General features: G+C 39.1%; 4 protein-coding genes across 8 annotated transcripts; 3 read left to right on the top strand and 1 right to left on the bottom strand.

Moving 5' to 3' along the window:
- Positions 1-6732: 6732 nt before the first annotated feature.
- Positions 6733-26929, top strand: RALA (RAS like proto-oncogene A). Of its 3 annotated transcripts, XM_064443860.1 has the most exons (6): positions 6733-6822; positions 15894-16000; positions 17319-17473; positions 18294-18502; positions 22132-22306; positions 24986-26929. In XM_064443860.1, exons 3-6 carry the CDS (start codon positions 17360-17362, stop codon positions 25106-25108), a joined length of 621 nt encoding a protein of 206 aa, XP_064299930.1. In that variant the 5' UTR covers positions 6733-6822; positions 15894-16000; positions 17319-17359; the 3' UTR covers positions 25109-26929. The 3 variants fall into 3 exon arrangements, with proteins under 3 accessions (XP_064299930.1, XP_064299931.1, XP_009498450.1); XM_064443861.1 differs by lacking the exon at positions 15894-16000 and having other exon boundaries at positions 6733-6819; XM_009500155.2 differs by lacking the exon at positions 15894-16000.
- Positions 26930-46648: 19719 nt separating this feature from the next.
- Positions 46649-96542, top strand: CDK13 (cyclin dependent kinase 13). Its single transcript, XM_064443859.1, is given in 15 exon segments — positions 46649-47534; positions 47536-48605; positions 58800-59405; positions 63711-63878; positions 64153-64292; positions 65988-66158; positions 75348-75537; positions 78001-78057; positions 80781-80882; positions 81002-81079; positions 83218-83334; positions 84307-84438; positions 86633-86838; positions 89835-90395; positions 91478-96542. Coding segments are annotated over 15 exon segments (4614 nt in total). The 5' UTR covers positions 46649-47378; the 3' UTR covers positions 92338-96542.
- Positions 96543-116677: 20135 nt separating this feature from the next.
- Positions 116678-123046, bottom strand: MPLKIP (M-phase specific PLK1 interacting protein). The gene is made up of 2 exons (XM_064443858.1): positions 122574-123046; positions 116678-117936 (listed from the first exon to the last, which is right to left on the bottom strand). The coding sequence occupies exons 1-2, from the start codon at positions 122934-122936 to the stop codon at positions 117733-117735; spliced, it is 567 nt and encodes a 188-aa protein (XP_064299928.1). The 5' UTR covers positions 122937-123046; the 3' UTR covers positions 116678-117732.
- Positions 123047-124944: 1898 nt separating this feature from the next.
- Positions 124945-457473, top strand: SUGCT (succinyl-CoA:glutarate-CoA transferase). 3 transcript variants are annotated; one of them, XM_064443855.1, is made up of 15 exons: positions 124945-125242; positions 129262-129313; positions 129409-129482; positions 132874-132959; positions 133746-133796; positions 137827-137947; positions 165055-165146; positions 171980-172123; positions 186154-186249; positions 243330-243401; positions 248183-248280; positions 262255-262357; positions 368300-368376; positions 400108-400171; positions 457138-457267. In XM_064443855.1, exons 1-14 carry the CDS (start codon positions 125056-125058, stop codon positions 400127-400129), a joined length of 1275 nt encoding a protein of 424 aa, XP_064299925.1. In that variant the 5' UTR covers positions 124945-125055; the 3' UTR covers positions 400130-400171; positions 457138-457267. The 3 variants fall into 3 exon arrangements, with proteins under 3 accessions (XP_064299925.1, XP_064299926.1, XP_064299924.1); XM_064443854.1 differs by lacking the exon at positions 368300-368376 and having other exon boundaries at positions 124948-125242; positions 457138-457473; XM_064443856.1 differs by lacking the exons at positions 171980-172123; positions 368300-368376 and having other exon boundaries at positions 457138-457473.
- The last annotated feature ends 67915 nt before the right edge of the window (positions 457474-525388 follow it).

Genomic DNA, 525388 nt, shown 5'->3' with positions numbered 1-525388 from the left:
GTTAAGTTATGCACTGATATCGCTGCATATGCTTTTTCTAAGGGATTACCCTGAACAGCGGTGTTCTGTCTAAGATGAGCTTTTACTCCTGTTAAACTTCAAGTGCATCTGACTTGGAAGAAAATAATTGCTGAGGCAAAGGATGGTGCTGTCTTGGAAACTAATGTATGGCAGTCTCTGGTATCAAAGAATAATGTAGGTACGGTGTCTTCTTATGTAAAAAGTTTTTAGTCAACTGCATTTTGGATTATTGCCAACAGCATTATTTCCCCTGCAGTTTCACAATTGAAGAAGAAATAGTTGTAGGAGAAAAATCTCGGAACATTGTGATTAGATCTGTTTATTTTGCCAACCTAGCAAGTGCTATAAAGATACAGTGGTCCTGGGAACAAGTTGCTGATCATGTGCCTGGTGTGTTCTGGGAAATCCCCACCCCCTAGACAGAGCTTACAGCCAGCTTCCAGTAAACTTCTAGTGGCTCCAAGCTATTGAAATTACTTTGCATCTAAATTGAAATCTATTTTGAGTGAACGAGGTAGTTTGGTAGGCTAGTGACAGCATTCTTGTGAACATATTATAGCCTGCCCACATCACACACGCAATTATGGGACAACGGTTTTAAGTCTCCTTCCTATCTTCTGAAGAACTGATGGGAGGAATCAAGAACATGGAACAATTGGTATAATACTGTACATCCGCTGATGTTCTGCAAAATGTTTTAAATTTTATAAATTCCTAAGTAAGGAAGAAATGGTTATACATTGTTAGCCTGTTGCAGTACTTAAAATCAGCTCTCAGTGTAATTCTAAAATGTTTTTGGTAAGTCTTACTGTCTTCAGAATCTGAAATTATTCCTAGTCCTTGTGGATATAAAGAACTGAGAGTCACAACTATAGCAAATGTGCCTTGCGGACAGACCAGGGAGTTATTAAATCCTGTTTCGCTTCTTGCCATGTTTTCTTAACTATTCTGAGTCAGAGGAAGCACCTACCAACCAAGGATTTGTTGGTGGGCATGGCTGCTGGTTGAATCTTTTTGGTAGATGTATAACCCACAACCATCAGGTTAGGCTTAGACTGCTGAGTCTGAGGAGCTCTACACAGCAGCAAAAAAAAATTCTGAAATTCTACAGAAAAAAACCCCAGCCCAAAACAGAAATACAGTGGTGGATTTGGGAGCTGGGAGCAAGTTGGAAAGAAATGTATAAGCTAAGTAACACTGCCTTAGAATGACACGATGAGAGAATTGATTGCCTTTGCCTAGAGGGTGGCTTAGTCTTTACTACTAATGTTCTATTGAGGATTAATTTTGTGTCTGTCAAAATTCCTGGCACCTTTGGGGCAATAGTTTGGTAACACTCAAGCCTCCAAGCTGTGCATAGGGGGGGAGAATGAAGAAAGAGGTGTGTGGGCGAGGTTAGACAACATAAAGAGAGGAAATGTAATGAAAAAGACAGTTACTATAGAGAATGCAAAACAAGCTATGCTGTAATCAGTTTATAATGGTAATATGGAGAGGAGCCAAGAATGCAAAGAAGGTAGCACAAACAAGAGATGTAAAGAGAGTTGGTTGCGTAGTAACTCTGCAGTCATTACTTTAGTGGAATTGATTATGCTTATTTTGTGATATTGGCTCCTTAGTTCAAGCAATTACAGTATACATTGAATTCCTACCAGTACAGTTCATTTAATGTATTGTATTTTTCTCTGTAACAGTAAGTTTACTACATCATTTGACACAAGAGTGTGGGAACATCTGGTGCAGTGGCCCACAAGGTTTCATGAAAAAAAGGCATGTAATTACACTGTATGACCAAACAAGTATTTCTGCAAATTATGGAAAATGTGATTTTGCAAAGGAGCTTGGCACCTGTGCTTAGTAGGTAGCAGGGATCAACTGTGTATTCAGGCCTCGGTACCTGTTTCACTTTACTCTCTGAAATGCTAACTTAATACCCTGATCTGCCACTCTTAGTCTTGATCTTTAACTCCGATCCTTGTCTCCAGCAGTCTGAGAATGCTTATATGAAGCACCCGCATATAGGTAGGCAGAAATGTTCCCGTCAACATTAAACAGAGTGCAGTAAGCATGGAAGTCTTCCAGACATGAAACTTCTGTGAGGAACGTTAAAAGCCATCTATGTGTGGTATAGTCCTCTTTGCTAGTACTCCCACTGAAGCACATCAGACAGTGCAGAGTAAAGCTAATATGTCATTTCAGGGCTGTAGCAGTGTAATCCTGTTGGTGTAGCTGTGCTGTTTCCTGAAAGGGTTTTAGTATGGAAGTAGTTAATTCCAGCAACACTTTGTCCAGTGGTATTTATTTCAGACCTGAAAGTAAAATAAACTATATGGTCAGGAAAACAAGGTTAATGTGTCAGACACTGCAGGCATTCTGTGTCAGTCACAAAACCCACCCTTGGCTGGTGAGGTCACGCCATGGAAGATGTTTGAATAGACGGACCTGAAGGCTCTACTCAAAGCAAGGCTGGTAGAAGCTCATCCTTAGCCATCCGTCACTGTTACTCATGGAGATCAAAGTAAGCAGAATCAGATACTGAATTCAAATAGTTACTGTGTGGAAGAGCTATTTTGGTATGATATCACTGAATTATAAAGCTTTTACGCATTCAACCACCTAAATTAATTCCACTGTTGAGGTGTAACACCTAAAAAAAACTTCACTCCAATCCTAAGAACTCTTGTATTTTAAGAAATAACACTTTAAATCATACACTTTTAACAACGGGTTTCTCTAAGGTCAAAATCTACGTTTAACATTATCCAAATTAAGAGTTCATTGTAATGCTTCAGTGACTGGTCCAGTATGGTCATGACTGATAGCTCAGTACACCTTATTGCAACTTGAATTCTCTTTTTATGCATTTACATTTTTGAAGCTGTCACTGATTTGAAAATAAATATGAAATTTGTTTTACATTAGTATAGCTTACACTGTGAAGTCAGTGCCACAGCACTGGTCTGTGTGAGTATGATTTCTTAAAGCATCTTTCCTTCATGCTCCAGGTTGTGTGTGTTTTATTGACTGCTGATCAGGCATGATAGTGTTGAGATTCATCATATGCACTGGAAGTAAGGTATATAAGAAAACAGAACCTAACCTAGAAAGAAAACATTGCACTCTGGGCTCCTTCTCTATGAAGTCCAGTATAGTCATTCAGAATTTAAAGAGCAGATGCATTAGGCTAAATGTCCCAAACTGCTTCTTTTAAGCAAGTTCACCCTCTAAAATGTTATTAAACGGTTACTGTTTGTAAGGCAGAAAAGGTGACTACATGTAACTGTCATCCTGAAATTCAGTGTGGTCTGCAATGTGTTGGAGTACCCCATAGGAAGATACCCACTGTAACTCGAAATGCATAAAATGATAGTACTTGATTGGTTTTCCCTATTTAATGAAGACTGTGGTAAGAACAATAAGCTGCTAGTCTGAATTATTAATTTGGTTTGCATCAGTACTAATTTTGTTTGTGTATAGTGTAACATAAAGGACTGTTTTTAGAACGAATAAGTAAAAAAATACAGGTGTTTTTGTTTGAGAAATATTAAAAAGGGTGAAGTTAACCAAGTGGGTTTTCCAGTTGCAGGGTTCTTTCTGGGAAGAACTTGTCTCAGGTGTGGTTGTGTGACAACAGTTGAGCAGGAGCTGTTGCTGCCTTTTGGATTTAGAGGAGTTAAATTCTAAATCTCAATCCAAGCTATGTCTCAGTCCTCTTCTTTACATCTTGTTTTGATAATAACTTGGATCTTAAGTCACGATGTCAACTTTTTACCCTTCTACTGCTGCAAGGGGAAAATACTCACTTTTAACATCTTTAATGCCTCTGTGCTTTGTTAAGGAATTCCATTGCAGGCTTTGCCAACTGGTGTTTCCCGTGTAAAGAGCTAGGGAGGTTATAATTTGGAGATTGATGGTGTTCAAGAGGCCAGTAGCTGATCCACAAAATATTCTAGGAAAGCCTGTATGCATACTGCGATGAAACTGGCTCCCTGTCAATCACTGACTTTGGGCATGTAACTATTAGTTCTACTGATGGGCTTACAATTACACTTAAAAGGAAGAATTTTATAGTGCAGCTGCTCACCAAAATGCTAGAATTTCTCAATTCCTCTTTGCCCAAGAACCAAAGAGTGAGATATGGAATGTTTGGTTTTGGAATCATTCAAAAGCCTTAGAAGGTCCTGACTTTTATTTTGAGAAGCTGCTTTACTGTCGTATCTCTTTAAAGTTTTTCATTGGATCTTATTGGGAAAGTTGATCTTTTTAGATAACTTGGTTTGGCACGTGTTGAACTTTTCTAGTAGAAAGGCATCTGTTTTTCTTAAAATTAAGTGAAGGTTAACCTATATCTGCTGTATTTTCTGTCTTGCAAAGGTTGATCTTTATAGCTCTTGCAGTCAAAATGGATAGAGGAATGAAATAATCTAACAAAAGTATCCTTCTCTGCAAGGTGTATGAGTTAAAACTGAAACCATGTGTATAATATGCATAGTTTGAGTTTCTTTAGGCTGGAGTATTTTGAAGAGCACTGCAAAAGCAAATTAGTTCTAGTGATCTTAAGTGTAGTTTGGAAAACTTGAAGAAAATCATCCATTGCTTGATCAGCAAAGTTTTATATTGTAATCTTTGTAATAGATTTTACTACAACTTTAGGAGGTAAGACTTTCACAGATATGAGGAAAAAATAATTCTGGGAGGAGAAACTGAAAGAGTCTTGTAAACAAATACTAGGATATTAAAAAAAAAAAAAACCAACACCAAAACATTGAAATAAAATATGGTAAAATACTGAAATGGTCATAACTAACCCAGTCAGGATAGCATAGTTATTGTTGCGTTACCAGTAGTTTGAAGGAGAGATTTTCAGGAACATAATTTCTATTTCTCAGCAGGCTAAGATCTTTTGTGCTGACCGTTATCTGTGAACAACAGGAATGGTTTTGACAACACTGACTTTTCCAGACTTTATGCAGGACTCAGACTGTATGTGTGTTATGGTAAAAGAAGTAAAGCTCTCAACAAAAAAAAAAAAATCTGTAAAACTAGCTTCTGACTTTGTGGAGAACTGATGCTACTAGGAGTACCACAGCTGAATTGAAAGCATGCAGGTGACCAGCAGGACAGAAAATGTTTTCATAACTCAGCAGTAGGGAAGGTTTTGTAGGCCAGAGGAAATCCTATATTACACCATGCAGCATTGAAAAAGTATTAGGTCATGTACTTCTTACTGGAAGTTAAAAGTTGACGTGTACAGAAAGGAATACAACTCACACTTGGTAGTGTTTAGCATTGCAATATGATTATATAATTAAATCAATTAAATGTTGATAAAGATATCAGATTTCACCGTAGACAGACTTCTATAGTTGATCCTCCCTGGTGAGACTCACCTTTAAAGTAAACTGGATTTGGTCTGTCACCACCGCTGAAATGCGTTTAGCTTGTGTTGCGCATCTGGCCATAGGAGGAGACACATGCTTGAGACCCACCTAGTGATGTGCGATAGTATACCATCCTTAACGGTGCCTTTTCCAAGATTCCTTGCTATTGGAATGTGATTATAAAACTAATTTTTACGTTGTTTATCACAAGTTTTTGATAGCTGCCTCACTTGGTTAGCTGGATAGTCTAAAACGAACGTTATGCTTGCTTCTGTGTTCAGAAATTGGTCCATGATTTTCACAAAAATTACTGTATAAAGAACATCTTTAGAAAACTTGTTCTGTTAAAACTTAGAACTTACACACTTACATTCTTGCCAGTCATATAACAGTTGTGCAACGTTATGAATTATCACACGCATGATAAGAGCTATAAGAATTCAAACAGGAAAAAAGGCAATTTTAAAAAGTTACTATACAATTTGAGAATATTTAACTTGGAAATGTCTTGTGTGGTACTATAAGAAAAGTCTGATCAGTATTTTAAGCAGGGCAAGATCAAAACCACATGAATGTGGAGATTGATAAATTGACCTGAATATTAATAATTTCATACTAAGTTCATGAACTGAATGCCATCTATTTCTAGCCACTGCATGTTTTATGCCCATAATATGTGAAATAACCATGAAACTCTACCATTTGTCATATGATTGGCAAGCATATATTGAACTAAAAGGCAGTTAATTGCCTGATTGGGCCTTTTAGGACTACTAGATTGATTGACTCTACCAATTTTTAAAATCGTAAGTCTAATAGTTTTAGAATAAACAGCATCTAAAAATGGGGAGGGATCAGACTAAACAGTGTTTCAACTTCATGAATGTGGTATTACCATGCAACATCAGGCCTATAACCACTTGTGTCCTTGAATCACCTACTCAAAAAGTTAATTACAAGTCTCTGTGTATTTGCAAACCAGTCTCATTCAGTGAGTCACACACATGAAATCCTCTTCCCCTGAATAAAACAGATGGTTAGGATTTTAGGAGGGACAATTTGCGCTGCATAGAAGGTAAACAGGAGGAGAAGTTACCGGAACAAACTATAGCTACAAAAGTACCACTCTTAAAATAATACAAGAAAAGAGTACTTACACATTTAAAATTGGGTGGTAAAACAGATGGCAAAGTCATAAAATGAATGAAGTAACTTACTTTGCCAAGTCAGACTTCACTAATGACATTTATTTGTTACAGCTGGATGATTCCTTAGAGGAATAAAAGGAATTTTTTGAAATGCAAAATCCAACATGCTCCTATTTTATTAGGTTCCGTTTGGCTGGTGCATTGATGCAGTCTGCCTGTGGGGAGAGAGAACGCTTGCTGGTATTTGTGAAGAGGAGACGGAGAATTTGGTGGTACCTGCTTCTTGATGTCTCTTGCTAATGACCTGGCTTCAGTCCTGTGTGTTTGCACTATTTGTGCTGTGGCCTTTGATATAAACGTGCTTGTACCTGCTGGAGCACTTGTTCCCTGCATCCTTCATTGTGAGAAGCCAATTAATAAAATGTGAAGGATAGTGTATTTTGGTATTCCTACTCTGCTTTGGTTGAAACTTCATCCAGCTAGGCACTGACCACATGGAAGAAGGTAGTGCCTGTCTCAAATGCTTTATTTGAAAGCTTAAACTTGTTCTATGTCAAGAATTTCATAGGAACGTTATTCAAACAAGGCTTCTGTGTTCATTCTGTCTGTGCTAATACCTTGAAAGAATTTAAGGGTGTTCATGTGAGTTTTTACCATAATACTATATGACTGGCTAATGAGGCAAAATAAGTCGGTTTGGGCAGGATAAACTCCCTGAACTGTCAGCATCCAGAACTTTTCTTGCTGTGAAGCGAGATGCTTGCAACACAACAAGGCTGCTTCTACCAACCAGAATATGTGGATGGCATCCCTCCTATAGGTTCCTTAAGTGTTGAGTGCAGCCTGCCACGAGCCTAGCAGGAGCTTGTTTTTGCTTTGCAGATACCATTTGTTTCTAGATTTGTCTGTCATGAAATAACTTTCTTGCCTATAGATCAGTGAAACTATTTGGGTGGAGTTTTGGGTTTAGTGAGTGTGGGTCTTAAGTCATCCTTTCTGGCTGTAAAAATGACCATATGGATATTGGCTTTTTCTAGAAAATGCACATCTGACATTCTGAACTTCAAACTAAAGGAAGAGCATAGGGTTGGTAGCAATTAACAAGATACTTGTGTTAGAGGGAAATCTGATTTATGGACTTGTTCTGGCAAACTTACATTTCTCAAGTATGTCTTTTGGAAGCCTTATTCAGACTTTGTTTAAAGAATTTACTTCAAGTCAAGTCAAAATGCTTACATTTAAGTCTTCCGTAAATTTCCATAGTGAATGTTGAAGTGCAAGTGTATGGGGCAAAAAGGACACAGTGATGTGGTTGAGACTTCTTTTGAAGTATGGTTGACAGAAAAAGCTGGTTTTATGATACTGAATATGCTGTGAGTGACTTTTTGAATGCAGAACTCTTGAACTGCTTTTAAAAGAACTCCTGAGGCTCATGCTGCAAGCTCTGGCATAGTGCCTTCAAGGGAACTCCATTTCTGTTTGCTTTCCAGAACAGCTGGAAGCAGCAGCTCTGTGCAAGTGTGAGTGATGCCTGACTTATCAGTCAAGAGTTAGCTTCCAACTGTGCTTTCTTGCACTTGAAACACAGGGTGGAACTGGCTGTAGCTAGTATGTCTTAGGTGACACTAGCTTAAATGTGTCCTTGAAGAGCTTCCCTCAGTCTTTAGTTTAATAGCACTAACTAAAGACCCCGAGTTGTTGATCCTGTGTTGTTAAAATTCCTCCTTGTAGGCTCTGCCTTGCCTTTTATATTTTATGAGGGCAGGGGGAACTGTTTTGTATATCAAATGCTGTACAAAATTCAGAAGCAGCTACTGCTTTATGTAGCATCTCCCATGGATGTAACTTGACTTTTGTCAGGAGACTTGGTTATGGGTATTTTGTATGGGAGCCTCTTCCGCAGATGTCCCCCTTCCCTGTTTCAGCCTTTCATTCCTCATTAGTTTTGCTTTTGCTAGAAAATCAGCTGTAGTACCATAGTTTGGTACTACGTACATCTGGTGCCTGTTTGTCTGTCTTGCCTCTGAATCCATGCAAATCTTTAGCGGGGATAGCTTTCACAGGCTAGTGACATGTAATTGCTCGTTCTTCTACCATGACTGCCATTACTGGTTATTCTCTCCTCATGGTATACAATGTTAAATCAATACAAAATTAATGCCCTCCGATAATATTCTAGTCTACAGGCCTCCATATTCAGAAATCTAATCTGAGAAGTCCTGACCCTTACACTTTGTGTTAAAGTAACACTGTAACACTGTCAACCTTGGAAAGCTAAGTTCCCTCAGTGATTAGAATAGACTGAGATAGGGCACCAGCCACGTAGTGAACTTGAGGAAGCAGAAACAGTATTCTAGACTCTCATGTAAATGTGTATATTATAAAATTACTTCACAGTGTAACTTAGGTCAATTGAACTATGAAAACAAGCTTGCTGCTGCTGTTAACCTAGGTGCTGTGCTTCAGTTTGCTTCTTTCCCCACTGATCTCTGGATCTGTCCGGGTAAACCACTGCAACAATCTAGAATTCTTCCAAATGTTCCATAATAGCCATCACACAAAAAGTGAGGAATCTTCAACAGGTGCAAAATTGCAGTTCAGGAACCTTAAAACACAAGCATTGTTTTTCCACAGTGTTTATAGGCTGGAGGTGCTGCAGTTAAGCTTTCCCCGTGCTCAGGTATGTGTTTTTCTGGTCTATCTTTTGTGCCAGCAAGCTTGTTTAGATAGCTAATCTGTCCAAACACCAGTGTAGGTTAGTTTCTGTCCAGAGCAACTTCTGAACTGCCTTGCCACCTAGTTGTTGCAAACACCAGTCAGTGCCTGCTGGAAGGGAGGATATGAGAGTATCTGTCAGATTGTAGCAGGTTCAGTTTATATCAGCCTTGCAGACACACAGTTGGGCTTGAGTGTTGTGGTTTTGTCAGCGCTTTGTGGACAATAATGTAGCTGCTTCATTTTCTTTTCAGTACATTGCAAGGTTCAAAATCTTAAGACCTTGATTTTGTTCCAGACTATTTCTGCCGTTCAGTTTGTCAGTGTTTTCTTGTGCTGTTCCATAGAGGTTTAAAGAAATTTCTTTATGGAAGTACCTCCCCAGAAGTCTCTTGCAGGATGCCAAAGAGACTTTTTGGTAACAATGCTGAAATGATGGCTTAAAACATATGGAATACATATCTATTCTACATCAGCAGCTGCTGCATAGGTCACGGCTGTACCCAGAAGCTGGCACTAAGGCCCTGTGGAGCCTCGGGGAGTAAACTTGTTTACTGTTTACTAGTGGTTTACTGACTTCTTGTTGGAGGGATCTCAATTCCTGTCATGACGTCTTAAGAGCACAGAGCTGCGGGCATGTGGGGCCACTGTTCTTTATAGCGGCATGATGTCATTTATAGGATGGGTGGGGCCTCAGTTACTTGGTGAAGAGTTTGCTGGTTGATTTTTTCCAGTTTCAGTACCTGGATATGGTTACAGTTCAAAGTACCTACCTCAAGAAGCTGAGAAATATAGGTCTTTTGCATGAGGAGATTTGCTGCTGCTGAGAGATAGAACTTAAGTCAGTTTTCTACCCTTTACTTTTCTTAGCAGATGTGTAGTCAGCTTAGTAAACTTGTTTTGTGGGTGTGGGAGAGATAAGCACCTTTTATGGCATGCACTAGAAAGCTTTGGAAAGAAGGGTTCTTACCAAACCTTGAATGTGACTTAACTGCCTGTTGTAGTTATGGGAAGCTGTGAATCTTAATTCCCAGTTAAACAGGTTTATGTCAAAGGATTATTTTCAGGAGAAAGGAAAGAACTTATTGTGAAAGCGTTTCTAACTTGTTCTGACGTTGAGGTTCAGGCAGCCTGTCTCATTGTTTAATGAGACTAGCCATTTCTAAGATAGATTTGAATATTTGCATTTGGCTTCCTCTTACTTTCAGCAACTACTTAGAATTTATAGTGAATATTAAATTTTTGAAACATTCTACCTTAATAAAATACTGATGTTACTTTGTGCAGAGCTTGACAGATGTTGCATGTTTAAACTGTAACAACACCAGTCAAACTTGAGACATGGGATGATGCCTATTACAATAATGCTGATCTAACCTAAAAAACTTCCTTACTCTCCAGTTCTTAAAACAGCTGGCATCATGTATCCCATCCTATGTCCTCACATATCCTATCTATTCCTGGGTCACAGGGTGTTTCTGCTGATCTAGTTTGGATATCGTAATTGGAAGCAGCTGTTGGGAGGGTTAGGCTTTGCTTGCCTGGAGTTGCCTCCCTCCATTTCCAGGAACATTTTTGTTGCAGGAATATCTGAGTCATTCTGAGGTATCTTCCAGATACTTTGCATCTAGTATGCTAGTCTGTGCTGATAATTTTCAAGCAGTATATTCTCAAGCGTAATTTTGCTGCTGTTAACCAAACCAAAACTACTGGACTTAATAAACAATGAAGTAATCGGATGAAATTGTGATCCTTTAATAACAGAGAAGATTATATTGCTTGATGGTCCCTGGGGACTTGAAATATGTTGACACTTTCTAAAATTTTTGGTCCTGTGCTTTTTCTCAGAAAGCTGAACTTGTAATTTCTAGGTCATGCAGGCAACAGAGTTGTGAATCACTTTAGGAATCAAGAAACTTTGGAGAATATTCAAACTCACTTTAGAAGATGGGGTTACTGTCAAATAATTACTATAAATTTTCACTTTAGAATGAGATAAAAAGTTGTAGCTAATGTTTGTGGAGGTGACAGATATACTAAGTGTAAAGTAAAAAGTAGTGCAGGTATTAGTTTCTTCAATTAAATAAATGATAGAGTTATTTGTTTAGAAGAACAGGAGTCTCCATTACTAATTTTCTTTAATTGTTCAATAAGTGATACAATATTTTGCCTTTCTGGAAGCATTGTTGTCAAAGCGTACTAACTGTAGTTCTTAGTATTGTGCAGGTAGCTCACAGATTTCAATTAAATTATTCCTGTTCCTTAAAATGTATCAAAATCTAGCTCAGTTAAAAAACAGAGTAAAACCAGGTTCTGTGATGTATGAGCTACTGGTTGTAATTGATGCTCATTATATAAAACAGTCTTCAGGGAAGAAAGTTACTCATCATAAGAGTGAGTGGGTAATGAGGTTAATGTGACAGCCTTGCAAATCTTTATGTAATCTTCTCTTAAAGGAAACAAAAGGACTGGAATTAAGTTTTGATGTCATAGTTTTATGAAGGCTGTAAAAATAACAATGTAGGAAATTGTTTTGGAATTGAAGAGAAGCACCACTATCTCTACTTATTAGCTAGAACCTACTATACTAACTGTACCAACTAGCTTTAAACACAAAGCTATGTTTAACTAGTCCCCTTCAAGCAAATGTCTGCAGCAAATCAAAGTCCTCCTGTTAAGGACAACTGCACTTTCATAAAGCCTGCATTCAGCTTTATGTATAGTGCTGCAGAAGATGCCAGCTGAATTTGTGCCTGTAATGATGTGACTTCAGTGTAATGCTTCTTACTTGGTCTGCTCTCACTGACATTGCACTTACTGGACTCCAGGGGATGAAAATGGACAGAGTAGCTTTTTGGCCTCTTTTAGTCGCATTCTCTAAGAAAATGAGCCTGATCATATGCTTTGTTCTTCATTAATTTATGGCCTATTGGCCAGTTTTGGGTACATTTTGACAGAGGTTTAGGTGTCTTGGATATGATTGTTCCCATAAGCGTCCTGAATATGTGCTGCTGGCTAAAGAGGGAGAAATCTGTACCAGTACTCCCTGTGAAGGAAGGGAAGTGATCTGAGCTGATTGTCTGTTGTCCTGCTTGGGTGGGTACACAGCTACTCTGTTGGCTGCTTTTTTGCTCCGTTTTGGTGTTTGAACATTGATATTATTGCACTGAGGAGGGATGTAGAGGACAAATGGCATAGATATGTAAGGAAGTATGCTTCAATTAATTGTTTTGGAGCAAGTCATTCTGTAAGAAAAAATAATCTAAGAAATAGGACAACTTAAGAGAAGCCTTCTGAATTTGATCAGATGAGCAAGATGAGTGAGGGGATAAAAAGCGTAAGGTTTTTTTCACCCATAAGCATATTTTTATGTCTCAATTTATTGGGCTGAAGAAGTAGATGGGAGGAGAAAATAAAGACTAATGTAGTAGGGAGGTCAAGGGTTCCTACTTTTTTTTCCCCTTCCTTTTCTTCCTCTTTACCATGTATTTGCAAAGACACCTTCCCTGAAAACATTGTCCCTGGAGATTAAAACCTCTTATTGCTGGCACCTGATCATCTTACCTACTCTAGTGGATTTAGATAATCACTCTGTGCTCCAAGACTTTATGCAGAAGTTGACTTGATGCTTACCTTGTCCAAGTCTTGTCCAAGCCTTGTCCACTCTCCAGCTCACTCCTCTGCTGGGTGGAGCTGAATGTTGTGTTTAACTCCATGGAGGACTAGAGATAACATTGTCTTACACAGAGGGCCTGCTATGTGAAGTGTAAAACTCGGGAGAAGTTAGTATTGATACAGGTAGAAGCCAGTCACTCAAGACAGGCAACAGTTTTACCAACTTCAGCTACAAGTTCCTGTTGCTGCATGATCTTAATCATGTAGGATGATCTTAAAAGTTTAGCTACCTACTCTTTTCTCCTGACCAGATTTCTAGACTATTAGACAAGATGCCATTGCTGATGCTAACATGAATTACAATCCCTACTCCTGCAGTTCTGATTTAATCTAATTGTTCCCTAACCTGGCTCTACAAAAATGCTCCTGGCTCCAACTGGAAGCTTGCTATTAAATGGAGCACAGAATCATGGGGCTGGTTATCTGCAAGCAGGGAATAAGCAGCTGTAGGAGCTTTGAGAACTGCTTACTTTGGCAGAGCAGCCACTGAGATTCATTTATTTGTGCCCTTATCTGCTCAAACATGTTGGAAAAGGGCAGTTTTAGGAGTTTATCTGCAGTGAAGGTGAGGAGCAATCCATAGCATGATGGTTAGACAAGGTTCCCACCCTTCCAAGTGAAGGTATGGCAGTACATTGTTGGGCCTGTTAAGCTTTCACTTCCCTTCCAACTTGTTAGACTACACAAAGAACTGTTCAAAAATAAACTTTCATATAAGTCATCAGCGGTATTGCTGCAATGGGGATTACCAATGAGTGTGGTAAAAGCTGACCTGTGTAAATGGATAATACAGCTATTGACAACACCCTGCTTGGCTCTGTGTGAACCTCTCTCTGCTGTAGGGTGACATAGGATTCTACTGCAGGATAAGCCCATGTTTATCTTCTGAGCCCTAAACAATTTTGCACTGTGAAGATTAAAAAAAAAAACAAAACACCACAGTACACGTAATATGAAAGTGTGCTTTTTTAAGCTTCATACAACAGGGTTCTTGCCACAGTCTGTCAGTTTTATTATAATTATAAAGTAGGACAAGTCAGAAACTAGAAATGACCCAAATTAATACTACTTATGAAAATAAGTTGGGCTACATAAATTAAGGGTAGAAAAACTACTTTGCATGAAACTTCATCTCAGGTGCTTTGCTTTACTGTTACAATTGGAATCTATGCTCCGTGTTGCTTTTGAAAGCCAACTGAAACAGGTATGTGGCAGTAGCTCAAGACTTTTCACTTTCAAGGTCTTTCTCCTCTCTGGCAGAATACTTGCTCTGAAGCAGTTTCCCTGGATTGAGTGTTGTTTGCCCAGTATCAGACTCTACTTGCTTTGTTTGTAACTTATTTCTCTCTCTTTCACACTGTCTGACATTCAGCAGGCCTGAATTTTGCCAGCCAACCTGACCTCCCTGAGCCTCCTCCCACTACAAAATGTGGCAGAGTATTTATGACAAGCTTATCTTTAAGATTTGAAGTCTGTGGTAGCATGAAGTTTTGCTATCTTCAGTATCTTACTGGAATGTTGTTAACTGATGGTTATTGATGACTCAAGATACTGCTTTGACTGGTTGGGTCAGGTTTTTTTTAATTCCAGGTTTCTTTCTTTGACTCAACCTCTTATGCTTCTTTGAAAGGATGTTATCAAGGCTTTGGAAAATGTTTGGCTGCCATAAAATCTTTCTTGTTAAGGAATTTTTAGTGAAAAGGAGCATTGTCACTAACGCGATTATAAGGATCTTATTGGCTGGGCATTGTTGTTTGGCTTTTCAAGTATGTATCAACTGCTGCACAAAGTACAAAAAGTGGTAGCTTCTCTTTGTCACACTGGGGTGCTACTTGTTGAATTGCAACTTCTAGTAAAATACGAATTTTCACACTGCTCAATCTACTTAAAGACCATAGGTTAATTTACAATAAATAGTACAATGAAACCTTACTATTGTGTATTTTAATTTTTTCACAGATGGTAGTATTGATTTTGCACAAACTCACTTGTCACAGACTCTGCTGAATTCATTTGGACTTCTTCAGTATTGAAATGCTTATAGAATAGTCGTTTTATTGCTTAGTAAGCTGTTGTCAGCTGATGACTAGAATTCATAGGAATTTTCTTTATATTACTTGTCTGAAATACATACTAAAGACAAGCAAGCATGACTTTCAGGATACATTTTTTCCTTTTAATAGAAAAGTGCAGAGACAAAACAATGTGGAGTAGTTCAAAATGCAACATAGCAGGTTGAAAATGTACACATGGCTTGGAGCTATTTTCATGTTCTCATACTCCCTCTTGAGTAAAAAGAAAGAAATGGTTCTTTGAAAGCCATAATGGCCAAAACTGAAACGTGTTTTTGTCATCCATCTGCTTTTTAGAAGAATTTGTAACATAAAGTTAGTTATATTTCTCTGCTATATCTCTAATGAGCAAAGCAGCTTACTTGTGCTTCTATCATTTAGATAATCTGAAAAAAATTTTCTATCATTTAGTGTTAAAAAAGTAAGGAAACTCATGGGTTGAGATAATGACAATTTAATAAGTTTTTAAAAATAGCAAAACAAAACCAAGGAAAACATGGGGGGGGGGATAAAAATTGCTTGCCACTAGCCGACCAACGCCCAGCCAGTCCCCTGAGCAACGGCAGCCTTGGCAAACTTCCCTGCCAGCTTTCATTGCTAGGCTATGGGATGTGATATCCCTCTGGTCGACTGTCCCAGCTGCATCCCTCCCGCCTGCTTGCCCACCCCCAGCCTACTCGCTGGCAGGGCAGCGTGAGAACCAGAAAAGGCCTTGACACTGTGTAAGCACTGTTCAGCCATAGCTACAACATCTGTGTGTTATCATCACTGTTTTCATCACAAATACAAAACATGGCACTATACCAGTTATTATGAAGAAAATTAACTCTATCCCAGCCAAAACCACTGCACCTTTTTATTTATCTATTCTTTAATTCCAGGAAGGATTGGCTAAATCTCTAACGAAGCATCAGTCAGCATGCTTTTACACTTAAGTGCCTCACTGCTAACAAAACCTTAGTGCGTGTCCTCAGCTATGGATTTTGATGTAAGTTTTAATAAAACTGTCATGCTTCACATTATGATTAAGCTGCGCACAAAGGTGATTCATTATGCAGGAAGATGTAATGTTAGTGTGAGATTGTCAAATGATCATGATGGGTAATGGTGTCTTGTTACTACACTGTATTATCTGATAGTTCTGTATATAACTAAACTCTGCTGTCATGTGAATGTGCTCTTTTTGAGCCTTCTAATTAACAAAATCTAAGTCACATTTGGTTCTTGGTTGCTACTATAGGTGTCTCTTGTGTTTACATCTTCTGTAATGTAGATGTCGTGTTTTTTGGACATCAGAGCTTGTTTTGACCTTAAATCGCTGGAGGAGGCTACGTTCTGTCACTGTGCAGTGACTTTCCCATGTCTCAAGAACTGTGCAAGCAGACAAAATACTCTGTCTTCATATGACACAAATACTATAATATTACTGTTGGGATAGGCAGGGAATGAAACAAAGCTTTGGGAAGCTAGTAGTTAGAGATCTGCTAAAACTAAACATGATTTTTAAAAAGAAAAGCTAATGGGAATGGGATTGTTACTTTCTGTAGGCATGCACATGCATATTATACTGTGTGTGAATTAACTGTCATAGAGCTCTTTGGTATTGGTGAGGTGCAGTGATTTGTGTTTGAGTAAGCAGTTGTGGACCAAGACAACTATTCTAAATATACAGACTAACAGCATTTGTAGCCTAGGAAGGCAAGTTGAATCTTTCCATTCTGTGTAAATTAAGTTATTTTTCAGTTCCTGATTGACTTACTGAAGGGGAGTATTTTTAGGTTTTAAGTGACGTATTTGCTTGCTTTTCTCTGAAAAAGTACACTAGTCCTTGCTGCTGCTGTGTCTTGGTGCTTGCTATTTAGGCTGGAAATTCCTTCAAATGTCTGTTTTCTTTCCTGTGCAGCTGTCATATCTCATGTTTTCTTGTATGGTGTTGACTCACTGTGGCTTCCTTTTTCAATTCGTGCTTAGTAAACTAACAAGAATTCTTGACAAATACTGTGTGTCTAAAAGAAAGTGCTACATACCAGAATAGAAACCTTTTCCCTTAATTGCATCTTGGATGGATGGTCTTGGAACTCATTTGTGCCCTTCCCAAATGGTGAAGGCTTTCATTGCTCATGCTACAAAAAAAGATGAGCTCAGTGTAATTTGTGGAACAGTTTCCAGTGAAAAAGCAGCTTTCACTGAAGATAGCAGTACTGAAATTAAGACCTTAGATATGGAGGGGTTTAAACCAAATCCACTTTGAACAGTGCATGTGGGAGAGGGAAAAGAAATCTAATGAAGCAATATTTTTCTTCTAGATTTTTTCGTTTTACACCTGTGAATTTTCGGCAATCCGAAGATGGCAGCAAATAAGCCTAAAGGACAGAATTCATTGGCTTTACACAAAGTCATCATGGTGGGAAGTGGTGGTGTAGGAAAATCTGCTTTAACACTACAGTTCATGTATGATGAGGTAAGAATTTGCACTAAAACTTATCTCAGGAGATGTCTGCTATGTAGGGTTATTTAAGCATTCATTAGTACAGGGATCTTCTGAAAGGATCTAAATGTACATGATGTAGTATGAAAGTCAGCAACTGAATTGAACAAAAATATTTTTTGAGATTTAGTGACTTAACCTCAAGAGACACCTGTGAAGGAATAATTCAGATTTTTTCAGACGTTCAAGCAATTAGATGTTCTGTCGTATTATCAGTATATTATGTCATTGTTCACTAGACCTATTAAACTTATTTAGGTGTTATAGCTCAAAGCTTCTTCATTTAGGCGAGTTGCATGATGCCTGAAATATTAGCCAATTTTTTCCATGTGTTTTATGCTGCTGTTGAAGAGAGGAAAGAATGTTTCTTGTTTCCCAACTTTTTTCCAGTAAAATTCATTCTTTTTGATTAAAAGGCAGAACTTATGGCTTCTTTAAAAATTGATAGTAAATATATTCAAAGTCAGGACTACCTGATAGCATAATGAAACTCAGCCAGATGTTCTGCTTGACCAGAAGCAGAGGCTTGGGTAGTGTACAGACATTGATGTTTTTCAGTTATCTCTCTAAAACCTCCTTGTAATGGCTGAAGAAAGCAAAAATCTATCAACTGTTTGGGTTGATGGAGAGCCTGCTTTAACTACGAATCATTTGAGTACTTCACATAGCCTAAATACATATGCTTGTTTATTAGTTACTGTAACCATATAAGAGGTTTGTTATATCCTTATATGCAAATAGAAGCATTTGCCTGTACAGGCATGATTTTATACATGGAGGGTTTTTTTTCTAGTTTGTTGAAGATTATGAGCCCACCAAAGCAGACAGCTACAGGAAAAAGGTGGTTCTGGATGGTGAAGAAGTTCAAATTGATATTTTGGACACAGCAGGGCAGGAGGACTATGCTGCAATTAGAGACAACTACTTTCGAAGTGGAGAAGGCTTTCTTTGTGTCTTCTCTATTACAGAACTGGAATCCTTTGCAGCGACTGCAGACTTCAGGTAAGTTACCAGGCAAGATAATTATTCTCATTACAATGAGGTAATTACAAGTGATATTTTTTTGTTTTGTAATATCCTTATGATAGTCCAGATTAGATGACAGCTCTTACTGTAGTCACATAATGTTTTGAACAGATGCTTAGCCATGCCTTTGCTATCTGTACCCCTTCAGATATCTTCTCTGCTGTGCTTCTGAATACCAAAAAGGCTATTGCCACAGAGCAGATTCATAGCAATGTTCGGAAGGCTTCTGCCCTTTGTAAATCATTGTTGTTTGGCTCTTGTGCTAAGAAGCAGTATTTGTGAGTAGGCATACTGCTATCCAAAGTAATGGATCTGAGAAAAATTGCTTATATACTGTATGGTTGCATGTAACGTACACTACACGCTCCCAGAGTTGTCTTATTTAGTTCTTGCTTCATATAGAGGATTATGTTGTCTTTCTCTTAACCTGTGAAACACCGCCTGGAACAAAAAGGCAGCTGTAGCATATCCAGCTGTTTTATGCTAGCATACTTCATAGTTATAAAGATGACATGACCTGATTCCAGTTGAAAACTGCGCAGAACCACCACATCTAGTGATATCTGTCTGCAGAGTCTTAGGCAATGTGAAGTATGCGCAGTGTGTTCTGGGAGAGTGAAACGCACGGTGTCAACAACAAATCTTTCTATCTCTTAAAGATGATTTTATGAATAACAGCGATGAGGTGTATCTTTGTATATTCCATTATAGCTGTGCATTTTGTGTAAAGGCCTGCTGTAATCTGTCCCTTCAGTTTTGCTTGAATGGAATTTTTCTCTGTAAAAGAAACTAATGTAATTTTTTTAATTTACAAGACAAAAGTTCTGCATAGCATTCACCCTTCCCATCAAATTTAGTATTTTACTTAATAGAGAGCAATGTGGGAAAAACAAAATTTGGGACTGGATCTTTCTGGTGTAGTAAAGATTTAAACAAGATAGGGTTTTTAAGATGCTTTTCAGGCATGCAGCATATTAAAACCCTTATTATGGTAAGCTCCTATTAAACAGGCAGCAGTATATTAAAGGTGCTTAATTTTGGTTGAGAGAGAAAGCCTATTTAAATCACTCATCACTGTATTAAAAAAAAAGAGAGACCAGAAAAAAAATTTTACTGGTTCAAAGTGTAGTGAAATAGGAGAGGAGATAACCTTTGAGATAAATATAAGGAAACAAATATAAAAACAAATTATCTGCATCCTACTGAAATAATGCTTTTCGGAGATGCTGTCACAGTTCAACTTAATTAGCACTAAGTATCAGAGTATGTTTAATATCCCTGAGGGAGTAGGAAGAGGTATGGAGGGGAAAAAGTGAGTTTTTTGTTTTATTACTTCTTTATTTGTGTGTCTGTATATGTGTGAGAGGGAGGAAGGGGCAGGCCTTGATTGGTTTGCAGGCTTATGCTAGGTATTGTCAAGTCTGGAGGACTACTCAGTGTAGTTGAGCTTCCCTAGAGTGCAAAATGACCTATTCAAATCTGTTTAAAATCCTATTAATGCTTCAGAGTACATGATCTTCTGGGGTTCTAGAGGAAGCCCTACTTTTCTGGCAAAGGTGAGTGTTCACAACATGCATGCTGAAACAGCAAAAATGGAAGAAAAAAATTCCTTCGATGAAGAGATTAAAACTCTCCCCAATCCGAATCTGAAAGTGCCTTTCAAGTTGCCTTTGAAACTGTAGAAGCCTAAATGGTAAAATGTAACTCTGGAAAAATACATTTTTTCCGCTCTGCGTACATGTAACCTGTATCTCTTGAAGGTACAGTTAAGATACCTTTCGCTTTGTTGAGCAGCCTGAAGGAATACTACTTAAGAGACAGATGTGAAAGAAATTGACAAGAAGAATTTGGATGTTTGATTGTTTCCATGGAATTTTGTTCTGCTGGAATGGCAGAACTCCAACAGGAGAGCTGTTTACTGCTATCCAGTGTCTTCGATGGGGGTCCTGGTGTGCTCTGAAATACCATTGCTCCAAGTAATTTTTTTTTTTTCAATAGAAAGCAGACCTACAATGACTAAACTTTTAAATATTTGAAAGACAGTTTGATAAAATATGAATTTGCTTTGGGTAGAATTAGTCTGGCCCCAAATATTTTTTTAATTCTAGATTTCAGGCTGGTATATCATTATTTAGATATTTCTTGTTTAGGAGATAATCAGTCTTCAGAGAGGTCTCAAAGGGGAATGCAGTCATCTGGATTGCTGTTAGAGTAACTCTTTGCATGGTGAAATTAGTGATGCCTGAACAATTGGTGTTGAAAGCTACTAGTTTTTAGCAGAAGTCGTATTTGCACAGATACTGCAGTGACACACTGAGTGTTCTTCTGGCCACCCTTCCTAATCCACAGGCTATTCAAACTACTTTTGGATTCCTTTGGATTTGAACAGACCCTGTTAAAACATTTGCAGTGATATTTGTGAGAGACACGAGGAATGTTGCTTTGATTACACCTCAGAGATGAATGTGGTCTTACAAGCTGCCTCAAATACATGTGTGTTGGTTTAAAAAAAGTTTGGGCTACCTGCAGTTTCTCAGCCCTGTGAGCAGACTTCCTCCTCAAGACTGTGTGCTATTCAGAACTTTTTCTAACAGCAGGAAGATTCTGCTGTACACCAAATCAAGGCCCTTTAGAGTATCAGTTAATTAACTCTCTTCAGTGACTCTCCATTAAGCTTTAAGTCTGGCAACAGGTTTCACCTCAGCCAGCAAAAGGAATTTGTTTCTCCATGCTTTTTGTCAATCTTTCAGAAACTGCTCCACAATGAAGGGCTACATTTCACTACTGACTTTATACTCCTTTCTGAGACAAAGTAGAGAATATCCCCTCTTCTGGGAGAAAAATGTTCTTCCTGGTACTTTTAATGCATTTCTGGTTAGAAGAAAACTTTGATTATTTTTTTCAGTGTTGAAGACTTATGTACCAAACCATTTGTAGTACTGAGTTTTATTTACAACTTTAAACCCTTCATCCTAGCAGTTCAAACTGTGGAAGGGTCTCTCCTTAAAAATCTGATGCATGTACAACTTGTATCTGTACACTGGCTTATAACTGAATAAAGATCTCTGCAGAGACTGAATATAATTGACTGCAGAAAGATTCCTGAAAAGGAGATTTTTCTCTTGGTATGCTGTAGACCATTTAATCAGCTTCAAAAATGGCACATGCATTTTATTAAGGAAAAAATCGAGTGTAAAACTGAAGTTTGGGTAACTTAAAAATGGCAATCACATACTAATATAAAAGCAATGGTAAATGCTCTCAAGTAACACCTTTAGTAAAAGGAATGGCTTACTGATTATAAATTCTCACCTAAACTAATCCTGTTCTACTTTTTTAGTTTCTTACTGACTCACCTTCTTCCTTCCTGGGGACTAGTTGGCTGCTTCTGTCTTCATTCTGTATAATGTCATAATGAGGTTTAAGATTTTAAGAAGCTGTTAAGGTTTAAGAAGCTGTTACATAAGCTTCATAAAAGGAATAAGTGGGTTTTCACTGTAAGATGGAAGAGTGCTTAGTCCAAGTTCTTCTTTTTGTGTTCTAAGAATAGTACTCTGTGCCATGCTTAATCCTTCTTTTCCTTTTTTTCCCTCCCCCCCCTCCAGGGAGCAGATATTAAGAGTAAAAGAAGATGAGAATGTTCCCTTTTTGCTAGTTGGTAACAAATCAGATTTGGAAGATAAAAGGCAAGTTTCTGTAGAAGAAGCAAAAAACAGAGCTGATCAGTGGAATGTTAACTATGTGGAAACTTCTGCGAAAACACGAGCCAATGTTGACAAGGTAATAACTGGCCTCTTAACACAAAGAATCTCTCCATCAGTTTTTACTTTGTATCTCTTTTCTGTGTGTCGTACTATATATGTTCATTATTTTAGCATTTTTTTGTGAAATTTGGATTAAATACTCTTCTCCCTTAACTGGCCGTGAGTGTGTGACTATGTGACTTCATGTAGAACAGCGAAAATATTAGGCATAACAAGTTTATCCCATCCTAAACTGCAAGGAGACATTATACAAGACCTGATTTCATTAAAAATTTCTTGAGGCAGCTATTTTGGCCTAGACTTCTGACTGTGTTTTCCATAACTAGAAGACAATCTGCTTCTGAACAGTGAGGAATGCTGTCTGATCCTTGGCCAGAATCAAACAGCTTACAAAGTAGGCAAAGGAGGGATTGGAGCCCTCTCTGCCCTCATCTAACCAGTTGCCTGCTTGTATGATGCTTTGACGAAGAATGGTTGAACCCTTTTAAGCTTAGAAGTGCCTCCTGAGTTTTCAGGGATAAAACCTGGTTCAGAAGGTCATGAGAAAAGAGACAGAGAATCTTTGTCTCCCAGAAGATAGATTATTGATTAGTTCTAAGTATTTCAGCTATAACTTTAAAAGATGGGGCTTCTTGGAATACAGAATTCGGAATAACTCTCAGCCTTGTAGACTCCAAGAGTAACAGATGCATGGCAAAAGAAATAAGTAGTTTAGTTCAGTGTGCCAACCTTTCCTTTCAGAGCTACTGAGAGACTTAATCGCACATTAAAAAATACTCTAATGTAAATCCTTACATCTGAGCTGTCAGCATGACAGCTGTAATGAGTTCTGTTTTACAGTAACTTAAATTTGAATGTTGTCTCCTGTCAGTTGCCTTCCTGAAGAAATAAATTGGTGTTCAGTACTACAGTAAGAACTTCAAGCTGTTCTGTAGGGAAAATTAAGTCAATTAAATGCAGCAGAACTCAGTCTTATTGTTGAATACAGCTTTGATTTTTTTAATTATAAAAACTAGTACATCTCTCAGTTTTTGTGCATGATTGCAGTTAATATCCATCTGTTACAGCAATGTAGGAATTTCCAGCTCTTCAGAATGTACTTCCATCCTTTAGCAGCTGGGGAAAAGTGTATGTGGATATATATATTTTTTTTTATAGCTCTCTAATCGAGAGCTTTTGCACACATACGGTAAGCTACTACAGAGCTCCAAATTTCTTTTTGAAGCTGGTGGCATTATGGATCCACGTTAGCATGTATCAGATAGAATTAAGGTTTGGTAGTCCACAAATGAGGCTTTGCTGGTGCTAGCAAATACCAGGTGTTCTTAGTTACTTAGAGCATCTGAAGTAATGAGGTTTGTTTGTGAAATGAAGTTACTATTCTATTTGTCTGAATTCCAGAATAGTGGGTTTGCTCAGTGGGGGGAAACACAGCTGGCTTCTACTTACTTTCATAACTTCTCAGAAAGTTATGTACCCCAGGCAGCTAAATTCTGTATTTACAGTATCAGTGTTTAAGCAAGTTGGCAGTTGCATCGTACCATTTGCACAGATTTAAGTACAAGCAAGGAACTTAGTGCACATTTAGAAATTTAAAGGGAATCTTATTTCTTGACAGAAATATTTAGTTACATTGATTTTCCTCAAATCCTGTGTAATGAAGGTTGGTGTTTCTGCTGCAGTCAATATGAGACTAGTGTCATTGCAAATAAAAACCTACTGAGCTCTGTGGAGGAGCTTTTCAGGCCCTGTACTGTCCATGTTTCACAGAAATAGATCAAGTCCCCTCACATGGATCTAGATAACATGGAATCATACAATTAAGGTTGGAAAATATCTCCTGAGAGAGAAAAGTGTTAGAAATGCTCAACTGATTTGCTACAATAAAACTATAAAGATTAAATGACTATTTGCTGTAGCCTCCTGCAAATCAAGTCAAGATCTGCTTTTCACATGAATAAAGTACCTTTATATAGTCCAATCATAAAGCCTTAACTGACAGTAGGGTCTCTCTTAAACAGCCACTGGTGTATCTCCACCTTTGTCATTTTTGTTTCCTGCTAAACCACTTGACAAAAATGAAGTTCATATGTACTTTGAGATTGCAATATGGCCATTGAGATTACCTGATTTAAAAATTGTTTGTGTAGTTATGATTGATAGCTTTGCTTTAAAGGAAATGCCGATCACACAACTCGCCCCCAGGCACTTTGTGTTTAGACTTGCATCGTGGAACATGCTGACCATGAAGTGTTCAGTGTACGCCACTGCTCTGTTAATATGTCTATAGAATTGGGTGTTGCAATTTTTCAGTGTTTACAGCTCACCACTGAAAATACTTGAAACATAAACTGATTTCCTTGAGTCTCCTCAGTAAGATGTAGGTAATATGTTTAAAAAATCTTGGCCGAAGATGACTGTTGTTTCAGTCCTTGTGGAAAACTGTCTGACAGGATTCTTAAGTAAATATCAGAGGACAGGGGAACATTATGGTACCATGAAAGATGCAGGATTGCATCATATCAACTTGGCCTTCAAAACCAGTGAAAGATTTGTTGGAGTATTTTTATGTTCACTCAAACTGGTTGCATATAATTGACTTTATTCTAACCAACCAAAATGCATTGTCAGTGAAAACTTAAATTAACTCATGTCTGACTGTTTTTGCATTTACATTATTACATCTTTTTTTTAGGTGTTTTTTGATTTAATGAGAGAAATTAGAGCCAGAAAAATGGAAGACAGCAAAGAAAAGAATGGGAAGAAGAAAAGAAAAAGCCTAGCTAAGAGGATCAGAGAAAGATGTTGCATTTTATAATCAAAACCCTGAATTCCTTTCCTACCCTGATCATACTAATAAACCCCATAATTTATAAGCATGCCACTGAAGGCTCAAGTGACTGAAATTACTCTTAACATGTTGGAAATTGTAATGTACCACTAAAAGCATGAATTGGAGCTGCACTGAAAGTCAAATTCACTGAAAAAAAAAGATGTGGCTTCAAGAGAAGCAAAGTTCAGTCCATTTCATAATTGCCTACCTTCTCACATTTCTTCTGAATGTAGTGTTTCGTAGGCAGTCTTTTCTTTAATAGTGAACAGAGCGGGGAAGTATTACTTTGTGGGTTCTTGTAAAGCATACTTTTTTATCACTGGTAACTGTCAATTCATCTTGTCTTTTGTTGCCTTGAAAATTACAATTGTAAACGTGATACCTAACGAAGCGGTATGCAGCTGTTTTGCCATGAAGTTATGCAAATTAGAAAAGAATAATGTATATGTGAACAGTTATGTTGGGGAAAATTATATGTGGTTCTGCATTACCTGATTAACCTAGAAGAGTCATGTGATCTTTTACGTTGAAACATTTGAATATGCCTTAATTTAAAAACCTAAACATAGCAGGTTGCTTAGTCAAGGGTGTATTTTCAACTTTGTTGCATGGAGACTGTTCCTGCGCATCAGTGCGAGGCTGCCCTCTCTGTGGAGCCAAGTTACGTGGATGATTTTGCTAACTAGCTGTCTGCTAGCAGTGTCTGTTCTTTAAATGTGTGCCATACTCTGATATTGTGAATAATATAGACATATTCTGTCATCTGTAACTTGGTAAACAATGCGGTAGCTTAAAGGTCAGAATTCATGAGAGACTGAAATCATGAGCCTGTGGCACATCTAAGACTGAAATGGTTGTTTAAAACTTAATGTGCTGATACCTTGAAACTTCCCTTCTGCAAGTAGATTTTTGTCCAGATGTCCCTTGGGTTTAAAATCCCTGGAGGTGGGTGGAGTGGACCTGAGTAGCGCTAATATATTAAGTTGAGATGTATGAGAAATTCTGGTGTCATCAGTTATTTTCTTTTGTGTTCCTAATACTCAGCTACGGGAACATGGTGTGTTATGCTGAAGCTTTTTGCAGGTTTTGTACTGTTTAGTCTAGTTTATGTTGATTTTCAAACAGGGAACATTGTAGCTACTTTTTCTAGTTAATGTTGATATTAAACAATCAATCATGCTTTACAATACAGAAACATTTACCATGTGCATCCAAAATCCCCAAACAAAACATACTGCCTCGGTTGCTTCAGAACAGCAAGAGTACTAGCACACAGTTAGTATGCTGCATCTTAACTGAAAATATACCAGAGTAGTTGAGGGTTTTTGACTCCTCTGGGGTAAGACAGGCTTGGTCAATTCCACAAACTGGTAGACTTTTTATACATGCATAAGCCTATAACTGACAGTTTAAAATGTGCTCAAGCAAACTAGGTAACAAATATTTAACTTCCATGTTAACAGACATTTTAGGGACTCAAGTCTTAGAAGTTATATTTGTCATGTTAAATATTTATCAATAGGAATTTTGTATGTGCATTTAGTAGACTGCCAAGTGCAGAATTAAAGTTACTCATGTAACTCTGGCAAATAAGCCAGTCTTCATCTTACCGTGTACTTATTTGGGTCTATTTAGCCAGGGAGTCTAACCACTAACATCGTGACTTTGCATTGGAACCTGTATACTGGGAATTGAGGTGTTATGAAGCCACTGGACACATGAAACTTGTCTTGGCTGATGCCTTATCCTGTCCTTTTATTTGCTATTTGAGCCATTGAAAGATGAATAAACTTCCGTTTTTTTAAATACTTGTGCAGTGTTAATTGATAACTGTTACCGATGAACTTTGCCATAGCTGATGCCAGTTGTCAAGCAGTTAAACCTAAAGAATCCAGAAGCCTTTCTCGTGTGCGTGCATGAACAAAATTGTAGATTAAACCCAATTAGTCTGATTGATAGAAAGCCACTTTGTAAAAGCTGAGACTATGCATGGGCTACCTTTTATCCAGAGCTAATTTATCCCTGCTTTCTGTAACAAAGGACATCAGAAAACAGGCAAACTGAGGTAAGCTTGTTCCAGAAATATTTTTCCATAAGAATGGAAAGTGAGATTTAAAAAACAAATGACCTACCTATGTAAGGTTGAAATAAAAGTGCATTCTAAGTCGTTATCTTTTAGCTCACTTAGGGAGGATGTAAGTGTGCTGCCACAACCTGCGGGGAATATAGCTCGAATTGTGCATATAGGATTTGGGTACATCTTGAGAGAGTCATCCAAACTGAGGGATACATTCACATCATAGAGGAGTGTTTGGTTCAGCCTGTGTCCGTGTCTGAAATTCCTACATATATTTGCTCAGTGTGCTTCTGTGCCCGAGAGCAGTTTTCCTCCTCTGTTCTCCTCCAAGGAGTTGAAGATAACTTCTTGCATTGGCAGGATCAAATCCTTCCATGGTGTTTCTCTCCATGTGAGCCTAATATGTTGGCAGTACTGGTGTTACCTTTGTGAAATGCATTGCCTTGTCAAACTGCAGACCAGAGAGAGACACCTTGATTTGTATCAAGCTATAAAGTTCTGTCTTCCATTATGTATGAAACTAATATTGAATTCCTATGCTAACTCAGTTGGGTTTTTTTTTTCTGTAGGTCTTTGTAGCTTCAAAAACTCAGTTGGCTTTCCAAAATGTTGCCTAAGAAGTCTGTGGCCTGTTTGGTAGTTTCTGTAGCATGCAACAGCTTAACAATGCTAGGGTCCAGCAGCTTGCTTTGACTGTTCTGAAGCAGCGTCAAGGTGTGCAGGAAGTGCTTTCTTATTCACAGAGAGCTTATTAACATCAGAGTAGCAAGCAGAATGACCCCTCTGGGAATTCCAGTGGCAACTGTAATGCAGTGAAATACAGTCCATATCTGCACCTTATGCTCACTATATTAATCTGCAGAAGTCAAGTATTTTATTTATTAATATGTGAAATGGGCTTACTGACAATCTTGTGTTCCTTTTTGGGACACCAAGCTTTGCAACAATTCTCCGGTTCTGGAGTCTGAGAGGGTAAGTGGCATCTGCGTGATTATAGTCTGGTGCAAAATGCAGAGAAGCAGAGGCACAGCTGGTACTACGTGAACGTGTGTAATACATTTAGCTATACCAGAGCTGGATCAGAAGGTAGGACTTGAGCCTACGACAACTGATAACTGAATAGGGAAAGCTAATAGCGCACCTTAATTCCTAAACTCTCTCCCATTACTGTCAGACGTGCTGGCTCTTCTAGCCACGTGGATGCGTAGGAAGTCATATGTGTAAACTATATTTCTTTCAGCTTTGCTCTTGCCAATATTTGGCTGTGATTTCAACTTAAATAAATGACTGGGTATGTGTCTAAGAGCGACTCAGGAAAGAAACCTCTCCTTGCATATTTTTTTCTGAGAGCTTCAGCTTGTAACTAAAATTGAATGGTGGGAAAGGTGCCAATGTTGCTAATACTGGAGCGTAAGCTAATCTTTGATCTAAATAGGTTGACCAGACTGGAACATTTTTGGTTGAAGCTTCATTGTCAAAGGAATGCTGAAATGCATACCACTTGAGATCTGCCCAGGACCAGACAGATGCCAAGACTCTCCTCATTTTCAAAGAGATCCTGGCTGGATCCAACCAGCCATCTAACTGGTACGATCCATTTTGGGAAAATATTTAGAAGATAGCATTTGATTTGTGTGTGCTGGGGTCTTCTATTTTTTAACTCTAGCTTGTGTTCTTCCACGCAGAATAGAAAAATAGCAAAGCTTAACTAACTGGGGAAATGTATTTGCCTCCACCATCCACTTGATTGATATTTTACTCAGTAATATCTAACACTCCCAGAACTACATGTGATACCCATTGCCTGTGGACTTCAGTGGGGCAGTTCCAGTTTTGCCAAAGCCTGTTCTGTCTTACGGACGCACACAAAAGCGGCAGAATTTAGCCAGCTGACTCATGGGGCCAGTAACCCTGTTAGCAGGCTTAGGGCTCCTGGTTTATTCTCATGCCTCATTCTTCCTCAACACAAGGCAACTGCCGACTTTCTTTACTGATCTGCTAAGACTGCATATGAATCTGTACGTGTAACATAAAGCAGTCAAGATGGGAGTATCTGAAAACCTGAGTGATTAGGCTCCAAACCATGGCACCCAACTGTGCTTTTCAACTTTCACGAGGATATCCCCCACCAATGGATTCTATGTTGAAGTGTTAAAAACTGAGGTCCTGTCTGCACCGCAATAGCATGGAAACACATGACTCTTTGAAAGGGGGTAACCATGTTATGCTGTTCTTTACAGGCTTTTTTGTTCTCCTGCTTTCCACAGTTGTTCTTGGCTGTTAGTTACCACTCCTATTCAAAGTGAGGTTGGGTGTTTTACTGTGATCCTGGGTTTTCCTACTTGATGGAAGTTGCTGGTTTTGTTGTTGCCATCAAGCAGCTGTGTACCTTACCTGCGCTTGGCTGTGGGCTCCTGTATATGCAGCATAATTTCTGCATGTAAAACAAAGATAATTCTGGAACCTTTTACACTTGTGAGGGATTGTGAAAGCCCCTGGGAGCTGAATAATGCAATACAAATCTAGAATGCAAGGAGTGGTGTTGGTGGCATCTCAGACCCATAGCGGTGGACTGTAGTTCTGCAGCAACAGCGCTTGTCTGAGTCTGTCCAGTTCATGTAACACTGTGCTACAATATTCAGGAGAATATTCTGGAGTTTGTCCATTTTATGCTTTATTAATATGATATGGTGTTGCAAAATAAAGAATGGGGGGAAGGATAGTTTCCAACCTAAAACTATGTGCTAAAGGTAAGCAGACTCCAGAATGCTCTTAAAAGTGTCAAAATAATGGGAAATATTTAATCACTCCGTTGTTTCCTTTGCACTTAGCTAAACAGAGGCAAGGAGGATACACGTTTAATAATATTCCACTAATGTTTTTTTCTATGGGAACCGCTTTGGAAATTTTCGTGGAAAAAACAAGCCTGTAGCAGATAGTCTATTAGGATTATAGCTTCAGTCATTTTTATGTGCCTCATGCTGGAAATTGTAGTTTCAGAAAACTCACTTCATAAGTGGTTCAGTGTTAATTGCAGGCTTAATTTTCCTTAATCCCTGATATTTTAAGAAAACTTTGGTCATTTCTCCTAATAACCTGACAATACAGTGCTCGTTTCAAAGCACATTCAGAGGATAGCCGCCCATGTCAACTGGAGGTAGGTGAGCTGGGGGAAAGGCAAGGGGCTTGCCAGGTCTGGGTACCAAACCTGCCATTTGCTAATAAAGCAAGGTGGTGAGGCTGCCTCTCCTGTGTCAGGTCTGTTAGGAAGTGGCTGCAGCTGCACGGGAGTAGGCAGAACTATATCCACCTATTCAGGTAATCATGGATGGCATGCCTAGGTGCCTCTGGATACATGCCTTCAAGCAGTGTTTGGAGGTTAATTACAGATTCTTTAGGAACCACTTTATGTTGGAAATGGGGGCTGAGGGGAGACATACTAGGATATTGACTTAGAAATACTGATCTGTTCACTTACTGAGCTGGGTAGAAATCACATTTTTTCTTCTTGCCCATTTCTATTTGGATTTGATCATATTTATGGCAAGAGAGCAATGAGAGGATGGGGCAAACTGATGTCTGCACCACCTGATGAGAAGCAGCCATCCATGGGCAGCTGCTGAAGAACATGGTGGGCAAAGGGAGAAATCAGGAAGTGGCCAGAACCCAGGTGCAAGCTCAGGGGGTCTTTACAATTCTTTGGAAGATAAGATGAGGAGTCGAAACCAAAACTGTGCACACCAGGGATGGGAACAAAACACTGGTACACTCCTGCTACCAAAAGCAAGGTGGGACAAACAGCCAGCGAGGCCCCCAGGGCTGACAGTGCTGAGCTGCAAACCAGGTACACACCATCTTCTTGTTTCCTCCTGGCAACATCAGTATTGATTTTCAGGTATTTCCTCACTGTCTAAGTAACAGGCGAGGTAGCACCTGCAGTAGTGTTGGATCTATGTTCTTCTCCACTCCTCTGCCTTGCTCTTCACAGAGCTTGCTTTCATTCTTCCCTGAAAGGGGATGGGCAATAAATTATCACAGCCTGTGAGCCATCAATGTTGTTAATGCTGCCTCCTGTGCTTGTTCTGTGAGCATAGAATTTTAAAAGTTGGAAGCAGGTTGGGAGAAGCCTCATCCACAGGCCACAGCAGCTGTGGGAGCAGTCATGCACTCTTTTTCTGCTGGAGCTCTGGAGGAGGATCTGGGGTCCCAAGGTGGCGCAGAGTTATTCTTTTGCCCATCCCTCTTATGACTGGAGAAGGCTGGCAGTTGTGCATTTTCCACTTTCTTCTTGTTCATGATTGATGCTATGATGGCTGTTGGTTGTCAGTATCCCAGGGACGAAGGAGGGGATCCCCTGGTAAGATGGAGTTTCTGCCTCGTGTATGTCCTGGCTAAGAGTGGAGGCGTGATGATAACCAGTAGTTTAAGTGTTATATTTTAGACACTGACTGCTGTTCTGAAAGTAATTGGTGTTTGCCTTCAACTGAGCTCATCACACCTGGTATGCTTCTGTTATAGTTATTCTTGCTTTTTGCTTGTTTTGTGAAGAAAAACTTGTGAGATAGGGTGGTGGGGTTTTTTTTTTTTTCAGTGCAACAAAACAAGAGACCTGTTGGGTGAAATGCTGCCAGACTACTGTGTTAAATATTAGTCATCTCTAAAGAATAAACGTGAAACAGTAATCCTTCTGTTTTATCTGATAACTGCCAAAATACCTACTGAAATAGCCTGGGGAAGTGACAAAAGAGCAGTTAAAAATAATGTGCCATGTCTATGGATAGCAGTTTGCTGTGGGCGGTTGTAACTCCTGTGAGTGTCAGAACCTACTTGAGGAGGTAGGTGCCAGATGCCCTTAGCTGCTTGTGACAGACTTACGCTGCATCTAACATGAAGGAAGCCTGGAGAATTTGGACACCCCTGTGCTGTTAGATGAGGAATAGTTGGGGTTTTTTTTTCATTCACGAGACAAAGTAGATAATAGGAGTGTGCCACTGCTTCTGGTTTTGCAGCATTATTTAAATCTGCAATGCAACATGGACATTTTTCATCGACTTCACAAAAACTTTGTAAATTATAAGTACCTGTATCCATAGATAAGGGGGCTAGAGTGTGGGTGTTTAATGACCAAGCCCACACAGGCCTACACGGAGGGCAGCGGTCCATAAAGACAATTGCGGAGCTGCTCTTCTGATACTGGTTCCCTTCGTTGCATCAGAGAGATCCAGATGTATTGCATCCTACTTCAAGAACGGCTGTGGTTGCCACTATGGCAATACATAAGCCTAAATGGCATAATGCAATTGGTCCATAAAATGATTCTGCTTGCTACAGTATCAACAAGAAGAAACAACCATGGCTTAGAGCAAAAGCCTTGCTATAAGATTTCGTTTATAATTCATGATCTTCTAGTCACATGAGTAACCTTATGACAATGGAGTGTAGAAAATACTGGAATGGTTTTTTTGGTTACCTTATATTTCATTTTGATGTTAAGATCTTGATCCTTTTGTGTGGAAAGGGGGATTAAAAAAACCAAGTATTTAAACCTTTTGTAATAGAGCCAGATTATCCATGCTGCACTCAGAAATGCTTATCACAGTTGGTCATTATTATTTTTTAAGCAAAATCATGAAAGAAGCAGCAGTAAGAAATCACAAGGATAGTTATTTCTACCACTTGCATTTGTTGTTCATTTCTTCGACCATCTGAACACATTTGCAAAAAGCAGGTGTGAAGTGTGGTTTTTGAAAGACTTCTGTGTCCATCCAGTTTAGCTGGGTTTCCACAGGATGGCAAAACCCCATCCCTCTGAGCCTTGCGAGGTCACAGATCAAGCCTACAGTTTGAAGCAGGACGTGCTCCTCACTAAAGGGTTCCAAATCCTTTTGAGGAGAGCAATAGCTGTTCATTTCCCTATGGATATTTTCTTTTTCTTCTCCTTGTAGACATTTTTAGAAATTCCTGAGTGAGGTGTTTTCCCTTGGGAGAACAAACAAAAACACAAGAGCCTGAGAGCAACTGAGTACTCCCTGAGAGCAAAGGTCCCTCTGGCCCCACACACTTGTCTCCAAAGGGGCCAAGCATAAACATCTAAAGGAGAGCATATGAGCAGTGCCAAGTGTCCTTGTGCCAGGGCCCTGGGGGTGCTCATAGGCCTCAGTGGCTGGGACCGGCCTCCCCTGGGACCCCCAGCCCCAGCGTCTCCTGTCAAGGGCCGAGGGGACGTGTCTCAGCTCAGCCTGGGGCCTCCAGTCCCTGCCTGAGCCGTGCTGTAGGTGTGCCCGTCTCTGCCCCTGCCTCCTGGAAGGGGCTGGCCCCTGCACTGCCCTCCCGGCTGCAGCCCTCTGCAAGTAGCAGCACAGGAACACAGGCCAAGCAGTCCCTGTTTCCTGAAGAGTGAGAACATGAAGGGTGGGGATCAGGACCAACAACGCACAAAAGGAGAAAAAGACAAAGATGAGGTGTGTGGCACCGTGGGAGATTTTCCAAAATATGGCATGTAGCAATGACAAGCACACTTTTTGCCGTCCAGAACTTGCTTTGCTGCTGTCCTTCTCGGCCAGTGATGCAAGAAAAGCACTCTCGTGCCTGCCCTGCGCTCGTATTGCATGCAGGGAGAGCTGGAAAGTGGCAGCTCCTGGTGGTGCAGCAAGCCTGGAGCCCTTCCAAGCACAGGCTGTTTTGCACAAGCGAGAATCCCCGGGGAAATGGAGCCAAGGGAAGAGCGGAGCTCGCTTCTGCTCCAAACTTGCAACGGGTGAGAGAGCCAGAGAGAGCCAGGGCACAAGGGGCACCTTGGAGGTGCAAGAGCAGCAGGCGAGAACCGGGTGAAAAGGGCCCAGAGGAGCCCTGACAAGGGGCTGTGCTCAGTGCTACAGAGGAGAAGAGGCAGCCCGCCCGGGGGCCGCCGTAGGGGCCCGCCCTGGGAGTCGAGAAAGCTTCCTCCCCCCGGATGCGGGGCACGAGGGCCACCTTCGTGGAGCACGAGCAGCAGGCACCTCACCAAAACGGCCCAAAGGAGCCCTGGCAAGGGACCGTGCTCATTGCTGCAGAGGAAGGCAAAAACCCCCAGGGATGCTTGCTAGCCCACCATGGGGGAAAAAAAGCCTTCCTCCCCCCAGCTGCAGGGCACGAGAGGCCATCTTCGTGGTGCACGAGCAGCAGGCAGTGACCCAGCTAAAAGGGACCAGGGGAGCCCTGACAAGCGGTCATGCTCCATGCTGCAGAGGAAGGCGAAAAACCCCCAGGGACCAGTGCCAATCTGCCCTGGGGGAAAATTCCTTCCTGACCCCAGCACTGGCGATCGGCTACTCCCTGAGCATGTGAGCAAGACCTGTCTCCTTGTCCCACAAGCTGGTCATGCCTCCCAGGAGATGCCCAAGCCCTATTCTCCCTCAGCCTGGAGCCATCTCAGGGGCTTCTGACAGTGGCCAAATGCCTCTGGCCTGATCAACCCTGGGGGCAAGAATCCTTCCTGCATCTGCTGGGATACCAGTGGGTGCTCCAAAGCACTGGGACCCCTTGCAACATCTCTACATCCCTTTCCTTGCCGCTGCTGCCCCTGGCTCCACAGGGGATGAGGGCAGCGAGCTCTGCAGTGTTCCTCAAGAAGGCATGGCCTTGGTCTTGCACTGCTATCCAGCTGAAAAGGCCTGATAGCCTCGGGTACCTCCAGGGGTTGGTGGTTCTTCTCATCTCCCGAGATGTTTGTGTCTACTCCCTGAAGGCTGAAGCAGGATTTCCATCCAGGAGATGGGCTTTGAACATCACCCCACCGGGAGCTGGCCTTGCAGCAGAGAACCTCCAGCATCCTCATCCATCAGGGATTTCCAGCAGCTGTGCCCAGAGCATGGCCATCGAGGGCAGGGACAGCCCCCCGGGCCTCCTGGGCACAGGGACTGCCTCAGGGCCAGCACCCCAAAAGCCTTCCTCTGAAGGATGCTAGGCAGAGGGCTGGTGGGTGGGGCTGCGCATGGAGGGTCCCGTCATGCCCTTGTCACAGGGCCACCACCCAGCAACGCAGCAGTCACAATGCCCCGGGACAGGATAAAAGGCAGCAGCGTCCAGTGGCCGCTGCCAGTGCTGGCCTGGGGGCAGCCTGAAGACATCTGAGAGGAAGACCTTGAGGAACCAGTGGAATTACTTGGAGGGGGTTGACAGAGGAAGACTGGAGGCTGGACGAGGATGCTGGAGGTTCTCTGCTGCAAGGCCAGCTCCCGGTGGGGTGATGTTCAAAGCCCATCTCCTGGATGGAAATCCTGCTTCAGCCTTCAGGGAGTAGACACAAACATCTCGGGAGATGAGAAGAACCACCAACCCCTGGAGGTACCCGAGGCTATCAGGCCTTTTCAGCTGGATAGCAGTGCAAGACCAAGGCCATGCCTTCTTGAGGAACACTGCAGAGCTCGCTGTCCTCATCCCCTGTGGAGCCAGGGGCAGCAGCGGCAAGGAAAGGGATGTAGAGATGTTGCAAGGGGTCCCAGTGCTTTGGAGCACCCACTGGTATCCCAGCAGATGCAGGAAGGATTCTTGCCCCCAGGGTTGATCAGGCCAGAGGCATTTGGCCACTCTCAGAAGCCCCTGAGATGGCTCCAGGCTGAGGGAGAATAGGGCTTGGGCATCTCCTGGGAGGCATGACCAGCTTGTGGGACAAGGAGACAGGTCTTGCTCACATGCTCAGGGAGTAGCCGATCGCCAGTGCTGGGGTCAGGAAGGAATTTTCCCCCAGGGCAGATTGGCACTGGTCCCTGGGGGTTTTTCGCCTTCCTCTGCAGCATGGAGCATGACCGCTTGTCAGGGCTCCCCTGGTCCCTTTTAGCTGGGTCACTGCCTGCTGCTCGTGCACCACGAAGATGGCCTCTCGTGCCCTGCAGCTGGGGGGAGGAAGGCTTTTTTTCCCCCATGGTGGGCTAGCAAGCATCCCTGGGGGTTTTTGCCTTCCTCTGCAGCAATGAGCACGGTCCCTTGCCAGGGCTCCTTTGGGCCGTTTTGGTGAGGTGCCTGCTGCTCGTGCTCCACGAAGGTGGCCCTCGTGCCCCGCATCCGGGGGGAGGAAGCTTTCTCGACTCCCAGGGCGGGCCCCTACGGCGGCCCCCGGGCGGGCTGCCTCTTCTCCTCTGTAGCACTGAGCACAGCCCCTTGTCAGGGCTCCTCTGGGCCCTTTTCACCCGGTTCTCGCCTGCTGCTCTTGCACCTCCAAGGTGCCCCTTGTGCCCTGGCTCTCTCTGGCTCTCTCACCCGTTGCAAGTTTGGAGCAGAAGCGAGCTCCGCTCTTCCCTTGGCTCCATTTCCCCGGGGATTCTCGCTTGTGCAAAACAGCCTGTGCTTGGAAGGGCTCCAGGCTTGCTGCACCACCAGGAGCTGCCACTTTCCAGCTCTCCCTGCATGCAATACGAGCGCAGGGCAGGCACGAGAGCGCTTTTCTTGCATCACTGGCCGAGAAGGACAGCAGCAAAGCAAGTTCTGGACGGCAAAAAGTGTGCTTGTCATTGCTACATGCCATATTTTGGAAAATCTCCCACGGTGCCACACACCTCATCTTTGTCTTTTTCTCCTTTTGTGCGTTGTTGGTCCTGATCCCCACCCTTCATGTTCTCACTCTTCAGGAAACAGGGACTGCTTGGCCTGTGTTCCTGTGCTGCTACTTGCAGAGGGCTGCAGCCGGGAGGGCAGTGCAGGGGCCAGCCCCTTCCAGGAGGCAGGGGCAGAGACGGGCACACCTACAGCACGGCTCAGGCAGGGACTGGAGGCCCCAGGCTGAGCTGAGACACGTCCCCTCGGCCCTTGACAGGAGACGCTGGGGCTGGGGGTCCCAGGGGAGGCCGGTCCCAGCCACTGAGGCCTATGAGCACCCCCAGGGCCCTGGCACAAGGACACTTGGCACTGCTCATATGCTCTCCTTTAGATGTTTATGCTTGGCCCCTTTGGAGACAAGTGTGTGGGGCCAGAGGGACCTTTGCTCTCAGGGAGTACTCAGTTGCTCTCAGGCTCTTGTGTTTTTGTTTGTTCTCCCAAGGGAAAACACCTCACTCAGGAATTTCTAAAAATGTCTACAAGGAGAAGAAAAAGAAAATATCCATAGGGAAATGAACAGCTATTGCTCTCCTCAAAAGGATTTGGAACCCTTTAGTGAGGAGCACGTCCTGCTTCAAACTGTAGGCTTGATCTGTGACCTCGCAAGGCTCAGAGGGATGGGGTTTTGCCATCCTGTGGAAACCCAGCTAAACTGGATGGACACAGAAGTCTTTCAAAAACCACACTTCACACCTGCTTTTTGCAAATGTGTTCAGATGGTGAAATGATCTCGAGATGATCCACGGCTGTCAGCCCCAACAGAAGGTAACATGCCTCCTTCCCACAAGGTGGCAGAGCCAGTGCCTAGGATGGGACACAACTGCCCATTCAGTGCCTTCTGCTAGTGCTGGGCTGGGGAGAAATGACATCAGAGATTTCCTTGGAGTGTACTGGTAGAGAAAGGAGGAGGTAGGAAGAAGAGAACGGAAGAAGGAAAGGAAGGGAAAGAAAAGGGTATCGTTTTGTTTTGTTTTGAGGGTTTTTTTTTACGGGTTTTGCTTACATGAGAGAGTAGGCTGTTTTCTACATTTACTCTTGGAAAAATGGAGATAAAGCAGTGAGGCAGCCTGTTGCCCATTATACAGGATGTCTGCTGTGAAACTAGAAAAAGTTTTATGGTCTCTTTACTTTCATTTATATAACTGTTTGGCACTTCTGAAATATTAACCCTTGTACCCTCTGAGAGAGAATTCTCTACTTTCGATGTATGATCATCGTATCACCTTCCCAGGCAGTATCAAGGTGTTAAAAATGTTAGCTTTCACCCCTAATTTTGAGCAAGGAACAGCATGAATTATTTTAGTTTGCTTTTAGAATTAGGAGCTCTTCTAAGAGCAGCAACTCAGAGGCAATGCCTACAAGGGCACTTGGAGGATGACAGATTTCTTGCAGAAATACTCGAGCGTTTTCAGTCTCTGTTTTCACGTTCTTTACTATGCTGACCTCTAGGGAAATGTTTCTGCAAAATGGTTTGCCAAAACATTTGCATCGGGAGTTATTGTGGCTTCAAACAAGTCACTGCCCTTCTTATTTTAGGGACCAGGCTTTTGGTGTCATATCCAAAACAGGCCTTCACATGCAGCTGCAAGCTCTTTGTGTGCTCCCTCAGCTGGTTCCAGCATGCTTGAGTGAGTCAAGGCCTTGGTACATCTGAGCAGGGCTCAGTCAGCAGAAGAAATGCATCCCGAGTTAAGAAATGGAGTGATTATTCTGAATACTTGTGAACTGGGAAGTTAAAAATTTGAAAAGGACTCTGCACTCTGAGTTTGTGGAGGCCGGCATGTACCTTTTCATCCACTGCTAAGGCTGCTTCAGCGCTGGGAAGAACGAATAGATTGCTTTCCCAAAGGAGCTGGGGTGAGTGATAACCCTGCAAGTGTCTCAAATTAGCAGGCCATGAGCCTGTTTCAGAAGGGATGTTTCATGGGCTGAAAAGACAGAAAGCTTTGCTTGGTTTGGTGCTACTTAGCAACGAAGCCCAAAGACAGGAAATGGAAGACTGAAGACATGGAAGAGAATTTTTGTTTGTTTGTTTTGAAAGGACATTTTAAAGGAGGACAAGAGATGTTAAGAGAAACATGCATATTCCATAGGAAAAGCCTTGGGAGATCTTATTTCTTTTTCTCATGATAACCAAACAGGGAAAATTTGCTGACAGTTGTGGACTAGGAGCATTTTTCTTCTAGGTGGGAAAGGGTGAAGGTGAGCCATATTGGCTAATGATGACCATTCTAGAGCAGTGAATTTTTTATCCCTCAAGGAGCTGCTTCAGGCTTCTACCTCAGTTTTTAGCTCAAGCAGAAGATCTGAACACCATCCCAGTGTGGAAAATTTCATACAGTAGGCTATTATAAAAGCCAAAAACCTAACAGTAATTAATTAGCTATGAAGCCATAGGATGGAAAAGGTTCTTATTTTTCACTAAGTTCAGGCTCCTATTATCACAGGCAAATACATCACTTTCATAAACAGTTAAATCCCTTTCATAAGTTGGTCAAACTTCATCCCTTGCTGGCTTTCAGTTTGGTTTCTTCTACTAGCAGATGACTCCAAACCCCCATTCTTTTTATAAATAAAACCTATACATTTCCAAGCTGTGTTTATTGACAGTTTGTTTTATAGCTGCCTACGCTAACTCCGCCTCTTAGTGAAAACAGTTCTTCTTTCTAGGTGTTTATCTCCTTTCCTACCCTCAACCTACATTTACAGAACAGTGTGATTTCCTCCTTGTCTTTGTTATGCCAGTCTAACCATGCTCTGCCAGTCTACCCTGAAATTAAGATCTTGGTTTCACTGATAATCTTTATAGCCTTTTCTGCTCCTGTTGTGAATTCATCTTTCTCCAAATAAGAATGACCAGAAGGGACACAGACTCAATAATCTAGCAATGACTTAAAGACAGCATTAATCTCTCTCAACGCTTTTCTAGTGTATGGGTTACATTTGCCATTTCATGGGTAAATCCACTTGTCTCCTGATGAACCAATACGCAGGTCTTTATCCTTCTCTGGTTTTTTCCAACAGCTGAGTTCCCAGTTCATAGAAATATTCTTCTGGTTGGGAAGAACAAATGCTGACATATTTAATCCAGCCAGCTTTTCCACAGTGCCTTGGGAAACATGAATTACGCCACTTCAGTCACTAGACAACCATAGGGCAGGATACAAATAAAACTGCAGTCAAGAAATGGCAGAGGTAGTAACAAAAAGAAACCCCAAACTAAACAGAAGACAGTATATTTAGACCTCAGACTATTTTTATTAAACAGAAGACATGTGAATGCATAGAGTACTTCAGAGAATAAAAATAAGATGTCTTCTAAGACTTCTATGCTTAACCAAGAAAACCCAAGCTTCCTAGGATAATGAGATAATTAAATTCAGGCCAGGTATTAAAGACAGCACAGAAGTTTTAATTTCTGACTCTCTGTGTGCTTGGGGGAATTATATTGTTTTTGTAAGAGAAAAAGCAGGTTGATACTGGAAGACTGGAAACAAAACTTCAAAGAACACTAGATAATTATTACTGCTCAGGAGAAAAAAAAACCAGGCACTTTCCCCACTGCCACACACACACACACACCCAAAACAACCACCAAAAAACCCCACTAGCCTGAAGGAAAAACCCCTACCATGTCAAGAAATGAGCCCTGAGGGATTCTGCTGAAAAATAAAGATCCTCAAACCACTGAAAACTCTTCCAGTCTCTCTTTAGCTTGATGGATTGACAGTTTGTCCTGCACCAGAAGGATGTTGCTAAGAACTTTATACATCATGGTGACAAAGACAGGACACAGAAACTTTAAAAAAGGAAGGAAGAAAGTACAACAAAAACCTTAACAAAAAAAGGAGTGGTAATATTGCCTATGAAGTGTGTAGCACAGTCTCCTCCTTAGTGCATGACCAGCTCAGCATCTATTTATATCAGCTGTTCCACATTAAAAATGGTGGACAGTCACTCAGAACAGACTTGGGAGCCTTAATGCACTTTTGCAGATCCAACAAAGTATTGGAATAAGAAACAGAATATGAGTTGAGGTTTAAAAAAAGAAAATTAAAATTACTGAAGTGTTAGCCCAAGTTCCCTCCATAGGATGGCTGCTAGGGAAGTCCTTTTCGAAGGGCTTATTTTCTATACCTGGAATCCAAATACTTTTGGTCTTGATGGTACTTTGGCTGCACCTTTCCAAGTGTGTTTTTCTCCAGTGTTTACCTCTGTTTTTGTGTGCTGACTGTATGATAATGCCTTGTAAGATAAGAGATACCTGCAAACACCATTCCTATGGCATAAAGTTTCAGCTTGTTGTGGAACAACCAAGACCTGACCTCTTCAGAGCACTGGTTCCCACACTGCTGCAGGTGCCACTACCAAAACATATCTTCTAACCTAATCTGGTGTTCTTTTCCCTCCTATTCATTCTTCCCCACTAAGCCTTGTGGAAACAAGCTGTAAATTTTCTGGCTCTTCAGGAAGCAAACAGTTGGCACCATGCTATTAATGTCTTCAATGCTTCTGAAGGATTTCATTCTCTGAAAGGAATCTGGTTCAGGTGTGCTTTGTTACAGCAGGAACCTACGTATTTCTATGCATTTTCACTGTTGAATCCTGAGCCGCCATCTCCTGACAGTTGAGAGCTGCCAACACTGACATGACTGCTGTTGGCAAATCTTTCTACAACCTGGGGCAGCCAACTTCCAGGCAGAGCAAACTTGCTGTCATTAGCAGCTTAGCTTCTAGTTAAGAAGCTTCTCTGACAAGTCACGAGGCTCACTCCACATGCAAAAATGCCAGCACTCTACTGCTAATCGCACAACTCTTCCAAATAACATATTCTTGCTCCAGAAATGCTAGTGAATGCTTGGGAGTAAATTGGAAATTGCAGCCTGTGATGAATTGTCCAGATCTGTCCTGTGTAATTATCCACAGTCTCTACAACTGCCTCTATGACGTAGGGTTGTTGGCTTTCTGGGTTTTGGTTTTGGGATTTTTTTTTAAATGTGCCAGAAGCCTGATGACGTACTTGTTTTGCTTGAGTATGCTTCTCTGTGTGCCGCAACGCACACTGGAGAACCTCTTCATAGTTTCTGAATATTCATGCACACAATGAGCAGCAAAGGATATCAGCAAAGCCTCCAGGCCACTATGGAAAGATAAGCTATTCCACAATAGCCACAGACGAAGTCTGGGAACTACGGCACTTAACACAGTGGGGAAGATAGAAGGTATGCTGCTACTGACCCCTAAGCTGTGCAGAATGTTCATGATGCACAGCACGTTCATAAATAGAGTTTGACAAAGTATAAATGCATCGTCGTCTAGGTCAGAGGTAACCCTTCTTGGACAGTGACCTTCCCTCCTGAAATGGCACGTGGGCCAGCATACCAGGCTCTTTCCTTCACCATCCTACGGGACAATGTTGAAGAAAAAAAAATTAATGCAGTTGTTTGCCACATCTTAAGAGAAAAACCTGAAGGGAGGAGCGTGTGTGTGTGTATAACTAGAGAAACACGTAATGAATGGTTTGATGACAGGGTTTGTAAGAAATGTGGGTTGGAACAGAAAGATGAAGGGTGGCGTAGAATAACACACTTGTAAAAGGAGGCTTGCTGGTAGTGGATGATGCACAGGACCTGGACAGGATGAATACTTTTGCTTGGGTTTAGAAAAAGAAATGAAACCATTGGAGGGATTCAAGGAGCTGAAATATGACTGTGGAAAAGAGGTGGGGTTTTTTGGTTTTGTTTATTTTGAAGTCATGTTTTACACAGAAACATAACTAGTACATATATAAGCAATTAGATAGCAAGATGGCTAGAAGACTATTAAATCCCTAAGGAAAGACAATGAATTATGCTTTTAAAGCACTTAAGATGACGTTCAGGATGGTATGGCAGATATACCTAAGGAAACAAAATCAGCTCAAGAAGCTGAGCTGAAGTGCAGGCAGCAGAGTGGCAGCTCCAGTCATGAAATTCAATAAAATAATGAAAAAGCAAAAGGTAGAGAGGGCAGAAAAAGGGCAAGAAAGAGCTTGAGACTTCATTAGGGTCTGAAATCAGAAGTCAAGAAGTTTGGAAGGAAACCTGAAATACCCTATACTTAAATTAGTTTCAGTAGCGTATGACAGAAAATATTTATTTTTCAGGAAGCAAAGAAATTCCTTTACTATTCAGAGTTAAGCATGTATTTTAATAGGAGCAATTTCCTCCCAGTTGTTACTTCAGCACAGGTTCTTGCACCCGCCAGTTAATAATCAGGACCTACACAAAATAAACCAGGAAAGAAATCACCTGGCCATAGGCTTTGCTACCCTGCCTTCTGGAGCCCCCTTTCAAGTTTGCCCAGCTACCACTCCTTGATTGCTTTGTGCATTTTTTTTTTTCCCTCCAGTGACTACTTTGACTAAAGAAAGTCAAAATAACAGGCGAACTACCATTAATCTTGCAAATCTCTACTGAGTAATATTAAACATTAGAAAAAATTAGCATGCATTCATTATTATAGGAGACAAAATAGGTCTGACTAAGCCCTTAATGCCTTGCACGGCCATTCTCTGGTCTCACAGCTGATGCCAAGCAGTTGAAGAACCACCGCAAGGCAGGCAAAGTGCCATATAGCCCTGCCCTGAGGCTGGGTGAGGCCAGGGTACTGCTCTGCTTCATGGGCTTTAGAAAGAGGAAACAAAGTCACATTCACGTTAAGGCTGTTCCTTAGGATCAGTCCTAAGGGTTGAATTAACCCTCCAGCATCTCTTCTAGTCTATGGGCTGTTTTAGGAAGGAACTGCTTTACTACTGTGGAATATCTTGAGTGTTTCAGCCAATACCTGTTCCCGGTTCCACTGTCAGACTGGAGAAGGGCATTGATCATCTAGAAATAAGCTTTCACCATATAGAAATCAGCCTTTAGTTCAGTACTTGCTTCTGAAAACAGTTTAAATTATGCTTGTGATACATTCCCTGGATTTCTTTGGCAATTGGGAACTAATAGTAGCTAGCACACTGGGTAAACTGGGAAGGGTGAAGGGCATCATATTCACTTAATATGAATACTGTGAATTAACAAAACGGGTAACTCCCACAATCTTGCTAAGGCAAAAACCTCTCTATTTTACTACGTGTAGGATACTGTTTGGTTTTACCTGCTTTGAAATTATGCAAATTCTTAATTTTGTGAAGAAATCACTGTTGTTGCTCTATAGTAGAAATTACTACTGTTGCAGCAGAGAGAGACCTGCTCACACCGAGATTCTCTGCATTATTAACTTCTGAAGTAAAACAAAGGATATAGAGATGGTAATCCTAAATCTGTCTTATGCCGCTTGCTGTTAACAGCAGCCAGACTGGGGATGAACTCAGTCTGAATTGCTTCAGTAACACCGTGCACCAGCACTCAAATTCACTTAGACTTAACAGCAAGGTTGAGTGACAGTAGTGCACTGGTTTCTGTGGGGAAAAATGAGTGGTTTACCACACGCTTTATCAGCAGCTATAGTACAGGATTTAACATTCAGTCACCCTGCTTGTAACCTCAGATGGAAATTCATACAAAAGGAACTGCAGTGATCTTTTCTCCCCCCTGTCCTGTATGCCTGCAACCCTTTGAATCAGTTCCTCAGACTGAATAAAGGCATTTTTATCCTTCCCCTCCGGAGAAAGAGAGGAGAGCTGTCAGGAGAGCTCTAGCAGAGAGGATCTTCTTGAATCAACCCTCATCCTGTGTCTGTGGCCTAGAAATGTCTTTGTGTGGCTAGGGCAGTTCCCACCGAAGCAGACTTTCAAACAGAGAACAAGCGCTACGAAAAAAGTCAGACACAAGGCAACTTCAGCAAACTTGGCATTTTATTAGGTCTCCTCTTATTGCTGCTCTTAACCGAATCCCTGAGAAAAGAACATACTCCAACACACTTTTTAATACCTCTTTCACAGCTCTGCAGATCATGACCAATAGCAATGACCAAGCAGTTTGTTAGCAGGAAGCAAACCTTTCTTTGCAGTGTGTTTACATCTTCTTGCGTGCATCACTAAACCTCGCATTTAACCCACCATCTAAGAGAAGAAACAATTTTGCCCCTAACCCGTGAGTTTGTCAGCTTTTTTGCTTCCCTTTCAGACTCCAAACATTTGAGGGGCCTGAACATGAAATGTGTAATTGTTCTCTCATCTCACTTAACTGTGCTGTAAATTGTGGTGAGCCAATAGCCTGTACATGACTTGGCTGGACTGAAACCTACAAATGCATTGCCCAATTTGCCTTACTTTTATTAGAATATTGTAAATTCTACATTTTCAGTCAACTTCACTTAAGGGAGAAATTTATAAACAACATTTTAGCAGTCCCACTATGCTTACACAAGCCTGCAGGAGAATACTTTGGCTCGCTCTTTGAAATGTCTTCATCCATCACTTCCCGACCTGCAAAGCCCCAGATGGCATGCGTTTCTGCTTGTCGCAGTTCTGCCCCAACCCCAGATTTCATCCGAGGCCTCAGAGGCAGGGACATACCCTTCCTGTGATCACACTGCGGTGACACGTAAGCCTAGGTGGGCCCAAGTTGGATGTTCGCTCGTGTTGTGCTTGAGCAGAGAAAAACAGACTTGCTACCAACTGGAATTAAATCTTTTGTTATTAAATTGTGTCCTTCGTATGAAAATTACTAATTGGACAGGAATTTATGCTTTAGCTAGCCAGTGGAGAGTTTAGAGCTGCTACTTATCATGTGTGGCAGAAGCCTTTCTACACATTTTCAGCTGAAAAAATCTTTCTCTTCTAACACAATTCAGTTTAAAGGACACTTTGACAACCGTCCTTTGCTGAATTTTGTCTCCTCAGGTGACCCACCTTACATTTTTCAGTGCAACAATATACACAAAACTCTTGAACAGCCTGTTTTGTGAAAAAAAATGTTTAACATGAGTTGTTCTCACTTCTTCATATAATGAATAAAACCCCCCGCAAACTCGATATTCCGTCTGCCACAGCATTTTGCTCGTAGGTTTTCCCCAAGAGTGCCGAATCTTGGAGCTTTATGGGCTTTCATGCTTTTAATGCTGATTTCAACTATGGGAAGCTCTTTGACAGTAACACTGCAAATTGGGGGAAGGTAGAAAGCTTCAGTTTGTTATACATGCTTATGTATATACACATAAGTGTATAAATAAGCAAATTCAACAACGCTTATAGTTTCTACAGGCTTGGCAAACATTAACACGCATTGTATAGTAAGACAGAATGAAATTCCTGCTGCGCTGCTCATGGATATGACCTGAATGGGACAGGTGTGGGCCACAATAAAGTATGTTTTGGGCTTCAGTATATATACATTATATATATATAAAAAAACTTTTGCCAGAGCTCCCGGGTGGCAGTGGCCAGCGGCCGGGCTGTCGAGGCCCCTCCGCCGCGGACCCCGCGCCCCGAGATCCGCGATCTCTAAGCGGAAAGAGCCCGCCTGCTGCCCAGGACGCCTCGCCCGCCGCTTCCCTTCCACCGCCGCCCCATCTGCCGGCAGCCTGACAACAACGGCGGCCTCCCCGAGCACCTCCACCGCTCGAAGCCCCAGCCACCAGGCGGACCCCGGTGCGGAGGGCAGGGGACAAGCACCGGTGGGGCGGGCAACCCCCGTTCCCCTCAGCCCTTGCCGGAAGCGCTCTTTGACCTACCTCCCCACCCCGCCGCGGCCGGAAGCTCCCTGTCTCTCCGCCGGCGGGGCGAGCGCGGCGCCGTGACCGCGCGAGCGGCGCCATCTCGCGAGAACCACCCGGGAACGGAGGGGAAGGGGGGGATCAGATCTCGCGAGAGCCACCAGCGAGCAGGGAGGATGGGCAGATCTCGCGAGAGCGGGGCGGCTCTCCCGGCTCCGGGCATGCGGGCGAGGGCGGCAGCCCGGCGCGCGATTGGCGGGGCGCCGCGCCCCCCCCGCCGCCGGCCTTGCGCATGCGCTGCGCGCCGCCGGGCCGTGTCCCCGGTGCGTGTGTATGCGTGTGTCACCCGCCCGCAGCGCGGAGGCCGCGCCAGCGCTCTCGGCCGCCGCTGACTGGGGACCGGGCACCTCGGAGCCCCCGCCGCCGCCAGCGGGCAGGGTAAGCGGCCTCGGGGCCAGCGCAGGGCGGCGCGCCGCCCGGGACACTCCGCCCGGCAGCGGCCCCGGCCCCGGTACGGCCTGACCCCGCCGCCCCGCCGGGGAGCGAGTGAAGGGAGGAGGCGGCAGCCCGCTGCCTGCGGCCGGCCTCCGCACCCCCGCGCAGCGCCGCCCGGCGCCGGAGGAGGCGGCCGCGGCCCGGGATGGAGTGAGGGAGGAGGAGGCCGCCGCCGCCAGCAGACACTTCCGCGTTGCGGGAGGCCGCGCCGGGCCCGCGGGAGGCTCCCGCCGCTCCGGCCAGCGCCCGGCCCCGAGGCGGGCGGCGCGGCCCGGCCCCCCTATGTGAGGCGGCGCGGCCGGGCGGGGAGCGAGGCGAGGCGCCGGTGCCGGCCGGCCGGCGGGTGTACCCGTGTCTCTGCGCGGCGCCGGGTCTCCATGGCGCCGGCAGCGCCCTGAGGAGGAGGAGGGCGGCGGCGGCGGCGGATTCCCTAGGCCGCGTCCTCGTCCTCGGCCGTGAGTGAGCTCGATGCCGAGCACCTCGGACGCGGCGGCCGGCGGGAGCGGGGGAAGCCGGGGCTGGGGGAGCGGCGGCGGCAGCAGCTCGGCGGTGGAGGCGGCGGCCGAGAAGAAGCGGCTGCATCACCGGAGACGGAAGCGTTTCGCGGCCCAACCGCAGCCTCCCCCCCCCCCCGCCGCCGGCCCCTCACCCGCTACTCTTCCCGCTCCTGCAGCCGCCCCTCCTGCAGCCCCCGCTCTTGCAGCCGCCGCTGCCGCCGCAGTCCCTGCTCTTTCTGGCGGCTACCGGCGCCTCCTCCTGCTGCGGGGAGGGCGGGGAGCGGAAGCGGCCGCGGGGCAAGCGGCGCTCGGGCTCCCGGCACAAGCGGCGGCGGGGCCGTGGGGGCGGCGGAGGCGGCGGTGGCGGCGGGACCCAGGAGGCGGAGAAGCGGCGCGGTAGTGGGGGGCTGAGCACACTGGTGGAGGAGTACGACGACGTGAGCTCCCAGTCCGAAGGGCTGGTGGGCGGCGGCGGGGCGGCCGGCGGCGGCGGGGCGGGCAGCGGCGGGGGGAGCCCGGCCTCCTCCTCGGGCGGTGGCGGCGGGACCCAGCGGCAGAGGAGCGAGGCGGAGCGGAGCGGCCGGTCCCGCCGGGAGCACCGCAGCAGCAGCGGCCGCTCCAAGGAGCGGCACCGGGAGCACCGCCGGCGGGGGGAGGAGAAGGCGCAGCAGGAGGGGGCGTCGGCGGGCCGCGGGGGAGCCGAGGCCGCCTCCTCCTCCAAGTCCCGCAGTCGCCACAATCACAGCGGCGGCCAGGACCGGGAGGGACTCAAGAGCAGCGGCGGCGGCAGCGACGGCCGCAGGAAGGGCTCCCTCGCCTCGCCCAGCAGCGGCAGGAAAGAGCGGGAGAGCAAAGCCCACCGGAGCCGGACTAAAGCGGCCAAGGAGCCGCCGTCGGCTTACAAGGACCCACCGAAGGCCTACCGAGACGACAAGCCCGAGCCCAAGGCTTACCGGCGGCAGCGCTCGTCCCCCAGCCCCGGCCGGGACGACAGCCCCCCGCTGCACCGCTCCTCGCAGGGCCAGCGGAGCCGCAAGTCACTCAGCCCGGTGGGCGGCCGCTCCCCCCTCAGCCCCTACAGCCGCCGCCGCTCCCCCAGCTACAGCCGGCACAGCTCCTACGAGCGCGGCGGGGATGTGTCGCCCAGCCCCTACAGCAGTTGGCGCCGGTCGCGGAGCCCCTACAGCCCCGTTATCCGGTGAGTACGGGCTCGGAGGGGATGTGTGTGTGTGGAGGGAGCGGGGAGGAGGGACGGGGCTCGGCGCGTGGAGTCGTGGCTGGGGTGGAGGGCAGGCTGGAGAGGCTTGCAGCTAGCAACAAAAGCCCTCCCTCTTGCCCTCTTGCTGCCAGAAAGCTGGGGTGGGGGGAAGGGGAGCAGGACAAGTACAAAGATCTTCCTGTCCTGTCTCTGGGAGAAAGGGAGACCCGGGTGCTTGCAGCACTCCTGCAGCTAGTTCCTCTCTGGGAGACCACTTAGCTGGAAAAATGTTTTTAAATATTAAAGGACATGAGCACTTTTTCAGACGAGAGTGATCAAATAAAGATGCTTATCAGAGGACAGGTTTTCTGAAGGATCAATTTTGATTTTTTTAATCCTTGCTTACAAAGTACAGAGATTCTCAGGTACATTTTTATGCATCCTGTTCCCCCTTATAAAATGACGCATGTTAAATACACTTGTGTTGGTTTGATTCCTGCTAATCTAAAGAGCAAACAAGCTGGCGGGCAATTTCTGTTTCAAGTGTTTCTTATTCTTTTTAGAGGTCTACAGAAAGATTTAGGCTTTCTGTTTTGCTGGGAAAAGGAGGCAGTGTCAAGTTTTGTTAAATTGTCTTCCATATTTCACACAGCCTATGAAAGCGTACGTAAGCTCTTTTCCCAGTAAGCTTACATATGTGTATACTTTTGACATGTGCTTGCAGATCATTTTCTTACTGTTAGTGGGGACTCAAAGTAAAAAGGTCAGCATTGCTGCAAGTTTGAATTTTATATGGTGAGGAAATGTGGGCTGTATCTCTAATCAGATACAAACAGAAGCAGAATTAAAGTTCTTTAAAATACTTAAACTTGCAGCAAAACTGCTGGGAATTTAAAGGATTTGCCTAGTATGTATTTAGAACTGAAGATTTTATTTCCCTTATTGGAATCTTACCATTGCCTCATTGTTTATGGGCTTACTTAAATTCACATCTGGACTTCAGTTTGAAATGCATCAGGTGATTTGCTGTTCCACTGGCAGGAATTTTGTTTTCAGGGCGTTACCTGGTGGCTTGTCTGAGAACTGTTCTCTGGTGTTTGCAACAAGCACTTTGCGTTGGTTACCATTTGGGGTGTCCCACTGTGTGTATCCAGTGAGGATGCTGAAGCCACTCCTGTGTTTGGGTGGCTGCTGGTAAGGTCCGCTATCCTGGGTGTGCATTGAATGCTGTTTAAAGAACAAAGTAACAAAACCGCATCCCACTTTTTGTTCAGAGGGATAGAACAAAGGTGTCTGTGGGGGGCAAAAAAGTGATTGTTTTAAGGTACAGTTGTATGGAATCATTTTGTAAACAATAGGGTGTTTCAAGCAGAAAACTCTGAGTACTGTGAAAAACAGCATGTTGTTGTTCTGTGAGAGCCTGTTACAAGTGGTTAAGGATACTCTTTCAAGATTATTTGAATAATAGAATAGCAGGAATATTACAAGCATAGGTTGACTTAAACACTCCAGGAATCAGATTATATTCTGTAGATGCTTATATCCTGGAATAAGAAAGCTAATAATGATGAGCAGAATTGCGTATGCTAGGTTTGCACTTAAGAAAAAATGTATTAGTCAGACTGACAGTACAGTTAGTTTATGATCTTGTCTTATGCACTGGCTGATAGTGCTGTAGTAGAAAGTACAGGAGATCTTGGATAGGACGAGTGTTACAGAACAAAGTTTGGAGTGTTGTGTTTCTTTTTTTCCTGTTGGTAGTGGGCCTGTGATTTGAAGCATGAGAGTTTTAATCTCCTGATTTTGGAGTTGTCTCTGTGGTAAGTGCGTAAATCTTCCTTGAGCTGCAGGTCTGTTTCCAGGAGCTAGCTTTGTGACTTCACGCCTTCCTGCCTCAAGTTAAACTGTAATTGGCATCCCATCTTTAACCACATACAGGTAAATTACTTTGTTAAAAAATGCAGATTGCCAGGTTTACTGGAAAGGGATTGGAATGGCCTAGTGAAAAGCAGAGGTTGTTACATGTAGAAAGCAAGGTTAGTCTGTCCTGTAAAAATGTCATTTTCACAGAAAAGGAAAGAAATCAAAAGTGTGAAGATAAGCCTAGTTGTTCTTAATGTTTACCTGGTGTGGAGAAATGCAAGCTAGTGTTTCTTTGCTCCCATATAGCTATTATGCGTCATGCGTGTCATGGTGGCAGTGGGGAAATAAAGATGGAAGGTATTTATACGATTGTTCTAGCCGTTCAGAACTGTGTCGTGATTGCTTATTTTTGCTTGACTCTGTGGTACTGCTCCCAAAATGCTGAAGATCTTTTTGCTCTGCTGTTTAGATAATGGTGTAGTGGCCTTAGGCTTGATAGAATATTATGGTTTTATGAAGACAACAGCTTCTTACAGCACCTGTCGTCTTCATCTGGATGATTTAAAGACTTAATTCTGGGCTTGTATCCAGCTATAATGGTGTCAAGACAGTAAGAACTTTGTATTTGACTAAGCATACAAGTCTTTTTGCTCTTTTCATTCTGTATCTCATGTGTGTCTTCCATAATGTGATATAAATTATCTAGTTATTTTGGTATCTAAAAAAAGAGAATGAAGTGGTTCTAGTATGCTTGGAAGTCTTGTGTGTCTGGAGTGCTGATTTTTTCATCTAGGTCTCTGAGTTGCTTAGGGAGAAACTTCTAGTTAACAGTTGAAGAGAAACAAGAGAAGTCAGCTTCGCTCGTTTGAATCCCTGGTTTTCTCAAGCTGCAGCAACAGTGCAATTGCTGTGAGTTGAGTGGTTTGAATTGTAATAGTGACCCCGACTACTGTCTTTCGGTGATGTTGACTGCAGGTGGGTTCTGAAGAGAAGCAAAGTCTCTAGATATGTGTTCCATGGGAAATTGGAAAAGTCTCATTGAATGGTAGACTAATTGCCTTTTCCATTATAGTAGCAGCAAACACCTGTGTTTTGTGCAAACTGATTGTTTGAGCTGTTTCCACTTGTTGGACAAAACTTCTTTACTTGCTGCTGGTGGATTGCATTACTATATTTTCTCATGGATAGTAACGCAGCTGTTCTAAAGTAGCACATGCACATTTTCAAAATGGAGATTCTTCCATAATACCAAAAGTATGACGTGTTTCTTTCTCTATTGATATTTTTTACTGTTTTTTTTTTCCCTTTTTAAAATTAACAAGAAAAAAGCGGGGGGCAAGAAGAAAACCCCATGGTTGACAAAAGATGCAGACACGGTCTCTCTGTGGAAACTAGTTTAGGATGAAATTGTAGGAAGAGAAGAGCTATTTTTCATAACTTCAGTCAGGTCATATGCTATGTGATCACACGTTTAATTCAGTTAGCTCTATAGATGAGTAATCACATTTTTCCAAATTTGGATACACCTACCCATCTGCCTAGATAAAAGTAAGTGGGTGGGGCACTACTAGCATAGTACTACTGTGTGTGTGGATGTTGCATATAGAAAAATACAAGATTTCTTTTCCTATTGGTACTATAGACCATCCGATTCTCTAGTGGTAGCTTGTCTGTAGTAGCAAGGCCCTGCAAAATATGGATCATTTACGTGCAAAACCAAAACAAGCGTAGGGAAAATGGTGAAACACATTCAGCTAGTAAATGCCTGCTTCATGGAGAAGACATTGTTTCATACAGTATATGAAAATAATGTTGAATCCCAGTAATTCTGCTACTTTTGGACTTAGAGGTGTAGGAGAAGTTTTCAGACATATTTTCCGCTTATTTGGTGAAAGAAGATTTTTTACATAAAGCTCTCTAATCTTGTTTAGTAAAACTGGATTTTGCAGAGTTTAAAATGTGAAACTCTAGGTTTTTGCTGTTTGGAATAGCTAATTTTTCCAGTGTGTATTGAGGCTCTAACTCGAGTACATATTCTGAATTTATTAAGACTTGTTTTGATACTTGGCAGTGGACTTTGCCTTTTGCCCAACCATGATGGCATGCCTTTCCTTTTCCTCGTTGCACTGCTTCTTTCCTTATTGTGGGAAGGGACTTCATTTGAAAGAATCGATGGTATTTAGAACATGGCATTTGACTTGACTTTTTGCTGGTTGATTTCTCTGTAGGCAGAGTTCTCATCTGAGAACATAGGATTGTAAAGCAGATTCGAGAAACTAATAAAATTCATGTCAGGAATTTTTAAGTATGTGTGTATTGGAGACGCTTTCAAAGATGTACAGTTTGAATCAGCAAGTTATGTAGTTTTGATTCACAAAGCAGTTGAGTAGGTGGTTGGTTGCAGAGCTTGCTTGAACTAGGGGCTAGAGAAAATAATTTAATACAGAATCAAGTGAGAGAGCACTATTACTGGTACGGCTTAAAGAAATGAATTATACAATTGCCTGCTAGTGCAACATGGGAAAGCTGTGCTATGAACTAGAATGTTTTGTCAGGGTGGTTTATGTTACTGAGTGATTATAAATGTCTTGGAAGATCTGCGGTGAAGCCAATTGATTAAATTTAGGTCTCCCATTTCAAATATGCTCTGACCTTACCAACAGGGGAAGATGGCAGTGCTTAGGAGTTCAGCGTTTGCTGGTTGTTAATGGAAGAGCTGGGTTACAGTGGGCGTTTTAATCCCCTTTGGTTCAGTTTCTTGTTTTTCCACTCTTATTCTCATGAATCCCTTTGTGTTATGTCTTGTCAAAAAGTTACTGACAAAAATTAGTTCCCTTCAACTCTGTAGACCCTGATACGTTCCGAGTATAATATTGTTTGCACGTAGCTAACACAGGTATCTGGCTGCTAGTATGTTGGATTTAGGTCGCTCTTAAAGCAGTTAAGAAGAAAAGAGGTTTTCAAGTTTACAAACACGAGAAGGTAACGCATGACTGTTCTGATTTGTCAATAAAATGTAATGGTTCTTTGTATTAAAATAAAGGGAGGATTGGAATGGGAAAGAAGCACCTAGCAAAGTAGCATGGCAAGAAAAAACATGTAAGCTGAGTGAGACCTGTTTCCTGGAAATCTGACATGTGTAATGCTTATTTTTCTTTCCTCTGCGCTTTCAAATACCAAGATGGTAAAATAACAGCGCTTTATATTTGAAGTTACTATTTGGAATTCCCTCATGATATGCTTGAGAATGTAAGTGATGATATACATCAGTAGACTTTTTTGTTAAATTCATTGATAAATCTACTGTTTGGTAATTGATCAGTTAACCAGTGAAGTGCAATAGAATGTTGCCTTGTGAGAAGGAGGAACTTTGTAACAGTTTTGAAACTTGTAACTAATAACACTTCAGTATCTTAAGTAGGTTTTGATACAGTGAATAAGTATGTTGTATTAATTTAGCAGAGAAACAATACTGGTTTGTTTTATGAAATCTAGGATGCTAGGCAAAAAATATTCAAAAGAAAAAAAAGCTGTGATACCCAGACCAACTTATTTTTCATTATTGTTTCTTGGGGGGGAAGCATTCTTTTTGTTGTTCTGAAAAATAGAGGAAAGCAGAGCTGAGTTTCAGTTTCTGGGTGACTTCCTTACTAATGCTTTCTTCCTCTATCAGTTTCTTTAAATCTGCCTCTTCTCATATGTGTTTTGTAGATAATGGCTTAAACTATTTTTTCTAGTTTTATTTTATAGCTACACAGAATATTATGTAATTACTTCAATTTCCCTTTGCAGCTAATCTATTTGTGCTCCTAGTTTCCTTTGTTGCTGTCTCTGGGGAAGAAAAAAAAGTAGCTTTATGCAAAGAACTTCTTAGTTCAAATGCAAGCTAGTCATACTGATTCTTAGAGTTTTTAGCCAAATTAGTTTATCTTTTATTTTTTTCCCCTCCATATATATAAATATTGAAATCTATATGTGGTTCAGAAGTGATTTTATGACTGTCGTGAACTCTGGCAGTTATCCTCTCTGTACGGATATAGATCTGCGTGAAGTGAATTTGGGGTGCTCGTAGAAGACTATTAATGGCTAAGCATTGCAAAGGTACTTGCAGATGAGGCAGAGCTTCTGGGTGCAAATAAAAAGCAGCACTAGAAGAAACTTGCCTGAAATGGGGGCTTCTTAGTAGTCTCTCCCCATGTGTGCTACCTCCAGGTGCTGGTGCTTTTGGTTCGGGAGGTTTGGATGTGGCCCTTAGGTTTAGTACATTTTCTGATCTCTCCAGGCATGGGAAGAAAAGTTTGGATTGTCTTGTTGGGCTTGTTTGCCATTTGCAATGCAGTTCTGTGCAGTTGTAGGCACTGTTCTTTTGTTCCTGTTTACTCTGTTAAAAAATTCCTGATTAAAGATTAAATAGTTGGTGGCAAATGAGTGTCAGATAAGGCATTTTATATATATGTGTGCATGCATGCACACACATCATTAGAAGATTTAGAGTGTGCTGTTATATTTCAGATGTGTCTCCTGGTGTGTTTTCAGGGTTCCAGTAAAATGTTAGTGTCCTGTTAAACGGCAGACACTGGCTATTGTGTGAGCCTGTTTCTGTGCTGCTGTGACTTCATCTTTTATGTGAAATAAGCATTAGCTCTGAACAGAGTGAATTGGCTGGTTTTATTATGTATAAGGCAGTATTTCTTTAAGTTCTGTATATGCTTCTGAGGGAAAGCCTGTAAGTGTACGTAGTTCTAGTTTTGTGCCATTTTTATAGACGGAAGCTTGTACCTAAGTTTTGTCTAGCCTGGAAGGTGCTCTTGGGACTTCTGGAATGACACTGATGAAAGAACGTGATAGTTGAATATTAGAAAAAGATAATTAAGCTAGTGAAAACACCAGATTTTATGATTGTAACTCAAATAACTAGCACTTTGACAAAGTTGCCTTTTACTTAAGATTCAGCATTTGTCTGTTAGTTGAAAGTGGTAATGCTTTTGCTCTAACTCTCTTGAGTCTAGACCAGTGGACACGGTACAGCAAGAGGTTCTTTCAAAGGACTTTGGCATGCTAAAGGGAAGATCTAGTTTATTATTAGCACAGACGTGCTCTATGTAATGCAATGTAAATTATTTTTCCAACATAAATAATGAAAAACTTGGGGAAAAAATTAACAAGTGCAGAGATTATACTTAGTCAACATATTTTAAAACTAGGCGGCTATCATTTTGATCTGCTGTTAGGGGCTGTGGTATGGAACTGAAACTTAAATGTTTGTGTGCATCTGTACTTGCTGTCTCCCACATGGATGTGATTCTGACATGAGAAAGCGATGCTATTGTCATTTGGGGTGTGAAACCTGGGGTGAATGGTGGGGTTTTGCTGAGCTTGCGTAAATCCATGTTCTCATCCCAGACTCCTGATTAACGTTGGTAGAATATGTACATCAAACCACTGTCAATGCTTGGCTTCCTGACATGTTTGTTTTTGAAGAAGGTATAAAGATTTAGGTTATTTTTGGCCCAGGATTTCAAAACTGCCTGTTCTTCACCAAGTTATGGTAGCTGATCAGGTGAGCATTTGCAGTCACTAATTTGAACCGATTTTCTCATTTCATCCTCAGTAGTGATTTAAATGAACCTGTTCTGTTTTGAACCAAAGTGGAATGGAAAGATGCTTACAATCAGACATGGTGTCTCAGCAACTGCAGTGTTTTAAGCTGATACTTCTCTTTTCTGGTCCATGTGGAATTACATCCATATTTCTTTTTGTGACATAGATTATATTAGGCACCTTTCAAAAAAAAAACCCAACCAAACAAAACAAAACCCCAGGAATTGTACTTATGAAAGAAATATAACTGATTTTGAGATATTTAGGGCATGTTTTAAGTTTTACAAAAATAATACAGGTAAGGCAGGTTGCAGTGAGATCCTTGGGATGGAGGCTGTGTTCTACAGGTAACTGGAGTGAGCGTCAGTTTAGAATAGCTGATGTATGAACAAGATGTGCAAGCAAATGTTTTCCAAGACAGGTTAGTGACATCCTTGCAAATGATCTATCATTTATAGAAGTTAGTTGAGGTCTAATGGGGCTTATTAGTTTGTGCTTGATGCTGGAGAAATGTAATTATACTGATTCTGTAGCCGGTGCAGTTCTGTAGCAGTATACCTCTGCCTGAGATAATAATACCTCTCAGAAAGTGAGATAACAGTGTGAGTGGAGATCTGGCCTAGAATGTGAAGTGTATGTGTCCTCTGGATAGTCTCAGCCCTCCTTTTTCTTCCTACTACTCCATCATAACTCTGTATTGTAGAACTTTGCCCTTTCTTACTTTTATTTCAGTTTGGCCTAGCCTCTGAAAATTTTCTGTGGGATTTAGTACTTAGATTTCCAAAGTAATAATGGGAAAAATGACTTCAGCAAATGTCTTATAATGGAGCAGAAAGGAGTTTTCAAGGGGATTTTTCTGACCAATAATATGGTTTTATTTGTTTTTTAATGGACATTCAGTTCACTTCAACAGATATGAAAGTTTGGATTTTCATTGGAAATTCAGGGAACAGAATTGTGCAGGTTTTTTTTTTTACATTAAAGTGTAAATTATTTATTTTTATTCTTATTATGTCATCTTTGTTATCCTGCCATGCCAGAAAATTCTATAAAATCTGCTTCCTGACATAGAATTGAACTGTTAGTTTCCAAGACTTATCCTCATGTGGGGTTGGATCAATTTCAGGTTTACTTACAGAATTTTGAAGCTTGTGCTATAGTGTTCAGTATGTGCACCTACACATTGTTTTGAGTCATTCCTGCATAATCTTGATTTATCTGAATGATTTTTTGTGTTGCTTTAGAAAGGAGACATGATGCAGGAAAATTGCAAATTTGGAAATTAGTCAATATTGCACACAAAATAGAAGCATAGTACTATATTAAATGTTTGCTCAGTTGATGCATTGAAATGTAAATTCTTGTGTTGATAATTAAAACTCAATTAATTTAATTGCAACTAAACTTAAGTTCGACATAGGGGTGGATACTCCTGACCATAATGATCGTAGCTGGCTTTTTTCTTTTTTTCCTTTAAAGTTTTGACAGCCTTCATACACTGGTGCTATCTTTTGAGCTCTGAAGTTCTTGTATCTCCAAGAAGTCTTATTTTTCCTATTGCTTGATACTTTTTTCTTTGTCCAGCTGATGAATGCATTTTTTTATCCTGATTATACTTTTTCTTCCCCTTCAAGTGATATACTCAAGAAAAATAGATTTCCATCAGACTTTAATCAAGAAAATGCTTGTAAATCTGGTGAATACTCTTGCTATTCTTGGTATGGTAAAAGGGATTAAAACCCCTACATTTAATTTTATTTATTTGGTAATGTTTCTGTGTGGTAGCACTGGATTAGGCTACTTTACTTGTTCTCATGCCCTTCACCTCAATTAAGTTTTTTTCCCTTTTGTTTTTAATGAAGAACTGAATCAAAACTACTAGGCAAATTAGGATTTCCCTTTGAAAAATTGAATGAAAAATAATTTGCATTAAATGGTATTTTTGCACAGTAAAAGTTTGCTAGTCTAACTGTTAAGATTCCCTTATACCCCCAGCTGTCATTCTATGATTTTGTAGATTGCTTAGAGGTTTTTTTCTATTAGTCTTTTTATTCTGATGCAGGCATAGCATGGGCCTACTTGTGGATTGTTTGCTTATAAGTAGCTATAAGAAGTATTGAGTACTTTTGGCTTTAGGGGGAAGAAGTATGCAGTTACACTTTGAAACAGGAAAGCTAAGCTTCATTGCTGTCTCTCGGTTGGTTACATGGTAGCCTTTAATGGTTTGGGTTTTTTTTTTTCAACTAACATTTTAATGGCAGTTGTGAAAGTGAAATTTAAGAAGTTGCTGCAATTACTGCTTCAGTATTGTGTTTTCTCTTGTCATGCTAAAACATTAATTTGGTTTTGTAGCCAGCTGAATTTTTCTCAAATACTGTGTATACTAAAGGTGTCTGCACAAGTTGCATAGAATCAGTTTTTCTTTAAAGGGGAAAAGGAACATGTCTGTCCCATAGGTATACTTGTATTTTGCAGTTCTTTAATGGGAGAAACTACATCTAAGAAAGCTATAACATTTTCTAACAACATGTTTAGGTATAAAATCTTGGTTTATTAACTCTGGAGATTTTTTTTTGTGCACGATCTTTCCTATTTTGTAGACTTACTTATTCTATAAGCATGGTGATAATGGTTGGTTTAAAAAAAGTAGTTTGTCAAAAAAGCAGATACACTGAGAAAGCAGCTAGACTTAAATTTTAAATGGGTAAATCTTTACGTTTTTTGAAACAGGAGATCAGCAAAATCTCGAAGCAGAAGTCCGTATTCATCAAGGCACTCGAGGTCTCGTAGCAGACACAGATTGTCTAGATCTAGAAGTCGTCATTCAAGTATTTCTCCTAGTACATTGACTCTGAAGAGCAGCCTGGCTGCTGAGCTGAACAAAAACAAAAAAGCAAGAGCTGCTGAGGCAGCCAAAGCCAGTGCAAAAGCTTCCAATACTTCAACGCCTACTAAGGGAAGCACTGACGCTGCTGTAAGTGCACCTCAAGTGAACAATGTAAAGGACCTGAAGAAAATAAAAACTGAGCATACACCTTCTCCTACAGGCAGTGCAATTGTGAAAAATGACAAGGCAAAAGCAAAGGTCTCACTTCCTGAAACAAAAGGGGAAAATAATTTAATTGCAGACAAAATTAGTAAACAGAAACCCGCAGCAGTAAAAGACAATAAATTAGCTGCTGTAAAACAGCCACCGGTCACTGTAAAAGAGAAAAGCAAACCAAGTACACCAAGTGTAGTAACCAAGGAGAAGGACCGAATTGTTGCACTACCAACCTCCACGCTGCCACCCTTGCCTTTGCCTCCTACGCTGCCTGAAGATAAAGAAACTGATAGGTGAGTTGTGACACAGATTTGCTTATTGGCATTGTCTGTTCCTTTTTATCATTATTGCTGTTGTTATTGTCCTTTTAAAAAAAATTATTATGATGATTTCCTTTGAAAAACAAGTATGATCCTATTCGCTAGATCAGGCTGATGCATTAGGTAGTTTGTTCTTGCTCTTCAGTTGTTTAACATGGTGATTATTGGTGAACTGAAGGAATTTTGATCTTAAAATAATTTAACTGTTCTTTGAAAAGAGAAGGATTTAGTCTAGGAGGAACCTTTTGGTAAAAAGTACGCTAAAGAGGTAATTGAAATTAGCTGGTACATAATAGCTTTGGGACTAATGCAAGGATGCATTCAAGGAATCAAGATTTCAAGTTCAATATGAACGTGTACATACTTCTGGGGAAAAGTTGAATTCAGTAGCCATCTGAAAATTCTTAAATTAGTTGGGTTTTGAGGTAAAAAGTCTCTTCCTTTTGGAAGGCAATTGTTTTTTTAGCTGTGCATTACTTTAGTATAATTTCTCTCAGATCAGTATTATTTTGATACTGAAAGCGGAATGGAAGTGAGGTCCATGTCTTGTCATTTTTGTTAACTTTTGAAGCATAAAAATTGGTCTGTAGTGGAGAAATTAATGTCTATATTTCAAGTGTCATCTGCGTTTAGACTACATTAAGTCTCTTCATGGTCCTAAAGGGGAATATGTGCTGTCATTTGTATTGGAAAATTATGCTGCTGAGTGGTAACTTATTATTTTGCTTTTTGTTTTTGTGACAAAGTTGAAGAGTTATTTTTGGTTTTACTCATGGTGTTACGTGCCTCTCACGTATATATGAGAAATCAACTTTTCACAAGTAGAAATTTCTTAGTATTGAAGTAATAACAAATTTGTCTGATATACCTTTGTAAAAAAACAAACTGTAAAAGAAAAATTCTAAACCTTATGAACTACTTTTATTTATATTCCGTATCTGTGAAACTAGCTTGTCTTGACTTGTTCTTTGAGAAGTGTAGTGTGTGTTTGATTAGCAAAAGTAGTTATAACTAGAGGTGTAAATGTTTCTCTTGTGTTTGCTAGTAATTTAATGCTGTGTTAAGTACTAGAATGCACAGGAGGCTTTTTAAGTAAATCCAACCTAACAAGGTGTTAGACAGGTGGGGGTTTTTGTGTGTGTGTTTTGGTTGTTTTCTTTTAGTAATAAGAGAAATCTTGTTTCTTGCCCTTCAGCACTCTAGCAAATGTCATTCTAATTGTTTAGAATTACATCTGTGTGGTGAATGTACGGTTGCGTTTAAATTTATGACAAAGCCATCCTCTCTAGGTAAATGGGATTTCTGACACTGTTAGTTGAGAGCGAGATCTACTGTTTTAACTAAAAAATAGACTGACTGGTTTAAGTAAATATATGACTCGCTTTGCAGTGTTGATTCAATAATATGAAGTGAGATTTCATCTTGAAGCTAATTGCTTCTCATTATTAGTATTTTTAATGTAATACCTGTTTTAAGTGTAGTTAAATTGCACAGAGGAGTTAAGCTACAATTAAATTATTATATCAGCACTGGCCTCATTCTCCTTTCAAAAACAAAAAAGCACCTAATGCTTGCAAACAGCTGCATTAGAAAGATTAATGACAAGTAATACAATGTCATTTATGCTTTGCTTAGTTTTGCCTATAGGGTGTTATAAACATAACAGAATGGTTGTGATTACAAGTCATGAAAAAGCTTAAGTCATCAAAGAAAAATGATCAATGTTTTTTAGGGGGGAAGAGGGCAAAGGTATTTGCCTTGGGCTCAGAGTTACTATGGGGAAATTGTGCCAACAAAGAAAGCTTGATGCTACGCAGAACTGGCTGATTCCTAATGTCGTGTCAGTTGAGAAGCTCAATAAAAATCTGATAAACCTAGAAATGAACTACCTAAAGGAAGAGCAGTGTTGCAAACCACTGTGTAGGTTTAGCAAAAATTGAAAACTCTTCTGGAGGTCAGTGATGTGTGATTTAACAGACCTGGAAAAAGGCTGCTCTTGGCTGCCTCTGTTTTCATGTACCACAGGAAGCTCAAGATGAGCGAACAGTGTGCTGCTGCAGCCAAGAAGGCCAACAGGATGCTGGGCTGCATCAAAAAGGGCATCAGCAGCAGAGATAAAGAAGTCATTATCCTGCTCTACTCAGCGCTTGTCAGGCCACACCTGGAGTACTGTGTGCAGTTCTGGTCCCCGCTATACAAAAAGGATGTGGACAGGCTGGAAGGGGTCCAGAGAAGGGCCACCAAGATGATCAAAGGACTGGGAAGCCTGCCATACGGGGATAGGCTGGGAGAACTGGGTTTGTTCAGCCTTGAGAAAAGGAGGCTCAGAGGGGATCTCATCACCATGTACCAGTACTTAAGGGGTAGCTACAAAGAAGATGGAGACTCCCTTTTTACAGGGAGTCACATGGAGAGGACAAGGGGGAATGGATACAAGTTGCTCTTGGGAAGATTCCAATTGGACACGAGAGGGAAATTTTTCACAGTGAGGACAGTCAACCACTGGCATAATCTCCCCAGGGAAGTGGTTGACTCAGCCACGTTGGACACCTTTAAGAGTCGTCTGGACAGGGTCCTGGGCCATCTTGTCTAGACTGTGCTCTTCCTAGAAAGGTTGGACTAGATGATCCCTGAGGTGCCTTCCAACCTGTGATTCCATGATCTCTCATGTATTTTAATTTCACTAATATTGAAAGTTCGGGAGCAAAATTGTGAGAGAAATACAAATATACAAACTTCAAAATTAAGCGTTTTTCTTTACCATGATAAACCACCTTTGGCCAGTGCATGTAATTATTCTTTATAGCATGCTAACCTTATATTTGTGATGAGGGCAGTTTCCTTTGTGATGAGTATGTTTCCGCGAGATGCTTCTTCAAATTCAGGCAGCGGCAGCTTGAGAAGTGGTAGAAGAAATTCTAGTGTTCTGTTTGCATGGGAAGCACAGACCTACACAGAACACTGGAATGCTTTATTTAATTACATATAGGTTGCTGATTACAATTAATATAAGAAAGAAAATACGCATTATCTGTGATGGAAGATAGCAAGATCTTTCCATTTACAGAAGTTCCTACTTTATCAATTAAACTAAGTAGATGAGAAATTGCAGAAAAACCTCCAGAAACAGTTCCCAGAGAAGGATGGTGGCAGTAGAACAGTGAAATTTGGCAAATACCGCTATCTTGAAAAATGTCCCCTCAAAGCATGACAGAAAGTTTTCTTGATGCAGTGACAAAGCTTGAAATTTAAGGAGAAAATAGCGTAGGGGAGTCCTGTGGGGGAAGAAACAGTTACATAATTATATAGAGATGGTCATGCTTTAAAATTGCTGGATGTGCCATAGCTGCACAAATCTAGAAACGAAAGGAGGCTCTGATAAAGTGGAACCATCTGTTTTAAAAAAAACAAAACACAACCACCACCACCACCAAACAAACAAAAAAAAAAACCTGCAGCAAGTCTATTTTCAGAATTTCCCCATTAGAATGGGAAGAGCATCACTAGATGCTCTTCTGTGTGTAGTAATTGTTAAAGGAATACATTACATGTGTGTGTGATATTTCTTCAGACAGAGACTGATTGTCAGTAACTGTTACCTAATTATGGTTGATGATTAAAAAAATGGTCAGATACCAGTAACCCATGGCAGAAAAACATTTTGTCATTTTTTATCTGATTTTTTCCCCACTTGATTTGCATGCTCGTCACTAGAAACGTGTGAATCTGGAGTGTTTCAGCAAATGTATGAGATTGGAATCTGTAAATATGGTGGCATGGAGTGCCTCGTAATGCCCTGCAGTTTACTGTAACCACAAAGCTTGTTATCTCTGGAGAGCAATGCTGTAGTGAACTGGATTAGGGTAATCTATATGAGAAGTCAGTCAGAGTACAGATTTTACCACTACACTTCTGATGTCTGGCAGCACCTGAGCTCTAAATATTCTTAATAGTCTAGGTCATAAGCTTGAGAAAAAACTTGTGTGGCAGAAGTAGTCAGGCTTGGTAAGGCTTGCTGTGTCATCTAACCTCAGCTTTCACCAGGAAGATCTCATTTCATAGTTTCTGTAGAATTTTGGTAGTTAGCTGTGCATCTTCCAGAGAGCTGTTTGAGCCATTTTTAAAGCATAAATCAAAGTCCTGCAGATTCTAAAAGCAGAGATTTCAGATGTTGATGCATGTATTTTAAAAAAGTAATTCCAATAGGTTTTCCTTTATGTATGTTAATATCATCTTACTGTGTTCAACTTATTAGCAAAATTATATCTTTTTAAATAGTTTGCGAGAGAATCTTTCTGTGAAGTCAGTTAAAGAAGCAGAGAAGAAACTTCGCCATCTGCTTGCAGACTTGCCACTTCCACCTGAGTTGCCTGGAGGAGCTGAGTTATCCAAAAGCCCTGAAGAAAAGAAACCAGCAGTTCAGTTACACAGCAAGAAAAGACCAAAGTATGTTTGTTAGACTTTTTTCTAAAGCCTATCAAACAAACAGAAGTGATAATAGTTTCTTTAAAATACATTGCTTTGAAAATGTTTCTGCTTTTTAATGACTTTTTAAAATATTAATGAGGCTTGAATCAAATTGTGTGGTTTATTGCCACTTAATGTTAGTAAGACAGTTATCTAATAATGTCTCATAAATATGCAGCGTTGAGGTGTTTTTTCAAGGTTAAGACAATCCATAGACATATTAGCTGTATTCTTAGAAATGCTTGTTTTCTAGAATATGTGGACCACGACACGGTGAAACAAAAGAAAAAGAAATAGACTGGGGAAAGCGCTGTGTGGATAAATTTGATATCATTGGTATTATTGGTGAAGGCACTTACGGACAAGTTTACAAAGCAAGAGATAAAGACACAGGTAAGTTAAAAAAAGTAAATGTAATCTTACAGTTCTAAAGTGAACAGGATATTTTGGGTTTGTTTTTATATTGAGTAGAATTTGTGGTGTTCTGCCCTCTAATGTCTCTGATAGTCACTAGCTGAGAGCAGGAAGAGCTGCTGTGCAGCACAGCCCTAAAGTGTTGCATATTGGGTATTTTTCTTGCAGTGTGACTTTACAACAGTGACAAAATTTTAAAATTTCACATTAAACTATTGCTCAAATGAGCAAGCAGTCACCACTGCGATACTTAATAATGTTGCCACTACTTCTCAATAGATAATGCATTGAAACTGATTCTTCATGTGGGCTGTATGTTGCTTGATCATTTTGTGTTCCGTTAGTAGTTCTTTATGTGACGGCTTGCCCTTCTGGCTGATTTGTGCCTGCTTTGAATGCTGGATAACTTTCTACCTCAGCAGTAACTGAATCACATAGGATCACATACCAGCCACAGTTCCTTTTTTTCTGATTTCCGGAAAAATGAAAAGTGTAATTATAATTCCTTCTTCATTCTTCGCCTGTGCTTGTCTTAGTTTGCAAACTTAAGAACTAAAGTTGAACTGTCACAGATTTTATTTTTTACCTCCTACGTTGGGAACCATTGCAAATCATTGTTAAGAGCTTCTTCCTGCTCTCCTGCGATTCAGTTCTTCACACATTTTACTTTCTAATCCTGTCATAACCATGTTGCCTCTTCAGCAAGCTTCGGGTTATTTGTGTGTGGCAGTCATTTCTCCAGTAGAAGTTGTTGCTTTCTGTATTCAGTGGGTCCATACAGTTATAGCAAACCTTCTGTCAGCTTTGGATTCAGATCCTATGTGGAGTGGCATTGTGGCCTTTGAGATACCTTATAACAAGCTGTGCAATGGGCTTTCAAAGCAAGTGGACGTTGTGTCATACTGGAATGTGATCTACTGTATTTGTCATATACATTGGTGTAGGATAAGTCCTTTTTAGAGCTAACAAAGATATCTCTGCTGTCAAACTTCCCAGACACAGCAATAAACTTAGAAGAAAAAAATGGTTGAGCTGACATACAGTCTTTAGATATCCTCCATCATTCTATGAGTAGATCGTGCTCCTGCTGTTTTGCAGAATCTAGGTTCAATTCAGGCCAGCCTGCAGTAAAATAATAACGAAAATTTCTCCTCACTGTAAACATGGCAGTGACACTTCTGTTGCAGAAAGTATACTCATGAATTTGAGAACTCGTGTGTTGTCTGCCTCATATCTTCAATTATGTAGCATTTCTAGCTAGATGTATGCATTCTCACCTGTGGTGATGTAGTAATAAGAAATCCAGAGCAGACACAGGCCTCTGTCTCTGAAGTTGCTGTTGGTAATCGCTACTATATGGGGGTTTATTGATAGACCCAGTGTGGAGTATCAGGATACAGGTGGGTGAGGTATACAGGAGGAACAAGACAGAACTTACAGTGGGTAGCTGAAAATTCTCATTTATACTTTTGCTTCTTCATGGGATTGTTTCCCACCAGTGGTTAATTCTGTTTCCATTCAGCATAGTGTTTGGTGCAGGCATCAAAATGGTAACTGTTTAATCCATTCAGAAATAACAAATGGGAAGGGTTTTAAAAACAAACGAGCAAACCCAATAGTAAATTCCATAGTTTGGTTTTTAATCTTCATGTTTTTATTTAAATTTTCTCTTAGGGGAAATGGTGGCACTAAAGAAAGTACGACTGGACAATGAAAAGGAAGGGTTTCCAATTACAGCTATTCGGGAGATTAAGATTCTTCGACAGCTTAATCACCAAAGCATTATCAACATGAAGGAAATAGTGACAGATAAGGAAGATGCTTTAGACTTCAAGAAGGACAAAGGTATGTAGGCTAACACAGGCGTAACTCTTTCTGGTCCCGTTCTTAGTACAGTAGTCTGCTACACTGAACTCAAGTTAAGCTTCATTGAAAAATATGTTTGCAAAACATGGTGCTTGACAAGGGGTTTTAATTTTGATTTAATTAGTAATAGAAGTCCTTTATGTAACTCAGCTATGCCTTTTGCTCATAGAAACATTTTTGTGAAAATTTTGTGGGGTAAAAGGTTTATTATTTGATTCCAGTTTTGCTGGAGAAGAACAGATGTCTGACTCCTGACACAGATCAGGGAGGGTAGCAACAATAGGAAGCTCTTAACTGTGAGATTTTTTAGCCTTTTGTTTTCTTTGTAGTAGTTTATCATATCGTTTAGAGTATTGTAGGCTCAATGCTGAAGAGGTGTTTTTCATTGTAGGCCTTGGTTTTATTTGAATTGTGCTTCAGTTGTTTTTTTCATAACTGGGCACATGTGTCTTGAAGGCTAGAAGAAGGGTAAATGAAACAAATGAAAAGCAAGATTTGTGTGTGTGGTGGTGGTGGTGTTTTTCCCCAAATCAAAGGCATGCAGACTTCTACTCTTTTGGTTCCTTCAGTGTTAAGCTTGGCTTGTTTGAGTTACTGCAACCTCAAGCAAACAGGGTGGAACTCATGCAGTGTTGTTGCACGGTACTTTTGATATTGGAGTGGTCGTTTTGTCATGGGAGGCCATTTCCTTTTAGGTGCCAGTCTTATAAACCTATCACTTTGGGGTATTTTAGTGTCCTGTGGGCAATTTGATACATGGTTTGGCTGAGGAGGTTGTTTGGAATGTGGTACCTGTGCTTCATCCCTGCTCTCCCTCCCTGAGTTTCTGTACAGCATGCCTGGCACCAGTGCGGGTTGAAAACACTGTATGTACTGCATAGCCAGCAGAAACACCAGGTGACGTCATGATGAGTCAGATGATGGCTGTCAAAATTAAGCAGGGGAGGGAGTTTGGGGTTTTTTCCTATCATCTTGAGAAAGTATAATAACTTGAAGGCTATACAGCACTAACAGGCTTTTTTATTGTGTTTAAGAGTAGGAAGCATGTTGCAAAAGAGTTTCTCTAGGTATGTGTGGGTTCGGTGGTTGGTGCCCACTCTGAACCCTCACAGTCTGCAACAGCCAGTTTAGGCTTTTCATGTGAATCTTGTACTGTGTTTTAATTAGGTCTAACCCACTTGGCTAATGAGACTACACTGAGCCTTGACTTCATAGTTAATGACTCATTAATGAACTTTCTCCCTTTCTGGTTGGTGCCATGTCTAGGATTGAATTGTAAATTTTTTTTGTGTACTTCAAACTGTGTGTCTCATTAATTTCAAATGCATTTTTTTGTCCAAGTCTGTATTTGTGCTTTTGATACTGCTTTCAATTTAATTTCTGTTTCTTATTTAACAGCTTATTAAAAAAATTACATTTTTGAAAATTTGCAAGGGAAGGGGCTTCTCTGGAGATGCTAGAATGAAATTAGTTTCTGGTAGTGTTTTGAAAGCATTGGCATGATAATGAGACTGTTATTATGACTTGTCTGTGAAAAGATGGAAGATTTTTTTTTTCAGGCACCCCATTCTATATTTCTCTAATGAGTAGTTCATTGTGAGATGGGGATTTATAGCTGAGACGTGGTCAAATTGTAGTCTACACAGGGAAGGAGTGCAAGTGGGAGGAAGCTTGGTCATTTTCACTGTAAACCATTGCAAACACAAAAGTAGGCTGCTTGGCTTAAAAAAAACCGTTATGAAAGCAGTAGTGATGTCTTTGAGCTTCAAGTAGATGCAAAGTGTTTTGCCCTCTGAACATGCTTATGCTTAATGTATGTCATATGTGCTTATATTAGCTTTGAAATACAGCTCTTACAAAACCCTGCCGGTACACACATTTGTAAAAGTAGGGAATGAGAACATTTCTGCCAGCACATGTTTCTCTAGTTAATAGGAGTAAAGTTAATTTTGTGTTTAAGGATACCTGTCATATCCTGACACTCAACTACTCATTACTCATCTACTTATTCACTTAAGTTTTTTTGGTGGTTGTTTTTTCATTGTTGTTGTATCTCAGTAGTTTAAAATGCAGCAGATTTAGTTTCCTGACACTTGTGTAAATATTGGGCACATTTTGTACAGTACTTGTTTTAAGGATGCTTTTTCAGATAGTAACATTGGCCTGAAAACCAGCAATGGCTTGGCTTGTACAACTTTGTCCTGATACTTTAAGCTGTGCTACGTGTATTTAAGTGACATAATCCTATGTCTTCCACGCTTCTGAGCATCTGACTTGTCTCAATATTTTAAAAGGCATTTTATTTTTAAAGAAAATGGAAGAAAAAGTATATCTGTGTTTTATTCTGGCCAGCTTAGGGTGTAAGTTTAATGATAGGAACATCTTTAATACATAGGATTGGTTTTAGTCTTTCTAGACCAACCACTAGTAAAGGAAATGTAACGCAATGAAGCAGTGCTGTACACATTACAAGGATATTTCCATCAGTAGAAATACAGCACATCAGACAGCACAATTGTTTGCATAGGTTGGGCACATAAACAGCCGAGTGGCCAGTACATGGGTCTGCTATACTGAAGATCTGAAGTTTTTAGTTTTGCAGTCCTCATTATGTGTGAGACAAGTTTGACAAAGTTGGAGAACAGCATTACTGATTACTAACTGGTAATGTAACATCTTGATTCTAAGGCACCATTCTGCTGGGTAAAATGTATACATAGGGTGTGGCAAGGAGGAGTATCCATTTTGTATGTTTCTCATGTAGGCTTTTCTCCCCTACCTATCATTCAGAGAGAGAGAGGAACACATAAGCTTGGGGATGGGAACACATGACTCAGTTTGTATTCTGCCTTGTGTGTGTATCTGCATAACAGCTGACTTAACAGTATGTTCAGCAGACATTTTTTTAAACCTCCTCTGCTTCTCTCAGGACATAAAGCCTCATTTGACTTAATAGCACTGATGACCTATAATTTCCGTTCAATTTTTCCTAAAATCTCAGAACTCTAGTTGTTTTTGCTGGAAATGTTTTCTTCTAGTGAGCTAGTGAAGGAGCAATTGTGGGTGTCAGTCTCCAACAGTAGTAGAAGCAGCCTGACACTGTTGGTGCTTATGACCAAGTCTCCTGGCAACTAAACTTTCCTTCACTTTTCCTTTTTGTTCGCTTTATGGTAGTTCAGATTAATTGGAGTTCATGTTGGAGTTCATGGTAATAAACTTCATGTCTTGGAGCAGAGTTTGGGGCAGGAAGATTGTGCTTTGCAGGAGCTCTTAAGTTTCTTGGAGCTTGTTGGGTTTTTTGGGTTTTTTTTTGTCTTTTTTTTTGTCTGAGAAAGTTTGTGTGATGTTCCCTGGGCAACTGTAATTGAAGAAAACAAGGTCTAAAGCAGAAGTTGAAAACAAAGAGCTATTTCCTATGTATATTCAAATCTATACACCTCATAAGCTAAGTTAGTTCAGCCACTTCAGTTTTAAAGCGAATCATTGGAAAAAAGGCCCTTCTTAGTTTGGCCTTTTGTCAGCTCTGGTTTGTTTTCTCAGTGTGTCTGTAACTTAAATGATTTGGGTGTCTCTCTCTTTTTTTTTTCTTTTTTTTTTTTTTTTTCTCTGGGTACCTGACATGGTCATTCACTTCTCAGTTTCCTCTTTATCAGCTAGAAGCTGTTTGCAAGTGCTCAACAGTCTAGCTATGAGACTGCCATGATCTCCGTTTACTAAACATGTGGAGAGTGCCTGACTTAGCTTTTGTTGCTGTGAATATAAAACCAGTAGGTGTACTGACTGCTGTCTCCTCCTTTTGACTGGAAGAGGCATGTTTAATAGCAGACCTCAGGGAGGATGCAAAAGTTTGCATGGGAGACTGTAATAAAAAAGATCTGGTTAACATAGCAGCTTGTTTGTTTGGGTTTTCTTGTGTTCCCCGTGCCCCTCCCCTGTGTGTGTGGTTTGAACTCAGTGTTTATCTTAACAGTGCTGTAGTACATGTGCCAAAATGACACCGACACTGACTCTGTGGTACATTGTTGTATAACTAGCAGGTTACTTTCTCACAGCTGTCAAGGAGTACTTAGTCTGTCTGAAAGCTTGTGGTTTGGAAGGAGTCTGACAGCAATCATGTAGTATCAGAGGGTACTTCACTACAGGGTTCCTTCTCTACTTGCAGCTAGCTTTATCTGGGTTTCCTGGGAAGCTGAGTAAAACCAAACCGATCTGAATTTCAGAAACTTCTAATAATCTACAGCTTGCTTTGCTGCTCCCAAAATAGCTGATAAACTTCGTACCCAAATTGTTTTCATGCTGCAGCTAAGTTATCAAGCATAGTCTGACTGCTTGAGTGGCGCTTCCCGTTTGTGCGTGCTGGACTGGACTCTGGTCTGGAATGAGAGCTGACCTAATTGTGTGGCTTTTCAACTTGATCCATGTTATGGCAAAATCAGAAAAATCCCTGATTGCTAGACAAAGATTTTTGATAAGTTTGGTTTACTTTTCCTCTGCTTTGAAGTGTTTTGTTTGGTTTCTTATTTCCCTATAGTACGAGATGAAACAAGGACAGTGTTTAGTCCCAGGGATTGTGTCTGCCCTTGGCTGGTACGCCTATTTCAGAACATGTTTCTGTGTATGTAGGATTTGGGTTGGATTTGTTTCAAGAGGAGAATACGCAATGGGAGAATAATACTGTCATCCAATAAAAAGTTTATATTAATATTGGATTAAAAAAAAGACAAGTTCTGGTTTTATTAGACGAAATTTGTCTTAAATGGTAAGTTTTGTGATATCTAAATGGAAAAATTGGTATAGCAGTGATGCTTTCTTTAGTCAGTGGCTATGCCTTTATTTGGTGTTTCACAAATTAGAAGATATGTTTGTAAAATGTGAGTAGAAAGAAAAGATGAATGTTTAAGGGACTTTAAGGAATTTAAATGTAAGGAACTTCAAGGAATTGCTGGACAATGTCGTTAGTTTTCAAGTTGTATTTGATCAAATTGTGTTCAATATCGTCTTGGAATATAGTGTATCACGAGTACTGGAAGAGAAATGTTAAGGAAATGGAAGAGTAAATATAATCCAATTATCTTTAATCAATCAAGGGGGGAAATAATCTGTATATTGCCTAGAAGAAGCTGAGGAGGCTTATTAGCAAAATGAAAATGTGATGGAGTTTCATTCTGAACAGTGAGTACAGCACAAAACATTGAAAACCTGTTCAACATCTCAGCATTGTACATACCACGCACTGAACAAGGCAGGGTTCCTTTTTTAATTTTTTTAAGCATTTTTGTATTTCAAGATAGTATTGTGATGTTATAGAAGGATTGAAATAAAATTTGCACACAGTAAGTCACCTCTGGTCTCCCGATTCCTCTGATCTGTATGTAATCATGTTTCGAGATACCCCAAACACCTTCCTTAAATTTCATTTGGAAAATTTTCACTTAAAAGCTGTCATCTATGTAGTCTTTTGGATCATTCTCCCCTCCTGCTCCTTCCCTACCCCAGCCTGAAGCACTCATATCTTGCTTCGGGAACAAATGTGTAACTTGATGTCCTGCTTTGTTGGATCTGTGTGGTTTGATGACAGTCCACAAAAATCCAGAGCCTGCCTGTGTCACAAAAATGTAAAGTATGTTTTGTTAGGGTTTTTGGCCCCTCAGAAAATCCTTTGTTTATTACAGATCATTGGTGCCATGTTTTGCTGAGTTACCAGTTTTGTATGCATAGCTTTACAGCATTATACCCCAGTTCATTTTGTGTTTCGGTTAAGAAAACTGCTACTGTTAGAGCTCCATGACTTGAAATATATGAACAGGAGGAGGAGATCTGTTAATCCTTTAATTATTCTAAACCAGGATCTCACTTTGACCCTTATCTATCTTAACTGACAAAACAGTAAAAACCAGGAACTTTTCTAATTGCAGGCAAAAGGAGTAAGGTGCAGATTGTTTCCCTCTGTGTTAGTCTCCTTTATTTGTTGTGTACCTTCTGAATAGATTCAGCTGCTATCTCTTACCCCATCTTCAGAAGTAGGCAATATTACTGCTGTTCAGCTGTTCCAGCTGCTGCTCCATCAACATACAGTGACATTAAGGTTTCTTATTATCTCAGTAGATGAAGGAATGGAGTTGAGCTGCGTGGTATTAGCAAAGGAAATGGGGTATCCAGGACATAAACCCCTTGTTAGCGCTTTGTTGCAGCATGTGGAAATGGACAATAGGCTGCCTCCCACCCCACAGGTACTTATTGAGAAGTGTAGGTCTTTAACATAACCAACAGTAAGATGAGTAATGTTGAAGTCAAATGAGTAATTCTGCATTCATTTGAATTGTATGTGCTTCACTGTAACAGAGCTTTAGGGGTTTTTATGACACTGCTTCCACAAATGTGGATATTGGGCAAAGCTAGCATGAAACAAAAGGGTCACTTTAAAATGTAATCTCCAAGTTATTGAAAGTCTTGGCCTCATAAAGGAATTTTTCTGTTAGATTTTCCTTTTTGATAAATGGGTATTTGTGTGGCATTTGTTTTGACTGAACTAAAGGATGCTGTAAACTTGAACTCAGACTGTGCTCTAGTAAGCAGACTGCTGCCTGTGCATAGTTCACCTGTGAAGTCTTCCATGACTGTTTTCTTCTTCCTGAATATCTATAGCTTTTCCCTGTTATGAAGGATCAAATTCCCTGACCTGAGGAAAATCAATGGAGATTTGAAATTATCAAGGGGAATAATGTAACTGTTGTGTTGACCAAAACTGTAGATCTCTATCAGAAAAGGGCACTATGTTTGTCTCGAAATAAACTAATAGAAGTTGCACTTCAGTTTGCTTTGATACTTTTTTTGCAGCTACAATCACTTCTAAATACAGTTTGAATAATAATGAAAATCAGGTTTTAACGGTTAGACTGCCAAGGCTACTAGACTAATTTTAATAGTTTCTCATAACCGGGGAAGAAGATTCAGCTTTGACAGGTTTTCTTTTTAAAACAAATTTGAACATTGTATAATATGTCTGGAGTAAATAGGTAGTAATGCACAAGTGTAATGGATCTGTGCGTTTGCTCTTGCTCTGATATGGAAGGAACATTTAGCATTTATACTGTTCTAGCGTATGTTTCTTGGAGTTGCAGAGAATATAAATAATTGGATGTCAGCTCCCAGGTACTACCCTGTTTTACTTATGAATTGTCTCCATTGTCAGCTTTCCTTCTAGCATGAGGGTATCAATTGTGATTGCTTGTTACAAATAGTGGTGAAAAATCTGGGGAGCTAGTGGCAGAGCAAGAAATTGCTCAAGGCATGGAGCCTGCTTTGCATATAAACAAGGCTGTGTTCAGCTGTTCCCACTAAATAGGTCTGCAATCCTACTAACCCTTCCCAGTCTTTCTCCTTGTCATGTACACACAGTGTAGTCTGCTACCATGACAGAGTTAACTTCCCTTTGTATTCCAGAGCAAGACAATACCAAGATCATTTGTATTCAATTTTGTTGAGCTGACATCCTCTGAAGGGCATATCTAGATTATTCTGGCACTGCAGCATTAATATCAGGTGTTTTGTTTCAAGGCATTTTAAAATATGTCATAGTTCATACTCAGCAGTTGTCAGTGAAGTACCTCTAACACCAGCTTGCCAGCTATCTTGTTCTGAAAGATCAAGATGAGCCTCTGTGCTTTTACCACACTGAACTTGTGAACTGCATTGGCGAACTCAGTTATGCAGAGTAACACAGCAGATTTTTGGTTCTTCATTGCTCTTAATACCCCTTTCTTTCCTTTTTAAGTGGTGAGATTGGGTTGTACCTGCTTGATTTACCTCCTGCTCCACCTCCTCTGTACACACACCAGCAGGGGTATTTTATGATCAGTATTTTGCTTCCTCTGTGACATACAGCAGGACCAAAGGACCTAAAGGAAAAACAATGAACTCTGTATTATGCAACGGGCTGTGGTTCAGCTGCTCTATGCTGATCTTTGTTACAAGTTTAACACTTACTGTATGAGTAATCTTTTTTCTGTTTGTTACATAGCAGATGGATTTAGCACTCTTTCTTCCCTTTTCAGCTACTGCAAAAGAAACCAAGTCAGTTCATTAGAATTTGGCCGTGTGTGTGTGTGTGTTCTGGCAAGCTTACTTCTCATGATTGCTCCAAGACTTTCACTATGGAATGGTGAATGGAAATTTTATTTAGGAACTAGAACCTGTAATGAGTTCTTGTTGGGCAGAAGCTATTTGTACTTCAGAGTGGTAGCTTTAAAATCTCTTTGGAGGAGGCTTTTGAAAAAGGAAGGTAGAGAGACCCACTTGAATGTGGTTTCTGCAATGCCAGCAGTGCTCTGCAGGGACTGCAGTGTCTTCTCTGCCCCAGAGTTAAGAAGGGGAAGAATTAAGTACTAAAAAGTACATTCTACTGAGAATGGTTGTGCTAGAGGTTAGTTATTGCTGCTTCTGAAGCACTCAGCACTTTTCCTCTTTAAGAATACTTTGAGATATATATATCTTAGAGCCTTGGCTTTAGTAGTTTTATTTGTGGAATTACATGGGCTAACTTGAGATAAGACCAGATTCTATTATGCTTAATGTATGTTTGTGGCAACTTGGAATATGAACTCCATCTTTGCAGAGCTGCTGTAGCTAGTAGGTTAGTTCTGCTTGCTCATTTTGTTTTGTCCTATAGGTATTTTTAGTCTGAGAGGGGCAGGCTTATTTTTGACCCAGTTCCACACTGAAAGCTTAAAACCAGTCACCGAATCATGACATATGAACTAATGCTGTGCATATTTTGTTTCTAGATTTCTCCCCAAATTTTACATGGTGAATATTAACCCAGTTAATTTTTCTTTAAACGAAATGGATGGAGATTGAGAGCCATAGGGAGAGTACACGTCCAGCTAGATTAAAGTGCCACATGGTAGCATTATATTTGTTTTCACAAATATTTGACTAGTATAATTGTTTACATGAAAAAACAATTTTATGAAAACATTTTAACTGCACTATATTTCATTACTGTTATTGGATATGAGGTACAGCTATAAATATTATTGCAGAGAATGTAAACAGTTGTTTGAAACAGTTGTTTGTTCCAACTTTCAAAAGTAGGGAGCAGCAATGCTTTTAGACTGCTGTTAAACCAATTTTCTCTGTTTCTCCTACCCTTTCCCTTTCTTTTCCTAGGTGCATTTTACCTGGTATTTGAATATATGGACCATGACTTGATGGGACTGTTGGAATCTGGTTTGGTTCATTTTAATGAAAATCATATTAAATCTTTTATGAGACAGCTGATGGAGGGCTTGGCCTATTGTCATAAGAAGAACTTTTTGCACAGAGATATCAAATGTTCAAATATTCTACTAAATAACAGGTATGGATATTACTTAAAGTATGTAAAAAATATTGTATGTTAACAACACCTTTAAATCTTTCTTTTAATCGTCACAGTTCATCTATGTTAAGTAATAAGCAAATCCTTTTTTTTTGATTGCCTAGTTGCTTTAAAATCAGTTGTAAAATATTAATCCAGTAACATTACTGCTTGACACTGAATCCTGCAATTGTTTGCTAGACTTCTCTGTGTTAAAACAGCAGGATTAAAACTTGAATCTTTTAGGACAGAGTATGGGGGAAATTATCTAAGTTCAAATGTATTAAAACAGAATTTTAGGATGTGTGCATTTGATGTGTATTCTTTTTGCCATCTCATTTCAAGATGAAGTGTGGCAAGGCTGGTTCTTTATGACAATTCCGAGGTCCTCGTCTTCATCAGTCAGGATAATGCTTTAAAAGAATGTTCCATCAGGCATGTTCAAACATGCTTTGGCTTGCTGTTATAGCCATAATCAAATGAGGAGAAGAATTTGTTTCTTACTACTTTAACCACTTTTTAATTACAAATCATATTAGTAAACATGCTTTTGTTAGTGTGCAACAGCAGCATATAAAAAGCCTGTGTGTGAAGACAGCGGATAGCTTCAGTACAGAACTGTTCATCAAATCCAGCAGTACTATTGCCAGGGAGCAACTGTAAGAGCGAGTAAGAGTGAGGTTTATAACAGCAAAAAAGAGTATCTTTACAGAGCAGGTAGTTGGCTTCTGGGATTTGTTGTCACGGGAGGTTTTCTGGGTAGTGTCAGGAGATTCAGAAAGCTGAGACACATTCATGGACAGGATTATTAACACCTGGTAAAGGGAATGGCCAGGTATACCTGTTTTAGCATCCTTAACACAGTGATTGTGGGTGGTGGTGACAAGTACAAGGAAGATGAGCCCTGAAGTGAGCAGGTTCACTTGTTCTCCCTAAAAGTCTGCTGCTACTGTTGGAGACAAAGTACTGGGCAAAATGGGTCAAGGGTCTCTTTTGGTAGGGCCCTAGTTTTGTCCCAGTTTTCTCCAAACTAAATTGTCCATTTTTCCTCTTCTTTCTTTTCTTATAATGAATTAACATTAGACTATTTTCAGCTCAGGATCCCACCACAGACTTGCCAGATTATGATACAGGCTCTTAAACAGATGTACACATGCTGCCGCATCACTCACTGTGCCCACACACCTAATCTTGCTTGCCTCCTAATCTCTAGTGGTGGTGCTGTCTCTGTGCACCTTTGGGAACTCGGAGGCTGAAGTGTAACGTGACAGTGGGGAAGAGTGCGTTATGGTACAGGCAGAGCTTTCTGCCATACTGTGCTCTCTCCAATCCAGGATACTGAGTTTTTTTCCCCTAGGATATTTTTTGAGCATCCTTAAAGGTTTCCACTGGAAGAAGGAAAAGTTAATGGTTAATCTGAATAATTTTAAGCCAATGCTTCTAAAATCCCATTTCCAGTTACAGCCTGAAGCCAAACACATGGGTTACGTACTTTTTTGATAAGCAACTTAAATGGCTTTGCTCAAAAACATGCTCTCTGAGGAATAAGCATGTAAATTTAAGGGGAACATTTCTTGGTTTATGGGAGTTCTCCAAGTGTCATAGCAATTCCAAGCACACATCTGAGGGGAAAAATGGAATGGAAACTATAATCTGTATTTTTATTATCACAAAATGGTCATTCTTACATACATCAGCAAGTCTTGCCCTAATTTGATAAAATAAAATGTATTTTAAAGTGACATTTGCAGTTATTTGAAAGTTACAGGAGTTTTAAAAGCTCATAAGTACAGAAAAACAAAAACCCCATGTAACATTCCAACATTCATTTCATGTATTAAAGAAGCCTGTGGATAGCTTTCTGTTTAAATCTCCCAGATGGTGGGAGTTTCTGGTCACTGAGCCAGTGCCTTTTAGCTGCGGAGACTGCCAGGCTAGAGCTCTATATCTTCTACTCCTCCCCTCATAGATGGGAAAACTCAAGAAGGGGTTAGGGGTTGTGTCATTCAGCAAGTTGGCTGCTGTCAAAAATAGAAGCCCTTATCTGGCTGATCACCCTGATTTAAACTTGCAAGAGCAGAGCAGGACTTTTACAGTTTCCTAGAAGGAAGTATGAGTTCTGGTAGTTGTTGTACAAATGCTTATGCTAGCAGTAAGGCATGAGAAAACAGTAGTTTCCTCCCTCAGTGCTTTCCTGCAGAGTTCCTAATTTCAGTATTTTACAGTATACACCTAAATTTTGACTGGCATCCAATGATGTAGATACCATTAGATGAGCATACCTAAAAATTACTTGTCTTTGCTAGTCATTAAGTTAGTGTATTTTTTTTTAACTGAAGAGATGCACAGATTGTAAGGCATTGCTTCCTCATTGCAGCTGTCTCAATCTCAAACTTCACCTGATTTGGGGGGAGGAAATCTAACAGGATTAACCACTAAATAGTTCTTTGCTTTTTCCACCAGAGGGCAGATAAAGCTTGCAGATTTTGGGCTTGCTCGGCTGTACAACTCTGAAGAAAGGTAAGAGATAATTACTCTGTGAAAAAGCATTCAGAAGTTTAATCTTTTTGCATAATTCTAAGTATTACGAGGGCCAGAAGACTGTTTTGTTTAGAGTGATGTTATTGTACTGTAATACAAGTAATTGCTTAGGAAATGGAAAGAAGTGCATGTTGTCTTATACTGCATAAAAGCACAAAACTCTTTGTGCAAGTGTTTTGTTTTTCCAAGTGTTCTGGATAAATAACTGTGGAGAGTGGGCATATATTGAATGGAAACGAAGAGTTGCAGTCCTAAGCAGGTTGCATCAATATGTAGGTTTTTACTATTAGTTTCTGGTCCTGTAAACCTAAAGTATATTCTTTCTGTTGCTATACCGAGGGAAAGCGAAATCTTTTTGCTGACACAGATTAGTATACAGTTTCTTTTCAAAAAGCACTCCTTTTGTGTAAGATTTAACCTTACATTTGAAGAGGTTCATTGTATTCTTTAGGCAGTCAGTGCTGTTGAATCTGCTGGAAACAGAGATACAAGTTTAAATAAAAGTTATTCTGAAACTTCTTGTGACTTGTGCTTCTGTTGTTCTTGGCTTCGTTATGCTTGTACTCCAGGAAACAGGTGCACAGTTTTTATAATTAAGAACTTCGATATCGATCTTGTAATGCATGTGTTTGTCATGTGGAACTGGATTTTCAAAATTCAGGCTGAATGTTCACTACACTAATATGTGCGCTGGGTGGTTGGATATAGAGAATATTAGCTACCTGAGTTTACTTTGATTTCTGCATGCCTATTTTTGGGAAATAATATCCATAATGTTAGCTTTGAATTTACTGTTTTTTCACAGAGCTCTGAGCTTGTTGTTGAATCTGATAGCATTAGTTTCATTGTCTTCTGAGCTTTTATTTCAGGAACATATGCTTAAGTACAGTTATGAAAACTGTTGAGTATAGTAACAGGGTAATTTAGCAGCTGCTGCGTAATTAATTTTTGTTTTGGATGTACTTACAATAAAGGGGATTGATGCCATCCTACCTTCTTATTTTAACATGCACCAAACTGACCTAGGTTTTTTTCTGTTTTACAATGGGTTTCTAAAATGTCTGTTTTTAAATTAATGTAAATTTTGCTTGTAAAACTAACTGTTCATTAAGAATTGAATGGTTGAAAGTTCAGTGTCTTTATAGTGGAAATAACAGATTTTACTGTACATCAAACAGCAACATTATTACGCCATTATACATAAATGAAACCATGATTAAAATGTAGTCATGCTAGCTAATAGAATTGCCAGGTGAACTTGGGGAGAATAATTAGAATCTCATTAGTAGATTTTTAACAATTCTTTCGTCATTCATTTTCCTTCTGAGTAGCTTCTGACCTGCAGTAACGGATGTAATTAATGTATACCAACAAGTGTATAATAGCTGCTGCTTTAAATTCATGTATTTTACATTTGATTTACTGTTGTTTAGAATTATGTACTTTAAGGGTACAGAATTTAGTAGGAGCATAATGGGGAGGAAATAAAAATTTAATTTTAACTAAATTCCCATTGGTTGTTGTAGTTGTGCTCCTTTAAATGTTATTCTGGTGGATTTAATATGTTTGGAGTAGGAGATATGACAGATTGTGTAAGAAAACATCTGTTGAAATAAAAAGCACCGTATACTAATACATATGAGTGGTGTATCTGTAGAGGAAGTCCATACCAGGTAAACATTTCATAGAGGAATGCTTGCTTCAGAGATAAATATGATACATGATGGAATTATTTCAAAAAAACATACTACATTTTAAAAATGAATTGGGGAGTTTCTTAAAGAAAAAAAGGACTCGGGTGACTTTGCAGAAATTATACCTTTACCACTGAATATGTTCTAAGACCTTGTTAGACTTTATGCTACTGTATTTCAAACTCCACAGTTAATGCTACTCTGCTTTCTATTTGGAGTTACCCAATGCTGGTAAGAGTGAATTATTAAAACTGAAAGTATTTGGGGATCACTTTTGAGACACCACGGTTGAAACAAAACCAGAACCTAACATCTGTTTTCTGCCTTCCATTCTGAACTGTTGATGCTGTATCTCGGCCTGTCCACAAAAAAGAAAGCAGGTCTAAGATAGTGGAAATCCTTGCCTTAGAGTGAAGGTGGAAAGGATTATTCCTGGTGACCAAAACTTCTGGTTAGAGCTGTAGAGAATTAAGGATGTTGTGAAATATAGGAAGATTTTGGAAGCATTCCAGGCTTTGGAATCAAAATTGTTGAAGGATGTAGTTCAAGAAAAAGACTGTCCCTTTTGCTCCTACTTACAGAGGGGAAAGTGACTTTTTTCTTCTTTTCAGAATGCTTATAGAGGTCCTATATTCTGTATTCTAATAATCAATAGTTGCCCAGAAATTGCTGGTTTTATCCAAGCAGGTCCTTCTGAAATGACAAGCAATATAATAAATACACAGTATTGCTATCCAAATAATAATTGAGATGCAGGATTCACATAGCATCGAGATGGCTATGCGATTTTTTTATTTATATCTTCAATCTGTCCTTTGATAGCCTTGGTCAGACGGTTGCATTTGCTTTTGTGCATTTGCAGCTTTGCGGGACTAAAATTAGGAAAAGGGAGTGGAAGATTGTGCTGTTCTTAAACAGCACTGCAGAAGTAGAGTCCTCAAAGTATCACTTTTTCAGAAATGAGATCATAATAAAATGATAGTCCTCTCTCTTTCCTCCCCCCAACAGCCGACCATATACCAACAAAGTTATTACATTATGGTATCGGCCTCCTGAACTTCTGCTTGGAGAAGAAAGATACACGCCAGCTATTGATGTCTGGAGCTGTGGGTAAGAGTTTGGTACAGAAGTGCAGCAAGCATAAAAATGAGCCAAAAGTAAATCTTAAATGTTTCTGTCAATCTGTATTGAAACCCATAATGATGGAATTGCACAAAACTGTTTTACAGCTGCATCCTGGGTGAACTTTTTACAAAAAAGCCAATATTTCAAGCAAATCAAGAACTTGCTCAACTGGAACTTATAAGGTAACTTGCAAGCACTACCACATAGTAGGTTTCTCACGAACTGTCAGATTTCTTATGTTAGATTTAACATTGGAGATAATGCACTGCAAACATTTACAAGTACTCACTTATCGCTCACTGCTGCCCTGAATGAGATGTTAGAGGTTTTGAGCAAGCGACTTTTGCTCGGATACAGAGAAGAGTTTTTTGTGAATATTCTGTGGTCCTAGAAATGTATGGTTGAATAACGAGGGTTTTTTGTAGAGCAGCTGGAGTTGTCTGTTACTGAAGTTGTGAAGAGAGGGTAGTCAAAATGCCTGTTTTTTGAGGTGACGTTACAACTTCCTTGCAGCAGATCTAAATGCAAACGCGGACAATAGTAAGGACTAGTGGGATTTGGGAGGAGTAGGTACTTGGCATGCAACTGGCCTTGAGTTCTTATTTCAAGTCTTCTGCATACACACCTGGGCTTTATTATTTTTGTGGGAATACTTCTGTTCTCTTACAAACTGCCAGACACTTTATGGACGTAAAATTTCTGTTTCTTTCCTTTTCACAATAAATCATAGAATGATACGTATATAGCTCAGTGGAACCAGAGCATCTTTTTTCCCTTTATTCAGCAAGCAAAAATTGCACTTGATTCTGATATCATAATTGACCTCGTAAGTGAGGAGAGGTCCTCTTCCTAGAAACAAGGGGAAAAGAGGGTGAGTCCTGTAGAACTTACAGAACCTGAACAGTAAATGGTCAACACTATTTTAAAAATTAAATTAATAAACAATATTACAAAGTTAAATATTGAGATGTTTTTCGGAACAGATTAAACGGTAGCATGTTTCTATGTAATAAGTTATTAGCTGGCCTGGAAAAATGAAGTACTGGGGAAGTGTGAGGCATATCAGTGGTCATTTGCAATCTAATGAAACCCATGAGTTGGGAAATTTTTGCTTTTGAGCACTAGATGGCACTGGAGCATGTCACAGTGCAGTCATCTCAAGTTTTTTTTTCTTTGTGTTGTACCTCTGGTACAGCAAACTAAAATTTTGCTGTTTCCTTTTGCTGGAAGCTCCTGTATGTACCTTATTTTTCCTCTTCACTGATGCTATGCATTTTTGGCTGTTTAAATGTAATATATCAATTTTATCAACATCTCTACCACCATCATGTTACAGTCAACACTTCTACATTTGTCCTTTCTAACTTTAATGTTCAAAGGTAGAGTTGAAGTAAATTCTGATAGGAAAAGATAGAACTATTTTTTTCTTTTCCCTCCTGAAAGTTACGTACCCCAACCAGTGTGAAGTCAGATTGGTTTGCATAGCATTCGGGGCATAATTGATAGATCATTAGGTCTCTTACGCTTAAATCCAATAAAGGGTCGGAGTGAACTAGGGAAAGCTATTTGCAAAATGTCCTTTTATGACTGCCTGCATCAGAGTTTGAAACCTTGCATGTACGGTAAAATGCCTCTTTAGTTCTTCTCAGAAGAGTGTTGGTCAACCTGTGCTTAGCCATCCTCAGTTGGACAAAATGGGTGGGGATGGAGGGAGAAAAATAAAACTATGGGTAACTCCATTTGTGGAGGTAGATGAGGCTTGAGACATAGAACTCATCACTGAAGTAAAAAATACACAGGTTTTGTAGTGGTTGGATCTTGCTTCTGCCTTTAGGCCTTACTGAGACTTTTTTTAACCCGTGTGTTTTCAGTGTCAACTAAATTCTCAGAGAAAAGTGCTTTTTCAGCCATTTGGTGTATCTTTGTTCACTGGCATTGGAAGCTAAAGACATAAAAGTTAATTAGCACTTTAAGCCTGGGCTGCCAGTTCTCCAAGTCAAATACCTGGAGGACTGTGCAGACATAGCTGGTTACGTTTTTCAAAACATTTGTGTGGAGGATGCCTTGGGTGGGGTGAGGCAGAAACAGTGGACTTCTTAAAGTAAGTTTGGCCTCTGCAGGGTGGCTGTCTTTCATAGACAATTCACCATTATTTAATGGTGTTGGGCATTGGACAGTAGAGAAATTTTAGCTAAAAGAACCTGAACATCAAAACTAAAAAATGTTTTTGTATTCACTGTATGTGCAAGAATAAAATGACAGCTGTGCTCGCTTGTGGTTTTGGATCTCATGCCCTTTTTTTCCCTTCTTTTTGGTACAGCCGAATTTGTGGAAGTCCTTGTCCAGCAGTGTGGCCTGATGTTATAAAGTTAGCTTATTTCAACACAATGAAACCAAAGAAGCAGTATCGTCGAAAACTGAGAGAAGAGTTTGCTTTGTAAGGATGAAGAAATAGTTTAGTCAATTGTAATAGCATTAAGTTTTCCTGGAGACTTCATGAACTTCACTGTTTTCTGGAGAATGAACATAGATTAAGTGTAAAGAAAAACGGCTTTAGGTTCTTATCCGTCCCATGATACCCACAGAGCTTGTATTAACCCATATTTAATAGGAGCTTCAAGAAGAGGGAAGAAGGCCCTAGGATTTCAGCCACCTGTCAGGCTTCACCTAAGGAAACATTTGTTTTCCATGATTGGTACACCTGCTTGTTGTCCTGTCCAAAAAACAGCTCAGAGTACTTAATTGTTTTTTATTAGGACAACTGGTTACAGCTAAATATATAGTCTGGTTAACATTACAGTCTTTTGGGTCATAAATTCATTCAACACAGAGGAGTTATCTGAACTGTGTATTCTAAAGTACTACCATTGGACTAGTTTTGTGCAAATATCGCACGTGAAAGTTATGGAAAACAGCTGTAAGCTTATTTTAAAGGGTTTGTTCCCCTCCTTCGGTCACTGTGGGTTTCAGGAGATATGTATCATCCTGTTCGTACTAATGAGACTTAGACCTTTAAAGCAATAGAATTATTGTCCATGGACCAATCAAAACTGCAGCTCCCTGGGTGCTAAATTCCAAAGTGTAAAGTAACAATGTAGTCTTGCCTTAAACAGATGGTTTGGTTTGGGGTTTGTTTTTTGGGTTTGGGTTTTTTTTTGTAAGGACACTGTTTCAAGCAATTAAACTGCACAAAGCAAAGAAAGCTTGGGTTATGTGCTTTCACAGGTAATAAAAAGTGAAATTTATCTCTGCCTCTTACTACCAAGCTCAAGTTGTGAGTGGGTTTTGTAAAGATGTGAGTTATCTGAGGACTTAATGATCAGTTATTTTGGAAGGGATGTGTTTATTAAAATTTTGCACAGAAGGACGTGATTGAAAATAAAAATGTTGATGCTTTGCTCTTTTCTAGCATCCCACCAGCTGCATTAGATTTATTCGACTATATGCTTGCTCTGGATCCCAGCAAGCGCTGCACAGCCGAACAAGCTCTTCAGTGTGAGTTTCTGAGAGATGTGGAACCATCTAAAATGCCTCCTCCAGAGTAAGTAGTTTCCTCTGGTAATGGTCGTTACCTCTACGAATTGTGAACATGCACTGATGTCATTAACCTCATTGTGTTTTCAGTTAAAGTAGGTGGTGGCAGAACAAAAATGTTGATACATACAGTTGTTTAATGCACTAAAATGGTTGTGCAGCTGACTCTTACGCCATGATAGCAGTGGTTGTCAGGATCTGAGATCCATTTCATTTGTTATTCCTAGAGCTAGTTACTGAGTTTTAGGACCTTTTAAAAAATACCCCTTATATGAATGTTTCTAATGTTGAAACACCATCATTTCCCTTTTATGTCTGTTTATCAGTGTCTACTTTTTCCAAGGGTTTTGAGGTCCTCCATGAATCTGAGTTGCCACCTTTGATGGTGGAATGACACTGGGTATAGAATTCTACAAAGGTACCTGCGAGTTAAAGTGAAATACCATAAATAGTTTCCTGTGCCAGAAGAGATTCTTGGTTTTACAGGCAGGAGAAGTGAAATACTTTGTGCAGGGTTTTTTCCTGTCGGTTTCTCTGAGACTAAATTTATTGCAACGTCCAGTAGGGTATTCTCAGTGACTTAATTGTCATTTTAATCAGCACAAATCATATTGGAACAGGCCCTGAGGAAAACAGTGAGGCTTCATTCTTCCCTCAAGATAGCTGTCAGAACACAGAACGTTTATTTGTTGTTTGAGTAAGTTGTACCTACTAGGCAGCCTCCACCGTCTCCCTTTTAGTTACTAACTCAGGAAAATGTTTGAGTTTTATCTACGAATTTTATTAAAAATCTTGAGATTTGCGTCTTACATACACATGGTTGTTACTAACGCTCCTGATTCATGAGGCTATGAGATTTCATTATGACTGAACATGACTATATATGTGTCTGTCTGAATATCGGTAATCAGGAATCTTAGGCTATTCACTAAAAATCTCAGAACTACTTGTACAGCATGTTGCTTATATGCATTTTAAAATAAGTGAATGGGAAGAAATGTGGGCTTTTTCAGGGGCTTGGTAGTGCATCCATTCTAGAAGCTGATACATGGAAATTCAAAACAAACTGATCATTGGTGTCCCTTTAAAAATAAAGAGGAACCACTCTCACTTCTGACAGAGAATGCACAGGAAAGTGCTGACTGTTCTCTTGGAAGACAAAAGTTCTGCTTTGGGAAGAAACAGCTCTTCATTCAAAGCAAGTGACAGTGCTGATTGCAAGGACTGTAGGATACTTCTCACAATGAGTTCTTGCTTGCTTCCCGTTGTTTTTGACTAAATACTTGGCAGGTCTTTGACCTGGTTGCAGGGGGAGAGAAGATGAGAGGCAGTTGTCATATTTGCCTTTCCAGTGGCTCTTGTCATCTGTCACCTGATTTTCCCATGTTCCTGGGTGAGGGGACTATTCAGACAGTTACGTAATAGGAGAACAGGAGGCACTGTTTTTACTGCCTATCTCAGTATTTCCATTATCTGTGGGATATGGGTCTCTGTGTTCCTCAGGAAATCAGAATTGGGATGCCTGTAGGGAACAGTAATGGAAAGATAGAACTGGGGGCAGATGACTTCCTTAGGAGACTTTTGCCTCTGCTTTTATCTGTCTTAAAGGACTGGGACATCCCTTGTTCTTTGTAGTATCCTAACTTTGCTAGTGTCAAGTGCTGTTTATTCCAGCAACTTTTTTATTCTCTCCCCGCTCCCTGGTTGTCTGTGCTGGACACCTGTAAATACTAGATAGCCATGTCTGTTATTGTGGACAAACAGTTGAACTTATCAGGCAGTAGTAATTTTACAAGTGGACAAAATGAATTGGTCGCCTGGACCCTGAAAAAAGCACTTTCCTGTTTCATAGCAAGTGTGCAGCATTGATTTTGAAGTCTTGAATTAAAGAAACAATTAGGCTTTTTATAAGTACGAATGCAGGAATGTAACACTGATTCTCATTTTAAGGTACACGTTCCCCTTTTCTGCCAGAGGGACCTGTCCTTCTGAAATAGGCAAGCAATGAAGAGATTTTGGGCAGAAAAAACTGATCTGAGATTTTGCTGGCTTTGGGTGTTTTTTGATGTATTTCTGAGTTCCAGTAGGGTCATCTTTCAAAAGTTACATAATTTGAGCATTTATTTTATCAACATGGCTTAAAAAAAAACCAACGCAGACCATCGAAGGTAAAACTGATTATCTCTAATCATTCTTTGCAGCCTTCCTTTGTGGCAGGATTGCCATGAGCTGTGGAGTAAGAAACGCAGAAGACAGAAGCAGATGGGCATGACTGATGACTCAACAGCATCTAAAGTCCCTAGGAAGGATCTGTCTCTAGGCATGGATGAGAGCAGAACCAACACCCCACAAGGCATGCAAACTTCTTCCCAACTCAAAACTCAGGGCAACTCTAGTGTAGCACTTGGTCAGTAATATTTTCGGTTCTTATAATTACCTTCTACTTGGATTGCACCTCTAGAAATTTTAGGTGTTATTTTCAGACTACTGACGTCTCCTGGATTCTTGAGGGAGGAGGAACAGTATTGTAAGTTGAAATCTTTGTTACAAAAGATTTACCTTTGCTTTTGGAAGCTAGGTGTTCCTGTTAGGTTTTACTTAATTTTTCAATCTGGTCAGAGCAACTACCTTGCTCTGCATTTTGAGGGGTTTATATCTCTTGCTCATCTGTAATTCTTCTGTAAACCCACAAGCCAGCTGCTGCTCTAAGTTCCTTACAATCTCCATGGTTGCAGGAGCTTTACTGGTCTTGATAAACTGATCAGAAGGCAGATCTTAGAACAATCATCATTTCAAATGCAACAGATTCCCTCTGCATGTTGTTAGTACTGAGCTTTACAAGTTGTTGGGGCTGAACCAAGTTGTAAAAAACACAAACATTAAAAAAAACACCACACAAAAAGCCCCCAAAAACAAACCCCAAAGCCTGGTATAACAAGAAGTAGCTACCTCTGTAGATTGCACAGCCATTAATTCTGAAACTTAACTGAAGTATCTTGCTTGGAGACCAATTTTATTTATATAATGTAAAGTAATGGTTTCCTATGTGGACACCATTTGAGATACTCAGCAGTTCAGTGATAGTTCCCTCATAACACGTAGAAATATGCGAGTAACAATAACAAATAGATACCTGATGAGGTTGATTTAGACCTTTCTGGATTGTGCAAAGTGACCATAAAGCCTGTGGCACTGATACAGGAGTTCAGCTGAAGAAAAACAGTAAATGCATTCACAGGGCCTGAAAATTCTTTAATACTAACCATCTTGAATCAACTCTTAATTTAACAGTAGAGCAGAACTTCAAATACTCTATGCAAAGATACATAGAAAATAATTCTTTTGATTGTATTTTATTGCAATTTTTTGCCTCTTGCTCCTGTTCATCCTGTTTCTCACTGTAAGCCAGCTGTAAGCTTCTGCTACTCTGTATGTTTAGCCTAAAGTTTTGGCAGCATTTTCAAGCATGGCTTTCTGTAGCCCTTAAATTTTTTTTCCTCCACAAATGAAAACTGTATGGAAGTTTAAAGAGTCCGAAGGATAGTAGTTATTTTCTTTGTGCTTTTACAACAGGTAGCCCAATGAGACTGCTGTGTTTATTAGTCATTAATACTAACCATGTAAAATGAACTAAACAAATAGAGAAGGAATCATTCAGACCTATAATCCTGTTTGCTCATATGTACATAGAAAAATATATCTAGGTAGAAAAGAAGACAATTTAACTTTCAGTGGAGCTTAGACAGTTCTGCACAGAAGTGTTTTCTGTATTAAGCAAAACACTTCTGGAAGCCATAATGTACCTTAGATAATATACCAATAAAGCACACTAAAGAACTTCATTTACAAATGCATGCTTTCAACAAAACTGTTGCATTTGTTTCTGAGCACCCCAAAAAGAAGATGTTAAAAACACCTTGGATCAATTGCTAATGTTCTGATTCATGAATGGCACCCCCAGGTTATTGCATCTTAGAGTTTAACAGGAGCTATGTAGAGCTCAATAATTCTGTTCTAGAAGAAACTGACAGATTTCCCAGAATACAGTTTCTTCTTGGAATGGACTTGAAACTAACCAAAGAGTATGGAATAAGTAGATCAGTTCTCCTGTCTGGCATTTTTCTGCTGAATTTTCACTGAGAGTCTGAGAGAAGTTTGAGTGTAGAGCGTACCATCCCCAGAGGTTACAAAATCAACCGTTAAGCATGACATCGGAGTGAGAGCTAGCAGTGCCATGCATTAGAAATTATGGGGTTTTCTGTATTGCCAAATAAAAGCTAGTTTTATTTTTATTTTTATATTTATATAAATATATAAAATCGTTGAGGTCCCTAGATCCTCCCTGAGCAGGTTCCGAGTGCTTGTTATCCTGGTGCACATCCACAAGTAGGTTAGTGGGTTGTAGGCTTTGCAGCACTTTCCAGCTGTGCTGCTCTTATTATTTGCCTTGAAAAACTATTTTTGTGTGTGACACCATTTTTTTCAGGCATGGTTTTGAATCTGCTATGAATTAATATATTGGTGAATTAGCAGAATGGCAGGGATAGAAGAGGACAGAACATGTTTGTGTTGTTCTAGGTTACAAAAATTCAGGGCTCTGCCAGCACAGACACACACTCATTATTTAGTTTTTACCTGCTTTCTTCTCTAAGTCATCTACTCATAGGGCATGTTGAAGTCCATGCTGCTTCATTTCCTCTTTCAAAATAAACTACCACAATGGGTGTTTGAAATTGAGAAACTACTTTGATATTCTTACTTCCTCTTTCATATTCCCCCGCATCATTATAGTCTCCTCTTAATTGTGGCAAACTCCACTTCATTGAAGAAATTGTATCTCATCACAAACCTGCATTTTCCTGCTACTTGCTGATTGGCTTCTTGTCCTTCAAACTCAGCACTTGCTTTTGCATTTATGCCCCTAGCTTCTGGGTCACCTAGAGCCTGGCCACTTGAGCAGGTGTTAGAATTCAGATGCTGAATTAGAACAGGCCAGGTATGACTGGAAATGCATTTTGCAGATAGCCACTTTTTAACAGGGGGATGTGATATGTCAAAGATAGGACATTTTGCGGGGATTGGAAATCTTAGAGTAGCCTGTAACAGGTGGCCTTAAGCCCCAGCTTAGTTGTATTACAGAAAATTGAGCTCCAGCTTGCTGTTTCTCATCTGTCCAAGTGCATGTGTGCACTCCGTGAAAGCCAATTGCTTTGTGTTGGATCTTACTATCCCATTTCCTATAGATACTCCCCCAAAGGCAGTTAATGTGTAAAAGCATTCCATTTCTGTGTTGTCCAAACCTATGCTTTGCCAGTTGTCAGCCATGTTAGATTAGTTTTACTTTTGAGTTTCTGAAATATGCCAGTTCTAAATAATACTTAAAAACACCTTTTTTGTCTTTAGCAAAAACAAGCACTGGACAGCAGTTAAACCAGAATGAAGTGGCAATCCTGCTAAACCTGCTACAGTCTAAAACAAGTGTTAGTTTGGCACAGTTTGCCCAAGTGTTGAATATTAAGGTAAACCCAGAGACTCAGCAGCAACTAAATAAAATAAATCTTCCTGCTGGAATTTTGTCAGCAGGTGAAAAACAGTCAGAACAGCAGCAGCAGCCGCCGCCGCCTCCGCCACCACCGCCAGAACAGGAGCCTCTAAAACAGCCGGCCGTCGCGCAGCCTCCTGTACCACCTGCTCAGCTGAGTCAGCCTAAAGTTGAGACTGATGCTGCCCAGGCAGCTGTACAGAGTGCATTTGCTGTTCTGTTGTCTCAGTTAATAAAGGCTCAGCAAACAAAACAAAAAGATTTTGTGTTGGAGGAGAAGGAAAATGGATCAGGAAATGAAATGTCATTACAACTCAGGCAGCCTCCAGAGCCCACCACTCCTGTGCCCGTCAGCCGGGACGATGTTGAGTCTCCTGCACCTGGCTACCCCCATCTGATCAAGTCATTATATACATCTGCAGGTACTGAAAGTCTTTATTGCTAACTGGCAGATACCTTGAGCAGTGGAGATGTCATAGTTCGGGGATAAAGAGCTAACATGTTAACCATATGAGTCTGTGTGAGTGTAGGAGAGATGATTAAATTGATTTGTCATGTTTTACATCTGGATCATAGAATTTGTCTTACTGTAACAGGCGCCATGCAGACAGAGCAAAAGATGATCCCTACTATAAGAGGTACACAAGTGCTGGTAGTATTTCGGAAACAGTTACACTGATCGTTATTCTGGGGGTTTGGGGTTTTCTCAGCGGTGTTTGTAGTGAAGACAATCTTCTCTAGCAAATTCATAGACAGAATTCACCAATTTTGACTGTGTGTTTAGGTAAAGCCTATTTTGGGGACAGGGTATTTTATTTTTGTTTTCAATGCTGACTACAGCCATTTCTTACTGTCAAATTCTGTAAGAGGTTACCCATAACTGCCACTAGCATGCATGGTTCAAGGTTTCTGTTGGGGTCTACTAGCGGCTTCCGTAGTCTTCTAAGTTTAGACCTCTGTTGTTGATCTTTCTGGGTTGCTATTTCAGCTTTATTATATGGTGGTTTATGTATTGCTCAGTGGTGTTTGCAGCTGTTGAAAGAAATACTCTGAAGTGGTGTGGGGGTGGTTTTGGGGTTTTTTTGGGAGGTGGTTTTTTTTGTTCTGTTATTTTTTAACCTTAAGTTTTGCTTTTCCTTGAAAGGGTGGCCTTTTGTCCCTCAAGACTTTTATGCCTATTTGCAAATCTTTTCTGATCCCTCTTTGAATTTTCTAGTCTTTATGTGGTGCTTGAGGTTTGGTTTGGTTTGAAGGAACTTGTATGGTTTTTCTTTAACTGCTTGCATGGTAATCTTGCTTTGAGGAGAAACCTGCGTCACCCTCCTGAGGCAAATGAGCTGTTGCCTTCTCCGGAATAATCTGTCCAACTACCAATACATTTAACTAATAAGCTAATGAGAATTGAAGTAACAAACCTCTGTATTGTTCCAGGAAAGAGTCCTTTCCTTTCTGGTATTGTTACTGTGTATTTTTATTCCAATGCTTTTCTTTTTCATCTGCCTAGGTCAAGAGGATTTGGTTAGGCCGTCCGAGATGAGGCTTCTAAACCGAACACCCGAACAAGAACGCCCTCGGATCTTGCCTCCAGACCAGCGTCCCCCAGAGCCGCCAGAGCCTCCGCCTCTCACTGATGAAGACCTTGATTATCGGACAGAGAACCAGCATTTGCCTATAACTAACTCTTCAGGAACAGATCCTCACGCAGGAGTGAAAGCAGCTCTTCTGCAGCTGCTTGCTCAGCATCAAGCTCAGGCGACAACGGAGGAGCCAGTACAGACAAGCGTGGATTATCAGGCTAGAGACTCCTATGTAACAGGCCCAGACTACAAGGATAGCTTTGGGTCATCTTCCTTCTCATCTGCCCATTATGGCAGTAGCGATGGAATAGGAAGCGGATCATCAGGAGCATTAGAAAGGAGGAGCTTCCTTGGAAACTCAGATATTCAGTCTTTGGATAACTACAGTACTGCTTCATCTCACTCTGGTGGTGCCCCTCCTCCTCCGCTGGCCTTTTCAGAATCCTTTCCCAGCTCAGTAACTGGTTATGGAGACATTTACCTCAACACTGGCCCCATGCTGTTTAGTGGAGATAAAGACCATAGGTTTGAATACAGCCACGGCCCGATCCCGGTGCTGGGGAGCAGCGGTGACGCTTCTGCAGGGCCAGAGAGCACGCACTCTTTGCCCGCAAAGATGCACAACTATAGCTACGGAAGTAACTTACAGGAAAACCCCAGTGGCATCAGCCACATGCATGGACAGACTTGGACTTCTCCTGCCCAAGGACCCGGATATTCCCAAGGATACAGGGGACACATTAGCACATCTGCAGTGAGAGGGCGAGGCAGAGGATTACCATATTGAGTATCTGTTTTTCCTCAGGCACATCATTTTTATCTGGAAAAACTTTTTTTTTCCCTAGCTGCAGTTTAAAGCAGCAATTCAACAGACTTGAATAATGTTAATTCAACAGCTTTATTTTTATGTGGAAAAGGGTCTTGCATACAGTAGGAAAAATTAAAAATGCTTAAAACTCATGCTGTCTGAAAACTAGATAAATTGATTGTACATGTTCACAAACTCTAGTTCTGAATTTTATTTTGTATTTTGGCGGTTTTAAGTGGATGCTAAATTTAGGGACATCAGCTTTTTATGGCACTCTTTCAGATCTTCTGAACTATGCACATTTGTGCTTTTTTTGTAAGTTTGGACCAACTTTTATGTAAAAAAAATTTTACAACAATCAAAGCAGGGCACTGATTTATTTGGTATTTTTCTTTTTACAGAACTACCTTTAGTCAAAGGTCACTGTCAGTCTTTGCACTGCTTTCAGTGTTATTGTGGAAGGTGTACTTTGTGCTCATTTCAGATAATAAAACACAACCTTTCTCTTGATGCAAAATTTTATAAATATTTGGTCAATGTTATTTTTTTTTCTTTCAAGAAAAAAAAAAAAAGAATGGATGTTCTGGTAAAATGTTCTCTCCATCTCCCAGGCTTGTTTATATAAAAACTGTTTTACTTGAATGGTAAGTGCCTTAACATGTAAGCTTAAGGTCTGCAAAAATTTGGAAGTACTTTATAAATCGATATGAGAATACCTAAACCTAGGTAGTTAACATGAAAATTCAGATAATAATAGGCAACTCAAATAGGTCATCACCTTGTGCTGTTTACTTCAGGTGGGCCAGTTATTTAGAGACCTGATCTTATCTTGATGAATTCAGTTTTCCAAATTGAACTTCATGAGAAACGTTGAAAGTGAGGAGAAGAATGAAGAGTGTAGTTTTTCTTCAGCTCCCTCTCGGAGTTGTAGTAAGTGTTTTAGTTCCTCTGCCAAATAAACTATACTTTATATGTCCTTAGCAAGTAATGAAATAGTTTTTTCTCTTAAATGTCAACAGCAGGAATGACTTGACTTTGTGTGAAAAGCTGACACTGTCGCCTTTTACCACAAATACTGCATTATAGGAAGTAACCAAAGGAAAAATGACCAGTATTTAAAGCAGCAGCAAAACGTTTGACACTAGTTGTAATCCTCTGTAAACTTGTGATTGTGCCAATTAATTGATTTCATATCTGCTATTCCACAGAACATTTTAATACTGGAGTCAAGTCTCTCTGAACAACAGATAAAATGACTGTAGTTACAACTCTTACCAAGAGCCACTCCTCATATTAATTACAACTTCCAGCATGCTTTTTTTTCCTTTGACAACAAGTGGTCTCTCTCCTGCAGAGACGAGGTATGGTTATATTTTGCATGTACGTAAAAGAATGTTTTAAAGCCCATATTGGAAACAATTTTCCAACTGATTATCCAGTTGACAAATCGGTACCTTATGTAACTAAGTGTTTAATTATTACTTTTTAAAAAGTAAAATTTCTACTTACACTATAACAAACGTAGTCTCGTCAGTGACTTTTTGGATTTTCAGAATAGAAGCCAAAGTTCTTGGTGTTTTGTTTTGTTTTAGTTGAAAATCCTGGTTCGTATATGGCTAACTACCACACTGTAGAGCATGGAGGATCTCACTTCGCTAACTACGTAGTGTTTGAGGATCTGGCAAATGAGAAATGGAGTGTCGTACGATGTCCCTGTAAGTCTGGCAGTTGCCTTCACTAGACACAGTAGAAAATCCTGCGATCTGCAAATAAAAGCGTTCTGGTCAGAAACGAATGCTTACGACCTGAATAGCCTGTGCTTAAGAAAAAAAAAGCTTCATGTGTGAATGACAGTGCATTGGATAGTTTTCCTTGAGTAAGGACACCCCTGTAGCATTTCTGCTAGTGAAATTTTAAAGGCAAAAATGATTAGTGTCTTTTAGATACGGACAGTGTCAGCTAAGGCTTTTTGTTTACTAATCTTAAAAAAAACAACCCCCCAGTGTTACACACATTGCTGTTTTTTCAGAGTCAAGCAAAAGACTTTCAAAGCTCTTAGTTGCTTTCGCTAACAATGTGCAGTCTGGTGTTACTCTCCTGCATGCACTTCAAATGCAACTGCAGGTGATAGTTGGCTAAAAAAGCAGGTAAGTTCAAATGGAAGGTAGATCTCGGAGGACTAAATGGTTTGACTTCCAACACAGAAAGACAAGGAAGACATTGTGTCTTCTACTGCTTCTCTTTGGAAGTAAATTTTCAAGTCATTTAGTTCACCTCATTTAATGCAGAGAAGTCAGTCCCTTCTGCATGTGTAAATGACAGTGCAGTTTCCTTACAGGCTGGCAGTACTCTGAGGCTGCATCATTCAGTCTTCAGCCATGAAAAAAAAAAAAACAAACAGCAGGAATAATCCTGACTATGAGGAGAGAAGGAGGTGCAATAGACAGTTGGCTTCCAGGTGCGCAGTGACTTTTCCCCAGATTCGTTTTAAGGATTACTAGCCTGTGACTTTGAATACTGTATTTGCCTGGGACAGCAGTGTTGGGGTAATTTGGAGGGAAAGTTAACGTGTTTCCATATATGATAACTCTGAAGAGTTTTCCTTCTCTGCCACCCAGCAGATCTTCTCAGCTCTTTCACTGACAGCCTTCGCTCTGGGGCAGGTAGAGGCTGTGTGTGGGTAAGGAGCTCTGCCCTCCCTCTGCAGGGCAGCCCTTGGGGTGTGTGGCAGGAGGATTCCTCCCCGCGCCGCGCTCCCCTGGCCACGGAGCTGGGTCTGGGCAGGTTAGCAGCCAGGGAACTGGCCAGATGTAAGGTCTGTAGGTCCACATTCATTTGTACCGAACCTGTGTATTACCCGTCCAAATTTCCTTTGAATTAAACCACATGACGAGGTGCTTATGTCAGTTCAGAATTTTACCCTTTTGAACAAATTTCGCTTGGCAGAGTCTGTACTAGTATGACCTTTTACATCATGTGCATTTTTGATGCAGTGGTAGAGATTCTGATAACCGCATTATTTTTCTGTGGAGCCGTGGCTTTTGTTACTTCCCCCTGCATTCCTTTGGGTTTACATTTTCTGTGCTGCAATTCCAAAATGTGCTACAGAGACCTGGACACTACATCGAAAAGTAAGTGTTGTGTGTTTGCGTTTCTAAATAAACATAGGAAAATACTGTAATCATGGACTACCAAGTAGCAAGTACTCCGTTATTTATATGAAGTGGTCTTTAGCCATACCAAGAGGAAGAAAGTGAGCACGACTGGACACTACGGCCATGACTTAAAATGCTTAAATTATAATAATACTTAAAATCAGCCAAAGGAAAAGGAAGCAGCTTTTATCATGGGGATCGCTAGTTCTCTTGAACAGAAGGAGCAGCGTTAGGGAAGAGGTGTAAAAATACATGTATCCTTAAATGTTAATATAATTTCGTGGAAAAATAATTTTTAAATGGCAAACTTCTGTATTTTCTTATGTTTCCATAAAATGTGGTCTGTGCTAAATTTTCTCCGTACCACAGTCGCGTGAGGTGCTTTCTCGAAGCAGAGGCAATAAGTGCTGAAATGTGAGTTCTTACGGTTTTGAGTGCTCTTCTCCTTTTGCTTGGTGCAGGAGGCAGTTTCAGTTTTAGTGACGTTTACAGTTGGGCGAGTTGAATAGATAATTGTGCAGTAAAAACTGAAGTACTGAAATAACATAGGATACCTCTTGTCTGCGGGCAAATTGGATCTCAGACCATGAATTCTGATTCCAAGAGAGAAAACGCTCAGATGTATTTCTTGCATTATTCTTTTTGTTAATAAAACACGGAAGTGTTCTACAGACAACATTTCTCCAGTCTATTCTGTTGCACTGTTTTTTACATGGGGAAATTCTGGCTATTTCCCATCTTGATAGTTTTGGGGTGTTCCGTATACGCGGAAGTGTGTCATGAAATTAAGGAGTCACCAGTAAACTGATTGGAAGCCTGTATTTAAAAATGAAATGACCTTGGGTTTAAAAATGAACTAACTTTTGCTTATCAGGGTGAAGAATACTTTATTGCAGGAGTTATTTCAAGACAACCTAATTTAAAATAATCAAACTGTTATGCTTCAGCTTGCTTACTCTTTGTTATTTTAAGCCATTTGTATATAAAATGTATTGTGCGGCCTGTAAATAAAATACATGAAAATTTGAAGTCGTTCATTGTTTTCCCTCTCTGGCTGTCAAACAGCATTTCAAAAAAACCTTGGGTTAAAATGATGTGCTTTTTTAGTATCCAAATTAATATAATTTTCAGTGTGCAGGTTATTAAATATTTACTGTTCCAGTACTTTTTCAAGGGCAAACCGCAGCAACTGGCAGTAGGAGAGCTTGTTGCTAGAGCGCGGCTCCTGGTTAACACAGGAGCTGAGGTGCAGCGTAGCGCAGCTGTGAGCACTGCTGGGGCGCAGCTTTGGGAACCGGGCACCTCTGGCAGTGAGGAGATGCTGCTGATTCCCACACCTCATTGCGTGAGCTTTTCAGGACGGTGGGCTACGTATAACGGGATGTTTTCCCTTGGCACTGTCCAAGCAGAGGTGCGATTAATATTCCCCACCACTGCCTCCTCTTTAAAGGGGACGGTGGGTGAGTTAGAAGTAATGGGGAGTGAAGCCCGAAGAGCCGGGTATTTTCAGCACAGGGCTGCATGCGTACACTGCCGGTGCAGCACTGTAAAGCGAGTGTGGCTTCAGCAACTGCGCTTTGAATGCCCGAGGCTTCTCTGCTTTTTTTCCCTGCTGTGTCAGCTAATCTAATGACGTCGTTTGCATCTTTCAATAAATGCTGTACTTCCATCCAAAAATAAGCCACTTGCCATATCTTCAATACTCTTAAACTCCTGGTCTGACAGGCTGCTGCCTTCATGGCTTCAATAACATGTCACTGATAAAGTCAGAAGATGGGCAGTGAAGGGGCAGTAGGAAGGTGCGCAGGCTGGCACTGGTTACGTAGGTGTCCTTTGATGTTGGGCTGGCAAAATGTGTAGCTGTGGCCCAAAGCATCTTCTCACTTTGGAGACAACACTTGGGCAGCAGCTACAATGAAAGGCTGGGTTTTTCTTCGCGTGGCCACTTCAGGCTGCATTACATAGGGTGTGGACTTGCACATAGCAGATCAGGCAGACGTGTGAAACAATTTCTAGTTGCCTGCTCCGTTTTTCTCATGAAAGCTGCTATTGCAGCTAGTAATGTGACTTGAAGTTGGCTCTGGTTTGTGTTGGGGTAATGGTTTGAGGACAGCGCTGCACCCCATTCATGCAGCCGTTAGTGCCATACAGCCACCAAGCTGTGCAAAAGGGTACCAGTGAAAATTCCAGCAGGACCTGCCTGTGAATCCATGTCCTCAGCTGCAAATAAAACAGCATCAGGTGAAAGAGGAGAGATGCAAATAACTGCAGCACAACAGCCCGTATCAACACAGAGCAAGGAACATGTCTGTGAAATCGGTGGCAAGAGAGGAAGCAAACCATTTCGTGTCACAGACGTGAATTATGGCCTGTTAGCTTTGAAAGAACCATGCAATTCTGCAGAAACTTCTGTTAAATTAGCTGAGCTGGGATTAGGTTGCTTCTATTTTTAAGGAATGCCTGTAAACTCTGACAGGCCATCCGGATGAAGGGGATTACAGGCACCAAACTCCCCCATCACGTGGAAGAAAAGGCAAGTCAGAGCTCTTGGCAGCGACAACAAACGAGGGGAGAGAGACCCTCGTTTGACAAATGAGGGGAACTGTTTCTTTTCCCAGTCAACTGCGTTCGCTTCCATGGAGCTTGAGGGTTTGCTTTTAAAGCCACTTGCTCATTATGGCCGCTTATTTGGGGCTTTTTTTTTATTGCCCGTGGAGTAAAACTCTCAGTCAGTGTGATTTAACTCAGGAGGAACTTTGACTCTGAGCCTATGGTAATATTTGCTTTTTCTTCAGGTACGGCAGCCCTTGCTGACCGGCAATACTCGGATCGCTTTTCACAGCATGGCTTCGATTCTGCTTCAGCAATTCCTCTGTGGGTACTTTGGACGTACTATTGATATGGCAAGTTCTCATAGCGTGATGAAAGCGTCTTTAATAGGACTCCTTGCAAAGAGGCTTTGTGGAGGTTTCTTTCAGTATTAGAAAAATATAGTGTAGAAGAGACTTAACTGGGTAGAAAAGGGATTATTTGAGTGTAAGCTTTACAGAAAGCAGCCCGGGAGCTTCTGGTACTTGCAAGCAGACCTGACAGCTGCGGGCTGCCCTTAAGGTAACTCGGGGGGGGATTAATTGGTTTCTGCGGTTAGTACTTGACTTGTGCACATGTGTGTGTCTGCTATGCACCCTCCTACAGGCTAGGTTAGGGTATGGCGATAGTTGCTAGAGGTCGTAGTTGGAAGTGAGTGTTTAATGTGCAGGTCTAGCACAGAAAGGTGCCTTTTCTTTCCTCCTGCAAGTTCTTTTCAGACCTGTTTTACAAATGTGTAAAATACGTTAGCAGGTTCTGACATGAGGGAAGAACGCTATTTCTCCTGCCTTTCAGATGTTTTCTGAGGATCTTGGTTCTGCTCAGGTGGCAGTGGTAGGCAAGTACTGACACCTGCTTGAAGGAGAGCAGCATGCCCTGCCTTGGGGCCCTCTCTGAGCACCGGTGCCACAAGGGCCGATGCTGTTTGTCCTCATTGCTGTGTGTTGTGGTCACCCTGAGCAAGGAATGGGCTGTACGGAGAAGTGGGTAGAAGCCTGACTTAGCAGGGGATTTTCCCTGAACTAGAGCAAGGGAGAGATCATTACTTATGTGTCCTACAAGGGTGCTTTTACCTTCATTCTCCTCCTTCCTCACTGATTGCAAAAAGGATCTATGGGGATGGTTTCAAAGCAGGACCTGGATTTGGTGTTTTGTGGTTTGTTTGTTTTTGTTTTGTTGTTTTAATTTGTTTTTCCTTACCAGTATTATCGTTTAGGGAGCTTTTGGATATTAGAAACCACCATGAGACTTCCCCATGTCTGCTGAACCACTGAGTGTTGCTCCTCCTGGACTCTGTGGCACACCCCATCCACTTTCTTCACTAGCGCTCCCTCATGTGGGCTGGATGTAAGGCAACTTTCAGGGGCTGGGAGAGGCTGTTTCCCTCATCTCTCCTCTCAAAGCTGAACTCCAGTAGCTCATGTTACAACTTCCAAACTCAAGGACTAGTGGCAGGAAAATGCCTCTTATAATAGAGATATTTTTTTATTTAAAGAGGAGACAAGACTTCACAAACTGCAGACGACACTGAACGCTGTCTCCTGGGCTGCTTCTCTAGATGAAGAATAATGCCTCAGCTGAAACAAAAAATGCCATTGGTTTCAATATATTGCCAGAATTTGAATCACTGGAATGGCCCAGCCCTGTGGTAAGCTCTCCTGCCACGCTGCAGCTGCTCACCCAAGCCCAATTCCCTTCTGTTTCACTGAGATACGTGAGTAGCTGTGTTGATATTCTAGAAATACTCCAGGCCCTTTTTTTCCCTAGCTCTTTTTTTAAATTCTTTGATATACCAGGATATGGGGGAGAAAGCATATACAACAGGGTGTAGAGCCATGTGCAAGCTCTCTCCTTTGAACCGTTCCCTGATGAAGATCTTGTGGAGTGAGAACGGGAGAAGGAAACAACCTCACCTGTCTGGCTGAACTTGGCTTTGCTGGGCAATGCGCTCACTGGCGGGATGCACTTTTATTTCTAGCCAAGGAATATAAGTTGTACTTCACACTGGAAAGCTCAGAGTGTCTTTACGGTAAAATGCAAGGGAAGCATCTTCCTCCTACACTTGTGAAGACAAAGATTCCCCATGCTTTTACCTGAATAAGACCAGAATAATTTACCAGCATTTTTCCAATACAGTTTTCACTGTGACTCACTTCAGCCTCTACACAGACAAAGCACCATTTCTGGGACTTCATCCAACAACCACCTCTCTCATTCTTATTTTTTTTTTCACTATTCTTGCCGAACTGAGCCTTAACCTGCTTTAGGAATCCCTTCTTGTAGGGAGAATAAATCTTGGATTTCAATGTGAGAAAATCAGTAGATGAGAATTTGACACAAACTGGAAATGGGGTTTTCTTGGGCGACAAAATGTTGTCTTCCTGTTTCCATTAGTGGTGCTGCTTCTGCCATGCTGTGGGAAGGGCAAGTGGAGGCAACAGAAACCCTCCATGCTCCCTGCCATCCGCGGTAACTCACTCTCTACAGGCGGTGCCTGCTGTGGGCTGTGACCTAGCAGTACACGTTATGGGGCACATAAATGCAGTTAAGTCTCTCTAGCATGTTTCTTTTGGGAGATGGACATGCAACCATAAAACGACAAAACCTAAGCAGAGCCCAGCAATCTTGTTCATCTCCCTCAGTTTCAGCCTGCGGCTGCGTGTGGCAGCCCTGCTCTGGGTAGGGTGATGCTGCGGCTGCTGCCTGCTCCGTGCCCGTCTGTCTCATGGGGGCTCATGCAGGGCTAATGCCATTTGCACTCTGAGGAGGAGGAGGTTGGGGGGGCAGGGTATGGCGAGGAGGCAACACTCTGCTGCGGTAGGAGCCTGGGAAGTGCTCAGCATTGTGGTGGCACTGCAGGGTCCTGCTGCCTTGCAAAGAGGTTGGTTTTGATCCGAGCTTCCTTCATGGAGCATCTGGAGTGTTTGGATCCAAGCCCGAGGTGCGCATCCATTCATTCCTGGTTAGAAGCATCGTCTGCATCCTGGAATATTTGAAATAGTGTCACTGCTTCAATGACGAGATCATGTTCGGCAGTGTGCTGGTCATCGGGGGTGTGTAGCCACACAGCATCCACCAGAGTATATTGTTCTTCACCCGCTCCATAAGAAGGGAATACCTGCCACTCGCCAGCACTGTTGGTAAGCACACCACAGACCCTTTCACATTACCTTGGAGGGGAGGGGGTTTAGAAAAAAGCTGTTATTTTTCATATGGGAATATGGGAGAAAGGGCCTTGTCTGAGGTCACGCAGGATGCCTACAGCAAGGTAAGGAGCCGAATGGGGGTGTCTCTTGTTTGTTTTGCCTGCGTTTACAGCAGCGAGTGCAGAGATGAGCATGCAGGTGGTCCAGGTTTTGTAATGCTGCACCAATTTGTCTCTAAATTCTGAGCTCCAATACAAGGTAAACCAGAGGTCCTCTGCTCTCGGTAATCGGAGGAAGCTCCAAAATGCTTTTCCAATGGAACTGCTATTGGCACGGAATAATGTTTAGATTATAGTGTAAAAAATCCAAATAATGCTGTGTAGCATCTTTAAAGGCCGTGTTACCGATACTACCTTTTGTATGGTGCTTTTATTATTCCTTCTGGAAAAATGGGTTTTGGATGCTCCAGCATTTGCTATTTCCCAGTTCACCAGGGCAACGGATGTTGAGTGTTTCTAAAATATAAGATAGAGCACCAAGGCTTAGGTTAGATGAGGTTGTTTCGTCTTGTGTCCTGGACAAGTTGCTTAGCCTCTTTGTGCCTTGGTGCTTGTCCATAAAATACAAAGGAACAGTTGTACCCTATCCCTCAGGACCAACATCAGAATAAAAGCATCGCCTGAGTTTCTCAAAAATGCTAGTAAGCACTAAAGATCATTAGAAAAATACTGAGAGGCTTCCTTCATTTAACAACCTTCCGATCTATGCCCCTGCAAAGCAACGTATGCTTGAGATCAGGACTTCTGCCTTGCAACTGACCCAATGGCAAAAAATACACAGAAGTTACAGAAGAGGAGCAGGCCATCCCCTGCCTTCCTGCGCCAGAGTTTAAAATGAAAACACGTCCCCGTACTGGGAAACAAAGGATGCTGTGCGCCGCACACAGACCCAGCAGCCAAAGTTACCCGCATGCAGTCCTGTATCCTCCCCCACCCTGCAAGTACTCCTGAAAACGCCCGTCTTCCCTGGGCCGGAGTCCTCGCCCTCCAGACAAGGCAGGCAGTGGGCTGCCTGACTGCACAGGCACCTTCCTGCTTTCTGCCCTGCTACTGCAGAACAGAGATTAATTGTGAGCACTTATTTTAATACCTTTTTTTGTGAAAATTGTTCCTTGTGGGGAGAAAAAAATAGACTAAGAACTACAGAAGACATGGGAAATGAATAGAAATCTATTAATGATGTATGTGAGAAGGGAGGTAGTAAATAATAGTTAAAAACTTATCTGCAGATGGTCTGGTGATTCCACATCAGGAAAGTATTACCCTAAACATGGCAGGCTTTATTAGAAGCTGTGTGCATTTTCCTCCCCAGATTGCTTCTTGTTATGGGTTGCAGATCCTGCTCTGAGACTTCCAAGCAAGCACATACAATTACGCGAGACAGTGAAAGACGACATGCAGGTAGTAGTAATAACTTTTATTTGCAAACTGTACTTGCAATTACAAGATTGCCTTTTGGGAACAATGACAAAAAACCCCAAATCTCTCAGAATTTTGCAGACCTGTTCTGTCAGAAATTCAACCTATTTCAGCTTCTAGCATCAGATAAACTGGAGATGGCCGTCTCTTTCAACTGATCTCCTGGGAGGTTTTCCGGTTTTTTTTATTTGTTTGGGGGTTTTTTTTTTTCAAGTACAACATTTAAGTCTTAACTGGAAGAATGCAAATTCTTTAGTGACATCCAGGGAAACCTGCTGCTTGCTTTGTTCAAAACTATTATGTTATGCCCTTCATTATGGGAAGCAGTAAATCAAAGCATCACTTTGCATCTGAAATCCGGTGCTTTCTGGGTTTATTGAAAATGTAGATGTATGTCTAGATACAGTGTGATGAAAATAAGGCACTCTTGACTTTGCAGAAAGGATAAATGTGAAATGCAGAAAGGATATGCTAACATGGAGTCTGTGACAGGAAATTAATTTTAACTATATCTCATTATTTTAGTATGTTCAGAGTATGGGAACACAAGTATGCCATTTATATGGAATCATAATTTCATAGAATGCATTTAAATACAGATTTGTATGCATGAAATTTATATGTAGAAATGAAAAGGAGACATTGTAGTAGGACCCTGTGACAGTCTGTAGTTCATAGGCTGGGATTCAATAGATTATTCTTTTCAGTTACTTTTTTTGATTCAACATTTGTTTAGAAGCATCTGTTATTCTCATTGAAGTGATGAATAACAAAGTGTTTGAGAAAATGGCAACCTTTCAAAGAAACTGTAATTTTCACTGAAATCTTTTGGTGAAAGTGGCATGACTACCTACATGGCCTTTTTTTATCTAATATGTATTTCCATCAAGTTCTAAAAAATATCAGATTACTTGATATACAGGCCCAATATAAGGCATCCTCCTGTCTGGGTTAAAATATGTTTCTGTCTAAATATTTCATCTGTATGACGTGTTTGTGGAGGCAAGAGCAGAAGGGGAGTAAACAGTATCCAACAGAATGAAATATAGTCACTGCAGTCTGTAACAAAATAAGAAAGTTGGTAGCTTAAACGTTAGGTGAGATCATCAATTGTCTCTATAGAATTGCGAAGAAAAATGTAATGTGAATGAGAAGGATCAGTTGTATTGACTCATTAAAAATAAAAATTTCTAAAACCTTCTTCTGACAACAAAAGAGGCTGCAGAAAAGTTCAGGATTTCATACGCAGAATAGAAAGAACGTCAAATACAGCTGCTTCGCTGACTCTCAATTTGAGGGAATCTATTTCTAGCTGTGTTTTAAGTGCGACTGATATTCAAAACAGCTTCTGGGGTAGGAAAAGGGGATAGCCGACCAACTTTCTACAGAATGCAGAGGCAACAATTTGACAAGACAAAATCGCCATGAACAAGATACAAGCACGTGCCTCACTGCGCAGAGGCTGTTTAACGGGACACAGGTTCGACTTCTCTTCCAACAGAGAGTATCATTTGGCTGCACAACACTCTGACAAGTAATGTAACGCCAAGGGAGGATTTCACAGCACAGGCGAGAAAACACATCAACAGCACCATTATTAAACTCATAAGCACATAAACAGACCCAACACATTGGATTAGATTTTTTTATCGGTAGGATCTTTGTAAAGGGGGTGCTCCAAAGTGTGCCGGGGAAGGTGGCAGCTCCTACTGTTCTTCAGAGCAGTTCTAAAGCTGTTTGTAAGTGGGAACGAAAAAGCTGCCCAGGCTGACATTAAATGCTCTGTAGTTAGTCAGAAAAAGCAAGAAATCAGGTTTGTAACACTTGTATTACACACCCCATGTTTTGCCAAACATCATCTACAATGTATGAAATATATTGTATAGAGTTGGAATATTAAATTCAGCACTTCCACAGCTTGACCACTACTAGCGATGCATTGACCTTTTTAGGCTCAATTTTCTGTAGCTTTTTAAAAATAAGATCCATGAAACGACTCGTAATTATTATGTTGACAGTTTTATGCTCTAGAAAGAAATGATGTCACTTAAAGCGCCTGTCCAAAAAAAGACACACACACCCCCCCACCAAAAAATCTTGAAGACCTGAAACCTCAACTTTGGAAGCGAGTTTGTGGATTATTTTTCTGTTTTGAAGCATAGATTGTTTATAACAATACATTTTAGAATGCTGTCGCCTTTTGCTTTCTGCTTCATTAATCTGAAAAGCCAAACCACGTTTGTCTCTGGGAGACGAGTGAGCAGGTGCTTTGCCAGATTAGGCATCTATCGGTTATGAAGATACTGGTCATTAAAAAAACAAAAGCCTCATTAAATAATGACTGGTAGAGCTAAAGACTGGTTTACTCCATGATAATTGCTTGAGAATCTTCCACTGGAAGGGGCTACACTTTTGATTCCAGGATAAATAATTCCATACGCACTGAAATTCAATAGTACAAGTATCCCCCCTCTATTTCTTAGGAGACTCCGACCTCCACCACTACAGTGTTGGCCGTGACAACTTAGACTGTTGTCTTAGTTTGAAATGATTCCTGCTGTCATTGCAGATTTTAGGTCAGATAAAGGATGAAATCCAAACCCCTGCTAACTTCAGCAGGGATTTCCATTTAATTCTCCAGTGAAAGAATTTCCCTCTTGAATAGAATTTTCCTTTTTTTTTTTTTTTTAAGAACATTACCTTCCATTAAAAAAAATATGTATAATTTGGCAGCCTTGTTTTGGCTACAGAAGACTTGAAATGCAGCTCTCCTTGGGAGCTGTGAACCACACAAATGTGTGGATTACTGAAGAAATTATGGAGATTCTCAATTGTTCCAAGTCCATACATGCTAATGATGTAAGAAATGGATTTCTTTAAGAGCAATGTTTCTGAGTCTATTTGTACTCTTTACAGCAAATTTGAAAGGTGCTCAGGAAAATTAAAGTGGGTTTGCAGACTTGTACGAGGATCTGGAACGTTTAATGAATAGTTATGGCATAGAGATGCTCGTGGAATTAAATAGCTACCATTTATCGTTAGTATGTGTTGGAAAGCACAGCTGCCTTTCTGCTGGCATTCCTCCTCCCAGGAAGGTGATGCATTTGAAACTTGTTCTGAAAACTTTATCCATTGATCAGCTTTAGGGAATGCAATAGGGAACACGGTAAACACTGCGTTCTCTTCTGCCACTGAATAGTAATAAGGCTTAACCAAGACACCTCCTCCTGCTATTTTTTTAATTCTCCCATTTGTAAAATGCCGGAACAATAGCGTTATCCTCTCTAAAGGCTGATGTGATGCTTAACAAATTGTAATTAACGCATTGGTTTAACTTTACATTAGAAGCAACGTTTACATCTGTAAGGTGAATTTCTGTTCAGAAGGCTACAGGGATTAAAGCTATTTCTAGAACTGTGCATTACTGTTCTCCTATTTGCACAGATCTTTCACAGTGGCCTGTCTGGAGTAACAGGAGGGCGAAATAATTAAGAGATGAGCCCTGATTTCTAAATCAGTTATTAAGGGGTTGTTTGTACCTCCGAACAGAAACCCAAGGGATGGAGGCCTGCAGACTTCCGCTGAAACACTTTGCCTTGAAAGCACTTTTTTTTTCTCAGCTAGCAACTCTAGTTCGATGGTCTTCATAGCATAAAAGTTTGTTGTTCTTTACAATTTCCCTTGCATAGCTCATTTACGCATAGAGAAGTTGGACAATTTTGCTCATATTTTTATAAGAGAAGCAAACTGGGTTTGGTACTATTTTCTAAAAGGCGGAGTCACGTCATTAGCTTCAAAGAAGGATTACACAAACTCACAGTCAATAGGTCCATAAAAGACTATTAATAAAGACTAGACACACATGTGCCCCAGCATCTCTCACCCAGCTGCCGATGCTTGGGAGCATGAAGGGCCAGCAGAAAGTGGCCCGGATGCCCCTGTGGGATGCTTTTTATTCTTATGAATTTAAAAGAAGGATGGACAAAGTGACAGCAAGCAGATGCCTGTGTATACGTGACTCCGGGACAGTCCTCTCTGGAGAGGAGAGGGAAATTCCAAGAAAAACCTGTGAGTTGTTTTAACTCTTTCTGCCTAGGAGATAATGACTGCAAATGCTGCTTTTCAAACCCTAATGTAATGAAGGCCTCTAAGATGTGGTAATGATTAAAATTTAGGAGGGTTAGTATGTGGAGCATTATGATGTTTGTGTTTGGGTATTCCAGTTGTTTTTATTTTAGGTGCTGTTTTAACTGTTGCACTAAGAGATGAGGGAACAGAAAGCAACACTGAGCATGCACCTTAATATTTTAATGCACTGAAATGTAAGATCACATGTAAAAGATCAATTGAATTGGTGACATTTATAAGAAACAAGAACTTGGAATGAGATGAAAGTGAAAAGGACTGCCACCTTCCACTGTGATGCTGAACATAAAGGCTAATATACATAAGCAGCGGAATGTTAATCAGCAGGACTTTTGTATATCATTTTAATGATTTTAAAGTAAACCATTTCTTTAAAACTTATTAGAAAAGCTTCAGAAAACAGATAGAGAAACAATCCAGTCCTAGAAAGAATGTCCTAATGTGACTTTAGTGGCTGTAATTAATCATTGCAGGGAATATTCAAATGTTATTTGATCACCTACCTTGAACAGAAATTTGACCATTGACTCTAATACAATATAAACATGTAAAATGTGATCTGTTGATGGAAGCTAATGCTAGAGAAAGTCAGCCTAGATAGAAAGCAGCTTTTTAAGTGACAGTGGTTAGGCTTGGGATCGACGTCAACTGACAGATGTTGGCATATGTGCCATCTGAACTATTTAAATATTGGATATCTATGTTCTGGTTTAAATGAAGTTGTTGGTTTGATGTGGTAGTTGCCAGCTGAGATCTAGACCTAACAATGTGCAGGATATCAGGTTAAATACTTCTTTCTAGCACTGATTGATGGACTGTGAGATTTGGGATTTGACAAAATCTATGTGTGGTTTATTAGGAAAAAAAACATTTTACATCCTCCTTTAGTTTAAGGAATACACATTTTATGGAAAAGGTTTGTATCCTGTACTTCTTAACAAACGAGCAACACTGAAGCTATTTCATTTCACCCACTCTTTGGGAGTCAATATGTATAGATTTTGCTTGGAACTTTAAAAACTATTTTTCTTTACCTCTTTGAAAGATGCTTAAAATGTGGTATTAATAAATGAAATAATAAAATAAAAAAAATCCAACAGGACAATGATAATGAAGCAGGAGGGTGAAAAGAATTTGCAGAAGGAAAAAGGACGATGCAGATGGGTACCTTTGCAGATCCCTTTGCAATCGATGTTGCAACAGCAATAGTATTACTACTGGGAGGTTACTGACAGCTCCTGTCCTCAGAGTCGTTGCTGGAAAAGCTCACTTGACTTTTAGTTACGTTTCTTGTTTCAGATGTCAGTAAGTTTAGTTTGAAACATGTTTTCAACTATCCAAGCTCTGATGTGTTGGATTTGAAAGCACTTGCATATCCGCTTTGTCAGGAGAACTAGGGGAACAGTGGTAGCCAGTTCAGGATGGAAAAATCTTCTTGGGATACAGATAGCTCTGAAGAAGATAGATAAATTATGGATGGCTTAAATAACAGAAGAGTGAGAATGTTTCAAGAGAGAAATGTCTGGTTCAAATGGAGTGTCGGCCAAAAAAAGAATATGGAATAGTTGGTGGAAAGACAGTCCAGAGCAAAGGCAGGACTTAGCCACAAAGAGCGTTGTGGAGCCTGTGAAGAAACAGAATCGAGAAATGAATGCAGGTCTTAATAGCTTTCTTGAGTTTTCTACTCTGCCGTGTCACGGGGAGACTTGTAACGTGTTCTGGACTCCTGCCCACATTCTGTGCTGACGCTTTGTGATACTGCAAACAACTGAAAAACGCTTATGCAAGGGAAATGGTGTGCTTCTGAAGGTGTAGACCCTTTCGCTAGACAGTCTCCTTGCCAGGAGGTGCCAGAGAAGGAACTGATGATCCTCTCCAGCCCCATAAGTAACATAAGTAACACCAAGAACTGGATTATTTGGTTGGGGATGTTTACATAGGAATAGACTATTTGCTGGTAAATGCATATACTTTGATGAGATGTGCTTCTGCTCTTTTTCTCTCTGATACCTCAACACAGTTAGAAGGAAACCAGAAACTTGCTTTTTATCTTCTGCTCATTGGAAAGGTTGCAAGACTGAGAACAGCTGCTTTGTAGCAGATTTTCTGGCTGCTTAAAAGTGTCTGAAGTAGAATTTAGCACTGAAGTAACTGGGGCTGGACTGAAATTGAACTATCTTTTTTTAACTGACAGTAAATTATTAAATATACTGAATAGGAAGGGTCCCTATGCACACAGGCTTTTCATTTTTGCAGCTCATAAATCTTACTTCTCTCTGAAACATGCATCTGCTTTCTTGTCAGTCACAGATTGAAAAACAGTAGTATATTCTGTAGGTGCTGAAGGCAGAGTATCTGACTTTATGCTTTCATGAGGTAGTTTTCCTCCCTCCAACTTGGTGCGCTACCAACAAGGACATGCTGCGTGGAAATATGAGTATTTAAGAGATGGTTGTGTAGGGAAGCTACCAGGAAGAACTGGGATCAAGATGACCCAGTTTTTCCAAGCACTTTTCTTACACACTTTTTCTGGTGTCTTCTCAAAGTCTCTTTGCAATGTTTAGCACAGATTTGAATATCACCTCTGCATGCTCAGAAGAGAACTTTTTCTTCATCTAGAGAGATAAGGGTGGCCACTACAGCAGGGGCATGTCTGCCTTGTACAGTTCTCCCTGCACATCTGACAACAAAGTCCACCACTCAAACAATACAGGCTCATTTCGATGACTCGGGAGGATTTGTGTGCACTTTACTTGTTGACATAGTTCCATCATCTCCAGCAATGTAAACCAACAGGACCTTCAGTGGCCTGGGTATGGTGGCACCGATTTCACCAAACCCTCCAGCAGACAATTGTTGGTAGCAGAGCCCTGAAGGGTGGATCATGCCTATTCCAATGGAAGAGGCATGAAAGGCAGGTATATTTCCATGAAAAATCTATGCAGAAAAGCCTTAACATATAGTTGGTGTACAGATGCTTCTGAGACAAAAAAAAAAAGAGACTAGAAAAATAGGTAACAGAAGACTCACCAGAGAGGAAAAATTATGGTAAGACTATAGACGTTATCTTCTCTAGATGGAGTTAAGTGGGGGTAAAGAAAAGCAACCCACTTTTGGTAGGTCCCTTTAAACTGTTGCCTGAAATAAAAAGTACACAAAGCATTGTGGAGGTGTTTATTATTAGAATCTACTATTTTCAAGCTGTAAGAAGAAAAATGATAGAGGTTTGGTTAACGAAAAGAGAGTTCTGCCACCTGCTTGCTGGGGCCATCTAATAGCAAAAAGAAATTAAACCGGGCTCTTACCAGTTTTATATGCACAAAGCAGAGACTATGTTCTCCTCACCTCACAGCAGTGCGGATGACAGGCTACAGCAGAGTCAATGCATAAAACATCCAGCAATTATTCTGAGAGGAAATTAAATAGTGTCGGAAAAATGCAACCAGATGCTTTAGATACCCTGAAAACAGGGATTTAAAGGTTCTTTGCACAAGCTTTCTACTTGGAACTTTATTTTAGTAGCTATTCTAAGGACAGGAACGCTGCTGGTAGTGTAAGCTGTCTTCAGTTTCACGAGGGATGCAATCTGGCAGTTCATTCATTTGAAAACAGCTATCGCAGTTCCTCAACCTGTTGTCCACGGTGCACATACGGCTTTCTTAACATCTGGCAATGAACAACCAAATCATTTTCCTTGGTGTAGTTTCATTGCAATAGCAACCAGGAGGCTATTAAAAATTTACAGACAAGGGAAATAGCTTTAGGAGAGCAGAATAGCAAGTAAACAGTAGATGGCCCCTTCTTACAGTTACCAGCCCAAGTTGTACACTTGGACCATTTGCAGGTGTTTAATTCTCCCTTTTACCTTTTTGATGATCCCTAAGATTTTTCAAATCCAAAGTTTTATCTTAGCTTAAAAAAAAGAATGATGAAAAGAGACTTATGCAAAGACACCGGACTTCACAGACAAGTGGTGAAGATACTTATTCTCTTCTGCAAACTTGACTGCAGGAACAGTAACATCTGTTAAGGGAATACAGCCCAAAGCCTTATTTTACATTAACCTAAACATTGTCGTTATGCCACAGGAGGTAGTGGTTTGATTTTAAAAGTGCTGTGCAATGACTACTTACAATTACTGTTGATACCACTCCCCAGTTGGCACTTGGTGTTTTTTAAAGCTTGTTTGCTCTGTTTTTTGTGGTTTATGCTGCGTTGCCATCCACAGGAGTTGTCAATTAGCTTGATTCCTCTTCCCTTGTTTCAGCATTAGCTTGTGTGGTGCATGAAAAGGGAATGATTTGCATCAGCATGAAAGAGGTTTTGGTCTTCCATTTATTAGTACTTATACTAATAGCTGCATCAACATCATGTTCAGCAGTTTGAACTCTTAGGAATTTCTTCATGCGAACTACAAAGATTTAAACTCAAAGCAAACACTTGTTGACTCTACACTAACAGCTTTTAACTTATCTTGACTACACAGCAATTAGATTGTGGCAAAATACATATGGATACCAGAAGGTTGAAATGTATTTTAATACAGCATCAAGCAGCACGATTACTGCTGCCCATAAAAGTAGGGTAGTACACGCAGATTTTTGGTGCAGTCCAGTTTAGAATATTTGTATTAAAAATTTCAGCTTGACATGATCTCAGATTCTTTGCCTCCTAAGATGCTGTCACTAACGAATAAATTAAAGAACAATTTAAATTCTCTTATCCTTGACCCCAGTAACACAGTGGCTCACTGTAGCCTTAGAAAATGAAAAATCCCTTCAAGGTGTGTTTGTGTGTGTGGGGGGGAGGAAGTGGTCGTCTTTTGTCCTTGTTAAAATCCCATTCTCCCTGCAGTCTGGAAATGTGCTGACACAGGTTACACTGAATGGCGAAGATGTCCCTACTCATGCTGTCCATCTGGCGCTGCGCAGACCATGATTTCCAATCCAGCATCTCAACTGCAAAAAGCTCTGACCCAGCAAACCTCTGTAAACTGGGCTGGCCCATTCTGGAAACATGTAGCTCTTTAAGTAAGAAAGGAAGGAGCCTCACATTCTTTCGAACTGTACTATGAAACAGCCACCACTACTCAAATTAAGACAGACATTTGAATGAAGTTAATTAAACTTATTTTTTCTTTTGTAAGGAAAAAAAAAAAAGGTATAAATTTAATACATCCTCCACACTACTGTTGCTGTTACCTGGAAAAAATGAATACTCAGAATTAAGCAATTTTAAAAATTTTAATATTTGAAAATTATTTCCCTGGTAGAACTTGAAGGTATAACCTTTTTACTGCCAAAAAAAATACTGACATCTGAAATCAAAATGCAGGAGTTTACTCTGAAAATTTAAGAAATATATGTTAATCTAGTGTCAAAAGCTTTCCACATCCAGTGAGTAGTACAGCCTACAGTTTTGTGAACCTGAGTATGTTCTATAGTCTATGTAAATCAGACTTTTTGCTTTTGTCAGAGAGCAGGTCAAATGGTGATTTGATGGCTTTGACTGAAGTTCATGTCACAGGGGGCCTTGAAGTTATCGGGAACAAGCCAGTGAATTCTCCAGAAGAAAAGTAAGAACAAGGCAGGTCTCATACGTTGTGAGGCTGTGTAAGAATTCTTCTTTCGTGTGTAAGGTAGTTTTTTTTGAGAAACACTGTTTTCTGTCTTGATAGGGAGTGGGATGGTATTTTTTCAGCTCTTTGGTAAAAACCCATTCTCCCTGGAAATGGGCTAATATAGGTAATGCTGAATTGCAATGATGTCCCTACTCACGTAGTCCATCATGCACTGCACAGACCACAGTTTCCAGCTCAGCATCTCAACTGCTTAATATTTTTGTTTCATTTTTGTCCTGTTAAAGGGGGACAGAGAAGCTTTTATTTTAATACAGATAGTGTCAGCAGTATTAAAGATTGTACTCTGAAACTGTACTGGTATGACCCCCCGTTAGCCACAGAAGTTACTTTCTTGTATACAAATGTTTACATTTATAGTTCAGAAAAGGAATGTGCAACCATGACAGATCAATGACTAAGGGGTAGTGAAATTCAACTGTGATTTTACTGCAGAAGAAGAGAATGTGCAGCAGTTTTAGGAGTTATACTACAAATTAGGATTTATAATGCTGGTAAAATTTAAAATCCAGGATGTGCACTAGACAAACCACTGATACAGTTTAGAATGCTGCAACCCACATACAGCTGGTGAAACAAAATGGATGACTATTTGGCTCAGAACACCTCCTGGGCACCTCCTGCACCAGAACGATAAGAAACCAGGGGTAACCTCTAGGAGACGACGGTTAGTTTGATGACCCTGTTCACACCGAGCATCTGCCCAACTGTTTCTAGCCCAGTACTCAAAGGTTTCCTAGCATCATCAGGGAAGTAATGAGGATGACATAAAGCTCTTTTAGCCAGATCTAAAATGCTTTAAAGGGAAGGCCTAGGTTTGGGGTCTAACACTCAAGAGCTAGTGATTTTGTACAGGTAAATTCAGAGGTCCAGGTTGAGAAAGTGTTCTTAAACTCTAAGCCACCAAAGCACATAGTTTAGTGAAAATAGCAGAAAATTAAACTGATTCAAGCTGTGCCTATGAGACATTCAGGTGAAAAGTTACTGTAGGTAAAAAATGATTGTGAACTAATGACTGAATGCTGGAACTATACTACTGTTAAGTGTTAACACAACTTAGTTATTTCTTTCCTTTCCTGTGGTGTAAGAAGTTGTCTGAGCCATCTCAAATGATAAAAAAGTTTATCTAGTTACCTATGTCAATTGGTACACAAGCTTCTGAAAGCCTGAGACTTAACAATCATTACATGATTCTTCACCAATCAGTGTAGGCAATCCTCCCTTTTCTCCCCTAGTACAAGGAAGATGGGAGGAAGGTAAGGTGCGAAGATTTGGGGAAAGGAGAACAAAGTCTTTACTATTGAGAATTTAGGAAAATTTTGTAAAACCAAGTTTAATTCATTGCAAGACAGTCTTGGCTCCTGTATAAAAGCACATGCATGAAATTGAATTCAGAGCAATTGCTAAACAGAACATTTTATTGCAGAGTTGGTAAAAAGCACGGACAAATGGATGATACAATTTTCAAACAGTAATGTTAGATACTTACGTCTCTTGGTTGCATGAGTAAATCTTCTGACATCAGTGAGATTACTCACAAGAACAACTTCAAACCCAGACTATAAAAACTTTTCTTTAGAAGACAGCCAAAAGCTCTTTGTAGACTTTCCATATAACGCATGTTTCAAATGCTCCCCCTTAGATGTTTAACATGTTTACATAAAGTGAAGAGCACATAAAGATATCCTTACCAGGAAAAGAAAAACAACCTGACTGCAAAAGTAGTTTCTCATTCTGTTGATCAGAAGCTTTTCCCCTGCAAAGTGTTCCCAGCTTTGACATTAGAAAAATGCTGCATCTCAATGCCTTATTGCCAATTCTAAAGATAAGTAGCTTGATACAAACTTTTAAAATCCTGTTTTAACTGAACTTTTAACATTCTAAATTGTTTTACAACTTCAATATAGAACAGTGTGTGCAAGTGCCAGGGAAGAATATAATACAGAATATTCAAAGTCACAGCAAAAACCCAAACCTGAACCATCTCTGAAGTATTACAGTACAACTTGGGGTAACTTCCCACCCAGCATGTTGCCATGTTACACAGAATCGTACTCTGCTGATTTAAGCTATCTCACCATGATACAAGCACAATGTGGCAGCAATGCAGTTCGCTGTTAAACACAGTAGCAAACAGCAACAAATGAAATTAAGTTGTTGCAAGAAGAGAGTTAGTCATGGTATGCAACTCCTTTACAACAACTGAACGGAAAGTCAGACGGACTTGATGCACCAACACAATGCAAACAAAACAGAATGCAAAAGAAGTACATCAACCCAAACTTTTGAAAATTGAGCTAAATGACTTACCTTAAAGTCTAAGAAGTCTTTTTGCAGACACAACAATGCCCATGTTCTTAGTGTGTTCATTACAGAAGAATCCCTTCGTTAACAAGGCACAGACACTATTTTGTTTCATGGGCTCATGAAGGATGGATGTATTTCTACTGTGCTTTTAATCATCAAATGCTATTTCCAGAGCCATACTGTTACTGTGAAGTGGCTTCATTAACAAATGAGGAAGTGATATATCCTATCTCCATTAGAAACATGTGGGGAAAGAGAATGTTTGCCATATGGGAAAAAGGAGAAAAATCGGTGAGGAAGTAAGTGTTTAAGCTTCCTGGATATCATAGCAAAAGAGGCAAAGCTTAATTTGGCTTTAAGCACATTATATTTATAGTTCTGAACGCGTGTTCATGCATTTTACAGATCTTCACCAATGACATTTTAAATTTTTACTGTAATTGCAGAATTTCTCCTAGAAGCCAGAAAGCTGAATAATTTTTAAGGTTTTGGTGCAGTATGAGGAGGTCAGTAAGTTTAATACATCTACATTTTAATTCCTTGCTGATTCTTGCCCAAATTATTACAGTCTTTAGCAGTATGATGTACTTATACTTGTTGGGTCATATCCTGAAGTACACTGGAGCAGCAGCTTATCAGATGGCATTGTGGAAGGCCTGTATTGATTAAACAGTGCTTCAAGATTATTTCCCCAATTCTCTTTCTGGAACATTTACCTTCATTGATGTCTGACACCCAGTTCCAGGAGTTAACAGTTATTACCACAGGAGGCTGGCTTTGATCCCTGGGTAAACTGCAAAGCCGAAGCAGAAAAATGCATCTTTGCAACGTGCAAGGGCAGCTGATATTGGCTACTGTATAGGCAGTCCCACCTCTAACAGTCTCTCTTCTGTCATGAATCCTTTTCCTTTCCTTTCTCCTTTCTGAACCCAGTTTCTTCGCATGTCTAACCGGGAACAGGTCACACCTTTAGTCTCTTAAATAACATTGTAGCTGTTTCCCCAAGATCACCAAACATTGTGGAAAAGTAAACTGCTCTGAATGACAAAGGAAGGAGTAACAAGAAAGATGACTCGTTAGGAGGGTGCTTAACTTTTTTTTTGTGAGCTTTACAGCACCTGACAAGGCTAAAAAAAAAAAGAAAACCTTATACTGCTTTTCACAATGACATTGATTAATTGATTTATAAATTCTAAAGACTATATACAACTTGTATCATCTCAGTTTTGCTGGGACGCATTACAGATAATGATACTGATAGCTGCCATTTAAGGCACAGTTTTGATTATGGGATGAAGATTTAGCCATTCTTGCTATCTTCTTGGGGTAAGACACAAGTGACATACTTCAGATTATAATCATAAAAGTGCAAGAGACTCAGCTAGCACATTTTGACATGTTAACCCCCTTCTGGTTTGAAGGCATTCCTGAAGGCAGTATTAAGCCAAGACATTTTATGCTGAAACAGATAAAGAAGTGTATAGTACTATTCTACCTCAGCAGAAGACAAGTTACTAAGAACGGTCTGATGTGATTCCCTGTGCTTTTCTACCTAACCATGCTTCAGGACTACAAAAATGTTTTCTGTGAAGTATGTAAGAAGCTTAAAACAAAACATACGTTTTGAAAACCGAACTAATGCTTTTATTTATTTTTAACTAAGTTTTCACCCTCAACCTACTGCTTAAAAGCCAAGATCAACAAACAAATAATGGTATGTTCAACAAAAATTTAGATATCTACTGCAGGTTTAACATGGCATGTTAGGAGCATGCCTGCACCTGGAACTATTTCTTATTTCTTCTAGATTACAATATTCACTACTGGATTTAAGAAAGGATCTTCCACATATAGACAATCTCTAAAAAAACCTCATTGTTTTTCCCTTCAGTATAAAAATACAGCATGCACACACACAAAACAAGACTCCTCTAAGCAAAGATGCCTACCATAGGTAAAAATAAAAAATAATTTTAAAAATTGGGAAGTCTGGTACAGATAAAAGAAAGACGTTATGCATGTACTCACGTCAACTGTGTAACACACTTTCATCCATTCTATGCTATTCTGACAGGTGGTTCCAGACAGTACATTTGCATTTATTTAAATCTTGATGTTTTATGTGCTCCTTACACTTAAATTGCCACTGAACATACTTGTTACTATAATCCAGAAATGCCTACTTTTTTTTCAAATAAGATTTTTTTTTTAAATACAAAAACAAACAATCACAGAATTGTTTATGACTCAAGAGCTGGTTCAACAAATTAAACTTTCCAAAGACAATACATTTGTTTCCTGAGATGTCTAAAAGTCACGTTTCAACTTTAGGTTACACTACAGTTAACAAAAAATACTATGCACAAAATCAGAGGTTAACTACAGCATACAAGCACATTTACAGAAGTCACCTAATTTCACTAGTACTCTTTGTGTTAATGTGTACACCTTAACAAAACTCCTAAAATAATTGTTATACATTACAAAACAAGGATTTACAAAACTTTATTTTATTTCCAAGTTACTTTGTTCTAAAAATGTTGAAACATAAAAAAATACCATTTACTAAAGGAGTTTACAATAAAAGGCTAACAATCTGGCATGGAAGAGGTAAATATATGGAAACCTGTTTTAACAGTCACAAATCAGTCGCTGGTGATTAAAGAACACTTTGTTCTTCAAAGCTGGTAGGCACTTCCACATAGCCAGAAATGTAAGTTCTCCTACCACTCCTTTTCCCTCCCATACATAAAAATACCCAATGCAATTAAAAAAAAAAGTAGGATAAAAGGGTGGTACATGTGATCAAATAAAAGCGTTATCTAAGGTCTTGATTATTGTTCATCTTGTGTAAATGGAAAGGTTTTGTCCCAAAGTTTTCCTGACAAGATGGAGTTATTTGGCTTTTAAAAGTGTTAGCTGAAATACCTCCCTTTTTTACCAGTATATGTTGTTTGCTCACTGCTGTATTGTTGGTTTATGTCTGTAACAGAAACTGGCTCTAGGCCAGCCCATGGGTCCTCAAGCATTGAAGGTCTGTAATAGTTTTCCACATCATTAGACACTCTTTTCTCTCTGCCATGCGCTGTACCAAATGGAGTAGATGTCCTGGGTGATCCCTTTGGAAGAAAACCATCAGGTAAAGAAACATTTAATAGACTAATTCAAACTGAAAAAAAAAAAGTTTCCTTCTAATGTAGCAGAGCTTTGAAGCTGATTATTAATGACAATTACTACTTCTCACCTGCATCTTCCTCAGAAAAATACTGTTTTATAATTTTAATTATGAGTGATGATTTACCAGGATAAGAAAAAAAAACCCAACCCATCAGTCTTCTCCAAAATATTTGTTTACGTCACTCTGACATGTAACTACAGACAAGCTCCTCATGTTCTTTGTCACGAGCTGCCTAAGTCAACACGTCTAACTCAAAAGCTGGACAACATAAGAGGGAGTTAGAGGCTGAGGAAGAGCTGATAATGCTTATAAGAGCAGAAGTCAGATATTAAGCATTTCGAAATTGAACTCAGCATCGAATAAAGCAAAGAGCAACAAATTACTTGAAGAACTTACTGGGAAAAACACCCTGTTTTAGCCAAACTAGTGCTCTGGGATATTTGAGAACAGATGACTTACTTTGACAGTCACCAAAGACTTCTGGATGGTAATCACCGATTAAGCAGATACTGCATAAAAGAAAAACCTTTTGCACGGGGCTTTTGATATTTGATCTTTTCTTTTAAAGATGAAGGACCACCACAATTGCTTCTACAGACCTGCTACGGGTCCGCAACTTAGAGAGCTATGACATAAATGAGATCACTATAACCTTTTTCTCCTGTCATCGTCCATCATCCATTGTTTTTTTCCTCAGATTCACTCTCCAAGAAAGTGAGGTTTTGTCTAAAGCTATAGTAATTTAATTTGTTTTAACCAAAGTTAAACAACCTATACTGCAGACACACAATAGTTAAGTTTCCAAACATGCCTGTTGCGTTCTGTATGATTAGAACATGATTCCTCGAGGCTGATTATCAACCTCTGATTTTATAAAGGAAGGTAAAAGCACTGATCAAGGGCTGCTCCCCCGCAACTTTTTGGGACAGCAGTGATGGTATTTGAATTTGACTAATAAGCCCTATTAGCAAATCCATCATAGGAAACAATTTCTGGGTAAAACTGAGAAATGGTGCCACATAGTGAAGGCCTCTATGCTTAGCCAGAAGAAGAGATTCCACTGAAAACTGCTTAGCCTCGAACCTGTTTCTGAAGATGTGCTGCAGCAGGAGCCTGCTTGTGTGGTCCCACTAAGTGCTTTTCTAGAACTTCTAAAGCTTGACAGTAATGGATACACAACCAAACATGGGAACATCCACATCTTATTTACAGGGCTCTTATTTCTAATGATTCATTGTAGTACAATTAGGTTATGCTGGTAAGATGATGATCTCAAAGTTGAGAAGTTATTAAATATTACTTTATTGTAGCAAAACCGTGAGGCTAAGGTCAGAGAATCACCTCAGAATACAGTTAAGAACTTTTTAAGGGACAAGGAGTCTCCCAGAACAAGACTACAGGCACTACCAAAAGTGACATTTATGTCAAGCACTCACAATAAGTAGTAAAGCAGTAGTATACAGTGGATTAGCTCTTCAAAATAAAGAAAAAACCCACCATGCTTAAAGGAGACCCTGTAGCTTTGACATTGTAAAACAGTGAGTGCAGAGTTTATTTAATGTTATGGCTTATCTGTAGCACTCAAAAGAAAGCTGAACTGACATCATGATCTGCAGTATCCAGTGGCAGAACAAAATAATTCAAGGCTCTTTTGGATGGATTTATTTTAGAATATTAAATTTTCCTACAATATAATGCAGGCCATCAGTAACACCGACATTTTTGCGTGTTTGAAATTTAGGAGATGTATTAATATGCAATACAAGATTGACAGCCTTCAACAAGTGTTAAATTTAAGCATGTAGATATTATGTTTTTAATTTACAATAGTAGTCGTTATATGCTTTTCTCCCCCATTGAATTTTCTTTAGAAAAAATAATAGGATTATTCATATTTTAGCCCTGTGGAAAAGGAGAACAGCCCTACCTGTGCAAGTGAAACCATTCTGTGCAAGAAAAAAACTGTTTGGTGCCAAAGACACCTTAAAAAAAATATATTTTATGATCACTGGCGTCAACAGCCTTTTCTCACTGAACTTTCCTTAATGAAACAGTAATTTAACAGTCTCAATACTTTTTTTTTCCCCAGATAACAACTCACTCTCCACAGTAGAAAAAAACCCCATCTTTTGGTGCTATTCGTTAACATGGTACTAAATGGGGTAATATTTCCTTGAAAACGGGGACAGTCACTCCCTTTATCAGCTTCCTTCACCTGATCTAACTTTTGCTGCTGGCAGATGCATATAAATGCGGAAATCGTGATTATACATTTCAGAAGATTTTTTTTTTTAACTTTCTGTAATAATTTTCAACCCATCATCACTAACTAGCTACTGCTACTAGCCAGTTCACTAACTCCCGATGAGTGTAGAAAGGGAAACACTATCACAAAGTGAATTCTAAGAGGAGATATTCAAGTGATACAACAAACATATTTTCATAAAATTTAAAGCAGACAGATCTCTGTGGAAAAACCAAAAAGCTCTGGCCATATAAAGGTTAAGTCAGCCGTTTCAGAAAAATCAAGCTTACTATGTTTAAGTTTTCCATTCATGAAAGTCTGTGAGCACAAAATGAGCACAGAATACTAATAACATGTCATTAATAGAACACTAAAGTAAATATAAACTGTCTTTTGGATTTCCTGATGAGATTTTAAAGGGCCACTTAAGATTTTCGTTTCAAAGGTAACAGTAGCATCATAAATTTCAAAAGCACTGTTCTTTTAACAATAGCATCTACAGAAGAGAATAATCCACATACATCAGAAGAAATTTGATGTTTAGAACATGCAAAAATCCCTCTACCTGGATCTACTCATGGCCCCATGGACCAAGATTCTTGTTGCCTGTGTCAAAGAAAATGGGGACTCGTGGTTTATGAGACTTCCTCCCTCTGTGATTGCCTCTATTGCCCTTTCAGGCAAAACAACTCATGTGCATACACGTAAAAGTACACACATGCACATTACCTTAGTCCTAGGCAAAGCTACAGACATACGATGTCTTTCTAGTCTTAGAAAGCATCACCATCAGGTCAATGCGCCTAAACTACTCAGAAGGTCTGCAGAGGGAAAAGGGAGAAGGGAAAATGTTGTGACAATCTGTGACTGGATTCAAACGTGTACCTTCTTTATGGCAGGTTTCTTTCTTACGCTCAAGGATGGAGTGTACAAGACTGCTCCTGCCCACAGGTCCTGACATGAAACAGTTCTGACTAAAACTAGAGGCAAAAGGATTCCTGCATATTCTTCTGCTCAGTTGATTTAGGGCAGGCTTTTAAAAAACATTTAATTAAATATCCGAAGAGTGATCTTCTGAAGGGAAATGTCTAGGCGTCAGTGACATAAACCGTCCCTCCAGCAGAAACCCCACATCCTTTGCCTTTTCAACAGACACAGAGGTTCAGCAATCTGTAGGCTTCTGCACTGGGAGAGCCTTTGCTGTTGTGTGAAGAAAAACTTATAAAGTTCAGAATGATCCCCTTCCACCAACAATAAGATTCTGGTAAGATAGTTATCTGCATTGTAAAAAAGTAACCCAAGACTATTTTGAATGGAAATGTGACTATGCAGTGCAGGCACATTAAGATTTTGCTAATGTCTATTAAGATTTGACTTCATTATTACACTTTAATCCTTGAAGTGTCAGTAAGAGCACCTGAAAATTTTACCATTATTTGTACTGTATATGTCATCTGTTACACTTTTAAGGTTTCTCTAATACTGCATAAAGCCAGCTATGTACATAAAGCTGGCCTCATCTCAAGAACTCCCATCCCTATCTGTGCTGCCAGTCACATGCCCAAACTAAACCATCTGAAAAAAACCATAACTCACAGAACCTGTTATTGATAGCTCCCAAGAAAACTACTTCAGTTTATAAAGCTTTTGGTGCAAAACTTTAAAGAGACTTTAAAATGGTAATTAATTATCCCAACTGATGGTCTCACTTCTGCTTAAAGGAATCTCAGCTTAATTCTCTTTAGAAGAGCACTACTTTTCTCTACTCACGTCCCTGAAAGCACTGTGTGTGCACAGGGCAGCTTCCATGATGTAAGACAGCACAGGCAAAGTAAAAGCTCACAGCGCTTCGCCACTGTGTTACAGAAAACTGATCAAAGGGAGGTACGTACAGGGGACAGAGGTGTTTGCTGCAGTTTTGGGTGGCGCTTAATTTTCTCTCTACCTTCACACGCCAGAGTATGTAAAGAAAGAAAGCTACGCTCTTGTGATTCTTTGCATCTTCACACCAGGCCTCGCCCAGGCCTGGGGCCCTCTTCCCTTTCCTGATCACACAGCTGCCTGAGCTGGGGTCTCTCCATCCTCTCTACTGGGGGGCAGACAGAGAGATGTTGCCCGGTGTGGTGTAAGTGTCGCTCTCCCCTGAAAATCGTGGCGGAAGGGAAGGTCGCTGCGCCTCACCGCAAGCCCTCGGTGTGCTCGCCCCCGCGGGCTGAGGGCCTCGCTCAGCAGCACCAGCTCGCTCGCTCCCTCCCTCCGTCCGTCCGTCCGTCCCGCCCCCGCCCCGCCGTGCGGAGGCGCAGGCCTGTCTCCCTCACCGCCCTGCCCCATACCTGGTAGTGCCTCTGGAAGCCCCCGGGCGAGCGCTTGCGCTGCTGCTGCGGGTGCAGGGGAGCTCCGGCCGGGGATTTGCCGCCGTAGGGAGCCGGGTACCGGGGGCTGACGCTCTGCGGCCTGCGCGGGGTCTGCCCTCCCGGCGACGGGCTCCCGAACCGCCCGCCGCCGCCGTGGAAGCCGTGGTCTCGGGGCGAGTGGCCACCGCCGTAAGGCCCGGGCCGGTGGCCGTAGGGCGGCGTGTGGTGGGGGCTGCCGTAGCCCCGCGGGGAGGGGGGCACGGGGCCTCCGCCGGAGGGAGGGCTCCGGAAGCCGCCGCCCGCGTAGGGAGGCGTCGGGGGGCGGAAGCCCTGCCGGTACATGGCCCGGGCCGGCGAGGCGATGGCGGAGAGAAATAAAACCTGCGCAACGGCCTCCCCCAGCGGGCACCTCGCCGGGGCGATGTCGCTGCTGGTGTCGGATTTTTTTCTCTTCCCCCTTTTCCCCCACCAGGCGGACGGAAGGTTCCGGGCTCAGAGCGTTCCGGATCGGGGAAGGCGAGGCGTGGGACACCCGGCTCTCCCCGCACCGGCTGGCGGGGCCCGGCCCGGTTGGGCTCGGCAGCTGCAGGGAGCGGACAGACGGCCACGAGCTGCGCGGACACGTCTCCTCCCGGTGCCTGGAGAGCAGGTCCCCGCGGCGGCCGTCCGTCCTGCTGGGAGGCGGCTCGTCAGCCTTCAACAGCCATTTGTCACGCTGACCCTGAGGGAGTTGGTGCGTTCTCAGGCTGAAGAGGAATAATCTGAATTGAGGGAGTCTTAGAAGACGTGCAGCAGCTGTGCCTGTTAGCTGAAATCATAAGGCATAGGATAAACCCCGGTACCGGCGAGCTCCGTGCTTGCCAACTCCGTGTAGTTGTGAGCGCCCACGGTACCACCGTTGGTAAAAATCATCAAAATCAACCGCTGCAAAGCAAAGCCAGTGCTTGCCTCGCATTGCACGGCACTTCAGATATTTGTATCTTATTGTACTCCTTTCTTGTGTAGTCTTTCAGTATATGAGCCTGCAAATACTACGTACGCTATCGCAGTCCCAGCTGAAACCACATACAATGGCATATTTAATGGCAGGGTTTTTTTAAAATCAGTTTGAACTGTTGGCAATCCTTCAGTAGAGTGGTAGCTCAGGTGATGAGACCTACGCATACAAACTCATGGGAGAATGCTCTCTCAGAGGAGAACCTCATACTTAGCAACAGAAACTCAGTTTAACTATCTTATTTACTAGCATTCCTCCTCCATTCTCAGGTATGTTAATGCAAATCCTCAACAGCTCAGTACAAAATAGTAAAGATTGAGTTGGGGTTTTTTTCCAGATTTCCATCAGTGCGACAAAGCACTACTCAGTTTTAAGACGTTGCAAGATCCGAAAGTTGAAAACGGCTTTCAGAACAGCAATGAACAAAAGCTAGACAATGAAATAAGCAGAATGTTTCTACGCTTTGGATACCAGCCTTGCTTTTCTTTGGCTTTAAACAGTTGTTGGGTGGTGGTTTTGTTTTTTTTTTTTTTGTTGTTGGCATGCAACGCTTCTTAAGCCTGTGCTGTTTGTAATGCTCATTTTCAAGCAGTCAGAAGTTTCAGCTGTTCTTGAGGTGCAGCTGTTGCCTTACCCTCACAGCATAGAAATAAATGCTGAACCCCCGCGGAGGCTTTTTTTATCCTATTACAGAGCAAGAAAACACCATGGTGTTCTGGTAACAAGCCTTGCCCTCTGTCCTAACACAAACTGAAAATATTCTGAAAGTACTTAGCTCAAAGAAGAACTGCTTGATGGCCAATCCAAGCTAACCCTTCCATACCTACGTCCAACTGAAGATAAAGCTTGCACAGTAAGTAATGTCGCACCTTGATGAAGCCAAACGGAGATAAAGGACCTCGTGCTCGTGAGAGGATTTAATGGCGCCCAGTACAGCTGCCTACCTTGTAAGCACAGAAAACTATTACGGGGATATTTTACTCTTATTCCACCTTAGCGATGTGGTATGTCACGGTCTGTACATCAGACTGGAAGTACAAGTTTCTAGCCATCAACCGTTTGGTTTGCCCAGAAATTAGATGTCGCAGCAAAAAAGAGAAAAACTTCGTCTATTTCGTATAAACACTGCGGTTTTTACACAGGAACTGGAATTACCGCCGCGACGTATGCGAGACACCTCCCTATTATATAAAGTCCAGCCACCTGCGTCCTTTAGACTAAGAAAAGGAGAAGATACACCCCTTCTAACCGGGAGCGCTCCGTACCGGCGCCGAGGGGCCCCGCCGCCGGCGGAGGACCGCGGCCACCAGCGGGAAGGGCCGCGCCTGCGCGCCGCCCCAACCCGGGAACAATTTAACGCTCCTCCCGTGTGCGGGAGAGGGAAAGGGGCGGTGGCGGGCGGCGCTTGCGCCGTGGGGCTGAGCGGGCACCTTTTGGCGGCGCTTCGAGCGGTGGCGCGGCGAGATGCTGCGCGGCGGGATGGCAAGAAGGAGCTGGCGCTGGGGCGGCGGGATGTGGAGGGTCCCGTTCCTCGCGGCCGCCGCCTCCGGTGGCGGTGTCGCCTCGCCGCGCTGCCCCGCAGCCCGGAGCGCCGCCTCCGCCTCGCCTGGCAACGGTGGCGGGGTGCGGAGCGGGGGCGCTCCCCCGGCAGGTAGCCGTGCCGTGCCGTGCTGCGCCGCGCCTTCCTCCTCCTCAGCCTCCCCTTCATCTGCCCGTTAAACCCCGCCGGGGTTCTGAGGGAGCGGCTCGGGCAGGGGTCGGAGCCCCTTTGGGGGGGCGGGCGGGACGCTCAACACCTGAGGGAGGCTTCTGCCGCCGCCGCCGCCCCTCGGCAGCGCCGCGTCCGGCCCCCTCCTGTGAGGGGGAGAACGGGGCGCATCGTGCCGGGAGCGGAGCTTGCTGCCGCCCTTGCCCCGTCCCCCTGCCCCGGCGCGGCGGGGCCTTCGGCGCCAGGGCGGGATGGTGGGGCTGGGGTGGGGGGTGGCCAACGGCGGGGGTCGCCGGGCGGCCGCGCTTGTGTGGCCTCGGTCCCCGCTCCGCTCCCTGCCGGGCTGCGGGCTGTGCCGAGGGTGCCCGGGGCTGGACTTTGCACAGCGGCCGAGCCCCGGCGGCAGCGGGTCAGCTCCCCCGGCAGCTTCGGCTGGTGGGGCGGCGGGGAAGGTGCCTGCTGCCCGCTTCTAGGCCTGATTCTTCAAAGGCTGCAAAACTCTAACTTCATTCAGTCGCTTGTTTGTTTGCTTTATAGTGAAGAAAAATAAAACCAAGCTGCAACACAGTAATTTTCCTCTGGCTTTCCGATTTCTCTCTTACTTGATAACATAGAAAATTACTTAACAATTGCATTGATTGCATTAGAATCGGAGCAAATTTGGAGTTCCCTTTCCCAACATGAACATGCTGAGCCTGTCCCTGGTTGGAGTGTACCTATTGATATTGAATTAATCCACGGTGGTGATGGACTTGATCATAACTTGCTGCATGTGTAAATTAAAACAAATTGGTTGTGCAATCAAAGCAGAGACAATAGACTTTTGGAGTGATGTCATCTGCAATTGGATGTAATTGGGATGGAATCTGTTTATCTACTGTTAACTTGCTCTGGCATTAAAAATATTAAGTGTACTAATCAGTTCTTTGTGCTCTCTTCTGCCACTCTACAAGTTTAAAGGAAAGCTTTTTTTTTTGGAGAATATGACATGAAAATTGCATTTCTGTTCTGTAGAACGATCTCTGTTGGTTGCTTACTCGTTACATTAGGCCAACCTTGGGACAACCTACTGAGCTTAACTAAACAGTTTAAATCATATTGAGAGTGAATGGATTGATTTATTTTTCATCAAAGTTATTTATAAAAGGTACATATGACTGTCTAATTTACAGTAACTTCAAGCATCGTGGGAATAAAGAGTTTACAAATAGGATATAGCTAGAGCTGGGAGCATGGATTTTTCTTTCAATCACCAAGTCACTGGAAAAAATAAAAGCAAAAATAGAAGAGAAAATGTGAGCTTGCATTTTAGAGAATTTGGACTAGTGAGCCAGAATTCCAACCAAAAACACTCTGCAGGAAAAGTAAATTTGGGTATGTGCCTGATAGGAATCTAGCAAGGAGAGGGGAAAAAATACCCAAACAAACCAAGAGATGCTTCTGGTCAACGGTGATCAATTCTGATCTCTTCTGCTGTTTGTAGTATGGTATTGTTTCTTTTTGTACCTGCAGTAAGGGATCGGTAGCACTCTGGTACTCGGGATCAGTGTGCCAGAACTGCTGTTTCCCTGATGGTCAAAAGGCTTTCTGTTGAAAGCTTCAGCAAATTAGTGCCTTGATGGAATGCAAGTTTAGGTCCTGTATGTTTCCTTTGTGAATATTTGCCCTCTTCTAGTTTGAAGATACGAACAGGTCTATTTTTTTTCCACAGATTTTCAAAAGCTTGCTTTTGATCACTCTTATATTTCCTTATTATTGTGGACATCGGTGTTATTTATCAGCATTAAAAGATAGTCACAATGGTCTGTTGGTCTCTGAAACAACAATTGTTCTTTCTTGTTCTGTTCCAACTATTAGAAGAGTCCTAATCCCTGAATGGAGTGTTAGAGGTTACAATAATTCATCAGTCTTAGTTATGCATAAATGCATATTTATGGACTAATCTTAACACTTTATAGGCTTCTTTGAGAAATATCTTTATGGATTCCTGCAATTCAGTTAGCCACTGATAGAGGACCTGTTGGCTCTGAAAGGCTGCTGTTCTGGTAGTGTATCTGTGAGAAACCGAAGTAACGCTAAATGCTGGCTCAGGAGCAGAATAAGTGAGCCACAGAGTAAGAGTGCAGCATTAAAAGGTGTGGAAAGAATAGAGGAAGGTGGACCCTTTTTGTTAACTAAAATGATTTTTTATTTTTTTTTTTCAGGGAGCTGTGCTTTTCAGTAAAGCTGTTGTTTACGTATTTTCTCTAAACAGGGAGTAATGCCATTGTGAAGCAAATGGTGCACTTAGTTCCCTAACAGACAAGCCTATGCTTAGGTGTTTGCTCAGCTAGAGCCGACTTGGTAAAACTGAAGTTACACTGGAGGGTCTGTGGTGTTTACCTGACACTAGCACAAGTAGTTTGCAACACCTGGAACTCTCACTGAGGTGTGCAGCACTGAAGAGAGGGGCCAGCCTGAGTTTTCCTAAAGGCTTTGAAATGTGCCAAATATGTAGCCACTTCTAGATAAGCATGTTTTCAACATGCTGCTTGGCCTGCACGTTGTATTAAAAACCAAAACCCATTAAACTCAAATCCCTTGGGAGTGATTGAGGGTAATAATTGAGGCAAACGTCTTTAAGATGAGGAATGGAATGCAAGTGTTCTTACTGAGAGCAGTACAATGAATGAAAACATTTTAGCAGAAGCCCTGAATTCCCAATGCTGCTTCATATCTCTGTAGCTTTTTAATTATATATATACACCTCTATATTCATGTCCTCTTTACCATATATACATTAAGGTAGAAGCGAGAGTTTTGGGGTGACTGAAGGGTGGCTCAGGTCTGATGGAGGGAGTGTGGAACAGGTGACACAGGCATTCACTCCTGCATGACTTGGGAAACGCACCACACTGCCCTGCATGCTTTGAGGGACTGTGCTTCTCTTCTCCTTCCTGTTCTGTAAGGAACTCTATGCTTGAATTAATTGTTGTTTTTTTTTTTGTAGGTTCCACCCCCCACCCCCAAATGTTTTGCATCTTTCTGTTACCTGGACAAACACAAAAAGATGCTTACCACAGATCAGTACTGTGTAATTTTGTGGTGTTATTGGCCAGGTGCTGCGTGGATTTTTTTTTTGGGTGTGGTATAAGACCACCTTCCAAATAATAATGAAATTACTATCCATACGGGGTGATGAAGTGTTTGCATCCCCAGCCTGTAATTAAAGACACTGAGTTAGCAGAAGATAACCCAAAGTCACCCAAGAGATAGTTGGCAAACCTGTGGTCTAGACTATGAGATTGCTTGCTTTGCCTGTGACCCTTGTTGCTGCTGCTGTTGTTTCTTAGGAGTAGTCAAGTTGGAAAGGGTGAGGGAAAGGAGGAAAGCATTGTGATTTCCTAGTAGTTATATTGCATGTAAAACTGCTGTTGAAAATTAAATATAGAGTGAGTATTTCCTTGGTTCATATAGTCTGTCTTCAGTTTTATAACCTCTTTTTTGAAATGCAGATATTCTCTTTGTTTTTTTTTTCCTCTGTGTGTGATGCAAGTGCACAGGTCCACACAGGTTACATGGGTCAAAACACTTTGAGGATACTATGGTTCACATTGGTCTGCTACCGTTAGTTTTAGCTTGTGTCATTCTTTCTTTAGATTAGTCTTTAAAAGTTATATGAGTGTTTGTGGAAGGCACATATAAAAATATCTCTAACAAGTAGCTTTCTTCTAGAATTGCTAGGTGTTTAGGATAGGTCCTGCAATGTTCACCATAAGGTTTTCCAACTTTGAAAGCGGTTACTAATGTCATATACTCCTAACATCCTACCTGTGCAGACAGCTTTATTATCCTTTATTTGGGGAGGGAGATGAGGGAGGATGATGGGAGAGTGTAATAAAAACGCTGTTTCAGACTAATGAGAAAAATATCTTACCAAAAAATAATTCAAGAGTAAGTTACTGTTTTCTGTTTCTTGTCAGGTGCTAGTAATATAAAGCCATTGGATGGTGTGAAAATTCTTGATTTAACAAGGTGTGTGTTTCATCTGTAATTTGGCACAGTCTGTCCAGATGCAAATATTCTGATAGGAAAAACTAAGACGACAATATTTTTTTTTAATATTACAGGGTGCTTGCAGGGCCCTTTGCCACAATGAATTTAGGAGATCTAGGGGCTGAAGTTATCAAAGTGGAAAGACCAGGTAAGATTTCTGTTTATCTATTTTAGATATAAGAAGAATGTGGAGTAGTTTAACAAAAAATTGTTCATGTATTTTAAGTAACACATGACTAAGAATGCAAGATGGAAAAGTTGTGAAAATATTAGAAAGACAATACTATGTTTATTTGGTAATGGTGTGTTTTTGGTGACAGTGTGTGTATGGTATTGTGCTAAGAAATAATTGTGTACCTATTTGTATGTTTTTCCTGAGCTGGTAGTTTTCACGTTTCGGGGACATTTTGCATCCTTGTACTATTTCTGGGATGGTAGAGAACTAGTTATTAGTAGGTTTGCTTACACATGTATGATGTGTTTGCTGTAAGCTTAACACTGTGCTCCATGTATGTGAGTTTTGATCAGAAGTGTTCTCTGTTTAGAAAAGAGTGTGAGAAGGTTGAAGTTTTAAGGTAATGTACTTTTTTCAGGTATTAATGTACAAAACAGTACTGAGTCATCACTTACCAAAGTGCCTTATTCCATCGCTTGAAACGAAATTGATTTTGTTTGAGTTGTTTGGACTTCACTTAGATTTAAATTGAGCTTGTGAACGTTTCAATGCATGGTGTTTTTTTTGTAACATGGTGAGAGAGTTAAAACAGGGTTTTTAAATGTAGTGTTTGACATGAGAAATTTGACAAACATACAAATCCCTCCAGCAATTAGTTACAGAAGAATTATGAAAAAGGTGTTTTTCCTATTTGGGAATTCAGAATCTTCAGCTCAGTTCCCTCTGAGCCAAAATGTCTTAGGTAATTTTAAATAGGAATAATCTTACTACTCAGGATTAGAATACTGATAAAATGACAGGCATTTTAATTTTGGAAGCAGAAACCCCACTTTCTATTTTCATTTTTCTTATTACAAGGAAGAAAGGTAACATGAACATTTAAACTATGCATGCTGGTTTTAGCACTGCTTTTGTGTAATATTTTATAGATCTAGTGGGGTTGGCAAACAGAGTATAAGGTGACTTGGCATAATATATCAACTTTCTTGTGAAGGTAACTTTAATATTGCAGTACAGTCTCAGGCTGTTAATGAAAAATTACCTTGTCAGAGAAATCTTCCTTTGGAATTGTGCAAAGTGAACAAAAGTTGTTTTCTGCATGAGGCAGTTGTATCTTTAAAGTCCAGGATCTGATATTCCTGTATAGGTGGAGATGGGATTTCACTGGAAAAGGGAGATTTCTGAATTTGCGTGAAAATCTTGGTACTAGTGCTGAAACTGTCTGAGGTTAATGAGGTTTGAGTGTGTGTTTTCAGATGCAGAAACTTGTGTAGCTCCTTCTGAGTATGAGTGGACTCTGGGTAATTAGCTTAATAAATCAAATGTATTTATTTTTGTGTGTTTCAGCTTAACACAATTGGCTTTTTTTTTTTTTTCCACTCAGCACATGCACTTCTTATTCAAAGAGTTGTTGAGGATTGGGTAATGGTAAAAATTGCTTCATTCTTATGGAATAGCTATACTTAGTTTGTAAGACCATACAAGAAGAATAACAAATTGAATGGCATTCAGTTCTTTTTTTAGAAATGTTCCCTGCATTTGGCTTTGTTTTATGCATCATTACGCATTTGAGGCATGTAAACTCTCTTTTGATTATTACTAGTTTTGAAAAGAGCTGGTGAAGATAATTACACATTTAAGATACTAAAACATATTATATTCCCTATATTTTATTTTAAATAGGGAATATTGAATGTTTGAATATCTAACAAAACACAATGTCTAACAACAATTTTGTCACATCAACGTATGGGTCATCCTTAATCACTCACCATTGTTTCAAATATTTTCAATTTTGTGACAGGGCAGAAGCTGTATCAATTTTGTACTGTCAGGTGAGACTCACAGTGGTATTATTCCAAGTATCTAGGTAGTAGGAAAGGATCAATGTCAGCAATTCAGTATGAAGTAGCAGTTTTGGAGATTTGCATTATAGCTTATAGGGTTTTGTTTTGTGATTGAAGGAGAAGGACAGCTTGACAATTCTGAATTCCAAACATTTTAGAATGTAAGTAATTGGCTCTTTCTGTGAGAGGATGTCTACTTTCACAGGAGTATTAATCCATAAAGAATAGTAGCCACATTAGTGTCCTACAGGGAAGATATTACTGAAATGTTTTGTTTTCAATGGCTTGAAGTTGTAACATACAGAAAAGAGATTCCCTCCCCGCCATCTTCCTGCTTGAACCAAAATAGTTCTTTGAGATTCTGAACAGTACAAATGTTGATGAGTAATTTATATGTTTATATAACTTCTATCAAAGTTGATCTTAAATGGCTCTAGGTTTTGTTACCATAGTGTATAGCATAATTGTGACAGTGGCTGTATTTTCTAAGACCAAAGGTCTTTCAGCTTGTTTCTGTATCTATGCTAGTATCAAGGAGTCTTCTGTGTTGACTCACTAAGGAAAGTTTTCACTCATGTGATGTTAACAAGTAGATAAATTCTAAATATCAAAAATAGGTACAGGAACGTGCATGCTTGCTAGCACTCAGGATGATGATTATAGCTGAATTTAAATTTAGCTTTAATTCTAATTAAAAGAGATTGCCAGTCTTAGTTTTAATTCTAATTAAAAGAGATTGCCAGTCTTTGTGACATTTAAGAAAGGTTTAAAATTTGAAATTAAGCATAAATAACGTCAGTGCCTGCAGCAGCTTTAATGCCATCGTGTCTTTCTCTAAGGCAAGAGCCTTCTGGAAGGGCTGGAGGTAGGGGATTGCACCAGCGATACCAAGTGCTGCTTTTTGTTGGTGTTCCAGCAGTGTGCAGCTTAACAAGTTGTTGCTGATCAGTGGTATCTTGATGTTGTGTCCAGATTGTTTCAGGAATAGCTTAATGACCATGTACACAGTATGTCTTGGTGTGCAGGTCAAGAGCTTCGGCTAAATTCTTCCAGATTGCCTATAAGAATGGTATTGTAGCTCTGCTTTAAGTTAACAACCAAAACAAACCAAACCCCCAAAACCACAAAAACCCAATCCTACCCTCAAAAGAAACCGAAAACAACAAACCACAATCAAAAATCCCCCCAAAACCCAAACCTAAAACATAGCAAAAACCCAGAACCCCAAAACTAACCCGCAAACAAAACCAACCAAAAAAACCATGAATACATTGGTGGTATGTGGCTGTATATTAATATTTTAAAGCCTAAAAGTAATTCCACCACTAGCAAATACTATGTTCACTTGCTTAATCTTGTTCACTTTTCAGTATTTTTTTTACATAAATATCCTAAAATAAATAGACTAATTTTTGTCCTGCCTGCTAGATGAAGCTTAGGTTGTTTAAATATGATGTTTTTATTTCTTGGCAGTGTGATATTGAACAACTATGAAAATGCGATGGTATTTCTTTCAGGAGCTGGTGATGATACAAGAGCCTGGGGCCCACCTTTTGCTGGAACAGAAAGTGTTTATTTTCTCAGTGTCAATAGAAACAAAAAGGTATATGGAGTGCAGTATTGAACATTAATCTATGTTTTCTGTAATTGCAACTGAAGACAATACTTCTTTGTTTGATTCTTAACATATATAATGGAGCAATAGTTACAATGGCCTTAAGTTATGAGGAATAAATTTCAGGAGAAAAAAGAGCTTTTTAGAACAAAAAAGGCTGCAAATCTCTGGTATGGTGCTGTTGTCAGCTGAGGCAAATTCAGAAAGCAAGAGTGGTCCTGCTAGTCCTCAGTTGCTGGTGCAAATTGAAAATGAACCCTGCTGAAAGTAAGGGTTATTTTATTTGATGGATCATTTTTTTCAGGGGTACCATCTCAGCTGACCTGCATCAGCAGGAGCTGGAGGAGAGAGGCATCATACTGTAGTTAGGTTGGCTAAAGGAAGCTTGTGAAGCTTCGGGATTAAGATGAAGTTTCGTTACATGCCTGTGCTGTTTAATGGCTTGTTGCCATTGAAACAAGTGGTTCTCGTGTCCCCATGTGTACTTGCAGTAGTAGGTCCTGTGCGAACAGGCAGTGAACAGACTGCAGTGCAGCTCCTAGCTGGACATACGTCAGGCTTGTTTTGGTGCTTGTCTGATCTATGGGTGAAACAGCGCAGCTTGCTTTACCAACAGAATTTTTTTTTGCGGGGGGAGGTGGTGTGTGTGTTAAAATTTACTTACTTGATTTAGCTGTAGTATGAAACTTGACTGTTGGTTATGTTTAGAAGCGGCTGATAATCACCAGAACAGCTTTCACATAAATTACTGTTGTAATTTTTTTTTATCCCCAGAGTATAGCTATTAACATGAAGGATTCAAAAGGAGCAAAGCTGATCAGAGAGGTAAGTTTTGATAGCATGCAAACTGTGCCTATTTTGTACTGTTTTGATCCTGAGCGATAAAGAATAAACTCTGCATTTCAAGTATTAATTTGATACATGATTATTAAAAATATGTGTGTGTGCAATAAATTTGTTAAATTACAGTATATAGCCTCTGTACGCTGTGCTTTGGGCTCAGAGTATGGTGTAATTGCTAATGATTTTAGGTATAAAATTTACATGAAAATGTCATCAGAAGCTTCAGATGAAATATTGTGAGGAAAAGGTGTAATGGCCTAGCATTTTCCTTTTACTGTTGCTGCATTTGATCTTGCTGTACTACTTCATTAGAAAGATTTAAGACTGATCTGATTAAGTCAGTGAGCAGTTTGCAAAGAGGAGATACTGGGCTCCAGTATTTGCAGGTTTTTGAATGTTACAGTGTATTCATGACTTCAGTTGCTCTGCATCTTTCTAAGAAATACTGTCCTGTAGATCAAACTTAATATTTTTTTCTTTTTTCTTTTTTCAGTATTTGAGTTCAGAAGGTAAAGGTCATTTAAGGGTGATCCATTTTTCCATTGAAAAATTACTAAAAGCATCGTATTTCACATTCTGTGAAACTTGTGCTTCATTATCCCTTTTTTTAAATTGAGAAATGTAAGACCTGCTACTTCCTAGTGCTGTGTTTTTAGCCCTGCAGTACTAACACATCTAAGAGGGTGAGCTGGCTTCTGTTACTGCTTGTTTCAGTATCAGTTTCAATGACTTTTTCACAGCGAGACTGTGTCCTGCCATAAGTGGAATTTGTCTGGTAGTATTTTTTTTTGGGGGGAATATTGAATGAAATGGAAATACGTTGTCTGATATTTTTGACCTTTTTTCCTCCCTGTCAGCTATGTGAAAGATACTTCATACGGAAATCTTTGGAGCTTACAAGCCAAGGATTCTGCAGTGCCTTTTCTCTTTGCAGAACAGAACCATTTATTGTTGATTTGTTATGAAGCCATATGTTTATCTTCTAAAGGTTTTGGAAACAGACAGTGTTTGTTCTTGTCTTCCTTCCTAATGCATTTGGCTTGCTGTTAACTGCCTTTCAAATATTTGTGTGTCTTCCTGAGTGAAAATTATTTTTTGTCTTTGGTGATGGTATGCGCTCACATCCTTTTGTTGTAATATGGCTCAGTATCTCTTTAGAACAGTATTCTGCAGTTATTGTCAAAGCTCATTTTAAGAACCTTGAGCATACCTTTCTCCTGAGTATTATCTAGCCTTAACTAATTGACTTTTCTACTTATTTATGAAGAACTTGTGAGAATTCAGTTGGCTGGGAGCTGCTGGCTCACCTTCCCTTCCATTGCCTTTAGCTGATAGGTCAGTGTGTCTTATGCATGCTCTCTCACTTGATAAAGCAAACTATTCACACATATACACGTGTGTGTGTGTGTATATGTTTATATGCATGTATATGCACATTCTTCTTTGTGTGGAGTTTTTGTAAACCCCCAAGCCGCCCCCCCCCCCCCAAAAAAAAAAAACCAAAAAAAACCCCAACAAAAAACAACCCACCACAAAAAAAAAAACCCACAAAAATTCCAAAAGGTATGAATAGTTTGCTTTATCAAGTTAGTAACATCATTATTTGTTTGCATTATTCAATTTAATAACTACTTTGGCATGCATGATGCCTTCTTTTCTTTCCTGAGGCATAGATGTTGAGTATATAAGTCCTATCTGGAATACATAGTATTCCAACTCAAGTCTGTGTTGTATTGCACTGTTGTTAGAGGTTAAAATACAAATTATATGTTCAGAGGACTTGTAGGACATGAAGTGTGAAATTTCAGTTGGCAGTGGACTTAGAACCCCATTTAGACTGCAAATCCCTTTGGATCAGAGTCTGAATCCAGTTCTCCACAATGGCAGAGCCCTGGGTACCTATGCTTGGCTCAGTGAGTATACAGAGACTGCTGCCTTTATGCATTAAAGACTATTTCCAAGTGTCATGAAAACGTTAGTCGCACAGCTGACACAGCACTTGTAGGATGTCTTGAAAATTTATGTTAATTTCTCTCTGAGAATATATACACTGCTGAGCTGGGCCCAAGTCATTGTATCCTTGCTTAGCACTGTTGTCATCCCAGGTATGTTGCCAAGTCCAGAAGTATGGTGCTTTTGATATTACAGAACTGTATGTCACACTTTCTTCCTCAGTGGCTTGCAGATGATGATATTTCTTCAGTATGAGATGGACAACAACTCTCAAACCATTTTAGCCCATACAATCCCCATAAATTGGGTAGATTATAAAATCCCGGTGAAATCAATACACAAATTTTAACTGATTTTGTCTCTTGAATGAATTAAGCTAAGGCTGTGGTATTACCAGTTTGAAAAGTATTTATGTATGTACTCTGAAGGATTTAAAGAGAAAATAAAAAACCCCTTGGCTTTACTTTTCATGTTATTAAAGAGCAAATAGCTTGCCCCTGTTGTGTTCCCTTTACCTTACTTTGCTGGCTTGATCTGCTGTCCCGCACAGAGGATTGGGACACCATAGATCTGTCTGAGCTAATTCTGTTTTTACTAGCAAATGCTTTAGCTCTGTGGAAACTTGGATGATCTTGAGAACGTTCTAGTGAAAAATGTCTATTTTTTAAGAACTTCCTTGAAGTTATGTTCCTTTCACTTCTACAGAATCACGAATTAACAAACCAGCCAGCCGTACACATTGAAACCCAGCAATGCTTATTAAGAATCTAGAGAACAGTTTCTCATTTTACTGTGGTCCTACAGGTTCTTGACGTAGTCACTTCAAAAATACTTCATAACGTATTTTAAAATGCACCTTTACTGTATGCTGAGCTTAGTGTCTGTACATGTTACTAATGTCTCTTCTGTTCATCCAGTTAAACCATTCCTGAGTTGTGTGCTGCCTTGTTTTTTAGCTTTCCTGTTAAATACTTGCTGGCCTGGCAGCTTCTTTGGCCTTAAATTCAGCTGAACAGCCTACATGCTAGAAGAAAAATGCTTGTGATTGCTGTTATGATGATGCTAGTTTATAGAAGGTGGTCTAAATACTGAATATATTAATCAGACAGTAACATGGTAGTTTCAGAGAATGTGACTCTCATCAGCTGAACATAGCATTAAGAAACCAAATGTTTTAGGTTATGCTAAAATGTGTGCACAAATGTGTGTACCTGTCAGGGAACAGTTTCTTTAACTCCTGGGGGGGGGGGGGGGGGGCGGGCGGAACCCAATCAAGCAAAAAATCTACAAGGCATACATCTTTCTTGTAACATGTAGTTCTCCTGCTTCAGAAGTTCTTAATTAGTATAAGTCTTATTGAAACATGTGTATCTATTTATAACTTTAATGGCCTTTAAATTACATTTTTTTTTTCTTATAAAAGTTATATGTTAATCTTTAACTTCAGTAGATTTTTTGGACTGGGTCATTCATTTAGATGTGATGGAGAAAGACATGTTGCAGAGCTTGACAGCACTGTTCTAATTGAGGTGGCTTTAAGATGTTAATTTTAACCCAATAAAATTTTTGGGCTCCCTATTCTGCTTCTACATACAAGAAGTGAGATATATGGACTCTGTAACAGTAATTGTAATCAATGATTTTAAAATGAAAAACAATTTATAAAATTATTTCTAAGGTAGAGAAAGTACGAAGGGTAAAGATGTATTCTTTCTCCCACCTTTTTCTCAAGCTAAGTGCAGGTATAAAAGTTTTCAGAGCAATCATCACCATCACCAAGTCTTGGGAAATTTATGTGATACTGATAAAATATTATGGTTTTGTTTAGTTGCTTTGGGATTTTCACAGTTTTTCTAGCTACACAGCATCTCTAATGTAGTTTGCACAGATGTACAGTCTAACAGGTTGAAAAATATCTCAGTAGATTTTTAAGCTTCATTTTGTCAGGAAGACTGGAAACATTTTGATTAGTGAGATTTTTAAATTAAGTTACATGAGGAATATACTGAGCTTTTGGAAGCTTGTTAACAAATCTTACTCATCCTTTTCTTTTCTAAAGCTTGCAGCAGTGTCTGATGTTTTTGTGGAAAACTACGTCCCTGGGAAACTGGCTGAAATGGGTCTAGGTTATGAAGACATTAAAAAGATTGCTCCTCACATAGTGTACTGTTCAATAACAGGTATTTTAATTTCAATTACTTGTGTTCATTATTTCCTTCATTCCAGTCAACTTGTTATAAAAGCCCTGCGGTTATATAGAAGTATATTATTTTAATGCCAGTTAAGATAGATTGAAAGACTAAGTGAGTTTGACTGTTCAATTCAAAAACAGGTATAGAAAAATTGGGAGGTAGCAACCATGTCAATAGCGTATAAATTGTTCAACAGTGGCATTACCCTGCCAGCCTGGCATGTTCTTATTGACTTCAAAGGAGCCAGGATTGGATGGGCTCCTTGGATTTTGCTTTGAACTAGGCAAAAACTCAGTGGTGGGGTGGGTTCCCACCCCGCCCCCAACAGTTTTACTGTGTCATTTTGCATATTGCAGCTTTCAAATCTGGTAATCACAGTGTTATTTACTGCCCTAAAGCATATCTCTCTTCAGATATGCTTCAGATATGTTCATGGAAGTTTTACGTTATTTTACTACAGTCTATTGCCTGTTAACTGAAAAGGTAGGAGAGTTGCAGGTACTTTATAATGCTGGGAAGAATGAAAAGAAAGCAGACATATGAATATCAGGAACAGCATACATGTAAAAATAATTGTAAGCCTGAAAAAAACACTTTAAAAAACCAACAAAAAGCACCCCAAAAAGTCTTGATCGAGCACTAAAATTAAAGAATCTGTGCATGAAAAGTGTACTGTTAAAATACAATTACATTAAAACACAGACGTTACAGGTATTTTTAGACTGGTTTAAAATCTTAGTTACAAACATATTTTGCCTCTGAATTTCTGACAAATAAATGGCTTTGGCTTTTTAGTTGCTGGGTATTGATGTCATTTAATAGGAAACAAATAGCTTTTTAGTCTTTTGTGACATATTTATCATGTTTGAATGGCAAATATCTGAAGAAGATGAGCAGAAAACCAATTATATTCTGGGCTTGCTAAGAATCCTTTTGTTTAAAAACATTTTTAGGTTGATCAGTGTCTAGTTACCACAATGTTTTCCACATTTGCTTGTGCATGTAATCTTACAATTGGATTTTGTCAAGTGCTTTTTGCATTTTTTTGGTTTGTTTAGTTGCTGTACCCATAACTGATGAAAAAGAATAAAAATTATATGCAAGCTACAATTTCTGTGAGGTGGCTTGGCCTTTTATTTGGTAAATTTTCCCTCTACTACAGTAGAGACTACATTTGGAGTACTGTGTCCTCTTTTGGGCCTCCCAGTTTAAGACGGACAGGGAACTGCTTGAGCAAGTCCAGTGGAGAGCTACCAAGATGATCAGGGGCCTGGAGCATCACCTTTATGAGGAAAGGCTGAGAGGCTTGGGTTTGTTCAGCCTGGAGAAGAGAAGGCTGCAGGGGAATTTAATCAATACCTATAAATATCTGAAGGGTGGGCGTCAGGACGATGGGACTAGGCTGTTTTCAGTAGTGCCCAGTGACAGGACAAGGGGCAATGGGCACAAGTTGGAACACAGGAAGTTCCACCTAAACATGAGGAAAAACTTGTTTCCTGTGAGGGTGATAGAGCAGTGGAACAGGCTGCCCAGGGAGGCTGTGGAGTCTCCTTCCCTGGAGACACTCAAAACCCTCCTGGACACATTCCTGTGGCCCCTGCTCTAGGTGTACCTGCTCAAGCAGCGGGGTTGGACAAGATGATCTCCAGAGGTCCCTCCCAACCCCTACCAATCTGTGAAATCTGTTCACACTACATGTCAACTTTTGAGTGCTTTTGTGTTTTGCTGATCATAGGCAAAAAAACTTGCTTGAAGTGAGGACCTAAGGAAAGACACTGTTCAATTTCACAGAATCATAGAATTGTTTAGGTGGAAAGGACCTCTTGAGACCATCTAGTCTAACCCCTTTGCTCAAGCAGTGTCTTGCAGGTTTCTCAGGACTGTGTCCAGCTGGGTTTTGAATACTTCTACAGCTGCTCTGGACAGCCTGGTCAGTGTTTGATCACCCACAGTGAAAAAGGTTTCCCACATGCAGGAAAATTTGCCATTGCATCTTGTCCTGTCAGTGGGTGCTACTGAGAAGGATCTGGCTTCCTCTTGCTCATTCCTTCCCACTGGGTATTTATATACATTGCTAAGATCCCCCTGAGCTTTTTCTTGTTTAGGCTGAAGAGTCTCATCTGCCTTGCTCTCTCATCATATGTCAGATGCTCCAGTCTCTTAATCATCTTTGTGGCTTTGTGCTAGACTTGCTCCAGTAAGTCCATATCTGCCTTGAACTGGACACGATACTCCAGATGTGGCCTCACCAGTGCTGAGTAGAGGGGAGGGAACTCCTTCCTCAACCTGCTGGCGACAGTCTTCCTAATGCATTGCAAAATGCTGTTGGCCTCCTGTGCTACAAGGATACATACTTTATGTTCAGTTTAAGGGCTGCCTAACTTCCTCCACTGAGGGTAAGTCTTCCGTGCTGCAGATTTGCCCTCTAGTCTCAAGGACCTAGGACTCCTGCAGGCCATCTTTACTGGTGAATACTGAGGCAAAGGCGGATTAAATACCTCTGCTTTCTCCATGTCCTTTATCACCAGTTTCCCTGCCTCATTCTGCAGTAGGTCCATGCCTTCCCTAGTTGTCTTTCTGCTGCTGATTTGCTTGCAGAATCCTTTCTTGTTGCTCTTTGCATTTTTTGCCAAATTCAACTCCAGGTCAGCCTTGGCTTTCCTACCCATACACTTGCATGTTCAAACAGTAGCTCTATATTCCTAGGTCACTTGCCTCGGCTTCCACCTCTTGCACACTTTCATCTTACTGTCAAAACAAGTTGGACAAAGATAATACAATTTTGCTGTTTAAAGCTTAGTTATGTTATACATAATGAAAAACACATAAACATTAAAAAATAAATACCTAACTAAAGATTCTGTGTTTTCTTTTTTTTTTTTTAAAGTTATTCGAGGTTGAAGGTGTTCAGGAGGTGATAAGCTAAGTGATATTTGTCAGGCACCCATAAAACAACTTTGGATCTTAAATTATGGTTGCTTAAGTCTTGGACATCCAATAAGTGACAAGGAACATCTATTTAAGGACAATGCATCTTCTAGGAATAAAGACATAAAATATCTAGTACCTTTAAAAAAGACGACAGATCAGAAATCAATTAAATCAAGGCAGGAAATAGCAAAGCCTCAGTCTAAGCATATTAAAAGAAGTAACCAGACTAGGACCAAGTATACATATATCACAGAGAGGACGTGATGGTGATATGTAGGCAGTAAGTTTTGTTCGTTGTTTTGTTGCTGTTTCCCTCCCCCCCCCCCCCCCCCCATCAGGCCGAAAACTGATTTAAGAAGAAAGAATTCCTGATTTATTTCTAAAAGCTCTGTGGCCTGATCCGAGATATTACAATTCAACACCATTTTTTGCTGTGGATGACTCCACTACATTCAAATATACTGGGTTTTTTTGTGAAGGGGGACAGAAAGACTAGAAGAGGTTTGATGTAGTAATGTTTAGCTTTAAAAAATAGAAAAAAAATCAGTGAAAAGGAGATCAGGTTGTTAAAATACATGCTGATAAAAATTGCTTAGATTAGCAGCTCAGATTAAAACATAAATGCCTACAGAAAGAGACTGTTTTGTTTTTCTACCATAAATAAGGCTAGACAAACAGCTGAAGAGGTTGGTAAAAGCATTAAAACATGTTTATGGTAGATAAGTTACGTATGCTACTATTTATTGTGGGGAAGGTTAAGGAGTTTCCATACTTGAGCCATTTTCTGCAAGGTTTCAATTTGAGAAACTTCGTTAATCTGAATATGCAGTATAAAAGGTTTTCAGAACAAATTGGTAAATGAGTATTTATAAATCTCCTGTAGCAGTATATCTGAGTAAGCTGAACTTGATAAGGATTGGTATTGAAGTGCAATGAACTGAGACATGCTAAATCTAGTAGGTTCCTGAGAACTCAAATGTAATATTTCAGATAGAAAGAGACTGAGAACACAATCTAAGTTTTTTTGGTAGTGCTATAGAAAGTTATATGTATATAAAATGTCTAGCTAGGGATATGGAAAATATGAGCTAAGGAAGATCCAAAGAGAACTATTGTATGTCGGACATAAGAGATGTGCTGGCCTGGAGCATTGAATTAAATGGACTCGTTGTCTTCTCAAATGTTGAAAATTGTTGAGACAAATTATCTTGGTTATAGCAACCCCTTTTACATCTGAACAGTGGATTTCTTCCATCATTTGGCATCTCACATACAGGCTGTAAAAGAAATAATAGAAATATGTTCTCAAGCCCTTTCTGGTTTGCAGGTCCTGTGAAGGATAAAGAATACACGATATAACATGAATTATATTTTGAGATCTTTGAACAGGGGGTCGGAATGGTTTATACTGTTTAACTCAGCCAGTTTTGAGTATGCTTTTTTAAGGGTATGCTATTTTGTGTATTATAAAAATTGTTAAAAGACAAAATTATGTTGGTCATTGTTAATGACTATCATGAACTGCATTAGATTTTAGATGTGAGAATATGTAGACACAGACATTTTGGCATAACATTTGATAGTAAATAAGTAACCAAGAAATAAACATGTCTAGTGTGTCAGAATCAGTGTTTTTCCAACTGTAATTTTTAATTTTTTTCTTGTTTTTTCCTGTTAGTATACACACTGAAGACATTATAGCCGATTCATTTAATAAATTACAAATAAATACTGGATTCCCTTATCCATTTAGTTAACTCATTAATGAGACTGGATATCATCTGGAATGTTTTGGTTTCTTATTTTTGGAACCATATTACCTTTTAAGTTTAAACTTCATAGGTATGGAATGCAATCAATAAACTAGTAATTTGAAGGAATCAGTTTCACCCTACAGCATAACTTGTATAGCAGCTGTGATCAAGATGTCTTTATGTTTCTTGGATTTTTTGTCTCATTCAGTTATTGAATGCAAGTGTAAATAAATCAAATTGGATATTAAAAGTTTTTTAAATTTAGGGGCCATCCAAAACTATGGTAATTTTCTGACTCTAGACTGTACTGAATGCTTCCTTTGTTCTACTCCAGAGAGACTGTGCTTAAATAGTTGTCATCCTTATTGTCATTATGGTTGTTACGCTCTGGAGGAGTGCTGCTTGCACTGTTTAAAGACTGATATTTTCACACAAGTCTTGTCACAAATAAGGGTCTTGCATTTGTCTTCAGAGCTCAGACACTAGTTGATAGCACTAACTGATAGCCTTTTTTTCTTAAGGGCTCTTTTTTAGGAACATATTTGTCCCAGTCACTGGCTGGTTCAGCACCCACTGGCTGGTTCAGCACTTGCTGGCTGCATTTTGTGTTTGTCGTTACAGTGATAGTAGCCATCACCTGGTTATGGATTAGGTTATCTGCCAGATCCTTGAAGCGGTTCAGATGCTGAATGAGTGCGTTCCTTGTGATACTGTTCTTGTGTGTTCTGTTAGGAATTTCTGTTTCATACTGCTTGATGTTGAGCCAGATGGGGCTGGGTTGTCTTTGGAGTATATCTCATTAGTCATGTGGTCATGAATGGTTCATATGTGCCATCTGTAGTATAACACCACCTCCATATGTTCCACTAAACTTATTTTGTTTTCTAGATGGTAGGTAAAATAATCATAGAGGTGTAATCAGATTGCTTTTTGTTTATTATTTCATGTGGCCTCCTTGCTTTAAGTTGTGATATCACCATGAAATCTAGTCTAATCAATCCCAGTTCTAGTACTGTATGGTTCCTCCTAGCCTCCCTTTCTCCTCAGTTCTGGTGGCCTACAGACTAGTATTTCTGTTCTTCTCAGCCTCCCACCTACATGATGCCTTTGTGCCCTCTTCTTGATCTTTTTGTCAGATCCATTTCCCTTCCTTCTCAGTCTGTAACCCTCTCCCTACCCTTTCCTAGCCATGATTGCCCAGCTCAGCCAGTTCAGACTCTTCCCCTCTCCAGTTCAGTTCCTCACCAAACATCAGTTTCCCATACCTCCTTTGGCTTCAGGCTCACATTTTCCAACCAACTTGCTTTTCTAGCTAATCACATTCTCTAGTCCTTCAGAACCTTCATTCTAGCCTTTTTTTTTTTTTCCTCCTGTTTCTCCCTTTCTACATTGCAGTGCTAGTAGGAATCAAGCAGAGGGGGTACCCTCTTTCTATGCTTGTTTTTTGTGTGCTATCCTCAGGCACAATAAATGTGAGCAGTATATATAAATACAAACTGGGCTAGAGTATGCTCAACTGGGCTGTGAGGGCAGTGTATGTATATTTGTTTGAAAAAAATCCTGATGTGTGTTATGATGGAGCATGCACTTCATGGACTGAATCTTTTGAGATTTTAGCCTTGAAGCACTAACAAATATTTACTGGGAGGGTGCATATTTCCCAGCCCCCATGATACCTTAAAGCTGGATTTGAGGATTTTCTGGTGGAAATAAAAAATAACAGCATTAATAAAAAAAAGCATAGACATGACAAAAAGGTGTCCCATTCTTTCAAGTCTTCACTCTAAAGAATGAAGTTATTGGGGTTTTAAGCAAACAGTTGTAAGCTTTTTTATTTTTTAACATAGCAAAAAAAACCTGTTCCCCTCCCTGGTTTTGTGCTTAAGAACAGCAGAAACATTCTGTGAGAAATTCTGAAAACATTCAAAATTCTTTTTCTTATACAGCTTAAAGATCAAGATTGGACTGTATTACATAAAATACTTTTTGTTAATGGAACATATATGGAGATGACTGGTTCAGCTGAATAGGCACATATTGTAGCAGAATGTAAAATCTGGAAGACATGCTCCATAGAAGTCAGAAAATATGCTACTTCATAACTTATCCAGAATTGAGCAATTTTTCTTAAATATACGAATAATGATCATATGGGATTGCCTCTTTCTAAATTTTGAACTGTTGCAAATTGTTAGTAAAATGAAATAAAGTGTAATTTTTCAGAAAGTCTAGGGTCATATGTAGGTGAAGAGTTTAGACATAGGTAAGCCAGATGCTGTCTCCTTTATGGCATTTTGGAAGGAATGATTAGCAAACTGAGTTTCTTATCCAAACAGCTCTGATTGAATGTATCCAGCCCAGTAGTGGCTGTTGCAGAGTTGCGAGGATTTCCGGGACGTTTCCCAATGCTCCTGCTGCTTTGAGTGCTCTTAAGCTCCAAATTGTCTGTTCTCACTCACAAGTTGGCTTCGCTGATGAAAGTAACCTTAGAACTAGTTTAAATATAATATGTTTTGACAGTTCTGTGGCCGAGATTGGTTTAAGTTTTTGAAAATTGGCTGGTTAAAGTAAATCATGCACAGGTCACAAGGGAGTGACCATTTGTTGCTATCGATATGGTCTGTGTAGCACTTCAGCTAAGAAAGTCACAGTTTATTTCTGAACAGGAGGGGGCACTGTTTAAAAGCACAACATTGTTTTCAAATCAAAGCACTTTTCCCCCCTTTTCTTAAAGCCTCTGAAGGCAATAGGTTTTGAAATAGTTTTGTAGTTTGATAAAAGTTACTCCTCTCAGGTTCTCTGCCCCATCCCCTTGCTCTGCTAAGTTGAGTGAATTATGCTTAGTCATCTCGTTTGTACAGGGTTTGCTGAAGATAGTATTCCTCAGTTTTTTTGTGTCCTCCCTTTCTTTCCTCCTCCTTTTCTAGGAAGTAGAACTTTGTATGATATACACATTGCTTTGCATGTTGCTTGTGGCCTTACAAAATCTTGTTTCAATGTCTTATTTTCTGTTATTTCATTTCTTAAAATATGATGTAATCCTTAGTTTCCTGCCTTTTAAAGTAATTTTACTCCTGTAAAGACTTTCTGGTGTATGTATGCATGAAAGAAATTGAATACATAATGATAATCACAGAAAATCTTAGAAATATTCTTCAATCAAAAGAAACGAAGATAAGATTTTTGGGATTGGTATTTTTATTAACTTTGTGTTACTGTAACGGATTATGTTTCTTGGGAATTTGTAGTCTCTACCCCAAAGAACTTAGCCTTAACTCTGAATTTACAAATTCTTTGACTGTGCTAAACTGTTAATTTGCTTGTTGGCAAATAGTGTTGTAAAATGGCAAAAATTAGGTTGAAAGAATGGCAAAAGTTTTACAGAAGAAGCATTGTTTGTCACCTGAGTGCCATATGGGTCTGAATCTGCAATTGTTGTGTATGTAGCTTTTATTTAATGTACACAATGTCCTTAAGATCCATAAAAGATCACTTTCGTTCAAAAATGATAATTAAATCTTATGTGTCTCTTGAGTGATTCTGATGAATCTATGAGAAGGAAAATAGTTCTTCACTCCACCCATCTACATAAAAGTTAATAATAACTCAAAAGAACCGGCATTTGGTACTTCCCAGTACATCTTGTTTTGTACTGATAATTTGTAGTGGCTTCTCATGAGAAGATGTAATGTTATAATTTTGAGGTATATCCTACTTTGCCTCTAGTGTTTTCACAACAGGAAAGAAAAGCCAACCACAGTGTGTTTTGCTGGGCAAAAGCTAGCCAAAGTGTTCTTCAAATCCTCTAATTTGTGAAGTAACTGTGGTAAGAAGTGGAATTGCCTTGGATCAGGTACAGTTTGTAGACTCCCTTTTACCAAATGATTCTGGCCTATGAAATTACAGATGAGTTGGAGCGTCTGTGTCTTCATGCCCACTCCTTCCCCTGATGACTGATGTTCTTGTGTTTTCTAGGTGGTTATAGTCTGGATATAATTGCCTGGTACAAATTGATAGGTTACCTGCCAACAAAATGATAGCTCCTACTTAAACAAATGGTGTGTATTTCATAATATGGTATAATTTGGCAAAATAATTGCTTGATGCTGTAAATTATTTATTGATAGCATACAAGTAGGAAACTAAGTTATATTCAGAAGCTGGCTCAAGCAATGGTTGCAGTTGTCACTAAACAGCAACTATGGAAATGGTCTTGATCATTAATCCGTTCAGAAGTTATTAGAATTTGTGACCTGAAATTACTAAAAAGAGGAATTTTTTTTTTGTAATTCAGAAATGCAAAATGACCCTAAATCTAAGCCCAACAAATTGGAGAGAAGGAAGAAAAGGGGCAAAAAAAGCCTGCATAGCAAAATGCGTAGGCCGGTTGAGCTAAGTAGGCCTAATAGCCAATGTAAGCAGGATGATGTGCAGAATGAAATGGAAATTAGGAGAATTAACTGAACATTTAAGGGTTATAACAGTCTTTTAAAATAATTAAGAGCAGGAACAATTTAGAGAGTGAGGTAATTAAGGAAGCTGGAAACTTTAAAAAAGAGAATTGGTGTCTTGGTACTGGTCTTCAGTAAAATATGTTTATAGAGAAATTTTCAACAGATATATTGTTTTCTAATAAGATGCAGCACTGTCAGAGACTGATATGTCAAAAGAGGCATTGTCAGAACAAGCTGGGTGTCGTGCTTCCAGTAGTTCTTAATGTGGTTTAAGAATAAGGAGGCAGGTCTGGAAAACTGAACATAATACCTCTCTCAAACACAGAAATCCTGCATTTGCAAGCCTTGAGGTATCAACTTAAGTGCTGACAGCGATTGAATAAAGCATTTGGACGGGTTAAAATATGGGACTTCTACCTGAGCTTGATTTTATAAAAATACAGCCTTCCAGCACTGGAAAAGAAAAGCAAGTCTCTACAATCTGTTAGATTTTGTATTATGCAGTTGGAAGATGGACAGATTAAAGACTTGATCTGTCATTTTTTTGGTAGCTTGAAGTTGTCTGTGAGTAAGCAGTTAAGAGAAGTTTGTAATCAGGGTCTAGAGATAAAATAGTCTGAGAACAGTTTTTTGAGGAGTTGAGTAGCAGACTGGATTTGTGGAGATGCAAATCATTATCGGGACAATATAATTATGTATCTCTAACAGGGTAATAAACCTCTTGCTATATATTTTGACTGTAGTAAAGTTTTTGACACTTTTGAGTAATGCTTTCATGGACAAGCTAGAGAAATGTGATGTACAAGAAATAATAAAAAATTCATTCAAGAGTGATCAGAAACTCCCATATATCTTAGCTCTCCTGTTATATAAAGAATAACTGGTGGCATTTCATGATTGACATGGGAGGCGATACCTCAGAACTGAAGTTGCTGGGTTTTTTTGCTCAAAATAGGTGATGTAATAGATTGTGGATGAGCCCAAATCCTCATGTGATCATGAGCTACAGGGCATTTTTGGGTTGTAGATTTGAGGGGCAGGAGGAATCTGGAGCTGATTTACAGGTAGTAGTCATCACTTTCTTTACAGCCTTATACTCTTCTTTAATATGGCTTCTGGGGGTGTGGCTAACTCTCAGAAGCGTCATGGAGGGCTTGCCTTAGCAGCTCTTCTCTGTTTTTCTTCCTGAAGCCAGGGATTTAAAGCATTTGCAGCAGTCCCTGTGTCAGCATAGCCCCATGGACAGTCATGTGATGAAGTCCTGGTGTAAAAGCTGCACTTTAATGGCCTGAGAGCTCCATGCAGCCCTGAAGGCCCACAGAGCTGAAAGGTAATAAATTTATATAGCAGAATTAGAATTAAAAATGACCATGACCAAATGGTTTACACTAATAAAAGAGCAAGGGTAGAATTAAAGGTTGGAGTATGTCTGACACACTATGCTTAATCAGAAATAATCAAGTAATTTTAATATAGTATGAGGAAGGTTCTCAAAAGACTTGGTAGTAATGGTGGGGTATGATTGAAGTTGAACATGAATTAATGATGTCATATGGGTAGATGAAAGACTAGTATCATACCGGATTGTGTAAAGACAAATATGGCCTAAATGACTGTTTCTCTGCCCTGCACCGCATTGGTAAGGTCTCAGTTGGAAGGCTAAGTCTGCTTCTGGGTGCAGTACTTCAGATATTATGAGGGCAACTGAAGAGAGTTGAGAAGAACAATCTAAACATGAAAAACATTACATGTGAAATTTAGCTTGGAAACCTCAATTTTTTTTCTTAAAAAGATAAAAATGCTGCTGCGATCAGAAGGAACCACTGTGGCCATCTAACCATCTCTTCCTCATGCATTCTGTACCTTTTCACATAGTAATTCTTAAATGAAGATCCTGATAATATGTGAAAGTGTAAAAAAATAAAAACCTTTCTTAATGTGTAGAAGGAGCCAAAATGCTACTTGGTATTCAAAGAATCAGAGTGTTAAAAAAATCTTAAGAAAAAATTTTGGGAGCTAGTAATTAAAATAATAAGAGTTCAGACATGGCAGTTGGAGGAGTGGATTGTCTTTGGTATTCAGAGAGTTAAGTAGCTGGGAATACAAGATATACAAATGCAAAATAATAAATGATACAGGCATACTATTAGCCATTTTCTTTCTCAAGAGTAGTAAATAAAGGCATCCTGTGAAGCTGGAAGACTGGATATTTAAAATTGGTAGTGCATTAGAGAGAAAATTTTGCTTTTTAATATTCCGCAGAGTTTGCTGACATACGCTTTTAAAACCAATATGCTAGTAGAATTAATAATGAAGGAGTAGATAATTGTATAGATCAGGAGAACAGGCACAATTATTAAGATATTCACTCAGGGGGTTTGGAACGTGTCAGCAGATGACTACTGACTTCTTCAAATACTGAACTAAGTGGTGCCATTTGTTTGTTGTACACCTCAGGATCAATATGCAGAAGAAACTCAGTAATCAAATTTAACGACGGTCGGATTTTGAGGAGGGTAAGTTACAGTATGACCTTGCAGGTTTTATATACAGAGAGAGGTTAACTGAATGCTTCAGTGCTTTTCAGCCCTGTGCTGATGTGCTGCTTTGTAATCCTCAGTGGAAACTACATGTTTGCACAGATTGGTAACTGGTTTCTTTTGCTTTATGGCATGCAATAGAAGCTTTAAGAGGTTATTATGCTCCTCATGTGTAATTAATTACTGTAGTATCAGAGGTAGCCATCAATATATAATCAAAACTACTGATGCTTTTAAGATCATATTGATTTTAAATATGTATTTCTGTAAGAATTTGGAACAGTTTAAATTTATAAAGAACAAGGGTTAAATATTGTAGGGCAATAGTCTCATAAAGAAGTTAAACAAAAAGTTATGATCGGAAGTTCGCTTGACGTAAATCAAAGCCAAGGAGTTAGTTCTCCCTATGCTGCCAGAGAGTAGGACAGTTTTTCAAACTATCATTCCTTAATTCTTGCGTTTACCATATGAATAAAGTAGCTAAAGAATCTAATGTGACAATTTTAATCTCTATTTGTATTATACTGTGTTTGCAAGCAGAATTTCTACAATTTAATATTTGGAAAAAAGTTAGCATGGAAGAGGTAGTTTTTATTATCTCATGAGTCTAAGATACCCGATTTCTCTCTAGACATATAAACAGATTTGTGGCTGTCCATGAAAAACTTCTAGTCATATGTAATTTGAGTATCCATGTTGTGTCAATTTTTCCTTTTGGCTGAGCCATCAAATCAGAAAACTTTTAATGTAAAAAGGTAAAGAATTTGCTTATGTGAGGAAATTATTGGCAGAAATGCAGATGTCCAAACACTACTTTGATGAGGTAAAGTTTTTAAATTATAATTTAGAAAAAAATCACTTATGTGAATGAAGAAACAATTCCTCTTGTTTCTAAGAATAAAGCTATCAATCACCATAGCTGTGCATTGGCGTATCAGTGGTGGTCTTATGTGGTACATAGTTCTGCTGGCAAATTCCTTGAGAGAACAACTTTGATCTGTTTATGTAGCTTCTTTCCTCTACAAAAGTCAATTTTTGAGGCCAGTCAGAATACATTTACATCACTTGATAGTGTTGGCGGGGGGGAAGGAGCTATCTCTAAACCAGCATGGTAAATTGGCCCCATGGTATTATAGCTGCATTGCTTTTGTGGCCTAACTGGTTGAGTAATTTATCATGGTGTAGTAGTATGTGCTGCCAATGCAGTCTCAGTATTTCTGACCAAAGTATAACTTGTGTAAATGCAGAACTTCAGGAATGAGACTCTGAAAAGAGATATCCATTGATTTAAAGGGAGATGGTACTATAGTTGAGATTTCTAAAAATTGCCCTTATATATTTAGGGACTATTGTGTTTTAAGGACTTGCTTAATTTTGGCAGTAAATGCCTCTACCTCTCTCTGTCTTGTAGAAAGTCACCTGTAAAGTCCCCAAACCTTTCTTTGGTTGGCACGGGACCCATTCCAGAACAGACTCTGTTGCTTTAGGATTGGCACTTTGTGGCCAGTATTTCTTCCCAGAGAAAAATACTTAGTATATGGAGTATAAACTGCAATCCTAAGCACATGAAATGTAATTTTTGTAAATGTTATTTCTATATAAAATAAAGCAAATATTGTTGTAACCTTCCAGCAGTTGACTGCTTTATTGAGAAACAAATGATGAGGACAAGTGGGAGCTTTTAATTTTTTTGCCAGCCTGTACAAGGAACTTGTTCTTTATTTCTGCTGCGTATGAATATCTCCTAAATTTTTCCTGCTCTCTGTTTTGTATAGTAGTTGATCCATCTGCAAACAGGTGTTTACCTCTTTTGCTTTTCTGGACACAAATGAAAAACATTATATGAGTGTGTTAGACCCAGTATTTTATTTTTCCATACTGTGTTTAGTGATGTGTCTGGTGTTTTTCGTTAATACAGAGTAGGGTTATTTTGTGATAATTTTTACTTAAAAAAACCCCCTAATAATTCTGAGGAAGACTGGGAAACAAGGACTTCACTGTTAATCAGACTTTTGAAAATAGATGACAATTAATGGGATTACTTTGAATTACTTCTACTTTATTGCTCATCTCTTTTAATACTACTTTTTAAGGGTCATATGTTTTGGAAGCCTGATTAATAGGATTTGAATTTTTGATTGCTTGTTAAAATATTGTAATGTTGCTCAAAATCCTTAAAGATTTTTTTTTTGCTTGTTCTTGTTTATGATGTAATTAAGTAAGTCGAAAGTGTCAGCTTAGCCTAAGCACCTGAAACTTGCAAAGGTTTTCTGTGTTTCTTACCTCTAAACAGTTGATTTGGGAATTGTCACAGGACTTTACCTCTCAATTCTACCATGCTCTAAAAATGGACTGGATGGGGGAGGGGAACCCAAACCAGCAAAAAAAGTGCAACTTAAAACCGCATCTACTTATTCAGGAAGGCTGTCAGCTGCAATCTGTTGGAAGCTGGGAGAGCAGTCAAGAAAAATATTAGATAGGCTTATCCTGTTCATATTGGCATCTGCTTTTCTCCATTCCTGGAGATAGAATATGTAGCTAACTGGGCCTTGAGTCTGATCTAGTGCATTTGTTTTCATATTCCTGTGCTAATCGAGGCTTTTCAGACACCAGCTAAACTTTTACACCCATTAGCACAGCTCAGACAGCCCAAGGACAGATTTACTGTTATTTCAGTCCCTCCAGAGTGTTATCAATAGAACTGTTGCCCAAATACCAATTGCAGGACTAAATCCCCTTAAATATGCCTTTACAACCCATTTGGAGAACATGAGTTTCCAAAAGGTTGCAGTGTGAACCAGCAAGGTTTACAGAGGTGTGTTGCAGAGCAATTCAGCTTGGTAGCTCTTAGTCGGAGGAGAAGCGAAAAGGTCTTGACTTCTGGAGTCTTCAAGCTTTTCTAGTGGTGATGGCAACAATGCTTTTAAAACTGTATTATACACAAAAGTGTGTATTCAATTTAGGAGTGGTTGAAATATATGTATCACAAAGGTGCATTTTTAGGATGTTTCTGAATAAAACCAAAATTTAAAGGTATCTCCTTGTACAGGACTAATGTAGTTACGCTCTGTCAAGATGTAGAACCAAAGGATAATTTTCCTACTTAAAACAAATTCATGTTGCTGGTGGGTTTATATGTTTTTCTCTGCTGCTTGCAAAAATAGCATACTGGGATCCCAAACGGGCCTATTCAAAAGAGAGGAGGCTTCTGTAAAGTTCAGCTGGTTGACAAACTTTTTGGAATCGAGCATGAGGCTGTTGTCTACACAACAGGCTTCTGTCAGCACAGCTGTGCTGATCAGGAATGTGAAGAGGTGTGAACACTGACCAGTTCAGCTGTTTTGGCAGAAGCTATTAGCAAATATGTTGTTATCTTGACAAAACTTCTCTTTTGCTGGTAAAATTGGGCTGCTTAAAGATGAGTCTCTGTAAATGGTTTTACATTCTAGTATGAAGTGTAATTTGTCTGGAAAGCTATATTTGCCCTGTACTTGCAGTGCTTTGCCAGTACCTCTGGAGTGCTAAAGGGCTCTGGCATTGACACAGACCAAACTTCCAAAATGTATCAGTAATCCAAACTCATATGAAAAGGGTGGAAGCTGAAAGGAGGTGTGTTGAAACAAAGGTTGCTGAGAAACAGATGGGAGCTGACAGGACTCCTTCTCTGTTGGTAGAATTGATATCCTTGCATGATTAGATCTGCTGTGCACCTCCAGGAAGGAGGGCTTTTTAGCTGAATGACACTAAATCTTTGAGGTTGTGCTGCTTCTGTCGTCAGTACACCAGCAGCAGCTAGAGGGCATTTTTTTTCCTGTAACTGATGGGGCTAGCCTTTTGCACTGGCATTAAACATAACAGGACGGCTTTGCTTTTTTTCCCCCGCTATTATTTCTTCAGTCACACATAGCCTGAATGTCCAAAATACTGTGAGTTTAGGAGTAAGGAACTGTTGAAAATGAGCGCTATCCTGAAATACTGTGTCCCCATTCGTTGTTCAGTATGAAGCATATAAGAAATTCAATGAACAAGTAATAATTCTTCCTTGTTTTAAAATTAAGTACTGACTTTCAGCTGTGCATGGAAGTAATATTTTTCTTATGACTTCATGCTCATTGCTTGTTCTTTCATCTAAATAGCAGTATTTTGTATAAAATCTGAAACTTCAGGATTTTGGACTCTGTCCTAATGAAGAATACCATAGCAGACAGAGCCTGTGAGTTGTAAGATTTGACACTGGGTTCGTTTACAGTGAATGAAACCAGATTAGGCACTGAAATCCTGGATATGAACAGCATAGCAACACAGTACAATTGTGGAGACACTTACTGATGGTTTAATGTTTATTTTTCAGTAGCTATTATACTTGGACTGGTGCCTGGTTAAGTTAGCAGAAATAAAGCTGGAAGATTTTAGGCAGCTTCAGAAGCCTTGCAGTAGGCTTTTGTAAAGCAGTTTTTATTGTGTTTGAGCTCTAATATTCTAAAGAGAAGACCCAAGAAAAGATCACCAAACATTTTAATTGTTACTGTATCTGCTGGTTTCCAAAGGAAATATTTTTCAGGGCATCTCCTGTCTTGTAGCCTTCTTATCTGCTTTATGTTGTTTTATTAATCGTTTTTCCTTGCCTGATGGGCTTATTTCTTATGAAGATTGCAGGCTGTTGGTTGTTTTACTGTTTAAAATGGTGAGGTTTTGAGATTTCACCAAAGAAAAAAATATGACTTATTAAAATGGTGCAAAGATCCAGAGTCTTTGTTGTGCCCATTCACGGTATTCTCTGTGAGTGTTGTTAGATTGGTAGGAAGACTGTAAGTAGCTAGTGTTGACCTGAAAATGTTTCCCAGTAGGCATATGGTCTTCATTACTTCTGTTTTTAAAATACTGTGATAAAATAAAACACTTTGTCAGTAGCTAACAAAGAAAAAGAAAACAGTCTTGGGTGTAGAAGATACAAACTATTGAAAAATAGCCTGTATTTTGTCATTGTTAGAAACCAAAATGGTGGCAGTGTCTGGCACTTTTCCATGTACTTGAACATTAAAAGCGTTCTGTATCCCAGTGTTTATGTCAGAGTTGGCTGAAACCAACTGATCTGCAAGTTGTCTTTTAGAGGATGCTTTGTCATTGCAAGTTGTAGGTGTTGCTGCAAAGTAAGGGTGTAATGAGAATAGGTTTGTGGATAACAGCCTTCCCATAAGTAAAAGTTTTTGTAAAGAGAAGAGAATAATCTGTTTGTGATACATTGGACAAGAAGTGACTGTTAAAATTTCAGCAAAAAAGATTCCAATTAAACATTAAGAAAATCTTTCTCATAGATAGGATGACTTTCTTGTAGTACAGAGACCTTGTGGATATTGCAGTCAGGATAGGGGTATCTAGTGCCATTGTGATTGTGTCTTGAAGTTAACCCTGACCCCCTTTTCTGGAGGAGAATGGGATGCTGAAATTTTGTAACCTCTTTTAAGAAAGTACATATTTCAAAATAATTTTATGGAACTGCAACTACAAGGTGCTTACTTATATTCTTTGTATAATAAGAAGGGGTATTGTATACCATGTACCTGCTCAGGGTATATAATAAGATTGTCAGTTTCTTTTATTTCTGTCAAATTAATGATCTTAAGATATGTGGAAGTGAACTTGGTGATGAATTCTAACTTCTTTTAACATTCAAACTGAAAAACCTAAATATAGTGAAATATATGGTCTGGAAGTAAAGATACCATCTCCTCTGCTATAAATTGCTTTAATTCTATTAACGTTATTGCAGTTCTGAAAACCTTCATGAGATGTTTGAGTACTCTGTCCAATCAAAAGTTTGTTCAGTTGTTCAGACTGAACAACTGGTACCTTGTTATATTTTGTATCATATTTATTTTTTAGATGATGTTTCTCATCAATGAGTTATGAGTCAGAGAATTTGATTAAAGGTAATTGTGTCAGGAAAATCTTGGGGGGGGGAACCCACATACGTGAAATATCAGTTGTGTCCACTACAGATTCTTTTTTTTGTGAAGGCAAAGATTCTTTTCAAGTATGACCCTTCCTAAGAAGCCAGTTGGCATGATCTGTCAGTAGAAAAATATTCGTTAGGCAATACATTGAGTTAATCAGTTACTAGATTCAGTTGTTTCAGGTAACCAGATGCATTTACTTTTTACCACTCCACATATTAAATTCCTGTAAATGATCAGTAACTATTATATTTAACTATGCATTGTTCAATCAAGGAATCTGTTAACGTTAAGGATATTCAAGGTTGCTTCAATATGTATTTCCATGAAAAGGCTCTTCCAACTTTTCTTTATGTTCACTTAGTCTCTGACATACTGGTAAGTTACTGCAACTTTCCACTTCCATTTGATCTGCAAGAACAGTTCATTTAAACCTGAAGCTGGGATTTACACCTTCATTAGGTTGCTTAGAAAATTAATGTTGTATCAGGACTGCAAATGAAATTTATGGTGTGGTTCATGATTTCAGAAATAGGAGGTAGGTGTGTGCTCATTCTTTGAGCTGAGTAAGGGTTGAGCTTATATATTTTCTGTGTGTAAAACAGAACTATAATCAGGCTCCAAAAATGTCATAAAGTTATTGGTTTGAAAGGACAGTCTGGAATTTTAAGAATGTATTTTATTAATATAATTTACTTAATTCTCTTTGGGAATAAAACTTTACAGATTGGTTTTGGAATTTTTTGAGGAGAAGTTTGGGAAGTTCAGTAAAAATTTTATACTGATTTTGAGTTTGTTTGACGCTCTTTTCCAGCCTCAGCTAGTAATCATTAAGGTCTCTTGAGGGACTATGTATTTGGTCTTTAGATGGAGAATTCAGGGTCATAGTACACATATTCATGTGTGTGCACACATGGACGTGCAACCCCTGGGGTGCAGTGAAGTGCTTGGTCAAGGTCAACTTCTTCACTGGTCATTGCTGCACAGATTTGTCTGCCAACAAAAATTACAGGCACAGCAAACTGAAGATCTGTTCAGGTAATATGAATGTTATCTTATTTAGATGAGAAATAATTATGTAATTAAGTAGTTACTTTAAATTTCTGTCATAGGTTCATAGGATAGTCATGTCCTTATCAGACTTCTGTGTATCCTGTGGCCTCAGAGTTGAGACTTCTCTGAGGCTATCCTGACACTGCACAGCTTGGCCATAGCTTTATAAACATTCATAGAAAATATACCTTGCAGGTACTCCTTAGTTTTACAGGTTTTTTCCCACTACAGAAATAGCAAGATTATTAGTATCTGAGTTGAAGTCTGACATCTTTCTGTGGACTCCTGGCTGATTCCCAGCATTAGCCAGGTGTTTTTCCCAAACACTTGGTCCCTTACCTTAGTAGTAATAGCATGGCAGAGGTGGGTGGGTGGAGAAGTAGCAAAGTAGGTGAGGACACACAGAGGTTAGTACAGACAGCTCACCTTAGTTTTTAGCTAGTTTCTGTGCAAGTTTTCCAACCTGGATGGATTCTGGGGGAATGCCACTGCTACACTTCTAGGGGTAATTGACTGCAATGTTTTAAAGTTAGCTTTTACAATACAAGTATTTGAAGTCATAAGATCAGCTGTATTTGTACCAAGCAGGGTACAAAGAGTGAGTTGTTACCTTCAAGAGTGTGAACTTAGGAATATTTCTATAGACCCAAAACAATGGTGGGGAATTTGGGTCTCTCTCAGCCTCCTTACAAGGCAGGGAGAAATGTTTAAGTACTTAATTTGCGTGTCATCGAAAAGCTTAAGCTTTGAATTGAAATTTTGTTTTCAAAAAATGCTCACCATGTAGCACTTGACTTCTGAGATCATGTAGAAGGGTGCCTCCACTTAGATTGGGAAGCCACTTCTGCCTTGAAATTCAGAGTGACAAGCTTTAGCTGACTTGGCAAAGAGAGTGATATTAGCATCTCGTAGGTAATTACAGTTTAGGTTATGGAGGGAAGAGCTGCTTTCTTATAACTTATATTTGGTATGTTGAAAAGCTAGCAAATATGGCCCAGAAGTTTGTAAGCCTGATTAAAAGCCTGTTGAAAACCAGGCTTGTGTTGGTGAAATGGTCTGTGGCTGCGTCCCAGGAGTGTGGTTGGGGTTTTTAGAGGATTTGTTTGGGGCTGGGTACCCAAATCACATGAAAATTGAATGGAGTTGGACAACTGGCAGAGGCTGTTTTTTGTCCCCTTCTAGACTTTCAGTAGCTAAATCCTAGCAGAAAGTTTTGCATTTGATTTAATAATTTTATTTTATTTTGGCTTCCAATTTACAGCACCTGATTTTGTTTAAAATACAGGGTTAGAGTGTCTAAAGAGGTATGTGTAAAAGCAATAAAGTAATTGATATATCATACACATTCATAATCAGCAATTGGGAAATGAAATGTATTTATCAGATTGTTGGTCGGATTTTATGCCTGCTGACTTAAGGTTGTTTTCCTTTTTTTAACTTTCATCTCTCTTGACAGTTTGCTCTGACTTCACCTTTTTCATGTTGGTTCTGGTCTCCTGTAAGCTTGCCTACCCAGGAAGTTGTACTTCCTTTCCTTCTGACCAACACATGGCAAGCATTTTCCAAGAGTCGTTGTTCGTTTTGCTAACGCATTTGGCAGCTCTGACATTGCAAAGTTTCATATAATGCGTCTGTTAGATTTTGGCTTTTCTCATCACAGAGAATTGCTTGTGTTCTTCTGCTTGTTTCATTAATCTTTATTAAGTAAAGATGTAAGCTGTCTTTAACTGAATGTTTTCTTTTGGCAATAGAACAAGTCAAAAGGTGTTTCTCATTAATTTGTTATTCAGTAGGGATAGCCATCTATCTGGATTGAATTTGTGACAATGTTTAGTCCCTATTTGTAGAAATGCCTATGTTGAACATATTTTTCTATGTTTTGCTCAGAATATCCTATACAGGCTGACTTTATAATGTCATTTGTCATGTGGGAATTGAGCTACAGGGAATTGGTCTGTGTTGACAGCATGTCTCCGTGTTGGTTTTTCCTCTCCTTTTAGTACAATGTGTTTTATATTTGGTCTTATAAAGTTTTATCATGCTATCAAATCATGAAGAAGTGCAGAAATGATGGCTTTTGGTTTTCTCTAGCATATGATACAAATATTTTGGACAAAGGTCATAATGAGAAATGCTGACCTTTTTTTAATGACACAGAAAATCATATTCAGACTTTCCTGTAGCAGTTAATTACAGGGGCATCATTAGCTTGAAAGCAAATTGTATTGAAGAAATGAGAGTAGTAATTTCAGGTGTTGCATGAGTTCTTTTATCTCCCTTCCAGTTCCTGTACTTTTAACAATTTTTTAAGATTTACTTCTTTCTCTGTTGTCTTGTGGAAGATACAAACTGTGTTTGTGACCCCCTATCCGGGGTAAAGTGTTAAATTTCATCGAATACAAATCAAATGCGCAACAGCCTGAGAAGTGAAGAAGTATTTGTGTTAACCTTTTGAAAAATTCTAAATAAATCTAAGGTAACCTACATAAAAATATTGGTTTTAGGGTGATTGTCCTTTAAGTGATGATACTGCAACACGTTGGTGTTTACCCCAGATGCTTTCAGGCAGCTCCTAGCTGAATCAAATTGTTTTCGTACACATGTTAGGAATCCGGTTGTCATATTGTCAGTAACTCCTAAGCAAGGAAATGGGGTGTCCAAATGTGTGTCCAGTACATGTCTTGGAATAGCATAGGATCTACAGACACATATGGAACTTTGGCTGGGACAAAGTCGTTTATTTGGTCGGCCTGCTTTCTTAAAACTTACGAAGAATGTCTGCCATAAATGTAGCTAAAAATCCCACTGTCATCTAGCAAAAATGAAATAAAGCTATGTTGTAGCTGACGTGGTATTATAAAGCTAAACCTGGAAAGACCTATTAGTCTGTTTTTCTAACAGTTCTTTTTGGAAACAGTTTTTGCTAGCGCTTTTAGATTTAGTGTGACATTCTTGAGCATCTGGCAATTGGCAGCTTTGCTAATAACACTTTTGTGCAGTCTAACAGCTTTTACTCTTATTACATTTTTCCAAATCTTCAGCCTGACCTTTCTCACTTCATAATATTTATTTCTGTCTGTCAGAAGAGAGTCATTTAGGGTGGATTCCAAAGCAAAGTATGTTTCTTTTATGTGATAAATATATTGACCGCTTTAAAGTGGATAAACTAGCAGTAGTTTGTTATGACATGTTACTTCTTCTCAAACTTTTGTCCCATATGATGCCTGAAAATATTATCATTTTTCCTGTGGTATGTTCCAAAGCTTGAGTGCCATCACATGGCACTTGTACTCTAAGCACAGAAATGATTAGCTTCATTGTGTCAGAGGTGACTTCTGCATATCAGAGTAATTGGCCCCCTTTCGTCAGTGCAGGAATGTCACACCAACCCTATAGAAGAAACTAAGATTTATTTCCCATTGAAGAGTGCCTTTATTTTACTAGGTCTCTCTGATCCAACTAGAAAAATCTGGGGGAGTGAAACACTTTAAGTCCTTCCCTTTGTCAGGAATTGTGATGTATTAATAATGGCATAATTTAATCAAATAATAGCAGCAATCTCACTCTTAGCTTTAATTGGAATGGGTATATATTGCCAATATTTATGGAAAATTTGTTTCAATTCATTTTACCAAATGAATCTTCAATCCTCATTAGTGTCTTGCATAAAGTTACTTCTGTAATGCCCCCAGGTAGTGATGAAGGCCTTAGTGCTATTATAATTTACTGTTTATCTTGAGATAATTATCTTTTGGTTTTGCTAGATAAATATATTTTTAGACATCTTGAGCCTTCTGTTGTTGCTCTGTATCAAGATTGGGCCATCAAATAACTGGAGGTGTTTTTAGAACAGCTGTGACCTGGATTGTTCCATGTTAGCTGACTCATTTTATGAAACTGTCATATTCCCCCAAATATGAAAAAAAAAAAAAAAGAAGATACAAGAACAGAGATATATCCCCTTTTATGTCACATTAAGTATGTCACATTTTGAATATTCATACATTGTATGTCATGCTGTGGACTAACAGAGAGATGGTGGAGATGTTAGTTAAGAACATCCTTTCAAAATTCTCAGCTGCAAGTTTATCTTTATCCACTTAGAAAGTTCTGAAAAACAGAGGATGCTAAATATAGCCAGTAAGGTCACTTCCTCCATTCTTGTCTGAGGTAAGGATACAGGATTGCTGGTGGCAATTGTGAGGGACACAGGATTGCTAGTGGAAAGCTGTGGCATTCCCTTATAAATGCCTGCCATAAAGGCCCGTCTTCCCCTTAGGCTGATAGAAAGTAGCCAGTGCAACTTTTTCTTTCATACTTGTCTCATACCCAGTTCATTTTTCTTGCTCACAAAAAGGCAAAGACGATAGAGGTACACTTACTTATGTAGAAGATAGACTTGGCTGCAGGGTCAGGAAAGGAAGATTTAGGTGTGACTATGCTGAATAAGCAAATAGTGCTTTAGTGGACAGCTAGAGTGAGTTTGTGGTGGTTTCAAATGCTTGCTATGCAGATTAAATACTGCTTTGACAATGACAATTTTTAGGAGGCACTTGGGGATCTGACTGAGGGTTGTGTGTCTTGTAATCAGTTTGATTGTGAAACTGATGTACATTTTGCAGTAGAACAAAACAGCTCATACTGCAATAATTTTGCAGGATGTGGCAGGTATAAGAATAAATTGTGCCTTTCCAGTGCAAGGTGTAGAATAGGGTTTTGGGGAGTCGAATTGGGGATTTGGGGGTGTGTGTGTGCAATTTTCTTTTGTTCTTTCCAGATTGTTTTACACAAATCTAAAGCTTTATGTGAGATTAGGCCTCTGTGTAGCTCCTTCTGCAGCTGAAATGATTTAGAAAACTCTGTTTTATTAAATTAAGTTTTAAATTCTTTTGTCTCTCCTGTGAAAGATATTGTCTCTAAATAAAAATATATTCATTGGTCTTAAGGTACTAAAATTCTCTACAGGTAGAAACCATTTAAATATTGACTGTAGCCTAAGGAGATAAACTCCACTAGAGGGCAGTTCAGAGCAAGAGTGTAATCAGTTGCCTTGTTTCATCTTCAGAGACCATCGCTGTAAAGTCTATTCTTTCTGTATTCATCAGGGATTATTTTTTAGAAGATAGCCTAAACTATCTTCTGCTGTATCTAAACTTGCTTAAGACACTAACTACATTATACTAAACAGGAACCTATATTTAGGTTTAAGCATGTGTAATTGCAAATCTACATTTTTGCATGTTGAGTTCAAGTGTCAGAGAACACAGTGTATTTGGACAAACATAAACTTCAGGTGGCATTTTTGTATCTTTAAGAAGTTGTTTTACATTGTATATATAGACACACACACCTACACATATGTATGTGTAGATATTACAGTTATGGTGAGATCTGCATCAGGCTGAAGATGTTCTGAATGTAATTTTGTGCTCTCCATTAAACCTTTTGTATTTGTGTTCATAGTAATTTCTAAAACATCTGCACTGGGTTGCTCCATTGACCCATGTAGTTTACTAAAATAATAATGTTCAGCCTTTGTTTTTTGTCTGGATAATGAGATCTTTCATTTTTAGGAATAGCTATTTGTCACTTAACTCTTACATTTAGAGATGGCTACCTCTTCTAGGTGTTTTATATGTCCATAGTTCTTGGGGCAAACCATTTCCAATGACAACAGATGTTTTCCCAACACTAGCTTTGCCAATTCAGGTTAAAAGCAGAATTATATATCTGTTTTTTTTCTTGTTAGTCTATTGTGACCTGTGAAAACTGATTAAACACTCCTTAGAACCTCTAATTTTAACCAGAAATCCATTAAAAATAGCTTTTGTTTGGAAACCTGTTACAATTTTTAAAATCCTTTTCACACATTATATTTCTAAAATACCACTAGAAACATACATGAGTTATCATCTTTCCTGAATATAGTGTTTGAGGGATGGGAGTTTGTCCTTACCAGAAGAGCATCACAAAGCATTTTATAGTTGTTCTGTCTACATACTAAATGCTAATTTTCAGATGTTTTCTGTTTATGAAAACATTTGTGTGAGCAGACGTGTTGAGAAGTCTTTTCTGTGTTAATAATTGAGGTCAGTACATAATTTCTCACTTACTTCAATATGCTTTTCACTATTCAATTAAAGTTGTTTTGAGTATTTTTTTTTTATTGAGCAAGATCTTGTTTTTGAAGTGGCCCCACACATTTAAATGGTTTTAATGCTACAGTTCATTCCAGTGAGATAATGGTATATCCCTAGTTAGAGCCCTTCAGAACATTTTTGGGTGGATCCACCATATTTTATTTGCTAGTCCTGTTATGTTTTAAAATGAAAACACTGTTATTTTCTGTAAACTTGAGTGTGTAAATATGAAAGGAAATGTCACCCGTTGCTCTTTAGGGTCTCATAGTTAGCTGTTGTCAGAGACATGATTTTGAATAAAAGTGGGTAAACTGGTGTGGTTTTTTTTATTCTCTCTTGAAATTAGTGAAGTCAATAAGATACAGATTTGACCATAAGAAGAGTGTTGAATCCTTTCTTCCCAAAATGTTTGTTTTGAGGCTACATTGACAAAGTCATTTGTCATGTTCCTGAAGTCATAAAGCTGCTGGCTGTAGTATCCTGATATTCCCGTTATAACTAAGCTATAAAAACTGCTGGCTGTAATATTGTTGATATCCCCCGTGGCACTGAGTGTAGAAGTTGAGTTCTTCCTTAGCTTTGACAATGTGGATCTGACATCTCCAGAAAAATATCAGGTAATTAAGATAGTTTGTGGTATAGTGGGGAAATTGGTATGGCTAGTGGATATTGTTTTGCTTGATATAATTTACTAAATACTAATTGGAGTAACGAAGTGCTTTAACTATAGTTTGAAGTGATCGTTATTCTTTTGCATTGTACACTAGAAGTAATTTATGAATTTTGTGTATAACAGTATTGGTACAAGTGGAGGAACTAAGGAAGATTATCCCCATGAGTAATGATTTTTAAATGTGTGCTGTAATCAACAAAGCCGATGTTTAGACTGTCACGTCTACCAAACAGGCTGTCTGTATATAGAGAAGACTATTCTGGGAGAATAATTAAAAGGAATTTAGGAGATTCAGGAAGTTTTATCTTGCAGTATATGTTGATATATTTTTATTTTAATACTGTCCTCACAGCTAAGGGTAATACAGAAATGTTGCCTTAGAAGTGCCAGCTGAATTAGGAGTCTTGTCTGTGACAAATCTCCTATTTGCTCTTGTAATTATGCGATTTCTCCTAGTGATATCTGAAAAGGAAGAAGAAAGCATGAGAATAGCTTTTGAATTTGCTACCTCTTTGAGGAGGAGAGACTCTTAAATCTGATTCTTGAGGGCTCTGATGGTTTCCATTAGTTCTAATAATAGCGATCAAAGACGTTGCTCCTTCCCCATTGACTTCTCCCCTTTGTGTTGGTCATTGGTTCCATAAAAGAAAACTAGGCTTGGCTCTTTGACCACTCATTGTGGTCAAATGTCATTGCATTGGACAGGCCCAGTACATCAACTGCCTCCAATTTAATCCATAAATTATTAGGTTATACTGTGATTGACAGGCAGTAATCCCCAGCAGGGGAATATGATTGATATCTGGATTTGTAACCTTTTCAGTTGATCCTGCAAGAACTCCCTCAATTGGAAGATTTTGTGATTGTTATTGGAAGAATATGATGAGTTAAAGCTGAGAAAAACGAGAAAGCATCCTTCTGGCTATAGCTGTTAATTCTAAGTTGATTCTATAGCTGAACAAATCTGTATTTATGTAGTTCCGTAAGTTTTTTTGTATTTTGAAATGTCATTGTTGCTAACTTTTGGCAAACAGATTGTGTGTACTTGCTAAAGGGCCAGCCTTGCCCCCTGTTGTAATCAGTGTTTTATTTTGAAGGTAGCTCTGTTTAGCTGTGGAATAAAGTAAAATAAACCATACTGTCATGATTTTAGTATAGTTTGTGGTATTTGAGATATCTCTATGGCAGAGTGCAGATATAACACAGGCAATATGGGCCCTGCTGGACAGCCATTGGAGGTCTGTAGAGATGCCATAGAGCCTCTGAAATGACATCTGAATTCTACCTCAGTTGACCTGGCAAATTAAAAAAGGAATTCTATCCAAAGCGAATGAAACAGAGCAGGGCCATGAACCTGTCTAGAATTAAGATCAAACACATCATCAGCCTGCACAGGATAAACCCAAGCATTTACTCTTAAAAATGTGCTGGAATAAATAGAATACAATACCATTCACTTGTTGTACAATCCGGACAACCTGTGAACAAAAGCTGATGAGAAATACTAGTTGGTTCCTTTTTGTACTAAAATAGTAATATGTGTTTATGTTGTACATGCCCTCGATTGAATTGTTAACTGTTGTCTTTCTGGTTTAGGTTATGGTCAGACTGGTCCAATGGTTCAGAGAGGTGGATATGACTCCATTGCAGCTGCTGTTTCTGGTCTCATGCATATCACAGGGCAGGAGGTATGGTGCTCAGTTTATAAATTTAATACAATCTTTGTGCCATGTACTAGAACTTGATGCTGCATGGAGCAGGTTAGCCTGTGCTAACACGTTATACATGCCCTCCCGAGTCCAATAAGAGGTCTAATCTCTGGGAATCTAAGAAAATGGTAGTGCTTACATCCTTCAGGTATCTTACTCCAGGCTCGCAAAGCCCAAGGAACAGAAAATGGAAGAAAAATTATATCCTAAATCTCCAATGAATAAATTGACAACTTATGCTAACCTGTTAATGGCCACTTGTAGTCACTTCAAGAGCTGTAATAGACACATTGGTGACACCTGGATGATAGAACCATACATATATATGGGAAGTCTCATCCATGCTTTGATATCGATATCCCCTCTTTAAAAGAGGGAATTGTGAAGCCATCCAGATAACTCTGACAAACTGTCTTTTCAAACATCCTGCCTGAAAATAAGCAGGGAGATGCCGTTACTGGTTCTGGAAAAGCTTTATGTGCTGCTATTCCCACGGATATCCAAGATCTTTGGTAGTTGCAGTAGTGTGGGAAGCATTACAGAGGTAGTTTAGTATCTGGATTCCAGGGATAGAATGTGTGTCTTCACCTCACAAAAAAGCTGGCCAAATAGGTGTTTACTTAAGCTGGCTTGAATCACCTACAGATGCAGGGAATGTGGTCTCCAAATGTCACGTCTCAAGTGAGATAGTGTTACAGGTCTGTTCTATGCACCATAAACACTAGTCAGTCTTCTGTGGTGGTGCTCCTGGTACTCTGGAAGCACTAGTGCAGGTCTTCAGAGTATGACACTTTTATACCCTAGATAAACGATGAGTTCATCAAGTTTCTGTAGTGTCAGATATTCATGTTTGAGTAGTTTGTTAAAATCTAACCATGCATGATCTGGTCATAACTCTGCTGTAGGACTGATATTCTGCCAATAGGCTTGTTTTCTGTTGAGAACAATGGCAAGCATCAGAAATATGTGCTTGTGGCAATTATTGTTACCAGAGTCGTCCTTTTTATGAGAAAAAAAAGTAAAGCATTGTTTGACTAGGGAAACTGAAACATCTCATGCCTGGTATTGTAAGACTGTCTGCCCATTGCTGCCATGTCAATGATACCTACTCATAAGGTGTCCCATCTCAGAACACGAGAAGACATGAACTTGAGTGCAGTCCTTACAGGTACTTCTCTTCAAGTGTAAAATATAAAATGCACATATACACTAAGCAATGACTGATCACAGTAACTGTAGTGTAAGTAATTTTTATATTCTGACCCTGTTGTCTGTAGGGTGAAGGTTAGTATTTCCAATACAATGCCAGAAACTTCATGTCAAAATATACCAAACAAAAATAAACGGGAGTATAAACTTCTAGAAAGGGGCAAATGTTGTTAGTACCACATGGATAAAGGAAGGTACGTTGAAAAATTGGAAAGAACGGGACTTTTGTAAAGCTTTTCAATGATACGTGAAAGACAGAAAACACAAATTTTTTACTGAATAATTGCATGTAAGTTATATTATGAAAGTAATAGTCCTCAGTGGCCATTATGAAGACTGATTTTATTAAAAGATTGTGTTAAGATCTACACTGGAAATCCAGATGTTCACGTCACCTCACCAGGACTTGAGGCAATGTAATCATAGGAATCACTTAATCATTGTTAGTAACAATTCCGTCTGTTCACTGGGGGCTTTTAACAATTCATTCAAACTTAGTCATTCCCTTGCATGATTAAAATAAACATGCTAAAACTTGTGTCTTATTTTTCTTTATTTGAAGTTGGTCATATATTATTTCATCAGTTTCTCAAAATCATTTTCTGATGTATAGAGGGACAGTTTTTTTTAAAAAGACTGAAGGTGGTCAATGACTCCAAAGCAGCAAATGTGCCTTTTGTTGTTGTAGTGAAAATTTACTCAAGTGGCTTTAAAATCTTGTTGTATGCTTGTTTGAAAGTTACTTTACAATAACAATGTATATAACGCATGGTTTTTAGATATATATATTTTTTTATGTATATATAATATACATAATAGTAAAATCTTCCATGTTCTACATTTATGTTCATGTGACTGGGTTGTATTTAAAATTCCACAAAACTAGCTCTGAAAAAAATAAATAACCTTGCTTCAGTCAGAATGTAGAAAAGTGGCCAAAGTAAGGAAGAAAAAAGAATCTTATTCACTTTTTTCATGCTGTTTTTCCTTATTAAAACTTGAATTATTAATTGACCATATAACATGGAATTCATATACTAAAAGTAACATGATCATTTGAAGCATACCCTAGTAAACTAGATTATAATTTTTTTTTCCTTAAATAAGATTGAAAATGCCAGTCTTATGAACTGGAGAGAGAAAAAAAAGTTAACAGACGATGTTTGGTTTTGTATTGCATTGTTGTAGCTATAGATAATCATCATAATAACATCAGCATAGCAATGCTTTGTGGAAACTTCCTGTCAGTAAACAAGCTGTTGAATGTGCTTGCAGGATGGTCTTAGAGGTATCAGTTGATGCAGTAGACAAATTATAATGAATTCTAGCAGCAGCAAAAAACCATCTACATACATCACTGATGTGCTTAACTTTGAGGTATTTTAATACATATTTACAGCTCCTTACAAAGCATTTCAGTAATAGGATACTAAAATGATGTCCTGTGTCTGACATTTTTAAAATGGATAGAACTAATAGAATATATATTCCATTTTAGCTTAGAGAAATTTCATATTGTAAATTTTAGTTTGTTCCAACCATCTGGCTACTGATTTAATGTCTCAGAAAGCAGTTTACAGTTGCAGATCACATAACTTTATTGGGTACTGAGGCTATGCCTCCAGTCAGCAAAGGCTTAATATTAAGCCGTGAAATCAATATATTACCAGCACAGGATTTTGAGCAAAACTCAAACCTTCATTAAGCCTGTCACAAATAAAACATTCATTTTCTTCAATACTTTGCATTTCATATAACACTATAGTTTTTGGGGCAGTGAAGACTTCACAGTTGAAGAGATGGGAGTTTCTGACTGAAATGTGTGTATTTTGTACAAGTTATCTTTTTATTAAGGAGATAAATTAATGTAATACAAATGTGGAATGCACCAAAGATACACAATAGTATCACATTTGGCACACAGTATAAATCTCTTGAAAGGGAGACAAGATCATATGCTTTATACATCTGATTTTTAAGACCTGAGAGTATATTCTTGCATAAAGAAATTCTGAAGGGCTTGCTTTTCTTCTTTTTGCTAGGAAATAGTTGTTACTGAAATGACTTAATGCTGATCACTCTGAAGAGCTTCTGAGCTAAGTTGTGAACCTTGAAATCAAGCTATAACTTCTGCAGTATTGTGAAGTTACAGGCACAAACAACTGCATTTGTGCTAGTGTTGTTTTCTGGTGATTGTACAAAACCAAACACATCCAGTGTACATTACAATGCTATCTTTAAGCCTTGTTTTCATTTGTAGAAACCTGCATGGATTTCAAGCTCTTACACATGTACTTGATTACCTCTATATTAGATATGTATGACATCTGTGAAACTTGAAATTCTAGTGTGTTTATGAAAATTTACAAGTAATAGTGGGGAATCTGTTTTGTGTAAAGCTGTACCACAGACCCATTTTGAATGAAAGTACTTGCTTCAGGCCACATTCAGTTTTTCTTTACATAAATTAAAATATGCTAAAAGGACAGTGTTTACACTGATGACACTTTTATTGTCCTGGATGACATAATTTATACGTATTTCCTGGTTAAGCACCACATTCAAGTTTCATATTTGATGAACAGAAAGCTTTGACTTAATATATTCAGATACATCCCTGCCAGATGAATATCCCTTTGATGAAAATGTCTATGACTCATTAAGGCAATAACTTGAAATTAATTAAATAAAAACCAATTTGGATACAAATGCCCTTCCATCTCCAAGTGGATTATTACATGCAGTTTTTGATATTCAGGGTATCTTTATGGTGGTGCATTCTTTCTTGCTGAAGAAACATTTTGTTTTACTGGAGACGAGAGAGTAAGACATGATCAGGATCTACAGTACCAGAGGGGCCATTCTTCAGCTTAAACCAAACAAACTGCAGCAAATAGTACACATAGTATATAGCTCAGAGCTGTTGAAAAATATAGCCATTGCTGGTTCATATTAGCTTCAGCAGCTATTTCCCATCCATAAAGACTACTGGACTTAGAATACTTTTATTATGCGTGTCCTTTCAGAACAATTTCCATTTTAAATGGATCATTTTTATATTACTGACATAAATTTGGGAAGAGAAATTATGTCAAAGGGCAAAAAATACTCTGAAAAGGAAGCTTCCAAAATGTGTTGTGTCTGTCTCTGGGCCAGAATGTGTTGACAAATTGTAAGGAATTTAGCAAACAACAAAAATTAGGAATAAAAGTGTAAACTGGTGGTGAGATTGAGCAATAGCAAAGCACAGTGATTAAAGAAAAGGTCTGCTGTACTAGAGTGAATTGTCATCTTTTCAAATGAGCAAAGGGCATAGAGTCATAAAATAATTTTAGGTTGGAAAAGACCCTTCAGATCATTGTGTCCAACCGACATGTCCTCGTGTTACCCCTAATTAGGGTTCAACCCAGCCCTTGAGCCTCGATGGCAGCTTTGTTTGCTTAAAGCAATTTCTCTCTGACTCAGGCTACATTTTGTCCTTCTACCAGAAGAGTAATATCACTTTTGGATGGCAGGGGTGGTGATTTTTGTTAGTTTTAAAATTTGCTTGAATAAAAGCTGCTCTATAGGTCCTTACTTTGCTCAGGGAGCTAATCTAATGTTAGCTACACAAAAGCACAAAAGTACTGCTGTGCTGTCAGAAGCTCTGTCTAAAGGAAGGTATTTCTCTGTGTGTGTATAGCTTTATCATTCACATAAAGCAGATTCACATCCCTTGTTCTGCTGGATAGAGATAAAAACATGGATGAATCCATTTCGCAGTACTTAGAGCTAGACATCCTGTCACAGAAAAGCTGGTTTATGACACAGGTGGAAATTAGAAGCTGATTAAAGGGTGAAAAATGGCATGGGTCTTGGTAGAAAGACCAAGGAAGAGTAAAAATGGTGTGGAGTGCTGCAGAATTATAGGTTGTAGAGTGTTTGGATGGTGTAAAGCCAATGTGTTAAAAATAACATAGCAGTATAGCGCTAGTAGTTTGTAGGAGTATTCTTTAAGGGGAAACTGTGAAAGTATTTTTAGAAATAAAGGTGAACTTTCTACTGAGGCAAAGACACTGTTTGCTTTAAAACATGAAGTAGTTTAGTATTTGATGAGGAACGTGCTGGCTGGCATTAAGGCTTGAGAAGAGAACAAGGCTTGTAACGGTCTGTTAAAATAGTCCTGATTTTTGTATCTTCCACGTGTACTTTTCTCCATCAATGGTGAAAATACTGACACTTTGAAAAGAGTGAGAAGTGTTTTCAAACTAAGAATGTTGCTGCACATCTGTGTGCAAAATCTTAAGTCTTTTTGATTTCTTCTCATCCCAACGTCTTGGCTATAATGAAGAAAGAACAATTTAACAGACTGAGAACTTGCAGCAGATAATATGGCAGAAATGTGTGTTTTGTTGTGGTTTTTGTTTTGTTTGGGGTTTTTTTTGTCTTGTTTTTTCATTTGTATTTCTCAGTGATAGATCTGAGGAGGAAAAACTTTCTCATGTGCTAATTAGTTTTTTCAGTAGTCCTTTGTGTATAAAAATAATTTCCTTTCCTGTTTTCCCCAGAGTTGGGTACAAGGAGAGTGGTAAATGGATGGAACCTTTGAGGTACCCTTTTTCTTGGGAAGCTGAAGTAGCTTAGCGTAGAGTGTGGAGAAGGAAGAAATAAGAGATTCTTCAAAAAAGTTCTTCCTAAAGCAGTGTTCACCTTAAGTATGTGTAGTTTATACATCATCCTTAATCTCTAGGCTACAGATAGTCACAGACTGATCCTTACTACAGTTCGAATGAGAGTAACTGGGATTCTTTTTTTACGTTTTCTTGTATTTGATACAGATTTTATGATTTTGTTTAGTCACTTTTATGATATGAATAAAATAGTAGCCTCTTCCACCTTACCTAGAAAATATTGTACTACAGTAGTTTGTTTATGCAATTGGTAATGAAATATGATATTTTTCTTAAATAATTTTTACTTTATGTAAAAATTTACTATATGACTTGATATCAGACTTATGTAAATCCTGTTGGAGTGCAAAAGAAGAAAAGCATGGTGAAGATAAGTTTTCAATTCTGTACATGAATCCAAGATGCTTTTCATTTTTTTTAATTTTTTTACAATTATCAGTAAACAGCTCACCTGCAATCTCAAAGTATGTTTGCACTTAACAGTTTAGACATGACTAATGAAAGTAATTCTGTAAATTCAATTTTATTGAAACTGAATTGAAATTTAGTTTTCACTGGATTTTCTTGTCTCTAACAGTATATCTTTTTTTTTTTGCATTGGTGAGTTGAAGCATTATGTTATTAGGGCAAAAAGTTAACATAATAAATCATTCACAATTTGCAGTCTTCAGCATCATGAAGTTACAGTACTGTGTAGATACCGCAAGGATATCTGATTTTCAGTGGTAGTTTTTGTACTTCAGTTCATTCAAAGGTACTTCTATTTCTTGCAGTTTGCAATGCAGAAACACGTAAACAGTTTCAGATGAGTCTTGAATGTACTATAACAAAAGGTAACATTTTGCTTCTGCTTATTTTCTTCTTTTTTATTTTTTTGTTTGTTTGTTTTGTTTGTCTTGTTTTGTTTTGGGGTGTTGTCATCTTTTTCTTTAGGATGGTGAGCCAGTTAGAGCAGGAGTAGCCATGACAGATCTCGCTACTGGGTTATATACATATGGGGCAATTATGGCTGCTTTACTTCAGAGGTATAAGACGGGGAAAGGACTGCACATTGACTGCAATCTCTTGTCATCTCAGGTAGGAGTTTTAAAAAAATTGCTTTTAGCTGTATAGATGTTTGTACCTAAGAATACCATTTTGATATAAATTAATGTAAATTAGCACAACTAATGACAACAATAATAATGGCATTAGTGACAGTTTCCTTATTCTGCCACTCTGGTATTGACCATTTTATATGACATGGTTATAGTTACTACCGCATTACATTTGGTTTTCACTTTTTACAAAGGACCTCCATGTTCATTGAAAACGGGTTAATCAAGGTTTATAATATCTCTGAGATTGTAAGTAACAGTTGTAGTAGATAATTTGAGACAGACAAGCATAAATGGTGAAATCACTGTTGGAACGGAGGCCTTGGCACTGGGTGACGTTACTACCAGAGCGGCTGAACGACTTGTGCAAAATCACCCAGAGTAATCAACTATCACCCAAGTGTCAAAGTAATGTAATCCAGGAGGCCTGCCTTTTGACTCTGGGAAATAAAGTAAGCTTGAAGATGCAGCATTTTCTCTAGGCACATTGAAGAGAAATCTCATCAAAATTATAAAGACAAAGATGTTTTGATTATGAAAGGTATGCTATATACCACAAATAATGAGAACTTTAAATTGCCTTTGAACATTTAAACGCCACTGGTGCAATGATTTATAATTCACAAAAAGAAAGTGATGCTGGTATGAGCTGCATATGATTGGATGATACATTGTCTTGCTGATGTAGATACCTGCTCGTAGCAACCAGGTATATGGTGCGTAGGAATTTTTGTGTATGTTTTAAAATGTATGTCAAAACTGTACACAGTACTAATCAAAGCTACTACAGTGCTGCATTATTTTAATCTTTATTCAACTGTATTTTTCTTCACATTATACCTGTCAGTACATCTGAGAGATGATAGAGCACCCATTGTGCAAAAAGTTGGCTCTGGTGTGAGCAGGAGGTTGGACAAGATGACCTCCAAAGGCTCCTTCCCACATATATCATTGTATAATAATGATTGAGACTGATGATTGAGGTTGCTCTTGTTTTAATAAGTACTGCTTTTGTTTAATACCTACTGAAATCAGATCTGGAAAGAAGGGGAAGCCCTTGCTTAAATCAATAAAGAATTTTTCATTTGTTTCAGAAATGTTTGTAAGGACTGAAGTCTTCATCATACCTATGTATATTTGTAAATGTTGTGTCTGTGTTTGGAAAATGTAATAAGCAGTTCAGAAAAATATTTTAAATGTATGGTAAACATTTAATAAATGTTTTTTATACATGTGGAAGTTTTTTTGGGGGTTGTTTTTTTTATGGCAGCTTCTCCTTGATATTTTTAATTTGTAATTTTATTAAAAGGACTTCTGGTAGTTTCTGTTAATTTCCAGAGTCATTCTGTTGGTTTTTTGATTCCTGTTCCACTGTTTTCTGGCTTTTTTTAATGGAGATGTCTTGATTATTCGATATTTTATGAAATGCTGGAAGTAAGAAGAATTAAAGTTAGGTGTTGCTGTAACTCTCTTCTTTAATTTCACCTTACTTTGTCACCTCATTTGTCTTTAGAATCTTTTTTGTTGCTTAGGATAAGACTTGGTTATGCGCAAAAGTGTTCTCATATTGCAAAATTTCCATCTGAAGTTCCACATCATTTTCCTTTAGGCCACTCACTGGCATACATGAGAAAAGGAATGAAGGCTTGGATAGATGTCAGTGAACAAAGAATGATATGTGATGTTTGAATTCTACGTGCTTAGCTGAAGAAGTGCTAAATGGTGAAGGGAGGGTGTAGTGAGTTTTTAAAACATTCACTCATTCTGTGCGTCTTATCAAATTATAGTTGTCTAAAAGTTATTAAGAATACCATACATGCACACTCTTATTGCAAAATAAGTGTTTTTATTTACTTCAATGTTGGGTAAATTAAACTGAAATAAATTAGTATTTTGGAGTAGAGTATGGTATAAGCTGTTATTCAGAAAACAGCTATTTTATTTTACATAACCCTGTCACATCAGTCCAAATTAACTTAGGGCGTTGGCCCAAGACTGTAATGAGCACATTTGTTAAACTGGAAAAAATATTGATGGTTAAGGTGCTGAGGTATGAAAAACAAACCCATGCTATCAATCCCATTAAAAAAAGTGTTAAAATAAAGGAAGAAAAATGTAACTGACAGCTGAGTCTCTCTGAGAACATCTAGTTTTCCTGGTTCATTTTGTTTCTTTTTGCAAACCAAAACTTTGGATACTTCTAAGTCTTTAACGATTCACGTGTTAAGAAAGAGTAGCACAAATCTAAAAATGAATGTAAAAAAAGAAATTGCTCTTGCAGTGCTTCTGGTGCTAATGTTTTTGTTTGTTTGTTTGTTTTAAAGGAAAGTTAGACAATTACTGGGATACAATCAGGTTCTTGGAAGATCTGTGCTTTCAAAGGGATTATGGATTTACATACCAAGCTGAGATATCTAAAGCTAGCTCTTCCTCATGTGATGAATGTTTAAAAAGGATGGCCTTTCGAAGTCTCTTATGGATGCTGCCAAAACAATAAGGAACCTAAAGTTGTAGACTTTTAGTTTGTTACGTTCTTGTTGCAGGTGATTAATGGTGGGATCTAGAGGTCGAACAGATGCATCATGACAACTTTTCCTTCAGTGTGCGTTTCACTAGAGTGTAGTAATTTTTAATGAGAAAAAATGAATCTTTTTTTCTGTGTGTAAAACAAAAGCTCTGCTAAACCATCTTCCTATTAATAGTGTTATGACAGCAGGGAGCTGTATGAAACTTTGGGCTTTTGTCAGTATTTCATGCACTGAGCTAATATAGCAGCAAGCTTGCACCTTTTGTCCATCTATTAATCTGAACTGAGAATTGTGAAGCTGGCCTATACATATGCCTTCATTGGGCAGTGCTGATGACTTTGACTATGTCAGAAAGGAAAAAAAAAACCCCAGGGGTTAAAGCACGTAAATAATTAGAAATACCTGAAAACTGCTTAGTTTATTTTATAGCAAAAAACCTAGTGTGTACATGTCCATCTCTGTCTGTGCTGTCACTTTTCTGTATGCCTTATAGAAATGTAAAATTATTTTTAACATATGTTTTGGTGGGGAGAGGCCTGGAGGATACTTTTGATATTCATTTCCTCCACAGATATGATAATGACAGAACATTGAACTGAATTCAACTGCCAATGAAAATGATCTGAAGCTCTTTAAACAAATATCCCACTGACTGGCAAGTTTGTTTAGTATTTAACAGGCCTGTGTAGAACCAAATAATAAGTGAAATCCTGTTCTCTTAAGAAATGTTATTTGTAGAGTATCTTAAAAAGACACCTCTCTCTCAAATTCTGTATATCAAACATTTTTGGTCTATAGCTTTATAGCAGCTTATTACTGCCAAAGAGGATTTCTATCTTCACAAAAAAAAAATAAAAAAAAAATCTAGGGTTTTATTGATGAGATACAGTGACCACTAGGATGTGGTTTTGCAGTGAGCACTAACTTTCTATATCTCTCATCTATAAACTTTTAACCCATATCATACAATTCCTTTGAAATTTTTGACTTTTAGATGATTTACAGTTGTCAGCTCCAGACCTTTCAGCATCTAAATAGTATCCTTTAGATGATGCTAGTAAATAAGAAGGAAGTGGGTTTTGGATTTGGTTCCAATTATGCAATTGTGCCTTTTCTTCTGTTGTGGCTTAAAAAAAATCTCTTGGAAGTTTTAATATCCTTCCTGTATTTAATTACAACCAGGCTCCAACAAATACTGTAATAAGTTGGTTTCTCTTGGATTGAAAATCTGCAAGAAGTATTTTACATTTAACATTTCTGCAATTTTGGAGTGTATTTTTTTCCCCAGATTCCACAGACAGGGTAATGTGGTTAATATTGTTTGTATTATATGATTGTTCATCAGACAGTTCTCTGCTTCTGATTACTCTGGTTTAGTTTGTATTTACCATAACAATCTCTTAATCTTCCCAAAATTTTGAAGTGACCCTAGAAAAGCCTAGCAAATTGATCTAAATTATTTCTTATATTCCATCTTTCTGCTTTAGTTTGACAGTTAATTTACTGAGATAATGGTGAGGTTTAGAAACTATTAGGGTTTTGTTTCTGCATCACTTTTTCCCCCAAGATGATTGTGTTTAAGGCTTTTCTGTTTAAGGTGCTTTCAGTGCTCTCTATTCAGGCTATCATGACATGTTTTTTTACAAATCATTGAGTATAGGTGAAACAATTACATACTGCCTGTAGGATATATAAGGCACAAGATCCCTGAGCAGTATGTTGTGTGAGAAACATCAATCTTGGAACTCAAATACTGTTCAGGTGTCTTGACTGTCATGTTGCTTTTCTGCTTGCTGAGAGTTGCAAGTTAACTGAAAACAGAAAGAAAATCTGCTTTTTTAGGGGTTATTGCTGCTCGTGATTTTGGAGGCTGTCTAGGAGGACTGTTACACAGTTGTCTTGTTTTGAGTATGGTCTAAATAAGCAGTTCTTTTTTTACAAGCTTATAAAGCATCGTCTTTGCAAAACATTGTATTCTTAATCTCCGTCATGATAAAAAATAGTGTCGGCACTGTATGGAGAAGTTGTCTTAGCTCTGATATGGAAAGATAATAAAATCTGAATTAAGGTGAATGTTTCTTTAAATATATACTGTGCATTACACACTTTTCTTGGCTACTCATCTTGATAATTTCCATTAAAAACATTGGTATAACTAAGAACAGAACTTAGTCCTTGGGGTTTTAAGTAGCCAGAATTTTATTGAATAAACCAGAAGACGATACTAACATGACAGCAGCTCAATTTAATATTGGCCTCCGTGGAATGTGTGTTGTGATTTCTAATGATTAGTTGTGCAAAAAGTTATTGGTAGATCATGCTCCAACTGGATCTTGGATTTCTTTACTCTGTAAACAGAGTGCGTACCCAGATTGCAAGGGACTTTCTTCTTTAGCTACTATCTGACAGTAAATTCTGTGCTTTTTTTGTCTTGCATTAATGAAACTAAACCTGAATGGGTTGCAGCTTCATTTTCCTGTGTTGAGCTACCTCCGTCATCAATTAGAGAAAGACCAGGAAGGAGATAGGACAAATATGCCCCTTTAATATATGTTAAAGATAAAATGGCTATCTGGAGTGGGTAGGGGAGAGAGTTTGAAGACAAAAGAAGACATTTTTAAAATGAATTTATTATTCAGATGACCTTTGAATAAGGGTGTAATTCTGGAAATGGAGTCAAGATGTTTGTTGTCATTTATTACCAGCAGATCATATTTTGGGATCATACAAAGTATTAGGAGAAAAAAGTTAACCTGGGTAGTTCAAAAGAAATGGGGATGATTTAAGCAACTGGTAGCAGAATAAGCACTTATAATGTACCCCAAAAGCTCACCCTTACCTCTAAACTCATGGAAGCCTTCAGAAGTCATTCTGCAAATTGGTCAGATTTGGATAGGGTCTTTCAACACCTTATGCACTATTTATTTATGTAAATAGCAAGGAAAAGGGCTGTAACTTGATGGAAGAAGTTTTGTTTACTCTTGTTTAGGACTTCAAAACCTTATATCCATTAAACTCTATCTAATAGTCAGAGTTCAGTTATTTGTAAAAATGCTTTGTCTGCTTTGGATTTAATATTTTCTAGCACTAGAATTCTCTGATAAAAAATTATGTGAAGTTATTTTCATTCAAGCTTACTCTGTAATAACATTTTGGGTTTTTGCGGTACTGTTTAAATATTTTTTAGATTGATTAAGGAAAAATTTCCTTCTTCAGAGAATCATTTACAAATTTGTTGTCGCTATTCAAAATGCGTTATCAGGCAGAAGTGCCATATTTTGACTCCAGACTCATTGCTAATACTAACCCAATTATTTCTCAAATCAAATAGAACTTGAACCATGTTTCTATGACTTGTATGCTGTTTAACAACTCAGTAGATGAACCACATCTGCATTGTGGACAGCATCAAAGTCCTCCGAAAAGCGTTGTGGATGACTGAATGGTGGGCGTTCATTAATGCTGAGGAGGCACAGAAATACAATCTTGTGCATTGTAAACATCCTATTTCAAGCATTTCGTTCAATTGCATGAGTTTGTTTCTTGTGTCATCCCTGAGGTGCATTAGCACATAAGTACTTCATGGGCAGTTTCCAGACATCTTTCAGTGTTAAAACTAATGCTGGTGTTGTTCTTCTGAGATAGTATTGATACAGCCAGATGAGATCTGGCTGTGATAATAGGGGTAAAATATTTGCACGTTTCTTACCCAGCCAAATAGGCACGGCTCGTTTCTCTATGTGCTTCCCTATGTATCAAATGAAAAATCCAGAAATCTACCTGCTTGCACTGCTGCAGCACAAGGTGTTGAAATTTCTGTTATTTTTTTGTGGAGGGACAATTCTCCACAGATAAGATAAAATGACTGACATTGTCAGGAGCAGACAAATGCCCTTAAGATTCTTTTTTCTGTGCAGGTATTAATGCTGATAAATGTGAAGACAAAAGTATGAGTTCTGTAAGTGGTTAGGTGTATGCATATTTTAATTGTAAATGGTACTGTTTCTCATCGTAAGATCAAAAGTGAAAAGTGCCTTAATACAGCTTCTTCTGGATGTCGACAACTTTCCGTGGAAAAGCATCCTTATTACTCATTAAGTAAAACAATGTAATCCTTAACGAAGTGTATGTAGCATCCAAATTGGAGCCTGTGGATACTACCCTATTACAAATAATAAGAAAAATTGCTATAGTTATTCTGATGCCTGTCCTCCAACAGGTAATTAATTTTTATATGAGCAAAATCTGTTTGTCTGGATTCTATCTGTATGTTTTGCTCTTTTCATTCTCAGCTGTCAAATATAGCAACCATTTTTAAACTCAAACTGTTCTGTGTTTTGCAAGTATGCTTGCCGTCCTTGCATGAATAGAAGCCACTCTGAGAACTTGATCTCTGTTATTTTCTAAACAATGAAATACAACCAGATATCATTACACAGAACTAAAAACCAGATCGGTTGTAATTCACATTAAGTATATAGGTTCTTGGTGGGAAAGGCTATAATTAAGGAATTACAGAAGAAAATGTATTATGGTATTAAAAAAAACCTGTAAAGAATATAGCAGAAGAAACTTTTTATAAGTTGAAATTTGCCTGGACTTAGTAAAGCTGTGTGAAAATACAGAGCATAATGCATTTAGTATTTCAGTGGATATATATTCTTTCTTCAGAGAAGATGGAGACTTGAGAGGAAATATTGTAGAAGTGTCATTTGTAGTTAAGGTTCTTTGATATGACTGTTATCAGAGTCTGATTTTTGTTTTTATAACTTTGCCAAAGTTTTAACTGTTTTGGCTGAATTTTCCATGTCATGGAATTTCCAAAAAGCGATTTGTTTTCAAAGTTACTATTAAAATGATTCATCTGTTTCCAGGAACAAGTTATGGGAAAATACGTTGATTTTTTTTTTTTTTTTTCCTCCTCCTGAGAAACTCAGTGGCTTCATTCTTTGGAGTGGAAACTTGAAATCTGGCAGATGAATCACCCTTGATTCAGGGAAGTGACTTTTGAAAGCAGCTCAGGGTGTCAGAAGGTGCAATGTGTACGGCACATGATGTGCGTAAAGGCTGGTAGGGACTCTCTAGGAGATTCGGTGGAGTGTTTGGGCTATATGTTCCCAAATAAGTTAGAAGTAAATATTCCGTAAGTACCTACTAATTAAATGAGTCAGAAGTTTGATAGAAAAATAGTACGGGACGTATGATTAAGGTTTGTATATAAGCGCACCAAGATCTTTCACACTAACTGTGGAGCTAGTGGTCCTGTGTTGTTATGAAGCTCGTTGAAGTAGTATGGTTCTTTTATACTTTCAGAAAAAGTTTATGAGTGTTTTAATAAAGAAAATTATTTTATTCTTAATTTTTAAATATTGCTTTCTTAAACTGGAGTACATTTAAAAAATATCTTTTTTTTGTTCTCTTTCATGCCAGTGCTGCCTAATAGGTACTATGGTTAGGATTTTTATTTCTGATCCTTTATGTAAAGTTCATCTAAATGTATGTAGGTTTGTTGTTTTGGTTTTGTTTGGTTTGTTTTGTTTATGTTTTTTTTTTTTTTTAATAGAGGCTGAGAGAAGAGGCCATTTAACATTTACTTTCTTTTGAAACTGTGTGCTGAATAATACATATTTCTGAAATTTCAAGTCCTACATCTGTTAGTTGCATCAATCTTTGCTATTGTTAATACTAATTGAATCTTGATCAGGAGATGATCTCCGTGGTGTGGGAAGCACAATCGTTCATTCTGGTCTTTTGCAAGCTCTAAGTAGCTCATTAAAAAAAAACATTTGTAGATCAGTTCTTTTTGTTGTTCCTGCATTTCACTGCGTTAGCAGTTCTCTGCTACGCAAATGCCTTGTGTTTATGAAGATGCCTCGGTTTCTCTATATTTATGTAGTCTAAACTATTTTTTTGAAATAAAGCAAAAGTTGTTTTCAGCCAACATTGTAGTTATTTGTCATTAAAGATTTGATTTTATCTTTGCAAGATTGTATTTGTGGCTGGGATTATACCATTTGCTGGTGCTTCGATGCCAGGAGTTTTATTTTGTGGAGAGTGAATTCATGATCACTTCCTGGAGGTTCACATTAATAGAAATCAGTGTCACTGGGAAGAGAACATTTTTGCCCAGAGCACAGTGTTCATAACATGACCACAGACATTTATAAAGGGGTTGTAGGCTCTTTAATAGTAAACCTTGGCCTACGTGATAGTAGTCTTGCTCTTCTAGTTAGCTTTTGCAGACCTCTTCAAAGTCATAAATGGAATTTGCTGGTCTGCAAAGCACTGGTTGAAAGCGGCTACAGTACTACTGGCTCTTGAAGGGGAGGGAAAAAACTATGTGGAGAGGGATTATGGGACAACAGTTGTGAATTCATAAGAAGGTCAGACCTGCTGCCTTGCACCGATGTAGGGGCAGCATTGATGAATTTGTAAAATCTTGCTCCTTTGTGGGCTGTGGCTTTGCTGTGTACTTGCAGGCGGGGATGTCTGCCTGGCCTATGGGTGTATGGCACCCTTGAGGTGATTTTTAGCAGAACTCTAAACACCAGGCTAGATGGGGGGCCCTTATGTGCCCAAACGTAAGGTGATGTTCATTGACAGCTCCTGGGAAGGCTGTGGCTTCAAGCTGGGCCCCTGAGGCATGGGCTACCTTGAATTGTGGCAGCTTTCTTGCCCTGTGCAAGGCTGTGGTTCCTGCTGCCCGCTTCATTCTTGCAGGCATTTGAAACACAAGTTGCCTGCCTAAAAACTGGTAGAACAGCACCATTCGTTGTGGCATGGTGCTATGTCCTGAACCAGTTGCATCAATGCTTAGGATGTAACATAATGTTTAGGATGTAACATAAAATATGTGTGCGCTGTCTATGGCAGAAGTGAGGTGTTTGCAGATGAGGAAGAACTTATTTCTACTCTCATTAAGCCTTTTGGCTAATTGCAATTAGACTTCAAATGGAAGAGTGGGGTTTTCTTCTAATTGGAGTGGTGTTTTCTTGGTAGAGATACAGGGTTTTGGTTTTGATTTTTTTTTTTTTTTTCAATTAAAAAAACCCTCAGCAAGAGCTGAGAGTCACCCCATGCACATGTCCGTGGAAGCACCTTCAATACAAATGAGAAGGGCGATGGGGGTAATTGCAAAAGCAAAATTACTCAAACTTGAATGTTGATTTATTAGTGTTAAACTATTTATTGCAACATGGAAAGGTGAAACATGTAAAACAGTAAAACACAGCTTTGTTAGTGTACACCAAATGAGGATTGTGGTCTTATGTTCAAACTTTTCTCATGTAAGGTTCTTCTTCCATGTCATCAGAAGTAGGAGAAGGTGTAAGTGGAAGATTATTGGCCTTTGCACAACAGAAGGCACTGAAATTTTCTGGGATGATTTTTTTCTACAAAGTTATAAATTAATATTTGGGTTACTAGTTCAGTAGTACAGTATAAAATAAGTTAGCTGTGCTGCTGTAAAATGCCAGTGTCTCAAAGTTCCTAAAAAACAGTCTACATGCCTACTTTAAGAAAAAGTAAATAAAGAATAAGAAAAATGAAATTAACTTGGCTAAGAGTCAAAGCCTTGTTAAGAGATGTGGTAGGAAAGTGGACACAAAATTGGAGGGAGAAGAAAGTAAAGACTATAATTAAAATGTTATTTTCTCCTTTTTCCAGTTATCTGTCTTCTTTTGCTGTTCATATACACTTGTTGAACTTGCATGTAAATGATTGATTGACTCAGTGAACTCATTGTAATAAATTATGTTTGATGTGCTATCTCGAAAAAAAATCTTTTGAAATTCTGTCTCTTCTCTTTGTCTGCTCACCTTGTGGCTTTTAATATCTTGTTTCCCATCTGTCTGATTCCATCATAAGCCGAGCATACCTTTTCAGACCTTAATGCAGCTCCCTTTTTGTTCTGGTTTAAGTATGTATGTAACACAAATATGTGATTTGACCGTCAACAATAATATCAGAAAGGAATGTTGAAGTGTGTGTTCCCTTTATTCATGTGAAATAAAGAAATGCTTATCTGTAGATATTTGATAATACATATTTAATGTGCATAGATCTGTCTCTGCAAGCAAATGAATACAGAGATGTCTGTATCATTGTATTACATCTGCTTTAATGTTACAAGTCCAAAGGTTACTTTTCAGGATTAGTTCTTAATTAAAGGAGAAAAGAAACGCGTCTATAAGGTTTCAGAAAAGCAGTTTTAAATGTAGATTTAAAAATACTTCACTGAATATGTAATACAGATGAACCCAAACTTCATTTTGAGAGCCTGATTGTACCATAGATATTCCTCCTGCAAGAAGTATCTCTAGCAGTGAGGTCCTAATTGAGTCTTGAATTACAGGGGCACTTGGAGAAATAGACTTATTTTTTTAAAAACAGTTTTTTTCTAGGGGATATAATGTCTGTAGAAATGTTCCGTTGGGATATTGTTTTTATGCTTATAGTTCAGCAGTTTGCTTAACAATGGTAAGGTATAGGTAGATAAATTCTTTGTGTTCTTTATTACGGACATAAAATATATGTGCTGAAAGACTTTTTGGATAGTGCTTTTTTTAGTGAGAGTAAATCTTTGGCGAGACCAGAAAGAATGAACTGAGCCAGGAAGAGAGGAAAGGGAAAAGCACGGTAGTCCTGGGAATGTCTGTAACGATTTTGTGGGACAGTAGAAGTAGAACTGTCTTTTAAGTCTGCTGAATTCATCAGAGGCTTATTATGAAAGGGGCAAAAGGCCACAGACTTTGCTCAACTAAGCATGTTTATATGTAAAACACAAAGCACTGAAGTATTTACTTTGATGTGGTCAATATAAGTTTGTTTGTATGATGATGATACTACTACTACTAATTCTTTTTGGCTGGCTGATTTGACTATGAACAAGGTACCTAACTCAGAGAAGGAAGTCAAAGAGAACTAAAAGCCTTTTTCCTTCATGATTTATTGAGAAAACAATAATAAGTGAGCCAGTTTCAGCAGGATACACAGGCATATGCATTCAGGCATTGACTGAAATGGAATTATTTGTCAGGCTAAGTATCATGTTGAACTGAGGCCTTGATATTGTCCTAAGCAACTTTTAGATCCAAAATTGCTGTCTTTACAAAGCTTCTGACTTTCCTGGCATTTGCTGTGTATTGGTACTGAAACAAGCTTTGCGCAGAAGCTTTAGTGGTGCAATTCCAATATCTAGCGAGTATTACGTTTTAATTCTTTTTTTCCTATGGTACTGTGAAAAAGTGCTTTGGAGAAATCTAGACATGTATGTTTCCCACCATTGAAAAAATTATATTCATCTCATCAAGAAAGCTGAAACAATTTGCAGCACTCTGTTAAAAAGACTTTTAAGATAAAAGTTTTCCTGTGAAACTTCTTGTGAATAATTTTGTTTATGAAACTCATGGCTCTGTTTCTACAGCATAGAATATAAACAAATAAATGGAATGAAATCTTGGCCTCATTATATTTAAAATCAATATTTTAGGATTTCTGTTTCACTACTTTTTAATTCAGTGTGTTCTTCCCGGTGTTAAATTTGGTATAACGTCTCCTTCCAGAAGTGTGAAAAGTTAAGTGCATGTATCACAGAGGGCATTCATGTGTCTTTAAAACTAAAAGCCCTTTGTAGTGGATGCATCTCACCTGTCAGTGAAATAAAGCAGCTGTTACACACAAATACAGAAGAATATCAAACAATTAATATTTCTTCATCACTGCATAGCCATTTGCTGTGGTAGAAAAAAATATCACTGTGGAGTGTGACCCCAAATTGAAAAATGACAGGAACGATGGGTCTAGGGTATGTGTTACTAATATATAACATGCATTTGTGACTCATTAAACTCTCTCTGTAATAACGGTGTGTTTCATTTTATGTTGCTGAGGAAGGTGCAAACCAGAAGAAAAAGTCGTTTTTATGTATTCCCAGATCCGTTTCCTAAATTGCTGAGATTTTCCTGGGGACTGAAGGACAGACTAGACATTGTTCAACATTTTAGCTGAATGAAGTGACACCAGGCTATAATAAGCTGCAGCTGAAATCCAACTACAAAGAGTTTTCCAACAGTTCTCAGGAATAAGGCATTGTATTTGTAGTTAGTGTATATGGATATAGTTTTTGGCAGCAGTTAAATTCTTATTTGCTGTGTGTTTTCCTAGGTTTTCTGCTGGGCTAGATTACTGTATCCATGATTTACAATTAAATATTTGCTTTAAATGTGAGTGTGACACATTCACATTGTCTTTTCAACATATGTGGAGAAAGAAGAAGAAAATTAAATGGCATTCTTTTTCTAGAAATTCTGATATAATTCACATATTGGAATGTGAATGGTGGGCTCTGAATTAATTACTGCGTGTTTTGGTGTAGATTAGAGTGATTAGTAAGCACAGAATAGTGTAAACACTTGGATCATCACAGCAAATTTCTTCCATCTAAGGGAGAAATATGAAGAAAATAATATTTTTGGAAAAAAATGGTCACGAGACCTATAGTTGAGGCAAGCAGTTGCACTTACTGGCACGACTAGTTAACAGCGTAAAGCAAATATATTGTCTTGTGAATTAGTGATAACCTTGCATGCTAACCGGAATGCTTTCTTTCTTGCGTTACTTGGCTTCAGATATAGTCACACGCTATATTCCCCTGAAGAAATAATAAATAATCTGCCGTTGATTATAACAGAACCACTGATTTTCATGCATTACTGCATCATAAATGTTCAGTTATTTTTTCCTCAGATATATTAATGCTTACAAAGTATATATTTATTCCCTCAAATTATGGTTACTAAATTAGCATGCCATATTTTTCACAAAATTAATCTTTTTCCAGTTTTGTCTGACTAATACTTGATAAATTTCTCCTTATCTTCTAATGACAGATGATTTATCAAGGCCTACCACTTAATTAATATTACAGAGCATGTGGGGAGCTGAAGAATTCAGAAGTATTTTCCATAGCTTGGACTTGTAAAATGAGAAGCATAGGAGAAAACAGAAAGATAATCTTTTAACTGAGAAAAAACCTTTGTGATTTAAGCATGGGATTGAGGTTCAGGAAATGGTGAGTTCTATCCCACAAATCCATCATGCTTCCCACTAGACTTTGGACAAGACACTGATATTTTTTTTCTTTGCTGTAGTTGACTATTCTGCAAAATATTTAGGGTTATACTGTCTTACCTCTTAGGGTAGTTTAATGCTAGGTTTGTCTAGCATTACCAGTGTTATAGGACACGTATTATTTTTTGAGTTTCTTGAGTTGTACTTATATAAGGACTTCCATCATAGAGATGTAGCCTGATATTTTTCATATTAAAAAAGCATACATGATATGTCATATGTAAAGGATACTTCTGTGACAAATATTTGAATTGATGTTTCTGAAGCACATATAAATAGGCAGAAATCTCAAAAGAAGCTGTTAATGAAGTTTTAGCTTTCCTTAAAGACTTTACTTTTTCTCCATTTCCAGGTTGCATGTCTCACTCATGTAGCAGCTAATTACCTTAATTGCAAAGTTGAAGCAAAACGCTGGGGTACTGCTCATGGGAGTATTGTTCCGTATCAGGTAAGTGGAAAGCATTAGGGTTTTTTGCTCTTGGAATTAATGATTTTGTGTATTATAAGATTGAGAATTGACTGACTTTTCCCATGACCTGCTGTAGTCTGTAATGTGTCTGTGTCTAGGTAGGGACAAGGTTCTGTTGTTCACTGTCATTTCTGTATTTTGCATATTTCTTCAGCAGCAGTAGACTAGTAACAGAACACTGAAATAGATCAAAGGTGTTTGCTGAAATTGGATGACTTTAAAGCTAGCATGATGACTTGATTGATTTTCACCTGCCAGAGAAAACTTTTTTTTTAAGGATTACCTGACTTCCATACCAGTTTGAAACTGAAATCTCTTGCCTCTGAATTTTGGTATTTATATCTTGAATCACAGAATCTTATGAGTCTACAATAGAATCTTGTGACTCTACAAGAACAATCTAAATGACCATGAAGATCTGGGAGTTCTACATATTTGTCATTTTCTATTGATATTGGTACAAATCACCGTGGCTCAGTAAGACAACAGGTTGGCAAAAGGAATTAACCAGACCTCAGATGTCCCCAGCAGAATTAATAGACTGCTATATCTAATGAGGGGTTGAAATTCCTTAAAATAAGATGACCTTCCTCATATAAACAAGCACAGGGAAAAAAACAAAACAAAAACCAACCACCTGGAAGTTTTATCTTACTTCTGGCTGGTATGGGAAACTCTTCCAGTAAACAAAGAAAATTTTGTTCTTTTCTAGCTGACCAGTTTGTGTTCTTGATGGAAATCATGCTAATTTATGGAGAGTTGTGCATATATTTAATTTAAAATTTCTATACTTTGCATCATAATTTTTGGCACTTCTCATCAAATAGTTATGTTTGCAACTAGCTAGGCAAAGCCTGGATTTCTTAATTTCTGGCCATAGTCCTTTAACTCCTGAGAGAGACAGTTGCCAGCATTTGTCTGGGAGAACTGCACCTGAACACTACTCAGTTTATTTACCATCTCCTTTCTTTTTAGAGAAAGTGAGGGAAAACTCCTTGTATTGTCGTCTTCCTAGTGGTGAAGATGATGGTGATGATAATGTTAAAAGATTTGCTGCTTCTGGCTGTAGAAGCTCTGAAGCAAAAATCTTCCATCATTATGCAGAACACTGTCACTGGCTGGTGTCACAGCCAGGTCTCCTCAGGTCTAAAACCAAAATCAGTTGGTTTAGTAAGAGCTACATCTACTTGAGCTAGGAGACTTTTTTCAGTACAAACCACTGCATAGTCAACTGTCGTGTTATGAATTAGCTAGAAGAGATTGCAAATTCTCAGACTGATGGGGTGATGTTGTGGCTCTTTTTGCAAGGATGAGTTTGGTCCTGAAGTATTCTTGCCTTGGGTGTAGTGCTGCGCAGCTATGGCTGTGCTACTCGCTGGTTGGTGCGGTGCAGCAGTATGGCTGTGTTTTCTAGAACCAGCTCTGCATCACGCAATATAACCAGGCATCCACTACACAAGAAGTAACATTTTGCTGTGTTTCTGTGTTGTGACCTTTTGGTGCGACCCCTTTTGAACTTTGGTATGTTGAAAGTATAAAACAGATCTGAAGTGTCTGAAGTTTGTATAAGCAAAATCAAAACCTGACTAAACAAAACATTTTATCTTCACTCTACTGCAGTTGGCTGAATAACTGAGACTTGCCTTCTTTTATGTCTTTTTGCCTTTGTTTTTCCACAGTCAAAATGAAAAGAAAAGCACACGCTGAATATCCTTTAGTTTTTTGGTTGTGTGTGGTTTTGGTTTTTTTTTTCTTTTTGGTATAGACAGCTCTCTAGATATACAAAATTCGAGGAATTTGTTTTAGCTATCTTCTGGTTTAATCTAGATTAGTCAATATGTAGATAACTATTAAAAAAAAAAAACAAAACCCAAACAAACCCTATCTAAACCATGGTTCCTGTGTTTCTGTATGCTGTTTCTGTAGTAGATATTAGAAATACTATCTTAATATTATAAACAACTTTAATCTGAATTTTGTTGTTCGTAAACCAGTAATTAGGGTGGATTTATATGGGTGGAGTTGTGTGTGTGTGTTTATGGCTCATCCGTTAACATTCCATGAGCTAGCATGGTTATAATTCTGATTTTAACCATAAGTATATTATGCTTTCTAGAGTTTATTTTTCGCTCTACTAACATAAGCTATACTTAGACTGCAAAGCTTTTCAGAAACTTGAATTAACCCTCACTATTGTTATTGTACTGCTTTTATAATTGCTTCCATAGCTCCTTTGTAATATAGTTTAGAACAGAACTCTGAAACCTGACTTTAATCCCTCATACTAGTTTTTGAATATACTGTCTTTTGCTTACTAAACTAATATGTGACTATCACAGTGCTAATTTTCACAAATAGGTGGAGTTTTTTGTTTCAAGATAGTTTGTGCAAGTGAACTATAAATTGTTCAAATAATAAAAATCACATTTCACAAAACTGAATATCTATATATTTCAGAACAGGTATGTGGTAGCGAACTGCTGGGTTTTTTCTTACATCCTCAACTTTATTTTGTTTTCATTTGCTGTGATTTAAGTTTTCACACTGGTAGTAGAGTATAACTTTGTAGTGATACAGAGCCTGCAATCCTGCTAAAAAGTGTCAGACTATGTTAAATTAAGTAAAAAGTCAATTAATTAAAAAGGCAAGATCTAAATAATTTACGTCATCTTTCTGTGTGACAGAAGTCTGATCAGAGTCACGCGAGAGTACTGACCAAAATTTAATTAAAAATATGTTGGAAGCATCTTAAATATGTACATAAATAGTGCTTTTTTCCCTTACAATTGTTACAGTAGTGTTCTAATGCGGTTTAACACATTCAGTAGTGTATACTGGATGCTATTGTAGCTTTTATTTCATTGAGCTTCGATTGAATAATTTTATTTATAATATCTTTGCAAATGGTTCCTTTTTTACTTACAAGGCCAAATCTAGCTCTGAGTGTATCCCTGTAACTTCATTGACTTCCCTGTTGCTTCTTGACTGAAAAACTAGCAGCACAATTTGTCCCTGAATGTGTTCTAGAATGACCTTTCTTACTTTCCCTTGTATTTAAAAACATAAAAATTGAGTGTTAATGGGCAGCTGGGTTTTCTCTTTCCTGAAACTACCAAGATGTGTAGCACCTTTGAAAATCTATTTCTGGGCTGAGCAACGAGCTCTTATTAAAAGACATGTAAAGTTTCACGTGCAAGGACTTTCATGCTCTTTTAAGGTTTTTCTCATTTGCTGATAATGTGCTGACTTTGTGGCATGATCATCTGAAATGTCTGAGTTTTCAGTTCTGTGAGCTCATCACCAGAACCCAAAGGAAAGGATTTGAATTTCTTTTGAGTGTACAGTGTCTTTCAGGGTTCCTGTAAAGCTGTCTGTAAAGGTTTGCCATAGGTTTTCAATGGAGGTGAACTTTGCAATATGCCACAAAGATGAAGAACTCTAGATTCTAATCAACCAGAATCAGAAATAGATTTTTGAGTGCTGAACCCTTCATGAGAAATTATCTACTTTGAGCATATCTACCTTTTAATCAGAGCAATGTAGTTTCAACAGGTCACTCCTGTGATAGTGCATGTAATCAGATCCCAATTTGCTTGGTTTCAAGTGTTAAAACACAAACCTTGAGTTCTGGGCTGTATTGTAAGTGTAATTAGTGCAATTTTTAAAACAAGTTTCTATAATGAGACACCTTGTTTAGCTACAGCTGCTCCATGATTATCCAGAGGAAATCAGGGACTTAAAAGCATCCGGTTTACATAATTGTGCTGAAAAGTTGTATTATGTCTTTCATTTGGGGTGATAAGGTCTTCCCTCATTCTTGTGGTTTTAGCGATGTAGCTATCTTGCCTGTACCACGCATGAGACCTAGACATTCACTTTTTCATCTTCCAGTTGGCCCACTCGGAATGGATACTCATTCTCCTGAGAAAGTCTGTTGTAACCTGCGTGTTTACAGCATGTTTCCTGTGGCAGCTTATCAGCCTGCCATGAGACACCCGGACAACTTGGCAGCACTTTCACAGGCAAACTTTCAGCAAAAGGAGTAGGGCTGTTTTCTCTCAGGCCATAATAATGAAAGTTACTTTAAAAACTGAGAAACCAAGCTCTTACAGATATTCCACCCCATCCCCACCGTTGCTGATGAATATGATGTTATTTCTTTTCCGGGTTTGGTTCTAAGACTCACAGGGTCTTCTCCAGTATGCTTCAATATATTTTCAGAACATGCAGAGGGCACAACCATTCTGCACAGAAGTTGAAACCACAAGACAGGAAAGAAATCATTATTTTAACCAATTATCTTTTCTGTTGGCTGCTCTGTGCATTGTCATAACTCATCAGACCCAACATTAATGTTTTTTTATATTAGAACATCATTTAGATCTTTTAAGCATCAGCTTCTGCTCGTGCTAGGCATGAAATTTCCTTTGTATGAAGAAACTGTCTCTGTTTCAAAGGCCTTGCAGTTGAAATGATAACCAAAGTAGAAGCTCACAAGGAAGTGAAAGGTATGAGGTAGTAGGAAGATAAGTATAGTCATAGATACAAATATGTCTGCGTTATTTTCAGCATCTGCATCTCACACATTTTGCTTATGGAATTTCATCCTGTCCAGGAGTCTTACAAAGAAAATCCCACTAGTTACTTGTGTCTCATCACAGGAACAGAGAAATGCATTAAGTTGTTACTTACCTGATTCGTCAGGCAGAGGTGTTTTTCATGCAAAGGCATAATGTGTACCAACTTCCCTAACTCAGCTGTGGGGAATCTCACAGAACTTTTCATAATTTTTTTTATTCTCCAGTGGAGAGGGTGACAGAATGTCAATTGTTGAGAAATTTCAGACTGCTTATTCCACACAAGAACGGTGATGTGTAGTCATTTTCTTTTCTGTCTTTATGTGGTTTTACTGGGATGCTTCTGCAGTTAATGTGTCTTGGAATCGAAATCAACAAAGACTAGAACTTGGATTGTTTGCAACGTTTTTTGTCCATGAAACACTCCTTAAATAAGTCCAATATGGATGTTATGGGAGAAAATCTTTCTGCTCTATAATAGCTTAATCTAGGAGAAGATGGGACTTATGCACAGGAAAGAAATAAAATACAGATTTCTTTAGTGGGGAGTTCTAGATTTAGGAAATACAAGGTGACCCTACTTACTCTGACCCTTATCTACATAATACTCACCTGCACTATTTAGACTTCCTTGGGGGCCCTTTGTCTCCTATTGTTGTTCTGAGCAATGAAATATCACTGCTGAAAGTATTGCCCATTTGACATGAAAATTAAATGTATTCACAAATCAACTGAATAGAAACTTTGTGCTCTTGAGCAGCAAAGTGTGCGCTCTCTCACTGTACGGTTACAGTTCCCAAAGGACAGATTGGATGTCCTCAGGGTATGTGGCTTGACTCATATGATGAATACCCAATCTCCCAGGTACTTTAGTGGCCTGCTGTATCTCCTTGAAGTACTTACCTGTAGGTTTGTTTTTTTAACTAGCTGGTTCCTTTTTATCTTTATCTTAAAAGGCACAGGAAAGAGAAAAGCCAGAAAGGCCTGTGTCATCCTGGATTCTGTAAAACAAGAAAACAAGGATATAATTTGCAGGACTTTTCTTTCTTTTTGGACAATTTTCTATTTGGAGATTTCCTTACTAGATTCTTCAGAAGTGTCTTACTGTGGTATGACTAGCTTAACTACTGACTGCACAAACGTTTTGGTGTTATTGTGATTATAAGGGACCACAGTTGGCGCTCTGTTTGGTAGGAAGTGCTGGAGTAGGGATTCTGTTTCCTTGCCATTTTAGTCAAGGAAAAGGTATAGTAATCTTCTGTGGGAATCTGTGTGGAAAGCTGCCCATTTATGAGGAATGAATTCTAGTTATTCAAACCTGACAACATTATATCGATACCTTTCTGGTGATCATCCTTCAGTGAGTTGTCAAGCCTCTCTTCTGGGCAGAGCAGCTGTCTGGAAACCAAATCAGTAAGTTTGCCTTAGGCAGTTTTAGATACGTGCTTAGTGTACAATGTGAAAAGTAGTTATAACTTCATTCATATATATCCTATCCTGTCACAGAGACAGCACTTTAAAGAAGTTGTCCTTGTATTCACATAGAATAGACAGCTTCTTACCTGTAACCAGGAACTTTTCAGAAGGAAATGAAACGAATTTTTAATTTAAAACCTGACACTAATTTTTTTCCTGAAGGAAACCTTTCTGCACCTTTCTACTTTAAGCAATGCCTGCAAGAAATATTTTTGTGTGTGTGTTATACTTCAAATTTGCAAACCAGATATGGATAATCACAATTATTGTTAAGGAATGATAGCTGATAATTGAGAGTGTCTTGCTTTTTATCTCCTTCTGGGAAATGTCACAGACTTTTGTGTCCATCATAAAACATTCTTATATATGTACTTATATATGTGTTGAACTTAGGTATGTATTTATGCTCACTTAAACTGGGTGTATATAAAGATTATTGTCCATGGTCACATGAGAACTCCTCTAATGAAAGTAGGATCAGAACACAGGTGTACTGATGTTCAGTGTCATTTAGTGGACATATTTGTCTTTTATGCATGCCATTCATTGTTTCCTCCACAGTGATCCGTTGCTGGGGTGAGGGATCTAGTTTGTATAATTTACAGCAGCATGGCTAGCCTCCAAACATGTTGCAGGGTTATGGAACATTACAGATTTGTATGTCCATGTCAAATTGTAATTCTTAGGAAGGGCAGAGTAACAGAGCTCTGATCAGTAGATTGCTCCTCAAATTTTAGCTGGTTGGAAAGGGATAAAGGTAGGAGGAGATAAAGGTGGAGGAGATATTGACTGCAACTGGATCACTGCTTTCCTCTAATCTGCTTAACGGATCCAAGGCAAAAGAATAAACTTTACTTTTCATTTTCTGAAAATATGTTTCATAGTCATCATGTAAATATACAGTGCAGCCACTCAAAAGCTGAGACATGTTTAAACAGTCTGAAAGAGAACTCAGAAATCTGTGCAGCAGTATCACTCAGTGACTCCTGACATAATGATCCTGCTTATATAAATAGCGATTTGTATTGCCATTGTAGCTAGAAACCCTAATAAAACACCACAATTGCTGTGCAAGGTATCATGTGAGCCAGACAAGTCAGTTCTTTCTGGTCAGTAACGGGGAGTGAAACACAAAGGAATTACTTTAAATGACTGAAATGAGTAAAGACTTTGGCAGTGTTCACAGTCTTTTAAAGCTCTATTTTCTTAGGAACTTAAGGATCTGGTGATTTATGGTGAATAATATTCACTCTCTCGGCACAGGAGAGATTAAGGCATGCCCACGTGATGACATTAACTTTATGAAGACAGAAAAATGAATAAATAGAAAACCCAGCAAAATTCTTACCCTTGTTTAATTGACGTTCAGGTGGTAGCTTTTCCTATGTGAAGCTTGTGATAGTTCTGGGAAAACGTTGATTGTTATGGAAGGGTATGTCCGCTAGATGTCATTCATGTAATCTAGTTTTTATTACAGCATTTATTTTTAAGGAGCTATGTAGGATGGTAGATACAAATTATTAGCTTTATTAGCTGCTTTTGTATATGCAATGCTTTTGACTTTATATATGTGTGGCATGTTACAAAATAACGTTCTGATTGTCTCTGTGATGGGTTTGACATACCATTTAGCCTAGAACTTCTGTCTTTACGTGTTTTTGTCTACAATTACACTGTTGCATGAGTAGATCTGTTATATAAGAGCACTCAGGTGGGCTGTATGTTTTCTGTAACTCTTCTGCAAGGAGTGACATGAGTACAGAGGTAAGGATGTTGTGCCCCAAAGGAAAGCAAAAGTATCACATAGCTAATATAACTCCACCTAAAATATGTTATTTTCTAAGCTCATTACACCTCAAAGGGCAATTCTGTAGAAAAGTGCATATCTAATTAGTAGAGGTGGCTCAAATTCCATAAACTTACACAAGTAGATCTATATACTCACAGATCTTAGTTGTAAAGCTGTGCTTACAGTACTCGATTTGTGTCACTTATAATCTGAGGCATTTCAAATAGAATTATTTTAATCAAGCCTAAATGAAATACTGTCTGTGGCAAATTGAAGGTGCATCTGACCATTCAGTCGGGTGGATCGGTAGGATCTGTACAGATACTAGCAAAGAGTGCTTGCATCCCCCGCTTCCCTCCCCCCATCTTTGTAGTATGACATGTGTTACTAATTGCTAGACAGCTTCTGGGAAGCCATATCTATACACTCATTGAAGAGCAACTGCTGCAACATTGGCCTGTGCTCTTTCCCACTTTCAACTTGGAGTAGCTACAGCAAAACGGGAAGCTGGAGATCACAGCTTCCGCCAATCTCCTTCTCCCCTTCCATATGGAATAAAGAATTTCTCTGCCCTGTGTAGTCAGCCAGAGGGCAGGATGGGGAAGTGATAATCCTCTTGGAATGAGCACTTGCATGAAAAATGATAAATGCTACATTGCGTGGGGATTAACACTTGCTTATGAACTTGCTTTTAATGGAGTGATGCTTCTCTTTCAGCAAAGCGAAGGTTCACTGTACTTGTAGACCTGATTAAGAACTTTTACCACTGCTCAGCTGAAAGGGAACCATCTGCCGTCAGAAACATAACGGTGTTCAAAACTGTTTCTCTCTCTTGCATATTGTCCTCAAGAATGTAAAACGCATACTTGCACATAGCATTTACTCCCCTACAAAAATGCATCTCTAGATACATTTGGTATTGAGTATTACTTCGTAAAGATTTATTGTAGAACCTGATTGCTACTTTGCAGGATGACCCTTTCTTTTTGCAGTGAGCTGACATGTCATGCAGATTTGGTCATTAACTTAATTTCCAAGCTCTGATGTACGCTAATAAATTTGGCAGGGGCTATATTGTTTCCTCTGAAAATATTGCATTACTGCTACAACAAGCTTAGCTCCACTGGAATAACGACTGTGGTCCTCCAGTATCCGGGCAGCTTCTAAGAATTTAATTGGAAGGGTAGCATTTTTGAGAGAGCTTCTGTTCTATTTTCAAAAGTGATGTATGCACTTAAGAAGTCTCAGTCCTGTTGCCTTACTAAAGCATTGAAGTTTTAAATGCAAAATCTACTTATGAAAATAAGCCTTAAATTGCAGTGCTTTTTAATGTTGTTTCTCATGGCCTTTGCTACATTTAGCTATAAAGTTGCACGATGCTAAAACAGGTATTTTTGCCAATACTCTAATAAAACTTGATGGTAAAAAGACTGAGAAATTGTAATCTAAGGCTTTGTCTTAGACCCCTATTATTACCGAAATTGTTTTGATTTGCTTGCTTTTTAAGATAAGCAGGACTTTTGTTACAAGCCTTGAATTCCGTTGTATTGTGAGTGATAAGGGTGAAGGTAAGAGATAACGTTTTTAAAAGTAGTTCTCTGTTTTGACAAAACCATACTTCCTGACCGTCATCTAAAACATACAATATTTGCTGACTGGAATTTGCTCTTCTAATACAAAGTAAGCTAGAGAAATTGATCTTATAATTGTATCTCCAGGGGGATCTCAACCAGTTCTATCTAGTCTACATCCTCACCTTTGTTCACTTACATCTAGGATACTTTTGACATTGTTTGTCCCAGTTTCTCTTCACCAGAAGTTTTTAAATACTTGCTACAGTCTTGCTTAGTTAGTTCTCCACGCCCACTGAGAGGAGGAAAAGAAATAATGCCATTTTCAAAAAGGAAGATAGAGCATGAATTTAGGAAAAGGTGGCTAACTGCATTATGGCAGTTGATTGCCATATTGTCTGTAGCAAGTTTTTACATATATAAAATATATGTAGAGCTCATCTACAGTGTTCTCCTTCCTGGTTTGTGTATGGCCAGCTCGTTCATGTTTTCCCCAGAGTTATATTTTTTTAAACCTCTTGTATTTTTGTTGTTTTTCTCTCTGACATGATTTCCATTTTGTTCACCTCTTCAAGTGGTGTGTCCAGATTTGGCAAGTGCCTTAGGTGAGTTCTTCACATTTCTGAGTAACATGAAGAGCTTTCATATGCTGTTAAGACACCTGAGAATGGTTTGCTTTTGTTGTTTTTTTTTTTTTCTTAACAGCATCACATTGCTGTATCTCCTTCTCAGGTGTTCAGCTGTGAGGGTAGAACAGCACATAGCTCTATGCCTAAACTTTGCTGATTAGTTACCAGCTACAACTTCAGTTTGATTTACTATTAAAAGGTTCTTGGGATTACTTTGCCTGTGTTCCCTGATTTTTGCTTTCCTTCACCATGGATCATCTTACAGAATAGTTTCACTGATGACTTCCAATCCAGTGAAACGGCAGAGATGATGTTACTCAGTGCTGGAGTGACCTCTGAACCTGAGGTAGCAGCAGCCAGAGCAATTGTCTGACTGTGATCTTGGTTTATGTGAGCTACAGCCAGTTTAGGGCACTCAGATTTTGAATGAGTATGTCCATGTGAGGGTTTAATGGGCTTTTCAAACTTCTGCATTGATGTAAAAATTAGTTTTACATCATTAGTCATCTTGCTTTTCCTAGGTGTTTCTAGGTAGATGAAGCCTGAGATTCCAAAAAGGTGTCTTTTAAGGATATGACAGATCCAACTTGTATTTCATATTTTTTATTTTATATTTTCTGTATTTTATATTTTAGAAAGCTACCAGGGTAAAGGGTAGAATTTAAATTATCTTAATATAAAGGCTATTCTCTGCTAGATAAAAATAAAAAACAGACACAAGGTTAACCTTTAAATTGCTGTCCAGCTGATATGCAGTCAGTTAATATTAGTTGGGGTTCTGCATTGGAATAATCTGTTGTCATGTGGGATGGCCATAATAATAAACGAATAGGAAGTTGATGTGACTTCAAGTAGAGAAGCTTTAGCTGTATCTATGTAACATAGTTAAAACCTAACAGAAAGACAAGGAATATAAGATATTATAAATACCAGTGCTAGTCTGTATAATAATGTCTTTCTAAACAGAGAAAATTTTTTGACCTTGTCAAATTTATCCTTGGCATATGTGGTTATGATAGCGGCTAGAGAGTTTTGACCATGAATAATGGTTGTAACAATACAACAAAGCCTTTTGTAGTACACACAAGTCACTAACTTAGCTCATTGGGGCAGAGACTGCATTTTAATTTAGCTTGAGGCTTAGAACAATGGACTCTGAGTCTTATTTTAGTGCTTCCACAAAACCACGAATAATTTCCTCCTCTTTTGTGTACAAGCTTACAGTATTTTATTTTATTTGAGGGTTTTAAATATAGGAGTGAATGTTTTGAAGTAATTCTAGGATTTCACTTGATTTTCCTGATGTTACCCATTTTTACATACCCAGTTTACATTCACCAATTTGTCGAAGTTGGAGGATAAATTAAAAGTAAAAATGACCATCACATGACTGTCGGAATCATGAAAGAATCTGAGATTTGTTTAATACAGGGTTTACTGATGTATTTAATCCATGAATGACGAGGGCAGCCTTGGGCAGGAACAGTGTTTCATGTATTAAGAATCTGATCAGGTAGCTCATTTAAGAGAATGTTATTAGTAATACCTCTTAGCACTCATGCATAATTATGCTATCTTTTCACTGTTACCTTTTCAAACTCCTTGGAGATTCCTAAGTAATTTTATTTCCTGCCATTTAACAGTTTTGAGTAATAATGATGATGAGAAAACAGTTAAATAGTTTCTTTTCTCAAGCACCAGGTGCTGAAAGCAACTGAGAGTATTGGTGGTTTTTATAGTGGTTTCCTATATATATAGTGGCTTCTTCAAACTTTCATCGTATAAGCCTTTGTCAGATATAAAAAGATAAGTTAGGTGATTTGTGGTCAAGATATTGGACTGAAAGTCAGAAATGTAGCTCTGTATTTGCTTGCAAAATAGCTTTATTATTTCTGGTTTGGGTGCTTGTTGCAACCTCATTTAATGTGCTGCTGCTTTTTGGGTGAGTGCTCCCAATCCATTTTTAATAGAAGGTAGAGCGGTTTCTTGAAATCACCAGTTCCAGGTTGCAGCAAGTAACGGAATGGTGGTTACTTCCAGAATTTCTACTGCCGTGTTTCATATCACATTCCTATCTATGCTTTGAGATTTGACCCCTGCTGTTGTGATTAGTGTAGGCTACTTTTGTGTGCCGCTCCTCTCTCTGTAAAAGACCTGACCTCTTCCTTCTACTTTTCTCCTGTTTGATCTCTATTTAAATAGTAAGCTATTCATAAGCTGTTCAAAAGAGATTATTCCTGTCTTTCAGGTTATGACTGGCATTGAACAGTGTAATGTAAAAGTATGTGAACTAGTTTCAATGCTGCAAGCGGGGAACGATCATAGAAAAACAGTCTTGGATGGGGCTATCCCATCTCCATGTAAGATCATCTTTAATAATATTGCTCTCCACAGATATTTGCCTGACTTGTTCTGGGACTCCACAACCCCGCCACACAGTTCATTTTAATGCTTCACTATTGATTATCTCTGTGACACAACAAGGTATGAAGTGTTTAAATCACAGCCAGGAAGAGTCATATCAGACATTACGAAAAGCTTGCTAATAGGAAAGCCAGATTCCTTCCTCTTTTGGTAGTCTTTTATGACCTTATGGACCTGTATGTCTCAGTCTTCTCTAGGCTAAACATTCCCAGTTTGCTTAGTCTTTCCCCTGAGATCATGCTTTTCAGAACTTACTGCTATTCTCTGTACTTTCTTTTTTGGAACACATCATTTTTGTGGTGTCCAGAACCAAATGCAGTATATTACTCCAGCTCCAGTTTTATCATCTTGAAGTACAACAGAAAGATTCTTTTACGAATCTTGTGGGTTCTGCTGATGTTCTGAAAATGCCACTTTAATGTTACCCTGCTGTTGCAAAGGGGCCTTTGATTAATTCATGTTCAGTTTGTGAAACATGTAAATTCTTGATCCTTTTCTGTTGTATGTTAATTATTCATGTGAGAAAATTATTCATGCCTAATTCTAGAACTGCCCTGTTGATTTTCCTTGATTAATTTCACCCTATTACTCTCAGACTTCAACTCCCAGTTAGGTGCAGACATTTTCAGTTCTATCCAGTTGGTCCAGTACCTGCAGTTCTACTTTTGTGGCATCTTCAAGTTTGTATATACTCTCTTCTCTCAGTATCTGGGTTATTAACAAGAGTATTGAAATGATCCATGAACAGTTGATAGTATTCTTTCATGTTGACAAATAGTTCATGCCTCCCCAGCTGGTAACTCCATTTATCATATAGCCTTATTTAAGTTGGTACTACCCTTCACTGTAGTCTGGTGAGCAACGAAAGTCATCTAAGTCAATGTATTTGTACTTTGCAAGTCAATATTGGCTGCTAACCATTCTCTGGTTGTTTTGGGGGGATGTATGTGTGTCTTTCTGGGACGTATGTGCTGGCATATAATTTGCTTGATTTTTTTTTTTTCCAGTCACTGGGTTTGCACATTTCTAAGGTCTAGTGTCTCACTTCTGTCCCCAAGCTGCTAGTGTGCAGCTTCCTCAGACTCTTATGCAAGGATTCTAAAAGAAATCTCAGCAGGTCGTGACACTTGAAAACACTCTGTTTTCAGAAGTACACTCTCACACAGCTTTTTCAGAATCTAGCCTGAGTTTCACCGGTATATTGCCACGTTGGTGTGCTACTGTGCCTTTGCTGATGAATTCACTGAATAGAGGTTTGTGTAGTACATAATAAAGTCAGTAGGTATTATTTTAATGCAAATAATAAGCAATTGTAATAGTAGCGTGGTACTTACTGTAAACACTAGGCAGATGGGCTGCGCTTGGAGATTGTGAGTGTTCATAGGAATCAAGGGCGTCATGAGTTAGTTTCAGATGGAATTGATTACTGTGCTGAGCGTCGTCTTCTGAAGACTTAATCTTTTAAATCCAGTTTAATACTTTAAAAGTAGAAGTTAAGTATGACTTCAAGGACATGTAAGACCTGTTGATTACCTTCTGTGCTCGGGTTTATGAATTTCACCTGGAAATAGAAGTTAAAACAATACCCTCTTGAGGAATATACCATTTCTAGATTTCATGTAAAATACTAAGCAATAATGTTATGAATTTAAGCAAGGAGGCACTGGATAGGCATCATGTTTGCTATGAAATAGAACTTTGTGGAAACAAGGTTCCAATATTTAGATATTGACAGATGTGTTGATTATCTCTGTGCCTAGAATTATATTAGTGTACTAGGTCCTGAAAATCATGAAAGGCATAATAATAATAATAATAATGAGATTCATAAAAAATTTGTCTTCTGCATCCATTTACCAATCTTCTGCTTTCCTGTCCCCACTTTTTGCCTATATTATCAGTTCCAAAAATTGCTTTGGTGGGAGAAGGAAGGAAGACAGCTGACTCCTTCACATAATCACCCAGGTTGACTTGGCAGCATGCTAGGCTTTGTGTTTTTCTGCCTGCCATTTTAATAAAAACCTACTCAGTTATTTTTTTTTTTTGCATCTTTGATTTCAGCTCCTTGAGGGAATCAAGACCCTGTTCTTGATTTAGTGAGACTTTACTGTCCAGATGTAAATGGTATTCTTCCGGTAATGTATGTCAGACTCACCAGACTCATCAGTAATGTATCAACTCATCAGGGCTTGGAAGGGAAGGTGGCTTCTTCATGAAGCTCCAAAAATCCTGAAAGACAAAAATACTGGTAGCTTTTGATTTAGAGCATCTCATGGCTTTTAAGCCAACCTTACAATTTCTGGGACATCTGGGCGATTTTGAGTACGTGGCTTGGCATAACGTAATCGCTCACTGTACCATGTACTGTATTTGCAGCAAGAGATGCTCCTCTTGACATCCCTAACCCAAAAACATTTCTGATAACCCTGCTTTCCAAGCTCTGCACTTATGCCTTCTAGTGGATAAGCAGGCTTTTAACATGTCCAAAATGCCATTAGAGACAAAGCTCGAATCCGCTATATTTAAAATGTTATTCAAATCCATTGTAGTTGTTGTTCTGATGCTGCACTCCAAGAATGCCTTAAAACATATATGTAAGGGTTGTAATGAGAATTAGAAATACCGCAGACTGAATGTCTCCGGAACCATTATGAAAGTGGCTGCAGTGGAACTGGCAACAGTTGGTGATTGAGTAATGGTATGATGGCAGTTTCAGCTCAGGCAGGGAAGATGCTGTGTTTGCCACATGTGAGTTAATATAGTGCTGCTTTTTACTGTTGAGGGATTAACGCAATTTTTTTTAAAAGAATATTTGAAGTAGAAGAGACTAGGAGAATAGATGAACCCATATTGCAGACAGCTGCTTTTTTTGAACTGATGAGCTAAAAATCTGCTATAGCTGGGAAGCATCAAATCTGAAATTATATCAGTGCCAATGCATGTGATAGGACTTTTAAAATACCAGGTAGAGCTATGCCCTTCAGACAAGTAACCAGAAAAAGAATAGGAGGCAAGAATATCTGCATGCCAGCTGGACTAGGCTTTCCTGCTCAACGGCAATTTCTGTTGTAACAACATTTTTTGAACGTAATTCTGTGTGCATACTTTGTGAATATCAACCACCAATAGAAAATAAAATTGGAAAAATGTATTTAAGCAAAAGGGATGCTGGAAGTGATAATTTGAGTGCTAGAATATAAGAATTTGGTTTCATTGTTCTAGTTCTCTGTTTTTCCTAATTTGTGCACTAAAAACCAATAGTAAACTCAGAGCCAAACTATGCATTTTTTAAATTCTGTAGCATCCACGAGGCCAATATTTGATATTCACTTACAAAACATATCTTGCTGCAAATGCAAGTTAAGCATTAAGAACTAGTGGATTGATTCTAAAAGTCTCTTTTCAGTATGTAGAAAATACACTTTATAAGAAAAATCCTTTATGATCATTCATGCAACTATGTGTAGCTGTGATTTTATCGTCATCATAGTGAAAGTAGTAAGGGAAACATTCTGAGGCCTGTATTGGCCCTTCAGATTAATTTGTCAATAAAACTAAGAATGCCAAGTTCCTAAAATGGGAAGGGAGATATGGACTGCAGCATCATACTCAGTTCTCTTGGAAATGAAGCGTGTGGAGAAGCAACCATGAAAATTTGCCTAGCTAGGATGTAGCTTGCACACATTGAGGCTACAGTGATCAGGAAAGGAAATGGGAATATTGTGTGGCTATAATCTATTGTTTGACATCCAGCGCCTGCTCCTGTGTAATTTACTTGCCTCTTTTGGTCACCTGACTGAAGACATTAAGTGGGCCACAGGGTAAGCCAGGAAATTCAGCTCTCTGCTTTCCAAGTCCAAAGCTCAGTTGTTTCCCCTTTCCCCTTCCCCCTCCCTCTTTCTTCACAGCTGGTCAGCACATGCACAGTAATTGCTTAGGCCAGGTAGGGCAGATACGGAAAGATACATATGGAGCGCATGCAAATCGGCACTAAACTTCTGGAATGCAGCAACAGGGTGAAGTTAATGTAAAGCAAGATTTCTTTTATGTTTAAAGTTTCTAAAACTAATTAAAAAAAGAGACAACAAATTCACTTTATAGCCTTTCCTTTTCTCTACTACTACTAACTGTGCGGGTTTGGGATTTTGCCAAAATATTACACATTGCTCAAGAAGATTACAAAGAAATCCCAGACATGCACTAGAGAGCTATTAAATTTAACATTTCTAAAAGATATTTTCAACAGCTAAATACTCGTTACAGCATTGTTTTCTCCAACTTTCAAAAGTTGCCACAACTCAGTCACAGATAAGAACTTCCAGCTTTTTAATTGATATATAAATTGAGTTTAAAACCAAATCCACTACATTTCCTGTGGTAAAGGAAACAGAGACTCTTCAGTTTGGTTTGTCCCTAATTTGAAAATCATGTTCTCAGGAAATCCTGCATAATTATTTTACGTAAACAGGAAAAGTAATTATTTGCTTGGGGCTCTGTTTGTGTGGATGTGGGAGTGCGCAGAAATAGCGTAGATTCTAGAACTCAATGTGTTAATGAAAATATTTTAGAATAAAGGAAAACATGTTCCAAATAAGGTGATTTTCTGTCTGGTCATGGAGGGGTTTTAAAATGCTTGATATTTTTCCTTTACATGTTCTTACTGTTTTTGCAAATGTCATTAACGGAAGCATGAAAAGATGAAAGGATGGCAAATTTGTAGTCAGGGTATCTTTGCATTCCTCTTCAGGTGCTCTTGCCTTGTCTGCAAAGTTGCTGTTCGTCACCTGGAAATGAATGAATTGTAAAAAGCTATTGTAAAAATGCTGCAGGACGTCAGCTCTCACATCCTTCTCTTCTCTCACCCCCTCAAGGCCCTAAATTTACTTTTGCCATTTGTAATAGTTCAGTTAAAGGTTGAACTTCCCCTCCTGTTCCTTGTGAGCTTTTTCTGATTTCACTTACCGTTTGAACAAGATATATTGGACTTCATTTTCTCTAGAGTTAGTATGAACTCTACACTTCTTCACACTGTTGATTTTGTTTTCGGTTGGAAAATAGCATTACATATTTTGAGTATAAATTGTACAGTAAGTAGGCTGGGATTTTCTTGTGTGGGTGGAAACAATCTGTAGAGTTATTGTGGGAGTTGAACCCTGTTTAGTTATAAAACTTTTGAAATAAAAATCCAGAGATTTTTGAGGAGCTATTTGTGGATTATTTTTTAAACCAGGATGTGATTCAGACTATTATTTATCAAGAGGACTCTACAACCTCACCAAATGCAGAGAAGAATTAAGTATCGGAGCAGGTGCATGCTTACTTTATTTGGATTTGTTTGTGGCATTTTCTTAAAAGTTTAAAGTTCAGTATACCACTCTAACAAACTGTGGTCATGAGCGGTCATAGCTTCAGGGGAAAATTGGAAGCAATGATTGTATTAGCAGAATTTTTAACACTAAAGTTGCTCAGAGAACATAGTTTAAAGTGGAAAATCAGGTTAGTTTCCTCTTTTGTTTTCACAAGGGAAAGCTGTGAGTTAATATAGTAACAATGAAATGATAGGTATTTCTTTGTAGATTTCTAATCCAGTGGAACAGATTTATTCAGGAATCATTCTAGAAGGTATTTTAAGAATATTAACCCAAAATGGTAATTATTAAGTGACTGTATGTTGCAGTGAGAAATACTTTATGTGTGTTACATAGCTACGCGTAGGAGGACTTGCAATGGAAGGGTATTCTCAGGAGCACGGCATACGGTTTGAAATGTACACGTGGTGAAGTCATACTTATGTTAGATTAATAACATATTTACCTCTGCTTGATAATCTTGGAGAGGTAAGCAGGTTAAGCTACCACAGAACAGTTCCCCCCAACCCCTTTTTTCCCTATTGTATTCATTTTATAAGTGCGTATTCCTGTAAACTCCCATTGCATGTTCCCATTTCTCCCGTGTGATCCAGGAGTGGGGTTTGAATTCTGATCGTGAATAGTTGGGACGCCAATTTGAAGGAAGTAGCAGTCATTCTTTTTCATACATAGGGTCAGGTTAACCTTTTTTTTTCCGCCCTCTCAAACAATTTTTAAATGCTCCATACCATTTTTGTAGCTATTTCTATGATTTTTGAAGCGAATACTCATTTTGGTGGATAATCTCAGTGGGAGCAGGATGCATCGTTTATACACAAACATGAATTTCATTCAGAACCCATAGATATAATTCCAAAAGTAGAACTAGTTACCTTCTGGGTATATTTTACATGTTTTTAAGCCTTGTGGGCAAATTTGGGCTATACCTAGCTTGTCTTTATATAAGGAAATGTTAGGACTTGCAGGGAGAAAAGGAAAAAGCATATGTCTGAATAATTTGTTATGAAGGGTTGAAAAGCTGTTACAATTCTTCTAATCAAAAGCTTTAGATGAGGGAAGAAATTTGTAGACTAGCATTGCTCTGTGTGCTTATAGTTTAAAGGTGTGAGTCTAGCATAGGTAGAAAGTAAGGGACCAGAATCCCTCAAACTCGTCTGAGTTTATGCTTTTTTATTTATTCTTTGTGGGCATTTTTGATAACTTTTCTATGCAGTTCAGATTCTTGAACACTGACTTTTTAGATGGGATAACAAACCATGTTTGGTTCTCACCTTTTGGCCACTGATAACTGTATCTTTCTTGTGCAAATTATTTGCACAAGCTGTAGCCAGAGAAGAGCAGCCGTTTTCTGCCATAGCCTTAGATCAGGCACGAAGGCTGTGAATTGTGATGTTATAAATTGTTTAGAGTTGCTGTGTTTTTAATAGTATGTTTATAAAGGTCTTAATAGATCTAAGGAACATACTTTACAAGGACTTCATTCTGTTTATAAATATATTTCTTTTTTATATTCCTCCCCCTGCCCTTTTATTTCTTATCCTATTTTTTAGGATCTATTAAAAAATAACAACTTTTAGCAGATATTGCCAAGTATGTGGTTTCTTCCAAATAAGGGAAAGCTGATAGTTTGTGAGAAGTAACAGTTCAATCCACCTCTAAATTTGATGTAAGTCTTCCTGTAGGCTTCACAGGATGCTACAGTAAGCCCAGGACCCTAACTTTTGCAAGCACTGCAGAGCTTCCTATCTTGGAAAACCCTTCTGAAGTGAAGCTTCTTTTTGCATTCATTCTGTCCATCATCATGCTCTTTCAATTTATGGCTCTGCCCAATAAATTCAGTATCAGCTACTTGAAGTAGCAAGTCTCCTATGTCTTTTCCAAGTTCTACACTTCATACTTCAGCAAAGATTTTCTCTAAACGAATGGAAGAGAAACCAAACCCTCACATTTATTTTCCATTTAAAATGTAATTTTCCTTATTGCATCTACTTTGATGAACTCTTTGCCTAGAACTATGGGTGGAAAAACAACCTTGAAAGAAAAAACGGTTAATTAAAATTAATTTTTGCAGTGATAAAAGCATTATGGTATCACATTTTCACTGGCAAAACTCTGGTTTTTTACTTGGAGCAAAATTGGCAGAAACAACTGCAGGCAATTACAGGCTTCAGTTCATCAAGGTACTTAAGCATATGTCTAACTTTAATTGAGAGGGTAGTCATTTGACTTCAGGGGATTATTCACATTCTTAAAATTAGACATATGCTTAAGTAACTTGGTGAATCAAGGCAATAGTGACTATTTTAATAGAATGGTGGAGACAGAACAGGCAAGTGTAACCTGCACTGTAGATGTTCTTTGATTGCTCTTGGTTTTTAATTTACAGTTTTTAGTTTTAAATAATTTTCTGTTCCTTAATAAAACACTGAGGCTTGGTAACTGTACAATTTTGTGTTCATCTTCTATGGACAGTACATATTCTATATCCAAAGAGCAAATAATCTCTTAAAGTGGATTGAACCTGTGGAGGGCTATTATGACTGCTTTCATGTAGGTTAAATGTATTTAATAAATCATTGTTTTATTTTACAGGACAGCAGCCCAGGGGCAGGAGTACTGTACATTTCCTGCCAACTGTTGTTTGTTAAATTTGCTAATTTGATTTACAGGCATGGTACATACCATGACCAGTTTCCATCAAGAGACATACAGATTTTTCATTGGAAGAGTTTTCTTAGCCACATATGCTTGTAAGAGACTCTGTGTTTTAAGGATGCGTTGCATTAGATAATTCTGCTTCAGAGTCTCCTTCAAATGTTCTATGTGAAGGCTTAGCAAGCAGTGTGATACAGGTTTGTTTTGGAGCTGCAATCTGATAGTATTCTGAGGAGTAAGTGTTGACCAGAAAGAAACACAGGAACATGGAGCAGAGTAGATAAAAATTGCCGGCTCAGATTACTTGTGATTTAAAAGTGGAACATTGTTTTAGGCAAGGGTTTGCAGTGGGGACATTTGTGTAGCTCAAAAACCTAAGTTTTCATCCTGATGTGCAAGAAGGATGTGGTTTTGCTCAGTCAAGTTACTTGATATCAGTGAAAGAACCAATGAAGAATAAAACTAAATTAAACGGCTGTCATAATCATTGATGGTGCACTGTTTAAGCAGAAGCACCTTTTGTCCTACAAAGAGAAGTATGTACTCCTATATCTAGTCATATTTATTTTAGTACTTTAGGAACTGCATTGCAGGCTAGTGCTAGGAAACATTTTTTGTTATGGGATTCTAGCACCCAGACTTACAAGTCAGTTTCTTTTCCTCTTCCCTTCACACTGAAATACCTTTTCAGGCACTTGACTAAGTATATGATTTCTTTTATCATTATGGATAAGTTTTAAAATGGGAAACTATTGCTGTGATTTGCCAGGTTTCTATGGCATCCTGAAAAAACCTGGGTATTTATAGAAAACAGGGAAATGGAGGACTTATGATTCTGTCCACTGCTTCTGAGAACTTCTCATAGTAGCATCAGTTAAAGCTACACAGAGCAGGCTTAGGAAACAATAATGAAGACTGGCTATGTGAAAGAGGTTTTTTGTTACGCTAAAACACACAAGTAGAAAGCAAGAAATATCTGTTAGTGGAAGTGAGTATATCCAGTTTGTCAGCTGACTTCTGGTGAGGTCATCAGACTGAAGAATTTGGCACTTCCCCTGTTTATTGGAAAATGGGAACATATAGCTAGGGTTTTTTTTTCTGTTAATGAAGGGAATGTGACCCAGGTGTACAGGAAGAAGCAAATGAATAGAAAAGGGATGAGGTTTACATATCTGATCTAGATAAAGTATGTATGATAACTCTTATTACATCAGTTCTTTTCAGTTATGCCATCTTACTGCCTTTTGCACTGCCAAAAAATAACTGGACAGAACTATATGGAGGTGCATAATGGACATATAATTAAGCAGCTGTGGTTTTTGTGAGAAGTAAAAACAACTAAACAAAGCAAAGAAACAAAAGACAATCAATTTTACTGGCTACAACAGACTTAAAATATTTACGCTTTTTAGGTATGGCCAAATATTTTTTCAGAAGCCTTGGCATAATTGGGACAAATTGAGGTAATTGCTTGATTGAAAATTATTTTATTATCCCATTGATATACTAGGACATGATTAAGAGGTGGTTAGAGAGAGTTTGATATATAGCCTTATTAGAATCTTGAGACAGGTATGCGATTACAAAATACATTTAAAGCTTCTGATTCCATGTATGGATGAGACTTTTAAACCAGAAAAATGTCTTTTTCCCTTGCCCTACCTTATCTAATACCTTGTTCCATTTCAGATGAAGCATTGCTCTCTCTGCTTTTGAAGTTTTCTTGAGACAAATTTAGTAGAGTGATAGTTATGTATTATGCTATTATACCACTCATTTAAGACATTGAGGGGTACTCTGCGAGACCAACACTGCCTTGTTAAAGGAATGAACTGTGAAATGAGGCCTGCAAGTTGCCCTTTGAAGGATACTGGTAAATCCATAGTGATGCGTAAACCAGAATTCCACATAGAGGAGAAAAATCTTCTGGAAAGTTCCTTTGCCTTGTAAGGTCCTTGACAAGCAGCGCTAAGTCAGGCTCGTTTCTCCTCAAGTTGCAGTAACGTGAAAGTTGATGAAAATGGGTTTCTTCCTTATGTTTCTAAATACAGAGCTGAACCGGGGCAAGCCCAATTGCAATGAAATACTGAAATAGAAGCAAAATTATAAAAAGTGTAGGTGATAAACAGTTTTTACTCTCTGGGGTAAGACTTCAAGGGTGCTAAACTTCTCTTCTGGAAGATGTGAGCAAATAAATCACTTTCTCTGGTTTTGAGTGTGGTTTATGACACACTTGTTTTTTGGATATACAAAGAATGAAGGAAAGAAAAAATATGCAAAAATAAGGAAAAAAAAAGGCAAATCTGAATTACAAGAGTACCACTTTTGATAGTATAATCATAAGAGCCAAACCCTCAGTACACAGAATTCCTTCAATACATGAAAGGTCTCTTGAATCATTTATGGTTTTGCTATGTGACTTTTGTTTTTTAACTTCAAATTGTTCTTGCAAGTAGTAATTTAAATGGTTCTGAATTACGAAGTGTATCCCAGGGGGAAGAAAGCTGAAATTCTTCTGGGGCTATGAAAGTGCCACAAATACTCAAGCTTTTCTTTCAATACCAGGAATCAAAAAAGAGTATATTAGACAGATCCCTTTGAAAACAGGTGCTTCCTCAAGTTTTATTAACTATATATGTAAAAGTAAAAAGAGTGGTTGAAGTTAAGCAGTATTGATAGATTCCCAACCATGAGAGATTTCCTAAGGAAAGGATTGTTTCTGTGTGATATAGAGTACATGCTAATTTTTTTTTTTGAAACTGGCAAAATGAGGTGACTCATTGGCTAATGCTTTAAAGCATTCTAGCATGTGCCGGCTGGAACATTCCACACTATAAACCTGGGCTGCTTAGTCAGAGCTGTATGTCAAGTAGAGAATAATGAATTCTCTAACTTCAGGTGTGATTCTTGTATTACATATTATATAATGAGTTGTAGAAAATTCTTTCTCTAGGTGGAGCTGGGCCACCAGGTCGTAAAGAGTTCACTTGACTTTTCAGAGTAAGATAACATCACGGTCTCAGGCACTATGAATTTCCATGGTGGACTTGCTGATTGACCATATGCTGTATGGCAGAGGGGTATGTGGAAGTGATGCCAGGGCAGAAACCACTACTGTCCTTTGAAATTGGAGCAGAAAATGGAGGAGACTGCTGAGGTGAAGAAAAGTACATTGCTGGAAAAAACCATAAATGTTGTTGGAATAATGTGTCTGTACACACTGAATAGTGTTGGACATCTTATATGTTCAATAGTATTAGTTTCTTAATCTACATAAGTCTTTGGACCGCATTTGTCATTGACTTGTATAGCCTGGTTTAATTGCACTGACAGTGCTTGAGGGGTAAATTACCATAAAACACCACCTTAAATTTAGTTATATTCATTTACTTAAAAATCAGATAGAGTCGGGAAATACTAAGCTATTTTTGAGTAAAAACATTTTTCTAAAAAGTAGAACCATAGAGCTTTTGTTTCACGATTTTTATAACTTGAAAAGACACTAATTTAAACCAAATTAAACTGAAAGAATGCTTGTGGATTAAAACTCATGAATGTGGGGTTTCAGCCTGGAGTGTATTTTTTTAATGGCTGAATTACAGACTTCTGAAAAATGAGTTTCAAAGTAAGGATATTGAAGTCCTTCAAGTCAGTGGTAGTGGAGGCTTTTTAAGACATGGTATCTGTTTGTATGTATGGTTAATAAAAAATGACTCTTGCATGGAACTGGCCTCTATGAAAAGTTAACTGAAAGACATAAATTCCTAAATTTTTTACTACTGATTTACAGCTTTTAAAATTTAAAATCCATTTTCAAGACCAATTTCTGTGTCTAATAACAGTGCTAAACAAAAATGCTTTGGTGCTCGATTGTTTAGATACTGTTTGGTCCTTAAGCTAGGCTGACTTGGTCCAAAATAGTACAAACTTTTCTGAAAGTCCTTTACATATTTTCTGGATGTCTGCTGGCTAGTGTTGTCAGTCCTGGAGTGTGCATGCGTCAGTTATGGCAATGTTTATATTCTTAAGCTTACACTTGTTGTGGTGTACTGCCTTAATATTGGGATGTTTTAACATGTGGGTAAGATTATCCATGTGTATGTTTTGGTTTACCAAATGTTGAGTGTAACACTGACAGAGACATGTGCTTTTGCTTCTGCTGGAATTAGTTTGTGCACTTGTATGAGCACTTCTAGGAGTGCTTCTCTTAGTGAGGGTAAGTTCTCAAGAGCTACAAATTGTTTTTTGGATGCCTCTATTTCCTATTTGGCTACTATGATCCTGAAAATTGAGTAACTGAAAAATTTGTTTAGTTTATTAAAGTTTATGGATGGAGAAAATGACTTCTGACCTCTTTTCCTAAGTCACTCGACACGTAAAGGACATAAGGACTGCGTGTGTGTATTCTCCACATTCAGGGTGTACAGACATTAGAAAATCTGATGGTGTCAAGATATAAAGGAAGATGTTCTTGTAATCAAGTAGTGTTTCAAAGTGGTAGCATTTCAACCCTGATGTAGAAGAGTGTCCTCATTCAGATGAACTTAAGGATGTGCTTAATTTGATTCACATAAATTCTTACTAAAGACAATGAGACTTAGAATAGACTGTTTTCAGTTGGAAGGGACCTACATTAGTTGAAGTATTGCACAGAATAGAAATAGATCTAAGAATATATTTAAGTGCCTTTTTTTACCCACAGATAATGGGGTGGGATTCATACTCATTATCTTGTTAAGACAGATAAAACGCATCAGAATACAGTAAAGATCTAAAGTATTTTTGAAAGGATTCTTAAAAGCAAAGCAGGCACAGTTTCTTCCAAACACAATGTGAATACTTAAAATATAGACCAGTTCCACAGTGTCCAACTAAATTAATCAAAAACTTACAAAGCTTTAGAAACTGTTCACATGGATTCACCTGAAAATGTTCCAATATCAATAAACAGAAATATGAAAGAAGTATCTTTATAAAATTAAATGATACTTATCAACAAAGACATGACCCTTGTTACTAAGGGCAAAGAGATTTTGCTTTCAGCCTATAGGATCATGATACTCATGATTTTCAGATTTTAAGACAAGTTACTCTAGTTGCTGGTATCGCTGTAGCACTAGTGAATGTTTATGTAGTGGCAGCTAGACTACAGTCAGTACTTGTGCTGAAAGCTAGCTCAGGTTCTCTGTATTTAATCTCCAGTTTGTTCTGTAATTGCAGTATCTTACTTTTCTCCCAGATATAGTTCTTTAGTTACAGGAAGAAAGGCAAAATAAATTTAGATCTAAATGAGTGGAGATTTGCATTTCTGCTGGGGTAACCATAACATACCTGCTTGCTCCCAAGAAATACTTGTGGCAAGCTGCTCTCATTTTACTTCTGTATCTGTCTTCTTAGCTGATGTATATATATTCATCTCGCGTAGAAAGTTGATCTGATCTTATGATAAGTTGTTGAGATCCTTATTTCAAAGAGAACATAGTTTATGTTGGAGTTGTTGAACTAGTTAGACTTACAAAGTGGTGTTTGGAGAGTTCTCTGGAAGGATGACTCAGCTTCATTCACAACCTGGTCAACATCTCTTTCTTTCGCTGTGTTGTTTGCTTAAGTATATGAAAAATGTCCCATCATATTTAGATGTGGTGTCTGGGGTTTAACAAGTTGGCATGGACCCAAAACGACAACCTGAGGAATGAGTGAAAAAGGTTATTGTGAATTTTGCTTAAATTTGGCATTTTCCAAAGTTGAAAAACTATTAGAACAAATAAGGTTATAAATAGAGTCAATTTTTTATGCAGATGTGATTAATAGCTGAACAATGTCTCTGAAGTTGAATGCAAATGCATTTCTGTTGTTCATTCTGTGCTGTAGAGACATAAATGGTCATTAGTAACCTGTATTTCTCTTTATTAACTAATACTTGATTAGAATTTGCCATTGTATGTCTTGTACTCAATTTTTTATGGAGTGGGGTGCGAGGTATCTTTGGTATCTAATAGTGGGGAAGGTAGCATGTTAATTGCCAGTGCCTTGGTGGGATTATGGCAAACAGTAGCTGCACTGTTCATCCAGCCTTTGCAACATACGCTCTGTCCAGTGTCAGTAACTGATGACTCCTGTCCCACCTCAGGTATCATGTCTGCATCTCACAGAACTGATATATAGGCAGCAGAATCCAAATCATCTGTGTGTATGAACACTAGAAGAGGCAAAGATGTATTTGTCATCCTGTAATACTTCATGTATGCTGGCAGGATACTTAGCCTACAGAGTTTCTTTTAGATCAACATATTTAAGTCTTTTTTTTTTTTTTTTTACCTCTTTTGGTATCATACGTGTTTGAAAACTGGAATCCTTCTTACGAAGTCATTTTTGGAGAGTTCTCTGGAAGAGTGACTTGGCTTCATTCACATCCTGGTCAGCATCTCTTTTCCCTGCTATGACATTTGCCTGAGTGTATGAAAAATATCCTGTATTATTTGGTTGCATGATGTGAGACCATATTTAGTACTGATTTGAGCTTTCTATGCATAGCTTTTTTTGGCTCATTTTTCTTCCTGGAAAGCTAAAGCCTGGGCCAGCTATACCAGTTTTAGTGTCTTTTGCACAAACTCTTACTCCATTGATGATACATCAATGCCATTATAATTAAACGTGGGTCACAGTTCTTCAGGCAATGGAAGCATTTTTCTCCTACACCTGTACATCTTTCTTACTCCATACCCTTAAAATGGCCTGCTGCCATCCTGTCAGGGAAGAGCTACCTCTTTTTAAGATAAGATATTTCTAGCACTTCACGTCTCCCATGGATTGGTCTTATGATCCACAGAGGACACACTGTAGTGAGTTAAGTCCAAAGACCATATTTGCGTATGTATCTTTTCCTTCTCACTCTGACTTTAAGGAAGATTCATCTACGAATCATGAATAGCCCAGAAAATGTTAACATTATTTCTTGGTGTGGACTATCAGTTTGGATTGAGAACTTCCATGTGGGGTTGATGCAAAAGTAGCAATTAAGTAGGAGCTGCAATTTTGCTATTTTGCGTAGTCCCTGTTGAATGTAGATGAGATATTTATTGGGACCACTGAGCAGCCCGCAAGTGCAGTTCAACTTTACTCTGTGCACTCTGAGTGCATTAAATAAATTATATACCTGGTAGTGACCCACCCAGTGGATGTGGGACATGTAAATTTGAGGAGGACTTTGCTCTTTTACTGACTTTTGTCATATTAAGGGAGGGATTGGTTTTAGTTGTCATTTTGACTTGTGATTTGTATTTGTTATCCTTTGAAGACAAAGAACTTTCACATTATGGTTTTCATTACTTAGTGTAAGCAAATTCAGTAAATTTGGCCTTGAAGTAGATATTGCTGCCTTCTGATGCTAAGAGTTTTTGGCTGCTTTATACTATTTAAAAGATTTGATGAAAATGTATTTCTACAGTTTTAAATTTATCAGTTCTAAGGTCACTTACACGCAAATAAAAAAATTAATACATTGAGAAAATTCTGTTCTTTTTATTTGTTTTGTAATCTCAGAAACACTCATAAGATGTATGAAAAGACATAATTTTTAAGCCTTTTTTTAAATTGAGAAAAAACTACAGCTTTGAACTCCAGTCAAATAGTGACACACAAAGAAAGTGCTGTAGGGTGATACTAAAGAGCAGATTGTGGTTCTTGTAAACCTCTTTTTCTTTTTTTTTTTTTTCCTATTTTCCTTCTCTCTTTTGTATAACCTGTCATCTTTATTTATAGGAAGAAATGAGTGATATTTTTATCACCCTAATAAAAAGTGTGTTATTACTACATTGTTGAAATAAAATTCTTAGTGCAGAATGGTATGTTATTTTCTGCACTGGGATGACATACAGTGTACGAGGGACATGCTCCAAAGAATGTTCAGTTTTACAATGTACACAGTGATGCTCTCAGTTGCTTGAATTTTTGGGGGCATAGTGTAGTAAATGTCAAGAGCCTTTGAAACATTTGAAGCAGATGTTCTACTGCCAAACTGAAGCATTTGAACTCAAAATGAAACAGTTCCCTTAAACCTTGACATTAAGTCTTAACAGTTTCACTTCCCAATTGGATGTGGTATGAAGAAGATAAATAATAGAACTGTAACAGGATAAAATATTTATTCTCCCATGAGGTGGGGAAGAAAAACATGTTTAGCATTTGCTTTGCAATTTTATTTGTTCTGGCTCATTTCCCTCTTATACTCACATATATACAGTTCCAGGCACATGTTAAAAGCAGTAACTAGGGCTTGGCTGGGGCCCGGTGTCCTTCCTCTCCCCTTCCATTTCGTTCTGAGTTTCTCTCACAACTTCCCTTAAACTCCCTCTTTGTCCCTGTGTTCCTTTTGCGAAGCATACATCAAAATGTTCTCACTTGTCCAAAATCTGTCTACTTAATCAAACCGATCAATTCTTCTGGAAGTCGGTGTCAGCCTTTTCAAATAGGAGTGCCATATTTAAACACCTCAATAAAAATGGCTTGAATTTCCCAGGCTCTCAGTACCTGCTGCTCCCACTGACATTGCGAACGGCGTGGGTGCTAAGAGGTCACAGCAATGAAAATATTTTAATTAGGTTTCCACCTTCACTTTGGAAATGTCAGGCTCCATTTCCTATTTGTCTTGTGAACGTATTCACATAATGAGAGTTTCTGTCTGACATTTTAGTTATTTTACTGGCTCAATCCAAGTATCTCATCCTGTATACATTAGCATTGTGTGCTTTGCTACCTGACTGACAGTGTCATGTTATAAACACTCAGAACCAAATAACAAGCTTTTTAGGTCCTGTTACTCATCCCACTACCATGAAACCTAAGGCACTATTTCTGGGCCCTTCTCCACACACTTTACTCCTGGTGAACTGTGTGCTTTCAGATCAGAGCTGCTTTTCTCCAAGGCGAGTCGTTGCTATCCGCAGATGCTCTCTGCTTGAGCAATGCTGGGGGAAGGTCTGGAAGTGGGCTGCAATCCCTTTTCTCTTAGCTGACAGCCATCCCCCCTCCTGTGGCCACTTGTCTTTTTCTGTGGATCCATCTGATTGGGAAGCACAAAGGCTTGGGAGAGTGGAAGAGAAATTCAGTGGATAGTGCTTTTTTTCTTTTCCTTCAGTACAGAGAAAAGGTGGCCTGGACAATAGGGAAATTATTAACCCTGTAGCGATGAAGCAATAACCTTTAAGGAAAAATGGAATTTTGGTCAATAAGCGCATTCTTACATACACACGCACAGTATTAAGTCTACACTGATAGATAAATTATCTGGACTTACTAAATTTTCCCTGTCATTTCAGTTAGACACCAGAGAATACGCCTCGTTTCTCTTGGGGAAAAGATTGATAAAGGGTAGATGTGCAGCATCCAATTTAATGTGTAGATTAATGGTTAACAGTGTGATCACTCTCTAAGCTTTATACAAATATGTGTGCTTTAAAGCAATATGAACTCTTTTAAGGAAAATTCGGCATAAACATACATCATTAATATGGTACAGCATGTCTAGTATTTGTTGATTATGGGTGGGGTATTTTCATTTTATAATAAGGTCTGTGTAGCAAAATTGGCAAGAAAACTGTACCATGTACTTGACTAGATCTTGGAGCCAGAATGTACAAGCTCACATTCAGTGGTAACCTTATAAAGCAATGCTTCTAAGTGAGGGAGCAGTACTTAACATGGCCTTTATAACATCTTGTACTGTGATACTGTATTGCTGGTTGAATCAGGGTTTCATCTCCGCTGTCCCATCTTTTAATAATCTGGTGGTTTCGTTTGGCTTCCTACTGCAACCTTGTTGTAGGGAAGCAAATGTTTTCTGTGCAGGCTGCAAAGCAGCTAATGTTTTCTTCAGATCATCCTCTGTTTAACCCCTTATAGAATAAAAACTTCCCATGAGCTTTTTATGCTCATCGTTCTGAAGGCTTAGTTCGTCTGACACTTTACAATAGCTGCCTGGAAAGGCCTTTCATGGGGTGAGTGTAAAAGATCTATTCAATGCACACCTTTATAAGGGTGGAGTAGTGGTATGGAATTCTGATTATACTGCTAAGTTTCTGTATATTCAGTGGCCCTGGAAACAAAAAACGAACATCAGTTGTAGAACTTTGTGAGTGTAGAATGTAAAGAAGTTTGATTTGTGTCTTATGGATGAGCAACTTTATTCTTAGGGCCATCACAGTTTAAAGATAAAGGTTAGGAGATAAATATACACACTCACAAAATAATAACTTTTTATATACCTCATATATATATGTATATGTGTTCATACATATATGCATATATATATATTAACTTGTACATTTATAGGATTGAGATATTACCTACCTGGATGGGGTTAATTCAGAGGCAGTTACTGTTAGGAGTGGTTGTAACTATGCAAGTATCTATGTATGTGTGTGTATATATATACACACACACAAACACGCACACATATGTATAGCTGTACATATATATGTATTTTAGATATTTTCCTTTAGCAATAATAAATATATACCAATATTATCACCATCATTAATAAACTTAGCTTTTTTCTATCACTTCTTTGACCCAACATCAAAAGGTTCTACAGAGTAAGTAAATCTCACTATACTTAATGTGTAAATGTGGAAGCAGAGACAGAAACAAAGTAACTTGTTCAAAGCCAGTCACCAGGCTAGCAAAATTCCCGTTAAAAGTACGCAAAAAGTCACCAGTCTGTTTTATGGTTTTCTCCATTAGGCAGCACTGCATCTTATTTGGCAAGGCCCACTGCATGATATTTAAAAAATAAGCGTATATTCCTTCTGCTTATTACAGGAATTGCGTAGCCTAAGGGTATGTTCCAGTAAGAACATATTCAAATGCAATTCTGCTTTCACCATAAGGACAGTCAGTGAAACAGGTTGCCTGGAGAGGTTGTGCATCCTCCATCAAAAACTGGAGACTTTAAAAAACTGATTCAGTAAAACCCCAAGTAACACCTTGTGATCTCATAGGTGACCCTGCAGGAGGATGGGCTGGAGGCTTCCTGAAGTCCCTTCGAACCTGACTTATCCAATGATGATATGACCAGAGTTGCTGACAAATAAAATGTCACCCTCTCCTCAGTTCTGTTGTTGGGTGGAACAACAGGAGAAGGCAATAATTACTGCAGAGCAAGTCCTGTGATTATTCTGGTCATATCATTTTATAGGGAAGGCAATGTCAGCGGCAGTGGCTGATGGTAGTGATGTTTTACAAGTTGGTGCTGAGTGGCAAAGGCAGTAAAATAATGTACACCATCAAAGGAGTTGTTAGGAGGGAAGAGCAGGCAGGAATATTGGACCAGCAGGGAAAATGAGACAGGAAGACACAAGTGTCACTATACATGTTGTATAAGAAGACTTTTGGAGATTCTCTTTAATCACCAGTGACGTCTGTTATGGCTCTGCCTGAAAACATATAGCAACTGTGATCTGAGAAAAACTGCCTAAAACTCTTCAAGATTGTTTTTAAAGTAAAGTTTTAGCCTTTCCTGTTTCCATGACAATGCTTCAGTAATACTATTTTGAATGGAGACTTTATAGGGAACAAATGGGAAATAAGAATGTGACTCCAGCCCTTCGGAAAAAAGGTGCAATAAAGATCAGGAGTTACTTGAGGTGTGAGCCAGACCCCTGCTCCAGCATAGCTGTGATTTAGTTGTGCATCTTGGCTCAGCGTACAATGGTGTGAAAGCCATTAGCATGGCAGAGGCGGATGCTGCAGACCTGGTGTGGTTCCACTCTGCAATGAGAAAAGTCTGACCTATGTAATGCTGCAGTTTGTATGTGACAGAGCTCTATTTTTTGATAGCTTTAAATTGCAGATAGGGAAGTGTGGTGGAGCACAGAGAAGAGGATTGCAAACAGTGCTGTCACTGTAACATGCAGTTGCTGGGAGGCGGCACGCTTGCCCAGCATTCAGCCTGTTGGAAGGTGGTACTCCCTCAGGCTCTCCCACATGCTTTTGCTACAGAGTTCTGCTGGTTATGTGCCAGGGTTGATCTTTTCAGTGTTTTATCTGTAGCAGTTTATCACTTAATGTGTGCAGTTGTACAGAAACTGAATCCTTTCATGTGGTGAAATTCTTGCAGTTTCAAAATTTCTTTTGTTTCAGGATGACAAAGACCCACCTCCTCTCCTGCTTCCATGCTTCCTGCCCCCAAACACAAAATTATTTTCCACAAGCTAAAACTGCTGAAATAATATTTCACTTTGATTCTACTTTTTCCGTTACATAGCATATTTTGCCGTAAAATGTAAAGGAAATTAAAATGGAAGTTTGTTTCAATATAAAAACATTTAACTCGGAAAAAGTCAAAATAATGAATGTTTTTAAATTACTGCAACTTCTTATTTCAATTTCATTTTAAACTTACCTTTTCTGTGACATTATGTGTTATAGTGAGTTTTGCTGTTGACCAATAAATATTTTCTGTAGGAACAAATTCAGTCCTAAGAGTTCCTGTGGTTCTACTTTTGAATATATGTATCAGATGACAGCCACTGTACCTCTAAGCATATGTGCAGAAATAGGGAATAAGCTAGGATTAGCAGAAAAAAACTACCCAACTGGATCAACATAGGTCCTGTAACAATGGTTAAAAATAAGCAAAGTTCAGCTGCTTTTCAGCCATTGCAGCAGTATGCATTTTTCTCTCAGCTTGGTATCTCGTATGTTCAAATGTGTTTTGTTTTCCAGTTTAAGTACCATTTTACAAGTGTAACTGGCTTTTCTAGTTTAGCTTACTGTATTTCAAACAGAATAAGTATGGAACTCCACTAGCATAGATCCAGTTTCTGAATAGTTATGGTAAACATTTGTGGAAAAGAAAGAAGGTAGAGCTTGAAAGCACAAGTCCATTTTTTAAAAAAAGTACAACCTCTAGAAGCTGTCTCTGTTGATTCACCAGGGCTCAACAGGTCACACCCAGTTTGGGGTGAGAGGAAGTTCAGTTCCCAAACAGCTTAAGTCCTAGACTTCCCTGAACAAGAATGGCCAGTTTTCTGAACTGTATGTGGTTTTAATGTTGAGGACTACTGTCTTCTAGGGACTGAGGTGAGAATACCACAGGCTTTCCACTGGAGACATCAAATTGGACATCAACTTTTCAGTCAGTTACGGGTGACTGTATAAAGCTTCCACCTAAGAAATTATTGTTCTCAAAGTGGTTATCTTTTCTTTCTGTGTAGGTTGTTTGATTCTCCCCCTCCCCCCCACCCCCCCAATATACTTTCTTCTTTCCAGTAGACTTTCTTATGTTCCTTATAGCTTGCCCCTCTTCTTACATACGTTTTCCCATTTTCTTTTCTCCCTTTTGGACTGTATCATGTTTTAAAATACATTTAAGAGGCATTAATTTTCTCTTTGCTGTCATTTTCCATAATTTTATTAGATTTTGTACAAAAGTGCAAGGCTTTCAGCTGCTGACCTGGCGGAAAATGCAAAGATGTAGATGAGCCAAACATCATTAAAGTCCTTCTGTCTAAAATTAAGGAGTCCCATGCAAGTTTTGTACTCTCATAAATAAAATAGAACCTGTCACTTTGAAAAAAAAATGCATGTAGACTTCATCCGGACTATGCAGCCTGGTGCAATTTATTAAAGATACTCATTGCAAGATAAAATAAAATGTGAACAGGAACTTATTTACTTGTGAATTTATCTGATAGAGTTGCATGACTTAGGTGTTTTAAGAACAGCTAAATTTTTAATCAGTCAAGCCAACAATGTTGTCTAGTGACATGTGTGTAGTTACAGCTGACAATAGAATGAATTTCAAAAGTGTAGAAATGTTAGAAGCTTGGGTATGAAAACATTAAATTTAAACTGGAATATTTATCAAAGAGTATAGAAACTATACTGTTTAAACAGGAAGGGAAAAGAGCCAAAGATAAACATTTATCAGGCCCTTCAGAGAGTAATATTTTGTGGGAGAACATTATATCACTGTACTGTAAAATCCGAAGGACTGCAGGGGGGTCATCCAGGTCCTTGGAGCTGTTTCCATGTAATAGTGTAGCATAATTCTGCACACTGAAAATGTTGGTAAGTCTTTTCTCTAAAATGAGGATACAAACTACTAAAGCTTACAGTTTTGGTAGTGCATAGGAGGGACTACTGCAGCGGATTTTTGATTGCTTATGTAAAGCAGTATGCTTTTTGTAAAATGCATCTCATTACGTATTTGTATTCTCAATATCCAGGTAAACCTATAAATAGAACTCAAACAAATGATATCATCTGAAGTTGAAATGTCGTTGTCACAGTCCTGATTGAATCCATTTAGACAGGCAATCAAGTCTGACCTTTTAATCTCAAAGCCAGCTTTATGTTCTACCAGGAGAGAAGTATACAGTGGTGAAATCATTCATGATACTCTCTTCAGCCTCGTGGGAAGAGTATGCATATAGTTTTCCAGTCCATGCTGTAGTTACAGTAATAAATAGTGTTTCGTGGTACAGGAAGGAATTCATAAAACGATGCAGATATTTTTGTAATTAATTAAAAGCATGTATCAAAGCTGATTCATTATGAAATGTGACACGTAATCTTCTATTAAGATGGTGAGTATGTAAGTGTCATCATTTGATCCAGTGGCCTCATTATATTCCAAAAAAGCATTTCAGTCTTCACAAAAGTTTTGACAGGTATACAAAAGCAGTGTCATGGAACTATTTATCATCAAGATTTGATGATAATCTACAAATCTAAAAATAACTCAGGACATGAAAGGCTTGGGTTCTGTGGCAGTTCTGGGTCTTGCTTATGAGTTGTATTATGTTCTGACTGTGTGAGTTCCTGGGCATCTGACCCATACTGAATGAACTCATTTGTTTTTCAGAGCAAATGATGAGAAAAGAATGTGTAAACGGTGTTTCAAACTAAAATTTGTTTATGTAAGAACTGTAATATTTTACTCTGATTTCATTTGATTCAATTTACTACTGTATTTTCTCTGGTGATATAAGAACTAGCCTAAAAGAAAGCTTGCCTGCCTTTCTTCTGAAACACGGTCCTGAGACTATTTTGTAACCACCATGTTACTGGGAACTATGGAAGCAGCATGTGGTGGAAGCCAATGGAATTATGCACAGGAAAAATCCATACACGTAGATACAATTTGCAAGTAAATTTTGCTAGTCTGTGTCTTTCTGTATTCATTGTAGACTACAGCTGCATAGAACTGTTTTGTTTTATCTTTATGTCAAGCAACTCACACTTCTTCCATATTTTCTGTATCTGACATATATCCTAGTGGAAAGAAAACATTCAGAACATTTTTCCATCAAGGTTGGTGCACATGTAAATCTGAGCAGCCCCAAAGCTAGCTGGTACTTCCTTCATGAATAAAGAGGATCAGGAAATCCAGCTCTGTACCAGTCCCTACTGAAGTCAGTCTCTTATTTTTGACTGCAGCTCAAAATGATAAGCTTTTTGAATTCTGAAGGGTAGTTATTATATGAGAACAAAGCGTAATGGAATACAATCACATGAAACAGATTGTAGCTCTTAATTTACTAAGATTAAAACTGTCCGAATATGAAACACACACAAATGTGTTGTAAATTCAGGATAATTTGAATCATGAAATTAATCCAAGGCAGGAACAGTTGACTCAAATGTTTCTTGTAATTAATGCAAGCAAGACACTGTTAATTAAAAAAAAAAAAGTTACTGCACATCCCCTAATCATCCTTTGTATGATGAAAATGCAGCAACATTTTTCTTTTACTATTGTTCTGTGTATCTTTTGTGGTGTTTTCTTCTAGTTGACAAACAGGGCATTTGGGTTGGCAGATTTTTAATAACCTTTCCATCTCACATAAAACTCCTATCACATGGAGGCATGGAAAAAGATGATCTTTGCAATTGCTTCACATGCTAAGCTTGGCTATACTTAAAAGTGTTGCTGGCATAGTTACATTGGTTAGATGTGTGGGAAAAATCATAGTTCAGCTGACACAGCCATATTGGCAGAAGCTCTACTGCAAGTACTTGTACTGGAAATGGGGTTACTTTCCTGGCATGTAACCATTTTGGGAAGTCAAATAGGCTATACCAGCAAAAAACCTTTTCTGCCTGCATAGGTCTATAATAGCTCCGCTGTCTGGAAGGTCTCTGATTTGTTTCTTAAGCTGTTGGTAGAAGTGTTAGGATACACGTAGCTTGCTTGGCCTCTGAGGAAAAACCAGACAAGAGGGTGATCAGGTGTGCTTTCAGCGGTACTGTTGGTTTACAGTGTGGCAGTGCCAGAGGCACCTCCCTTACATGGATGACAGACAGTACCTACCTCAAGGGGACATGGATTCACAGTCTAAAGAGTAGCAAGATACTATTTTCAAAAAAGAAACATTAAGTTGAATGAGCCCTCTAGTCATGCTAGGTTACGGTTAATTTCTTTAAATAATTGCTCAGTGGAAGCCTCCTTTTAACGAAGATGCATATTCTTGTTCAAAATCTGAAATCATTAGCAGAAACATATTTTAAAAGAATCTTGAACTGAGTTTTCCTCTAGATATTTCTTGTCATCTCAACCACCAAGTGTTCATTGCTACGTTTATCTTAATAAAAAGAAATAATTCTAGGCTTTCCTGCCAATTTGGATTACCACATAAACTGTTGGATGTACTTGTTTAGAAAAAAACTGTACAAAGTTTATCCTGAAGCAAATGAGAGAAGCTGTGTTAGATTAGATGTCTTTTGCTTAGCTGCTCATCAGCCATTTGTTTAAACATCTCTTGTTTAACATAGTTTGAAAGGGTGGTTGAGGTAACAAAAGGAATAACAAACACTTCTATTTATTAAAATAAAGTGTTAATATCTTACATTCATATAAATGTTCATGTAAATAAGACAAACCCAGAAAGGGGCTAGAACATTCATCCTTAAATCAGTCTTTGCCAGGTTAGGTCAGTTGTTACCATCCAACAGCTATTAGTACTCCAGATTAACAACTAAATAAAAAAAGTTTGGGTTTTTTTTGTTTGTTTTCCATAAAGGTTCCTAAATAGTGAGATTACATGAATTCCTGTGGCCATTGGTATCCTGACAGTCAGGTGGCCAAGGAGAACAGATTTATACCTACATCCTGGAAATACAGTATCTCCAGAGCTGGGTTGACTAGCGCAAATCTGTGTGGGAAGGCCTTACTTATCTGAAGTCTCCCCCATAGACAGAAAGCACACTTTAATTTTAATGCTAGATTTAGCTTCCTTCATAAATAGTTACTTTAAAAAAAAAAAGAGAGAGAAAGATTGTGTTTCACATTGCACAACAATATTATTACGCATTATGGAAAGCACACCAGTATGAACGTGTTCTTTTGTGTATTGAAAAGGAAGATGCAGGCACAATAAGTATTTTTTAGATGACAGTGTCAGATCCATTCTGATTAGAGAGTCTGTTTTTCCATGAAGAATGCAAATATAGTAGAACTTGGTTATGTAGATTATTTTGCACCTTAACCTATTCCTCCAGCATTACCAATTATGAGACTTAGCTATTTAAAGGCAGTATGTGTGTTCTGTGCAGCAATAATGTATTGTTTTTTTTAATGTTTCCTCTATTGGATGTTTAGCCTTTTATTTTAAATATTTGGAATTGAAAGCAATATATTGAGAGCAATAAATAAAAATTACTTAAAGGTGGAAAAAATCTAAAAAGCAAAATATATTTCAGGCCTTAATATTCTTTTATTTATTTAAAGTTTAGACATTTCCTTTTGCCATCTTGTTTTTTTTCACATTTTAAAAAACTTTATGTCTGACTTTTCCAATATTAGGCATATGCAAGACTGTGGCAGCTGTGTGGACCCTATAGACAGTCAGAAAGCATTAAAGAAATTAAGTGAAAGCCAAGCATGGCAAAAAGGAGAATGTGGTCCTCTGAATATGTAAGGTTACCATGTGGCACTGTAACAGTAGCTGCAGAGGAACTAATCCTGCCTTAGACTGAGTGTCCTCTATGCTGCTACCAGGAGGTAGGTGTTACCTCTCAGAGACTAAACCTGTTAAAGAGAATGGCTGCAATCCCTGTGTGTTGTAAATAAAGGTTAAAGATTATACTAGGAAAAGTCCAACCCCATTAAAAAACCAATCTATTTTATCCTAATTTAAGCTTTTTTATTGTACATCCTTCTGTGAATTCCCAGAAGCACTGAGTGTGCCTTGCATCCATATAGATTGACTGTTGGTTTTGGCAGGTGTACCCGGAGCTACATTAAGCTCCCTGGTATATTTGGGTCTGCTGCTGAAGTCCCACATGCTCCAGCCCAACTCTGCTGCGGCTTGTACTTGGGTGCAGTCTCTCTGTAGTGACAATGAATTTTATTTTGGGAGTAGAACCGATGATGCAACACAGATTTATTGATTGTATCTGACCTGAATGCCAATCCTGTGTTACTTTGGAGTATGCTGACTGGAGTGGAGCCTTCTTTTCCTCCTGAAAGAGAATAGAAAACACACACTGCAACTCACCTCCTTTTTGGGAATACTAACTCGATGGGTGCCTCTAGTTTATGACAGGATTTGTATTCCTTGAGTAATAAGGCTGCTGTTGTATTTTTCTGTGCATGCCACAGGAATTGGGTGCCTTTGTCATCTTTTAAAGAGTGTTGTAGGATTGGAAACAATATGTCCAGAGGTTTACCTGGCTTCAAAACAAAGGAATGACAGTCCATGCAAAGAGTCTGGTTGTGCTGCTCTTAGTTATTATATTATAGAATCACAGAGTGGTTTGGGTTGGAAGAGACCTTAAAGATCATCTAGTTCCAACCCCGCTGCCACGGGCAGGGACACCTTCCACTAGACCAGGCTGCTCAAAGCCCCATCCAGCCAGGCCTTGAACAGTTCTAGGGATGGGGTATCCACAGCTTCTCTGGGAAACCTCTTCCAGTGCCTCACGACCCTCATAGTGAAGAATGTCTTCCTCATATGTTACCTAAATCTACCCTCTTTCAGTTTAAAGCCATTACCCCTTGTCCTATTGATACATGCCCTTGTAAAAAGCCCCTCTCCAGCTTTCTAGTATATTTTAGAAAATATAGTCTTAAATGAAATTTTGAGCGTTAAGGTCCTACTCTGTTTATTTTGTGGTGTCAGAAATAACCAAAAACTTTTTTTAGCCTGGATTTCTGCAGTGGGTGCTGAGTGGGTGAAAATAAAGTTTTAGCTGCACAATAAAGCGGGGAGAGAGCATGCTTTGAAGAGCACCAGTATCTTAGTTCTGAATCTGTAAGATGGAGTGACACTGACAAATTAAGGGAACTTTTATCCCTATGTATTTTACTTACGTTTAGCGTAGAATGAGTATCACATCCAATATATTTAATAGGAAGGTGAAATATCAGATAGATATCCAGAAAAAGTGTCATTTTGACCAATATGTTAATATTTATAATGTAAGGTTCTGTTTTTAGAGGCCTGTTCATTTGTCTCTCTGAGACGAAACCAGCCATGCTTGAAGGAGGGAGTTGTTCTGGTCTTCCTGCCCAAGTAGCTACAAAAGTCCCCCTTCCATCTTATTTAATAAAAGCTAACAGCTTTCTTCAAGTTCCTCTGGAAAATGTGAAGTTCTAAAACCTCCTGCTTTGTAGAATTTCTCACTAATAACTGATGACTTGATTAATCATCTTCATAATTTTCTTTTTCATGCACCTTTATTTTACATGACCAGTATTGTAATAAAAAAAGAAAATATGAGATTGGGGAGATAATTAGCTGTCCAAATTGGTTTTATTTAATCAAATGTTGTCATTTTATTGTTGACTGTAGTAAAGTCAAACCGGTTTGGAATGGCTGAAGAAAATCCGGTGCAGAATTCCAGTCATGTAGTCTTTATAAAATGAGAAGAACAAAGGGACTTGGTAATGCTGCTGAAGGTTCTTTCCAGATATCTTTTTCTTTTTCCATTTGAAAATAATTTAGAATAAGTTTAGGGAATCATACTATTGCAGCCTTTAATCATAAGCATGCCGCCTGATGCAGACATGGGTGAGTGACACTAAAAAAAAAATCCACTTCTTTGTTATGAATCCATTATCGTTCCATGGGAAAAAAAATTGATTCGTTCAACCTTGAATGATATCATAGCATATGTGGTAAACAGCTAGATTTGGATGGTGTGTTACTTTGTGGCATCACTCAGGGCTGTATCATTTTATGTAAACACTTGAAAGAAAAGACCAAGAAAATTCACAAAAGACGAGATTAAAACACAGCTATTGTTCTCTGGCTTAAGATCATAAAAGGAAGGAAATTCATAGTTAAGGATCCAAACCTCAAGTATCTGGGCACAATGTAGTGCCAGCCTTAATTTTACATAACCATACCCTGTTACGAGTAGACATTGGTGGTTTGATCCTGAATGATGAGTTACATTGCTCTTAGCAGCTGAAACCAGAGAAATAATTTTATTTTAATGCTTGCCTTTGGTGAATAGATTTGTTGGAACAGTTGTAATTGTTTTCTTTATGTTTTCTTGCCAATTGAAATAAAACAAATCCCTAATAAATAGTAATTTTTTCAAAAGTCTTAAAACTCTGCTGCGCAACTTTCTGTTAAAATGGAAATGGGAAATTGTGAAGAGAAGCCAGTGTCATGCTTGGATTTCAGGAATGATAAAAAACTCATGGTAAATTAAAATGGCTATAATCCTGCTGAAGCTTGATTTAAAAAAAACCCCCAAATCCCAAAACACTTAACTGGTGAAAGAAGTAGTTAATAGTACTACTAACACAGAATAATGAAAGTATTACCGAGTTTTTAAAGTATCTGCAATTAATTGAATTTTTGTCCTACTTTTCTTAAAAAGTTCCATTCCCCTCTGGTTCTTAGAAATTGTAATGAGGGTAGCAGAAACTGTGCTTTATAGGATGCCAGACTGTGGATGCAAAACACAGAGGAGAACAGGCAATGACCTCAAATCTTACCTTGACATTTTAGCCTAAAGCCATTGCTTGAAGGACTCCAAAGGAGAGGATCAGCAGTTCTTTAGCAAACTCCAGTCAAGTCAGGGAAAGGTCTTTAGCACTTTAAAAGCCAGAGGTGACCTGCCAAACAATCAAGGAGTAAAATCTAGTACCTGATAAGGTGAGGCTGAATTGAGAGAAGGATGGTTGTAGTTCTCTCAGAGGTGTTTTGGTTCTTTCACTGGTAGGAAGATACCTCTACAGTGTCAGAGTCGCTTGCACCCTTTCTGTCTTTATTTGAGATTTGGAGGGATGCAGCAGACTAAAGCTGGGAGGTGAACAGACAAAAGTCTAAAATAATGTAGCTTTTTTGCAACAGAGGGAGCTCTAGGCAGTTTTGAATGGTAGTTTAAATTTTCTCTTGAGTAGAAATGACTAAAGGTAAGGGAAATTCACATTGCAGATAAACTAGTCTCTTGGGTGTTGCAGTGAAATGGAAAGGTCCCTGACCCACAGTCTGAAAAATTACAGCCCGTGAGACAAGAAAGCTGAATTGTTCGGTGATAAATCTTTTGCTCTTAAGTATAACTGAGCATATTGCTAAAAAAGATTTACACATGAAAAAGAAAAGTCTGGAGACACAGGGAGAAAGAAAACTGCTTTGTGAATATGAATGATAGCGCTACACTGAACAGCATGGATGATAGCTATATAGAATGATAGTACCATGGTAGACCCACAGTACAGTTCAACCATCAAGATGTTGCTTTAGAGAATTGCTGAATGTTGGAGTTTCATGGCTGGGGGTTTGGCAGTCCCTTCTCTATTCTAGTTTTCCTGTAATCTTTTTAGTGAAGCATTGATCGGGATTGTCTCGTAGTGAAAGGAAACCACCCCTTTTCCCATCTTAGTGCCCATCCTTGGATTCTTCAAATATTCCCTGACATACATGACCTTTTGATTTCCCCTCTCTGTCTATAAGACTGAGTTCCAGGACCAGGGATTTCCCTCTGATTTTCTCATGCAATGTTTTCCATTCATATTATTCTCTTTTCTGTTGTTGTGACAGACCTGCTTATGATTGTATCTCTTTTTGGCTGCTCCATGTGCTGGGTTTTTTTGGGGGGTTGTTTTGGTTATGGGTTTTTTTGGCATAGTTGCTGTAAATTGTTTCTACTGTGGAGCACCTACTTATAAATCCATACGCAAATCAGACCAGAATGCTGTGTCTACAATGGCACTGGGTTAAGCACAGAAAGCTCTACAGGTACTTCATTAAGACACATCACTGTATTAATTTTTCTGCAGTGTATTGTGGGAAAACTTTTCATCCACAGGCCACTCGACAAAAATGTTTTTAACTTAACTAACTAAAGTACTTCTATGGCTTTTGTTCCAGCCAGTAGCAAGGCATAGATCCAACTGTAGATGATGATGTTTTCCATCTGTTGGCATGAATGCAACTCTCATTTTAGGAAGAGCAGAAAATTCTGGGCATGAAATGCAGTGCAGAAGCATTTCAGGAGAAGCTTGTTGCCCTAAGAAGTCAGCAGCATGTTTTGCTGGGTCTCTGGTGTAGATGTGTAAATATGGAGACAGCTGATGCAGGTCGAATAGCTGCAGAATCCTTACGCGTCTTCTTGCACATCTGGCATGGCTTCTTTTCCAACATGGAGGACGCTCTTTTAGACCTTTGTGAAGAGCTTGCTGCGCGTGTCTATAACTAGGACTTGCAGATGAAGGGGGTACTTACCAATGCCTAAGCTTGCTGTGATCCTTTACTGCTGCTTTTCTGTGATTTGTTTTTTTGGCCAGTCCTTTCCTGGTGCCCAGAGTGTGGACTTATATATTTCAGTGACTGCTTCAAAGCCGGAAGGCTGAAAAACATTGATTTCCCTGAAATAACATCTGTTCTTTTGAGAGAAAGTGTGAGAGGACTGTTGAAGCCACAAATTTGCCCAGGCTTCATCCAGAAAGGATAATATTTACCTGTAGGCAAGCTGAGTTCATCCAGATAAAAGGTCCTTGAATGGGGATATGGGGGAAGAATGTGTGACATAGTGGTAATCTGGAGATCCCATTTTTTTTTATTTTTAAATTTAGACAGCTATTTGTTTCTGCCTCAAATGTGGAGTCACGAGATGCACAGTCGTTTAATGGGCCTAGACCATTCTTAGCCACCCTGCCTCAAAAAGAGCAAAATATGAGAACACCTGGCAGCAGGAAATTTCTCTGTGTTCTTAGCAGTATATAATCACATGCTGTTGGTATGATTTGGTCAAGTGAGGCAAAATGACATGGCCAACAAAGTTGTTACACAATAAAGTCCCTATATGTCTGCTTGCTTTTGAAACATGCAAACTTTGTGATGTATCTGAGGGGTAGCAGCGATGGATTTCTTTAGGAGTATGTTGGTGCCTGTAATCTGGCTATGGGCTGTTTATGACTATGTCCATGCTAAAAAACAAGCAGCGTCAGAGCATGTCTAAGTGCCAACAGGGCCAAGAAAGCAAACTCGTCTCCTGAATGCTTATCAAAACCTTTTATGATTAGAGCCACATTTAGCTCTGCAGTGATGATATACGTTTTCCTGTGTTCTTGTTTGATACTTGCCACCCCTGGGCTGCTCTAGACAACAAAAGCACTTGCATTCAAATTCTTCCCCAAAAGGACAATCTTCCACTCCTTGATTTGCGCCTTATAATGTGTTTTAAGAGCTTTGGTTCCTTAGCTGAGTTTAGCTAGGTTTTTTAGTTAGAAAAAACTTATTTTTTTTCTAGATTTTCCTTAGCACTAACTTAATTCCATAGACTCTATATTCATCTGCTTTAGCCAGTAGGGCGCAGAACAGCATGCAAAGCATGTAAGAGATAATTTTTCTCTGGAGAGTCAGGCACTGTGTTTTTTGCTTGTGAAAATTAAAGAAATTCAGTGTTAGAATAGAGATACCAGTTCAGAATTAGTTACATGTTTTTGTTTTGATGACTTAACATGGAACGATGGTGGTGATCTATCTCTGGATGGTTTTCAGGCTACCAATGTGCTTTACACAGTGACTATCTAATTTTCCTTTAACTTAAGTCCACTAGCATTCACTGGGTTAAAATGTTCTCTAAATGCTGATAGCTAAAATAATGACCCCTCCAGTCATTGCTGCCACTAATTCTACAGCTATTGCTATTGTTTCTAGCAGGAGGAAGACTGTTGGATACTTTAAAACACAACAGCAGTTTTCAGAACAACAAATCATATTATGGTTGTTCAGAACATAAAACACCATTTCGTCAGATTAGGTTGTCCTAGTTTGAGAATTTAATCTAAATAACTGCACACTTTCTTTTTTCTCCAGCTAAATTCTTTCCTTTCTCTTAGAAAATATCCAGGTCTAACTCTCCAATCAGCTGTCAGGTTTCGAATTAGTACATCCTCTTTGAATCAGGTATTTGCTCATTTTTGTGGATCTAATGAGGTTTAGGAACTTCTTCATCTGTCATTATTCACACTGACGCCAGTCCATACCCACAAGATACTTCTCTGCCAAACTCCTATCTCAGATATCTGGCTGTGGACACTTGCATGGAAATCACAGCCTGAGGAGCAGTTAGCACAATGACTGGCAGCTGTGGTTGTTAGGGTTTGCAGAATTCCCATCTCTTCCTTCCTACCTTCCCTTTCTTACATGAAGAGGTGTTTTGGATAGAAGAGTTGTCCAGGAAAATGTTCAAGCCCTCTTACTTTTACTATTCGCTACTTCTGTTATCATCTGGATGGGAGAGGACATGATCCCAGGTACATAATAGTAATGCTTGTTCTTTTATTTCTCCTGACATGCTTGTGCCTTTCCCACCTCATATACCTTGTTTTAACACAAATCTGTGACATAACTGCTTTCTGATCTTTAAGTTTGCATTCTGCTAACTGATGTGAGAAGGGAAAGGGAAAACCTATCAGCGCCTCCTGAAGCTGTCTGTCTTTCTGCAAACTGTCTTTTGTAGGTGGCATTTTAACAATATACCTGTAATAATGATCAATGGAAATCTTGATTCCTTTCTCCTTCCTGTCTAAGCTCATAATTCTTGATGTCAACAGCAGACCAGCAGCATGGTGTTTTCAGAAACATCCAAGTAGGAGATGACCACTACTGTCCAAAGGCATGCATGCTGCTGTCCGAATAGGTTGTATTGAAATACCCCTAGGTCCCAGCCTGGGTACTGTTAGCAGTGTATTCATTGTGTATTGCATTTGACAAGTATTATTGCACTTGTAGCAGCTCAAGAAGAGCTGTTAGGAAGATGGAGCTCAGTTCACGTTCTGCAATCTATTGAAAACCAGGGCAAAAGTGAAGGCAGTTAGCCTGAGCTGGACTCAGTCCTTTCGCAGAGTCTCTTATAGACTGCGTAGTTTAAACCTTGAAATGCCAAAACACTCAGGGTAGGCAATCATATGCCACTGTAGACTTCCTGTTATTTTTCCTGTTCCATCGTGTTTTAAGACCAAAAAGATTTTTGCGTGGGCTTTAAACTTTCGTGGCGGGAGGGAAAGGCTGTCCTCCTGGTTTACACATTTGAAACCCAGGGTTTTCTGTATGAAAAGAATACAAATCTTATTCTATGGGACCTCCATTTTCATTTGGAAGCTGAAGTCCAGTGGACAACTATACGTCCCACTTGTTTCAGTTGATTTTACATTTTTTATGGTGGCTTAAGGTTGCTTTGTTTGCTCACTTGATGTATTTTCTTTTAACTTGTGCAGATTTTGAAAAGAAAAAGACAAATCAAGTAGCTGGAAAAATATATTCTTTGTCTAAAAATTCTTATGCTTCAGTACATAACTTGATGTGAAAATTGGTATGCCTCCCTGCATAATTTTCACTAGCGAACTTTCCCACAACACAGCTTTGTCAGTGTCTAATGAAATGCCCAAGCTTTGTAACTGTGAAAAGAAACGTATATTGGAAGGAAATTAAATGTACCAGTACCCCACTGTTACTAAAGCTGTCTCTGTTCGCCTTAATTAATATAACCACTTAAATGCATTTTGTTACTCCTCCCTATGTATTATTTTTTGGTACTGTTATGAAGGAAGCTGTAAAACATCCCAATGCTTTCATCAGCACTCCTGCAGCGAGGAAGAATGCCCTTACAAATCCACGCACCTCTTCTCCCTATTTGCTCCTCCTTCTCCGTCCCCAAGTGATGCAATCACATAAACAGCTTCATATAATTGAGGGAGAAGAACTTTGTTTCTGTGAAAGGTCGCTTCCTAGACAGCTCCAGGGAACAGTGGGCAGGCAGCACTTCAGGCTGTCATCAAGGGTGCAAGAACAGGCCAAGCTGCTGCCAGCAGCCCATTTTAGTTCTTCCCAGCACAATGGCAGGTCTGTGTGCTGGGCTTGCTGCTGCCCTTCTGATGCCAACCCCAGTGTCACCAAAAGGCCACCCGGATCATTAGGGGACCAGCCCTTTGACTCTTCCAGCTCAACAAGAAGGGAGGCAACAGCATGACGAAGGCCAGGTGCCAGGCTGCTCCTCCTGACTTGCTGACACCATCCCTCAGCCATAGCCAGGCTGGGACCCTCAATAGCTGGGATCATTTCTGCAACAAGGATCATTGGCTCTTTATCAAGTGTTCACTCTTACTGGAGGTCTTTGCTGTTAGTGTGTATACTGTTACAGGGCTGTGCTATGGTATATGGATAGCAGTAGCTGCGTAGCTTTAAACTTATTTGACTACATGTGACTGACATCTAATTTAACGGCAGTGCTGTGTGTACTTGCTTTCATTTAATTTCTGTAAATTACTTATTATGACAATATGTAAAACAATACGTGTTTTTTGCAAAAGACTGGTGGAAGCAGTATATGTTCATGCTCACTTGTCAATTGACTGAGGTACAGTGATGCTGGTACAGCGTTCAGTATCAACTTATGGTAATTATCTGTGGCAAAAATGCAGTAATTTTGCACTTTTTGGCAGAGGTGAATAGAGTCATGGTTCTTAACCTTTTAAATCGCCACCGTGGTTTGTAATTGGGTGTGTCTTTAAGAAAGTGAAAAGTAAAGGTTTAGTCTGGCAGTGGAAGTAAATTGGCTGATCATGCAGAGAAATTAAAACTCTGTGACACTGGGCAATCTTCAGAGTCAGAATTCTGCCCTAAATAAACACAGACTGAAGATTTTCCCATGATTAAATCAGAATTGTCATTTGGGTGTTCATACTCTTGTATAAGTAAGAGGCTGTCCCTCAGCACCCAGAGCCAAAAAAAAAATTGTGTCAGCATAATGCAAGATGAAATCTTGAAATAAATCTGGCAGTTAATAAGAATCAAGCAAGTTTGTTAAAGAACAGCATGATGTACCTGTGAGTGGAAACTGATTTTTTTCCTTCCGAATCTGCAGGGGAAAAGTGTGGGTTGTTTTTGAAAGCTGGGATTTTCTGCTTCTTCTCCTTTTGCCTCCTCCTATTGCCTTCTCCCACCATTTTACTGGCATAGTTATGTCATCAGAATCTGGGGTGGACAGGGTGCAAGGAGAAGATTTTGTGCAAATGTGGATAAAATCTGATATAGATTTTAGGCTTGATAATAGAAGCACACTTATACTGTGGTAATTCTCCAGAACAAGTTCTTTTGTGAAGGATAGTTATTTTTGTTATACAAAAGCACTCTACAAGCCATAGATTTAAAGATCTTTGTTAAAAAACAAAGTATTAGCTACTACCATGCAGATTTCCTTGGTTCTTTCTGAGTAGATAACCTGACTTATTAGTTGCTAGAATGAAAAATTGGTTAAATATTGGCCAGCACAGTTTTAAGTTGGCAAAAGGTGTAATGTTTTAATTTCTAATTGTAGTGATTTTCAAACTTTAACAATTGGAATAATGCTAAATTTGAGGTAGATAAATGATTGTAATTGAAGTAATGTGATACTATATTTCAATATTTCTCAGACCAAGGGGGAATGATAAAAAAGAATATTAGAGAAAAACAGACATCTGAATTTTATAGTTTTAAGGAAACCTAATAGAAATTTACAGGAAAGTGAAGAGGAAAGGACTTCTGACTTTTTTAGACATATATATGTGCTCCAATCATCAAGCATTATTTTTCATTTTTTTAAAAAAATAGGTCTCACTAGCATTATTCCTATGGTCTGGCAATGGAGTTTTTTTGGCATAAATTCAGGACTTTAAATACTGTGCATCCTGGATGTCTGGCCAGTTCAATTTTTAAATCCTTGATTAGAGATAAAGTAGTGTTTTAAAGCAAAACAAACTACATGCAATAAACTTTGATGAGTCTGACTTAAAACCACACATCAAGGATACTGAAGAGTCAAGTTTGAAATATTTGAAATCCATCCTTATTTCACCATACTGTGTCTATTTAATAGAACATAGAATCACATACTGTTTGAGAGATATATTAATTGAAAAAAAACTCCGAAATATGGCAAAGGCACATCGGCAGGATGGAGTGAAGTTTCTCCTGCCTTTGTCCATCCTGTTCGACAGCTAAATGGCAGATTTCAAATATAAGTGCTGTTTATTTTAAGTTGTGAAAGTGCCAAATTGTGAAATGCAGCCATTTTTGCACCCCCATAATTGTTAGGTCCTCATTGGTGTTTTTGCTGATTTTCATCAGCATCAGCGCTAATTTGATCCCTTGCTCTTCTTGGTTGGCTGGTTGTCAGAGAAACTCACAGATGATTCAGCTCGGCATTTTGAAGAGCCTTCTCTATAGCAGGACATTAAGTTATTAGGAGCTTTAAGTTAATAGCACTGCCTGCCCAGTCTGAGTTCCAGTTCGCTTGCACTGGGTCATCTGTCTGCAGCTTGAAATGCCAGGCTGATCGGCTCAGCGTGAGTTACCAAAGAGGGAGTCAGCATTACAAAGCTTGCCTTTGGAAATTGTACCACTACATCACTTAAAGCCAAAGAGTAGAGAGGGAAAAAGGACAGAAATAATGAGACAAATCTTGCTCTGATGATTTCTACTGAAAACAGAAATAGGACCTCATTTATAGAATTAAATTCTAAACAGCACTCTTAAAACCTCATATTCGAGTACTCAGACTTTCCAGACAGCTATATCTTATGATTTTTGGAAGGTGTAAGAACTATTTGTCATTTCTGCTTCAGAAACGCCTGGAGGCCTGTATCAGGATCAGACTGTGGTCATGTGTGTTATTTTTCAAAAGAAATGTTTTCATTGCATTCTTTTACTTTAAAAGTGAAACAAAAAAACAATGCTTACAATCCCAAAATTGGAAGAAAATTGTGTGAACTATTGTGTGAGAAGGAAAAAGGGTAAGGAAACATAGCTTGGATTCAGGCTTTTGAGAGATTATTTTAAATGTTGAGAAAAATATTGTTTAAAAAAAAATAGCTCTGCAGTGCCCTTTAAAGTCAGTAAGCGTCTATTTTAATTCCCATATAAGTAGTAACTGGCTGCTGTCTGTATATATACCTAAATGTTGCTTGCTGTATAAGACCTTGTTTGCTTAATTTCAACCTAACTGAATTTTTATGACTCTGCTATAAACCTCTTGAAAATAGTGGCTTAAATGGAAATGCTGACACAACATTAATTACACTGGCTCCAGTGTGATACTGTGATTAAAGTTTATTTATTTTGTGTGTGCGTGTCTGTGTGTGTGTAATTTCATTGTTGAAAAACTAATGGAAAACTAATGTGGCAATGGAGAATTTGATTCTGTGCCTGATATTTTATTTTTCAACAACAAGGAACAGTTTTAATGCCAGTTTACAATACCAGAGAATTTATTTTTAATTGAGGTATATTTGAGGTATTGAAAATTTTAGAAATTTGGGAAAGTGACAAGTTTCCCACTTTAAAGCTGTTCACTGCTCTTCCAGGAGTTTTTAAATGGCTTTTTGGATGGTGAGGCGAGATGTATGTTGCATTCACATTAGAAAACAAAGAAAATGGTTCCGTTCCCTCACAGCATATGTTCTTTGAGATGATTGGGAGAAAAGTCTCATCTCTAAAAGTAAGGGTACACAATCCAAAGTTAACATTCTTCATTGCACTATTGAATATGAAGTTAACAGCTATTAAAGTCTTTTTGGTAAATAGTATGCCCAGCTTGATACTTTTAGACTACAAATCTATGTATTGCATCTAGTCAGCTGGGAACTGAACAGTGCAAATATCATATGACCAGAAGAAGAGTGAGAGAGGGATCCTGTCTCCAACCTGTTTCTTAGGACAATGAGCTGGGATTGGAGAGGCCTTGGTTGCAGTCTGTTCCCAGCAGTTTAGAATTCTCACAATAGGCAACAACTGGATAGAAATGTGACATGGCCTGGAGAGCAGAACTAGGCTGTCCTGCTTCCTGAGTGAGTGCTGAGAATAATACACTATAATGCCAAATGTAGGTATCCCTGTTTGATGCTGTGATTTTGTGTGAACTTTGCTGCCCCTTTCAATAAGGTCATTCAGACCACATTTAACAGTTCTCATCTGCTTTGCTCCTGGATCAGTTAGGCAAAATAATTTTTTCTGCACTCTCACATATATGGAACTTGAAGGTTGATCAGCAAAATTGTCTAATGGATCGTGGGTTCTGTAGAGGTGAATGGTCTTCCTGGTTGGTAGTCTGTGGTGTGCTGTCCTTGACCTCAGTGCCAGTGTTCGGTCTCATCTCAGAGGCCAAAGTAACCATTCCCAGTCTTACCATAAACACCTTTCCCACAAGCTCATGGCTTCTGGGCCATCAAACTTCCCTTCTCTGCAAGAGAATTATTGCAGATATTCTTAATGCTGATCTGTCTGGTAGACTGTGATGGCTGTGAAGTTGCAGGATAGTATGTCCTCCAACATGGCAGTGAAGAGAGAGGAGAGTAGTGTGGGTTGAGAAGACCAGAGGGAAAAAGTGAAATATTTGTGTGGAATGCCCTTCATCAGTTTGCTCAGGGAAAGCATTCAGCATACATTAATCCAGTCCATGAAATTTACATTTTTTTATTTTTACTGTTTGCTTTCACTGGAAGAGAGTGCAAAGTAGGCAAATAGTTTCAAAGTGTGTGGTCTTTATGATTTATATGTATTGCTCAGAACTACCGCTGACCAAACTTCTTGGTCTTGTTCCCATTTGTTACAGTAATTAAGTATTAAGTTATTATGAAAGAATTGTGCCCTTCCCTTGAAAGAAAAAAGGTTGTGGCTATGCCATGGTTCTGTGGCACAGCTGATGTTTTATTCAAACCAGTATGTAAAGGTAGAGAAATGACGTGCAAAATTTCTCCCATCTGCAAGGAATGTAACTGTTCTGGATCTGAAGCAAAACTGAGAATCTCCTACTCTTTAATGTATTTGGGAACCAGAGTTTGATAGGGTTGGAGAAAGAAAAAAAATCAACATATGCTATAGATACATTTAGTTGGCAGGAGAGTAGGACCCTGAGTACGGGTCAGTCAAATCCTGGATACATCACCTTCTTAATTGCAGCTTTTAGTCTACATTGAGACTAGATAATGCTTGTCCTTAAATGACCTTTGCATTGAATCAAATATCACACTGGAAACTTCAAAGTGTAACTGAAGACAAATTATGCAATAAATTAAAAGTAACATTGTAATTTTTCAGTGGTTCCAAGCCTGCAAGAGACCAGCTTTTCTCTTTGACCACGCTCATTAATACTGGGGGAGTACTTCAAGCACATGACCAGAGACCTATGTATGGTCACAGAGTGTTTTACTGAGTAATTATTCATTGATTCTGTAAGTGAGGGAAGAGACTGCTGTAAATGGGAAGATGGAAGGGAGAGGAAGGAGTGGCATATGAAAATTGATCTCTTTTTAAAAAATGTTGGTGATATGTTTCAAAGCTTTGTTTGAAAACATTGGTTTAGCTTTTTCTGGTTTTATGTTTACAGGCTTCTCAAGTAGGTGTCTTTGTTCTGCACTGTCCCCGGCTGGTCCCAGAGGTTCATTTAGCCTTCACACAAAGCTGTTTGCTCCTATGCCAACATTGGGAAGTTGCTTAGAGGAGCGTTCTCCCTTAATGCCATCTGAGAGCACTCCCTGTTGTGCTGACAAACATGTACCTTACAGAAATACTGTATCTAGCCTTTATAAAAGGATGGCCTCTTTCCAAAATCTTAAGCAAGCTGCTTCATGATGCCAGCTGGAGCAATTAGCCTGTTGCTCTGTAAAACTAACAGCAGTTAGAAAGCATTCAAATGTTGCCACCCTTTAAGCCCTGCTCCAGGACTCACCAATACTTAGTGACTATCTGCAAGCCCTCAGCTGTTATGATCCATCATTGGATGCTTTTAGGGATGCAATGATTCAACTTTACAAATCAAAAGGCAGTGCTGTCTTGCAAGATACTTCAAATCTGAGGGTATCTAACATCAGCTATTCCCAGTGAAAAGGGATTGTAAGTATCTTTACAGATCCCAACTGTTATTCATGTAGGAACATCAGATAAGAAAACTCATAAAGACGAGTAATACACCCCTTTTATCATTCCTGATGTAGTGCAAATCTTCCTCCAAGGGGAGGCCTGAAAGAAAGCAGCTTTGCAGAAAATGACCTGGAGGTCCTGGTGGACAAAGAATGGAACATGAGCCAGCAGTGTGCCCCTTTGACAAAGAGAGCATCCTGGTCTCTACTAGGACGATCATTGCCAGCAGATCGAGGGAGGTGATCCTTCCCCTCTGCTCAGTACTGGTGAGGATGAATAACCAGTGGATTCGGTTATAGGTCCAAAACTGGATCCACTTCTGGGGTTTCTAGGACAAGGACGTGCTCATACTGGAGCAGGTCCAGGGAAGGGCCATGAAAATAATTATGGGCTTGGAGCATCTCTCATATGAGGAGAGGCTGAGAGAGCTGGGACTGTTTATCCTGGAGGAGTGGAGAGGAGGCTCGAGGAGATCTTATGAATGTGTATAAATAACTAATGGAGGGGAGTGAAGCACCACCATGTGCAGCAGCAGATGTTCTGGTTGTTTTGATTTCTGTGTTTTGGATTCAGATGCTGAAAACTGACCTGGACTTTTGATCATTTTATTGGAATTGGCATATCTTTTAATTGGTCCCTTACATTTTAAAGTTTTGTTTGTGGAATTAACATGCAATTTGAAACATATGCAAAGATATTTATGTATGCTTGATGATTACCATAGCATATATAGGCTTAAAATTCATAAAACAGGCAATAAATACAAGAGATTGATGGTCTTTCATTAACACCATCAAAGCTGGCAAATTTTGAAAGGCTATTGACTTAGAACAGCGCAAAGGCTGGCTAGTTAGGCCTCCCATTATCTCAGCAAGTCTTTGTCTGCTCTGACAATAAACTAAGGTTAAGTTTGGCCTGCATCTTTATTATATAGTCCACATAGCATTTTTGGAGAACACTTGTAAACCCCTCAGAACATTTCTGAAGGCGGATAGAGTTTATATTGCAAATGTTTAGGGAGGTTACAGTGTTCCAGTACACAAAGTATCTCAGGTATACGCAGTGTTCTAGGATCAAATCTGGAAAAGTGCTGAGTCTTAATGAGGTCCTGTAACATCCACTAGTTGGTGTGAGATGCTGATGCATGCATGCTGGACCTTGAGATCTGGCTTTGAACGCACTTATGCTGACATCAAGTTCAATATGAAGTTAAAGATTATCCTCCTAGAAACCCCCAAGCTTTTTACACCATGCAGAAAAGCTATGCTTTTGGATGCTAACGCAATCTCTCTCTGCCTTTTCTATGAGTAAGATGTGGACTAAATTTTTTGTCTGTTTTTTGTTTCTTGTCTTCACCGAGTGATGTCCTGTTGTTCAGGATAGCACATGGGAGTAGCAGGTTAAATCATGCTCGTGCTCTCAAGAATCTTATCAGAAGACCTCATTCTTCGGAAAAAGGGGAAGGGAAAAAGACTTTTGCCTTGTGTGTAGTGCCTTTTGTTGCGCTAATGTGAAATGATTTGATGTGATGGACAGCAGTTTATCAAAACAAAGTCTCATTAAAATCTGTCTGCACTTTGCCCTTACTCTTCTTTGTATAATAAGATTGTGAAGCTTCCTGTGACCAGACAGTAACCTGTGGTAACCTGTAGTGTGAGTACATTTATGGTGATGAATAAACCCATTGTTACCACCCTTAAATGTTGGCATCAGTATTGTGCTAATAACATTTGGAAGTTTCTGCTTTATCAGCAGCAATGACTGGCAGATAATCAGCTGGTTTGTAATGGGAAGCTTAAAATAGCAGCTGAAGACATTTGAGTTAAGCTTCATAGAAAAAGACACTGCTGCATTTATTATGATATCATTTTTGTGGTGTAAGGGTGACATGATTGTTGTTTTAGCTTTTTAGACATACAATGCAATTAAGAATAATCAGTTTTCCCACACATTCCACAAAGCAACTGAAGCACAAATGCTAATAACCAGGCCCTTAAATTTAGAGTGACTTCCACTGCTGCATGGGCAGCCCACGGGTACAGATGGGTGTTTCATAGTGGTATGGAGCTATTGTGTGATTGCAGTCTTCTTACAGAGATGTGAGTCTCAAAAGAAGTTGGTGATAAATAGTAAACTCTTCAAGATTTGCCCATAGTACCAATTTAAATATATTTTAGAGTGTGGAGGAAGGGGATCTGTACGTAAGTACATATGACATACACTGTAGGCTTTGCAATCTGTAACAGGCATCCAGACTAGAAGTTTAAAAGAACGTGTAAAAGAATTTCTAATTTGTGTTTACTGGAAGTAGTAGGTGGTCGCACCAATAAAAACTATATTGTATTACATATGCACACAGATATGTGTAGTGTTTAGCCCATAATTTGTGTGAAGCGTGTGTGGCTGGTTTTAGAATTCAGAGCATCAGCAAAGACAAGTCAGGATTTAGGCAGGGTGTTCAGAAAACAGATCTTCACTGTACCTAAAGGCAGTAAGATTATACTGACAGTTTTAGTTCATCACTATTCCTACTAAAAGCCATTTCTTTGCGGGGGGAAGTGTCTTACATATTCTTAGACCAGACTCTGGCATGATTGTTTTAGAACCTGCATGAACAGATATGTTTAAAAAAAGTTAATGCATTCATATGTAACTTTTTCTGTATTCTTTTCCCCTGTCTTTTCTGTGCTGATTGCTTTCCTCAGCACGAGTATCCAGTACCTTTCTATTATGCATCCTTCTAGACTTTTACTGTATTGGGGCCAAGTCAGTGGGACTTCTTTTGCGTGCTTGGGACTAAATGTTTGCTGAATTTAATCTTTTCTTGCTAAGAATCTTAGACTGAAGTGCTTAATTAAATGTGTGAAAAATAAATTACTAAACTTTATCACTGACCAATACTTACCAGGAAATGAAAGACAGTGAGAGCAAAGAAGTGACACCCTAACTATGATGTACAGTTACTTGCACTTCAGTGAACATAAATTTCCACGTACAATTTTAAAGCTTTGACTATACCAAACGGTAAAAGGGTCTTAGTGTGGATGTAGTTGTATCTGTATGAAAGATTGCAAGTTGGAATAGCACATTCCTGTTTGTGAAGAAGAATGAGGCACAGTGGCATGAGAATACTTCTTATTTTTAAAGTGTTCCCACACCAGGGATTGCACTTTTATGTTATTTTACCAAAATCTATAGTAAAAATTCACACCTTTAGATCATGACATGATAGCTTGTAAAAAAATTGATTTCTGAGAATGGAAGATGAATTTTGCTCTCTGCAAGAAAGTATTGCAAGGCCTCGTCGCCATTAGTGCACCAGCCTGTGCTGGCCTCTTGCACTACGTTCAAATTAATACAAATGCTTGTGGAAATTGTGGTTGTAACACGTACAACTGAAACTGCATTTACACATCCTTGTATAAGGAAGAGGTGTGGAGGACAGGGTTTACATTATCCAGTTTTAGAAGATGCCCTGACACAGTGGTAAAAATTGAGGATGATGCCAATTACAGATTTTCTGTTTCCAGTGAAAACCTAAGTGGAGATGGTTTAGACTGAAATGAAAGCTATTATGTCCTACCCAGTTAAATGTTCTGTTTACCATGAAATGTGCCAATAAGGCCGCTGTAATGAAGTCAAAAAACCTAAAGAAGTCCCACTTTCTCCAGGAGCTCGATCTTGGGACTGCTGACCAAGGAGATAGACAGCTTAATCTCCAGCTGAAGAGCTGGAAAGATGCAGCCTATCCCTTTCATCCCCATGAGATTCCCTAACTTGTCATTGCTATTTGGCAATTTTTATTTTTTTTGCATATTTGGTCAGGATCTGTGACACCTCAGTGCAGCTGTCTGCTCTCAGTCAGGCTAAGAGTGAAGCTGAATAAATAACTCCTGGCAAGTAAGTGTTATCCTGATAAATCCTTCTCAGTCCCTGTGCATGTGGGACACATTTGCAAAGTTTCAGGGTGCCTCAAGGCACATTTTCAGTAAATAAACCAAGATAACTTCTCAACTCTAGAAAAATCAAAAGGTCTGCATCCATCCTTGTGGATGACTTTGAGCCACTTTTATAGAACTAGAGATTGGATCTGAATGGAAATGTTTAAGGAAGTCATTTAAATGTTATTTACAAAGTTTTCACTTAAAAGATGTGTTAATATTCTATAGTTTAGGTACAGCTTGTCACCTATCTTTGTTCTTCCAGGCTTTTAAGACCAAGGATGGCTACATCGTGGTGGGAGCTGGAAATGATAAGCAGTTTGTCACTGTGTGCAAGGTAATGGTGTATGTTAGGTGACAGTACAGAAATGTGTAGTAGTTTCCATTCTGACTAGGAAACTAATTACTGATTGCTTCTTAATTCCCCTTTTTTGTGAAAGTAAGTAGTGAGTATAAATTCTAACCCTGGAGTTCTGGCTGGTAGTTTAGGGGACTGATAGGGGTTCTGTGCTTTGCCTCTGTACTCAGAACCCCCCAGTTCCCAAACCTGTGGGTGCTGAACTCCTTAGCTGTGCAGCTGCACAGCTAATTAGCTAAAAAATGAACAAGCTAACAACTTCCCAGTTCTGGAATGGTGAATGTCACAGAATTCACACTGGTGCTTTTCCAGGAAGTAATGTGACACTGTTTCTCCATAAAATACCTGGTAGGCACAGCCATTAACAAAGCAAAGCTAGGGGATGGGTGGTTCTTGTGCCACTTTAATCAGCAGCTGGGTGCGTAGTCCTTTCAAACACTAGTATGTGCTGGTCTGTGCTCACAGAGAAACTTGCGGACTTTTTAGAAAAGAAATATTACAGGACTGTGGGCCAACTTTGGAGTGGTGCAGAGATACGATGTTGAAGAACAAATCTTCAAAAAGGATTGCTGTGTTCAAAATCTGGTATCTTCATTATTTTAAACTAAAGGAACAAGACTCTGGCAATTCTGTTTTCATAGAGGGTAGCCTGGAAATTTGTAAAATAGTTTTGGATTTTTCAAATACTCTTTTCCTGTTGTTTTAATATCTGGAATTGCTTTTCCTTGGGCAGTGAATACATTTTAAAAGAGAAGGGGTGGCTGTAGGGAAGCAATTGTTCTTAAATAAAGTGTATCAACATTGCAAGCAAAAGACCCCAGTAACACGTAAGCTGGGACAAGAGAAGTTTTGCATATAGTATTAGACATAATTTTTAAAAATGAGAGTTCTCCCTTTTTCCTGCCATTATGGTTTTTCTCTGGGAACTTGGATATTTAGCCTAAATTAATCAATTTCTAAATGAGCTGGCAGCCTCAGGAAATTAAGCATTATTTTCCTCCATTTGTTCATGTCAGACATTTCACATTTTCATAGATGTTCACAGCTAATAACTGGAACATGTAGTAGGAAGACGACAATGCAGTTGTGATTCTCTCTCACTGCAGTTTGGGCTACATATCCCCACCTTGCTGTCTGGAGGGGTCTCGTTTCAGGTGCTTGAATTGGCTCCCTCAATAGGTAGCAAGTTAACCTCTTCAAGGTTTTCTCAGTGGGTTTTCTTCATACAGGTGCCCAGCTATGATAGTGTGGTCATTATTTTAACATGAATGAAGACTAATGGCTGAATAAGTGTCTACCTATCACAACTCAGCTGTCTTAAAGACTCATTGTCTCATAAAGGAAATCTTTGCATGAAGTCCCAAGACATAGCTGTGAATGTCTTGGTGCTTTATCACCTGAAGAATTACATAGCAAATGCTGGTTTTCCTGCCATCCTTGGGTAAGGCAGAACTGAAGATCTGGCTCAGTAGGTTCTGACACCATGCTGTGAACTAGAAGGCACTAAAAATTCAGACCATGCATTCACCTCACTGTAGGGTGCAGGTGAGAGACTGTGTGACTTGTGGCTATACACTCCTCCTGTAATCAGTAACGAGTGAATGGTACCGCAGGAGATGAGGCAATGTTTCTACGTTACCTCAGAATCTGTAGGGTTAAGAGGCATGAATGTTGGCCTTAGTCTGCATGCTGATAGTTTTTTGTTTCATCCTAATAAAGGTGTTCTGGTATTTCTAGAACTGAAAGTAGGAGGTGCAGAACATGCAAAAATTATAATTGCTTGCATTTCAATGGGATTTAAAAAAAAACAGAAAAAATGGTTCAAATTTTGGGTAATGGTTAGATTTTTCTATAAATCAGTTATCATACTTGTTTTTAAAAAGAATAGTCTTTTTACCCTTACCGAGTTACTGTAGTTATGATTTTGGGCTGTTAAATTGCCCAGAAATGCAGACGTGGAATTCAGTTGGAATGCTGTGAAACCCGTTAGAGGTATGCTCTGTGCTAAGTCGAAGGTGATTTGGAACTTAAAACACCAGGAAGTGGGAGAGCAAATAAAGGAAGAGGACTTTATTACAGGAAGGGCCGCAACACTCTGTGAACCTTTAGTAAATACAGAAACCACTGATTCAAACGTTGGAATTGCTATTAGAGAACTTTTCTGAGATGAGCTGGTGCTAAAAATGCAGGCTGTATGGAAGCTGTTGCCCTGAAGACAAATACTCTAGAGAAGTAACAGCTGGTTCAAGCTGTAAACAATTGCAAACATTCTGCTTCAACCATATCTCTTCAGGCAAGCAGAAAGAAAAAAACTGGAATAATTCACTGTGATATTTTCAAAATCAGTGACAACTAACTGTAGCTTGTTTGGGGACTTGGATAATTGCAGAAAAACTTTGTAACGCTGCTGGCTCAAGTGCATTTCGTAGTGGTCAGGTGTTACAGAAGCACATCCCTGTCTCAGCCTAAGTAGGAATACTGAGCAAGAGTCTTCAGAAGACTGAGCTTTTGAGTGCAGCACAGTACAAACAGGTTTGCTACTGTTGGGGGACAAAATGCAGAGAGTATAAACTCTGAATGTGCATCTTAGATCTTGAAGGAGGCCTAGAAATAAAGAACAGCAGTTTCTTTCCAAGTGGTCCAGTGAAATAAAGAAAATAACATTGGCAGCATGATGCAGAAAGATGAATGGCACATTAAGGAATAACTTCTCAAACATGTATTTGTTAGTCACAAAAAATTGGGAAGAACATATATAGACAAGCAGCTTTACAACAGATGGACATTAAGTTAAAGCTGAAATCAATTAAAACAGTAGAGTGAGCAACTCCATATGATCATTCTTCATATAACTCATCAAATAGAATCATAGTTTTCTGATTAATTTCTTGGGTTTTTAAGCTCTCGTAAATAACTATTCACTATCATTTACTTTGAACAACCTTGCATGATTTTTTTCTCTAAAGCAATGATTTGTAACTCCAAAATAGCAGTTTTAAAAAGAGGAGATAATTTTAAAGGGGTACCAATATTAGCATTAAACTTTCAGATAGTAGGAGAAGAACATTTTCTAAAACTAGATTATAATATGTTATGACTTTCATAAACTAGATTGAGTAAACATAGAAGGAAAAGAAAATATGCTATGGATTAAGTGCTGATGGAAGATACTAGATCGATGTTTTATGTTACCTTACAGGCAAAAATCTGCAGAAGTTATGTAATATAGTCATTGTTCTAACATAACTGACTGATACCTTGGTTTCCATGCTTAGTTTTGTTGCTGTAGGTGACAAAAACATCAAAGGTGACTATCTGTTTTGAATATCTCTAAATATCTGTTGAAAGAATACCTATTTTGGTTTTAAGTCATCAACAGCTATTCACTCGGAAGGGAATCCATATCCTTATTCACTCCAGCAAAGTGAGGAGTCGTTAAACGATATTAGCCTTGGTCTGAACCAAGGAATTAGTAGGAGTTTAGGTTTCAGGCAAATATCATAGAGATTTGCACCGATCTATGTATCACTTACGTAGGCATATGGATTCAAGGGGTGACTGAACATGTTAATAAAACAAAAATCCATTGAGGATTGCTAAATGCATAGAAAACAGCTCCAACTCAGAAATGCCCTCATCTGAAAGTGGCTGGAGTTGGGATAAATATTAAGGAAGTATGATATATACTGGCCCTGTTCTTAAGCTTGTCCTAAGCATCAGCACTCAGCCACAGGCAGAGATAGGATGATGGGCTGTAGGGACTTCAGCTTTGAGCCAGTACTGTTTTTCTGTAAGCCATCTCGGAAATTGCCCTGTAAAAAAATGTGGCATGTTTAGAATGATTATAAGACTCACAGTAAGTAAAATGGATCTCGAGTGTGTGTTTGTGAGTAAAAATACATGAAGAATACATGACAGCTTCTTTGTAAGCTTCTAGTCTGCCTTCCTCTATAGCTGATGTTATTGGGATATTTTTTATTGAATTTAGAAAGCACAACTCATTCAGTTTGTTTATGATCTATATAAATACTTTGTGGCATAAATAGATAAATTATTTAGTAAGTATTGGTTGTCCGCACAGCTACTATGTCTCATAAATGTCTCTACAAAATTCTAAGACTCATTCTCCACATTTAATTCCCTTTATAGTATAATTCACATTGTCTTTGCATGATGGTTAAATTTCTAATGTGCCAGGTGGGAGTTCCATCTAGAAGATATATTCCTCCTTTCTTGGAGGTTATACCACCAATTTTCTTTATTAATTCTTTTGGAAGAAATCATAAAGAAACACTATGACATTTCAATAGAAAAACACCTTTTTTTTTTTTTTTTTGCCTATTTGACAGAAATTACTGAAGTGGAAAGAAATATTCTTAGACATAGCTTTTCTCAGTATAGCATATGAAGTACAGTCATATTTCTTATTCTGTGACATGTAAGTTAGTGCAGGATAATCCCACAGATCTCTCCAGCCTCATGGTAATAATTTACAAACTTTTACAATAAAAGTTTCTCCTAGCTAATGGTGAAAGCTATCAACTAAGATTTGGGTCTTAAGTTTAATTTCTGTCTTCTTCTGTACTTGTTATGTAACATTAACCAGGAGGCATTATCTTTTCTTAATTTCCTAATCTATTTAAAAGATTAATGAGAAGTAGGGATTTTTTGAAAGCTATCTTAAATTGGTAATGAATTTCCTTAGCTGTATAAATATCTCCTGCCAAGCACATTTCTTACTCACCTTTATTTTTACTTAGATCCTGAATTTGCCCGAAGTTAGTAAGGATTCCAGATACAAAACTAATACACTCAGAGTCCGGAACAGAAAAGAACTTATTGATATATTGTCAACCCGGTAAGTTATTTAAAAGGGAAGAAATTACATTTAATCTGTTAATGCAAATAGCCATGCATAAGATCTCATCATGTGAAAATTTTACTTTACTCATTTTAGATAAGGTTGGTTGTTGTTTTTATTTTTAAGTATTGAGAACACTAACTGATGTTAAATATACTGCCTTTTGCACACAGACTATGGTGTGGACTACCAAGAAGCCAGACCCCAGATTTAAGTTTTCAGAAGCCATTTTCACTTATTTTTAATGATTAACTTGAATTTTAATGAAAAAACCAATGCTTTTTGCTTTCCTGGATGAATGTAACTCCTGGCAGTAAAATGATTGGAGCACCATTTGCTTTTGCTGTGACTGGGGTTTTAAAGTTTTCACTGAGAGTTGCTGTATCCAAGGGAGTTCCACTTGATGCTACTCCCTCACTGCTGATTCTACATTGTGGTAGTCTGTGCCCCAAATTCTCCCTGGGTCAGTCCTTTTGAAATCAAAATGATATGTGCTTAGTATTCTGTGTGGGAATCATCCTGTTAAATACTTTAATTAAAAATTATTGAAGAGGAAGCTCAGGAACCCTTTATTTGAGAGATTAAAATAGCTAAGTTGTCTTCCTTACTCTGTTTGAGGAGGTCTTTTTTCTGTGGAGTGCTCTTCTATTTAACGGAGAAGATGATATAGTTATATAACATAAGAAAAAAAATAATCTGTGTTAAGCTACCCAAAGGCGGCTTCAGCAACACTTCATACTTCGGGGATGAGTAGAAGAGGCAGTATACCTACTGTTGTCAATGATTCAAGAAAAGTCGTGCTATCATTTTGACACATAGCCTTGTATGAATCTTTGTCAACAAATGTGTAACAATTCAGGCAATTTTTTTTTTTTTTTAGGAGCATTAACTCAGATGCTTCCGCTTTTCATTCCATCTGAGAAAAGCATTTCAGTAGCCCACCTTCCTCTCAACCCCACACATTTTTTGGATATTGAGAACCAGAATCACCTTTCATTAAAGACAGTAGGGGGAGTGATTTTGCCTCTTCCTGTTGCACTTGCACTTTTGTATCTGTCTTACCTGTTCATTTTCAGGTGTTCTGCCCCCAGTGAAATACAGAAGTACCAGGTGACTTTGCATTTTCAAATAATTGAGGTAGAGCTGTTCATGATGAACTTTTGGAACTCATCTTTACTTGCCTTCCTATAACAAATGTATTGTGAAAGCACAGATGAACCTGCTCTTCCTATAAGTTTTAAGCCCTTGAAAGGGAATAGTTATCTTTTGTCCTACTTTTGAGCTCTTACGTTCTTAACACCTATTTTAGTTTCGAAGTCGATTCATGTTGACTTATTTGGAGTTCATTTCATTTAATATGGCATTTATCTGATGTAATCTTGTACCCTATGAGAGTGCTGTTTTGTCATCCACAGATCAATTACTTAATAGCTTGTTGCTTGTGTTTAATTTTGAATGCATTTTTTTTCTAATGGGTAGTATCTGAATAAGAAGATAAAGTTCAAGGAACAACTGTTCCTTGAATCGCCAGAATTCTAATTTGTTTTTATATCTCTAGCTATTAGTTCATCAGATTACCTCACTGCTCTTTCAATTACTGCTTTATGTCTTTTTTGTCAGAGTTTATGTTCTGTTTTATTAGCATCATTTAGGTTGAGTTTCTGTGTAATTTATATGCAAGTATGTGACTGTATACACACTGTTGGAGTAGATGTTTCCAATAGTAGTCTGTTATGTCATATTATTGTGAATTCATCTGGCATTCAGTTTTAAAACACTGACTATTACAAACACCCTTGTCATTCTGACGGAGGTTGAATATGTTTCCATACACATTCCATGGTATCTTTGCTTTTATTCACTAATGCACAGTTGTTTGTAAAATTATATGTGGTTCATTTTTGAAGTTACTTAGAGAACTAAATGAATAGTTTCTCAGTGCTGAAAAATGTCAACCCTTGAGAAATGAAGGGAAATGACAAAACAGTAATGGCAGAATTTCACCAAAAAATACCTCAATTAAATCTCTGATTGCTTGATAGTACTGCAGCTTCCAGCACATGGAAAATATAAACCTAAGGTGCATTAGTTGGAAAGAAACACCTGCAGACCCCCCCATTCACTCACGGTATGTACACTGCTATCCACCTCACAATGAATTTGTGGAGGCATGAGCTGAAGCAGCTTAGAAGAGTTGTGATTTTCTTTGACATGGGTTCTACTACAGTCACTTTTGTTGAGATGAGCTCCTCCGTTGTGTGGTGGAAGGCAGAACATGAAAGTCCTTTAAGGATTTAGTCAGGCCATTCATCCATGTCTCATTTTGATGCTGTGCCAGGCAGGTTGCATACAACTTGAGGCAAAACAGCTTTTTTCCAGTGATGTTGCAATGGAAAAAGTCAGCAAAATAGTTTGGTGTGCCAGGCTGAGCAGTAAAAAGCAGCTAAGAGTTTGCATCTCTGTATAGGAATCTGGTGATTCCTAAAGATTCCTTCTCTTTTGTACATGCTTGGAAGCATAAACGGGAATTATGGTCCTGTAGTGGAATCCTTTGAGAGTGTTGCTGCTGATACTGCCAGTGAAAAGATTCATAGGTATGGTCTGTGTCTCAGCATCTCAACAGTAATGACAGTGACTAGAAGGACATGAGAGGAAACACCAGCTTGTGTTTCCTTTCCTTTCCCCCAAACTCTTTTGCTGCCATTTTCAGTTTATAAATCCTTCCTGTTCCACTAAGTCATTGGTGTTTCAAGCACCATTTGTATGGCGGATACTTGGTACTCTGCAGTTGCTTGCATATATCACTGCTGTTGCACAGTACATATATGCATAGTTTTTTCCAAGCTGTTGAAGCTCTTATAATCTTATTGAGCTTGAGGTCCCACCAGAGCCTACAGTAGGCTTCCATTGACCAACCTGTCCCTTTCCTCCTATCTCTTTTGAACTATTTCGAGAGGTACGACTTACCTTTTTTCCCTATTTTTCTTAATTTTCAAAATGGATTAACTTCAATTCATGTCTAACTTCTGAACACTTAGTAAGTGCAAGAAGAAGGATTCTTAGCCTCCTCCTCTTAAGGAAGAGGTTTTCCCAGGTTTTATTTAGGAGATGTTCAGACCTACTCAAAGGGTCAGGAACTCCCTGAAGTCTTGAGCATTTAATTCGCTGCATGTGTGGAGCTGAAATTAAAAAAAAATATCTGAACTCTGAATACCAAGGAGACAGTTGATGCCTTTCATTTGCTAGGGTAAATGTTAAGCAATTCAGACTCTGGCCCCAGTTATATTCTAGATGTGTGCACAAAGGAAACATTGGTACAATCGGTCAATGTTAGAGAATGCTGGTTTTTTAAAAAAGGCTGTATCTTGGGAATTTTTGACTCACATGACCTATAATTTAGATCAATAATTCTACTCACCACCTGCAGTAACCACGCCAGATTTCAAGGCAGTTAGATAAGCATAGGGATTATATAGCACTTAGAAGAAATTGACCTTTAAACAGAAGACTTTTCGGAAAGGTGTGAAATGACCTATTCATCACAGTGGGATGTCTTGAACTGAGTGAGAATACAAGATGGAGATGAATATGGCTTGAGACATAAACGTAGGTTGAAACAACAGCTCTGAGAGGTGTGAGTTGCTCCATTCATTTCAGATAGATTTTTCTCATCCTCTCTCTTCCCTGACAGAAATGAAGGGTGAAGCACATCTGTCCTTAGCTCTTCACCCCAGCTTGCTGTCTGATTACAGCATCTCAAGTCCCTCTGTAGGGTACACATGAAAGAGGGGGGAGGATAAATTCACATATCCACAGCAATTGTCAGCTCTCAATAAAAGGGACTGGAAGGTGGACCACTCGAGAGTGGTATGTTGCTTCTGAGAGACCCAGCTCTCACAGTGGGGCAAGAGGAGGGAATTCCAGAAACCAGGCCCATACATCTTAAGAGGGGGAGTGCCTTACAGTTCCATCTTCTATGGGGACATGAATACAATAGTGCAAGGACCACAGGGTCATAGGATAGTCACAGGGAGGAAGAATATAGGCCTGTGTGGTATTTTGTACTTTTTTTTGCTACTGGTGGTATTATTCCTTTCCCATTTCTGGTCATCCTCCTGCTATGCTTTTTTTTTTCCTGTCCCCATCATCTTCCTCTACTTCCTATGGTTCCCCCAACTTCTTATTTCCTCTTTCTCCTCCCACTGCTGACATTTGCACATCTACTATGTTTGCTTTACAAAAAAAAAAGGAAGTTTCAGTGCTTTCTATATCTTCCTCTTTATTTAGGTGACATTTTCCCCAAATGACAACAAAGCAGAACTCTTGACAAAAGCAAATTGCCTCTGAATGCCTTCCTTTCTTGGGTGTGTGCCAAGAGTCAAATTTAAAATGACCCTACCTGGGTGGAGGTCAGGTTCAATGGCTACTACAGAGGCCCCTGAGACTCCCAGCTCATGTGAGAACTGACAGACTACAGAGCGCTCTGGTTTTTATGTTTCCAGTGGAAACCTCTGGTTTGTGAGTTAGATGTACATCTATCCACAAGAACTAGGTTTTAATTGGTGCTCTGATCTCCCCCACCTCCCTTCCACTTTTACCTTTGTGTCCTCTGGAACAGAATAGTGCCAGGTACAATATGGATTATTTTGTATGTGTATATATGGACACATATATGTGCATACATATGTCAAGACATATGTATTTCAATATAGTGTGTGTGCATGTAATTTGAGATGCATCTATGCAAAAGCTGGTATAATGCCAGTTTTAAGAGAAGCTGCTCTGGGGAAGGGGGCTTAATCTGTTGACCTCATTCTTCAAATTACTCCAGAAACTGAATGTTAATCCTACTCCACACCTCAGTAATGTAGACACATTTTAAGACAGTGCAGCTAACTGTGTAATCCAAGGTACTTCGGCAAAATAACCAGTAAATGGAGCAGAGTGTGTGGGGTTGTATGAGTGCAGGAGGAAGGGAAATAGCAGACACACTATCAGCCTTTAAAGTGAAGCAGCTCACATAATGAAGAACACATAAATTCATCATGATTAGTGCTCCTGCAGCTATAGCTAAATTATTGTAGACTTAAAATCAGAAGTGTTAGGCTGGAAATGATTCAGAGTGGAACTTCTATTCCGAGCACTTACATTTTAAAGCCCTTCTTCTTGACTGTGCACCACAGCTGCATGTTGCGTATATAAGTGTGAGGGGAAAAGGAATGAGCAGGAAGGAAGCACAGAGGAACCTGATCCTCAGTTAATGAGATATTTGCTAAATTGTTTCAACCTAGTAACAGAAGAGGAGGGCATCTAAAGGGGAAAGTGTATTTTAAAACATTTAATTTGCCTGATGAGGAGCACTGTTAAATTCACACTTGTTGAGATACACCCGGTCTGTGTAAATCTCCTTCCCCATCCCTACTGTTTCTTTTTCTGAACCAAGAGCCTTGCAGATTGAAGTCACTGTTGATAACACTACAGGAATGAGCATCTGGTTGTTTACTGCTTCAGCAAGACAGGTATCTGAAATTTGAAAGATAATTGGCTTCAATATGGCACAGCTGGTGAGGTTTATTTTCCCCAGCCATCTACCTCACCATCAGTGCCTAGATGGTTGAGCTGTGTGAGCATCATCTACAAAACTGCTCCAGCTTGCTTTAAAATGCTTTGTTTTAAGTGGTTATTAGCTTTATGTTGACTTCTGTGTGGGCAACTGAGAGACATCCAAAATGTCTCAAACGTCTGATTTTTTGACTGGGTAAGCTAATGTGTATTTTCTGTGTTCTTTTCTCACTGTTTAATAAGCCTCTAAGCGTTTTCATGCGTAAGTGTGAAGTTCAAGGTCCTTCCTGAAAAGAAACTTTCTGTCTTTTCTGACAATGTACATTATTAGCTACAAGGCTGCTGAAATTAAGGGAGAACTTTTCATTGATTTTTGAATGAGCTTTTTGATCTGACTCTTGTTAGCTCTTTTGTTAGCTCTTTAGTTAGGTCTTTACTCCGCTTGAGTGGTTAAAAGAAGAATAGCAACAAAATCGATATAGCTTTTCATTATTCTTAATGTGCTTTACTGATGTGTGTTTACCTAGCTGATTTTTAGTTAATTTGCACTTCCTTTGTCATAAGTATAGAAGTTAGAGTCCTTTTGCTTACTTGAGAAAAAGAGAGGAAGACTTGGGAAAAGGAGTAGATTTCTAATGTGCATAGTCTAATATCTGAATCAAAAAAACCCTAGTTCTGGAACATGGTGGATTTTACTACTCAGGAGCCATTAAAACCACATACTACAATATGGATGTATTTCCCTCTCCCTGGTGTGCTATTCTTTAAAAATCATATATGGTTTTAAAACAGCATGCAAAACTTCATAAAGGAACATGAATGTCCATTCATCCCTAGCAAATTCTGCACATAAAGGTAAGGTTTATTAATAGTTTTATTAAGCTGGTAACAATATTTAAAGTATACAGAAATTTAAAAAGATTTTCAGGGTGGATTTGTGGTACCTACAAATATCTGGACTGTATTTTATGTAGCTACCACTTACAATCTGCATGTCACATCTTTTAAAGTAAGTTGACACATCCATCGGCAAAACATGTCAGTATAATCATGTTGATCCCAGAGATTTTAAGGGTCTGTTGTGGTTTGCTGAATGCTTAATCAGTAACCAAGAGGAGACTAATTATTATTTACTGAATAGTCTGTAAGCATGTCTGTGTGTCTAAAGTATTGATTTTGAAAGCTCTAACTGTATGTTTATGGTACACTATGGGATAATGATCTATTATTTGAATTTTCTAAACAATTTTTTTCCTGTTACTTTTATTTTGTATAGTGTCTTCCATAGATGTTACTGTAAGGAACTATAGAAACTATTTTACTGAGTTAACCATTAACAAAATGATTAGTAGTAAAGAGAGAAAATATTATAGATATTTGAAAGTAAATAGTCTGTTGTAGAACAAACCAATGCAAAAAACATAATGCAAACTAGGGTTCTCCTAGAAAACACAAGAATGCTACTGTGGACTTTAGCAAGAACAGAAATTTTTCGTGATTGACTGCATGTAAAAAACTATTACTAATCCTAGATGTTGTTGTTTCATTTGCATTTGGTAGCTGTCCAAATTACTCCTCTAAATTAATTTTTATAAGTTTCTTTGGCTGGAACTCAAGAAAAAAAAGGAAAGCTTACTGCCTTTGGAAGAAGGGGCAGGTGACTCAGGAGGACTACAAGGATGTTGTGAGGTTATGCAGGGAAAAGATTAGGATGGCGAAGGCCCAGCTGGAACTTAAACTGGCCGCCACTGTTAAAGATAACAAAAAATGTTTTTATAAATACATCAGTGACAAAAGGAGGGCCAGGGAGAATCTCCCTCCTATTTTGGATGCAGAAGGTAACCTTGCCAGGAAAGATGAGGAGAAGGCTGAGGTACTTAACGCTTTCTTTGCCTCAGTCTTTAATAGTCAGACTGGTCATCCTCAGGGTTGTCATGCACCTGTGCTGGGAGATGGAGATAGTATGCAGAATGAAGTCCCAGTTGTTGAAGAGGTGGCAGTCACCGACCTGCTCCTTCACCTGGATGTTCACAAGTCCATAGGGCCAGATGGGATCCACCCGAGGATACTGAGGGAGCTGGCAGAGGAGCTTGCCAAGCCACTTTTCATCATTTATCAGCAGTCCTGGTGAACCGGGGAGGTTCCAGACGACTGGAAACTAGCAAATATGACACCTCTCTACAAGAAGGGTTGGAAGGAGGATCTGGGGAACTACAGCCCTGTCAGCCTGACCTCGGTGCTGGGAAAGGTCATGGAGCAGATCATCTTGAATGCCATTACGCAGCACATGAGGGAGAACCAGGGGATCAGGCTCAGCCAGCATGGGTTTATGAAAGGGAGGTCCTGCCTCACTAACCTGGACTCCTTCTATGATACAGTGACCCACTTAGTGGATGAGGGGAAGGCTGTGGGCATTGCCTACTTGGACTTTAGTAAGGCCTTTGACACTGTCTCCCACAGCATTCTCCTGGAGAAGCTGGTTGCTCACGGCTTGGACAAGCGCACTCTGCGCTGTGATAAAAACTGGCTGGACGGCCGAGCCCAGAGAGTGGTGGTGAATGGAATCAAATCCAGTTGGCAGCTGGTCAGGAGTGGTGTTCCCCAGGGCCCAGTGTTGGGGCCGGTCCTGTTCAATGTCTTCATAGATGATCTGGATGAGGGGATTGAGTGCACCCTCAGTAAGTTTGCAGATGACACCAAGCTGGGTGGAAGTGTCGACCTGCTGGAGGGCAGGAAGGCCCTACAGAGGGACCTGGACAGGCTGGATCGTTGGGCCGGAGCCAACGGTATGAGATTCAACAAGGCCAAGTGCCGGGTCCTGCACTTGGGTTGCAACAATCCCATGCAACGCTCCAGGCTTGGGGAGGAGTGGCTGGAGAGCTTCCTGGAGGTAAAGGATCTGGGGGTGCTGGTTGACAGCCACCTGAACATGAGCCGGCAGTGTGCTCAGACAGCCAAGAAGGCCAACGGCATCCTGGCTTGTAACAGGAATAGTGTGCGCAGCAGGAGCAGGGAAGTGATCGTGCCCCTGTACTCGGCACTGGTGAGGCCACACCGCTAATCCTGTGTTCGGTTTTGGGCCCCTCAGTACAAGACAGACATTGAGGTGCTGGAGCGTGTCCAGGGAAGGGCAATGAAGCTGGTAAAGGGTCTAGAGAACAAGTCTTCGGAGGAGCGGCTGAGGGAATTGGGGTTGTTTAGTCTGCAGAAGTGGAGGCTGAGGGGAGACCTTATTGCCCTCTACAACTACCTGAAAGGAGGTCATAGCGAGGTGGGGTTTGGTCTCTTCTCCCTAGTAACAAGCTATAGGACGAGAGGAAATGGCCTCAAGCTGTGCCAGGGGAGGTTTAGGTTGGATATTAGGAAAAACTTCTTCACCGAAAGGATTGTCAGACATTGGAACAGGCTGCCCAGGGAAGTGTTGAGTCTCCGTCCCTGGAGGTATTTAAAAGAAGGGTAGATGTGGTGCTTGAGGGTATGGTTTAGTGGTGGACTTGGCAGTGATAGGTTAGTGGCTGGACTCGACAATCTTAAGGGTCTTTTCCAACCTTAACGATTCTATGAAGTTTCCTATAGGAAATAGCAGTATTTTGCTTCAGTAGTTCTTTGAAACGTACTTTGTGTGGAATTGGATGGTTTTATCCATTATAAAAACATGCATGCCCTTCCACATAGGATGTAGCAATGATTGAAGGTTTCCTAGGAAACAGAAAAAATGGGATATATGCAAAGAATGCACACAAAGTGGATTCATTCATGCTTTAGAAGTCTATTTCATTGAAAGACAGGATATTTGCTAAAAAAGAAAGGTTTACTTTAATAATTAACAGGATGTAAAATAGTACACTTTAATAGAACTCGGGTATCTTTCTAAGTCATTAAAGCCATTTCATCCAACTTGTGCAAGTCAAGCAGACACCCCCTTTTTTTGCAATTAATGATCCATTCTCCCTTTTTCATTAGAATTTGTTAGAAAGCAGGAGGGAATTTAGGTCTTGCTTTTGAAGAAGCAAAACTACACTTGTGGTTTCTGTAAGGAAATAAGGAGAACCCCTTTTTATTTGATATGTAATTTTTTTTAATTTTGGAGGCTAATTCTTATGTTATGCTATAATGTTTTTTGATTAATTTACTGAGTGTGTAGTTTAAATTTACCATTTCTCATTTAATGGTGCCTGCTAGATTTACGAATTGAGGAGAAATATATTTAGTTGGATTTGTTCCCATGAAATAACATTTCAATTAGTTCAGCTCATGCTATGCTTTCTATTCTTATATTTCATGCTTAAAAATATTATTTTTAACGTTAAATGTTTCAGAATCTGATGCCTTATTTCAATATGGCAACTTCAGTAGCTTCATGAGTGCTGTGTAATTCAGTGCAGAGGAGGCTTAGAGTACTGCTTAAAATGCAAGTAAGACATCATGGTGACTACTACCTCTTTTAGTGAAGTAAGCCTTACTACAGGATTTGCAATAAAGGTCGTAGCAATGGATTTGTTCTCCACTGGGGCACGTAACCTCTTTTTTCCTCAGAGGTGTTTTCAGAAAGAGCCTGCATTCAAGCTTCATATCACAGACTAATACAGTAAAAAGTAAATTCTTCTGAACTTCTGAAACACTGGTAATATTTGTAGAAAGCTAAGCTACAGATTGAAAATGATTCTAGAAATAAATCACAGATAATTTAAATGACATTTATGTGATTATAACAGATGGAGCATTTTAGAAGGAAAAGGGACTCATCTGGAAATATATGAAGCTGTAGTGTGAATCACATGGTTGAGTTCTCCTGCAGCCACTGAGTATCACTGAGGCTCCACGGACAGATACAGATTCATTTGCAATTGTCATGCTTCAGATTTCAGATGCTGTACAGACTTGGATGTTTTTTTACTAGCTTAAGTTTGGAAGATGGACCATTGTTTAGCCTTATACGTGTTTCCATCAGTTATTTTATTTATGTATATAAAAATTACTTTTTTCCCCACTGAAAGAAAGCAGATACATTGTACATTTTTCAGGTGAGAAAAGGAAATTGTATACTAAGTAGGCTACTTAGAAAAGGCAATATCAAAGCATAGGAAAATGTTTCAAAGCAAGTGTTAAGGGGAAAAGAATTGGCCAGGCCTAGTAAATTCCCACTGATAGAGCTTTTGATTTACAGGAGAGAATTTCAGTCTTTTATTTCTCTTGGAAGTTTTTGTTGAAGGTCTTTACTTGATATTTTGGAGTGCTGACCATCATATCAGTTGATACCTAGCAACCTAAACATCAGCCCTTTGCTATAAGGAAAGCTTATGGTATTTATTTGTGTAAGTGCTAGTAAAAATTTTATTTAGATGGAGGGAATGATACATACAAGTGAGAAAACAAAACCAACAAAACCCCCAAAAAACAACCAACAAACAAAAAACCCAATTCAAAGTTTGTGCAGCCTGTGCAGCGGACATCGGAGAGGTAAACTTGGGCATTTTTTATCCACACCTTATATTTTAACAAATTTCAAAACAGTATTTCTCCCTTAACACTGCACAACAGATACTTCAATATATAAAAACCAGCTGAATGAACCAAACGGTTGCATGCTGTTGCTCTCAAAATTTGAATAATAGACCTTTACTGGCAGCGGTGGTGATCTGTTTTGTTCTTATATAGTTTGCTTAACAATATGCTCTCAACAGCCTCTTTTTACCACAAATAAAGGAAGCTATTCTACATCAGATTTAGGTCAAGATTTTCAATTTTAAGAGACAATGCCGTCTGTCTCCTTTGAGGGTCATAGAATGTGGGATTTTTACATCTTTGAGTTTAAAGCTTTTAGGAATTCTCTCCAACCACCAATAAATAATAAGTAAGATTAAGACAATTGTTAGGTCCATTCAAAACAAGTGTTTTTTTTAAACAGAACATTAATTGTTTTCTACAAAATTGTGGTAATTTTTTTTGTCTGTTACATAGGAGGGGATAATCTAAGCAGAAGCTAGAATTTCAGAAATTCACACACCCTGTGGAAATTCTGCAAAACATGTACTTACTTCAGTGTATAGTGAGTCACTCTTAATGATGTTACTGAAGAAGAATGTATGTCTTGAAAATTATTCAGATTTACCATGACATCAGGAAGTAGCATTCTGATTATGCAGATGTAGATAACTGACACTCCTGTTGAAAAGACTTAACTTTCAGACTATCCTTTAAATCCACAAGTTTGGTTTTTTTTTTAACTCAGGAGAATATTTATAACAGTTTCTAAGAAAGAAATACAAGGAACATAACATAGCAGGGCATATTCCTTACTAATATTAATTACAAATACTAAGAGTTGCAATAATTTCTTAGTGATGGTCTTCAGCACCAAAGTTATGATGTTGAGTCCAAGAGTCCTGTTGTGGATGTGCTGTCTTTTGTTAGAAATGAGATCGTAGTGGAGGTTGAGGTGTCAGAAAAAGTAGTAGCTGAAAAAAGCATTTTATTTATAAAAAGGGATTTAGTGGGCTATGAATTATGAAGCATCTCAGAGGGAACTGGCTCAGTTGCTAGCACAGAATCAGCACAGTTTTGTAGAAATAGTACCAGTAACTGATGGGAAACAGTTTTTCATGTGAATCATATTTACACTGTGCAGTAGTTTGAGTAATGTGCCTGGTTCTAGGTACAGTCAGCAAAGATGGACTCTAGATGTGTCCAAGAGTGGCATTATCTTTACAGCTGATTAGAAATTAATATTCAATGAAGTGTATAAATGAATAGTGCAATAATCTTATATCTGTTTTCTTTAGAAGTGATGCTTCACTATGCTTCATTTCTTCACAAGTAATGCTTAACTTTATAATACATTTTGCATTTTTAAAGCCTTTTATTCTGATTTTTCTGTATTATGGTTCCTTCCTTTTCTACTAGTATTTTTTTTCTTAACTTCACGTGTATTCAGCAGGAGTGAGCTTCTATTTCTGAGGAAAAGCAGTGCAAAACTTGTACATTTTCCTATTTATTTAGAATGCAAAATGCATCGGGTATCAGGATTTATTCCCTCAAAGCTTGGGGAAGTCATTCCTGCACAGGGAGAAAGACATTAACTGCAAAGCTTGGACCCAGACCTGTGCCATATATTTCATAAAACTGTAACTTGTCACCATCACTATTTTTTTCTTCTTTACTCTAAAAGTATTATGAAATACTTTGCAGCCATTCTCTGCATATGTATAAAAAGAAGTTTACAAAGTTTGTCATCTTACTTGATGTAGCAGTTTTTGCGCTTTTGGGCTTTGTCTTTATTAACTTTCTGTCAGAAGCCTTGGAAGGGTTTTTTTTGCATAATGACATGCTAGAAGTAAAGTTGAATGTTACTGATGTTGCTCCTGATAACACTTAGGGAACCCTGAACTGGTGAGCTACAGAATGCTGGTAACTGAGTGTCACTTATTAAGGTTTCTATTAATTTCATTTTCTTCAGGTCTTTATATCACACATAATTTCTTTGCAGTGTTGTACGTATGATGAAGTAGATCCTTCCTTTCTAATAATCTGGTAGACCTCTATGTTATTTACCTTTGTGAAATTTAAGATATGATCTCCAAATAAGTTCACCTTTGGTTCAGAATCCCAGATGGCTGCAGAAAATACCATCTCCCAGTGACTGGTATTGCTTCAAGAGTGTATTTTCATCATGTATGTAATCCTGCTGGGCAGACAAGGAAAGAAAAAGTATCTAGCAAAAAGGGGAAACAGTGGTGCTACCAGTTACAGAACTGAATGCTTATAAAGAAATAAGCTGAGCTTTTTTGTATGTGGTACAAGGACATGCAGCTCTGTGTGCACCAGCATGGGCATTAGTGCATATAGGCTGAACCGGATGTCCTTAGGATAGGTTATACAATCACACAACAAATAAATATGTAATCTGTTGTTATCTGACAAAAAATTGTGCCTGTTAATCCTGACATATATTTTGGATATAACAGAGGGAAAAACACTGTGGTGCTTTACATCAGGTTTTAGTGAGCAGTGTCATATGTTAGACTTGTACCCATGTTATATCTATCTTTTTGTTGTTAAATACGTACATAAAAAACATGAGGCACGTTAGTGTAATTAAGGACTGGAGGAAATCCATTGACCCCCATTTGAAACTGCTGATCAATTTAGGTTTACATCATCGCTGGATTGCTCCAGGTGATCAGATAGAAATAGAAGTCAGTTCAGCTATGTTCTTTCCCCTATGTCTTTGGGTTTTGTATTTCCGAAGAACACGTGTAGTACATTTTCATTGTGTTGAAAGACGTGCTGCCTGGGAAGAAATCAGTGGGGAAGAGTATGGAAGCAGTGAGAGAGGGAGGAGACATGCTGTACATTTTTCAGAATCTGAAAGCACGGAGTTGAAACCACATGCTTCTTACTTGCTCTTAGGTTTTCAGAAAAAGCAACGATTGAATGGCTGCAGCTCTTTGATGGTAGCGGGGTTCCGTATGGCCCAATCAACAATATGCAGCAAGTATTCTCGGATCCTCAGGTTGGTTCTCACCAAGTCTCTTCTATACATTATTACATGTGTTTTACAAATGCTGAGTAATGATCACTTTTCCTGCCACTCAGACCTGATTTCAGCTACTTTAAAATGGGATTTGAGTTATATTTGAGTTAAATTTAATCCATTGAATTTAAGCCAATAATTTGGCATAATAGAAATAAATACAGACCCTTAAATGAATTATATGCTTGGGAACACAGATTTTGCCATAATGCATTAAACCATAGCTATTCCATGTCTCGTACAGAGTCTGTCTTTCAAAAATGGCTGGTAAAATAGGAAAAGAAACTGTAATATATTATGTAATTGCGTTTTGTCAGGCAAATATGCAGAAAAGTACCTTTCTTGCTGTCCACAAGCAACAGATTTTCTCTATGGCATATGGATAACCAGAATGTATACTGTTTGAAAAAAAATAGGCAACTTTTTGTCTGGAAACAGAAAAAATGAAGCACAAAAGTCATATGCGGAAAGATTTTAATCTTTTCTTGGCCTGGTGATTTCCCTGGCTGAGAACGCATCACCTTTCTATTTATTTACTTACTTTAAATTTGAAGTCTTTCACTGAATTGCATCTATACTTAGTTATAAACAATATTTTTACTTTCAAGTATCTCTAGACTTACACTGTCTGCATATTCCCTGATCCCTCCCCTTCTTCTCACCCCCTGGCTTATGGGGTTATGGTTAAAGGGCCCAACACAAACTGAAATATACTGTCTTGAATAGTGCAACAGTGTTTTATGGCTATTCTATTGTGTGATGAATCTCCTTTAATTTCTAACAATTTGAAATTAATTTCTAATAACCAGAAAAATGATTGGCTGTTGGGGGGGGTAAACAGCCAGTTTTGTACATGTCCATGTCTGCTGTCAAGAAGTGTTTGTGAGGATTGTGAATACAATTGCAGTCTTTGGGAAGGAAGAACAGGCAAAACAATCTCTATCATGAAGGAATGTATTTATAAAAAATGTTTGTTATAAATATGTTTATTATACTTTTAGAGGTACAAGACAATATTTGTTAGGCTACTGCAAGGAAAGAAGTTTTTTTCTTAAATAAATACACTCTTTCTCCTTAAAATGATGCAGTACCATGCTGTGAAGTGTGCATGGGCCAAATTTTGCACTTCATAACTTTCACAGGGATTAAGGTTGGGCTTTGAAGAACATACAGCAAGAGTCTTTATTTGGCTCAGAATGTGGTTGACTTGGCTGTATTTGGGCAACATTGGAAAAATATTCTTTGCTTTTTTTTGATGCTGTGAATTTTAAGTCAGACCCACTCTGAAAGGGACGGCTTTTTAAAACATAGTAAATTGTGCGATTGCCATTACCTCCCAAATTGAAAAGAGGTTAGCTTGATTACCTTGCTCTTCTTAGAATTCATTGAAATATTTTAAATATATATTATTACTATATATATTATAATTATATATATTATTTATCTATATATGTTTGGTTGTTACCTGACTTAGACTATCCATAAAAGGTATCACAGTGCTTTGCAGTCAGGTACTACCATATGGCAGGATTTTCAAAATGTTTTCCTGTAAAGGACCATACTGATGTCTTTTAATTTTTATTTTTTTTTTCCTTCATGGAACTGCTTGAAAACGTCTTTTCTACACCCTTCTCTGAAACAAGTGGCACTCAGACACTGTGTTCTTATTACTACTGGAAATGAAATGCCAGTATTTGTGGTGATGCTGCATGTTATACATTTGTTTCTGGTGCTGCCTGCCTCCTTAAGCATTTTCTCAGTTATTGTTCTGTGCAAGGGGAGGGGGAAAAAGAAAGATGACTGCAGTTCTTTCCTCTTATTTCTTGAAATATGGAAAAGTGTTGACATTTTAAGGTCTTGCTCTTATGGCAAGGTATTAACTTTACATCTCATATAAAATTAAGTCCCCCACTCCACCTTTACATATCTGAAAGGCCATCCAGCAGACAATCAATTTGGAGAGTAGTATACTGAGCCTCTTAAGTATTTTTTTCTAATTTCTACACAAACTTCTACTTCGATGGTAAAGACTTCAGACCTTCACGGGTGGCTTCATTGCCCTGAGTCACTTACGCACAGCATGGATTTAGAGGCTTAGGGACAGTTCAAGCAAAGCTTTTCACCCTCATGTTCCTTGTGAACTGTAGTTTTTGCTGTTGTACCTTGCCCAGTCTCCCTCCACTTGCTCATCCTTCTGTTGCTATGTAGACAGCACGTGTCTGGGATAAACACGTGTGCTTGTGTATAGCTTTGCTTTTTCATAAGCCAGTCTGCAATTTTGGTTTCCGAAACCTCAAAAAGCATAACAGTGCCCTGAGACTATGTGTAAGACTAGGGAAGAAGTCTAGCAACACCTGAGAATCCATAATCTAGGTATCTTCTGCACTATGAAATCCCAGTTATAACAGGGAAAGACCAGCACCCATCATCATCAACATACTGTAATCACAGCAAGGTTTTTCTTGCTGTGTAAAGCTCAATCTGGTCATTAAGGATGAGAATTCTGTAATCATTCTTCACAGTGGTCCCATTACAACATGGTGGGTTTTTTCAGGCTCAGTTTAGAACACAAAATGCACTTCTGGGAAATGTGCCACTCAACTTACATTTAATAACCTTACTTGCTAATTCTCTATAACAACAAACAGTGTGATATAAAAGGAGAGAATGTATCATAACACAGTAATCTGCTTTTCATAGTCATTTGCTTTCAACCATTGCAAAGACCCCATAAAAACATCAAATGTGGTGCTACTTTAATACACACAAAAGCTAATCTACCTCTAATAGATAATACCTGGATTTTGCTAACCTCTTCCATTTTGGGTGTTACCAGCAGAATTGGATCTAAACACAATTAGATTTTTTTAAAAAAAATTCGTTTTATTGCCACGGTCTTCCTATTTGATCTATGGATTTTGCTATCCATAACGCAGCCAGCATTCATTGTAAGTGCAGTCTCACACCATTAGTGACCAAGATGCACTGCACAGACATCAACAATTGTCAAAGCATATGCCAGCTCAGCTGTCAGCAATGCTGCAAAGGGTGCGCTGTGCTGGTACCAGCCAAAGACGGAAATCCTGGGAGGGGTTCAGAATAATGCAAGGGAGGAATGGAAGTCTGAGAAGACAGGAAAGACAAGTAAAGGAGGTGACTGAAATGGTCTAATTGAACTTAATTAGCTACAGGTGGGTCATGTTTTCAAATCTTATTTCATTTTAACTAGAAGGACCTCAGAACTCTGCAGGCCAAGAGTGGTTTGTATAACTTCTTATATAAACTGAGATAAAACAACACATTTTTGATCCCAGGACATTTTGTTAATATCATTAACAGCTTCAATCATACTCCAAGTGAGCTGCCAAAAAACATGAAGTTTTTTACTAAGCTGGAGTGCCAGGTGATACTGTTTTTTCCATGAGTGGAGTGAAATGTCCACTTTTCCCACTGATTATAATCTTTTATTCATTTGTGAAGTTAAAATGAATACCGCAGGCACTTGTACTGTTAAGTCAATCAGTCTGTGGATAGAAGTGTATGTGTACTTGTGCATGTATGGATGAAAAGGCTGAGAGAAAGAGGAGCAGATTCTCTAGTTAAGGGAACAATTTTCTTAAAAATGAGAGGGAGGAAAAAATATTTCTGAAAGTTCTTACAAACTCTTAAAAGTATAGTATAGACTATTTTAATGAGGCTTTTTATAGTCAAACTTTTTAAGCTATTTTTTAAAAATGTGCTCTCTTAGCCAGGCCAAGATAGTACAAACATTAAAGGAATTCTTAAAACATTTTAAAATCTTACTAGTGACCTCAGTATGGTCCCATTTAACATACCCTGGGGAACATGTGTATGAAATACAATGTGGTTTGAGGTTTTCCAAACAAAACAAACTTAAAAGAGAATACCATTTTTAATAGAAACTATTCAAATTCTCCAAAAAGATAAAACAACACAAAACCAGGTACACACTGTACTGCAGCTAAGAATGAAAGAACAAAGGTGGTTAAGTGAGGGTACTGAAGGGTTTTTTTTGTTTTCTTTAAAACATTACCCTCCCCTCTTTCATAATATAACGTCTTTCACAGTTCTTATATAGTGTTACTTAATTAAATGTTTGGCGTATATAAGAAGCAACAAAACAATCCAGAAATATTATGGGCAGTTTAATAAATTATTCGTCACCTGATGTTTTACCAGATTAAATCCATTCATGTTGATGAATCTTACTATATGAATGCTGCCAGCTGGAAATAACTATGAAAGCCATGCGGTGGTACTTCCCCTTCCCCCCACCCCCCCTAAGCAGTTACAGTCATACCACACAAGTTGAGTACATCAGGTGTAAGACATCACCCTGATGCATCACTTCTGAGAAATATGGGGAGGGAAATATCGGAGCTGAAATATCACAGCTGGCCCTGATTTCAGCTCCTGCCAAACACCTGCAGACTCTAAAAGGATACCAAAACAAAACTCCACCCTGTGGCAAGAGGCCATCCCTTAACAACCCTTCCCTGACTTTGCATCACTATAAAAATTAATTTAACATTTTTTACAGAAACCTTAGTCTTCCTGTCCCAGAAGGCCATTACAGTTCCTTTAGCCATTTCTCTGAATATGCCTCAGAAAAAAACCCACAGTATATTGAAGTATTGAAATATCTGACGGCTGGAAATTATCTGATGTTTTAAGTTTATTATTTGTGGAAACTTATGAAGGTGGTAGTTTTTTTTATTAACCTCCACATCATCTCTTATTTTGGAAGTAGTTTCACTTGAACACATCCTGGCAAAAATTTCCTAGCATCTGGTAAAAGCTTCTACAATCAGTGTTGTGAACAAACAGAACAGCAAAAGTTAAAGTGTGTTGTTTTTCGGTATTTTGGGGTTTTTTGTCTGTTCGTTTTTAAGTCATCTTTGCATGGTGGTTGTTGGTGTGGGTTTTTTTTTAGGTATGACCATGTTTTAATTGCTATTCTTTGATGTAGGCTTTTGTGGCCCACTAAGGGCTGTCCCAAGTCAAATGAAATTATATTCATGTCCATAATACTGCAGGGAGTTTTTAGGTATAGAGGTTTCTGCAACTGAAAAGCAGTTGATGAAGGCCTGAAGTAATACGATGTGTCTGGAAGTAATTCCTAACAGACAAGAGAAAGAGAGGAATTAAGTTTTGCATGTGTCTATTAAGTAAGTATTAAAACTAGTTGGAAATCTTCTGATGAAACGTTTTTTCCATTTACAAATGCCAATTCATTGAAAGTGAAGCATCTGCACGAAGGTGTCTAACATGAAATTCTATTTTGAAACAGAAATTCAGCTCTATTCCCGCTTCTTTTACTGAGTTGAAAATGTGTACTGTCTAGCTTTGATTTGGTGTTTCAAGCCAACTTTTTACTTCAATTTTTAAATTTTATGTGAAGAAAAAGACCACCACACCACCAACCATACCTAACCCTTTAATTTTGTCAAAAGTAGCTCTTTTATACTAAATTACAAATGTTTTCAAGCTTTTAGTCTGTGGGAAATTTAGGAAAGTGGATTTTTTTCTATAGTGGAAAGCATTAAGGAATGGAACATAGTTTGAAGAAGTGAAATGGAAAATCTAATTCTAAGACTGTAGTATGTGATTCCCACTTATAAAGCCTTCATAATTGTGTATATGTGTTATGAGAGAGTTCTATATCCAGATGTTGTAGGAAGGGCTCAAAATGAGACATCATTTGTGTTTTGGTATGAGGAATATTGTAATAGGAAGTATTTTTTAAATTTTGACTGTAGTGAAAAGTGGCCTATGGTTATACCATGTTTTTGTCTGGCCTACCTATCTTCTCTAACTATGTTAGGCAGATAGCTTATGGTGGAGAAGTCTTGAGATGTGATGGGGTTCTAAATAAGAATGTATCTTTATATTAATGATAGGCTTTTGTTTGTACACACATTTAATATACATCTATTGTCTAGATAAGAAAAATAATGGTAAAGGAGGTAGTTCAATGCTTTCTAAGATGAGGTTTTGTTTTCACTTGCCTATAACTTTGCCGAATTTAATAGTTTGATCTGAAATTTCCAGTGCTGGCTGTCTGCCTTAGTCTGAAGTTCATTTGGAAATGTTTCTGATAAATTGATCCACTTATATTTGATGATAAGTTTCCAGAAATCTGGTCTACCATATCAACATACTCTTACACCTGTTGTTTGCCTGGGAGCTCTGCTCTTCACTTTTAGAGAATTAGTTCTTTTGCAAAGAGCCTTGGGCAGAAAGTTGACTGCTGTGACATAGATATGCTCATTTGCTGTCCCATGTTTTAAAGGGTGGGGGAGAGAAGCTGGCAATGGATAAAGAGGAATGGAGTCCCAGACAGTGCATGCAAAAGACAAGCTACCACATACTCTGGTCCTTTTATGTGTTTTGTGAGCCCAAAGGTGTCAGCTTTGCTCAAGACCTAGATTAGAAATTGTATAACTACACTAGATAAAGTGTAGTTTTTCAACACCTGAATTTTTATTTCTAAAAATGTCAAAATAAATAAATAAGAACAACACAAACATGAGAAAATTCACCAACTACTTTATTGTAGAAGAATCTCTAATTCATAAGCACTAAGATATTTTTAAATCAAGTAGCATCTTTCTGCTGTACCCTCTTCCTGAAGTGTGCAGGATAAACTTGACTGTTGAGCAGGAGAGCATTTAGTCTGCCTTGTAAATCAGGTTGTTGTCTGTCAGATTCATAACTCCTTTGATTCAGAATACGAAAAGTAGTGAAAGAGGTAAGAGGTTGCAGAAATATGGCTTCATTTTTATGAAAGTTGAGTGCCAGAGAGGAATCTTTTCCTGCGTATGCCACATGGTTCACATGTAGTTTTGTGTAAGTCACTCAGTTGAACTGCTAAAAGGTGGTCATTAAATGTGTGTGCCTCATCTTTTGAGCACCTGCCTATGACACCATATGCTAAATATGCAGCAGCACTGAGTTCTTATGGATGTAAACGAAACTGTTTAAAGCATTATTTGGTCATTTTAAAATGCAATGTTGTTGAAAATGTTGAAATGTCCCCTTGGTGCCAGGGGAGGTTATGGAGTAGATCATCTTGAGTGCCATCATGCAGCATGTACAGGAAAACCTGGTGATGAGGCAGCACAACAACCTAGTCAGCATGGGTTTATGAGAGGCAGGTCCTGCTTGACTAACCTGATCTTCTTCTATGACAAGGTGGCCCACTTAGTGGATGAGGGAAAGGCTGTGGCCGTAGACTTTATTAACACCTTTGGAGTAGTTTCCCACAGCATTCTCCTGGAGAAACTGCCTGCTCAGGGCTTGGCTGGGCATATTCTTTGATGGGTAAAAAACTGGCTGGGTGGCTGGGGCCAGAGAGTTGTGGTGAATGGAGTTAAATCCAGTTGGCAGCTGGTCACAAGTAGTTTTCCCCAGGGCTCAGTACTGGGGTCAGTTCTGTTTAATGTCTTTATCAGTAACCTGGACGAGGGGATTAAGTGCATGCTCAGTATGTTTGCAGACGACACCAAGTTGGCTGGTGATCTACTGGAGGGTAGGAAGGCTCTGCAGAGGGATCTGGACAGGTTGGATCCGTGGGCTTAGGCCAGTTGTATGAGGTTCAACAAGGCTGAATGCCAGGTCCTGCACTTGGGTCGTAACAATCCCATGCAATGCTGCGGGCTTGGGGAAGAGTGATTGGAAAGCTGCCTGGCAGAAAAGAACCTGGGGGTGGTAGTTAGCAACCCAGGTGGCCAAGAAGGCCAACAGCATCCTGGCTTGTATCAGGAAGAGTGTGGCCAGTAGGAGTAGGGAAGTGATCACCCCCTTCTGCTCGGTACTGGGTTCAGTTTCAGGCCCCTCACTACAAGAAGGACATTAAGGTACTGGAGCACGTCCAAAGAAGGGCTATGAAGCTGGCGAAGGGTCTAGAGAACAAGTCCTATGAGGAGTGGCTGAGCGAGCTGGGGTTGTTTAGCCTGGAGAAAAGGAGGCTCAAGGGATACCTTATTGCCCTCTACAACTGCCTGAAAGGAGGTTGTAGTGAGGTGGGTGTTGGTCTCTTCTCCCAAGTAACAAGTGATAGGACAAGAGGAAACAGCCTCAAGTTGCACCAGGGGTGGTTTAGATTGGATATTAGGAAAAAATTCTTCACAGAAAGGGTTGTCAAGCATTGGAAAAGGCTGCCAGGGCGAGTGGTTGAGTCACCATCCCCAGAGGTATTTAAAAGATATATAGACATGGTGCCTAGAAACATGGTTTAGTGGTGGACTTGGCAGTGTTAGGTTTGTGGTTGGACTTGATCTTAAAGGTATTTTCCAACTTAAATGATTCTATGATTCTAAAGATGCAGTAGTTAGGCTTCTGGAAAGTATAGCTTCTAATGTGAGAGCACCAGAGAAATAACCCTCTGGGAAATTAATTTTTTTTAATTATGTGATTTGAGTGAGATATATATTAAAATAAGACCTGGAGCTACACCTTATTTATGAGAAATAAAACCTCTCTTGAATACCTTTAACTTTCACTGAATGAGGGAAGAGCCTGACAGGAAAAAAGTCAAGCATGCACTTAAAGATTGTACTGTATTTCTTTTATGCAAGCAAATGATGTTAATGCTCTCTTTTAATTTCTTTTAAATGTGCACATATATGAATGGTATGTCTTTAGCTAGTACTATTTGCGCATGCATTCCACTGAGAAAAGATTAACATAAGTATTCGTTGGTTATAGAGAATATTAAGTTCTCGAAAGCATCTCATTAGAGGTCCATTCTCATAAAATAGTAAACTGTGTTTAAAAATTACATTGCAGTCATGGCAATTCAAAAGTATAGAAAGTAACCTAGGCTTTTGGGGCATTCTCTTCTAGAAGGAGATCTGTCAAAAAGCCATGCTCAGGTTTTGAAGCAAAGAGAATAGCAAAAAACCACTGTTTTTGAAACGTCAGTCTTTGTTAGGCTTAGTGTTAGGAGCCCATAATGCACATCCCTTGCATTTCAAACTCTTGGGTTAGTTTCTGTCCTTGCAGGAGTTACACACTGTTTCCCTAATCTTGCAGCTCATCAAAGTGCTGTCTATTGGTTTCAAAGAAGCCATATATGGCATCTCGCACTACCAGAGTATGCTCAGGATAAGGCAATCCAAATTTAAGATGTACTGAGCTAGATGATGGGTAACTTTTTAGAAACCCCTCACAGAGCGTGAGCCCAGCTCTCACTTCTGTTCATGTAAAGTGTGTAACTATGGGGTCAAAAGAGAGTTTTTAATTAACATAGATGTTGCATTTATTTAAAGTTTGAGCGTCAAGTCTGTTATGTGTATGGGAAGGGGGAAATACATGTATATGTATATCCCATCAAGTCTCACAGCCTGAAGAGAGTTTATATACTGAAGCAGTTGATTCAACTGATTCTTTAGAAGTGGGTGGTTTTTTGTGGTTTTTATCTGAGCATTCACTGAATCACTATCACAAAGTAATGGTCAGTTAAAAATAGGTGTTCTTTGCTTTCCCCACAGTATGTAAATTGTAAGACTGACTATATTGCCTTCTGGTTGCCCAACTCACAAGACCATACTAAATCAAGTAAGAAAACACCATTTTTCTTAAGTAGATGTAGATTCATTTTCTTAGCTAAATTTATAGGAGAATCAATAGTAAGCACTGGCACTTGAGATTAAATTTTAGACATGCTTCAGTATATAATTCCCTCCAAGAAAGGGTAACTTTTAAAATTTCCTACTGTATTTTTATGTTTTCAAAATCAATTGCCACCTTGTTGTCTTGGAGTTTATATGAAGATAGCCTGGATATATTTTTTCTTTCTCAGAGACTGTAAGGGTAGATGTTTGTCATAGGTCCTGTTCACTTTTAAATATATTGGTTTGTAATCGATATAAGTAGCGTGGTGCACCTTTGTAGTGGGAGTTATGTTTTGTAGTCATGAAAATACTAATGATATTCTGGAGAATAAGCATTTGGCATCTTGCACTTCAGAATCTCTCAAGTGGTAGTAGCTTCAGATTATGATATATGTATTCCAGTAAGGGAGAAAATAAAATGGAAAATACAACAACAACAAAAGTGCAGAAACTATGCAGATCAGGCTTTAGTTGTCATTTGATCTTGAGCTGCTTTTCCTGACTGCTCAACTTAATTTAAAAATCTTAGCTCAAGCCATGACCCTGGCCCATCATCCTGAAATTATGAGATTTCCCACTGTCTTCAGCCTCAGTTCATCTTGGAGTCCTGCTCACTGCTGAAAAAAAAGTATTTTCAGATTAGATGCTGACATGTTCACTTTGCATTGTACTTGCACAATAACATTAAAAAAAATATACTGTTTTAATTTTGTGCCTCTTACTGACAAGGAAGAATATTTGAGCCATGAAAAGACAAGTACGTAGGCTGAGTAGGAGTGGGTATTTGAAGATTCAGATTTCCAACGACCACAAAAAGGCATTAATTAGTCAGGCAAGCTTTCTCTGTCATTGCCATTTTCATTCTCATCTCTGACTAGTTTCATGTAGGTTTCTAGTATGATTCAAGTAGACAGTTTGTAAAGAAGCAGGAAGTATTTCCTCACTGTGCATGGTCACTGAGGCCAGGAGCATTATTACCATTGTTTTAAAGAACTCACCCTAAGCTTAAAACTGGCTACAGCATTTGGATGTCAACACTCTGAGCAGCCAGCTGCATCTTGAAACTTTCTCCACACAATTTCAATTGGCTACTTAGCAACTGTAGCATTTAATTATAGCAATTTAAAACAGAAGTTGTGTAATTTTGTAGCATATGTTTTAGGGGTAAAACGTCTTTTGAATTACATACAAATCTTGATCAATGTTGCTGGTGAGGTCAGGTGTTCTTCAGAACTTTTCTGAAGTTCTGAAAAGCAATCTAGGTGTATTGTTAATTAAAAAAAAACAAAACCCAAAACAAAACCAAAACAACAGCAACAACAAAAAAACAACCAAATTTTGATCAGGTTTACCAACGGGCTTTTGGGATGACCCGATTGAATTTTAATTGTCTAGAATGACATCTGAAACATCATAGCTTACGTAAGAGAAAAATGTATTTATATTTTTTATGCCTATTAAAATAGACATTCCTGTAATGAAAGAGTCACCTCAATGTGAAGGTAGTGCATTGAAGATGATTAATGGTAGTATTAAATATGGAAATCCTGACTCACATATGAGAGAAGAGAATGGTACTTCAAATTTTGAGCCAAGTTTAGGAATGGCATGAGGAAAGGATAAACTGAGATGCCAAGCAGACGGTGTTTACAGTGCAGATCCCAGTTTAATTTCTAAGAAAAAAGTAGTAGTAAAAAAAAAGAGCGTCTTTTGAAAACAAGCAAACAAAACCCCCTCCTAGCAGTTCCTCCCTGCTATTTTGATGCCAATGTTGCAAACATTGTGTCCATCATCCACGACGAACTGTATGTATTGGCAATATAGGTTGATAGATGGACCTGGGAATTTCAAGAGCTACACTATGTCTCCTAACATCCTGTGAGGACCAGTTTAAGGGGTTGCTATTTCCATGAGCTGGTTTTTGGAGAGAAGCTTCTGCCAAACGTAGTCTGATGCTCCCTTGGGACGGAGCGGGCAACTGAAATGCATCCTCCTGCAATCCTTAAGTTGCACCCAAGGTAGGCATGACCAGAAACACCATTTAGTATCTGCACATCTTGTTCTTTCAGATGCTGTATTTCCACAGGGTCACAAACAAAAAATGGAGAAGTTAGGATTTCTCTCGTTCTTCTGTGATGCTCAAGACTACCCATTTCTCTAAAACAGCTGAAGTCTCTGTTCAGTCAAGATACAGGTTTTGAGTTTGAGAAACTTTGATGTTCAAATCAGTTATGTAATAACAGATTTTGAGAAAACTCCCTCTTCCTTCCCTTACCCCGAGAAATCACGAAGTCAGAAGAATATTTACTGACAGCTTGAGTGTGCAAACCCCCTTCCCCCCCCAGTTCAAATGTCATGATGCTCCCTTAGATTTAGGGGCTACCATGTACAGGGTACAAGGAAGTTGTAGACTGGCATAATTATTTTCAGAAGGGAGACAGCATCTTTCATACTCTGAAATTATCAAGTTGTTATTATTATCCATTTCTATTGATACGGTTGGCAGATAAACCTGACTTCTTGTTCGGCAGTTTGTACCAAATTAATTGAGATCATGATCTTGATAAAGAAATCTGTTACATCCCACAGTTTCCCATATAGGTTTGCCATCTGACCTTTAATGTATGTGTCTTACATAGGAATCGACCATCTTTCTTGAGCTGTTTTTGGATATGTTATTTGTTCATGTTAAAACCTGCAGTAGCAAATTACTCTTTTCATTTTTTCTTCTATGTACCTTGATACTGAAAATTGCTGACAGTGTGCAGCATGCAGATGCTTTATTCCTACTACTTTGATGGCATTGCTTTTTATCTTTATGTATTTTTCAAACTATTGAGTCTTTGTTTTTAACATTTCCCTTGTGAATCTGGAATTTCTGTTTCACTGTCCATACGATGTGTATTTTCTGGATGTAGTACTTATACACAACTTACCCTATTGTGTAGCATATTGTAGCGGGAACTTATGTTATATTGATACAGTGTTCTCGTATTCCTTATTCTCCACCCTAAACTGATATACTGGGAAAAAGAGAAAGCCCTATTGTTTGTAAGAACTTGCTGGATTTTTCAGTGTTATATCCTATTCTTAGGTTGAAAGAATATGCATTTAATAGGAATGTATACTTGAGGCTTTTGTAAATTGTGTGTTTTGAAACACAAGTTACATCCTTAATATAGACTGATTTTTTTAATTGCCTTTCTTCTGTCATAAGCTCTAACTCCAGTAAATATGCCGTTACAACGTGTGTCAATTATAAATATATCAATTATAAATATCCTACCTTACTAAAGGAGGGTGACATTCAGTGTCTCCACAGTGAAATTTCAAAATATTTGGAAAATTAAATAACACACTTTCATGTCTTTTTCCTCTGAATATGTCATTTCAGAATCTAAAAACCTAAAACGTTACTCAGCCAAACAGCTATTCTAATTGAAATTAATGGCACAGCAAGACCAGTGCAATTGCTAATCAAGTAAATATCGAAGTCTATCCTACATTACGAGCAGGTTTACAAAAATAACTGCAAACTATAGGTTCCTTGTGACATATTTGCTGTTGTAGAAGACACTTCAGGCATTTTTCCTATTTTAGAGCAAAATGAAAACACATTCACTCTCACTGTACATTTTACTTCTCTTTTTAGATGAGTGATGGAAAAATAAACATGAAATGAAAGCATGTGGAAATAGTTTATATCTTTACAAGTCATCTAGGAAAGGGTGTAGGAATAAGTGTTACTGTCATTTCACAATACAAAGCACCTTTTCAACCCTTTTGTCTGTTTTAAGTGAATTTTTGTTTTGAACATACCGAATTCTGTGGACACAAACCTTCAGCTGCTTCAAAAGGAAAGGCAGATGTACTCTTACTATAGGCACGCTCTTTTTGAGATTATTGCCTTTTTATCAGTTTGACCTGTGTCAAATCAGAGGAGCGAAAGCCGGTGCCGCTACCTTAGCTCTAGTAGCTGTCTCACCTACCATCTACATAATCTCAGAAGTCAGTAGGGTGATAGGGGTGACTGAGATTTAGTATTTACTTAGGTATGAACAGGGTTTGTATTTAGCTATGCCCTGAATTGAAAATTGATATAAAATATTAGTATCCAAGCAATATGGATGTTCAAAAAACCAACAAGATGTAGTACAGTAAAAGCAGTGCAGCTGCTCTAGAGATAGCCATTGAGTTTGGTTTGGTAATTCACAGGTTGCCTTTTTTTATGATGAAACTGCCAGTAGATAGGCCAGTCTTTGGGTGGGTAGAATATACTTTGACATGAGTATTTAACATTAGATCACCAATTCATTTATAGAGGCCACTGTTTTCTTTTTGGAGGGGGTGTGGAGAGCTTAGTGCTAATTACTCAGTCTTGACTGCTCAGCAGGTGACAACAGAAGTAACTGAGGATTCATAAATAGATTTTATGTTTTTAAAATGAAGTATTTTTTCAAGATTTTTGTCAGGAACTTTTTTTACTGCATTATGTACACATTATGTAATTAAATGGGAAGAAATAAATGTTATACCAAAGTATAAAAATCTATACATAGCAATTAAAGGCTTGAAATTTATATGTATAAAGTGTAATTATGAACTATTTCACCAATTATAGAATAATAGAACATAGTCTTGTTGCAGAGAAGCCTTGACTGCTGCTCTGTGTGGTTACTTCGTAAAACATCACATTTGCCTGAAGTTCCAAAAGAGTCTAAAATTGCATGTAAAATATATTACAGCTTGATTTAGCTGTATTTGAAATGATGACAGAGGTTGAAAGATAATGTGAAATTTGTCCCTGCTTAGAAAACCTGTCTTTTTATTTATGCTAAATGAAGTAAGTTATAATCTCCCCAAAGCTATTATGTCCAAAATTCTTGCTTCCTTTCTAATTTTAGCATTTGTTCAAAAACTCTGAAGAGGTTACAGAAAGTAGTAAAAGTATGCATAGGGAGACTGCTGTAGCTGATAATGGCCATCATGTTTTCTCTGTTTAGTGGCTGCATGTTTTAGTTGGTTAAGTTAAACAGTGACGTTCTCCCCTCACCCACTTACTCTCCTGTATTGGAGTCATTGCAGCTGTTCTCAGGAAAGTAAAATACTAAGTATATTTTCCGACCTAACAATGTTTTCTGTTACCAAAGCAAAGGATTCTTCCTAATGTGTGTAGCGTCATACTGACATGTATCCTTCCTAGCAAAGAAGTATTCAACAGATAAACATTTATTCGCTGCTTCCTTGAACAAACTGATGTATGGGCCTGATTTTCTCTCCTGATAGGAAAATGTAATTTAAAAGCAGGTTGTTTTTTTTTCTTTTGTATTGTCTTATGCTTTTTTAATAAGACAATTATGCTAAATAGAATTGGGCTAATAGAAATATAGAATCATTTAGGTTGGAAAAGACCTTTCAGATCATCAAGTCCAACCTCAAACCTAACACTGCCAAGTCCACCACTAAACCATGTCCCTAAGCACCACGTCAACACGTCTTTTAAATACCTCCAGGGATGTTGGCTCAACCACTTCCCTGGCAGCCTGTTCCAATGCTTGACAACCCCTTCTGTGAAGAATTTTTTTGTAATATCCAATCTAAACCTCCCCTGGCGCAACTTGAGGCCGTTTCCTTTTGCCCTTGTATTAGCACACAGAACAGGGAAATTAATTTGGAAGCATACTGCACAAAGAATCATAGAACCATTAAGGGTGGAAAAGACCTCTAAGATAATCAAGTCCAGCCATCAACCCACCACCACCGTGCCTCCTAAACCATGTCCCAAAGTGCCACGTCTACGCGTTTTTTTTTTTAACACCCCCAGGCATGGTGATTCTACCACCTCTCTGGGCAGCCTGTTCCAATGCCTGACCACTCTTTCAGTAAAGACATTTTTCCTAATATCCAATCTAAACCTCCCCTGACACAGCTTGAGGCCATCTCCTCTCATCCTGTTGCTAGTGCCTTGGGAGAAGAGACCAACACCCACCTCACTACAACCTACTTTCAGGTAGTTGTAGAGAGCGATAAGGTCTCCCCTCAGCCTCCTCTTCTCCAGACTGAACAACCCCAGCTCCTTCAGCTGCTCCTCATAAGACTTGTTGTCCAGACCCTTCATCATCTTCATTGTCCTTCTCTGGACACACTCCAGCAACCTGATGCCCTTGTACTGAGGGGCCCAAACTGAACAGACTTCAAAATGAATAGTGATTTGGTGAATCAATCACTAGAAGTGTTGTTCTGGAACACAATATTACTTGTAATTTGTATCAAATTCACTAACTGGTTTTAAATATTGTCAAAAGTTTAAATGTGAACAAAATAGTAAGGCGACGAAGAAGTGTTTTCTTTTGATATACTGTATCCTGGCTCAGAAGAGAGCTCTGAAAAAATGTTTCCTTCCACTCAGAAGGATGATTGCTACATAAATATTGTGTTACTCTATTATGTTTATGATAATATTAAGATGTGATTTTTGTCCCCATAAAGAGGGATGATATCAGTACTGAGGTTAAATTAATCAAAGTAATCCGTTGTTTTGATCTAATGAGCTGCCTACCAAAGAGCTGAAAACTGCAAGATACCCACCAGCTACTTTGGACAAGCAAAGTAGTAAGAGGGTCTATGAAAGGAGTCCAGAAGTGTTTCAGAGCAGGGATATATAAATGGTTGTCCTTGGTTCAGTTAGAATAACTCATGCTGTCCAAACAAGATCTTTTCTTCTTCATACTGAGGAGAAGCAGCTTTCTTGCCTCTTCCCTTACCTCTAATTCTGGTTAGTCTAATTTTTGGTCTGAGATTGGCTAGGAATTACTCACATAGCTCTGGTGTTTAGAAACTTCAGAAGTAACTTCTTGCCAAACATAAAGTTCATATTTTTAATAAATCTTGCTCACTTTTTTCTCTAAATTTATTCATAAGCATTCTGACTTTCCATACTCTTTGGAAGATTTATGCCAAAGCTCTAGATTTTTGTTCAAATGCTACTTTTAAAACAGAAGTTTTTAATAAAAAATTGACTTTCTGATGGAAAGCCTGACTTCATAATCCAGCTGTCTGTATTGTAGAAATAATACATGCTTTTGAAACAGTTGCAATTACTTGGTTTTTTTGCAGCTGACTTGAACTCATCGTGTTCTACAGCTTCCTCACAAGGGGGGGAGGAGGAGGAGGGGCAGGCGCTGATCTCTTCTCTCTGGTGACCAATGACAGGACCCGAGGGAACGGCAGGAAGATGTGCTGGGGAGGCTTAGGTTGGATATTAGGAAAAGGTTCTTCCCCCAGAGGGTGGTGGAGCAGTGGAACAGGCTCCCCAGGGAAGCAGTCATGGCACCAAGCCTGACCATATTTAAGAAGCACTTGGACAACGCCCTCAGACACATTGTGTGAATTTTGGGATTGTCCTGTGCAGGGACAGGAGTTGGACTTGATGATCCTTGTGGGTCCCTTCCAACTCAGGACATTCTATGATTCTATGAACTCAGTTTAATATTAAACATTTAAAAATGCTTCCCTGTATTTGAAATTGGTACAGTTTTGTATGTCTTGAGTAAGTCAGTGATTTAAAGCTTCAGCAGTGTGGCTAACTTCACAGCTTTGCATATGGTGGCAAGAGTTGTGTGTCAGTTTGTGCATTTCCTTGTTTCCAAGCACCTGAGAAACAGAAATTTCTGCAAGGAATGTTTTATGAGCAGTTTAGCATGGCAGGGGTTTGGAATATGTTTTCTTGTTTCTAAGTAGGTAAATGCTAAGTCAGAGACAGCTACAATAGAAACAATTTATATACAGTCTTTTCAGAACAAGATGGGATCTCCACCTGCTTGCACTTATTTTGGACTTTTCCTAAACTCAGATGGCTCCAAGGACTTGAATATGAAAGGTGCTGAGCATTTCTGACCCCAATCCATCAACCAGCATGCTGCTTCTGCAACGTTGCATTCACAGCAGTGCGATTACTCACGGTGTTTTTACTTTGTACTAGCGTACACTTCACAATGTTTACTAGTTTGAATTTCATTATTGAATTTCATATACTCTTCCCTGTAAAGGGTTTTCTTTTCATATTTTTGATTTTGTTGTAACTGCCTGCCTCAAATGGTTTGTCTGTGTCCTGCATGGATGAAAAGCTAGGTGGTGTTGCTGTCTTGCATTTTTTTCAGAGTTGGTTTGCTATGGTGTTCACCCATATGTGCCTAGTCTTTCATTCCCTCTGGTGGAAATACTGTTTTTTCCTATTCCTGCTTTTTGCTGTGCGACTTCTTTGGGCTTTTTTTTTTTTTTTTTTGGCAGAGGGGTAATTGCGATTTTAATATCTAGATGCATTCACTCAGTTCTCCAGTGTGATGGCTGATATACTGTCTTTTTTCCTAGTGTATTTAATTGAGATTTTAAAAAATTCTTTGGATCAAGGAGTGTGCTTCTTCCATTCATTTACATGCCACGTTTCACTGTAGCACTGAATAAGTAGGAACAATACCAGCAAGGTCAATTAAAAGATATGCATCAATGCAAAAAAGCAGAAATACCATTATGATATAGTATAAGTTTTAGTCATTGTGCTATGCTGACTACCACAAACTTATTTGTCTAATTTAGTGTATTTACGTATTTTTATTAATTGGAATATACAATACAGTTTCTGAGTTCAGTGTTTGTATACCCAATGGTATATATGATCCAGTCTGTTTCCCTGGGGTCCATACTGGGGCCAATACTGTTTGAACTCCTCATTAATGACTTGGACAGTGGGATTGAGTGAACCTCAGCAAGTTTGCAGGTGATACCAAACTGGGGAGAGTCGTGCTGGAGTGTAGGACTGCCATTCAGAGGGACCTTCACAGATTGGACAAATGGGTTAGCAGGAACCTCCTGAAGTCTAAGAAAAGCAAATGTGAAGCCCTGCACCTGAGATAGAATAGCCCCATGCAGCAGTACAGGTTAGGAATTGACTGGATAGAAAGCAGTTTCACAGATAAAGACCCAAAGATCGTCGCAGACATCAAGTTGAATATGAGTCAGCAGTGTGCCCTTGTGAGAAATACTAATTCCATGTTGCACTAAATTAGTAAAACTGTAGCACCAGAAATGCATGTAAGAGACAATGGACACAAGTTGTAGCAAGGGAAATTCTCGTTTGGTATAAGGAAGAAAAGTTTCACAGTGGAGTTGGGCTTTGGATCAGAGATGCTGTGAAATCTCCATCCTTAGAGACAGTCAATATGTGACTGAACAAGACCCTGAACAGCCTCATCTGACTTTAAAGTTGGCCCTGCTTTACAAGGGATTTGGAGCAGAAGACTATCAGAGGTCCCAGATGATCTAAATTACTCTAACTATGTATTTAAAGTACAATTGCTTTAATTGTTTCAAAGGACACAAGTGGTGTCATCTGACAAGGCATACAAGCTAAATTGTATGACTTTGCAAACATTTCTTAATAGAGGTTTGTCAGAGTGTAAGCACCAGCTGAAACTGAAAAGGTAGGGGTTTATTGGTATTTCAGTAGTTTAGAGGCATGTTCAAGCTGAAATTTCAGCAGATCTGTTTTTATTTATTTATTTTTACTGCTATCATTCCTCACTATTTCTACAGTGGATGACTTTTTGTGCTAACAAATTGGATCACGTTGCCAGCACCTCCAGAATAAGGACAAAGAGAGATTTCCCTGGCTAAAAGACATATTTTTGAAATTTTTCTATTCTGAAGAAAAAAAGGAAAGAAAGATGGGGGCAAGTGATTTTTTAGGGTCTGTTGTATTAAAAAAAAAAAAAAAAAGAAAAACCAGTGCATAAAACAGACGGTTTTATTTAAAGCATCCAAAGCTGATAAGGGAACAAAATGGGGATAAAACACACAGGCTGCAAATGCAGTTCTCATGATTTAAATCTGGAAGGCTGTACAGTACATCTGTTTAACATCTTGCAGTTTCAAGAACTCTGCCTTGAAAACCTTCTGTCACAGTGACACATGAAATAAAAGGTTATGTTATGGCTTTCAGATGCAAACCTGTAAAAGGTTTATCTAATAGCATACCATCTTTTATTAACCCATTGCTGCTGCTCACCTATAACGCTCTTTTGCAAGCAATTTTGGAAGGGATTCTACTGTGTAATGAAAGGAAATGTCAACTCAGTCTGCAAAAATAATTCCGTAATGGCATTTAATGACTTATTTGCTATATGTAAATGGAAAATTTACATATCTGTAATACCTCCTCGTTGTTTTTCTCTACTGCTCTTAATGCTTTTCAGCTATATAATTTTTTTCCTTTGATTAAAGAAATGGAACAGGTTATTCTGTTTCTGACATAAACTTTGAGAACAATTAGAGTGGCACAGAATAACTGGAACACTTTCAAGATTTATGATACCATAAGGGATAAAATGCTAGAATGGCTTAAAGATGGTATTCTTGCTTCAGAAGTCTGAGCTTAAGACTGTGAAGTGAAAAGAAATATGGGTGTAACGGTTGCTTTCTCATTAATATTTACTACTTCTGCATCTCAGAACTGGAAAAAAATTATCAACCTTTGCTCACAGGACAAAGCTATAGTAGAAAAGTTGTGTTGTCAAAATCTTCTTGACAGGGCTGTGCTAGAAACTGTTGATCAGGCTAGGTTGAAGTTTGATTAGTTACAGAAAGTGTGGTTAGTGTAAGAGTGGTTCTTCAGGGTCCTACACAGCAATTACCCGGGAGCCTAGAGCAAAATACAGGGGGTGCTGTGACCCATTAAAGGAAAATTTCCTTTAACCTCTTAAAATAGAATTTGGGGCAAACTGCCCTGGCTTGCCTGCCCTTGGCATATTTGGTACCAATATAGCTCATTGAATCAAAGACAAACGAGAGGCTTTATCTGCTGCCCAGAGATGCTCCGTACCTTGCCAGATCAGGTTGTGCAAACTTTCAATGATTAAGTACGGATGAAGTCTGCTGGTTCCAAAATTAGCAAGTCTGGAGCTTGAATGAAATGCTTGTCACTTCCACATTTTTTCAGAGTGACTTTGGTTAATTTATTGAGCTAGGTAGTGCTATGGTTTCCATATTTACAAAATATGGAGAGTATATTTACCTTCCTGAAACAAGCTTTATTCATTGTCTGCAAAGCACTTTAGAGATCCTTGGATGAAATTTCAATGGGTGCTGCTATTTAATATGTTGAAGTGTGATTTGTTGGTTATCTTTACAAGGCACAGATGCTCCCCAAGAAAGAATGGTGATTTCTTTACCTCAAGGAGCTGATGCCACGCATACAGCAGACACATCACAACAGTGAGCTCTGCTGCATGACCTACAGCGAGTGGGTGTGTGAAAGAGAGAGAGATAGCATTTCCTTCATAGACATACACACCCTCTGACCCAGACTAGAGAAGAATCTGCTTTGCAGAAGGTTTGCTTCAAGGGATTTTCCACATGTATTTTATTATGTTAAAGCTGATAGTGGTGACAAGTTGCACATTAAGTAACTGTTTCTTCAAAAATGTGCTGTTTATATTCTCTTTAGGAAAAGTGATATAATACTGGGTTTCTCAGATAAACAAAGTCATTTGGTTATAGAAAATGTTACTATTGCATAAGAACCTTGCTCTCATCTGCCTCGTACCTACTCATTTTAGGCCTCTGGCTTTATATGATCATTATCTTCATGTTCAGGGACAAATGTATTCATATTCACCAAGTTAGTAGCCAGTGGTTTCCACCAGGGAAATAAGTTTAGTATGCTGTTAGTAATTTGGTTTCTAAAGTATCGGCAAGGTCCTCAACATAAGAGTCAGTGAAACATGTGGTCCTAATCATTCCCTTAAAAAGGATACATGGTCTATTTTCCATTACGAATGGTGCTTACAGCAAATGAGGAAATACGGAATGAAATTTACACATGTATTAAACTTTAGTGTGTGTGTGTGTATGCATTCAAACATGCATGTACCTGTGTATGCTTAGGCATACTCCCAGTGAGTGCAACATGATGACTGCTGTAACAGAGCCAAGCTTAGAGAACAAGTTGGTTGGTAGAAGAATTGGGAAATGCAGCTGTTTTCAAATAAATTCCCCCCACCCCGCTCCCCCCCCCAGTCAGCAAAGTTCAAAACTTGCATTTGCATTATGTAATTGGCATAGAGGAGCTACAGTAAAATTTCTTGTAGAGGTGTTGGGATTTTAATGTTGCTCCTACTCAGAACAGAGTTCTTAATGACAGAAATGCAGCCCCAACCACTTGCATGTGCTCTGCCAGTATACATAATCAAAGACCAGCCTTTGCTGGACTGGTTGTATAGATCATGTCATTGGAGAATGGAAGTAGAGAGAACTGCCCTACTTCGTATGAGCTGTTTTATTCCACTGGATCCAGGATAGCACTGAGGGACTTTCTTTTGCTGCTTATACCAAGTCTTCTAAAAGGGAATAGTGTAAAGAGGGTGTATTTGCTGTCAGAAATTCAGTCCGGTTTCTCCCTTGCCTACTGGCAGCCTTCCCACTGCTGTGTGGAGCCTTCTGGTGGCAGAGCAGCAAAGCAGAGCCCTGTTCTGCATTCCTTACTGTTAGGTTCCCATTGGGCATTGCAGCAGGGGCCCGCGTGTTATTTCCACTTTCTTTAGTGTTAGCTAACTTTGTCATACTGATGCTGTAGCATTCACAGGATAAAAACCAGGGGAGAAAGCAGTGCTTGGTTCTGCTTTGAGCACTTTTTATGTAGGCCAGGTGTGAAGCAGAATGTAAACTACAGCTTTTCTAGAGAAGCATTCTTGCTCAACTTTCTCAGCTGAATTTGCTTCTGAGGTAGCCTGTTTAAAGCTGACTATTTGAAAATATTCCTCCTCTTCTGATGCTGCCATGAGCAGAATCTAACCTACAGATATGGATGTAGCCTGAGATAACAAAATGCCTGTGAAAGCAGACAGGGCTCCTTCGTTGTCTTTTAGGCTTGGTAATGTCTGTATTGTTACATCGTTAATCACTCTTGGGCATTTCTTTGTCTCTTAATCTGTATAGACCACTACATATGATCTCACTAATTGCTAACCAGAAACTTCCTGAGAAGTATATTTGCAACACAAGAATTCACATGATGAATGCTAAAATTTCATTCGCAGATTTTGGAAGTCTTTGAAGAAAGGAAGTTCCCTTTCTTTCACAAGCGTTGAAGCTGCTTCATATTTGACTATAAGTAAATCCGTGAGCTTGATTTAGTTTAGTTTATTATTCTTGTACACTTTGTGATTGGAAAAAACCAGATAGGAACCAGACCTGTGTTTTTCACGTGACTTTTTTTTTTTTAATATATAAATTAAAATTACATTATGGTTTCCAGGAAGAGGCCAATTTTCCAGGTATCAGTGTGAATTTTTGTTGTCTCCCCCTCTCTTGTGAGCTTTTTACTTCAGATTTAATGGCATGCTGAATCTGGCATCTTTGGAATGGGCAGGTCCAAGGCTGCAATATCAACATTTTTTAGGGGCCACTGCTTATGTTGTGGCTCCCCTCCCCAAATGGGTTCTCATGGACAGATTCCAAGCCACATAATGGGCCTTGTTTTTCTGTGGCCTTTTCCTTTCCCTCACAAGTACTATATTTCTCCTGAATGGTAACTCAAACATTTTTTTTCAAGTTGAACTCGGTCCTCATGAAGCTTCATTGCTGCAGTATACTGTAATTTAGATGTGAAAGGTGTTGCTCTGATGACACAACCTTACATAGGTGGCATATATAATACAGGCCCATGGCTGGGTACTGAATATTTACCCACCCTTTACTATTTGTGTTTCAGCTTGAGGAAGCAAGTGTAATGCACATCAGTTGCTATATTTAGTCTAAGAAATCATACAGTCACCATACATGATGGTCAGCTACCATCATTGCCTGACGTATTTTAAAGATAGGATATGTCCAGCTGTCCCGCAGCTGCACTGCAAGCTTCACTGCAGACATGCAGTCCCTGTGTCACATTTCGGAGGCTGAAGTCATCATTACCTTAAGGTTCTCCAATTTCTATTGCATTTATGTGAAGTCCTGCATCTGGCACTTCTGGCACTGGTTAGAGTTATGCAGGTTTTCCTGCAGATTGTCAAGATAAATCTCTCCCTCTTCCTCTGACACTTGCTGTATTGTCATCACTGATCCCCAGTCTTGTGTGTTATTCATGATCTTGTTTTCAGATGAGGGAGGACATCAGTGCTCAAAAATAAATGTGTTCTTGTAAGCTTCACTCAAGACAACATTTCCCATTCCAGAAAAATGCCTGGGCATGTCCATAATTTCGACAGGACTTTCAGCGTGTACTTAAAATACTTAAATGCTTAACTGGACAGGGATGGGCTAAATCTTTCCTGAATCAGAGCCATAATTTTTGATATGTCAGTTGCAGAATCTGCTTTGACAGATGGATCTAGGTAATATGAAAGCCACAGAAAGGCATCTTTATGGGGAAGCTGGGTATTTCCTTTGATTTTTTTTTTTCTTTTCCCTGTGTTCATCATGGGAACAGCATTTACCACTGCTTACTACTTTTATATAAGTGTATATATGTGTGTGTATATGTATATAAAAAGTTTGTATAAATGTGTGTATATGTCTGTATATATATGAATAAAAGTAGATTCCTCTACTTCTTTGTTAGTAGCACTTTAGCTGTGCTAGAACAAAAAAAATTTCCCTTTACTGATTAGTGTCTGAATGTACAGTGCGTTAATGAACCCTGAATGATCTTTTTTAAACAAATTGCTGCTGCCTTATCTTCTCAGAAAGAGTAAAATTTAATGTGGAAGTTATACACGTTCTCCTTCATGGCTGCACGTTGCCACTAGTGCTTCATTTGAGAGTATCTGTCCTAGGTTACAGTTATCTGTCCCTGGGTAAACTGGAGAAAAGGATTAACAGGAAGTTAAAGTATGCAGGAGGACATGCGAACTGTTATCAGTCCTAAATGCATGGTAGAAGTGCTGCTTTGCACAGATTTGTCCTTGAAGTTTAGGAGATTCAGGTTGTAGGTGGTCTATGGAAGAGCCATATATTTTCTAGATTTCATTGAAATGTCCACTGTGAGCTAAGTTAGTTCAAAGGCATCTGAAAGAGGCTGAGCACCTGATTTTCAGAGACGATATTTACAGGGAAAGGTGGTAGTTTTATTAGACCAACTAATAAAGTTAATTTGAGGAAACTTTAAGGAAAATTTATCCTCAGTCGCTGCTGAAATCAGTAGAAGCTGGCAAGGTTCTCTTTCTCAAAATCGGAGCATATTGTTGGAGATTAGGAGAGACACATTCAAAGATGCTTTAGGGCAAATGCTTCCCAGTCTAAGGCCTGTGGGCAACATGTTGCTCTTAAGATCCTTGCTATTGGTAAAAAAAACCGAAAAAAATGAAGGAAATGCTTATAGTAACGTATATTGCTCTTGTAGTAGGACACTTCTTACCCACAGTTCCAGAAGATGCAGTTCCCTCCATATTTCATTTTTCTGCTTTTGATATGCAGACAATAACCACTATTTCAATTTATTTTGCCTAGTTGATGTTCAGATTACACTTATTAAAAAGCATCAAAGTAGGAGAGAAATCTTTGATGTTATCCAATGGCACTGATCAACATTTACTACATGGGAAGTGCAGTCCCAGTTGGTGGTGAGAGCTGAAGGGGTGGGTTGTATCCAGCGGCTGGCTTTCTGCTCTGAGGGTTTTGACACAGGGCGCTTTCTGTTCTACCATGAGTCCCACCAGCCCAGGTTTTCATTTTTGTGGGCATAGAAAAAAAGTATCTTGCTCACTGGCACAAAAGTTAATTTTGCGTCACATTTACTGTGGCCAAGAGCACGTAAGAAGACTGTGTTTGGTATAAGCATATACTTTAAAGTCAAATAATTATTTCTATAATTTCATTTATCTGTTCCCTCTCACTTTTATCTGTACAGCTCAAAGCTCTTTGGTAAAGAGATAAGAGTCAGTATCCCCATGTAACTTGTCAGGGAATGGAAGCACTGGGGCACTGAACTGGCTTTACATCAGGCATGTGGTTGTCAGGACAAGAAATGGGATTTCCTGTGTTACAGGAGAATATTGCTTAAATTTTTTTGCACTTCTAGGATTCCAGGAAGGTACAGGATATTTAAAAAAACACTTTTTTTTTTTGGGGTGGTGGTGGAGTTTTTTGGTTTGGTTTTTTCTCTACAAACTGATCAGTTTTTAAACCAGCAAGGTCAAACTTCTGTGAGCTGAAATTTTGCCAAGTATCATTGATTTTGATTATTCATGTAGTAAACCGTGGTGGTTTCAATTTGTGTTTTACCATTTATTTTCAAGTTTTTTTTTGCATCTGAAGGTTAAAGCAAAGCAAGAAAGTATGAAAAAACTGGCAGAAATAGTGATTGGGGAATAAAAATACCCAAGCCTCACTCAACTTTATAGTATACCTTTCTGTTGGATAAAGAAAGTGCAAGCAGTATGCAAGTGAATCAAAACTATTCAGCAGAGAATTCTGTGTTCTCAGTTCATGTCATGAAGGAAATGAAGAGAGAGAGCGTGTTATGACAACTCTGTCAGGCAGTGACTGATTTTCAATTTTTTTTACATTTTATTTTATTCTTTTACTGTATTTGAATTGAGACTTTCAAATCTACTTTCCTGTGAAAACCAGTTTCTCAAAGAGTTGACTTGACTGTCTAACGCTGGACTGAAATGAGAAACCTGCACTTGGCTTTTGGCTAATACATCACATAGTGCTGAGATGACACTCCCGTCCAGCTGGAAGTATTCAGTTCGTTGTTCATCCATCGCGATCAGGATGTGTCATGGGGGTTGCCCTGTTTGTTCTATTTTTGTTTCTTTCCTTTGCCTGCATGGTTAAGTAGTTTTGAGTGCATAAATGATAACTGGGGCTTTATCCTAATACATACATCTGTCTGTGCAATGTTTTTATCAGTAACGCTTTTAGGGGGAGGAGAGGAGAATGTACCTCATTCTGAATCACAGTCTAGCTTCCAGTGAGTTTGCATCCTGCTCCCTTTCCTTCTCCAGGCTATCACATTTTTTTCCTTTCTTAAGGGGTTTGATTGCCGTATTTGTTTTCCAGCTTAGCAATACAGACAGATTATTACTGTAGGCTGTTTAGGGGACTGTGGTATCTGATGGATTAAGCATAAATCTGTCTGGGAATATTGTGGGTTCTGATTTGGTTCTGAGGGTGAGGTACTGTTTGGCATTAGGACAGTCACTTCACAGTGCACCCCAAAAGGTAAAAAGGTGCGTTAGTTAACATAAGAAAGGACATCAGTTAATTTATGATGAGGTGCTAATTGAATATGTGGCAGTTTACAGTTTTTTGTGTTTTGGGGTGGGAGGAAGTGTAAGATAAATGCTAGGCATAATTCCAGGGTTAGTCATATCATTAACATGGCACCATTGGTAAAAACTTCTTGGTCTTCACTGAAATTTTTCCACATGTTAACTACCTGCATGAGCAATCAGAACATAACAGTATTATTCTTTATGAAGATATGAACAACTTCTGTGAAATAGTTTTCCCATTGTAAAACAGGTACAGTACTTCATAATTCAGTTATGTTTTTAGAGTTTATACTTACATATTTCTTTGTGTGTATATATATACACGCATATATAGTATATATATACTTTATATATAGCATTATATATAAAAATTCTGGCAGAGAAGAAAGGTGTATATTTCTTTATGTAAAGGCCTCTTAAATTAGCTGGAGAGGGGAATGGTTGGTGGATTTTTTTTGGTTTTTTTTTAGGGAATAACTGTCTTTGTCTCCTCCCCTTCATTACTTTTTTAATTTTCATGAAGCGTACACATTTTTAAGAAGTATGAACATTATTAATTTTATGCAAAAGCAGGATAGATCCGAGAACAGGTAATGAATTTATAGAACTTGGTTCCCAGATTTATTTCTTCTGCTAAGTTTTGATGAGAAAAAAGAACATCTACAACCACAGCAAACGAGTGATTTCCCCTACAATGGAAATACTGGTAAATCCTGACTTTTGGAGGGTATTGGAGGTATATTGGAGGTATTTTGGAGGGTATGTATTATTGATAGCTAGTATAGATTTATAACTTAGTTGCTGAACATTGTATAGAATTAGTAGGCTAGCAAAAGTGCAAACCATTAATTGCTTCTTGCAGTCTGTAGATGTAGGACACATGAAAACTTCAGTGGTAATCTTTTTGACCTTCTACTTTACTAATTGTAATATGCTTTAAACCTTTAGACTGAGTGGAGGAGAGATTAATATAACTGCTCTGGTACACTTAACTAGTAGCAAAACAGCTTTTATTGTGCTTTGTAATATTACATAGCAATCCATCTGAAAGAGGAGGAAAATTGTAGGTAAGCATGGATAAATAAGGAAGTGATTAGATTATATGAAAAGGTTTAGATTCTGATGGAAGTTTCTGTAATCTGCTAATGGCAATAAGTACAGTTTAATTACTAATGCCAAAAAAGGAGGCTGAACATGGAAGGGAGGGAATTTTTCTACTTGTTACCACTTACGATTTTCTAAAAGCTATCCATATGGGTCCACTCGGTCTGGACTTATAGGCAAGTTGGTCCCTAGCCAGATGCTCCATCTCCTTGAGCTCACACCTCTCTATAGAGCTCTAATGTTCCCCTGAAGAGTACTTTTTTTTTAAAAAAAAACCCTCTCTAATTTAGATTTGGCAGTTGAACCATGATGGCGATTGAATGTTTTGAGAACGAGCAATAAATAAAGCTTTAAAACTCCCATTGTTTTTTCTCTCAGTTGCCGTACTATGCAGTTGCATAAGCATCCGTAGGCTAATGTAGTGGAAATCAGATTGGATTACATCTGCTAAGGTCACATTTTGGTTAAAATTTCTTCCCTTTTTCTTTTTTTTTTTTTTTTTTCCCCTTTCCTCCAAAGCTCCAGCTATCCTCATTTGTGTCATAAATAGAGGACTATAAAGGAGGAGTGCTTTAGTTTATGAGACAATGTCCAACAAGGAATTGGTTGAATGAAGAAGGTAGGGTTTGGCTAATCTGAACAACATACTTGTAATGAAACAAGATTTCTTTCCCCCTACTCCTGCCCCCCTGCACCATATGAATACCAAGTAATGCCCCTCTCTTCTTCCACCATGGTAACCTATTGTTGTGCCTCTGCCTGCTCAATGTTTGATCCGCATGTCATATGGCTCTTTCAAACTATGCAAGCCCCAGTAAGCCACAGAGAAGAGACTTGTGCCTCTTTGTCAAAGCAATCTAACATGGTAAAAAGCCACAATACTGTGGAAGACATGGGGTATCTCTATGGTGGCAGTGTGTTTTCCACCCTACTGCAGAGCTTTGAAGGCAGCAAAGGAGAGCGTGTGGTTTTTTTGACTGTGTGTAGCAAAGGTAGTTGGGTCACAGACTCAGTTCCAATGTCTGGGTCCTGATACTGGCGTTGTAACAATCACAGGAGTTGTTTGCATTATACAGAGCCAGGGCTGAGAGAAAGCAGATCATTGTACAGGATGTGGATGTGAAGTGCGTGCATGGAAGACTGGAGGTTTTGTGGTTGGTTGTTTCTTCCATTCTTGTGTGCAGTGTAGGTTGGCTATGTAGATATCCAAAAGCTGAAAAATGCTAAGTCCTCAAAGCAATATGCACAAAACAGTGTTCAGCTAAAATCAGATCACAAAACTGGGCACATGCAGAATAATCCGTAATCTGCCAAGTAATCCGTAAATGGTGTTTATCTGTAGATTCACATCAAGAGACCCTGAAATACCCCTTTAAAAACACCTGGTAAAATTTCATTTTATCTGATTCATACTCAAGATCAAAACCAGGAATCATCAGGTTCCTTCTTCCTTAATATCATCTAGAATACACTAGTGTACTTATTCAACCCTAAAGGGTAAATGTTAAGCAGTATTGCTTTATTATTATTAAAAGTTTAGATCATTTTCCAAAATATTTGGACTCTACAAAGTTTGCAAACCCATACTGGAAATCTCATAACATACTTTCTTGTAAAGTTTCTGACCTTTTCTTCTTCTGATTGCACTGTAACAACCATTCTTATAGTATTCTGGGAATTCTCTTTCTTGTTTTATTTAGAAGCAGGAAATGCACGTTAATTTTGAGGGGGAGGGGGAATGATTACATTTTCTGAAATTCCAGAAACAGTTCCAATGAAGGTTTGACTGAGAATTTTTGCTTTCCTTTTTCTTCCTTTCCATTCAGGAGTCTAGTTATTTGAAACACAGCTTGGAGTTGGAGCAACTTACGGCAGCAGGGGAATGCAAACTGTCCTTCAATAGAAGGAGGATAGATCGAATACGCGCTATTGCATTCCCCCATGCATTGTGCAGGCAAATATAGCCTTCACACCTTCCATTCTTTCTGACTCTCAACAGATACTACCTATGGAATGAACTGGGTGTTCTCGATGCTTTACTTTGCTCCTTCTTCAGCCATCATTGCCTGGGCTTTCACAGTTGTGTTCTTCTAGAAAATGTTTGTAGTTTGATTGTGCCATCTGCTTTTAGCCACTGTGGATCCCCAAGTGTTCTGAGCCTCTTGAGATTAATTATATTATACAGCTACAATCCAGTTATAGACTAAAACTGTTTTGAATGAAAAAAGTTGAAATTTGTTTTTTTTCCTGTCAAGAAAGCCATTGGCAAAAGTGACAGTAAAGCTTTATAAGTGTTTCATTCTAACATGCCATGTGGATGCTTTTATTCCCAAAGGCAGCCATTTTGTGGCTTCCCTTTCAAAGGGACTAAGTGAAACAATATAAAGATGCAATGTTTGAAGTAAGCATGTCTGCAGAGGGAGCTACTATTCATTAACTGCTCCCCTCTCCCCCCGCTTTTTTTCTCAAGCCGTAAATCTTCATTAGCATACCATGGTCCATCTTTCTTGGGACAGATTTTAATTTCTTTGTCATGGTGTAAATCTGACCACAGAAGGTTTTGCCACCTGTGGGCTTGAGTTGTGTTTCAGTAGCACTGTTGACTGGTGGTGACCAAGTGAATCAGGTGAAAGCTCCAGCTATGTCAGTGAAGGACATCTGGTCATCTACATATCACAAGACTGTGTTTATTCTTAAGTGCTGAAATAGTAGAGGTGAGGTGCAGGGTAAGAAAATAACAGGACAGATAACTCTGAAACATCTGATATGCTGTCAGGTTGAATTGACATTTCCTTTATTTCAGGACTAAAGGCAAATGGAAGGGACCAGAGGTATCCCTATTAGTTTCATTGTCTTTGTGCTCGATGTATTTAAGGAAGGAAAACCTCATTCTTCTAATAATTTCCTACAGTTTTATATTCCATAAGATTCTCTTCTGAATGTGGAAGGACTCTGTGACAAATCAAGAAACCGATTAATTTTCATTCTGAGGTTTTAAAATTGTCTAGGAAAGATGGTTTGATACATACAGGCTGCCACTGTTGAAGAGAAGATGAGGGGGGAAAAAACCATTTAAAAGTGATCCCAGGCCTTAGAAAAGATCCAACTTTACTGTCTGAACTCTGCGCACATAAATAATAAGCTTTTGTTAAGTCCCAAGTCTACTAGGTAAAACCTGCAAATCCTGATAAATTAGTTATAATATATAGTCCTCAGAATAGATGTCTACAGACTTGGAACTGAAACATTTTAGCAGTCCATTAGCTGTTTTCTTTTGCTTGAATTCAGAGGAAAAGCACATCAGTCACAAAAAAAATATACTATGATTATTTTTTATTCTTTCGCCTTAAAAGGTGAGAGAATTTTTTTCACACTTCGGAAGTGGCGTTGAAGAATGTTGGTATCAGTCCTTACTTTGTTGGCTACTGGATTCTGTGCTATCCTGGCAGAATTTCGTTTTTTTTTTTTTCCTACTGTATGCAGAGTCTTCTATCTCCTTTTTTCTTAACTGAGAACCTTCCAGTACAAGCGAAGTGACTAACATCTGTGACATGTTTTTTGTTCTGTATCTTATCTATTGAGGAAGAGATTGGTACCTTGAGAATCATGGACAATTCAATATTTTTGCTTTTGGATGTCTTTATCTTACTGGTTGTGTTACACACTGGACGTGTGTATCTTGGGGAGGTAAGGTCAAATATGTTAGTTTTCACATGTATTGGAAAGTGGTGAAAAGGACTGGGGTGTTTAGTTCTGCACAGTGACAAGCTTCCACCAATTGACACCCTTGCAAACTTCAGGTTGTAACTCTAATTCGCTGTGTCTTCTGTCCCTGTCAGTTCCAGGCTGAATAGTGCTGAATGCTGCTTCATGCAAGAAGTCTGCACAGGTCTGTACAGATCTTGGGAGAATCTAGAGCAATGGAAACCCATGGCTTGTGTTACAGACACAAGATGAGGAAAAGTGGCATAAATGTACTTCAGAAATCCCATTTAGATACTACTTTAGGCTGATAGAACTGATCACAAGTTGTGGAGCTGACTCAACAGCCAGCTGTTTGGAGATGGTTCTGCTTCTCTAAATGCCGATGAAGTTTTTACAGCAAACTTTACATAACAAGTGCCACGGTGCCACTTTTTAACTCGTTGCAGTGGGTCTGTCGTACTTCTGTTGCTATCATATAGAACCTTGTCCTGGAAACACTTTATGCCTGGCATGTTATGCTGCCAAATCTCACGGCCTGTCGTCTCTCTTCTGCATAAACTATGGCAGGAGTCAGAAAGGGAGTGTAAGATTACCCTCTGTCCTCACCCTTCTACCTGCAGGTTTACATGGCTGTATGCTGTACAGCATCTGTCAGAGTTTGGCTTCATATTTTATAAAGAATATTATTGATTTATCTGAAAAGATAGGAAAGTCACTCTTTGGATGGATTTTGAAAAAATTGCTATGGTTGGGTTTTTTTAGGTTTTGGTTTTCTTGTTTGTTTGTTTTTGTTTTTCAAAGACTTTGAAACTGCTGTTTTCCATGCCAAAAGTTTCCTCCAGGTAAAGTGATATTTCTGTTTTTGAAATATGGAATCAATAAAATACAATCTGAAAAAATAACCAAACAGGATTAAATATTGTGTTGTTAAATCCACTCAGAAAGCTTATTTTGATAAGCTTGGTGTATAGGTAGTGATTAGCGAAAATATTAAAATTAGTTTTTACTAGATGTAAGACAGTTTCAAGTAAGGTGTTACTGTCATACCCCTGTGAAGTGAACACTGCTTGTAGTTCAGTGTTGATGTCAGTGGATCTCCTGTAAAAGCATCTGTCTTTGCAGTCCTGACTTCAGGGAAGAAGGCTTTCTGTCAAAACCTTTAATACAACTGATCTTGAGAGATAAACTTTGTTATTCATATGTCTTTCTGTTTGCTCTTGTCCAGTTCCAGTTCATAATATATTCATATTTAGGGGAGATACATTCGAGTACACAATAATTAACTCCTGTGTAAGAGATCTCTTTGCAAACAGGGAGTGGATCATGGAGCTATTTGTTTCCCCTGGATTGCCCTGCTGGTCTTCCAGCTATTGCCAGAATCTTTTCACTTCAGTACTAGTATAGGATTCTGAATGGATCGTTTTCAGTGGTGGATTTGGATGACCACGCTTCCCCTCCTGCCATGTTCCTGTGATATGAATGGGCAGCTGAAGCTAAGTGATAGTACAACTTTTCCTAAAAAAATTGAAGCTTTAAAAAATTCCCCCCCAAAATCTAGAGAATCTACAAAGTCATCTGTCAGAGAATATAGATTCTAATGCTCTGTTCTGTCAGGTGTGAGAAGCAAAGCATCCCTTCAAATAGCCCTGATAGTCTGTATATCACCCCTCCTACACAATTCGACAGCAGATCAGTGAAAAGAGATGGCATGTAATTCTGCCCCACTTTGTTCAAGTCAGCATTAAAGTTCTAGTTGACCTATTCATGCTTTTTTGTGCTTTAAACTATGTTCCTATATCTGTTGCCCTCTGAACGGTGAAGAATTTATGAAGTAAAGTTAGGGATAAAGTAAAATCTAGTCACCATTTTATTCAACACTATGTAGTATGGTATGCAGCACCAACAGTCAATGGCCTCAAGTAGCTGTATTTAATGGTGCAGTAATCCAAATGTAGCTTTGCTGGCAGGTGTGACACCACACTCGTTCAGTGTTCAATGTGAAAAACTAGAAAATGCCTTTAAGCAGGTGAGGAGATGGCCCTTCATGGTTGTCGTAAGCAGCTGAATTACTTCTGTTTTTTTATTGTATACTGTACATATATTGTATATATTGTAAAATATGTTTATATTGTGGTCCAGAAAAGTTCTTTTCTGAAATACCAAATATCACCCCTCCCAGTCCATCTCATAAACTATTGATCTTCTGCTTTATTTTCAGCCCTGGCTTAGTTCCATTTCTGACAAATTCCAGTAGGTAATCTGAGAATTTGCATGATAGGCAGTGGATTGGGAGCTAAGAAAGAAGCAGCATTCAAAACAAAGCGACTAAAGGGATTAAAGGGGAGAGTCCGGAGAATGGGGGAAGAGGTATTCCCTGCAAACTTTGTTGGCTATTTTGTAAATATTGTGTCAGTGCAATAAAAGTGGCTTCTGTGGGTTTAAGAGTGGATCTTAAAAGACTATATGCTTCTAGAGGAGAGGTGGCTGCTGCAAAATTTTATCATAAGCCACTTGCAGCTGAAGAGTAAATGTGGAGTGGCCTATAAAGCTAGAAGTTTCTGTCTTACTTCTTTAAACTGCTATACTGCTGCCAGTTAGCCTGATTTATGCTATTGGAAACTACAGCTGTTCTGTTCTATTACTTCCTTAACTGAAATTTGTATATGGAAATCATTGTTTCAGTTAAACTAAGATTGGTTTATGATAATATGACTGCATAAAGGCAAATAATTACCATATTTTTTAAATAATAAAAAATTAATCCCTAATTCTTCTTCCTGTCCCTTGTGTCCTGGAGGCAGGAACAAAAGAGTTTTAAAATCTTTAAGTAGCGTAGAGACTGAACTATGCTTACCTGTTTTTTTTAAAGTTAATTTTGCAGGCATTATGGATATATCCACAAACCGTCCATATTTGCCTTTTCTGAATGTGATTATTGCTCATAAAAGCAGTTTTAATTGAATGCTTATGTCATGAATGGCTTGTAGCATGCTTAAAACTACATGCTTCTATTTATATGACTATAGTTTATTTTTTAGAGCTCCCTGTATAACAATGCTGGGAAATTACTAAAGGTTTTTTTGCTATTCAGCTGGGTGATTTTAAAAGATATTGCTGTTATATTGGACTATTGGCATTGTTGCTTAGGAATAAAAACTTAAGAAAATTATCCCTTCCCCCTTTCAGACAAAGCCACATCTAAAAAGGTCACAAAAGGAAACACACAATTCAGATAATCTCCTTGCTGTATCTGAGATTAACTTGGACACAGATGTTTCAATTTATAGTTTGATCTGGCATAATATATACATTTAACAAAATCCTGTTTTGTATTGCTTCTATAAACACTAACGTCTGATAAAAGCATGTTGGCTTTTCTGCCATCTACTTGAATCAGAAACCTCTGAGCCAGTGCTTAGAAAGCAGGAGTCTGATGTTCAGAGACCTAAATTAACTCTTTCAGCATTTGGCTGCAACTTTTCTTAGCCTTTTCCCTGCCTTTTGCATGGCAAATCCGTTTGTGGTTTTCTCAATTTAAGCTGCTGTGGATAATTATTAGACTTTGTTCTTGCTGTATTTAAAGATGAAATGATTCAATGCTGTTCATTACGGCTCATTTCTGGGCCACACTGTAGCCATTAAATTTCTGAGATACTATCTGAGAAATCACTGACATATTCATACACCATGACTACAATGTTTTCCCCCCCTGCTGTTTGCCAGGCGTTAGCCCACCTGTCTGCAAAGGGAAATGGCTTTGGCATGATCAGAATCTTTATGGAAGGTCATGAACAAACAGTCTGTCCTTTTATGCCAAAAGCTGTTTCCCCTTTATCCGTAAATAGCATTATCTAGAAAATGAATTGCTTCCTCTGAGTCACTCTGATCAACTCAGATATCACTCAGAGATCGGCTGATTTTTATATCCCAAAGGTGAAGTTATCCTGCTTCTGATTGTGTGTGTCCCCGCAAATTTTAGTCACATGAAGTGATATTAGGTTTACTTTAAAAAATAATTAGCAGCCACTTTACTGTTTCCTGCTAATTATCCTAATGAAGCCGGGCACAATAACCAGAAAGATACCTGACAGCCAGGCAGCTAAGCCTGAGAATGTGGAGGATCATATCCAACCTCTTGAGTTTATCTTCATAGTTTTGTTCGCACCTGCAATCAGGAGGTAAATATTGCTGTATAAGGAGGTTTTTATATGTTTTGGTAAATATATGCCTATCCACATCCTGCCTTTCTGTTATTTCTAAAGTTGGAGGATTTAATCTTGCAGGGTTCTTACTCTGTGCAGGTATGTTGATCTTGGTAGCTATTACATTTGGAAGCAAGTGCAGAATTGTTCCCATGTTCCCTCAGCTAGGATATGATCATGGCCTTTATGAAAGTTTAAGGGGCAGTCATACCTCTGAAGGGAAGTGAGGGAAACAACAAATCAGTAGCAAATGAAAGAATTATGACAGATTTAACTGAAGGATTAAAAATTTGAATCTGTAAGGTACAGATTCATGGAGTGATATAAACCCGTACTTGCTCAGATGTGTTGCTGGGGGTGGGCAGAAAGTAAAAGAAGGAAAAGTTTTCCCCATGCTGCTTTGCAAAATGTAGGAGGACTACTTTAGTAGTACTCCGTTACATTTCAATGAAGCTTGGTTGAAAGGCGAAGCTTAAAGCAAAAATCCCCACAGCAACTTCCTGCTGTATTTGTAAGGCATGGATTTACTGCATGGCTTCCTCTAAAACCCTGTTTACATGATGAGCCTTCTGAACCTGCAAGCCTGACGCAGGCAGCAGGTGCAGGGCTGGGGCGGGCAGTAGCCCAGACCCACTCCGTTCAGGATCTTGAAGAAGGGTAGATAGTGGTAGTCTACCCTGTTGATTGGAGGGCTTGCAGGAGAATGGTCCATTTGTCTCCCTTCCCTGCCTGTTTGCTCTGCCAAAGTCCAGATCCACCTGTGGACGTGCGTAACTGGTTGGTCCAGGCCCAGGGCCTAAAGAGCCATTGAATTAACAGCCCTGCTGACAGCCAGCAGCATGCCTGGCAAGCTGACCATGAAAGGAAGGGCTTTTGAGGCTGGGGCTGGAGGATATGGTCTAAGAAGTGCCAGGAAGGATTTTTTTATCTTTTTGTATAAATTTTGCTGATTTTTCTATGTATCATTTGAAAAATGAGGGTGGCCTTATATTTGAAGTCACCTTATATTTGGGCCAGTACGGTAGTTCTGGCTAAATCTGTGAGAATGGCCAGAGTCTACAAGGATAAACCACAATGAGGTGGAGAAGAAAGCATTCAAAATTTGTTTTGGCAGAAATTGGTTAATTAAGTCTGTTTAGCATTACACAAGACCTTAGCTTGGCCAACTTACTATCTTTGTTAAATATGTGGCTTCCCAGGAGTAAATCTGGATGAAATGTCTTAGTATTGTTTAACTCATTTTTTCATAGGGAAAACACAAAAATTGTGCAATTGCATATATTGGACCAAAGAAATATATATGTTTGCATTTTCCCATGAAACTCTCTTTTCTAGAAAGAAGAAAATCTATGGATAGAATTATTGGGTTTAGGCCCTATATTGAGGGAAATGGCAGTATTTTTCTTTATATTTTGCTCCATCACCCCAAAACTGGAAATCAGATTCAAAGAGCAAAAGCTGAGAATGATATATTAATGATAATGTTTTAAGAACCTTGATATATCAAGAACAACAAGTTAAGACCCTCTTCAGTGCCTCAAACAGATGACTTGGGACAAATACCCCACATGTTCTTCCTAGCTTTACCAGCTGTTGCTAGACCTAGGTTGGCTAATATCTCCTCAGGTATTAGTCAGATGATAGTAATAAATTTATGGAGGTTCATGGCTGTATTTTCTGACTGTAGAAAAATCTTCCCTAGGGGAAGAGTGTGATTCTGGAAAGCCAAATGGGCTAAAAGTATATATTGAAGAACTCAGAGATACAAGAGAATGGGCTTAGAGATGTGCTAATTTTCTTCTCACCAGTATATTGTGTAGCTTACCTTTAGCACACAGTAGACTTAAGTAGGTTCAGGGTTTAGTCTTCTTCCCAAATATAGGAATACATTAATGAAAATATAGAAATTATTTACATTTAAAGGAAATTAATAGTGCAAGGGGAACTTAGCAATTTTTTGGCTCAAAACACTTCTAGAGGTATTAAAAAAAAAATTTAGTCAACTGAGTTATTTTTTTTTAAATTGTCTGTTAAAAATAGAGGCACACTCAATGTGAATAAACAAACAAGGAAAAGTGGTTTTAAAGTAGTATGTGGGCTTTTCAAGGTAGAGAATGTAATGAAGAGGTTAACAGAAAGTAAGTCAGCTTAAAAACTTAATGCATATCATCTCTGGCCTGTCTCGTTCCTATAGCTATGCTGAGAGGCCAAAGACCTGTCCTTTATGTCAGCCATGGATTTTTGTGGTATAAAAGAAAGTCTTGGGTTGTAAAATTTTCAGTTTCCAGGTCTGTGGCAGTCATGTGTTTTCTTCCTCTGCACTCTTCATCTAATGGACTACTAGGCTGAGCACAGCATTTGAACACACACGTTACATTACTGAGTTGCACTATGGGCCAAAAAAACTCAAACTTCGAATATGATTCTTACAAGCAGAAGATGAGGCAGAAAGCAGTGCTACTGATTAGTATTGTAAAGATTTTACCATAACCTTTTACAGTCAGTAGAAGTTCAAGTAGCCGTGTAGATTTATATGTACTGTATATAGGCATCAATTATCAATCTTTTGCTATCTTACTGTAAATCTGACTAAAGTCTTGGTCTAGGTTATGCTTGATTTGACTCAGCTTGGGAAACTTTGCCTATTGTAAATTTTATACTTTGGGTTTTTGTTTTTAAAATCAACTTAATGCTCAAGATATTACAAAGAACTTCAGGTTAAAATGAATGCAGCAATATAAGCATAGAATTCCACATACAAATGAACAAATTGTTCTGGTAATACTCAGTCTTGGTTGCAAATGTAAAGGTAATGAATAGCTGCTATAGTCTAGCTCCCATCTGGTTTTAACAGTCTGTTTCTTTCTGAGAAATCTGAGTATCTAAGAGCTCATTTAGCAAGGTTTTACTTGGGTAATTAATGAAACACTATCATTTTCTAGTATACATCTGTGGAGCTTTTTGAATTGTTATTGTGTTGCCATGCTTAGGACAACAGCTTGAGTTAAAGCCAAAGATAGCTTTGAATCATTTGGTATCAAGGTACTAATGAGCTCTGCAGACATTTCAAATACAATTTTTCCCTCTTCAGCCAGGTGTGGCTTAATCCACTCTATTTTTCCCATAAGCAATATGATGTCCAACATATAACTTTCTCCTCATACTGCAAAGAATGTTTCCAAAAGGTTGAAGTCATGCTTTTTGCAACACAGAAGACATTGCCGATTTCTATTTTCCTGATGTCAGATTACTATCCATTTCCACCCTGAAATTTGATGGCCCGACAATAAATATTTTTTCCCTCAAAATCTCAGATCGTGAACTAGTTTATATATTCTAATTTATGTCTGTGTGTGTTTCCTACCCTTAAATCTTTTTATGAATCACAGTAAAAAGCTATTTCTACAGGGTTTACACTTAAGGATCATTTTTCTAAATTCTATCTGTGACAACACAAACGAATTATATTCAGATTCAAAGAAAAGAAATTAAGGATTTAATACTGTTGTAAAAGCATTGAAGTAATTACAAATTAATTTATCAGGAATTTGTTCCTCTTGATTGATGTGCTAAGTGGAAGCATGTAGAACATTAAAAGGATCTTGTGTAAATCTTGATAGTATTTGCTACTGCTGCTTCTTAGAGAATGTGTATGTGTTCTGCTATTGATTTGTTTGCAGCCACTGTAAGATTTCTGGCTAGTAAAATCCTTTGCATACATCATGGGAGTTCTGTGCTTTGCTCCAGCTCCAGGAGAAGGGTGCCAGCTTTTGCCTCAGTATTTCTGACTCATTCTGCAAAATGTAATTTTGTCAGCACCCAATTGCTGGAAAGTGTTGGCTCTGCTATTTAAAGCAGTTAGTATTTTTTTTCAATATGATTTGTATACATTCAATATTTTTTAAATATTAGTTCAGTACGCCCTTTGTAGCCCATTCATTTTCTTTAGAAAACATTCTAATTACAGGTTAGCTTCTCTAAGATGTCCCCAAAACTCATGCTATGGCTTTGTTTGCTGTAGTGTGGCAATGCCATGACATTCATCACGGCAGTCGGTCCAAGGGTGATGAAATTGGGGATTCAGATTTTCTTTTGGGGAAGTCTATAGGTTTTGCTTCAGACCAAAGACATAAACCTCCACTTATTTTCTTGGTATAAACACATAATTCCACAAAGCACCTGCGTCTGCTAAAAGTACATTGCTGAAGCAAACAAGACAGCAAATCCTTTGATATGCAGTAAAGAGGATGGGTGTCCCTTGGATATCTCCCCAGCCATGTCTCCCTTAGTATTGTCGTTTGAAGGGTTAAACATAGCAGAGAAATGTCTTTCATTCCTCCCCTACCAGCCAAGGTGTCCATCCAAAATGACAAATGCTTTGTTAAAAGGATTGCATGTACAAGTCAGTATCTTCAGAGTACTGTAAATCTTCTTAAGTACCTCCATATATCAAGAAATATTGTTATTTTTTAATCAACTACCTCTCTTGAATGGAAGGAATTCCCACCCACGGAAAAATAACCTCACATCATGATTATTTTCTTTACTACCATCGTTTGTGGTTTTTTCCATAAACACAAGGTTCATATCTTGGAATTCAAGGTGAGATGTTTTTCTGTAGTTCTGGTTCCTATTGTCAGTGCCAATTTCACTGATAACAGAATAGCATACCCTTTCTTTGGGTGGGGAAACATATTTGTGTTTCACTAGAAATGTTTGGTTAACAGAAGCACAAGAAACTAAACCACAAAATCTAAAAAGGGAAGTTTAAATGTATTTTTATAGGAGCGGATCTGTAATAAAAACAATAAAATCCAGTGTTTAAGCTTTATAGAAATAATTTAATGACCAGCTGCAGCAATAAACACCTTTCCGTTTTGATTGGGTCTTAACTCCTCCATCCAGTGATTAATTGCTCCATGAAAGACAAACACATTACATTATACCTTAAGTATAACATCCTGTTTTAAAGATTCCACTAGTGCAGTTTAAATGTTTTTGATCCTTTTGACTTTAAAAGGATATTTCAAGGATCCTCCATTTATCATTACTACTTGCATATATTCAGGACCAGGGCACTAACTGGCCAGTATTTCCTTTCTCATATCCAGCTTTGGCCTTGCTTGCATTTGTATCCCACTTAGATAGAGAGTAATATAATATTGTGGTGTCACAATTTGTTTTCATTGGAAACACCATGGAAAGTACTGGATGAAGACTGCATTTTATTTAAATTGTGGGAAAAGTTAGAACTTTATTAAAAAATTCTATAACTGGTTCCTATGTAGGATGGAGCATCCATTAATGTATTCATATTAAAGTCATACTCATTGCAGGTAACAGAACATCCATTAAGTGATTTAAAAATATTCTGGATATAAACTAGATTTGATCTGATGATCTAAGAGGGAAATAATGATAGTAAAAAATCTCTAATTCATCCCTTCCTCTTCTTACACAATTAGGCTTCCTTTCTTGATGAAGCCTGTAAAAGGGACTGTATATGATACTAGCATCAAGAAATCTGTGCCACAGTAAAGGTTGTATCTATATCAGAAGTATCAACCTCATTTGGTTTTTTAATTCCACTTTATTTCACTTTGTGTTGTAACCTCTATTTGAGAGCGTTACCTTGAGTTTCGTTACAGAATCGCAGAAGGCTTGAGGTTGGAAGGTTCCTCTTGAGGTCATCTGGTCCAACTCCTGTGCTCAAGCAGGGTCACCTAAAGCCAGTTTCCCAGGATAATGTCCATCAGGCTTTTGAATATCTTCAAGTTGGGAGATTCCACAGCCTGTTCCAATGCTCAGTCACCCCCACAGTAAAGAAGTGTTTCCTGATGTTCAGTAAAAAAGTGTTTCCTGCTTGTGCCTGTTGCATCTTGTCCTGTCACTGGGCACCAGTGAAAAGAGCCTGGCTCCTTCTTCTTTACACTCTCCTTTGAGGTATTTATATACATTGATAAAGTTCCCACTGAGACTTCTAAAGGCTGAAGCTAAACATTTACAGCACTCTTGGCCTCTTCTCATATGAGAGATACTCCAGTCCCTTAATCATTGTAGGGGTCCTGTGCTGGGCTGTCTTCAAGAGCTCCCCATCAAGCTTGTACTGGGGATTTTATTTTATTTTATTTTGGATTAAAACATTTGTTCTGGGATGATGTCTTTTATGAGGAATCAGCACAATCTAGTACTACTTCCTTTAATGTTTCTCTGATGAGCCCATACAGAGAAACAATAGATTCTAAAATGGGAACAGGGGCGGAGGGAAGTTCAGGACCATTTCTTCTTTTTAATCATCCGTGGCTCTGAATACTGTTGAGAAGATGTGTCAATGGTTAATTCACATTCATTTGCTAAGCTGGTAGTCCTTGCTTGCTTGCTGTGTTTTCCCATAGCCACCTGAGAGCCCAGACAGAAATGTTTATGAACTCAAAAAATGAGGCACTAATATAAAGATCCAGGGCAGCTGGGTGATGGCATCCTACAGGAAGAGAAAGGTGTCAACTTTAAGATCTCTAAAGAAATCTAGAACTTAAGTGTAGTGTTTAGTCACCATCCAGTCTCAAGAATCTGGATATAGCCACCTTGGCCACTGGGAGAAATAGGTCAGGCTGAGATAAATCTCTCTACTCTGCACAATCTGAACAGAAAGACTTGATGGACCTAATTTAAATTGTGACTAGGCAAAATCAACCATGTTAAGGCTTCTGTAGTGTATAGTAAAGGTAATGTAAAATGAATATCATTCTCTGTGCCAATTAGGCAATACAAACATGAACTGAGGTATTTAATTAAAGTGCTGGTTTAGGTATTCCAGTAGGAAAACCTCAGTCAAACATTTAAATTATGTTAAAGACAATGGGCCAAAATATTTCTTGTGATTCTCTTGTACTTGGTGACAAATCTGGCTCCGTTTGAATCAAGTACAATAGCGAACTACTCAGTTTTAGTACTTCTCAAGGGAATAGTTGTCAGATATTTAGCTACTTAAAAGTACAAACTCCTTGTTGTTAACAGCTGTTTATTGGTTCCCATCACAAGTGCAACATTATTTGGGATTTCTGAAATAGGGGGAGCAACATGAAACATTCAGTTAAAGCAGTGGAAAAATATAGTTTAAATATGCGTACAAGAATATAAGAAAACAATCAGAAATACAACTGATGAAAATTCAGCAAGAGAAAATTATTTGACGTCGTAAAAATCATGTGAAGTCAGAATATCAGGTAAAAAAATCTATTCTTTCCAACTTTCCTTTTTTTGGTAGAAGTTTGTTTAGATATAATTTTTACACTTGAAATAGAAAAATATGGTAGCTTTTTATGGTGATAAAGACAGATTTTACTTTAAAATTTCGCTTTCCATTACTATGTGATAGTTTCTTAGGTATCTTTTTTTATGCTTCTCTATCTTCCAAAGTCATCAAAGCAATAAAGCCAGTCTAGAACTGTGTATTATGAACTTTATCTTCTGAATCCATATAGTTAGAGATCAGCAAGGCATGCACGGGACAGCATGTATAGCCAGTAGCACTCCGTATATTGTTTTATTCTCTCATTGCCTTATTTAGCACTTGATGTTCTAGGTATGAAATAGTGTGTCTGTGCAGATAATATACCATTCAGAAAACAATTCACTGAATTTTGATATACATTCGTGTTACCACTTGCACAAATGATCCTGCAGGATACATTATTGTCTGTGAAAGAAAGGGTTAAAATACGTTTTTCATGCTCTGGTTTCATCAGCGTTAAGGTTTATGTGTTAGATATTAGAACACTGGAAATGTAATTTGTTTTGCAGACTCTTCCTTGAAAGTATTCTGTTTGTTTGATTTTTATATCTTTCCCATTTCAATGGAGTCATAATGTTAAAAATCAGCTAGTTTCAAATAAAAAAAAATTTAGAATTTTGATCATTATAGAGAAGTTTTTAGATTTAAGACGTGTATGTTTACATACTCCGTTAGTATCTTGATCCTCATTATCATTCTTTTCTTGGGTGCTAGTCATGCTTTTGCTTGACACTTTTTGGACAGGATATCAAAAACAAAAGACTTTTGGTAAAATGTTTTTTTTAGTTGAAGTATTTCAGTAGTTCAAATTACTATAGACATGGCTGATCTTGCATCCATTGATTGTTTCTGTACGAGGTCATGGTGGAATCATCCACTTGATAGTATGCAACGATAGCACTGCAACAGTAATTGTAGCTTTTGAACTGATACGGAAACACTGCTGAAAAGAAATACTCCACAAGAATTCTTTTAAGTAGTGTGTGGAAAAGATGAAAATATAAATTGACAGCAATCAGAGAGTTTTCAGAATAATTCCTATTTGTCCATTTTAATATCAGCAGCCACAGTATATAATGTAAATGTGAGAGGCCTGAATGTGAGCCAGCCAGTTGCCTGCCCCCAAAGCAGCTGGTAAAGGACTGGTCCAGTCCCTGAGACTTTCCTGGGAACCCTCAGAAGGCTAGGAGGCAAAAAAAACCCCAAAACAAAAAAACCATCATCTTGCAGCCCCCAGCTTCTGGGGAGTAGGGGCAGAAAAAATCCCACATACCTGAAGATGATTTCTGACTTTGTCCAGGACTGTGGGTGTCCTTTTCCCTCCACTATTTATTTACATTCAGTAAAACTCAGATGTAGCCTAGGACGTGGGCCAGTTACTGCTGTACTGGAGAATACTATTAGTCCATCTGATGGTTTAAAGGAAGACAACCCCCTATCCTCCTTCATTCCCTTCATAATGCACCTGGTCAGTTGTGCAATGCTAACCAATGAACAGCTGCTAACAATGAGGAAATTGTGCTCCTAAGAAGTAGCTCAGGATCTGATGGTTATTCTCTGGGGAGAAATTGAAGCACTAGGGACTTATTTCTTGCCAGGATGCTTCCCCCCCCTCGCCCCCCATTTGAAAAAGTTGTCTCTGTGTTGAATTAAACACTTTTATCTTCTCTGTTTATGACTTTGTGGAGCTGGTTTCTTTATAGGGACTCCATTTCCTCATCATTTCCTCTTTCCCTCCCCCTTTTCCCTTTCCTGCTCCCGCTCCCTTCCCCTACAATCCATCTGGGAGGATTAAGGATTTTACAGCTGAGAAATAGTTAGGCATTGGAATAGCTATTTATAGTATGACTGGTAGCAGTATGACTTTCCTAGAAGTGATGTTTGTCTGCATTAATGTTACCAGTATATGTGTAGGTGAGTATGTGGATGTGAGTTAGCATATGGGTACATTTACAGAGCATGTGCATGTAGCAAGTATCTAATATATCCTCTCAAAACATTCCCATTTACTCAGTGTCCTTCCTACAAACATCTTGTAGTACTTTAAAAAAACAAAACAACAAACCAATACAAAACCAAACAGGATATGAAAGTTCAGTGCCACAGAGGCAAGTCTTTAGGCGTGATCAAACCTTAGCTAATAACATAAAGAACTCCATCTATGAAGGGGAGTCAGTGCTTTGGGCCTGAGAAAATAAGCAGAAACATCTAAACTCTTGTCGTTGTTCTTATTTGAGAAAGTCGCCATCCTTCACAGCCTGAGTTAGGCATATGCCTCTGAGAAAGCAGTCAAAGAAATCCATATAATGAATGTAGTGAATGTTTTTCTTTTGTAACTATGAAATTCTTGCATTGACTCATGTCTTCAGTCTGGTAAAATCCTTTAAATATAGACAAATTCAATTCTGAGTGGCTAGACAGGAGTTTCAGAAGTAACTAGCAGTACTTATGCTCTACGCAAAAGTTGCCTTTTTTTCTTTAAAAAACAACTTCAGTTGATTCAGATGCTCTCAAGGGACATATAGCAATCACTATTAATTTATAAAGTCATTATTTTAGTACATATTTCCCTATAGGTCTTCCTGTTTCATCATGAGAATGATCCAACTGGAACACTCTGTCACAGTTGTATTTCTCATGTTAAAATAATTCTTACCAACTCACTACACTTCTATACTGGCATAAGAAAGCTAAAACTGTTTCTGGCTTGAAAGTATGTCTGTTATAATACAAACAAATGTGTATGCTATTCTGTATGAAAATATACAAAAAAAGATCATCTTCAAAAATCTGCTATAGTTGAAAGAGTTTTCATGAGTGGATGGAAAACAAGTGATCAGTAGCAGGCATGATTCATCAACCTATTTAGCAATGGCTGTGGAATTTAGTAGAAAATCTACTAGGATTGCCTTAAATACAACTCATTTTCTTGGTTCTTCATTTTGAAATAGCCTACAGACCTTACCCAACAGAAAGTTGGAAAAAAAAAAATTAAACTACCTCTCCTCTTACCTCATTTTACAATGAGGAAGAAAGGAGAGTACTTGGACTGATGCTCTGAGGCTAGTCACTGGGGTACCATAAAATGGAAGTCAACTGAGTGGGCAGCATTTGCCTGAAGGCCTTGGTATTTTGCTTACAGGCTGGATTTCAGCAAATTTGTTTGTTTCCGTGACTTGTGAACCTGCATGTAGCCAGTCCTGAAATAACTGCAAACACTTTACTCAGAAACTTGCACTGAATCTGACATTTTTTTGTCATAATTATGGCAACTAGATCACAATATCTGAAAGTGTTCATTACAAAAAGCAGACTTTCTTGTAACACCTCCAACTGCCTTCAAAATTGGAATTTCTGATCAGATCAGCAGAATCCATGAGTATCTTGCTGTGACCAAGGAAGCAAGAACTAAAACCTAAAAACAAGCATCCCAAGCCTATCTCTGTTGACATGGTTTGGGCCAGTCACAGAGAAAGCATTTGAAGCCTTGAGGAAGTTCTGGCCTACCACATAGCTGACGAAAAGTAATGAAGACCATCTGGCCTTCTTAGTAACTGAAATCATCTATGCCAGCTTCAGAGAAGGCAGCATTCCATCATTCCTAAGCATGCAATAGTCTAGCCAATTTTGGAGAAATGTGCATTTTGTGCCAATGCTCTTATAAATTATACCCATGCTTCTTCCTATCTCATCTCATGTTCTGTCTCTTTGTTTTAGCAAAATTGCAGAGTAGTTGATGGCAAGTCATCATCTGTAGTACCTTGATTCTCTTAGAACGTGTATAACATGAGGTGACAGAAATGATGTAAGCTCCAGATGAAATACAAATGTTCTTGTTGCTAGATTTCACTTCAGCCTTTGACAGATTAAATACACAGTGCATGTACAACCTATGCAAGGTAGAGCTACAATGTAAACTCATTCCTCTGGGAGATATAACATAGCATTTCAAAGGCTGTGCCCTTTACCTCACCTGGATATCTTTTTTCCTCTTTGTTATCCAGGACTTCCCAAAAGAGCTGAACTCCACAGAAATTATGCTGTACAATAGAAGCTTTCAGTGGGAGTTAGATACAACGTATTTTCATTAAAACATTATTAATTATAATTTTATGGATTTTAGTGATTTAAAGATATCTTAGTAATTCTAGATTAGATTATTCCATTGGTTATAAAGGTACACATTTAGTCCAGCTCCACAGAGATGGGTAGAAATACTTTGGAATTCTTCAGTCAGAATCTAGTCCGCAAATACCACTAGCCACTGAGGCAAATGCAGCTGTTATTTTTATACTGATAATGCTCGCAAATTAGAGGTCTTTCTCTGCTTCATATATATATATTTTTACAGTAATTTTATTTTGCTCACCAAAAATTGGGAGAGGCTTTTTTTCCATCATAGCAGAGCAGAAACATTTTAATAAAAAAGGGAGAAAGTTGCTGTGAAAGACTTCAATAAGACATGTTTTTTGCAAAACAAACCGCTGTTTAAACAGTTTTTAGGCACTTTTGGAGGCATGACCTGGTCAGTATTCATGCTGAAGGATTAATCTCAGGATTGTAATTATTTGATAAACATACATTAATTTGCGAAGTTTCCTGCATGGAGAATGGAAATAATTTAGTCTTATCAAGCAGCCAGCCTTCCCTTTGCGTAAGTCATGATTTTTGTGTTGATGTGGTGTTTTTCAAACATATGAGCTATCTTTTTGTCTTCAACATTCCTACTTGCAGATTCTTCTACTTCATGATTCATTCCTATTGCTGTTCAGTTGCTATACTAGTCTTTCTGATCTTATTTTTCTCAAGGGCTCTTGTTAAATATATGTTAGGGTTGGGCATATTTTATTATGCTCTATAAAGGCACCTTTACATACGCAAGCTCACGAGTCATCATTGCTCATGCAGTAAGACCCACTGAAGTCAAGGAGATCACTTATATCAATAGAAGCATGCAAAATCAACTCTCAAACATCCCAAGGCATGAAATTTAATCTTGTTAGCACAAATCTGTTTTGGGACTTTATGAGAGAACCTCCATGCATCTGTTTAATCCCTGAAGCTTTTACATCATTTCTCTGAATTAAGTTAATATGATCCACACTTTCCTCCCTCCGCCCCCCCGCCCTTTTTTTTTTTGAATCATGGGAGAGTTTAGGGTTTTACTTACAATATATTTAAAAGATCAATCCACAGCAAGTCTCCTGAAAGAAGGACATTGTAGAGTACACTTAAGAGTATTTGGGAAAATAAGTAAATCTGGGTGTCGTTATTAGAACAACCCGATAACCTGGTCTGTTCAAGAAATTGATGATTTAAAAATAAATTACTAGAACACAGCACCTCCTTTGAAAGACTTCTAGTCTTGCAATTCAAAATGTTGGTTCCTCCAGTTGAGGACTTGGGTTCACCACTTGGTTATAATACAGTATTGAAGTAGACTTTAATATTACCATGGTTTTGATTGGTTTTGGCCTTTGTGGAAGATGGCAGACCTCAAAGTAGGCTGTTTATTTGGGCAGAGATTTTGAAAACCCAGACTGTACAGATTACCTCCTTAACATGGGTATAGGCACTTCAGTAATTGCTGAGTTTGTTAGAGATGTAAACACTTGGAGACCCATCAGCATCCCTGAAAAAATCAGATTATAAAGAAATTGGGGTAAAAGTCTTTGTCTTTATGTCTTCATTTAAGGCAATTTCAAATAAGTGTAGTTAAAGACGTAATCTTTAGTTTGCTTGAAGCAATGCAACTAACTTCAGGGATAGATGTCAGGGGCTAACTTCTAGCCTTGTTGATGTTAGAGGTAAAATTTCTATCAACTTTTTACTCAGTGGACTTGATTTTTAGTCACTTGAAGTTTGCATGACTTTAAAATACAGTTAAGTAAAGCACCTGCCTAAAATAAATTTTACCCTGCCGTACTGGGAACAAAGTACAACTTTGTTTTGTTACTGAATCAGAACCAAAGGTGGAAAATAACTTGTCTGTCTTGTTCCGTAGTCCAACCTATCAACATAAACATGTGAAACTGGTGTTTATACATGCATGCTATATTCTTATCAATGATCTAGTAATACTGTTTGTGAAGTAGAAGATAAGATGTACCCATTATACAAACCAATGTATCCATATATAACTAAGTATATATTCATATCCTCAACTAAGAGCAGGGCAAAAACAGTTATCAAAAAACTGCACCACCACCAAAAAATACCCTTCTGAAATGCTTTGGGAGTCTGTGGAGCACTGGTGAAGTCAGAATGAATTTTTTTAATCAGTTAAAGCAGACCAACAAAAACAACACACACTGCTAATGAAGGACTTCAAAAACCTCCCTTCATTTGTGTTTGTGAAGGAAAAAGTTGCCAGTATTAGTGGAAGGATATCCTCAGGTTTTTACTAAACTTTACCATCAAGTGATATCATCATACACTCATGACCTTTCTTTTGTCACTGTAAAGGGTCAGGATTCATCTTATTAGAGCTTTCTCTTGAGGTCCATTTCAGCCCAGTATTTGCTCTGTGTTTTAATTCAGGTGCAGGTTGGGGAATGAGCCATCACTGAGCAGGTTTGAGATACCAATCTGGCAACACTTGACCTCATTTCTCATTATTCTCCTGTCATTTTGTAATGATGTGTTTTTAAGAACATCCAGCTTTTATTTGCAGAAAACCATTTCCTCATGCAAAGTAGAACATGCAGACCTGATTTATTTCTCATTTCAGCTGCAAATCTGTTGATTTTTACTTAGAAGAGTTAATGTCTTTTTTTTTTTTTTTTTTGTCTTCCCTGCCCCCCCCCCCCCCCCCCCCCTTCTATATTACAGGCCAGACTGTGAGTGGTATTTACAGCAGTACACAAAAATGAAGTGGGGGCTGGAAGGGAGAAGAGAATTTTGTTCCTTTTTAACACCATGTATGGGATCCAGCTGTAAGTTCAGACCTTGCAGCTCATACATACTCCTTCAGAGGGAAGTATTCACCACATTCCCCTATCCCTTTTTATGGAAGAAATACCAGTCACTTAGTCTACAGTCTCCATTTAACCTAATATGAAGGGAATTACATACTGTGGTTGCTTATTGTAACAGAGGATTGGATTTAATGGTGTAGAAGTCCCTTCCCTCTGTTCTGTTGAACAGCCCTTTCTTTTTTTTTTGTAAGTGACATACATGCTGAGAAAATTCTTCAGCTTTATATAACCAACATACTCACCTACTGCAATATTCACTGCTTTTATATGATGTAGTGGGCACTCTGCTTGCTACATCATCTTCCAGCCTCCGTTGGATGTGCTGCTTTTAGCCTTCTTAGGTTTCACAGTGGAAGAAAGAGTTATTGAGGGCCCATTCTCAGATGCAGGTTTTTTGATTATAAAATTCTCATGCTCACTGGTAGCTGTTGGTATTTTTTTTGGGCAATGAAAAAGTGGTCTCAATTCCTCATGAGCAAAGTTTGTCCAACAGCAGTTACCCCCAGCATATCCATCTACTAGACTTTCCAGTAGTAGTAACTCATCTTTAGAAATGGTCTTTGCAGGGCAAAATGGAATAATTTTTAAAGGAGGTCATCGGAAAGTTTGCACTGCCTAGCTTTGTTGATAGAGGATTCTGGTTTTTAGATAGACGATACTGATTTTTTAAAGCCTGTAACTGTGCATAAGGTCTGTGTCTGTAGATTTTTGTGGGATTTTTAATATATGTATACAGAGTCATGGTTCCTATTTGGTTTTTGGGATTACAAGACTTTTAAGTCATTTAACGGCACAGAAACTTTTACTGGGATGCCATTGTTAAAATCACTGATACAAAGACCACGTTGTACCGTATGACTGTTTCAGCTGTATGGGCAGAGCAAGCAACTATTGTCAAAAAATTCTATTAACCAATAGAGACGTTAAAGCTCTAACTGTGCTACATCTCTCCTGGTCTGAAGGCACTGGAAGCTTGTATGTGGGGACTGTTCTAGAGGTATAAGGCAATGGAGCTGGAGTGGATCTGAGGAGGGAGTAAAGAATTTTTTTCTTCTCTGTGTTCCCCCCTTTTTAACAGGGGAGTTTCAGACAGTAGTGCTTAAAGACGCTAGAGGTGGTTGCAGGAGACCAAATGGAGTCATTAATGCTGTGGAGCAGTAACAGGTCAGTCAGTGATACAGCTAGAACATGTATCAACACAGGATTTAACTTTTAGCTTTCTAAGGTTTCACAGTGGAAGAAGGCATTCTTGAGGGCCCATTCCCAGATACAGACGTTTAATAAATGGCTATGGGGAACTTAGTAAAACTAACTGGGTCTTGTCCTCTGTGATGAGAGAGGACTTTTGCAGTGTCTGGTGTAGGCTACCTCTATACTGTTAGCAGTGTCCAGGCTAGGTTTTTTAATGGGCTCTGGTTATTCTTTGACTGCAATATGGATTTGCCCACAGTATGTAGCTTCAGGTGACTGAATAACCAGTCTCTTCAGTATGCGGGAGTTTACTGCTCAGGTTCTCAGATGGGTATATCACCCAGTATTCCCTGAAACACTTCAGAAGTGGAAACTTTTCTGGATTATCTGTTTTAAAGAATGGGCTGAAATTCCTCTCCTAGTTATTGTTTATTTCTTGGAGGAATGCTTAGTTTCCAGCTGTTGGGAACGCTATACTTGCCATAAAGATAATGTGAGTGGATAGGATGAGTTTCTACAAATTTTCTAGAAATATAAACATGCAAAAAGGAGGGAGGCAAATTTATTTCTGTGGCTAAAGAATTAAGTCAAATGTCTGCTAACATTTTATAGCAACAGGATTTGTTACACCTTAGTGTTTATACTTTCAGTCCCCCTTAGTGTTTGAACCGTACCCCGCCTACATTGAACAATACTTAATCTTCCTTTTTAAAGAGAGGCAGACCTGAGCCAAAGCTGTAGATTCAACCATTTCCTAACTGCATTTTTTTCAGCAACCAAATCTCAATCTGAATTTTACAAATGTCCTTATCTTCTAAAGTTGCACCGTGTGTGCAATACATGGATTTTATTAGTTGTCTTCTGTAGTCTGTCAAGTCTAATAACTGTTTTGCTCTTCTTTCCGTTTTTGTACTTCTGATTTCTGTATGTCAAGGACACTGGGGTTTTGTCCCAGTTTCAGTAAACAAAGAAAATTGCTGGGAGTTGAAATGCAGTGAATGACAGAACTGGCTCCAAGTAAGCCATTATTGTATGCTTAGAGGCATTTTGTTTTCTTCAAGGCTAATGGGGCAGCGTGCTAACTTTTCAAACATGGATTTTTGGGGAGCTGCTGAAGTTGGCTCTTGCTTTGGCAAAGCAACACACGAGTTTGAAAACAAGGAATAAATAGATCTAGGACGTGCTACTAGGTATGGCAAATTTTCAGGGTATTTTTCCAGAATCTGGCAGGAGGCGGGCAGGCCAGGAACCTGGTAGGACACACCATTCCTTTCTTTCGTTGTCTTCCTGTTACATCGCATTAAGGATTATTTTTTATACCAGGAGGTTTCAGAGGCTTAGCTGTGCAGTCTGATGCCTTAAATCATTCTGCCAACCTACGCCTCGTTGTCGGTTGCACACGTTGTCGGTCCCCGGTTGGGAGGCCGCAAAGCGCCTGTTGGGGGGCCCCGGCTGAAGCACAGGGCCGGGTCAGTGCCGCGGGCGCCTCCCGCACGGGCGGCTGCCTACCTGACCGCCACCTTCCCGCCTTCGCCCTCCCGGCCCAGGCCTGGCAGGCGGCTGAAGCCTCCCGCCGCGGCTCAGCGACCCCGACCCCAGCCCCAGCCCCAGCCCCGGCCGGGCGCTCCCTCTGCTGGGCATCGCCTGCCGGGCCGGATCCCCGCCGGCCCCGCCGCGCCGCCCCCATCAGCGGCCCGCCTCCCGGCCTGCGCGCTCCCTTTGCAGCTGCTCTGCCTTCGGGGGCGTTATTTCGAAGGCTGCTCTGGAGAACCGAGTAACGCAAATTGAATTCACACAGTCCGTCCCGTCCCCTAGCTTTCCCTTCGTAGCATGATCATGAGGCTAAAGGCAACGTATAATTAAAATATTCTTCGAGTCAATCTTTAAAATCACATGTCTCACTCCACCCCCTGGTATGTTCCTTCAAGATAGAGAGAGAGCACCGTGAATTCTACCTCATAGGGTGCAGCGAGGTTTTCTCTCGTTTCTTGCTACTAAGATGTAAAAGCCTGAACAGTGATGTTCTGTTCAATAGGAAAGCTTTTGACACCTTTATTTCAAGCAAGACTGCAGAAAAAGTAAAGCATCATGCGAATCACTCAACACAGTGAATTTGTAACAAAATTCAGAATAACATTTTACAGGCTTCCTTTTTATAGCTTTTTGTAGGATTCAATATTGTGATAGTTCAAAGACATTTAAATACACAGGCAAGCTTTTGTATTGGCACGAGAGTATAATAAAAATGATCATACATTGGCAAACAGGTTAATATTAGATTACATAGAGGTAAGACTTAGCCATTCAAAGACATTCAGAATTTTTAATATTAATGTTTACCAGTAGGTTATCTATTATCGAGGAGTCAAATTACAGCGGTCTAAGCTGAAAATTATACAGAGTTTAAAATAAAATTTGCTTTGGTCTGCTTCAGCCTTCCAATTATCAATTGATTTGTGATCATATCTTTTTTTTCTGTGTGGTCACCCTGAAACTGCATACACAGAATAATTTTAGAACTCTGTGTACTCATCTTTCAAGGTATGGATGTATTACATTTATTGAACATTGTGCTGTGGTACTGGAAGTGTCTGGAATCGTAGACCTGTGGCAGCTTGAGGCTTGGCCCTTTATATTGTCTGTACAGCCCAAACACCGAATACCCACTGTCATATAAGTATCCCAATATAAAAAGTGTTGAATGTTTATTTCCCAGCTGGTTTTGTAAAGGCCTAGTTGATACATGTAGCTACAACCCTTTTTCCTGGGGTCAGTTACTGGATAAAGTCTTTAGTGTCTTCAAGAGGTGGCTGATGTTTTTTAAGGCAAGCTTTAAATATCACTACTTACTGCTGTGAAAGACTTACTAATACACTCATCGCTACATTTGTCTCTGGGGAACTAGTCTTATGGGGGTTATTTGAGCAGTGTCAAATTTTCACGAATAATGCGTGTATTCATTTTGAATTGAACGTGCTCTCTGGCACACTCCCAAAGCACAAAACATGTCAAAACTGTCTTCATTTATTTGCTGAGCCCCCAGAATCAGTGTTTAGAAGCGTGGCTTCATTACTCCCTTGTACGTTGTATGCAATTGCAGTCCTTGACTGGGCAAAAATATCGGTTAAGTAAGCAAGTTGTACAAACTTCAGGATATCATCTAAGCATGGGGAGAACAAAATGAGTGTTCAAACAAGGAGAGTTGTACTCTGGGCAAAATTCAAATACTACATCAGCTGTATTCCTCGTGAAGCCAATAGTTGTCATCTAAAAAATTAATTGGTATTTGACACTTTTGGGAGTTGTCCTCTCTCTGAGTATATTCCAGTGCAGTGTCACCATTTAGGGCTGTTCTCATTTATGAATACGTTTGGCATTTGAAACCTAGCTTTTATATTTGTATGGGTATTTATTAGCAGTTCTTTTCCACATTACTTTGAGATTCATATCTGATATTAAATTGGGAAGCCATCTTAGATGATTTTTTCAAACTGAGTTGCAAAACGGTTTCAAATGCTGCTTCCTCATATTCTTGCCCAGGTTACAGATTATTCCTGTCACCATATCTTTTGACAGAAAAGGAACAGTAAGTCAGCCACTTGCTCATGTTGTGAGAAAGGAACACTAGCAGCATTTCCTTGTTGCTGAAAGAAATAAATTCTCCCTTGTTTCATGGAATTTGACTGCTTTTGCAACTTTTAAATTTACAAAATAAAATGCCTCTGGAGTTTTTCTGAGCAAAACAGTGACTTTGGTGGGATTTTGAAAGGATGCAGTAATTTGTTCAACTTTCACAAGAAGAAGTCCATGTGCATTTGTCCTGTAGGTCAAGACAACTTCTTCCCAAATACCGCAGTAGCTTTGCCAGATGAAATCTTTATTGGCCAATACTGCTAAAAAGCCAACACCTGGGAATGTGGCTCATCTGCATAGACAGTCAGAAACTCTGTTCCTTATATTTATTTCAGAAAGGCCTCTTCTCTTTGACCATCTTAAAATTTTTAGTTTCATTCTTTAATGTCTTCTTTTTCAGCAGCATTGCTTGCCTGTAGTTTCTCTGTTGAGTTTCTTTTCCACTTGATTTCAAGCTCTTAGTCTACAAATTAATGACCCATAATGAAATGTCTTCATGGTTGTGAATCATCTAATGCCCTAGTTTTTCTTTAAAAAAGGAAAAGAAGGTAACTAGTGTCTGCCACGTTACAAGGTACATCTTCATTTTATGTTTTCCAAAAGCACTTTGGTAAGAATACAGCCAGACAGTGCAGTAGATGCAAGTTGAAAAGTTCAAGAGTGAATGCAGTTCTGTAAAATGATGTACAAGATCAATGCCGCCTACTGCCTGGTCTTCTGCTTTCTGTGTATTAGTGCTTGTGCCAGTGTCCTGGCTGGTCTTCCTTGTAATTTTCCCGATGGTGGTCCCATCTCCCAAGACTGCAGGGTCCTGCTCCTTGCCCTTTTTCTTTTCTCTCCATACATTGCCTACACAATAATTGCTTTTCTTATGTACAGTACCAGTGTACATGAACTATTAGCCTTTTCTTGTTTAAAGCAATGGTGGCCATTCTTGCTCTGAAATAACACCTCGGCATTCTCAATGTCTGCTCTTTTCAGTCTGCTTGAAATATTTTTTGTGTGTTGCATGAAGTCAGAAACAATCCTTTTGATACTCGACCCCATAGATTACTGACAGCACAGTTCTGCTTTACTTTCTGATGATGCGTAACACTATACTGCACAAAAAATTCTATTTAAAATAACATGACTACTTAGCATGGATCCTGCAGCCCATAGCTGTGCTGAGTAGTATTCTGTTTCACAAGTGGTCCCTTTGAAGTCAGTGGAGTTACACATGCTTACATCATGTCTGAACTTGGTCCACTGTGTTTACAACATGCATATTTGATATTGCACAGTGGGTGTACATAACTTTTAAAATAATAAAATCTTTATTACTTTGAGGAGTGTGTACATTAAAGAACAGATTTTCATTTACATCGAGGCTCCTTATGCTCCTCTGGCTACACAAAAGGCCTTAAAACTAGCATAAATTCCACTAAAGACCAGCCGAAATTCCCGTTTCACAGCCAACATCATGTAAAATGGTGCTGCATGTAAACTGAAATACAGCCCTTCCCAAAAGGGAATTTTTCATTTCAAGGGAATATTTTTACTACTTTTGTTTTGTTTTCCTGTTGTAAAAATACAGTAGAATTAATCACCGTAACTTTCTGCTTATTTTTAATGTACAGTATGCCATCTTACAGTAAGTCTGTTATGATAAGCAGTTGACCTTTTTATCCCTGTAAGTTTCAAATCAAATGTTAACACTTTTCCTAATTACTTGTATAGCAATGCTCTTATAAACAGCAAAAAGGGTGCTTATGCCTTGAGTTACCGTGAAAAAGTAAAAGCAAAAAGGATTATCAAAATAAGTCATGTAAATTGGAATCTGTTTTGTTTGGATTCCCAGTTTGGGACAGGAAGGTAATGCATAAAAATGTATTTTTGATTAATGTAGAGGCGGAGTTTTATGTCTAAACCTTCTCAAAACCATTCTTTGTTTTTAAGCTCCAGTCCTGGTCCATCTGCATTAAGTAGGCACCTAAGGAGCTACAGAAGTAATCTTCAGCTTCTGCAGACAAAATGATAAGCAGGTAGAAGTAGTATAAATGTATTTGTTGTTACTGAGTAAACAAGTATTGCTTTTTGAAGATGATCTTGTATTTGAAACACTGGACAAAAGCTTGGGGGATCTGGATCCACTTCTCCACTGCAGCAAATTCCTTGTTTGACTCTTGGTAATTAACTTAGTTGCTGTACACCAATCTATCAGTCTGTCTGTTTATCCATCTACCTCACAGGGGTGGTGTGAGGGTAATGCCACTTACGCTACCCATATAAGGGTCTGCCTAGTGTCTGTAGGAAACTGCTAGAGTGGGAGGAAATACTTTCTGCTATTGTCAGTACTCTTTCCTGACTTTTCATGTTATTTTTCCCACAAGAGGAAAAGAAAATGGCTGTCACAAATCTTAGGGGAGAACCCATCTCTATGAAACCAGGGTATATCTGTACATTCATGTTCAAAGACATTTTAGCAGGGAGTTTTCCTGTCTTGGCATAAAATGTTTCATTTCTTTTAGCCAGAGTGGCATAATGTTTATCCGTATGCAGCTAGTTTACAGCTTTCCTGAATGCATCCTTCTCATCTTCTTCCTTTTTCTTTTTAACTGGGAAAATAAGCAGTGTATTGGAAATTTTTCTTTATGTGCTGTAGGCTACACTTAAACATTGAGGTCTCAGTAATTTGTGTTTTTAATGGATAGGGGGTTTTCCTTTTGGGTTATTTTCACAGAGCAACTTAGGTTGTCCAAACATATTCTGAAATACGTTGGGGATTATGGTTTCAACACATGCGTGCCTAGGGCCAAAGTATGAGTAACACATGAAATTTTGTTCCATTCCATGAACAAACCACTGTTTTGTGGTATAATACAAAACATATCTAAGCAGTTTAGATCACTATCAGGCATTACAACGTTAGGTTTTCTCTTTATGTGACTACCCAAAGCTCATTAGAAGCTCATTTCGTAGCTCTAGGGAAGTAAGAATAAAAAGCAGTGAAAAATAGGACATTGTATTCTGTTCTAATTATACTCTATTTACTGTACTTACTAATATATATCAAGTGTATAATTTTATAGTTGCAGAGCCCAACTTCCAAAACTTGTGCAGTTTGGGGTTGTTCATAAAACTGTTGTGCGTGCAGTTTAACTGTGCAACTTTGCATGGACAAACTAGCTGTTTGTGCATCTGTGCAGACTGCTGGTTTCTGGTCCCTTCGTGCCATATGAGTATCCTCGGAGAGAAGTGTTTCCCAGTTCCTCTCTTCCACCTGCTCATAGGCCTGCAAGAAAGGCACTGGTTGCCAGGTCCAGAGGGATCATCGGGAGGGGACTGATAGATCCGAAACATCAGTAAGCGTTTGCAAATGTAAACAATCAGATTCTGGATGTGGATTTTGACTGTTCTAAATGGCACTCTGACTGGCTGGGTGAGTTTTTTTAGAAAAATCACAGCAGTGCTCGCCTTGGTCATGCAGGTAGAGGTTTCATTTCTCCATCAGTCTAAGTTTGTGCATGTGGAAGAGATGCTGGTGGATTAAAATAAGGTATTAATGTATGAGAAATGGGGGCAGGAAGTGTCTTTTGTAACAGACAACATTTTAAATTGCTGCTTCTTGTCTTGTAGCTTGAAAAGAAAACTTGTCAACTCTGTGGCCCTTTTGGCATATTGGTCTCAGCTTTTAATGAAAGGATGAATGCAGAATATGGCCATAGACAAGTAGTAAAACTTCTGCAGCTAAGGGCAGAGAGAGAGAAATAAGTCAGCTAGGTAATAGAAAGGACAAGGTTTTGGACAACCTAGATAAAAAAAAAATAACCTTCACCTTTCCATGCTCTTACCCTTCACTAGAAGTTACTTTCTCTAATAAAAGGATATGTTGCATAAACCCAACCGAAAATGTGTGTTTACATTTCTTTGTAACATAAAGTTAATGAGCTATTCCCCTAATAGTAAAAAGGTTCTCCTGGGTGTGCATTAGTGGACTATAAGCACTCTTCACAGGTGGTTTAGTACCCAAGGCTGAAACACACCGAAGACACACACTGAATCTTAGTGAGGCATGCTCAGTCATGGCTTATACTGTAAGAGCATATTTAACAGCATTCCAGTTTATATAGCACTTAGTTTAAAATAAGATGTGTAAGCTTGTTGTTCTAACAGAACATGTGTTTTAAAAGAAAAGCTGTGCATGAAAAAAATTCTTTAAAATCCGGATAGCAGAGTCCCTTCTTCATGCTCTCAGTGTAACATATTAGAGCAGTAAAATGAAAGCACCATGCAGTAGACTGAAAACAATATGCCTGCTCCACAAAATAAATGTCTGTTTATTAGTCTGTCTTCTTGCGCATTTCAGTGCCTGTATACCCACAGACAGTGAGAAGATGATGCTAAATTAAACTGAAGATATTTATCCCCAAATTAAGGTCACTTTCACTTCCATGCTCTCTTCTTATTTATTTTAATTAATGAGCGCCAGCTCTGTTTTTCTTCATCTTTAGCCTTCTTTCAGGTTTGCTGTTATGCACCTTGTTATAAATTCCTTGGCTTCCAAGCTGAGTTTTACGGGCATGGAGCATTGTATTTAAAAATAAAGATTCTGAACACCCATATGTTTTGAGGTACGATTCCTTTCCTCAGAGGGTATATAACACATAAAACAAAAAAGCCTATTTTATAATGGAAATCTGAAAACAATCAGTGAGCCTCTTGTTCAAAGTAACACCGGGTTTGCTTTAATTTTCAACAAATTCAATTTTCTTTAAAGTGCTGTTTATATGCCCATGTTGAATTATAATAGTTAGTAGTTATTTATTGGGGGTATTATTCCAGGAATTTTTCTGTCTTTTACCTTTGACCCTAGGGATGCAATAGAGGGGGATAAAAAATGTATGGTGCAGTATGACACAATATACAGTGCAAGAGAAAGGAGCACTACAGCAGAAAGCTTATCTAGAAAAAACACACTGATTGCCTTCTTTTAAATAATGAAAAAAAAAATCACTTCCATAGTGCTTATGCACCATGAGGCTACTATCTATTATTGGGGTTTTTCCTTTTTTTTTTTTTTTTTTTTCCTATTAGGCTGTCTTCAAAGCCACTGTGTTTTCTTGCATGGTTCTAGGAGAGGGTCATTGTAGCACAAAAATTGAGCAATTTTGTCCCAATTCAAAGCTAGTAGTAACAAATGGAAAGCCTCTGCTGTGGGTTTTGGATGAAGGCAATAATATTGTTTCTCTGCTAGTTCCTCTGTATAAGCTAAAGTCTTTGTGACAGGGTTTGGGATTTTCTTAAAGCCTTTTGTATCTTGAACTTTTTGAATCTTTTTGAACCTTTTCAAGCAGAGCCTTGCTGTCATTTTCATGTAAACTTTCTGTTTAAATCAAATTCTGCAAGGCACTTCATGATTTCACAAAACCAGAATACACCAATAGTGATTTCCATGACTAATAGTGTGGAAAGGTTGTGTGGGGCTATATGATTTTGGTTTTTTGGCATTCACCTCCTGTAGTATAAGCTCTGATATAGAACTGCAGGGAAACTGATACTTACAAACCTATCTGCACGCATTATATCTGGCATCAGGAATTTGCTCTGTGTCTTTGTAGTAAAGTCTCAAAAGGCTCTGATTTAAATGAAGTAATGCATCTTCCTTCCCCAGCCTTCATCACGTGACTGGGAGTGAGGCTGTTTGATTCAGTGAAGTTGAAATCTCATCCCTGTAGTTAATCTTGGCCCTCTGTGAGACTGACCAGGCAGAACTATTTTTGTTCTTGTTTGAGAGATTTCTTTGCTCTTGAAGATGGATCACATTGATATTTGATGAGCATGTTACCAGACACAAAAGAGGGTTATCTGGGATCTATGAAATATTTCAAAAACACTGAAAATAACAAATTGCAAGATTTATACTCAAATACCGCTTAGCCTCATACAGTGATTCAAGGGAAAATATATAGTATTGCTGGCTGTCAGTCCCTCTTTCCAAAGCACTGTTTTAGAAAAGGCCATGAGCCTTGGGAGATGAGATTCTATTTTCTGTGGCCTCACAAAAATTTGATAATTCCATTTCTCTTTTGTCTCTCCTCAGCTGGGAAACCCTTTGCCTAACCTTTATCTTTATGCATGTAAGACTTGCCATTTTCAGTTGCTAGAAACAGTAGTGCCAGGGCAGCTGATTTAGCAGTTGCATTCCTGTTAGGCCACCCGAAAGAGCAGTTTCTATTATACTGTACTATGTGAATTGGCTGTCAGCCTATAGTCAGGTGAACTCTGCTTCTAGATGTGCTCCTCCTATACCGCTGCCATCTTTCCAGTAACACATCATCACTCCTGCACCATTCTGATGGTACAGCATGTTTACAGATTGCTGGAGCAACAGAGCCCTTTGACAATGTGTTATTGCAATACATCATGAAAGACGGCTATTCTGAGTGTGTTTTACTCCAAGGGTGCTTTCATCTTAAGCAGTACAGCTGATCTCAGGATCGCCTTAGAAAAATGTTGAGACAGATAAAATGCTATCTACAGAACAGCCCTTAAATGCTGGAAGTGTGTAGGTGCAATGTCCAAGTCTCAGGGGGCTCTGCTGCCACTCTGTCTTTAACGGGATGTGTTTGTACAAGTCTCTTAAATCCTCCAGGATCCCCCAGCAACAATTATTTGTGTTCATTCTCATTTTACAGTGTAAATGCAAAATCATTGTTTATTGAGAATTATTGTTCTGTTTTAATCATTAGGTGGCTTTTAAGATGTGGACAGAAGGGCGTTTGAGCTCTGAAGACAGGGAGGATGGTAGCAGAGAGTAGTGCTTTGGCACAGTGCATGGCAGTACAGGATAACGCTTTATGTAACAGGATACAGACCACATGGCAGGCAATTGGCACTGCAGGAGAGCACTTTATGTAACACGAGAGATAATCAGCATGTGGCTGGCATCACGGCTTAGTAACGCATACAATGAGATGGGGAACAATTGCATTCTCTTCTCTCTTGCTCTCACAGAGGTTACTGAGGGGAAATCCCTTCTTCCCACCCTGAATAAACATGTGATATTAGATATATTTACTGGGGGAAGACAGTGATCCAATTCCATTGTGCTAAGCTTTTTATTTGTCCTAATTTATTTTTTAAAAACATGCCCTTTGCTCACTTGCTACTGTTGGGGAGGCAGACTAAACAATTGAAAGCTTTCCTAAGAAAAAGAGTAACTTTTTAATCACTGCAGTGAGCAGTACTTTTTGGCAACACTATAAGGCTACCAAGAGGCAATTTTAATAAAACAGTCCAGTGCTTCAGAAGCTCCTGAAGTACTAGCAGTTTGAAGGAAATAAGGGGATATATTTCTTTCTCCGCTTCTCTTTTTTAATCTATAAAAGAAAACCACAGTGCCCCTTTGGTGCCTCTTAAGTGGGCACAACTGTTGATTTAAAAGAAAGAGGAGCTGGTCTTTATGGTTAAGCATTTCAGTCCAACACCCTCTTTTAAAAAGCAAAGCACTTTACGGTTTTGTTTAAGGTTGCTCATTCAAATCCAGAGGGACTAGAAAAAGGTTGGCTGTGGAAGACCCGTTTCCCCACACCAAAATTTCTTTGGTAGGACTCCAGGAAGTCTTTGGGGCATCCTGATTTCTGTCCACTCCTTGGCTTATAGTATTTCCTCCTCATCTAGTGAATAGATGAACTATTTTCGCTTGCTTATGAAGTATGTTTTGCAATAGTTTTTATGCTGGTGTAAATTCATGTATGCCATGTGCCAAGGAAAGCAGAGTGAGTTACACTGCAATATCCATCATTTCTTATCATGCCAATCATCTGTCTTATTGGGTATCATGTTCTGATGGAGTCTTGTAATTCAGTATGCCAGAACCTTTCAGATTAATTTGTACTATGTGTAGTGTTGTAGATTTTAGGGGTAGGTTAGAAACAGGAAATAATTTGTAATTGTCTCTGATCATTTGATGGCTGTCATTGGATTACCATTTGGAGCACCTGATTTATAGGCCTCATTTCCAAAATCTGGAACCTGTGTACATGCAGTTTTACACAGGCAGGTACCCAAACATGTGCATTTGCAAATTTACCAACAGATTATAAAGTTGATAGATTCCTGCAATTACAGCATTAAGAATATTGGTTAAAATATGCAAGTATATAATGTAATACCATGGTGATTACAAGTACCTGATGCTGATCCTAGTGAAAGAAATGTGCATGTTTGAAGCACTGTTTGTGCTGGTCATTGTAAAACAGCATGTAAAAAAGTATTGCAGTCAAAATTTAAATGACAAAAATTGCTCATGTAAGTATATATTACATGTATGTAATGTAACACTAATAAATGCATGCAGCTGAAACAAGTCTTAGAATACAAGATGAACTCAAAAGTGGCCAACTGTAACTTGTACAGTAGGCTTTCTTGAGTTTTCCAAATGTTGTGCTTAAAAATTGGGACATATAGCTCCTTTTGGGTAGAATGCAACTTCTCTTTAAAGCAAGTGAAGATTTCTATTCACTTGAATTAAATGTAAATCGTACTCTAGGACTGAAATCCTTTCTTTTCTCCCTCCCTTCCTACCAGTTTTGGGCTTTTATACCCCAAATGCCCTCCAAACAGCATATGTATATGTGCATGTAATTTATCGCACACAATAGACATGTTTATTTCAAAGTTCTTTAACAAAAAGTACCCTCCATATGAGTAGGCTCATTACCTTTTAAAGGCTACAGTAGTGGAAAAAGAACTTATTCTCAATGGCATGTATGCAGCTGACAGTTCTAAAAAAATTAACGGTTAAATTTTTCACTATTCATAATGAGGTCTGGTTTAGTCCTCCTCAAAAATTGGCCTACAGATGATGTAATTGCCTAGCAGCTGAACTATCCTGGTTTGAAATCCAGCTATGGTTCTTCCATGGAGTATGCACAAGAGACAGAAAGAGCAAGCAAAATATGTATTATAACTTGATTATGATTCAGTTACTTACAGCAATAGCCTGTCTGTCCTTTTACTGAGAAGGGAAATTCCAATTCCTACAGTAATCTTCTGTCAAAGGGATGATTAGGAAGTGGTCAGATGCCCTGGTGTTGCTGGGAGAGTTACAGAGTATAGGACTATCACAGCAACCTGGTGAAAGTGTTTGGGCTGAGGATTTGTTCTGGATTTTTTCAAGGTACATGGGATTTGATCCTCTTTCAGTCCAGACCCTTTTAAATTACTACATTTTCAGTACAGAATAGCAGTAGACAAGAATAGCCAGTTCATTCCCAGTTTGGGATAATCTAGCTCTACCATCTCATATACATCGCTTCCATCTTGCTCTTCCTCTCTTTACTTGGCTTTCCTGTTTTTGGTTGAGTGGTGTTTTGTTTGTGGGTTTTGGGTTTTTTTTAATATTTAGAACACATTTTCTTGACTGCATAGAGACCTTGGTGGGATTCATCAAGCACTGGAAGAGTTACCATATTTCATTTTCAACCTCTGTTCCAGTTCAAATCGGTTTTCTTTTTCTAACTTTGGAAAAATTATTTTCAATTCAGTTTCAAAATTTCTGTCCATTCCAGTGGTGTAATTATGATTGAAATCACAATGAAGACAGGCAAAAAGCACCATATATGGAAAGAGTGTTCCAGTTTATGATATAGGTGCATCTGTGCACATTTTGCTTCAACTTAAATGTGAGATTTGTTTTACTTTTGGTAGTTAAAACAAAGTTGCTTTGCAAATGTAGGAAAGTAGCACTCTGCAGGCCTTGGGTTATTCAAGGCAACTATTCGGGTTTATTTCTGAGTAAAATATTATAGTTTTCTACCTAGAGTTAATATATCAGCTAATCCATGGGCTGTTATCGCTCTTGAAGTGTGGCAAAGGGTTGGCTTCCCTTTTACCCAATGAAAAATGCTCACCAGATGTATAGCTCCAAGGACCCTAGTGCTAATTCAGAAATTAAAATATTCCAAGATGAAGGAAACACAGTGAAGCTTTGAAGAACAGCAATCACAGCGGAATTGTCTTAAAAAACATAGTGAATGTTGTCTTCAAATTGGATGTGTTGTTGAAGTGTACTCGAAAATTTTCCCAAGCATTTAGTTGTGCAGGGGATGGTAACTCCATATACACTACAAGCAAAACTGTTACATGAAGAGGTATGTGTTCATTTAGCTAGGTGCCAGCTTGCCCTAGATAGTATTTCAAACCATATCAGTAATGTGGATTGTACTTGAAAATGAAAGAAATAACATAAAAGTAATTTTATGAAGTTTTATTAAATTTATTTTTATTATGACATACATTTACAAGTAAAAGGAGTAATTTTTCTTTTCTTTTGAGAATCTGTTAGAAAACAGGATCCAGTGGCAAGCTACATTCTTATCTTCGATTGCTTCTTAACCACTAAGAAGTTCAGTCAACTCATGTACCTCAGCTGTGCTTCTGCCATCCTACCCTTTACAGCGTATGTAAATGAGAGCACCGATTTTGTATTTGTCAGTTAATTAAAAATTCTGTTGATTGTTCAGATACAGCCCATTGTCAGAGTTGTTCTACAGTTGCTCGTAAAGGCAGCTGGCCAAAAAATTAAGGGATGTGCTTCCAAGTGAAGTAGGTACGCCTGGGTGTCGGTGTCCTGCATGGAGCCTGTGACAACAATTATGTGTAACAGAGTTGTCTCTGAAGAACTAACAACAGTGAAGTGCAGTTAAAGCTAGTTTCTCACAAACTGATTCATCGTCAGTTAGAAGGTATGATCAGCATTAACTGAGGAAGTAGGTCCTTTGAACTACCATTGGCAGCTCTCTGACTAATGAAGAGCCACATTTCTCAGCCTGCAGCGGGTGGGAATTTCTAGTTATTTCTTTTTTATTTTCAAGTGAAGGAGGAAGTGTTAATGCCAGTAGTCATGGTGTTAAGTCAGTTTAGAGGCATGGTGGGCAGCAGTTGCATCTTGGAATCCTGTTTCTTTTTCATCTAAGAACAACATGGAATTTAGGAGGTTTTGAAACTTATTTTGAGTCCTTCGGCATTGCGTAGTGATTGAATGTTTTCAAGGGGCTTTCTGTTTTTAATCATGTGCAATTTTTGTCTCTATTTTTGTCTCTTTAATCTGTGTGTTATTTTGTAGGAAACTCCTAAAATGCCATTGGCAGATAAACATTGTGTAAATAAAAGTATTATTTGTTTTTCTTCTAACTTACAATAATGATTAAGGTTTTAAGTGTTTAGAAACATGTTCACCCAACAGCTTTGGACAGAAAGACCAGAGTGCATTTTCTCTGCTGAGCCTGTTCAGTTTATGCCTCTCTTGGCTGTGAATACTGCAGCTGACCAAGAGGCTGCTAAAACACTTCCTTTAATCTAAGCTGAGTACATAATTTATGGAAACACTTGATCAACCTGATGAATATTTGTAATAAGCACTTCAAAATGTGAAGTATGTTTTTTTAATTGTTTTTATTTTCCTGTCAAATATACTTATGTATTAGTCGGAGTAACTCCAAAGACATATTTACAGCGTAAAAGACATCCTGGGGCTTCTTTCCTTTATTATACAAAAACTAAAACACAGTACAAATCTTTATGCTGTCCATGCTTACGTGACTTGCTGTTTCTTCCTCCTTTACTGTAACTGTAGCATTGAAAAAATTACCATTTTTTTCTTAAGATAGAATGAAATGTTACTGCAGCATCAGCAGAATACTTCTATTTTCAGTGGCTCTAAGAAGTATGAAATATGAATACAAATATTAGGGGAATCTTATGGCTGTGTGGCAAAGCATCTGAAACAGGACATGGAAGGCACTCATCCTTCTTATGTGGTGTTCAGGCAAATCTTTATGTTAGAACAAACTTGTCCTTCCACAGCCATTGTAACTCCTGTATCACATCTGGGACTACTTTAAGAAAAAATGCTTGTGCCTAATCCTGATTTTTTTATTTGTTTTTGCCTTTTTTTTTTTTTTTTGTTATAACCTAGTACTAATGACCATAGAGCTATGGCTTTCATTCTTTCTGTGTAAAATGAGATAATACTACTTCCGTCTCTACTTTTTGTCCATTTTATTTATTGAGATGGAGAGCTCTTCGGAGCAGAGTGATTTGTTTTATATTTGTAAGTATTTATCTGTACCAAGCTCAAATATATTCTCAGTAGAAGCCACCAGATACAACTAAAATTATTTAAAAAAAATAGCGGTAATATTGAGTCCACATAGTAGTGGACAAGATTTATGAATCTGTACAGTTTCCTCCCATATGATTTCCCTAAAAGATACTGAGTTATGTCTCTAAGTGCCACAGAGCTCCATCATATGAAAAAAGTGTTTTCTGACTGAGATGACACTTGTAATGTTTAGGTATTTCTTGGAGGAAAAAAAACATAGCAGTCATAGAAAAAGGAAACTGTGCTTTCTCCGTACAAATACATCCTGAAGACTGCATGTGGAACTACATTACTGGTGTTTATACTGCTGTGTTAATAATAATGCTTTTTCCTGAATGACGATTGCCCCTCTTTTCCCCTTCCATGTTTAAAATGCAAGGTCAGAGACCACATTACACAAATCACTTTTTTATTTTAATCTTTCATAGCAGAATTATCAAGCTTTTGAAATTTGGATGCCAGTCAGATGGAAGTAGGCAGATATGAAAACTCTGCAAGCAACTGCAGTGATTTCTGCAGCAGGGTTAGTTATCCAGGATCGGGCGTCCCACACCTGCAGAATTCCAAAAGCCCCAGCTATTCATTGCCCTTTGAACCTTTGCTTTTGCTTTTTCCTTTAGCTGTTGTAGTTCAATTGAATGTACAGCCACAGTCTGTGGAAATGGACAGATGCAGCATGTATGACAGTGTGCTGCCAGAAATGGAAAAAACACAAGAAAGGGTAGCCTTGGATGTTGTATCCAGCTGCCTGCTGTGATTTTTCCACTGAAGCACTAGAGAGATTAACCAAATGCACTGCCAGCTTTACATGATCTGGGACAGGCTTTAAAATGGAGATTTTTGCATTCTTCTGTCTACTCTCCTTTCCCTACCCTCTTCCTTCCCACTGTTTTGGCATCCACTTCTACCACTGACAATGAAATTGCTCAGCTAAATTCAAGTTTGTTGTTACTTTCAGGTGGAGTGAAAGCTAGGGGGGAAAGAATCTCTTAAATGAAAAAGACTGATTTCATTTTGGCCATGTGTGGGCCATTTGGAACATGCTTTTGTTCTTGTGAGACTCTACAGAATGACTCGGCTAGCAGGAATGTTTATTCTAATAGTGAATATTAAGAGAATAAACTGGTAAAACCAGAGATATCAAGCCTTTAGTGCTGCTATGGATACAATTGGATGAGTGAAGTACATGTATGAATGAAGCACATTTTGGGCCCCTCAGTACAAGGAGGACACTGAGTTGCTGAAGCATGTCCAGAGAAGCGCAATGAAGATGGTGAAGGGTCTGGACAACAAGTCTTATGAGGAGCAGCTGAAGGAGCTGGGGTTGTTCAGTCTGGAGAAGAGGAGGCTGAGGGGAGACCTTATCGCTCTCTACAACTACCTGAAAGTAGGTTGTAGTGAGGTGGGTGTTGGTCTCTTCTCCCAAGGCACTAGCAACAGGATGAGAGGAGATGGCCTCAAGCTGTGTCAGGGGAGGTTTAGATTGGATATTAGGAAAAATGTCTTTACTGAAAGAGTGGTCAGGCATTGGAACAGGCTGCCCAGAGAGGTGGTAGAATCACCATGCCTGGGGGTGTTCAAAAAAAACGCGTAGACGTGGCACTTTGGGACATGGTTTAGGAGGCACGGTGGTGGTGGGTTGATGGCTGGACTTGATTATCTTAGAGGTCTTTTCCACCCTTAATGGTTCTATGATTCTTTGTGCAGTATGCTTCCAAATTAATTTCCCTGTCTGTGTGCTAATGCGGAGGGTAAGCAGGATCCGGGCCTACTTTCTTCAGATTGCAGGTTGGGAATCCACGAATAAACAGGCCTCACATTTCTGAGAACAAATTATTATGAGCTGCTTTTACACAGAGGGAAGCCTTTTGTTCACCTTCTTGCAATTGTCCAGTGACGTCTTCAAATGTAGCTGTAGGAGAGTCTATCTCTGGATAAAGAAGCCTGAAGAAGTAAATGTCGTCTTGTGTGTGAGACAGTGAGAATTATGCTCGTCCAATCAGGGAACTGGCATAACATCATGCAATATCGGTGTCTGGTATAAAGTTACTAGCCCATCTCAGATGCCAGTATTAGATTTGCTATTTGTCCTTAAAGACAATTCTATCATTCCTAGCGTGCCTGCAGAAATTATTCAGTAAGCGATCAAGAACCTCAAACAACTTGTATATTTTTACCAGGCACTTACTGAACAGAAAAGGAGTTGGTTTTTAAATTGTTGTTTAGGGTTTTTTTTTGATTCATTTACCATATTATGGGGCAAGTGGTGGCAGTGAAGAGGAATAGATACAGAAAAAGTGACCAAATCTGAAGTCTAAAAATAGTCTGAGAATTCATATACTAGCTAAGTATGCACCATGCAGTTGTGCTGTTTCTTCATGCAGAGCTCTTCCGCACGTGATTGCTCTTTTGAGTGTCTTCTTGGGGCTGATGACATGCTGAAGCACAATACAAGGGAGTGAGCACCAGTCTGATACTTAACATTGTTAGGTCATTGAAATGAGTGGGTCTCTGTATTAGTGAAGTTAATTGTATCCATCACTGTTTGTAGGGTGAAATCCTGTACATATGTTGCCAAATGTGAATGCACTTGTCTGAGAAACAGGTGGTTAGAAGGATGTAAGTTGCAGGGAGTGAAGTCTGGCTGTTTGACGCTTAGATTTTTGTACTCAATGTGTAATCTGCTTTTCACTTGAATAACTCAAGTTTTTCTGCCTGACTCTATCAGTATCCTTCAGAGAACACAGAGAACAAGCATCTTCTGAAAATCTTAAGCTTTTGCTAGAATGTAAGAGTATAACCAAATATTCCTGAATTCCAGTGCTTTGCTTTGAGTATTGCATGAACAGCTCTTTTAAATGCCGCTTTTGTGTGTTGTCACATAATTACCCTATTGATTATCGATATAGTTTTTTTACAAGGTATATAGATAGTGTTTTATACGGTGTGGAAAGAACCATTTGGGACTTTTTTTTTTTTAATCTCCAGGTCTCTTAGGGTAGCACACAAATATGATTAATATCAGACAAACCTTGGTCAAACTAAAGACTCGTTTAAGTTAATATTCTGTTTTCATGTATGATCAGTGGGAGATCGTTTAGGCAAGAAGTAAAGGTGGCAGGTATATAGAGAATTACCTTTCTCCTGTTACATCGTAGCATCTCCTGGTAATAAAACCTCCTGGTAATAAAACCTCCTGGAGGCATGCTTATGCTTTGAGACTTTTTATGTGGGGGGAGGACAACAGTACAAGGTAAACAGTGTTCCTTGCAGGTTTACAATAAAATGTTTTGCTGTTGATTGTCACTGAAAAAGTACTGGCAAAGTCTTGGAGCCCTGGGAAAGGCATGCTTGGTTCTAGCTTTGGGAAATCAGGCCATTTTACGAAAGCCACATAAATTCAGAAGTACTGACCTGGTGACCATTGCTGGTAATCTACCGTTAGCATAATGGACACATTTGTTTCACAGTCTAAAGGATGAAAGGCAGGTATTTGGGTAGTTCTGAAGTCTGAATACTCTGCTTTTGGCTGATTTCTCCAGATCGTTCCTGAAGCTTATGGGCAAAACAGAGTAGTAAGTTACGCTCTCATTCCTGGGATGAACAGAAGTTTGCAGATTTTAGGGCTGTCAGGCTTAATACTGTAATGAGAACCACCTTGAAACAAAGGGGGTTGAGAATAAAATCAGTGTCAGTCATATGCTTCATTTTGCCAGCCTAATATTTGTGTTTTGTATTTTATATTTTTATTTTTGAACATCTTAATTCCTGTGGACATATGTGGCAAGGATGGATTGTTACAGCTGTGGAATGTCTGGAAAACAGTTCACTTCAGATCGGGACAGTTTTGCAATTCTGTCAATTGCAAAGACTGCCATTGAGTAAAAAATACAGAACGTTTGGGGGGCCTCAAAATAAAATGCAGAAATATGTCACTGTCCTGAAAAACAAGTGTACATGTATACCCTTAGGAATCAAGAACTGTTTGGCTTGGGCTTTTCTGGATATTAAGAGGCTGGCTGCAAATACAGGAGGAAAAAAAGAAGTCTGAGAAAGGGAGAAGGGGAGATAAAGGAATCTTCGGTTGCAGACCAGATAGTTTGTCACTCTGAGAAGAGCCTCAAAGAAATGGCTTTCAGTCAGATGATTGGATGAAGAGTTTCTGGGTTTATGAATAAAGAAAAGACTACTTTGATCTGATCTACTCAGAGTTCAGGGAAATAGGACTATGTGGTTTTTGAAATAACAAAAATGTTTCTGTACATGACTATTAATTCCTCTGCTTAACTAAAGTAAAATGCTGACTTTAGGGATAGCTTTTTGGGTCAATAATTAAATATATAACAAAAACGAAAGTTATCTGCTAGTAATAAAAAAATTATTAACAAGAAAGATGTGTATCACTTCTTGGACTTAGTCTTTTGTTCTCCTAAATATATTTCCAACAGGAACAAGAAGGGATTTTATGCTTTGTGTACAAACAATAAATGACTCAAATGTCACAGTGGATCAGAAAATGGGGGAGTCTTTGTCTTTTACCTTCTTCTGAACTAGAAGCTGTCAACCATTCCTAAATCAAGCACAGCAGATACGTTAGAAGTCTAATGTGTTGCAGTAAGGTCTATGTAGTACATACTGTGGAGGTGGAAGAGATGCAAGTGCTGGTGTTCTGTATAGCCTGCGATCCTTCTGAGAGGCACATCCCTGCCACAGTTGAGCAATGGGGACTTTCTTTGCTTTTAGTTTCAAACTACTTAAGAGCCAGTGAAGAATCCTATGTGCATATGTCAGTCCAGTGCGTGAAGCACTGTTGATCCTTAGGGTGGTGTGGTTAAGCCATACTCTGGGTTCTGTGGAGTTGTTTAGGAAAAACGGAGCAAAAGAATGAAGAGCAGGAGGTGCAAGAATCAAAGGTATGTCAAATTTTATAGTGTGTACCTGTCCTTTAAACAAGCAAACAAGAAAACAGCTATAATTTAGAATAACCATGTAATAGCCCTCTCAGCAGCTGCTATTATTTCTATGTGATCATGATTACAAGGCCTCTGTGAGATAAATGTTGACTTGTTCTCCCTAAAGCAAGTAATTTTTACTTTCTTCTTTTTTTCCCAATTTTGTGTCCATTCTGTCCTTTTACTTAGTTAAAACTGATACAGATAAGAATTAAGTCAAGGTCTTTGCTGTGATATACCTGCTGGTATGTGTCTGTGCTCTTCTGTCATATTACTGGGCAGGAATAGTGAGGCTAGTCCTGTTGATACTGAAAAAGGTGTCCACCTTGCTCGAGCATTTCTTTGCAAGCCAGATGAGAGGAAACCATTGCTTTTGGATATGAATTTTATGGGTTCTGTTCTTAGTGATATATATTACAGTGTTGGTCAATGAACACAGTAGCTTTTTGTGGCCAGAAGGAAAGGGAAATTGTGAGTTTTCTGTATGCAGCCATTTATCATAACTTCGGGAGCAATGATTATGGTGCTTAACAGATACTTAACATGTAAGGAGTTAGTGTCATTTAATCACCGGTACGGACAGAAGGAATTTCTGAACCGGAAAAGTACATCTGAACCCAGAAGGTTCTTCTTTAAGTTTATTGCATCCCCTCCTGCCTGGTTTTTATCTACTGTATCCTTCAATCCCCTTTTCTCTTCCTCTCTCACGATAAAAATGTCCAAGTATCTTTTAAGTCCATCTATATCATTTAGTCTGATGATTTCACTCGGCAGATCTCTCCATGTGCTCGGTACTCTGAGTGATATATTGTATTGGAGTTCTCACTGAATTCCCTTTTTATTCCTGTAGTGCTTTATTTATTTATTTACATTCCAACCTGTCCCAGACAGGTTATTCCTTTTTACCTTATCAAGCTTTTAAGGAATTTTAAATAAGATTGGCACTGTGTTTACTTGAGCCACGGCTCCTGTTATTTACTTTTGGTTTCCACATGTCAATTCCTTTGATTTGGAATTTTGCTTTATTTTGTATCACTTCCAAAGAACAATTCTGACCAGCCCTAGTAGGAGTACAGTGGATTCACCCCTTGTCATCCTTGTCTGCCTGCTGACAGAGATCAGAATGCAGCCAAAATCCCATTTGGGCAGATGCAGGAGGAAGTTGTAACCGAATCCCCTTCCACATTTGGATCATGTGGCTGTTGCCATTGTTTTTTCTTCCTTTTCTCCCCTGTGAATACACATAGACTCATTTAGTTTGCATACTTTCCTTTAATAGGATCTGCTTTGTTTCACATATACTTGCACGTAAAACCTTACTGTAGATTTCGGTATTCTTTCCAAATACAGGTCTTGCTGCATTTCCTAAAATCCTCCCCAGCTGTAGCTTTTCCTCTTGCTCCTGACGGGTTATCTACACCTGGCTGATGTGGAAGCCCTCACTCAGTTCCACCCCACTTTTTCCATGATTTTAAAATTTTTTTCTCCACCTTTAATCACTGTGGTGTTGCCTCTGGAGGATAACCATGTGATTGATGCCTGGTCTCCTGGTCCAGCTGTGAGTGAGATCCTCAATAACATCTGCCCACTAGGGTACCTAAAAGTGATGGGCTACTAGTGAAGCCTTTGGCAGAATCTTTTATGAAGCTACCACTTACTATTTTGCACATTCTGCACTCAGATATAGTATTTAGATAGCACAACAACCCCTTGCCTATGAGTATTTGACAAGCAGTAGATGTGACAGATCATATTCTGAGTTGGTGAAGATGGATACAGACGTGGAGGCTTAGAAAAGTGTATGTAAAAGATTATAAAAGACTCCTTTTCTCTGTGTTTCAAGTGATTTCATTGTATTTTGAGAGTGCATCGCAGAACCCAGTTTGCCTCACTTTCATTCTAGCCATAGCTGGCTGAAATGTTGCAAGTGACTATTTAGAAAACGGTCTGAATAAGAAAGCTCAAGTACATTTTCCATTTTCATATTCAAGTAATAATATTAAGACATTTCAGATGGTCAGCTGTAGTGTCTGAGGAGCATATATGGATGATATATACACACATATATACACACACATACTCGTACTTTCTTTTGCTTGTACATTGGCCAAGCCTAACACATAATTGAGCTTTAACTAGTCACTTAGAATTGTTAATATATGTGCAAACATAACTTCCTATTGTGGTTAGCCGCCTTTTCTTCTGTAGTCCTCATTTGCTGAATACATTTTATATTTTTTTATATTTTTCCATTCTGCTAACACTCTGCATTTCATTCCTACATCTGTGTGTTTTGGGTTTTCTGTTTTGTTTGGGTTTGTTTGTTTGTTTTTAAAAATCTATGTCCTTACAAGTTATTGGATGCTACGACAGCAGCATTCTTGTTAAGTGTCTTTTAAAGAGAGCAAGAACTAGAATGATTTTTTCATTTCATTCCCATCTCTGGGCTACACAGAAGACATGTATATTTTGACTTACCACAGTGCTTAAATAACTATTAAAAATCATATAGTTTGAGGGTGAGGCAGGCCCATGATCACCAGTTTATAACACAGGAATCTAATAAATTCTAGAAAGGTAGGATGCACACTCTTAGAAAATTGTTGTGCACTTGTGCGGCAGGGTCTACCAATGACAGGACAAGCAGTTATTTCTTTTTCCTGTTGAGAACACTGAATGCCAGAGCAAGGACAGTAACCGTTCTCCATTCTTGTCACATTTTATGTTTTTCCTTTATATTGCTGTAGAAGTAAGTGTGGTTTGGGTCAAGGCTTGGACATAAGGTACACTAAGGTACCACTAGGAACTAATACTAAAACTACATAAGCAGCTTACTTTGACTCAGTTTTGTATGAATAATTCTGCATACACTAATGGTCATTACTGAACTGAAGAAGCCTTTCAGGTCTTTAAAGGTAGAAAGCCCTAAATCTTTCTGAACATTTGTAGCTGTTAAGGAGTTTCTAATGCTTTTCATAAATACCTGGAACTTCTGTGTTTACAGGGTGTTAAGTATTTGATAGATTCTAACTTTTCTTTGCCGCTGTAATTGGGTATTTCTAGGATATGGGCTTTCCCAGTAGAAAGGCCAGAAAAGTCGTGCACAGTATTCCCTTTTGTCTGACTTTAGGCTTTGACTCTACTACAGCAGAGGCTATCTTTGTGCATAGCCAGGTATAATGATACTGTAAGCGTAATATGGACATTGGGGCATTGCACAAATATTTTTTGTGCACAAGCATTGCAGCACTGCTGCAAGTTGTATTATGGCATTCAGCTGCACATCTTCAGTTTCTGATGCTGGTGCTATTCAAAGGTAATTGTGCAAGCTAATTACCTCTTTGCATACCTTTTCTTACTGCCTATTAGTGAATGAAGCAACTATGTTTTCCTCCTGTTCTCTCTGAATTAAGTTGTGGAAACATATGACTTGTAATGTGAACTTCTACAAGTTCTCTGTGGATGTCCAAAAGTCTCCTGTTATAGAAAGTTCATAAGGTAGGAAATTTTGTAGCTAAACTAGTTATTCTGAAAAAGGTTTTTAAGGAAAATACTAACAAATACTTACTTATTTGGGTTTTTGCTATTGAATTATGATCTTGGATATTTTACTGGCTTACTTCAAGGAAAAGCGATACATGTAAAATAATTTATTTCTTTTTTATAGAAATATTCAAATCAATTCAAATCCCACATCTGTTCATTTTTGACTTTGGAAAATAACCCAAGAAAATAAAGTTATCAATATTAAATTCTCATTCAGAAAATTTTAGAATAATTATCCATTAGGAGACTATTAAGTTGATTTTGATACAGGAATTAAGAATCAAAAAGTTCTTTGACTTCCCTTGTTATGTCTTTTGCATGTCTTTAGGCTCTTAGTCTACTCAACCTCCTAAAAATCTGTGAAAAAGCTGTGTTCCTTATTTTAAGATGAAGAAGTGAGTCACAGAGGAAGTTAAGTCCAGATCCACAGTGCTGGGTGGGCTCATGATTGCTTTTGAAGAAAATAGAAACTGGTTTCCTGGAGAGTTTGTAAGTTTACTTGGAAGTGACTTATCCAGAGCAGTCCTTGACAGAACACAGCCATACATTCACATCTTTCAGCTTCCAGGCTTTAACCAGTGTCCTCTTTACACCACATACCACCCGCTAGCTGGTAGAACTTTGTGTGGTTTTGCCTGAATTTGCTGCAGCATTGGGACCCAATCCAATGACCACTGAGGCTCTTGGTCAGGAGTGAAGTGGTTATCACTTAGTAGTCCAAGTGCTGAATTCACCGCAGCAGTCCAAAGGAAGTACGAGCAAGGTAGTTAGTGTATTATTATACACCTCAGCTGGAATGTTATGAGACAAAAAGAAGTGGAAATTAAAGAATAGCCATTTTAATAGGAATACATTATAGTGAATGCCAAAACCACTATGCTTTTGGCAAAAAAACATCACTGTAGTCTTATCTGCTCTATCTTTGAGTTAGTTTTCAAACTCTAAATCTATTTATGCTTTGAATTCTGTTGGTACTGCTTTTGTATATACTGTTTTCTAGGAGGATTTTTCTAGCTGGCTTCTTAAGTTTTTTGGATTATGATCTCTGTTAAAAGATGTTATTTTAATGTATGCTGCACTAGTTTTTACAGGACAGTAACAAAAATCACTTTAACTTATAGGAATAGGGAATGAATGTGCCCAAAGGTGCCACATAGAAATGCTGTTATATGAATTATTAGTATTCTGCTTGATGTTGTTTAGCATTTTGGAAACCAATTCCAAACATTTTCATTGGAACAGAAAAATTAAAACAAATGTCTTTATTGTTCAGTGTCAGTTCTAGTGACATGAGTCACAATAATTCTATCTGGCTGTTCCTTATCCTGAAGACATCTGAAAAGTTCATTGTTTTCCTAAACTTTCACAACATTTACATATCCCATTATGGTATTTTTTACAGAATTCAAATAAACTGATTTAACACTTTGTTTTGTTTGCTTGTTTGTTTGTTTTCTCTCAGCCAGTCTGAGGCCATTATTCAGTTGTACTAATTCTGTAAAGAAATACTGGATAAAGCCTTAAATTTTCTCTTACAGGTACAGTGAGTGCCTCACTAACTTTCTGGTATTGCCAAAAAAAATGTATGTGCCACTACAGAAGATTATTAGCAATTTCTATTATGCTTGTTTTTATCACATATGTAAAAGATGCTTTCATAGGTAATTGTTAGCTGCTAGATTCTGGTGAGGTTTTTGTTGTGCTGGCTGCTTTTCCAAACAGAAAAGACGACATAACTTCTACACTGATACATTTACACAGCTTAAAAGTTATGTGTGTATACGCAGCCAGTGCCTCCTATCATGTGAAAGAGGAAACAAGCCATTTTAAGATCATCTCTTTTTTTGCATCTGAAAGAACACAGAGCAAACAGACTCCTTTTCCTTTCAGCCTGAAATAGTTTTCTGTGTTGGTAAATGGTTATGGTTATCCTGAATCATTAGGAGGACCAATTCTGCCTGCTGGATGCTTCACCTATAAATATTACTTACTTCTTGCTTCCAGGGTGTTATATAGATATCAGGACAACATTTTATAATTTTAAAAAATCCAAAACCTGATGGTAAGTGGTATATAGAGAGAAATTAGTGACTTTTTTAAGATTCACACTTTTTTTCTTAAAATTCATGTCATACTTTCAGGAAACGCCTCTTCTCAGATTTCAATAAAATTTGGAAAGAATTGGAAAACCGGTGAAACATAGATATTTTATGAGACCTGTTTATCTTTCATCTACATAAACATGTTGTACTTTTTAGTCAGTTTTTTACTTTCCATTCTCCTTCTGCTTCTCATATCATCTTCCGCATCTAGACCTGCCTTCTTGAGTAGCCTGACCAAGGGTGTTTCTGCACAGCTACTGTGATGCAATGGAGAGATAGCAAAACTTGCTTAGATATCAGGAAAAAGAGGTGCATCTCTTCAGTAGCATGATAAGTAGTATAGCTATTTTCTACATTATACAATGTCAGCACATTTTTAAGGTCATTAAAGTTTGTGGGAATCTTTCACCTGCTTTCAGTAGCCTTAAGCCATATTTTATTCCCTGTTTATGCTAATCCTAACCCTTTCCCAAACCATGCTTTTTCTGTAACCTTCAGACTGTTTAAGAAGCAGAACAACACAGCAACTGAATCAAAATTTCTGAGCAGTGGCCATCTCAACCACTGTGTAGTTGCCCATTACAAGCTCCCTGTGGCAAGAGATTATCATCTCCCTGTAGTACTGTCTGATACCAATCCATTTAACAGTACTCAGAAATAATTTGCATTTTTGTAGATCAGCAAGGCAATAAACTATGCTGAACTGCAGAGGTGAATGAAAACATTTATATGTGGCCTCTGTGTTCTGTGTAAACTGTATTTCATTTTGAAAGAGAATGGAGATGGCAACATTGCAACAATTTTAGACTACGTACAGCTTCCATCTGTTCAATGAACTTCCACCATTGCCAAGAGGAGATCCATATTTAGTTCAAGAAAAATATAGTATCTAGTTCCCAGTGACCAAAAGTAATTGCAATTAGCACATTTTTCACGTGCATCTCATTGTGTGATTTGTTTCGTGGTACACCACCTGCCATATTTTGGTTTAAATATCTGTTTGGTTTAAGAAAGATAAATAGTTAATGACTGGAGGTTCTTGCCCATAATACTTCCTGGTAAGAAACGGCTTCGCCATTTAGTCTGCAAGGCAAGGGCTCAGTACTGCAGACTCTAGAGAGCGCTGTGCAGAGTGGCATCAGAATTTTCACTCTAGAAGTTTCTCTTTGAGTTTCCATAGGTAGAACTGAAGATGCTGTTTTCCAGTTGAAAAGATTGGGCTTGACTGACTTCTTGACTTTCTCAAGAGAAACAGCATTTAGGCACATGCAGAGGCCTTTGATGCACCATTCTAGTAAAAAACTTAATGTGATATGTATCTTCTCTCTTAATAATAGCCAGAGTATACCAAGGAGGTGTACATCTCCCGCCTTATGGCTAGAGCTGTGGTGGCATTCTATTCATTCATTTCTCAGACTTTTCCACTCTGAAGAGCAGCAGCCATCACTGAGACCAGAGCCTCTTAGTTACCCTTAGATACCAAATCACTTCCCTCCCTTGCCAGCACAGAGAGGTGCAAAGTCACTGGTAATGCCTTCCCTCCTTGACGGTTAGGTTTGCTGGATTTTATTTCTGCATATCTGCAACCTGTGCCTGATTTGCTTTACAAAGTGCTGTGAGATGCCACTTTGAGTTTTAAGGTGTGAAATACCCAGAATCCTGGGGTTGCATGTGTTTCCCTTAGATATGCTTTTCACTGTTTTTATCTCAAGTTGTTTTAAACTTCAGCCCTAGATACTTAGTCCTTCTTTCAGCACCATATGAAAATGGATGTCTAAATACAGGTGTGGAAGTACTTGCACTCAAGTTTCAGAAAGTACCAAGTGTTGTCATGTACCATGAGAAGTAAAATGCAGAGACCTTGCAGCGTCTCCCATCACAGGTCAGTTTGGGCAACGAATACACAAAACTCATTCAGGTGTGATGGTTAACACAAAATGATGACTTGTGACGTGCAGCACAGCTCTGGATTTGCTGGGCAGGGGGCCAATTCCTGAAAAATCCCAGCAGAGGCTCTGCAAAATGTATACATTCAATACAGCAAATAGTCTTATTAGGATATACACATCAGGTCTGCAATAGAGTCATATCTGTGTGACTCTGTATCCAGTCTAACATGAAATCCAGAGCGGGGGAAATGGGTGCAGGTCAGGTGCATGTGCAGCAGAGCCAGAGCTCATAGGCCGAGACTAACCTGTCCTGGTGCTGTATAAAAGCACAGGAGAGTAGTTGTACTGAATTTCCTTGTACTCTGGTTCTGGGGAAACATTGCAGAAACATTTGGACTATATGCATGGAGCCAAATTGGGCGTGGCAGGTTAATAGGTTTGAGCTGGAACACGAATGATTGTACTCCTCCAGGAGCCAACTTTGGATGCAGTTTAGTAATATTTGTCTGGACCACCATACCTAACAGACCCTTTCAGATTCCAGGTTTCTTGCATCCAGGGTTGGATAAAGTAACCATCCTAATGTGAAAGGTGAGCAACCAGAAATGTTGGTAGAACATGTGCATTCACAGGCACTAACATTCAATAAACTCTCAGACTAGTCAACATGTTGGGGTTTTTTTGTTTTGTTTTTTTCCTTTTTTTAATTGAGAATGCTATCTCCACTCAGAAGCAACTGCTACAATAATGGAACTTAACAACATACTTCTGATTTACATTAATTTTAGGATTTTTTCCTAGCACCTTCCTTCATTTCACATATGTTATGAGGTCATAGAAAGACAGACTCAGTTGAAATGAATATACACAATGGGATAGAGTTACGGTTGCTGTGGGAATGTCAACTCTGAATTTCCTGCTTTTGCTGTGATCAAACTATGGAATGAAATGTTTCATTAATGATAGGTTTTTAACATTTTTTAACATAATTAAGAATAATTTGTTAAACTTAACCCTTTAAACACAGGTACCTCTGTAACAGTCAGCTTTTGCCTGTGCAAAGCTAAAGGGTTTTCTTTCTAACTCTACTCATAATAACATCATGCTGAGCTGTTACTGACCCTGGACCCAAGAAATAGGTTGTTACTTTTGCTGGAGAAAATAGATGGTCAGTAGTAATAGAATTAATGAATGCTTATGAGCCATAGGTATTTACAGTTACAGGGTAAAAGGGTTATGAGTTGTTCTGGAAAGCTGTCTTTTTTGTAGGTTTACAAACCTGTATTTTAAACAAGACTGTGTAGGAGGGATATAGTTATTAGATTTCCTTGCTTGAAGTAAAAAAGCAGAAAAATTGTCCAGCAATTACCATATCGGTTTATTTGGATGTTGTGATTTTTCTGTTCTGTAGTGCCTAGCTGTACAGTGGGGTTCTGATATGACTGATAATGTAGGTAATATAAATATTTACAGACACCACAGACAACATTTCTGTTCAGTTCTGACATAGTTACCATTAAATTCTATGGATCTTTCTCATAGTCCTAATGAAATGTATTTTTTAATGGAGTTTAGGACAAGGGATATGCATCACAATCCAGCAGAATAAAGAGGGAGCAACTGTTTTAATGTAGAAAATAGACCTCAATGGAAACAGAGTTTAAAAAAGCAAAACCAAAACCACCCCAAACCAAAACACAAGCCAGTATGTTTGTTTAATTCAGACTGCATTATTTGTCCTGTGTTCTGTTTTGCTATTCGGTGTAGAATTTGGCCTTCTCCAAATACCAAGGATGAGATTTGGCCTCAGGAAAGTAGTCACTAGAGACTGACTTCGGTGGGACTAGGGTTTCATCCAGAACAGTTATTCTGAATTTCAGGCTGTGCGATTTTACATCATTGATATTATCGATAAGCATGCAGTTTTTGGCTCATACTGAGTGAAATAAGATTAGGGGCTGTTTCAATGGGTGTTCTTTTCAAGTTTCTCAATTGCTTTTAGACCTTCCTTTCCAATATCGTTTGAACCTGACTTGAAGAAGCAGGTTATCTTATCTGGTATAACCCTGTTTTGTAAAAAAGGTAGCCAGTCTTTTTGATAGGAAGATAAGCTTGTGGTTCAAATCAGTTTTACAGTGGCTTTTCTGGAGAGCCATCAATCTGCTTTCATTCAGTTGTACCTATGGCTGAGAGAGAGACAAGTCCCAGCATAGATGCAGGTTCTGTCAGAGTATGCAGTTCTTGAAACTTCCCTTGAAACTGTTTCCACACTCACATCTTTCCATTACGTACAAAATGCATAGTGACCCTATGGAGAGCTGCTTGAGATCACATAATGACTGAACTTTTACCTTCCCAGCCAACAAGGGAATACATCTGAGATTTTTCAGGGCAGTTAACATCATTTATTTCAGCCTCTAAGTTTGGGAGATGGTGCATTCTTCTTACCTTGAGATAAGAGCTGAGCTGGTCTCGTTTACATAGAGGCACACTGGGAAGAATTTCTGGTTTTAATTCAGGAATGAATGCTAGCTCTGGCTTTGTAAACACCTGTTGAAATCATTGAGTGTTTCATATTTTGGCTTTTTTAAAAATTTATTTCCATCTCAAACTCTTTTGGGTGTGCACGTATGTGCCTTCCAGATCTTTCTCTTTGCAGGAGATTCTACATAGTGGATTACTAGAGGCTGAATGCCAATTTCTCTGAAATTCATGCTACATGCACTTTGTGTGATGAGGAGCCTTGTTGGCAGTTGGCAGAACCAGGTGTGCTCAGAAACCTGTTTTCAAAGATAGTTTGCTTTCTCTGCTCTGTGGAAAGGGGATAAAAAATTTCTGCATGGCAACACCTGTGCTCATGACCTCTGCCTGTGGAGGAGGGGAGAATCAGCATCCCAGGTTAAGCAGCATCATTTCACAGAATCACAGAATGGTAGGGGTTAGAAGGGACCTCTGGAGACCATCTTGTCCAACCCCCGTGCTTGAGCAGGCACACCTAGAGCAGGGGGCACAGGACCGTGTCCAAGCGGGTTTTGAATGTCTCTGGGGAAGGAGACTCCACAACCTCTCCAGGCAGCCGGTTCCACTGCTCTGTCACCCTCACGGGAAAGAAGTTTTTTCTCATATTGAGGTGGACCTTCCTGTCCAACTTGTGCCCATTGCCCCTTGTCCTGTCATTGGGCACTATTGAAAAGAGCCTAGTCCCATCGTCCTGACACCCACCCTTCAGATATTTATAGGTGTTGATGAAATACCCCTGCAGTCTTCTCTTCTCCAGGCTGAACAAACCCAAGTCTCTCTGCCTTGCCTTATAAGGGAGATTTCAGTTTGTCTCCAAACAGCAAGACAAAAATTTAAGGGGAAAGAAGTATTTTCTTTATCTGGATGCCTGTTTATCTCTATTTTAATGTTTCTAAAAGTATTGGTCATTTGTGGGTTGGTTACTTGAGGTGAATGTACAATGTATGTACACAACACTTCTCATGGGGTTGTTAAAGTAGGCAGATCTGAGGCAGAACCTGCACCAGCCAAGAAGGATGGCAGCAGAGTAGCGGCAAGTATTTTTTTTATCACTGTTGCAGTGAGAAGGGAATCCTGCTTCTTGCTGCTTCTCTGTGTTTCAACTGTGGTTATGCTCTGTCATAGTCACTTCATCCATGTGGGCTTAATTAAGAGCCTTTTGGAAGTTCATAAGTGTGCACGGACTTTTAAATATAAAGAACTGAATATTTTGTAGGTCAACTTCTCCTAAAGAACCCCTAAAGGTTGTTCCCCTAAACAACCTTTACAGTAACAGCCTGGCTGTTACTAGATAACAGGAGCAATACTGTGCTAATGAAGTCACTTATCATATAATAAGAACAACATCTTTTTAATGCCTGAAATGATGGCAGCACTTTCAACTGTGGAAGCCAGCCGTTAGAGGGGTGACTGTATTGTTCACATATATTATGAGGAAGATGTTTCATTTGTACTGATGGTTTCCTATGAACTATTTAAAACAATTGCCTTGTATTTGGGAAGGCAACTAATGCACACATATTTGTGTGACAGTTTGCTAAGATGCAAACTTCCAGCACTCTGGACTGCTTCCAAGAGCATTTTGGGAGCAGGAAACTGTACTTTTAGGACTAGACTAAGACCTCCTTCACCAGCCTTGGATTTTTTGTACGGGGCATTATATCATGTTCAGAAGATCAATCTGTCTGTCTGTCTATCTATCTATCTATCTATTTACCTGTATAAATAAAGCATCTGTATACACACATGTAGCCCTAGCTAGCAAAATGTGTTGTTTTCTGGGACAAAACCTTCAGGTTTTGATTGGCTGCTGTATCAGTAGACTGCAATACTTACTTACAGCTGTCCTCGGAGGCCTTCTATAAAACTGCAGGTGTTCAGCTTTAGCAAATAGTTCTTATTATATGGATAGACTTTTGGCAGCTAGTAATGATGTTTCCTGAAATTGAAAAATGATTTTCTACCTTACACACTGGTTTTACATTACTGGAATGTTGGAGGGGAAAACAAATACCTCTCATCAAGTAGTGCTGAGACTATTTTTGTTAGTTGTATATATTTTCTGATTTGTATATTTTATACTAGAGCGCAAGTTTTTCTCCTTAACTGTTGTGGTCAGATTTGAAACCTCTTCCAGCAAAACTCAAATTATGGGGATTTAAGGAAGTGTCTGGCAGCAAAGGGTTATATTCTCCTTTATACAAAACTAGCAACTGGCTTGCAGTCAGTGTAGCACCAAACCCAGAGCCCAGGGGCCATAGTAAATCCGTTAAAAATATGGGACAGATCACAGAATACTGTTAAGAACTTTTGTTTTTTTCACTAAGGAGGGCACATATGACAATTGTATAAGTATACGTTTAACCCATTCTGTACCACTGTTACGTATTACTGGAAGAAAATGGTGGGTCATTTTGTTACAGTCACTCTTTTGGACAATGAGATTGATGGCATTCTGTATGTCAGTTCTGGGGAACTGTAGTTTAGCTGCTGGGAGTTAAACAACGTATTTGCATTGTATTTAATTATCCAAATGCTTGACTGGATAATTCAGTGCTCAGGCTTTCTTCAGTATGCCTGCTTAACCTTTACAGTGCTAAATCAGTACCTGAAGCCTGGTGGCTCGAGATTCTCCTCTCATAATTTCTATTTATTTCCAAAATAATACCATGTTGAAGAAGAATTGTATGAGTCCTTTAAGTGTAGTATGGCATATGACATGATTGAGTCCCTGTTAGATGCTGTAGGCACAGCTCAGGTCTATCAAATCAGAATGCTTCCTCAGGGAAAGCATCGATCCCTTAAAAAGCAGTGCTGGGAAGTTGACAGAGCCTCCTCAAGGGTTTAGAGGACCCGAAACCCTCACTGTCAGTTCTGTATGGTGGTCTTTGGATGTGATGTGAATTACTATAATGCAGACCTCAAGATATAGCACAGTTGGGCAGTAGTTCCTACATTTTTTTTTTTGTGGAACAAAAATACTGAATATGAAGTAAATGGGAATTTCTGACTTCAGTAAACAGGGGCTGTGCAAGCCAACTCAGCATGCCCAGGAGACTACCCAAGTCGTGGAAGGGAATACCAGGACTCAAGGTGCTTGTAACTTTTTAATTATTTTTTGTTTGCTAAATCTTTGAATATATAGTTATTTTGTTTGCCAAATGTAGTCCAAGAAAGTAACTCTGTGCTTTGCTGTGAAAAAAAGCTGTGTATTTGAAACCTTTACAGAAACAAGGAGACACCAAATGCAGGTATTAAGATTAAAACTCAGATGCTGATATCACTTTATCTGATGTTAATCCACATTACTAGAGACAGGAGTTATTGCCGATGGCATAAGTATGTGGCCATGTTCATTGTAAAGGTTGTTCTTTATCTCCCTATCTGTATTCCCCCTCACATTTCTCACATCCATTTGCACACAGTTCTCCAGGTTTTTTTTATCATATGAAAGTATCATTTTCAAAGGCTTTTGCTTTTCACATCCATGTCGGTATTGCAGATTAGAATGTGACAGGGAATACCTGGCTGCATACTTCCTTTAAACCTGAGCCAGTAGCACTGCAAAATGTTAGGGAGAGCACCCTTTCATCTCACACCATCCACCACTTTAAAGTGAAAGGTTTGTTGATGTAATCCTATTTCCAATCTATAGAGGTCACCTGTAATGCACTGCTCTGAAGATAAATGCCTAGTACTGTTTGATGTTAAAGGTTTCTTTTTTCTAAGGCAAGTTTAATGATATTTTGGTTTGCCAGGATACCGTGTTGAAATTTTTGAAGACTTCAGCTGTTTTTAAACCATTGTTAACCTTTCATTTGATTGTTAACAATCCTTTCCAAACTGGTATTTTTATTATTTCAGTATGTTTCAGGTCGTCTTTTTTGGCAAGGTCTGATAAATTTGAGGTAATCTGTGATGTGAGATGGATCGACCAGCTTCTGGATGACAGTACACTAAACTAAGTGTATACTCCTTTAGCAATCAGTGACAAAAATAATATTGATTTCACTGGGAGAAGGGTTGCGTCCTGCCAGTGTATCACAAAGGGATGAAATGGAAACCTTGTTCATAATGTAGTTCTTAAGCAGTTGTGAAACTCACATCCAGGATCTTTTTTGATCTCTTTAAATACACCACTGGTTTTATGATTAAAAATGAAAATCTCTGGAGGCCTGTATGAAATGAATCACAACATCAAAAAAATAAGTAGTGAGAATTGCATGTTCAACATTGAACATAAGGTAGATCCATGTGTATCTAGAATGGAGACAACAAAATATAGTCATTTTTTTTCATGTGCAACTGCATGTATATAGTTCTGGATATCTGTGTCTACCTATATCATAAAAGTTACTGTATTGATTATGGATTTATGGGTGAAAACCTGCCACAGCTAAAGTTAGTGACAAAACTCCAACCAATAAGTAGGATTCAACTTCTCGTTTTCCAGTTGCCATTAACGTTGTCAGTGCAATATCTTCTGGTGTTTCCCAAGTTTATTAACTCTGAGAAGTATTTCCTGGCTAAACTGTATTGGCAAATCCTTCTGGAGAAACAGAGTTTATGGGGTTCATTGCTATAGGTCATACAATTGTTTTCCCAATAAAAATGTAGAATTTTAATTCATAGCTTGACTACATCTACTTCTGCTAGCAAGGCTAAGTCAGTTAGGGGTGGGGTTTTTTTTCCCCATGAACCTGACTGATCTAGGTAGGTACAGGTTGGCAAAGGTTTGCTGTAGCCCAAAGGGGTGAATCTAAGGCTTTTGGTTACATATGAGGATCTGGCACATTATAACCGGAATTTCTTATCTATGTCTTTATCTGTTTTGGTAGCAGAGTAAACCAATCCACCTGTTAATTGCTCAGCAGGCAGCTTTCACAGTGGTAGATCTGCACATGAATGTGAAACACTTTGGTGCACTTTTCAGAACTGGGCTCCTGTTTCCAACCCTGTGGAGCATTGCTGCAGAGAATAAAACTGCTTACCTAATGTGGCGCAGTAGCTCTCTGCTTGTAATTGTTCCATTTCCTGACCCAAAGTAGTCATGTGGGGAGTTCAAGTTAGGTTAACAAGAGCAGGCTGACATGCAAAAGGCTTCATTTCGCTGGATCTTACGCTGACTCCTGTCCTTCTATTGCTAATGCCCTTTCATTAATTTTTCTTTCTTTGTTTCATCTGCCTGAGAGTTCAGCTGCCAGCAGGGGGAAAGTTCCCTGAGCTGGCTTGGCATGGTATATGGTTTTTAAAGCCCCTTGCTGATTCAGGAGGAACCTACTTTCCAGGGCACTCTCACTTTCCCTCTTTTGCTTTTCGTATTCAGTCCCTTCCTTACCATTTCCCACATATGGTACGCACAGTTGCAATGACTTGCATCTGTCCAGAAGTGTGACTTTCTTAGAGCTGATTCTCCTGTTCCTTTGTGCATGAGCCAAAAAAGGACTGTGTGTTACACAAGGCTGCCAGCACCCTTCTCCCAAGAGAACATATGTGGTCCCTCCACATTCATCTGAATTCCCACTAACCCCAAAGATCAAGAATGTTTAGACTTCTTCCTGTCTCTGGTGGCCACCATTATCAAAATGACTTTGTCTGCCCAGAAAGTAAAAACCCAATGCTATTACACTTTCAGTTCTATTGATGATAAACTATGGAAAACATCAGTGTCGTATATTGTATTTAACATAAGGAGCTGTTTGACACAGTGTATCCTTGAAATGTTTATAGTGGGTAAGCAAAACTTTGAATTCACTTTAATAAAAACTCCCTTTAACCTCAGAAATGGAGCCTGTAAAATAAAGTTTTATCTCTCTCAATGATGTTCACCCTTCTCATTCTAAGGGCCAAACACTACATAATAAATGGTGAGGAGCCTCTCTCCATTTTATTATGCCCTTTCTTTTTGCTCTGTGTGTTCAGCACATCTAACAAGAGGAAAATATAGATCATTCCTTGAATTCCCATAACATGGAGGCCAGTTGGCACTGCTGACCTCTCTGTTTCACTTCCCATGGTCCCCAAAGGAGAGTACTGGTGACAGGAATAAAAAGAAAGTACAGTGTGTTGCAAACTGATTATCCTTAGAAGGTAGTTTATTCCCTGCTTAATCCCCCTGTACCATGTCTTCCTTGCTGGTTATTCAAGTTGTCTCTATGAGAAAGAACTCTTCTTTGATAGATCTTAACAATCCTCTTATCTGTGAGCATCTTGAAGCTTGTTGAGGACATAAAGCAGTATAAGAGGCAAAGTGACATCTCTATGACTTGGCGACTGTGAGAAGGAGAGCTGCCTAGCAGCTCTGAAGGAACGTACTAATTTGTTTTGAGGGCAGCCAAAACAGTTTTAAGAGAATGTGGTAAAGCAGAATGTTGATAGTGCTAATGTCATTATCCCTCCCTGACCTCTTGCTAAAAGAGTAAGTGGGTCACTGGATGGCCAAAATTGCCAGGACAAACATCCTTAGATGCAACTGAACTGATACTGATGGTAGCTGCCTGAGTGCTCCTTCCAGCCTGCACTCTGCCTTGTTCCACCCAACCACAGGATCAATAGCTTTAATTTAAAACTTGCTCAAACACTCATAATTGTAATGGCTAGCAATTTTCTTTAATAATAACAACCAAAGACTAATAAAGCATGCCAAAGAACATTAGGGATTAATGGACCTCTTCCTCTCACTTTATCCCAAGCCACCAGGAGAGACAGCAAAGGAATACCCTAGTGTGCTTTCATATGGGGGTGTTTCATGAAGTAGTATTGATTCTCTTGCATTGAAGAAGTTCCAGATGGAAGTCCCTGCCTGAAAATTACCATGAGAGTCTGTTGGAAAAGTATCTCCACATATTTGTCCTGTCTACAGCCAGACATTCTTCTGTTGGCCACTGAACTGCATGGACTTTTGATCTGATTTGGTCCAGCCATTCCTGTTTCTTAAATGTGCACTACATGTGCAAGAAGATGGCCCAGTGAATAAAAGACACGGTTTTGTCTTAGGTGAAAAATCGCTCTTCAGTTTAAACAAATTTACTTGCATAGTATGTTGTGGCTGCCCCATTTTGGTTTTTTAGCTAGATAGAAGATTCCACTAAAAAATCTCCGATGTGTTTTGTATGATTTCATTTGCTCCTTACAGACCTCATCTCAGGCGTAATTCTTGATTTCTCCTAATTAGTTGCTGTGGAAATGATTATGTCATAAACACAAACAATGGGAATATAAGGAGCAGATGAGTTCTTAAGAAGCAAAAATTTGTTTTCCTGTAAATGACCGAAAAACCCGAAGGAGAGGCCTTTTAATACTTTCTGCATTGTCTTTCATCTCAGGATTTTACAGTACTTCTCAAGTATTAATACATTAAAGATTTTTGCAAAGCTGCTGCAGAAATGGTGTTGAAACCTTCCATGTTAGTTGTCCTCAGTAACTCATGATCAAATCATTGTTGCTTGCAACTAAAAATAAGCTTTTCCTTGCAAACTGAGCCTTTGCTCTGAGAGCTGACTGGATTCTTCCCAATGTACTCATCATCACCAGTTACAGAGATTCTGCTGACCAAGTTATTTACACCTGTGCAGTCCAATTTGCTTCAAGGCTCATTTTATCCCTCTGCCTTCAGATTCTTTCCCTTAGAGAGTTGTAGGCAGTTCCAACACTTTCAATAACGTTGCCTCACTGTTGCTGCACTATGTGAAAGAACAGTAAATGATTGTATCGAAGGAGTACGGGGTGGAATGGAATCTGCAGCTGCGTCAATCTCAGTTACGTTCTGCATGACTATCGGGAGAAAAATCAATAAAAATATATTTTTTTGCCACTGAAGTCAGCACACGTGGCTAAGTCTGCTCTGGGGAATGAAATCCATCACTCTACACAAGCCCACTGTATAGCAATGTTCTCCTTAAGTGCTCAGAATGGGGCTTGTGTGGTGTATAGGCCATGTGAATTCACGTGTGGATTTCGCCAAGGGAGAGGCTCTTTGAGTCAGAAGATGCCTTTTTGCATAGTCACTTTTCAGAGTTGTACTATATTTTGGCAGTCACAACACCTCTGTCAGAGAGCTGAATATTTACAACTGCTGCCTTTTACAGATGGGAAAACCAAGGCACAGAGAGATTAAATGACTTGTCTAAAGGAGCATAGTCGGTTAATGGCAGAGTGAACACAGAGCTCAGGATTTCTGAATCTGTCTCATAGCCTCTACAGATGATTTCTAGAGCAATACAGAAGCGATATAACGTGCAGCCAGAATTGTTTCCAAAGAAAAATATCTGTCAGGTTGCATAAAATACCTGCAACAGCTCTTTAAACGTGCAGGAATGGATTGATTTTAAATGAATGTGGTCTCTTCTCTAGTGATTAGAAGGAAGAAATGCTTAAGTGTTAAAATATTTTCTTCTTCGCTTGATAAAAAAATTACAGAAATTGTCCTACTCATAGCTATGGAATAGAAAACTCTACATAGCTCTTAGGCTTCCAGCTAAAAGGTTTTTTGGAAACTGAAGCTATAGGTGCAAGTTAAGAAGTAGGATCTTCTTGTCAGCTGCCTGCATCTGTTATTGGAACTATACAGTAGTACGTTTCCAGCATTGCCTTGTAATATGCCCATGTCAACTTTATAGAACTCAAACATGCGCAAGAAAGATAGACTAAGAAGAGCAAAATGCTTTTGCATAGTTTTTATATTATTCACACAGCTGGAATGTTTACAGCATAGTACAGAGTGTAACAAGAGCAAATGCTGAACCACATCAAGCGGTTCCCTTGTCGTGCATGTCATTTAAATATCAAATCTATAAGGGCATTTGCTATGTTCTTCACACACAGAAAGACCACAACTAAGTGACTTAAAAGTATCCCATGAGTTTTTAAAAATGCGGACAAACAACTCTCTTCTTTTGATAATTGCAAATACATTGTTCCACTCTGTTGGTTCTGCAACATCTGGTGTTTTATAAAGCATTTTAAAATGTCATCTCCCTTCCCTGTTTGCCCACGCCCTTCCCACTGCACCTTAACCGCAGCATAACAAGAAACTGTAATTTCTGAGGGAATCTGTGGAAAATCTTGCAAAACATAGTTAAGGAATAGTGTCTGCATAGGTTTGAGTATTTCTTAAATTAACAAGAAAGCCGAGTCACTGGCATGGAGCAACATCTGACGTATAGAACAATTTTCATGAGGAAGATTAATAAGATTCTGGGGTGATACAGTGGAAAGGTGTTGTTAAATGACTTTTGCAGAAGAGATTACCTAGAGCTTTTTGCTTGATAGTGTTAACTTGATATACCAGTCTTGGCATTAAGTGTTCTTAAAAAGGTCACAAGGCAGTTTCTCAAGAATTAACCCCCTTTCTAAGTCCTGGTAGGTGTCCATTGTTTTAATGACAAATCGAGGGTCGTTCCTTCACAGTTAGCTAGTTAGTGACCTTCATAGTTTGCGGCTGAGGGTGAGCTTACAGGTTAAGGAATCAAAGTGGGCAAAGGGAAAGACCATTCCTGTGTAGCATTTGACCATAATCAGGGTATTTTAACATTTTTCATAGAAGTTCTGATCAGTCCATTGCAGCATACAGTGAATAGGATACTTTACTCTGAGAAGTAAGGGTTGAGTAAAGATACAAATCCGATAATACAGAAATAACTGCAGAAGCTTCACAAAAAAATCCCAAAGCGATGGGTCTTTATAAATAATGTGAAGCGGGGGGGGGGTCATCTTGCCTAATTTTAGCTGTCTATAAGTTAGGCATATAGTCTAAGCAGGTTTTATAGTCTCTCTGTTTTCAGGGAAGAGAAAGGGAGCAGGGGCACCTCTAGATGGCAGTTCATCCCACCTGTCTAGGTGAGACTAGGTGCTTGCTTTTCATCTGACCAGATTTAGATGGGATGAATCTCACCTTTACTGGTCAGGACAGAGGAAGATGCTTCACAGTCCAATGAGTTTAAAGTAAGACCTACTTCCCTAGCTCTTGAAATCAACAGAGTAGACGATTTCTTCCTTATAAAGATCATGAGGGCTGAAGAAAAGTACTGTGAACTGTTACTCAGTGAAGTTGCCTTTTTTATCAATGCACTATACATGTGCAGCAAATCCTAAGATAAAGCACACCTAGCTACAGTCGGAAGGTTATGTTAAATGATTCGTATTAGCTTCTCTTTACATAACTGGTGAAAATAGGCAAGATTTTATTCATAATGAAAAGTGTCCTGTTAAAGTACATTTTTAAAAGGAGACTGACACAACGTACAGGTGATTTCTGGTCATGGGCCTGGTGATTAGGATATTCTGTGTTCTTGATCTTACGGTCCCACTGGGACAGCAATTCTCCACGGGCTACTGTAGACTTACTTAAATTACTGAGTACCACTACTGCCCTAACCAAAGATTTTTTAGAGGCTGAGTAAAAGTGCAGCCTCTAAGAAATACTATTCCAAGTTCTGTGATGCCTAGCTAAAATGTTATTAGTATCCAAGGAGACGCACTGTGACCCTATATCCTTAACCTTTCTCGTGTCTGTTTTGCCAGAGCTGTGTGACTGTCAGATAAGTAGGGATACCCTTACCTGCTTTACTCTTACTAAAGCAAGTAACAAGAAATGAAATTACAGTAGCACTGCCTTCAGCACGGATTAGAAACCAGAGCACTTGTTTAAGGTCCCAAGTAACCTTGTACCTGTGTGCTGTCATCCGCTTTCCTTTCTGTTATAGTTAACTCCTTAAGATTTTCCAGCTTGTGCTGCAGTCAGACTTCCATTTTCCTAGCTAGATATACTCTTCATAAAGAGCGTATCTTGTTTAAATTAACAAAACTGACGTTACAGGGATTATTTTTGCTCTGTATAGATAAATTAAAGGAGCAAGTTTCAGAGTGGAAGATGCATTTTTGCAAGTAAAGGCATAGGAAAACTGTTCATGGGTATATTTAGGCTGAAAATTAAAGTAAGGTAGAACATTCCTATAGGGGTAGTGGACACAAGCCTTCTAGCTACCACTGAGCTTGATAAGTTTAAGAATAGGTTTGTGGAGAAGGTTATGGTCTTGAAGTACAAAGGTCTGGATTCAGACACCTAGGGTGGACGAGAGCATAGTGATTGTTTCGAGAAGTCTTGGTCTTCTAAATTCTTGGGTCGAATCATACCTTTTTGATAGTTTGTGCCATGATGTTGTTATGAAATGGAAGTAAGAAAGCTGTAAACTTTGCTAACTGCAATCTTCAAGAGGCTGCCATATTCTGCTCTTGAACCTTTATCCCCAGCTCTGTTGTTCCCTGCTTCACTGTGGTGATTCACTATGACGACTGTGATGCCAGCCGGTGTCCCCTCAGAGTTGTGAGCTCAAATCGCGTTACTGTGCAAACACTGTTCCTGCAGCCTTAGAAGTTTAAGAAATAAAGGGAAATGGTGATTCTCTTTGGACCGTCAGCCACATGACCTTTTGTTCTCATATGGTTTAGTCCCTTTTCTGTACATGACTGCCGCTTGGGACTTTTTTTGGCTTTTGTCCATTTTATTCCAGTTAGCATTTAGTTCACACATCATTATGAGAAGCACTGGTTACAAAGATACGCAGCTCTTGTCATAACAGAATTATTTTGTATGCACCTGCAATTTGACGTTTGTGTTGGGGGAATATTGTAGAGTGAATGAAAAACCTCAAATAATAGCTTTTTTTCTGACTCCACCTGCTATGGAGTTGTTTTGTTGTATTTTTGGAGGAAGGGCGTTGAGGTGGGTTTTTTCCTTCTTTTTTTTTTTTTAAAGAACAATCTGAAGGTGTGTTTATGGCGTTAGGGAAAGGTACATTGTTGGTTATAATGGTGTAAGCAGAGAAAAAAGGAAAATCTGTAAGACAGATGGCTATTAACATGGTGTAAATACCCTGTTTTTAAATGCAAGGGGAGAAAGGTGTTCCATATATAGTCCTCAAGCTGGAGGCTTCATGTTTGTAATAGTACCATGGCAATGTGCAAGGATTAATCACTTCCTATGTGCTATTTGTAACAGCAACATCAACAAAAAGCGTTCTCCAGAAGCTCTATATTCTTATTGCATTTAATGCTCTTACTTCAGATACACTGAATTCATTAAGACCACCCTAGCCGCCTTTGCTGCATGTGTGCAAAAGAAAGGACCCGCAACCTGCTTGTACCTGGCAGCCTGAGAATCCCCTGGTGTGTGAAGCTGTTTGTCCCTGTACCCAGTTGTCTCCCCACCCCTTGATCACATACCAGAGGCAAGAAGGGGGAGGGTGTCAGGGCGTGCTGCAGCTGTGCTCTGCTGTGACTCAACCAGGTGCTCACAGAATTAGGGAGCTATAAATGGCTTCCTGATAGTGTCCCCCAGCCTGCCTTCTCCCAGTAAAACTGCGCAGGAGAGTGTCTGGCTGATAGCATTCACAAAAGCAACAGATTTGGCCTTGAAACACTTCTTGCTGCTCATTGCAGGAACTCAGATGGCTTAGAATGAGAATGACCTAATGTACTTCAGCAACTGCACTGAAACTAGGAGTTCAGTCTCATGTATCCACATTAAGTGGAAAGACAAACAATTTGAGTTATGTTAACAATGCCTCTGTAATGGAAAATGTTGATACTTATGCTGATGGGAATTTCCTCTAATTGATCTTCTGTATTTAAGAAACTGTTATTGGAAACTGATATTTCACACCTTCATACCATGATGATTGTTACTTATTAAGTGCTTTTATATCATGATGTCTGGGAGTAAAGGGTCCCCAAATACATGCTAATGTTAATCCATCTTGTCAAGTAAGTTCTTTCATGATGTGGTGTGACTGGAAAATGATCAGTTGTGAGCTTTGCTTTATCATTTAATTCAAGACAAATGAAAAAAGTAGTTTCAGTATTTCTTTTTACTAGTTTTAATATTTTATTCAGAAATTCTGAGGTTTTTTGGGGAGAGGAGGATGTTGTTTTTTGAGGGAGGCTTGCTTGGCAGGTGGTCATTGGCTATTTTTGTTGAAAACTGAGTGTCAAGACAGGAGTCAAGTTGCAGTAAAATAGCTCGTGGTACAAGGTAAACTGTATGTTTCCATGGAATATATCCTGCGATGAAAGCTTCTTTCTTAAGTAGACACTCTCTCTAAATAATGCATTCTTTCCAGACACCGTTGCTATTTTGTTCTTTGACAGGTAATTACAAACTTGCTCCTCAAAAAGAAAAAAAAAGAAAAAAAAAAAGAAAAAAGAAAGCCATACACCTACAGAAAAGCTTTTAAATGTAGGTCCTACTTAATCTGGTTTAATCTTTGTTTATATAAATTCATGTGTGTTTTGAGAGCTCGTTTTTCAACTTTGAAGCACCCTTCTGTATTTATTTCTCAGAAACTTTTTGTAGCTCTCATACTATGAGAAAAAACAATGCTGGCAGTGAGTTTGTGTATATAAGCTAAAGACTTTTGAAATGCATGCTTTTTTGCCAACTGCAGTTACTCGTTTTAACTGACAAGCTAGTACCAGCCTTGTAGAACAGTGCCTTAAAAAAGCGAGGATTGCAGATGATCGCAGAATCACAGAATGGTAGGGGTTGGAAGGGACCTCTGGAGATCATCTTGTCCAACCCCCTGCTTGAGCAGGGACACCTAGAGCAGGGGGCACAGGACTGCATCCAGAAGTGATATTTGTGAATTGATTGCCTGAGTTTGCATATAATGCTTTATCTCAAAATAAGCAGTTACAGAACGATGTAATTTTTTTGTAGCATCCTCATTGCATGAAAAAGCCACGAAACAGATAAACTAAAGAGAGAAAGGAAGGGAGGATTTATGGAGAGGATGTGACTCAGGGATGCAGGATCCTTCCAGATTGATAGAGCAGTGCCCAAAAAAGAATGACATCCAGCTGCTCTAAATTGACAGATGGAGAAGAGGCCTGGGATGAAGAAAAAGAGTGAGTGGGGGAATAAATGTGGTCAGAAGTGTAGGGTGGAGTTGGTCCTTTTTGCATTTCACAAAAGGAGAGAGGTAGTTGGATTTGGGAACAAGAACCTAGTCAAGGCAAATGAGGCTTGCTTCCCAGAGTGAGAGCATTGTTTGGTGGCCGTGAATGTTGGGATTTTTTGTTTTGTTTTGTAGTGTTGGGATGGTTTTTTGGTTTTTATTGGGGGAGGGGTGGTTGGGTTTTTTTTTGTTTTGGGTTTTTTTTTTGTATTTTCAGTGAAAACAAAGTTAAAATCCTTTTCTGGTGATCTGAAATGGTTTTCTGCAGGCAATTAGGTATAACCCTGTCACCCCAAATCAAAATATTTTGTTAAGCTTTAAAATACATTGTTTTTTCCTTCTTTATTTTTAAAGATGAGTTTGAAAATGGAAACATAATTTAGAAGAAATCACTTTGGAATTTGTTTATATGATGTGTCTTAGGTTTTGGGGGATTATTTTCAGCCAAACTATTGCTGATTTCAACCTGAATTTGTAAATTATTTTCAGGTGGGTTCAAAACTAGCATATTATTTGCTGAAAGTACTACCCAGCTGTACAAATCATGAAATGTCTTGGGGACTTTTTCAGAAGGAAAAGCTGTGTGCAATACATAATTGCTTTCAAATCCTGTAGATATCATCTAATCCAAGTGGCCTTGGATCCAACCTGAAGTGCTCAGCCCCTAACTGCGTGCCAAATACCTGTGTCGTTTGGGAGTTCAGATTGTTGGTTCACAGTCAAGAAAAGAATGCCATCTTGCACTGTGTCAAAGACCATTCATGAAAATAATTTTTTTGCTGTTTCCTGTTTCCAAAACTATTTTTGATTGTTCTAAGTGCTGGTCATACATCCTTTGTAAAATGAGGCTCTTTAAAATGGAGGCATTCAAAATATCTGGTTACTGGTGAAAAATGTAGTCTTAATTTAATTGGCTTGATCACAGTGAGAAAACAGAAATAAGCAAGTAGTTTGCTTAAAGTCTTAAAAAAAGGGGGCTCCTGACTAAAGAAATATATGCATATTTTAGCAATAAACTGCATACCCCTGACTGAGTGCTAGAAGCCTCCCTCTCTTTTTCTAATAATTGTCCCTTGGCACATTCATCTCTATGTGTTGCTTAGAGGCCTGTCTGGTAATCTTTAGCTAGTTTTAAATCACAGGTTTCTCCATATGCAGGCCAAATGTTACAGAAGATACTGAAAGTTCATGCATGCGTGTGCACACACTCTCAAAGGCTTTAAAACATCCACAGCTATCTTTAAAGGGCATATGCTAACAGAAAAAGTTAATAGGCTGTGGTACAGGAAGGAGTTTCAGAGCAAAAACAAGTTGTCAGATATTCATAAAATGCTTTTAAGAGTACAAAATTTTGATCTGTGTATTGGTTTCAGGTACCCAGAAACTAGGGGGTTTGTTTGGCTCAAATTACAGGTCTTTATCTAATAATGATTAAAATATTGCGGGATGGTTTAGTTCTCACTTGAATGCCCTTCCTAGTTACAGGAGGCTATTACGTGCTTTTACTGTTCTATGCTGCAGAAGTACTTTCTAATCTAATATAATCTTTTTGCTGTACTTACTACCCTGAGTGTACATTGCAGGTTTCATAAATAAAACAAAGACAATTTTGTTGTTCGAGAAGCTGAGGCACAAAGTGGCTACAGGGGCTTTCAGGAGGTCATAGAAAGACTGTACAAATTTAGGAGAGAACTCTGATTTCTCTATGCCGCACTCCTCCATCAAGACCACCTTGTCATTCACAGGCAAAATTGTGCCACCTGGGAACTGGTGTTTGTCACTAAGACCACCTTCCTGTAGGAAGGACAGGAGGGTATTTGTGATAGGTGCCGGACTAGGTGGAGTTGTCAGTGGTGTAGCATCATACTTGTGTTGAAATTTGGACCTAATTCCCATAATCTGAGGAAGAAGAGTCTGGTATGAGTGAATATCTGACAGTGCTACTGCACATGATTAGTACTTGTCTTTCCCAAGTTCCCCACTGAACATATTTGCTGTGCTATTTTACTCGTGTGGATTGACATTTTATGGAAAAGAGTAAAATTGGGTGGCCGTTGTGTCACTCGTACACACATGCACAATTGGTGCACTCACATGCATACTCATGTATACTCTTAACAAATCCTGAGATTTGCTTCCAGTTCAAATTTGACTATGAATAATACAGAACCTGTTCTGCCACTTCTCCTCTGATGAAATAATTTATCAAAGATGTAGGCTTTTACCTGAACATAAAGTTTGGACTTCTTTTGAAACAACCTTCAGGTAAAAATAACCAGTTCTTGTAGACGATAATAAGTTTTGTTTCTTCACACACTCACTCACTAGTTAGCAGCATTAAAAAATTAAATTGTATTTACCTCAAGTATTTAAACAAATCTACATCTCTTCAGTGACTATGACAAGAACTGTGTTATGGATAAGTTTCTTCTAAACTTAACCTTATCTTAGACTTCAAACAATTTCTGTCTAGCAAATCTGACTGTGCAGGAGGGCTGTGTTAACATTTTGCAATATTGTTGTCCAGCACTACTCAGGTAGTGAAGAAAAAAAATATCCTCACCTTTTAAAACTATGCTTACGGTAGATTTTCCAACTGAAATGAAAGGGGATACTTTTGTCAGTTCATGTCATGGTTATTCAGCTGTTTGGTACATCATGCTCTTCTGTGTTCTCTGTAACACTCATTCAGTGTGGAGATAGTGGGGAATACGCAGCTGCTGTCCACGTCCCAAGAATGAAAGATATCAGATAAAAGGTTCAGCAACACCCTCTTGTTCAAAGGGAATGCAAGAGCAAATTTTGGAAACAGGGTGATATCACATCCTTGGAATAAGTTGTTATTTTATTATGACTTTTTTATTATATTACATGGCCTCAGTATACAGAAATAAAGTATGCTTGAGTATTTTGTAGTTTAGATGTGTAAAACTGTGATAGCCAAGGGTAACTGGGGGCAAACTGACCTTCTGTTTCAGGAAAAGATTTGGCAAGGAAAGATTTATCATCATCTTCATGCTCAAGAGAAAGCAATGTATTGTATATTCAGTGATGTGTTATATACATTGCGCACTGTGGAACGCACAAAGACGTTATATTTTAAACTGATTTCACGTGTCCTTCAGTGTAGAGAGGCAATGTGTTGGTGGATGTTCATGGGATATTCATTAATATACTTAGTCATCAGGAGTTATGTCATGATGATCTTTTATAGAATACATAAAACAGCATGTTTAGTAAAAGAAAATCTTGGATGACTAAAAGATTATAACTAGCAGAGAGAGTAATGACAGATCACCATAGGAAGTTCTTACTGATGGAAGTAGGCACAAAGAGCAGCATTGGCATTGACATAGATTGTCATAAGATGTATTGAGAACACAATTTTTTCCACACCATTGCCTATCCCTGGCTGCTAGCAAAGATTTTGGTCATATTCCAATGTTTTTTTCATAGTTAAAGGTCTCACAGTAGCAATAATTTTTAAGTCTTCTGTGTATTAAACTGAAAAAAACCCACATAAAAATAATCTATCTTTCAATTCCAATAAAGTGGAAAAAACAGAAATGTAGTTCTTGCCTCCACAGAGGCTGTTGGCATTTTCCAGTAGTTAGAAAAATGGCCAGTGTGAACAGACCAATTTGTATTTAAAATACAGATTTACAGTGTCAGATGGTATCTCCTTCTGAGCAATCTTGTCAACACATAAGGAAACAGCATATTCTGCCTGAAGTAATATGTGGATTGTAAATCATAAATCATACTTTACCTCAAAAAAACCCCACCCCTTTCTCTGTATTTAACTTATGCAAATCTAATTTTTTAAGTCATTACATTGTCAAGTACTTTCCAGAATATTAAACCTATAAAGCCCTAGGAATCCTAGAGTGAGAAGGGTTTTCGTTAGAGGCCAAATATTCTGAGTACATTGTATGTGTTTGCATGTGTGTATGTATATACATGTATGTATCTGTATATATAAAAATATGAGAAAGAAAAAGATTCCACATTTTAATTAGACTGTTGGATCTGAGCACAAAATATTAGCCAACACAGTGCAACAATAGAGCAGGGCATAAGAGCTTAGCCTAACAGAAAAAACAAGAGTTTTCTTTGAATCTGGGGGGGGGTTTGATCTATTTTTTTTTTCAGAGAACTATGTGACAGCTCTGTTCAGTTCCTCACCCAGTAGAAAACTCTTTTCATCTACCCAGAAATAAAAGGGAAAAGCCCTTAAAAACGAGCCTGTCCTTAAAGTAGCCCAACACAGATATTGGCATACTTTGAATTTTTGACATCAGCTTTCTCCTTTCTCCTCTTGAGAGGGAAATCAAGTAAAAAATCTTTACTGACTTGGCATAGGATTTGTTAAAATAATTAAGAACCTTCCTTTGCTCCCTGCGATCCTTAAATGATAACTTTGTTATGAAAAAAAGTCCTCATCATAAGGTCATCATGTAAACAGAATATTTTCTGTCTTGGCAACAGAAAGATGATTTTTAATATCAAAGCAAACAGGTTCTTTAAAAAATGTGCATCCAGTCCTCCACTGGCATTTTTTAGCTCTTTGAATGGCTCATTTCACCAAATGAAATGTGATTTATGTTTTTCATATGATAGAAACATTGACTCCTTTAACTGAATTAAACCCTAAATTTAGGGGATTTGGGTAGGAATAGATATTTGATAAGTGTTCTACATAGATAAGGCAGAAAAAGACCCCAAGGTCAGAATTTCAGAGCAGTGTTATTGAACAGTCTAATTATTTATGATATGATAGATGTGACAAAAAGTTTTTGAAAAAAGCTTCCATGAAAGGATCAGCATGAAGAACAGTAATGTTGAAATGTGATTTTTATATAGGATTTGTTTTATTCACATTTGGCAATGAGGAGGGGAAAAAATAAGTTATTTTTATTCCATGGTGCTGAGACCGAAATTCAAGTTTTCTTTAAAACTCATTGTAAATGGAGTATTTGGTGGAGGCCATGAACTACTTTAATACATATTCCATCATTCTGTGCTGCATTTTTTTCTTGTTTTTATTCACTTCAGCGTACTGAATGATTGAAAATCCAGCTACAGCTAGCATAGGCTTCATTGTTGGAGCCGAAGCCTTAGATGTGCACTGAATGGCAAGTGGTGTACCCAGAAAACCTAATGCTGTCTAAAGGGAGAGAAGGGCTGGGGTAGTTGGATGAATACTTAATTCCTTATATCTGTTTTATGTCTCTAGTCAGCCTGGAAACACAGATTTCCTAGTGAAAGAGTTATATGGTCTTTCCAAGAACTCTGCTCTCTTACAAAAGAAAAGATCGGCTTCTATGTACAGCAATGAAGGAAAAATAGGAAAGAAGGAAAAAGATATTGCGTAGGAATCTCAGCAGAAAAGCTAGCTTTAAAAAATAACATTCCTACTGGCACAACCTCTTGGCCTATAATAAAGATGAAATCCTCACATGACAGAACACTCCATTCCCCTGTGTCAGAAAAAGGATACTGTCTAGCAAAGACTTTTGGTTGCCCAAAGCAGTAATTACCAACACACTGGAATGAGACAAGAAATTGTTTCTTTCTGTTCTATAAATTGTGTGACAAGGACTTAGTCTCCTTCACTAAAATCTCACAACATGCCCATGGAACTGTAAGGAAAAAAAAAAACCAACTCCAAAACAAAAACTACCCTTCCCCAAAGAAACAAACCTTTAAAATTTTAGGATTAAATCTGCAGATTCTGTTAGTTTTCTTCCATCTGTCACGTATTGCATTCATAGCTTTCCATATGTAAACAATAGTCACTGTAATTCACCACTTAACAGTAATTGTTGCTTATGTCAGCAATCAAATTTTTTTCCAACGGGAGAAGGAAATTAATATTTTGCTTTGTGTTTTCAAGGATTAATGCATATGGTCACCATACTAAAGTGCAGTTCCAGTGTTTAATTTTTTGTTTAAATTGTTTCGTGAATAACTTTATACTTCTGCTTATTTGGGATAGCTATGGAAAAAGGAAACATTATATTTGATCCCTTGCTGTTGAGCGAAGGAAAGGCAAAAGCACCATAGCTTGGCATGGAAACCCATCTGGTTAATTCAGTGGAATAACTCCCTTTTGGCCATCTTTCTGATTATTGTATTATAACATATTCTGTTTCTTTTTCCAGTCTGGCCTCTTGTACATACAGAAAGATATAACTAAGAAACTGAAAAATTCCACTTAGGAAGATTTTGACACATTTGGACCAGTAACTTTAGGCCTACAGTTTAACATGGATTTTTCAAACAGAAATATAAAATTATACTTGATAATGCATGTGTCCTTATTCTTCACTGTCTTTCCTGATCACATTTTTTATTATACTTTTCCTTATTTTACCAAACTATTTCTATTAAGGCAGCACTCTTTTCATATGTGTTATGAATAATTTTAATGGAACAGGCTATGAGCATCTGCCCTTATTGTTGAGAGGAGCCACCCATTGGTTTACCAAAAATGTCTCTTGCATATAGGTTCTTTATGTTCAAATTTAAGCTTTGTTTTCATTTATTCAGTAGTTGACAATTACAGTGTCAGAATTGTACTGTAAACAAAAGGCATACGGCAATCGTTAACAGAAGCCATGGTTCCAACCAGGTGAAGTTATAAACAAGGCAACTTTGTGAATCTCAAACTAGCTGTCATGGTTTTTTTCCTGTTAGTGTTTCCCCAGCAATCGGTTATAGATGTAAATGAGCATGTGAATTATGTAAATGTAAATTATTATTAGAAAAATAATTTAAGATCTTTTAGAGTAGTTCCAACCATAAACAGACACAATCTTTTATGTTTGCTCTATGTTATAGGTCCCATTTTAATTGGAGCACTAAAGCTGGGCCCTTTGATTCTCAGTTTTGGCAATCAATCTAACCATTTTACCTTGATTTATACTTCAGGGATTGAAAACTGTGTTTTAAATAAGGCAGAAGGGGAGTCTGAATCTGGATCTTTTGGCCATACAACTTCTTTATCAACATTAAAAAAAATATGCTATCCAACAGCCCCCTCTCTGTGGCAACACAGAGAGGAACATTCATTTTCTTTTTTTTTAATTATAAAACTCAAATTTCAATCAGAAAGGGAGCACAATATAATTTTGGCAAAAGTGCAGAAAAGATTTTGCATTAATTCCAGTGCAGAATAAAAGAATTTAATGAAACCTTGAAACTTGCCATGAAATTGGGCTGTCGTCTTCACTGTTGTCGCTTCTGATCCTTCTAATCTGTTTTTCCCGCTGACTTCAGAGTAATATAGATAAAGCCTGAAGATCAATAGATCCATTTCATCCTCTTGACTTATATATCATTCTACAACATGAACAACATTTTGACTATTCTTGGCCTTCATCTTTGGTGGGGGTAGGCTTGCTCTCCCTTCAGAATTATATATATCTTAAAATAATGATGCCATTAAACCCTACAAACTCTGATTGTATCTCGTATAAATAACCTGAGTTTTGAATGAAAACCTTCCATTTTTAGATAAGTTCAGCCATGTTATTTTTCTGAGGCATGTGTATATATGCTGCCTTTTGCAAGACAATTCTGATCTAAGAAATGCTGGTAGCTGTCTGTGTTTTCCTAAATAACAGATATGAGATCAGAGTTGAGGCCTAGGCAGACTAGTGGCTCAGTGTGTGCGGGTTGTAAGAAATAAGACATTTTCACTTTGTGCAGACATTCATATATAAAGTCCTCCTACTTATATGAAGGGTTAATGAAGGTCAGGTTTCAGCAGAAAGAAAGAAGCCCTTCCATACAACACTAACAAGACTTTCTTTTGACACAAGTATGTTTGATCACCCAACATGCAACAAGTACAGTCCTTCAAATTAATGGTGTTCAGCCAAATGTAACATCACAAACACTGAAAGGTTTGAGTTACACATTCTTCCAGAAAGGATAAAACCAGTTTTTTTGGCTAACTTGTATAATTGAAAATTGTTAGTGTCTGTGTTTATGTGCCAACAAGTGCACTTGGGCGCCTCTTGTCTGATCAAGACTGTCGCCTTCTGTGTCCTTTGGGAAAAGAGAACCGCCAAACACCACAAAAGGTGACATCTGAGCAGACAAGGTGCTGAGCTGAGTCCATTAATCTCTTATTAATCACGCTGACATTTTAAAGAATGATTTTCTTGAGTGCAGGGAAAAAAAATCTCCCAATAGCTTACCAGGTACTGTGAGGACTGGAAACAGGATGGGTAGTCAGAGGCCAATGCTGGATTGAATTTTCTGTTACCAAGAGACAAAATAAACAAATATGTTTCATCCTGAGAATGTCCACCTGGGGAAGAGTTCTCAAGGGACAGTCACTCACTAGGCCTTTTGGCTTCCTTGGATTGGGATCAAGCTCCTGAGGGAATTCCAAATTTTGGGCAACCATCTGAAAGAAATTTCCCTATTGCTTATTGGTACATGGATTTTTTTTCTCCTTACTTAGCTTTTTGATGTCTGGACAGATTGGTTAACTGTTTGCTCTTGCATTTCCCTTCAGCCTTAAGTTGATCGACCTAAACATTTATTGCTTGAAGCATCTGTGGTAACCAGACATTGTTCCTGCTCGGTAGTATTTTCTTATTAAAGTTTCATTTACTTACGTTCAGACCTGCACAGAATCCATTCAGGTACACTTTCAGAAGTGATCACGTTAGGGTAATCCTGTGGGAGGAATGCAGTTTTCTGTTATCTGTGCTGTACTTGTGGCAGTTACATGTATTTGTTGGCCTCTTGTGTTTGGCAAAGAACAGGAGACTCTGCCCTCACTGTGCAGGCATCACATAAAATCTCTCTGCATATATATACACTATACATATGTATACTATACTATACTATACTTGAGATGTGGACACATTAGTTCTCTGTCATATATTTTTTTTCTTCAGCTTACTATTGAAAATTCTGTTTCTCCTCCTAGTCACGGCCACATCAAAATCTTCCTCTTTTTTACTTGTTGTCTGTCACTATACAGCGTGCTACAGTATGAAAATATTACTTTTTACCACTTACTACTCTGTTGCTTACAACTATGTGGACCCTAAGGCAGAAAGCTATGAAGTTAGGCATAGACACTGATATAATCATTGCAGACATCCCTGTAAATGTTTTAAGTGCTGTAACAGCTTTATAGTGTTTTTTAGAGACAACTGAAGAATTCTTTGATTTTTTTTTTCTATTCTTCTCTGAAACTCTTGAGCATTTACCTTTACTCCTAGCAACTGTAGCAGAGATCCATAGGTTGCTGATCAAGACAGTAAGTCAATTAAAAGCCCTTCCCTTCTCTTTCTTCCTTTGTAATTCCAAAGAACTACAAACAGACAAAGTCACATGTAAAATTACCTCTCTACTTGCCCAAATCCCTCAGGCACTCACGCAACTCTGCTATATTCTTGATGTCAGTATCATTATAGATATAATCTGTAAGGTATGGTCTCCAGTAATTTCCAGATCCCCATACGAGTTCATCCAGCCCTGACAGCATTGCAGCTCCTCCTGTCAGGTATTGTTCTCAGGAGGTGTTTCCAGATGTTATAAAATTGCAGTATATATGCTTTATTTGTAGAAGTTACCTTTATAAAAGAAATAATATTTAAATATTCTTTCTAGCAGAGCAAAAAAAGCTAAGTTTAAATCTTTGCTAAGTTCATCTGAAGCATTTTGGAGTGCTCTCTCAGAAGATACATGTACATAATGTTTATAAAAATTCAACCGCAACAACTCCTAATATTAATGTTTATGATATTTGTCCATTTTTCTTTCCAGGGTCATCTGAAAATAGAACACATTGCAAACAAAGCCAAAGTGATCTTCTTAACATTTCAGTGTTCAGGCAATATAAGGTCCGTACAGACTCTGTAATGTTAGGGGTTTTTTACCTCTACTGGCTTTAAATGGTGTTGTTGCTGCATTTCTGAATATCGTATATCATATTAACACTCCAAACACTTTCCACCATTTTAACTTTCATCAACAACTGTTCCAAATTGATCAGTTGAAGTTTATATTGTGTAGCTCAGATATTATGTATCTATTGCCCATATTCCTTAGTTTTTGTGGTTTATATTTGAAAAGGACAAACTGTTTCTCACTCTGATCCGTGTATCTTCATGGTCATCCAGTCCCCAAAAAATAGTTTAGAAACAAGTTTATAAAAGGAGACATTTCCTGCAAATAACTGGTGAAGGAGAGTCTGTTGCAAATCTAGGCACAATTAAGAGTTTCAAAAATCAAAGTGTAATCAAAAGTCACCTGAAAAATACGGTATTATCTTCCTTGGAAACAGCTGTGTGATCTTTTTCTAAGTTAGGGGTTAAATACAACTTAGAGAGATGTGTATAAACTAGTAGATCAAAACAAATGAAATTTTACAATGTACTAGTAAAATACTGTCCTACTATATTATTGAGAAAAATGCTGTCACTGCCTGTATTCTCTTTTATATAAATCATTGTCCTGTGTTCTTCCCCTTCATGGATACCTTGCACTAACAGATTAGTACCTGTGCTCTCTAAACAGAATAATATAGTGATACATATTCAGAATAGAATATGTATAACTGTGGTTTTATATGTATATACACATATATATGTAGCAGAAGTACATTCTTGTAAAGAAAGTGCTGAAGTGACCCAGGCCATCAAATGCCTTGAGCATAAAAGGAGAGATCTGAACTTTATTTGAAATTAAGTGGGGATCTAATGTAACAGCTGTGATTCTGAGGAGATATGCCATGGCCTACATCAGTTAGGATTTCTGAGTCTCTGAAATATCCATGTCTGGATATACTGACTTGCTGTTAGTTGAGCTGAGGAGTTAAGAGAGCCTTGACATTGTCAGTAGTTATGGGGTAGTCTTCTACCTGATCGAGGCTGACAGGACATTGCTGGTGATTCTGGTCAAAACAGAGATAATTTTAAAGTGAACTGTTCAGTACTCACTGACTAAACATTGAGGTGCATAGAAATGGTAAAGTGGCTACAGATTCCTGACTTTTTTTTTTTTTTACCTCTGTCTTTCTTCCAGTGCAGTCAGCTGTTGCTCACGCAGGAGCTGGTTGGTTGTAGCAGTGGTTATATGACCGATGTGGGGGGGACTGATGAAGTTGTGTACTGTCTACATATGGCTGGGACTTGATTCAGTACTGTTTCAGCTCGTTGCTCTGTGTAGCTATTGAAAATAAACTGAGGGACAATTGATACTTTTGAAACCCCACAAATACCATTGTTACTAAGAGTATTTGTTAGGTATGCAAAGGACTGCCAACAAAGTCCTTGATTTTGCTAGGTGCTGGATAAACTTTGTGAGCCAAGGAGTTCACAGTCCAAATAAAGCAGGGGTAGGGCAGGGTAGAGGTATCAGACAAGAGTGTGTGAACAACATGATATTTGGGAAAAATGTCATTTCCACAGTTCTTGGCTTCTCAATTGTCCACACAGTTTGAGGAGTCCAGTGGTGGAGGAACAGTTTCCTGTCACTACTTACAGGGCGTACCTCTCCAGGAAGGACTCAAATAATTTTAGAGTGCTACTCTCACTGCGGAGGTCCAAGATGATGAGAACGGATGTCTGTCCTTTGCCCATTGATGGGTGGAGAATATTCATCAGTCTCCTAGGTGGTGTCAGTTGTGTGTCCTGGCTTGATTCCACACTATGCTGTGTCTAAAAGGTTAATTCCCATTAGATGAGAATGTCCTTGGCCTTTGACTGGCTTCTCTGTGGACTAGCTCGTGGGAAATTTGATACTGGGCGGTAGTTGGCTAGAACCAATGTATCCAGGGTGGGTTTCCTTTCCATGGATAAACAGAGCATGTGTATCTCTGGGAATAGGAGTTTGGCATCTTCTGCCAGCACTCAGTTCACTCATGGCCATCAAAGGTGGTTCTTTTTATTACAGAGGTTCAATACACTACATAAGCAATCCCTTTGTATTTTGTAGCCTATCAGTGACTAATTTACATTTTCAGATGCAGTATTTCAGCGGACTTATCTAGTTGTCTGCTTATATGAGTTTGTACTGTTCACCTTCCTGTTAAGAAGCATGGGTTAAAGTATTATGCAACCTATTCCTGTGCTCTGTTTTGGTCCTGTAATATCTGATATGATGAATTTAAGTTCATGAATGCTGGTACTTCTGCTGTATCTCTTTCAGTGACAATGAAATCTTTTGTCTTCACACCCCCTCTTCTTACAACAGAATCTTTAGTTTTGTTTAGGAAGTACATTTGATAATACTTGTACCTGAAATACAGGAACTAATTGTTTTTTACAGCTGTTAGGGATGAGAAAGCCTGATCTCTGCTTCAGCCTGTATTCCTGACAACAGTACTTGGAGATTGGCCTTAGTGTACAGGATGCTTCTTAGTTTAGTTTTGTGCTTGATTCATATACATACTAATACCAACAGGTATAGAAGTTTGTCTCTGAGTTTCACTTAACCCTGATGGACAGAGAGTCCTTAATCTAACAGTCTAGCAGGTTTTCAGTAGTAGCTTTCTCTAATCAATTGAACAGTTGACAACTGGGATTTTCATTGTAATCACAGAAAGCTGCACTAAAGGGACCAGTACTGTACTCATATTGTAATCTTGCTTTCACATCTTGTATGTGTCAAAGCAAATTGATCTGATAAAAGTTGGTTTCTTATAGCTTCTTGTACTAGTGGTGCTTTACATCTGGTAACCCCCATCACGGCAGCTGATTACTATCTAGTACAAAGTTAACACGTCACTACTGCTACTGTGTTATACAACACTGTATAGGCGAGGGAATTTGCCATCTATCATCTGTATTTTATGACCACAGATGTTTTTATTTGATAGCACCATTAGTCATGATGACAAAATTTGTGATATTATTCTGCTGCTATTATTTTGCTATTGAATAACCCACTTAAGGATAAACATAAAAGCCATCTTATTTTTTTCCCAGCAGCATAGAATATTATTGTGTCACAGTATGAAAAAGTCATCACAGATTAAAATTGTACTTTAAAGGCTATCATCATATTTGAAAACTGAAAGGACCAAGAATAAGATTGGGATCCCATTCAAGTAATGTTTTGTCATTACACTGTGTCAGGGATCCTGAATCATTTCTCCAAAACGTTAGATCTGAGGTCAGTACCTGAGTTTTCTCGCATGTGCTTTATAATTGCCTTGAGTGGAAGTTTGCTTGAATAAGAAGTAAAGCTGGGAACAGAGCTCAGTAAACATTATCCACCTCAACACAATAGCAAATTTCTTATTGCTTTCTGTAAGGAAATGGGTTTGAATCTTCTAAAATACATGTTCTGGCATGTGCTGGTAGGACTCCTTTTCTTCTGCTTTCTCATATACATGCTTCAAGAATGGATTACTGTTGGAGCGAGAATTTCTGATTTACCAAGATATCGCTTCATGTGTCCCCCATCCTTCAAAAAGACACACGTTTTGAGGATTTATATTTTCACTGGCCTCAGCCTTAATGTTCATTATTGTAGCAATCCCTGTTTGGCATATACTTCACATGATTTTAATCTTCACAGTTGTGGGAGTTCCATTGTAAAAAAGATGCTATTAATGTCCTCCAACCATTGTTCAAACATTGCCACCTTAATAAAAAACAAAACAACTTTTAAATGTTCTCTTGGTGCAGGCAAAGCCGTTCTGCCTTTTGCTTTCATTTCAGCCTGTAGGCAAACATTAGTTTTAAAATTTGTCACATGGTCTGATCACTTTCCAGGAAAACAGGATTCAAGTCATTTTTAAAGTAGATTCATAATGGATTAAACAGTTGCCACAAAAAGAAGAAACATTTTATTCCTTTCTAATGTCAGAGGAGCTGATACGCTCTGTTTAGCAGTAAAACGTCCTAAATAGCTCAAGCATTCACTAACTTCACAAGCACTAAACCTAGACATAAAACAGGAAGGAGAATTTCGGTCCAAGATGTAATAATCTTATATTCTTCCAATTGCTGTGTTAATAAGCCATCTATGTTTATAAAGCAGGTCTCAGTAGGGGTATCAGAAGTACAACCCTCTAGAAATGCAGCATGTAATAGTATTAAGTAAACATGAAGGTGAAAACCTGACTTTGTTGAAGTCATTGGAGATCTTGCTGTTGACTTCCCAGGATCCAGAATTTTACACGGTTTTCAGAGTGTAACTTTATGAAGTTCCAGTTTCAAATTCAAGCAGGATTGACTCAATCGTTTGTAGGAAGGTCCATGAGTTTCTGTCAAGGATTTTTGATTAATATCTAGAAAAAGAAGTCTTGTCTGTTCTGAGAATAGCATTAAAGATTGTTATTTTACATGGTCTTGGTACACTTGGAGAATTTTCCCTTTCTAAAATGGCTGAACTTGGTTACTTTAGAACCATATGCTGTGTGTAGCATGTCTGTGTATGTATTTCTTTATAATTTCATCCTGCTAAGTTGTGTGATAAAAGTAAAGGAATTAGCACTCAAAATAAACCAAAAAATGCTTTAAAAAAGAAATAAAGAGATGGAAGTATGAGAATGATTCTCAATGTCTCAGTTGTAGGCTACTCTAGTTAAAAAGACTAAGAAAATGCTGAGGAACAGTTTTTTGGAAATTAGACCCCTTAATGACACCTCATTTTGGGTATCTCAACTCTCTAAGTCAAGTTTGAAAATGTAAGCTGTATACATGTTCTCCAACTACTTTTACTAAAACACTGAGCTAAATCAGTTTGCAAAGAATCACTCAAACATTGCAGTTAACTTACAGAAAATAATACTTTCTGCTCATGTCCAGCAGCATTCCCAGCCGTTTCATCAATTTTTAAATTTAATCATGTCATGGATTTGTACGTTAAAGGGCAAAAGAAAAAAAGACAGTTAATATTTCCCTCTAAGCCACACGTACTTAACCATTCTTCAAAATAAGTAACTTAGAGTCTGAAGACACAGTGCTTGAAAAGAAAGGCCCTGTTTACATGCAATATGATTTAGCAGCCAAATAAATGAGAAACTTTTTCAGCAGGAATTGCTTCCAAGTGGGAATGAAGCCCATCTCAAGGACAGCATACTTACCCTGGAACCTAGCATCTCTGCTGTGGTAGCTTACTCTCCCATTTTCCCATTATGGCCTGTTTTCCTGAAGTTCATTGATACCCACTGGTAATTAATCGGAGACCATCGCTTTTGCCAAATATTGGGTAGACACTCTGTACTCATTCACCTCAGCCTTGCATTGCAGCTACATTTTAGCTTAAACTTAGCAGCTCCTGTTCGCTGCTTGGTTAAGTGAGGGAACCCTTCTGTTTACTTTGTGTAGGTTCTCAACAGGAGAGAATTATTCTTACTCAGTGGAATGTGTGGAGATATGTACTCACATCAGCTGGGGTAGGAGTGATTCTATCAGTACCCCAGTGATAACCTAATGTTAGTTAACTCTGCTGTAGGTTGACTTCCAGAAAAAAGTCATTGGTGTAGACTGATTCTGAAGATATTATTACATTCCTTTGCGAGGTTACTGTGCTCTATGATTTAGGTGTTATATTTAGCCTGTAAAGAAAATATAGTATAAATAAATGATGTAGAGTTGGGCAATGATAACAGTTAACTGAAGCTGTAAATGCTTTGCAGTATTACAATGTGGTTAATGCTCATATTTTGCGATGCCGCATTACCCTTTAGGTATGCCCTACACTAACGTAAGCTGTTGTAATTCCTTTTCTTTAGGACAGGATATGAAAACAGAGTGGATGAATGACATTCATCCGTTCTAACCATTCTTGGATAGCCAGTATTAGAATTCTTGAAGTCTTGATGTGGTTTGATAAGTCAAGTAAAAAAGAAGGAAATGATGATAGTTATAGCTGATAGCCTGAACACTTGCGTGCCTGGCACGACTTTGGATTCCTATGCCTTCACAGTTTGACTTCATCCTCTCCTTTGTGAGGGAAAATGATTTCAGTTATGGATTTGCTCTTTCAAGTTTTTGTTTAGGGAGTTCACAATATAAAAGCTAATTCTTCTGTATGTTTTCAGTTTGCTGTAAGAATGAAAACATAGTGGTATTCTGGAGATTTGCAGTGTGCACAAATAAAAATCCATTTCCTAACTTTTTCTTGTACTAAATTAGAGCCTAATTTTTCTACATGCTTTAAGAATTGTTTCTGAAAACCTATTTTACAAGGACGCATAGTATCATCTCCCTGTTTAAAAGGTAAATCAAGAGCTTATTCACAGTGTTTTCCATGATCTGTTTCCCAGGCTTAGGTTTTCAAAGAGAGTTTCCTTTAAAAAATACTTTTCTGTCTTGCAGTTCAATTTCCTGTAGTACTGGTTATGTTGAGAATCACAAGCAAAGTATTCTCTGAAAGTTTGTGGATCGTGATATGCAACCTAAGCTGGGAGGGGTAGAGGAAAAGGAGGGAGGGCGAAGGTTCCTTCCGTTCTTAAAAGTAATTGTCCTGATGTGATGGAAATTGCAGTCACCTGCCTAGCAGTGGAAAATCTTTAGCTATAAGGAAATCTACAGCATCATCACTTCATTATAGTTGCTAGCAACCTCATGCTGGACAGCAGCTTTGATGAGACTGATAAAGGCAGGGTTATTGAAACAACAGAAGTGTTTGAGGAACCATAGTTATAAACTATACAGATCTTCTTGGTGAAGCTACTGCATAAAACTTTATGCTCTTGCACCTGGAGCAGATTTGGCACTTCGGAATGTGGAGCTGTAGGTTTTTGTTAGTCTAGGGTAAGTTCAGAGATAATGTCAGGTGGGATATTCCCGTGCTGTGTGAGTATAAATGAGATCAGATTTCAACCCCAGGTTTTATTAAACTTTATTCCTGATTTACCAAGAAAACTTGAATTAATCACTACTGGTCTTGTGGTTATTATGGCTGTATATCTAAAACAACTGAAGTCTTCATTACTCAGCCCATTTCAAACTGAACTATTAACTTCCCTCCATGTCAGTTGCCCATCTTTAAAATTACTTGCCTTCTAGTGCTGCAGTTCTACAGTCATTTTTTATAAGTGTTACAAGGCTCTCCTACGTTCTTTTCCCTAAAATTGTATACAATATGCTGCAAAAACAGCATCTTTGTTTTTTAAATGTAACAAGGAATTCTTCTTACCATGTAAACGTTCAAAACACAAGGCAAGCAAAGACGATAGGTGTTTCTTTTTACCTGTATCAGTGCATCTTTCTCCCTTCTTGTCCTAATTATTCCTTAGAAACATCTGGTAACATTCTAACTGACAAATTTCTATTTCTGTTTTATTAGCTGAACACCTGCATGCCAGCTGAGTATATACAGACATTCCTGAATATCAGGAGTGCTATTGCCAGCCTGACTTGTAACAAACTGTAGTGTGATATCACAGTAAGATTATCCTTACTCTCCCATGTTAAAATGTACAGATTAAAAAGCTCATAAATCCTAGTACTTAGGGTACTAGCTTATTAAAGTACTAGTGTATTAAATCCCTGGTACTTCAGTGCACTACAAGTAAAACACAGTATTAAATATACAGATAAATATACAGTGTTCCTGCTTATCATCTTTATTCTTTCACTTTGTGAAAAGCTATTCTGGCTGCTTTTCTGGATGATTAGTTAGCCCAGGATAAGCTGAACTCAAAGATGTTTTTTTAAAATCTCCAAGTGAGATTTTAAAATTTAAGTTTTCTATACAAATAGAAAACTTAGTTTAAAAATATGTCAGGCCAGTGGGTTAAGTTTTAATCTTGTGGAAGTCTTTGACACTTTCTGGTCAGCCTCTGTGATGCCACCACGTGAACTAAAATCTACAAAAAGTATAAGTCAAATAACACTTTTATCAAGCTAGGAACCTTCTTTTAAATAATAGATGTAAAATCTGAAAGAATGTTATACTAAAATATTCATAAACCAATGAAAAGATCTAATAATTAAAATAAAATCCCCCAAAAAGGCCAATACAATAAAAAAAGGCCTTGCATGCTTGCGAGCTTGTCTGGTTTTTTCTAGCTATGTCAGTTTCAGAATAAAAGGTATTGGCTGTCTTTCCAAATCCTGCTGCGTGTAATAATTACTGTTCCATGCTTCATTGTTATTCTAAGAGCATGTTATAGTCTGAGGCAGAGTTTCTGCTGTTGCATCTCACTAGGATAATAGTGAGGCTCTTTTGTTCCAGTCCCTTAGTTTGTCACATGGGGTCGATAGCATTCCCAGTTGAGCTTCACCTGGCTGACTGTTCCATGTGTGTGCTGAGTGGAGATTTTTTTACCATGCCACTGTCCTGCTATTTGACAGGAATTGTCTAAGCTGTCGCCTCTTCACTGCTTTCTGCTAGCTCTACCTTACATACCCTCTTTCTGCAGCTCTCGGCTCCAGCTGCCTCTCTTCAAGGCTCACAGCCCATTCCCACAGTCCTCTGACTATTTTCCTTTCTAATCACCTGTGCATTTCCCAGCTGGGCCATTTAAATCAGTTCTGGCAGTCACCTCTTGGCTGTGTTTGCTGGTTCTGGTCTGAATTCTGGTTGTGGGTTTTTTTCCCCCTCCCTTGATATCATCTGAAGTCTCCCATCTAGAGGCTCTCTAGAGCTGTATTTGTCTTTTGTTTTTTCATAATTTGCCTTATTTGTCTTTTCTTTGCCTTACTTTCTCCTGCATTATTTCTCATCTTGGGTTGTGTGAATAGGGATGTTACACAGGAGAAGCAAAGCTCATTGAGCAGATGCAGCGTAAGTGAGAAGGGAGATGGTCAATTCATGGGTCGTGACGGTGGGTTTTGGTCAAGTCATGGGTAATGACAGTAGGTTTTGAAAGGGAAAATGTAGATTGAATACCAAGAGAAGAGCTGTTGAATATCACCCATTACCCTGTGAACGAAGTCATAGGAGACTGAAATGAAACTGGGAAAACTTTAGCATGAACAGCTCTGTAAGAAACAGACGGGCCTAAATAAGTGAATGGCCTTGATGGCTGACCAGATTTCTAACGCTTCTCATTCTTGTGATTCCAGGAGAGAGCGATGAAGGGGAAGGTGATAAGCCAGAAGGGCTGTTTTGTACAGGGAATGAACGATAGAAAATGCAGCACACTCAGCTGCTCGGAATAACCAGAAACTCATATTGGAAAAATCTTATACAGCAGAGGGTTAAATTTGAGCCTATAATTCTTAGAAAACATGTTAGAATTCATATGAAAAAGCTTTAAGGACTTCATTTTAATTGACCTTGGATATACAGCAGGTCACAGCCTTCTGGGGAATTAGAACGAGAATGTTCATCAGGGAACAATACAAGTTTAGAAGGTCAAGAGCCGATTCCTAATCATAAGTGCAAATGTTCTCATGTGTGTTTAATATGAACTGGGAAATACTTTGCAACACATAGGTCTGGAAGAAATTGGAGAGGAGGCCTTAATATATAATTTTTATATTAAATATGATATTTTGAATACATTGTTTAATGCATTTTAAAATAATGAGAAAAAGTATGATAAAGGGCCAGACATAGCCATAACTGCATGCTTTTTGTAATAATGAGATCAATAAGCAGCTGAAGCAATGACCTTCCCGACGTGTTGTTGAAAATTTAATTGTGAAGACATGGGTTCTAACTAACTTGTTTTACCAAAACAGGAAGGGGGGTGGGGTGGGTGCAAAGAGTTTCCCACGTTAAATTTAGGAACAGTCAAAATGAAACAAATGCTAAAATTATCCAATTTACTCTAGGCTTTGAGAGGAAGAATAGGCAAGTAATTGTCAATTATGGAGTGGGATTGGAATGCAGGTTGTAGAGGGATAATTAATTGAGAGATATTTCATTTTGATTAGCGTGGCTTGAAAAAGTGCCATCTGAAGTGGTTTCAGGACTGCAGGGCGGTCTGCTGCAAATGGGCAAGGGACTGGCATGCAGCACTAATGAAGTTACAAAGTAGATTAGAATCTATCACGTTACTGAAAATAAAATAAAGGATTAAGGAAAAAGAAAGGATAGTCTTATGATCAACAGTTAGGTCCGGGAAACCTGGGGTTGTTCTCAGTTTGTGCCATACAGTTCCTGTGTGGCCTCTGGCATGGAGTGGAGGGCTGGATTGCAATACACTCCAGGGGCATTCTTGCAGGGTATAAAGCAGCTCCCCTACCAGGATGTTTGTATTAGTGTTCCCTTCTCACTGTTCTAGGTTGGGCATCAGAAGAAAGGGGAAGAGAAGGGGATTAGTGGGTTTGCGGCTGGTACTATCCTTCTTTCAAGGTCAGTAGGTGGAGTTGAGCGGGGAAGAGGTCCGCTCATCTTTGCTGTGTGTTTCCACCCTGCATGCTGACCCACCACCCCAGTTAAAGGGCTGCCGGGAAGCAGCTGTGATTGAGCTAGTGCCATAGCTCTTCCCAGGGTTTCCATAAAGCAGCACACATGGCAGCTCATTCTTCTCTTTCATATCCCTCCATTTCACTGTCTCTTCATAACCACATAGAAATATTTGGAAAAGGCAACGCTTACATTATCTGTTTATCTAATGCAAAGAATATTGACATCTTTGGACAAGACAGACAAAGTACAGTTATTAGTTTGCTTATGGTAAACAGTTATTAATTTAGCTCAGGGAGTGATTTTCATGTTGTTTTCATTTTGGTTAATCTGTGAATTTTGGAACTGAGACTTTGAGGAGGGGATATACCCTCCTCCCCCTGCGTTCCCTCAGTGGAGATTTTAGGGCTTCTTAGAGCAGGGGTCCAAAATGGAAAATGTGGTTGCTGTGAAGAGGCATCTTTAGTGCGGTATGTGAAAGCAGGCTGCCTACCTTCCTGCACGAACCATTTCACCGCAAACAGATTCCTGTTCTGACACACAGCTTTCAGCAAAATCAGCCAACAACTGTTAGCCAGACACGAGTGTCTTTGGCATTCAACAAATTACTTGCACATCAGACAGTGTTGATTACTACCGGAAAACAGTATAAATATCACATTTTATATTACACTTGTAAAATTGATTCTTTCCCCCTTTGCTGAGTTAGTATGCCAGAAACTTTGTTAATTGTGTGATGAGATCAGGAGATAATTCTGGTTGCAAAATTACAAACAAACAAAAGAAGAATGCATGTTTAATTATAACATTCTTCAGCTGATTCAATTTTCTTTATCACCTGTTTGCATTGTTGCAACCCCTTTGTCCAAATAGAGTTTTAATTTCTGCTGTATTCTGGCTTCTGTACTGATTAAATATGAATCAAGTTTAGCACTGTACATTTTTCTCTATTTTACCTTATTATAAGCTTTCCTTACATTTGTACAGACCGTCATAGATTTGTTAATCAAATGACATAAAATATTTCAGTGTTTTCATGTGAATAGTACTTACAAGGAGAGTCCTTTAAAAAGTTCAAATGAATAGTTGATTTGCCAGATGATGGTATTTTTCAACCTGAACTGCTCAGTAATTCTTTAAATAGATTCATCTGAAAAAGAAAAATGAAGCACAGTATTTCTTTGCAGCCATTTGAAAAGGGGCAGTTTAGAACTTTTTGATATTTCGTCTCAAAGTAACATTTAGAGACCAAGTTCATTTCTACCTTATCAGAACATGAATATCAGTACTTAGTTTCCATTTGAAATGAACACTTCATTTGACACCAGAATTCATTCTTTATATCCTTTTGGTTTGAACTATGGTTTGAAAAAGGAACTATTTGCAGAAGGATAGCGCTGTTAAAAGTACTTCTTTACTTCTAGGAGGCTTCAAAGTCTCAACAATTCCTGGATAGAAGAAATAGAATTTAACTCTACTGATTTAAAAATTTATGTTCTGAAAATACAGGCTCATTTCCAGTTGCACACGTGAATAGCGTAACTACTTTGAGTTCCCAGGAACATTGTGCACTGATAAAGCTACTTACATTCTTAGAAGAGTTTGAATGATTAAGTCTCTTAAGCGTTTGTGTCTACCTAGAATGGCAACAGAGGTTTTGTAGCTGCGCAATGCCTGAAACAACATACTCCAATATTTCTCTAAGCACAGCTGTAGAAAATTTCTTTTATCGTTGTTATTTATAGTAATCTGGAGCTGAATTTAGCTCAAAACAACAACAAAACAAGGACAGGGGGATGGCACTATGAAGCTTGATGCTGGATGATATTGTGTTCTTTTCTTCATAACAATGTGGTACTATATGAGATTGAGCCTGCTGAAAATTCTTGAAGGTCAAAAAAGAGGAAAGGAGAGGCAGCCACCTTCATGAGTCAGGTAGATTTCAAAAAGGACCATTATAGATAAGTTTGTTCTGAGCCCAGAACAGAAATAAAGAAACAAATGGAAAATTAAGAAAATTAAATATAAATGAGATTGGGTTATATATTTGTCCTTCCTAGCTTTTCTTACCAGTTATAGTACTACCAGGAAAATTCACACATTCTGAGTGCTATGTACTATAGCACATGAATAATCAGATAAAAGATCATTGCCGCTGACAAGATCAACTTCCTGCCGTAGATTTGCTCAAGTCTGTAGTTGAAAGCATGAGACATGGGAAAGGTACATCTTCCACTGCTTCAAGACTCAAGCCTGCCTTTAAAGCTGCTTCTCTGCCTTTGAAAGGAAAAGCTTCTGAATTCCTGAAGTAAGACACATCTTAAACCATATGAACCACTTTCCGTGCTGACAGAATTTAGTTAAAGCTCATTATGTAAAAAGGTGCTATAAGGAAACTTTATAGAGTGAATGCTCTTTATAAACTGGAAGCTAACGTTCAGCCAGTTTCCATTTAATCCTCCAATATTGCCTGCAGCAGTCAAGTAAATTTCATAACAGACTCCCTCCCCCCAAATGAAAACCATGTGCCTGCTTCATTTTTTACGCCTTTCCTAGTCCCCCCATTCAAACCTTTCCTCAGTGCTTTAAAGAACCTTGCAAGAATTCATGGAATTAAAATAGCAGAGTTAACTCTGGCTGCTATTAATTAGGCGACATTAGCACAAGTACTGTCCTTCCTAAACAAGCTGAATTACAGGCATATTGACATGGGTGTATGGCAATGGAAATTGTTAAAAAGCATGTATGTACATTCTCTATTCTTGGAGCTTCAAAAATTGCATTAGGATTTTCTTTCTCCATAGTGAAATTAGCTTAAAGAGAGAAGCAAGTAGACAAAGTAGTGTGATTTGATAAGTACTCAGTTAAATTGATCTAGAGCAAGAAGAGAAGTCTTGATTTTGGGCTTTTTCTTATAGAATACTTGAATGCCACCATTTTTAGAAATAATGTATTCATTGTATATTGTCCAGGTAATTTCTGATTTAATTTTTTTCTGATTTATGCCATTGGAGACTTCTTCTCTAAGAGAAAATCATTTCTGGAACAACCATAGACTTTCTTCATGACCTTAGCATGCTAACGCATAAAACTAACTACCGGCAGGCATTAGCAAGCAGGAGTCTTAGGGACATCTGCACTTCCTCTAGATCATCATTCTGTCCCTCAGAGAGTGCCACCACTGGCAGTCGACCTCATAATTTTCAGTGCTGCAGAACGGCACAAACATTTTATTGACTCCTCAGATCACTGAGGGAATAGCTACTATTTTTCTCAGAGTGATGGCTCTACTAATCCTTTTTCAAGGCTTAAATGCAACTTTAAAATACATTGTACATAAAGCTACATATCTGAACCTCCGCATACAAGTAAAAACAATTAAGTGTGTAAAAGTCTCAAGAATTTAAGAGCATTCCAGAGACAATTTTATTTCTGCTAGAACTGATTAATTGACAAGTATATTTAAACACAATGGAGTTGAGCTCTTCTGCTCAGATTGCCAACACATAATGATGAGCGGACAACTCTCATGTTTGTCTTTCATTATGACCAGAGTTTAAAATGAGAATGTGGCTACGCTAAGAAGTTTAGCTACGGCCTTCATGCCATGAGGACCACGCCCCTAATGCTACGTCTACTGTCAGATCTGTAGTGGCAGGTAAGAAGAGGGTTCTTCCATCATTATCAAATAAAAGTAAAAAGAACTCTTATTCCAAGATGTCAGTGCAGAGAAGCAGAAGGTAGGATTGTGAAGCATTTAGGGTTTCTCTAGAGGTATTCAGAGATTAAGAGGAATGTTAAAAACTGAGGATCAGATTCTGAAACCTCTATTCAGTGTCACAATAAATGGACGTTAAAGCTAATAGGGATAGAGAATTTGGTTTAAATTTTTGACTGGAACGAATTTTTTTAATTAGTAAATGTGAATTTCTTAGTAACACTGTTAATACTAATTTTAATTGCTGTTTTCTAGACTGCTGTCTTTGCATGTGTTAGAGTGTTTTGTTAATCCTTGTGATGATTTTGGGAAGCATTTTTAACACATATTTACAAAGTTAAAGGGAGAACTAACATATCTCTATTGTCAGTTGATCACAACTGTCAAATTTCAACATATGGTTTTCATGTTGTTCTCAAATTAATTTAAAAATCTTGGCATTAATTAGAGAAAGAAGAAAAATTACACTTCTAAAGACATCTCAGTGCTGCACAGTAATATGAGGTTGATGAACTACTGTGTGTTGTGCGTTTTACTATATAAACATCTAATTTCAAAACAGAGCAATAACATTTTTCAGGATCATAATCCATCAAAACCAGTGCTGTTTTGTAAATCTGAAAAATTAAACTGTACCATTTCTGCTGTATGAAAATAAGGAAGAGCTTTGTTTTGCCTTTAGATTGGTTCCTCTTAGGAACTTGATATGAGAATAAGAACTGGACTAAGACGAGGTTCTTGAGGGGTTTCTGTGTTCTCTCTATTTGCAGTCTCAAATGAGTCTGTGATAACATGTATTTTATAAGGTGAAATAGCTGGTTTAAAAGCACTAAAATGTTTTCAAGCATGTTATTTTATTTGGAATTTGAAAGACCAATTGTTTCTGAACTTAAAATCAGTTTCAAACTCTGACAGCTTTTGGAAAGAGAGAAGTATGAGTACTTCAGGAGAAAGATTCAGGCAGCTGGCTTCAATGGCAGAATCACGTTAGTCTAACATCACTAGCAGTAGAAAGGAAAACATTCTGCATGCTTGAAGGATGTCTTTAGCCTGTCACTTAGAACTTATACCTGAATAGATAAATTATAATGAACAAAATGTATTTCCTACTCCAGTTTTGCAAGAGACAACTATGAATGTCCATCTGGGATTCATCATTAACAGGCTAAAATGCAAAACTTGACGTATGGTAATGCAAAACTTAATGTAGCCCAGCACGTTTTGGGTTTTGCTTTGACTCCGGTTTGCGTCAGTGGAAGCAGGATCTGTTGTCTTGCTAGCTAATCAACATACAACACCAGGTTACATTACACAGCTCCTTGTCCAGGTCCCCAGTTACATACTTCTCTGTGTAAAATTATTCCTAGTTAATTTACAGGGAGCCTTTAAGCAACTGCAAAGCATTTTAGAGCTTTTCAGGCAAATCTCCATTTACCATGCTTTTGTTCACATTGTGGAGCTACCTCAGAGAGAGCAGATTTGCTTTGCTTTTCTCCCATAATAAACTGCAATCCAAATTAGGCACCTGCAATTTAGTAATCAAACACAAGGTAAATAGAAGTTAAATATCTTGTAGCTACATTTGGGTATCAGTTACATATGTGGAACTTTTTTAATGATTTTTTTCAGGGGGGGAGAGGAGGGTACCATGTTCCTTAAACATTAAAATTGTCCCAGCTTAGTATGGTTTACCTACAAGAAGTTCAGCAAAGACTTCATTGCCTTGTATAGCTGAGCAGTGATAATAACAACAAAGCAAGCATCAGACTTATGACAGCTCTGCTGTCTTTGATGTTGTCCTCTTGAGTGATGTGTTTATGTAAGACAAATAAGTAAGCTATCTCTATGAGCTCTACTTGAAAAAACTCGAGATTTGTTCTGGAGATGGTGTATGTCTTCTTTCTTCAAGTATGTGTTGATGGATTAAGGGAGAATGCAGGCAGGACCTAACTGTCAGCTGCCTGTAAGCAAAGAGGCTTGACTAAAGATGGAGCATTTGTCAGTGCTGAAAAGGAAAACTAGGTTATACATACATCTGAGCTGTCCTTTTATACCTTATACACTTACAATTTATTCAGGTCACATTTTCTCAATGCATTGCTGCTTTGTCCTTCAACCCGCAGAGTATTGACTCTAAGACTTTGAATATTTTGTTGTATGTGAAAAGGAAAGAACTGATAAGGAACATCTGTGTCAATGGATATATGGGAGCAGTGACATTGAATTTCAGCAGTACTGAGGATTTTATTATATAGTGCAAATTCATTTTGGCAGCCTGTCTCACCTCTGCTGCTGTAAATCAGAAGGCAGATGACTTATGTCCACTGACCTGAAATTAGCCCAACACCACATCCCTTCTGTATCTTTCAGTGTCCCACGTGCCTTTTATTCTTGTGCAAAATTGTGGAAATATTATTTCCCACATTTTACTCACGCGGAACTGATACACACGTTCCTGAATACATCTCAGTTAAAAGTCAGCATTAAAGTGAGATTTTTGAGGTAGCTACATTCTTATTCTAATCATAGTCAAGATAATAATAGTCAAATATCAGAGCCATAATTACCCTCTGGAAGTGTCTTTCTCTCTGTTGCCTATAATGAGGGCAAGTTGGTTACCATCTTGTGATCCTCAGTCAAGTGTCTAATGGTAGTTGAGGTGAGTGTGGGTCATAAGGTTAATCTCCAAAATCATCCCCTACATGCATGGCAGAGCAAGAAAACCTACATTGTGAGTTCATTTTTCAGTAAGAAATCCTTTCTTTGCCTGTCTTCACTAACTCACCAGGTCACGTATTCCATTGCAGTCCATATGAGTAGTAGCTGTAAATTAATTTTATGTGGCAACTGTGTTTTGAACATTTCTGGTTTCCTGTAACTAGAGGATTGCCTGAGTCTAGTGAACAGTAGTCATCTTTCAAAAAGCAGCTTTTGGCTGAATACTGGCAGCTGTAGTATCTTCAGGAGACTAAGAAATAGATGAACACAAAGGCAGAACTTTTTAGCTCTTCCAAAAGAATATTTCTTCAGATATAAGACGGGAGTAAAGGATGGGGAAATGCTGGAATAATTTTTTTCTATTTATCTTAAGAGTGGTATTAGATGAGTGAGAAAACTTTGCGGGTACACAAATTCAGTTCTGAAGAAAAAAGAAAAGCCTGTCTAACTGAAGCCAATTTGTATCTATTTATGTGCAAATTAAGCTAGAAGTTTTATGGGAATGGATTTCCAGTAGGTCTCTGACATGACCTGATCCTCACAGGAAATACTAAAATATTTGGCTTTCACATAATCACAGAACCTAGGTAATGGAGGTGGATTGCATCACTGAAAAATCCCTCTGTCTTCTGAAAAGCCAGGGTTGCTCTAAACAGTGTATTCTCTAGTGTTTTTACTTAGTTTATTTTTAAAACATCTGTCAATCTAAAAGCATAGGGAGATCTTTGCAGCAGGAAATTAAAATGGTGCTAAGTTTATTATTTTCCTATTTAATTTGCATGTTTTTACATAGCAGTGCATCACCTCAACTTGTTGCTCCCCATCTCCAATTGCTGTTGCTGCTATTTAAATATTTTAAATGGTAATTTCTTCCATGACTTGAATGAGTCCAGAGGAGGGCACCAAAGCTGGTGAAGGGGCTGGAAGGCATGTCCTCTGAGGAGCACCTGAGGTCATGGGGCTTGTCTAGTTTGGAGAGAAGGAGGCTGAGGGGTGACCTCACTGCTCTCGACAGCTTCCTGGGGAGGGGAAGTGGAGAGGGAGGTGCTGATCTCTTCCCCCTGGTACCTACTGCCAGGACATGTGGGAATGGCTCAGAGCTGTGTCCATCAGGGGAGGTTTGGACTTGGCATGAGAAAACATTTCGTTATTAAGAGGGTGCTCAGATCCTGGAATAGGCTTCCTGGAGAGGTGGTCAATGCCCCAAGCCTGTCAGTGTTTAAAAGGCATTTGGACAATGCCTTTAATGCCATGCTTTAACTTTTGGTGAGCCCTGAAGTGGTCAGGCAGCTGGACTAGATGATCATTGTAGCTACCTTCCAACTGTACTGTTCTATTCTATTCTATTCTATTCTATTCTATTCTATTCTATTCTATTCTATTCTATTCTATTCTATTCTATTCTATTCTATTCTATTCTATTCTGTTCTGTTCTGTTCTGTTCTGTTCTGTTCTGTTCTGTTCTGTTCTATTCGAATGTTGTTCTGGTCTGTTCTATGACTCTTATTTAGCATAGGCAAAAGTAGCCATCTCTTTTGGTCTTCCCTTTTTGTAAGTCAATTTTTATGACGGCTGATCCACATTCTTTGCTTGGTACTTTGTTTTCTGGTTGGCACAAAACCCAAATAATGAAAAATCGGAAGTCACAATATTAAAGAAATGCTTCTAAAAGTTAATTAGGATCTTCCAGGTTTTAGACTGAAAGCCTACATTAGTTCTTATTTCAACATTCATGTACCCTGTTGAGGAATAAAAGGCCTTTTACCACTTCCCTTTTGAATGTCTCTTTCAAGCTCTGCATTTTGTTGACCTCAGTTAAGCAGAGTAGTGGGGAAAAAACATTCAGGCAAATTAAAACCCTGAACAAACAGGTATATGGAACAATTAATTATAACACAAAGATATGTGGGTTTTATGCACTCCACTCTATTCAGGTATAGATACATGTTAATGAGGTACAAGGAAATAATGCTTTATCTTTAAAATGTATCCTGTGATGTGCACTTAAAAGACATGATTTACAGTTGTATAACACCTGTATTGTTGTACAATATTATTTTCAAACTAGCTTAACGTATGAAACATTACAGAACTCTCCCTGTAGGTGTGAAACACCAAGCATTTTTTAATGTTAAACTGTCCCAACTGATGTCTTGAACAGCAGGTGATCAATCAGTTAAATGAAAATTACTTCAGAATATAATCACACAATGATAATAATGGTCTGATTCCATTCACCAGCCCAATCATATTCAATTGTATTGCTACACCACTCTTTAATGAACTTTATTTATCTAGACGGTATAGCAGATACTGACTCTGATGCTCAAGTTGGATTATGTACACAAGCTTCTTGTGATCTGTGTGGAATACTAAGGAGCTGAAGAGGTTTATTGTCCAAAAGTGGTTTTGGAAGAAGAATCCTTTTGCAGGACTGGAGTTCATTAGATGGATGTGCCATTTGTAGTAAATACATACTACCTAATAATTTAGTGTCTTTTTAGTCAGAAGGCCCAAAATGTAAAATTTTGATGCATTTGTATTGTACTTAAATTTAACCCAGGTTGGATCTAGTCTCATGAAACAGCTGCAAGCCTAAGACAATTATTTTCTTAAAAATATTTTAAATTTTATTTTATTACATGTCACCTCTAAATTTTGTATAGTTTGATTCTCCTTCATTCTAATTGTCTGCTAAATAGCACTAGTTAGAACAAAAGGTCTTATACAAAGAGAATACTCAGGGTAGTGCTTATGGCTTGATGCAAGAGATTTCTTTTGGTAAATGTTAATTGCTGTGCAACCTGCTTCAAATAAACTCAGATACAGTGAAGTGTTGCAAATTGATGGTATTATGAAGGCCCTGAAATGCTTCAGTATGTAGACATGTACAAATTGCATTTCCAATTACATTGAACATCTGCTTAGATTTAAAAGTTTGGAAAAAATACTCTTCGTCATGAGAGATTACTGTCAATTTTGCTTTTAATGCTTACTTATGTAATATTAAATAATAGGACCGCTGTTGAGGTAGAAGAAACCCTTAACACAAAGTTGAGGAGTTAAAGCTGGGTATAGCTTCCAAAATAGCTCGGAACATTTGAAGCTGTGAATTTACCCAGGTGAACTATTTCATACCTTTGTTCATGCAAACTGGTGTAAGATTTTAAGCGGAAAAATCAGTCCTTAGTATTTTTCTTCCCCCGCCTTGGTCCTTCATAGCCTCTATAACAACTTGTTTCAGGAACTATGTGCTCTAATCAACTGCTCTGTAAAAGGTATGAAGCTGTTTTTCTGGAGAACACGTGAGAGTTTCTGTCTCTGGATAGGCACTGTGAACTTCCCAGAGTTCTGGGAACAGAGATGAAGAAAGCATGTCTTAAGGGACTGATAGGGCTTATATTTAGTATGTAGCTTCCTGAATATGTTTTCAGGGATAACATTCATGGTAATTCCACATGGAATTGCTGTTCCTTCAGTTTGTTGAGGATTAGTCATGGTACCTGCCTTCTGAGGCGTCCACACTAGGAATCTGATAGGGCAAAACAAAGTTCAGGCTTCTTGTATGCCAGGTCTGACCACAAATGGGAACATAATGTGGAAGATTAATGCAGAAATGCAAATTTAATGCTTTATCGGGTTTTCTGTGTTTTTAGGGGTATATTTAGAACTTTCTAATTTCTAACATTTAAGGACTGTTTAAGGAAGTGAACAGTGCTTTCATAAGATTGGTTTCCATTCAGAGGTTGATGTGTATTTTCCAACTGAATGAGATTTTGTTATGGGAACATCAATAAAATGTATACTATAGTAGCTACTGATGGTACTGCAGGCTATTGTTAGGTCTGTACGTTAGTACTCAGAACTGCGATATTTCTGTTGTGTTTTATAAATTTAGGTCCTGTATTTTCAGTGTTCAAGTTAATGGCATAGGGTCATTAACTTCAGAGCAAAAGAAGTCTGGAAACACTGCAAAGTTCATAGGAAGCATTGTATTTAAAAGCCTGTATTGGTTTTTACTCACAGTTATATATACAGTATTCATATACTAATTGCTTCTTACATTAAATTCTCACAGAGCATCTAATGCACATTATTGACTAAGTAACTGTGAAATGTACTATATTTAAAATTATGTTTTGGATTTTTTTAACAAGGATAGTTTCTGAAAGAAATCGCTTCTCTCATGTGTACACTCATAGCTCTGAAATAGCTGCCTGGCTTTAGATTTCTTTTTGCTTTACTGCAACTTAGAGAGAAATTTTATGGTTGGGTAATAAAACTCATGAAACTAAATGTTAATAATGGAAAAGTGGATAAAAATAGTTAAGTACGGAACTGCTAGAAAGTAGAGGTAGATGTTGATACAAAGCGGTAACTTATTTTCCACCTAAGGATGCTTCTCCATACATGTCTTGCAAGTGGCACTCTTGAATCCCTACTCCTTGGTGTATGCACGGTTAGGAGCTCTCTATCTTAAATGCTTTTCCTACGAAGGCCAATGTTAATGGGGCAGGGTATAAATCAGGAAAGATCTCCATGTGCCAGAGTTTTTGTTGATGAAACTACCTTTGACTGCCCAGAACATAAAGCACTGGGGAAGAAGAACCCAACACTCAAACTGAACAACACAGAGACCAGTGCAGTCTGCCTGTGCTTCTCCACAGCACTCCTTTGACTTAAATCAAAATGCTGTAGTTGAAACCACAGTCACAGCTCGCTTTCTAAAGTGCTACGAAGGTCAGTGCAAGAGTATGCAGGAACAAACTGCTTGTACAGCGAATCTCTGCCTGCAGCAGGCTGAGGGTCTGCAGAGAGATGCTCCCATCTGGATGTACTTTACAACACTAAGCAGGTGCCAGTGTTAAGTGGCATTCCTCTGTGGATGAGCAAGTTTTGCAGTCCTGGGAAGGGGTGAGTACTCTGAGCTGACAGACTAGCTCTAACAAAGCAATGAATGATGTATAAATAAACCGCAACACTTACATGGCAGATGAAAGATGGATGGAGTACTTAAAAGAAAGCTCTTGGGAACTCAGTGTGGCGTGCAAGATTGGAAAACCTATACTGATTATGTACTTTGTACTGGGAGAAGCAGGTGAGGTCCCCAAGGACCATCAGAAACCAAGTGATATATTAGCATGATGGTACAATGCTGTGTTAATGGTTCCTTTGGTTACTGTTAGCCCAGCAGTAAGTTTCTGAATATTTGAGGCTTCCTGACTATTGAGATTTCTTTTCCTTCTATAAATGTATTCTTGCCATAACGTGCATGCCTATCCGAGAAAACACGTGATTTCTATAACAGAACTATTAGAAGTGTCCTTACTATTCAGTATTGTTAAAGACTGCACATTTTGAAATAACAGTTCTACGTGTTGGACAAACACCTCAGCACATTTTTCAGTCCACAGTTGCAACTTTGTGTGACTTATTCCTATACCACGTGGCAAAAAGGTACTCTGAAAAATCTCAGTTGTACAAAGCACCACAGAAACCATCAGAATTTTCTCTTTATAATCACCAGCTCTGTAGATAAGTCTGTAGATAAGTCTGCATATGACCTCTGAATATAATAAGCACATGAAATATCTTCAGAATTCTTATGAGAACAATGGCAGTGGAAAGGTTCTCAATATTTCCTCCCCACTAGTCTCCCACTTATGGTACAGTGTTTGAAGGCATGGCGGACCTAGCTTATTACCACTGTATTAACCACTTTCATTCACTTGCATTTACAAGTTAGTTTCCACAAAGGAAAACATCTGGAAACTTATTTTGTTTTTGTTTAATATGAGAGATAAGTCACAATGAAATAAAATTAAATGAAAGCTTTTCATGTGACATTCTTGATGCCAAAATAATATATCCCATGTACAATCCAGGTCACTTCTCTTCATTTTTACATTCACTTGCATTTTCAACAGTTATTTGTAGTTAGGTTTGTCCATGGTTTTTGATCAGAGAAACTGCAAATATAATATTTAAATGCTGAATATAGTATTTGTAATAATTTAAAGTAGGAAAACTATTATTGAAAACCAGTGATTTGTAACACTGTTGCTAGCAGTAAGTTACTGGCAGTTCTGACTGAAAGAAGCAAAACCAGTATTTCAGCCTGTTGCATAGTAAAATCAATCTGCTTCTACAGCACCTTTCAGGTGATCAGTGTAGAGTTATCAATTTTATACTTGAAAGGTATGCCACAGCTGGAGGCAGGCTCTTTGATCCCAGAGCCAGTGCTTTGAATACAGCCACACCCCATCTTGCCATCAGGATGAGCCAGATCTCATAACCAAACTGCAGTACAGCCAACCTTCTTTGCTTAAATACTTCTGTGATTTTAGGGTTTACACATTCAAACCCACCAAAGATGTGGTTTTACAATCACATTTCAGTTCTTGGGGAAAAAAACACACCTGAAAAGTATATGTAATTTTCAACCAATAAAGGCAGTTTCTCTCCTCCACCATGTTTCTAGGCTGATGGTGCAAGAGGTGGTCAGGGAGCTATACTTGGGCACCTGAGGGAAGAGGCCTGATTTTTCAGCACCCGGAAGGTTCAGGTCGTCAACCTTGACAATCGGTGAATTTATGCAGTTAATTACAGGCTTGTGACCTTTCATTTTTCTATTTTTTGGCATGAGTTATAAATCTTTGTTCTCTTAATCTCCTTGCTATTCTTTATAAATATTAATTATAACATATGTTAATAAACCTCTCTGAAATACTTGCTTCTCCAAGAGAGTTAAAAACCTGATTCTTTACTGGAATATGGTCTTCTGTTAGAATAAAAGTACCTTCTTTTACTCTCATTATTTTCCAATACATCTGATGAAAATATATGAGATTTACATAGACGTGTTTAGCAGCTGTCTCATATTTACCTGGGCCGTGAGGTATAAATTGAATTTAGTACTTTTTCTCAAGAATAAGTATGTGTTTGACGATTAGACAATGGCAAAGGTGTTTCTGCTCTGTCACAAATGGTTTTCATTGTTTAATATTTTTTCAATTATTTAATGTCTCTTTCTTTTGTGCATTATACTGTGGCGGATTTAGCAGTAAGGACTTTTTCATTTTTATTTTGTAGCAGTAGGCGCTATAGGGAAGTAAAACATTAATATGAAAACTACTCTAAGTATCAGGGTCATATTTTACTTCAGTTATTGAATTTGAAGGATGATTTAGGAAATTTACTTACTAAAAATATTAATTGCCTCGTTCATGTTGGCCACAAAAACAATTTGCTGAGCAGATTCTCAGGGAAGAAGAGACTTTCATAGGGTGGCTGAGAGGATCCCACACTGGTGGATATATTCTGTGCCAGTATTATGAACTACTAAGAGAATCCTGGAAATTTATCCAGGAAACCTGGTGAAGTTTTATCATCTTTATGCTCCCTTCTGAACTGCTTTTAGTCTAATGTGCAGGTTGCATAATTTAAGATTTTCAGTATGTCAGTTAATGGATGACAAGAAGTAGGATTTCCATTGGGATGCTTACACAGAGCTTTGGAGAAGGAAGAACTTCTGTGGAAGGAGTTGTCTAGAACTGTAGTAAAAATAGATTGCTGGTGTAGGAAATTAATGAGTGTGGTTACTCATACAGGAGTTGAGGAAAAGGTGACAAATGAGGTCTCTCATTGTTTAAAGACATCTGCTAATGATGTCAGTCATACCAAAGGTGTAAGGGACAAGAATGAAATGTACAGCAAAACTGAAGGAGGGATAACTGAGAAATTCTGGAAAGCTAATACAGTGTCAAACTTAAGAGTTAAATAAAAAATGACGTGGCCAGCTCCCTGCTTCCCCAAATGCATGCGAAACCTATACATATCTGTATACCAACATGAGATGTATAAGAGAAAAAATAGGTGACTTGAAGTTCTTGGCAAAGAAAGAGGATCTTGACATAGTAGCCATTACAGAAGAATGTTGGAATGACAAAAATCAATAGGAGAGTGTAATACCTGGCTATAAACTGAACAGGAAGGACAGATGAGGTCATAGAGCTGGGGGAGCAGTATTAGGGCTATACTGTTGAGCCTTCTGATCAGGAAACGGATATTGAGTCCAAAATGTTGAAGGAGATCAGAGAGTCAACTAAGCCTAATGAGGTAGTAATAATGGGTGACTTCAACTACCTTCAGCTGGTCAAGTGTCACAGTGGGATAGAACATAAGGGAAGCAATTTCTCATCACTCTGAGTGATTGCCTTTTTGGAACATTTAGTTCTAGAGCGTGCAAACGGAACGGCAATTCTTGACTTAAGTGGCATACAGGAATGAAGGTAAGAAGCTCTGAAGTCCTGTATCAGAGCAGGCCTTTTTGGGTTAAAGTAATGGCCAGTGTAAAACTCAAATTCAACATTGAAGAGCCAATAGCTATTTTATAGAAGCAGTGTTAGACTGGAGGATGTAGAAATGCTTTAGGCAAAAGATAGTAAATAAAAAGTAAGGAAATTAAATCCTAAGAATCAACATGGAATCCAGTTGAGGTCTTCTGTAGTAGAACAAGAGACACAGCAGCCAGGTAGGAAAGAAAGAAGTATTTGAAAATGATTACATGGATCAGGAGTTTTTTTGAACCAAAGATATATGCTTCAGGCATCAAAACCCCATCCCTAGGGATGCCTGTAAAAAGTAATTTTGTCTACAGCATGTGTGTAAAAAGCTGTGAAGCTGTGGCATAAGAAGGACTTTGTCAAAACCATCACCTCACACCCACATAGAAAAGAAAAAGTTTACCAGAGCAAACAATCTGTAAGACCTGAGCCTGGCAGAAATGGAGAATAGGGACATTACAGTGAACTGTGGTTTTCTTTTGTTGTATTAATTCAGTATCACAGATGTGGTGCTAGGGACATTAGGGACTATAACACACTCACCGCATTTAGTGTATCAGAACAAGGGACTGAGAGCAAAGAAGTAAAGTAACAAGCAACCAGAAACAAACAAACAAAAAACCTGCCCCGATTTCACTCATTCAAAATTTGTAAAGAACATTACCTCTGTTTAAATTAAGTACTGTTCCAGCATGAAATGGTGAGATACTTCAAATATGAGAGGTAGATGCAGGTAAAATGGAGATAGATGTGATTCACTAATACAAGAATTACATGCCTCATATGGTAGAGAAATGATATTACCTTCTCCAGGTGAGCCCTATATGCTAGAATCTGTCTTTGGAAAGAAGAATAGTAAGGCTATTAGTGATAAAAGACAACTTTTATTGGCAACAGGAATATGCTGATATGCAAAACATTCTGCTGTGTAACATCTTTCTAAAACTATGAGACCAAGCAGAACCAGGCATCAGACAGGGACATATTTAATATCCTTTTCAAATGAGTTAACATCTTTTTATTTGGGAATAGGTGCTTTTAGGATGTAGGATGTGATTCCAATATGGCATTGTGTTCACAGCACGTGCTGTTACTTCTTTAGGGGGTGATTATGGCCATAGCTCTATGTTCAGCATGTACAGGAAAAACAGTATTATTTTTTTCTTGTGGTTTGGAGGCACTAGTAGTAATTACATTTACCAACAGCCAGCTATCTTGTGGCTACAAAAATATGGAGAAAATGGTTACATCATTTCCTTTGTGGCCCTGAAAATCCTTTTCACTAAACTCTAGATGAAACTGTGAGAGAGTGGTATCTGTACAAATGCTTGTTCTGAATGTATGGCTCTGCATCAAATGGGACTTTTTAAACTTGGGGGGGATGACGACAATGTGCTTGATACGTTCCTGATTTCAGCACCTCCTTTGATTGGGATTTGGAAGCTGATTGTATCTCAGGTGGTACCTAGAATGGATTTGAAACCTTGCGGGAAGTTCAAAGAGAAACCACATTCTCGTGGGTGATTGGTTATGTGTATAATCAGTTATATGACAGTTGAAATGAACTAGCATGATACGAAATTAACCTTATGATAATTGCAGAATTTGCCAGATGTTTACTAGGTTGCCAAACACACTATTACCCACGTGAAAAAAAGGCAGAAACAAGGTTTCTGATTCTCCTACCTGCCATTTGTGCCGCTGCATAAGTAATACAATATCTTCCCTAGCAGGTAGAAGAACTATTCATTTTTGAGGGACGCAAGGAAGATTAATGCTTGTTAATAATAACATTCATGATTAATACCTGTTTCACAACATTGGTTACTTTGCTATATAATTTTTTATCAAAAGAACTCTTTTGTATATGTACTGTTATTGTATTTACCATTTAAAGGACCCAGCATCAGATATTCTTATAAGTTGTGGAGTGTCCAAGAAAAAACAGATTTCTTTAAATCATCCTGAAGCCATATCCTGCATCATGATATTTTTTTCTAGCTGTTTTTTAGCTTGATAAATAGGTACTTACACACAAATCTCAAAGAAAGCCACCATACGTCTTAATAGTCTGTAAGTCTTACCACCTTAAGGAACAGTCATAGCAAAACGAGAACTTCACCTTTTTCCTTGAAGGATCTGTGGAAGTTGAAAAGTGTCTTGCACTACTGTATGTACCATATGATCTTGTAAAGAATGAGTCTTAAGTCCCAAGTGGTCAAAGATAAAGCCCCTATTTGAATCTAGATTTTCAGCCTTGCACGTCTTTTACATGAAGCTGAAATTTAAAATTTATTCTGCAGCCATATTGTATATTTTTATCACAACTATACTTCTTTTGAAGTTCATTTTATACTAATTTTCTTCCTTGTATGTCACTTAGCTTTTAAGCGAGACTCAAAAGAGACACAAATACTGAAGGAAGAACTACAATATTGAACTGAACGTGCCCACTGGTAATATAAATATTAATGCAGAAAAGTAGTGTCAGTTGAATAATTGTTTTGAACAAGTTGAGAATACAAGAAATAACTAGATTTAAGATTTGATTCTCCTTATGAAAGCAGATGGCTAGGTGATATTAACTCTGCCTGTTACAAAAAATTTAACCACTTTTTAACTTGCAGTTATTAACGTTAGGGAAAAGAGCAAAATTAATCACTGAAGTTATTACATCTGAATTACTGTAAGCTTCATAGCAGCTGATGTAAGTATCCTCTATAGTTTTCTCATGACAAGCTAAGAGGAAATGATGAAACAACTGAGAATATATATGATGAAATATATCAAATTACCCTTGGTTTGTATTACACAAGTAAAATGTTAGGATCTTTGCTTAAAAGATTCTATGTGGACTTCCTTGCATATAGTATTGGGAAAATAATATTGAAGTAATTTTTTAATTAAATTCTTTTATTCTCTGAGGTTAGAAGATATAATCATATGAATTGTTCTATTTGCTATAGTTTGAATAAAGTCATGTAATAACCTATACTGGCTAAATAAATTTCAGATATAGTGACTCGTGTTGTTTTTATCTATCACCAGACAATATTTTCTTTTTGTAACATAGGCCAATCTGATACTGTCTGCATTTACAATAAATAATCCCAAAGCAGAATTGTAGCAACTAATGATAATTTCATATATTCTGCATTGTATATATAATATCTATATAATTTTTCAAATTCAGTCTGCAAGAAAACACAATTTTTTTTAAAAAATATTATGTAGGAAAAGTTGAACCAGGAATCATTATAACAGATGGCACAAATCAGAGCAACCCTATCTTTTAATGACTTCAGTAGAATACAAAATTTTTTTTACTATTTCATGTTGTATAATTTTTTCTTTCTTGCAAACAGGAGATACTTTTCCTTTACAGTTCTAAGTGTCAGGAGAAAAGACCTAAACATGTTTGAACAGAAAAAAGAAATCCTACATGAAAAAGTCACAAATAACAGCAGGACACTGCTAGTACTATTGTTGAGATAAGATTACAAAATGGTGACACCAGGTTTTCTTTTCATTTACCAGTAAACAGGCAAGAGAAGTTCCTTCTTTAATCTACAAGATGACTGTATTTGGAATAAAATGAAATGGCATGAAAAGGTTATTACTGAAAGACAGAAGACACTCATTCGGATTCCTTTAAAATGATCTCATTATAATCAGTATAAAACGCCACCCAAACATTAATTTGATTCACAAATTCTGAAACGGTAACAGATAATATAGTAATAGAGTATTTCTATCCTGGAAAGTAAGCCATATGAAAAAAAAAATTGGAAAATGGATCTACTGATGGCTGCCATCTTTTTAATTATCCTTTTGATTCATCAGTTCCTTATGCTGAGCTAGGGTGAATACAAAGGGGATGGAGGCTCTACCACATCAAAAGGGTCATGACTGTTTGAGTGGTACAAGTCAATGGAGAAGACCTTCAAGTTCTGTCTCCCTGTCCTCAGACTTTCCTTGTCTTTGATGATAATGGATGGGAACATTGCATTCTCCCAAAGTCTGGGACGCAGTAATCTTATGTGTTTCCTTCATAGAATGCAACTGAGGAGGTCAGTAAAGTTGGTTTTTTTCAATTTCTTTTGAGGAATCCTAATAGTAGAACACATAAAACAGGAAATCGCACAGTTCTTTTAAACAGTGTTGCTGATATGGGGGCTTAAACCCAGTCTTTGGCCAGATTAATTGCTTGGGAGTTGTTTTATTCAAGAGAAAAGATGGAACTGTGTATACCAATATAGGCTTAATAACTGTAGAAAATAAAAGTAATAAGAGTAATGACAATTGCAGTGTTTTTGAGAAAATAATGTGTCTGAGAGGGAAAATCAACACCATGGAAAATCAACACCATGCTTGTCATGAAAATGAAAAGGAAGCTTGATTGCATCTTACGCAATTCTTTTAAAAGGGAATAGAAGTTGGACTGGTGATCCTCAAATATACTGCAGGTTTTTTCTTAGGTCATTCTGTAAAGAAAAGGGAGATGGAATTTGAGTCTAACAGAAGGAAACCTTTTAAAAGCTTTACCAAAATAAGAATGTAGAGACACAGAACATAGGATGTATGAATTTTGTGGAGTCCTGAGTAGCCACTAGAGAATCTGTATGTTTTGTTTTAACCAAGTGGTGCCATGTTTAGGTACAGCCTTTCATTTGCCATCTAAAAAAAGTGCTTATGCACCTGACTGTGCTATTGATTTCAAATTCAGATAAGTGTGTTTTCTTGCATTTAGGTCACAAGTAATCAATTAAATGCATAAGGAAAGCCTATGTAAGTAAGTTACAGAGAAAGGAGGCCAGACTTTCAAGGCTGTTGGATTAAGGGCATAACTGGAAAGATTCTAAATATGAGTTAAAACAAGCAATTATATCTTCCAATTCTGTCATTTGGAAAAAAAATCTCAATGTCTCACTTGAATGTCTACCAAAACTGGTGTTAACCTTCCAAAAGAGAAATAGAACTAATGATTTGGTACAGCGCCAAACAGTTAGACCAGTGACAGATATTCTTCCACCAGGATCTATTATCAGAAATATCTTGATTTCTAAATGTCAGCTAAATAGGCTCACCCCACAAGCTAAGACAAAGCTGACCTGACCTTTTGACACCACCTGTTCAGGAATGGGAATTTCTTAAGCATGCTCTTCTACACAGATAAAAGGTTCACAAAATTTGACCTGGAAAGAATGGCTAAAGGAATTAGCTTTGTTTAGTCTAGAAAAGAGCAGACTGAGGGAGGATGTGATTACAATCTTCCACTACGTAAAAGAATGTTATAAAGATGCTAGTGATTGGTTTTCTATGTCCAGTTGGGGAAAAGACAAGAATAAAGATGTTTAATGCAAAGCAAAGTTATTTAGATTATGTATTAGGAGAAAAAAAATTAACAATTAAAAAAACCCTAGAGAATATGGTGCAGACTACATAAGAAAATTGTTGTGTTGTTAACTGGAAATTTTCAAGAATAATTAGACTAACACCTGTCATTAATAGTCAAGGTTGCTAGTGTTGTTTGCAGCGTAAGGTGAAGAGCTAGATGTATTAAGTGATCACTTAACAATCTTTGCCCATCTTTCATTTCTATAGCTGATACATTGGCAAGACACTCCATTTTATTTCAGATTTATTGTTACATTGGATATGAAAATAATTGGTTGATGGGAGGCTTTTTATTTGTAGAGGATACTTCAATAACAAAATCATTTTTAAGAATTCTGATTATGTGATTACGATAACAGTGTTAGAAGGATGGCAGAATAATAGGTAAGGAAGTGATAAAGATTACTTCTTGGCTTTGGATGCAGAATTCTGTTAACAATAGCAGTGAGTTTGCTATTATGAGTTTCTTTTTCTCTGTTACTTGAGAATTTTGGTACTATACTTTGTTTTCTGCTTGAGGTTAATTACAAGGAACTGGAAATTGTGATGAATAATCATTCCATACGGATATACACAGAGCTGAAGCATGGCATACCCACTCAAAAGAACAGAAATAACATCAAAATTAAGGCATCTTTCCTGAATGTTTGCAACTAGTTTGTCTACTAAGAGAGCATTTGATGGTGTGGCCCATCACGAGCTCAAAAACAACAAACAGTGAAAAAACCCACTAGAGCATAAGTTGTGTATAGGTCTTCAATACATTTTGCAGATTAAAAGTGAAAATGGGTGAAGGTTTTAATTCTCATTCCATGTTGGTACTAGTTGTCTGATGGTGGTTGAAAGCATGACGTGCTTGCAGCTCAGTTTCTTATGTTTGATATTGGATATAAAAGCTTGAAGATACGTTAGACTTCAGAAGGCTTACTGAAGCATTTATTTAGATGCATAGAATAGAGGGTAGTGTCAAACATCAGGGCTTTCGTTTTACAAATTAAATTGCTTGAATAGTAGCCCCCTGTATTTTCAGATTTTCTGTGAAAGAACACAATAATATTTATCTCTCTTCCTCTTGAGTTTAGGAACTGATTATATTTTTTTATTGCATACATATTTTGGTTTTTTTTTTCTAGGTGCTGCACAATGGACTTGTGATGGAAATGAATCATCCAACAGCTGGGAGGATAGCTGTTCCAGGTTAGATGTTTAATTCTTTTTTCTAAATGGAGCTTGAAATTAAATGCTACATGACATCCTGAGTAGTTCTGGAACTCAGCTGAGGACATGACACATCTTCACATTTCACTCAAATGAACAAAAGTTTAACCAGTAAGACATTTGTGCTCATATTCATTCCGGTAGCAGAAAAATGGGTTAAAATGTGTGTCGGAATAGCTTCTGGTTTTCATCGGTCAGTTGTCATAAAACATGAACATGGATTTGATAATATTTGCAAACTCCCACTGCTAGAAATATTACTGCTCAATCATCTACACGAATAAGTGAATCTGTTTTTGATTTAAGTCTATTTTGCAACTTACACAGGCTTCTTTTAGGGACATTTCTATTATAAAAAAAAAAAAAGAGGGAAGTTCATACTGAAGGTTTCATCACACTAGTTTGTTTAATGAGATTAGACATGAAGCTCTGCAGTGATGAAGTCTTAAATATCTATTTTGGATTTCCAAAGAATACAGAAGTGATAAACTAATCTTTCCTCTTTTAAGCTCTAGGTGGATCAGGACTTAGAGCTAGCGTAGCTTTACTTCCACTAGAGTTAGACATGAAACGGGGGTAGGTTCCTCTAAAGCCATTATGAAAATTCTCATTCAGATCCTTGCAGTTGGCTCTGTTTTGACAACTAAGCCTTATCTGATAATCTGCTAGCTATTGGGTCAACTTTTTCTGCTTCTCTATGCTTTTCTCTTTTCCAAGCTGCATACAGGATTGTTTCTTCCCTCATGCAAAGCACCATGTCCTTTTTATTTTTATAACATCTTCTCCTTACATTGTGATTTTCTGTGCCAAATTCCATCCTCTGACACAGCATCCAGTTGTCATCAATTTCAGTTGACTTGAGCACATGTAGTGGTAAGAAGAATTTGACCCATAAAATTTATCTTAATTTGCACATCCTGGAACCACACTGGGATGAAGAAAGAATTATTTGAAAGAAATCAATCCCATATTAGATCATGTTTTCTGCATGAATAGAGGGGGTGTTTTGTGTGCGTGTATGTGTATGCTTCATATTTGCTCTTTATCACAGTTTGCATTCCACATTTGGTCCCACTAGGCTTGGATATTTGGTTGATTGTATTCAAAAGTGCCTCTCTAATTTAGATGCACATATCTGGAAATAGTAATCCTTTTGTGTTCATTTCTAACAGAAAAGTAATCCTGGTTTATTTATCCAAAATGAAAAGACTAATAAAGGGGTTGATTTAATTCTTTTCAAAGAAGTGGGCAGAAAAGCCTTGCAGATGGTAGAAAAAGTGTGTAAGGTTTTCATGTTGCATACAATGTATAATCTATCTTAGAGAAAGCAAATACTCCTTAAGGGGATAGGTTAAACTGCAAGAAGAGGAAGGAGATGAAAGGAATGTTCTAATGTCTGTCAGCAGCGATAGAATGTATTGGCAAGAGAGTGAGTTTTTACATAGGTGAGCCATAGTACTTCCCAAATCCTTGGTTATTTTTTATTTTATTAAACCAGTGACACTGCACTAAACTAAAATAAATCATTGTAATCTCTAATGGTTTGCCATTTAGATGGGCTTCTATGAAGAGTTTCTTGTATTGAAGCAGATGGCTGAAATGATTATTGGATATTTGAGCAGGAAAAGGAGAATTCCTTCCTTTCCTGGCATGACAGGGTAAGGAGGAGAGAGACAGGGGTGGATAGGCTGAAGGACACTCATTCAGTGTGAGCAGAATGGACCTATTGATATCGCTGTGTTGATATACTGGTAGTGACAGTGCATTACTCTGTTCCAAAATTGAAGTACGTAAGTGAGTTTGGCCACTGTTGATGGTAGGTACTGGAAGTAACCTGGAATTGTCCTGGTCAATGATATATCTGAAGAGTACAGGGAAGAGTGTGCGGAGAAGACCTCCAGTAGATAAACTGTTTCTCAATGGCTATTTAAAATAGTAACTTTTTTTTTTTTTTAAACAATGTGATTGCATTTGAATCTATTATATGTGGTAGAGAACATTTTTACTAAGCTCTCAGTTTCTGGCTCAAGGTTGCTTAATAAAGATATTAATGAGAATGTTGAAACTGAATAGACTAAAAATGTCTCTCCTTAAAGAGACTGGGGAGACTCCGATCCCAAAATGAAAACGGGTGACTATTACTTCTTAACCATATAAGCCAGATTTTAACATGCCTTTTAGTAACTGAATTGGACATCACACTTGATGCTCTTGATAGAAGTCAGACTTGTGCTGCCAAGTAAAGCTGTGAGTGCAGTGACATACACCTACTGAGTGAGAGCATGCTGGCAGATTTCACCTCTAAGTATCATGGTTGGCCTCTGTGTCTAGCATATTGGTTTGGAGTAGTCCTCCCCCAGGCATGTCACCACTTAGAGAGTGGGTTCAAATCTGTATATGAATCCACACTTGTAGATCTTGCATCTTGAAATTCTGAGGGATTTTGCCATTGACTTTAATATAGGCTACATTTTTAACGTTGGACTTGGTGATTCATACCCCTTCTTTGTTTAAATAGCTTTTGATATGCTTATTGAACTTGGTACTTTCCACACCTGTTTAATGCTTTCCCCCTTGCATTTTTTATAATCCCCAGCCTTGAGATATAATGTGTGCCAATAAGCACATTGTAAGGCACTGGTGGAACAGGAGTGAAAGAAGTTGCATTATAAAAAAAAAATTTCTATTCATTTTTGTTTTCAAAATATGTATTGACGGTAGGAGAGATATGGAGCTTGTATTTTGATATCTCTTCTTCAAGCATTCACTGAAAAATCTTTGCACATATACGCTGCTGTTACTATTAGCAAGATATCTTGGATTCAAGAACAGATGTGTAAAAGAGAGTTCATCATGTCTAAGAGTGACTGTATAAAAGATTGTAAGACCATTTTGAAGAAAAAATGTGCTTCTGTGGTAGTTGAGTGATTTCGTTAGGATAATGTTTCATATAAACCATTCAGTATATTCTGTTGTGAAGTTATTCTAAAGCTGACTTGTTGTGTACATACACGTATACTTGAATAGCATATATACAGAAGATGTAATACTGTAAGTGATCTTCGCTTGAGTCCCAAAGGCCTGGCACTGTACTGCACTCATTCTTCACAGGCTCCTTCATCTGATTGCAGGGCTGTACCAATGAATCTCTTCTGGCTCTGTATTTGAAGTCGGCCTAATCATCCTTAGTTCAGGGCTGGGCTCTGAAGATGATCAGGAGCTGGAGCACCTCAGCTGGAGAGGCTGAGGAACAGGGGCTTGTCCAGCCTGGGGAAACAGTGGCCTCAAGGAGGCCTGGCAGCAACCCCCCAGCACCTACAGGGAGGTTATCAACATGAAGGGCCAGGCTTTTCACAGTAGTACGTGGTGGGAGGATGAGAAACAAGAGAGATTCAGACTGGATATCGGGAAAGTCTGTTTCATCATGACAACAGCCAGGCAGTGGAGCAGGTTGCCCAGAGAGGTTGTGCAGGCTCTGTTCTTGGAGGTTTTCAAGAAACAACTGAAAAAGCGATGAGCAACCTGGTCTGACCTCAGACCTGACCCTGATTTGGGCAAGAGCTTGGACTGGAGACCCCCTGAGGTCCTTTCCAACTTGGATTATGTTCTTAACCTGTGATTAATCTTAGTATCTTCTCACTCAGGTCTGTGGTGCTTAGCCCTTTTCATAGAGATCTGGAGAAGTGGTGACATATTTTTAAGAAAATGAGACATGTAGAACACAGAAAGTACTTTTGTGGGCAAAAAATGATGGGGGGGAGATGTTTAATAGGGTCCCAGATTGTGGAGGGCGCTAGATGGCACAGGGACAATACAGTTCAGTGAAGGGACAAAATTCTAAGAAGCTTTAGCATCTGTGTTAGTCTTGAACTACTTTGCCAAAGAGTAATGGACTTTTCTGAAGAGCAGCAGCATGCGGGTTTCTGGGACCCACTGAGTAATTTATTCTGAGTTGCATTGTAGAACATAATGGATACCAACTTATACTGATTATGTAGAAAAAGCTAATGGATGCAATGCAATCTTGCCTAAATGTTTTCTACTATCAGCTATTTTATATGGTCTAGGAAACTCAAATAATAATATTCCCAACTTCTGCATTATATAGTGTCTAACATTGACTTTTAAAAGCTGCCAGTTGTTTTTTATAGTCAAAAGAGTGTTTGTAATATGATTTTTTTTTCTAAAGAAAAAACATAATGCATTCAACTGTCTCTAACAAACCAACCTTTGTAGAATTTATTAACTAGCAGGAACCTCTGTGAAATAAACCTCATTTCTGACCCCTTCTAGGCCTTAGCGAATTGGGGATTTGGATATAAGCCTACACTTTGGAATCATCTCTCATCAAACAGGAAACAATATAACTGTAGAAATTGTGTAAAACACCTCTTCCAGACAAAACAACTATTCTTAGTTTTGATGATGTTTATATTGTGCATTCTCCTCATCCCCATTTCCTGAGCTGATAAAGACTATTTCTGTCCTTTGGCCCATGAGCTGCATCAAGGATGTCTTTATTGCTCAGAAAGGCCAATTTCATACCTGGCTTCATTATTTCCTTCTGTGCTCTAGAGATAATGTGTTTGGGGGACTGCTCCAAACTCAGGAAAGGCAGTACAGGATACCTCCTTGGCATAGATTTCTTGGACTGAATTCAGGCAATCTATGTTAATTAATCAACCCACTCCGGAGAAATGTCCCTTTTTCCGGTCTTCTCCTGTCAGTATGCATTACAAATATACTACTGAAACAGGAAAGACATTTTTTTCAGAGATAGGCTTTTCCTGTTGTATGATTCATTAAATGGTGTCGTGGTTCCATGGAGACTAATTGCGATCAATCTCCTAGAAGAACGGTTTTAAGGAACAAGATGAAGAGGCAAGAAATCTAATAGGAATTCCTTACTGTGCCACAGATTTCTTCCTTAACCTTGGACAAATCACTGTCCGTGTCTTACCTTACTAATCATATACAGTTTTTTAGATCTTAATTAATAGTTGAAAAATACTTTGATTTCTAAGGGAAGGAAGTTCTTGGGAAAACTCTATTATTTTAAATATGTATACCTATTTATTATGTATGTATTTATACTTATTTTCTCCATGTATGGGGAAGAGCAGTTATAGTTGTGGAAATAACAGTGGGGTGTCTATGTGTTTGATCAGTACATTTCAATACAGGGAGCAGATATGGCTGTTAGTGATACATGCTATCTTTTTTTGGTCATTGAATGTAAATGCAGTGGGGGAAGCTTCAGTAGGACTAGATATATGGCAGAAAAAAGTGACTTCTGCATGGGGGAAGTTTGCAGGAAATTAAGGAAGTCTGTACTCCAATCCATCGTTTCCTGCAGCTAGGAGATCCCACAATATAGGAACAACAACAATATAAAAAATCCCAACAATTTTTTTTGCAAGAACCTCTGCTTGAACTTCTGATCCTGTCTGCTTCTCATCAGGCAGTTTTTTCATATGCGTGTGTGTGCATGCATGCATGTGCATAACTGATGTTGATTGAAAAATTTTAATTTCACTTCACTATTTATGGTACATTGGAGACAAACAGCTTCACCGGCATTACCGTTACCTCATTCGCCTTTTTTAGTCATCAGGGCTGACTGTTTATGTCTTTTACATTCACAGACCTGATTTCAATTTTGAGGAATTCAGGACCATTACAGGAACTCAGCAGAAATGATGTATGACAGCTCACTTAGCTATCCTCAAAATACTTAAAAAAATCTTAATAAATATATGAACAATATATTTGTGCTGATTGCAAAAGCAGAAAAGAGATGGTGGGAAGGGCAAGGAATATGTTATAAGCTTCAGGATTATGTAGAAAAGACTAGTTTGTGTTTTTAATGGATGATACTTCAGTTGGTATCTTTTTTAGATTCATTTTTAAGTAGAACTTTAACAACAAAACTTTTCATATTTTTCCTCCCGTCGTATGTTTCTAGAGTTTTTCTTTACTGCATATTTTAAAATTTGCTATACCTTCTGGAATGGTCTTAGTGCCACAGTTGTTACTTTTAAGTTGATGTTTTAAGGAAGAAAAGCCAGCTGTCTCTTGCCTAGTTCTGGGACTTCAGTTGTTGGGGATAGTTATGGAGTAGTGGAAATCTTCCATCAGGCTTAGAGTAACTGAGTAATGGTACTGACTGGGACCAACAGCTTTGTGTGTTACTCAGGCAGCAGCTCTCCAGGGCTGTTGTTCAGGATGTCTGAGCTGGAATTTCCTCAGCAAACCCTAGATTTTTCTTTAAGTTGTGACAATCAAAGATGTTTTTCTTGCCTCGCGTGTTTCTTTCCAGGACCTGACACTGCCATATTGGGAGGGGAAATAAAAATATTTCAGGGACAAGTGGCAAGGTTTTGCTACTCTGTACGTAATAAGTAAGGTAAAATGATGGTTGAAGTTTTGCTGAATGTTGATTGGTAATTATGCTTCTACTTACTGGAGAATATTTTCTTTATATTTTCCTCCATGTGTCCTAAGATATGCTAGGATTGCCTTTAAATAGGATGTAATAGTTTCTTATAGAGAGTTAACTAAACAGTATCATCTTTCTGTTACATGGGGGAAAGAAGCTGAAGTATTAACTGAATAGGCAAATAAACTCATTAACTTCCCACCAACAGTGACAGTCCTAGAATTCAGCTTTGTTTAAAACTATTTCTTTTTGTTCTGTTTAAATGTGTTTCCCACTTCTTTCTCTGTAACGGTAACTTAAAATGCACTTTCTTCACCCTCACTCTGTAACAAGCACAGCCAGGTGCTCACACAGTTCAGGGTGTGTGACTGTAAAGATATATCTGCATGCCTCGGGTGCATTGTAAAACAGCCAAATTACTTCAACAACCATAAATTCTAAGTATATCTTTATGATCTTTAATAATTATGGGATAAGAAAAGGAATCTACTGTCAGCTAAAAAAGTTTGGATTCATTAAATGTAAAAATACGTTTTAAGCATTTAGACAATTTTACATAATCCTGAGGATACTGAGTGTACTAATCCACATTTGTGTTTCCACCATGTTGTCTTGACCCAAGCCCTGCCTCTCCGTGAGTGGAAGGAATGATTGGACTTGAACTGTTCTCTGTGAGCCTAGGCTGAACAATTTTATGGTCAGCAGTGGCCATTAGATCATGTAGTTTACCTTCTTATGGCGTTGGCCATGGAATTTCATTGATTTACTCCTTTCTGGTGTGTTTACTGCAGTTTGTCTTATAAGGAAGTCATCAAGAGATGGAAAATTAATAAAATTTCTGCCTCTTTCTTCAAATGCCTGATCAGGTTCAGTGTTAAAAAACCCATGCCATGGTTCTAATTCAATGTTACATAGTTTTATAGAGCAACAATATTTTTTTTCATGACCTTTAAACTACTTCTGTTTTCTCCCCATGAAAGTACTTACATGACAGAAGTCACATCTATATGACTTTTTGACAAACTACATATGGTAATTTGCCCAGGTCTTCTAAGGTCTGTTGTATAAGCAAAGTGCAGCAGCTTTGTAACTCTCTCTTTTTTTGTTGCAGCCTGTGTACTGCGTATTTATAAGGAAAATTTGCAGTTTTATAGAGCACATCACAAACCTCCTGCCTGACTCTGGGCAAGTCCCTTAGCCCATGAAGTTACATTTCTCAATTCTTCATCCAAAAAATTGAGATAACAGAACTCAAAAGTAACTGCAGAGCATAGGTATGCTCATTTTTTTCCAAACTGTAATAATGACAATACGTAAAATTTGATGCTATGGGATTGGTTAGAAATGAGGGGCAAAATAAGACTTATACAGTTAACTTTACTGTTCAGTTGATTAAGAGCCTACCACCAGTATATAACATTTACCTGTTGTAGGTTAGTAAATTTATATATACTTAACTTTTTATATATAACACCTGAAGTAGGGCATATTTATGTTCTCTTAGTCACTGCGAACTTGCAATTATTTTTGCTCCTCTTCCTTGTACTTCCCACAGCTCTTTCTAGTAACGTTCTGCCCAAAAATTAATCCCATGTTGGACCAAAATCTCTTTTAAAGACACCAGTATTGCCTAACTTACAGATATGAAGTGTCTGCCCATGCAGTAAAAATTACATTGATCTATTTAGCTGTCATGCTGTATTTCAAGCTCATGCCTAATTTGCTTGCCAATGTAATCCTGAAGATTGTGTCAACATGACTGTTTCCAGATATATACTTCCAATTAAGCGCCTGTGTTTCAGGTTATTTTTCTTCAGATACGCTTTTTTTTCTTAATATAAATAGAAAAGAGAGCAATGTTTTTGATTCTTCTTATCTCTCTAGATCCCTTTATGTGGTCAGTGAAGACACAATTTGATTGGGTAAATTTGAATCCAACAACCTCTTCACCTCTTCTAAAACTTGTGCCTGCTATTAGTGTTGATACATTCACCAGCAGATCTATCTTGCATAAAAGCCTTGCTTCAAAACAAGCATGGTGGTTTGGACCTCAGTCTCAAATATTCCAGATGATGCCTTAATAATTTGGGCTATCAAAAATAAAGCATTGCTGCCACCTCTTTTTCCCCCTGTGATTTTGCTAACTATTCTGGAGCTCTTTTGAGGCTGTGGCGAGGGTGGGAAATTCCCAAAAGGTTTTCCCAAAAGGTTTGTGGCTACATGTGAATTTTTTCCCCAGATTTTTATTTAGCTGATAGTATTCACCAAATTTGATCCAAACTTACAAATATCGCTTTGTTAAACATAAACTGCTTTTTTTTGCAAGTAAAGCTAGCTTGTCCATCCTATCATTGTGTGCAAAAGGTTTAAACCAAGACAGAATAGATGTGTAAGTAGCTTAATCCAAGGTCGATTGAAAACATTAGGCATTGGTCAAGAGCCAATTAGAAAAATCTTCGTGACACAGAGTCTGTTAAAGTATGGAACAGAGTCCCCTAAGAAGGCATAGAATTCCTGTTTCTTTGGCTGTCTGAAACTAGATTGAACATAGCAATAAATAAAAACAGTTTACCCATATAAAAAGCAGATAATTGTTCTATTAAGAAGGATTGATAACATAATGAATTTTAAAACTTGGTGTCAGTTCATTGCTTTAAATTAAAGTTGTTTAGAGACTGTGCCTGTGGCAGGCCCATAAAAAATTTATATTGATTTGTGTGTAAGTAGAGTGTTCCTCCTGGGTTTTGAACTGGATGCAGAGATAAAACAAGGCAGAGGCTTGCAGATTAGAACAAGCTTTTTAATATTCTTTGCAAGCTGTTTTTAGAAACATCACAAGGAACATAAAATCAGGCATATTTGTGAAGAGAGGCAGTATGATTTAAAAACAAACATCTGGAGCAAACAAAATTTCAAAGCTGATCATGCACAAATACCCAGTTCCAGTTGTCCAACTTGCACATACTGGAAGCACAACTGCATGCTCACATCTGCCATTCCCAGCGCGTGAACACAGACATGCTTATGCAAGCCTGTATACACTCATAGCTATTTGATAGTATTCTAAAGAAATTACAAGATTAACGCTAAAAAATACAGCTGCATTGCTTTGCTATGAAATTTAGATTCCTAGATGAGTAAATCTGTGATGAACACTGTCCTGTAATTTGCTGAGTTGCATTTGGGAATTGCTTTCTCTTTCTTGAAGAACTGGCTAGTACAGTTTTCAGCTGGAGTTGAGCTAGTGATTTTTCTTTTGAGCTGGGTTAAGTGCTGGTGATGCCATGCAGCCATTTATTCCTAGCTCTACTGTCCAAGCAGTGTGTTATTTCAGTGTCACCTAGTTTGAACCATTTTGGATTACTGAAATGGTCAGTGAACTAGTCTCCCTGGAAAACACACCTTCTAAAAATGGAAAAAGTTTATATGATGGAGGCACACCTCAAGTAAGGGTTTCATGTAGGGAGAATTGTTAGCTTTCAGGTCTCATTCCTCAGCCAGAACCTAACCATCATCTGGGCTTCCAGCACAATCCTGTCTTCTCAGCTGCCTGAATCTTAAAGGGTTGAGAAGTTAAAGTGAAACAGCTGGGGAGCACTACCCTAGAAACATCAGTGGTATCTGTGCTGTGCCAGGGATCAGAAGGAGTGTGCTGACAGCACAGAAATTAAAATAGGACAAACAGCACACAGGACTGCACTGCTGGAGAACAGGAGTCATTTTTTGGGCTCAAAGCTCACCATAGTCAGGTGCAGAATCTACCAGCTTTGATCAAGAAACTGGTGGTTCACAGCAAACGGCATAGTGTCAGGGTGGAGAAGAGAAGGGCTGTATTGAAGGACCACGCTGATGAGAAAACACGGGGAATGAGTTGAGGAAGGAGGTGATAGGAAAAGGCTACAATGAACTGTGGCCTTGCAAGCAAGCTCTTGCAGACAGTTCCCCTCCTTAAATTGATCCGTGTTAATTGGTGTAAATGGTTAGTCAAACCAGTACTCTAAATTTCAGAAGTTCTGTAGTACTTGTTATGTTTCAGTCCTGGTTAAGGCTCAGTGAAAACTTCAAAGTAATAGGTCAAACTGAATTCCAGTCTGAGACAAAGTAATGATTAGAAACTCTTTCGGTGTCATGTCATTTGTCTCTTGGGATATAAGTTTTTGTGGAAGTGCTTAGGATACTTCATTGAGAAAAAACAAAAAACTCTTTGCAAAGGTGATCACTTTCTACACAGTTCTATCAGATATTTCCGTAATGATACAGTGAGTTATATACTTGGCCATGTGAATACACCACTTACTATTTTGTATGTGCAAGCCAGGTGTTTATATGAATAAATGAAGAGTATACAGTCCTGTTGTTTCTTTTGAATATGCCTGCATTTTAAAACCTGGCCTTCACCTCCCAGTGGGGAGCATTTTAGGGATCAGTAAATTTGGCAAAGGAGGCTGTTTTGGCAAATATTCTAGTTTTCACATTTATTCATACTTAGGGGAATAGAGAAGATAAAGATGGGGCATAGATGTTTGTGTTGGTAGTATTTACCTTTACTACTTTCCTAGATTGCTGGAATAAGGACTAGTGTTGTAATTCCTGAAAGAAAATTTTTACTTTCTGACTACTCACAAATCAATGTATGATTTAATAGTTGTTTCTTCTCAAAACTGACTGCACAGTTTAATAGCCTACCCTTGCACTTCCTCATTTTTTCCTTGGATTTCCTGAGGGGAAAAAAAAATCAGAAAATGTCAACGTGTCCTTTTGCTCTGCATAGGTTCAGATACTATGCTCTAGCTTTCACTGGCTCTAAAAGAGTGTTGTGAGAATACATGGGTAAAATGTAACTTTGGTATAGCTGCATGGCAGTGTTAGATTGGAAGATACCATTTTAACCTATCCTTCAAGTACTTCTGTAACACTGACACTGTAGAGAAACCTACTGGGATGAAACAGGATAAATTGGAGGAGAGGCTCAGAACTTGATAGGAAACCCTTGGTGCCTTCCTATGAAGCCATTCACCTTCTAAGAGTTGTTATTCTGACCTATTTTAAGTCTTTTAAAATGTTGGCTAGTGTGGAGATACCTTGGAACCTTCCTTCCAGTTGATTTTAAGAAAGCAAGCAATACCATGTTTACTACTTTAATAAGACACTTAGATTCTCACTGCTAGATGGTTCATCACTCAGAGCAGCCTCCGCCAGCACCAGCCTCCATGTGGCAATCTGTTACTGTTTCCGTAAATCCGCATTTACTTTCAAGATTTTTCTGTCAGATGTCCTCAAATGTTGGTTGAGCTTTTTTTAATGAGGGAAGTTTGCAGTTGGTTGCTATATTGTGAGGCATAGCATATACTTCTAGTTTTCAGGTATTTTTCAGAGATTGGTATTCTTTTCCCCAGGTGTACCCAGACGTGAATCAAAATACTTCATTGAGTATATTTAGACAGTATAAATCTAAGTCTTATTTGACTCTTGTAAACCATTATTATACTGGGCACTGGTTCCAATGAAATGTAATAATGCATTATACTTCTAATACATAATTATATATTATACCTGCATATCACATATGAATGTATATTATATACTGTTATAGAACGTAACAATCTTCATACCCATGGAGGTTATTCAGTGTTGAAATGTAGTGAGAGAAGAATTAGGTAATTTCACTGCTACAATTTATAAGCAAAGGTGATTCAGAAAATTCAGAAATCTGAATATTTTGTGTTTAAAGTATTAACTTTTTTTTTACAAAGTATCGTATGAAGGAAATTATTGTAAGTGAAATGAAAGCTAAGTCCTGGTATCATACTGCATTTTTTCTGCTCATCTTTGAGCAGTATTTATGTGTAATTATAATTATCTGTGATATCAAAGACAGGAAAAAAATCATTGTTTCTTTACAAACATGGTTGCAAATAGTGGGTACATTCAGGGAATTTACATGCTCTGATGATTCATGGTGATTATTACATTGTTGAAAATAAATGCCTTAGAAAGTTGTGGATAATTTTTAAATTCAAGGTGAATGAATTTAACAAATGTTGTCTTATTTACAGTAAAGCATGCCTGCAGTAAAAGTGCTCTGCCCTTTTTTTGAAGACTTGGGTTCTATTTTCAGGAGCTTTTTAATAATTTTTTCTAAATATACTCTTATTAATGAGAAGTAATGGTCAGTAGTCAACTTAATTGTACCATAAAATATGGAACCTAATATACGCAAGACAAAATTTAAGCATTCTAATTCATAGTATGCTTTGTAGTTTATTGACTGGTAATTACTCAGAGATATTAAAAGGATCCATTTGTAGAGGGTCTTTAAAAAGTCAAGGGGTAAGATTGAAAATTCAATCATAATTTAGGAAATTTCTGTCTTCTAGTGTTTCATATCCCTACCTGAAGAGTATTTAGTAGTTCAAAATTTACTGTTATATTTTATTTGTATAACCATTGCTACCTTCTATCTTGTAAAAAGAAATAACCTCTTCTCCCAGTGACCAGGCCACTGGTCTGGGGAGGAAGGACTGCGTATTGGTTTGCTCATCATGCTGGAATAATAGCTGATTTCCACTTCATTGCTGCTTTTAGCTACTTAACTAGCAATACCTACGGGCCAAAGACACCAATCTGGGCAGGAATGTCATTATACTTAATTCAGGAGCTATTTCTGGGTGCAGATGTAATTGGTGTACAACTCACACAGCCTTTGAAAGAGTTATGACTTTTGATTATACCTTGGCTTCTTCCCCAGGTCTCATATTTCCAGTCTTTCCTAAATACTGCAACTGTGAAACGTAATGACTGAGGCATGCTGGCAGAGAAAACAATTTTGTCCTGAACTTTAAGATATAATGGATATAAAGTTCACTTACCACTGGTGTTTTCCCACTGGTAACATTCAGCCTATAATAAAAAACAAGGTGATTGAATGGATTCACATCTATGTAGCTGTAAGAGAGCTATGTAATAGGAAAAAAAGCAAATTATTAAGACAATGTACATTCACCAGAGTACTTAACACTCTTATGTGACCACTCACCATATGGGATATGACATAAATTGTATTTTCTAATGCTATTGCATCTATTTGACAAAAATGAGAAAATATATCCAACTAGTTCTTCTTTTCTCTGTACTCCTACTTCATAGGCCTAAAAGGTGGATTTAAGCCATCTCTTGTGTATTGTGGTTATGTTATCTATATGATGCTAAAATTTATTTTGTCTGTGTAAACAAACAAGTAAGTTTAAAGTTATGCTTTTTTTTTTTTCATATTTTCTTTTCTGATCTTGTGTATTAGAGCCTATTGCTCTCACCTCCACCCAGGGTTCTTTGGCGTATATCACAGTTGCAGTGCATGGAGCTACAGCTGGCTGGTGACTGGTCACCAGCAGTGTTCCTCAGGGCTCAATTCTAGACCCAGTTCTGTTCAATCCTTTCATCAATGATCTGGAGGCAGGAGTTGAATGCACCCTTAGAAAGTTTGCTGGTACTAATCTGGGAGGTGCTGTTGACTGTCTTGAGGGACAAGAGGCCTTGCAGAGCGATCTGGATAGATTGGAGCATTGGGCAATCACCAATGGCATGAAAACATACAAGAACAAATACTGGGTTCTGTACCTGGGATGAATAAACAGCAGACACAAGTCTAAATTGGGCGAGGAGTGGCTGGAGAGCAGCCCTGCAGAAAGGGGTCTGGGGTTGCTGTCTGACAGGAGGCTCAACGTGGGCCAGCAGTGTTCCCTGGCAGCCAAGAGGGCAAACCACATCCTGGGGTACAACACAGCATAACCAGCTGGTTAAAAGAGGTGATTATCCTGCTGTATTTAGCACTGGTGAGGCCTCACCTTGAGTATTGTGTGCAGTTCTGAAAAGCATGTTAAGATACTTGAATGCATCCTGAGGAGGGCACCAAAGCCAGTGAAGGGGCTGGAAGGCATGTCCTTTGATGAGCAGCTGAGGACATGGGGCTTGTATGGTTTGGAGACAATGGGGCTGAGGGGCAACCCCACTGCTCTCCACAGCTTCCTGAGAAGGGGAAGTGGAGAGGGAGGTGCTGATCTCTTTTCCCAGGATGTGTGGGAATGGCTCAAAGCTGCATCTGTCAGGGGAGGTTTGGACTTGACATAAGGACAAATTTCTTTACCGAGAAGGCAGTCAAACCCTGGAACAGGTTACCTGTAGAGGTGGTCAATGCCCCAATCCTGTCAGTGTTTAAAAGGCATTTGGACAATGCCCTTAATGCCATGCTTTAACTTTTGGTGAGCCCTGAAGTGGTCAGGCAGCTGGACTAGATGATCATTGTAGCTACCTTCCAACTATTCTATTCTAGTCTAGTCTACTCTACTCTACTCTACTCTACTTCCTGAAGGAGGACATGTTCCTGAACTAAATGGTTGTAGATCTTTTTGAGGTGAGCAATCCCGGTTCAATTCCTGATGGATTTTTTTTTTCCTCCTTATACTCATTTTTAGATATGGTTGAGTTGTCTTCCTTGGAAAACCATACTAAAACAAAAGAGCCTGAGAACAACTGAGTACTCCCTCAGCGAGAAGATCCCTCTGGCCCCATGCTTTTATCTCCAAAGGGGCCAAGCATAAACGTCTAAACAAAAGCATATGAGCAGTGCAGGTGTCCTTTTGCCAGGGCCCTGGGGGTGCTCACAGACCTCAGTGACTGGACCAGGCTTGCCTGGGAACCCCAGTCCCAGTGTCTCCTGCCAAGGGCCCGGGGAACATGTCTCAGCTCAGCCTGGGGCCTCCAGTCCCTGCCTGAGCCGTGCTGTAGGTGTGCCCGTCTCTGCCCCTGCCTCCTGGATGGGCCTGGCCCCTGCACTGCAGAGACCTGCCCTCCCGGATGGAGCCCTCTGCCCTAGGTCAGAGCTTGTCATGCAGAAACCTAGGCATAACATAGCATAACATAGTTATTCTATTCCCTGCGCTCACTGTGAGCTGAATAACGATGAGAATAACTGTTATTTCCCTGAAATGTTGGGAGTTTTCAGCTCCAAAAACACTTTCAAGGACACATAACACAAAGGTTGTAAATGGAAACAGGATATTATTTTATTTTTCTGAATCTGTTTCAGAGCTGATGCTCACAAGCATTAACACAATGTGCATGTGTAGCCAGGACCAGGCTGATGCATTTTTCAGTTCAGCTTAAAAAAAAACATCCCTTGCAGTCTGTCAAAGGCAAGTCACAGAGCTGCAGAAAGTAGCAGCACAGGAACACAGGCCAAGCAGTCCCTGTTTCCTGAAGAGTGAGAACGTGAAGGATGAGGATCAGGGCTGACCACACATAAAAGGAGGAGAAAAAGACGAAGATGAGGTGTGTGGCACCGTGGGGGATTTTCCAGAGTATGGCATGTAGCCACGACAAGCATGATTTTTGCCTTCCAAAACTTGCTTCGCTGCTGTGCTTCTCAGCCAGTGATGCTTGACAAGCGCTCTCGTGCCTGCCCTGTGCTCGAATTGCACACAAGGTGAACTGGAAAGTGGCAGCTCCTGGTGGTGCAGCAAGCCTGGAGCCCTTCCAAGCACAGGCTGTTTTGCACAAGCGAGAACCCCCAGGGAAATGGAGCCAAGGGAAGAGCGGAGCTCGCTTCTGCTCCAAACTTACAATGGGCAAGAGAGCCAGAGAGAGCCAGGGCACTAGTGGCACCTTGGAGGTGCAAGAGCAGCAGGCGAGAACCGGGCGAAAAGGGCCCAGAGGAGCCCTGACAAGGGGCTGTGCTCAGTGCTACAGAGGACAAGAAGCAGCCCCCGGGGGCCACCCTGGGGGCCCGCCCTGGGAGTCAAGAAAGCTTCCTCCCCCCAGATGCGGGGCACAAGGGCCACCTTCGTGAAGCATGAGCAGCAGGCACCTCGCCCAAATAGCCTAAAGGAGCCCTGGCAAGAGACCGTGCTCATTGCTGCAGAGGAAGGCAAAAACCCCCAGGGATGCTTGCTAGCCCACCATGGGGGGAAAAAAACCTTCCTCCCCCCAGCTGCAGGGCACGAGAGGCCATCTTCGTGGTGCACGAGCAGCAGGCAGTGACCCAGCTAAAAGGGACCAGGGGAGCCCTGACAAGCGGTCATGCTCCATGCTGCAGAGGAAGGCGAAAAACCCCCAGCGACCAGTGCCAATCTGCCCTGGGGGAAAATTCCTTCCTGACCCCAGCACTGGCGATCAGCTATTCCCTGAGCATGAGAGCAAGACCTGTCTCCGTGTCCCACAAGCTAGTCATGCCTCCCAGGAGATGCCCAAGCCCTGTTCTCCCTCAGCCTGGAGCCATCTCAGGGGCTTCTGAGAGTGGCCAAATGCCTCTGGCCTGATCAACCCTGGGGGCAAGAATCCTTCCTGCATCTGCTGGGATACCAGTGGGTGCTCCAAAGCACTGGGACCCCTTGCAACATCTCTACATCCCTTTCCTTGCCGCTGCTGCCCCTGGCTCCACAGGGGATGAGGACGGTGAGCTCTGCAGTGCTCCTCAGGAAGGCGTGGCCTTGGTCTTGCACTGCTATCCAGCTGAAAAGGCCTGATAGCCTTGGGTACCTCCAGGGGTTGGTGGTTCTTCTCATCTCCCGAGATGCTTGTGTCTACTCCCTTGAAGGCTGAAGCAGGATTTCCATCCAGGAGATGGGCTTTGAACATCACCCCACCGGGAGCTGGCCTTGCAGCAGAGAACCTCATCCAGCAGTGTCCTCGTCCAGCCTCCAGTCTTCCTCTGTCAATCCCCTCCAAGTAATTCCACTGGTTCCTCAAGGTCTTCCTCTCAGATGTTTTCAGGCTGCCCCCAGGCCAGCGCTGGCAGCGGCCACTGGACGCTGCTCCCTTTTATCCTGTCCTGGCGCATTGTGACTGCTGCGTTGCCAGGTGGTGGCCCTGTGACATGGGCATGACGGGACCCTCCATGTGCAGCCCCACCCACCAGCCCTCTGTCCAGCATCCTTCAGAGGAAGGCTTTTGGGGTGCTGGCCCTGAGGCAGTCCAGGAGGTCATGGCGACTGTCCCTGCCCTTGGTGGCCATGCACTGGGCACAGATGTTGGGTGTCCCTTCAGTTTCCTCTGCCACTCGGCTCCCAAGGACAAACCTCATGCTGTTACTCCTCTATGAGGCCATGGCAGAAACCAACCCTGCAGCCTGGAGACCACCCCTATTAGCTGTCACCTCTCTGCACCAGAGCTAATGTTCATGAGGCCCTGCAGTGAGGAGGACTTAATCTGGCTGGCCATGAACCCTTTCCCTGGGGCATAAGGGGCATGATTTCAGCAGCTGCAGTCTGGAGGAAAGGCAGAGTGTAACCAGAGCCATAGGTTGGGATGGATGGTGCTAACAGACCACCATGGAAGTAAGATAGGCTTTGAATGAAAAGGGAGGGGAGGTGACACTGGTGTGGTGGAAACATTGGTTATATTCAGACCTAGAACAATTGCATCTGTGCCCAAAGCACAGTGAGGCAAATGATGAGTCTTCCAAACTACAAAAATAGCCCAGTGGTGCTATCGCTGTCACATCCCCTTTTCCCAATGAAAAAAAGCTGTGCAGCTCCTCTATTAAACGCACCCATTGGCCGTATTTATACAGGATACAAAACGGGGTTTTGTTTGTAGCTTCAGCCATGGGGTAAAACTTTCAGAGCTCATTTGTGACTTTAATCTTTCCAAGAGTTATTTGCCTATCTCGCTTTGTGGAAAGATGTTCAGATCTTATCTAAAACTCTGGCAAATCTCATTTTCCTTTAGGATTTAGATTTTGCAGTACTGAAAGACTAAGGAAGGTGCTATTCTTGTCATTTTGTACATTGGTCGCAGATTTGGTATGTACTTTCAGACTATGTAAATAAGGGCATTTATATCATAGACATTCGTTTGGTTGTGGTGATGTCAGAGGTGAAAGAAAGGGGTTTGGTTCCCTCAGCATGAACTTTGCAGAGAGGTAGAGAGCATGCATTATTTCCTCACCATTCCTTAGGGACACACCATGGGGCATTTGCAACTACACTGTTTATGGTGAGGTCTTCTTCTTGGAAAGAAGTCCTGAACTGTTTTGTGTCCTTGACCATAATTTTTCTTACACTCAAATAGCTCTTTTCTTTCTTTGGCCTTCATCCTTGATACCTTTCTTGAAAACGATGGCAGCTCTCTCAGCCTTTGTCTTGCTCCTTCCAGTCATTGTCTTCTTCTGTACACCCTCCATGCCCCTAATAAACTGCTTAGTCTTTGCTAGCCTTCATCCCAGATAGAATTTGTCTTTCTTGAACCCGAGGAGTGAGAAATGGCCATAGTGGTACATGTGAGTTCTCACCAGGCCTTTGCACAATGCTTGCCTTCCTTGCCTGACACACAAGAATGCATTTGCCTGTATCGCATTCGTGGCTCGCAGTCACCCTGTGATCATCTGCTCATGCCTCCAGGAACATTTGCCGCCTCCAGGAACATTTGCCTCCTCCAATGTTCCCAAACTGGAGCAGAAACTCATGGTACTCCACCTGACATTGTGTTACCTATTTCTACCCTGCAGTCCTTCATGCAGGGTTTATTGATGTAGGGGTTGTCTCTTCTGTCAGAGGTTCAGCTGGTAGGGAGGATGGGAGCCATAGGACTATACCAGGAGATAGAGCTTTTTCTGGCTCATGGATGCCATGAAATTCAGAATACGATGTGGACAAGGAAACCTACTGCTCTTGAACAACGGTTTTCTGCAATCTAAATTCAAAAGACCTGACCATGAACTTCACTGATTCATACATTTGATGACAGCAAAACATGAAGGGTGTAGCCTGAGAAATATCTTAACGAGGCTTTCGCCCATCAGCAGCCTGCTGGAGTCCAGCTCCACACTGTCATGGCCAGTAGATCCAGCCCTCCACCAGCCAGCTGAAGTGGTCAGGCAGTTGCACTAAATGATTGTTGTAGCTCCCTTCTAACTCAACTGTTCTCTTCTGCTCTGTTCTATTCTAACTTTAAAACATCATCTTTTACATCTTCCTTATATCTTCTATCCATCTGCGTGTGCACCCAGCTCCCTCCAAACTTACTTACTAGCAAGAAAGACCTTTTTCTTTCATCAATTTAATTCTGTCATTCTATCATTAGTATTACGGATATATTCCACAGGCCATGTGAGGTGGGCACCTGACAACAAGACAGCCTTTGTGAAATCTCTGTTGTATATTGGGTCTCTGATGTACAGTGGAAATGGCTCCCTGAACTATGGAAGCATCTGGTCTGGGCTGGTTCATAGAGGCGAAACACATTATTCTTTCCCCTACAGTCATAATGTGTCCAAGACCATCAGAGGTTAAGAAACGGGGTTTGTTTGGCAGATGTTTCTTGTTATTCTGCCAATTAAGCCAACAATAGGTATTCATAATCCTAGGGAGGCTTGGAGGTCATAGAAATTAGAGGGCAGGCAGAATAGCTCATGCACAAATAGCTGAAAAAGAAAGCGATCTTTTGGGGATTTTTTTTTTCCTTCCTTTTATGCTGCTTCTCCTAGGGGCTGTCACCAATGAGTAACATTATGCATTGGCTTCACCCCTTGGTTCTGGCTGCAGTGTTCAAGGTCCTGAATGGCACAAATCCTGGCTTATTGTTGCAGCAGAGATGTTCTGCAGTTTGTCTTATGCTCAGCTTTCAGTGCTTTGTATAAGTATTGAAACATTTTTCTCGGCATCTAGTTTAAAGTAAATGGTTGGAAGACTTGCGTTCTTAAGCAAGAAAGGGCAGCCTCCATGGAATAAAGACAGCAGTTGCTGTGAGGTGGCACACAGTGTAAAGCAGTCTTTTGTTACCTTACCAATATAGAGAAATTAATTAAATCCTTACTTTCTGGCCTTCTCAAGTATATCATTGCTGAGCAAGACATGGAGCTAGCAGAGAGAAGTGCTGATCTTAAGAGAAAGATTTGAAGAAGTCACCAAAGAGCTAGTTTGTGTGCTTGTGGTGGGGATGTTAATGGCAGTTGAAGGACCTCTGCAGGTAATTTTCTCAGTAGAGTACCACTGGACTTTACAAATGTGGAGCACTCTCTTTTTATTAGCCCTTATGCAGTGAAGACCAGTGTGATACAAGAGCCAGTTGGGTGAGACTGACAGCAAGAATAAAGCATTACTGAAAGACAAAGCAAGAGCTTCAAAGAGAGAAAACAAGTATCCATGTGGCAGTGAGCAGCCATGAGACAGTAACTTCACTAAGAAAGCTGAATTTCCAAACAAAAAATCCTTACTCAAGCATAACGGTACTAGTATGTACTGAATAAAGCATTGCTTGGGGAGGGTAAAGTTGAGAAAAGTATGATAAAGCATTTCTGTTGCTTCTAGTGAAAAAGAGAAGTGAATGAGACATTGTTGGTGCTAATAATACCTAAAACACTGTAGCAGCTGATAAAAGTATTTGATATACTGTGACCCTAGAAGGAATGTGACTGTTTTTATCTGAACCCAAGAAACAGAAGGGGGAATAGATGCCTGCCTTACAGTCCCATACTCTGGCATCCACATGTACTTTTGCAGATATAAAAGATAGCTTAACGAGAGACAGAAATATATATGGGGCAAATGATTCCAGCACACTGGAGAAGCTGTTGAAAAAAACAGAGAAATTTCTTCAAATGGCAAGGGCAGCTGAACTGTCTAGGAAAAGGATCCAAACAGTATTATTAGTGGAGAACAAGTTCACAGGGTCAAAGTAACGGAAATTGGGAAGCAGGACAGAGACAGACTGACCAGGAATGCAGGCGTCATAGTGCAGGGTATGTACTGACAGAAACAATTCAGAAGGCAGAAAGAAAACTAACTGGCTCCTGGAAAAACATATAAAAGCAGAGAGCATAGCAAGACTTTCTGTCCAGTGTGTTGCAGTTCAGGAAATATAAAAAGTGGTAATAGAGATGGGGAACATAAAGATTACAGTTAAAAGAAAGATGCCTTCTGGCTGCCTTGCATAGGTGCAGAGAAATTAATTGCACAGAAGGATGTAGAAGGCGGCTGTCAGCTGTTCTGTTCATTTTTGGGACTTTTGTATCAGGTCTTAATCAGTTGACTCCAGCTGGATGGTGAAGCCATTAGCAGCCTAATCCTGCCAAACTGGTTAGTAGAAACTTTAATCTGGAGGATTAGAATCAGGTATTCATGATGCAGGTATTTGAAGTCAAAGAGCAAATGCAGCCTATAGAGAAGAATCCTGAAAATCAAGAGTTGTTACGTGTGCAACACCATAATTTCGTGAGCATGACTGAGGACAGAGAGTGGCCACTGTGTGCTTTCTCAAGCATTTTCAGAAAATGTAAGATCATATTTCAAGGAACCAGACACAAAAAAATCACATGGAAGTCAAAAATAAACCCCCATATAGCGAGATGACTAAAATTCCGTTTTATTCATAATTGCAGAGTAACGACAAATAGTTGATAACTCTACTAAGAAATGACATCTTTATATCCATTGAGGCTTTCAGAGAATGACTCAGATGCCTAACTAATGCTGGGGAAAATTTTGAGTAAACTAAAGATCTTCATTTAGCCAAACCACTAAATATATCATTGTAAAGAAGTTGCGGCTTATCACCACTGATAGACAATAGATTGTATAATCTATCATCTGTTTAACATCACTGTTTGTGAGATGAAGACTGAGTTTTACCATGTTGTGGTAAAAGAATCCATGAGCCATGTGACAACACTGACCTCACCTTTTGGAAGATAATTGCCCGGTATAAATCCTTTTAACCTGGGCCCAACATCTAAGGTGTTCCAACGTAAACTGGAGATGGGAAGGATTCCAAGACATGTGGCTTGAAGCTGTTGACAGAGCTATTAAAAAGTAATGATCTGACAAAAGAGACAGTCAATGTCACTATGTAATAAGTAAAATATGAGGTTGAATGTAGACATGTAGAACTTGGGAAAAACTGTTGTTCTCTGTTAGTTGACATCTAGGGAGATGGCAGCAAGACCCTGGAAAAATCAGTGCAATTAGGAAAGCACTCAAAATGAAAGGAGTCCAATTACTTTTAGCCATAGTGATTTTTTTTTCTAGAATTGTCAGAGGTCTTCAAAACAGTGAAGAAAATCAGGAGGCAGGGATTGCTCCTAATACTCTGTAGGGTAGCTAAAGCAACCTTATTTTATTCTGAAGGATGTTAGGAGCAGTGCTAATGACAACCAAGCAGCCCAGAACATTTACTTTAGCACAGGAAACACAAAGAAAGACAGAGCCATGCTTTCTGAAATGCAGTTCCCTCAGTTCACCCTTCAGCACTAGCTAACACTGCTATCAACTACCTTTTTTGCCCAAAATCCACTACAGGGAACTTGGACAAAACTGTGGTTTTGTACTCAAGTTTGCTTCTTCTTAAAACTTTATGTTTATATATGAATACATAAATCCAGAATACAACAGACATGATTTTATGGAACAAAACTGCATCTCCAATGGTAGGCTTCAGGCAGTCCTCTAAAGAGCAGGCAGTAAATCAGCTTCTGTACCAACCATGGCAGTCTGAAGGAGCAGTTGCAACAGGAGGTTACTCTGTCAGGGATGAGCTGTACACGCAAAATAGGATTTTGTTTGAAGGGGACCAAACAGCAATCCTAGAAGGCCTAGGGGGTGTTACAGTGAGCCTGAAATATACTTCAGACCTACTGATAAAGGTCTTCATGAAATGAGCCAGGCAGTTTGTCAACAAAGCATGTATGCCCAGTGGGAGCAAAGAAAGAGCAACCTGAGGTGCTCAGACTTCTGACTGATGACAGGAGACTGAACAGCATCATGAAATATCAGCCCTGGTAAAAATGCAAAGCAAAAAATGAGTAAACCCTGTTCTGATGGTCAGACAAGCTTACTGCTGCAGCTACTGTAAGGCTTGCTGGAGAACATACAAGCAAAGACTGTGACAGGAGTTAAGGCGTATCTAAAAGTGTATTTTGCAAGACCTGGAGTACCATGCTCTGTCTGAAAACTAAACATGCCTGGCAGGAGATTTCAAACAATTTAGCATAGAATAGGTTACATTAGCCTGGGTGCTCAGAGAGCAACAGGAGAGTCAAGTTGGCAGTGAAGAGCTTGTTAACAAGGAGAGTACAGGTGAGTAGTTCTTACTTTGCATTGTTCAACTAACACATTCTAGTATCTCTTCCCCTTACCTCTACCATCTTCCTTTCTAATTTTTACCTTGACACAAGGTTAAACTAAGTCTGCAGTGCAAAAGGGAGACAACAGACAGTGCAATGAGTTAGTGAAATTAAGTGGAAAAAGTCAATGATTTGATAACATTGTAGATGAACAGGTCTGGCCCAACCGTTAAAAATCCACTTGCAGCAATAGCAAAAACTAAAGGCTCAAGACAGTAGCAGAGGAAAATCTGAAGACAGTACCCACACAAAATCAAAATCAAAGTGAATGAGCGATACCAAGAGAAGTAAAAATTAAGAAGTTAGTGTAATCTTGATGCTAAGGGAAACTAAAAATCTCATTTCTTTCAAAACTTGACATAGTTTGCATGAAGGAAAAGTAGAATCAAAATACATATGGCCATGCAAAGGCTATATGAACTTACACTCTTGATTCATTGTGTTTCAGCAGAACTGTTCTGCAGGCTGTTCTGAAGGTGTTCTGTGGTCAGAACTGGTGACTGTACAGCTGTAGCTGCAGGAGAACACAACACTGGTGTTGAGTAGACATTCCCTCTTTCCTGTATGGGGTACCTGTAAGCTGTTTATACAAGTCTCACATAAAAATAGAGAAAATAAAAATTTATCCCTAGAGGCACTTCAAATTTGTTTCTGCTTCCCCCCTGTATCCTTTGCAACATCAGAATAAACCCCCAAAAGTGAAAAATGTTTCTCCTTTCTGATGTCAAATCCTGGGCCCATGAGATGAGATGCAGCCTTCTTCCAGGAAGGTGCCTGACCTGGCAGGTTTGCTTTGTTGGTCCTCAGTGCTCTTTCTGGCAGAGAACATGTGGTATGTGCTTCACACGGTTTAAGTGAAGTTTTTGTGTTCAGAACCCCACTCTGGAGGAACAAGCATTTCATTAGGCAGCTGCCTGGAATCAACTTAATATGGAAAAGTGAGAAAGCTTGAGAGATTTTAGAGTCTCTAAATACATCTTTTCTGGCTCTTCCACACAGTTTTGCTTATGCAGAGATAAGCTTTTCTGAAATGTCAGGCTACATTTTAACTCATATACATTTCTCAGGCTGAGAACTTTACTATGGCTAAAATCCCTCTCCCAGAGAAAGGAAACCATCCTTACAAACCTTGCTAGAGAGCTGTTTCATCACTCACAGTCATCTCAGGATCAAAAATCTTTGTTGAACAAAAGCCTTGAAGTGCCATGACCGCTAGTCCCCCTGTGCTTTGTGCTGGCATCTGCATCTACCCTGGATTTAATAGTAGTTATGGGTACCTTTGGATGCAGCAGGGAGAACTTGAACTCTGGATCTGTCCATCAGGGTGTCGGTTCAGCTCCAGAAGTCAGTCTGCACAGTGCTCTCCTGCAGCTCAGGGCGATCTGCTCAGCTCTCCAGGCCTTCACTGTGTTGTCAAAAGGCAGAAGGCAGGTAGTGCAACATCTCACTGACAGTACTGCAGCTGTGCATTGACAAGCAGAGCGGGATTCACAACAGACCTCTGGGGAGGCAGTTGTTGCGTATCCTTTTACTATGAAACTTCACAAGACTTGTGGGACCTTTTCTCTTCATCTGTACTTTATATAGCCTGCCTGCATACTCATATTGTGCTAGACGTATTTGGATATGAATGTTTAACCATCTATTTAATGTATGGTTAGATATGAAGAACTTGGCACGTGATACACGAGGTATGTGCAGATTAAATGATGTTAGACACTTTGTATCCTACTAGAGGACACAGAAGGTTCTGATCTAGTGTTCTAATTTAGAGTAAACCAACCCTATTAGAAATATTCTGAAAATTTTAATAAAAAACTTTTTAACCAGTCAAGTGGTCTTCAATGGAGTGTTGGAAAACTACCATTTGGGACTTGTAAAAGTAGGCTGGACAAAGCATTAACAATGAAGTTTAAAAAAAAAAGGAATTACAATTGGAAACAATTTTCAGTGGTGGGAGAGGGCAGTATAAATGATTTCTTATGCTTCTTTTTCTTAATCTTATAATCTTAAATTATGTATTTGAAAGGTTTTCTCCCTGCTTTAATGTACTGAATTCCATAGCAATGATGAGTAAAGTATTTAGGGACTTTACCAGGGGATGTTTAGAAGGGATGATGAATGATTATTGGCTTCACTTGCTAATTGACACAATAATCCTTGCCAAGGGATTCCTCTCTACTTTTGAAACTATATTCTAAAAAGGAAATAGAATTGAATTGTTAGATAACACACTCACGTTAAGAGACTAACTGAAGCAGGATGGAGACTTATGGCCTCTCATTTTTTCTTAAGACCTTGTATCCTTCTTGGCTTTATGGTTTTTTTCTTGTAATTTGTGATAGGAAAAATATGTGTAATATTAATATACTACCTATGACAATAATTTTAAGATGCAGTTTCAGTCTGCAAAAAAGATGAAACTGTAGGAATAGTCCTACAGATAGTTAGAATGTGTTAATTTTTTTAAAAAGGAGAAAATGCACAGACAGAACAGGTTTGTCCAGCTACCTTTTCTATAGAATCACTAATTTTTACCCTGAAGAGGTCAGGCAGATTTATGGAATAAAGCAGGGCCTCAGGCCATGTAAGATGATTGTGAGCTAGTCAACCACTCATTTGTGCCAAGTAAATTTTGGAAATGATTCTCCTTTGCTGACAGTACCCTCATTACTGATTGTGTAGAGTAATTTATCAGGCATTTCTTAAAATAAACCGTTCATTTATGCTAATAGGACTTGGCAGGGAGGAAAAATTGGCAGGACTTGAAGTTCCTAGTGTTTTTCTTTTTTAAAACAAAAACTGTAAAGTCCTCAGTATTTTGAGCAACCGTTATCACAGCCATGCATACAGTTTATTAAAGTGACAACTAATTGCATAATAAATTTTCGAAATGGGAGAAAATTATTCCTATGTTAAGTTTACAAAAGCAAATAGTTTGGTAGTATTGTAAAAGCACAGTCATTAGTTTCATACTTGGGCATTCTTTATTGGCGAAGCTTATGGTATTAATGAATCACTTAGCATCTTTTCCATGACTCATCTATTCTCAGTGCAGTACCTCATCTTGAAATATCTCTTTGTTCCTTACCCGTCATGTATTTTCTGTTTGGTAGCTCCCTCCAAGGAGATGTTTTCTTTCTGCTTCCTAGTGAGGCTTTGATCCTGCAAACACCCATGCACATCAGTAACTACTGAAGTGAGTACTCCTGTTAGATCTATGAAACTGGTCAATGTGTACGTTACTCACGTGTACAAACTTTTGCAGGACCCAACTGCAGTCACTGTACAGAGTTTAGCTGCTACCCTTTGCGGCTGAACTGTGGAGATCATTGTATTTAGATCAATCCATTTCCCATTCGGTTGTCTTCAGATAAGAATTTTGAAATACATCAATTCCTGGAAAAGCCCACAAGAAAACTTCCAAAGCTCAAAATAAAAAGAAAGCATGTAATGAAACTCACAAATAAAGACTGCAACACTGATAAAATGACAGCTGTAGCAAATTGTGACTCACCAAAAAGCAATGCTTTAATCCAATGCCTGCTGAAGTGTAAAGGGAAGTCTTCTGTTAACTTCACTGGTGGTTAGATCTGGTCCTCATTTAATAAGACAAAGCTAGATATATCTCCAATTGTACATAAATTCTGTTATAAGTTTTTTTGACGTATTCAGTTTCCCAGCAAATGGCAAAATCTGTTGCATCTTCGAGTAAAGCTAAAGAGTGATGTTGTTTTTGTTGTTGCTTTTTAATGAAAGTAGATATGGCAATGAATAAATGCAATTAGTACAGTGCGTCTTACTGTAATAACAAATTGAGCATGACACATTGACCCCAAATTTTCATCATGCCTCAGCCTTTAACTGCAAATACCAGAATCTTAAACTGTGTTTGCAGAGACAAATACCTTAAAACAACCAATGGCACCTTAAACTGGAGATTTAGCCCTAGGTATTTTTTTAATAATGAGACTTTTCAATGAAGCTGTATGATGATACAACTTAGATTATGGCTTTATTTTTTTTGCTGTCTCATGCTGCTGTACTTTGTAGTTTGCAGAACTGAAGGCCCCATATCCAGTACAGTGCTACAAAGAGCAAAAATTCATTAACGTTTTGCAGTTCTTCAGCTTTTTAGACTTGAAATTCAAATTTAAAGTGTGAAGCTCATTCCATGAACATTTATTGAACCTGGCCTTTTCCACTACACGTCTATTACTCACCGTCATAATTAGAATGTCCCTGCAATGGGTCTAAATGTTTCTGTTAATGCTTTCAACTTCTGTCTGCATTCTTTTCATATTGTTTCCTGCCATTAATGCAATAAAAATGTCAGCCACAAATACCAGATTCCTAATGGAAAAGCAAAACAAACCAAAACCGCAGCCAGTGCCACAGCTGAGAGATATTATTTTTCCTTGATACTCCAAATTGTTACTAGGCAAACAATTAATTGAGGTTGCATATACAATATGTATTATTAACTAAGTTATATACATTGTTCATACACAGAGGTCAGAATTGCCGAGATTCACTGTGACGGTTACAGAGTAGTTTCTTGCATACATTTTGGTTGCCTGATGAGAGAAAGATGGTCTCTTGTTTAAATGAGAGGGCCATAATTTGAATTTGTACTTATGGCTTCTCATACTCTTGGAAAAACACCTTAATTTTTAATTTAGAATATAATGGGGCAAATATTGCTTCTTTAATGTCCTCATACATGCAGGTGTTTCATGAATTTATACTACTAATTTGCTATAAGTCCTAAGAGGTAGAAGGCCCAGAAGAGATGATCTAAACCTGATTGTCTATTGGTTGTGCAAGATAGATATTTCTGGTAATGTGTCAGCTAGTTTGTACAATACAATATGTAGCCTCTCTGGTGGTTTTTTTGTGTTGTGGTTTTTTTTTTTTGGGGGGGGGGGGGGGTGGGTTGTGTTTGGGGTTTGTTTTGTTTGTTGGGGGGGTTTTTTTTGGTTGTTTTTTTTTCTTCTCATTCCTTAAACCTTTCAGAGCTTCTGGCTGTTCTTAAATACAGTTAAATGAAACATTTCTAATTAGAGAATATAGTTTATTGACATGAAATTGCTGAGGAAGTTAACTTAGAAATCTGAATTCTGTATAGGACAAGTTAGTTGGGGTAGTGAAGATCTTTATATATTTATTATAATATATATATATGTTTTGTGATCAGTTCCGCATTTATGCTGTTCCCTATTTATGGTATTTCCTAAGCATAATCAAATAGAATTAAAAAGTAGACCCTTCCTCAAGGAGTTTGTAATCTTAAGAGTAATGCAGGAGAAAACAAATTGATACAGAGCATGAAGAAGCATTGAGACAATATTAGCCAGCATACAGAAAATGGTTGCAGCTCTTTGGTCAAATTTATTACTAATATTTTAGTTACTCATTGAAGAGTAGGTTTCTGAGAAACTCCTGAGCTGCTTCTGTTAGTGAAGGCGGAAGGTGGAGGAGAGAAAGGCTAGATGTCTGTCTGTTCCCTCCTGGGTATTTTGCCAATATATTCTGTAACTCTCTCCCACAAAGCTATCTTTCTGGGAATAGCGTGAGGTGCAAAGACCAGGTCCTGTCTGATAGGAATTTAGCATAGATATTTGATTATGCTGAAAAACTGAACATTTTCTGTGTATTTATTCCACCTTTCATTTCAGTCAATGTATTTTGATATCTTTTGCTGTATTTTTGCACCTCTGTACTGTTATGCAGCTCCATAGTGTAAATTCAGCCTGTAAACTCTTCAGATTAAGAGTTGTTTTCTTCTAATTGTCTGTGCAGTTCTTGGTTCAGCTGAGCCTCTGTCTAGATTACAAACAATAGCAATAACTCAGAATAAGTATGTGCTCTGAAGATGCTTTCAAATGTTCCATTTTTTAATGAGAAAGTGATGGAAAATGGCGGGAGGTTCAGAATACAATGGATCCACTATGCTTCCCTTATTTAACTTTTCTTCTTCTTCCCGAACCCCTCAGTGGTGATTCTGCAAGCATTGCAGCATAGGAATTGACCATTACTGGAGAGTAGCCCTGTTTGTTTATTAATAAGGCTCCATTGCCTGTGGCGAAGCTGTGCTGAGACATGCTGTGCAGTGATCAGATTTCATCCAACGTGTCAGGTCAAAACACAGGATTTGAAAAACAGTAATAATTGTACAAAGCAGGTAGCTGAAATGTCTCTCTGCCCAATGCTTTCTCAGAAGAGCTATATGTGCAGTACCAATATGAGCAATGGGTCTTTGTCTAGTCCTAGCTCCAGCTCCTACCTACAGGTCTGGATGCTGTCCTTACTGCAGCCACTGAGATTGCAAAGGTATTTAGTGCACACCGGAGGACAGCAGCGAAGACTCTACAGGAAAATGGTAAAGCTGCAGGTTTACCTTCTCCCCCACAACCCCTGCTAAAAAAATAATAAATAAATCTGTGAAGATGCTTTCTCAGGAATCTGTTTAACAAGCCTTTGCACAGTGGTGTATAATTTGACACCACACAATTAAGAAAAAATTAAGTGCCACTGAATGCTGTTTTAAAAGTCTCAGCATGGACATTCCAACTACAGCAGTATTTCAGTAGTTCCATCTGTATTTAGTCTCAGCACATTGGCGATAGGACTGAAACCTATTAACACTCATGAAGTTCTGTGCTCATGATCTTTCATTTGAAAATATAAATGCAGTGCCAGGCAAAGTAAAAGTTGAAAAGATTATCCTTTATCTTCTCAAACCAATGGCAAAAAAATCCTAATCTAATTTAGTTTGCATGAGTGTATCGTATTTTTTGGCCTCCCTAGAAAATGGCTGTTCCTCATTTTTCTCCAGCTGTAAATAATATGACTTAAATAGCTCAGTGAAGCAGCTCTATTATTTACTGGTCAAAAAACATTACAAATGATTGAAGGGTTTTTATGAAAGAGGTGGCTGAGAATTGTTCTCATTTGCTTCCAGTTGAAAGTTTAATGCTTGTGGCATATTGCAGGGGCAGTGTAAATCCATAGTCAGAGAGAAAATCTGAAAAATCATCATTTTTTTAATGGTTTACATTTTTCTCTTTTTCTCAGGTTTGCAAGTATTTAGTATATTTAAAACAACTGAGTTTTTCAGACATGATTTTTGCATGCCAGATTTGAGGTGGTTCTTAAATGGGCATTGATTTTTGGACACTGTTTACCGGCCTGATTGAAACCAAGCCTGTTGGAACAGGCCTAGACTATACAATGAAGGATGAGACAGGGACATCCAGGAGGTTTCCAGAACCACAGAGTTTGTTGTTTGCAAGATTCTTCACCCGCTCTGATATCCCTACGCAAAGGGGAGAGGACTGCACACCATAAATCTTTTGACATTCAAGATAATATCTTTGCATGCCTCTTCGGAAAACTTTAAGCCATGTTTCACATTTTCCCCCTAATGAAAGCAGGGAGAGATTTGATTGAAAAAGTCAATTTGAAGCCTAACCTCATACATTGCAGGTAGAACTGAATCTTATTAAAAGTTACGTAGCACTGTGTTTAAAATTTTCACGTGAAAGACAAGTGCAATACTGAGTAATACAGAAGACATAACACTGACAAAGCATACTTGTGATCCCTCCTGCTAGTTTTTGTCAGTTTTCACCCCGTTTCCTTGTGTCAGATACTGAGTTTCCCACTCTCACTCCCTGATCAAGTGAAGTTGTTCAAATACTGGGTTTACCTTTACATGTTATTTAATCTTATTTGCGTAAGTGAGTCATGAACACACTGTTTGACTAGGGGCCTATTGCTAAGATTGACTGCCAGGAGAGAAATACTGAAATTGTCTCCACTGGATGTTCTGCATCCCAGAATCCTGCTGGCCAGAGCAGGCTCAGTGCTGAATTTGGACCAGGTCGCTTGGGGCTTTGTCTGGTCGAGTCTTGAAAACCTCCAAGGGTGGAGGGAGGTTCCACAACCTGCTCTGAAAGCCCTCATGAAACCTGCTTTCTGAAGGCAGTCTGTGTTGGAGCAGTAGGAAATAAATCCCATGTTCTCTTTCAGTTATGGTATTGCCAGGTGTTAACTGAAACAAAACTAGGGGGAAAAAAAAGAGATCTATCATTATTTTAAAATTGACAGTATCACCTTAAAATTATTATTTTCTGAATGTTTTATATGAGTTCTGTGGAACAGTAACACATGCACATACTCTTCCAGCTGTACAGTAAAATTTATGAACGTCACAATTCTGGCACCATTGGTATCGCTGTAAACACAATAGTTTTGCATGAACAGTATTTGTACTGTGGTATGTTGTGGTTCTATTATGATGAAAAGGGTTAAAAGACATGGAGGTTTGTTGTTTTGTTATTGTTTTTTTTTTAAAGAGCAAAAACTTTTATTTTAACTTCATGTTTTTATTTTAAACAAATAAGATCATACATACATATGTTCTTTAAATATTCCTAAAGGATATATTTTTTACTGTCTGAAGCTTTATCTTTAAGAGAAATTCATTGCTAAAAGCTGTTCTTCTTGGACAAGACCTTTTGGTTGCAAAGGAAGTTGAGAATCTATCTTGAAGTTGCTTTCATTTTCTTTATCATGCTGTCCATCAGTGAAGCCGAAGCCCATGCAGCTGACTTTTTTCAGGCACAATCCATTCAAATTAGTTTTTTTTCTTTTTGCTGTCTTTTGTCAAATCAGCTGTTGGTTCCTACCACACTGTCCCTTAGCTTGGTTGTTTCACCCCTGTTACTAACTGCATTATTCATGGAGTCAGCCACAGTTGGCCAAGCACATTATGAAAAATTCTTGTGATCATGTGAACTTCCTCAGCTGCAAGTGAGGACTCTGTTTTGTATCTGCCATCATCTCACTCGAGCAGCATTTCTTCTGAATCTCATTAATAAGCATCTCAGTTACCTTTTAACCACTTTTAACATCAAACTCTTCTCCTTCTGCTCTATTGTTTTCTGCTCTAACAGTTCAAATCCTGTTTTAGCCTCCATAGCTCTGTACTCTCTCTGCTTTTTGTTGCTCCTTCCCCTAATTTTTTTTCTCCACTATCTGTTTTCTAATCTCTAGATCTCCCCAGATTCATTTTATGAACGGTTCATTCATACTCAAGAAATGAAGAGTGATCAGCAGATCACTGGGGCAGACAGAAGGTCTGTGTCTCGTCCCATCTTGTCTCGGACAATAACCAAAGTTTTAGTTCATCTGTTGGAAAAAAAGGGGAAAAAAACCCAACAGACAAACCCCAAGCTTCCTTTTCTGATTATTTCTTCTATCAATTAAATTAAAGACTCCTCCAATGTGTTACCCAGAGCAATTACCTGAAGCTCTGCTCTTTGACCCCACTTTTTCTTTTAGGAAAACTCATGACAGAATCCCTGATGGTGAAATTTTGGTTTGTACTCTGTGCTCCCCAGAAGTATCAGAATCCATCCCTCCAGAAATGCATCATTCTTTGAGTTGAGCTACAGGAGAGACTCCTGATGGTTGCAAAACTGTGCAACCCTATGATAAGAAACCACTTTGAATTGAAACTTTATGTTCGTGTTTTTGAGAAGCAAATATAAACAAAGAAGGTCTTTTTAGGAATGACATGAACTGAATTAAATGTCCCCCTTTTTAAGGGCTGCAAACTCAAATCCTGCCCTTATGATGCACTATTGCATTTTTTTTCTCTGAGTGACCCAGCTGGAGTCTTGCCTTTTCCTCACTAGTCTGCCAAGGAACCTTTGTGCTGAATCACTGACTATTTCTACTGTAATTGGCTTGGACTTCTAGGGTGAGGGGTGTGCTGAATACTTCTCCTTTTTTGCCTGCTAATTGTTTTCCATGCCTCCTGGGGCATTTTCTTGAGATTTTTAGTGCTCCTGTAATATTTGATTTGGAGCTGGATGTGTAGCAAAGTGAAAATTGTTTCAAATTGATTAATTTCTTCAATGTTGCTTGTCGGTTTAAGGAAATTTTGAGCAGTTTTTCTTCTTGCTGAGGAGTGAGTTTTAGACTATCTTAAGACTTCCTGTAGGTAACTAAATGTCAAAAAAATCCTCAGTCATTTTTCCTCACAGTTATTTCAGCCAAGATTTGTGTTTATCCCTTTATTGGTCCTTTTAGAATAAACAAGAAATAATGGAGTAGTTGTGCTTACATTGCCCTATTCCCCACTTCCCAGGCAAATCAAGGGTGTCTCTCAGCAGCAGGACGAGGTAGAATTGCGATTACAGCCATTACGTGGCAGAACAGGAAGGTGATAGGAACCAGTGTGCTGGCTTTTTCATTAAGGTCTGTATTGCAGTACTGCTGTTCTTTCTGCAGCAAAAATCAGAATTTTTAGCGGATGGATCAGTGCTATAGTAGACTTTGCCTTGAGGAATTGTTTCCACAAGGGTACTTGATATCACTGTAGGCATGTATGTGTGTGAGTATGTGTGCACTAACGCTTGCCAGCTAAAACTACAGCAGTCAAAGGATGGGGTCAATTTAGAGAAGGGAGGTAGAGATGGAGGCCTAGCTGAAGACGACAGGCATACAAGTGTGGTTTTAGTGTGAATATAGCAAAACCTTCTGTTACAGATGGAATGGTGGGCATCACCCACATTTTGGGGGTAGTAGGACTAAGAACAGAAAACATCAAGAAGCCTGCGTGACCTCACTGGCTCCTCAACTCTGACAAATAAATCCATGTGTGATTCGATGTAGTAGAAAAGCAAATCTTTTACAGAGATGGTAATAAAAAGTAGCACTGAAATGCCTACCATGGTGAGGTTAGAGAAAACAAGGCTCCCTTGGTCTCAAGTCCTGTCAGATTTGGTCTTGGTTCTCTCACCGCTTGTACTGCCTTTAAACTCCAGGACATCTTCTTAGTCAAGTTTTACATACGCTTACATACACTTAGGAGTGTATCTTGTGAATGTCAACCTGAGAACATCCAATTGCTTCAAAGTGTATTTCCTTGAGAACAACTCACATGCAAAAAAAAAAAAAAAAAAAGAAAAAAGAGCAAGTGTTGTCTGATAAAGGAAATCCTTCACTATTCATAAAATATTTGGGTTATTTGAGAAAAGAGGAAATTGCTAAGGATTAGGTTTACAGCACATGAGCATGTCTCAGAAGTGCTACTCTGTAAAGCTTGTCAAGGAAAAAAAAAAGGAAAATAAATCCCAGTAGGCTTCCACAGTTTTGCATCCTGTAGTTTATTACATTTGTCAGTAAAAACAGCAAGGATTATGGAAGTAGATTTATTAATTTTATGAAATCCTGGCATGAAGGATTGGTGGCCCTCTGGTAGAAAATGAAGTGGAAGTATTTTGCGAAAGACAGACATTGTGTACTTGCAGTGAAAAGTTATTATTGCAGCAAACCTGTTGCAAATAAATCGCTGTAGCAAATCCCTTGGAAGTTACTTGTCTTAAAGTCGATGGGATTATGTTTTATGTCTCCTTGTGTAAAGGAAGATCCTTGGTTTCAATGGGTGTTCAAATTCCTTGGGGCAGTATACAGAACTAGAACAGCTAATCATAACCAGTTTGGAAAAGTTTCCTGTTGGTGTTTTAGCATTTGTTATTAAAGCCTTAAAGGCACACTCTGCTAAAATGAAAGTTCATTTTCTCTACTTTCAGTATGTTATCCTTTGTACAAGGTGTCCTTTGGAAGACTTTAAAATATGTGGTCCTTTTCTGGATCCATCATCTGTATGTTGAGAGGAAACTGAGACAAGGACAGTAAGTTGTGCTAAAAAAGGTGTTAACTGAAACATGATAATTAGACCATTTATACACATTTATAAGGCAGAGTCCAATCACATATGACAGACAAAAATACTGCCATTGAGATCTGAATTGCTAAAAGCCTTTTCTCAAAGTTCTTAAGTCATATCCATCTGAAAGCAGTTGTAGGCTACTTGTGTAAAATCTCTTCAAGGACTCTGTTCTCATCTAGTAGGTAGGTAGTAGGCAGATACCTGACTAGGTACCTGCATCACGGAGATAGCAGTTTCACTTGTCTCTAAATATTTTAGCACTTTCAGTTGGTATGGGTAATAAAGCCTCATTTTCTCTTAGAAGTGTGTTTTTACAGAAGGTAAATGCCTTCTGGACCATGTCATGGAAGCTGAAAAAGTGGCCTTGCTTTTCCCTTTTCTGTAAATAAAGGAGTTAAGTGTCCATGCTGGTATTGCAGTACACCCTTAGTAGTCATAGCAGTCTATTTCATTTTTGTCTCAAGTAGTAATTACTTTAACTCATACAAAATTAAAAAGTAAGTTTGACTTTTGGTTTGTGCCAATGTTCAAATTTTTTGCATAAATTTGATTGGAAAATACAGCTCCTATTTACCTAAGACAATCATCAGAACAATAGATAAAATCATTAACCTTAACATCTTGAGAACCACTTAAGAACTATTATCCCTGTTTCACAGCGACAAAGAACAATTTCCCTAAGTTCACAATAAATGACTTTCATGCGCTGCAGTCCTTGAGTACCTGCTCATCACTGGGCCATCCTTTCCTTCTTGCAGAGGAGCAATGATGTGTCCCAGGCTCTGGTCTCTCACTGCCTCTTCCCCTGCTCTTTATGTCTGTTCTCTGCAATCCAGAGACTTTCACAGCTCACAGATCCAGCTGGCTAAATATCCCCACTGTCTGAAAGAAAAGAGGGTGTATTGGTGGGAAGGAGACACTGCTGTGTCTAGCCAGGTTCCTGACTGTGGAGGGTAAGAAGATTAAGACTGAGGGGGACTTACCCTAAAGGGAACATGCTCACGAAGTATGAAAGTTTCAAGACTGTTGCAGCCAGGCATGTTGATATGCATCACAGAAAAGGTTTAGCATCATTTTTCTAAGGAAAGTTTAATATCACACTGTAGCTACTGCTCTACAACTTCAGCGCTCCACGCAAACGTTACCTAGGTCTTCATATCCTAAGAGTTAAGTCAGCAAATACCATTATCACTGTGTTACAGGTGAGGAGTCTGGGTCATTTAAGCACACGCTGAAATGGTTTACTGCAACACAACCACACAGAGTAACTACTTTATGTAAAACTGTATAACAAGTTTGTGAAAGTGCTAGAATTTTATGACTCTGTGTCCAATGGTTGTTCCCCATCAGATTTGTACTGGGAATGTCAAAGATGTAATTGCATAAGGGTCAGGCTTTTATTAGGAGGAAGCAACCTGAAACTGTGTGCCTGCTTTTGTTAATTATATCCTCCATGTGGACAGTAAGCATCTGAAAACCTCACAATCTTATTAATGGAAGTGACTGTATGTGTGCTATGCAAGTACATATATCTTGTAAACATCTTCTTGTATGCATGGAAGTACGTATGCACCTATATAATATCAGTACATCTGTATGTATAAATAGGATGCTTGTCCACATGTAAGTGGTTAAAATGGAAATCTAGATGTTATGGTATGGAATTTATTTCTTCTCCAAACTCTGGAATTTTTACCACTAATGAATGCAAAATACTCACAGTTATACTGGAAGTGCAGGACTAACAACTGAGAGTGAATTCATCACATCAGAAACACTGTTTTTAAGTACTCATTCTTATGCACAATGTGTTACAATTCTGTAGGGTTTTTCTTCCCTTTTCCCTCTTGTTTAACAATTCTAAATAGCATGTTACTATATCACAGACAGTATTTGATTTGCACTTAAGGGAAATATCACACCTTGCAGTTCAGTCTTCTAATAAACCTCAGACCTCCTACGTTTCTATCACTTAATTTAAAATTTCCAAATCTTGGAAAGAGGCTGATTTCAATGTATTCCCATTCCTATGCTACAGTGCTATACTGCAGTCAAAGAAGTTTTCCACATGATCATAGTACTGTTATTACTATTGATTTTGACATATCTGGATGAAGATTCAGATGTGGATCTTCTAAAAGCTTGATAGAATTTTCTTTCTTTATTTTCCCACATTCATAATTGCTCTCTCCTTTCCCCCTTCTTTTTCCCTCCTTTCTTAAGAGCTTTCCTGTAACTATCGTTTCTTCCTGAAAGGTTATTGTTAACTTGGTGCTAGCTTGTAATGAAAATAACACGTTATTTTTGTATCTTCATTGTGATTTTTATACAGAAATAACAAAAGAAAGAATTTTAAGTGATCGGTGGTTTACCTTCCCTAGGTTATCAGCTTGTGGCCTCTCAGAAAGGGACATTATTTCTGAAGTGCTTCAGAAAACCTTAAAGATAGCCCAGATTCACCAAAATACAGTGGTTCCTAAATACTTTTTGCAATCCTTTACATTGATTTTACACTGTGCTTAAAGGATTAAATATTTGTTGAATCTGGTCCTAAATCTTTTATTTGAAAGCAGCACTATTTGTGGTCTTTTAATTAAATATGGTGGATAGCAAAAGTCAAGGCTTAATTTAAAAGTGGGGATCTTAATCCTGTTAAAAACTGTTCAAGTTGTAAAATATACCTTGCTATGAATGGGAATAAGGAAATCATCCACTGCTTTAATTAAAACTAATGCAAAATAATGTGATTTTCCTTTCTGTCTTTCTCACATTGTGAGCAGCTTCTGTGAAACTTGTGGGTTTGCTTGTACACAGATGTAAGGATTACTTGCGTGCTGTCATTTGCCATTGATTTCAATAGCAGTTTCCACATGTCACGGAAAGCACACCATATAAAGCAGACGTGTGTTCTCCATGTATGCTGTATCTATAAATCAAGCAGGACATAATTATTTTAATAGAATTTGGACTGATGTTGTATAACATTTTCAAAAGGATTCAGAAGGCTTTACAAAAGAGGACAGCTACAGCACAAAAATACTAATTAAGATGAACTTTTCAAAATTGGTAAGGGATTTGGTTTTTGATTTTGGTCACCCAGCTGAAGGTGCATTAAAGACTGAACTTGAGAGAGTGCACTTTCTTTAAATTAGGACTACCACAAGCATGTCAGATCCAAAAATAAAAGCATCCTGAGTTCCTACTCATCCATTTGTGAAAACTGTGACCGTATTTCTCTATAGTCACATTGTAAGTCAAACCTGGTTGGGAACAGAGATGGAGGGGAAGCATATGCTCACCTGGATTAACCTTGTGTAAGGCCTTACTTAAGAAGCTGAGTATCTAGAGTTTTTACATAAACGAGTCCACTCCTGTTGGTTGACCTAGAAGAATGATTAAAGATGCTGTGGTCATGTCTGCCCTCAGAGGCACCCAAAACCCCAGCATTTGGGTTTCTCTGGTGAGAAAGTCTGTTTCTCATATCCAATACAGAAGTCTGTGGTACCTTAAGGTTGCTGTTGCATGTACATAAATGACATAGTTCCACTGAAAGTTCTAAATAATGTAAAATTAAATAAGTCCACCCTATTTTATTTCTTTATCTGAATCGGTTTTTAGTTTTGTTTGCGGTGGGCCTCTAAGAAGACTGGATAACCCAGACACAGAAATTACAAAAGTCCGCTCTGTGTACTAAATTGGCAGTACATCTTTCAGCATGAATTCAGGTTCTGCTAGCACTTTTAGGAGTCATTAGTGCTTTGCTGAATTTTCCCACACCTGCTTAAAATATGTTGGTTGCAGTACATGCTGCGAAGTGGGGTTACTTGGTTCATCATTAAGGATAAATCCCAGCTGCAGAGATCTAACAAATCCAGAGGAAGAATTCAGCAAAGATGTTCTATTTAGTCAAAAGTGCTTGCTAATCTTTCTTTCTGTCACAAGTATTTCTTTCACTGTACAGTGTGCAACTGGTCAGTTTATGTAAGAAATGGATGAGGCAGTACACTGATTAATGAAGGAACTGGAAAAATGTGAATAGTGAAGAATATCAAGCATTCAGAGTATTCAATATTTAAGGTCAGTAGAAGGTTTTGGAGGAGTGGGAGAAAGAGTGAGGGAGAATAGGGCTTAAGGTTCAATGGAAAGTGCCGTGGGGAGCTGTGGGCTTTGGGAACAAGACAGAGCATTGAAGGTTGATGAGTAATTGAGCTACATGGGATATATTATCTCATGGTGTATTAAGTTCCTTGTGGTGATTATCCTCAGGATGTTAGAGTAGGCGTTGGTTAATGGGAGACTAGGGAGAGGGATTTGCGAAGAACATGGGGAGTATACACAAGAGGAGGGTGGGATACTGGAACTAGATGGTGAATTCTTAGAGGCTGGGAAAGTATTGTGGGGAAATATTGGATGTTCCTGCTGTATTCTCATACTCCTTCAAGAGCATCCACTTCTGACCATTGACAGAGAGTGGTCTAGTGTACTGAGTCACTATGGGTGTTTTTCTGCTTTTATGTGAGCATTTATAGCCTGTGAAAGGGTGAAGGCTTGCTCAGGTGTGGTTAATTGGCAAAGGAGAACAGAGTAGTGCCAAGGAGAGAAATACAGAAATAGCTTAGCTGGAAAGGCAGGCCTCACTGTGGAGACAGGAGATAGGTTAGGCCACCTTAGTTTAAGGGCAGAGAGGAGTTAGGAGATGGTAAGAGCAGAACACACACACACACAGAGAGGAGAGCTCTTGGTTGGGTGGTACTGCCTGTGATATCTCATGGTTGCACTGCAACCACAACCATAAAAATTAGACTAAAACAAGAACTAGCTTCGTCTAACAGTCTAGCTTTTCTTGAAATGTGTGGTTGTCTCCAGTATTTTCAGTACATTTTAACAATATGGTAAATTTAGTATTTTGTTAGCAAAGATGGCTTTTGACTGGAGAGCCCTAAGAAGATGAGATGTAAGCAGAATAATTTCTGAAATATTTCTTCCACATTTGTGTCTGGCAGTCTGGTATCTGCCCCCTCTGTGTACCCATGGGAAGAAAAGATGTTGGTGGCCAGCTGTTTCTTGCAGCTTGCCAATGGGATCTGTGTCACTTCACTGTCATTCATCTCAGTGAGTAGTAAATATTGTACACATCCACAGAAATGAGACATATTATAGTGAAATGTTATATACAAAGAGGTACTTTAGATTTTAAAAAGTTTCAAATCTCTGTGTGTTTGTAAAATAAGACAATCCTAAGACACTTAACCAAAAATATAGCTCATTTTTCAGCTCTAAGTTTGTGTGCTACTTATTTGGAGAAGGTGCAGAATTCATTATGTTCAGCACAATTGTCTCTGCCTTCAAAGTGGAACTAAACCAGGCTAAGCAGTACTGGAGCCACTGAAATCTCAGTAATACTTTTTGATAGCTAGTTATTATTTAATTTTAATTGAATTATATTGCACAGACATAGTTCAATAGAGACTCTAAATATCCCAGGCAAGATCAGGTCTGTGATGTTCAAGGATCTGCAGACAGAAACCACCATGTGTTTTCTACCACATTATGGGAAACAGTTTCCACCCAGGAGTTAGCTAAGAGTTTAATCCGGCAATTAGTATGCTCTCTGCCCAGAAACTATCACTTGGAGCACAGCAAGACAGATGGATTTCGGATTAGAAAGAAAACTCTCCCACAACAAAGTAATGCACAATTTATCAGATATGACTTGGGACAGTGGTTCGTACTCCTCCGAAGCAGCTCTGGGAGACAGGATATCAGAAAATTATTATCTGTATTTCCTTCCAATACAAAGTGGGGCCCATTGTGTCAGACACTGTATAAACAAATAGTAAGTGATGAATCCAGTCCCTAAGATTTTATAATCTAAATAGGCAAGGCTAACACAACTGTACAGGAAATACAAGGATATGGCAAGGGAACATCATTTGCCTGTGATCACGGAGTTGATTGGTGGTAGAGCAAGGAGCCAAATCCAACTGTTTGGTTTCCCAGCTCTGCAGTCTGTACTATGGTTGACCTTACTATTAGATGATTATTAGTTTCTTCTGATGAATTTCTTACATTTTCATAATTTTCTTTTGTATTTGGTGTTACTTGTTTGTCAAAATTGCTATACAAAGAATAAGCCCCAGGAGGAGCAGGAAGATAGTTACCCTACTTATGTGAAAAAGAACAAAGCAGTAGTAGATATATAATCAAGGTAGATTTAAATGTTTGTCACAGCAAGCGATTTTTCTTTCATATATGTGTGTGTGTGTGTGTGTGTGTGTATATTAAAAGTGTACCATCAAGGATTACTTTAAGCAGAAATAGCAGCTGGCTTTGAAATTAATGAATATAATCTGTAACAGGTACATATATAAAGCATGAAGTAATTCCTGGCATTCTTCAGTTGATACAGTATCTGAAAGTTGGGGAGAAAACATTAGAATCCAGGAAAGCTACACAAAGTATTTTATTTTATAATTTTTTTTCCCCCGCAAGTGGATGAACAAGCATTACAAACATGCCCTGCACCTGTAAGATCTAGTTATATGGCAGGTAACCAGGGAATATTCTGTGTTTTAAAATGAAATCTGCACATTGAATCAGGCAGAGAACAGCTGGCTTAGAAATCAGCCTGAGAATCAGAATAATCTATGAAAGGTATTTGTGTTAGCACTAAACATTTTTGCGTGCTGTCACTGCAGAAGATAGCCTCTGAGCTTTGTGGATTAAGGAAGTGGCTGGTATGGCTTTCTGGAACTGGGTTGCCTTGTTAAGAATGGAAAACTCAATTAAAATTTAGTTATGAGAAAGCTATGTAAGCCCTTGTGATTTACTGCTGCACAATGTGGATTCATATTTTAAAAGGCAGGGTTTTCACTCAAATTTGTGTCACTCAAATTAGGGAATAAGGATATGGTCATTTCTGCAGTACGTCATTGCTTTTTGAGCAAGAGCTATATACTGATATGCATGTGTATCTGATAAGCAATAGAAAGGCAAATGAAGATGAAAAGAAATTATTCTTTAATAGCCAAATACAAATGCACTTGGAAGACTAACTAAAGCACAAACTAGGGAACTGCATTCCTGGTTATAAGGAACAACTGATGATTAGACTTGGTTAAATTGTATTGTGTTCAGGAGCAATCTACCAGTACCAAGGCAAAGCAGGCATTCACTTATTACAGCATCACTGGTTCTAATGTTAGGGTGTGAATCCCATTTTCCCACAAACTGGAGTTGACACAACTACTTTTAATCCATGCTTTTGTATATGTCATGGCAAACTGAGTGTGGATGCTTTTCCCTTGGATTTTGCTTGAGATTATGCCTGCACAAAATAATTTACATTAACTCAAAATAGGAAATTATAAGAGAAAATTACCTAAAATCACATTAACCAAAAAGCTAAAATTAAATTGAAACAAAAACTGTTAGTATGGAACAAAAGTGCCCACACACAGACTTGCTCCAAAATTACCAATTGTATGAAGTAAAACCAACTGGTTTTTTGGCTCCAGGTTTTTTTGTGCAGAGAAGCCCTAGGACCTCTGGCAATTATCACATAATTGTTCTTGTGATGCAAATATTTACAGCCACTCTAAGGGCCTTTTAAATTGCCAGTGCAGTGTAAAGTAGCCACAGTGCTGCTGAAAATGAGGCCAGAGATAGAAAGGCCAGAGGCAGCAAGGCCCTTCATATTTTATAAGGATTTTTAGGAGACAGCACTTGCCAATCGTATGAGGTAAAAGAAAGGAGAGCAGAGGTCAAAGGGTTTGCAGTGAAAAAGCAGATTGTGGAAAGCAGAAGAAATACAGTAAATGAAAACCCACAAGTACAAATGGCAGAGGATCAAAGGTGAGGGACTGTGTAGGAGTGAGGTGCTACTGGTGCTCCCAGACATTCAGGGATGGAAAAATTCCATTATAACTAAGCACCTGCTGCTTAAGATTGGGGCTTCAAAATTACAAACCATGTCAGTAAAAGCATTTGCTTTGCAGTTTAAAGGGGAGCTAAAGGAAACAGCCAAAGTATTAGGAGGTGGAAAAAGAGAGAATGGGGAAATATTTTAATGAAACTGATCTGCACACATTAAGATGGGATATTGCTTAGGCATGGCTGGTTTCAATGTGATTTTAATTTTTGTTCTCCAGCTTTTCAGCTGTCTTCTTAAGCAAAAAGAGACTTTTTAGTTTAGTTTAGTAAGCGGATAGGCAACCAAGCTTTGGATGGCTTCCTAACCTTGTGCCTCATTCCTCTTCTTGGGTGTGTCTGACTCTTAAATTTCTGTTTCTTAATCCTACTCTAGTCTTTGTGGGCGAGGAGAGATGCTTTCTGACTCTTTTGCCCATTGTGGGGTAGAACGCAACACTGAAATCCCTTCTGATGGAGTAAAGGCTGCAAATGTTAGAAACCACAGGAACTTAGATATAGAACCAGCCTATACTTAACTGGCATACACACGCTCACATTGGCATGCCCGCACAACCAAAAACCGAACTAAAGGCTGCTTGGTTTGAAGTGGCTGTTTCTTCTGCCCCATACTGCTTTGATATTTGCAAGTTGATGAGCTGAATATCACATGTCAGGGATTGGCAGCAGACAATGGAAAGCCAAAAAGCTGTTCCCAGTCCTTCACACCGAGACAGATTTGATCAAATTGTCACTTACAAATCGGTGGAAAAAAACAGCCTAATCTGCTGTGTGCCCTGTCTCTAGTCCGACTCCCAGACTCCAATTTAAGCACCCTGTTTGCCTTTAAAGAACTTAAGATTAACCTGATGACTGCTTTTAAATAGGAAATATGAAAGAAGTTGCTAAAAGGAGTTATATGTCTAGAGTTTTACTTTCCCCTGCTCGATGAAGTGATATTAGCTCTTCTTCTGCACTTTGAATACCAGATGTCTGTGCACAGTCAAATTGAGACATCCTGAAAGATTTTCAGATGTCCTCAGCTTTTTCTGGAAACCGGGCCCCTTTAAAGATGTCTCAAGTATGACACTCAAAAACAGAGTTGTCCCAGATAGCACAGTGCTTTTCAAAACTCAGCCAGCATTTTTAGTAGCCTGTGCCTCAAGAAGTCTGGGCACCTTACCCAAAAAGAGCTAAAAATGTAATTTGCAGTTCTTCAAGTCATCCAAAACAAAGTATCAAATCCCTTCCCATCCTCCTTTGCCAGGGAAAGTCCCTGTGCACTGAAACTGGCCTCATTCTGCTGCACAAGGGACAACAGAAGTAAATGGAGGGTGGAGTGGGAGAGCTTTTGGAAGAATGATCAGGCTGTGCATATTGCTCAGCCCTACTTAATCACATATGCCTTGTTTGAGAATCGAGTTCCAAATATTTCCATGGTGCTCAAACACAGAGTTACCTGGCTGTCGTCTGTGCTGAAGATTTCAACCACCAGAATTTCCTTGGCTCTGCTGCAGCTGATGGCTTTTTCCATTAGTTTAATACTCACTCAGCAGATAACTTGGTGTAGGTCGCTAACCAGGCGAGAAAGTATTGACCAACTGCTGAATTTTCCAAATGTGAAGGTTTATATGCCTGTGTATTGTGGCCAGAGGCACAGTCTAAAGATGTGTAGAATAAATGTGCAAACAGCACATGACAGACACATGATTTGACATCTAACTAAATGGCTGATCTTTGCCTTTTTATAACAACACACCCCTTTTGAGACTTAATCCTTTGGCCAAAACAAGGGATTGTTGAGGAAAAATTAGTCAATGTAAAAGTCTTAAGAAGTGATGGAAAATAGATCTCCTACAGGTGGACTGAAGAAGGCTTTCATTTCTCAGTTTCATTTTCTTAAGAGGCTAAGATGGATGTCATAAGACATTAATCATCCTAAATAAATGAATAAATCATCTGTACCAATATACAGATGGGTTGTGGTGAGGTTACGGAACTAAAGCAAAGCAATGTGATAGACTGCTTCTGTCATGAATCATTTGCCACCCAGCTCACCTTCTACTCTGGCTACCAACTATTGCTGCCAAAGGAGCTGTTGCAGTCAGTTTTAATATCATCAGACAGGAATGCAAGGTAGACCTGTGGAACAGACACCTCATTTTGAAAAGGGACTTAGAGAAGCATGATTGGAGCCATCACAAATAATTGTCATAACATAAATTCCCATTACAAGGTGTACTGAGAAGAGTTGGTCCTCTCTTTAGCAGTATAAAAAGGGGGCATAGAAAAAATGCTGTTTCTTCTATGCAATAATCTGTACCCTGTTCTGATGTCCATGCTTACAGAAGGGTACAGAAATAACTAGACAAAGACTTCAAGGACAGGCCGCAGAAGAGTGTTCCCTAGGAGCTGGAAGATCAGACTTGTGAACCTTGTCAGGGTGTTTAGGAACGATAAATGCATTTTCAAAAGTTGCTTAGGAGAACGTTTTGAATATTCTTTCAAATTTGTGTTAAAAGAAGGCACAAAGGTTTTTAATTTTTAGTTATTTTTACCAGTTGTTTGGAAAAGGTTTAAAGCCTCCTACTCTGAAAAAGTGCCACTTTAGCAAGTAAGAGATTAGACAGAACATTATACCCAGCCTTAGGATCAGGCTGTGTTGTTCTTCAGTGTGCATTGGCTTGCATCCCTGAATTAAGGCACTAGAATCAACTTCAGGTATCCAGGCTTCAGATGGTTGCCTAAAGACTAAGGAAGAGCTCATCTGCTCCCCTTCTGATGATGCACAGCTGGCCAAGAGGATTACTTCTGGGGTCTCTGAAGAGCCAAAGAATCTAACCTATAGCTGGAGACAGGACACAGGAAAGGACAAATTGGTGTACTGAGGAGATACAGACACTTTCTGGGTTCGCTGGCGTGTCTTATTCCAACTTGCAGGGTCACACTAACCACAAGGCATGGGACTTGCAAATAGTTTTCACCAGGCTCAGTAGGAGAGCCCCGAGGAGCTTCTTGCCTTCCTGCACAGCTGGGGGCATGATTCTGTTTCCAGGATCATGTGAGCGTGTTGCAACTAGGCAATTTTCTGTCCTTACGGGAGGCTCATTTCAGGTAACATTTGATTTTGCTTGTTCCGTACCAGCAGCACCTTCTCACTAATTACTCTCCTTAACATACAGTAATTAAGGCCTTTGGGTTTACAGTAAAGATGTCTATGAGAAACAATATGTGGCTTGACCTCCTATGTATCAGAGGAGGTTCGGGTAGGCCACCTTAAACCCAGCCCTGTTGTGTGGAAACAGTTTTGCTAATGGACATTTCAGAATTTTGAATGTTTTATGCCCAGAAATAACCATTATGATCATACAGTCTGACCTCCTGCATAGCACAAGCCTTTCAGCCTCACCCCGTAATTTCTGCATTAGGTACACATCCTGTGGTTAACCCGCATCCTGTAGTGGGATTATATATCGAGTTTTGTATTGATTAGATTATGACTTGAGACAAATTACATTTTTAGCTTGGATTTTCAGTAGTTAGGCTTGCCTCTGCAGGTTTTTCCTTTCTGAGTTTTGCAGGGCTTCTCCCAGTTACTCTTCTTTACTATTTAGTTCTTCAGCAATTTATGTTAAACTAAAAGTCTCTAACTTCCTTGCCTTGGGTTTGCACAGCCTGCATATGCCTTCCACAGTACTGTAGAAAAGATGCCCAGGAAAGTTTGTTCCATGAACACTGGAGCTAAATATTGTTTTCCTTCAGACTTACATCCTTATAAACTCTGTAAATAATCCTTATGATAACCTGAACTTTTCTCGTGTCCTTTATGCCTTATATCCCCAGTAAAGGACAGTATGTGCTAGGTGACTCTTACAGAGTTGTGTCTGTACTTACTGGTGAGTCATTTGCAGCCAAAAGACTATATAACAGCTGAGTTCTTTGGGTTTTTTAATGTTATCAGGACAGTAATTTGGGTGTCTCTCCTTCAGCAGTTGCCAATTTTCACAACACTGGTAAGGACTTAATTTTCCTTGGGATTTCTGCACTTCTGTCAAGATTGACAGTTTCAGAAGTTACTGTGTGTGGCAGGGACAAGGCAGACAAACAGATGATTAGAAAGACAGCACAGACACGTAAATTTGTTTCCTTAGGAAATGGAGATACAGATTATTACCTAGGGAATTTACGGTTCTTTAAAATTGCTACCTCTGGGTATTCTTACTAGTCATCTTCCTTCCTGTCTTCCTTTGAATCTTCTTGTAAGGTCTTTGGGGGTTTCGGGAAGGAGTGGGACCATGTAAGTCTGTACAAAAAGTTAGGCCAAATTTTCAGCATTGTGAAGAGATACACGTGGGAAGCAGCAGACACCACCTTACTGCAACTTTCTTAAAGCTTTTTGGTGCCAAGAGTCCTCTTGCAAAATTGTGTTATTTGAATGGTGTAATTATGCGGGATTACTCTCAAATATGCAACCAGAGTGACTGATAAATGATTTCCTTTACTCCAGCAGTCATGCAAGATTAATTAGGTACAGTTAGTATGGTGACACTTTGAAAATGTAAAGTGTTACATAAATGCCGAGTGGTATTTACACTGATTATATCCAGGATGTTGGTTGACAGGAGATGCCTAAAATGTTTTTTAATGCATTTCTATATATACAGGTTCAGGTAAGAAAGTACTTTTATAAATGTACTTGGCAAAGTGTTTTTAGAATTATGTAATGGATGCTTTGAATGCCTAAGTGTGGGTTTAAAAGTGGCCTGGATTTTAGTCACCCATCTATGGCTATCACACATAAACTATGTTTATGCTCTGCCTGTCAACTCATTCCCCTCACAATGCTTTGGTTTTTACATTCTTGACTGTTGTGATGTTAGACAGTCCTCATAGCTCTCCCATGGCAGTGAGCATTGGCCAAAAGAGAAAAGGTAAACAGATGGCTTGGAGATATTTCTAGTATTGTACTATTTACTGCGTTACTGATTTTACTGTTTACTACTACTGTTTACAGATTTATTTATATTTGTGTTTGTATGGCACCTAGAACAAGGTTTACTTTTTTTTTATTACCATCTGAAAAAGTTTGTCCATCCTCTCCACTCTCAGTTACTCATTCCTACTCATCCTGCCAAAGTTTTCCACCCTCTCAGCTGTGCTGGATGCCAAGTGAACACTTTGTGTGGCTGTGTGGGGGAGGAAGTGGAAGCTGCACTGAGGGAAGGAGGAGCAAGTCTTCAAATATTATCTCCTTAATTGCTTTGTTTCAAATCTATTACAAGTTGTTCTTGAAAGGTAAATCACCAGCTCTAATGTAATGCAAAAGGAAAGGATTTTTCCCAGGGACCAAATAGATTCCTGAAAAGTCTCCCAGGCTCTCAAACTTTCAGATCTGTGGTAAGAAATATAAAAATGTTGGAGTTCCCCAGTTAAGATGGAATGGATCATTCATTCTGGAGATTTCCTTGAAGCCTGTTTGCACTACTTGTACTAGCAGGACTTTTTAATGAGCTTTTTTTTCCCCTCTGTGTGTGCTTTTCTACGTTGTGTTTCATCAAGGGGAAGAAGCCACGGCAGTGTAGCCAAGCTTGACTGTACTGTGTGCTCAGGCACCCCATCTTCTCAGCTGTGAATAACAGATTGACAGAAGTCATGGCTGGGACCAATGGGAAGAGACCAGACACTCAAAATGAAGTCTGCCTGGTCTACTCTTGGTAACACATCCCTGTATTCATCACTGCTAACAGCCAAATACCCTTTGTGGCAGCTATGAAGCCCCTCTTGCTGACTTATTCTCTATTGCTTTCCTGTTCGTTGCCTTCAAAGTCACTGCTTGTTTCCTGCTGATCCTCCTTTAAGGCCAGTTTCATAACCGGCTGACTGCATGCTCCAAACACTTGAGCTGTAGTGTATATGGGATCTGGGTGCAAATGTATTGGCTCTGGGCCATCACTGTTGATGATATTTCACTGGAATTGCAAAACTGTTATGTAGCAACACCATGTTATTGGAAAAGGCACAAGTGTTTGTTTTGTTTTCATGTGATTTTACATGCATATAACTACCCTGTGAGCTGGGGTAGAACTAACTAATGAGTGGTGCTGGGTTTCTTACTGCTCTTTTTTGCAAAAGTAGACAATACATTTCAAGCAGAATGTATACACATACATTATCTCAAACTTCCCCTTTCTTTTTCTTGTCCCACTTGAATAAGAACAAATAATCATGACTTCTCCCTGAGTTTGGCTGTCCCCAGGCCTGATTCTCTCTACATAGTTTAAGAGTTAGATTGCTTCAATATGCTCTAACCTGTGCTGGGGAAAAAGTGTTATCCAGTGACTGCTGCATAACGCTGCAGGTCTGCTATTAATCAGGACAAAGCAAATATTATTACCTTTATCCACTTTTATATGGTGCACTTTGCACCTTTAATATAATTCAAATTCAACTTTAATTTCTACTACTTGTAGAGTAAAACTGAATTCTCTTCTGCAGCCCAAAACCTCAGCAATGCCCAGTGACACACTGCAAAGACTGCCATGTGTTTCACCTGTTTAGGGTGAACGTTCAAAGGCATTTCATTTTTGCAGGGCCCTTTCCATGAACCTGTTTCAGTGGTTTTATCTCATTTTTGTCTTTTGCGTTAATGTGTTTAGTATGTCTTAACCTAATAGCTCAGTTCGATGCTTAGCAATACTAGAGTAGACAGGCACCAAAGAAACAGAATTTATTATGATGATGTTGAGTTCAAGTACTGGGGAGGTCTTCAAGATATCTTGGTAGTTGTCATTGTGGATGCAACTGATACAAATTTTGATTTATTGTTGCACTATTAACTCTTGTAGATTACATGGTGTGCCCAACACGTATTTTAGCAACGTGCCAAAGTGAAAATGATAATAATAAAAGAAGATGTGGTGAAGGAGCTCTTTGGTTTACTGGCAATGATAATCAAAGCAAAATGAGAAACAGACTCCTTTTAATTTAACAGGACAAAGGTAAATCTCAGCTACCACTAATCCCTTCACTGCTTTTTCAGGTGACCATATGTGTCCCTTTAACATCATGGCTGAATTGAGTATAGTGTCCTGCTTACAGCCAAGGTGCACAGGTGACTACTGTCTCTACCTCCTCCAACTAGTAACCCTGCTTCTACCCCAGCAGAAGCCTGTTTTCATCTGCAAGGCTCCCTGTAACTCACCCACATGCAAATGCTTTTGACCTTAATTAAAGCAGTTCACCTCTCTCTGCCTCAAGGGATGGTTTCCTCATAAGGCAGTTGTGTTTAATTAGCATTTGCATAGCATTCTGCTGGTTGCTCTCTGGGAGCTTTGTTCCGTAGGAGCGTGGGATTGCTGAAGCCTGACTGGCAAGCTTTGCACCCTCCTAATTGACACAGAAGCCAAGTAGAAGTTACACAAGGAAAGAACAGAGAATCGTTAATGATGGATCATTAGCAAGTAGCTCCTTTGAATGAATGTAGATAACTTTATAACTCTATCAAAGTGAAAAGTAGCATGATGAATTATGCATCAGACAATAAAAGCTCAAGGAAGACACTGGTTTTATAATTGCTGTGCAATTTTCTAGCATGCTCTAGTTTGTAAGATTAATTTCTTTGGGAAGTGTGAAGCATTCTGTGCCTGTTGTACACTTAATGTCAATTTTGTTTTTCTCTCATTAGAGGTTTTATCCTGTGTCCTTTGATATCACTGCAAAAACTCCCAGGGTTTGAGATACACCATTTTTATACCAGCAAAAGTTTGCTCAAGCAAGTGAAAAGTGTATAGCTACTAAAGTAGTTCCTTTGAGGGTTTTCTTATTTCTTGGTATAAAGAGTTCTCAGATACACGCACCTGAAATAAGATTGCTTTATATCTATATATTTTTATATTTTTAATAGAAATCGCCTAATAGTTTTGTGGCTACATTGAATTCCTACACTAATAAATCTCTAAGGGGCATTTTTGCTCTGAAATTATCTTCAGAAGCATTTCAGTTGGCACAGACAGATCATTCCTGTGGCTTGTACTAGCGCCAATTCAGCCCTCAGTTAGTCTTAGGAAGAGTAATTAATACAAATATTGTCTACTGATGTCACCTGTCCCTTTAAAATGTACTGTTCTCTCACTTGAGATTTCCTCTGAAAATTGAACTGTGTTCAAAGTGAGTAGAATTAGAGGAAAAAGTTAATAGAAAAGTTATCCCTGAAGTGAGCTGTTTCTCAGCTTTCGTGACTATTAGTGAGTGAAAGCGTCTGTGAGAGATCTTCTAATCCATCAGCAAGCCCCAGGGATCAGCTATGCTAGAATAATTCTTGTTCTTAAAGACCTGATTGGTAAGAACTCCACAGCCTCCTCACATGGCCTATTTCAGCATTTTGCTACCCCTACCACTATAAAAGTTTATTTTCTAGTACCTAGCTTCAGTTTCCTTTGTTGCAATTTAAATTAGCTATTTCTCATTCATCATGGACATGAAAAAGGATTTACTTCCTCCTTGCAGAAAGGTCTCATGGATTTTTGTGGTGTTTGGGGTGGGTTTTTTTTGTGATGGTGGTTATATTTTACATTTTTTGACGACAGTTTTGAAGAGGTTTTTTCCATGGCCTTTCTCTTTAGGTCCACGATTCCACTTTGTTCAGTCTGTCATGTTTTCTCTGATCAATTTGGTTACTATCCTGTAGAACCTCCTCAGCTGTTCCAGATGGCTGTTCAGTGGGGGCCCCGCACCAGACACTGCCGCAGCTGTGACCTGCCAGCTCTAACTAGAGCAAAAGAATTATTTTGTGTGTCCCGCAGCCTTCTCTCTTGTATGTACATCCCGGTATGAGGCTTGCTCTTTCGCAACAGCATGATGTTGTTGACTCATCTTCGCCTTCATCTTTGTGATCTAGAATAGCCCCTAGCTATTCCTACCTTGCTATTTGTCCCCTGCCCTGTATTTATATAATTAAATGTAGTTCCTTCCCCTTGACATTATTGAATTTCACACTGTTTTATCAGACCATTTCTCCAGTGTAGCCAAGTCATTGTGAAATCTGCTTCACAGTCAGTTTTAGCTTGAAGTCCTCAGAAACCTGAGCACATATGATCAGAGTTCCATCAGCCAACTCACTAAAAATACACCGATTAGTGCTTCATCCTGAACAGATTCCCCTGGAGCTCACTTGAAACATTTTTCTCTTTTAGAAGATGCCAAGTAGCAATTCTCTGAGTATGATTTCCCTCTCAGTATTGCACTGGCTTTGAATTTACATAGACCATGTTTCTTATCCGAGACATCCTGAGAGGGTGCCGCAACTTGTCAAGAGCACTGGTTACTATCCTCTGCTACTCTTCCATGTGAGCACAAATCAAGTCCTGGTTACGTGGCTAGTGTCAATGTGAGGATTTTGCCTTTTATGACAATGGGATATTCTTCAACCGTAGGTTGCTAGGGAGGGATGGACTCCATCTGTCTGGAAGGGGCAAGGAAATCTTTGGTGGCAGGCTAGCAAACTTGGTTAGGAGGGCTTTAAACTGAGGACCTTGGGAGGAGGGGGATAAACTGGCAATGCCGATGCCATCATATTAGCCAGGATTAGAACCCTGGACTTCAAGAGGGCCAACTTTGGCCTCTTCAAAGACCTGCTTGGAGGAATCCCATGGGCTAGGGCTCTAGAAGGCAGGGGGGTCCAAGAGAGCTGGACAGTATTCAAGGACCACTTCCTACGAGCTCAAGATCGGTGCATGCCTAGGTGGAAGAAGGCAGGTAGAGGAGCTGGGAGACCCACATGGAAGAACAAAGAGCTTCTAGAGAAACTCAAACGGAAGAGAGTGGTTCACAGTATGTGGAAAAGGGACTGGCCACTTGGGAGGAACGTGGGAGTGTTGTCAGGGTGTGCAGAGATGCAACAAGGAAGGCCAAGGCCCACTTGGAACTAAAACTGGCAAAGGATGTCAAGGATAACAAGAAGGGCTTCTTTAAATACATCAGCAGTAAAAGGAAGACTAGGGATACAGTGGGCCCACTGCTGAACAAGGAAGGGGCCCTGGTGATGCAGGATGCAGAGAAGGCAGAGTTACTGAATGTCTTCCTTCCTTCAGTCTTCACTGCTAAGGCTGGCCCTCAGGCATCTCAGCCCCCAGAAGAGAGAAAAAATCTGGAGAAAGGAAGACTTCCCCTTGGTTGAGGAGGATTGGGTTAGAGATCACCTATGCAAACTGGATCCTCACAAATCCATGGGCCCCAATGGGATGCATCCACGAGTGCTGAGGGAGCTGGTGGACGTCCTTGCTGAGCCACTCTCCATCATCTTTGAAAGGTGCCTGACAGGAGAGGAGCCTGAGGACTGGAGGAAAGCAAATGTCACTCCAGTCTTAAAAATGGGCAAGAAGGAGGACTCAAGAAACTATAGGCCAGTCAGCTTCACCTCCATCTGTGGAAGGATGATGGAGCAGTTCATCCTGCAGACCATCTCCAGGCATGTAGAGGAAAAAAAGGTTATCAGAAATAGTCAACATGGATTCACCAAGGGAAGATCATGCTTGACTGACCTGATGGCCTTCTATGATGGTGTGACTGGCTGGGTAGATGAAGAGAGCAGTGAATGTTGTTTACCTTGACTTCATCAAGGCTTTTGACAGTCTCGCGTAACATCCTCACAGACAAGCTAAGGAAGTGTGGGTTTGATGAGTGGACAGCGAGATGGATAGAGAACTGGCCGAATGGCAGAGCTCAGAAGGTTGTGGTCAGTGGGTCAGAGGCTGGTTGGAGGCCTCTAGCTAGCAGCGTTCCCCAGGGCTCTGTGCTGGGTTCAGTCCTGTTCAACATATTCATCAATGACATGGACAAAGGGACAGATGGTACCCTCAGCAAGTTTGCTGATGATACCAAGCTGGGAGGAGTGGCTGACACACCAGAAGGCTGTGCTGCCATTCAGCGAGACCTGGGCAGGCTGGAGAGCTGGGCCGAGGGGAACCTAAATGAAATTCAATGAAAGCAAGTGCAAGGCCCTGCACCTGGAGAGGAACAACCCCATGCACTAGTACAGGTTGGGGGCTGAGCTACTGGGAAGCGCCTCTGTTGAGAAGGACCTGGGAGTGCTGGTGGACAGCAAGCTGACCCTGAACTAGCACTGTGCCCTTGTGGCCAAGAAGGCCAATAGTATCCTGGGATGCGTTAAAAAGAGTGTGGCCAGCAGATCGAGAGAGGTTATCCTTCCCCTCTACTCTGCCATAGTGAGGCCACATTTGGAGTACTGTGTCCACTTTCGGGCCCCCGGGTTTAAGAAGGACAGGGAACTGCTCGAGCATGTCCCGCGGAGAGCTACAAAGATGATCAGGGGACCAGAGTATCTACCTTATGAGGCAAGGCAGAGAGACTTGGGTTTGTTCAGCCTGGAGAAGAGAAGGCTGAGGGTGGATTTCATCAACACCTATAAACGTTTAAAGGGTGGGTGTCAGGATGATGGGACTAGACTCTTTTTTTCAATAGTGCCCAATGACAGGACAAGGGGCAATGGGCACAAGTTGGAACACAGGAAGCTCCACCTGAATATGAGAAAAAACTTCTTTCCTGTGAGGGTGACAGAGCAGTGGAACAGGCTGCCCAGAGAGGCTGTGGAGTCTCCTTCCCTGGAGGCATCCAAAACCCACCTGGACACATTCCTGTGCCTTCTGCACTCAAGCAGGGGGGTTGGACAAGATGATCTCCAGCGGTCCCTTCCAACTCCTACCATTCTGTGATTCTTCGGTGAGTTTATGGAAAATAGCAGAGAGTTTTCTCTCTGAAATTGAAATCTTGATCTGGCATCCTAGAGGTTGGAGGGTCCTCTCACCTGACTTTAGATGTCTTAGTCGTAGAGATCCATATCTAAGGTACTTGCCTCCCCTCTCTTTTATGGAGAAGCATAGGTGATAACAATTCACCTGGCCAGGTTTAGTCATTTAACAGTCTTAGAACTACACTGTAAGGATATCTTTTCATCTGCAGTGACTCCAGAGGGAGTGTAAGCAACTAAACATCTATATCTAGGCTATGGGCATCTAGAGTTAGATGGGATGTATCTCACATCCAGCCCTTCTCCTGGTAGAAAGACAAGAGATCGAGCATACACTGTGTTTTAGATAGACACATGCTGGCTGTTACTCATCTCCTGAGTACTTTCATTGTGATTATTTGTTCCAGTATTAATGGAACTTGAAATTAAATTATTTGGTCCACAATTCCCCAGTTCTACCTCTTTTACTTTTTAAATACAGAAACCATACCTGACCTCTTCCAGGAGCATACACATCAGGAACATACCAAATCAGCTTGAAAAAAACTGTTTTCCTAAGCACCTTTTATATTATTTTGTTCTGCTTGGAGGTGGATAGCTTTACTGTATTAACCAGTTGATTACAGTTGATGAAGACTGTTGAAAAAATGGCATATTTTGGCATGCTGCGTGACCTTTGTCAGCATCTTTTCTCAAATAATAGTAACTTCAAGTAGTGAACTTCCCTACTCATGCCCTTTTAGGATGACTTCTTGCTGTGGTTCATTTCCTTTGCTGGTTGGTATCCTATTTCTTCAGAAATAAGTCAAATACTCTTCTGCGTATTAAAATGCCCTATGTATTTCTTTGCATTTCTAAGTAAAGGTGTATTGTCATAGGCAAAGACATAACTACATATAACTTTTTCTGTGAATTCTTTTTGACAATATAATAAAGACTATAACTGTGAATAGAGGGATCCTTTTGCCAATTGTACAAAGCATCAAGGGTTGTTGAATTTTGTATTAAAGTTTTCAGCTGACAACTGAGGAAATTTTTGTCCTCTCTTTTTCTATAAACCAGTTAGTCTTTCTATGCATTCACTGAGTGCATACCTCAGTTTTGATCCCAGAGTAAATTTGTGGTTCATTCTCTCTTCTGAGACTGACAGTGATGGTACAGCTACTTGTCTGCAGGGAACGACACTGAAATCTCTATTCAATTCACTACAGAGGATTGCTAAAAAGTGAGATCTGACTACCTGCAATAGACCTGCAATAGTCTTCATATCATTGCCAGCTTCCCTAAGTGATTTCCACCTTTGAAATATTGTTGCCAGTGTAAATAAACCATGAATGAGTTTCTTACAGCTGCTGCTATGTATATTTTTGATAGAAAACATAAAACAAGCTGGGAATATCTTTGCTGTGCATGATGTCAGTTCTACATCACTGCAGGATAGTGGAACTCTCTGCAGAGGTACTTGAGCTGTTGCTAACTGGAGATGGTGCTTCCCATCATCTGGTCTGCTGCTCCAACATCAGCAACAGTGTCTTAAAATGCCATTTCATTGCATTCTTATGGTTGAGCTGCCTCCTGTTGTAGACAGTGTGGGGATTTCTGCACCACATCCCATTGTGTGAGCCTGGCATTGCCTGTGTTGTTCAGGTGGCAGAGTGGTAGACCTGTAATGTAATATGCCTCAGATCACCCCGATATGGATACCTCTGGGAACAAGTGGAAGACTTTCTTAATGTTGGGATATATTCAGCAATTCTGTATTTGGTGAACTACTTAAAACTGGCTTATTGGTACGTTATTGTGAACTGGAATTTTTTTAGTCTAAAATTCCAGATTGTAATGTTTCTGTGATAAGGACTGTGATAAGACTGACATGAAAATGAGATACTTTCCTTTAAACTAACATAGACACTTAAATATAAATATGGGCAGTAACTTTTGAAAATAATTTCCTTCCTGTCTGCTTTTTTTACAGGACCAGGTGTCAGATACAGTGAATTTGCTGTGTCGAATCCCAGACCACCTCCACTTGTTGGACAGCATACAGTGGAGATACTGAAGGGCATGCTGGGGTATGAGGATGATGCCATAGAAGAACTGCTCCGCACTGGTGCTGTGGCTCAGCATGAGGTCAGATAAGGAACATTAGCTACATTCCTTCACACTGAGTTCACATTACTTTGTCCTCTCTTTGCTCCCTTCAGTTCCCCTAATGGGACTCAAAGAGAAGACATAATTTAATTCCTAATTTTCTTCCATGTGTGTTTGTATGATTTTAACACTGATGTATCAAATAAACAATCTCATACTGCCTGAGTGAAAGATTTTCTTGGGGCGGGTGGGAGTAAATGTAATTATGCAGTCCTGTGTGGCTACTCATTTTCTGTACTTCATATGGGAAATGGAGTTCTTATCATAATTACAGTAATTGCCTAAACGTTTTTCCCCAGAAAGACATAATGTTAGTGAAAAGAAGCAGAACCTTAAAAATCCATATACTAGACTCTCCACTTGCAGAAAGTTGCCTTGTACAATTATTTTAGTAGAAAATCAGTTATGTACACATCGGTGGTTGATCTGATTGATTTTGAACAGAATCATCAGTCACGAACTCTTTGTCCATCTCTATTTTAAATCATGGGTAGATTAACCTTTGCAAAACTCGCTTCTGTTCCCTGATATTCCCATTTAGTGATAGGTCTTTATATTACATTGCATGGTCATGACAATCCCAGCATGTTTGCAGAAATAAGCTGGAATTGGCTCACTTCTTCAGTTATGAAACAAGCCTATTCCAAGACTGACTGGGAGACAAACTGTAGCTGAATATCTTTTGTAATTTTATTCAGAAAGGCCCAGGGTACTATTAATTAAACATCGATCCACACAAAACCACCTGCTGAATGTCAAATACCAGAACTTGCCAGACTTCTCAGTCTGGTTCTCTGGGTAGGTACTGATCCCTATCTCTGACTCTAGTGGCCATCCAAAGCACCTTTCAATGTGGAGAAAACACAGGTTAAAATCTGTTTAAAACTGTTGACTCTCATGATTAAAACACAGTGAGAGTTGACAAGCCTTGCTCAAATTTAGTAATACCAAATCCTGCAGTAGGGTTGCTCTTAAGAGTAAGGCACCATGCACTGCAAGAAGGTGGAAGAATTTGATACATGACAAGTAGTAAGGAAAAGATTAAAGAAGAGCCATTTCTTCTCTACAAACCAATTTGGCAGTACTTCACTCACAGAAGACGTGCCATGCTCCTCTATTGCAGTATATAATTTACAGCTAAAGTAAACTCAACGTATGGGAAGGGTCTAATCTTTGTTGTGTGCACCCTGGGAGTGAGGCAAACCTTTTCTATTCCTAGAACTAAATAAAATTAACTCAAATTGACACTCAACACATAATGTCTGTATTTCTCCTGAAGTATCAGAAACAAGCCTGGCATTATAACTAGCTTGTCACTTTGTTTCCACTCTAACAAACAACATCCTCTGTATTACACGTGAACTTCACAACTCTGCATTACCTTCTGGGGGAAGAAAAGAGGTTATTACATAATCAAATTGCAGTGGCACCCCACTGTGGTTGCTCATTTTTGAAGCCCAGTATGTTTTGGTTCATTTGTTTGCTTGTTTTCTCTGTGGTTTTGTGTTCTTTTTTGTTTTTCTTTTCAGATCATCTTCTCCTGTTTTTTTTTTTCTTTTTCTTTTTTTTTCCCTCTTGCACTGCATTCCTGGCACCAAACTCCATACTCTGTCCATGTGCTAAAGACATCATGAGATCCTGGAAGAGTGACTCCTTAAATAAATAGAGAAATAAGTCAGAATTGAGAATAGGGACACCATAGGGGAAGAATTTAAACTGGATTGGAAGAGGTTTTGATATAGTCCACCTTCCTTTTAATCTAAGGGGAACATCCCTTTTTTAATGAGAAAAGCAGCAACTTGAATTCAGCTTCACATAGAATGGATAATCTGGTATCGAATTGAACTTTGTTTACTAACGAAAACTATTTAACACTGTCAGATAACATTCACAAACAAATTTGCTGGTTTTACTTTAAGGGCTCTTTTCTTCCCATTTCTAAGAATCACCTATATAAAATATAGTAAAATATTGCTCAGTTTTGTTCAAGAATTTCTAAAAAATTCTTTTTTTCTGTGCTTTTCCAAGCAATGGAAATAGCTAATCACCACATCCTTAGCTGCAGTAAATTGGCAGAGCTTCTTTGACTTTAACATAACAATGCTGGTTTAAATCAGCTGAATATTGGGCTATTAACTCCATAACATATTTCGTGCAGAGTTCACACGCAAAAAGTGTTTTCCTTTCTTTTTATTTTTTAGTGTTTTCCTCTCTGCTATGTTGACAGTCAAATGCCTAAAGGGATAATGAGAGACATTATTTTGTCTCACCTCCAGTTCTTACTGCAATAGGAGAAATCCAGATACCATTTCTCAGTGTTTAAGTCATACACTTACACACAGACCATTGCTAACTCTTCTTCAAGTCAAAAATAAATGGAAGTCTTTAAATAGGTGGGTGTTTTGGAGCCTAAAAAGTCCTGTAACTTCCAAGGTCTGATTATGAAATTTGTCCTTTCACAAGGTTTGTTCCTTTGGTTTTGGATGATTTGGAAGACAGTCCAATAATTGTCATGATAATACCTAAGCTGTTATAGTACCCTTTTCCTTTAAAAATGAACAAATAAATGCAGAAGAAGAGTATTTACAAAATTTACTGCACTCTTCCCAGGAATCTTCAGGATTACGTGTCTCTAGAGCTCAATTGCATTTTGACAATCTTGTAATTTCAAAATGGTTTTCTCTTGTACTGCAAAACTGAAAATCAATCATCACATGGGATTCTGGACCTCATAAACTGAGATCCCTCCAATTTCAAGGAAGGGATGTAGTTAGGAACGACTATACACAGCTGCTTCTGGCAATGAACGTTTGTTTTTCTCTGCTTAAATTGGAAAGGAATCTGCTGGTGCTGCCATGATGTGAGTGTGTGTGGTATGGGATTTAATTTGACTTGATTTACACATCACTGTATTTTAAAAAAAGAGACAGATACAGGACAAACCTGTTGTCTTGTTCAAAACTGAACCCATCTCTAGCTGTTTGCCAGGAAGCTGTAACTACCATTGGAAAGGGAGATTTCCATTTTGGCACCTGTTCTGACTCCATGGTCCACGGCCCCTTTGGCTCCCTTCTCTGTGTTGGGGGATCCCATTGTTCTTGTATTATCTTGACCATGAAAATTGTTTCCTCAGCCTCCTCGTAGAAGTTGTCCTTTCTTTTCCATGCAAGCTAATAAAGCTCTTCACCAGGTATAAATCACCCAGAAAACTGCAAAATAGATGGAGTCAGGCTGGATTTGCACATCCTGAGGACCTTGCTGAGGGATATTTTAATGTATCAAAAGAAAATTCCAATGAAACAATAGGCACATGGATAGTAATGGATTTTTCTTGGTCCTATGCAGATCTTGTTCCTGGTATCTCTTCTTCAGAATCTTCCCCTCCACTTGGGAAGTCCGTGCATGGTTGTCTGCAATGGGTGCCCTATAAATGACATTCAGAAGTAGGTCTTTTTTAATTAGTGGCCAGGAGGAACAAGTTACTCAGTAGCAGAAGCCCACCAGCCTCAGCAGCTATTCAGCCTACGTGCAAAGGCCAGTGAAGTCATATCCATGCAAAGATAGATCTGTTGAAAAGAATCACTTAATTGTGCTGGGAGGCAAATGCTCCTTTTCAGGTTTATGAAATCAAAATCAACAGAAAAAAATTTTGTAATTTTCTGTATTTTTTTTAATATAAAAACAAGCAGAGAAAGGGAAAATATCCCCATTCTTGACTTACAGAATATAAAGGTCCTATTTTTTTAAGTTCATTGAAATAGAGGCTTTTGATGCCTGTTGATATTAATCAGACTTTTGGTCTTGCTCCTTCAAAGATTAAAGTTCAGCCCAAAGATGTCTAATGACAAAGTGCTAAGGCTAAAGTAGCAGTCAGAATAAATTCTGCAGTGAGTGTGCATACATAGTAAAAAACTGGGGAGAGCATTTTCATTAAATTGTCATACGTCTCTGCCACTCACAGAGCACTGTAAATCCTCAGCCTGGTGAACCTGGAGATGAAAGGCAACTAGGCATCTCTATGACTAAAATGGTCATGATTTCTTTTAATATCTAAATGACATGACATAGTTAATCCTTTGACCTTCCTAACATTATAGCACTGTATTAAAATGTATTTATTTCCCAAAAATGTATTAAAATGTATTTAATTGCCAAAAGACAGAGGAAAGGTAAAGTACTTTCAGAGTTCAGGAATGCTGGCACAGCTGCTCATATTTCATGTCAGTGACATTAAACAGTGCCAGATACAGTACTTTTCTTAACTGCTTGTACATTGAGTTTAATGTGGCCTGGTGAAATGCTAAACGCTATTAGCTGGTGAAAAAAAACCCCAACCAACCTCAGAGCAGTTCCTGCAGGATCAAGTAACCTCCCTACACAGAGGGCTGCATGATACTGGCCAATGTGATAAAAATACGCTGATAAACATTGATGTAGTCACCTTTCTAAAGCTGACAACCAATCAATTCAATTACTGTATGTTTCTGTTGTGACTGGAATTTGGATCAGACATGTGAGAAAAATGCCTGGGATCACATATGCCAAGGAGCCATGAAACTCTAGCAACAAGATCTCTTTTGGCACTGGCTGTGTCAGGCATTGAAGCGGGGCCAAGTAAGGGTTGAGGTGGGGACAAGTCAATTTTTTTTTCTGTTCTCCAGAGCTACAGATAAAAGTGAATTAGGAAACACCAATTAGCCCTTAGTTAACAAGAAATTCCTAAAAATGATAGTGTAAATGGTACGCTAAACTGCCTTCCTTAAAAGGCCTTCGTGATGGTCTAATTTACAGTGAGCAGTGTCACACTGCGTATTTAAAAGGTACCCAGGAAAGCAGGCTGGGGAGGAGGCCAATTCACTGTAATTGCTTCTGTGCTTCAGGTATTTCACTCTTTGTCTATCTAATAACTACTCCAAACTGGCCAAAAAAGCTTTAAAGTACAAGAAGGAATTTGAAGATGTATAACCTGGTAGAGGAATGTATATGTAGCTCTCATCTCTTGCAGACCCATTTTAGGAGAAGCTAAAGTTTCACATTAAAAAGTTGCATATGAAAATGCAGGGTAGTGTGTACGTTTTGCTCTGACACTCTCTTCTCCCAGAGGGTTGAGCCTCTGACTAAACCAAATGTTGTGTGAGAAAGTGACAGTTCTCTGATAAATTTTTTTGTCTTTTCATCAAAATCTTCTCTTTCTCCCAAAGCCAGAAGTGAAGGCTTTTAGCTGAAAGATGGAAATACTGATTCAGCAATACCACTGTGGAGCTTCCTGCAAGTCACCATTCAAGTATCTCATGCCCCTTTCATCTTCAGGCCAGGTGGCCACATGACTCCTGTGATATATCACAGGAGTTTATCATGAGAGTATACTGTGCTGCTTAATGGGAAATGCAATCTAGCCAGAGGAAAATAGGATCATGAAGCAGTCGCACTACAAAACTATACATGAGTCACTGGGGCACCGTTTTTCTGATTTTGAGTTTTCTGGAACAAAACCCATTGTCCAACTGCCTGTACTCCTACGTAGTTCTACCCACTCAGTGTAACATATCCACTCTACTAAATTCTCTGTGCTTTAAGGGACATATTTTATGGGGAACAGCTTGAGATAGAGAAAGAACCTTAAGAATAACCAGGATCAGAGAGAAAACACTGCTTGCGACTAATACGTAGTTACACGTGTGTTGACAGAAAATTCCAGATTCTGTGATATGGTAAGCAAGTCTGATGCATTACCTGCAGCCCCTGTGTGCAGCCCAAGTCTCCCCATACCTCTGCAGAACAGTTCTGGCTGTAACAGCAGCAGGCCCTGGCAAGTGCTTACCTGACCAAACAGAACAGCAGCAGATCCTGGTTGCAAACCAGTGTTAACTACCTCTGACCTGGTGCAGCATGAGGACCTGCTACTCTCAGTCAATGATGATAGTTTGGTAAGAAATGTTGATTTGTTAATAAATTTGCATGTGTTAATACTGTTGAAGATTCCCCCCTGCTTGCTGACTTATTTTGTGTGGTTTTCTGGACTTGCCTTCTTCAAGTTATCTCCTAATGCACTAGTTGTCCTATCTCCTTTTCATTTGCGACTGTGTTTGTGGAGTTTTAGAGCACACGTCTAGTTTCTAAAAGTGTACTGCTTGTTTCCAAAGCATTGTACCTCTGACCAAGCAATTGATACTCCTGAAGTATGAAAACTATTAGGAAGCCTTAGAGATCTAATTTGGCCATAAGCATTGGAGAATTAAAACCCTAATTCATTGCCCTTTGAAGACGATGAAGGGGAACTCATACTGATTTCAGTGGACTTTGAGCCTGAACCTAAGTCAGCATCACGAATTTTTTCATGTTTCTCAATATGCCAGATTATGTCATTTGCTTATAGACAAACCATTAACCATCTCTTTGAAGATGCTTTAAAATAATTAGAGACATTTCAGGTACGCAAACCCTCATTTCTTTATCTTCCTATGGGAAAAGCTTTCATATTTTTCTATGATCTCATCCAGAAACCTTAAATCATTGTGGAATTTATTTCTCTAGTAGGATTAAAATGTGTTCTCTCTCTCTTGTTATTGTACTTTAAATTATAATAAAGTCTAAAATTTAGATGTTTCTTAAATCAAATACCCCACAAGGCTTTATACGATATTTGTACTTGCATTAACAACCATAATATTAGCAATATTAGTAGGTGACATCAGTAGAAGACTCATTTACTGAACTGTGTTTGAAGAAAGGAGAAATCCTAACCTTTTTTGTGAGTAGCTTATTGTGAGAAATGTGGACTATTGCCAACCTTAAATACCAAAATACCCAGAATCAGACCCTAAAACAATCAGAAGCAGTTTAAAAATTCAGAAGAGAGTTCTGAAATAGTACGATAGAACAATAGTTCTAGATCAGATTTTAAAAGAAAAAGAAGCAATAGCAAGATTTGTGATAAAGTTGGTAGACCTGGCAACATCTCATGTACATATATGTGCCTGTGGAACAAAACGCAGGTCATTGCTGGCTTCCTTGCAAGCCTGGAATTTGCCCAGCTTGGTTCTCTGGGTTGTAGGGAGCTGATTGTTTTAGGAGTCTTTTAGGAAATTGTTGGAAGTGATTTCTGCAGATTATTTTGCTAACAGTATTTTAAATGTCTGGTTGTTGATAGTACTACCTGGGCAGCCAATCAGCAGCTGAATGCTGGAATCAAGCTGATGTTACTTGATATATTGAAATAGATGCTCTTTCATGTTATGCAGCATGTATTTGAATAGGTTGGATATGGATATTTGCAGTGTTACAAAGATAAGTTTCATGTGATGAAAGCAGTCTTATTTGGGCTGGTCAGGTGTATTCCCTACTTCTTCCTACAAATAAAATCAAAGGCAGTTCTTCGAGTTTTTCACAGATGAAGGAGATAGAAACCCAGCTCTTAAGGTGGGATGAAGATTGATAGCCGCAGGTACGTCTTGAAATGGTGGAATTTATCATAGCTCTGTTGGCTTCTGTAGCTTTAAAGGATTTATCCTCATGTGAAGACGACTGGTCCAGTGGTTGTTGGGCTGTCTGAGGGCTATCTGCGTGCCACGGATTTCCTGTTTGATGCTGGGCAAGTCCCATTCTCTTCTTTTAAACTCTCTGTATGTAGCATGGTACTTTCCAATCAGGACAAACTAGAGATTGCAAGCTGACCTGATAGCAGAGGCCATCTCTGTTTAGACAGATGGAATCCATTGTCTGTCTTGCAGAGCCATTGTGTTGATTTTAAAATGCATGTGTTGCAGCATAGCAGAGAAGTTAAATTGTTTTGCAAAGTGAGGACATTCTATTTTTCCCGTAAAACCAATATGAACAACCGCAGTTTCCCAATCTCCCATTACTGAAGCAGAGAGAAGCCTCCCCAAAGGGCTTGTGAAAGACCTCCACAGATCATTTGGGTATAAACAGATAGTATCTTTGTACCTAGTGGTTGCTTACATATAAAACTGAGATCACAAACTTTTAGAGTTTGGCCTTTCTGGCAGCGACTGCAAAAAGTTCAGGAAGTTAATCTCTTTTTCTGACTGGGGTAATGACTTTAAGGTTAGGGAGATTAGCTGCAATGTATATTCCCATGAAGAACTACTGGCAGCACTAGAAGAAGCTGAAAAAAAAGATGGGTTTACATCTAAGGTGGAAACAAGAAAAGAAGAAAGACAAGGCAAAAGAGAAAAATAAAATAGAAGAAAGCAAAAAGCAAAAGAAAAAAAGGGACAGAAAAGGAAGAGAGAAAAAAGAGATGAGGAAAGAAGAGAAAAGAGAAAAAAAGAGAAAAGAAGGAAATAAAGAAAATTAAATGTAGAAGAGAAGAGAAAGAGTAGCAGGTCTTGGGATAATCAGTTTTCTCAGGAAAAAAACTCTGTTATATGTGTTGCTGTGGTTGAACCTTCTGCTACCTCCAATAGTGATATGTAGCATTAAAGCTGTGGTGAATGATCACAGCTGTGAAAAGGCAGAGAGCGCTGACATTGACCTGGGCTTGCCCGGTGGAGGAATTTCATTAGGGATGCAGGAAGGCCTGAGGCACTGCATGGTTTAGTCACTGGTGTGTGCCTAGTGGTTACCGGGCAGAGGGGTGAAGTTACACAGGGGAGGCAGACACATGGACAGAGCATGAAGCAGAGCCACCTCTGCGAGCAGGGGGCAAGGAGGAACCCAGGGAGAACTGACTGCAAACAGAAGCTCTCCAAATCTTGGAAAATATACTCAAATGAGCTAAGCAATCATTCAGGATCAGCTCCCTGATCTGGAGGTATGTGCTGATCACGTGGTTAGAAAAATTCTCTAAAAGGGTGGACAAGAGACTTTGCCTTTTGAGAAGCAGAAGGTAACACTGTGTTCTTTTCCATATTCCTCACCCTGCAAAATTTCAAACGTAGGGCCTGATCCCATGCCAAATGGAGCACATGGAATTACTTCCTTTGCCTTTGATACATTCTGGCTCAGCATTTAATTAATAGTCTTGATTTTATAAATAGTTTTTGGTTTTGAACTTTTCACTCCACCTTTCCCAGATAGAAAGATGGGACCCACACTTCTCTCATTAATTTCAGATGGTTTGTTTCTGCTTTCAAGGTGTGCGTCTGGAGCCCTCTGAACTTCCTGGACACAAATGAACGTGAAATCTGGCCTATGCTTAAAAGTAGGTCTGAATCTGTAGTGCCAAAATGTTTTGAAAGGGAATTTCAGTCTGATTATATTTGTAATGCTCATATGCATTCCAGGAAATACGGAAATATTTTAACTCCAGAAGAAGGGATAGCAATGAAAAGTGGATTGAAATCTTGCACGTTCAAATACAGAAGAAATTTAAAAGACTTGCCCAAGACTTGCTAAGCCTATCATTTGAGCCTTCCTGATTAGTTACTGAAATCATCCACCTAGCCAAAAAAAAGGAAAAATATTCCATTTGATTTCAGCTAATACCCAGTCTTGCAATCTCCTCTCCAACTGAAAATTAAATGACCTACACAGTCATGTCAAACCATACAGTTTAAATGAAAGTTGTTCAGTTTCCACACAAATTGGCATGGTGCTGCATCAGTTTCCAAAGGAAGAAAAATCAGGAACTCGGGCTGTTGTTCAAACATTAACGTTAGTAATTCATCTTTTGACCTGCCATACTGAAATTTTATTTTTTCCCATTTAAATTTCTGAAGAAATTGAAAGTATATGAAAGAGTATTTGGGCTCCAAAGGTTTAGACATTACCATCTGAAAAAAATCCTTGCTTTTACATCTCTAGACTATGCTGCCAATGCAAAGGTATTTGCTCCAGAGGAGCAGCTGGGTTGGGTGCCACAGCAGTGGATTTGCAGCTTGGCTCCTTTAAGAGCAGCCCCAACACAGAGCATTAAAGCAGAGGTGAGGGGTGTCAGGGTTGTCCTTGGGACACAGTGGTGTCCTCCCTTCTCCTGCAAGGAAGGCAGTGATGAGCATTGCAGGGGGCATGGACATGTGTGCCTCTCAGCACAGTGGTTAGGAGCCAACTGGACCCACAGAGATTATACCTGGTGAGGAAAGAAGTAGGTCTGCAGGGAGGACTTAGTGTGGGTGTTGGGTTGGGGAGCAACGATTTGGGGGACCAGATGAAGGAGAGAGGTTTTGTAGGATGTTTAGTAACTGAAAGGTGCTGTAGTCCCTATTTCTGTCTCTTGGAAAAGAAAGGTCTCCTGAAATTCAGTCCAATACAGCTGAGATGCCTTGTAAAGCTACACAGGGATAAGGGGGGGCTGCTATGCTGTGGGGCAGGGCAGCTCCTGCTGGTTGTTAGCCACATGATTTGGACCACTCTATCATGCCAAATCTGTGAGTGTTAACTGCTCTTTGATTTATTTTGCTCCTGAGCTTGACAGAAAGCCTGCCTTTGGGAAAGAAAGCCAGCAAATCTGCCAGAGCATTGACAGCGCTGCAGGTCTGTAAGTGTGAAAAGACCAAGGTGCAGTGATGTGTCTCACCTGAAACTAATGCTCAGGAATTTATGCAGGTGGTTTGCGAGGGTACAAAAGGGCATCCCCTGAGCTTTCTGCTGACCTGATTTATCAAGGATTTCTCTTGGTTGCTCTTACCTCTTTTGCGCTCTGCCTTATCCAGTTGCTTTGCAATGTCTTTGGGCAAAGGACTGCCTGTTTCTGTGTGTTTGACCAGCATAATGAAGTACTGATTTTGCTTGGATGTTACAGTGATATGAATAACTAGTGTTTTGTTCATCAGCTATAAATTCTGAGAAAACTGGCTATCTTTCTTGTTGTGCTTTTGGGCTTTGTCACCAAGAAAGTATCTGATTTCTTCTATCATTATAAGTTTGGGCTATGCTCAAAAGACCTGATTCCTCTTTTTTTTTTTTGTTCTTGTCCCTATTTCAGATCTGTAACCCTTAAAACTGCTTTGCACTTATCCTTTAAATTTCAGACTTTTTTTTTATTTCTGAATGTTTTCTGTTGTTCTCAAAAGAAGAAATGTGATAATTTGGAAGGTTCACGGAAAGCATGTTTTGTGATTATTGTTCTTGTGATCTGTCCAATGTAAACTGCTTTAGAAAAGCTCTGTTTCAGCCACTTTAATTCACTTTTGCAGAATACTGGATTTGTAGTTGGCTAAAGACAAGGGCTTTTCTTTTAATGGGTACTCTGAGAGGAATGCAGTTTAACCTTCTGTCCTGGCTTTTAGCTTTGCCTAATGGTGCCTGGGGGAGTCCTATGTGGTTAACTTAAGTCTAATCTTCCTTTGCCACCTCTTTATTGTTGATAAGGGGCAAATATGCTCCTTCCAGTGCTTTGAGTGTGGTGGCCCGTGGCACTGTGCTACTGAAGCAGTTTGAGGATGCCCTATGTAAGCCCAGTTCCTCATTCCTAATATAATCTAAAATAGTGTCACAGAAACGTGTGCGTCTGCTGCAGCCAGGGAACAACTCTGCTGCCCACGCAGGCCAGAGAGGGAGATTCCTGCAGAGCCTCCGCACACAGATGCGTTGCAAAGCCTGCTCAGTGCTGAACCACAGCCTGGAAAGGGCTGGTGGTACCTGGGAGCACAGTCTCAATAGGACAGCTAAAAACCATGAAGCTTGGCTTTCTGTGGGTGGAATGGCACCAGTTCACACCAGCTGGGAACCCAGCCCGGTTTCATGTTTCTGCTCACTTCAGAGCTCTTTTACTGGGTGTTTACAAGGTTGCTGATGCTTGCAAAGGCAAGGCTAGGTTCCCACAGCTGACTTTCTCTCACTGATCTCAGAGAATTGCTGAACAATCTCTGGGGCGTATGCCAACTTGATAGGAGAGAATTACCCTGAATCTCTCCCTTTTTGTTTGCTCTGTTGCTGTGGCCCCCTGGCAGCAACCATTCCAGGAATTAACTTTTTTAAAATAACAGGACATTTGTTTTCTCTAATCCTCTAACTTCTTTAACTCTTGCCAAATTGGAGCAGAGATGGTGGGGAGCGTAACCAAATCTAGCTCTTCAAACCGATCACTCCAGCGACTGGATTTCTGCTTTCCATCTCCTCCATTGGAAACTGCAGAGATCACGCTCATGTGGCATTTCCCCCATGTGAGAGGAACCCGGCCCACAGAGGGGCCATACAAGGTGCTGATGGGAGTGTTCAGCAGGGTGCTTCCGTGTAGACAGATGATGACTAGAGGGCTATGGCTAATATTTGGGTACGCACCATGGCAGTGCAGCTCCTCTGGCATCTTCAGAGGATGTAGACTCAACCTCCCAGTGAAAAACAGCCAGAGGCATGTTGTTTAAGACCATGCAGTGAGGCATGAAGTGTGGTCTCTCCCACCATCCTTCTCGCTCTGCTGCCATTATTAGAAAAGCATCCATCCTTGTCAGCAAGACACTGCTGGTGTAACAGAGATGCTATGGTGAAGATACCCCATGTCCCTTATTAAAAAAAACATGCGTTTCTGCTTTGAAAAGAGATCTCTGCAAGATACCTAAAGAGATGCAGGCATATCATGTAATGGAGTTGAATCATGACAGTCCACTCTTCTCAGTTTAATATAGATGACAGAAATTTTTTCTGAAAAAGCAATGGATTTTTCCAAGAGTTAGAGGCAGAAAAAAATCTGCATGCTAAAATAGAGGATTGGTGTTTCCTGATCTTTCTTTGCAAAAAGCAGAAGGAAGTGTTGTTTTTGTTTTATGTTTTAAGACTATTTAATGCATGTGGTGTAGTTCCATTTTCAAGAAGAAAATCATCTAGTGCTTGAAGAAACTAAATCTGTATTTGTGGATTCTGGTGACGCAAAGAAATTCCTTAAACCAAAATTTAATTTCTTGTGGAAAAAGCAAGAGATGTTTTTTAAATCCATTTCTAAACATGACACTTTTTTTCTTGTTTTCTTTAGAAAATGGATATTGATTTGGATAATATGACTTGATGCATTCTTTTTCTTTTTCCTTGTCATATAATGTTATTAAAACATTTTGCTGCATGTAATTAATCTAGTTCTTCAAGATTAACAGTAGATTCCTACTGACTTGAAAATTCTGGAGCACAGTGTCGTGGTTTAGCCGGCAGCTCAGCCCCACACAGCCGCTCGCTCACTCCCCCACCGGTAGATGGGGGAGAGAATCAGAAGGGTAACGCTCGTGGGCTGGGATAAGAACAGTTTAATAATTACAATTAAAAGAAACAACAACAGAAATGCAATGTAAAGGAGAACAACGAGAGGCGCAAAGCCCGGGGGGAGGGGGGAGGGGAACGAACCGCCGAAACAAACGGCATGCGACGACGACGACGCGCCGCTCCCGAGCTGTAACCACCCCCCCAATATACTGGTCATGGTGTCACATGGTATGGAATGAACCTGCCATTGGCCAGTCGGGGTCAGCCGCCCCCACCATGGCCCTGCCCCTCCCAGCCCCGCCCCCGCCACGCGGCAGAGCGCGGGAAGCTGGAAAGGTAGCCGACCCCCACAGTGAGGAGAATTAACCCCTTCTCAGCCAAAACCAGCACACACAGGTTGACAATTAAGCTCTCTTCATTGATTGTATATTAATATATGAATAATTAACCCTCAATTTTTACTCACATGTGGATTTCATATGTCCATTAATTTTAATTAATTCTTTTTCATGGTATGTGATATATCAGATATTCCTTTTAGGCAGTGTAGGCTTTGGTATTTCCATCAGTAAAAAGCACTGGTCAAAATTCTGCTCCTGTTACACAGATAACTGACTCACATCTTTGTTTGGGATATATATTTCATGAAATATATTTCATGCTAAGCTGCATTTGACTAATATGTCTGTTTGTTTCACCAAAGCATTTGGAGTATCTACTCAATTTGTGATTTATTCTTGTGCCATTAGTGTGCTTGGTGGGATGTTGTTGCGAGAGCAAAGGTCACTTCTGTGGAAGGAGTGACCTGTGCACTAGGATGCTCTGGGCTACAGAATGTAAGAGGAAGATACGGGGTGAACCTAGACAGTAGATGCCTGACCTAACAAAGCTAGAGAGATCAAGAGAGCTTTTTGTTCACGTGCAGAGATGTGGTACTTTACAAATAAAAAGGCATTAGATGACAACTTAGAGTGCCTAAAGTTGCTGGAGTGCTTGAAGGGTAATTTAGGTTCTTGCTGTGAATGTATAAAAACCTTGTAAATGACTGAATTAATACATGAATGCTATTTCTCTTCTATTTTAATTAAGTAGCACTTAAACAACATTGGTACTTGACATTTAGGTCCCAGTTTATAATAGCATGTAACAGTTTGGGAACCTCAGAAGTTGCGCCTATCTTGTAGCTTATGGCCTGATTTTTATACATATATCTAAACAAAAATATATATTAAAAATGTATAATATGTGTGTGTGTGCACATGTGCATTTTTTATATGTATGTTTTTTATATACTTGTTTAGATACTTATTTCTGTATCTTTAAATATCAGCCTTACTCTAACTGGCCATCTAGAATTATCAGTCACTCTTAGGAAAACATGGAACTGGGTCTGTGGCCCTGTTGCTCACTGTCTGTGTACGCTGAGCCCCCCCTGTAAGCAGGCCCCACGGTTGCTTGTTCTCTCTCCGTTTATGCCAGGTATGTAAGCGTAAGCCTCACGTTAAGCGTGTTTAAGAGATCTTGTTGATTACAATGGGAGTACAGCATATAGCTGTGCAAATGTTTACATACCTGGCTCGCTCTGGGCCTATATAAAGATCTGTCTCCTTTTCTCTGCAAAGACTTTTCTGTCTGCTGCTTTGAAATATCCCATGCTTCATGCTTTCCCCTAGCTGGCGGGAGGCTGCCCAGGTCCCTGCTGGGAGAAGCCCTAGCATCAGAGGTTTGAAGACAGCAGCTTGCTGGAGATTTAAAGACTGGCTGAAACAACAAGCCACACCTCAGCAAATGGGTGCATGCTGGTAGCGAGGTTCACGTTATTGGAGTGGCTTTCACCAGTGTAAAATCTGTCAGGGTTTTCCAAAATTGTTCTTTGGGTTTGTTCTTTGTCCCTTGTTTCCCTGCTGTCCCAGATAACAGCCTTGCATCATTACTTAAAAACAATAACTATTATCCTACATACTTTAAACAGAAGCAAACTTTGTCTGCAATCTCCATTGCAGTTCACAGAGAAAGTTGGATGTTGGGGTCATATGTCTAAACACCCCTACTCCCCATGTACGTGCACATGTGAATAAGAATATATATAAAATGTACGAATGCATGCAAAGATATAATCTTTTCAAATAGATTTTCCTTCCAGAGCTAAAATAACAGGAAGACCGCGAAAAGGAATAACTTGCTAGTTGTTCCTGCCGGTGAATCCATTTAGTTAATGAAAAGTAAGCCTGGCCTTCAGTCAATCATTCCTTCACTTGCTCTGTTTACTTGATGATTACATTGTTGCTCTGCAGAGGGAAAAATAACCTATGAAAAGACTCTTTTTCCGGACTCAAAAGATTTATGCTCTGCTTTGTTGATGTTTTGTACTAGCACTTATGTCAGTCCTGCTCTTAAACTGAGTGTGGTAATGATCCTTTAATATATTTTAAAGTGAATTTTCCTAGCTCAGATTTTTTTTTTGGAAGAAGTACATATGTAATAGTTGTACAGGTTTAAAAAAAAATCTTGCTGTTTATGTGCTGTAATAGAATATACAGTCAATATTTACTTTCTATCAAGCAAACTCTGTGTGCAATAGACCTTTATGGAACCAAGCCTATTTTTAATGACTGTGATATTGCCCATGTCTATGATGAAGGCCATGATTCTGCTAAGCAGTTGAACATAGGTTCGGTTTCACCAAATGGCTCTTTAGTACTTGTCAGAGCACTGAAATACTAGAGCTTGCACTCAGTAATTTTATGTCCCAGAATTAATGGCATGTGGAAGTGGCAGGCATATCCATGTTTCCAGAGTACCCCTCGAAGTACAGTGTTGAGAATACATATATTCTGGAAATGCCAGTCATCGTGGCCTGTGAGCGGGTGTGTGATGGAAAGATGGTCCTGAGGGAACTGCCAGATCAGAGCACACAACCACAGTGGGTAATCAGGCCTCCCAGAGTGCCGTGGTTACTCTTAAAATGTTTACGGCTTTACCTTGTGCTTAATTAATGTTCATGTGGTGTCTGTGGTATTCTCCAAACCCACAGACCACTACTGAGGTTCAGGAGGACTGGGTTTGCTTAAAGGATTTGTACCACTGCAGCTATGTCAGCTGTCCTAATGGACAGTTTTCCCCTTTTACTGTATGTAGTAACTAGTTTGTGCTGGGAATTTAACTGTGTCTCATCTCATCTTACTGTATTTGGAAAATTGTATTGGGTTCATGGTTAAAGGAGTATACATAGGTATTCCTTTAGAGCAATTCTTATGCTTGCAATGGGAAATGGGCACCCTGGGTTTAGTGATAGGAGGTTGCTGTGGAGTAGCTACCTTTGAAGTGTTACAAACCCTTCTAGCAAACAAGGGCAAGCCAGCTTTGTTGGGAGCTTTGAGTAACGCCAATGCTTAGAATAAGCCTGGGGCTGCATGTGGATAGATCTGACGGAGAACTGCAAGTCAGGGGGAGCATTACATCAGTGAACGTGCAGTGACAGCTTCAATATCTCTTGAGGGATGACACCAAACCTGTTGGTAGGCAGCTACAGCAGGATGTGACAGGTCCGAGTTGAAAAAAAAAACAGAAAACCCAGAAAAGTCGCAGCTGTGCTACAGGTATCCTATGTTCCTGTGTGACCTTAAGCAAGCTTCTTAGTTATTCCGTGACTCGGGTCTGTATCACTAGAAGCAAGAAAAATAATCTCCCCTGTATCTTTTCTGTTTATATGGTAAGTGATTCGGGACTCTCACTATACCACCGTGCAGCAGATAACACAGGGGAGTCTTAAGCAACTAATATAAATAAGAGATGTTCTTCTTCCAGCTCAAGGGATAACAAAACCTTTAGAAATCTAGCTTGTTTAAATGAAGCTAAACAGATTGGATTTGGTATGATAACTATTGGTGTGGCAACTATCTGTCACTACTGCTGCTCAAGCACAGTCTTTTGTCTGTGTGGAAAAACATGAAGATAAAGGGTTATTTGGAGTATTGTATAAAGCTTTAGGCAACAGCAGCCATACCCGTTGCCAGTCTTTTTGGCTTTCTTGCCCCTTGCATCTGCTATGGGACAAAATGCACCAGGGAATTGAGCCCACTTACAGTAAATCAGACATCTCAGGAATCCCTGGCACCTTCCTTCCCTTCCTGCCTTTGGCTTGCTCCCTGGTAACATTTCTTTCTATTGAGAAAAGGAACAACAATATTGTTTTATGAACTGTTATCAGACATGTACGCTTATTTTAAAGGCATGGTAGATTTTTACTGAGCCTGTATTTATCATTGAAGCACATTTAGTGTCTTTATCAGAAGGCTTTTTAAAAACAAAAGACATCATCATAACCAAAGACAACTTAGAAACTTTCTGTACAAAAACAGAATGGTTTGGCTTGGAAGGGGCCTTTAAAAGTCCTTTCTAGTCCAACCCCCTTGCAATAAGCAGGGACATCTTCAACTAGACCAGATTGCTCAGAGTCCCATCCAACCTGACCTTTGATGTTTCCAGGAATGGGGCATCTACCACCTTTCTGGGCAGCCTGTTCCATGGTTTCACCACTCTCATCATTAAAAAAAATTTCTTCCTTATATCTAGTCTGAATTTACCTTCTTTCAGTTTAAAACCATTACCCCTTGTCCTATTGCTACATGTCCGGTTAAAAGGCCCGTCCCCATATTTCTTATAAGCCCCCTTTAAGTATTGAAAGGCTGCAATAAGGTCTCCCCGCAGCCTTCTCTTCTCTAGGCTGAACAACCCCAACTCTCTCAACCTGTCCTCACAGGAGAGTTGCTCCAGCCCTCCGACCATTTTCGTGGCCCTCTGCTGGAGCCACTCTAACAGGTCTATGTCTTCCTGTGCCGAGGGCTCCAGAGCTGGATGCGGTACTCCAGGTGGGGTCTCACCAGAGCAGAGTGGAGGGGAGAATTGCCTCCCTTAACCTGCTGGCCACGCTTCTTTTGATGCTGCCCATGATACTGTTGGCTTTCTGGGCTGCAGGTGCACATTGCCAGCTCATGTTTAGCTTTTCATCCACTGGTACCCCCAAGTCCTTCTCTGCAGGGCTGCTCTCAATCCCTTCATTCCCCAGCCTGTATTGATACCAGGGGTTGCCTTGACCCAGATGCAGGACCTTGCACTTGGCCTTGTTGAATCTCATGAAGTTTGTGTGGACCCACTTCTCAAGCTTGTTCAGGTCTCTTTGAATGGTATCCCATCAGGCGTGTCAACTGCACCACTTGGCTTGCTGTCATCATCTCAAAGGAGACGTTTTATCCAACAGGTGGCCATAATTTAAAGTAACCATAATACAGTGTACCTAATATCTGAGACCTGGATTCAGATTCTGATCATCTCAGTGGAGATACCCATAAGCTGAGGGTTATATGGTGCAGCATCTCATGGTAAGATGAAACCATCTCTAACCTTCTGGAAGTTTGGCTCTTGTTAGTGCTGCTTAACCAGTTATAACCCTGGTGCTGCAAAAACTCCACACCCTGTGGCAGTGATCTGTCCCATGGCTATCTTTTCAAGAAGATATCATGATTTGGTAGAGGAGCAAGAAGACTGGAAAGCAGTTTGGTGATCTGCAATCAGATACAGTGGAACAAATCCCAGAGATCATATTAGCTCAGAATCTGAAGCTTCTTCAGCAAGCACATTAAAATACTTCAGTAGCATTTTTCTGTCTTAAGAAAATTTAAAAAAAACTTTGGTGAGTAGCAGTAGCAAACCTTAGGCTTAGAATCAAGGCTTGTTGGTTTTGGGGGGTTTTGGAGGGGGAGGAGACTTTCCCGCAAGATGAGAAGCAAGAGCTGAAGAAACCCGTGCATCCCATGGAGGCTTTTCACTTTCACAATCTAATCAAGGAAGGATAAGCCATGGGACTCAGACCTGTGACAATACAAGACCCTAAAACTGATGGCTAATCTTTTATTTTTACTGACCCTAAGGAGAGATAAAAGCAAGTAACTATTTCTTGCAGATGAAAATTTACACTTCAAACCATGGAGGTAGGCATGTTGCAAGTTTCTTTTCCGTAAGGTTTCAGTTTCAGGAATAAAGACTCTGCAGGAGATTCTCAGACTTCATGCATTTAAGAAGGATGATGAATGAAGAAAAAAAGAGTATAAATTTTAAATTCTTGCATCTCACAACTTCAATCCTTTGTCATGATTTTGTGGAAATGGCTCATGCTGGAATGTTGATTTTCCCAATTTTTATGAATATTTGTTCAAAGTTTCTTTGGAAGGGAACTGAGCATTCAGATCTGAAGGTGTCTTTGAAATATCTTTTCCTCAAGTGTTTCTAGAATGTTTCAGTTGTCACTGTAGATGGCTGCCAAGTATTTACATCATGTTAGAGAGCATCTTCAAAGAATCCTCATCTGCTGCTGGGACAATATAAGGACACACTGATGTGATTCCATTAATATTTGCCCAAATTTACCATAAGCCAAAAAAACCTCAAACCCTGAAACCAACCCTCCAAAAAGCTACAGGAAACTTCAGATGAAAAGGAGGGTCTGTAAGTTTGATATGCTGACTGTTCTTTTAATGAAGATAAGATTATTTCTGGTTCAAGAGTATGAGTTCTGTTTTCATCCAAATCTTGGATTTTAACATTTTTATTTTACTGAAAAGTAAGACTAGAAGCCCGCCAAATGTTTTTCTTTAGTAACAGATTAAATATTCTCAGAACTAGTAAGGAAGTTGAGTTATTTGACCTGAAAGGACCCAAACTGGATTTTTTTAAAAGAATTTTTTTAAAGAAAGGTATCCTCTTTTATAACTTCAAAAATATTGTGTCATTACATTTAATTGTAATGATTGCGTTCACTATATTTGAAAAAATACATGTAGATGAACAGTTGCATGTAATCACTAAGAGCATATAAAATGTGTCAAACTGTAGTATTTTAGTTTTTATATAATGACATGGGGAACACGGCCGCTACCCTCAGCATCCAACCTGTGTGCAACAGTTCTGCGTGTTGTAAGTGAGTGCTGTTACGAGAGCCACCAACATGGTCTTTTCACTGATAATTTGCTGCTGCTGTTCTGTTGGTCGCTGCTCTCATAGGTGCTGTGTTCATGTGTATCAGTGGGACCTGAGCAACCTTCTAGTGCTGTGGAAATGTGAAGTTCCTGATAACGTAGCACTGCACTTATCATCCTGCTTGAATGGATGGATGAATCTAGGGCTTGAACGTCACGATTAATTCTATCCATCGTATATTGCTGGTGACTTGGCAATGCAGCAGCAAACTCTTTGGATTTCTTGTGTAATGGTTTCATGTGTATTTTTCTTTTAAGAATAAAACAATGAAAGTTATATGTCTATACAACTCAATGACACATAGGTAAAACATTAAAGGAATGTTGTAATTGAAAGTTAGATTTACACTTCAAAGAAGTCCAAGCATGCTAAGGTAAGAAAGACAGAACCAAGGCCCAAATGATGCTTGTAGTTCTACCATTACCTGATATATTAATCTTTGTGCCTTTATAATATCTATAAATATCTGTTCTGCAGGTCACTGACTGTACTTTTGGTATTGAAAATTTGGGAACTTGAGCAAGTGAGTGGAAATCCATGTTTCTGAGCCATTAAAATATGAGAATGCTCTCTAAATATTGAGGAGGAAAATATGTGCTATACTTTGAGGAAGGGACCTGCATATGTGAGTGAGGTTGGTGGGATTCTTGTACAGGAAATTCAGTGGAAAGACAAGGAGGGATTGCTAACCTGTAAGCCCAGTCCAGCTCCAGCTGGTGGTATGCTATTGCTTTTTCAGGGTACTGTGAGGATCGCACCATTTGTGAAAGTGAAGGTGCTTCAGAAGGACTTATAGCTCCTTGTCTTAAATCTGTGCCTGGCGAAAGGCAAGGATAATGGGGGCTGTGCTGTGCCTGCGTGCTGGGGTTCAGCCCCAGTCAACTAACTAAACACCACGCAGCTGCTCGCTCACTCCCCCCACCCCTGTGGGATGGGGGAGAGAAGCGGAAGAGTAAAAGCAAAAAAAAACTTGTGGGTTGAGATAAGAACAGTTTAATAATTAAAATAATAATAATGATTATTATTTTAGTAATAACAATAATGATAATATAACAAAAAGGACAAAGGAAAAAGGGAAAAAACCAGAAACACAAACGATACAACCGCTCACACCACCGACCAACTCTGCCAGTCCCCGAGCTGCTATTGCTGCTTCCCTCCTCCATCCAGCTACCCCCAGTTAATATACTGGGCATGATGTTACATGATACAGAATATCCCTTTAGCCAACTTGAATCCATTCTCTTAGCTGTGCCCCCTCCCTTCCCGGCTTCTTGTGCACCTGGCAGAGCATGGGAAGCTAGAGAAGTCCTTGACTAGTACAAGAACTACCCAGCAACAACTAAAACATTGGTGTGTTATCAACATTGCTTTCATACTAAGTCTAAAGCACAGCACTATGCCAGCTATGGTGAAGAAAATTAACTGTATCCCAGGTAAAACCATGACACTGTGTCTATGTGCATCTGTAGAAAACTCAGAGCGTGTATGCTGCTGAAGCTGCAATGGGTAAACTGCTCCCAGGGTAGGTGCCAAGGCAATGTATGTGAGTTGAAATGGAGAAAACAAAAACTGAAACACAGACTACGTAGACTGCATCAAGTAATGCTGATAACTATTAACTTACAGTACCTCACTATCACTTCTTGTTATGTTATCCTGTCTAGTGTTAGCTGCTTACCTCATCTATCGTCTCAGAGCCATAGACTGTAAAATGGATAGGTAGCAGCCCTCCTGGTGTCACCTTGTTACCTAACACATAACATGGTGATCTTCTTAAAAAGCATCCTTGGTCACCACTACAGGGAAAAGAACAGCAAGGAGAAACATCTAGAGGATGCTATTACTACATCTGTATTCTTAACACATGTTCTTTAAAGGTTAGTGGCTGAGGATGCTTCAAGAAATATTTATTCAGGCTAAATGCTCATCACATGCTTAAGAGCTGTAGTGTGTGGGCAGCTACACTTACTCTGGCACTGAGAGATTGCCTGGCTTCAGGATGGTTTCTGGGGAGGGCAAAAATAAAATTGAGAGCAAGACTAAGAGCTGCAGGGTCTTGAGGAGCGATGGGGCGCAGGGAGGAGAGACGGGTGCACCCATTGGTAGCACTCAGGTTTATCCTGCTGCCGTAGCACCGCTGTATGTGTGTGTGTGTTGCCCGCTGCTGCCACTGCTCTCCTCCTATTGCATGGCTGTCACAGCCTGTTAGAATGACACAAGCAGCATGCTGCCTACTGCTGTGGGATTTTTATTTCGTTTGACTGATTTTTATTTTGGCACACAGCAGCTGAGAGCAGAAGAGAGCGTCTGTAGCTCGGCTGCGGTTTAAAGAGAAGCACGCTGGAAGGCTGGGCAGCACTAGCGCAGCCTTTGAAATGTCAGTGCAACAGCAAAAGGATGATTAGCCTCCAGCACAGAGGCTGTGCTTCCCCCCCATGCAGGGAGCAGTGGTAGTAGGAGAAGACAGTAAGCTGAACTAGTTCCTGTCTAAATCTGTGGATGTGGATGGATGAATCGGGACTAATAACTGGAGGCAACTTGGCATTTCTCTGGTTTCAAAACAAAAGCAGATGCCTGGGTACAGAGCTGCTTCCAGTTAGGGCGGGGTGGTGGTGATGGTGGGTGGGAGAAGAGATCAACCTTGGTGGAGCCTCTTGCTTTCTAGTCTCTTAATGGTCAGCGTTCGCCTTAAAAATGAGACATATTGCACACATGCAAGTAATAGTCCCTCTCCAACCTGTTAGTAAATTGCAGTGCTGAGGGTTGGAAAGACCCTCTAAGCAGTTAGTTAAGCATGAAGTTACTCCTATGTGTGGCGTAGTTTCGGACTAAAACTTCAAGTTAACTCTACCCATCCTATTCCAGCTAGTGACGCGGTGACGATGGGAGAGTGGTGAAACTGCAGAGAAGCCAAATATGTCGGGCAAGGCACTAGCACCATTGTACAAGATGCTAGAAAGTTTAATTTAGAATATTGCGTACTTTTTTTAAAATAACTCTGTTGAAGTTGAGTTAAAGCTAAAGCATATGTAAAGTCTATGGAAAATCTAGTGGGGATATTAAAAGATTGGAAAGGCTGTCTTATGGGAAGGGACTACAAGAGATTGGCTTGTTTGGTTTAGCAAAATAGAGTTGAGAGAGGATTTGACAGCACTCTATAAATACATCCAGGGCTAAATGCCAGAGAGGGGAAAAAGCTATATAAACCCAAGAGCAATATTTGCATAAGAACAAGTGGGCATAAACTTGGCCTTGAATAGGCTTAAACTGGAAATCAGATGGTTTCTACCCCTCAATATAGTGAGGTCCTGAAACAGGGACAACAGGGGCAAAAAGTACTTTTTGTGGATGATGAAAGGGACTATGCTATATGGTGCCTGTGCCCACAGAGACCCAGGCTTCGTGGCTGCACAGCTTCATTCTGGCCCTGCATTCCTAACCGTGTACGTTGGTATAGGGGTGTCGTGGTTCAACCCCAGCCAGCAACCAAGCACCACACAGGCGCTTGCTCACTCCCCCCCTTGGTGGGACAAGGGAGAGAATCTGAAGGGTAAAAGTGCGAAAACTCGTGGGTTGAGATAAAGACAGTTTAACAGGTAAAGCAAAAGCTGTGCACGGAAGCAAAGCAAAACAAGGAATTCATTCACTCCTCCCCATTAGCAGGCAGGTGCTCAGCCATCTCCAGGAAAGCAGGGCTCCATCAAGCGTACCGGTTACTTGAGAAAGTGAAACACCACCACTCCAAACGTCCCCGTTTTCCTCCTTCTTCCCCCAGTTTTATATGCTGAGCATGATGTCATATGGTGTGAGATATCTCTTTGGTCAGTTGGGGTCAGCTGTTCTGGCTGTGTTGCCTCCCAGCTTCTTGTGCACCCCCAGCCCACTCGCTGGTGGGGCAGTGTGAGAAGCAGGAAAGGCCTTGACTCTGTGTAAGCCCTGGTCAGCAATAACAGAAACATCCCCTTACTGTTTTCAGCATAAATCCAAAACATAGCCCCACAACAACTACTATGAAGAAAACTAACTCTATCCCAGCCAAAATCAAAACAAGGGGTGACGGACATCTCCTGCCACTGGTGGTGGTCTCCTGCTGTGAGAAGTACCTTCTCCAGCTGAAAATGAAAGCACTAGTGTTAAATTACAGCTATACTAATAATGTTTCTTTAATGGTCTGGAAAAGTTTCCATCACCCTTTGTGCCCATGCATGTAACTCTGTTGATGCCAAAATGCCTACAGGTATCTCTGGGGCTTTCATATCAATAAGGTTCCTGCTGTAAGGGATGCAGGATTAGGCTTTTAATCATGTAACCCCCAAGGAGGAAAAGTAGCTTCCCTGACTGGAAATGGCAGAAGTACCTCCAAAATGACAATACAGAGAAGGACTTCTGCATAACTAAAATATGGTTTCTTCATTTGCTGCTAAAAATTCATATGACCTTTAAATTTGATGCTCATGATTAAACATTCCCTTCCATACTGCAGCTAGAATAGCACTATGGTACACATTTGACAGGTAATGGAACTGAAATACAGGGGATTTGGGGATTTGGAGGCTGGCATGATTATCCCAGGATGCCAGTCTTCTTGGTTTTGACCAAATGGTCTGCCTATTGCACCATTTATCCCCTTGTGTGACAGCACCCATGAAACTTAGCTGTGTTTCTGTTTTCACCCACTGTTTTCTGTTACTTATTCCTTTCTGAATCTTTGGCCTTCTGAGCTGAAACTTTCCAGCTTGCTCCTTTATTTATCAATGATATTTTAAGAACTCCTCTCTTCCCTAAAACTTAAAAAGTAAATGCATGCAAACTTGGTGGTGGACCTCTCTATTGCAGAAAGAGCTGAGGAGAAAAAAACTGAAGCAGGCACAGAAATAGCCTCCTGGGAAGCAGATTGACACGTAGTACTTTGGTAGCTTTGATTTGAGTCAGCTGTAACTCGCTGAAATTTGTACTCTCTGTGCACAAAGGTACTTTCTGTACTGAGAGTTTAACTGGCAAAATGCATAGCTAAAGACAACCTTAAAAAAGATTACAGTGGTACCCAGTCGGCAGTGTTTCAATTATAGTAATTTTCCTTGGTTTTTGATTGCTTTTCCTTGCACCTTATATATTCCTTTGACGTAGGATAGGGAATGTGTCTTGCCTTCCCATTGTCCATGGGGCGCTACTGTTTTGTGCTGCCAATGGACTGCAGTAATGAAAAGGTGGTGTGTGTGACATTTCTACTCACATTCTGGAGAATGCTGCCCTGGCAGAGTAAAAAACATTTCTGGTACTGACCTCCATCATTAACCTCGCTTTTCATGCCTTCCCCCTGCAGCGTGGTGTTAAGGAATGTTAAGGAAGAGGGAGGCTGGAGCCAAATATTGTGCCCTTGGCTGCTCCTTAGGAGACTGGGATGAAGGCTTTTTTATGTATAGAAGATTTTCCCCAAAAATTAGTTTTGGAAGCTTTTAAGACTTCACATATTGGGCTGAATTCCAGTCATGCTTTAATTAAAAGGAAGAGAATTAAGTAAGTTTCTTTCAACATGTTTTAAATGAAAAATCTTATTTGGGAAATGCAGAATCCCTCAACATTTTTGAAAAAATAATTTCTGATTCTTGTTTAAAACAAGATTGTAAAAAAAAAATACAAACTACAAAACCAAACAAAACCCTGGCATACACCTTTGAAATAACCAAAATTGTTAAAAAAAAAAAAATTCCAAGTGAAATTGAATTACATTTGGGAGGAGGGCTGTCAAACTAATTTGGGAGTTGGTATCAACTTTCTTTTTGTTTTAGGTAATAAAGTCTTATTTGCCCAGCACTACTGCTTGGTGACTTCAGCTACTCTCATTCAGAGCAAGCTATTTTCCTTCTTGGGACTTTAACTAATGTAAAAATATATCCATGCATGCATTTGCATTACAGCTGTCACTGTGCTTTCTTGGCAGCATCACATCAAGTCATTTTAGCTGTACTGTATTTGGGGGGGGCAGAGGGAGTTTGTTTATGGTTTTAGGAGAAAACTATTTTGGCTTATACAGTCTTTCTTTCCAGGAAAAAAAAGCCACAGAACCTTTAAATTCTTTCTGATGTTTAAAGGCTCGGAAAGCTGTATCTTGGGAGGATACAAACATATCTAATACCCTTTTCCATACTGCCTATGTCTGTTTCGCAGCACCTAAATCCTTACAGAAATCTGCTTCCAAGAATTCTTTTTCCTATATAAGAGAAGAAAATGAAATGAGATAAATTGCAGATTAGCAGATGGCAAATACTTAGCTGCCTATGCAAAATAATTTTTTTTGGTATTAGTCCAGTTCCAGGCGGATGGCTGTCCTCATCCCAAAACCTGCCATAACAAATCGCTAAGCAAGCTGAATACTGAATCGATTACCACTTACTTTGCGAAGTGGTTCCCGAAGTCAGGGATAAGGTAAATTTTGGAGGGGTAGTCGGGGGATGCCCACACCTTCATTATCCATGTTTTCCCTTTCTGTAAGGAAACAGAAGCCTGTAGTCTCCAGGGCTGTCAATGTAGCACCCCTCACAAGCCTTAAGATTCATCTTAAATAAAAATAAAAAGCTACTACGTAGGCACAACAAAATTTACTATAAACAGGTCTTAAGTACGTAATTACATGATAGACCCAAATGGCTCCAAAAGACTTGCTCCAGGCTATTGTGTAAGCAATACTCCTTTGAGAAATGTTATAAATACATGTAATTCAGTACATAATACACATGTTAAAAAACTACCTAATTACATATTTTCCCAGGAGAATGAAAAGGCTCCAAAAGAGCTACTCCAGCCTCTCCAGTACACAATGTGTGTTTTATAACCTTTCATGAATCTCTTCCATTCTTTTTCCTTTAGGAGAGGAAAAAAAACAGTAAGGAAATTAAATACAAAACACCTACTGTACATTTAATTTAGAGGACAAAACGCAATGTTGAAATAACATTAAGGGTGTGACGCAAACCAAGGAAAGCCAGGAAATTGAGTGTAAAGGCTGTTACTCCATCCTTAACTCACGTCATTTGTATAATGTTTCAGGTCACTGTTCTGTAATGGCAGATTTTAAATTTCATCACTTAGAGCAGGGTTGTGGCCTATCTGCACTTACATGGTCTGTACTGCTGGGATACCTGAGTGCTGCTGGTGTATTTATTTGTATGCAGGAATATACACGTATAGTTTTAGGAATATATACATACATTTTTTTTAACCCATCTTCTGTCTTTCCTAGTGCTGAAATTACTGTGGCTTTTTCATTTGCCTGAGAATAGGTTCACATGATGAAGGGAAAGGAAGAAGTTAGTTTTTTGCCTTCAGCTCTGATGGTGCCGAGATCTGTGGCTGCTCTAGGGTGTTTTGGGGGAGCAGGGGGGATCTGCCTGGAAGTCTGGATCCAGCTCTGGAGGAAATTCTGCTGCCCAGATTTACAAGCCTCCTTTACTGGCTGGTAGTTTTGTTAGTTCATGGAATTGCGATGTCCTGGGGAGAGAGGCCACTTCTCAAGTGACTGATGCTGAGTCCTATGGGGATGGCGAGGGTCCGCTGTGCAGGCACTGAGCTGCACGCTTTCTTGGCAAAGACGCAGTCTAGGGAGGGGAGTGATGGTCCGATGTGTTCATAGCAACCTGTGTTACTAAGCAGATTATTATAAATAGTGCTTTCCTTTGATTTTCCGTTAGATCAAAATGTAAATTGTGCCCTCTCTTTTGCACCACTCCCTGAAAATAAACAAAATAGGACATACACTTTTTATCATTAGGACACGCTACATGCAAGTATATTTGGTTGTGTTGCATATTAATTTCACCACAGAGCCCAAAGGATATGCTGCCATTTACTTCATCTGTGGTGGGTATTGTGAATACTGTTTGTAAAAATCATACTGTGGGATAGCTATGTTTGTCCCTAATGCTGGGCAGAACAACAAGATTACAGAAGCCAAATCGGTTTTCTATTCTTATTAAAATGCTCATGGTTTTTTAAATTATTATTAATTTTTTGCTTTATTAGATAGATAAGTTCTCTTCACTGGAGTGAATCCAAGGCCTTTCAAAACAACTTTTTTTTTTTTTCCCCCCACAAAGAGTGAGCCAGTGGGCTCCTGCTGTAGATGTACCAAAGATGTGGAGCATTCACCTGGGATGCAGGAGATACAAGTTTTTTATTAGTATAGCAGAAAGGTTCCTGCACGAGAAACTGGAGAGTCTCATCTGAGGGTAGGCAGGTGGCCAGAATAACTGCCTAGCTTATGAAACCTATCAGTGAGCCTCTCGTCTGAAGGAGGCAAACACGGCTCAGACCAGGTCCCTGGGGCCCTCACAAGGTGCTGTCTGGGGACTCTGTAGTGTTCGCTTCTGGTCAAAACCAGGAAGATTTCTGCTGAATCCATAGCTGTCACTTGTCCATGTGTTCTTGCTGATTCAGCAAATCAGTACAATTCAATGAAAACCTGTTTTATCCAAATACTCCCAGACAGCTCTATCCTTTTCTCAGATTTTCTACTTCTAATAGTTTTACTGTGTTAAGTGTCATACATAACAAATAGTTACAGAAAACTTGATCTTTCAGGTTCCTGTTTTTTTAGGAAAAACTTTTAAAAGATTCTTATATATATTTTTTTCTAGTCGATCTGACAATGGGACTGACTTTGTGTTCATGACATCCTGTTCCTTTGGATGACAAGACAAAATGGTTAAAAAAAAAAAGGGTGGGGAATGTCAGTTCTCAGGGGTCACAGAATAGGATGGGTTCTGAGAGGGAGCTGCAAAACACAGAGGGAGAGGCAAAACAAAAGGTGAGGTGAAGGAATATAAAAATGAAAAAAACAAACCCTACAGAGCATACTCTTTACACTAGTATGGCAATCTGCATCTGAAACTGGATTTAACAGTGTTTTCCAGCTGAGTGGTGCTGTTGGTCATTAGCAGCCTTTGGAGTTGGAGGTGCCTCTTATATCTAAACAGACCCAGAGCATTAACCAGTTTGGTATGTGCTTAATAGCTGTACAGATGGCAAAGATGGAATGACAGATAATGTCTCTTTCCCCCACTTTCTCTCATGGACATCCAGTGTTTTCATTTTGGGTGGTTGTGTTTGATTTGGCACACGGCAGGCTTTCAGGTTAGAGTAGCGCTATTAGCACTGCAGCTGCTGGTCTTGTATGTGGTCAACTGAAAATGTTTGCATCCAAGGCAGGAGGCTGGAGCGTGGTGATGGGGGGTCTGCTTAATGCAGCATAGCACAGCAGGGGCGTGCGTTAATGGGGAATGTGCACGCTGGAGTGCGAGAGAGAGAGAAGGAGAGAGTCCCATGTGAAAACACAGTAACCTAGCCCAGGCAGCAGGTAAGCTGACATCGGGCAACTGTGGGCAAATGCCTGGGTGCTGGCTTACCCTGCAGTACCCCTCTGCGTACAGTCTCATAACCTGCAATATCCTTAACTGTTAGGTATTGAGAAGCCCCTTGAGTTGTCAGTCATCTGCTGTTGCTGATGGGCAGGGTGAAAGCATCCAGTGTGGCCTTACCAGTTTAGGTCTTGCTCCTAGTGTGAGGTTTTCTGGTTTGGCGTTGAAATGGAGCTGGCCTCGGGTTCTAAATAAGCATACTTTTAAATCTGGATCTAAGCATTAGGAGAGCCTGGATCCAAGATACTTACTCTGACACGTTTCACCTGAACCAGCTGGGGAACATTAAAGTCTGTATCACCTATAACAAACACACCGGGTGATTTTTCAGCTTTGGGTTTTGCCTGGCTCTAATTTTAATAATAAATTTATATGCAAGTGAAAACTAGACACTATGTTGACTTCAGGCAATTTATAGTTATAGGATTTTACCTTCATTTCCATAGAAACAGCTGAGGATGCAGCAAACAAAATTATGAATTGGATTCTGGTTTCAGTTCCACCTATAGAGCCCCAGAATATCCCCATTCATTGCTGGCAGCATCATTATTCATTTCATAGAGTGGCTAACTGAAGCCATCATCTGACATCTTTTAAGAGGCAATAAAAGGAGCACTGTGAGGAAAAAGCAACTGGAATTTAGACCTGAAATTATAGTAGGGAGAATAGAAAATTAGTTGTTTAGGAAGATAAGCACATCAATAAGTTGCTGTTGGATGAGTTAGTGTCTAAATTTATAGCATGCTGGTTAGTCCTTGTTCGTTGCCTGTGTGCCTACTCTTTTCACACAGAAAATTTAAAGTATATTCCTATTCAGCAAGAAGTGCAGATAGCCTTGCAGGACTCTGTAGGACATATGAAATTAATAAATGGATAAGCAGGAATAATATCTACCTTGCCCTATCTAAAGTTATTCTGCCTTTTAGGGTTAAATCAAAAACCTCCAACCCCCCTGACTCCTAAGACAGAAGACAGGACTGTATATGCAATCAGGAATGTATCTGTTGAATACCAGAGTGCTATTTTTACACTCAGAATAAAGCTGCACTTGCAAAGATCATGTTTTGCTTGTAGGGCTGGTAACCAAATCTGGCAGTACTGCCTTCTGAAGTAAATGCTTGAGTTTTGTTGAACTTGAGGACAAAGGATGGTTCAGGGGCACTGGCCTCGGGCAGGATTGATGGAAGTTCAGGCTGCCGGATGCCCACTTGACTCCCTGCATGATGGTCCTTGCATCCCTCCAACTCCTTGCTGTGAAATAGGATTAAGAGCATGGAGGAGGACAAATGCATCCAAGGCGCTTGGTCCATCAGGGGAGCCACACAAGTACTGCAGATAAGCTGAAATGCTACAGGCTGAAAAATGCACGTGGACATGTCCTTGCAGACAGGGTCTGTCCTGAGCAAAGAGAACAAGACTGAGAACACGCAGAAGAAGAGCATCTCCCTGTGCGGTGCTTGTTAAGGTCAAGTCATGACAGGCAGAGTGCCAGTGTATGCAGTTGTCATTATTCTAGGAAAGTAAATGAGAAGGATTGCTTCAGATGTTGTTATAGAACATAAAATAGCACTGATAGCTTCTGTTGCCCCTCTTCTCAAGTGGCATGCTATATTTAGAGAAAAAAACTGATTTATTCCTTATGGGATTTGAGTGGCTTAAAGAGCGCAACATGGAAAGTGAGTTGAGCCAAGCCAGTTTTATGTAAATAATCATGGCTGCAAAATCATTACTAAGTGTGATGGCACACTTAGATGGCACTAGGGAACATGTTTATTGTCTAAAAATAAGGTGCTGTCTGCATTTTTAAGTTTTCATTTTATTGTCCACCTTGCCCTCAAATTTTCCTCCCAGTTCTCCAGCATTCCTCTTGCTGGCCCATTTTCATATCACAGTTTAGTTAACAGTGCTAGAAGGTAGGGAAATCACTGCCCAAGCTCACCCTTTTTTAAGATGCTGACAAGTAGCTATAAAAGGGCAGGATGCTTGAAACTGTCCCATCTGATATGGGTCTGGCTAGGTTGAGGCACCTCTAAATCATCAACTCTGTCCTGTGCAAACATTTGTTCTCTGTCAGCCCCTCCAAATACCCTCTCCACAGCTTTATCTTTCTTCCTGGATTATCACCACCCTTTAATTTTGGCTGCAAGATCTAGAAGTTAAAAGAAAACAGAAGGGTTACTTCCACCCATCTCGTGTTTGTCCTGTTCTTGTTCATCTGCCATGCCTGGGCCCCTGCAGAGGACTCTTCTCCAGGCTACCCCGGTGTGATCCAGCAGGGGAACAGGCCACGTCCTCATCTGGAATAGGTAGTGGTGCTGCATTCATGTCCATAGCTGTAGTAGAGCAGCACCACTTTATTTCAGCTAAAGATTGAGTCCCCTCCAGCACAGCAGAATTGATGCATGTCCTTGAATTCAACTCCATTTTAGCCTTGCCAAAGACATTTTTCTTTGTAAAGTGAGAGCACTAATCCTTGCTATGATAAGAGGAATTTCAGAACCATCCTACCCTGCACATACTCCTGAGTGAATGTGATATTGTATACGAGATCATACCAAAACTGAGAAGTTTACCACGAATGTTTACTGTGACTTAATTCCACATTAGTTCTAGTCATGCAATGGCTATTTTTCGTCCCTTTAAAAACATTCTTCCTCCTGACTACATTCCAAGGTAGGTGTGAGATATCTCACTAAATCACCGTCTAATTTATAACTTTTGTCAGTCATTCAGTGAGTCATGACTTTATTATTGCAGCAATGCAACCCACAAACATATTCCCCCCCACTCCCCTGCCCTTAAAGCTTCAGTTTGTTTGGTCCCAAAGAAAGCTTTGGTTCCACATTGCCCAACAGACAGTTACAGACCTTGTTTCCACCCAGAGCTTCTGCTGAGGAACTTATTGCCTGATTTTTTCTGATTTTTTTTTTCTTTTTTTTTTTTTCCCTCCTCCCTCTTGCTTCATCTTCCCCTCTTCCCTTTATGTAGAAGTAACTTCTCTGAGTATTTTTGTGTGTGCTAGTGCTTGCAACCAAAGCTAGCAGCGGCATCTTGGGATTGAAGTGTCTCAAACCTACCTCTGAGCTGTGCTTTTGCTTTCAACCATTGTCTATGCAGTAGTCAAAAGAAACAAATGGCATGAGCACTATCAGTGAGAGCACACTAGAAATTGCTACCTCCTCCTCTCTTCCTCCAGTCAAAAACAACAGCATTTGTAACCAGAGACAGCCTTATGCAACACACAAACATCTCAAGTATGGTAAATTATTTCCAATTGTTCCATGTGCCTAAGTAATTCCTGGTCCCCCACTTCTAATATCTTTTGCAATTTTTATTAGAACAATTGCTTATTCCTATTCTATCGGCGCCTGGATGTTTTGTGTGAACAGTGCCTAGCACACTGCAGATGCTTTCTCTATCTTGAATACTTTGCAGCCTCATTAAGTGTTTAAAAATAAGAATACATGCTAAGATTAGTAATGGGATATATGAGAAGTCCAAAAGAGGAAAGAAATGTATCTGTTCTATACGTTTCCAATCAGCAAAACTGGGTGGGGCGTTGCACCGCAACAGGTTTCTGATGTTCAGTATCTTCTGACTAGCACAAATCTTCCAAAGGGAAGGTCCTCTTCCATTTGGAGCTTTCTTGAACAAGTACCATTTACACCATTGGAGTGTCATTTTTTAAGACATTGGATGAATGTTTCCAGTCTGTCTGGAAGACAGCATCTCTGGATGGTCAGCTCACTTTACAGTTTAAGGTCTGGAGCCAGATTTTTCAAGAATTTACAGGTAATTTTGAAGTCCGTGGTTTGGTCCTGTACCTGAGGCACCTGGATTTTGAGATATACATGTATTTAAGCATGTATTTTTGGGATAGATCTTCTCACCTCCCTGTTTAGGATTTTAAAAAAACAACCAAACAAGATGGAATTACTCCTGCTTCTAATTTTTTAAATCTTAGATCACATCTGAATGCCTCTATTCTTAATTGAAATTAGGTGCATATTAATACAATGTCTTCCTCATTGTTTTTCGTCATATCATCTGTATTGTGGTGGTTGTTTTTTTGGTTTGGGTTTGGTTAGGGTTTTTTTTGTTTTTGTTTTTGTTTTTGTTTTTGTTTTGGTTTTTTTTTTTGCATTGATCACTTCAGTCTAGAAAAGGCCTCTAGGAAAACTATTAAGGATAGGCTTTTTTAATTTCCAGTATAAGATAGTTCCTTGGAGTTTATTTATTAATTCAGCTGACTGCATTGCTAGGGCTTCTCTTCTGCTTAAACATTAATTGGTCTTGAATAAATTCTGACACTTTACACCACAGATGTGATGGCAGTGTCACTGTGACATGTTTCAGGATCATGTGCTAAACTCTGTATTTTACTGCTTGTGGTTAACCCCATTGTTCCACATGCAGAACAGTCAAATCATCAATGTTTCTGCCATAGACCACATGTCTGTCAAAGTTTGGGCTTCAGATATGTTCCTTTGGAAGGAAAATGGTGGTGGATCATTATGGAAAAGCAGGGAAAATAAAAGCCCATTGAGTGCATGGGTACTGTGGTACTTGGAGCTGGTGTATGAGGAATGGAGGGCACAAAGACTGGGATGTGGGACCTCTGGCTCTGGGAGTATGAATGTTAGAGGTATATGAAAATTTTCAGCCTATCCATACAAGGTGAACAAAATAGCTTGCACATAATTGTATATAGCTGTCTGACTGTTGAAAAGTCTCATTTTGCAAACCATCGATTGTCATGTAGGAAAGTACACTTTATGACATTAGTCTGCTGAAAAATTCTTCAAGCAAAAAATTTGCATGGGAGGGTCTGTAAAGCAGAGGAAGGAAAATCTTCAGGACGAGGATTATGCATTATGGCCCAAATAGGTGTCAGTGATGTATTCCCCAGGCTCCTTCATTGATAAGATACTGAAAAGCCAGGGCATTTTGTACAGTAATATCAGCATGATGACTGAAAACACATCACCAAGCCTACAGATTCTGAAATGAGAAAATGCCAAAAGAAACACACAGATTTTGTTTCTTCAGCTGTTATCATGAGAGATCATAATCCTGTTGAGCAGTAAAGCAGTGCTGCTGTCTAAAAGAAGCCACAAATTAAGTGATCAGAGACAAGATTTTTTTTTTTCATTCTCCCTTTTTTTTTAAAGTGACTAGTTTACCCTTGGTGCTATACACTTTTGGGGTTTCTAGTGAGATGCGCATCCACTGGGTCTGACATTTTTTTCAGAAGGTGTTGAGCACTTCCACCCCCTCCACCGAAGCCATACCTCGTGTTGTGTAAAAGGAACAGAAGGCCTATGGGGATTTCCTCTGAAGCTAATATACAAACAGCAGTTGGACGGCTCCAGCTCTTAAAAGTATAGACAACCTTAAATAGATGGGCTGGGATAACTGGGAGGGAAAGAGAGACATCTGTTGAGTTGTTGAAAAGACATATGCTCCTAGCACTTCCTTTGTCATGCATTTTGGAAATCTTTTCTCTCTGAGTTTATTGCTAATATTTAATTTAAAACCAGATTTGGATTGTTGACAAAATTATAACTTTAAAATGGACACTTTCCCCCCCTCCTTTCCCAGTCTAATTTGAGCAGCATTCGCTCTCCCATTTCCTCCTCCTGCTGGTCCCAGCTCACGCACACTGGGTCATACTGGAGAAAGGGGGATCTCACCCTGGCTTTGGCTTTATGTGAGAGGGCAAGGATGGCAGGAGAGTGGGGAAGTGACAGTTTGCAAGTTGGTAACACCTCACTCCTCCTGTCACTCTCCAGGTTAGTAATCATGTTTATATCGGATGGAAAACGTGACTGTATTTGTGTGTGTGTTTGTGTATCAGCACTTAATGACATTTCAAGGCATCCGACAAAAGCCTAATTCCTTGGATTGGTTTCGTCAAATAATAAAATGACTTGACATAAGTATAATTGAAAGCAGATGTGGAAATATGGAATTTTAGCAGTCATTCGCCCCCAACTCCCCCCCCCCCCCCCCCCCGCCCTTAGTTCTCAGTTCATGCCAGAAATATTTTCGTTTTTGTTTCCTACTTCCTCTCTGCAGAACAAAGCCTGGGGAGGATGAGTTCTGGGGCAGGGAACCAAAGGGTATTCATTTCGCATTTTCATGTCTCCTTGTAAAATTTCCACCTTTTCTGAGTTCATTTTCCATTATGAAGGAAAGTTTTGTGTACCTCCCCTCCTGTCCCCTGTTTCTGAACTCATCCGCTAGATGAACTCTGTTATATAATCAGTCCTGTCCACGATGGCTGTTTACTGCTATTGCTTGAATCTGAAATTGTAGGTTATGTGCTGGGTTCGGCCAAGCAAACAGCCTACATTATGTTTTCGCCTTTCCCACTTGGCTGGATTAAGTAAACGTTGGATAGAAGAAATTGTAAAGATGCAGAAAAGAAATTGTAAATTTTGCACATATGCAAACAAAACTGTGGGCACAAGGTGGAAGGGTTCTTTCCGACAGCTTTACACTATAAAATACATAGTCTTTACGGCTGCTCCATAGCCTCAAAGGAATAGAATGAAAGCACCAGTGATGATATCAAAGGTATTATTGACCACTCCAAATGGCAGCAATGACTGTCTGTGGAACAGCCCTTCCCAATATGTCAAACCAGTGTGACTGGAATAATTAAGGGCTCAGAGCCACAACAATGGCAGTTTAAAATCAACACTGATTTTCTTGAATCTTCAGCCATGCCAGCATCACAGTATCATCACTCACACTGTTTTGGGAAGAAACAAGACTTATAAAAACTGTTACCTGCTTAGATTTCACCATCTTTTTCAAAAGAGGGTCATGTGCTTCAGGAGAGTCAGGTACTCGGTTCCCATTTCAGTGGGATTCAAGCACAATATCCTGTAAAAATCCCAGCCTTGAGCTTTAACTGAGGTCTTTTAGCCTTGAGATGTTTGTGTCTGTCTATCTTCCCTATGGCTTTTGAGCCTTTTGACCAATGGGGGAAAAAAATATATAACTGAGCAGGCTGGAAGTCTCTAAGTTGTTTATGGTGCCATAAGTTACATGCAAACAGGTGGTCAGTTAATAGAAGAGGGTAACAGGGATGCACTACTGCCAGTAGTAACATAGGGGCTGCCAGCGCACAACACATTGCCATCTGAACTTGTCCTTTCTTAGAATCCAAAGTCAGCCCCATGTGAGCCTCCAATCCATCAGAAATGAGGGTTCACACTTTCAGCTACCCATGAGACTGATGGTTTTTTCCTTCAAAGCTGAGATGGCTGGACTATGTATGAAGAGGACTCCAGTCTGATTTTTATATTCCAGACACTAGTTTTATGGTTTCTTCATCTGGGGCATGGTGGACCTGGTTTCCAAGAGCACTGAGAACACAGAACTCCAACTAACTGCAGGCACCAGTAACTTCAGGTGTCTTTGGAAATCACAGTCTCCCTTACTAAGCTGCGTTAGTAGTATAATGACCAGTTTAAAAGCAGCAGATAATGTCCGAGACATCTATTCGTTACTGGTAAGATCCTAATTTAAATTGTGAAAGGTGAAATACACAGGCTGAAGTGCTTGAAAAGCAATGCAAGTGCATGAGAGCGGCTGAATATATTTAGAGTTTACAAAAAAGAGATGGGGAGTGGGATGGTCTACAGAAGAGGATCGGTGAAGCCAGCCAAAACAGGAACTGCCAGGAATATGTCAGGGGGATAATCTAGGAAAGACAGTTCAGCAGAGGTGTTAGTTCTGCATAAAAGGGACTAAGAGGAGAGTGTAAGATAAAGCAGCCTGCTGCTCTAGTGTATACTTGCACCCTCATAGGCATACCTATCACTCCCAAAAGCATGCTCCTATTTCACGTAGGACTGCAGCATGGCAGGAGAATCTAGTATTAGACCAAATATATTGAAAGCATTCTTCTAGTCCATCTTTTGCTATCCTGTGAATCTTAGGACTCCTCCAGGCTGCTAGGCAACGTGAAATAAGAGAGCTGAGGAGGCATCAGGCTTTCTCTGTGCTGGACAGTTGTTGTGGTAGGCTTATTGATCTTACTCAGGCTAGCATGCACAGCTGGAGTGAACAGTTTGTGCTCTGGAGGCAGTGTAGGCTCCACAGACAGCTGAAATCAAGAGAGTGCTTGGTAAGTGTAATCTGGTGCTCATTTCAGGAAAGGAGATCTTTTAATGAATGTTCTGAATATCTTAGAAGAGCATAATGCTATATGAAATGGTCATTATTTTTTCAAATTAGTAATAGTAACTTCTTAGAAGGTAGAAATCAAAATTTCTGAGCTACTGACTTTATTGCTGTCTATTCAGGTAAGTTTCTTACCGTCCTTTCAAATACCAGTAGTGCTAAAGAGGCAGATTTTACATTTCTTCAGGATATGGTAACAGGACGTGTAAATACTTATAAAGCTAACAATTATGCTTACCTGTATAACCACAATGCATCTTGCGATTAGCCTAGCTTAAAGCCCATGTCTCTGATTCATCTGCCGAGTATGTTGGTAAAACCATCCGTTTGTTGTGAAACTCTGTTGATTGCCTGGTTCAGCTTGCACATGCAATTTCTTCATCTGTGCACACACTTATCAGATTTGTGTGGACAAAACAAATGCTTACACAGTATTTATGGAAAGTTCATCTGTATGTTTTCTCTTTTGCCATAAACAGAATGTCAAGACTGTCAGTTAACTTTTCACATGTACACACTGTTCTAGGGTTTGAAACATAATTAATGGGGGCACATAGTCATCAGCTTCATCAGGTTGTTTTGTTTTCTGTAGGCTTCTGTGTAGTGTAGACTTTAGGTAAGTTTCCTTCAATGCATCTGTTAAACGTGTAAAAGTCAAGTATGTGGCCACATTTCTACACTGGCCTATTTCCATCTCTCAGACTAAATGTGTAATGACAAGCTGCATGTTTTTTTCTGCTAGGACGTAAAATGCTATTGGTCACAAATATCCTTGGTTTGTCTTTGGTGAAGGTGGTAAGCTTATGGCTGAGAAGAAATTTATCCCGCTGTTGAAAGAACTCTGCAAAGTCAAAACTCTCCAGCTCAGGACCCAAGGCTAAGTGTGTTTTAGCTGGAGTGACAGTGAGAAAAAAATGCAATGAGCTTAAGTACTACGTAGGCCTTCATATGATGCTTGCTTTTTTTCTTTTTTTTTTTTCTTTTTTTTTCTTTTTTTTTTTTTAAATAACATGAAAGTATAATTGTGTCCTAAAACTATTAAGACTGGCCCTTGCTTCCAACGTTTGAGTATCAAGTCCCCCAAGCTGTCAGTTTTGATCTGAAGTTTGAAGGAAGCTTTCAGAACTCCTTACGGTACGTATTTGTGTTATTTCCATTTGTACCTCCAGGTACAGAGGCTTCCATCCTGGAGTCACTCTTCTCCGCTAATCGTGTCTGGTGAGAGGGACACCTTGTGTTAACCTCCGCCTTCTCACTTTCCTTCTCAAGCCTTCTCTGTCTCCATTGCACCAGGGTCACTAATCCTGCTTCCATAAAAAGTTATGCACTGTGGGTATTTATTCTGCTACCTATGTCCCACAGCCTCCATCCTCCTGTGAAGGCCTGTGCTTGTGTCCCTCACCTTCTGCTTCCTTCCTCCCATTATTTGGCAAAGACAGACATTTGTTAGGGGACAGCATAATAAACTCTGTTGGAAAGATGGGATGGAAAGAGGTGAGGGAGTGATACTGTTATTTCAGAAAGTGTTAATGAATGTTTTCAGCCAAACCTTTGACCTAAGAGGGAGTGGTGGAAGCACAAAGCAGATGACGAAGGCTCTTTGTGTTCCCCATGACCGTTGTGCTCCTCCTTCTCAGCTGTGAGCATCTGGAATAGTCTCTAACATTTTTAATTGAACAAATGCAGCATTCCCAAGCTGCTGTGTGACAGACAAACAGACAAACCTACAAATAAATGCCATGAATTTGAGTGTGTGGGTTCACAAGCTCAGTCAATTATTCACAACTAGAAAAATAAGGTTGCATAAATGGTGAAGATTTTTCAAGAGTGACTAATAGTTTTGGATGTCTTATTCTTTGCATGATCCCTTAAAAATACCTTAAAAGGCCTTTGCTTTGGTGTATGGGTTCCCATAACCTTCTGAAAATTGAGGGTCCTTATAGATGTTTCCTGGTGGACACCAAGAAAATCCAGAGGTTATCAAAATCAATTTTCATCTGAAAGTGTTAGCTATAAAGTTATGCGTAGGGGCATTGTTTTCTGGTTTATATCTGTCTGTGAATCCTCCTCACATGTTTGTATACAGACTCTACAAATAGATGTTAACAGTATGTTTTATAAGTTATCTTGTAGGTGGAAGCACTTTGCTAGGAGCAGACACAGTTCTAATGGTCTGAAAGATTGGGAAGGGAGGCCTAGGAAGAGTTTATCTGTTAGGTCTTGAATGTGGGGCTGTTTACTAACCACACACAAAGTATTTTAAGAGGGAATGGGGCATTGCAGTGTTGCTTTGCAACATTGCTGGTGTCTGAAGCGTGGGGAAAGAACATATGAAATTGTCCTAATAAACTGGAAAAGCTGAGTGGTGGCAGGCCCTAGTAGGCATTTTTAGGGTCGCTATAGCATGGCGGTAGCCTGAGGTAGGCAAGATTTTGGTGGGCAGAGCCACAACTGGTCACTGCAGCACCCTGGGACATGGCTGGAGAAAAGCAGCCGAAAGGTCACACAATCCATCCAACTAAACAGTCCTGGTGGGTGGCAGTCTGAAATAATTCCTGAGCTATTAATTAGGAAGATTCTTCTTCCAGGTTCCGGCCGAAGTCATAAGACATGCCAAGGCAAGGAGCCAAAAGATCAAAAGGACACTAAATATTTTTTTTAAGCCATTCTGTGGAGAGAGGGAGGAGAGAGCCGTCTGGGGCCAGTTCACACAGGACATGCTGATGGGGCTTGGCTTTGCTCTAGGATGTGAAGAAGCAGAATCTGCCTGGCCCTACTCTCCTTGGTTTTCACATAAAGACAACTGTGGGGTCTTTTATCTTAGCTTTATCTTTTATCTTAGCTTCTCTTATCAAACTTCTGTGCTAATAGCATCTTTTTCTCCCAGTGTTAGGGTTGCACAGTAACTTGGTTTGAAAATGCTGTGTAATTACCTGTTTTAACCATTTGTTACAAGCCCTTGAGAGGAGTATTGCAAGTGTCGATTCCAGGCAAATTTCCGAGTTAAGCATAAGTAAGCCCACCACATTGTATCTTGAGAATCACCTTTAACGACATGTGAAATATTGAGTTAATCCAAGAAAAGACAAAGAGGTGAAGTCTAGTGCTGAAGAACGGGGAGAGGATGTACCTTGCTTATATGGAGACAAGGGGCAAGTCAAATTCCATGTTTCATAAAATGAGTAGTTCATGAAGAGCAAAAACCACAGAGTTTTTTCTTCCACAGACTTTTCTCTAAAAGGCTCCTCCTCTTGCTCCATTCATTTCCACAAGTCTTCTGTTTGTAACCTCTGATGTATGGTAAGGGTATACGCTGCAACCTTTCCTACATTGGCTCTGCATATCAATTTTCACTCACCCTGCACCTATCCTTCTGGCAGACTTGGCTGAAAATGAAGAGGGAATTGGAAATTTATTGGGGAGAAACTGTTATGAGACAATGACTGGTTGACAGTGTGGTATCTTAAATCCTCTTTTCCAAGGGAACTTGGCTGAACTGGGTAAGTTTGGAGAACCAAAAGCAGCATGGAATTGATTTTTGCAGGAGGAGCTTGGTAGGAAGGACACCGAAACCTCTAAACTTGCTTTGTGCCCCATGGATTCCCTTTTAATTTTTTTTTTCTCACTGCAAAATGCAAGATAGGAGTTGAACATGGAAGTAGAAGTTGGTCACTTCTTACACTGAAAAAGAAAGCCAGAATTTTTCAACCCAAACAGGAAACATGATGGTAGGTCCTGACTGTATAAAATCTTTCTTCTTCTGCCATTCCTCTTGTGGTTGCGCAAGGGAAACCCCCTTTTTAGTGGAAAGTTTTGGTGGGGTCCAGACTGAGATTCCAGTGGAGACTCTGTTGCAATCTTAAACTTGGAGCAGCTGCCATCCCTCCTTAATGACGTCAGTGACATTATTTTGATAAAAAAGAGCAAGTTCTCACAGCTTTGGTGGAATTTGCAAAGTCATTTAATGTGAGAATAATTTTTTCATTAAATGTATTTTTTTAAATTTCATCACATTCTTTTTCAAAAGTCATTGCAGAAAGGACAAGCTAGAACAATAGATCTTTAGTAGACCAGACCTGAAATTTTTGTGTCTATTTCTGGTTGTATATGCATTTATATGCATATTTAATAAAATAACCTTTTAAAAAAAATTACTGAAAGGTCCATAATCTCTCTCTTTTTTTTTCCCCCTCACTTTAAATAGGAAATAGACAAAAAGGCAAACATACCAATTATTTAATGACATTTCTGCTACTGAAAAAGCACTTACCTGACATCTGGAAGGAACTAGAGTTTTTACTCTTTTCAAAACCACCTGAAGGCCTCGGGAGTGCATGTCTTCTTGTAAATCTGATTCAGATAACTGAAAGTTGAGCTTCTAAATGACTCTGAGATTTGGAAAATACCGCTGGTTAATTCTTACGACAGTTATTTGATAATAGAGTCATATAATGAACCAAATAATCTAGGATGGTATTAGCTTTCAGCAAATGTAAATTTCTATTCTGATTCAAAGGAGTGAGAAGGGTCTTATCCCTACAGTAACCAAGCATGTTTAACATTCCCACTGAACTTACTAGAATTTCACACACAAGTGAAGGTGATTGTGCAAGTAATGCAGGATCCATAGAACAGCAATATAAAGCCATTTATTCTTTTCATTAATTGACAGATGTGAAACTAGTCCTTTTCACATGAAATTGCATTTTAATAATTGATTTATCCCCAGCCCCAATTAAAAATATCCTAAAATTCCTAAATTTCTCAATTTAATGTAATAATCCTTTTCTCCACATCATTAAAACTGGTCTTTGAACCAGTCATTATTCTATGCTTTATAACTCTAAGGAACAAGTCTAGGTTCTGCTCCAGTGATTTACTTCTGGCTGTGATGCTTAGCTGATAATATTTCATTTAGAAATTAATCATATTATCCTATTGTTGAAGTTTTTACAAAAATGAAATTTGTGAAAATCAGATATATGCCCCTTATTAAGCTGAGGGGGAGCATGTTATTTGTTTTCCATTCTCCATACAAATGCTGCCTTATAAGATGGCTGAGTGTGAGAAAGTTATAACATCACTCTGCAAAACGATAAAATTTGGCACGATACAGGGATTCTGTAGTTCCTGAGATAGCAAAGAGGACCAGCCCTTCCTTTTCCACTGCTCAAACTCCTGAGGGCTGCACATTTATAACATATTAAAAAAACCAGTTCCCTCCCACAGCAATAACAAATTGCAGAGTGTCTACCAAAGCTTAAAGGACAGCCTTCAAAAAGTGACGAGGAAAAGAAAACACGTTCACAGTCCTCCTATTTCACAGGTGTGGGCTTAAACACATGTTGCCTGTAGTTTCCAGCCGCATGTACAGTAGCTTGTTAGAAAGCTTAGACTTGATCCTCATTGACAGCCATAAGACTGAAAAATATGTTGGGGCAGGATGTAAATCCGTACAAATATTGGAGATACAGCAATGGGAAAAAAGAAATCTTCCCACAGCAGCAGTGAGGAGGAAGTACGTATTTTGAACTAAAAGGTTAACCTTGAGGATAAGCTTATTACTTCGTGGTGCTGTCACACGAGGCACTGTCACAAATGACTGCCAACCTGTAATCACTTGGAGATAGGTACTGTATGGCCTTTGTGGAAACTGCAAATCTACGTCACAGAATGAGTAAAGGTCTGCCAAAGATGGGCTGGATAGTGATGACAACTGAGTGCAAATCCCACACCAAGCACTCACTTGTGACCTAAGGGAAGATTAGCGTTTGCAAAGAGGTGCAATACAACCTGAAGAGTGCAGGTGATTCCTGAAAATTTGTATTCCCATGCACCAGGGCAGACCGTAAGTTTCCAATCTTCTGTAATTTGTCTTGAATTGCACTGGGAATCAGTGTGGTGCCGGGATTCTCTTGTGATGCCGTTTCTTCTCCAACCTAAGGCCATCATAAAGATCTTGGGTTGGATAACAGATTACAAGGTCAGATCTCTGCTACCAAGGTTCATAACGTGTGGCTTGCCCTGTCATGGATTCCTTGCCTGCAGGGGTTTTGGAAGAACAAAATCACTCCACAGGGTTTATTTCCAGTTAGAGGCAACTGTGTAATTGTTCCTTGAGTTGTCTTCCTCTCACATGGAGGAGGCAGTATTCCTGGTGCTAGGGAAGATTAAGTCACATTACTATGTGATTTTTAGTGGAATGATTGATATAGGTGCATCTGAGATCAGACTTCGGTATGCTGTGTGCTGCCAAAGCAGTCCCAAGTCGTCTGAATGCTCCTTAGAGGCTGGGCTCTCAGTGCAGGCTGGGCTGCACCCTTCCTCCGCAGGGGAAGGAGGGCCAGCCCAAGAGAAAGGCCAGATCACAGGGCCACCTCTCCTACTTATTTGTAGCTGAGTTTTGTACTGTGTTCTCTCAGATGTAAAAATGGGAAGAAACTGTGAATATTTAAGGGGGTGGTGGTGGTGGTGGAATTTATTTCCTTGGCACCACTTCTGTCTTTTTCTCTGATCTGTAGTTTCTCATATGCCTTCATATCCAACATCTGCTTGCTGGATTGGACTGTGAATACACACTGGATGCCTCATTATGGGTAGATTGTAATCTCTCTGTACATAAATTAAACTTTTTACCAGTCTGGTTTTGCTGTCAGCTTGTTATGTTGGTGGCCTTTGAGACTTTATTGCACTTTCTGCTGATGAAAGAAAGAAAGTTTTGCATTAGAGATTATAACCTCCAGAGCCAGGGGGAAGGATGGAATATGCTTAAACAGGCTAATTCGAAGTCTTTCAGGAGAGATGAACAGAAGAGCAGGTGAACCAGAGTCTCATCTATCCCACAGTGTGGTGGCAGTAATCAGTGTGTATTTTGAAGGGAAGATAAGGAGAGTGCAGTGTTCCCATTACATCCTTCTTGCTTCTGGCAAATTTCAGGAATGAGCTGAAGAATGTTCCCGAACCATTGTGTTTAATAGCTAATGACTTTTGGTTAAAGAAATCTGATCCTCCCTTCGGTCAGTAATATGTACTGAATAATGTCTTCAGATCCTTGCCAGCCAAGTTTTCCATGAATCTTTGAAGGTCTGTGGAAATTTGTTGGGCTCATTTTTCAGTTTCTTGTTATTCAGATCAGCAGAGCCCCTCCAGCTGAGGCCATCTAAGGATCTGACCTTTGGATTCATGTCTGCACTAGTGTTCTTTTTGCTGCTGTTATGCTAGCATTTTGCCACTGTCTTCACTGCAAATAGTTCATAGAATCATAGAATCATAGAACGTACTGAGTTGGAAGGGACCCGCAAGGATCATCAAGTCCAACTCCTGTCCCTGCACAGGACAGCCCCAAAATTCACACAGTGTGTCTGAGGGCGTTGTCCAAGTGCTTCTTAAATATGGTCAGGCTTGGTGCCATGACTGCTTCCCTGGGGAGCCTGTTCCACTGCTCCACCACCCTCTGGGTGAAGAACCTTTTCCTAATATCCAACCTAAACCTCCCCGGGCACATCTTCCTGCCGTTCCCTCGGGTCCTGTCATTGGTTGCCAGAAAGAAGAGATCAGCGCCTGCCCCTCCTCCTCACCCTGTGAGGAAGCTGCAGACCACAGTGAGGTCTCCCCTCAGACTCCTTTTCTCCAGGCTGAATAAATCAAGTTACTTTAGCTGCTCCTTGTACAGCTTCCCCTCTAAATCCTCCGCCAACTTTGTGGCCCTCCTCTGGGCACTCTCTAGTAGCTTTATATCCTTAATGTACTGTGGCACCCAAAACCTTACACAGTACTCAAGGTGAGGCTGCACCAGTGCAGAGTAGAGTGGGACAATCCCCTCTCTTGACCGGCTGCAATACAGCGCTTGATGCACCCCAGATCACAATTGACGCCCTTGGCTGCCAGGGCACACTGTTGTCTCATGTTCAACTTGCCGTCGACCCAGACCCCCAGGTCCCTCTCTGCAGAGCTGCTCTCCAGCCTCTTGTTCCCCAGTGTGTATGTACATCCAGGGTTGCCGTGTCCCAGGTGCAAAATCTGTCACTTGCCCTTGTTAAACTTCATACGGTTGGTGATTGCCCAGCTCTGTAATTTGTCTAGATCCCTCTGCAGGGCCTCTCTGCCCTTGAGAGTGTCAACGGCTCCTCCTAATTTTGTGTCATTCTCAAATTGAATTATTATTTGTTCAAGTCCTGCATCCAAGAAAATTATGGAGATATTAAAGAGTACTGGCCCTAGGATGGATCCTTGCAGGGTTCTCCCTGCTAATGATTGGCTTCCAGCCCAATGTAAACCTATTTATCATGACACTTTGAGCCCAACCTGTCAGCCAGTTGCTCACCCACTGCATTATGCATTTTTCCAGCTGTGTGCTGGGCATTTTGTCCAGGAGGATACTGTGAGAGATAGTATCGAAAGCTTTACTGAAATCCAAAAAGATTGCATTGACTGGCTTCCGTTGGTCAACTAGGTGGGTAACCTTGTCATAGAAAGAAATTAAGTTTCTTAAGCAGGACTTTCCCATCGTGAACCTGTGCTGGCTGGGACCAATGACTGCATTGTCTTTCAGGTGTTTTTCAACAACTCCCAGAACAATCTTCTCCATAATTTTGCCAGGCACAGAAGTGAGACTGACAGGCCTGTAGTTACTGGGATCATCCCTATTGCCCTTCTTGAAGATTGGGACAATGTTTGCCAGCTTCCAGTCAACTGGGACCTCTCCAGATTACTAAAAGCATTGAAAAATCATTGCGAGGGGTCTTGCTGTGACATCAGCCAGCTCTTTAAGTACCCTTGGATGAATCTCATCAGGCCTCTTCAACTTAGGGGATCCAGCTGGAGCAACAAGTCCCACACTAATTTGAGGTTGATTGGGAGTTTATCATTCCCACAGTCATGGTTCTCTAGCCCAGGGCTCTGGGGGTCCCAGAGACCATCATTGGTATTGAAGATTGAGGCAAAGAAAGCATTAAACATCTCTGCCTTATCTATGCCCCTGTTTGTGAGGTGACCATGCTCATCAAGTAACAGGCCAATATTATTTCTGGCCTGCCTTTTGCCATTAACATATTTTAAAAAGCCATTTTTAGTGTCCCTCACAGTACCGGCCAGTTTCAACTCTAACTGAGCTTTGGCTGCACAAATTCGTCCCTACAGCGGCAAGCAGCATCTCTGTAGTCCTCCCATGTCACCTGACCTTGCTTCCACTGGCCATATACTTTCTTATTTCTAGAAGAAGATCCCTGGTCAGCCAGGCCGAAATTCTGCCTTGCCTGCTTGATTTCCTATGTTTTAGAATTGCCTGCTTCTGTGCGCTTAGGAGGTGATACTTAAAAAGTGACCAGCACTGATGGACCCCAGCGCCTTCAAAAGCTTTTCCCCAGGGACCTTAGTAAGTAGTTCCCTGAGCAACCTGAAATCTGCTCTCCCAATAACCAGAGTTGAGGTCTTGCTGGCAATTCTCCTGCTACCATAGATTTTAAACGTGACTGCTTCATGGTCGCTGTGATCAAGGCAGCCACCAGTCACCACTTCACCCACAAGACCCTTTCTGTTAATAAGAAACAAAGCAAGGAAGGCACCTTTCCTGGTCAGTTCCCTTAGTACCTGTACCAAGAAGTTATCATCCAAATAATTTAGGAATCTTCTGGACCAGCTGTATGGTATTCCCAGTTGACATCTGGCAAGTTGAAGGACAAGAGTGGATGACTAAGAGGCATCCCTTAGTTCCTTAAAGACTAACTCATCGGTGTCACCCTTCTGGCTGGGTAGCCTATAGTAGACTCCCATGACAACATCTGCTTTGTTTGTCTGTTCCTTAATCCTTACCCAAGGCTCTCAGCTGTGCTATTGCCAACTGCAAGCTCCACTACATGCATGCCACCTCCCCCCCTCGCCTGCCCTGCCTAGCCCTCCTGAACATCCTGTAACCATCCATCATGGCACACCAGCCACAGAGCTCATCCCACCAGGTTTCACTTATGCCAGTGGTGTCATAGCTCTGGGTAACGTGATGATCCATGTAACTGGTAAAGAGTCTGACTGGCAAAATTCAAAGAAGTAAGAAGGGAAGGCTGTTTCTTCTTTCTACATGGCCTTTGGGAGTGAAAAGGCTTTTCATTAGTTGTTAGGTGTGTATACATATGTCTGTATATTTGAGAAATAATTTTCCAAAATTTTATGGTCTCATAAACACGCTGGGTTTCATCTTTTAAAAGCATGGGCCTGGTACATGATAGGAAAAAAGAGCTTTTGTTCTGAAAGAGCTTTCTCAGTCATAAACCATGCATTTAGCTACTGAACTTGCCCACATTTTGTTACTGTTTTCCCTCCAAGTATACAATACAGTGTCAGATTAGACATTCTACAGTGTATTACAAGTCTTCCTTTTAGTTTCACATAAACAAAACCGATAAATATTGTCGATCAGAGTTTCTATTTTTTAACTGCATATGGTGAAGCTGTGGTCATGAGCAGTGTAAGCCCAGGCAGCTTTTGTAGCTCCCTTTGCTGACACTAAAGGTTTTGTAATTTTCTTTTTAATTTCTTTGAACTATAAATAGAAGAAATGTACTGCAATGCTTTATTCCTGATGACAGAATATACAGCAGTCCATATGCCTGAATTTTGGCTCAGTATCGGCCAGATAGATGTTTGTAGTTTTTCATGTGCTATTGATGATTCAAGGGTTAGATAAATTTACTGTAGTGGGAGGTATTGGCAGAAGTAATACTTGTGTAAACATGATCCTTTTAGTTATAAAATAAAAACTACCACTAAATCACTTTACTCCCAGTTGCACACATCCAGAAGTTCTTTCTCATTCCATGGGACAAGGCTTGGTAAGTCCCTTCTGGTCATGACTTGCTTTCAGGGGATGATTTAAACTGTAGATATTTCTGTTGTGTTCTGCTAGGAAATGGATTGGCAAACCAAGTTAAACACAGTACATTTGCATCCTGGTTCTCAGTGTCAAGAAGTGTAACGGAGATGCATTTCAAGGGTGTTTGCTTTGGTTTCATAAATTAAGGTGGTAAATAGGCCACTTGTTAGTAGCTGATATGTTGTGTATGTCCATGTACATCCATGCAGAGTTGGTAAACCCATATGTAATAGTTGTCTGTTATTGGCACTAAGACTGCTGATTCATCTCCAGATGCAGTTTCCTGCCTGGGAGCTTTTATGCAGTGCAACGCAAAAATCTTAATTTACATCTTTTTTCACTATTAATTTTCAATCCAGTTGCTCACTGATTTGGAAACTTTCTTCTATGAATTGCACCTAACTGCATTACTATAGCATCACATTTTTATTGTTTTATGCAATATTTGTTAGTGACCTCCAAATTCAGATTGAACTTGAACATGAAATGAAAGATAATCATGGCTTTTGCTAGCTGGGAATGATCTTGTAGGTCACTTTTTGGATTTTCTGACACGCAGTGAGTGCTTGACTTGTACCTTCTTTTAAGTCATACCATGAAAACCTTTGTAGGCCCACATGGTAAGGATTTCTCATGAAAGAGAAATGATCAGTTAGCCATTTACATCAGTTTTGGGTTTGTGCTGGTTTGACAAATGTAATAGATCTGGGGATCTGGAATATGGGGTCTTAGATAGTTTGGTGTACTTACGGTATGTAAACACCAAGCTGGTTTGTTTGTTTGTTTTCTCTGCATTTTAGAAACAAGGAACCTAAGGCATGAAAGATTTCAGGTCTCTCCCCTCGCCCCCCGCCCAGCAGTTTTGCTGTCCAAAATTTCAGGGGAGCTGAGTATTTGGAGCTCTGTCAGAACTCAGTCAAAGCTTAGTATCTCTTAAAAGCAGTCTGTACTTACTTGAGCTCCTACATACAGATGTAGAAGCAAACTCTTAAGAGCTGTTTAAAAAGATGTACACCTAAATACTACTTCGTAATATTATAGGTATTTATGAAGAACATGCAGTTGGTGTTTGTGTGGGTACTTGCATATATACCTATGTATATATGTATCTGTATGTGTATCCATATATATACATGCATGTACAGTATCTGAAATATAACATGAAGACACATACAAAATATGATAAAATAGCAATGCTTTGATTGAATTTAGGCCACATATTTATGACTTCCTGCTGGGAAGGCAATACCATTAGTGGTGTCCTGGGAACACACTTGCTACTTTCTTCAAGAGATCTTTATCAAGCATCAAGTGATTCAAAAGATATGGAGGTCCAACACTCACAGGACATATCAGAAAATTCCAATGTTGAGGTTACGGTTCTTTGGGGTGCTGGCTGCTGTCATACAAAGCAGCGATCCCAAGGAGTTGGCAAGAATTACGTGGCATTTCACAGCACGGGGTGTTCTGTTCCCGTTGGCTAGGTCATTATATTTGGGGAAAAGTTTGAGTCAAAAGGCATTATTTTATTGGATTGACTTCAACAAGTAATATACAATTACGCACACAACCTTTCTCTGTGTGACTCAGGCGTGTGGTTTTTTGAAGGATGAAAAGTGGTGTTATCTACAGCCCAGAAAGGTTTTGTTTGACAGTTCTGATAATCCCTTATGAACATCCCCAGATTACAATTCTGATTTTGCTCTTCAAATTTTTTCCCCCCACATCTGGCCACGCATTCATATATACCATGTACGTACATATAGCCAAACTGTTTGGTTTTAGTGCTTTGACTTACAAAAGATGGCTTCAGGAAGAAACTGTAAGCAAAGATTATTTGGAGAAGCAGTGGATGGCACTGTTGGATTATAATTATAAGGCAATAAAGCATGCAAATTATAAATTACAATATTTTTTGAAAAATACATAAGCTACATTATACACTCCTCAAAAGGTATGAAATGAGGTTAAGCCTCAGTGGAATGTGACATTCAGATGGGTGTTGTTGCTCTACGGCATATTACAAAAACCAGTTGGGGTCAGCTGAAAAGAGGCCACGCCAGTTTTGGATCCAACATTTTGTGGCGTCTCCCTCACCCCAGAACTGCTGCTTATAAAGGACATTTTTTGCATTGACGGGTCCAGCTGCTAAGAGGGAAGAAGGGCTGGTGGCAGTATGGAGCTGTGCTGGGATGCTGGAGCAGGGCTGCTGCTTCAGCCTTTGCAGGTGGGCTTGCGTTTGCTGTCAGGAGTTGAGAGGTCCTGTAGGGTGCCAGCAGCCTGCAAACAGTTCATGTAAAAATGGGGACATCTGTTCCCACGCGGTGCAAAGGCCTATGCACACCTTGAATCACATTCATCTTGAATATGCTAAGAAAAGCATCAATTTTGACATAATTTTGGGCTGATCATGTGTACAGAGGTGAATTTTACCCTGCCTTAATGTTTCTCCTTTGGGATACTTCTTGTTCTTGGCTTTCCTTGGATTGGGCTATGAAGGGACATTTGTTGCATGGTGGACCTGGCTTTTCCCCTGTGTTGTAAATATTTATTTACTTTTTCACTGCACTGCTTCCATGGACAGATTCATAGAGGTGGACAAGACAAGGAACAAACATTTTTGAGTGCTTGTTCCACTGCAACAATCAAAATAATTCCTATTATTTATTAGTGACCACAATGAAATTAAAAAACCACAACAGTAAAAATAGGTGAACTTGTGTTAAAGCACAACCTGGTGAAAAAGCTCCAATTCTTTCTTTGCAGTCAGGCAGATGTTATGTTTGGTTTTTTTTTCCAGATCTTTCCCAGTAGCAGGCTCCTCCCTCACAGCTTGTGCTCCGTCGTGCTCCTACACAATATGATGTGTCAGTCTCTGCATATAGCCTCATCTCTATTTTATACTGTGTGCTTTTCTGGCAGTGAAAATGCCCACTCCACCTGCTTTGCAATTGCCAGAGGGTGCAGAAGGGTGCACACAGTCTTAGGGGCCAGGGAGATAGCCCTAAGGGTGTTTTCTCTCTTCTTTTGAGGAGTAGCAGGCCACAGCAGTCAGGCGCTGCATTTTTAAAGATGACAAAGCAAGCTGAGGTATGTGGTGGAAGCTGTTTAACCTGCAGCATGTAGGGTTCAAACCTTAAATGCTTTTATACCAGAGTCAGGCTGTCCCACTCATTGCATTTTGAAAGGGGGAAAGTAGCTCCTGGTGCCACCCTAGAAAGGGAAAGAAATTAAAGGAGGTTTAAAAATAAATACAAAATGGTAGTCTGGAGGAAAATACCTGCTGAACCAGCCTTGATGGGAAGCAGCTGCTTTCAGCTAACTGCTCAAGGAAAGCCAGAGGTTCCAAAGACACGGAGAGAGGTGAAGAGGAGGGAGCAAGAGGAGAGCAGAGGCTGAGGCGATGGGGTGGAAGGTTGTGGGAGTACTGATTGTACCGTCCACTTAGCTCCTGCCCTTACTCCAGCCACAGTGCATCACCCTGGAGCTGCAGAAATGGGAACCCATGCTGTACGCAGCATGGGGGAAGGGGGGGAGAATAAAACCAGATGTCAGATGGGAGGGGGGGAGGAGGAGGTTTGTTAGAAATACAAAATACTGTTTGTTTTTTAAAATAAAAAATAGTAGGAAGTGTGATGAAGGAAGCTGAGTGTAGGCGGGTAGGAGTGCAGAAGGAAGAGAAAAGGAAAGGAAGGGGGGAGGAGAGATCTGAGGAGAGGTGAAGGGGACATCAGGGCAGTGGTCTCTCCTTTAACTCGGTATACCATTTGAAATGGCTATATATAGTTAAGAAATGCTAACATATGGCACTCATATAGCATATGGCACTCAAAATAGTTAAGAAATACACTTGTCTTGCAGCCAAATGCTGCCTTCAGTTGCATGGGTGTAAGTGAGGATAGGATTTATTTCATACAAGAATGTTTCTCAGATTGCTCTGACTGTAAAAATAAAGTGATTGGAGGGAGCTCCCCTTCTATTTTATCTTGAACCCTCTTTCCTCTGTGTGCAGAAACCAAATCCCCAGGGCAGAGCAGGATACATGTACCAAAAAGATTGCCCCCACCCTCTGTCTCTGTCTGGATTTGAGTTCATAAAGGCTCTTGCTGAGGGTTCACAGAAGTCAATGGAGAGACTTACAGTCATTTCAACAGCCATTTAGTAGGATCACAATAGCCACAAAGTTGGGACAGTTTTATAGGTTTTATTTTTATTTTCTTAATTGAACTTTATCAAAAATACTTTTTTTCCATTTTGAGATTAAAGAATACGCACAAAGCCATACTGCCAAAGGAGATCTTGCTCCTTTCCTTGGAAAGTGTATGGATTTGTGAAATAAGTGAGTGGAAAATCCTGATTTCTGTTTCTCATTCTGTCCCTGACTGGCCTTCGTAATCATTTGCATCTGCAAAGCAGTTCTTGAACTTCCTGTTGCTTGGTTATATTTAAAATTGGAGGTGCCATTTGAAATGGGAGATACAGTATGAAGGATGTTGCATACACATGTGGAAAGGGGTAGTCCCTGTTCCTTAAGAGTTTATAATAATACATGGACAAGAGACAGTGGGGGCCGAATGGAACAATTTTCATCGCAAGTGAAAAGCTAATTTTACGGCATGGAGGGAACACTTCAATGCTTTCCTACTTAGAGAAGTCCCTCCACTGGAACCAGAATAATACTTACAAAAACATCCAACCCTTTGCACCAGCAAATGAGAAAACAGTATATATTCTGTCCAAGGAAGGGGGTTGCCTTTCCTGCTGTTGTTATCTAGCGATGGGACCCTGAGAGTCCTGTCCTGTTCAACAGCATGGTCAGAATATGAGTTGCAGCTCCACATGCTAGGTCCCTTTATCCCAGTCCTGAGCTGTGCAGTTTTAGACCACAGTGGCTTCAGTCAAGCTGATTAACTTTTCTCACTTAGACATGGCAATGGACATCTTTTATCATCTTCTCAGTTCTGACTGCTGCTGTTCTGCAGGGGTTATTTGAAGGTATCCTTCAAAACATGCTTATTACTTCCACCCCTCAATAAAAGGAATACTTTAAGTGGGCTTAAAGGTGAAGGAGAAATGCAAATGTGAGTTAGAGACATCATACTCAGTCATGCCAATTTCATGCTTGGCACAGATGATGAATTTCTGTACTAATAATCGTGGAGGGACAGTGATGATATATGGTAGATTAAGAATACGTTGCAGGAGGGAACCCACTTTGCTCAGCCTGAATTTCTCTAGGACTCCCCAGACTCATGTCTTGAGTGGTACCTTTGCTATTTCTGCAAGAAATAGAGAGTACATATCCTCCTCCTTCAACTAGTCAGTGAAGTTCTTAAAGTGCTATACAAAGTGCTATGTAATTTGGTTTTCAAACCCAGGTTTAGGCAATAGTTTGCACTGTTGTGTAGTGTAAAACCTAGGTACTATCCTTTCAAAATAGCTGGGCACATGAAATATGGTTCCAATAAAGATGGAGGTGTCAGGAAAATAACATCTCCTTTCTAATACATATTCCTGTGCAAAAGTATGCCAGGAGAAAAAGTTGAGGGTCTTTTTTTCTTATTTCACAGTCAGTCTTGGTTGTAAACACTTGAAACTACACTCTTCATTCCCCCGTTATATTATGTTTAAACACCATAAGCAGGGAACAATGTGTATTTTGCATCCTATCAGTAAATATCAGTTTTGGTCAGATGAATAAAGTAATGCTGTGGTAAATCCATAATTAAAAGCATATAGAGTTTGTTAATGAACTCATATAAACCAGGAGAACAATTTGCTTAGTGCAAGCCATCCCTTCAGATTTGTAAATCATGCACAACAGCCTGAAACATGAGCACACCGTGTATTATCTCCCCCAGCTCTGCCGTATCTTGTGAGAGTTCTGAATTTTACTGAAGTTTGCTATCGTTTCAAAGTGTGTCAATTTCTTGGCTCACTAGGACAGGAATGTCTCATACAACCCAATTAGAGTTGTATCACCATCACTCCCTCACATTCTACTCCTGAACTTTTATTGCTTCCTCCGCCTGCGCATCCTTCGTTACCTTTGTCGTTTTCGTGGAGATTTCCAGAGTGTGAGCCTACACACCACGAGATGACCTGAAAAGCCATGCCACACAAAGTGCTTAGTGATGTGTATGTTAGTCATCTGCCTTACTAAAAGTTACACTTATGCCAGTTGTTTGCAGATACCCTAGGATGCTCTTTTGCTTACTATAATTTCTCCTTTAGAGCTCTTAGTCACTTCTTAGTCAGACCACCCCCAAGGGAAAAACTCTCCCCCAGACTTCTCATCTTTCTTTTTTTTTCTTCTTTTTTTTCTCTTTTTTTTCCTCTTTTTTTTTCTTTTTTTTCTTTCCTAATGCAACCTCCAGAGTAAGCAGATTTCGTGAATGCACCTTGCAGCTTTGCATTAGTCAGAATGCTCTAACAAATCACATTATCTTTCCTGCTCTCCTTAGCTTTGGAGCAAGTGGGAAGGGTTTCAGTTTCTATTTCCAATGTCAGCTTCTAGACAGTGAAAATGAACATTACTGGATTCTCCTGCTATGGAATGAGAAATCAATCTCTCTTGTTTATGAAGAGTCCTTAGAGAAAGCAGGTGAAAATGAATCTGTTATGAACAACTGATTGCTTATTTTGCCATTGAAACCCTACTTTTAAAGCAACTATTTCAATAATATTAACATGTCTTCACTTCAAACCATGTAGCTCATCAGGTTCTCAGCATCTCTCCCCCCAATCCACAGGCCAGTCCTTTTGCTGCAGGTCATCCTTCCCTCACTCTGCTTAGAGCTCAGGCTTTGTGATGGCCGGTGCCCCACTTGCCCCTCACTGTGACACAGCCACACATTGATGGCTCTGCCGCCAGGTCATTCTGCCATCTTCCCCAGATGTCTTGGGATCACTACCACTGCCTGTCTCCCATTACAGTCATCCTTCTCTGAATCTGCTATATCAATTGCATCAAAGCAACAGGGAATAAATGTGTGTCCCCTCCAGAGCCTTAAACTTACAGTCATGGGGTGATTTTTCCTTTCAAGAAGAGGAAAGAATCTGAATAGCCTCTCCCATAAATATCCCAGAGTCTTTATGTAACTTTTTCTAAAATTAAAATCATCCATGTTATGTCTATTCCTTTCCGATGTTTTCCTGATCGCGCGATGCAGTCCTTCCAGTGGAGACAACTGGTTTATATTCCCTTGTGAGCAAAGTGGAAACTTGTTAATGAAAATGTCATCACAGCAAATGCTTTTAATTCTCTCATAACCACAGGCAGCAGTATGTATAACATTCACTTGCCAGCCCCCTGTATGCCTGTCCGTTGCAACTACTGCTTGCTCTGGGACAACTGCATGGTTCTCTCTCTACAGATGCCAGCAGAGGTCTTGGGTTTTCAAGGAAGTGTATTAATTTCATTGGCTAAATTTTGACCTGAAAAAACTTTCTGCCAATTGGTACCCAGTCAAATCCCTGGGAGCTCCTGATATGTGGGAGTAACTCCTTGCATTTCCACAGGTGCTATAAAAAATAAAACACCCAAGCAGTAGTGCTCTTTGTCCACATATGCTATTCAAATGTTGTAAGTATTTAGATGTGTTCTTACCCTCAAACATTTGGGTCCACTAGCGTACTTAGAAATATCTGTATGGATCATCTCTGGGCCTGGAACCCTGTTCATCAAAACTTACAAGCACGTACTTCAAAAGGAAGCCATGCTTAACTCAGTTCCCATGTCACAGGAGATGGATTAACACATAAAAGGTAGAAGACAAAACTGTCACAAGAATAGAATAAATGCATAGTTCCATAGGGTGTATAGATGCAATGCCCACTTGGTTTTGTGTGCATGCTCACTTACTTGTATGTGTAGTCACTTAGTTACTCTTAAGGCAGAAGCCTGCTGGCCAGAAGATGATGGACTTGAGAACAGAAAGAGAGTAGAAAGGTTTGAGAGGCTTATTTACCAAAAAATCCAAGCAGATCTCCAAGATGGAAATGGAAATAATGTACCAACATTTTTGTGCTCTGTAGGTTGTCGGAGGTGCGGCTACCAGATTTGCACCTCATCATTTAGTATCCTGCTGCTCAAATCTTTTTCCCAAGGCATATACCCTGTATTTACCACCAGATTAACCCCCGGTCTCCTGGTATGATATGCTGGCTGTTTTCTGGCAAATGCCATTTGAGTTGCCTTTTTCAATAGTTCACACCTCATTTTATACCCTCAGATGAATTGGTACCTTTTCAGTCCAGCTACTATTTTTAGTAGAAAATGTTTTCACTTATGGAGCCAAGGAGATGTGAAGTGAGAGTATTTACTAAAAAATCCATCTGTCCTTTTTTCCCTACTGAATTTTAGGATTTTTTTTCATGTGCCTTAATATGAGCTTCCTACATACATACTCCTCCCTCTCACTGTTCTTAGGAGACCTATTTGGTGCAGAGCAGCATCAGTTCTGCAAAGGTGAACAAACAAGGCCTTCAACACAGTTAGAGAAACTCGGGAAGCCACCTCCAAAGGGCTGACCAAAGCAAAAGAAGTATTTTGTATTTCATGGGAGATAACAGTAGCTACACAGGATTACAGTTAAATCATCTTTTATTTTTATTTTCAGGTGGCTGTTTAGCAGCAGCATCCCAGTGTAGTACTCTCAACTATCTCTATCGTTCATTGGGGGTGTGAACCTGAAAAGGGTTGTTCCAAAGCAAAAATTATGTGATAGACTTAAGTTAAGGATAGATAAGTGCACCAACTCCTCAAGCACTACCAAAAGTGCTTTAAGTACTTTTAATCATTGTGCTGAAGATATTCAGTGGCTGAAAAGGGGGTTTTTATTGAGACTGCTTTTATCACATCAGGTCTAGCTCTTGTTTTGGAAGGAGTTATGATAACACAAGTTTATACACTGCTATCAACGCTAACAGGATTGGGGACACTAAAACCTGTGAGAAATATTGTGTAATAACTGTGTAAATGTGAAAAAAAAAAGTGTAAATATTTACAGATTTTTATGCCTTTCTGACTAGATTAAGATCTAAGATAAATGTGTGTAGTGATGGTATATGGCAGATGATAGAAAAGCAAAGATCTACATGCAGTGTATGCTACCAATGAGTTAAATTAGTATGTATATTACCAAGTGTAACCTGAGCACAACAATAACAGGAAAATTAGTTAGATTAAATATATAGGGAAAACATATAAAATGAGAAATTGCTCTAAATACTTTAAGCGTCTCCAGCTTCCCACACTTGAGCCAAGCTGCTTGTTTTCAGATCCAGAGAGATATATTGCTTAGTTTTACAAGATATAACCTGTTTAATATGTACATTTTCCCTGCTTTCCTCTGGACTATCTGAGCATCTTCCAGACAATAACAGATTTATCTCAACAATCACTAAGAAATTTTTGTAAACCTGTTTTTACTGCTTATCATCAGGGATGCTTAAATCCTCATAGCTGCCATGGTTTTAACTGTACTTCTGAGTGCTATGAGCTAAAGTCACCAAGGGAGCTCTAATTTTTAGGTACCTTGGTACTATTGCCTCAACCTGGAGTTAAGTATCAAGGTTGTATGTGCTGCGAGTGAGAAGGATCTTCAAAGTGAGATTCACAACAACCAGCTTCAGTGATACAGCAGTAAATAAAAAGGGAGCAAATTTATGTGCATGGTGACTGGAAGTGGGCTGATACTCATGTATGAGGGGAGCTGGTAAACTCTGTGTGCATTTATTCCCAGCTACAAATGCAGCTGGAAGCTAACTGACTGTGATTAACACGGGTAAGAATGTCTCCCTCTTCAGGCTTAGGGCCTTTAATTCTGGACTGTAAGAAGGTACCTCCTTCCCTTTGGGTTTGGAGACATCTGAAGATGTTTTGGTGTTGGGTACTGGTAAAGATCAGACTACAGCCTCTTATGAGTGGCACTAGTTTCCACTCCTTTATCAAGGTGAAAAGCAAAATAACTTCGGTCTCCCCTATGCCAGTTAGTTTCTTACTAGTTTCTGGTGCACAAAAGACAGTATTAGCAGAAATAGTATTTTAAGAAATAAGGGAGTAGTCCAAGGCAGGAGTCAGGCTTGTGAGTCAAGTACCTAAATAATTTGAAGTCAAAGAAATTAAGCAACTCTTCCCAATCTTTAGTGTTTCCGATTGATTAATATGCTGGTACCCTTTGCTGGGCACAGCGGATACTGCTTGTGCTTCTGGTTTTGAAAGAGAGCAGACTCTTGATTTAGAATAACTCCTTGGAACAAAAACTTTTAGGTTCTTCTAAAAAGTTCAACTATAACAAGGATATTTGATAGACTGTATTTGGGCTAGCTGAAAAACACTAGGCCTTTCCCATGAGAAGAAACAAACATTTTGTGTCTAGTTTAACAATATTCACTGCCTTTTCTTTCCCTTCTTCTGGGAGAGAAGTTAAAGCAAGGATATGTGTGTGGAAGCAGGAGAGGAGGAAGGGCTCCTCCTTCAAAGGGAAAGGAAATCTTTGGAGTGTGAAGTACAAAAGGGTGTAAAATCCCACTAATAATAACCATACTTTTGGTACCGATGTTAGTATCACACATTTTTTTACACTGTGGTCTCTGGGACTACTGCCCCCCACAAGGGTTGATGCAAAGGCAGGCGTGTGTTGGGTTAGAGCTTTGGTGGTCCATGACAATGAAATGCAAGTAAAGGCTCTGGGTTTCCTGTGCTGGTTCTCTTTCTCTATGTACTTAAACCACCCAGCCATGGCAAATAAATAGGCAGTTAGAGCGTGGGTATGTAGCTGGCAGCCTAAGAAAGGATTTTAATGAGAAAGAGTACCCACTCCGCCTCCTCCTCCTCATCTTCCTCCCATTTTCCCCCTTTTTAGAATGAAATTGCAAGAATCTTCATTAGGGGGACAGCTGGGAAAAGATGTTCTTCATTTATCGGAGTCTTTGCTACTTCTCCAGTGTTTTCTGTTGTCATGCACTCAGGCCACATCCTGGCTCAATTTCCTGCTACACAGGAGTGCTCCTCCAGCCGTGCTGCTCCCAGGGCAAGGCGCCCGAGTCCCTTACCTTTCCACCATCAGCCAAACCCTATCTCCCCTTTCGATTACAACACTCCTTTTTAACTCACAATTACGTTCCTTCTTCCCCCCCTCTCCCCATGGAAACATATTCTGGAGTTGGTTGGAAGAATCTGCATGAATTGTCCCCCCAGGATCTTGTATCTCCTGTTTCAAGACAGTGTGCTGCAGGAGCTCTGCACCCCCCGCCCCTCATTTCCTTGTGGCAGTAAATGGTACTTTACACTGTAGCTCAGGATGCTTTCTTTTCCCTGCGTAGCTGAGAGTGTTATTGATAAGACTCAGTTCTCTGTTGTCTAAGGACCATCTGTTACTGGAAGAGGCAAATAGTTTGCATTTTTGGTGATAATTTGTTCTATGAGAAAAGGCGACTGCTGAAATAAATTGATGGCTCAGTCCTGGAAAAGCGACTTTAATGATAAACTCTGTCACCACATTTGGTATTAAATGTCATTAAATGCCATTACGGTGAGAGTCACAGTGACAAGGTCCAGGACTGGGTAGGCAGGGATCACTTTTTTAATTGGTGAGTTTTCTCTAGTAGCAAAAGGTCATTTGAGAACATGCATTTAATGGATTAGAGAAGCTTCTTAGGCATCAGTCCTGGGTCTCACCACATTCTTGAGCTGGGTGCCAAAATGATGCCAGTTGACACACTGCTGTGTTTTTTTTTCTTTATTTTTCCATGCCACAGTGAGGGGTGTGTAAGTCAGTGCTGAAACACATCTGTGAGGTCCTGTTAGAAAGCTTGTACTACCTGTTCCTGAGTTGAACTGGTTTTGGACTCAGCTAAGAACTGTGCTTTTCATACAAGTGCTGACTTTACCATGAACTGTCAAATGAAGAAAGGAAAAACTGCTACACAGTTTAGTAAATATTTAACTCCCAAGGTGGGTCGTCTTTTTCTACGGGTGCTTGTGCTTGCCATCAATTCCAGTCATTGATGGAAAAGCTCACCCCACAGCCCTGCATAGAAGGAGGTGCTGTATTGAGGGAGGAACTGGCAAGTTAAGCAAGTATAAGAAGCAAAGATGACTTGTCCAAGTGATTTTGTCTTTGAATCAAGAGAGGAACTGAGGCTCCCAGTCTCTCCAAGAGCTGTATTTGTTAAACCAGCAATTCCCGAATGTGGCCACCAGGGACTTTGTGTGCAACCACCGTGTAAAAACTCACTTTTTATTACTCTGTTGTGTGTCTGGCAACTGTGACCACTGTGAATGTGCTGTGGCTACATGTATGACCACAAATTAATCTGAGAGCTCTTGAGTCAAGGGCTGTTTTTCTACTGCTCTCCTTTGGAACTGTTGTGGGCTATCATGTGCTGAAGTGATCATAGGTATTTTAAAAAAATTACTGCTAAACAGCTATCTTGGAAAGTTCAAAAATATATTGAGTCACCTCTAATCAGACTATATTGTAGCCTGATCTATTGCTATGTTTAGGATTATACTTTGAAACTGGCTGCAGTAACAGGTGGTTAAAGGGTGTAATTTTTAGCTGTTGTTCCTAAATCTTTCTGTTTAGGTAGCTGGCAGTAAAGGTTTTCTATGAGTAAATGGAGCATTTGTACATGCTTTTAGGTTATAGGCTTGAATTTCCATGGCTAGTCCAAAGGAAAATACCAACAGCTGAGCTGTAAGTACTGGAAATATGACATTTATAATAGGCATATTGATGCAGTCTTAGCTCTGGTAAGCAGCAGGGTGGGAGCTGTATTAGCACAGTCTACAGGAATAGGAGCCAATGAGAATGAAACTTTCCTGTTTGCTAATCTTCCAATAAGTGAATTCCTGAAGATTCTATCTTCTGACTTATCTTTAATGCTTTAACAGAGGTTCTTTGTGCTAGTGCTGGAAGATAAAACACAGAGGCACATTCAACATGAAAGGTTCTTTTATTGCTGTGACCTCTCTTTAAAAAGTTAGGCTTTGCGGTAGGTTGAGTATTCTGGTTAAGGTGAGGCTTATGGTACCTGCTAGTTCTGTGAGGGTCCTACAAGCAAAGAGTATTTAAACCTTCTGTTACCATGAACATTTTTACCTATTCTGGTGGCTTTGATCATTTTGGATATTAACATTTTTAAGAAAGTGCAATTACTATGTGACATCAAGCCATATTAGCCCAATCTCATCTTTGACAGGAGCCATGCCCTTTACAAGAAGATGTAAGAAACCATGTAGTTAATGCTACAGGTAACCAATAAAATAAGTTAGTGTGTTTTCTTAATCCCACCTGGAGTGGGGCCAAGCAGACGATAGTCCCCTGTGGAGTGGCTAAGAAGAGGGGCTAGCTGAGAGCATGCACAAAATATTCTTATTGAATTTTTTTTTCTTGAATCAAAGATGAATTTTTGCTTACTATAATTGATTTAAAATGTTACTTGTGTTTCCCAATTAGAGAAGGCTTCCATAGGATGACAGCCTATCATGCATCCAGTGTGTAACAAGTGTCCTTGTGTAAGTGGTGGTGAGGTAATTCAAGGGTGTTTACTCTTAAGTGAAAGAATAATAAGCTATAACACATCTATAATGTGTTGATAGAATTCACGGGGGTGGTTACTAAGGAGCAGCTGATCTGAGAGAATTTGTTCTTGCGTCCATAATCCCTATCATGATAATGCTGGGAAAAGTGGGTATAGTGCCACTCTCCTTAGTATTTGACAGTGAGCATATGCTACACTGTCTTTTCCCTAAATGAATCCTGAGAATTAGTATAACTGTCTCAGATTCGGTGCCATTTGCATCTGGGTACCTAAGAAAGAAGAATATTAAAGCAGCCTCTCTTGCCCTCATTTGGCCCCATGTACACCACGAATATACACATTGACATAGGCTCTAACTATGTGATCACATGCCACCTTTTTTCTCCTACATCTCTGCCTTGTTGAGTGCAAATGACTGGCTTGGCAAATTATATGATAACGGAACAAGACAGAAGGAAGCGTGCAGCATTTAAGACTCTGTAAGAGGGCGTACCATTCAGCATCCTTTTATAATGCCAGTGTAGAGTTCCCAGCTACAATGTAAGCAAGGCCATTTCTGCCTGTAGAATAAATGACATAAAGGAAAGAGCCGTGCTGAGCCCACAAGTCACCATCTATGACTTTACAGCAAGACAAAATGTGATCGTTTTCACCTAGTAGCACTTTGCTACATGCTAAATATAGTAGTATGATGGTAGCATGTTTTGTACTGGTGTAAAAGGTTCATGGTGAATCTCGCACTTGTGCTTCTGGCCCTGCTTCTTCCAGTAGGCTTACGAAAGGTCTTCTTCATGCACATATGCAGTATAGATCTAAGGAAGGGGGACAAACTGTGCTAGAATATCACCATTGATATGCTTCTGCTTGAGATCCCTGCTCGTAGGTCCTGGACAAAAGCAAAGGGTTTGGCCTTTATACATTTTGATCACAAGCATGATTACCTTTTTTTTTAGAGCTCCTTCTAATTTGTACAGGACGTTTGGCAAACTACAGAGCTCTCCTACGTAATTTGGACTGAGAGACAATTGCTGATCTAGTCAGGAAAGAGATAAGATTTGGTATGGGAGAGGATATAACAAACTGGATCAAAAGTACTGGCAAAGCTTTGAGTAGAAGCTAGCACAGCATCTGCTTCTACTATATTGACTTTAGTCAGTGATATCAGGTTTTTCCCCTCCCCCCCCCTTCCATGAGAACTGAGTTTATACACAAAGCTTAAAAGAAAAGTAGTAGGGGAATTTGCAAACACTCTCCCTGTGTATAACTGGTGTTAATAATGTATAAATTCAATAAGCATCAGATTTAATCCTCTATCTCCTCAGAAAACAATAAGGGAAAAATGATACGGAAGGTTGTCAGCCTACATTTCAAGTTGGCTTTGAAATGAGTTAGCAGCAGTAGAAAATCCCCCTCATCTCCAAGTGTTTCCAAGAGTTTTGTTATCAAGGATAATCATTTTTGGGGAAAAAAAGAAAAACTTATGCCACATGCAATATGCTCTCAAGATCACTGATCAAAAATACTGTCACTGCATTATAGAGTCTACTTAATGTATGCTTTACACAATATAGCTACTGTAAAACCCAAAGGTATGAATTTGAGAATGTTTTGAGAGTAATCCAGAAAATATCATTTGAAATAAAGACTGTAAATGTTTTAATATATTTAATTGCATGCAGTTGACTCCAGTAATAATACTGGGATCTGACTTAACAATTGATGGTGAATGATTTATTCAACACATTTTACTACTACTCCTGCCACGGAGTGGCCCTGACCAAAAGCAAACAAAGCACCTTGTTGGCACTTATGCAGTGTTTTCCATGCTCAGAGCACTGGAAAAATATTAATTAATTTTCATGACGCTGCTGTTATAGATATGTTACATTAATACCGACTGAGATTGGAGGTTGCATTGTACCTGGCAATGTACCTTGAAATACCAACACCTAAATCAGCCTCTGAAGGATTTAAAAGTGGACCAAACAGACAGAGGTCATTGGTAAGATGCCTCAGCAGTGCTGTCAAGTGACTTGTCAAAGGTGGCGTAGTATATCTAGTGGTAGATTTATGCTTTGCCACCACCCATTAACTAAATGAGATAAATTTTGCTGCGAAATGAAAAATTTGGGTATGTAGCTAATTTTTTCAACAAGTTCCAAGTAATCTAAGACAGTATTTTAAATTTCAGAGGAAATGCTCTTCAGATAATATGCCTGTTATCTGGAAGATGACTTAGCCTGAGAGCAGTATAATATTTTACATAAAAAATATACCTCTCTACGTATGCATGATTTACACAGGCTCTTTCCAGGCTGATATACCTCTTGGAAGTAAGAGTGAGAAGGTGATGACCATTTGGTGCACAGCTAGATGGGAAACAGCTCCATGTTGTCAGGAGGAGCTCGAAGGCAGGAACAATGCGTGAAAGACACCAGAAAGATCTTGGGGAGTAATTTTAGGCAAGCGGGCAGGGAGCACAAATAAGAGAGAAGAGGGATAAAGGCAGAAGTGGAGATTACCATGGAAGCGTGAGAAAATTCCTCCAAGTATAGAAAAGCCTACAGAAGGATTTGAAAAGAAGAATGTGATTAGATGGTTGGGGGAGGAGGGTGTTTTTTTTTTAGCAGAATAATTGGTACTATTGAGTGAAAAGGAAGGAAGGGAGGCAATAGTAGCTAATCAATTCTAGAGATGGCAGAATATAATACAAGGAATGGCAGCAGTTTTGAAAGAAAATCTTTGGAGGAAGCAAGACATTTTGGACACAAATGATTATCAAGGGAAGAACCCAAAATTTACAGGTGCTTCCGTATCTGTAAATCACAGAGATTTCCTTTAAAACTTACTGTACAGAAACAGCAGTTGTAGAAGAGAATCAGACTAAACGTTTTGATCAGCTAGTGAGCAATCAGCAGGATCTTCATATTCTCAGGACTGCTGCCATTTGTCCAGTGATCAAAATTGGAATTTCAAAGGAATAGTTTAGCTGCCTTTCCTATGGAAGAATATAATTTATCCTTGCTTAATAGTTTCTAAGGATGTCAACCTGATTTGTAGCCGAAGTATTGAGCCTTGGCTAGAAGGAAGTTGTGTTACTCTCATGCGTTAGCAGCAGCATGTGCAAGAGTCAGACCATGTTATGCTAGTGTTTCTGTTCAGGAGTTGTTAACTCAGCCACGTAGCTGGCTTTCCATAACCAGTCAACTTGTCTGTGTTTTCAAGGAGGGAGAAGGGGAAATGTGGCATGTAAAACATGTAGGCAAAAATATCTGGCAAATCATACTGAGAATATCCATGCTGTGTGTAGACCGCAGAACTGCTCCACCTGCACTCAACTGGCGGATGCTGCTGCGTCCAAGTGCAACACACGGGAACCTTACACCAACATGCACACACACGCACAACCACGAAACCATGGTGTGGTGCAGCTTGTAAAGGGATCCCTCAGCAGTCATCACCTGACAAGGGCTGCAGCTTGAGATTAGCAGGGTCACCCGGGCGGGGTGGGTTTGTGTAGTGCAACAGCCTTGAAACACATTTGTACAGTTAAAACAGCACCTCGGTGACAGTGCACATAAATTTTAATCAGCTCACTTCATCTGGGCAACGGACAAAGATAATATGCTGGAAGGAGAGGGAGAGCGAGACAAAGAGGGCAAGGGAGCAAGAACTCTGTTTGCTGCAATAGATATTAAATTTCAGGTCTCAAGAGGGAAGTGTGAAAACAAAGAAAACATATTATAAGAAGTCGCAAAGGGTATGCCCTGGCAGTAAATCATTCCTAAATGACAAATGCGCACGGGGACGTATTCTTTAATCACACCCTTTAGCAGGTTGGCATCCTTACTACTTCGTCTGAAGGTGGGGGCCAGTGGGGGGGCAGGCCCCGGCTGGGCCAGCACAGCCTGGCTGATCACAGCACAGCTGCATTTTCTCAAGACCTGCGTCGTTCTTGAGAACCGGAAAAAGTCCTTTTGAGCCCTGGGCTGATACGCTGTACCATCTTTTGTGCAGCTGTAATTTTGACAGGGGGAGCCAATTTGAACTTCTGTAATCCTCAGCTCCAGACACCTCCAACGCCTGAGACTGTGTGTGTGTTTTTTTTTCCAAAGGTTTTTCAGCTGTGCTCTTGAGAAAGTCACTCCATCCAAAGAAGGGGGGGGGGGGGGAGAGAAAAAAACATCTGTCTGACTTTGTCCAGGAGATTGTTTCTATAGTGGTAACATTTTGAAAAGCAGAGAAAAAAAGTTATTTTTCCAAGCCTGCCTACCCGTATTTTTCATTTTTTTATATCCTCCTCTGTGATGGACATAATTTCCTGCCCCTCCTTTCTTTTAACCACTGTTGACAAAAAAAAAAGAAGAGAAAGGGAAAAATAAACCTAAGGAACTGATTGAAACTTGACTTAGAATTACACAATGATCTTAAATTTTCCCAAGACTTATATTTTGGGAGGGAGCTGTTTTATGAATGGATATAAGGCTGACACATGAAACGCGTGGGATCTGTCTGAGTGCCTTGTCTGGGTCAGCTGTGACATCTGGCTCTTATGAATCTGGCGTATTGTGACTCACTAATACACAAATAGTAATCCTTGATAGTATCCACTTGTGATGCTTTGCGGGTGTTGTAACAAACAACGTCAAATGCCAGAAAACAGCCCGTGCTGCTGCCCCAGACCGAGGTGGCTGTTGGGGCTCAGTGCTAGGTGGGGTCATTGGGGCGCTCACTGTGCTCTCTCTGCAGTGCGGTGGCTCCCTGCGATGCTGCTGGACAAGTGGGTGATTGCAACTCATCGGTCTGTGGGTTTCCCTTTGTGTTTGCTGCAGGGGAGAGTCTGCACTAGTGCATGGCTAGTGGGGTGCTGCTGTTGATGGGGAGGGCGGTTTGTGGCGCAGCTCCTGTCTGATGCTTATTGTCCCCAAAGCTGTTATTGACGGCAAACATTTCAACTTCTCAGCTCCCATCTCCCACCCTCTATCTATGTGCCAGCAAGGTGAGTAGTTCAGTCCATGGCCTCCATCAGCTGTGATGAGGTTTGGTATCAGAGGGAATTTTGTACCGAGACCTTGATCTATGGGTGGCATTGGTGCAACAAGGGTCATAGTCCTGGCAGGGGAAAGTGTGAAGATTAACGCAACCCTCTTGATGCCTGTGACATTGCCTAGACTGGCTTAAGGAACCTATTACTGTGTGATAAGGTACCCCAGGTTGTGATACAGTTCAGGATAAAATACAGCTAGAGTTGCAGAGGGGAGTCGACAAGAGGGAAATTCACCTCATTTAAGAGCAGCTTTATTTTCCTAACATGTTGCTGAAACTAAGGGACTTGTGAATTCAGAGTGGTTCAAAAGGTGAGGCAATAGCATGTATAAAGTCTGGCTTGTGTTTCCTGCACCTTTTCTAGCTGGAGGGGAACTCTTTAGGGTGGGCTAGGTGCTAGCCCTGGCCTTACAGTTTTGGCTTTTTGGCTGTGGAAAGTTTGAAAACTAGCTTTCTGAAGTGCTGCATAATGAATTGATTACTCTTTTTTTTTTTAATTTGCTACCTTGAAAGGGGCTGCAAATGGACTAACTACATACAGAGCTGTGACCATGGTGAGGGATGGAGGCAATGTGTCGAGGGACCATGCTGACCCTACCTCATTCTGGATGCCAGGAACATCATGTACAATCTCAGTGTTTAGACAAGACAAGGTGATTTAATCCCTAGCAGCAGAAAAAAGGGGATCAGCATCGCCTTTACTTTCACACAGGCATGAATTTCGAAAGGTTAGGATTCAGGATGAGTGGTGTCAGGTCCTCTCTTCCTGTATCTATTGTGGGAGTGGTATATGCACTAGAAATGCTGACATCCTAAATTTTTAAGGTATTTTAGTGTTACTGCTTGTGCCTGCCTGTCACCCTGAACAGTGATCC

Source organism: Phalacrocorax carbo, chromosome 2, assembly GCF_963921805.1.
Source record: "Phalacrocorax carbo chromosome 2, bPhaCar2.1, whole genome shotgun sequence".
NCBI lineage: Eukaryota > Metazoa > Chordata > Aves > Suliformes > Phalacrocoracidae > Phalacrocorax > Phalacrocorax carbo.
This window is presented reverse-complemented; position numbering and strand designations above follow the sequence as displayed.

What these genes read in the sequence shown, in the direction of transcription:
- RALA (XM_064443861.1), top strand. Translation starts at nt 17,360, where the DNA reads ATGGCAGCAAATAAGCCTAAAGGACAGAATTCATTGGCTTTACACAAA. An exon ending in TACAGTTCATGTATGATGAG is followed by an intron (nt 17,474 to 18,293) that starts GTAAGAATTTGC and finishes TTTTTTTTCTAG; the next exon opens with TTTGTTGAAGATTATGAGCC. An exon ending in GCAGCGACTGCAGACTTCAG is followed by an intron (nt 18,503 to 22,131) that starts GTAAGTTACCAG and finishes CCCCCCCTCCAG; the next exon opens with GGAGCAGATATTAAGAGTAA.
- MPLKIP (XM_064443858.1), bottom strand. Translation starts at nt 122,936, where the DNA reads ATGTACCGGCAGGGCTTCCGCCCCCCGACGCCTCCCTACGCGGGCGGC. An exon ending in GCTTCCAGAGGCACTACCAG is followed by an intron (nt 117,937 to 122,573) that starts GTATGGGGCAGG and finishes TTTCTTCCAAAG; the next exon opens with GGATCACCCAGGACATCTAC.
- SUGCT (XM_064443854.1), top strand. Translation starts at nt 125,056, where the DNA reads ATGCTGCGCGGCGGGATGGCAAGAAGGAGCTGGCGCTGGGGCGGCGGG. An exon ending in GGAGTATTGTTCCGTATCAG is followed by an intron (nt 186,250 to 243,329) that starts GTAAGTGGAAAG and finishes TTGTTCTTCCAG; the next exon opens with GCTTTTAAGACCAAGGATGG. An exon ending in TGGGAGGATAGCTGTTCCAG is followed by an intron (nt 400,172 to 457,137) that starts GTTAGATGTTTA and finishes CTTTTTTTACAG; the next exon opens with GACCAGGTGTCAGATACAGT.